We start from the raw sequence: 576,716 nt of genomic DNA, 5'->3' as shown, positions 1-576,716 counted from the left end.
CGCAAAGAAATTTTTGAATTTAAAAGAACTTTATTTTTCGGTTTCGCTTCTCAAAAATCCGTTTGCCAGAAATTAAATGTGCGTGATGCTCTATGAATTTCATTTCTGTTGCTTTTACGACAAAGATCATCCGGAATTCTGTTATACTAAATCAAATGCTGCAAGCCATAGCGAGTAAGGCGGTTCCATAATCTAGTCTCTGACAAACGGAATACACATTTGAAGAAAGTTTGACGAAATGAATGACCAATTAATTAAATTACTCTGGCGTAAGTGACTATTTTTGAATAATTTTGCATGACATATACTATTTAATGATATTATCTGTGATTAAATTGTAAAAACAAAAAAAGCACGGACAGGATAAAAAACCAGGCTGTCAGCGTGCTAGCTGTGAAGCTTAGCCATTGCGCGAAGTCTCATATTACAGGCATAGAGATTACGCATAAAACTTCAACATCGATTTTCTCGGAAACTAGTGGACGTCCCATGGATTGCCGCTAGTCTGGTACTTAGGACTGGCCCTTGCACAACATACGTAAGATTCATTAAAATCTGAGATTAATGAACATGATGGTCTTGTTCCTAGCTGCAGCATAAGGGATTGTTTCCAGAATGAATGTAGGAGATAAAGTTTGGCGGAGACACAACTGTGAGGGGATCGGGAATGTGCGGTGGGAAAGTTCATGTACGTTCATTAATAAACTGAGGTGATGTAAGTCATGAGATATTTCCTAATATCGTGTCGGACTTCTTTCTGCCCAGCGTAGTGCAGTCACTCGATGTAACATGGTCTGCAGAAATATTGAGCAATGCTGCCTCTATAGCCGTCCATAGTCCGCCCCCAGTAGCTGAGTGGTCAGCGCGACAGAATGTCAATCCTAAGGGCCCGGGTTCGATTCCCGGCTGGGTCGGAGACTTTCTCCGCTCATTCCCATCGACGCGCAAGTCGTCAAGTGGCGTCAAAGCGAAAGACTTCCACCCCGCGAACGGCCTACGAGACAGGAGGCCCTAGTCACACGACCTAATTAAATAAGCCGTCCATAAATGCGAAATTGTTGCCAGTGGATCATTTTGTACACTGACGTCTCGATAGTGCCTTCCAAACCTTCGAAGGGATTCACGTCGGGGGATATAGTTGGCCATATTGGCCGCTCAAAGTGTCCACACTGTTCTTCAAACAAATCGGGAACAGTTGTGACCCGGTGACATGGCACATTGTCACCCATAAAAATTCCGTCGTTGTTTCGCAACATATAGCCCATGAATGTAGCCCAACATAACCATTCCCACTCAATTATAGGTCCAGCTGGACAAAAGGATCTGGTTTATTTCAAGCAGACATATCCCACGCCATTATCGAGCCATCACCAGCTTGCACAGCGCCTTGTCGACACCCTGGATCCATGCCTTCGCGGGGTCTGCACCACACCCGAATCCTACCATCAGCTTTTACCAACTGAAATCGGGGCTCATCTGACTATGTCATAGTTTTCCAGTCTTCTAGGGTCCAGCCGATATGGTCTCGAGCCCAGAAGAGACGCTGCAGGCGATACCGTTCTGTAAGCAAAGGCACTCGCGTCGGTCGTCTGGTGCCGTATCCCATGAACACCAAATTTCGCCATTCTGTCCTAACGGATACGTTAGTCGTACGTCCGACATTGATTTCTGCGGTTATTTCGCCCAGTTTTGCTTCTCTGTTAACACTGACAACAGTGTGGAAGCGCCGCAGCTCTCGGTCGTTAAGTGAAGGTCGTTGGTCTGTATGTTGTCTTTGGTGAGAGGTAATACTTGATATCCGATATTCTCGGCTCGCTCTTGACACTCTGGATCTCGGAATATTTCCGAAATGAGATGTTCCATGCGTCTAGCTCCAGCTACTGTTCCGCGTCCAAGTCAGTTAATTCCCCTCGTGCGGCCATAATCATGTTGCAAAACTTTCCACGTGAATCAAGTGAGTACAGATGACAGCTCCACCAATGTATTGCTCTTTTAAACCTTGTGTACGCAATACTTCCGCCATCTGTATGTGAGTATATCGTTCAGTGTATTCGAGGTTAAGGGGCTCCGGAAAGGCTCAAAATCATGAAAAGTTCAATTTTTACTTTTTTGAGTTTTCTGAATCTGCAGACTATTACCTTTTAATAGATATATAATTTATTCAATTCCGAAGACTACAACTATTTTTAAATTTTTTTTTGAAATGTGTTCTACATGGGCGTGACCCACTGTGGCGCTGTTAACTGCTGTCAAATGGTGTTATTATTAACGTCCGTGTTCATCAGGTACATTTTAGTGATGTGAGATAAAGTATGTGTTTTGGCTAACCTATTTTCAGAGACTTAGCAGCACCTGAACTGTTGAAAAAGTGTATTCACGGAAAAACTCAAAACCCCAATGAAAGTGTAAATAGTGTTATATGGTCGAGAATCCCCAAGACTGTATTTGTTGGAATAGAAACACTTCACTTTGGTGTGTATGATGCTGTTGCGACTTTCAATGATGGCAACATTGTAAGGTGCAAGGTATTTAGAAATATGGGAATGAAGATAGGTTCTAACATGGTACGAGCGATGCTTGCTTTAGACAAGGAACGCCTTCGGGCTGCAGACAGGGCTGTAAAGAGTCTAGAAATACAAGCAAGAGTAAACAGGAGGAGGAACAAGAGGAAGCTGGAGGAGGAGTTTGCAGAGGATGAAGATAATCCATCCTATGGACCTGGAATGCACTAAAAAGTTAATCCAATCTTTGTCGCTCGATTCCCAAAACTTTTATTTTCTCATACTAATTATATGTTTTCTAAGGATCTTCCAAACATATTGGTTTCAAACTTTCAGTAAATGTTACACAGTACCTTCTGCATGATTTAACACAGCCTTTTTCCAAAAAACTGTATATTTTTGAATATATAAATAAAAAATTGCAAAAAAAATGTTGTGAATTTTCATTACAATTGAAAAAAAAATCATCTTTAATAACTGAACTAAAATTTTGTAAAATGCCTGTGTTAAGTTGTAGCCCATATTCCAATAAATAATCTGTAAAAAGTTCAACTTCCTACCTCAAATACTTTGTGAGGAAAGATGTAATTTATAAGCGTTATTTTAACATTGCAAGTATAGGGCATTCCGGAGCCCCTTAAAAAATTTATTTTTCAGAAACGGTTTTATCACTACTGGCAGTCTGCATTTCATGCCCTGACGATTACGGCCAGCATCAGTTTGTTATTCAAGCAGCAGAACATTAGCGCTCCATATGCGACCATTCCTTTCGGAAGCGCAGTCTTATGGCAGGGTGTCACTGGTGCACCCCCCTGCCCAGACAAGTACTCTGGTCGCAGGGCAACGCTGGTGGCGCGCCTCCCCAGCGAGAACGCTGCAGTTGATCCAGTAGGTTCGACCTCTGACCTCGCAGGGCGGCGCCCAGACGCGCTCCGGTGGGTGTCGGGCTGCGGCGGCGGCGGTGTTTGCAGAAGGCACGCTGCGCGCCCATTGTGGCGGCCACAATGGCTCATTGTGGGCGGCCCCGCATTGACTTGTAAATCGGCTGGCCGGCCGCTCTGGTGGCCGTCATTTATTAGTCATCAATATCCCCGTTCCCCGCTTTCGGCTCCCGCAGCCGCCGCCGCAGTTCCAGCCGTGATTGACGGACGCGCCAATCACGCGCCGGGCTTTACGGCAATGACCTGTCCGGACCGCCACGCATCCATCGCCGTTACTCCCGTCGCCGCTTCCACATGTGCCACCAGCCTGTCGGCGCGCAGGCACGCCGTCGAAACGAGGACGCGTGGCGTTCCACGTCTCACGTACTACAGCTGCGGTTCGGGTAGTTTATCTTACACTGGCGGGAAAAAAATCGCAACACCAAAAAAATAATTAATGTAGAGTAATAAAATTTTCATGAATACATTTGACTAGGTGATATACTGAAGATTAGGTGGATAGATGACATAACTAATGATGAGGTATTGAATAGAATTGGGGAGAAGAGGAGTTTGTGCCGATGACATTGTAATTCTGTCAGGGACAGCAAAGGACCTGGAATGGACAGTATCTTGAAAGAAGGATATAAGATGAACATCAACAAAAGCAAAACAAGGATAATGGAATGTAGTCGAATGAAATCTAGTGATGCTGAGGGAATTAGCTTAGGAAATGAGATACTTAAAGTAGTAGATGAGTTTTGCTATTTAGCCGGCCGCGGTGGTCGAGCGGTTCTAGGCGCTCAGTCCCGAACCGCGAGACTGCTACGGTCGCAGGTTCGAATCCTGCCTCGGGCATGGATGTGTGTGATGTCCTTAGGTTAGTTAGGTTTAAGTAGTTCTAAGTTCTAGGGGACTGATGACCACAGATGTTAAGTCCCATAGTGCTCAGAGCCATTTGAACCATTTTATTTTTTTGCTATTTAGGGGACAAAATAACTGATGATGGTCAAAGTAGAGTGGATATAAAATGTAGACTGGCAATGGCAAGGGAAGTGTTTCTGAAGAAAAGAAATTTGTTAACATCGAGTAAAAGGAAATCGTTTCTGAAAGTATTTGTATGGAGTGTAGCCATGTATGGAAGTGAAACAGGGACGATAAATAGTTTAGATAAGAAGGGAATAGAAGCTTTCGAAATGTGGTGCTACAGAAGAATGTTGAAGATTAGATGGGTACATCACATAACTAATGACGAGGTATTGAATAGAATTGTGGAGAAGAGAAATTTGAGGCACAACTTGACTCGAAGAAGGGACCGATTGGTATGACACGATCTGGGGCGTCAAGGGATCACAGATTTAGCATTGGAGAGCAGTGTGGAGGGTAAAAATCGTAGAGGGAGACTAAGAGATGAATACACTAAGCAGTTTCATAAGGATGTAGGTTGCAGTAGGTGCTGGGAGATGAACAAGCTTGCACAGGATATGGTATCATGGAGAGCTCCATCAAACCAGTCTCAGGACTGAAGACCACAACAACAACAACAGGTGATATACTTTAGCGATTAACATTGCAAGATCACAGGTTAATGTAAGTGGGAGATAAGCCACTTCAAATGTGAAATGCTGGTACGTTATTACGAGTGTAACCACCAGAATGTTGAATGCAAACACGCAGACGTGCAAACACTGGGTTGTACAGGTGCCGCATGTCAGTTTGTGGGATAAGAATTCCATGTCTGTTGCACTTGGGCGGTTAGTATAGGGACCATTAATGCTGGTTGGAGAAGACGCTCAAGCTGTCGTCCGATGATGTCCCACATACGCTCGGATGGAGACAGATCTGGTGATCGAGGAGGCCCGGGCAACATATCGACACTCTGTAGGGCATGTTGGGTTACCACAATGGTACGTGGGCGAGCGCTATCCTGTTGGAGAACACCCTCTGGAATGATGCTCACGAACGGCAGCACAAGAGATCAAATTACAAGCTTGACGCACAAATTTGCAGTCAGGGTGTGTGGGATAACCACGAGAGTGTTCCTGCTGTCATACGAAACCCCATCCCGCGCCATAACTCCAGATCTAGGTCCAGCCTGTCTACCACACAGATAGGTTCGTTGCAGGCCTCAACTGGTCTCCTTCTAACCAACACACGGCTGTCACTGCCACTGAGGGAGAACCAGCTTTCATCAGAAAACACAAGAGGCCTCCAACCTGCTCTGCAATGAGCTCTCGCTTGGCGCCACTGACGTCGCAAATGGCGGTGATTTGTTTTCAGTGAAATGCACGATGGACCTTCCAACAACCCATGACTCTCTGCCTGGACGTTCCGTTGCCCAGGATCCTTCACCTGGACGTTCTAGTGTCCAAGAAATATTGCCTGGGCCACAAACAGCCAAACAGATATGAGTAAGATAATCTCACACATGACATCATGCATGTATTTCTTCACACATCGATAGTTAGCTATACAGCTTATCTGTATCCTGTATTCCTATTCTATGCCTTCTTCCCGTTCGAGAAGAAGAACGTACTCGAAGTAATGACACAATCCTGGGCTCGACATTCACTGATATCATGACACATGTTTGTTACTACGTACAGATTCCATGATAATTTTTCTGTTCAGTGTCATCTAAATTAAAATGCTGTAAATATAATTTGTTAATGTCTTCATCAAACATTCTTTCCCATAAATTCATTCAAAACAACCTCTTTTAGCATTATGGTCCGAAAGTATACCATCGACAGCAGACAGGCAATTGGGAAGTGTCATTTGGCTGAAGGGCATAGAAAGCATATTTCGTAATTTTCGCTTTGCTCCCTTCTCTCTTTTGGGATATTGAACGTTAGGCACGTTTCTCGTAGGAAATTGAATGTATTTCCACGTGTTGTAGGGGTTTTGTTGATAACATGTACATTTTTTGAGCTGCAGCGGGTGAGAATGGGCGTTTTTGACGTTTTCACAGAAAGGCCAACAAAGCACTGCTTTTCAGAGCGATCTAGCAACAACACCGCTCGTCACAAAATCAAACGCAAATAGCGCCTTTTTTAAGGAAATTTTGTCTGTATTAATTTTGCGTAGCGTGCTCATCTTTGAAAAACGCATAGTTTTCGAGATACAAGCGGGAAACTGGAAAAGTGGTAAATTTTGAGGGCTTTTTTTTCGTTCTGAAGCCGACGTTCTAAAAGGTAGAAAATTTCAAATTCGGCCTCAGCGCCGACCAATCATACGTTTATAACTGCCGAAAAAAAAAAGATTTCCACAATTTGGTACGGGAAAACCGGGTTAATAGTGTTAGACGTTTGTAAACCGTGGGCAAAGGACAGCGTCTTTGACTAGTCGGAAGGGAACCTTGCACTGCTTCACTTCTCCATAAAAACCACCAAAAATGGCGGTCGAAGACTTCAGGCATAAGAAGTCACCCTCATTCTATCATCAAACTTACCAAAGAGAGCGGAGGAGCGAACAGAGGTTCAGGGTAATCTCAGGCACCTGGTGTGCCAAAACTGGCCCTAAAACGCGGAAGAATCAGCAACGATCAACGGCATGAGCATGCAGAAGGCAATGGAAACCACTGCACTACAGACACATAATGTGTAACCACAGAACACTTTATTTTTATTTTATTTAGACGTCAGCTTCCGTAGAACCAAACTGAGGAGCAAATCTCCAAGGTCATGGAACATGTCAGTACATGAAATTACAACAAAAATTAATAACAGATAAAAATAAAATGTTTATGAACCCGAAAAAAGTCAGCCCATAAGTTTAAGTAAACGCAGTCAATAAATCAACAAGAATCAGCTTAATTTTTCGAGGAACTCCTCGACAGAATAGAAGGAGTGACCCATGAGGAAATTCTTCAGTTTCGATTTGAAAGCAGTTGGAATACTGCTAAGATTTAAAAAAAAAAAAGCGTTGGGCAGCTGGATGTTAACAGTGCGTAGCATTGCGCAGTTGGAGGTGAGCCGCCAGCAGTGGTGGATGTGGGGACAGAGATGGCGGAGTTTTGAAATTTGTAATACTGGATATTATGAACTGCTATGTATATTATGATTTTTCAACACTATTATGGTAAATACATTGTTTGTTCTCTATCAAAATCTTTCATTTGCTAACTATGCCTATCAGTAGTTAGTGCCTTCCGTAGTTTGAATCTTTTATTTAGCTGGCAGTAGTGGCGCTCGCTGTATTGCAGTAGTTCGAGTAACCAAGATTTTTGTGAGGTAAGCGATTTGTGAAACGCATAGGTTAATGTTAGTCAGGGCCATTCTTTTGTAGGGATTTCTGAAAGTCAGATTGCGTTGTGCTAAAAAAAATATTGTGTGTCAGTTTAATCACAGTCATGTATAATTTTTCTAAGGGGACGTTTCATATGTCGACCCTTAGCCAAGGATACCTCATTGGAATCTTCTGATTTTTTCTTGTAGTTTGTGTAATTAGTGTAGCTATTGTTTATTGCTAGTGCGTAATTGTAGTTGCAGTCTTTCATTGTTGTACAGTAAAACAGTTGTGGCATGCATGTAGATTTGCACCAAGTATTTCGCAGCTGCAATTAACTAGATATTATTTTCAGTGCTATGTTAATGTGATCTCTTATTTTTGCTTTTCAAATTGTGCTTTTCTGTGTTATCATGTGAAATATTGTGACAATAATGGCGTGTGAAAAACGTAACATTAGGCTCCAAAGTAAACTGAGAAATAATAGTGACGACGAGCGTAGCTTATCAGCACCACTGTGTAGTGAATTAACAGACATTCGAAGTAGTAATTTGGTAATTGTGCATAGGGAAATGGAGCGGGCGGCAAATAATGGTGTAGACAGTGAAACAGGTTGTGAACAGGGAAGCATTATCGATCGATCGGTCGGCAACAGCTCGCCTCAGGAATCCGAAATGACAGGACACAATTTTACAAATACTGTAGATTCAGGTTTTGCGTCCTCACCGTTTTCTCAAATAAGTCAAGACACATTTTCAGCTTGTCAAAACGTGAATGTTGCCGGTGCAAATACACTGCCGAAAAGCGTAGAGGAACAGATTCCAGACACTAATGCATTGTTATTACAGCTAATGCAACAAATGGAACAAAATCAGAGACAAACACAGCAAAAGCTTAAAAAGTTAGACACAATGGAACAAAATCAGAGACAAACACAGCAACAGTTAGATACAATGGAACAAAATCAGAGACAAACACAGCAACAGTTAGACATAATGGAACAAAATCAGAGACAAACACAGCAAAAGCTTCAAAAGTTAGACTCATTGGAACAAACTCTCGAACAAACACGTGAAGATTTAACTACTGAGTTACATAACATTGAATCGAAATGTCAAAAAGTCTGTAATGACGTCAAAACACAAATTTGTGAGCATTTTCAACCTATTTTTTCGCGGCATGAAAATGCATTACAGAATCACGAAGCAGCCATAAAAGAACTGCAAACCATTGTTCATGAAAATCATGAGACCTTGTGGGCTAAAATTGACTCCATTCCATCTACCGATTCGGTTACGCAACTTGCAAAAACTCAGGAAAACTTAAAGGACACAGTAGATTCGATTTCAACACAAATGGACACTCTGAAACTTGGTTCAGAAAAACACATTAAGGAAATGTGTTCACTGTCGGGGAAAGTAGCCGAACTTTCGGATCAGGTCACTAACTTATCTACAAAGGTATATGATGATCTGAATGACACAAGACCCATAGCCTTCACTGACACAGAAGAGTATGAACAAATTAGAAAATTCAAACAAAATCAAAATCAAATCAATACACAGCACCAAAGAGAAATCCGGGAAGTACAAGATCAGCTGACACAAGTAATACAAGAATTACGTATTTCAGAGGACATTCGCGCTCCAATACGGGAAGAGGGACATAGAAATACGGAACAGCCACAAAATAATAACTCAGGGCACTTCGGAAATTATGAAAGAAATTGGCAAGGTACACCGAATTTTGAGATGGAACCGCCGACATGACGTAACAATGACCGATATGCTACTCGCCGACACGATGATTTTGACTATAAGCTGTTCATTACTACACGTAAATTCAAAACGTTTAAGAAATCTGGCAACGACATTCATCCACAAGCGTGGCTCCATCAATTCTCTCATTGTTTTCCTCCCAACTGGTCATTAGAGCACATATTAGAATTTATGTGTGGCTATTTAGAGAATGAACCAGCTGTAAGAATGCGATCGGTCATTCACGATTGTCACAGTGAAGGAGAATTTTATCATGCCTTCCTCTCAGCATATTGGTCTCAAGCTACACAAGACCGAGTAAAACATAGCATCATAATGATGAAACATTTCGAACAATCTGAATTTTCCAGTCTTGTGAAATATTTTGAGGACATGTTGCACAAGAATCAGTACCTGTCAAACCCATACAGCTCCTCAGAACTCATCCGCATTTGCTTAATCAAATTACCTGAACATTTACGACATATTATTTTGGCAGGACGTTGCAAAGAAGCTTTTCAGGGGCTCTTACAAGAATTAGAAATTGACACTGACAATCGCAGAACGCGAAAACAGGAACACAACAATTACAGGTCACATCCGTCGCAATTCCGCGATGAAAGAAATAATAACTGGACACGACAAGACTATTCTCACAACTCAAATCGTGACCAAAACAGACACCACCCGCATGACAACCACTGGCAGAGTAATAGTTACAGAGAAAGATCGCATTTCCGTAGTAATGAATATGACAGAGAAAATCATAGAAACAGACAATTTGGCAACCAGAACAATTATTATCACGGGAGACAGAATAACTTCAGACGCAACGGTCCACCATGCAGTGATAATTCAGGGAGAATTTCTCCACCACTTAACCGACAAGAAAGAAACTACAGGAACTACCAACATGACGACAGACGATGTGATCGTAACGACAGACGTGAATTTAATCAGAACTGGCGGTATTTAAACAGGGCTGGGCCCTCTCAGCAAGGCGAATTTGTAGAAGTTAGGTCTCCTAATCCCAATAACGACGCGCGCCAACAAAGAAACAGGCAATGACTCGCACCGCAGGCAGCCACTTGCGCCCGCTGGCTCAGGGAAAAATAACATTGATGCTAACCTTGAGAAAAATTCCAGTATTCTTTACCGACGTATACCACATGATAATTGCGTTAAAGTTGAAACTCTGCCTACTAGGTAGAGCAAAGGATTACACCACATTTCACATGTAAAACCGTTTATTGAAACAGAATCTGCTTTTTTAATTTAGTCTTTGCTATAAAATTTTTCACTTCGCATTACTAGTACTCTTTGTCACACTTACAAACTGTTAACATGCAACTATGTTTTAAAACTAACTAACTATCCAGTCAAGAACATAGGTAACTTAGACAAGTAATTGCGAATGCATTGTTATTGCGAACAGATGACACAGTGTTGTTATTTATACATTCTTCCTTGTTAGTTACACGATTACGTAACGACTATGAGGCTCACATACTTGGAACATATACCGGCACCGCTAGTGAGATTTTCATGCAACATTTTGGTTTGCTTGAGAGTGGATTCTGGATTTCAGGTGCTTTCTGTGAAATGCCAGCTGACACAGTGGTTGGTTTATGTGACAGCTACACCATTATATCACGACATTACTAATGAGTGACAATTTACAATGTTGCTTTTGCGGTGTTTCTGTTTTATATCTGCACAGTTTTTCTGAATTATTCTGGAAAGTAAAACATGTTTTAGTAGTAACTTTTGTGCTATAGCTACAAGGAGACAGCCTTTTCCGTAGCACAACAATACGTTACAGCACAGTACTTTCTTCATCACAACAATAAGCGTAATAAGTAAGGTATCCATACGCAAAGCATTTAACTTTCGTTTATGATGAGGTAAGTATATTGACTTCAGCAGAACTTTGCTTACAGAGGACGATAACTACGACACTTCCACAGAATTATCTTACAGCAAGACGCACATTTAGCGCTACAGGACACGCATTTGAGAGATTAATTTTGTACTTAAGCCATTTATTTTTCAAGATTTTTGAATAACAAAGACAATTTTCCATGATACATTTCATTCCATTGCTGTAATCTGTAACACCTTAGGGTATAATTACGTTAATCCTCAGGGGGGTACACGCCTACTTTGTGTACCATGTGTTTGGCAAGCACAAGGAGCCCTAGCTAATATGGTATTTGCTTATACAACTTTACACATCGGTATCATATTCTTCTAACACATAAATTACACAGCTATCTGATCATTTAACTGAGAGAGACAAACAATTTTTTACTACATCAATGACAGATGTTTGCATAATTACATGGTTGGATAACTTCACACTTATGAAATTGTATTTTGTCTGTACTGTGTGAATTCTTCATATTTTTTCGGAACCATTGTGATACTATGAGAGCTTTGAATGATGTATTTGGTATGAGATCATGATTTTTAAAGTACGTTTGAGGTAGATGACACTACTGAAATGAGCAGAGAATTTTCTTTAGGTTTTGAAATTATTGGAGGAAGCTACGACGATTTTGAGATTTGAGTGAGGTGTTATGATGTTATTATTATGACGACGATGTGTATTATGCTGCTGAGGTATGTTTATGATTAATAGGCTGAGGCTATATGAGTTATTTGATTATGCTACGTATCTGTTATGATGAAATATTGAAGAAGTGTCGACGAATAAGGTAAGGAATAATGAGTAGTGTTTAGGGACTCTGGTTTGTGAAAAAGGTTGTTGGAAACCAAGAATCGTACTTTAAGAGTTATGAAATGTATGTAAATGCGTGAATGTATTACAATACCGACGAAAATTTTTTGGACAATGTTATATTCATAGGCTTTTGTTTCTACACATTTGCAACGCAAATTCTTGACCTGTCAAATATTTTTATATGAGACTGTCACTGTAGCGGAAACTGCTGTCGTAAATATTTCTGTAAGAAAGTTAAGTGACCACCTGCACGTAATGCGTCGTGGGCACCCAGCTGTGTCAGACGCCTGGAGAACAAGCCATTAGTGTGTCCCTTTTCAGAGGCACAGGTAGAAAAAAAGAAAGGGGAGGCCATTATCCTCGCTATTGACATTTCCTTGTTGAAAGCATACTGTGGAGCTCATAATTTATGATATTTACTAAAATGCCTAATGAAATTGAGAAACATTTTACATCTATTGTCTTTGTAGTTGAGAGATTGCTCATTTTGTTTAATATCTGGTTTCCAGCTGTGTTGCAGCATTAGTTTTATAAAATAAACTTAGATGCATTTGCTAATGTGAACACTTTCTGTCAACAGATCTATTAAATAATTATTTTATGATCAACATTCTTCGATAAAGGAGATCTTGGAATGGAAAGAACAATAAGAAGGGACTGATAACAATAACTGCATATATAATTTTCTTTTCAAGTACTTTTTGTAGAATTAGTTTTTGTGGTGCACCACTTAATTTACATAGACATTAAGATGTGAATATACATTTCCCTTGTCTGCATTATTGTCTTTAGTGTAATGTTTTTTTCTGCTTGAGCTATGTCATGTTTAGATATAAGTTATTTCATTTGCTGCTGCTGTTTGCCAGGCATAGTGTTACTGAATTTGACTTTGTGTTACTCTGCTAAGCCAGTTTACTACTGATGTATTTTTCTTGTTTGCTGCTCATTGCCTTATATTAGTTGTAATATTGTTGCTTACTTTGCCAATTTGAATTTTTTGTCATTGATGTTTGTGTTAATTGTTTTGTGCTGCTGCATTGCCTCGTTCCTTAGTTTAGCATCTGAGCTCAGTAGATTTAAGTTAGCTTAAGAGGGGGTAGACTATACAAGAAACTAACTATGATGGATTGGAAGAAATGCATTTAGAAGCTATAAGAAAATGGTTTGGCCAAAAAAGTAGTGTACAGTGGAGAAAAACTATTTTTGAAAGAGGATATGAACAAAAAAGTAGGGTTTAGTGACAACAGGTTTAGGTAGGATTTTCTTGGAAATAAATGATGAGGTAAGATAATGGAAAATAAATAATGAGGTAAGAAATATGTGAACATATAAATACAGAAAGCATGCTTGGGTAGGATTTTTTTGGTGGAAACAAATGTTTAAATAAGAAAAAAAAGATCTATGGAATGAAGTTTTGGGTTGGACTGCAGTACCAAATGTTACACTGAAAACGAACCCTGTCATTTCCTTTTGTGTTATCCCACTATGTGTTTGTGTACCCTTGTGTATTTGTTTTCTTGCTGTCTCTGTGTACTGTTTCATAGAATTTTTTTTCTCTTCTAATACTAAGCTACATTCACTATGATGAGGAATACTGTTATCCTCAAATATAACTGGCATTAATAATATGTTATTTACTTTGTAAAGATGTTAGACATTATTAATTCTGTTCTGTTTTAATGCTCATGTGTGAAGTTGATGTTTCAATAATTATTCTGATCTTTTATGTATTTACTTATGTCATAATTCCTGTAACACTGATGTATATGTATTTCTATTCTTTTGTATAGTCTGTATTACTACAAATGTTATCTGTATTGTTATGTTTTTAATGATGTATTTTGTACCTTTGTTACATCTACATCTACATCTACATTTATACTCCGCAAGCCACCCAACGGTGTGTGGCGGAGGGCACTTTACGTGCCACTGTCATTATCTCCCTTTCCTGTTCCAGTCGCGTATGGTTCGCGGGAAGAACGACTGTCTGAAAGCCTCTGTGCGCGCTCTAATCTCTCTAATTTTACATTCGTGATCTCCTCGGGAGGTATAAGTAGGGGGAAGCAATATATTCGATACCTCATCCAGAAACGCACCCTCTCGAAACCTGGCGAGCAAGCTACACCGCGATGCAGAGCGCCTCTCTTGCAGAGTCTGCCACTTGAGTTTGTTAAACATCTCCGTATTCTTATGTTATAAAATTGTAACTGACACCAGTTCATCAAATTAAGTAACTTGTAAGTTACATTTCAATGCACACGTTTCTGTTGGTCATAGTATATGGACAATATGTGAGAAGTAGGGACTGATAGTGTTTTCACGTGTGTTAATAATTGAGCGAGGGACTGGATAATAGCATTGCTGGTTCGAAGGACATTCCAAAAACTTTGTGAGTGCACAAGTGGTGGTTATGGACTTGCTATATTATCTGCAAGACTCTTCAATGGTGATTGTGCACCCGCACAGTCACAACAGATGGCTGCTGTCCATCTCTACAAGGACTACAGTGGGTCTGCATTTCTGATGGCCCACCAATATCATTATTTCTACAAGGACTGCAGTGGGTCTGCATCTCTGGTGGCCCACCAATACCGTAATCTCTACCAGGACTACAGTGGGTCTGCTCTGTGATGACCTACCTACCAATATTCTTCAAAACGTCGAATGACTCTGCTGTGGGTTTGCTCTGTTGTGGCCCATTACCTGTCAGCATGTCAAGAGTCATCACTGTCTTTCCGTTGGGAGGACAACACTACTTCTTCAAGACTGCATGGACATCCACTACTTCCGTGTGCATTGTCTTTTACTGCTCAGACTTTGAGAAAAGAAATGGCAGTTTCACTGTGATGAATGACAGGACTGTCTTTATGGACTGTGAGAAAATTTTAGCTTTTGACCAACATTGTATCAATACATGTGTGCATTTGATTTCTTTGTTACTGTAATTGTGAAAAAGTTTTAACAAATATGTATTGGCCAGTGCCCAAAACAATTTGAAAAATTTTTTGTTGGGAGCATGGGGGCTATGTAAGTAGGCTGTTTAGGTTTTCTTAGCGCTCTATATGAAAATCACTGGCTGTGCTGTGTGCAGTCCGTGGCTGGTTGGCATTGTTGTAATACTCGCCATTGTAGCGTTGGGCAGCTGGATGTTAACAGTGTGTAGCATTGCGCAGTTGGAGGTGAGCCGCCAGCAGCGGTGGATGTGGGGACAGAGATGGCGGAGTTTTGAAATTTGTAATACTGGATATTATGAACTGCTATGTATATTATGATTTTTCAACACTATTATGGTAAATACATTGTTTGTTCTCTATCAAAATCTTTCATTTGCTAACTATGCCTATCAGTAGTTAGTGCCTTCCGTAGTTTGAATCTTTTATTTAGCTGGCAGTAGTGGCGCTCGCTGTATTGCAGTAGTTCGAGTAACCAAGATTTTTGTGAGGTAAGCGATTTGTGAAACGCATAGGTTAATGTTAGTCAGGGCCATTCTTTTGTAGGGATTTCTGAAAGTCAGATTGCGTTGCGCTAAAAAAAATATTGTGTGTCAGTTTAAGCACAGTCATGTACAATTTTTCTAAGGGGACGTTCCACTCTCTACTGCTGTTGGATTAACTTTCCTACATAGTTTGTAATTATATGTGACATCTGTTTGAGTACAAAAGACTTTTAGTGTTAAAATTTGTGCATCATGGTCTGAAAGGCCATTCACCCTTTTACTAACTAAATGCCCATCTAGTAAAGAAGAATGAATAAAAATATTGTCTGTGGCTATGCTACTGAATCCCTGCACCCTAGTTGGAAAAAACGCAGTCTGCATCAGATCATATGAATTTAGGAGATCTACCAACATCCTTTTTCTTACACCATCATATACAAAATTTATATTGAAGTCACCACATATAACTAATTTCTGGTACTTCCTACAAAGTGAATCAAGTACCCTCCCCAGCTTGAGCAAAAATGCTCTGAAGTCGGAGTTAGGGGACCTATAAACAACAACAATTATAAGTTTAGTTTCACTAAATTCAACTGCTTCTGCACAACATTAAAATATCTGTTCAGTGCAGATCCATGATACGTCTATGGACTCAAATGGAATATTGTGTTTTACATACATAGCTACTCTCCCAGCCCCGCAAGGAACTCCTTGAAAAACAGCCATCTAATCTGTATCCTGGTACAGGAAGACTCTAAATTGTCAAATTATTTAAGTTGTGCTCTGATATACCAATAATTTCAGAGTCACCACCTATACGCAGTTCACTAACATTATTTCTAATACCTCTTATGTTTCGATGAAATATCCTATGAAGGTGTGCCCTTAGTTAGAGGTTCTTCCTTTAAACAGGTATACCTATCAGATGACTTCAATCTAAAAAAGGTGCAGCTCTAACACAAACTACTACAGGAATTTTTCCATGAGTGACACCACCACCACCACCCACTACACTGTCACCTATAATCTCAGCCAGCCTCCCCTTCCCATAGCTATTGAGGTGCAGGCCATGCCTAGTGAAACTCCATCTACTGATAGACCCAACTGGCACCACTGAAATATAATCCATACCTTCTACCACCAGCGTCCTCTCCAGCCCCGTTTTAACGCGCCTAACAGCCGAATTAAGATGAGGCCGATCATGACGATGAAACAGTTGCATGAAATGGACATTAGTACCACCAGTTTGAGTAGCTATCTTTACCAGGTCACCACCTACATCATATTCCCCGTCCCTATCAAGACTGTGGCCTGTAACTGAAAAAGTGTCATTATCATCTCTCCAGTGGTAAAAGATACCTGAATAGTCCCCCATTCAGATCTCCGAGAGTGGACGACCAAGGGAAAGAGGTAACCAAGAGAAAAAGAATGAATAACTAGCGAAACTTTCTAAGGATTGGGACGTGAAATGTGAGAAGTCTTAATGTGGTAGGGAAGCTAGGAAATATGAAAAGTAAAATGCTAAGGCTCAGTCTGGATATAGTGGGGCAGTGGAGTGAAATGGAAAGAAGACAAGGATTTCTGGTCAGACGAAAGCAGAGTAATATCAACAGAAGCAGAAAATAGTATAACGGCAGTAGAATTCGTTGCGAATAGGAAGGTATGGCAGAGAGTGAGTTACTCTGAACAGTTCAGTGATAGGGTTGTTCTCATCGGAATTGTCAGCAAATGAACATCGATAATAATAATTCAGGTATACAAACCAACATCGCAAATAAAAGATAATGAGGCAGAGAAAATATATGAGGATATTAAACGGATAATTTAGTAGGTGAAGGAAGATGTAAATCTAGTAGTCATGGGGGTTGAAATGCAGTTGTAGGGGAAGGAACAAAGAAGGGGTTATGGGATTATATAGGCTTGGTAGCAGGAATGACAGAGGAGAAAAGCTAACTGAGTTCTGCAATAAATTTCAGCTAGTAGCAGCGAATATTCTATTCAAGAATCACAAGGCGAGGAAGTATACTTGGGAAAGTCTGCAAGGTACAGGAGGATTCCAGTTACATTACATCACAGTGAGGCAGAGACTGAGAAATCAGATACTGTTCTGGAAAATTCTTGAGTACTGAAATACAAGTCGCTTAGCAATGAAATAAATAGGAAAGCAGGGAAGCTAAGGGAAAATGGCTGCATGGAAAATGTGGAAAGAATCGAAAAAGAAATGATTGTCGGAATGACTGATTCAGCATGCAGAAAAGTGAAAATACCCTTCGATGAAATTAAAAGCAAGGGTGGTATCATTAAGAGTGCAATGGGAATTCCATTATTTAATGCAGAGGAGAGCGTGGATAGGTGGAAAGAGTGCTCTGAAGGCCTCTGTGAGGGAGAGGATCTGTCTGAGGATTTGATAGAAGAAAGAAAAGGAGTCGATAGGGAAGAGATAGGGTATCCGGTAATTTCTAAGAATGTGTTTATCGCACGCGCGGCCCTAAACGATACATATCTAGCGTGAGACTATGTCGACTACACGACTCTGGTGACGCGAATTATGGTAAATGTTTCGTGCGTTACCGGGGGAACATAGTTTACTGTTTTCGGCTGTGAATATCAATGAGTGAAAGCAATGCAGTTTAGAGTGCCGATAGTCTCACAGGACGAATTCTAGTTCCGCGGTTATGTAGTGTGGAAAGTTGTTTGGAATTTTCTTGGGATTTCGGGTTGCTTTCAAATGAGGATAGAAGGAACTGTGCAGAATGTCACAGACTCAACTCTGTGAAACATCGTAAGATAGATGGGGGTGCTGATTTTCCTTTGAAGTTGTACTACGCCCAGTGCCATAAGAGAAACAACTATAAGGAAGAACACATGGTGTGTCAGTTCCAAGTTACCCATCGAGGAGAGCACCATTTTAGTTTCTTGTTAGGTAAGAGACTATATGGTACAAGCGACAGTTTGTGAAACACAATTGTCCACGAACACCGTGTGCGATTATTACGGATTCTACAGAGAAGGCTATTACGTGACAGCACAAATGAGAGTGTTCCAGTCGGTGGACGAAACAAGGTTGTCGAAATAGACAAATCGCATACAACTATTGGGAAATAACAGAGAGAACGACCGTTTAAAAATGGATGCTGTCAACGGTTTATACAACACCATAAATAGTGCACGTAGGAGACGCGGCTGGCGAGTAAAATGAGTTACTACTTTTGTTTGTAATTAATTGTAATTTAATAAACATTCATCTTTTGTCGTTGCTCTAATGAATGTTGTAAACTGTATCCATAGCTCGCGCCACCAGAGTCGTGTGGTCAACACAGAGGCGCACTTTCGATATATATCTTTGGGGACCCGCGTTCGATAGGCAATCATTCTTGGAAATTAGCGTGAATCCAGTATTAAAATCAGAATTTACAAGAATTTTGGATGACTTAAGACAAAATATGACAGAACGGATCACATCCCATCAGAATTTCTAAGATCATTGTGGGAAATGGCAACCTGCTGTAGGGAAGCAGCCTACTCACGCTGTAGTAAATTCACATCAGTTTCCATTGTGTGCCAGCCAGTCTGCTGTAACTAGCTCTGACGTCATAAATGTTGCGCAATACCTTAAAATTCAAGCAAATGATCTGAAACTTTTCCAGCATGTAAGGAATAATACTAAATTAATGTGTATTAAATATCAGTGCGATAACTTCAGCCATTTTTGTAATTTGGACGTTTTTCTAAAAAAATAATTGGCGCAACAGAAAGGAGCTAGAGACTTCAAAATTTATATTTAGACTCATCTTTCATAATGATTTAATAAAAACAGTACTTTGGATTTCACAGGTTAAGACTTTAGTGGAAATTCATGATTTTCTGGTTTTCATCTCAAAACTGAAGGAAGCAAGATAGATTAAGTAGCCTAATGAATAAGACTAGGATGTTTAGATTTAAATAGGTTGGAGGTCCGCTATGACTATGAAGATGTGAAAAGTTTCTTTTGAATACCTATAAAATTATAGCGATAGCGGATCTCAAAAGGACCAGTTCAGAGCTCACCTGCTGCGTGCAGCGTAACTTAATTATTTCTCTCGCCCAAGATATTTAACTTAGCCACGTCATAATTTTATTATAAATACTTACCTGCGTGCTAAATGCACGATTAAATTAACAGCTTCATAAGCCATCAGCAAAAGAAGCTATAAATTATTATGTAACTTGAAGTGGTGCGTTACTAGCCCAGCGGCCAGTCGTGAGAGCCAAGTTAGAGCCGGCGTTCTCTTAGCCGTCCGCACCGAGGCTATATATATAAGAGCACTGCGCGAGTAAGGAAGGCCCCAGTTCTCTCCAGACGCTGAATAGCACGTCAGCTGTGTCGGGAGTCGCTTCGCTACGGTAGCGCTGCTACAAACTGCCTCGGGTGCCGTATTGAGTTACGATGTATACGCGTAACTGTTAAAACATTTCAAATGAAGGATTATTTTTGGAATGATTTTCATGGTCTAGCTTCAGTTTGCGTGTTGTTGTATTTTCACGTGCCGTCGCGGGACAGACATTCTACCAATCAATTTTTGCGTGGCGTTTGATGAGATTTTCTCATCAAATTTTGGCGAGCATTCTTTTGACATTCAGTTCGGACATTTATAGTTGCATCAGCGAATTAGACTCTGAACTGCTCTGTTTGTTAGGCTGTTGGGATAATTGTGATGTTATCAGTGAATTTCAGAATATACTCAACTATTTTGGAAAATTGTTTTTGATTAGAAATCCCGAACAATCTCCTACTTCTTCAGAGCTATAAGCTGCAGCTATAATAATATTCTCAGGTTAAGTGGGCACTAGGAACTCTCATTACAGGCTCCACGTTTCGTTAAATCACTTTCTGGGTGCTAAAAAGTAAAGAGAGAGCCAGTGTTGAGAACGGCGAAAGACAGAATTATACAACATTCTAAAAGCCGGGAAATGCAGTGTTTTTCCCATATTTAAATAACAAACTTTATTTTCACAAACTCAATCGCCGCCCCACATATGGTGCATCGGCCGGGAAATCAACTAAGTGAAAGTGATTTTTAACTATTCGGATTCGCGAGTGGAATGCGACACGCAGCTGAGTAATAGAACAGTGAAAGTGTTACGTGGGCATGTGGACGACGCAATTGAATTAACAACGCATCTGGATTGACGGAGCTGGCACTGAGTCTAGCGGTGCTGCCGGCATCGCGAGAAGCCAGTTTCGCCGTACCGCAGTCGTCCGCCACAGCAGCCGGGGCCGCGCCTGCAGTTGCGGGCCACGCGAATACACAACAGCCGTCGGAGAGCCGTCTGCAGTTCAACGTGCCACGTCGCATCAGGAATCCTGGTACGCTGCGCCGGCAACGACAACGTCTTGCAGAAGGAACTAAGTTAAGTGAAAAACTGTTTAAAATTTTACTAACCTGCACTAAAAGACTGTCGGCGATGGAACCGCCAAAAGAAAATGAGGTCAAACTTAAATCAGAACCTATGTCTGAGGAGGGAACTGTAAATCCAGACAACGGTTCAAGAGTAAACATGCAGGAAAGTAGTAATGTGAAAGTGAAATATGAAATATTGTCTCCTGACAGTAGTGTGGGAAGGGGTAATGATTCAATAATAGAGACCCCTGTAGTAAAGCAGAAAGTAGAAATTGTAAATTTATTGGATGATAGTTTCTCTGATGAATTAAAAATGAAACAGTCATCAGAGATGGTAGAGTTTAAGAAGGAGCAGTTAGATATGACTGATCAATCAAAAGTTTCATTTAGTTTTGATGATTCTGGTGTTGGAGCTAGTTTTTCGTCACCTGAGTGTGATAAAAAGCCAGCTCGTGAGCAACCCAAAGGTACTGGGGCTGTTGATTTAAATGTTATATTACAAGCAATAGCTGCCAGTCAAACAAATTTTAATATGCGGTTTGAGGCAATGGACAATAAATTAGAATCCAATAATGCTGAATTAAAGTCTGAAATAACTGAGGTCAAAAATAGTAATGCTGAATTAAAGTATGAGATTATGGCCAGTCAAACAAATTTTAATAAAAGATTGGAGGTAATGGACGATACCTTCAAGGCTGGTTGCAAGAAGTTGAAAGAGGATCTAGACAGTTTGAATTGTAAAATTGATTGCAATCATGAGGATATGAAGAAAAAGGTTGCTCAACAATTTTCTGAAATGTATAAAACAGTTAAATCCGAAGTTGCTGAGGTTCGCAAAGACTTCCAAATGGAAGATGCGAAGCTGGAGCACAAGTTAACAGAAAAGATCGAGGCGGAATCTGAACTTTGCTCAGACAGATTTAAAGATGTTAACATAAAAGTAAACATATGTCAAGCAGACATAGATGCAATCAAAAGTGATACTACTCATATTGTACAAAGAGTAGATAATGTTGAAATGAAAGTAGAAAATATCAGTACTAACATTGCTAACATTGAGAGTAAAGTAGCTTCAGTAACTTCTGGTAATGGTAACATACAACAAGTTGTAGCTGCAAACGCCGCTTTTATCGGGTGTCGGCAGTTCTTGCGTTTTGATCCAGATAAGAATATCCACCCGCTGGATTTCTGGAACGATTTTGAAGATGTGATTCCACCAACTTGGTCTGAAAGAGAGAAAATCTCATTTATTAAAAGCCATTTAGCAGGTGACGCCTTGCGTTGGTCCGCTGATGTTATGTTGAAGTGTAAAACTTTAGCGGAGTTTAAAACATCTTTCATTAATGAATATTGGTCTAGCAATAAGCAAAATGAAGTGTTAAGAGAATTTTGGAGTGGAAAACGCTTCGGTGCAGGCAAGGAATCAATTAAAGAGTTTGCTAGGTCATGGATCTCACGTTTGTCACATTTGTCGGAAAAGCTAAAGCCAGAAATGATTACACTAGGGCTTGAAGCCAAACTGCCATGGTATTGGCAAACCAGAATTATATCAGCCCCTAGAGACAATCTTGATCGTTTCATTGAATATTTGGAACGTGTAGAACGTGTTGCTGCCAATGAGGAGCAGGCACGTAATAACAGAAATGCCACTAACAATAATAGTAATTTTAGGAATGAGCAAAATGGTAATGTAAACATCAGAACAGTAGGTATTCGCCATCCTAAGAGAGGTAGGAATTGGGGAAATAATTATCAGAACCAACAATGGCGTCCAAGAGATAATAATTTTGTTCCGAACAGAAATATGCATGTAAACAACAGTACGGAAAGCAATGCTGTGCCAGTCAATTATAATGAAACTAAAGAAAACAGCAATAGGCCGAGGCAGGAAAACTAGTTCCCGTCTATGAGGACACTGGCGCTCACCAGGCGGTTACTTTTCCTAAGCCAGTAGTTAAGGGAATTGGTAAGACAGATCAGAATACTCAAACTGAACATGTGGATGAAGAGTCGGTAGCATCTAAAGATACAACAGAAATATTAGATCACTCACAGTATTTGATAGATACCGTGTTAGAAACGCTTTCTAAGTGGGAAGAGAAAGAGAAGGCGCAGCAGTGTAACAATAGGGAAGAGCTACAAAATATTGAATTGACAGGTGAAGAAGCAGAAGAAATTCATGCTTATATTTACGATGAGGATGATGTGCTCTTATCTAAAGTGCCTGTGCAGGATGTTGATAATGTACTAATAGACTTAGGACAGGAGATAAGTGAGAACGTAGAGGGTAGGCTGTTGAGGGTCGATGAACCCAGTAGCTGTGACCAGTTGTCACTTGAGAAGGAAACCGACGATAATGGTGAAAGTGGTTTAGCTGTAACTAGTACTATGCCCGGTCTGGAGACGCAGAATCGCTCGGACTACAGTAATTTGGGTTATGTTCAGCAAACTAAATGTAATGAAGTCGTGCGGTGTTTCGATTTAAAATTAATAGACCGACTGGAAAAGGCAGCTGAAAATGTAATTCAGGAAACCTCTACACACTGTGACCTAAATGTAATGAAAACAGATGTCAATCACTTTAGTTGGAGGCAAATCAAAAAGGAACTACTAGATGAATTTGAGGAACCACCTGTACAACCTAGAATAAGCCACCCTATAATAATAGTAAATATGTTGGGTATCAATGTACGTTGTCTTTTAGACAGTGGAAGTGAGGTAAGTGCAATATCTCAGTCCTTCTTTGATGCATTACCTGGTAAAGATAAGCTTACAGTAATGAGAGTATCAGGACTAAGAATAATTGGTGCTACTGGCAAGGTTTCAAAAACGGTAAAGCAAGAAGCTTTACTACCCTTTAACATTAATGGTAATTTAATAGATCATCCATGTTTAATTGTAGACAATCTCAGTATTGAGGTTTTAATTGGCATAGATTTCTTGTCAAAATATCAGAGTGTTGTGGACTTTGAGAACAGCCAATTAAAAATGGTCTTACCAATAACCGGAGTAATTATAGTACCTTTTAGTGATAAGCATGTAGTAACTGATCATGAAACTTGGGAGCTGCCTATACGAGTTCTGAAAAATAGGAGGTATTGGGACGAAGGTGTTAATCTTAGTAACAGTAAGTTGAACACAGAAGAAGAAGAAGCAATTATTTTGGACAAAATAGAAGCTAAATTGCAGGAAATAGATAAGATTTCAGACAATCAGAAGGAAGAACTGAGACAGGTTCTAAAAAGGCATCATAAGGTATTTTCAGATCGACCTGGCATAGTCAAAGGTTATGAATGTCAATTAAAAGTGAAACCCGGCCAAGTGTTTTTCAGGAAGCCATACCAAATACATGTAGCTAGGAAGGAGGCGGTTCGAAAGGAAATACAGAGAATGCTGGAGTGGGGTGTGATTGAGAAAGCGGTCAGTGAGTACAATAATCCTCTTGTTGTTGTACCAAAAAGAGACGGGAGTGTCAGATTGGTCTTGGACGCTCGTTGGTTAAATGAAATAGTGGTTAGGGAAAGTGATAGACCGCAGAATATGGACGAATTATTGCAAAAATTCCGGGGAGTAAAATTCTTAACTTCTATGGACATCACGTGTGGATATTGGAACTTGCCACTGGCGGAGAGTTCAAGGAAGTACACAGCTTTCTTGTACGAAGGAGTTTGTTACCAATACCGTGTGGTACCTTTCGGACTTAATATCTCTGTTTGTGCTTTCGTACGTGTGATGTGCCATGTTTTAGGACCAGCTTTAAGTAATAAAATAACAGTCTACGTAGATGATCTGTTAATAGCAACTCCTACCTGGGAAGAACACATAGCTTTATTAGAGGAAGTGTTAGAGGCTATTGAGAGAGGTGGCATGAAACTAAAGATTGAAAAGACAGAATGCGTTAAAGAGGAAATAGGTTTCTTGGGATATAGGATAAGTGGAAAAGGTATTCTGCCTGACCCAGGCAAGCTAGCAGTCATTGAAAAATTTGAGGCTCCCAGAAACAAGAAGCAGTTGAGATCAATGTTCGGTCTTTTCGGCTTCTATAGGCGTTTTGTTAGTGACCAGGCTTTTAATGCTCCCTGTCTTCACCTCCTGCTGAAAAAGAATACCCCTTGGGTTTGGACAGCAGAATGTCAACAGGCGTTTGAGGTGCTTAAACAATCTTTAATTAATAGTCCAATTTTACATCATCCTGATTTTGAAAAGCCATTCTGTATGTCTGTTGATGCTAGTGGCTATGGTATAGCTGTGGAAATATTCCAGGTAGAAATAGAGAACGAGCAAGAAGTGCACAAGACTATAGCTTTCGCAAGTCGATCTTTACAGGCAGCAGAGAGAAATTATGGCATCTCCGAACTGGAAGCATTAGCAATTGTATTTGGGGTACAGAAGTTTGAGCAGTATTTATTAGGTCACAAGATAATTGTTTACAGTGACCATAAGGCGTTGACCTTTTTAAAAACCTGTAAGTTGAGGAATTCTCGGTTGGTAAGATGGTCATTGTATCTCCAGCAGTTTGATCTTGAGGTTAGATATATTCAAGGGAAAGATAATCTGGTAGCTGATGGGTTATCTAGAAGTGCGGAGCTCTGTGATGACGCGGGGATTACAGCAACAGACCTAAATGAAGTCCGAATGTTTGCATTGCACGAAGTAAAGGAAGAAGGTGCATTAAAGAGAGTGATTAAGAACTTGAGACGTGAGCAGAATGCAGATGACCAACTGAAATTAGTGAAGAGCTATTTAGGAAATGCGAACTATCCTAAGGTTTCACAATACTATTGTTTGCATAAAGGTATTCTGTTTAGGAGGAAAAATATAGGTGTTTCTGAGTGGAAGCTGTGCTTTCCCTCACAACATGTAGACTTGCTAATCGACTATGTACACTTGAGGTATGGGCACTACGGTGCAAAGAAGTGCATTGCAAAATTAAAGGAAAAGGTTGTGTTTGACAACATGTACCGCCGTGTGGCCAAGCGTTTAGCATCGTGCGTAGTGTGCCAGAAGGTCCGTGCTGCTAACAGCAGAATACAAGGGGATATGCATTCAGTAGAGCCCACTGAAACCCTAGAATTACTGGCTTGTGATTTGTTTGGCCCTCTTCCTGTTTCGAGAGGTGGTTGTACCCATGTATTTGTTGTTGTGGATGGATTCAGTAAATATGTTAAACTATACCCAATTAAAAGAGCAAATGCAAAAACATTGGTTGAAAAGTTGGAAAAAGATTTCTTCGTGAACATTGGCGTTCCGAAGAATTTGCTGTCAGACAATGGGCCTCAATTTACTTCTGATAGATTTAAGGAATGTCTAGATAAGGCCGGAGTGAAACATCTGAAAATATCTGCGTATTTTCCCCAAGGAAATATGAGTGAACGTATTATGAGGGAATTGAATAGGCTTTGCAGAACTTATTGTGCTCGAAAACACTCAAGTTGGGCAGAGCACATTAAGTATTTTGAGAATGTAATTAACAACTTAAGACATGATGCAACTGGTTTTGCACCTTGCGAATTGATGTTTGGCCAAGAACCTCACAATGTGATAGCAGATATGGTAGAATTCCCTATTCTAACGCAAATATCCACAGACGAAAAGAAACTAAAGGCTAGGGCTAATATGAGAAAAAGAGCGTTGGAAAGGAAGAAGCGGCATGACGCAAAAGCTGTACCTACTAGCTTTGAAATAGGTCAATTAGTCCTGGTTAAAACCAAAGAAAAATCCAAGAAGGTAAATGCAGAAACAAAGAAATTCATGTTCGTATACCAAGGACCTTTCAGGATCATAGGAAAACCACATGCCAATGCATATAGGCTAGAGTACCCTAAAAGTAAGAAGCCATTAGGTCTAAGGAACGTGATTGACCTAAAGAAATTCATAGGCAGCCAATGAGTGCTGTAGGGAGGAGGTTGTTCTGTAACCTCTACACAGTGTGGCAGCTGTGCAGTCCCAGCTGTGTGAGATCTTCTTTCCCTTTCAGGTCTCACTCATTCTTCCTCTTTCCTGTCCTCAACAATTTCCACCTCTTCTTTCATACATTAAATTTTCCGGTATGGTTATCAATACAGCATTAAACTAATGAAGGCTGTAGGGAGGAGGTTGTTCTGTAACCTCTACACAGTGTGGCAGCTGTGCAGTCCCAGCTGTGTGAGATCTTCTTTCCCTTTCAGGTCTCACTCATTCTTCATCTTTCCTATCCACCAAAATTTAGATCTCTTCTTTCAGACATGAAATTTTTCTGTCATGACTATCAGGCCAGGAGTTATGTTACCATTCTATCTACCGATCAATGAAGAAAGATACCTAATGTGATAAACTGAATAGTGACAAACAATAGAGAAGTATGACGTAATTAAGATACAAATGTATTTGAGTAACAATTATGTGTAGTACCCTGGTAATATAGTAAGTACAAAGTGTTGTTTGGTTGGAAATGGTCCATCAACAGTAATTTAAAAAGATGTATGAATTCGTGTACAAGCAGAATCTGAAGTGGTAATGAAACCTAGTGGATACATTAGAGCTAACTAATAAATAATAAGAAAGAGATTGCTAAGTGTTATGAAAAATATGCAGATAAGTTGTAAGTTTAAACTCACCTGATGTAGCAAGGAAAGGCAGTGTAATAGAAGTGAGCAGTGTTTGTGGTTGAGTCGTGAAGGACACGTCCCTGAAGTATTTATAAGGTTGGAGCTGGCCATTATTTTAGTGTAGTGTGTGACAGGATACACCTACGCGTATTGAGGTTATGAGTTGGAAGCGTGAATGCGACCATAGGTACCCTTATGTTAGATGAGACAGAGCAGCTCATGGTGTCCTATAGGTTTAAGGAATTTAGCATTACGCTCGTCCATAATTACTTGATGCAGTTTAGTGGTAGGTCCGAGAGAGACTACCTGAGGTTTCAGCATCCGATCGAGTGGAAATGGATTGCCACGTGAGCAAACTAATCAGCCGCAATACACTATGAATATGAAATAAATGTGCTATCCTATGCTTTAAATATTAATAGAGTGAGTGGTAAATAAGTACATACACTAGCAAAATAAATAAGAAACATAATAGCAGACGTGAAACATTAATTTTAGCTCAGCATAACTACACTTCAAAGTAAGTAATTACCTAATTTCAAATGTGGAACTAAAACAACAGCAGAGGACCAATAAGTGGATTTTGTAGTCAACCAAACATAGTGTGTTTTGAACACTCAGAACTGTACTATTACCAAAAGTTACTCACATATATAAAGAAGCTGAGAAAACAACCACAAATCATACTCATACTATCTCTAAGAATAAGGTAATCAAAAATGGGTCAGTTAAGTGCTTAAAATACAAATGTGTCAGGAATGTACCGAGCATTGGTTCAGTGTTCCGGCCCAGAAATAATAAATTGACATTAAATAGGATTCATGATTGTATGCCTTGAGCATAAATTTTCTCTCGTACGTGACTAACGGCGTTTTGAGCCATTTATTTACCGATTTTATGACATTTAAGTAACCGCAAGAGTAATGTTGAAAAAAAAGTTCTGTTAACTTTGTTCCAGTAATATATTGGAAGTTAAAATGTATATATCCCCATTTCATTGTGACCCACCCTTAGATATTAAGTGAACAGAGTCTGAGGCACTCTTTTGTTTGTTCTACAGGACAAACCAGATAATGGCAGCCTGGTAGCTGCGTGAAAGCGTGGAGTGACTTGGACACAACTCACAGTGACCCTCTCCTTTCCCCCATATAAGTTAGAGAGAACGTGAAGGACGCACACCATAGCAACTTCCCCTCCTCTACCCTTGTGAATGGAAGTGTAGGACGCCAGCCAAAGCGGCTACAACCACGTGTGTAAAAATTATTTGTGAACTTTCTTTCAGGTTTAGAAAAGACTGCTAAGAGATAATCATCTGTTTATGTATCATGTTATTTTCTTTGAATTTGTGTATGTAAAAGTGTATTTAATGTATTTAATGGGTCTAAGATTTTCATAATTTTTCAATTATTATGTGTTTGTTGGTCTAAGGCAATATGTATGCCGAAATATTTCAGTGACTTCGCTTAAAATTTTGAGTACTGACATTGTTTAAAAGGCAGTGAACATGCCCACAATTTAAATAATGAATGTAGATAATCAGTTTTCTTTAATGTTTCTACATGTTTATATTTCAATTTTGATTTTTATAGGGAGTTAAATTGTACTCTTGCTTCCCTTTTTGTAATTAAATTTTTTTTCTCATTCATTAACATTCATAAACAAAAAATTTAAGTAGAGGGTGATGTAGGGAAGCAGCCTACTCACGCTGTAGTAAATTCACATCAGTTTCCATTGTGTGCCAGCCAGTCTGCTGTAACTAGCTCTGACGTCATAAATGTTGCGCAATACCTTAAAATTCAAGCAAATGATCTGAAACTTTTCCAGCATGTAAGGAATAATACTAAATTAATGTGTATTAAATATCAGTGCGATAACTTCAGCCATTTTTGTAATTTGGACGTTTTTCTAAAAAAATAATTGGCGCAACAGAAAGGAGCTAGAGACTTCAAAATTTATATTTAGACTCATCTTTCATAATGATTTAATAAAAACAGTACTTTGGATTTCACAGGTTAAGACTTTAGTGGAAATTCATGATTTTCTGGTTTTCATCTCAAAACTGAAGGAAGCAAGATAGATTAAGTAGCCTAATGAATAAGACTAGGATGTTTAGATTTAAATAGGTTGGAGGTCCGCTATGACTATGAAGATGTGAAAAGTTTCTTTTGAATACCTATAAAATTATAGCGATAGCGGATCTCAAAAGGACCAGTTCAGAGCTCACCTGCTGCGTGCAGCGTAACTTAATTATTTCTCTCGCCCAAGATATTTAACTTAGCCACGTCATAATTTTATTATAAATACTTACCTGCGTGCTAAATGCACGATTAAATTAACAGCTTCATAAGCCATCAGCAAAAGAAGCTATAAATTATTATGTAACTTGAAGTGGTGCGTTACTAGCCCAGCGGCCAGTCGTGAGAGCCAAGTTAGAGCCGGCGTTCTCTTAGCCGTCCGCACCGAGGCTATATATATAAGAGCACTGCGCGAGTAAGGAAGGCCCCAGTTCTCTCCAGACGCTGAATAGCACGTCAGCTGTGTCGGGAGTCGCTTCGCTACGGTAGCGCTGCTACAAACTGCCTCGGGTGCCGTATTGAGTTACGATGTATACGCGTAACTGTTAAAACATTTCAAATGAAGGATTATTTTTGGAATGATTTTCATGGTCTAGCTTCAGTTTGCGTGTTGTTGTATTTTCACGTGCCGTCGCGGGACAGACATTCTACCAATCAATTTTTGCGTGGCGTTTGATGAGATTTTCTCATCAAATTTTGGCGAGCATTCTTTTGACATTCAGTTCGGACATTTATAGTTGCATCAGCGAATTAGACTCTGAACTGCTCTGTTTGTTAGGCTGTTGGGATAATTGTGATGTTATCAGTGAATTTCAGAATATACTCAACTATTTTGGAAAATTGTTTTTGATTAGAAATCCCGAACAATCTCCTACTTCTTCAGAGCTATAAGCTGCAGCTATAATAATATTCTCAGGTTAAGTGGGCACTAGGAACTCTCATTACAGGCTCCACGTTTCGTTAAATCACTTTCTGGGTGCTAAAAAGTAAAGAGAGAGCCAGTGTTGAGAACGGCGAAAGACAGAATTATACAACATTCTAAAAGCCGGGAAATGCAGTGTTTTTCCCATATTTAAATAACAAACTTTATTTTCACAAACTCAATCGCCGCCCCACACTGCGTAACACTGTGTGCGTGTTGTATGAGTGTCAGTTTCACTGTCATTCAAGCCCTCAACAGTGCATTACATGAAAAACTTAAAACTAACATTAGGATAAGCTATCTGATTGCGTATTTGAATATGAACAACTACAGGAACAAATTAACCTGTAACAATGAATACCTGAGCTATCTGACTGCGTTTTTGAATCAGAATTTACAAGTGATACAGAATCTGACTTGTGAAAGGGAATTTACTGGATTAAGAGTACATCACATGTTGCGGTGTGTCAGTGTCTCAGTTTTGGCCCTAAGGTTAAGTATCAATAATGGTTAAGTGCCAGATTAACAAATTAGTTCAATTTCAAAGTTACATTGACATTTAATAACCACAGCACATTTATTTGGAGGATATGGAGGCTTCTTTAACTGACAAGCAAAACATGGGACTATTGCGAACTCGAACTAACAATCACGAGCCCAACCCTGCAATTGCGCTTTACGCTACGTTTGCAAATTTTACCTTGAATTCTATCTTCAAGCGTAGTTAAGGCAGCTAAATCGCTCCTGGCCATATAAACGAAATCAGGCCTTGAGTGTGGTAAGATCTGCCATCACCGACGTGAGAGCAGCTTGACATGTCTTCTGTCTTCGAGCTCTCGACCGACACAACTTAGAATCCCGCTCCAATGTTTCGCCCTCAGATTGTTACTAGTCTCACAACAATGCTTCCAATCGCTCTCATATATTGTTACTATCGATATCTGAGTGCTTATTTATTTCCAGTCTTACACAATGCATAGAACAGCGTCATATTGGCTATATTGTTTTCAATGTAATGGTGAGTTCTGACACACTCCCTACAAAATGTTGAGACGAAAATACATTAAAATGATTGAAAAATGATGCCTAATTGAGTGCAATAAATGATGTACTTACAGACAATCATATTTAGTGTATAGGATTTTAATCCCATACTTAGTTTCTGTATACTTTCATGTGACGACATACTATCTGTATCTGTTATTTCTTAACTTTACTTATTTGTGATCTATTGCAGGACCTATTACGGTCAGCTTCCAGGATGAGGTTATTTGATTAGCTTCAGTTAACAGTCCACTATCTTCTACGGGGCCCCTTGAGAACTCTTCCACAGTATAAAGGACAGAAAAATTTTGTATAAAATTTCCAGCCATTCTCATTATATGTATTTCATCTATTTGTTACAATATTCGTTTATAGTTCGTCTCAGAGAATACACATTGACTCACTTTCCGGTTTCATCGCTTCTCACAATCATATCGGTGGTGTGGTTTTAGAAGTATTACACTCGTTAAATATACTTTTGTGTAATACCTTCAGAAAATAAGACCACAACACTCAGAAATTAACGATTTTTTTGTTTTAAAATGTCTGTCACAATATGCAGAAAACTGGAGGGGCAATATAAAAGGGAAACACAGCTTAAATTGTACTAAAAATTCGGCAGCTGTAGCCCTACAGTTCGAATGTGAAACAGGCGTACTTTTTCACTTTTTTTTCACTAGCTGCTTATATTTTATGACTCACCGTCTAATTTCTTATGGTGGGTCGTATGTTGGCACTTAGCCGCTGTGACTGGATCCGGGGTCCGGAGTGACTGAAAGTAGCACCACCCCCGCTCCCGTCCCCACTCACACCGTTGCCCGTGTCCCGCCATGTGGAGGTGGGCTCTATTTGTTTAGATCCATTTGATATCTTTTTTGTGTGTGCAGCATTAGAAAAACTTATAACTAATACAAAATCAAGTAAGATATTAATAAACAAAACGAAATTAAATATTTAGAAAGAAGGAAGGGAGAGAACTGAATAGAGAAGGGATAGGTATAATATTGCCCGTCACCTGGTTGTGGGCGGCGGCTCGGGTCTTGGAATGACCCTCAAGACGCTGGCCGTCGCTCACCATGCCTTTAACATCTACCATCCTAAAAACTAACGTAACTAGAAGTGATTAGAGTACGTTAAAGCTAGAAACTAAGACTAAGACCTCCATGTCCAGCCTGCTAAACTATTTACGATATACAATAGAGAGGTAACTGATTTTGTGCTTGGCTCAAAGTTGCTAATGAAAGGGTACTTGTGGTAAAAGTAATAAGGTAATGACGCTAACGGTTTGTGTTGAGCCTACAAGGCTCCTAGTAGAGTACATCAGGCGCAAGCACCTCCCGGCCCCGCCGACAACACGACCTGAACGGTGGTTTTCCCCGATCTACCATAGGTATCCATCGGGTTGGGCTCAAAAGAGATGGACCACAATTAAGATCCTTCCATCCAGACTGTGCGCTGCCTCTTAACGGAAGGCGTAGGTCCCTTGAAGAGGTACCCAGCTTTAAGCTCTTATTAGACATGGAGATGCTGTTAACTGTTTACATATAAGGTGCAATCTGTTTTTAGGATTGTGTGTGACTTGTGCACCTCTTGTCGGTTGTTCCATTCTGTTCTTTGAATTTGACTTGGTTGACACTATGGATCATCCGCGCTGGACGCTTCAATATCTGTGTTGGTGCCCTGGTCTGTATCTGTTTCTTCTTCATCACTCGTGGTGCTAATCATATCTGTGTCCCCCTGGGCATCGTGACGTCTGTTTGGACCGACTTGCCTTCGGTAGGGTCTGTTGCGCAAGTATTCTATTTGTTGGATCTTCGAGATTTCGTCCGTTAGTTTGTTGAGTTCAGTCCACCTTTCCGGGTCGCGTATTATGGCATATAGTTCGTTCTGTGTGTTCAGGAGATTTATGTGTACTGTGTGTCTTATGTTCGTGCGTTGTCCGCAGAAGAGGACAATATGTTGAGGTGAACCTTCTTCCCCGCATGTGCATCTATTAGTCTGCTGCAGAATCACGCGTTACAGGTGCGTGAGATAAGGGCCATGTCCTGTGATGAAATGTACCATACCGCGGCTGGGATCAATATGTTTTGGTTTTAGTCTTTCCCGGATGTCAGGGAAGAAGTTGTATACACGGCGGCCCTTATCGCTGCTGGCCCACTCGCTCTGCCAGGTATCCACTCGCCATGCTCTGAGTTGGCGTGTTGTCTCAATCGGCACACCAGTGATCTGCCGAACCTGGTCTATTCTCCCCATCCTAAGCCAGTACATTGCTGCGCGGTACCTGATGGTGATATATATGGGGAAGATTCGTCATTTGATGTTGTGTTGAATGCCCCTGTTAGTCGAAGTAGAACACTTCTTTGGCCTCGACGTACAAAGGTTCTGTTGGTTGAGAGATTTAACCTGTGGGCCCACGTACTGGCAGCAAAGCATAGTACTACTCGAAGAGAGCGCAATGGTATGTTCGTGTCACTGACAGAGGTAGTCTGAATTGTTCCGAATTTAGCCTAGCCAGTTTGTGTAGTATCTTTTCTGCTTTGTTTGTGCATATTCGCATGTGTTCGTCGAAGTTCAATCGTTCATCAATGTATACTACTAGATAGCGTGTGACTGCTCGTCTTTTTATGTTTGTGTCCCCGATTTTGACTATTGGGTTCCTGCGCAGGATCCCCTTTAGCAATGTATAAGTTCTTTTGTTTCCTGCTATCTTTAATTTATTATCTGTGCACCATTGGGTTATTGTCCTAAGTGTTCCATTGGCTCTTTCTTCTAGCTGGGCACGGTTGTTTGCTGAAACTACGACGAGTAGATCATCAGCATAAGCGACAACTCCATCTGTCAGGAAGTGCTACTCTAGTAACTGTAGGAGCGGTTCTATAACTATGTCCCAGAAGATGGGGCCGCAGATCTACCCTTGTGGACAGCCTTTTGTAATTCGTTTAATCACTTTCTGGTTGTCCATTTGCCAAACGACCGTTCTGTCTCTGCAGTAGTCCATGAAACTATTATACAGAGACTCCGGTACCTGCAGGTGTCTGAGCCTCTTGAACAAGGCCGGCCACCAGAGGTTGTCGTACTGCGTACTGAAACGCAAAGCTGAATCAATGAACCAAGCACCAGAAAAGAAGTTCCTACTTGCAGTAAAGGCCCGTTACAAAACCATTTTATTAGCTGACATCAATGTACTTTGCTCCAAAGCAGTAGCGCAAATGAAAGATAAACTTCGACGCTTCTTCGCACCTTCGTATTTGTATCCTTCTTAAAGTATGAAGAGGCTGTATAATATACTATGCTCCCACATTTCTGTGAATTTGGCTACAGACTTTTCAAAATGTCTGTTAAACGAGGCTATGCTTCGTCAGTGATATACGTTTGTGTTTTACTGATTTGTATGATTAAATGCCAAACGCATTTCTTAGTTTCTCTTTCATCTAGTGGACAGCAGAGTAACGCAGCGATACATTTAGAAATGTTTGAGGGAGGGCTATACATTTAAACCGGAAAAATATTTACTTCTTTTCTTAGGAAGCAACTTGCTGATGTGGAAGCCCACCAACAACTACCAGTTGTAGTCCACTTTGTAGCAAGACTTCCACGTGTTAATTTGCTGCTCGCTGACAGCAGGGTTATTTATTGCCGTCGATAAGAGATAGGCTATCAGGCGGATCTATCACCGCTGACAGTCAGTAGCTGGAGCGGCTGCCTTCGCTTTGACGACATGCCGCCCACCTCAACAGCTACACCGTGTGTAGCCCGCTGCACGTGTGCTTGGCCGAAAAGGGTCAGGTGGATAGAGGACTTCTGTACGCTCTTCCGCCGCTTACCACAGCGGCAGGTGCCACACGGTTCTGTTTTGGGCCCTTCGCCTTTTTTAATGTCTGTCAATGGACAACGAAATACGATAGATGGCAGTACGGTGTTATAGTGTCTTTTGGGGCAACTCGTTTACTCACCAAGAATATGTTTTATCTAGAAATGCATGGTCAGACTGATCTGTGGTGTCAGCTCGTGAACTTCGTGTGGGCCATTGTTCAAGTGTCACGGAATTATTATTCGGTCATTCCTGTACATATAGCCCACCATGGGATTTATTGTTGACAATGTTAACTGATTCGGAAGAAACTTCAACATTAATTCAGTGAACACTAGACGGGTAAACGATATGCACTTGGATAACACCTCCTTGACCATTGTATAGAAAGATATGAAATATTCACGAGATTTCATATATGATAATTACATAATTAAATTCATACTGCCTGTGTTTATTATTTTGTTATAACTCAGTGCTACAGCATCCGTTGGTCTTTATACGATAGTCGTAAATTCAGTATTGAAAAATAAGTCAGCCAAGGAGATTTTGAACCACCAAAATTATTCTATACAGTTACAGAGGTAAATTTCAGGTCGTTACGCTGGGAAAAGGAGCAAAACAAATGAAAGTTGAACGTATCCGAGCATATCTCGTTTGGTTGATGAGGACTGCAAACCTCGACAATACATTCAACAGATTAGTTGTAGAAGTCTGAAAGAGGGCTTGAAAATTAATTGTAATGAGATTAAAGTAATGAACCATTAACAAACAGAAGACAAAATACTGGAAACTAACAATGCAGACATACAGCCAGTTGGTGGATTTTCGACGCCTTAAAGACTGGATGGTCTGCAACATAAACAAACGGAAAAGTAAAAATATTCTGAAGTTCTTTTTGTAAATTTCAACGTCTGGTGTCTATGAGACAGACAGATACTTTAGATTTATGGTAGTGAGACATTTTCATTTTGTGGTTGAAACTTACGTTTTGTCCATGTTTGCTTTCAGTACATAATCATGGAAATAAGTTTCTACCGTGAGCAAACACAATTTTCTTGTTTATCAGCAATACACATTTCGTTGAAATTTCACCGTTGTCAGGGGATACATTTTATTTTATTAATGTTATATACGGATGTTTGTGCAACAGTCTGTCATTTGCGCGGCGTAAAAGATACGTATCTTGCAAACAGTGACACAGTCTGTATTATCAAGTAGTCTCCACAGACGCACGACAATGTGGAAACAACAAAATCCGCAGACGAAGAAACTGAAGCAAAATATCAGCCGCAATGCAAATAACAGATAGCTACACGAATATCAGCATGTAATGTTAAAAAAATTAAACGTACACCTGAGGATGGTGAAACTTCACCGAAACATATGTACTTGTTACAGTAAAAATCTACATTTTTTCAAGGCTGAAAGCTGTTTCCATAATTATGTCCAATCAGAAATTCATTCAAAATCGAAGAGCTGCTGAGTGAGTGATGGGAAGTTGCATGTCTAGATTTGCTATGGGAGACAGGAAAACAAATTGATAACAGGGGAAAAAACTGAAGACGTGATAATGGCTGCCACGAAAATGAAATGGCGATGAGTGGGACATATAATCAGGGCAGCTGGTAGTAGATGACTCAAAGATGTTCTCTGCACGTAGCCAGGAGATAAGAAAACAATATAGAAGGTGAACAGATAGCTTCACAAAACATTTAGGAGTAACTTATTTGAAGTCTGTGATGCAGAGGGAAGTTTGAAAGTGGAGTTCGTGCAGCTAGTTTCGGAGATGATCATGTTGGCGACTTACTGATTTACTTACTGATTTCGTTGTTTTATTTTTATTGGAACTTATCTGGTGCCGAGCAGTACACGACCTTAAGAGTAAAAGAAAATTTTCACTTGAAGGCCAACATTGGTGATCTTTGCCCAGAAATGACGTTTTAATTCTTCGTGAAATGTAGGAGTGTCATGTTGCTGTGCAAATTAGACAATTTGTAATCTTCCAAGCATATTTACACAGATTACCTTAAAAATATACGATTTATGGCTACTGTTTTTAATAGATTCAGAAAATACTTGCATCTGAAGTATTCAATTCTGCTCTTGTATTTAGTTACGCTTCATAGTCCTCTGCCAACTGCTTTAATGTCCCACCATCTTCATTAATAATTAGTTATCTTTGACAAGAGAGTTACTCCTATTACCGTATAAAGAAATCTCTTTACCGCATCAACGATTACTCATTTCAGCCGAATGCCCACAGTGAAAAGAAGACTAATGGTGACGTGAGAGATAGGCCTATGATTTACTACATCTTCTGCAATTGGTCCATTTCTCATGATGAACATGAGCACAGACTACGACGCATGGAGATTTAAGATCGAAATTTACGATCGAAATTTATGCTAACGTCCAGAAAGAGCCGTAAATTTAAGGTAACGCACAATTTATGATAACACATAATCGAAATCAGTTAACGCTGTTGCGCATGCGAGGGTAGTATCAAGTACTTTTCGTAAAGTCTCTGAAGCTAGATTTTAGAACGACGTCCTACCAATATCATGATCACAATTTTTGTTTATCAGTCTTATACAAAATGTAGTATGGATGCAAGCATAAGGCTCAGTTGGGCATGTTATGTAATGTGACAGTGACGTTTACTGGCAGACTGTCCTCCACTTTCTCATTGAGAAAAGAAAAAAACACAGGTTACTGCAGTACATGTTGATTTATGACTGGGATTGTATTCACATGCCAGATTGAGCTGTGGGTCTCCAAATAATGACAGTTCATTAACATATTAGGGAGGTTACTTGTTACAGCTGCCAGTAACTTTAATAACTGCATTTTAGCCACCATCTCTATGGATTATTTTTTATTCTTTACCGGTTTGGCTTGTAGCAAACATCATCACAGGAAGACTATCAACCAAAATGTAATATATAATGTACACATAAGATCAAGTAAACAGTTTTACAAAATAGATCAAGTAATTATGTGAAAGTACTTGGAAAAGCAGTACATCAGATGGATAAGCAATTCGTCTTTGCTTTAGACGAACTGAAAATCATCACTGTTACAAAATGCTTACTTAAACATGAGTGATGCACCATGAATCTAAACAGTATAAAACTGGACCCTCACTAACTTACAACAGAGTATGAAAGAAATGGTGTGAGAATTGATATCATTTAAACAGAGAACTTCAAAGATCATGTGCATATTTAAGAATTTCAAAACAATGCAAAGTAGAGCCTAACATATTCGATGTAATTATACACAAAGATATACACTGTCAGAAAAGAGACAAGTGGAAATAATATTGGTGCAACTTTGAAGAACATCTTACACAATGTATCAATGTTACAACAGTGTGAAGCCCTATAGGATTCCTGAAAACACGAGAAATCATCACTCAAAGAGTTATCCTCACAAGTAATGGAACAGCTAAAGTCTAATATACTCGCTTACTTCTGATATAAGCATAGTTTCCACCAAGAAGTCTCTAATGTTACGTAAATCGTAAACATCAAGAAAAACACCAGAGTAAACAATCAGTCAATAATCACTAGCACAGATATGACGTTTTACATTATTTATGAATAAAGTGCCACTATGAGGTTACATCAAAAATAAAGAGGCAGGGAGATGTGCACTCATTAAGAACAAAATAATTTAATCATAAATTGTGTGTAGTATATGAAGTTGTATAACTTATACTTGTTAATTTCTGATGGAGCGTAATAATAATGAATGGTAACAATTTAAAATCGTGTTATTATACAACTTAGATCACAAGTGCTTATAAGTAGCCATATAAATTAGACCTTAGGTATAATCATTTATATTACAAACACTGATTAACCAAAAACTCGGTATACTTAAACTTGGTATCATACAACATAGGATAAGTAATCTGCTGGAATTGTAGTGCATGGTACCGAATACAGATCAAATAGTCTTATTTAGCGTTAGTATTGTGTTGTTAAACTGGCACACTATAAGCATGGTCAGTGTTAAGAATTCAAATTTTACTAATAGGTAACCATTGGCACGTTTGTACAATGACAAATATTGAATCAAAGTATCAGAACAAAATGCTCACTCAGAATGTGAAACCATAAATTACACAAACTGAAAAAAAAAAGTCAATCCAAGGTCATGTTACATTATGAACTTAAATCACAGTCATAAACCTTTTACATTATCGTCATTTTGTTTCTGTTTTCCCTCTTCCCCTTAGTTGCTCTAAATTCGTGGAGGTATGTAGAGTCTATGCTACTAAATGAAGGCAGTTTGTTTATTGCCCTACTCGTTTCGCTTCTTTTATTTGGGAAGCATCATCAGTGGCCTGAAATACATTTTGCCTTTTATACATATAATAAATGTATGATGTGGTAGATATAATATGCTGCTATATTACATTCCAAAGGACGACTGAGAGCTGAAATCTATTATTTACAAGTCAAATTATTCTTTTTTCTTTATCAGTTTTGGTTCATATCTATCGTCATCATAGAACGTCAATCAAGAAAATCGAAGTATGTAATATATACATGATATCAACTAAATATATTAGGAACAGATCAAGTAAAAAATAAAAAAAATATTTTGATATTGTTTGGTATGTGATAAGCCATTCTCCTACTGAGTTTTAGGTTATTATATTAATGCTTGTAATTTAATGGACTAGTGCCCAAGATCCAAGTACTATATAACTGATCAGTACCTGTGTTTTGGACTGTATGATAATAACACTTCAAAGTGTTATTGTCGGTCAAAATTATATCACTTTAGAGACTACCATTCAAATGTTCATGTATAGTCCAACAACAGCTCCGAATTATGTAAACAGATAAAAGTTTTTAGCATAAAGCTTATAAACTTCACTATAGTCCTAAACTTAACCAAATACATTTCTGATCTTTTTCATTAGTTATATTGTCTTAAATGAGAAAGAAGCGTATAATTACCATATTTTTAAGCATTTACATTTGCTTGGCTGTCTACATGCTTTAGAGAAAATAGTGCTCGATTTCCAGGCTAATGGTACCTGAGAATTATCTCATTATTTAAGTAGCTGTAGTTATATAGCGTCCATAATTTAAATAGTATCTGCCTGCTGTTTAGGCTTATACTATAACAGAATCTCGGATTGTCTTTCCTTTTGTGTAATTTATACTGTTACTTTCTGAATGAACATTTTGTTCGATATTTTCATACAGGTATTAGTGGTTGCACAAATGTACCAATGGTTGTTTACTAGAAAAAATTCTATTTTTTCCATTGTCTGTGGTTATAGTGAGCCAGTGTAGTAAAATAACACCAGTGTTATATGAAACTATTTCTTCTGTATTCGGAACGTATATGACAGTTCCTGCATATTACTTATCCTACATTGTATGGTATCCAATGTTTGAGCTGTCTGTATACAGGATTTTAGGGTAATAATGTTTGTAATATACGTGATTACTGCCTACACTCCCATTTTAAGTCTAAGTTATATAATAATGTGATTTGAAGTTGTTGCCATTTATCAGTATTATGGTTCTTCAGAAACTGACAGGTACAAGTTTATGTAACATTATGTATTATACACGATGAATGATAAAATTAATTTATTCTTAGTTAGTGGGGTAAGCTCTGTTTACTTATTTTTGACATTATCTCACACACTGCCATTCACACAAATGTTGCTGTTAGTCAAAAGACTGGATAACCACCTTTCGCAGTGTGGCCACTGCAAGACATGCTCAAAGTGGTTCTGGATGGTAGCAACAGGGATGTGTAGCCATGGCAACTTCAGAGCCGTGACCAGCTGCTCTCTGTTTCTCAGCTGAGAATCCGAGGCGGGGACAGCCCGATTGAGGAGGTGCCACAGATTCCCCATGGGAGTTAAATCCAGGGAGTTTGGCGTTCAGGGCAGTATGATAAACTCATCCTGTTGCTCTTTGAAACACGCGTGAACACTGCGAGATGTGTGACACGTTGCATTGTTCTACTGGTAGATGCCTTCGTGTGGAGGAGGAACAAACTGCTTATAGGGAGGGACAGACAAGGTCCGCAAGTACAGATGCAAACTCGTGGTGGTACATTGTGCCTTCCAGAATGACGTCAGCCACAGAACACCACGAAATCATTCCCCAGAAACGTAACACTCCCAGCACTGGCATGGTCCTTTCCAACAATGGTTGTAATGTGTTTGCTTTCAGATGTACACGTCAACGGCCATCTGTCCGATGGAGCGTAAAAGGTAAGTCATCCGAAGAGGCACCTGTCTACTCAGTGGAGGTCCATTTGCGGCACTGGTGTTCAAATTCCAGCCTTCTTCTCTGATGAACAGCAGTCAGGATGGTTGCCTCAACCAGGTGTCTGCTATGGATGCACATGGGTTGTCACAATAGTATGACTGGATCATGCGTTCGCAAATTACATATATTTCGTGTTTTCGGTGCTAGTGAATGCTAACTGATTGTTTACTTAGGTATTATTGGGACATTTATGAGTTACAAAACATTAGAGACATGTTGTGGGACGAACGTCTTTTTCGGATGCAAGCTAGTAAATTACGCTTTAGGTATCTCATTACTTGTAAGGGCAACTCTTTGATGACAATTTTATCATGTTACCATGAATGCTGTGTCTTCACGCTATTGACAACATCGATACGTTGTGTGCGATGTGCTTTTAAGACATACCTGTATTTTTTGCACCTCTCTGTTTGCTGACGGGGTATCTTTGTACAGGAAGTGTAATGAGTATGTTAGGATGTACTTTGAATTTTATTCTTTAAAATGCGTGTTTTCTTTGAAGTTCTCTGTTTTTATATGTATGTGTTCTTTGACGTTTTCTATTTAAGTGAAATCTATCCACACACTACTTCTTCATACTCAGTTGTGAGTTATTATGAGTCAAGTTTTATGCTGTTGGAAGTCGTGGTGTCTAACGTGTGATAAAGTATGCATCTTGTAACTTAGAGGAGCTTCATTTCATGTAAAGGAAAGATGAACTTATTATCCATCTGGTGTACTGCTTATGGAAGTACTTTCACATAATTACTTGACACATTTTGGTAACCTATTTATTTGATGTCATGTGTACATTACATATTTCATTTTTGTTGATAGTCTTCTTCTGGTGATGGCAGCTAAGATCAAAACTAGTATAGAATAAAGAATAATTCGTACAGCAAGTGGCTAAAATGCAGTTGAAGAGTGGCTCAGTGGAACTGAACTTCCGTTATATAAAATACAACTCTTTAGCCCCTTTTTCCTACAAGACACCTATGCTTCATAGATATTTTTCATAGTATGACGAGTCGTCAGGGTTGAAAAGACTTTAAAAAAGCACTTTTGAGTCTAGGAAAGGTATTTCATATCATGTTAGCATCCTCATAATTTTGCACCAATTGACTTGGAACGCCGATCAGCTCTCCGGATCACAGATTTCATGTTCATACTTGAAGAATAAAGTGGTTTTCCACAAAAAGGAGATGGACAACTGTATTTCATGCTGTCCCTCCAAACATTTGCTCTTCTTGAGCACTGTAGTCTGCGTACCATTCCAGGCTTCATGTAAAGGGGATCAAATTTCATAATATCATCTTGACAGATATTTGGTGTGGAAAAATGTGACAATCTTATACTGCAGTTTCGGTGTGATAGAAATGTAGAATATTTTTCTTTAAACAATACAGCGGTAGCAATGGGAACACACATCCTCAAAATGAGACAGATTACTAAAGCAGAACTTGTAGATAGTTTAGCCTTACGGCCAACACTAATTTATTCACATTATCGTAAATCACGAATGAATATCAAACTGCTCTACAATTAATATAATCTAAGAAGCAACGTTTTGAATTTTTAAACAGTCTCACTTTAATGGTAATAGAAATTATCAGAAGACAGTATATGTTTATAGCTCAAAAGCATGAGGTGAACTTAAAAATGAATTCAACTTTAGACCTATAAACAACAATTTAAAGAAAAATAGTTACGCCTCCTAAACATAACTGTTATATTTTCATACCGTTAAAGAGTGCAGCATCTTTGGACTTACTAACAAAGAAATTACCATTGTAAGTAAACACTAAGTAAAGAACTCCGGAAGTCTTCTAACACATCACCTAACAATTTAATATAGATGTGTATATTGAGAAATAATAAAGTGAGTAAACTGAACGATCGGTGGAAAGTGGCTTCGTAATTGGCCATCGGCCACCAGGGTGAAAGGTAAACAATCATTAGATGGATATAAGGAGATGTTTATGTTTTACAGTAACCACAGAAACTTCGACACTCACATCATGTGTAAATCATTCAACTGATTTCAAAACTTTTTCCATCAATCGGTAGAATGTTGGGCAAACATATTAAGCCCGACAAACTCTATTTTGAAGATGGTGCAATTACGTAAATTTTCTGTAAAACACAATATGCTTAATTAAATAATTCTCGTTACTTTTCGGTTTTTCTTCATGCTATATTCACAGTTTCCGCTACCAAACTGATTGGCAACGACTATGTAGCAGTTGCTTTGGAACAAAATACATCACAGATTTTGCACATCAGGGGTCCGACAGTTTGTTAGTAGGTTTGTGGAGGAATGTGGCATTAGGAGGCTACGCACAGCTCATGTAAATCGCGTAAAAAACTGGCCTCCTACTTGCGCACTGGGTGACGGCACCCGACAGCGAACCAAATTGGTTACATAAGATTTACATCAGGTGAATGTGGTCTGCGAGACATCAATGTGAGTTGACTATAGTGCTCCTCAAACCACTGTAGCACGGTTCTGGCTCCGAGACGCGGACAGTTACACTGTTGAAAGAAGACATTGTAGTCGGGGAATACATCAAGCGTGAAAGGATGCAGATGGTCTGCAGTTATCAGTGTGTCTTTAGCTACCACATGACCCATACAAGCTCAGGGGAATATCTCCCATAGAATAACAAACACTGCTCTCACCAGGCTGCGTCCGTGGCGTGCTGCGCGTTTCGGGGCGCCGTTTACCTTGATGACGGCGTTTGTGTAGACGACCATCGACCTTGTGTAGCAAAAATGTGATTCAGCCGATGAGCAGACACGTTTCTATTGATCGACGGTCGAATCCCGATCGTCCTGGCAGTAGTAATTGACCACGTCGTTGGGTCAATACGTGAACACGTAGGGGTGGTCTGCTGCACAGCTCCACATTCAACAATGTGCGATGGACGGTGTGCACCGAAACACTTGTGCGTACACCGGCATTGTGCTCTTTTGGCAGAGATGGCACATATCACTCACTCACTACCTATCCTACTTTACAGAGCATACAAGCCTCCGAACTCCCCGTACTGTAAGAGTCGTGGACGTCCAACGATTTAACGCCTAGTGGTGGTTTCACTGTTTTTCTAGCTCTTTCTGCAGATGCTGTTTCAGTAGCATGTGAACATTAGATTAGCTTAGAGAATCTCGTTCACAGGCTCTGCCTAATAATACGAGGTGCATTCAAGTTTTAAGGCCTCCGATTTTTTTTCTAATTAACTACTCACCCGAAATCGATGAAACTGGCGTTACTTCTCGACGTAATCGCCCTGCAGACGTACACATTTTTCACAACGCTGACGCCATGATTCCATGGCAGCGGCGAAGGCTTCTTTAGGAGTCTGTTTTGACCACTGGAAAATCGCTGAGGCAATAGCATCACGGCTGGTGAATGTGCGGCCACGGAGAGTGTCTTTCATTGTTGGAAAAAGCCAAAAGTCACTGGGAGCAAGGTCAGGTGAGTAGGGAGCATGAGGAATCACTTCAAAGTTGTTATCACGAAGAAACTGTTGCGTAACGTTAGCTCGATGTGCGGGTGCGTTGTCTTGGTGAAACAGCACACGCGCAGCCCTTCCCGGACGTTTTTGTTGCAGTGCGGGAAGGAATTTGTTCTTCAAAACATTTTCGTAGGATGCACCTGTTACCGTAGTGCCCTTTGGAACGCAATGGGTAAGGATTACGCCCTCGCTGTCCCACAACATGGACACCATCATTTTTTCAGCACTGGCGGTTACCCGAAATTTTTTTCGTGGCGGTGAATCTGTGTGCTTCCATTGAGCTGACTGGCGCTTTGTTTCTGGATTGAAAAATGGCATCCACGTCTCATCCATTGTCACAACCGACGAAAAGAAAGTCCCATTCATGCTTTCGTTGCGCGTCAACATTGCTTGGCAACATGCCACACGGGCAGCCATGTGGTCGTCCGTCAGCATTCGTGACACCCACCTCGATGACACTTTTCGCATTTTCAGGTCGTCATGCAGGATTGTGTGCACAGAACCCACAGAAATGTCAACTCTGGAGGCGATCTGTTCAACAGTCATTCGGCGATCCCCCAAATCAATTCTCTCCACTTTCTCGATCATGCGAGCCCGAGGTTGTTTCGGTTTGTTGTCACACGATGTTCTGCCTTAATTAAACTGTCGCACCAACGAACGCACTTTTGACACATCCATAACTCCACCACCACATGTCTCCTTCAACTGTCGATGAATTTCAGTTGGTTTTACACCACGCAAATTCAGAAAACGAATGATTGCACGCTGTTCAAATAAGGAAAACGTCGCCATTTTAAGTATTTAAAACAGTTCTCATTCTCGCCGCTGGCGGTAAAATTCCATCTGCAGTACGGTGCTGCCATCTCTGGGACGTATTGACAATGAACGCGGCCTCATTTTAAAACAATGTGCGTGTTTCTATCTCTTTCCAGGCCGGAGAAAGAAAATCGGAGGCCTTAGAACTTGAATGCACCTCGTAATCTGTCTTTTGCTAAAGTCGTTTATCTCAATGTATCTCCACATTTTCAGCCCATATCTTTGCTAGGGTGATGCCCCGTCCGTGTCTATTCCACTTACAACTTTTGTCAGCGCGTCGGATGCTAGCCACGCCACCAGACTGTATCCAATGTCGCGCAGGGCAGTGGTCATAATGTTTTGGCTTATCAGTGTATGTTTCCACACTGAGAGATTCTGCCCTAGGCCGCTCTGTGTGGCTGAATAGCAGCCATGTAGGGAAACTAGATGTCAGACTGCACAACACGACCCGTATCATCAGTGTATGCATTAAAAGTACACCTCTGCAATGGTTACCCGTGCTGAGCCACATTGTTCCAACTCAGGTATGCAGAAAGAGCTTCTCGGTCCGTCAATTGAAGAGGATTCAAAGTGACCCACAATTGCCAGTGCATAAGGGCGTTCCTTATTTATCACTGAGGAGACTTAGGTCCAGGAAACCCCCGTTAGTCTTAGCGGAGCAACTACTAGACACACAATTCAACATCATGGCACAGTGGCGGACTGAACGGAGCGCCGACAACTTGACGATTCATTGCCCCAATTCCGAACTCACAAAGACCGCCTGGGTTCAACTCCCTCCTCACACCCTCCCCCCTCCTCCCCTGCCTCGATAGTGTAATGTTCTTAACAGCTTTCGAACATCACATCGAGTCTGCCAGGACTTTCTGTACAAACGGGGAAAATCCTCAAGCCCTCAGTGTGACTGTGGTGCTCTTTTTCAGGCAACTGACCATATTGTGAGTGACAGCAACATCAGAGCTTACTCAGGACCAAAAACAGATCTGAAATAACTAAAGAATTCTGCAACTTCGTGGCTGGTTGGTTTAGATATCAATATACAGGGTGAAAAGTATTTAAACCGACAAACTCTGGGAGATTGTAGGGGACATCAAAACAAATATTTTTCCCTAATGCCATTTTTTCCTATGAGGATTATTTAAACCGGTGGAGGCGGTATTACGCTCTTCAGTTGTTAGAGGCCGTATTACGATTTTCAGTTGTTACATGGCATTTTACGCTCTTCACTTGTATATGCAACTGCTGTCCACCATTGTAGTAGTGCATTGTCTCTGTTTACTAATGGAGCGATACACCTGGAAGGAGTACACTGATTTGGCTGGTGCATACTACGTAGCGCACCACAACGGACGAGCTGCACACAGGGTTTATCAACAAAATATCCTAATCGCCGTATCCCACATCATACGACCTTTGCTGCTGTGCACCAACGTCTGCGTGAGACCGGGTCATTTAGCAGATTATTTGGACAGGGACGCTGTCGCACGGTAAGAACGCTGCAATTTGAGGAAGCTGTCTTGCAGCATGTGGAGAGGGATTCTTCAATCAGCACTCGTGCAATTGCACGTAACATGGGGACGAATCAGACGAATGTAAGAACAGTCCTTCGAGAGCAATTGTTACTTCCATTTCACTTACAGCGTGTCCACAACCTAGAACCAGTTGATTATCCACCCAGAGCACAGTTTTCGCAGTGGTACCTGGAACAGTGTGAAATGCATCCTACATTTCCATCCTCTGTGTTTTTTACCGATGAAGCAACGTTCGGGTGTGATGGAGTCTTCAACATGCACAGTTCGCATGTTTGGGGTGACGATAACGCACATGCCACAGTTACTAGCGCTCATCAAGTGCGGTTCTTCGTTAATGTGTGGGTCGGTGTTGTTGGGGAGTGTTTAATTGGGCCGTATCTGCTACCTAGGCCATTAAATTGCAGGCACTATTACAATTTTCTCGGCAGAGCATTGCCAGAATTTCTGGAAGACGTCCCGCTCCCTACAAGACAACGCATGTGGATCCAACATGACGGAACGCCGGCACATTTCATTCGTAGTGTGTGTCTATTCCTGGACCGACGGTTCCCAGAAACATGTATTGGCAGAGGTGGTCCTGTACCATGTACCATGTCCCCTCTGGACTTTTTTGTGTGGGGAGAGATGCACAACTATGTTTACGCAACTCCTGTTGCATCAGAAGAGGATCTGGTTGCCCGGATAGTAGCAGCAGCAGGAACAATTCAGGATACTCCTGGGGTTTTTGCCCGTGTCAGACAGAACATGATCCGACGGTGTAACCTCTGTTTACGTGTGAATGGAGGAATTTTTGAAAATCTACTGTCACTGAAATTGGGTTGTGTTAATGTGTTGTCTCTTGGACATAAAAAAAATGAAAAAGTGTTTGTTGGTTTAATTAATTTGCCGCCAGAGAAATCTTCCTCTATCGGTTTAAATACTTCTCATAAGAAAAAATGACATTAGGGAAAAATATTTGTTTTGATGTCCCCTACAACCTCCCAGAGTTTGTCGGTTTAAATACTTTTCACCCTGTATAATGATTTTGCTTGCTGCCCGTATTCCTTAAGTCAGTCAACTTTATTGGTGCAAATTTAGTGTTCATTTCGCTGCACTTTTTATTACTTGCCTTATTGTTCAGTTTTATGTTTTTTGGCTGACTTTAATGTTAATTCAACTGCTCATCATAATGCAGAATTTATTGTTCGTCTTATTGGCTCCTATCACAGCCTATTTTTTTCTATTTTATAGTCTGTGACTTTGTCGGCTTTCCCCGACGCAATAAGTCTTGAAAATCTCTTTGGGTTTGTTGCCGGTTCCTAAGGTAATCTCGATTCAATTTTTCGGCGATCCAACTGCTCGCCATCTTCAGGACAACGCTGCTTCTGCTGACGAATCCCGCTGAGAACTGATTCTACTGATGAGTTGCGCTGAGAACTGCGGGAAGATGGCGAACGGTTGGATCGCCGAAATGTTGAATAGAGTTGATTTTAGGATGCGGCAGCAAACCCGAAGAGACTTCCAACACATTTTATAGTTATTGCATCACACATTGTGCTGTTTATTTTACTGCATATTTACACCTATTTTATAACAGATGTACATAAAACTTGATGTACTTGTTTTGTTAGCTCCTCAGTTGGAGCGATTTTAATGTCCTATGTACGGTATATGTCCAAGTGCTTTTTCCAAGCGATAAATAAATGAAAAGCTCTTCTCCGTATTTTTGAATACTTTTGATACACAGATTTTTCTTGTTTGTTACTGACATAATGGAAGACTCTTTTAGTTAATGTACTGTCCTCCATTCTTTTCACATTTGAAAGAAACTGAGCATCCTTTTGCGGATTATGTTGAGAATCAGGGAATTATTTGATACAGTCAGTTATTGCTTCTGACTTTTTAGTTACAATTTTCGCCTAAGGCGGATTCCAGACTATTTAGAAGGAATCTCTTTTTTTCTCGATTTTTTTCTGCTTCTGATTCTTTAAGTGTTGCAATGTAAAATACTGTATAGAGGGCTTATGGTTACAGAAATGTTTCGTAAATGTCTACTTCTCGCATTAATCGAGATTTTTTAAAATTCCGTCGTCGTTGGAGACTTAATATGCCTTTTCAATCTTTTGGGATCTGGCATTGTTTGTTTATTTGGTCAGTTCATTGGTCTGAAAGATTTCTCCGAGATGTTAAATTTTTGAACTTTATTAGCTTTAACGAACTCTATTCATAATGATTTAGGGGAATCTACGGTATCTGTCAAATATTTTTTTCGACGTTGAGTCTGTAGACCAGCTTTCTCTGACATCCTTCCGAGCGGGTTCTGTTTGGGTGATAGGTGATTCTATTTCTATTGCAAACATTACAAAACTACAAGACAGTAAAAGCCAGGCAGCTGATTTTAATTTCTTTGTATTTGGTTCCTAGTCTTACTTATTGATTTATTGTAGGTTTTTGTAGTGAGCTTCCCCATTACCTAATGAATTTTTCAAGTCGCAATTAAAGACCATAAAGGGAAGGGGGCGGCGGAGGGGTGGGAATCATCCCTTTGTCAGACTGTTCTAATTTCAGGTAGTTCAGAAATTTATCCTTGGAATATAACTTTTGGTTTCTTGTTCGTGAGATATCAAATTAAATGGTTTATTATCCACTTCACATTCTTCTAGTGTAGTGAACAGAGTTGGTCTGTCGATAGAATCACGATTTTTTATATTGTCGGGAGAAACGATATAAATACTTGCACTTTTTAAATCAGTTTAGTTGTTGAAGATAAGGCATGATAATAATATAGGTGTCATCCACGAAGGATAAATAAATTTACTCTTTTTATTTGTTTGTTTTTCCGTCTATAACAGTGCGATTAATTCGACTGTGACCGATTCTTGCACTAATTTTCATTTCTCTGTTTGCTCGAAGTGAGGTGACGTAACGACTGAAGGAAAGATGTTTCGATCAGAACTGCTCAGCAGCCTTTCCAAGTTCCTGCAGGTCTATGACGGAGGATTTATTTATCACTGTGCACCATTCTGAGCGTGTGTTTCCTGATGGTGGATCTGAGCTGCGTGTACAAACAAACCAAAAGCAAGTTATTTATGCTTTTTGTTATATTTCTTTTCTTATTGTCATCGAGTAATTAATTTAATGATATTTTATCTTCTAGTAATTCATAGGTTGAAATGTTAACGCCTATCGATGACGTATGATAACTTCTTACAAGTAGTTTAACTGTCATCACTGCTTCGAACAGTGTTCGTGATAGTACAACATGACATCTTCCACTTACGCAATCAGTCATGGCCTTCCGAAGGTTACTGCATGACAAAGATATATCTGCACGCGATATAAATAATGAGTAGTCTAACATATGTTTCTTATCTCAAAGCACGAGACAACAAACGACTGAATACTATTAGTATTGAAAAAATGAGTCACAGACACATCCATAGCATCTACTGCTTTTCGTACTGTCATGGGTAATGGATGAGCTGACCTTTGCATCTTTGTTCAGGTGTGCGCGTGTGTTAATCCTTTATGTCGTTGTACGTAAGAGTTCCATCTGCTAAACAATATTTTATGTCGCAGATCATATATTAACAGATTTTTCCGCACGTATATCAGTTGTGAAAATACATGTTGATCTTCGACGATTCTCGGAATTGTTTCTACTCCTGTATCCCTACATACGTAAATAACAACCTAGCAGATATGTCATTACGTTTGATAAACTTCACGGCCTGTCAGTATTGCCTGACGCTATATGTGCTACATTACTTATATTACCAGTGAGGATGATCAGAACTGTAATTAATTAATCTGGGTTAACCTAAACATGCAGCTGTAGTTCTGTTACTCGTTATGAAAAGAGAACTACTGCACTGTTACAGTGGCCTGTGCCAAGAATAAAACACCAATATTTTATAGCTAAAAACAGTTTTTTGAATTTTATGGTAATCTCTACAAAAAGTCAAGTAACTTTGGAAACGACTAGGTTAGCGAACAGTGAATAGCTGTTCGATGTAGTGCGTTTGAAACAGAACGAATGTATTGCGATGGACATCATATATTACCGATTATAAGACGCTACGGACTAAAAGACGCACCTTAATTTTCAAGCAATTTAAAAAAATAACATTTTTACGTTTTTTATTGTTAGATTCCAAACCCAGACTAAAAAAATTCTTAGTTTAAAAAACAGAACTTACCTTGAAAATCCGTGAATATCGTCATTTTCTAGTTCTGCCCATTTTGCATTCAGTCTCCTATTTTCACACTTAGCCTTTCTCATTTTTTTCAACTCTTCTTTACTTGCCCGCCAATCGCGAATGATTTTTTTTTTCTGTTGGAGGAGGGCCGAAATGCCGCTCAGCTGCTGTGTTTCCATGTTCTCCAGCATATGCTATTGCTTTTAATTTAAATCCCTCATCATATGAATACCTAGTTTTCCATTACGAAACTAGCTTCTAACAAAAATATTGTACTGTTACCGATTACACAAATCACTTTCAATTCAAGTTCACGGGCATCATAGGCTGCAATGACGCATCGTAGGCTAGGCAGTGTTATGCGTTTGTGCTGGTGGGGTGAGAGGGAGACAGAGTTAGCAAGCTTGTGAATCTCTGCAACTCATGTTAGGTGCATCGGTACACTGCTTCTGCCAGTTGAATCCAATGTTGCCAAATAGAGATGTATCGAATGCATGGCCATTTTTAAGACTGGCGGGAATTTTATATCAAACACAGGACATTTTTTGCATTAATTTCGAGTATAAGACACACCTGAATTTTGGAGGCAATTTTTCTAAGAAAACAGTGCGTCTTATAGTCCGAAAATACGGTAACGACGCTCTAAACAATGCAAACGGAGTGAGGGAAGAGACAAAGTAGAAATCAAAACGTTCTGGGTCCCGGGGTTGAATCTCGACACAGTTTAAATTTTGAATAAAAATCAAATGCAAAATATTATGTTCGATGTAGGCTGACATTTCTTTGAGGCACGGAGGACTTCCTAAGTTTCCAACAGTATAAATGCCATTGATGAGTCCAGGATTAAACATTACTCATATGACCACCATTGAAAGAATAATTCAGCATATACCTACCCCCATGAACCTACCTCAGCGATACAGATGGCCGTACCGTAGGTGCAACCACAACGGAGGGGTATCTGTTGAGAGGCCAGACAAACGTGTGGTTCCTGAAGAGGGGCAGCAGCCTTTTCAGTAGTTGCAGTGGCAACAGTCTGGATGATTGACTGATCTGGCCCTGTAACACTAACCAAAACGGCCTTGCTGTTCTGGTACTGCGAACGGCTGAAAGCAAGGGGAAATTAGAGCCGTAATTTTTACCGAGGGCATGCAGCTTTACTGTATGGTTAAATGTTGATGGCGTCCTCTTGGGTAAAATATTCCGGAGGTAAAATAGTCCCCCATTCGGATCTCCGGGCGGGGACTGCTCAAGAGGACGTCGTTATCAGGAGAAAGAAAACTGGCGTTCTACGGATGGGAGCGTGGAATGTCAGATCCCTTAACAGGGCAGTTAGGTTAGAAAATTTAAAAAGGGAAATGGGTAGGTTGAAGTTAGATATAGTGGGAATTAGTGAAGTTCGGTGGCAGGAGGAACAAGACTTCTGATCAGGTGAATACAGGGTTATAAACACAAAATCAAATAGGGGTAATGCAGGAGTAGGTTTAATAATGAATAAAAAAATAGGAGTGCGGGTAAGCTACTACCAACAGCATAGTGAACGCATTATTGTGGTCAAGATAGACACGAAGCCCATGCCTACTACAGCAGTACAAGTTTATATACCAACTAGCTCTGCAGATGATGAAGAAATTGATGAAATGTATGATGAGATAAAAGAAATTATTCAGGTAGTGAAGGAAGAAGAAAATTAAATAGTCATGGGTGACTGGAAATCGAGAGTAGGAAAAGGGAGAGAAGGAAACATAGTGGGTGAATATGGATTGGGGGAGAGAAATGAAGGAGGAAGCCGTCTGTTTGAATTTTGCACACAGCATAACTTAATCATAGCTAACACTTGGTTCAAGAACCATAAAAGAAGGTTGTATAAATGGAAGAAGCCTGGAGATACTGACGGATTTCAGATAGATTATATAATGGTAAGACAGAGATTTAGGAACCAGGTTTCAAATTGTAAGACATATCCAGGGGCAGATGTGGACTCTGACCACAATCTATTGGTTATGAACTGTAGATTAAAACTGAAGAAACTGCAAAAAGTTGGGAATTTAACCCTAGCATTACCAACGTATTTTTTGTTACATGTAATACCAACGGGGGGGGCCTCAAAGGCCCATAAAGAATACCACAATTTATTTTATCATAAATCAAGTTTATTTACTTCTGATACCTCTAATAACAATTCAAAATGCTTAGACATTGTTTTTGTATACTGGATAATAAAAGATGTTATTATAATAGGAATAAAATGAACAAATCACGAGATTCAGTTTATATATTTTTTGGAATAATGTTTCAAAATAGTGTTTTCTTATAAAAACGACTTTTTTAATTCGATACACTACATGAAGCAAACAAAATTTACTGTCTCATTCTGCAACGCATTTTTCACACAACACTGTCTTCCTGCAGTGTTTCCCACATACGTGTTTGTGGCACTGAGAGCAGGTAACAGTTGACTTTCCCAGCTTGTTGTACTTGATCTTTTTAGATGCAGCTTCTTGGCAGCATAGGTGGCACCGTCGACGTGTTCCTGGTTCTGCTGTTGAGGATGATGGTTCTACAGAGCAGCTGAGCTTCCGTTGTGTGATGCTTTCCATTGCCATTATTACTGGCTTCTGAAGTCCATACAAATTTTGTGCCCGTTTATCAACTTGAGATCTTATTAGTTCGAGACCTAAGTTAGTGATAAAAACTCTTCTGCGGTTTAGCAAATTCTTTTTCCAATTCGGAAAGTTGAGGAGGAAGAGTGAATATGCATTTATCGCTGCTATGTCAATGAGTGTGTAGAAGAGGGACGAAGGCCATCTTCTTGTTCCTCTCTTTGTGCTGTAGTGTCTTGCCATCTTGTCTATGGTGTCCACGCCTCCCTTTGTAGAATTATAAAAAAGATTTATGTTAGTCTTTTTTGAGTCTTCATTCAACACCCCTTCTGAGTGATAAGTTGAAAGCATCAACAGCAGTCGTTTTGGCTTCTCGCGGACTAGCGTTGATGCAAGAGTAACTGGTGGCCTCTGTGTCTGCGGGTCAGTATAAGCAAAGATGGAAGAGTGTAAACTGCGGCCAGTTGTAGTCTTCAGCTCTTCAGGTATGTGTCGTCTGTTAGACTGTAGGGTGCCAACAAGTGTGAGGTGAAAATCATTTCATAGAGTCTCAGCATGCTCCACTGAAGTATAGTACCGATCTGTGGTAACATTACGGCCTGATTTTTCAATAGGTTTTATTAGTCTCTTTACAATTTCCATCGGTCCATTTGAATGCTGTGTATTTCCTGACTTGCCTGTATAGATGTCCATGCTGATCACATATCTAGTCTCAGAATCAGACAGCATTCGAATTAGAATGCCGTATTTTCCAGGTGTTTCTTTTAGAAACACCTTGAATGGACAGCGACCACGGAACAAAGACAACATCTCATCCACTGTTGTATGAAGACCAGGAATGAAATACAATGGAAGTGAAGAATTGAAGCTTTCAAAAATTTCCCTCATTGGAGCAAACTTGTCAGTCTGGCGACGAATTTCTCTTGTGTTCTTATCATCAAACCTCAATATTTTAGTCAATTCGAAAAATCGGGTCCGACTCATTGATCCATAGTACACTTGTCGGCCCTGAAGCAAAGACCATAAATCTTGGACAGGTATCTTATTGTCATGATTTGAACCCATGATTAGCAAGAGTCCTATATAACAAAATAACTCATCTTCATCTGTGTGCTGAATACCTAGTCGAGAAGCCTCTTCATTTGAGTGTAGTTTTATTAGATTCATAATTTGAGGTGTAAAAAAGAGCTCTATAGCCTCTTTCGGAGACGCAATTCTTCCTTGTTGTCCTAGCCCCATTCTTTCTCGCACTATATTTTGTACAGAACGCCGATATTGTCGAGATGGCTTCGTAATATACTCTCGTCCACTTTTTGCAATGAATTTATCACATTCCGTATCATTATCATCTGGTGGATTGGCTTCAACCTCATCTTCATTCTCAGACGATGAATCAGTTCTAATTTCTTCCACATCATCATCCACTTCACTTTCCTCTAAATCTGATTCGTTCAAAACTTCTTCTAGCACTCTTTCAATGGAACTACCACGTACACGATGTCTACTCATGTTGCTGGTTCAACAGCAGCAGAAACACTGAAAATAACAATGGTCCGCTTCATAATAATATGTCTGAAGGCAACAATGCCAAAATTCGTTTCATGGTAAGAATTTGAAACGAGAGACTCAACCTCGTAAATCTTTCCTTGCTATTACCAACGGGTGGGCTTCTAAGGCCCACAGAGAATTAAATCAAGTAAATGAATTTTAATTACATTTTTATTCCGAAATTCTGTAATGACTCAATAGTACATTCAATAACGAACAATTACCTTTGCTTTCAAGTTCATATATCAAAGGGTGTGGATACAACATAGAAAAACTGAGTCAGTGGGCCTACGAGGCCCCCCCGTTGGTAATGCTAGGGTTAAGGAGATGGGATCTGGATAAACTGACTAAACCTGAGGTTGTACAGAGTTTCAGGGAGAGCATAAGGGAACAAATGGCAGCAATGGGGGAAAGAAATACAGTAGAAGAAGAGTGGGTAGCTCTGAGGGATGAAGTAGTGAAGGCAGCAGAGTATCAAGTAGGTAAAAAGACGAGGGCTAGTAGAAATCTTTGGGTAACAGAAGAAATATTGAATTTAATTGATGAAAGGAGAAAATATAAAAACGCAGCAAATTAAGCAGGCAAAAGGGAATACAAACGTCTCAAAAGTGAGATCGACAGGAAGTGCAAAATGGCTAAGCGGGGATGGCTAGAGGACAAATGTAAGGATGTAGAGGCTTATCTCACTAGGCTTAAGATAGATACTGCCTAAAGGAAAATTAAAGAGACCTTTGGAGAAAAGAGAGCCACTTGTATGAATATCATGAGCTCAGAGGGAAACCCAGTTCTAAGCAAAGAAGAGAAAGCAGAAAGGTGGGAGAAGTATATAGAGAATCTATATAAGGGTGATGTACTTGAGGACAATATTATGGAAATGGAAGAGGATCTAGATGAAGATGAAATGGGAGATACAATACTGCGTGAAGAGTTTGACAGAGCACTTCAAGACCTGAGTCGAAACAAGGCCCCGGGAGTAGACAACATTCCATTGGAACTACTGATGGCCTTGGGAGAGCCAGTCATGAGAAAACTCTACCATCTGGTGAGCAAGATGTATGAGACAGGTGAAATACCCTCAGACTTCAAGAAGAATATAATAATTCCAATCCCAAAGAAAGCAGGTGTTGACAGATGTGAAAATTACCGAACAATCAGTTTAATAAGTCACAGCTGCAAAATACTAACGCGAATTCCTTACAGACGAATGGAAAAACTGGTAGAAGCCGACCACGGCGAAGATCAGTTTGGATTCCGCAGAAATGTTGGAACACGTGAGGCAATACTGACCTTACGACTTATCTTAGAAGAAAGATTAAGGAAAGGCAAACGTACATTTCTAGCATTTGTGGACTTAGAGAAAGCTTTTGACAATGTTGACTGGAATACTCTCTTTCAGATTCTAAAGGTGGCAGGGGTAAAATACGGGGAGCGAAAGGCTATTTACAATTTGTACAGAAACCAGATGGCAGTTATAAGAGTCGAGGGGCATCAAAGGGAAGCAGTGGTTGGGAAGGGAGTGAGATAGGGTTGTAGCCTATCCCCGATGTTATTCAATCTGTATATTGAGCAAGTAGTAGAGGAAACAAAAGAAAAATTCGGAGTAGGTATTAAAGTCCATGGAGAAGAAATAAAACGTTGAGGTTCGCCGATGACTTTGTAATTCTGTCAGAGTCAACAGAGGACTTGGAAGAGAGTTGAACGGAATGGATAGTGTCGTGAAAGGAGGATATAAGATGAACATCAACAAAAGCAAAACGAGGACAATGGAATGTAGTCGAATTAAGTCGGGTGATACTGAGGGAATTAGATTAGGAAATGAGGCACTTAAAGTAGTAAAGGAGTTTTGCTATTTGGGGAGCAAAATAATTGATAATGGTCGAAGTAGAGAGGATATAAAATGTAGACTGGCAGTGGCAAGGAAAGTGTTTCTGAAGAAGAGACATTTGTTAAAATCGAGTATAGATTTAAGTGTCAGGAAGTCGTTTGTGAAAGTATTTGTATGGAGTGTAGCCATGTATGGAAGTGAAACATGGACGATAAATAGTTTGGACAAGAAGAGAATAGAAGCTTTCGAAATGTGGTGTTACAGAATAATGCTGAAGATTAGATGGGTAGATCACATAACTAATGAGGAGGTATTGAATAGAATTGGGGAGAAGATGAGTTTGTGGCACAACTTGACAAGAAGAAGGGACCGGTTGGTAGGACATATTCTGAGGCATCAAGGGATCACAAATTTAGCATTGGAGGGCAGCGTGGAGGGTAAAAGTCGTAGAGGGAGACCAAGAGATGAATACACTAAGCAGATTCAGAAGGATGTAAGTTGCAGTAAGTACTGGGAGATGAAGAACCTTGCACAGCATAGAGTAGCATGGAGAGTTGCATCAAACCAGTCTCAGGACTGAAGACAACAACAACAAAAACAACAACAACCAATAAGTAATGAAATGACCGCATGGCAATTAACGGACAGATGATCCCCACGGGGGTTGTTCGGTAGCTTGTTGCAAGTCTTTCTATTTGACGGCTTTTAGGCGACTTGCGCGTCTAAGAATATGAAGCGCAATGATTAGAACGTCACAAACACCTAGTCCCCGAGTGACGAAAACTTCCGAGTCGGCCGTGAATCGAAATCGGGACCCCACAATCTCGAGGCAGGAACATTAACAACTAGACCACGAGTTGCGGACATACAAATTACTCGTTCACCGCTTGTAATAAAATTTAAGGTATCTCGTTCATTTGATTAATTAATGCTTCTATTTTAACAACTTACTGCGAAGTAAGCTGTAAATACGAAGTGCTATGGAGCTTAGAGGCTGCCTACTACTATGCACTGAGGCTTGTTCTGCAATCGGATCATTACTTTACGCGAGAAACGCACTATTGAATTTAATAATCTGTGTGGAACACTTATTTCAGCGGAAACCTCGGTGGAGTAAAGCTGTGGATCATGGATGAAGCAGCCAACCTCGGCGATATTGTTCCTTCTGACCCAACAGAGTTTTCAATAGAATTTCTATGGAAATTGTAGCAGCAGATTTTTTAAAAAGTCGTTGTGATGATCATAGCAGTTGCAGATGGGATTACAGGTTCCTATTGTTTGCGGTTATCTGGCTTGTCACAGTACACATAGCATAAAGAACAATGCTTTCCTTAGTATAGCTGTTGATCTTTCTTTTTGACCTGAAAATGTGCGTGTTAAACTCTGATTTTTCTTGAGATGTGATGGACGGAACCTGCCAAATATTTAATTGCTTCGCTTCCATCTTCGAACGGAATGTTAGTGCCGCTATGCATCCAGTGCTTATTATGAAAAAAAATTGCATCGTCGTGAAGACATCCTTCTCTGACAAGCTGGGGAACCTATCGACCAGTGTCATTAGAATGTTGTAGAAAATCTTCATCTTCTGTAACCGTCAGTGAGTCCCGAGAACTTATTTTCGAAAACGACGATCACTTGGAAGCTACATAAGCCATCAGTGGTTTGACGTGCTGAACGAAGCAGCGACAGCCATTTTAAATTTTTTAATAAAGTGTACCGATGTAACAATCTCATAACTAAGCTTATTGATAAATAAAACCATCGGCACAGACAAAGTTAGCAGAAGTGCAATACTGCCGCCAGCAACTCCGATAGGGATTTCTGGAGATTAAAAGGCATATGAATGTAATGATTGCCAGTGACCAATACTAACTGAAAAGTAAGGATACAGTTTGTGGTAGACCTTCGGCGTACTTTATTCGGAAGCAGAAGACTATGTAGAGAGAAGTTTTCTGTGGTGCTCAGGTCTTTCCGAAATGTCGTAGTGAATCGCCTGTCTCAGCTATTTCCAATCACATCTCAAACTAGCAGGTGTACGTGGCGTTAAGATCTTATCTTTTCCTTTCCGCCGGCCGCGGTGGCAGAGCGGTTCTAGGCGCTTCAGCCCGGAACCGCGCTGCTCTTACGGTCGCAGGTTCGAATCCTGCCTCGAGCATGATTGTGTGTGATGTCCTTAGGTTAGTCAGGTTTAATTAGTTCTAGGTCTAGGGGACTGATGACCTCAGATGTTAGGTAGTTCCGGTGCACCTAAAGTAATACAGAGACACACTTGTCACGGCATTCCACGAGGACACTTGTTTTTAAAAGTTATGGAAATGAGAGAGGGACATTATGAACATATTCTGTAAGCTTCTATGACTGACACTGTAAACAATTCCCACAAGTTGATATCTGGGAAGAGATAGTGTCAAACTGCACAATTCTCTTTTAATAACCCAAAACAGTTACATTGTCGAAAAGTGTATATAGCAGTTTCCCCTTGTTTCCACCCCCCCCCCCCCCCCGAGGTATGTCGAAGTATATTGTTTTCTAACGCTACAATAGATATTTACCAACTATATGACCGGACCACGTAGCACTTGAATAGGGATGCACTCGAATGCAACCACATTTTTTTCTCCAGCGTTTAAAAACAAATGGGCTGCATACAGTATATCGTCTAATTTCTGTTGATCCACCATGAACAGGGGACATCAGCTGGTTAAGTAATTGTCAGTATCAATGAAATTCTCCAACACTCGAGTAACTAAGATGTTATTTTATTTTGACGACAACCAGTTTCGGCAATCCACTATACCGTCTTTAGAACCCATATGCATCTCCAAAAATAAATGATGAAGCCGTACAGAGCCATATATCCATGAATTTCGTCAATTCAAACCGTTTCACAAGTGCTTCATCGACGACCACTGGTAGCAACTCTTCCAATGAAGCACTTGTGAAACGGTTTGAATTCAAGGAATGCGCCGGGCGTTGTGGCCGAGCGGTTCTAGGCGCTTCAGTCCGGAACCGCGCTGCTGCGCTCAGGATCGAATCCTGCCCCGGGCATGGATGTGTGTGATGTCCTGAGGTTAGTTATGTTTAAGTAGTTCTAAGTCTAGGGGACTGATGACCTCAGATATTCAGTCCCATAGTGCTTAGAGCCATTTGAACCATTTGAACCGTCACGAAATGCAGGGGTATATGGCACTGTACTGCATTATCGTTTATTTTGAGACATGCATATGGCATAGTGGAATGCCGAGACTGGTTATCGTCAGAATAAAATAAAAGAACATCTCAGTTACACGGCTGTTGGAGAATTTAATAGATGTTGACAATTACATATCCTGTATGTTGGAACCGTCCTCCTTAATTTTCTTCCTGTTCAGTTGCTGTAAATTTTGCGAGTAATTGTAGCTCAGTGTAGTAGAAAGGACGTGCTGGAAGTTTCTTTCTGTGGTTGTAAGGATCAGATGCTGTAGATTCATATTTTTTCGCCCATCAGGAGGCATGTCGTTCAAAACGAAACTATTTGATAATGACAGAAACGATACACGTTATATGCTTCATTTCCTTGAAAAATAGCTTTCTCCCTGCGCTCTGTAGCCAGAGAAAACATATTTGGCAAGTTGGTATGAGATACGCAGTGGCTCCTATCGATTTTCGATGTACATTAGCATAATGTGGCCGGGAATGCGGCTGCACTCAGCGCCTGAATACCTCCGAAGCGCTTTCCAGATGGCTTCGCCCTGATCTCCAGGGCGCGCCTACAGCATCGATATGTAGAAGTGTCTTGTTACTTCTGTGTCTGCGGCCCTCCTGTTCCTTATTCTAAATACCGGCACACGCTTCGCAAGCGGACTCTCAGCGCATTCAGATGTAAATACGATATTTATATTCGGTATCGCTGCCGAAACAGCCTGGGGTGATTCCAGTTATAAGCTATCGAGGGAACGTTTCGCTGGTATGAATTGTAAATGCATGGGGCAGGGCACCAACTCTTCCACATCGACCATTTCGTGGTTATTCTAAATGTTCACTGTACTGCGAAAAGGCATCTCCTTGGTCGACAGAGAGTACATGTTTAATTACGTGAGATATTTATCCACATTTTTAAGAGTACATGGAGAAAAGTGCTACATCAAATGCGTTAATTTTTTTTCACTGAAACTCATCGTCATCACCTGGTAGATCAAGCCATCATCTGAACTTACGGTTGACAGCTGCTACTTCTTTTGAAACTATGCATGATTATTCACTCAAGATTATGAACGCTGTTTATACCCTGGAATATACCCCCAGACAGAGGATATGAGCCAATGATAAAGCGATCTGATTTTTGAATAGCAACAGAAGTTTGCAAAGCGCATAAAGCACAATGAAGGTTGGGGTAACCAAGTCTACATCTACATCTACATCCATACTCCGCAAGCCACCTGACGGTGTGAGGCGGAGGGTACCTTGAGTACCTCTATCGGTTCTCCCTTCTATTCCAGTCTCGTATTGTTCTTGGAAAGAAAGATTGTCGGTATGCCTCTGTGTGGGCTCTAATCTCTCTGGTTTTATCCTCGTGGTCTCTTCGCGAAATATACGTAGGAGGGAGCAATATACTGCTTGACTCCTCGGTGAAGGTATGTTGTCGAAACTTCAACAAAAGCCCGTACCGAGCTACTGAGCGTCTCTCCTGCAGAGTCTTCCACTGGAGTTTATCTATCATCTCCGCAACGCTTTCGCGATTACTAAATGATCCTGTAACGAAGCGCGCTGCTCTCCGTTGGATCTTCTCTACCTCTTCTGTCAACCCTATCTGGTGCGGATCCCACACCGGTGAGCAGTATTCAAGCAGTGAGCGAACAAGTGTACTGCAACCTACTTCCTTTGTTTTCGGACTGTATTTTCTTAGGATTCTTCCAAAGAATCTCGGTCTGGCATCTGCTTTACCGACGATTAATTTTATATGGTCATCCCATTTTAAATCACTCCTAATGCCTACTCTCAGATACTTTATGGAATTAATTGCTTCCACTTGGTGATCTGCTATATATTCTAGCTAAATGATAAAGGATCTTTCTTTCTACGTATTCGCAGCACATTACACTTGTCTACGTTGAGATTCGATTGCCATTCCCTGCACCATGCGTCAATTCGTTGCAGATCCTCCTGAAGTCGGAAGTAAAATAACTGAATGCTGAACATGCGCATGAACTGCAGCTCACATATAACACAGCCTCGAAGTATAATAAGTAGCAGCTTATATGTCTGGTTTGTACAAGAAGAAGTGCTTTGTCGCCTGTTACCTACATCGCCTAATAACCCGAAAACTTTGACCTTGTGTGGTGAAGGGATGATTTGCAATTATGTCGTCGTCTCAGCTGACCCTTATCTCGGAGAACGGCTTCAGCATCAATTTATTTGGACTACTGAAAATTTCTTAAAAAAATGCAATGTAACTCCTGGGAAAATGCAAAGTAAGTGTAAGAAACACGTTTACCAACGAAAACAAGTTCAGAGATTCATGGATGGAGGCAAAATACTCGTGGATTCAATAGTTCCAGGAAAAAGGTGTAAGACAATGGATAAGCGAATTCGAAGTACATAAGAAACTCGATGTAATTTACAACCAGATGAGATGTACAGTTCAGTGATGGTGGCTGTGAACAGACATCGAGTCGGAATATCTAACATCACTAGCATGTAATATCTCACAAAATCACACAATAAAGGGCCTTTACGCATATTTGAGAATCATAATCACGAGTGAGAGAAGCTGTTTGTAAGGCCCAGGAATTTACAGATCCCTAACACAGTGATTCCGGTCATCAAGTGTTCTGAAGCAATTGAAAATGAGAACAGAGGCCCTGTATTTTGCACCTGAAGTCCACATGTAAAAGACAACGCAGAAGAGACTCGGTTTTTAACTTCATTGTTATTGTGGATCCCAATCACACGAACGCAGTTGAAGAGCTCGTTGCTTGCTGCACCTTCATCATCATACCGCGGGTTACTGGTCGAATGCGTCCATATCAAACACAAGACAAATGTCTAACGAATATCATCTTCTGCTTGTTGCTCATGGCATCGAGACGAGAGTTCCTTTGTGTTTCAAAGCTTGATGGAAGTAAAGGGACTCTGAGAACCTAGCGCGATCATTGTGCTGCTCCGCTCAAACCGTTGGCCTAGCGCTAAGATAAGCCAGCACTTCCTTGTTTGGGCAAAGATGCGTCGCTCTCGCGAAAAGAGACGACTCGTGACTGACTGTCTGTGACCAACAAGTCACTTACGCCGAGCGCGGTGCGATCCCGCGATGCATGAAAATTGCTCGGTGCGTAACGACAGCAAAAAAAAAAAAAAAAAAAAAAAAAAAAAGGTTCAAATGGCTCTGAGCACTATGTGACTTAACATCTATGGTCATCAGTCACTTAGAACTACTTAAACCTAACTAACCTAAGGACATCACACAACACCCAGTCATCACGAGGCAGAGAAAATCCCTAAGCCCGCCGGGAATCGAACCCGGAAACCCGGGCGCCGGAAACGAGAACGCTACCGCACGACCACGAGCTGAGGACGTGTAACGACTGCCTTTGACGGTCTCCTGCTAGACAAATCCACAATGTTTCCAAATTTCTCCCGTATGATTTTTAACGTCATCTATCTGACTTCCATTAGATCTACGTCTCAGACTTTCTTTATCAATTCGATTCCAGGACAGAACTTCTTCGATTCACCTACCATCCATTCACCAGGTACATGACCCGCACATCTCCACATAATTCTCATCCCACTCATTCAGCTTTCGCTGCTATCCCACTGCCATAAAACCAAACTGATTGTAGAATTTCCATTTCAAACACACCATAAGCCTACTTCTGAAAACTCCACCCCACTTTTATTCCTCTTTTTTTTGCGTTGTTGTCATCAGTACAACAACTTACTAACCAGTTTCTATGGTTTCATTCTCAATTTCTACTTTTTTTCCTTTTCAGTATGTCAATTAGAAACTGCTTTTATCTTAGAACGACCGATTATCAGGTCAGTTTTCAAGCTCATTCTATTGGCTTTTTCTATTAGCCCTTATCTGCTCAACGCCGATGAATGTGACCTGAGAATTTTTCTTCTGTTGCTGATCACTGACATGCTGAGAAACAAAGGTAGCCAGTCTTCTGTAACTTCCTCTGTGTGTGGCTGTCCCTTGATTCTAGGTAAAACCATAGTCGCCCACATCGTTTCCTTGGACAGTGATTTTAGATCCGACGATACTATTTGTTTGTGTTCGTGGCCATCCTCTGCAGCAAGCACAGAAATATTTTTAAAAAAATAAAACCGTCTTTTTTTGCTGCAACTTAATTTATTTTTCCCGGATGCGATTCGCCTTTCACTTACTCTAAGGCATCTTCAGTGGGATATTTTGCTGGCATCTGCATTTCCTCTCATCTGCCCTGAAAGACGCACTATCATTTCACTTCAGAAACGTAAGCACAATTTTGTATTCCAAACTTTTTCTTTCACACTGTTCCCCATGTTTCTTCTTCTTCTTTGTGGTCCACATAGTGAACTCACAATATTCACGTCTTTAAAAGCACAGTGTTCGAACAAATAGCTATAACTAATGGCCAAAGAATAACAGTGCAACACAAAGAAGGAGGAGGAACATGGTGAACAGAGTGAAAGAAAAAGTTCGGAATACAAAATTGTGCTTATTTTTCGGAAACGAAGTCGTAGTGCGACCTTCAGACCAGATGAGGTGGAACGCAGATGCCAACAAAATATCCCGTTACAGATGCCTTAGAGTAAGAAAAAGGTGAAACGCGTCTGGGAAAAATAAATTAAGTTCCAGCAAGAAACGGTGGTTTTATTTACAAAACAAGATACTACACGTGTAGCTCCGTATTTCATTAAAGTCACCCGACGCGACCACACGTGTTATTCATCACGTCAGAGATTAATACGACGCGAGACTTCACTCGTGATCACTATCATTGACTTTCCTCGGTAGCTGCGCGCTCAGCACGGCGGATTGACAAGAGAAGATGCCCAGGGTTCGTTTTCCGGCCGCGTCGGACACTCAAATGTGGTTGCCTCTTTAAGTGAAGAATTTCCGAATTGTTTTTTTAAATGAGTTAAGATAAACAGGCTAATAGCCAGATGAAACCAGTTTGTCATAGGCGAACACCCAAAATACAATACACCACTTCAAAATGTTCAAATGTGCGTGAGTTCTTAAGGGACCAAACTGCAGAGGTCATCAGTCCCTAGACTTACACACTACTTAAACTAACTTAAAGTAATCTATGCTAAGAAGAACACACACACCCATGCCCGAGGGAGGACTCGAACCTGCGGCGGGAGGGGCCGCCCAGTCAGTGACATGGCGCCTCAAACCGCGCGGTCACTCCGCGCGGCACACCACTTCACAAACTAGGCGCTTTACCGCTGGCTACTGTACCAAAGACACCAACGGAAATCCTTTCTCTTCATTTTGTCGATAAATTTATGTATGACATTGTTGCGCACACTAATGTGCATATAATGAATATTCATGGACAGTTTGGCAGATCTAATGTCGCACAAGGTACATAAAGTCAGATGAATGCCTTTCTGGGTTTCCTGATATATGTCGCAAGTTAACAAGGCTTCCCATTTCCATTTCAAGCGCATGTGGGATATAGGTAGACTTGAGGTATTTGCGTTTACCATGGAAAATTGTTGTTTTTACTTCACTGCACTTCCTTGGTTGTTAAAACACTAGAAGTGGGAGAAAGGCGACTGACAAACTAGGCACTGTGCGTGAACTTACAACATAATTGCAAGATAAGTATTTGAAGTTGTATAATCCTGTGTATAATGTACGTTCTATACGATATCTACCGAAAAGCTAAAGTTTTTTGTTGTGTCTAGACAAGACAGCCTAGACACAATGAGAGGAAGCCGAAAGGCACGCGCTTAAACTCACGCAGGCTGGCGTGAGGTCTGAAACAGGATACGTAATGAATGCTATAAAGAAAAGTACGTAGCTTCTGGAATACTTAACTTTAATCCACATTTGTAGAACATCGCTCTTGATGATACATTAATAGAATCTCAATATCTATACTGGTAATGGCGCCTTGCTAGGTCGTAGCAAATGTAGCTGAAGGCTATGCTAACTATCGTCTCGGCAAATGAGAGCGTAATTCTCAGTGAACCATGGCTAGCAACGTCGGATGTACAACTGGGGCGAGTGCTAGTACGTCTCACTAGACCTGCCGTGTGGCGGCGCTCGGTCTGCCATCACTGACAGTGGCGACACGCTGGTCCGTCGTATACTAGCGGACCGCGGCCGATTTAAAAGCTACCACCTAGCAAGTGTGGTGTCTGGCGGTGACACCACATTTTTCTTTTGTGAACTCCATAGCATTTTATCTTACGAACTTTGAAATTTATGTGAGCACACTGCCAGGTGGTAAAAAAAAAAAAAACTTTAGAAATCGAGCAATGTCTTGGGTACACTAGTGTGCCTATTGCAAGAAGTCTGTTGGAAAAACGTTGACATTAGCAGAAACATTACGAGAGAACACACAGAATATACTCACACAATTTATGTCCTATAAACAAAGAACTGTAGCTTTAAGTCTGTGCGATTTCACAAAAGATGTGACAATGGTGTCACATGTTCCAGCCAACTCATGATCTGTTGTATTTGTCACCATTCCAAGTCTGGTCACCCGTGATTATTTTCTGCAGAAAAGAGCTGTCGCTTTTTTTATTTCAATCAAGTGACGGCAGGCGTCCACGCATCGTTGTGTTTATTCGTCTGCCAAGGTGTGTGGGGCAAACTTTGTACACACTTTCTCTTCTTCAAAACATTTTAGAGAAGGTCATGAACACTTGATTTAGAGCTGTTCAGTTCGTTGCTCCACTGCGATTTGTGATGCAACAGCGTTGACACAATATGGCCACACGCACACTAAGTAACACTGCCTACACACAACCGATTGCTCTAATGCACACCTGCTGTTTACAGTCGTTAGTTCCAGCTGCCTCCGTAGTTACTGCGATATCATAGCTTATACGCCAGAAATGAAATCAGGCTCGGACAATTTTGTACCTTCGCAGTATGTACAAGTACAAATGGCCGTGCGCATTGCGCGTTACGCGTGATTTGTTGTAGACATGTATGTAAAATGTGTGCATTCCACAGTAGAGTGGTTTGTTCCAGACATCTATGTAAAATGCATGCAAAGCTGATCTGCAAGTCCTGTAAAAGTGACATCAAAAGATAACCATATTATACCACATAAAAGCTAAAATATTATGTATCTGATTTTTTAACATGAAATTTCAGTAAATTTCTAAGACAATTTTTTTAAATAAAAGATTATCAAAATATTACTGAAATCCTTACTACTCCATCAAAATGAGATAATAATGTATATTTTAAATAATTATCTCATAGAATGTACCAAATGTGGAGACTCTTCGTGCTCGTATTGTGGACAGCTGTGATACAATACGCCATTCTCCAGGGCTGCATCAGCGCATCAGGGATTCCATGCGACGGAGGGTGGATGCAGGTATACTCGCTAACGGAGGACATTTTGAAATTTCCTGTAACGAAGTGTTTGAAGTCACGCTGGTACGTTCTATTGCTGTGTGTTTCCATTCCATGATTAATGTGATTTGAAGAGAAGTAATAAAATGAGCTCTAACATGGAAAGTAAGCGTTTCCGGACACATGTCCACATAACATATTTTCTTTCTTTGTGTGTGAGGAATGTTTCCTGAAAGTTTGGCCGTACCTTTTTGTAACACCCTGTATAGGATGTAAACGATTATAGTTTACAACGTAGCATAGCTATGTAGTGGACGTCGAAACGAAGACTTTTATACAAGACACTTGTGGCCTATTAAGTTGGAAACAGCCATCATCAGGTTTACAAGACTACATGAGCTATAGCCCATGCGCGTCGCGTGAGATTTTCATGTTCTCTTCTCCAGCTCTCTACACATCGTCATCGATTGTTTCGCAATTGTTGCTTGCATTAGCTTGTTATTTCTTCACTGCCTAATTATTACATGCTCATAACGGGCAACACATCGTCCGTAATTGGCGAGCAGTCTGTACTCGGGGCCGGTTTTCCGTGCGCCACCCTATATTATTTCCCTGCGATCAGCCACACAAGGCTACGGTTGGCTAAACGAGAGGTTCTGTAGAATCATAGAAATTACTTCTAAAAGTGTGTAAGAATTCTGTAATGAATGAAAACTCTATACTCCAGGGGGGAGGCAAGTGCCGCCTCTTGGTGCCCTCCATCCTTCAGTCACCTACACTATTAGTTTTCAGTTTTGCAAAAGAACCATATACCAAGCACAAATGAACGGTGAACGAGTAAAAATGAACGGTTCCCAAAAAAGAACGATCAGCAGTGAACTAGTTCCCAAGGATGAACGAGTTTGCCCATCTCTAGTGGCCGAGCGTTCTATGCGCTTCAATCGGGAACCGCGCGACCGCAACGGTCTCAGGTTCGACTCCCGCCTCGGGCATGGATGTGTGTGATGTACTTAGGTTAGTTAGGTTTAAGTAGTTCTATGTTATGGGAGACTGATGGCCTCAGATGTTAAGTCCCATAGTGCTCAGAGACGTTTGAACCATTTGTATTTTTCTTTCGGGCTACGTTTAGCCGATTTTCTGGAGACGTACTGACGATTTGTGGTGAGCATGGATTGTAATTTGGATTTGGGGTTTCTACTTACCACGTTACTGTGTGGTGTGGCTTGGTTGGTTTTGTACACAAGTCCAAACTTACCGTTAAAATATTTTACGTAAGCTCCTTTTGCGGCGTATCACCTATTCACTGCTCGTCAGCCTGTTTTAGTTATAGGCGATTTGTATTCTTCTATAATAGTATTTAATTCTGTTGATGTGTGTGTGTGGGGGGGGGGGGGAGGAGGGTTTGAGGCGTCATGCCACGGATTGTGCGGCCACTCCCGCCGGAGGTTCGAGTCCTCCATCGGGCATGTGTCTGTGTGTGTGTGTGTGTGTGTGTGTGTGTGTGTGTGTGTGTGTGTTGATCCTAGCTTAAGCTAGTTTAAGTAGTGTGTAAGTCTAAGGACCGATGACCTCAGCAGTTTGGTCTCTTAGGAATTCACAAACATTTGAACACTTTTTTGTGTGTGTATGTGTGTCACAGGCCAGAACAGCCATTGAATCTTTGGTGTGACGTCATAAGCGAGTGACTACGTGTGAGATCGGCCTCTAAGTTTTTATATATTTTTAGGTTTCAGATACATACACTCCTGGAAATGGAAAAAAGAACACATTGACACCGGTGTGTCAGACCCTCCATACTTGCTCCGGACACTGCGAGAGGGCTGTACAAGCAATGATCATACGCACGGCACAGCGGACACACCAGGAACCGCGGTGTTGGCCGTCGAATGGCGCTAGCTGCGCAGCATTTGTGCACCGCCGCCGTCAGTGTCAGCCAGTTTGCCGTGGCATACGGAGCTCCATCGCAGTCTTTAACACTGGTAGCATGCCGCGACAGCGTGGACGTGAACCGTATGTGCAGTTGACGGACTTTGAGCGAGGGCGTATAGTGGGCATGCGGGAGGCCGGGTGGACGTACCGCAGAATTGCTCAACACGTGGGGCGTGAGGTCTCCACAGTACATCGATGTTGTCGCCAGTGGTCGGCGGAAGGTGCACGTGCCCGTCGACCTGGGACCGGACCGCAGCGACGCACGGATGCACGCCAAGACCGTAGGATCCTACGCAGTGCCGTAGGGGACCGCACCGCCACTTCCCAGCAAATTAGGGACACTGTTGCTCCTGGGGTATCGGCGAGGACCATTTGCAACCGTCTCCATGAAGCTGGGCTACGGTCCCGCACACCGTTAGGCTGTCTTCCGCTCACGCCCCAACATCGTGCAGCCCGCCTCCGGTGGTGTCGCGACAGGCGTGAATGGAGGGACGAATGGAGACGTGTCGTCTTCAGCGATGAGAGTCGCTTCCTACTTGGTGCCAATGATGGTCGTATGCGTGTTTGGCGCCGTGCAGGTGAGCGCCACAATCAGGACTGCATACGACCGAGGCACACAGGGCCAACACCCGGCATCATGGTGTGGGGAGCGATCTCCTACACTGGCCGTACACCACTGGTGATCGTCGAGGGGACACTGAATAGTGCACGGTACATCCAAACCGTCATCGAACCCATCGTTCTACCATTCCTAGACCGGCAAGGGAACTTGCTGTTCCAACAGGACAATGCACGTCCGCATGTATCCCGTGCCATCCAACGTGCTCTAGAAGGTGTAAGTCAACTACCCTGGCCAGCAAGATCTTCGGATCTGTCCCCCATTGAGCATGTTTGGGACTGGATGAAGCGTCGTCTCACGCGGTCTGCGCGTCCAGCACGAACGCTGGTCCAACTGAGGCGCCAGGTGGAAATGGCATGGCAAGCCGTTCCACTGGACTACATCCAGCATCTCTACGATCGTCTCCATGGGAGAATAGCAGCCTGCATTGCTGCGAAAGGTGGATATACACTGTACTAGTGCCGACATTGTGCATGCTCTGTTGCCTGTGTCTATGTGCCTGTGGTTCTGTCAGTGTGATCATGTGATGTATCTGACCCCAGGAATGTGTCAATAAAGTTTCCCCTTCCTGGGACAATGAATTCACGGTGTTCTTATTTCAATTCCCAGGAGTGTATTTTAACGGTTTTTGTGATAATATTTACTATATAGGTGACTTATTAGTGGTTTCTTCATTCACCTCTGCCTTTCTTGTGTTGTGACCTGATATTTGTGTGTGTTTTGTATCGAGCAACTTAACCTCTTGCCTGTGTTTACATTCCGCGCTGACCAGCTGCAGCTGTAGCGGCGCATCGAAAGCTAGGTACTAATTAATTGTTTGTGTATAGTGGTGTATTTAGGAACTTTAGTAATCTTCAATCGGTGTGTTTGGTGTTTTCTGGTGAAATAATTTCAGAAGAACGTTTTGGAAACTGTTTTCAGTTTCGTTACTGTGTCATTAGACGTTTGATTCTCTTTCTGTATTAGTCTTTTGTTATATTCTCATTTGTTGTTGATTAATACTGTTAATAATAGTAGTTACTTCCCTTGTAGAGTAAGTTTGTGATTATTGTAGTCAGGTTTTTAACATCATCTTATTGTAGTAGCGGAACTTAGATAATGTAGTTTTCTTGTTTCAACATCTGTAACATTTACCATGAGTGAGAAGTGTGAGCTTTGCCGTAGGTTCGTGAGTAGTGGATTGCGGTGTGAGACTTGTTCGAAGTATTTTCCCTGGGGGGAATGCAGTGGGGAAGCCAGTGGGCATTCTGGTGAGATCTGTTGTGTCTAGACAAGACAGCCTAGACAGAATGAGAGGAAGCCGAAAGGCACGCACTTAAACTCACGCAGGCTGGCGTGAGGTCTGAAACAGGATACGTAATGAATGCTATAAAGAAAAGTACGTAGCTTCTGGAATACTTAACTTTAATCCACATTTGTAGAACATCGCTCTTGATGATACATTAATAGAATCTCAATATCTATACTGGTAATGGCGCCTTGCTAGGTCGTAGCAAATGTAGCGGAAGGCTATGCTAACTATCGTCTCGGCAAATGAGAGCGTAGTTGTCACTGAACCGTTCCTTGCAAAGTCGGCTGTACAACTGGGGCGAGTGCTAGTCAGTGTCTCTAGACCTGCCGTGTGGCAGCGCTCGGTCGGCAATCACTGACAGTGGCGACACGCGGGTCCGTCGTATACTAGCGGACCGCGGCCGATTTAAAAGCTACCACCTAGCAAGTGTGGTGTCTGGCGGTGACACCACAAGATCCTCTCCTGGAACTGCAGGTTATGTAGCAAGAGTAAGTTGATAGAGGAGCAGGAGCGTAAGATCTGTGCCCTTCAGGTGCAGTTGAAAAACGCACAGGAGGAGCTAGATAGGATGAGGAGGGAGAAGGGGGTTGGGGAATGGGAGCTGGCTGTTGGAAAGAGATCTGCTAGGAGAAGAAGATTTTCAGATAGTTTTACTATTGGTGTTTGCAATAGATATGACCAACTGTCAGAGTCTAGTGGAGAGGAGTCTCTAGTAGCTGTAGATGTAGGAAGTATGCAGCAGACCTCAGTAATTACGGCGGCTAGGACAGTTGCAAAGTCGAAGAGGAAGAAGAAGGTTCTGCTGTTAGGTAGTTCTCATGGCAGAGGTGTTGGCCAGCAGTTGCAGGAGTACCAGGTCACCAGCATTGTGAAGCCTAATGCAAGATTAGCTTAGGTGACTGTTAACATAGGGGGGTTATGTAGGGATTTTACTAAAGAGGATCAGGTAGTGATTGTGGGTGGAGCTGGTAACAGTATTGATAGGGATGGGGAGTATGACATAGATGGTGACCTGGAAGAGATAGCCACTCAGACTGGCAACACGAATGTGCATTTCGTGGAACTGTTTCAGCGTCACGATCGGCCTCATCTTAATACAGCCGTCAGGCGTAATGACATGAGACTTGGGGGTGCGCTGATGACAGAAAGCATGGGTCACATTTCAGTAGTGTCGGTGGAGTCTATCAGCAGGACGGGTTTCACTAGACATGACCTGCACCTCAACAGGTATGGGAAGGGGAGGTTGGCAAAGCTTATAGGTGTCAGCGTAGGTGGGGGTGGTGGGATCACTCATGGGAAAATTTCTGCGGTAGTTGGTGTTAGAGCTGCACCTTTTTTAGACTGAAGTCAGCTGATAGGTATTCCTGCTTAAGGGAAGTCTCTCTAACAAAGGAACCACTTTCGACAAAGCTTAGCTATCCGAGTAATGAGGGAATTTGTATATTTCATCAAAATATACAAAGTACTAGAGATAAAGTTAGTGAACTGCTTATAGATGTTCACTCTGAAATTATTGGTATATGTGAACATTTCTTAAATAAGGAGATAATTCAGGGGCTTCCTTTACCAGGATGCAGGTTGGCTGGCAGCTTTTCTAGGAGCTCTTTGCGGTGTGGGTAAGTAGCCATGTATGTGAAAAACGGCATCCCATTTGAGTCAATTGATGTTTCAAAGTACTGCACTGAAAAGTTGTTTGAATGTTGTGCAGGTGTGGTTAAATTTAATGGAGCTAAACTTCTAACTGTTGTTATTTATAGATCCCCAGACTCCGATTTCACAACATTTTTGCTAAAGCTAGAGGAGGTACTTGGTTCACTTTATAGGAAATACAAAAAGTTAGTTATATGTGGTGACTTCAATATTAATTGTATAAGTGATTGTGCAAGGAAAAGGGTGCTGGTAGACCTCCTTAATTCATATAATCTTATGTAAACCGTATTTTTTTCCAAAGAGAGTGCAAGGGAACAGTAGAACAACCATATACAACATTTTTGTTCATTCCTCATTACTAGAAGGGCATTCTGTTAGCAAAAAGGTGAATGGCCTTTCAGATCATGATGCAAAAATTTTAACTCTAAAAGATTTTTGTGCTGCAACACGTGTTAAATATAGTCATCAACTGTTTAGGAAAGCTGATCCAGTTGCTGTAGAGACCTTTGTAAACCTTGTCAAGGGACAAGAGTGGCAAGATGTTTATAGCGCTGATACAGTAGACGATAAATATAATGCTTTTCTCGAGACTTTTCTCGTTCTCTTTAAAAGCTCCTTTCCGTTAGACCGTTCAAAACAGGATACTAGCACAAACAGGCAGCCTGGGTGGCTGACTAGAGGGATAAGAATATCTTGCAGAACAAAGTCACAATTATATCAAAACGTTAGAAATAGTCAAAATCTAAATGCAGTAGCCCATTACAAACAGTATTGTAAGGCGCTTAAAAATGTTATTAGGGAGGCAAAAAGTATGTGGTATGCAGATAGAATAGCTAAGTCTCAGGATAAAATTAAAACCATATGGTCAGTCGTAAAGGAAGTGGCTGATCTGCAGAGACAGGTCGAGGATATAGAATCAGTGCGTAGTGGGAATGTCCGTGTTACTGTTAAGTCGCATATATGTACAGTATTTAATAATCACTTTCTGAATATAGCAGGTGAACTAAATAGAAACCTAGTCCCAACAGGGAATCATATAGCGCTCTTAGAAAAAAGTGTTCCGAGACTGTTAACTGAAATGCTCCTCCATGATACTGACAAGAGGGAGGTTGACTTAATAATTAAATCACTAAAGACCAAGAACTCTCACGGATATGACGGGGTATCTAGCAGAATACTGAAGTATTGTTCTATGTATGTTAGCCCAGTACTTAGCCATATCTGTAACTTTTCCTTTAGGAGTGGTCGGTTTCCTGACCGATTAAAGTACTCGGTAGTGAAGCCACTTTATAAAAAGGGAGACATTGATAATGTTGACAATTTTAGATCTATTTCTATGCCATCGGTGTTTGCTAAAGTTATCGAGAAGGTTGTGTATACAGGGTTACTAGAGTATTTAAATTCACATAATTTGCTGTCAATTGTTCAGTTTGATTTTAGAAATGGTTTAACGACTGAAAATGCTGTATTCTCTTTTCTCTGAGAGTTTTTGGACGGATTAAATAAAAGGTTGCGAACGCTAGGTGTTTTCTTTGATTTAACGAAGGCTTTTGACTGTGTTGACCACAAAATATTACTGCAGAAGTTGGACCATTATGGAGTAAGGGGAGTAGCTTACAATTGGTTCGCCTCTTACTTTAAGAACAGAAAGCAGAAGGTAATTCTCCGCAATATTGAGAGTGGTAGTGATGTTCAGTCCCAATGGGGCACTGTTAAGTGGGGCGTTCCCCAAGGGTCGGTGCTGGGGCCACTGCTGTTTCTTATTTATATAAATGACATGCCTTCTAGTATTACAGGTGATTCCAAAATATTTCTGTATGCTGATGACACCTGCTTGGTAGTGAAGGATCTTGTGTGTAATATTGAAACAGTATCAAATAATGTAGTTCATGAAATAAGTTCGTGGCTTGTGGAAAATAATTTGATGCTAAATCACAGTAAGACTCAGTTTTTACAATTTCTAACTCACAATTCAACACGAACCGATATTCTGATCAGACAGAATGGGCATATTATAAACGAGACGGAACAGTTCAAGTTCCTAGGCGTTCGGATAGATAGTAAGCTGTTGTGGAAAGCTCATGTCCAGGATCTGGTTCAGAAACTAAATGCTGCTTTATTTACCATTAGAACAGTATCTGAAATAAGTGGCACTTCAACACGAAAAGTAGTCTACTTCGCATATTTTCATACGCTTATGTCGTATGGTATTATTTTTTGGGGTAATTCTTCTGATTCATAAAGGGTATTTTTGGCTCAAAAACGGGCTGTTCGAGCTATGTGTGGTGTAAGTTCGAGAACCTCTTGTCGACCCCTATTTAATAGTCTGGGAATTCTGACATTGCCCTCGCAGTATATATTTTCTTTAATGTCGTTTGTTGTTAGCAATATTAGCCTATTCCAAGAGTTAGCAGCTTTCACTCAGTTAATACTAGGCAGAAATCAAATCTGCATGTGGAATGGACTTCCTTGACTCTTGTGCAGAAAGGAGTGCAGTATTCTGCTGCATCCATTTTCAATAAGCTACACCAAGAACTCAAAAATCTTAGCAGTAGCCCATACTCTTTTAAGTCTAAACTGAAGAGTTTCCTCATGTCTCACTCCTTCTATTCTGTCGAGGAGCTCTTGGAAGAGCTAAAAAATTAAGCAAATTCTAGTGTTACATTGTTGATTTTCTTTATTTAAACTTACGACTTGTCGCCTGAATATGTTTTTTTGTATTTCATTTTATCTGTTCCTACTATCGTGTTATAATTTCATGTAGTGACTCGTTCCATGACCATGGAGACTTCTCCTTAATTTGGTCCCACGGAACAATAAATAAATAAATAAATAAAATAAAAAATATTGAATACCTTGTTTATTCAAGAACGAACCCGGGAAGGGGCCTCAATCTATGGTTTAGTTGGTCTTGCGGGTTTCATCAGATCATTTTCTGTATTGTAAATTCCTGGTACATAAGTGAAAAAGGTATTTATGTTGGCAAGACACATGGTTTACTACATCTTAATCCTTCTAAATCCCACTTAAGAAACTCTAATGAATACGGTCTACAGGTGGCTTTTACTACAAGACTGGTACGGTCCCTTGCGGCACCCTGTATGCTTTTGATCAGCCATTGCGACGTAAGACTCACTGAGTTTAAAAGCCTGATAGCATGTCTGCTCATGGAGGCGTGTTTGGACGTAAGTTTAAGGTGTCTTAAAATAATTACCAGCGAGCATATTGTATTCTTAGCCAAATTTCGTATAAATCCTTAAGCACCTCCGCCCATTGTGAAACTTGTTTGCGGGGCTGCCAGTCGTTGATTCTGTTGTACTGTATCTGTCTTAAATGTTAGTGAAGTTTTTTGAATAGTGAAATTTTTTCTCGTAAGATTGGTCAGTGTTGCTATTAGCTAGTCTTTATGGGCGAAACATCTTGTTCCTTAATGAAATTTGTATGCAAAATTTAATTACTTTAAAAGACTTCGTTGTGGTGGCGTTTATTATTGGGACTTAAGCCATTTGTGCATTTTTTTAGTGTAGTTATTTGTTTGATCAATTGCAGTTCTTGATCTGTAACTGTCTGTTAACGAGCAATTTCTACATCTACATCTACATCCATACTCCGCAAGACACCTGACGGTGTGTGGCGGAGGGAACCTTGAGTACCTCTATTGGTTCTCCCTTCTATTCCAGTCTCGTATTGTTCGTGGAAGGAAGGATTTTCGGTATGCCTCTGTGTGGGCTCTAATCTCTCTGATTTTATCCTCGTGGTCTCTTCGCGAGATGTACGTAGGAGGGAGCAATATACTGCTTGACTCCTCGGTGAAGGTATGTTCTCGAAACTTCAACAAAAGCCCGTACCGAGCTACTGAGCGTCTCACCTGCAGAGTCTTCCACTGGAGTTTATCTATCATTTCCGTAACGCTTTCGCGCTTACTAAATGATTCTGTAACGAAGCGCGCTGCTCTCCGTTGGATCTTCTCTGTCTCTTCTATCAACCCTATCTGGTACGGATACCACACTGCTGAGCAGTATTCAAGCATTGGGCGAACAAGTGTACTGTAACCTACTTCCTTTGTTTTCGGACTGCATTTCCTTAGGATTTTTCCAATGAATCTCAGTCTGGCATCTGCTTTACCGACGATCAACTTTATATGATTATTCCATTTTAAATCACTCCTAATGCCTACTCCCAGATAATTTATGGAATTAACTGCTTCCAGTTGCTAACCTGCTATATTGTAGCTAAATGATAAGGGATCTTTTTTTCTATGTATTCGCATCACATTACACTTGTCTACATTGAGATTTAATTGCCATTCTCTGCACCATGCGTTAATTCGCTGCAGATCCTCCTGCATTTCAGTACAATTTTCCATTGTTACAACCTCTCGATATTCCACAGCATCATCCGCAAAAATCCTCAGTGAACTTCCGATGTCATCCACAAGGTCATTTATGTATATTGTGAATAGCAACGGTCCTACTACACTCCCCTGCGGCACACCTGAAATCACTCCTACTTCGGAAGACTTCTCTCCATTGAGAATGACATGCTGCGTTCTGTTATCTACGAACTCTTCAATCCAATCACATAATTGGTCTGATAGTCCTTATGCTCTTACTTTGTTTATTAAACGACTGTGGGGAACTGTATCGAACGCCTTGTGGAAGTCAAGAAACACGGCATCTACCTGGTAACCCGTGTCTATGGCCCTCTGAGTCTCGTGGACGAATAGCGCGAGCTGGGTTTCACACGATAGTCTTTTTCGAAACCCATGCTGATTCCTACAGAGTAGATTTTTAATCTCCAGAAACGTCATTATACTCGAACATAATACATGTTCCAAAATTCTACAACTGATCGACGTTAGAGATATGGGTCTATAGTTCTGCACATCTGTTCGACGGCCCTTCTTGAAAACGGGGATGACCTGTGCCCTTTTCCAATCCTTTGGAACGCTACGCTTTTCTAGAGACCTACAGTACACCGCTGCAAGAAGGGGGCAAGTTCCTTCGCGTACTCTGTGTAAAATCGAACTGGTATCCCATCAGGTCCAGCGGCCTTTCCTCTTTTGAGCGATTTTAATTGTTTCTCTGTCCCTCTGTTTCGATATCTACCATTTTGTCATGTGTGCAACACTCTAGAGAAGGAACTTCGTTTGGCAATTAACAATTCTTGCTTTAACTGCTTATCACTGCAAATTATGTTGATAAGAAAAGGAAGTAGATTTTTCTTGGCCGCCAGCATGAGGCGATCTTTGCTTCTTTTTAAGTTATCAGCATACACCCACCCATTTTAAGAATTACTTATTGATGTGATGAGCCTTGAGCTTTACTGGTTTATTTAGTAGTTATCGGCGCTCCTGTTATTAAATTATGTATTTTACTAATTGTAAAATGTTCAGTTGTTTTGATAATAAACTACTGTCTAGGTACATGCAGTTTTGTTAACTCAACACCTTACCACACTCCAACCAGCTCCCATCCTCCTCAGAGGAGTCGAAGGAAGGTGCTTCACCACAGAACGTAGAGGTCGCAGGCTTGCCGGCTCTGTGCAGTAGGATAGGTGGCGATATGTAGCAGATTAGACAACTGCGAATAATGCTAGTGCTGGCGCAAGTGTTTCGGAGCACAACGCGCAGTACACATTGTTGAACATGGTGCTTCGCAGTAGACCATTCCTACAAGTTCCCATGGTGACTCAACGGCATCTTAGTTGTGATTCTAGTGAGTGCAGGATGATCGAGATTGGGCCGTCCATCAATAGGATGTGTCGACTGGATGAATCACGTCTCTTGCTGCATCAGGTCGGTGGCCGACGCAGTCATTCAGGCGAACCACTGCTCTAAACCTTCGGCGTGGCACGTGTGCAGGCAGACTGAGAAAATATTACGTTGTGGGGAGTCTTCGTAAAACCCGGTGATCGTGAACGTTATTGTGGACCTCCTACATTACTTCATGCTTGACGCTTTTCGCGATGGCTTCTTCTAGTAGGATAATTGTCCCTGTCACAAGGTCCTATTCATGCTATAGTTATTTTAGGAGCATGGCAATGAACTCATGTTGACATCATGGCCACCAAGGGTCCTGACCTGAACTCTGTGGAGCACATCTGGAACGCTGTCGAGCAGAAATCTCATTGACTGGAGTAGAATTGTCTACAGAGATGAGTCCCGCTTCTAACTGAGTCCAGATGACCAGCAAAGTTGTTTCTAGACGCGCCCTGGACAGGGGTGGGATATTACCCGAAAACCAGGTGTGATAGTCTCTTGTGCCAATTATTTTCATAGCAGGATCCATTTGGTTGTCATCAGCGGCAGCCTTACTGCACGGGGCGGTATGTCTTCGATATTCTACGCCCCATTTTGTTACCCTTTATTGCAAGCCATGCGGGCTTACATTTCAGCAAGAAAATGTACGCATGCTCATGGCGACAGCTTCTACTACTTGTCTTCGTGGTTGCCATACTATGCCTTGGCCAGCAATGTCATCGGATCTCTCCCAAACTGAGAACACTTGGAGCATCACGAGCAGGGCCCTGAAAATCTAATACTCCAATTGGAAAGAATTTGGCACGATGTTCAAAATCCAATAACTCTATCAGCCAATGCCAAGCCGAATAACTGCTTGCATAAGAGCCAACGCGTTATTGCCTTGATCAGTCTGTGAAATTGTTTCTTTTGAATAAATCATCCAACTTTTTTGACACTGTAATCATTTGTTTGTCTGTACATGTACTTCACGTGTACCAATTTCCGTCCCATTCGTATAATTTCTTCGTGATACGCCTTTAGAGTGTATTCACTAGGAATGGTTCTAATGACATCTCCGTATCGAATCATTGCGCTCTCTGGTTGAGATTCAAGATGGCGAACACTTTTGACCATTTGGAGGAGACAATACCCCACAAAGCGGATTTATTTAGCGGTCGGCAGGTATTTATCCTATACGACTATAACGCCGCTGTGTGTAACTTAATTCAGAGGAGTTATTTGACACTGAAACGCTTTTAGGGTTTTCCGTATGATAGTCCTCTCTACTTCTATTCTTTCGTTCTTTTTTCATTTGTACGTTTGATACGTAAGTCCAATTCAGGATATCACTGCTGCCGGCCGCTGTGGCCGAGCGGTTCTAGGCGTTTCAGTCCGATACCGCGCTGCTGCTACGGTCGCAGGTTCGAATCCTGCCTCGGGCATAGATGTGTGTGATGTCCTTAGGTTAGTTAGATTTAAGTAGTTCTAAGTCTAGGGGACTGATGACCTCAGATGTTAGTGCTTAGAGCCATCTGAACCATTTTTTTTATCACTGCCGCTGTTCAAAGGTATGCTGATGTAATAAATAAAGGTGCACATCTTAGCTGATACAAGGAGGCAGAACAAACTAAAGTGATGTTATCACTTTGATATGTGCTGAATGAGGGAACAGTAAAAATTTCTACCACTGCTTGGGGGTCATAACCTGGTGAAAGACTTTGAGTTTGACCCCACTTCTTCACAGTGTGTGACTAATTCAAGCAAAAGTTGTATTTAACAATGTGTGGTCATAAGGCTTACAGGTCTTTCTGTATCAGGAAAGTAGATTTGAACCTTCACACCAGTCGCCAGCAACACTGAACAAACCATGAAATAGAGGTATGAACAGAACGAAGGGATTCGAGATAAAACGTCCACTTATACGAGGGCTTGCTGAAAAGTAATGCCTTCGAATTTTGTATTCTGTTGTGAGAATTGGTTTTTAAATGCATTATTTGGCTTATATTATTGTATTGTGCATCTACTACTGCTAATCGTTTAGAGGTCTGTAAATCATTAATGAAGTCAGTATGTATTTTTTCTTTTTTGTGTTTTTCTCTTCTCTCTGTTAATGTTGGTTATCTTGGATTTTAGTGGTTTAATACACGCAGAGGCAACGTAATTTACTACGTAGAATCAATATTATTATTTATTATGTAATGTTAATTTTATGTATTGTGCAATTTCGTTGAATTTTAGAACCTTCGGCCGTTTAGGAAAAATAATATCTGTGAATAGTGTTCCAAAGAGACAGCTGAGGAGCGATGGTGGACTATGTTGTGCTGCAGTTACTAGTTAAGTTGAATATTACTGGTGAACCGGACTGTCTTCGTTTGGAGCAGTGAGCTGTCTGTGATTTGGTTTGGTATGCTGAAAACTGTGCCGAAATCTGTAGGTGTGTCGAGTTTCTGAACAGTTTAATTTTGATGAAGTGAAAAATAAATAAGCGGACTGCGCTGTGGGGTTGTTCGTTTATGGAAATTGCGTTCTTGGTATTAAATTAACTCGAATGGCGTTGTCTTGCTCTGCTTTTGGACCAGCGAGGTTTTATTTATGGTGTATTCTGACGGACCGACGCTCGGCGAGACAACGGAGCGTCGGCACCAGAGATCCTGCAACAGTCGTCTCAGGTCTTCGACCATAAATATAATAGACTGGCCCTGACGTCAATTATTGGCCCCAACATCTCTGGGCTAAAGTCACGTGAATGTTGGCAAAACATGGTTGTTTCGTGTTGCGCTTATGGCTGTACTCAGCGTTTTGTCGGGGGAAATGGCATTACATTTCACGTGTGTTTCTATGATAATGCAGATGCGTTTATTGAAATCTGCTGAAGTGACTTTTATATGTTTTTTACACTTGAAATAGAGTATCACGTAAATTAAAGTGTTGAAAGTGATGCCTGTAAAGTCAGACTCATATTACATTTTGGAACGTATCTGTGATAATTCGGTTACAGAAGTAAGTATAAGTGTTTCTCGTTCCTACTCATAGGTTCCCTAAGGATGAAAACCGAAGGCAGCTTTGGATACAGGCCCAGAAACGGAAAAACTTTAAGCCATCTGCACATACGCGCCTTTTTGTATATACAAGTGAGATTATAATAAGGTAAGAGCAACTATAGTCGACACACGAAGAGAATTTTTTTCTACCTTCTAATACTATTAAATAAATGTAGGCTCCAAAATGATTTTCTGAAACTTCAGAGTCTCACGTTTCGTCTAAAATATCATTTTTTTTAAAACTGATAGTTTAAACTTTTGTAGAAATGAAAGCGCACCTAAAATTGATACTCTAAAATGGACCTGCTCCTAATGTCGACAATTTTGGCACCTATAGTTGGCATAATTCCCATATCCCATTTTCTTTTAAAAGTGAGTAGAGCTCAAAACGCGGCGAATCTAATATTTAAAGTTGTGACACGAGCCCACTCTTACTGTTTAAAAGAATTTTAACGACATTTTACTTTAATTGATAGTTTATAGTAATTTTGTCCCGCTGCCCACCAGAGGGGCGTTAGATGTATTTGCTAGATTTTATAAATGGTACTGTGAACAAATCCAGGTCAAATGTAGTTCTGACATAATTTTTCGCAAATAAAAAACCAATTTTTGTTGGAAGCGTTTGGCAGTCAATTGAGAAATGTGGGTAAAATACGATACAAACACAGGATGGCAGACCGCTCATTTGAAATCCCGCCACGTTTTGCCAACAGTCACGTGGTTTATGTTGGAGCCACACCAGCCCTATAGCTTCTGCACAGCAAGGCCAGTCTACTAGTAAGTCTCAGGTAGAAAGCTACCGAACACACATCTCTGCAATCACACTGTCGATTGTCAACCGACATTCCATTGCTAAGACATTCTCAGAAATTTCTACTACTATCGATTCAATAGCCGCTAACGTCATATAATCATGAAGGTAGTTATTTAACTCGTCTAATATGCGGGAAATAGTGAAACAGTAAGATTTTTACAAAATAAAATGAGTATATCCTATAGCAGTAAATTAAATCCGCTATTGACTATTGAACTGATTTCAGTAGTAATTCTAGAAATAATCATCGTTTGATATTGAAGCTCTAGCAGAGGCCATGTTTCCGTTCGTTTGCGTAATAGGCGGACCTGGCTTCGCAAAATTTTGAATAATGTTTATGGGTGTTCTGTTTAAACTGTGGGGCACGAATCTGAAGTGTGTCTGTTTCCATGTCAATGGGTAGTTTAACTGATTGTGAATGGCGGTGCTTGTAGTTGTGGGTTGTTCGCAAAATAGGCGGACCTGAATTCTCATACGTAACTGCAAAAGTTTGCAGTGAGAGGAAGCTGTTAGGTACTGGTCTAGTCTCCGAGAATTGTATTTTCTATGTGTTCATGAAGTAATAAATGCTTCATTTAATAATGAACCGAAATGGACCGAAATAAAATATAACATAGATCTTTACAGGGGGACTGACAGCGGTAGGTGATAGCTACGGAGGGCGGTCTGTGAGTCTTGGTGTGCACAGTACGACTGGAATGAGTGTATGAATACAACTGAGCGTATTATTACGAAAATTTTAATATTCTGGCGCAATCTCTAATTAGGCAGAGAAACTTACCGACGGATAAAACTTGTGTGCCATACCGAGACTCGAATTCAGGACTTTTACCTTTCATGGGCAAGTGCGCCATCGACTGAGTTACCCAAGCACGAGTCACGACCCATCCTCACAGCTTTATCAGTCAGTACCTCGTCCGCTACTTTCCAAATTTTACAGAAGTTCTCCCGTGAAACTAGCGTGACTATCACTCATGGAAGAAAGGATATAGTGGAGACACTGCTCAGCCACAGCCTAGGGGACGTTTCCAGAATGAAATTTCCACTCTGCAGCGGAGTGTGCACTGATATGAAATTTCTTTGCAGATTAAAACTTCGTGGCGGACCGAGACCCTATCGGTTTTTGCCTTTCGCACGAAAGTGGTCTACAATCTGCGCTACCCAAGCACGACTCAAGACCTATCCTTACGGCTGTATTTCCACAAGTACCTCGTCTCCTACCTTCCTGACCTCATAGAAGTGAAGCTGTGAGGAGTCGAGAGTCGTGCTTGGGTAGATCAGTCTATAGAGGCAAAGGTTCGTGAGTCCGAGTCTCGGTCAGACAAACAGTCTTAATCTGCCAGGAAGTTTCATATCAGCGCACACTCCGCTGCAGAGTGAAAATTTCACTCCGACTCTGGGTACGGCTGCGCATAAGTAGCAGTCTTCGCCGCCTCGATAAATTACCGGCGCATGCCATTTCACGGCCTCGGAGAGAAACACGACATCTAAAAATTCATTCCTCGCCAGAGGAGGCCGTTAATCGGCGAAACATTTGACACGTGTTGACTTTCACCCTTCGTCAGGCCGTAATGGCGAAATCATCGCTCAGCGCCAGCCGGAGGCAATCTGGTGAGTCAGTGACACCCGGCCTGGGGAGGGCGGTGCGCCCCCCACACCATTATTATGTAGATCGCGGGGGCCAGATAAGGGGATTACAAGGGGCGGAAAATAAGAACACATAAATACCTCGGCGAACCTCAATATGTTCCATTTATCTCGATCTCGCGACATGTGAGCACATTCGGGTCGGCAGGCCGGCAAACGATGGCGCGCTTGGTTTGCTCTGAGCCAATTCCCGCCCCCGCAAGCTGCGCGGGTGAGCACCTGCGGCCAAGTGTCGGAACTCCGTTGCTCTGGACTCGTACCAGCGTGCTTCCCCTTTGCGAAATACACCATTACGTGATGTGTAATAACAGCTTTCATTTCACAGCAGTCGTTACGTAAAACAAGGAGTATAAACGATCTCACTCGGTAATGTGTCCATTGTTCCGTGTGAGTACCATGTAGCGCATCTGACAAGAAATAATAATAATTTGCGTCTGCTGTGCTGCAGTCTTCCCGTTATATTCCGTTTCTGCATCTCACTCAGCAGAATGTCTGTTGTTCCGTGTGCCGGCCGCTGTGCCCGAGCGGTTCTAGGCTGTCGCAGGTTCGAATCCTGCCTCGGGCATGGATGTGTGTGATGTCCTTAGGTTAGTTAGATTTAAGTAGTTCTAAGTATAGGGGATTGATAACCTCAGATGTGAAGTCCCATAGTGCTTAGAGCCATTTGTACATTTTTTGTTGTTCCGTGTGAGTATCGCGCAGTAAGGTTGCTTTCGAGAATGCTCACGTGTTTGACAAGGAATTAGAAAATTTTGCGGCTGCTTTGCTGCAGTCTTCCTAATTTATTCCGTTAAACGATGAAACCTATGATAAAGTCACATAGCACGTACGTGGTGTGTTCGAAAAATAACGAAAATTTTTATGTTTTAGAAAGAATTATATTTATTCATCCACATCAATTTTATCCCCTTCAAAATAGACCCCATTAGATATTATTCACTTATGGGAGAAATATTCCAGTCCCTGAGACACTTCGGGAACACAGTGTTTGGGACAATTTTTAGCTCTCACAGCAATGGATTTTAAGCTCATTTGTGCTTGTAAAACAACAGCTCTTTAAGGTTTTTCTTATTTTTTGGGCAGAATAAAGTACCATGGATTCACATCTGGGGAATAAGGAGTGCGGGGCATAGTTACTTCTGGCTAAAAATTTGCGAACAAGCTACGAAGCGTGAGCAGATTCGTTATCGTAGTGAAAGTCGTGAATAGTTTCCCCACAAATCCGGCTGTTTTGTGTCTTTTCTTCCTAGTGCTTCACGCAGACGGCGTTGATCTTGTAAACAGCACCCCTCATTGCTCGACCTTGGGGCAAGAACTGACGGTACTCTACGCCGAAAATCTAAGAGCGCAGTGAGCGTAACCTTCACATTTGGCCACACTTGTTGCACACTTTTCTGTCTTCGCGACCCAGAATGCCTCCAACTGTTCGGCTGAACCTTTGTTTCATCGCCGTATTCTTAAACCCACGTTCCAACATCTGTTATGAGACGTTTCAGTAGTTCTTCATCATCGCTGACTTCTTCTTGCGACTCCCGAGCAACTTGCATTCCCCGCATTGTTGGAAATCAACAAGTCTGGAAAAAAAAATCGCTGTCAGATGTTCATTTCTTTCAATTTTTTTTCACGATTTCATCGGTAGACGATTTGCTCTGTCTAGGGTGCATGTCATCTTCAACGTCTTCACGGACTTCTTCGAAAAGTTTATGCCTCTCCTAATTTCTCATTTTAAACACAGAGTAATCACAAAAACCACTATTTAAAATTTCTAAAATTTTAGTGCTCTTTATTCCGTTCTTGTACCAAAATTTTATACAAGTTCTCTGATCCATTTTTATGGTAAATAATAGCACCGATGTTACTAAATACATGTAGCCTTCCGGCAGACGACAGCAGAATAAATATCCGATATGGCTAACACAATGCATATACACTCCTGGAAATTGAAATAAGAACACCGTGAATTCATTGTCCCAGGAAGGGGAAACTTTATTGACACATTCCTGGGGTCAGATACATCACATGATCACACTGACAGAACCACAGGCACATAGACACAGGCAACAGAGCATGCACAATGTCGGCACTAGTACAGTGTATATCCACCTTTCGCAGCAATGCAGGCTGCTATTCTCCCATGGAGACGATCGTAGAGATGCTGGATGTAGTCCTGTGGAACGGCTTGCCATGCCATTTCCACCTGGCGCCTCAGTTGGACCAGCGTTCGTGCTGGACGTACAGACCGCGTGAGACGACGCTTCATCCAGTCCCAAACATGCTCAATGGGGGACAGATCCGGAGATCTTGCTGGCCAGGGTAGTTGACTTACACCTTCTAGAGCACATTGGGTGGCACGGGATACATGCGGACGTGCATTGTCCTGTTGGAACAGCAAGTCCCCTTGCCGGTCTAGGAATGGTAGAACGATGGGTTCGATGACGGTTTGGATGTACCATGCACTATTCAGTGTCCCCTCGACGATCACCAGTGGTGTACGGCCAGTGTAGGAGAACGCTCCCCACACCATGATGCCGGGTGTTGGCCCTGTGTGCCTCGGTCGTATGCAGTCCTGATTGTGGCGCTCACCTGCACGGCGCCAAACACGCATACGACCATCATTGGCACCAAGGCAGAAGCGACTCTCATCGCTGAAGACGACACGTCTCCATTCGTCCCTCCATTCACGCCTGTCGCGACACCACTGGAGGCGGGCTACACGATGTTGGGGCGCCGATACCCCAGGAGCAACAGTGTCCCTAATTTGCTGGGAAGTGGCGGTGCGGTGCCCTACGGCACTGCGTAGGATCCTACGGTCTTGGCGTGCATCCGTGCGTCGCTGCGGTCCGGTCCCAGGTCGACTGGCACGCGCACCTTCCGCCGACCATTGGCGACAACATCGATGTACTGTGGAGACCTCACGCCCCACGTGTTGAGCAATTCGGCGGTACGTCCACCCGGCCTCCCGCATGCCCACTATACGCCCTCGCTCAAAGTTTGTCAACTGCACATACGGTTCACGTCCACGCTGTCGCGGCATGCTGCCAGTGTTAAAGACTGCGATGGAGCTCCGTATGCCACGGCAAACTGGCTGACACTGACGGCGGCGGTGCACAAATGCTGCGCAGCTAGCGCCATTCGACGGCCAACACTGCGGTTCCTGGTGTGTCCGCTGTGGCGTGCGTGTGATCATTGCTTGTACAGCCCTCTCGCAGTGTCCGGAGCAAGTATGGTGGGTCTGACACACCGGTGTCAATGTGTTCTTTTTTCCATTTCCAGGAGTATAGTTTTCAGAGATGTTTACCTAGAAAACAAAAAAAAAATCACATGAATCTGACTCAAACAAAGCGCGAAATTCTAATTTCGTTTTTAACCTACCTCAATTTTCAACAATTTTTGTCTCTGTTCTTCGCTGATAAATACAAGGATCTGTCTCGTGGTTCTGCGCGTATTTTCTATTCAACAATCACACCCCTCTTAAAACTAAAAGTCCAATATAAGATTATATTACGAGATCGAAGAAGTGTTTTCTTTAGTTTGAGTGGTGTGCAACTGAGAAAGTGGGTAAGTGTTGCATTCACCGTAGAGGAACGGAGAATACCTCGCTGATTCGCCAGTGTCCCTACTGTCTCTGAAGCACATCTCACGCTCCAGCCATTACCTACACTGGAAACTGACGACGCTGGGGTAAGCATCACAGTGCGCCACTGTTTCTGCTTCTGATTCTCCCTAGAAAAATTTATGTGCCCGTCATGACTATCATCTTTCCCGACGGCAGTTGCATTTTTCAACAAGATAATGCTTCATGTCACAAGGTTAGGAATGTGATGGAGTGGTTCGAGAAACACAGTGGCGATTTCCCGCCCCCCAACTCGCCAGATCTGAACCCGATCGAACACATCTGAGACGTGACGTCAGAGCTCATCGTCCCCCTCCCCCGAATTTACGGGGATTATGTGACTTGTGCGTGTAGATGTGGTGCTAACTCCCTCCAGAGACCAACCAAGGGCTCATTGCTTCCATGGCACGAAGTGTCGCTGTTGTTTTCCTGCCAAAGGTAGACATACTGGCAATGAGGTAGTTGGTCATAATGTTCTGGCTGATCAGTGCAAGCAACGTCTCTGTGTTTCGAACATACACAATTTGATCATGAAGAAAGTGGAGTTCATAATACAAATTGTTTACAAATAACAGGAATTTGACATTTGGTTTTTTAAATGGCAAGTTAATTTTTTCGTAAAATTAATGCGAACACACCTTGTTTCGTGAATGAACAAATGCCAATACTTTAAATCTGTTGGTTCGTAGTCAGTGACATATTTTGAACCAAAAGAAGAAAGGGCCTTACAAATCTTATTCGGGGATGCTTTCGGGACTCATTATGTTCCGTAGCTCATTACAGAGTAACTGCTTTTTTTTCCTTTCTTATTTGCCTACTTAGATTCATTGCTTACATGGAATGTGTGTGACTTTTACGTATCCCTTAGCTAATAATATTCATTGTAGACAACATTGGTCAGTGCCCCGCTTTCTTTTTGGACCTCTTGCTGATGGTTATAGTGCCGTCTCGAAAGTCGTTGACAAATTCTACTGACCTCATGTGACAACCTGGCTTACGACACTGTAAGTGTGGCCGCTGGGGTCGTCGAAACCGCTGATATGCGGCAATACGTCGAGGTACGAGAGCGGATGATGTAGAGTTGTAATCTTTGGCATGAATACTGTTGTCGCATTTCACATTTTGAACAACCACCCTAATTGAATGTTGTTCTCGTAAAATTGTACATGTGTTACCTGAGTGCCGGCCGAAGTGGCCGTGCGGTTAAAGGCGCTGCAGTCGGGAACCGCAAGGCCGCTACGATCGCAGGTTCGAATCCTGCCTCGGGCATGGATGTTTGTGATGTCCTTAGGTTAGTTAGGTTTAACTAGTTCTAAGTTCTAGGGGACTAATGACCTCAGCAGTTGAGTCCCATAGTGCTCAGAGCCATTTGAACCATTTTTTTGTTACCTGAGTGACTTTGGATCGCTCATGTAATTTTTTTATAAGTATTGCTTAGCTGTTTGTGTCGCCTCGTGTAGCTGTAGTCAGAACGTAATGCGTAAGTCAATGATTTGCCTTCATTATCAAAATTGGTCAGTTACAGCCTCACTTTCACGCCAGGTACATTAACATCTTCGTGGCGAGCCACTGGGGGCTATCAATTCCTCAAATTGCACTGAGTAACATATGAAAGTTCATTGATACAGTGTAATGTCTCATAGATTTACAAAATAAACAGTCGATTTTCTTTACGACAGAATCAAAGCGAAAATGGACACGATGAATTGGGTTGGAAATTGGAAGGAATTTCTCCAGACGTCCAAAACCGCGAAATCTTCAAGCCGAAAAATTCACGAATGGTAAGTGAGAGTAAAAACCAAAGGAAAGGACTGGGACAACATAATCTGAAGAGAGAAAGGAAGCCCACAGAAAGAGAATGACAGAACTACAGGTACAGAAGGCAAATACCCACTTCTAAGTACTTTCCATAAGCCTTATGGGGTTATTCACAAATAATAATATTAGTAATAATATTAGTAATAATAATAGTGATAATACTAATAATAACAATAATAACAATAATGAAAAGAGGATTAACTTGTATGTGGACGTTTGTAAATGGCGTCAACCTTATACCGAGTTTGATGGTTCTTGCGATAGTGAGTCAAGTTATTGACGATTTCGTTCTGTAATCCACCAAGGAAAGATTCTGTAGTGGGTGACTAAGTTTTATCCGCGATTAGAAGTTCGTCGCAGCAAGTAGACGGTTACCGGCTGTTCATGGGAACTGACACAACTCTGTATATACCGGGTGATCAAAAAGTCAGCAAAAATTTGAAAATTTAATAAACGACGGAATAATGTAGATAGAGAGGTAAAAATTGACACACATGCTTGGAATGACATGGGGTTTTATTAGAACAAAAAAAAAAAAACAAAGTTCACAAAATGTCCGACAGATGGCGCTAACTGCTACCGTGACGGGTGAGAGGTAGGCCGATATGTTACAGAATCGCATCATCCCAAGCCTGGCTTGGAACGTACGATGTTTATGCAAGATGGCGCTCCACTCCATATTCCTAGACGCGTGAAAGATCTCTTGCGAGCGTCGTTTGGTGATGATCGTGTGCTCAGCCGCCACTTTCGTCATGCTTGGCCTCCCAGGTCCCCAGACCACAGTCCGTGCGATTATTGGCTTTGGGGTTACCTGAAGTCGCAAGTGTATCGTGATCGACCGACATCTCTAGGGATGCTGAAAGACAAAATCCAACGACAATGCCTCACCGTAACTCCGGACATGCTTTAGAATGCTATTCACAACATTATTCCTCGACTACAGCTATTGTTGAGGAATGATGGTGGACATATTGAGCATTTCCTGTAAAGAACATCAACTTTGCTTTGTCTTACTTTCTTATGCTAATTATTGCTATTCTGATTAGATTTAGCGCCATCTGTCGGACATTTTTTGAACTTTTGTATTTTTTTGGTTCTAATAAAACCCCGTGTCATTCCAAGCATGAGTGTCAATTTGTACCTCTCTATCTACATTATTCCGCGATTTATTCAGTTGTCAAATTTATACTGACTTTTTGATCACCCGGTATATATATATATATATATATATATATATATATATATATATATATATATATATATATATCTTTTCGTACTCAGCGCTGCCATGTAGGTTCCTGGCACATGACACACAAACACACACACGCACACACACACACACACACACACACACACACACACACACACATATATATATATATATATATATATATATATATATATATATATATATGTGTGTGTGTGTGTGTGTGTGTGTGTGTGTGTGTGTGTGCGTGTGTGTGTTTGTGTGTCATGTGCCAGGAACCTACATGGCAGCGCTGAGTACGAAAAGATTTTTGACTGTAGAAATATCTTGTGAAAGTTCTTAGGGTAATCGGGCTTAAGACCAAGAACGACGTGATACGTTCAAGCCTTAAAACATGATAACCACTCACCTAGAAAGGAAGGAATGTTGAAATTTAGTGTCTCTCTGACTCGAGGATATTAGATACGGACATTGTCTTAGGAGCATTCGGCATGACAAGAAAAGCAAGGAGCTACCCTGGCGCGTTTATATCACTTAGGTATAGGAAAGTCACAGAATACCAATTCAGGTAGATTATACGGAGTACCAGTCATCTTCCTCGCGAATGCAAATTTGGTATATACACTACTGTGCTGTTTTGTTGGTCTTCTCCATTCAGAACTTAAGCCACCGAGGTTTTCTTTTTCCGGTAGGTTTTGTGTATCACGAGTACTTTAGGAAAACACCTCAGTAGCTGATGCCCGTGTAAGTATACTAAAAGTAAACATTGTAAGCGCTTTGACCAGACAAGAAAGAACTGAACAAATCCGATAGCCTCAAGGTGAAGGATCAAAGAATGGTGCGTGGGACGAGGAGTATAAAAAATGAACTTTTCCATCAAATGAAAGAAATTTGGTCAAGTGCTTTGATAGAAACTGAAACCGAAAGGATTATAAACCTGCTTCGTTGGAGCGGACATTGCAGCGTGACTGGAAAAAAGCGTTGGTCAATCCTGTTTCCAAGTATGGTAAAAGAACGGATGCACAGAATTTCAGACCAATGTCGTTGACGTGCGTGTAATCCGATTAGAAGATTATTATCGAACTTCTCTAGCACGCTATATGTTTTGAACACAGGGAATTTGAAATGATTGTAGTGATTAGAAACAGCTACAACTGTTTAATGCGTGTCCATACATGGATACGAATTGCGAGGAATATAAAAGAAAGTTCAAAATTTCGATCGTTACGCAAGTTCAACGAATAGGAAGCCGGTGTGTGCAGGGTGACGCAAAGTGAAAAGTTCTCATTTCTCACGATGAGGCACTATTCAGCGTACCTGTTAACCGATACAACATTCGAATTTGGGGAAAGCATTCGTGTGTAACTGAACTTCAGCGTGACTCACCGAAAGTTAATGTCTTCTATGACATGCCAGCACAAACTTTATACACTCTATTTTTCTTTATTGAGCTAGGTGTTTCAGTGGACTTTTACCTGGAAGTGCTTGAGCAATGACTGATGGCACAGCGTGATGCGGATTCCGCGGATTACATTTTTCAACAAGATACACGTGGATTGGAGGTATAGAAGCTCGCACATTTTGATTCATCTTCCAAACCGTTGGACTGCTCGCTCTGGACATGAAGAATCTATGATCTGCTCTTGATCCCTTGGATCTCCAGATCTGACAGCTATAATTTCGTTTCAGGAGGCTGTGACTGTAAGCTTGTGTATATGCCTCCACTGCTGAAAATAATTCCAGAACTCAGTGCGCATTTCTAATGTTGTCGCATGGAAGACACTACATCTGCTTCAGAGTCTATGGCGTGAAAAGAAGTACCCCTTAGATGTTATACGGTGTCATTAGAACATCTATAAATGTATATTTTTTGTTCTTCCCTTTTTATATCGTGTATTTTTGTGCATGAAATAGTTGTAGCCGTTTGTAAGTGTTACATTCATTTAGAATTGCCCTGTATTTAGAGGTAATACTAAGGAACTGTAAGAAATAGTATGAAATGTAAAATGAGCACTAGACAAGGTGAACATTTGACTTAGATTTGTTAGAACAGTTGTACAAAAGTGCAGTATATCTTTATAGGAAATCGTGCGACAAGTTCTGGAGTGCTGTTCCAGCTTTGGAGTGAGATTAGGACCCTCCCGAGGCATGTAGACAGTTTCCTCTTTCGGAAATGAAATAGGAACCACACTCCTCCTTTTACCGTACAGTGACTTATGGTGTTTGCAAGTAGTTGTAAGTTACTTACTTCGCTCCTACCTTTCTTGCACTTTTTAGGAATGTGAAAAATGAAAACTGGATTTTGTTCTTAATTCCCATCAAACCATCGCAACGCTGCTCCCAGCGAAATTGCGTCCATACAAAAATCTGACATTTGCACCCAGTATTCCTGAAAACTAAAACTACTTGCAAACCAAGAGTCTTCACCCTCTGAAACCGCTGTGAATCACGGTCCATCCTCAATTCTAAAGTTATTGTCAAAGCCTGTAGAAGACTGCTTTACTGCTCGCCTTTAGTGCCACTCTAAATTTTTTAGAGTTCATTGCGTGCTTCTAGAGTGTTTGTGAGCTTACCGTATATGTTCGATATGCACGTACAGTACCAACGGTCATCCGTTGCAAGTGGCCACTGTGGATGTTACTCGTATAGCATAAACAGAATCAAAGTGGACGGTGCTGTGATTTGGCGCTACTCAAAAACAGAAGTGATTTAAGAGCAAACGAGCATCAGTTTCATAAGACTCTGAATCAGGCGAAGAAGAGGGCACGAAAGGAAGAGTTAGATTTGTAAAATATATTCCGAAGTGTTAGGTGTTCAGCACAAATGGAGAGTGCGATTTTGTTACCAAAATGCCGGCACAGTAAGTAACGAATTACACGTGTCCCAACCACTAGACCAAACGGAAATTAGAAATAACCAGAATCACGGCAAGAATTTAATCTTCAACCAGTGATAAGAACTATAAATGATGGTAACAGATTTATTTTAAATGACGGAAACTTAGGAGACAGGATTTTAGTTTTTAGTGGATAAGCAGGAACGGAGGCTCTAAAGCAAACCAAGACTGTTTTACATATGGAACCTATAAAGTGCTGTAGCAAGGAAGCAATTTTCTCAAATATGTACTACTAACAACCTCACACTCACCCCAGATTCTTTGAAGCTTCGAACTCATACAAAGCAGTTTCGTTTCAAGAAAATATTGTTTTCCATGTTTTTCAGTGTTTCTGACGTCATACGTGCTGAACTATCTGTTGTACAAAGATTACATTTTGCAGGTACACCCAATATTATATGTGGATATTGTCGGCAAACTATGTTGCAGGTAGAATTAGTAATAATGAAATAGTAAACTGAAACGTTATGTCTGATGCTAAAATTTTACTGCATGAACAGAGAATATATACACTAGCAAGCGATAATTTTTTCCCTTTCATTATTTTGTGCGGGGCATCGGAGAAAAAACGTTTCGAAAATGTTTGAAATTAGGTGTAAGATTTATTGCATGTCGCTAAGTGTTTTCATTCTCAAATAATGGATGAATATAATCTGAGTAATTTGGGAGCCGTGAGTTACGCTGTCTCAAGACGCTTACAGTTTCGAACTTTAATACTTCAGTTACAGTATTAAAATTTTAATGTAAGGTTGTACCTCCTAATGAGTAGACTATGACAGCACTTCAGATTTTTAAATTCGATCAATATTTAAAGTGCCCATAACCGGACTTGCATTTTGTTTTTGATTTTTTGAAAACAGAAACTAGTAAATGATTATGGTTTAAAAGCACGTAATATTTAGTTTATACTGTTATGGACGATTTACAGTTAACTGTTAGAAAATATAGTTAAAAATTATTAGAGGAAAAGTTATTTTCAAAAAACTTATACTTAACGAGTTACACAAATAGTTGCCAAAATCGGACCGCTCCTAAAAATAATCAAAATAACACGAAGCAAACTTGGAGAAAGGTATTAAATCAGAGAAAAGATAATCTACTTTTAAAGTAGGTATAATACAACAGCTTCCACAACGTTACAGAATTTCTCTGAAGTTTCTTTGCTGAACCCAAGGGACATGCTACAGGATGTTACTAACAGTTTGGTTTTGTTATGTTTAAGAAAAAGACTAACTCATTTTTCCCAGCAATTTCCTCTTTGAAAGGGTGTTCATTATTATTTCTTTCCATTATTGTTGAAGTCATTCTTCATAAAGTGTTACGGGCAATCCCAGAGAATGAAGTTTCCACAGCGAGACAATACTAACAACATCTTTTTCAAGATCTCTACCCAAAGCTGAAGGTCCTCTTCTGCTTCGTTTTACTGCTACCTCAGGTGTACCATACTTCAGGTCGGACAATTTTATAGGAGTTGTTTTCTTGAACATTAAACCGTTTACTGGTCTTCTTTTCCTGAACTGCATCAGTAGCTTTATCCATTTTACACGCACTCCATTTTCTTTGATCAACCTTCCCTACAATCCTCTTGGAATCTGCAATAGAATTCTTGAAGAATAAGAGTGTGTAGTAATACCAGCAGTGATAAAGTGACGGGTCCAGTTTAAACAACTGAAGTGGGCCCAGTTTACATAACTATAGCCTAAATTCTATAAAAAAAATCTAACGAAACATCTAAGTGAAACGGTTTCATCATTAACACCAATTTTAAACCTGATTACTCAATAACACATATTGGCTAAAACTGACGTTACCTACGAGAAATAATGAAAAATGCGGCACAATGTAGAAGAATTTTCCGTTGTCAAAGCATATAATGGCGAATGATAAGTAACAAGTGATGCGGGCAACTTCTACTCTCCACTATAGAGTGGCAGAAGCCTCATCTATTGTTTACACTTGGTTCCACTCCGAGTTCAGGATTGTGCTCGAGACTAGAGGATCCGCTTTGGGGAGGGGGGGCGGGGGAGGTCCAGTTTAGGGCACTAACCCTCTAGAAGTATATGAAGTACTGAAAATTAAATTTTTGTTGCCACTGAAATTTGTTAGATTGACAACCTACAACTATGACCGGACGACCATTTTAATTGCTTAGTAACACAGATTCACTGACATTTTAGAAGTTCAAACAATGAAACATCTGTCCAGTGGCCTTTGTATTAGTATTAAAAAAATTGAATTTCGGCTAGTGCCACTGATCTTCATACATAGTTAACGTAATGTAAAACATAACTTTAGAGCCCTGGGATCCTCCACTAGCACAGCAAGTTGCAAAGAAGTTAGAACAGGGTGTTAGTGGACTTTTCCTCAACCTTCTCCTGGGCGCAAATTATACTAGGCGCTGTTTTCAGGACACCATTGTACCTTTCTCAGCGTATGGGTGTGATGTTCCAACCAACCAGTAGACTTACGTTTACGACGCAGACCTCGTCTGATAGCAGATAAGACAGAGACAAAGAAGCGAGGAGCCGACCTACTGGAAGTGGCGGACCTGCCCCACGGCGCAGACCGGGGGTTGGGGATCTCGGCTGGAACGGAAGGGAACGCCCGACCCCCAAACAGAGGGGACGGACAGCTGCGCAGGCGCCGGCGCTGTTAATGTTATGTATGGCGCGGCCCGCAATAACGCGGGATTTGGCGGGGGCGCAGTAATCGCCGCTCACCCACCGCCACCGCCGCTGACCACTCTTTCACTCCAGCCGCACACTGGATCACGAACGGCCGTCGCTGGACGGGACGACTGGATTTCCTGCGTCGTGTCGGTGCTTGGCACCGGGATGCCTGGAACGTGTACCTCAAGCTGCTTCTCTGCCCCTGTAGTGAACTACTGCGAACTCTCTCGCTGGTGTGTGTGACTGCGTGACCTACGTCACTGCGTGATAGTGTGCGCTGCTCTTCAGTACTTCAGCTATAGGGTGGATGAAAGACAATGGCGTGGCTCGGTAATCATCATTCTTCATTTAAATTTCTCTTTGGTGAAAATGGAGGTTTATCTGAGATTATAACGCTTGATTACAATAACACTTCGCTGGTCTAATTGGTGTTTGTTAATTATGATGACATAGCTGCTTCGGCAGTGCGCTCCCTCCTACCTTAAATTAAATTTACGAGGGGCGTTCAATAAGTAATACAACACATTTTTTTCTCGGCCAGTTTCGCTGAAAAAAATGTGGAATTTGTTGTGGGAGATCGTGGAATATTTCCGCTTCGTCCGCTATAGATTCATGAAGTTGCGATAGGTGGCGGCGCTAAACGTTGCTTTGGAAATGGCATCTTTAAAAGAGGTGCATTCAAAGCAGAGAGCTCTCATTGAGTGCTTTTTTTTGCGAAAAACTAGAGCTTCGCATGTGTTCGTGGGCGATTGCACAATGTCAAAATCATGACAAAGAGCTCTGTGATACTTCGACTGGTGACCAGTTTCGCTAACTTCCAGCGCCTGCAGCCCAGGGCGAGAGGAACGTCGGTGCCAATTCAGCGGGCGGGAGGGACAGAGATCTGGGGGCTTCCTTCAGCCTCGTACGAGTAGGCTGGCTGATGCCCTCACCTCGCTTAAGAACGGATACCTTGCGAACTGCCTGGTCGGACTGGGAACTGTGCAGGTAGCTGTAGATTGCTGCTGGGGCTAAAAAAAAGTATAGACACAGAAGCACTAAGAATGCACACGTAGATACATGTGAATCCTCCAGTTTGCACCAGCCGTTTTCACCTGCCTTAAAAAACGAAAACGTGTCGAGAATTCAAGCAAACCCACAGGCACTGGGACACAGCATAGACAAAATGTTTTATCGGACCGCTGAAGACTACTACGGCGATAAGATCCAGCAGTGGCTTGGAACACGTGACGAAACACTGGGACGACATGCCGTTGCAGAACTCTTTTATCGAGCATCACCTGGCAGTGAACAAGAGCACGATGAGCCGTTGGGCGAGATCTCCCACGTACCAGCCGGCCGCACACAGATGTGACTCCTCATTCCAGGTAATCGACGGACCATTATCAAACACCTCGCTGCTCAACTGGACTACTATGTTGGTAGTGCTGATACACTCATCCACTAGTTGGGGTACTCAAAGGTATGTGCCCACTGGGTACCACGCCGCCTAACAGAATACCATAAAGTGCAACAGAGAACCATTTATTTGGTCCACTGGAGGGTGTACTCCTCTGCAAGCAGTACATGGATCATGCACCAAGACGTTGGATCTGACACCGACCAATAGAATGGTACCATGTGAGCAGGTAGGCCCTCCCAGTAAGGGTACACACGCATCGCGCATCTGCACCGGGAATATCGGCTAGATACCATTTTGCGGGTATTCCAGAAACTCTCCACACGACTGTACAGAAACACGAGACACTCGCGTGACTCGTTTATCCTTTCACTGGGTAACTACGACCACAACTATAGATGGAAACATAATAGACCAAAGACACTATTAGCAAGAAACTAAACATCTATGGTCCATAGCACACTAACAAGACAGCACTGGCGAGCCCCTGCAACACAGCAACTACTGGCAACCACAGATGATCGACCCGCCGAAAAACAGGTAATCGCAGGGAAACCGCACTGTACACAGCACGCAAAGCAGCCACACACAACCCCTACACTGTGAGCTGATCTATGACCGATCGCCCACTAATGTTTGCCGACCTTGAATTGTTACAAGGACGCAGCAGCTGCAGCCTACAACGAGCACCCGCAACGACGAAGGTAACGATGCACGATACCTCGCACTAACATAACCACACCTTGCATGCACTGTCGCAGCTAGCAAGCCGCTACCCGTCCTACTGTCGCAGAGGTTTTCTTCCCTTGGCGCTTGCCTTGGCACTTTTTTACTTCTGCCCTTGCAAACCGCTACCCTTCGATCGCTTTCGTCCACTTTCTGTCTCCTGATGGACCATGTCAATGAGTAATCCTACCCAGACACATGGACAACATCACAGCCCGCATCCTGTGACTCACGATTTGAAAACTAACATCTTATACGGAAGTGACAGTAGAACTTTTGGTTTGGTCACCACGTTGGTGTGGGCGTGGAGGGGCCCCATCCTTTATCCCAATAAGGTGGTTTAATGGCGTCGCATTGAACGGAGATTATGTTAAAAATATGGTCTTGTAGCCAAAAGAGTGGGGAATGATATGATGTATTGGAGTGCTGCATAAAATGAAATTGTCTATAAAAAAAAGTGTTGCATTACTTATTGAACGCTCCTCCTATTGCATTACCCAACCTCGAAAAAACTTTACCGTCACTTTGCTGTGAAGCCCAAAGTTTAGTTCACCGCTCTAATGAATCACACTTGTAAAAATAGGCAAAACATATTTGCGACAATTTTGTGGCTTTGCTTGTTGGTTTCAGTCTAGGGAGTAAGCATGGTACCTCTTCTCTACACGTTTTGTTTTATTTTTTCCCCTTGCTGCTTTAGTTTTAATGACACAAAACCGGATTTCTTAAGGCGGGTCTTCAATATGTCGCTTAGCCACAATGATTGGTAACGGGACTCATTGGGACTGGTTACAGCTCCACCAGTGCACGTATCCGATCATACCGTTACCTGTGTCCTGCCACCTGGAGGCTGGTTGGACGTTCTCTTGAGGGTTATTGTGCCAGTTTCTGACCGTTTGGCGCGTTAGATTGTCAACATCCCGACAGTGTTCGAGGGTTCTGCCCATAATGCTCTAAACCTTCTCAGTTGGAGAGAGATCCGTGTTCGAGGGTTCTGCCCATAATGCTCTAAACCTTCTCAGTTGGAGAGAGATCCGGTGACCTTACTGGCCAAGATAGGGTTTGGCAAGATAAAAAACAAGCAGTTGAAATTGTCACTGTGTGCAGGCATTATCTCGCTGAAATATAAGCCCAGGGTGGCTTGCAATGAAGAGCAACAAAACGGGGCGTAGAATATTGTCGATGTGAAGTTGTGCTGTAAGGGTGGCGTGGATGACAACCAAAGGGGACCTGCTATGAAAATAAATGGGACCCCAGGCCATCACTCCCGGCTGTCGGGCCATATGGCAGGCGACAGTCAAGCTGGTATACCATCACTGTCCGAGGCGTCTCCAGACATGTCCTCATTGCTCATTGGGCCTGGAATCTCATTGACTGGAGTAGAAATGTCTTCAGTGATGATTCCCGCTACTGATGAGTCCCGATGACGAGCGAATGTTTCTGGCTACACCCTGGACAGCGTTGAAATACCAACCTGACTATCAGCCGCCATTCGACCCGACAACAGGGAATTATGGTCTGGGGTACTATTCCATTTTGTAGCAGCACCGCTCTGGTTGTCATCCACTGAGCCCTCACGAAACAGCGGTACGTCCACGATATTCTACGCCCATTTTCTGGCCCTTCATGGCAAATCATTCAGGGCTTACGTTTCAGCAAGATAATTTCCATCCGCACATGGCGACAGTTTCTACTACTTATCTTTGTGCTTGTCAAACCCTACCTTGAACAGCAAAGTCGCCGAATCTGTCCCAAACTGATAATAATAGGAGCATTATAGATAGGGCCCTCAAACCACCTGGAGATTATGGCGATGTGAGGTAATGGGCGATTTGTGGCGCCCTGAAAATATTCTAAATTGGCAAGGCCGCACGGGCCGCTCGGCCAGCATGGTGCCGAATGTTGGCTAGACGACACGTGTTGTAGCCCCAGCTCAGGGTCCATCCGCGTGGCTGGGAATTCCATTGTGACGCTGTGCTGATGAAGGAGACACGCCGGGAGTGCTGAAGATGGCGGGCTTTGTGAAACCTTAATGGCAGACATTTCGCAGTTCGTATAGAAATTGATAGTAGCCAGATGAATCATGATACCTCAAAAAGAAACATGTGCATTACCATTATTTGCACGACGATTCTGATGGTGTAATCAGATTTCAATATCTCTATTAGTTTAAAGTTTAGTTTCTGACCGTAAATTATACAAGTAACACGCAACAACGAATTTCCAAAATATAAACACTTCGTCCGATTTTGTCGATCGTCGTGTCTTTAGAAAGCTATTAGTGTAAACCTAAATTGGTATGAATTACAGGCATGTAACTTGAATAGTACATGAGTTATTGGAGGTCAAAGTGGCCAATTACTATCGATCGCGTCAGGCCATAAGTACTCCACAGTTGCTCAAAAAACGGTAGCAGCATGCTTAAAAGCCGGCCGCGGTGGCCGTGCGGTTCTAGGCGCTCCAGTCCGGAGCCGCGCTGCTGCTACGGTCGCAGGTTCGAATCCTGCCTCGGGCATGGGTGTGTGTGATGTCCTTAGGTTCGTTAGGTTTAAGTAGTTCTAAGTTCTAGGGAACTAATGACCACAGCAGTTGAGTCCCATAGTTCTCAGAGCCATTTGAACCATTTGCCATGCTTAAAATATATTTATTCATCTATGTCTTTGTTTATATGTACTGTGTTTTAGAAAGCACAGAGACATTAGGCTACTGGCCTACCTCTTGTTCTATTCCTTTGATATATGTTTATTTAATTTGTTTATGTATCTAATAACGTGTGTTAGAGCGTGTTTATGGACCAGCCGTAGGAATGTTTATTTAATTTCAAGTTATTTAAGTGTAACTCCAGTATTTCGTATGTGTTTAAAAATGTTTGTGAGTGTACGTTGGATTGAAGACATGGCGCGAGCGCTCTAGCCAATCGCAGCGCTCGTGAATGGGGAGACTGAATGGAAGCGAGTTCGGTAGAGTAGGACACGGGTAGTCCCGTGCAGTGGGATGTTCTGGGCAGTACGGGACGGGCACGGGAAGTGTGGGGGCGGTACGGCGCGAGGGACGCACGGACAGTCGCGGCAGAGACTTGGAGAGTGCAGAGACAGAAATACATCGGAGTGCCGACTTGTGTCATTTCCGTGGCTCCTACAGTGGAGACGTAGTGTGGTTTTAGAAGAGAATATCTCGCGAGCTATGTTGTTGTTCATAACTAATTAAGTGCAGGAGGAATCTATTGTTTCCCTGTTATTCAACTTACATTTTATTTAATTGTTGGACTATCGACACCAATAAGTGTTTTGCAGAAATATACCGCATTCTCAAAAGTACTTCTACTATCTTCAAAATATCCACGGGTGTACTGCCGGTCTACAGTGTCCAACGGGCACAATATTTCGGCGATCATACATATCGCCATCATCAGGTGAACTGACGGACTTAGCTCCTGTGAACGTGCCGGCACGGAGATCCGTACGCTATGGCTGCTCAGGAGGAACTGGGTTCGGTCACGGCGGCGGCCGATTTAAATACCCTCCGCCCGCGGCGCGCTCACTCCGCCGTCCGCGCCCCGCGCGACGGTCGCGCGGTGGAACAGATTGCGACGGCGTCTGAGGTGACATCGGTGTGATGGCTCTGTCCGCCGTGGTCGTCACAACTATACGTTTGCTCGATTTACTCTTGATTAACCCAATCGCTGGTTCCCAAGCCTTGCTAAGATTACAGCCACAGTCACGGTTTATGAGGTCGTCATTGGTGCGAATTTCGATGGCCTCTCTAACAAAGCTGTCCCAGTATCTCGACGTCTGTACCAGAATCTTCGCGCGTTCATACTCCATAGCGTGATTTTCCGACAAACAATGTTCAGCGACCGCCGACTTGCTCGGATACATCAGTCGAGTGTGCCCCTGGTGTTCACGGCATCGATCCTCGACGGTACGCATCGTCTGACCAATATACGACTTGCCACATTGACACGGAATCTGGTACACGCCGGCCTTCCTTCTACTATCTTACTCATCATTTAAAGTCGTTAAGATAGTACTTGCAGATTTTATTTAATTGCAATCTTGCAGTTATAAATTTATATGTTACATTCATAATTCGCAATTGCCGAGTGATGGAAACCTTCGACCATTCGATTCATGTGTGTATTCTTATCGTGTACTGTGGGATCAGCAGTATTTGGCCTGTAATGCGGCAACTACGTATCCCAGCCCCTAGACAACGAAACCAGCCAAAACTTTTAATATTTAAACTCTGAGTCGGAGGGTGCGCAGTCTTTTAGAAAGCCCGCAACCATCTAACGCGCCAATTGGACAGAATTTGGCACGATATCCCTGAGAAAGATATTCAACAACTCTGTCAATCATTAACAAGGCGATAATTGCTTGTTAGTTATTGTCCATCTTGAGAACCGGTGTGTCCCCAAATTTTAGTTCGTGTACAGCAACATCTGCACTTTATAAGGACCTGCTTGTGTGACAGGTTTCGCAAGAATGTAGCTGTGTCCACACCACTATTTTCGTGCAAGATGGGGCGACACTGCATGTCCCATGTCAGGTGAAAAATGTGCCTCGAGTAGACTTCAGTAACAACAGCATCATCTCTAGGCAGTTTTAAGATGTGTGGCCTTTCAGCTCCCCCGATTTAAATCCATGTCAGTTCTGGTTGTGGGGATATCTGAAAGATCATGTCTGTTAAGGATGTATCCGGACTCTTCCTGATCCGAAGGACAGCACACAACGACATATTACTCTGATTACACAGGATATGCTGCAAGCAACTGTCGACCATACCATGTTACGGATGCAGCATGTTGCTGAGTTGGGGGACCATATTGAACGCATGTTGTAACTTGTGACCATATCCTAATAAAAGAACCAAAACCACCGTTTTCATGTACCTACGATATTTCAGCGTCCTGCGATGTGTACAGCCGACGCTGCTGTACTCTGAATACCACCAGTGTAATCATAAACCCCTGGTATTTTGAGGCAGCTCTGTGCACTCAGGAAAAAGGTCTCCGTCCAGAAACGGGTGTTCAGACTGGTCTGTTGTGTCGGTTCGCGAAGTTCGTGTAGGCCTTCTTTCAGGCGTCATAATTCTCTGCCATCACTGTGGTTTGTTGTTGGTAATACTGACTGCTTCAGGAGAAGCTGCAACATTTATTCAGTGAACATTAGAAGGGGAAACGATACTGGACTGAAAACTTCCTTAAATACTGTACAGAAAGCTTGCTGTTTAACTGGTTTCATTCCAGCAGAACTGAAATAATTGAGCGATGGACCCCAGATATCAGATATTCATATCCAAGCTGAAATTCTTCATTTGTGTGGCCATGTTGTCCGTTGTTATTTTACAATTCTTGAGGGTATTTTTGTTCTTGTGTCTGGTATCTATCAGCTCAGTTGCAGAGATGTGAATATATATATATTGGAATGACTCGCAGGACATTTGACACAAGATATAAAGAACATGTCAGAGCATTTAAACACGGTACAAACCATCCAACATTCGTAGATCATCTAAAACAAGAAAACCATGGACCAAGAAATATTGAAAATAAAATATGAATATTATAAGAATCAGTAAAGACAGTCACCTACTCCCTTTTAAGAAAATTTCCACATACACAAAGCATTAACAAAAAATAAACAGTTGCTTAATGACCAAATAAACCAGACTTTATATAAAATAACTGATGAAATTGCATGAAAAAGAAAGGAACCTTTTCCATCCTTCACCCTCTCCCATTCTCCCACTCTCCCACCCAATCCCCTCCACCTCCCAATTTCATTTCACTTCTTGCCCCTCACATTCTCCTCCAACTCACATTCCGTCATACTACTATGACCTTACGTCCACTCACAATGGTTTCTCCTCCCCCACCCAAACAAAAAATCACTACTCTTTCCCTACTCTTACACGTTACATAAATACACAGCAACATAATTAAAAAAAGTACACACATACAATAATCCAAAAGAGAAAAAAATTGTAGGTCAAAGACAAACTAGTAACAAAGTTAGGTTGGCAACACTACAAAACACAAACCACAACACATACTTAGAAGTATAAAAACAAACATTAAAGAGTGGTGTGCGGAAAATGTGGTGAGAGATACATAAGAAATCCATAGTGCTGCAGAACAACTAAAAATTAGACCGTAACTACCAGTGTCTAAAGAAAAAAAAAATCAACGATATGCTAGCAGAGGGAATTTCCCGATGTAAAGAGAAAACAACCGAAAATCACCGTAAGAACAAATCAAAATATTGGTAACAAACTGTTTTTCGATCTTAAAGCAAATTAAAATATAAATAACTTGATTACAGATCACTGATGATGCTTTATCTCAATAAAGCGAAACGCGTCTGGTGAAAAAAAAACCACGCATTTTTTTAGTTGCAACGACACAACAAAAATACCCCCAAGTTGAAATGTTTGCTTGTGGTACAATACTTCTTTCCTGAACGCGAGTTCCTCGCGGAAATTGAGAACTTCTGTCTGTAATGTGTTACTTATTCATATACTCTCTTTTTTGTGTGTTATTGAATTTTTGTTTATAAATTTCCTAATCAGTACTCTGAAAACTAACAAGGGAACCTCCCCACTGCACCCCCCTCAGATTTAGTTATAAGTTGGCACAGTGGATAGGCCTTGAAAAACTGAACACAGATCAATCGAGAAAACAGGTAAAAGTTGTGTGGAACTATGAAAAAAATAAACAAAATATACAAACTGAGTAGTCTATGCGCAAGATAGGCTACATCAAGGATAGTCTGAGCTCAGCAGCGCAGTGGTCCCGTGGTTAGCGTGAGCAGCTGCGGAATGGGGGCTCCTTGGTTCAAGTCTTTCCTCGAGAATATTTTATTTTCAGACAATTATCAAACTTCAGGCACTCACACATGATCAACTTCGCTCTCCAAAATTCCAGGACATGTTCAGATTTGCTTGGACATATGCAGGATTTGAAGGTCTACACACGGAAAAGTTTGAAAACGTTAAAAACATATGTTTTGACAAAGCACAGGTAAAACTGTGCGACTGTGAAACTGTTGCATTCATTTGTTGCAGTTTATGTGACAAACTCTTATGTTTTCATCACTTTTTTGGGAGTGATAATCACATCCACAAGAAAACCTAAATCGGGTAAAGTAGAAGAATCCTTTTACCCATTCGCCAAGTCTACAAGTTAGGTGGGTCGACAATATATTCCTATCATGTGACGCACATGCCCTCACTAGTGTCGTATATAATACACTCCTGGAAATGGAAAAAAGAACACATTGACACCGGTGTGTCAGACCCACCATACTTGCTCCGGACACTGCGAGAGGGCTGTACAAGCAATGATCACACGCACGGCACAGCGGACACACCAGGAACCGCGGTGTTGGCCGTCGAATGGCGCTAGCTACGCAGCATTTGTGCACCGCCGCCGTCAGTGTCAGCCAGTTTGCCGTGGCATACGGAGCTCCATCGCAGTCTTTAACACTGGTAGCATGCCACGACAGCGTGGACGTGAACCGTATGTGCAGTTGACGGACTTTGAGCGAGGGCTTACAGTGGGCATGCGGGAGGCCGGGTGGACGTACCGCCGAATTGCTCAACACGTGGGGCGTGAGGTCTCCACAGTACATCGATGTTGTCGCCAGTGGTCGGCGGAAGGTGCACGTGCCCGTCGACCTGGGACCGGACCGCAGCGACGCACGGATGCACGCCAAGACCGTAGGATCCTACGCAGTGCCGTAGGGGACCGCACCGCCACTTCCCAGCAAATTAGGGACACTGTTGCTCCTGGGGTATCGGCGAGGACCATTCGCAACCGTCTCCATGAAGCTGGGCTAAGGTCCCGCACACCGTTAGGCCGTCTTCCGCTCACGCCCCAACATCGTGCAGCCCGCCTCCAGTGGTGTCGCGACAGGCGTGAATGGAGGGACGAATGGAGACGTGTCGTCTTCAGCGATGAGAGTCGCTTCTGCCTTGGTGCCAATGATGGTCGTATGCGTGTTTGGCGCCGTGCAGGTGAGCGCCACAATCAGGACTGCATACGACCGAGGCACACAGGGCCAACACCCGGCATCATGGTGTGGGGAGCGATCTCCTACACTGGCCGTACACCACTGGTGATAGTCGAGGGGACACTGAATAGTGCACGGTACATCCAAACCGTCATCGAACCCATCGTTCTACCATTCCTAGACCGGCAAGGGAACTTGCTGTTCCAACAGGACAATGCACGTCCGCATGTATCCCGTGCCACCCAACGTGCTCTAGAAGGTGTAAGTCAACTACCCTGGCCAGCAAGATCTCCGGATCTGTCCCCCATTGAGCCTGTTTGGGACTGGATGAAGCGTCGTCTCACGCGGTCTGCACGTCCAGCACGAACGCTGGTCCAACTGAGGCGCCAGGTGGAAATGGCATGGCAAGCCGTTCCACAGGACTACATCCAGCATCTCTACGATCGTCTCCATGGGAGAATAGCAGCCTGCATTGCTGCGAAAGGTGGATATACACTGTACTAGTGCCGACATTGTGCATGCTCTGTTGCCTGTGTCTATGTGCCTGTGGTTCTGTCAGTGTGATCATGTGATGTATATGACCCCAGGAATGTGTCAATAAAGTTTCCCCTTTCTGGGACAATGAATTCACGGTGTTCTTATTTCAATTTCCAGGAGTGTATATCAGACGTGTTTTCCTGTGGAGGAATCGGTTGACCAATGACCTTGCGATCAAATGTTTTTGGTTCCCATTGGAGAGGCACGTCCTTTCGTCTACTAATCGCACGGTTTTGCGGTGCGGTCGTAATAAAACACAGACACTAAACTTATTACAGTGAACAGAGACGTCAATGAACGAACGGACAGATCATAACTTTGCGAAAATGAAGAAAGTAAGCTTTTCAGTCGAGGGAAGAGTTGAACCAAGTACCTCTCGTTCCGCAGCTGCTCACGCTAACCACGGGACCACGGCGCTCCTGAGTTCAAATTTTCCTTGATGTTGCATATCTTACGCATGGCCTACTCAGTTTGTATATTTTGCTTATTTTTTCCATAGTTCCACACAACTTCTTCCTCTTTTCTCGATTGATCTGTGTTCAGTTTTTCAAGGCCTATCCACTGTGCCAACTTATAACTAAATCTGAGCGGGGTGCGATGGAAAGGTTTCTTTGTTAGAAGTATAAAAAAAAACATTAAACAGTGGTGTGCAAAAAAGTGTGGTGTGAAGAACATAAGAAATGCATAGTGCTGCAGAACAATTAAAAATTAGAACGTAACTACCAGTGTCTAAAGAAAAAAAAACCATCAACGATATGCTAGCAGAGGGCATTTCCCGATGTAAGCGAGAAATCAAGTGAAAATCACCGTAAGTAGAAATCAGCATACTGGTAACGAACTGTTTTTCGATCTTAAAAGAAAATTAAAATGTAAGTAACTTGATTACAGACCATTGATGATGCTTTACCTCAATAAAGCGAAACGTGTCTGGTGAAAAAAAAACGCACTTTTGTAGTTGCAACAACAGAACAAAAATACCCCCAAGCTGAAATGTTTGCTTGTGGCACAATACTGCTTTCCTGGAATTTGAGAACTTTTGTTTGTAATGTGTTAATTATTCATATATTCTCTTTTTGTGTGTTATTGAATTTCTGTTTACAAATTTTCTAATTAGTACTCTGAAAACTAACTAGTGATTCGTCCCATGACCGAGTAGCCCTGGCTCGCACAGCCCCAAAGAACATGATAAATAAATAAAGTAAATAAACTAAGAGAAGGATGCTGAATGAGGTTTGGGTGTCTTCTGTGTGAAATGAAAGACGTACACGTGAGATACCATTATTATTATTATTATTATTGTATATAGTATGCGTACAGTACAGTAAAATTCACGTTTCATGTAACAACGGAGTAGACTTGCGTTAGAGTCTGTGGCACACAGCAGGTCCTACACCCATATCGCAGGAGTCGCCAGCCGCCGCTGCTGCCGACGGGCGCGGCCACGCCACGGCGCTTGCAGCCTACACCTCCAGCAGCGGAGATTCCATTCTCCCACGGAAACGGCAGCGACTGGCGCGTTCACTCCATCCTTCACGCGCGAGTGCAGAAGTTTAAGTGCCGGATATGCTTGTTGTGCTCCTGAATCTATTTACCTTTTGTACCGGATACAATGAAATTAGTATGAAAAAGCGCCATGCATGTGACTGGAAATCAGTGACTAGATCTTAACTGGGAAGAAAGTGGACAAGTAACGCATTTAACCGTTTGTACTCAGTTCATGTGCGGGTCACGTCAACCTCAAACGACACTGTACATCCTTATCGCTGAAAATTGCGGTTTATGTTACAGAGGAACAGGTGAAAATGAAGTGTTCTTGTGTATGTTAAGACACGTGAACATTTCGGTAGCTCAGTGTGAAGCCAATCTTTCCTAGCTGGCAGAACAGTAAATGATTCCCTTTCATTAGAGCCAACTCTCTCTCTCTCTTGATACATCTGGAAGTAATGAGATACTTTCTATCACTACACAAATCACAGCGTTCTCACGAAGTGGATCGAGACCAGGATCCCTCATCACGGGTAATGACAAGTCATTCTTATTCCGATCTCAATGAAATTAAATAGAGAAGAACTGGAAGGTCAATACTGTAATCGGATATCTAGTAGCTACGAATCACAGTAATGTAGTCTACCCAAGAACCGGATCCACCATGAGGATTGGCTCCACACCATTACAAGTATAGCTCATAGATCGATATAAATACACACTAATGTAGGAACTTAAGTACAGGATAATACAAAGATCACAAGTTAAGCTTCAGCTGCACCCTAAAAATAAAGTACTTGAGCTCCAGTGTGACGGAAATACTTTTCTCTGTGACATGCAGGTACATCAATTAATATACACATTTATTACGTAAACATGACTACTGAACTATAATTAAAATTACGAATACGAGTTACACATTGATAGTGAAAGGTGAACTTGTATTTCACAAAAGTTCCAATCTTAAGATGTACAGAAATGTTAGAAGTAATACAATAATTTAAACCCTTTGGTCGAGATTTATAAGCAAATTATTGTTGATAACCTCGCGGTTACTATTGCTCTATTCGCAGCAGGCCATCGAACACTCCTACTACGAGATATGCGTCATCTCTGACGTCCCCTCGCAAGGGGCAACGCTTGCAGTCCATTGTGACAGGTTTACACTTACTGTAAACAGTATTCACCGCACGTGTCCATCAGTAATCTCTTGGCTCCCGCATACAGGCTTTACATCGCCTCAGAATATCCCATGTTGAAAGTTATTTGCTTGTAGCCGTCAACTGTTGTTGTCCTTTATCTACGCAGATTGTTAGCGAAATCTAGGAAATATGAAACTGTAGTTTCGCAGCAGACGAAGCACAATACAACTAACATCGAATCATAATGATTGGACAAGGAGTAGCCTGCAGCAAGCAAGCATTTAATTAACCAATGAAGGATGAGCGCTAGTAACGAAGAAGGGCAACTCTTTTCTAGCTGGGAGGAAATATTCAGTAGTGACCATAAATGTGTCAGTTGCAGTTTCATCTCATCATAATATGTGCAAGAAAAAAAATCGTAAGAACTCTGGACGTACCAAATATGATTTTAAATGAAAAAGATATGACGCTATCTCTTCCGAAACCAAGGTGAGTTGTTGTATACAGCACTGCGACTAGTAAACGTATACGAAAAGGCATCAAGAATGAAGTTACGTCGAGGTTTATACTTTCGTTTGTCACGTTTTGGCAGATTCTACCCCAAGTACGATAAAATGTGGCCTAATATATCATGGCTGATACAATGTGGTTTATTGATGTGTGGATATTCTTGTAGTGTAGGGAGTGGTAACAGACTAATACGCAGTAGAGACCAAGGTCTATGTTAGGCCTGAAAGTCACAGCTTGTTTATGAGTTGGCGAAGCTAACGACATTGAATACGAAATCTTTGTTGCTGTTGCATATTGATCTACAGTGGTGTCTGAAGTGTAGATTTGGTTGATATTCAACCTGGTTGTGAACTGGGGAAGCGAACGTAAGTGATGTGATGAGACGAGCTATAACTCTTGTTAAGGAGTGTATAACGCATATCCGATTTCGTTACGTTGTTTACGTCCGACATTTTGATGAGGTCATGGGTTAAAAAAACTACATTTTCGCCAATCCCACACAACTTTACTTATTGCATACAAGATCGGAATGATTTTCGAGAATTTAAATTTCGAACTCAAGATTTGTATGGAACTGAAAAGTGTACTATTGGAAGTCAGCACAAGACGAAACTGAAAACATTTCAGATGTTACACGGCAAAAAAGTTGAAAATTAAATTGACACATAGAGAATGAAATGATGAAGATAGGAGAAACAGATAATGGAATAAGTTAATGAAAGACCCAGAGCGGAAGAAGGAGTAGGTAGTAGAACATTTGTTACAGTTTGCAGGAGTAGCAAACATAGCTCTTGATGAAGCCGAAAAACCTGAAAAAATGGTTGGGGTATTCGTTAAACACCGATGTAAAATTTTTCAAAAGATTGAAAATGTGGAGGAAATCAAGAAACCAGTCAAAACAATTGATGGATGAGAGAGAATTAAAAACACAGCTTAACCTGCAAGGTAAAATCGTGGCCACTAAAATGCTCATGCAGTTGGTATTACTGATAGGTAGTTACTGCTGAGCAATGGAAGAGGCAAAAAGGCAAAAGGGACAGTCCATCAAAGGAATGACTGCGAAAGAGATTGGAAATAATTAGATGTTAGCGAACAGTTACCAGTTATTTCCCTCACCCCGGTTCCCCCTTCCCTGTACTACTTTCAGTAATATGCTCTACCAGGTGAACTGAAACAGATTTCGTGATGATATATTGCCACAACAAACACCGATAGTTACGGGCCTCCTTCGTCTTTTGGACGCTTTCTAGAAACTTTCGATTGATTAAGAGCGGAGGTGGTTGTAATCGTGTCGTTCATACAATACCTATCAGTTACAGAAATTGGAGAAAAAAATAATACGTCGACTAAGTCTTACTGGTGGCTGTGCGGTCTAAAGCACGGCTTCCCGGGAGGGAAGGAGCGCCTGGTCCCCGGCACGATTCCGCCCGGCGGATTTGTGTCGAGGTCCGGTGAACCGGCCAGTCTGTGGATGGTTTTTAGGCGGTTTTTCATCTGCCTCTGCGAATGCGGGCTGGTTCCCCTTATTCCGCCTCAGCTACACTATGTCGGCGATTGCTGCGCAAACAAGTTCTCCACGTACGCGTACACCACCATTACTCTACCACGCAAACACAGGGGTTACACTCATCTGGTGTGAGACGTTCCCTGAGGGGTCCACCGGGGGCCGAACCGCACAATAACCTTGGTTTCGGTGTGGGGCGGCGGAGGGGTTAAGTGGACTGCGGTAGTCGTCGTGGGGTTGTGGACCACTACGGCTGTGGAGGGGACGGAGCCTCTCTGTCGTTTCTAGGTCCCCGGTTAACATACAATACAATACAATACAATACAATACAAGACTTACTGGACACTCCAGGCGCAAGCCATGCTGAATTCGACTGCTGCCAAACTACAGACCAATTTCGCAGAATTTCGCAAATAACTGGGGAAGTGGATTTAGGAATAACTTGTCAAATGGGCCATGTTTACTGTGTTTATAACGGGGCGCGGCTGGAGATATGCGCGGGCCAGAAGATCGCTTTCGTCGCCTACGAGTCTGCCCCCGGCCCGATGGAGACGTGCGGCGAGTGCCGACTGTCCACGGTGGCCGGGCTGAGCGGCGAGGACCTCGCGCGCCCGTCCTCGCTGCTGCCGCTGCCGCTCGAGCTGCCCATCCCTCCGCCCCCGCCCCCGCCTCCACCGCCGCCCCCGGGCCCGCCGACGCCGCCCCCGACCACCACCAGCGGCAGGAGCGGCGGCTCGTTTCAGACGGCGGCGCGGTCGCTGGCGTACTGGCAGGCGGACAGCCCGGCCGCGCCCGCCGCCGAGTTGGCCCTGGGCACGGGGCTGACGGGCGAGTGCGCCGAGGCGCCGCTGCCGCTGCCGCCGCCGCCGTTGCCGCCGCCGCCGCCCCCGGCGCCGCCCCCGCCGCCCCCGGCCCCGGCGCCCACGGTGCCCGCCGCGGCCGCCGCCGCGCCGTACGACGTGACGAAGCTGGACGAGTGCTGCTTGGCCTTGAGGCGCAGCGAGGCGATGCTGGAGGACATGGCGGAGCAGGGCTCGGGCGCGCTGCGGTGGTACATGGAGTAGGGCGCCGTGGGCGGCGCGTACGGGCAGGCGGCCGGCTGGCCCGGGCCGCCCACGCCGCCCAGACTGGAGCCGGGCAGCATGGAGCCCGACACGGCCGCGCTGGACACCGACACGGAGCTGGCGGCGGCCGCCGCCGCGTTGAAGCAGTTCACCGGGCTCTGGTGGTGGTTGGCCGGCACCAGCGGGTTCACCGACCAGGGGAAGCTCTTGGTGCCCAGCGGGCTCGGCACCTTGGACGCCCAGTTGTTGTACGACGAGTAGGACGAGTACAGCGAGTCGGTGTCTGCGAACGGCTGCATCAGCCCGTTGAACTGCGTGCCGAAGCCGTTCTTGAAGTCGGCCGCCGCTGCCGCCGCCGCGTTCATCGCGTTGCGCTCCCGTTTGCGCCATTTGGCACGCCGGTTCTTGAACCACACCTGCAACAAGCCGCAAATTGCGTCTTATTAAACAGAAAATTACTTTCTCTCTGGCTTTCTCTCGTTTTATCAATTTAGTTTTATTCACTTATTCTACTTTCTGTAGAAACAGAAAAATCATCCACACACAGCACCTACAGTGACACACATGGACATACACATCATATATACACAATGCACATACATATAATTTTAATTTTTCTCGTGTAAATGCAGGAATAAACCCGTCTGTCCCACTACTCATTCGCCTGATAATTGGCTGAAACAGACGCTGCTCTATTATCTTTCCTGATTCTAAACAGTCAGCCCATCAGATTTATCTTCCTAAACTAGTATATAAGACATAGAGAGTCTGTCTTAACTATAAGTTTTTCATCGTTTACATTGCACCTTAGCAAGAAAGACATATTTCTTGAACACATGAGTCGAAACAGATAATTAAATAAAAGAAACGAAATGAAGCATTCAGAGACCGTTTTCAATTGCACAAATTGGATCGCTGTGGAAATATATTAATTTGTAAGACCTTAAATAGAATTCCTGACTTATATAATCAGCTGAAACAACGGCGTTTGCCTTTCTTTCCTTATTCAGGTCTCTATGTCCATACGAACTATCATGTTCAAGCATGAATCTTATCAACAGTAAATTGAGAAGTCATGTTATTCATGAGAACGTGAAATCATGCCTAAAATCAAATGCATCAATACACAAACGTAACTTATCGAAACTTTCCAAGGACACAGAAGACCATTGCTCACTTTCATGTTTGTCAGTCATTGTCATGATTTAATTTTATGGATATCTATCAGTTTATTTTTTTTTTTTTTTCAACAAATAGTGCCGCTACTAAGTATAATTCCAAGTTTAATTCAACGTCTTTATTGTTTAGCTAACACTTAAAACCATAAGTTAAGTTTATTAAGTTAATTTTAGGTAGCTTTGTGGAATGAAAGTTGTAGTGTCGAGTGTCGGCCGGTGTGGCCGAGCGGTTCTAGGCGCTACAGTCTGGAGCTGCGCGACCGCTACGGTCGCAGGTTCGAATCCTGCCTCGGGCATGGACGTGTGTGATGTCCTTAGGTTTGTTAGGTTTAAGTAGTTCTACGTTCTAGGGGACTGATGACCACAGCAGTTAAGTCCCATGGTGCTCAGAGCCATTTGAACCACTTTTTTTTTTTTTTTTGTAGTGTCGAGTGCTGAGAAAGGTGTGTTGAGATGGTTTGGCCGTATAAAGCGGAGGAACGAAAGGAGATAGACAAAACAAGTATACGAAAAGAGTGTGGATGGGAGAGATGGAGCGCAGCGTATGTGTGTTAAGCAGATTGAGGGTTTTTTTTAGCAAGGGCCAGCTTACGAGTACCCTAATTAACAGCTATATGCCTACCTATATAGGTTAAGTTTTAAAAAAAACTGACTCTCAAAACAAATTTCAACCGTTGAACTGTTTGAAATTCATCTCTGTTGACTAACGAGTTTGCCGACCACTGGCCTAAGGCATCAAAAAATAAGAAAAAGCCGGTTTCTGAGAAAGTCATAATCAACACTGAGGCGACAAAACCCTTGATAGCGAGATGCACGTATTCAGATGGCGGTAGTATCGCGAACGTAAGGTGTTAAAGATGATTGCATTGGCAGAGCTGTCGTTTGGACTTAGGTGATTCGTGTGAGAAGGAGCTAAACGTATGGGACATTCCACTTCGGAAATCGTTAGGGTATTCAGTGTTCCGAGATCCACGGTGTCAAGTGTGCCGAGAATACCACATTTCTGGCATTAGCGCTCACTACGCATAACGCAGTGGCTGACGGCCTTCACTTAACGACAGAAATGAAATGTCACGTGGCTAGGGCCTCCCGTCGGGTAGACCGGTTGCCTGGTGCAAGTCTCTTTAGTTGGCGCCACTTCGGCGACTCGTATGTCGATGGGGATGATGTGATGGTGATGAAGGCAACACAACACTCAGTCCCTGATCGGAGAAAATCTCCGACCCAGCCGGGAGTCGAACCCGGGCCCCTTTGCATAGCTTTCCGTCGCGCTGACTGCTCAGCCATCGAAGCGGACGCTTAACGACAGAGAACAGCGGCGTCTGTGTAGAGCTGTCAGCGCTAACAGACACGTTACACTGCGTGAAATACCCGCAGAAATCAGTGTGGGACGTACGATGAACATATCCGTTAGTACAGTGGGGCAGGAGACGACTAACGTGAGTACTAAAGCGATCGACGTCCGCCGCTCGTGGTCTCGCGGTAGCGTTCTCGCTTCCCGAGCACGGGGTCCCGGGTTCGATTCCCGGCGGGGTCAGGGATTTTCACCTGCCTCGAGATGACTGGGTGTTTGTGTTGTCCTCATCATTTCATCATCATCCAGGAAAGTGGCGAAATTGGACTGAGCAAAAGATTGGGTAATTGTACGGGCGCTGATAACCACGCAGTTGAGCGCCCCACAACCAAACATCATCATCATCATCTAAAGCGATCGATATGATGTTACGCCCGGTACGTACGCAACACATCTAACCTACAGGTAGTGTGGGTATGATCTTAACTGACCACGGGTACCAGCAGAACCTCCGTAGTCTTCACTAATGTAATTTTATAGTCTACAGTAACCTATGGTACTTTTACGACTTTGACTCTATCTGATAACCTCAGTATTTGAAAATGGGAATGCATTGTTGGAAAGAAGTGCGATACACACGAAAAAAAAAACAAACGTAATTGGAACAGTGCCAACACCACGACATCGCCTTTAGCGCCTCTACTGGGCTCGTGACCATATCAGTTCGACCCTAGCCGAATGGAAAACCGTGGCCTGGTCAGAAGAGTCCTGATTTCAGTTGGTAAGAGCTGATGGTAGGGTTTTAGTATGGCGCAGACCCCACTGATCCACGGACCCAAGTTGTCAACAAGGCATTGCGCAAGCGGGTGGTGGCTCCATACCGGTGTATTGTGTGTTTGAGTGGGATGGGTACTCTGATCCAACTGCACCTGTCAGTGACTGGAAATGGTTACGTTCGGTTACTTGGAGACCATTTGCAGCCATTCATGAACTTAATGTTCCCAAAGCAAAGAGTGATGGAATTATAAAAATGACAATGGGCCTTGCCATCGGACCACGATTGTTCTCTGTACTTATATGGAGATGGTGCCTGTTCTTTCGGACAGGTCCAAAAGAACAGACACCATTGAAGTTTTGCAGCCGTCTAGAACGAAATTAGAATTAATTGAACACCGTCAGCTGCTGACGGGCGTTGATATATATCAACAGGGACAGGTGAAAATGTGTCCCCCCCACCCCCACCCCCACCTCCCGGGATTCGAACCCGGGATCTCCTGCTTACATGGCAAACATCTGAGCCATTGAGGGCACAGAGGATAGTGCGACTGCAGGGACGATCTCGCGCACGCCTCCCGCGAGACCCACATTCTCACCTTGTATGTCCACACACTACATTCGTAGCGTCCCGTTCCAACACACTCATTACTCGTGGAAGACATTCTTACCAAGTCCCGTAAGAGTTCGGGGAATATGTGTGCATCCACCCAGAAGAAGGTCACGGCCGGTTTTGCCAGAACTATATAGTTATATGGATATGGTGACTGTTCTTTCGGAAATGTCCGAGAATATGAGAATGTGGTTCTCGCGGGAGGCGTGCGCGAAATAGTCCCTGCAGTCGCACTATATAGAGCGTCTGCCATGCAAGCAGGAGATCCCGGGTTCGAGTCCCGGTCGGGGCACACATTTTCGCCTGTCCCCCGTTGATATATATCATCGCCCGTCAGCAGCTTAAGGTATAAATTAATTCTAACAATTGTTCTCGATTGGTTTGAAGAACATTCTGGACAATTCTCGTTTTGGCCACCCAGATCACCTGACATGAAACTCATGGAACATTTGTGGAACATAACCGACCGGTCAGTTAGTGCACGAAATCTTGCACTGACAACACTTGAGCAGTTATGGACGGCTATAGAGGCACCATGGCACGATATTTCTGCATGGGACTTTCAACGACTTGGTTCAAATGGCTCTGAGCACTATGGGACTTAACTTCTGAGGTCATCAGTCCCCTAGAACTTAGAACTACTTAAACCTAACAAACCTAAGGACATCACACACATCCATGCCCGAGGCAGGATTCGAACCTGCGACCATAACGGTCGCGCGTTTCCAGACTGTAGCGCCTACAACCGCTCGACCACCTCGGCCGGCTTCAACGACTTGTTGAGTCCATGCCACGTCGAGTTGCTGCACTATGCCGGACAAAAGGAGGTCAGACACGATATTAGGCGGTTGTTGTTGTTGTGGTCTTCAGTCCTGAGACTGGTTTGATGCAGCTCTCCATGCTACCCTATCCTGTGCAAGCTTCTTCATCTCCCAGTACTTACTGCAACCTACATCCTTCTGAATCTGCTTGGTGTCATCTCTTGGTCTCCCTCTACGAGCCGGCCGATGTGGCCGTGCAGTTCTAGGCAGTTCTAGGCGCTTCAGTTTGGTACTGCGAGACCGCTTCGGTCGCAGGTTCGAATCCTGCCTCTGGCATGGATGTGTGTGATGTCCTTAGGTTAGTTAGGTTTAAGTAGTTCTAAGTTCTAGGGGACTGATGACCTCAGATGTTAAGTCCCATAGTGCTCAGAGCCATTTGAACCATTTGAATCTCCCTCTACGATTTTTACCGTCCACGCTGCCCTCCAGTGCTAAATTTGTGATCCCTTGATGCCTCACAACATGTCCTACCAACCAGTCCCTTCTTCTTGTCAAGTTGTGCCACAAGCTCCTCTTCTCCCCAATTCTATTCAATACCTCCTCATTAGTTATCTGATCTACCCATCTAATCTTCAACATTCTTCTGTAGCACCACAGTTCGAAAGCTTCTATTCTCTTCTTGTCCAAACTATTTATCGTCCATGTTTCACTTCCATACATGGCTACACTCCATACAAATACTTTCAGAAACGGCAGGCCGTGGTGGCCGTGCGGTTCTAGGCGCTGCAGTCCGGAACCGCGAGACTGCTACGGTCGCAGGTTCGAATCCTGCCTCTGGCATGGATGTGTGTGATGTCCTTAGGTTAGTTAGGTTTAAGTAGTTCTAAGTTCTAGGGGACTGATGACCTCAGATGTTAAGTCCCATAGTGCTCAGAGCCATTTGAATCATTTTTGAACTTTCAGAAACGACTTCCTGACACTTAAATCTATTCTCGATGTTAGATTTAAGTGTTAGTCCCATGACTTTTTGCACCTCAGAATTAGTGCAACAATAGGTCACAAGGCAGTGGCCTGCTTCTGTTGCATGGAGTTCTAAGCTGATGACCGCAAGAACAAGATGGCTGCTTTGTAACTTCCTTCCGCCCCCCCCCCCCCCCCCCTTCCCCGTCATCTACGGAAAGAGCGTACCGGGTACTAGCGAGGCAGGTGGAGCAAGCGGACCGCCTGTTGCTCGGCGAGCCGTTTCTTTCTCGCGGCTGTTACGGTAATGACGGTAAGCCGTGGGCACCTGGCGCGGTATTGATCAAGGAGTTAGCCGGGCGCCGGGCCCGCAGTGGCTCAGCGCGGCTAGAGCGGCGCGGCGGGGACTTGATCCACTGACTCTAATTAAAGCCGCCGCGCCGGTCCCCGCGGCCCCTCTCGACCGCCCCCGCTTCCCGCTTGCTTTACGTGCCCCCTGGCGGCTAATCCGGCTGGTCCACCGCCCCCGCCCTCCGACCAAATCTCGCCTCTCGCCGCACTGAGGCGCGGCGCCCAGCAATTTGCAGCCGTCTCGCTCCGCACCTCTGGCTTGCCTTCGGCGCAAATACGCCACGGATGCGAGTAACATTTTCAAAAGTTGTGTCGTCACATCGTGTGAGTTCACTGACGTAAGAAGCCCGAGGCCCTCGGGGCCCAGTAATGACTTGCAGCGTTTACTGCATACCTATGTTGTTCGAAACTTGTTATCGCTCAGTAACAATTTAAATAACAAGCTACTGTTCAAGTTACGTTTTTTTCGTGTGTATCCTATCGCTTTGCAGTAATGTATTCCCATTTTCAAGTATTGTGGGGATCAGGTAGAGGTAAAGTTGTGAAAGAACCATAAGATTCTGTAGCCTATAGTATTACTTAAGCTCTCCTGGTACCCGTGGTCAGGTAAGATCATATCCACACTACCAGTAGGTTAAATGTGTTGCGTACGGCCGGCCAATGTGGCCGAGCGGTTCTAGACGCTACAGTCTGGTCCCGGGCGACCGCTACGGTCGCAGGTTCGAATCCTGCCTCGGGAATGGATGTCTGTGAATTCCTTAGGTTACTTAGGTTTAAGTAGTTCTACGTTCTAGGGGACTGCTGACCTCAGCAGTTAAGTTCCATAATGCTCAGAGCCATTTGAACCATTTTGTTGCGTACGTACCGTTACATCATATCGATCGCTTTGTTTATGTGTCTAATCAGTAACTTACTACATTTCCATAAAAACCGGATGCGGTGAACCGTCTACAAACTGAGTGAGGATATATGAAGGGTGGCCTACCTATGTTCAAAAACATAAACCACATTTATAGCTAAACTGAAATTATCAATGTTTAATTCAGGTTTTATTCGAAAACTGTTAATTTGTAAGGTGAAACAGAGGGATGTTGGGGATGTTGTAGTAAAAATAAAAAAAAATACAGATTCATCATACAGCTCTAGAAAAAGCAATATCCGCAAAGAAAAGTAAAATTAAGGAAAAACCCAAATCAAAAATATATCAAACCTCGCCTCACTACTTCGTTCAGTTTATAGAAAACACGTTTCTGTTGTTCGTAAACAACTTCCGCATTTATCAAGAATTATAGGGAACTCTTACTTTTGATAATGATTAAGAACCTTCTATTAAGGCAAAATGACAACAATAATTATATAGATTTTTTATGTTTGCGTCAAATGTAATTGCTTTCGTCACATAAAAGCGCAGAATTTACGCGATCAACTAGTTTTCATTAATTAAAAAATGTAACTTATATTGTGTAAGGATATAAACACGCAGTGAAGTAACAGCCGGCCGCGGTGGTCTTGCGGTTCTGGCGCTGCAGTCCGGAACCGCGGGACTGCTACGGTCGCAGGTTCGAATCCTGCCTCGGGCATGAGTGTGTGTGATGTCCTTAGGTTAGTTAGGTTTAAGTAGTTCTAAGTTCTAGGGGACTTATGACCTAAGATGTTGAGTCCCATAGTGCTCAGAGCCATTTGAAGTAACAGTGAACGATGTGAGGTTCTTATATGTGCAAGACAAACAAACAATGAACAAAACAGGGAAACCAGGAGAAGCTGTCGGCTCCCAGCTTCTGTCTTACACATTCATTTATGTTTCTTCCCCTACCAGTGCTACCGGAAATCCTATCGTTTACTACGTCATTTATGTACTCTACCAAAATTTTGGTAGACCGCAACCCTAGATAGATGCAAATGTATTTCATGTCAGAAGAAGGCAAACTGGCTAGAAAAGCTTTGTGTCTCCCTGTGCGGGAATCCCACGAACAGTGTGCGAGCTCTAAGTGATGTAGACGCTAATCGGTCCGGGAGGCGCCCACTGATTTTCGAATTGGTGAAAGCGATTGCTCACGGTTAGCGGAAAATTTCGTATCGAGTCCCGGTACGGCACAAATTCTCATGTGTCTGCAGTAAACCGTACAGCTGATGTAATATCGTATTCGCAAAAATACTGTGGGAGATTTGCATTAGTATTGTGTGACATGTAAGCGCCTGTTTTGGTTTGCTTCTCTTGCCATGTAATGTTATTTTTATAGTCTTCATTACGCAGAAATTTAGACAACTGCAAACCATCATCCACTCTGTGTATTTCATATTAAATCGTAACACACAAAAAACAAAAATACAGTGTGACTGACGGTTTGCGAGTGTGTGAATAACATGTTACGATGTTCTGTAAGACCAATGGAGGCGTGTCTTGTCTGTGTGAATTTCTGCATAACGAAAGAGGAATAAATAATAATATGACTGCAGGCCATGAGAAGCAGAATAACCCACACGTAGACATCATATAAAATGCTAATATTAACTTCCACTGCTCTTGGAAATATGAATTCATATATGAAACGCGTCGTGTTACGAGTGAAGGAAACGTTACTGGTGCAGTAATTTATTACTTAAATCATTATTCACTTCATTTCTTTCAAAGGAAAGAAATGAATAATGATTTAAGTAATAATCAAACAGTGATGGACTTATTCCACTATGTGTCCAAAAATTGGCAAAGTATTTGCTGATTTTTGGATACATAGTGAAGACGTCCAACATTGTTCGATTATGCTGTCACCGAGAAAACACTGGAAACGGGAAAAGTAGTAAAATACCCAAGACTTCCGTCCGATGCCAGCTAAAACGGAGTGACCACATAAAACTACTTGTAGGGTACTAGGAAAATGTAATTCATCAAAATAAAGACATTCGTTCCTTCAGTAAACCTTTCGAAAACGGTAAAAAGAAGTAACACCTTAGAACCTCCACAATATGTTTCATGATGGTTTGGGAAGTATGAACCTACATACAGATAAAGAGCATTTTGTGATATGACATTCGTCTGTAACGAAATGGCATGTACATCGAAGATTACTTGCGTGTATCACCAACTTTGAGACGAGGACTTTTAATGTGAAAATCATTCAAAAAGTGAGAGTCCTTGAATGATCACTGCAGAGATCCATGTTGAGAATTACTAGGAAATACAGGAAAATAAACAATGATAGTTAGGTTTATGGCACTGAAAAACGTGCCTTAGCTCCTTGTGTGCGTACAGTGCATAGAGAAATCTATTCGACGCCTTTATCGGGCAGTTAGAGTCGCACGGCTAAGGATAACTTTGACATTTCGTTTGCAGTTCGAGATATCGAAAAAAGATTTTCAACTTCTTGTTTGCAACTTGCAGGTTAAAACTTGCAGAGATTTGTTTTACTCAAAAAGAGGGCAAAAGTCGCAAATGAAAAGGCGAACGTAGCTGCCATAGCTTCTCGCCCGTACAAATACTTAATGTTGCAATACAAAGAAAAGTCTATCCGACGCCTTTATGCGACGAAGCACACGAAATCGTGGTCAACGGAAATGTTGGTATCCGTATTTACAATTTTCCCTCCTTTTTCGCTAAAATATTCCGTGCAATCTTGTTATAAGCGTAATGTCACTATCCTTCATTTTTTCAAAAACATCTAATGTTGGCCTTTAGTCCTAAAGCTTGGCTGATATAGCTTTCTATGCTTGTATATCCTACGCTAACGTCCTCGTCTCTTTAGAACATCTACAACAAATTTAGTCAATTTGTGCCACATTATTCCCCCAATTCGAGTTAGTATTTCCTCATTAGTTATCTCATATAGTCATCTAATCTTTAGTACTCCACAGTAGCACAACATTTGAAAAGCAACAATCTTCTCTCTTCTTGGCTAAGCTGCTAACTGTCCCCGTTTCACTTCCGTACAAAGGTACAATCCATATAAATAATTTCAGAAGGGCTCCCTAACATTTACCTTTGTATTCAGTGTGGCAAATATCTTCTTTTCTGAAACGTTTTTATAAAATACGTTGTCAGTATCTAACCTAATTCTGTCAGCATAGCTTCATTTAATTCGACCAAATTCTACTACCCTTGTATTACTTCTGTCGATATTCATCTTATAATCTCTTTCAGGGCACTATCCATTCCATTTAATTGGCAAGTCCTTTTCGTCTCTGACAAAATAACTGGCATCAACAACCTCAAAATTTAAATTCCGCCCCCCCCCCAAAAAAAAGGAAACTTCCATTATCTATCTAAATTTCTACCAGATTTCCTTTGCTGTTTGTTAAGCTTAGAGATTGAATAACATCGTGGATACGCTGACACCGCGTCTCACTCCCTTCTCCATAACTGTTTTCCTCTTATGCCCTTCGACTACCAGAATGGCAGTCTGATTTCTGTACAAGTTGTGGAAAACTTTTTATTCCTTATATTTGATACCTGCTGTCTTCAGAGTTTAAAACAGTTTATTCCAGTTAACATTGTCAAAAGCTTTCTCTAATCTACAAATGCTATAAACTCAGCTTTGCCTTTCCTTGACCTATCTTCTAGAAGTCGTCGGATCAGTATTGTCTCGCGTGCCTCAACATTTCTCCAGAACCCAATATGATCTTTCCCGATGTCGGCTTTTGCCAGGTTTTCCATTCTCCTGTAAAGAATTTGTGTCAATGTTTAACAACCGCGCTTCATTAAACTGATGGTTCCCTAATATTCAGTGTTAACATCTTTCAATAGTTACCCACTTTAGAATAGGAGTTATTACATTCTTCTTGAATTCTGAGGGTATTTCGCTTCATATATCTTGCACACCAGGTAGAATACGTTTATCATATCTGGCTCTGCCAAGAGTCTCAATAATTATACATAACGTCATAAACAAAGAGCATGAAACCACCCACTAAGATTTAATTCTTCAGATATTGTGTATTTCGAATTAGGTCCTTAATGGAGTGAGAGTTTCGATTTTTAGCTCAGCAGCGCTCCTACCAGGAAAGCAACAATGTCGAAATTTCTGTTGTCCCCTGTATCTGTCTTGTTCATTGTCCCAAACAGTGTGTGAAGTTCAATTAATACCGATCTGCCGAGCAAAATTAACTGTAGACGTGGAAGAATCGGTGTGTTGGCATTGAACCATTATTGCCCAAAGTAACTTATTTAACAAGGCTGTTAAACAATATTTGTCAAGAAATACATTCAGAACAGGGAAGGATTACTTAGATAACACATATGAACTGGTCACAAATTTGACACAAGTAAATAATAATAAAATGTGTCATTTCACACCACACTGTAGCAGTAGAATGATGTTTCTTTTTTTTTCTGGAAAACCTTACTCTAAAGCTCTGCACTGGGTAGTAATAACGTCTTGTCCTCTTTCTAAATCCAACATCTCGCTCATTATGGAGCGGTGATGATTTAATTTTTCAAGCAAGCAGTTGGGAAAGTGGGGTACACAAAATGGGAAACAATCATTGTCGCCATGTTCCTGACGTCACTTGATAGTGCGTGTAGTGTTACATTATGGTTTAATGTGGGATTGTGTGTGCTGCGTCTGCGGTGACAGTAATGAATGAACAGTGTGTCAATCACTTACTGTATTATCAAGTAACTTCTTTCCAAAATAGTATTATATCCCAGGGATAAACCGAATGAAGTTATGATGTTCTAAACAGGATGGAAGTTTCAGTCTCCACCTGGCCGTTCTGAGTACAGTTATTGTGTGGTTTCCCTAACTACTTCAGGCAAATGCCGGGACGGTTCCTGTTATGAGGCCGCGCCCGACTACCTGTCATACACTTATCCGACTACGCTCATTAGTATCCAGATTCCTGTATAAATGAATTCTGTGTTTTTTTTTTTTATTCGTAAACTGTAATATCATGACATGACAAAGACCCATGTAAAAGTGATACACGGATGAACAAAACTACTGTTACTGCAATCCTCTCTGCATGTGGAAAATGGGAGAGTCACTGACAATCTCTTTTGCAACAACTGCGTTGTTTGAAAGTGGTTTCCCTCGAGAGCAGCCATTTCACTTTGAGTAATCCCGCTTATACAAAGAGATTTTCAAATTTTTAAGAGCTGCTAAGACATCTTTGTAATAAGGGGCGGTTCGAGGACAATTTTCACACACAGGCAAATTAACATTTGGCGACCCCTTTTCCTCCTCTCCCCTTCTCCTCATCTCTCACCCTTTGCCTTCGTATACTTTCAGCCGTGTCAGTTTTCGGTACTAATTTTGATACGCCCTGTTTATAAATCTTGCACTTGAGCGCTCCTGGCACCCCTCTCAGCTTAGCGCCCAAAGCATCGCTGGTAATTGCAATACGTTCTGTAGAGAAATATTACAGTTATGACGCTTCTGGCGTCCCTTTCAACTTGGCGCCACAAGAGGTAGCTTGCGTTTGGGTCCAAAACCGGCCCTGCTTGTAATAGTAACGTAGCACTGGGAGCTAGGTCAACAATCGTTTAATGTTAAAATGTATATTATATGCACATAGGCACGCCCAATTAGTGTGTGTGTGTGTGTGTGTGTGTGTGTGTGTGTGTGTGTGAGTGTGTGTGTGTGTGAGAGAGAGAGAGAGAGAGAGAGAGAGAGAGAGAGAGAGAGAGTAGGGCGAGCAAGATGGAGCACTCGCGTCGCCCCTCTGGAATCTGAAGCACATAGTTTTTATTCATATAACGATTGGATAACTATCAGTTCCCTGGAATATAATGATTTTTGAGAGTTACCTATAAAATTTAATTCTTACGGCACGGCATGTTTAGAACAACTAATCCGTGTCGAAAGTGGCTATTATAGAGTCTACCCCTTGGTTGGAAAAATTTCTGCGGATGACTTTGTATCTGTATTGTTATTTCAAATTTGGCATCTAACATCTGTATCGCTAGTATTGCTATTGCTTATCTTTCTGTGTCTTAAATTCGTGGTGCTATAACAAATACCTTTGTCGAAATAACCTGCAAATTTTATTTCTCAGCATGTAAAATACATTGTTAAGTGTGTATTTATACTACCAGTATCTGGCTACGCTTTGCTACGGCTCAGTCTGCTCAAATGGAAAAGAAATATAGGAACTGGATGTACGTCCTCATCTCCTTCTCTCCCGTGTCTTTGTCCTTCTTCCTATTTCTATCTTTTTCTCCTTCCGCCTCTCTCTGTTCATCACTTCCTCCCCCTCTCTATGTCCATCTTCTCATCCCCTCCTTTCTCTACATCTCTTCCAGTCCTATCTCTCCCCCCTCTTAGTCCAAAACCTCCTCCCTCCCTTTCTCTGTCCATCTTCTCCTAACCCCCCCCCCCACCCTTTCTGTCTCCTCCTACCCCATCTCTATGTCCATCTTTCCCTTCCCGTTTTCTATGTCCATTTCCTGCCATCTCTCTGTCCATCTTCCCCTTCCCGTTTTCTATGTCCATTTCCTGCCATCTCTCTGTCCATCTCCTCTTCCTCCACTCTCTATGACCTTGAACCTTGTTTATTGTTACTGCAAATTGAGACTCTGTAGAAGTATTCTAGCCATAAACCTATAAACCATAAATGCAAATTAACTGTTCGCTAACAATGTTTCACTAATACACAGAAGCGCCAAAGAAACTAGTACAGGCATGCTTATTCAGATACAGAGATATATAGTAGTAGTAGTATGGTATTCTTCCTTACGGCAGGTCATGTCATGGGTTAAGCCTCTTCCACTTTTGTCTGTCCATAGCCAGTCTTTTCATTTCTCGATATTTGCCTCCTTTGATATTGTCCAGCATTTGATATCTTCTTTTTCCTCTTCCCCTTTTTCCCTCCATCATACCTTCTATTCCTTCCTTCAATAAACAGTCCCCCCTCAAACAATGTCCAATCCAGTTCCGTTTTCTCATTCTGATGACTTTCAGCATGTTTCTTCCTTCTCCAACTCTTCGTAATACTTCTTCGTTCCTTACTCGGTCTTCCCATTTCACTTTTTCCATTCTTCTCCATATCCACATCTCTAGTGCCTCCAATCTTCTTTCATATTTCTTCCTCAATGTCCAGGATATATAAACAGGCAGAAAATGGCGCAGCTGTCAGCAGCGCCTGTATAAGACGACAAGCGTCTGGTGCAGTTGATGGGTTACTGCTGCTACAATGGCAGGCTATGAAGATTTAAGTGAGTTTGAACGTGGTGTTACAGTCGGCGCACGAGAGATGGGAGACAGCATCTCCGAAGTAGCGGTGAAGTGGGGATTTTCCCCTACGACCATTTCACGTGTGTATCGTGAATATCAGGAATCCGGTAAAACATCAAACCTTCGACATCGCTGCAGCCGGAAAAAGATCCTGCAAGAACGGGACCAACGACGACTGAAGAGAATCGTTCAACGTGGCAGGAGTGCAACCCTTCCGCAAATTACTGCAGATTTCAATGCTGGGGCATTAACAAGTGTCAGCGAGCGAACCATTCAACAAAACATCATCGATATGGGCTTTCCCGAGCCGAAGGCCCACTCACGTACTCTTGATGACTGCGCGACATAAAGCTTTACGCCTCGTGTGGGTCCGCCAACACCGACGTTGGACTGTTGATGACTGGAAACTTGTTGCCTGATCGGACGAGTCTCGTTTCAAACTCTATCGAGCCGGCGTGTTCGGGTATGAAGGCAACCTCATGTATCCATGGACCCTGTATGTCACCAGGGGACTGTTCAAGGTGGTGGCGGTTCTGTAATGATGTGGGGAGCGTGCAGCTAGAGTGATATGGGACCCCTGATACGCCTAGATACCACTCAGATAGGTGACACGTACGTAAGGGTCCTATTTGATCACCCGCTTCCATTCATGACCGTTGTGCATCCCGACAGACTTGGGCAATTCCAGAAGGACAATGCGATACACGACACGTCCAGAATTGCTACATAGTGCCTTCTGAATTTAAACACTTCCGCTGTAGGCCAAACTGCCCAGACATGAACTTATTGAGCATATCTGGGATGCGTTGCAGTATGCTGTTCAGAAGAGATCTCCACCCCCTCGTACTTCTACGGATTTATGGACAGCACTGCAAAATTTATGGTGTCAATTCCCTCCATCACTAATACAGACATTAGTCGAGTCCATGGCATGTCGTGTTGCAACACTTCCGCATGCTCGCGGGGGCCGGGTGTACCAGTTTCTTTGGCTCTTTAGTATATAGTAAAAATACACATATATTGAAGAATTAGGTACCTAAAAAACACGCCTGTATTAGAATCCAACGTTATAGCAAAATTTCAAAGCAATCGGTCAAGATCTTTCGGAGATTCACGATTTTGAACAAGTGAAAATTTACATTTTTGTTTATATACACTTCTGGAAATGGAAAAAAGAACACATTGACACCGGTGTGTCAGACCCACCATACTTGCTCCGGACACTGCGAGAGGGCTGTACAAGCAATGATCACACGCACCGCACAGCGGACACACCAGGAACAGCGGTGCTGGCCGTCGAATGGCGCTAGCTGCGCAGCATTTGTGCACCGCCGCCGTCAGTGTCAGCCAGTTTGCCGTGGCATACGGAGCTCCATCGCAGTCTTTAACACTGGTAGCATGCCGCGACAGCGTGGACGTGAACCGTATGTGCAGTTGACGGACTTTGAGCGAGGGCGTATAGTGGGCATGCGGGAGGCCGGGTGGACATACCGCAGAATTGCTCAACACGTGGGGCGTGTGGTCTCCACAGTTCATCGATGTTGTCGCCAGTGGTCGGCGGAAGGTGCACGTGCCCGTCGACGTGGGACCGGACCGCAGCGACGCACGGATGCACGCCAAGACCGTAGGATCCTACGCAGTGCCGTAGGGGACCGCACCGCCACTTCCCAGCAAATTAGGGACACTGTTGCTCCTGGGGTATCGGCGAGGACCATTCGCAACCGTCTCCATGAAGCTGGGCTACGGTCCCGCACACCGTTAGGCCGTCTTCCGCTCACGCCCCAACATCGTGCAGTCCGCCTCCAGTGGTGTCGCGACAGGCGTGAATGGAGGGACGAATGGAGACGTGTCGTCTTCAGCGATGAGAGTCGCTTCTGCCTTGGTGCCAATGATGGTCGTATGCGTGTTTGGCGCCGTGCAGGTGAGCGCCACAATCAGGACTGCATAAGACCGAGGCACACAGGGCCAACACCCGGCATCATGGTGTGGGGAGCGATCTCCTACACTGGCCGTACACCACTGGTGATCGTCGAGGGGACACTGAATAGTGCACGGTACATCCAAACCGTTATCGAACCCATCGTTCTACCATTCCTAGACCGGCAAGGGAACTTGCTGTTCCAACAGGACAATGCACGTCCGCATGTATCCCGTGCCACCCAACGTGCTCTAGAAGTTGTAAGTCAACTACCCTGGCCAGCAAGATCTCCGGATCTGTCCCCCATTGAGCATGTTTGGGACTGGATGAAGCGTCGTCTCACGCGGTGTGCACGTCCAGCACGAACGCTGGTCCAACTGAGGCGCCAGGTGGAAATGGCATGGCAAGCCGTTCCACAGGACTACATCCAGCATCTCTACGATCGTCTCCATGGGAGAATAGCAGCCTGCATTGCTGTGAAAGGTGGATATACACTGTACTAGTGCCGACATTGTGCATGCTCTGTTGCCTGTGTCTATGTGCCTGTGGTTCTGTCAGTGTGATCATGTGATGTATCTGACCCCAGGAATGTGTCAATAAAGTTTCCCCTTCCTGGGACAATGAATTCACGGTGTTCTTATCTCAATTTCCAGGAGTGTATGTTTATACAGACTAGTGCCACCACCAGCGTTAATCGTGAATGTAATTATATCCATATTTTCCTTTAAATTAAACAAATATATTGTCTAGTATTTTACACACGTATCAATCGACTGAATGCTTTACTGCATGTCAGTTATTTAAGTTTTAGCTGGTTAAATGGGCGCCGGATGCCGAAGGCCAAATAGTAAACTGCTACTACTGTTAGCACGTTGACACTCGCCAGCCAAGTGTTGGCGGCCGTGTAAGAAGCAACAAGGTGTGGTTTGAAGAGGCGCCGCCTGGAGTGGGCAAACAGCGTTTAAATGACGGGCGGCCGGTCCCACTGCGGGCCGCCGCAAGAGCCTATCAAGCGGCCCGCATTAAGGCGGTAACGGCCGTCCGCGGGCTCTGCCGAATGGCTACTTAAGGCCCGGCGCTCCTTCCGCTTTTACTCGCCGCCGTGTGCATTATTCCACATAACCGTTAGGCGGCGCGGATCCCACTCACTCGAGAGGACAAACACTCGCCGCCGAACGGGGCAAACACTGGCCAGAGCAAACAGGGGCAGTCGCGGCCGCCGCCTCTGACCAGCGACGCCCCACCTACACTCGCCTCGAACTGGAGGCAACGCTAGCAGCTCCAGGCAGTTTTCACAGCGTGTCTGCAGTGTTCTAACACTCGAAACACTAACCACTTCAACATCAACTATGGGAGATTTAAACCTGTTGGCATTTGATAGTGTGCGGGCTGTGCTGTTCCCCGTAGTAAAACACCTGGCAATGTCTGTTCCCACTGTATTGCCACCACAGCTGAGTAACGCATTGTGCTACCAGACCATTGAGCAGGGAAGTTTCCTGATCACTGCATCCGTTCTAATCCAAGAAAGAACATTACTGAGGCCGTCATGAACTTTAAGAACAGATTGATTAATTGTAAAATATTTATTTCAAAATTACATTTTCGGCCATTGGTCCATTTTCAAGTGCTACTGCAAAAGATTTTGCTTTAGCACATTTCAGACTTTAAAATCCTCTGATCTGTACACACGTCACAGCAAAAAATAGGCCGTGGACATTAATACAGGATGTGTCCACCAACCGCCTTTGTGTAGGCTTGAACTCTGCTGGGGACTCTGTCAATGAGGTGTCTGAAAGCCTGTGGACGTTAGTATGGGGTATGTCCACCAATCGCCTTTATGAAGGATTCATCGCAGCAGGGGACTCTTCAGTGAGGTTTCTAAATGCCCGTAGAGATAGTCTGTTGAGGTAACGATATTGCACGCTGGGGTCTGGAGCGAACTTGGCGTCGTAGCATCTAACTTACACTAAAAGTGTTCCATTGGCTTCGGATCGTGAATCTGGGCAGGCCAGTCCATTTCAGAAATATTATTTTCCACTAACCGTTGCTGTTGCTTTACGAGGTACAACAATAAAGTAATGAGACTTATTTTCTTTGCAAGATGTGACAGCCCTGCAGGCTTGCGTAGGCACAATATCTTTGGCCTTTGGTCTATCAGCTGCTTCCAGTCCAAGCGGCACGTCATGAGTTGTGCTGTAATATCTTAACACGTGTTTGTGTCTCTTATCACGGAAATTGAACCGCATAATACTGCGCAAAGGTTTGCCAGCTCTTTTTATGTTAAATTGGGTGAAAACTCGAGAACTTACGGTAAGCTTCAGAAGGCTTTTGGAGAAGAGGTTATGTCAAGAGCTCAAGATTTTTTGTCGGCATAAAATGTTTAGTGAAAGCAGACCGAATGTCGAAGATGAAGACCACAGTGGACGACCATCAGCCTCACGGACGGATGTCAACTTGGCCAGGGTGCGTGAACTCGGACGATCTGATCGAAGATTACCCGTGAAAATGATTGCAGAAGAACTGAGAATCAATCGAGAAACGGTTCGTCTAATAATAACTGAAGATCTTGGTATGAGAAAGATTTGTGCAAAAATAGTCCCCAAAAATCTCACACCACAACAGCGAGAAACACGGAAAAATGTGGCAGCCGATCTGTTAGAGCAAACGGAAATCAATCCAGAATTGTTGAGCCGTGTTATCACTGGTGATGAAAGTTGTTTTTTTTTCAGTACCATCCAGAGACAAAACGCCAAAGTTGGCAATTGTGTTCAAAGGGATCGCCCAGACCAAAAAAAAACACGCATGTCAAAGTCAAAAGTGAAATGCATGCTTGTGTGCTTATTTGATTCCAAGGGAATTGTTCGTAAAAAGTGGGTGCCTCTGGACAAACAGTTAACCAATATTACTACAAAGAAATTTTAGAAAGACTTCGTAAAAGAGTTCTTCGTGTCCGTGCCAACATTGCTGATAATTGGATTCTGCATCACGATAATGCGCCGTCCCATACGGCTCTGTCAGTACAGCAATTTTTAACCTCAAAACAAATTTCAGTACTACCACAGCCACCTTATCCACCAGATATCGCACCGCGCGACTTTTTTCTATTTCCAAGAGTCAAAACGGTGATCAAGGAACACCATTTTCAAGCAACACAAGATGTCCAAAAAGCTGTGACGAGGGTCTTGGAGAATATTACAGAAGAGGAGTTCCAGAAATGTTACCATCAATGGCAGAATCGCTGGAAAAAGTGTGTGCAATCAGAAGGGAACTACTTTGAAGGAGACAACACTAAACTTGACTAAAACGGTAAGCAACATTTTTTACACATCACTCTTACTACTTTATTGTCGTATTTATGGTGATGAAATCTAACCTCTGCGGGCAAACTCAAAAAGGAAGCGAGATTGGGTTTAACGTCGCGTCGACATCGAGTTCATTTGAGACGGAGCAGTTCGGGTTGTGTCAAGGTTGAGGAAGGAAGTCGGCCGTGCCCTTTCAAAGGAACATGCCCGGAGCGGTTTAGGGACATCGTGGAACACCTAAATCTAGATGGCCTGACGCTGGTTCGAGTCGTCGTCCTCCCCAATGTGTGTCCAATATGCTAAACCACTGTGCAGCCTCGCTCGGTAGAACACTCGAAATCAGAAAAATTTCAGTTTCTGCTCTAAAAGCAAACCGTAATTCACTGGTTACCTGAACTATCCTTGCACTAGCTATACGAGCTGCCGTCTAACCAACCGATGAGCAATCCTGGTTGTCACTTGGTTGCAAATTATAGGCGACACAGGCAAATTTCAAACGAAAACAAAATGATAGGAAGAAAAGTAGTAACAAACATAACAAAAAGTCATACGATGATGAAAATGACGCGGCAAAGTTTTGTCTCAAATGGCTCTGAGCACTATGGGACTTAACATCTTAGGTCATCAGTCCCCTAGAACTTAGAACTACTTGAACATAACTAACCTAAGGACATCACACACATCCATGCCCGAGGCAGGATTCGAACCTGCGACCGTAACAGTCACGCGGTCCCCGACTGAAGCGCCTAGAACCGCACGGCCACCGCGGCCGGCCGGCAAAGTATTACTATTAGATTTGGGAGTAAATAATTTGGTGAATTTGACGAGATTCGAACCTACGCCGTTCTACACGTCGAGTTCCTGCGCTAGCGACTGTGCTACGCCGCTATAATAAATGTGGGTGTGATGTTCATGTCTATGCGGACCCTGTCACAACTATGAACTTGCAGCCTTCTAAAATTGGGCATCACCCAACGTCGTGCGAAACTTTCTAAAATAAGCCTATCTCGGCGATTGTAATGACTGTATATGCCATGAATCGCGTCTCGCGCGGAGTTGTGTGTGTATGTGTGTGTGTGTGGGGGGGGGGGGTTGTTTTTGGTGTGGGTATCACGTGTGATGAAATACGAAATAAAAGGACCAGACCCAGGATTCGGGGGTGAAACACATCAAGAAAGAAATCCGGGCACGGAACTGGAAATGAATTTCTGACTACGTGTTGCGGCATTTTGCTAACTGTGGGCCGGCCGCGGTGGTCTAGCGGTTCTGGCGCTGCAGTCCGGAACCGCGGGACTGCTACGGTCGCAGGTTCGAATCCTGCCTCGGACATGGGTGTGTGTGATGTCCTTAGGTTAGTTAGGTTTAAGTAGTTCTAAGTTATAGGGGACTTATGACCTAAGATGTTGAGTCCCATAGTGCTCAGAGCCATTTTTTTGCTAACTGTGGGCGTTACGTTGAGCGCTCTGATTGGAGGAAACCAGCTCCAACGCGAGAAGTGTCAACTCTCAAGCAATTCTAGCAGGACTACAATTGTGACCGTACAGTAGAGCTCTAAAAACAGCAAAGTTGCTGATTTCGGATGGGTGTGAGCTACCAGCTACCTCCGTGTACCGAAGTTCCGAGACACAAGGAGCAGCACGATTTTCACTGCCGTAGCCGCCGTCTTATTTACGTGTGCGGCGCAGTAGTTGCCGCAGGGCGTCGGTAACGACTCCGCGACGCAAATCCCCGTAAATTAGTTGTGGCGAACGTGAGCGGCGGCAGTGTATTTGTCTTGTAATAACTCGGCAGGCCATTCATCAATAAAAAGCCGCTGCGGCGGAGGCGGCAGCGGTAGCCGTGTGTCCCGGCCATTGTTGGGACGTGTGATTTATGTGCTGGGCGTGCGGCTTGATTGTGACGATATTGCGGGCCCCCGCGGCGAGGCGCGTGCCCGCTGCCAGGGGTGGATGGGTGTGGTCGGGGGTGGCGTGGGGGTGGGGGCAGTCTTTCGGAATCGCCGCTCCTCTTCTGCAGCGCTTGTCTCTGCCTCCCCCTGCGCTCCACGCGCTCCACATGCACCACATTATGAAAGTCTACAGCTGGAAAGTAGCTTTAAACTAAAATCATCGAAATCAGAAGTTTGTAGTCCTCTAGGCCTGCTGCGTAATAAATGTCTTTCAAGGACAAAACATATTTATATAACCAGTGACGTTGCTATGAATATTATTTTTATTTCAACTCAACTGTTTCGGCTATACAACGAACATCAGGTTATCTGTAATACATTGCCTATACATTTTGGTACTTTTCTTGTATTACATGTAAGTTATTTACATTACTTCCATGCAGCATCGTTTTTTCTGTTGCCGTTTGGTTGTATAAATATATTATGTCCTGAAAATGGGAAGCGTTTCACTATGAATCACTTGAGATTAATGAAACTTTGTGAACTCTTTTTCACATAACCCGTATTAGGTGATTAAACTTTCATTCCAGTCAGAACATAAATCTGTTGTCAACTTCATTACGTGTGAGCTCCAAAGGCGCAAAGATACTCTTCATTAGGGTGTGGAATAACCTTGCGGATTTCTTGCCATGCCTAAAACACATGCTGCGTCAGGTTATGAAGACTGCTGGCTGGAGGGTGGTATGAAAATATGTCTTCCCGCCGATCTCAGACATGCTTTGTGGCGTCCCTACAGGCTAGTCCATGATCCGTTTGTCCTCCTCCGTAGTCAGCGCGGCAGAATGCCATGCGAGGGGCCCAGGTTCGATTCCCGGGTCGGAGATTTTCTTCGCTCGGGGCTAGATGTTGGGGTGTCTTCATCATCATCCCATTCTCAACGACACGCAAGTCGCCGAAATGTCGTCAACTAAAAAGGCCTGCACCAGGCGGCCGACTTACCCGACGGGAGGGCCCAGCCGCAAGACATTTTTTTTCGTCTTGCGTTGTCCTGCTGGAATATGCTTTCCGCTACGCTGTTCACTAAGGGTGTTCAAATGGCTCTGAACACTATGGGACTTAATATCTGAGGTCATCAGTCCCCTAGAACTTAGAATTACTTAAACCAAAAGGACATCACACACATCCATGCCCGAGGCAGAATCAAACAGAAGCGAGATTCATAGCTGAATGCCACTTAATGTCCCAGTTCAGCTTTACACAAGGCCCGTGTCTCTAATGTATTTTGTATGGTGTTGAAAGTCATCAGTTATAAACAACTTTCACGTTATGTATCTGCATGCAAACTGCGAAGCACTCATGTGTCTCGAAAACTCTACAGGGCGTGTCAGGAGGAAAGGTCAGTATTGACGAATGTGACAGAAACGATCTCTAGTAAACATGGGCTCTAAAACGCATTCTTTGAGGTCTTCGAACACTTTTGCATCTTCGATACTGTGAAACAAGTCCTTTCTAGTGCAAGCTCTTTGCTTTCATATTTTGGGAGGAGAACAACACGAAAAAATTGTCTAGTACACATGGGCATACCTGATTGAGCTATGAGGACTTATTCAGTAGTAGAGATGTGTTTCACTGTAGGGACGATGAACCCGTACTCATGGCTGTTAAGCTATGTACATTAAAGTCCAAGTGTATTGGACTTTTTTTCTTATTTTGACTCATAGTACCACTTCTCAAAGTATGAAAAGCAAAGAGGTTGCACTATAAGAGATTTATTCCACAGTATCTAAGACGCGCTCATAGTTTTTAAGATACGCGTTTTAGAATCCATGTTTACAACAGATTTTTCATGTCGTATCCCTGAATATAGACCACTCTTCCTGAGGCACCCTATGTAGCCGAATTTTTGGTCTGATTTAGTAACTTTATCTTAGGCTGACCAGTGCAAGGCATGTTTTTAGCCAAAATTTTGAATTTGGACTCGGCCAATAATATTTCTTGGCGGTAGGGCTATGAGTTCGGCCAGACATTGAGTCTCCTTTCTTAATGTTTTGCCTGAAGCTCTAAGCATTGTTCTACCTGCAGCCGATTTGTAACGTACAGATATTTGTCTTGTGATAACTGAGACGGGCTGTTCAAAGCTAAGTTGTCCAGGATTATTGGTGAAGCTGTACTGATGAAATTCTACGATACATGGTTTTTTATGTCGAATTACGGGACATACCTGGAAACAGAGTGTTTTGTTCGATTTGTTAGAATACGTTAGGGTTAATATTTATTTCTCATTAATACATCTGATCATATTTGTCGCTTCGCACATTATCTTCCCACTCATTAAAAAATGCTAAAGAGATTATCACGAGTATCGCGTTATTTTTTTATCTTCTGTAAATGTGTAGTTTTTTACATTCACGTGGGCCACATATGGTAAATGTTATTCATGAGCTTTTGTGTCTATGCTCTGAGTAGTAACTGAGATTAAACCCAAATCTCTCATGAATTATTTTCGTCACGAAATCATTTTTCAATACTTTGTTGTTTACTGTTCATCTGCACATGTGCTCATTTACGCTTTGTTAATGAGTACAAGCAGTTCACGTGCATTCTGTTTGGATATCTATTAATCTGCTCTCACCAGAGGCAGCATTTCTAGAAATCTCCTTCGCCAGCAATATTATTCCAGATTTATACGCAATTTTCAGCTAACTAAAGTAAGAGCGAGTAGCAGTGGTCTTCAAGAGACGTTCTGTAGCGATGAATACTTCCAGACTTTGCTTTCAAATGAGTTATTTTCCATTCGCTAGATAGTAGAACACACTATGTGCAGTTACACCTGCATCCCATGTATCTCTCCTATTAAGGAGCGATATACTTTCACTGATAGTGTGGTTTTAGAACAGCTAGAACATGTTGGTTGCAATTTATCTTGATTTAACTTAAGCTAAAGACACCTTTAATGTTCCCTTGCACTATGAAAGTCGTTTCATTATATTATATTTTAACACAAACCTTAAATGTCAACATACGTAAGACACTTCTCGTACGTACTCTTAGCCGCATCTTCTGGTGAAAGTACGCGACATCTAGTCGAGAGTACGCAGTAACATTAATCACAAGAAAGTTCACTCTGTCCTTCATAAATTGTGCATTCTTCATCCCACCATTGGGAGCGATTATCACACTTAATCCAGTCGTCCGTGATAGGCTGCTTACTCGCATCACCACAACCTGGGCAGTTCAAAACATCAGATCCTACCTTGGACTTGGCATGGTTGTTCCTGACGAAAACGGCATGGTTAAGTCCAGAGTAGCCCTAGAGGTTCTGCGTGTTAGTCAGAGCTATTTTGTCTATTCTTGGTTTTGTATGGTTTAGCTTGTTTTTATAACAATGCATTTTTGTAGGGAGACCCAGACAAAATCTCTAATTTTCTGGCCATTTTCTTCTTTGCTGTGGGTCGATCATATTTTGGCAGTGGATAAATAATGGACTTACCTACTGCTGTTGTTACATCAGCGCTCTGAACTTCATTTGTGTCACGTCCTTGGTCTTTTTCCCGGTGACTGTATGGACAAATTGTCTGTGACTAGAGGAGCAGCGTTGGTCCGTGGAATACTGTCGAACTCCTTTGTCTTCTTCAGTTGTTGGAAATTCGGCTCTCTCAGTGATTTCTGGTGGAGCAAAATCTTCTGCAGTGAAGATATCCGGACTGACCTGGAATATTCCCGTTGCCTCGAAGGTTTTCTCAGCTATTTGGATTGTGGCTGTTCTAGAATGTGCAGCTCTAAACAAAGTACTGATATCTGTCTGCTTAATGGGTCATCAAGGATAAGTAATCTCTAGCAACAAAGAAGGATGGGGAGGGGATTAAGAGTAGGCGTGTTGTCTTTCCCGGTATCTTACAGCGTACGCTTAACTGATGTTATATATATATATAACACAGTTATGGCAGTCCCTACTTGCTTGGTTCGCTGTTTCTCGTGCTGTGGTTTGTTCCTTACAGAACGGTGATTCTTTTGGAAAATAATTTTATTTTCTAGGGCACATCTAGAAAGTACTATTCCGTACTATCCTTACGATACGCGACTTAAAGATTGCATAATTTGAAACAAAAACTTGTGTTTACCTGTTATTACCAATAAATCTGGCGAGCTCCTCAAGACTGCGTGTGATAGCGTCATTATAGAAGCAACAACTGAATGTAGTTTTTCGTTGTTGGGCTGTGTTGCCAATGTAGAAAGAATGCCACTGCGAGCTCTTATCAGAAGCGTACGCTTACTCGACCTTACCCAAGTGGGAAGTTTTTGCATCAGATTTCTCTTAAGTATGGAAAAAATAATATTTCAATGCACCGGAACATTATTAAAAGTACATTAAAAAACCTGTCTTTTTATTTTTGTTATAAAGAAATATGAAGAAACAGTACTTTTAAAAGATGTGGATAAAACATCCCATCTCCACTGCTCATGTAGAAATGGTGAGGTGTCCACTTGTACGTCGAGACCGATTTTGTAATATATTTCATGAAAAATTACGTGAAATGGTTACCACATGTAGAACAGATTGTATCTTTGACATCACTGAACCAAAGATGTTGCCTGAGTGGCAAAAACGATTGTAAGTTGGGGCGCGCAGAGCGCAGTAGCAGATGCCGTTGTACTTTGCTAAAGGTAGGATGTAAGACTTTAAGCTAGTGGCTAGCTGTGGGAATTTAGCTGTTGGCCTATGGACGCAGCAAAATACAGTTTTGTAAGGTAATGAAATTTTGTATATTTAGTTTCAAGTATGCAGCAACGCAATGTGGATTTTGCTAATTCTTACAGTACTGACCCTTGAGCGTAGGGACAAAGTATCTTCCATCAGTTTTAATGTATAGGTTGAGTAGGGATGCTCGATTTGTAATTTTTTGTATTTTCTAAACCTGATACAAGGAAATTAAATTTTGGAATCTATTTTGTCAAACGATGTCAGACCTTATATCATGTAACGATCAAAGTATTGTTAAATACGTCAGTAAGTGAGAATTGTAAAACAATTGAGAAGTTCACTAATTTTGAAGTTAATGTAAAATGTTTCATATTAGATATTGTGAAGGAGAAACTTTATTCTGAATACAATTTTCGAACTGAAGAATTCGATCTTAGTATATCCTGTTATCAGTATCTCATCCTCTACCATGTCGTGTGACATACTTTGTACGAAGCTATTTTACGGCCGGCATTGCACTTCGTTGAGACAAGATTGAATGTTTTGTTTGCCTACTGTGGAGAGAACAAAAAATGGCTCTGAGCACTATGGGACTTAACATCTATGGTCATCAGTCCCCTAGAACTTAGAACTACTTAAACCTAACTAACCTAAGGACAGCACACAACACCCAGCCATCACGAGGCAGAGAAAATCCCTGACCCCGCCGGGAATCGAACCCGGGAACCCGGGCGTTGGAAGCGGGAGAGAACACAATACCAAGATTACATCCGTTGCGACTCAAGAGCTAAGGAAAATGCATTTCATTGTTTATTTGCATAGGGAGTTTTATCAGTTTATTGGTTCAAATGGCTCTGAGCACTATGGGACTTAACTTCTGAGGTCATCAGTCCCCTAGAACTTAGAACCACTTAAACCTAACTAACCTAAGGACATCGCACACATCCATGCCCGAGGCAGGATTCGAACCTGCGACCGTAGCGGTCGCGCGGTTCTATACTGTAGCGCCTAGAACCGCCCGGGCACCCTGGCCAGCTATCAGTTTATTGCACAGGGCCATAGAACTCGGTGCTCACGAGACTGAGTAAATTTCAGAGGGATTGATGTCATTATAGGCATTACATACTGCTTTTCGAGATTAAGTTGTTTATTAATAAAGAACGTTACACTTGTAACAAACACAAATAAATTATTTTTAAAGAGCGTTACAAAATGTAGGAATCGAGATGAGCTTGGAACCTTGGTGAGAGTACTTTTGCGGCCACACACAATGAATTTGACAGCACATTGTCCTGACAATTGGCAGAACTATGATCGCTTTGTTGCCGGACATAAACTCTTAACTACCTACAAATTTTCGAAACCTTTTTTAATAGTTCAAGTATCAATAATATTTGGACTAGCAGGACATTTTGAAAGCTTTTTTTCCGAAATGTTAGATGCCTTCGGATGCATTGTCATCTCCACAGTGTACGTCTAAATTTCCTTCGTACACATTTTAGAATAACTGAGTAAATTAATGCAACTATTTCACGCTTTTCCGTTTTCAGAAGCAAAATATGCACAGTTGGTATGACCAGATGTGGCCAACAACTGCCGTTAGAGAGCGCTGGGTCACAGATCACGTTGGCGAACTGTCCCGTGTGACTGTTTACGAGAGCTAACCGACCACAGTGGAAACATCAACTTTCTCGTCCACGTCCGAGTGACGTACGAATCTAGGTCCAGTAACAAAACCTTTGTAAGACATACTGAGCATCAACATCTGACACATGGACACTCTGCAAATCACACTTAAGAGGCTGTCAGATGGTACATCGAACCACCTTCACAATAATTCCGTAATGTTCCACTCTCGAACACTGCGCGGAAAAAACGAACACCTATATTTTTCTGTGAGAGCTCTGATTTCCTTTATTTTATTCTAATAATCGTTTCACCGTAACTCGGTCGGTGTCAACAATATATTCTGGCATTCATAGGAGGAAGTTAGTGATTAACTTGTCGTGAGAAGATCCCGCTGCAACGAGAAACGCCTTTGTTTTAATGATGTCCACCCCAAATCCTCTATCATGTCCGTGACACTCTCCCACATTTCTCGGTATTACAATACGTGCTACTCTTCTTTGAACTTTCTCGAGCAGTTGCATTTAGGACAGGATTCATAGGTCTTCTACGGAGGTCCACCTGCTGATGATTCTGGCTGGAAAGTTTCCATTTTAGAAAGAAAAATCTGGATGTTTGATGTGGCAGGTGAGGACAGCCATGCCGGTGAATACGCCCTGCGTGACTGATCCTGAGAGCGGTCGCTGACCACGTTGTAAAACACGTCTCGTTTCACGTCGACGTCGGCGTACAAGTCGCGTGTGAAGCACAAGGCTATGTGTTGTGTACATAGTTCCGCATAGACAGCGCGTACACAACTTTCCCACTAGAGCGCGCCCCACTAAGCACAACAGCACAGGCGCAGCGCTCGTCTGTCTTCGCACTAAGAGATGGCGCTGCCATAGAGACGGACCAAATTCTGCTTCCGCCGATCCCCGTATTAATATGTAACGCACCCAATGAGATTGCTGCTAACGTATAACCTTTTCTCCTCGCGGATCACACTCGCGCAGTGATACATTAACGCGCGAGGTATTATAACGAGTGTACAGACCTCCAGTTAGTCAGTCTGCATTTGTCTGCACCTGTCTGTACCAGTCTACATTAGTCTGTACCAGTCTATAGTCAAGTTTCAGTCTGCGCCTAATAAGATTCAAAAAAATATGGTTCAAATGGCTCTGAGCACTATGGGAGTCAACATCTGTGGTCATAAGTCCCCTAGAACTTAGAACTACTTAAACCTAACTAACCTAAGGACATCACACACATCCATGCCCGAGGCAGGATTCGAACCAGCGACCGTAGCGGTCACGCGGTTCCAGACTGAAGCGCCTTTAACCGCACGGCCACAGCGGCCGGCTGCCTAATAAGATTATCATATTCCTGTACATAGCCATGAAGATAAATGAGTAGACATTTTGTCAAGTCTCCGAGATATGTGAGAATAAGATTGACGCACCAAGACCAAAGGAACTTCAGATCGTCAATTGTAAACAGCATCCAGAATCAAGTTACGTTATGTATATGCTTTTTATTATTTTAATGAATGTGTGTGAAAATTAATCAAGTTCTGTTTAAAGTTGGTCACCGTCAATCTGCTACTCTATGCGTGCAAGTGGCATTTCTATCGTCTGACCTAACGGCAGAAGATAAACACGTCACAATAAGACCACGAGGCATATTGCTGACGTTTGCCTACTTCGTTAGAGCGACAAGTCAAATAATCTGATGGTGTGTGTACCGAAGGTCTTACAGTACGCACACCACACTATGGCATGTAACAAACTCTGTGGGAGACATCCTTGTTTTTCCCCCGAATAACCGTTGCAGTAGTGAACAGGTGGGGAGGACCTGCACGTAGGACAGGATCCAGAGGAGCGCTACGGAGTTCCACAGGCTGATGACTCCGGCCCCAGCGGCTGGGAAGCGTGTGCGTGCGTTGGCGGATGGTTAGGAGGGGGTTGGGGGGTAGCCGGCGGCAGCGGCGGGGAGCGGGCCACGGCGCTCTCGCGTATTGATCTGTTGCTGCGCTCCGGCGGGCCACGCCGCCACAGCGCCGGCCGGCTGTTCTGCCACTGCTCCCAGGCCACGCTACCCGAGGGTGCACCAGCTTTCCCACTATATCGAGATACAACGTAAGACCTGACAGATACATCGTACATGGAACTGCCGTACAATGTTTGACAGCCGCACAGGCCCACAAATGAAAGATATCGAGATTAGCGCCCCAAGTATTGAAAAACAATTAGAACTATTTAAAGTAAGCGAGGCACTACGAGCTGACGGAATCCCAGCTAGATTTCTTATTGAATACGCTGTGTGGAATCAGCTCGTTTCGCACTGTAATTTTTTCTCCTATCTACGTAATTCTGTAGCTCTCAGTTCGTTCGAGCAATCAGTCATTCACGATAGGATACACAGTCATAGCTCAGTCACTCAAAATGATTCTGAAATTTTACTTGTTAGAATGAAATCAGGCGATGATTCTTCTTCTCTGCAGGCTCGTGCTTTGCGGCAGTCTGCTAATCTGTACAAATAAAATGCCTCGTAATTTTGGGAGCGTTGTATAATCAGTCGGGAAACCTCAGATCAAGCGGATATTTGGCTTTGATGAAATTTAACCTTCCGAGGAAGTAATGGAGCTCTTGGATTATTAAATGCAGGTTCGTATCCAATCTTTCGGAAGTCCCTTCTGATTAACAACTACGCAATATATCGATAAATATCATTAATTCCCAAATGTCACATACACACCTTTTTTTGAAGGAACAATATATATATATATATATATATATTGATAAATCTCAATAATCAAAGTACAGTTCTTCCAAACCAAGCTCATGCTAATCGGCACGAAGACAATCTCGGAAGCTCCCTTACTTTTTTTTTCTAACAACCACCAGAGAGAGTACTACAAAGAATACTTATGCGCTCATGGCATAGCTATTGTATGAAACTATTTTGCGCATGTGTTCTGCGAGTATGAAGATAGAAAATTAGTAAACGTCATTCAAGGGTAGAATTGTATCAGATTAATTCATCGAATATAAAGAGATATTACAGAACCACAGACGGGGCACCACCCTAGCGAAGATATGGGGAAATTCATTCAGATAAGCGACTCTGACAAAGGCTAGATAAATGGTTCCACGACTCTTCACAGAACGTGGGTTCAAATGGCTCTGAGCACTACGGGACTTAAATTCTGAGGTCATCAGTCACCTAGAACTTAGAACTACTTAAAACTAAGTAACCTAAGGACATTACACACATCCATGCCCGAGGCAGGATTCGAACCTGTGACCGTAGCGGTGGCGCAGTTCCAAACTGTAGCGCCTAGAACCGCTCGGCCACTCCGGCCGCCCAGAACGTGGGGTTTGGAGGCTTTTCTGTCCCGTAAAGTAGGATAGGTGCCGAAAGAGAACAATGCGGATGCATCCACAAAGCACACCAGTACATTGTTGAACATGGAGCTCCGCAGCAGACCACCTCTACGCAATCACATGTTGGCCAAATGACGTCGTCGATTACGATTCCAGTGGGCTCGGGACCATCGGGATTCGGACATGGGCAATGGAAACCTGTTGGCTCTTCGTGTGAACCACATTTTTGCTAGGTCGATGGCCGTCTCCCCATACGCCGTCATCGAGGCAAACGGCGGCTCGAAACGTGCAGCGCGCCACGGACGCGGGCTGGTGGGAGCAGTATTGTGCTACGGGAGACATTCTCGTGCGCTTGCATGGGACTTGTGGTAGTAATCGAAGACACGCTGACAGCTGCTAACCATGTGCAAACCTTCTTGCCTGATGCCTTCCCCGACGGCGATGTCATCTTTTAGCGATATAGCTGTCCTGTTTCGGAGCCAGAACCGTGTTACGTAGTTATAATCTTCCAGGAAGTTTCGATATACTCTCATGTTTTTATATTGAATAATTACATATGTTTCGTGTAAGACCTGCTATAATTGCCAAATAGCAATAAAGAAGCTAGATAGCATATCGAGCAGTCTAAAATTATAAAATTAAGGAAAAAAAACTAAAACTGAATCCGGAATCGAAATCTCGAACTCGCGTATTCCAACACGAAGCCCTACCCACTGCAGTAACTGTACAGTGTGGCTACTGTGTATCGAATGAAGGGACTTACCGAACTGGGTATCTTTGACGTCTGTTTTCTACCTAATACAAGCACGGGACGAAATTTTGTTAGGGATGTTTTTGTACTGTTAGTATGCAAGAAACCGCGCGAATTTTCGTTCGTCATGTATAGCTGCGAAACGAGCTGATTCCACAGCGTATTCAATAAGAAATCTAACCGGGATTCCGTCAGCTCGTAGTGCCTCGCTTACTTTAAATAGTTGTAATTGTTTTTCAATACCTGGGGCGCTAATCTCGATATCTTTCATTTGTGGGCCTGTGCGGCTGTCAAACATTGTACGGCAGTTCCATGTACGATGTATCTGTCAGGTCTTACGATTCCCGGCGGGGTCAGGGATTTTCTCTGCCTCGTGATGACTGGGTGTTGTGTGCTGTCCTTAGGTTAGTTAGGTTGAAGTAGTTCTAAGTTCTAGGGGACTGATGACCATAGATGTTAAGTCCCATAGTGCTCAGAGCCATTTGAACCATTTGAATCAGGTCTTGCGTTGTTTTGTCACGTGCCCGCAACGCCACCAGGCGGAATCCAACGTCGCGGTGGTCATAATGTTTTGGCTTGTCAGTGTATTGTCATTGTGTACTTTTAAGTTCGACTGTTATTGGAAAGGAGTAGACTCGGTACTGTGTTTCTTCTCATCTCCCTGCTGTCATTATACTCGACACAAACATGAAACTACACTATGGCCACACCCACAACAGTCTCCTACACGAGACACAGTTCAGACATCTGTCACGGACGCCATCCAGCCAGCGTCAATTAGAAAGACTTGCACCGGGCTGTGAACCACACGATTATATAGAGAGGACGAAAGCAGTAAGCTGTGTGAACAGCTTATAACGGTTTTTATTTCTTATTGTTAAAACATACATTTGCTGATGTTTATTCGCATATTGAGATAGAGCATCCTTTGAATAACTTGAGCGCTTCCAAGTATGATTCGTAGAACGAAGCGATATACACTACTCTATACCGATGTACCTGTTCGAAAATTCCAAGCTAACTTTGTTAGTATAGTTTATGGCGATACCACTTCGGCTTAACCTTATTATGATAATACAGGCCTTATATTTTGTTGAGGTATGTTTCTTCAAACTTTACCTCTTCATTATTTCGTAATTTTCATAATTCACAGTGCATAATTGCCCAACAGTTGTGTTTTGTTTCCCTTGCCTGACAGATCTGAAGATGGTTATTATGTACCGAACTCTATAGTCGACGACAATTCATTTGTAATAAATTTAAGAATGAAATTCTGTAGTTCCTGGTTCAATGTATTTATTCGTGAATATGTCGCAGCTCGTAATTTAATATCTTTGTGGAATGTTGAGCTTGTGATCCAAACCCTAGGTCGTGTAATAAAAAATGAAATACAATAAAGATGAGGATCAGACGAAAAGAGTTTTCTTGTGTTATGTTCTTTACTTAATTTATTACCTGCGATTCAAGCGGCTTCTTATGTGTAGTAATTAGTATTCTGCGGCCGGACGAGTTGTCTGGTGCAGCGACAGTGAATTATAAGGGGTAGTAAGATAAAAAAGAGACAGATTGAAAAAAGTAAGTAAAGTGTTTGTCATTTGACAAGTAATCGTCACTATGACGCAAGACGGTCATTGCCTTCATGTAAAAATGTTTGTGGATCACCTTCGGTACCAGGCGTGCACTGCTTCGTCCGAAGCAAATCGACGGTCACGAATCTCTTTTTGCAGGGCTCCAAAAATATGGAAATCGCACTGGGAGAGATGGAGACTTTATGGATGTGTAAGGGCTTCCCAGCGAAACTTATGTGGTGTAGTCTAAGCAACCTTGGCAACATGTGGGCGGGCATTGTCCTGCAACCGAATGAAGCTGTCCGTCAGCATTCGTGGGCGTGTGGACTTTGATGGCCCGCTTCAATGTTTGAGAAGTGTCCACATGCCGCTGTGCGGTAACTGTGGAGTCTTGTCCTTGAAAGTCAGTGAGCAATGGCGCCTTGAAGTCAAAGTACAGGGTCATCATAACTTTCCTAGAGCTGGGGTGAACGAACTTGGATTCTTCCGGTCGGAGTGAATCCATGCGATTCCATTGTTGGCTCTGCTCCAGCGCAAAATGATGGCAGTGTGATTCACCTCCAGCCGCGCGGGATTGGCCGAGCGGTTTAAGGCGCTGCAGTCATGGACTGTACGGCTAGTCCCGGCAGAGGTTCGAGTCCTCCCTCGGGCATGGGTGTGTGTGTGTGTTTGTCCTTGGGATAATTTGAGTTAAAGTAGTGTGTAAGCTTAGGGACTGATGACCTTAGCAGTTAAGTCCCATAAGATTTCACACACATTTGAACATTTTTTTGATTCACCTCCTGCGACTGTACGGGACAGGAAACGATGTTATTTGCCGTGCTGTCGCTCCAGGTGCTGCAGTGATGTCTACATTCTGTTTAACTTCTGCTCCTCCGTCAGGCTATGAGGAACCCCAGAGCGCACAGCTTTATCGCAACTTCAGATGCTCCGTCGTGAGCTGTACGGTGGCTGATGCATAACGTGAGCCGAACGTCTTTCACCGTCAGCCGTCTGGTCATTTCTGAAGGCTGCCTCCACCACAGCAAAGACAGAAGGGGTAGTGACACAAGAGCCTGTCCTGGCATACTGCCATCTTTCAGTGACACCCGGCTTTATCGAATTCGTAAATTTCGCGGAAACACGCGCGCACGTGACACAATACAGGGCGAGTCAAATGTCCTTGGACACCTTCATAAGTTGGAAGATTAAAGGGAAAATTGAAATGTGATGAGGGGAACATAGGTTTGATGTGCGGCCGCAACTGTTGGAGTGAATGTCATTCATGGCCGCCATCTTGAAATCCGCCATGTTGGATTCAAGTCACTTTTTTTTTTTTTTTAATGAGAAGGGGAGTGTATGACACATCAAATAACATTCGTTTGAGCTCTGGAATGTAGTGGTGTAATTTGTTTTTGAATATATTGTACAGTTTAGAGGTTATTAATGTTCAGAGTTGGGAAATTACCTTCCTACCGACTGCTACAACACATATTCTACGTGTTGTACATCCCGTGCAATGCACAACTGTAGTCGCCGCAACCACAATTAATAACTTCTAAACTGTACAAGATAGACAAAAACAAATTACACCACTGAATTCCAGAGCTCAAGCGAGTGTTATTTGATGCGTCATTCACCCCCTTTCCCACTAAAAAAAAATGACTTGAATCCAAAATGGCGGATTTCAAAATGGCGACCATGAATAACATTCACTCCAAAAGCTGCAGCCCCACCTCAAACTTATGTTCCCATCATTACATTTCAATTTACCCTTCCACCTTATCGAGGTGTCCAAGGACTTTTGACTCGCCCGGTATATTCGTTATACACTGATAATCCAAAACATTATGAGCACTTCCCATTACGAGGTCGTACGTCTTGGTGACGTTGCAGACACATGACACCCTATGAAAATTATGTAAGCGCAAAAGAGACGGGATGGGGATCACCCTAGTGAAGATATGGGATGCAAATGGGGACATCCGATGAGATAAGCAACTTTGACAAAGGGCAAATTATTATTATGCAGAGCCTGTGAAAGAGTGTCTCGAAAACGGCGAAGCTGATCGAACGTTCACGTGCTAGTATCGTGAGCATCTACGGAAAAAGGTGCAAGGATAATGAAACTACCACTAGGCGCTAAATGGTTGGGCGTCCACGACTCTTCACAGGACGCAGAGTTCGGAAGCTTGTCTGCTCTGCAAAGTAGGATAGATGGTGATCTGTGGTACCTCTACCGAAAGAGCTCAATTGTTTTGGAGCACATCTTACATTATTGAACATGGAGTTCCGCAGCAGACCACCCCAGCGACATCGTCAGTTACGATATCAGTGGGCACAGGACCATCGGGACCGTCGATCAGTGGAAACGTGTCGACCCCTCGGGTGAATCACACTTTTGGTTGTCTCCACAAATACTGGTATCGAAGTGAACGACGGCCCGATACGTTCTTCACGCCACGAATGCATTGGTTAGAGCGGTATTATGCTGTGGGAAACATTCTCCTGCGCTTGAATGGGACCTGTGGTATAAATCGAAGACACGCTGACAGCTGCGAACCATCTGTATCTCTTCATATTTCATGTCTTCCCCGACGGCGACGTCATCTTTCAACAGTATAATATTCCGGAGCCAGAGCCGTGCTACAGTGGTTGATGTCAATCATATGGAGCCCACCTGGATCGCTATCGAACGCCATCACTGCTTACGCAAATCAGCGCCCCGTTATTTACGAGAAATACGTGACCTGAGCCTAGACATCTGATGCCACATACCGTCATAAACCTAAAAAAAAAAAAAAAAAAAAAAAAAAAAAAAAAAAAAAAACTGTCGGATCTCTGATATGCAGAACCAGTGATGTATTTCGTTCCAAAGACGAACAAACAAGGTGTTAGGCAGCTGTTCATAATGTTTAGGCTCATCAGTGTACACAGCAGACATTCGGCATAAGTTTCTCTGTCTGACACTCCTTCTGCAGCTAAAAACCGTGCTACACCTCGCTGATGCTCTTTCGCAGCGACCATAGTGAAGTCGGATGCACACCAAGGTCCGCGCCGTGCTTGTTTATAGTTCGTCTCGTATTCATGTGCTAGCTTCTTATTCTCACACAAGACGTCCTTGCGAATCAGCCTGTTAGTGGAAACCGTATCAAAATTCCGGCAGTAGTTCCTAAGATTAACTTTCACATGTAAAACGCGGCGGTGGACTTTATAATATTATAAAGGAGCAGCGGTAACATACGATAGAATGGTGATTATGCCCGCCCGGTTGGCCGTGCGGTCTAACGCACGGCTTTACGGGCGGGAAGTAGCGCCAGGTCCCCGGCACGAATCCGCCCGGCGGACTTGTGTCGAGGTCCGGTAAGCCGGCCAGTCTGTGGATGGCTTTTAGGCGGTTTTCCATCTGCGACGGCGAATGCGGGCTGGTTCCCCTTATTCCATCTCAGCTACACTATGTCGACGATTGCTGCGCAAACAAGTTCTCCACGTACGCGTGCACCACCATTACTCTACCACGCAAACATACGGGTTACACTCATCTGGTGTGAGACGTTCCCTGGGGGGGGGGGGGGGGGGGGGTCCACCGGTGGCCGAACCGCACAATAACCCTGGGTTCGGTGTGGAAAGGCGGAGGGGTGAAGTGGACTGCGGTAGTCTTCGCGAGGTTGTGGACCACTGCGGCAGCGGCGGGGATGGAGCCTCTCCGTCGTTTCAAGGCCCCCGGGTAACATACAAATACAAATACATACAAATGGTGATTATTCAGCGACGGCTTCGTCGCTTTCGTTGGGTATTTTCATCGATTTGGTAGTGATTATTCCACGTTGCAAGGTACCCCTTATTTACAGATAAGAGCGCATTTTAATTTATTTCCTTTTTGGCTATTTCACATACGTGAAGCGAATGTATCAGCGCTGCAGCACGTACGGAGTAAGAAGCGAGCGGTAAGCCCCCAAGCTGGCTAGCAGGGGTGGTTGGGCATCTGGCGCTATCAGAGACAGCGGAATGAGGTGCTGATGCAGAACTCGCTCGTGTAGTAAGAAAAGAGATACGTAGAGGAAGTATATTTATTCTCGCGCCAATTAAATAATGGTTATTAATAAATATTTGCTAACAAAAGTTGCCTTTTGCCACTCTGACATTAGGAGGAGTCATAACTACTATCTTTCAGTAATTTTACAATGCCAGGAAACGTTGATATTAATAACTTTGGCATAACCGAAGACGCACGATCTCATACAAACTATACCCTCGCCGGCCTGGATGGCCGAACGGTTCTAGGCGCTACAGTCTGGAACCGCGCAACCGCTTCGGTCGCAGGTTCAAATCCTGCCTCGGGCATGGATGTGTGTGATGTCCTTAGGTTAGTTAGGTTTAGGTAGTTCTAAGTTTTAGGGGCTGATGACCTCAGAAGTTAAGTCCCATAGTGCTCAGAGCCAACTATACGCTCAAGTTACAGACTGTGCGCGATAGTCAGCAGTCGTCAATAAGATGCCTTTCGATCTAATCTTGTGGTAAACCATCCTCTGGCACCGTTAGTAGTTAGCTTATTATCAGTGTCAACAAGCTCGTTTTACAGTGTTTCTGAAATAAAAGCGTCGTAATGGCATCCCGCGTAAAAATTATTTCCACAAAAAAAATTCTTCCTGCTTCATTACGAAAAACACAGACAGTAGTATTACACTTTCAGAATCCGACGGCGTTGCTACGGTTCTGCAAGGGGAAATAAACCTACGAGAGCATCTCCACGTAGCAGGTAGGAAGAATTCCTACGCGGCGGCTCACTAAGTCAGTTCAGTGACGATCTCGGTTAATCATCGCAAAACTCGGGTGGGAAAGCGTGGCCAGTTATACTGTACGCCCCTTATATCCACCACCTGCGGACTCACCTGCTAAACTGAGACATTTCTGTAGGTTTATTGCGATTGGGGGATTTCTTGCAACGTTACAGTAACACTGACGAATTGCTCTGCAGAGGGCGTGGATGAAAGCGCGGTCGTTGCGAATTGAGTCTCCTCCGCGACGCCAAAGGCCAGTCCTGGGGCGGCGATGCGGGCAGATAAGCAGTGTCTGCTTGTTGCCTACTGCTTGTCGCTTGGAGCATCGGCGGAGGCGTCGAGTCGCGGCCGGAACGCCCCCCGTGATAAGCGCGACTTCTGGCACCGCCCAAGACGCGCACCGGGCAACGCCCAGTCCTCACTTCTCCTCCTCCCCCGCCTCCTCCGCCTCCTGTCGGCCCCCGATATCTCCTCGCCCATTTGTACACTCACGAGTTTTCGTAACTGCCCTGCGCGCAACTTCGGCCTTCCAGATACCACACCGAGCAGCCTTTATCGATGCTTCAGACTCACCTCGGTGTTTAGGAAGGTCCTCAAGTCGACCCTCTCCCAACGCATCCATAAACTTAAACCAGCACTCGCGCCTTCCTGTCAAACACCGCTTCCATCCCGAATTCTCTCGTGATGACCAATTCCTGTACCTTCTCTCAGCTTAATAACTGAAAATCAGCCATTTTTGTACTTTCGTCCATCAAAAATCCTATGAAGGCTTGTGGCTTTCCGGTCTCCAAATTTCAGACAAATATACTTCCTGTCAATTTCGTGTAATTCTTTTCACCATTTCTATCCAATCACTCATTCCTCGTCACCAAAAACACACCCATCCCCGTATTTTCCACACTACTGCAGGAGAGCCCCAAGGTACCGTCCTGTCCCTATTCCTATATTCACAAGCTGCGACATCGTCGCGAAAAAACACAGTGACCCGTATGTGTAATAAGCTTCCTTTAATTTACGTCTATGGTCACAATATTTTTTGTTTAACAGATTACCGGTTTCGATCTTTAATGACCATCATCAGATCTATTTCATAAAAACAAACTCCTAATGTACTGCAGCCATAGTGGCATCCTCAAATGTTAAATGCGTAATCAGAGGTTGTTTTTATGAAACAGATCTGATGATGGCATTAAAGACCGAAACCGGTAACATGTTAAACAAAAAAGATTGTGACTATAGACGTAAATAAAGGAAACCTATTCTTATACACTGAAGCGCCAAAGAAACTGACGTAGGCACGTGTTTTCAAACACAGTGATACGTAAACAGGCAGAATACGGCCCTGCGGTCTGGAACGCCTATATAAGACAAAAAATGCCTGGTGCAGTTGTTACATCGGTTACTGCTGCTACAATGGCAGGTTATCAAGATTTAACTGAGTTTGAACGTGGTGTTACAGTCGGCGCACGAGTGATAGGACACAGCATCTCCGAAGTAGCGGTGAAGTGGGGATTTTCCCCTACGACCATTTCACGTGTGTATCGTGAATATCAGGAATCCGTTAAAACATGTAATCTGCAACATCGCTGCGGCCGGAAAAAATCATGCAAGGACGGGACCAACGACGACTGAAGAGAATCGTTCAACGTGACAGAAGAGCAACCCTTCCGCAAATTACTGCAGATTTCAATGCTGCGCTATCAACAAGAGACAGCGTGCGAATCATTAAACGAAACTTCGTCCATATGGGCTTCCGGAGCCGAAGGCCCGCTCCTGTACCCTTTATGACAGCACGACACAAAGCCTTACGCCTCGCCTGGGCCCATCAACACCGACATTGGCCTGTTGATGACTGGAAACATGTTGCCCGGTCGGACGAGTCTCGTCTCAGATTGCATTGAGCGGATGTACTTGTACCGGTATGGAGACAGCCTCATGAATCAATAATGTTTGCTGCTGCGTAATGAAATCCATTCTGAACCACTGATAGCTTTAACAATGGGTAAAAAGGTCGTATTTCGTTCTAGTGTTGTAGGTATGGGCATCACTGCACTTCTCAAACTGTGATTTTATTACAAAACTAGTATCGTCTGCAAAAAATACCAATTTTGCCTGTTGCAAGACAACGACTGTGGTTTACGCACAACGGGACACACCCCTATTTTCTACTGATCTTGTAACTCACCGCAACGTTTCGTGGGCGACGGTCTGATCAGGACGTCCGGTCAGCGGACATGGCTGCGTTTGATTTCTGGCTATGGAGACATTTAAAGGCATTGGTGTATACCCAGCCCACACACAATGTGCAAACGTTCCAAGATCTTAGGAGCAATTCATATGACGCAATCCGAATGGGGCCATGTATATTTGAAAAAGTGCGTGATTCACTGAGAATAACGGCTGAAGGATGTTTCAGGGTAATCACGTGCAGCACTACCTACAGTGTCTACTTCTACGTAACAGAGAAGGGGAGGGGGGGGGAGAGGCATAGATTTGACCCACGTAAGAGTGGCACAGAGATAGTGAAACAACTGATCTGACAGACTCTTGAAGATACAAAGAAACTATTCCGAGGAAGTCTACTAACAAAGTGCCAGGAACCGACATTAAATGATGACTCTTTGAATATACCACAACTCCCTAGATATCACTCCCATAGGGATCTTGAGAACAAGATTAGGTTAACTACAGCCCACACAGTGGCATTTAAACACTCGCTCTTCCCACGCTCCACGGGCGAATGGAACGGGAGGAAGCTCTAATAACTGGTACGCCCATGTGAGACACACCCTCTGCCATGCGCTTCACAGTGGTTTGCGAAGGATACATGTAGATGTAGACAGGACTGAGAGAACAGACTGACCCATATCTCAACAGGTATTAGTTTCTGGGTATATCATTATAGGAACTTCTCTTCTAGTTTTTACCTTCTGTAGAAATACACTCCTGGAAATTGAAATAAGAACACCGTGAATTCATTGTCCCAGGAAGGGGAAACTTTATTGACACATTCCTGGGGTCAGATACATCACATGATCACACTGACAGAACCACAGGCACATAGACACAGGCAACAGAGCATGCACAATGTCGGCACTAGTACAGTGTATATCCACCTTTCGCAGCAATGCAGGCTGCTATTCTCCCATGGAGACGATCGTAGAGATGCTGGATGTAGTCCTGTGGAACGGCTTGCCATGCCATTTCCACCTGGCGCCTCAGTTGGACCAGCGTTCGTGCTGGACGTGCAGACCGCGTGAGACGACGCTTCATCCAGTCCCAAACATGCTCAATGGGGGACAGATCCGGAGATCTTGCTGGCCAGGGTAGTTGACTTACACCTTCTAGAGCACGTTGGGTGGCACGGCATACATGCGGACGTGCATTGTCCTGTTGGAACAGCAAGTTCCCTTGCCGGTCTAGGAATGGTAGAACGATGGGTTCGATGACGGTTTGGATGTACCGTGCACTATTCAGTGTCCCCTCGACGATCACCAGTGGTGTACGGCCAGTGTAGGAGATCGCTCCCCACACCATGATGCCGGGTGTTGGCCCTGTGTGCCTCGGTCGTATGCAGTCCTGATTGTGGCGCTCACCTGCACGGCGCCAAACACGCATACGACCATCATTGGCACCAAGGCAGAAGCGACTCTCATCGCTGAAGACGACACGTCTCCATTCGTCCCTCCATTCACGCCTGTCGCGACACCACTGGAGGCGGGCTGCACGATGTTGGGGCGTGAGCGGAAGACGGCCTAACGGTGTGCGGGACCGTAGCCCAGCTTCATGGAGACGGTTGCGAATGGTCCTCGCCGATACCTCAGGAGCAACAGTGTCCCTAATTTGCTGGGAAGTGGCGGTGCGGTCCCCTACGGCACTGCGTAGGATCCTCCGGTCTTGGCGTGCATCCGTGCGTCACTGCGGTCCGGTCCCAGGTCGACGGGCACGTGCACCTTCCGCCGACCACTGGCGACAACATCGATGTACTGTGGAGACCTCACGCCCCACGTGTTGAGCAATTCGGCGGTACGTCCACCCGGCCTCCCGCATGCCCACTAAACGCCCTCGCTCAAAGTCCGTCAGCTGCACATACGGTTCACGTCCACGCTGTCGCGGCATGCTACCAGTGTTAAAGACTGCGATGGAGCTCCGTATGCCACGGCAAACTGGCTGACACTGACGGCGGCGGTGCACAAATGCTGCGCAGCTAGCGCCATTCGACGGCCAACACCGCGGTTCCTGGTGTGTCCGGTGTGCCGTACGTGTGATCATTGCTTGTACAGCCCTCTCGCAGTGTCCGGAGCAAGTATGGTGGGTCTGACACACCGGTGTCAATGTGTTCTTTTTTCCATTTCCAGGAGTGTATGTGACACTTAACCTTTATGTATGTATATTCATAACTATCAGAGTCCTTAATGAGAAGCCAATTTAAAAAAAAAAAAAAAAAACAAAGATTCTTCAGTAGTTGAAGGTGAGTATATCCTTACATGACGTTTCCTCTTCAGAATATTCAATACGTTAAGAGTTATGTTATCAAATCGTAATGTATTTCCACTTCGTTGTATGTTTCAACCTGTATGTTGCGCTTCGTAAATTGTACAAAGAGCAGAGGTACGACGTGGTAGATGCTGCAGACGAATCAACAAAGAGTCACTAGTCATGGCTGCTCCGAGTGTATCATATCCACAAAATTAATCATTGCATATTTTTATCGACTCCGCCATCAAAAAGCGCAGCAAGCAGTACATCAGAAATGTAGCTCAATCAGAGGTAATACAAAAAAAAAAAAAAAAAAATCCGGCGCACGCTGTATCAATAGCAGCATCCGGAGCGCGGGAACGCGAATGTAATTGTATTTTATCCTCGGGGAAAAACAGGCGGCGCGATTTTTAACTGCTGTCGGCGCGGTTTTAAAAGAGCCGACCCAAATTAAATTGAATGGCATTATTTCAATTGCGGGCAGCGCTTCCTTGCTAAACCTGCGATCAGCGCGGATTGCCGCCGTCCTAATTGCCATTACCGACTTGCGGAGTCGCCGCCGCGCGCCGAAATTCCGCCGCGCCGCGGGCCCGGGCCGGGCGAGCTCCAGGCCGCGCCTGCCGCCCGACGCATTTATCCTGCCCGCTGCAGCGGGGCGCGCCGGGGATTACCCCGCCGCCAACTGCAACAACGGTAATGAGATGGGGGCTTATCGTCGCCGCTGCAACGGTAAATATCCGCAGGGGGAATCGACGGCGCGGCGCTCTGATTGGCCAGTGGCTAGCTTTAATAACTAGTCGCCCGCCTTTTTATGGCCTCTGTTTATAAATCTGGTGTGTCCCCCCCTCTACGGTGGAAGAGGTGGGGGGAGGGGGCGGGAGGGGCGGGGGAAGCGGGGGAAGGGCCAGGTTCCGTTCCGCGTCATGTAACTCGCGTCGCAAGAGATATATAAATGTTGGCACCACGTTCCCCACGCTGATTTATGCCCACTGGCCCGTCAGTGTTTTTAGTTGTGTGGAAATGTGAATTTGTATGTTCATTACGCCCGGTATTGTGAGGATATTGCGTAAAAAAGCCGCGCTCAACCAAGGTAATCTCTCGGCGGAAGCTACAGTGCGACGTGTTCGGCTGGCAAGTGGCTAAAGGTTTTAACTTGATGCGATTGGTCATTTCTATCATTGCGTCGTTGTCAGTGAAACCTACAACTCCATAAAATTTTCACCAGAAATGGGTACCGTAAATCCTGCACTTATGAACCAAGGCATCACGACCATCTTTGGAACACAATACGACAGCGATTCCGCGTGACATCGCTTCGACAAGTACTCTTTAAGGGGGGTAGGACGTCAAATGGGCCGACTTGGAGCAGGAGGGGCACCACAAAATGGCTCAAATGGTTCAAATGGCTTTGAGCACTATGGGACTCAACTTCTGAGGTCATCAGTCCCCTAGAACTTAGAACTACTTAAACCTAACCAACCGAAGGACATCACACACATCCATGCCCAAGGCAGGATTTGAACCTGCGACCGTAGCGGTCTCGCGGCTCCAGACTGTAGCGCCTAGAACCGCACGACCACTCCGGCCGGCAGGGGCACCACAGGACATTTTAATTTCCACTGACTATACTTTTACAAATAAATTCATAAAACTGTCACAGCATAACCAGGAAGGATTCAGGATCCATACTCATAGCAGTGGCAGCTCAAAAACGTAACAAAACACATGTTTTTTTAATGTGAAATTTCATCATTTTTTCACTTACTACTGGCTGCATTTGTTGCTATAGGCACACTTTTCTTCCTAAGTAAGAGAGATTCTTAGATGACTTTTGCACAGCATACAAACCATAGTTACAGGTGTATGAAACTCTGGAAGTTATTTAATTTATGAAAAAATGAATGAACTGTTACATTTTAAACTTCACGTTTAGAAAAAAAATTCAATTTTTATAGGTAATTATCTCAATTTCTTCCACAGTTTTTTAATATATTTGGAAAATTCTAGAGTTTCATACACCTGTAACTACTGTTTGTATGCTATGAAAAATTCATCGAAGAATCTCTCTTACTTCGGAAGAAAAGTGTACCTATAGCAACAAATGCAGCCAGTAATAAGTAATAAATGATGAAATTTCACACGTAAAATAAGGTATTTTGCTACGTTTTTGAACTTCCACTGCAATGAGTGTGAGTCCTCAATTCTTCCTGGTTATGCTGACAAAGTTTTATGAATTTATTTGTAAAAGTATAGACAGTAGAAATTAAAACGTCCTGTGGTAACTCTCCTGCTCCAAGTCGGCCCGTTTGACGTCCTACCCCCCTAAGTCTCCGGCGGTGTGTACAATTAGGAGACGGAAGTCATAGGATATCACGATCCTCTTTTTACCCCGGTATAGTGCAGTAACTCGGCGCCGTATGGACTCAACAAGGCACTGAAAGACCGCAGCAGAAATATTGAGCCATGCTGTCGTCCATAATTGCGAAAGTGTGATTTTGTGCACGAACTGACCTCTCTATTCTGTCCCAAAAATATGCGATGGGATTCATGTCGGGCGATTTAGGCGGGCGAATAATTCTCCCGAACCGCGTAGAATGTTCTTCAAGCCAATAGTGAAAAATTATGGGCCGGTGATATGGCACACTGCATCCATAAAAATTCCATCACTGTTTGGGAACTTTAACTCGACGAATGGCTGCAAATCATCTTGAAGTAGCCGAACATAACCACGACCCAGTCCATTCCATCTAAAAACAGCCCACAGCATTATGGAGCCATCATCAGCTTACCCAGTGCATTGTTGATAACTTGTGTCCATTTTGCTATTTGGGGAGCAAAATAACTGATGATGGTCGAAGTAGAGAGGATATAAAATGTAGACTGGCAATGGCAAGGAAAGCGTTTCTGAAGAAGAGAAATTTGTTAACATCGAGTATAGATTTAAGTGTCAGGAAGTCATTTCTGAAAGTATTTGTATGGAGTGTAGCCTTGTATGGAAGTGGAACATGGACGGTAAATAGTTTGGACAAGAAGAGAATAGAAGCTTTCGAAATGTGGTGCTACAGGAGAATGCTGAAGATTAGATGGGTAGATCACATAACTAATGAGGAAGTATTGAATAGGATTGGGGAGAAGAGAAGTTTGTGGCACAACTTGACCAGAAGAAGGGATCGGTTGGTAGGACATGTTCTGAGGCATCAAGGGATCACCAATTTAGTATTTGAGGGCAGCGTGGAGGGTAAAAATCGTAGGGGGAGACCAAGAGATGAATACACTAAGCAGATTCAGAAGGGTGTAGGTTGTAGTAGGTACTGGGAGATGAAGAAACTTGCACAGGATAGAGTAGCATGGAGAGCTGCATCAAACCAGTCTCAGGACTGAAGACCACAACAACAACAACATGGCTTCGTGGGGTGTGCGCCACATTTGAACGCTACCAGTAGCTCTTACCAACTGAAATCGGTACTCATATGATCAGTCCACAGTTTTCCAGTCGTGTAGGGTCCAACGGATATGATCACGAGCACAGTAGAGGTGCTGCAGGCGAAGTCGTGCTGTTATAAATGCCACCCTCTCCCGTCGTATGCTGTGATAGCACATTAACACCAAATTTCGCCGCACTGTTCTAACGGATACGTTCGACGTGCGTCCCACATTGATTTCTGCCGTTATTTCACGCAGTATTGCTTGTCTGTTAGCACTGACAAACGCCGCAGCTCTCGGTTGTTAACTGAAGGCCGCTGGTGCCTCCGTTGCACGTGGTGAGAGGTAGTGCCTGAAATTTGGTGTTCCCGGCACACACTTGACACTGTAGATCTCGTAATGGAATGTCCCATGCGTCTAGCTATCATTTACCGTCCAACGTCTGTTAATACCCGTCGTGCGTCCATAATCACGCGGGAAACCTTGTCACATGGATCAACTGAGTACAACTGTCAGCTCCGCCAATGCACTCCTTTTTACACCTAGCGTACGCGATACTACCGCCAGCTCCATATGTGCACATAGCTATCCTATGAGTTCTGTCGCCTCAGTGTAGTACCATACGTCTACACGCATGTCACGCAATTCCCTGAATTACGGCCGGTGGATTGAGAATGCGCAGATGGCGCCCAACAGCATCCAAATACACTGAAACGCCAAAGAAACTAGTATAGGCATGCATATTCAAATACAGAGATATGTAAACAGGCATAATACTGCGCTACGATCGGCAACGCCTACATGACAACAAGTGTCTGGCGCAGTTGTTAGATCGGTTACTGCTGATACAACAGCAGGTTATCAAGATTTGAGTGAGTTTGAACTTGGTGTTATAATCGACGCACGAACGATGGAACACGGCATCTCCGAGGTAGCGATGAAGTGGGGATTTTCCCCTACGAGCATTTCAAGTGTGTTCCTTGAATATCAGGAATCCGGTAAAACATCAAATCTCCGACATCGCTGCGGCCGGGAAAAGATCCTGCAAGACCAGGACCAACGACGACTGCCGGCCAGGGTGGCCGAGCGGTTCTAGGCGCTACAGTCTGGAACCGCGCGACCGCTAGGGTCGCAGGTTCGAATCCTGCCTCGGGCATGGATGTGCGTGATGTCCTTCGGTTAGTTAGGTTTAAGTAGTTCTAAGTTCTAGGGGCCTGATGACCTCAGAAGTTAAGTCCCATAGTGCTCAGAGTCATTTGAACCAACGACGACTGAAGAGAACCGTTCAATGTGACAGAAGTGCAACCCTTTCGCAAACTGCTGCAGGTTTCAATGCTGTGCCGTCAGCGTGCGAACCATTCAACGAAACGTCATCGAGATGGGCTTTCAGAGCTGAAGGCTCACTCGTGTATCGTTCATGACTGCACGACACAAAGCTTTAGGCTTCGCCTGGGCCCGTCAACACCGACATTGGACTGTTGATGACTGGAAACATATTGCCTGGTCGGACGAGTCTGGTCTCAAATTGTATCGAGCGAATAGTCGTGTACGGGTATGGAGACAACCTCATGAATCCATGGACCATGAATGTCAGCAAGGGACTGTTCAAGCTGGTGGAGGCTCTGTAATGATGTGAGGCGTGTGCAGTTGGAATGATACGGGACCCCTGATACGTCTAGATACGACTCAGACAGGTGACACGTACGTAAGCATCCTGTCTGATGGTCTGCATCCATTCATGTCCATTGTGCATTCCGACGGACTTGGACAATTCCAGCAGGACAACGCGACATTCCACAAGTCCTGTGGCTCTAGGAACACTCTTCGGAGTTTAATAAACACTTTCGCTGGCCACCTAACTCCCCAGCCATGAACATTATTGAGCATATCTTGGGAGCCTTGCAACGATCTCCACCGCCTCGTACTCTTACGGATTTATGGACAGCTCTGCAGGATTCATCGTGTCAGTTCCCTCCAGCACGACTTCAGACATTAGTCGAGTCTATGCCACGTCGTGTTGCGGCGGTTCTGCGTCCTCGCGAAGGTCCTACACGTTATTAGTCAGGTGTACCAATTTCTTTGGCTCTTCAGTCTATGTTCTACGGAGTTCAGGGAGGGTGAAAGTTGTGACGAAGACGTCTATGTCAGCTGAACCCAAAGCACAATACGGCCTCTACCCGCCTGTGTCCGTAGCGCAGTGCATGTTTCAAAGAAGTCGTTCGTCTACATTACAGCGAACCCATGGCGTATCGTGAAAAAAAGAAAAACACCTGATTCATACGACCAGTGACACGTCTCTATTGATCCACTGTTCAATGTCAATGATTCCATGCTCCTGCAGTTATAATTGACGCTCTCGTTGATTCAACAAAGGAACACAGCTGCGTGCAGCAGCGCCGTACTCTGTCGTCAGACCTGCCACAGAACCCCAACCACCTTGCTTCACAGATTTACAGACAGACAGCACAAGCCTTCGAACTCCTTGCACCTTCATGAGGCTGGGACATCCAACGCCTTGTCGCCTACTGGTACTTGCACTGTCACTTTGCAAAGATACTCACGACAGTAACACACTAACAACCGACCAGTTTGGCTATTTCCAATATGTTCTCTCCCACGCGCCTGGTCATAAAAATCTGCTCTTTGTGAAATTCGCTTATGTAGATGAATTTCACAATTTTTCGCCCAAAGAGTCGCTAGAATGATTCCCCATTCGTATCTGATCTGCCCGTATAAGAGGGCTAGTTTTTTCAGCCTCCGATCAATCTCCAAATGGAACCCACAATGAAAATAAAAAATGTTTTATCTACATATACATCTACATTTATACTCCGCAAACCACCCAACGGTGTGTGGCGGAGGGCACTTTATGTGCCACTGTCATTACCTCCCTTTCCTGTTCCAGTCGCGTATGGTTCGCGGGAAGAACGACTGCCGGAAAGCCTCCGTGCGCGCTCGAATCTCTCTAATTTTACATTCGTGACCTCCTCGGGAGTTGTAAGTAGGGGGAAGCAATATATTCGATACCTCATCCAGAAACGCACCCTCTCGAAACCTGGACAGCAAGCTACACCGCCATGCAGAGCGCCTCTCTTGAAGAGTCTGCCACTTCAGTTTGCTAAACATCTCCGTAATGCTATCACGCTTACCAAATAACTCTGTGACGAAACGCGCCGCTGTTCTTAGGATCTTCTCTATCTCCTCTGTCAACCCGACGTGGCACGGATCCCACACTGATGAGCAATACTGAAGTATAGGTCGAACGAGTGTTTTGTAAGCCACCTCCTTTGTTGATGGACTACATTTTCTAACGACTCTCCCAATGAATCTCAACCTGGCACCCGCCTAACCAACAATTAATTTTATATGATCATTCCACTTCAGATCGTTCCGTACGCATACTCCCAGATGTTTTACAGAAGTAACTGATACCAGTGTTTGTTCCTCTATCATATAATCATACAATAAAGGATCCTTCTTTCTAGGGTTCAAATGGCTCCGAGCACTATGGGACTTAACTTCTGAGGTCATCAGTCCCCTATAACTCAGAACTACTTAAACCTAACTAACTTAAGGACATCACACACATCCATGCCCGAGGCAGGATTCGAACCTGCGACCGTAGCGGTCGCGCGGTTCCAGATTGAAGCTCCTAGAACCGCTCGGCCACTCCGACCGGCCCTTCTTTCTATGTATTCGCAATACACTACATTTGTCTATGTTAAGGGTCAGTTGCCATTCCCTGCACCAAGTGCCTATCTGCTGCAGATCTTCCTGCATTTCGCTGCAATTTTCTAATGCTGCAACTTCTCTGTATATTACAGCATCATCCACGAAAAGCCGCATGGAACTTCCGACACTACCTACTAGATCATTTATATATATTGTGAAAAGCAATGGTCCCATAACACTCCCCTGTGGCACGTCTCTCCATTGAGAACAACATGCTGTGTTCTGTTTGCTAAAAGCATTTAGCTGCAGCTTCCAGCTATTTCTCTACACAATCAGCGCTCAGGCTTAGACATTTCTGGAGCTCGCTGTCTGTGTCAAAAGGCTGCCCTCGTAACCAGAGGTTCTTGTGAGTGAAGAGATGAATATAAGAGAGAGCCAGGTTCGGGCTGCACGGTGTGTGCTCAAACACTTTCCAACGAATACGGTGCAGGAGCGTTGTTGTTGCAACCGCAGTGTGCGGGCGAGCGCTGTCGTGAACAAGGAAATGCATGACAGTAGCATTGTTTGGGCTCCATGAATTCAGGCGGAACGCCTCAGCAGGCCCAGCACACTTGGCGGTGACAAACTGTTTTTCTCTAAGCGTCTTAATATGCTCACTGTGCATTCAGTACTGAAAAGTGCGATGTGATGCGATATATGTGCGCAGTAGAGGCACTCGCAATACATCTGCGCAAAGCGCCATCGAATTTTCACTGTGGTTTTAACTTCGGGACCGATCGGAGGCTGAATAAAAATAGCCTTCGTACTTTCCTTACTACAACACGTTCCCGGAACGCCACTACGGGACATTCAATCTCGTGGTGGGCAATGGCCATAATATTTTGTATCATCAGTCTTCACGGGAATATTTCATTTAGAAATGAGCACATTAATATTAACTGATGTTCATAGGATTGTTGATGTTGTAGATGTAGTCGCCGAAAGTGAACAGGACTAAAGTCGGTAGCCTAACGACGCGAGCTAATGACTGCAATATGCGCAGAAACAGAATGAAAACTAAGATAATGATGTATGTAGCAGGTGGGCATCATGAATGGCTGAATGTTAAACTTGAACAAGAGAAGAACTAGAAGAATTTGTTACCTCGGAGGCAGAATAGATAAAGGAAGACATTGTAGTTAAGACATAGTAGTAAGAATTGTACGATCAGAAGATATTGCTATGAAAAGGAAACAGCTCTTAAAACCTAACATAGAAACACTGACAGTAAGAAAGGATTAATGCAAACTATGTTTGCAGCATAGATGTGAATGGGTGCGAAACAAGGGCAAAGGGGGAAAGAGAAATGCAATATAGCGAAGCTTTTGGAATGTGTTGTTACGGTAATGTCTTGAGAATCAGATGGATTAAACGAGTAAAAAATGACGACGACTTACGGGTCAGCGAGATAAACATCCAAATCAGATGGGACTGACGGAGTACATAGAAAAAGTTCAAACGAGGCAGCTCGTTTTGTACTGTCGTGAAATAAGGCAGAGTGTGCCACGTCTTTCAAAAGTGAAGATGTACGCGTATGTGGGACTGAAAATGAAGACAGATCATTTTGAAGATTCCGTTCGATTCTAGACGGACGCCTGCCACGCCGGGAAATCCTAAAGCATTACAAGTTCAGAAGATACAAAGAATCGCAGCAAATCTTTTTGAAAGAACGACAGACAGCCGAACAATTGCCTTCACTAAATTCCTGTAATACATTTTCACTCATTCTTAGCGTGATATCTTCTCCTCACGTGCTACACCCGATACAATCAATTTAGTTCCAGTCAGTTATCAACATACCAAGGTCTACAGAGGCGTCTTGGTGCGAAGATCTTTAGATAAGATGAAAGAACAGACAATAAACGGTGTCTTACGTACCTCTCCAAGAAAAAGGTACTGTAACATAACTACGGGTTCGCGACCGCCACAACAGTAATATTCTTGAAAGAAATTAGTTTCCTACATTGACTGTTTTTTTAGATCCATTTAATTTTATTTTGAATACTACGATGTAGACATTTTCAGGCAACAGCATGCATATTAGGAAAACGTAATTAGAATACAAAGTATAAAGCAACTACTGGATAGAGACAAAATAACAAAGACAGGACAAAAAGGCCATTTATAATGTTAAACTCATATTTTACGTTATAGTCATGTAATTTCACTGAAAGTGCGAGAAATTGTATGTTTGTGTGCATTGTCGGTCTCACAAATTTTTACATTACGTACAAACCAAGATCTCATGTTTACTCTACGACACCCTGGCGGAAAACCTATACAACTGCATGCTCAGGGATCCCTCTGAAACAGCTTCCCGTTTCATCGATGTGACTAATTGCATACACAATTGGATAGTTTAAAGTGAGATTTTAAAAGTATTTTGCAAAGCTGAAAGCTGTCATCATGATTAATGAAGTCCGCCGCGAAACGTATTGTCACAGATTCCTTAATTAAATCCAGATGGATTTCGTCGGGGGCAAGATATCCGTGCTAGACGAACGCATAAAATATCTTTGGAGCTGCGAAAGGCGAGTGTGGCAATCACGCTCAATGCTCCTTTCACCTATTGTGCGTGTGGTATGACAAATGTAGGCTTTGCCACATTGGTGTGGTATTCTTGCCTTTCGCAGTCCCAGTTCACTGAATCGAGAAGAGTATAGGTCTTACTTTCACGTAATTTATCTGTAGGATCTTTCCTAATTTCACCAAATTGTTGTCGACATATGGGAGGAAAGGCCTGGACTTGAGCTGCTGCTTCTCCTCTTGTCTGTGAGTATGCCTTAGACTGACTGTAGATCGGTTACATGTAAAAGATCAATAACTGACTGACTCTTACAGCCGGCCGGAGTGGCCGAGCGGTTAAAGGCGCTACAGTCTGGAACCGCACGACCGCTACGGTCGCAGGTTCGAATCCTGCCTCGGGCATGGATGTGTGTGATGTCCTTAGGTTAGTTAGGTTTAAGTAGTTCTAAGTTCTAGGGGACTTATGACCACAGCAGTTGAGTCCCATAGTGCTCAGAGCCATTTTGAACTGACTCTTACAAGCAGGTAAGCCTTTCTTTCATGACCAAAATTCATGTGATATGTGAGTTAGATTTCGATTGCACGCTTGATAATTCTGGGACAACTCAAATTCCAGACGTACTAAATACATTTACTCCCATGGAAGCCTGTGAGCGAATGGGATATACGCGTTCGAATTATTATTGAGGGCCAAGAAGGCTTAAAGTTCATAGTGACATAATAGGGTTTGTAGGGTAATACTTCATTTAACCGATCCATAATTCATGATATGTGATGATTTTCGTCACTTTGATTACATCTCGTATCAGAGCGAGAGGCAGACAGTGCAATCTGTAAAACTAATTCTACACGAGTATAAAGAACGTAGGCTTGTGCCGTTGGTGACTGTGGCGGGTTCCAATGGAATCGTTCTGGCTACGTGAAGGCGTCGTTTGTGTTAAAACTGTCAACATTCCAGCTTCTCTTGATGGCAGATAGTTCGAAAAAATAAGTGACTGCCATTATGAAAATTTTGATTGAAATAACGAAAACTGCATCAGTTATTTGTTTTTTGTTGCATTTATTGACATGAATCAAACCTAACCGCGGCACTTGAGTTTGATTCATATAAACAAATGCACAAATGCACTTCAAAACGAGAATAAATTCTCGAAATGCGTTGTGATAAGTATCAAAAAATAGTTTTCATTATTTAAATCACGTATGACACAGTTGCAGCCTTTCATGAATGATTTAATGTGATGAACTAAATTATGAAAATTGTGCCCTACTTATTTATATTTCATTCCTTCACTTGAAATTTCCGGAAAAATGAGCTGTAGCCGAAGTATAAAAATTTCTCCTATCGTTTCCTCTCTGACTCCTCGCCGACATCTTCAGAGATAACGTAGCGAACTGCAACCAAATTTTGAGGGAGTGCCGAATATATGGGCAGTGTAGAGGGCACCACAGCGCATCTGGTGACGTCGACTACGAAATTACCTCTGGTAATGCCAACATCCTCAGTTGAAAGTAACAGATCGTCAGTTTACGTTACAACGTTGACATTCAAATTTTATCTAATTTAACGCCTTCCTCTTTTTTGTGAAAATTACTATGATGTTTGTAAATCTCAATAGCCTCTGTATACATTCGTGCATGATAACGCGACGTTTTTGATAGGACGCCCCTCTCACTGAACTTTATTTCATGATCACCGTATTGATAAACATGTTCCGCTACGTCCAATTTATCTGTTTGTCCCAGGCGGCATTTCTTCTTGTGTTCAACCGGACGGGTTTAACACTTCTTTTCGTGGCACCAACATAAATCAGTCCACAACTACAAGGAATTTTATGTACGTCTGGTGTGGCCAAAGGACGTCACTTGCCTTTTACCGATCTAAAATAAACATTCTTTTATCTTCCTGGTGGGTCGGTAGATAGCTTCCACAGCATGCTTTCTCAAAACATCCCCAATGCAATCTGTAACCTTACTAATGAACGAAGGAAAACCTTCCCGTTGGACGACCGCTGTTCCTCGTTGATTGTCTCCCTAGGGCGAAGTGCTTGATCTACCTCCTTGTTAGAATAACCATTCTTCTTGAATATCGACTGTAGATGTTCAGCCTCATGATTCAAATAAGTGCCAAGCGGAGTGGCCGCGCGGTTAGAGGCGCCAAGTCAATAACCGTGCGGCCCCTCCCGCCGGAGGCTCGAATTCTCCCTCGGGCATGGATGTGAGTGATGTCCTTAGTGTTAAGTTAGTTAAGAAGAGTTTAAGTCTAGGAACTGATGACCTCAGCAGTTTGGTCCCTTAGGAATTCACACACATTTGATTTTTTTTTCTTTCCAAATAAGTCGGTTCACAAATTTTGCACGTCTGTCTACCTCTCCTTATATGGGGTGGGTTAAAATCCTTATGAACGTAATGGTCAATATGTGTGGTTTTTCTATATACGCTGTGGCTCAACGTCCCGCTCCCTGGATTGCTAACAGACACATCCAAGAAATTCAGTGGCCATTGTTCTCCGGCAATCTGTTCATAAAAATCATTATTGTATTGAAAAAACGTCGTCGTGAGGCAGTGTCTGAATAACTCAAAAATATCTACTGGAAAAATATCCGCTGTGCATGAGAGTTACCGTAATCATGGTAAATAACAACACCCCATTAAAGCTAACACGGATATCGCCTGTTTCATTTGATTTGTCAAAATGTCTTTCGATTCATTCTTTACCGTATACAAGTTGGTAGTGCTGTTTTTAATCAGAGCCGCTTCCGATACCATGGTAGTTGTTATTGACCTATAGAATGAAACAGACGCGTCAACTATCGCTGTATGAACAGTTGATTTTTTTAAGTATTTCAGATTGGTAACATTTTAGTCGTATGGGCTTGTAGCGTTAGTACGATGTTTATTTGTTGCTTACAAAGTATACATACTTGAATGTGTCTTTAAAACAGTGAACCCAAGGATTAGGACCAGCCAAGTAATGATGTCCTAATAGATCTGGGGAGTTCCCTCAGAGGCTCTACATCTACATCTTCATCTACATGGATACTGTGCAAATCACATTTAAGTGCCTGGCAGAGGGTTCATCGAATCACCTTCACATTTCTCAATTAGTCCAAACGCGTATAGCGCCCGGAAAGAAGGAACACCTATACCTTTCCGTACGAGCTCTGATTTCCCTTATTTTATCGCTGTGATCGTTTCTTCCTATGTGGGTGGGTGTCAACAAAATATTTACGCATTCGGAGGAGAAAGTTGCTAAAAGGGATATAGCTTTTTGTAGGGCAGCAGTAGGGGTGGCAATAGAATATAGGGACTGCTCGACAGTCTGCTTTTTTCTTGCTGAGGCTGAGTTTTACTCGGCCTTCCTTTTGTTGTTGTCCTGGAACAGTCAATACGTTGCGTCTGCGTTGTCAGTATCAATCACAGAGAATCTCGTGGTAGATACCATGTTGGCGGAAGTCGTCTTAGCTGGCTCTGAGCACTATGGGACTCAACTTCTGAGGTCATTAGTCCCCTAGGACTTAGAACTAGTTAAACCTAACTAACCTAAGGACATCACAAACATCCATGCCCGAGGCAGGATTCGAACCTGCGACCGTAGCGGTCTTGCGGTTCCAGACTGCAGCGCCTTTAACCGCACGGCCACTTCGGCCGGCAGTCGTCTTAGTGCATTAATAAAAAAAAACATAGCACAAACTGTAAACATACAAACAACATAGTTGATCTTAGTGCAATAGGTAAAGGTAAAATGAAAGGCAATGTTTCTTTCCTTCTTTTGTAATAACGTAGAACGTTGGTAAATTTTTTTCCTGCCGCCACTGATCCACTGATTATTTTACAAAATACTGTATATTTAAGCACTTTAGGTCAGTCTGCCTTTAATTCCCATTTGCTATAAATCATCAGAAATCTGAAACCTACAATTCCGTAGCGAAGTAGCTGCAAGAGTTCCGCTGATGAACAAGAAAGGGCTTTGCAGGCAGCGGCTCTGAGAACCAGGCACTATGTTGCCACATAAAAAAAAGGTCAAATGTGTGTGAAATCTTATGGGACTTAACTGCTAAGGTCATCAGTCCCTAAGCTTACACACTACTTAACCTAAATTATCCTAAGGACAAACACACACACACCCATGCCCGAGGGAGGACTCGAACCTCCGCCGGGACCAGCCGGCCACATAAGCCACGTCAGTAATAGACATCTGCTTAATAATGGTCGTTTATAATATGATGCTACATGCTACACTGTGACGACAACGTGTGTTTGCAGTCACGGGTCGAGGGAAAGGAAGGAGAATGGAAGTACGAAGACGAAGGGGGAGACAGAAGAACTCACTGTTACTTCTAAAGTATCTTTTTTTAATGTTTTTCAGGACAGTTTTGCGCCCCGTTCGCGCTGGCTCCCGTGGCGGGAGCGTGCCTCGCCACGTCCTCGGTACGGTCTCGATTGTTATTTAACAGCAGGTAGGTAACGGGGCTTGATTAATGAGTGCTTGTTGAGTTCTGTTCTCTCCGGCACAGGAATTCACGCTCCGTACGACAGGTGTTAACGTCCCGACACGAACAGACGTCCACCGGAAGCCCACTGTGTAATCAAGCGTAATCCGCGAACACGGGATCCACCCGCAGTCGCGTGCGGAACCAAAGCTCCCGAAATAGTGCCGGCGAGGAGGCTAAAAAAAAAAAAACTGCTTGATTGGTTATACGCCATTAGGTGGATCCTCCCCGATAGCAAGCGACGCCGGTGCGACGGCGCGCCGCCGCCTATACTGTATGCAGCGAATTATACGGAATTATTTAGCAGCTTTCGGGAGCTAAAACATTAATTAAGCAAAGCCGGTGCCGCAGGTAATGTCAGGGCGTGTAATCATTCTGTGCCGGGGCTTCCTGCAGGATTTAGCGTCCTTATTTTTAATTGCGTGTAAATGTGATCCGTATCGAAGCCGGCGGATCTGTCAGCGCGCCCAGGCGGGCTCTGCTGCGGTATTACGCGGTACAGTCGCGCGCAAGCCGCCTGCAGCGCTCGTACAGCCCCGCGCGGCGGCGCTAATGCTCCTAAGTGGCACTCGCGCTCTGAGCGGCCGTCATTAACGGCCCAGCCGCTCGGCCACCTGCTTCATAAATTCCTGCGGCTTAGTTCGGAATAACTGGCGTGTCGTTCGCCGCGCAGATACGTTTAAACAAACGTTAGCGGTGTTCCTTAATTTGTGGCGCGGCTCCCGGTTCGACAGCGCCGCTGCGCGAACTCCCAACACGATCAGTACCGCGACTAATACGAAGGCGTGGCGCTCCCGGTTCATTTCAAATCCCCCAAGAACAGAACTTGTAGAGAGACTTACGGCATTTTATTTTATAGCCTTTATCGGACCTCTCCAGTGAGTTACACAAACGTTTATACACGTTATTGTTGTTCCGTAATACAATACAGTTCAGTAATAATTCGACAAGGCAGTTCAATAGCACAGTGGTTTTACAAGTATTATTATAATTTATTATTCTGCTCTTCTGTCTGTCCAATACTTCTTCATTCTTTTTTATTTATTTATTTATTGTTCTGTGGTGTGCGTACTGTAAGACCTTCGGTACACACACCATCAGATTATTTGACTTGTCGCTCTAACAAAGTAGGCGAGTGTCAGCAATATGTCTCGTGGTCTTATCGTGGCGTCTTTATCTTCTGCCGTTAGGTCAGATGATAGGAATGCCACTTGCACGCTTAGAGTAGCAGATTGACGGTGACCAACTTTAAACAGAACTTGATTAATTTTCACACACATTTATTAAAATAATAAAAAGCATAGACATTACGTAACTTGATTCTGGATGCTGTTTACAATTGACGATCTGAAGTTCCTTTGGTCTTGGTACGTTAATTTTATTCTCACATATCTCTGATACTTGACAAAGTGTCCACACATTTCTCTTCATGGCTATGTACAGGAATATGATAATCTTATTAGGCGCAGACTGAAACTTGACTATAGACTGGTACAGACAAATGCAGACTGGTACAGACTAATGCAGACAGACTGACTGGTACAGACTGGTACAGACTAATGCAGACTGACTAATCGTAGGTCTGTACACTCGTTATAATACCTCGCGCGTTCAGGTATCAATGCGTGAGTGTGATCCGCGAGGAGAAAAGGTTCTACATTAGCAGCAATCTCATTGGCTCCGTTACATACTAATACGTGGATTGGCGGAATCAGAATTTGGTCCGTCTCTAAAGCAGCGCCATCTCGTAGTGCAGAGACGGACGAGCGCTGCGCCTGCGCTGTTGTGCTTAGCAGGGCGCGCTCTAGCGGGAAAGTTGTGTACGCGCTGACTACGCGGAACTATGTACACAACATGTTCCGTGGGACCAAATTAAGGAGAAGTCGCCATGGCCATGAAGCGAGTCAATAAATGAAATTATAACGCGATAGCAGAAACAGATAAAATGAAATATAAGAAACATATTCAGGCGACAAGTCGTAAGTTTAAATAAAGAAAATCAACAATGTAACAGCGGAATTGGCTTAATTTTTCAGCTCTTCCAGGTGCTCCTCGACAGAATAGGAGGAGTGAGCCATGAACAAACTCTTCAGTTTGGACTTAAAACTGTTTGGGCTACTGCTAAGATTTTTGAGTTCTTGTGGTAGCTTATTGAAAATGGATGCATCAGAATACTGCACTCCTTTCTACACAAGAATCAAAGAAGTGCATTACACATGCAAATTGTATTTCTGCCTAGTATTAACTGAGTGAAAGCTGCTTTCAGAGATTTTCTTTCTTTCTTAGTCTGAGATCACTCTTCCTGTAGCCCGTTTGTTGATCATTGTTTGTAGTATGGTCTGTGTGTTTTGCAATATTCCGGTTTTCTCTGTTTTGCTTTACAGGTCATCTACTGTAATTTGGAGTTCTCTCATATGTTCCTTAATTTCTGTGATCCGTTTTATGTTACTCATACTATTCCAAAATTTTTTTATTATTTGCTTACTAATTCTGGTTTCTGGTGTTCCCATCACTTGTAAAAAGAATGACATACGTGTCTTCCTTATTGTGCTCATTACTGATTCTATTTTGTTGTATACTGTTTCATTTGAAGCTGTTCTCCAATGCCCACTTATTTGATATTGTTTATCTATGCATGTCCTAATTCTTCTTCTTTCTATCTTTAGTATTTTGTCAATTTCTGCTGTACTAGTTGTTTTGAAGATGGTTTCAGCTGCGTAAGTTATTTCTGCTTGAGTAATTGTTTTATAATCTGGTAAACCTTCCGGGATGTAAGGTCGTGGTCCATGAAACTCTTCAGCTCCTAACGTTTCGTCCAGAGCTGCGCTGGACATCTTCAGAGGGGTGTTTCTCCTCCGGTGAGTCGGCAAGACAATTGTTTTATAATGATTTAATTTTGTGGCTATAGATAGGCTTTTTTGTTGTGTGTGTTTTTGGTAATGTTATTTTGCTTTCTTCCGCTTTTATTCTATTTTGCCATGATTGTTCCTTATTTAGATCGTAAGCTACGATTTCACGTAAATATTTAAAATTATCAATAATTTTGATTTCTTGTTCTCCTGTGGGTAATTTTGTTTGCAAGTGGTTGGTAAGTTATCATAACCTCTGTTTTTCCAAATGATATTATGAGGCTAATTTTCTGTGCTATTTCTTGTAGGCTTTTTATAGTAAACAGAATTATAAAAAACGATATTTATGATATTTTGGGAGGTCTTCTGTCCGCTGATGCGGCCCGAAACGATTTTCTCTACTACGCCATCTTCTTCATTTCACAAGAAAACATCTTCAACGCCACCTCATGTTTTAACCTTTAACTCACGAGGTGACGTTTCTGCGACGTGTACTACGAGGTGGGGTCTCTGGGATCCCTATATTAAACCAGAGGTTTAACGCGCAAATCGTTTCAAACTTTTAATGTAAGCTACGTAACAATTATTTTACTGGATAACGCCCGCAGTATTTTACTTTTTATCACTCAAAATCGCATACTTTTATACTGCTTTTTTACATAGTACACGTAAACGAACTCAATTTTGCTGTCTGAAAAACTGTAGTATCCCTGTCCAAATGAATGTTCACATAAAACCAAGTAGCATGGTTTAAACTTGCACATAGAAATTCACTCGAAAGGTAAAATAAGGAAGTTCGCAAAATTGACATCCAGTGCTGGAGTCTACATTTTTCTTTGCCAACACTCAGAACACATTTGATTTTAACTAACACTGAGTACTTCGTTGGAGAAACTGAGCCGGCCGCTGTAGTCAAGCGGTTCTAGGCGTTTCAGTCCGGAACCGCTCTGCTCCTGCGGTCGCAGGTTCGAATCCTGCCTCGGGCATGGATGTGTGTGTTGTCCTTAGGTTAGTTAGGTTTAAGTAGTTCTAAGTTCTAGGGGACTGATGACCTCAGATGTTAATTAAGTCCGATAGTGATCAGAGCCATTTGAACCATTTTACACTGCTGCACGCACGCACACACACACACACACACACACATACACACACACACACACACACACAGAGTCAATGAGAAATCTTTGACTTCAGTCTCTCACTTCAGAATGTAATACCAGGCCGAATTACCAACAAAAGTTGTTTGTATTTGTTCTGAAAGCTTATGTTGTGCACGTCAAGTCGTATTCCAGCGCCTGGATCTGGCAGTATAGGATGCACAGACCAGGCGATCATAAATGATGTACCCAGCCCGTGAATAAATAAGGGATGCCAAATTAACCGCTGAGATCCATTATGGTCGGTATTGACAAGCTCGCTAGGGATTGTGACGTGGCGAAAAAGCGGGCTGAAATGTGGACAATTGAGTGATGGGAAAATCCCCGATCAATCACGAATTAATTAATAAATTAGTATCGACAGCCGTAGTGCATTCCGGCTGTGTTTTGGGGGTTTGGGAGGGGGGGATGGCCTGCAAAACGAGCGAACGTGCATGCCGCAGTTGTGTCGCAGTTCTAATTAATTAGAGCGCGCGTGCTAATTTCACAGGTCGAATAAAACACGCGTTATTGCCTAGCGCAAACGTGTTTGCGTTTGAATGTAAATGAGATGTTTTGCGGCTCTCTCGATGCAAATCCCCGGGCAAAATATTTGTTTAATAACAGCAGATGCTGCAGGAGTGCGCCGAACTGACCCGAATTTTGTGTTATCCGCAGAAACAGCGACCGAAATACCTCGCTAAATTCGTTCCGCGGCGTAACTACTGCACCGTTTTAAAACTGGGAGTTCAGAAGTGTAACTGCGCCATGTAAGTTTACCATTCGGAGGGTTTTTAAATGCCTGCTCGTCACTGAAAATCATGTCGGACTTCTTGTGACTACAACTGAACCTTATAGGAACAAAAAAAGCTAATGAGTTTGCCAGAGAGACATATGTCTCTCTATACAGCAGATACGTTTTTCAATCGGACGTCTAATATTTTACGTTGACAAGCATTTAATTCAAATGTGAAGCCGATAGGAAGTTTGAATTTGTATCTTCGTGCAAAAAACACTTTAGTAGACAAAGTAGAGGCTTATTATTTTTGTTTATTTTCTGATCAGTTTTCATTATCCACGTTATCCAATATGACTGGACAGGTCGAAGAAACAAAGGGGCAAGAAGGCCAATCTGGCGTCCTGGGGCCTTTCTCTGAAGCTCTTAGGTGGAGAGATGCAAAGAATACAAGTTATAGAAAATTATACTGCGTAGGACACACTGTAGAAAGGACTAGGCCTCGGAGAAAAGCCATCTGAATGTTCCAGTTACACAGTATGCTCGCTATGGGAAACGACATATTACTTGGGCTACAAAAGTTTGCTCCCACTAGTAAAAGACTTTAAACAAACTACTAAATCTTCCAACATACAAAACAGAAAAGAATGTGAATGTGACAAAGGGCAAACGGAGGCTATGACAAGATTATTTCACAAAAAAAGCTTGAGTATGATCAGTAAAATACTGCAGCACTATCATTGTAGATGGAAAGGCCGTAATTTAAAATAAATTTTAGGATATTTCGACTGCATAAATGAGCGATGGCTACAGTCTAACACCACATACCTGTGTAAATCATTACTATGAGTGCAATAACTCAGATTGTCAAAGAAAAGTGGGGTGGAAAGGGATGCTGGTCTGGAAGAAAACACCTTGATATAAATTTGAAAGGATATCACGTTTGTATACGAGGATGGAAAAATACACAAACAGAGCTAAAGAATGACTTGATTAACGTAAGTGGCATTTATTGGAGAAGAGAGGCAAATATTTATTTTTCTTTTTTTGTTCATGATCCACAATGCACTTAAATAATATAGATCATAAATATTACATAGGATTTTTAAACAATCTGTTGCTTAAGTACCCGAAATTCTGTTGCGTTTTCGTTCCCTTCAGAAAGGCGACCGTTCCCACATTGTGAGACTCTCTGCTCTACTTTGTCTTAGGGACTCAAAATATTTAATCGAAGATTACCAATTTGCCCCTAAAAACCATACATCAGGTGATAACCTGCATCTTTAACTACGGCTTGTCAGGTTTTAAATAATCTTCTGCCGATGATTTCCGCTTCACACTAGCTTCAGGATACTCACGGATCCGAAAGCAACGGAGTATTTCCATTTTCATCGCCAGTGTAATAGATTAAGTACTCAAGATCCAGAGTCCCTTTCGAACTCAACTTCGAATCCGAAAATACATTTACTCAAGCGTAGAGATACTTGTACAACACTAATAGTTTCTTAGTCGTCTGCAGCAATCTCATTCTGTCTTAGTAGACAAGCTGGTGTTATCGAATCATAAACATTCGTTTCAAAAGACAATCTGTTTTGTTTGTCCAGTAGGCAAGTGTTTGTCGCAGAAGTTAAACAGAAAGCAATTCTGCTAATTCTATTTTGAACGAAGTACACTATTCAAGTAGGTTACAGTGTTCCTGTTTCTTCGAAGATTAAATAAACTGAAATTTTCCGACACTCACGTACCGAATGAGTGGGGGGGGGGGGGCAAGGCGCCTGACTCCCATTTAAGAGGAGCAGAACTGAAATGGCCGTCCGGCTATCAGGTTTGAATCTTTTGTTTCCTCCCGACAACTGTTACGGCAAATGTCATTTTAAAACAACGCAGCTTATTACCTTCCTCTGAGTTTACGCTCCGGCGTCTCTACTGACATCGTCATAAACGCGATATTAAATTCTAGTGTTATTCATTTCTGAGTCTTTTAGTCATTATACACCTAAATAGTTCCAGAATGTTTCCTGCGTCTTCCGCTAAGAATGTAATTCTTTGTCAGTCGTGGATAATAGTGCAGAAAAAAATTATCTGCAAAATGATTGTAAGATCTGTTAACAAAATAACGTCGAACTGGACAGCTAGTTAACAAAGATAAAATAATTCAGTTAACTATCAGATATATGGACCTTCAAGACATAAGAGGTATGTGAGGCTTCGTCAGCAGGGTTCAGAGATTTAACGGTTTAAGGGTTTCAGGGTTTAAGGATAGATACACAAGAGAAAATCTATTGGGAACGGTTATGGCGAACCACCCAAAATACGTTACGAATAGCTGCGCAACTTTTTAAAAAACTTTTCCCCTCCAAACACTGGACTGAATTAACATTTAAGAGCCAAAAGTATGGTGCAATAAAACATCGCAACAGCATAAAGCTTCCGGGTTATCAGAGAGAAACTATGAGACAGTTTATAGTGGTACGCATTTGATTAACAATACCAGGTTCTGAGCTCAAGTGCCGTTAGAGAATATCGGTTGAGTCGTTTAGTCGGTAGAGACGTGTATATAGTTCACCCCAGGAAAAGCAAAAAAGAGATCAACCTTGGTCTGATCCAAAGAATAGTTCCAAAATGTCTCTAATTTCTGAAGCCCCGGGAGGCAGTTGGTCGATGACGCCGTTGCACACATTAAAACTGAAACGCTATAAAATTATAGGAAGTGCTTGAAGAACTTTACAGGATCGACGCATGGTTTAGAATTAATAGTTAACCATCCAGGTAAATAGGGTTAGCATACTGTACACAAACAGGAGGAAAGAGTCGTTAATGTTCGATTATAATGCTGGAGATACATCAGTGGATATAGTGAAAACCGTAAAATGTACACGATTATCCATTCGGTGGAACGACCACATAAATAAGTTTTGGAGAAGCAGGTGTCCGGTTTGGGTAAACTAAAAGAATCCGTGTACCCATATGCGATAAAAGAAGCTTACAGGAAACTCATTCGTCAGACCGATGGAATTAGAACTTCCATTCCATAATATGACGCAAAGTGTTATTAGCAAATTGGAATTAAAACGAATGAAAGTCCAGGTGACAGGATTAGCTGTTTATTATAGTCCTGACACGGCCGGTTTCGCTCCTTTAAAATTGCATCGTCAGGTGTGACCCGTCAACAGCGCAGGGACTTACTAGGTCGGTGGACGTGTGGCATGCATGCTGGCGCCATATCAATCAGCACAGCAGATCCTTGACATCACGATTCTGGGGCACCTTCACTCGACGCCCCAGATATCACCGGGAACCAATAGATTCTCGGTGGGCCGATCTCATCCAGCCGACGAAGGTTGTTATCGCATTATCTACAGGCATTACTGCTCAGCTAATCGTATTATGCAAATTTGCTATGCAAATTCTCATGAACACTCTTCCCAATGATTGGTGCTCAGCTTGCGCATTTCATTTAGGACGCCCACCATCGGTGTTTAACAGCCTTTTAGTTTGGTGACAACTGATCACAAATTATTCACTTGAAGTGAATCACTTGAAGTGGTTACTTAAATCCATTGAGGATGCACCTTTACGATAGTGTGTCTTTGAAATAACTACCCACAAACTGCTAATACGGTCATATGGACTTCCATTCTTTTTAATTCTAATTCGCCAATAACACCTAGCGCGTAATACACTGAAGTACTATACCAAAACTGGTATAGAAATATGTAGGATCTCCACGCAAAAACAAACTTGTTGACCTGGTATAGGTGTGCGTATTCAAATACAGATATACACTCCTGGAAATTGAATAAAGAACACATTGACACCGGTGTGTCAGACCCACCATACTTGCTCCGGACACTGCGAGAGGGCTGTACAAGCAATGATCACACGCACGGCACAGCGGACACACCAGGAACCGCGGTGTTGGCCGTTGAATGGCGCTAGCTGCGCAGCATTTGTGCACCGCCGCCGTCAGTGTCAGCCAGTTTGCCGTGGCATACGGAGCTCCATCGCAGTCTTTAACACTGGTAGCATGCCGCGACAGCGTGGACGTGAACCGTATGTGCAGTTGACGGACTTTGAGCGAGGGCGTATAGTGGGCATGCGGGAGGCCGGGTGGACGTACCGCCGAATTGCTCAACACGTGGGGCGTGAGGTCTCCACAGTACATCGATGTTGTCGCCAGTGGTCGGCGGAAGGTGCACGTGCCGGTCGACCTGGGACCGGACCGCAGCGACGCACGGATGCACGCCAAGACTGTAGGATCCTACGCAGTGCCGTAGGGGACCGCACCGCCACTTCCCAGCAAATTAGGGACACTGTTGCTCCTGGGGTATCGGCGAGGACCATTCGCAACCGTCTCCATGAAGCTGGGCTGCGGTCCCGCACACCGTTAGGCCGTCTTCCGCTCACGCCCCAACATCGTGCAGCCCGCCTCCAGTGGTGTCGCGACAGGCGTGAATGGAGGGACGAATGGAGACGTGTCGTCTTCAGCGATGAGAGTCGCTTCTGCCTTGGTGCCAATGATGGTCGTATGCGTGTTTGGCGCCGTGCAGGTGAGCGCCACAATCAGGACTGCATACGACCGAGGCACACAGGGCCAACACCCGGCATCATGGTGTGGGGAGCGATCTCCTACACTGGCCGTACACCACCGGTGATCGTCGAGGGGACACTGAATAGTGCACGGTACATCCAAACCGTCATCGAACCCATCGTTCTACCATTCCTAGACCGGCAAGGGAACTTGCTGTTCCAACAGGACAATGCACGTCCGCATGTATCCCGCGCCACCCAACGTGCTCTAGAAGGTGTAAGTCAACTACCCTGGCCAGCAAGATCTCCGGATCTGTCCCCCATTGAGCATGTTTGGGACTGGATGAAGCGTCGTCTCATGCTGTCTGCACGTCCAGCACGAACGCTGGTCCAACTGAGGCGCCAGGTGGAAATGGCATGGCAAGCCGTTCCACGGGACTACATCCAGCATCTCTACGATCGTCTCCATGGGAGAATAGCAGCCTGCATTGCTGCGAAAGGTGGATATACACTGTACTAGTGCCGACATTGTGCATGCTCTGTTGCCTGTGTCTATGTGCCTGTGGTTCTGTCAGTGTGCTCATGTGATGTATCTGACCCCAGGAATGTGTCAATAAAGTTTCCCCTTCCTGGGACAATGAATTCACGGTGTTCTTATTTCAATTTCCAGGAGTGTATGTAAACAGGTAGAATACGGCGCTGCTGTCGGCATCGCCTATATAAAGTGTCAGGCGCAGTTGTTAGATCGGTTACAGCTGCTACAATGGCAGGTTATCAAGATTTAAGTGCGTTTGAACGTGGCGTTATAGTCGGCGCACGAGCGATGGAACACAGCATCTCCGAGGTAACGATGAAGTGGGGATTTTCCCGTACGATAATTTCACGAGTGTACCGCGAATATCAGGAATCCAGCGAAACATCAAATCTCCGACATCGCTGCGGCCGGGAAAAGATCCTGCAAGAACGGGACCAGCGTCGACTGAAGAGAAGTGTTCGTCGTGACAGAAGTGCAACCGTTCGGCAAATCCCTGCAGATTCCAATGCTGGGCCATCAACAAGAGTCAGCGTGCAAACTATTCAACGAAACATGTTTTCGGAGTCGAAAGCGTACTCGTGTACCCTTGATGACTGCACGACACAAAGCGTTACACCTCGCCTGGGCCCTTGAACTCCGATGTGATGATGATGATGATGTTTGGTTTGTGGGGCGCTCAACTGCGTGGTTATCAGCGCCCGTACAATTACCCAATCTTTGCTCAGTCCAATTTCGCCACTTTCCTGGATGATGATGAAATGATGAGGACAACACAAACACCCAGTCATCTCGAGGCAGGTGAAAATCCCTGACCCCTTGAACTCCGACATTGGGCTGTTAATGACTGGAAACATGTCGCCTGCTCGGGCGAATCTCTTCTCAAATTGCATTGAGCGGATGAACTTGTACTGGTACGGAGACAGCCTCATGAATCCATTCACTCTGCGCATCAGCAGGGGACTGTTCAAGCTGGTGGAGGCTCTTTAATGGTGTGGGGCGTGTGCAGTTAGAGTCATATGGGAAACCTGATACTTCTAGATACGACTCAGACAGGTGACACGTACGTAAATATCCTGTGTGATGACCTGCATCCATTCATGTCCATTGTGTATTCCGACGGACTTGGGCAATTCCAACAGGACAGTACGACACCCCACACGTCCAGAAGTGCTACAGAGTGGCTCCAGGAACATTCTTCTGAGTTTAAAAACTTTTGCTGACGACCATACTCCCCAGACATGAATATTATTGAGTATACTGGGATGCCTTGCAACGTGCTGTTCAGAAGAGATCTCCGACCACTCGCACTCTTACGGATTTACGGACATCCCTGCAGGATCCATGGTGTCAGTTCCCTCCAGCACTATTTCAAACATTAGTCGAGTCCATGACACGTCGTGTTGCGGCACTTCTGCGTGGTAGCAGAGGCCCTATGCGAAATTAGCAGGTGTAACAGTTTTCAACAGCAGAATGTCAGTTATGAGGACAGGAACCTAAGAACAACGTAACACCCACCCTTCGAGCGGAGAAAATATCCGACACGGCTGGGAACTAAAGCCGGGCCCCTTCGCTTGATAATCCGTCGCTCTGACCACACAGTTACTGAGGCGGAAAGCGATAGAGTCTTGACTGTTTATCATTAGATCCGTGTGCTTTAGATATACGGAATACAGCCATGCATATCAGAGCGCTGAGTTGCCTAGTACTCAGGAGCAACTGAGTAAAGGTTAGCCCCCGCGTAGGACGAAGCAACGGTAGGCCTATTTTATACTTGTGCCGTACGTCACTCAAGTACTTCCCGAGTGGGCGTGTACCTGCCAAACGCGGATATAAGCGGTCACATGGATCCAGTCAGATAATATCGTACATGATCGGCACAGTATCAACAGTACCTCAAGACACACTGGACGTTTTACAGCTGATGTAATTGTTCTTTCCTGTATCCGGGACTAGATAACATTGAACTGCTGTCATGCACACATTTTCATACTAAAAAGTATCGTACAGTTTATATTAACAAATTATTGTAAAATTTTGCTACTCCTTTGACGCCGTCATTTTGGTACAAATGTTGCCTAACTCTATTTGGCCCTGTCACAAGTTGCTGCGTGCAAGCCAGCGACCCCTTAAGAGCAGCTGCTTACGGCGGTAGGTGGTTTTCTTCCTGTAACACATTTATGTTTGGGGCCAAGAGCTTATGGCGAATACAACTCAGACTGTGACCTTTCAGCAGGTATGAATAATTGAGGGAATGCAGAAGATCCGATGAAGAGTGGCCCATTTCGTCAGGGATTCGTTTAGCTAACTGTGAGTGCATCACTACCATGACATGTACGTGCCCCCGGTGATAGGTACTAGAAAAGAGGCGTCATGCATAACAGAGAAGTTTACTCTGAAAACTCCACTACAAGAAGAGTCTCGCGTAACGACCAGGGTGCGAAAATAAAAAGAACTGGGTTCATACTGAAGCTTATCTACTGTTGTTCTTCCCGTTCACCATTCGAGAACAGAACGACTAGGGAGAAAATAACCGATTTCTGCGCAATCAGTTACGAGAGTTGGAGTATGCCGGCCGCGGTGGCCGAGCGGTTCTAGGCACTTCTGTCCGGAACCGCGCCGTGTTCTTTCGCATTAAACACTCGAGCGTGCTATGGCTATCTCCGTCATCGACCGCTCGAACTGTTTATTCGAAATGACGGTGCTTGAAAAGCAAGAAGATTTACTTAGACGGCTGTGACCGCTACCATCCACCCACACATGAAGTGGGACCACTGTCATTCCGAAAGTACCAGTGTGCTGAAGAGCGGAGACGATTTAATGTATTTACGGTGCTGAATATCATCAAGGCAATCGAAGTTACAATGTTGACGTAATTGCTTTCATGAAAATGTTTTTAGAGCGCTATTCTGCCGCAAAGTACGCCACGGTTCCCAACAGACTGGCTGTCGCAATCCTATTGCAGCAGCAGCGATTAGATGTGCACTAGAGAGATTTTGTGGAAACTACTGACCATCTGATAAGAATGATCGGATTCGGAGACCAATGTATCTCCTTTCCACTAGGAACCGAGTGTACCCACCAATGTGTGCGAGCTCATCGCCGCCGCCAACCGAACTAGTGCGACCACCGCAGTTTCCATTGTCTTATGCGCGGGCTTACAGAGTTCCTGTTTGGAGGCGGAGGGGTAGCGCCGCCCCTGCCGCCCGCGCCCACCCCGCCACCCACGCAGCGGATGCAAATGGCGGCGGGCGCTCCTTAAAGCCCAGCGCGCTGCCGCACCAGCCGTATGCAAATTCGTCACGCAGTCGCTTTGCCCAGATTAGTTTGCCGTTCCACGGACGCCCCGAGCGCGAAATGAACGATATTCTCCGCGAGCGTTCGCCGCGGCCGTACCCTGCGCTTACACAGCAGTGCGCCTGCCGACTGCATCTCATAAACGAAAGATTGTATTGCGTGGAGCCGTTGCAACTGTATGATCGACTACAGTTTGTTGCAGTATTATAAATCTCCTTCAAAGGAATGGAGTTCATAGCGAATCTGACTGTCCAATTCGGCTAAAATAAAACACGGCAGTGACTCGACTTCAAATTTCATTTCTACACTTACGTTTATACAATATGCTGCGAACCATAGTGAAGCGCTTGACATAGGGTTTGGGTTTCTTTCCATACCAATTGCCTCCGTGCATGTAATAATCCGTCTGATCTGTCTGCACGTGATATTTCGGTGCTACATGTAGGGGGATGAAGAACAACTCCACTTATTACTGTTCTCGAAACTGTATAAGTAGGTTTTCGCGGTATAATTGGCGTCTACCTTCAGGCGTGTGCTAATTCATGGTATTCAGCCTCTCTGCGATGCTTTCCTGGGATCAGACAAAGCTGTGACAGTTCGTGACGCCCTTTTTTTATATACGCTCTGTTTCCTTTGTTATTCCTTTCTGGAATGAGATCCACTCTCGAGCAGTTTTGTAAGATGGGACACACAAGTGATTTGTAAGCAATCTCGTTTGAAAAAAATGGTTCAAATGGCTCTGAGCACTATGGGACTTAACATCTCAGGTCATCAGTCCCCCAGAACTTAGAGCTACTTAAATCTAACTAACCTAAGAACATCACACACATCCATGCCAGAGGCAGGATTCGAACCTGCGACCATAGCGGTCGCGCGGTTCCAAACTGAAGCGCCTAGAACCGCTCCGCCACCAGCGGCCTGCAATCTCGTTTGAAGAGTGACTGCATTTCCCCAGGGCCCTGCCTAGGAAACCGTAGTTTGTCACTTGCCATATCTACGATTGAGCCTATGTGATTCTAATCCATATCCCTACGAATTGTTACACCCAAGTATTTGTGCGAGTCGAATGATTCCAGTTATGACTTGTTGATCTTATAGTCACAGGATACTACCACACAGGGTGAGACAGCTAAAAAAGAGCATCCCAGATACATGCAGAATGAATTAATATATCGGAGATCAGTTTTCGTCAAGTTATAACGCAAAATATGGCGAATTTTCTGACTGTATCGAGTAAATTTTATCGTTTGCAATCGGCGAATGACACCACAGACTTTGTTTTTTTTTTCCTCCTAAAGGTATGATATTCTTCAATCAACATAACATGAATGGGGTCCGTGCTGGGTAGCCGTTCGGTCTAGGGCGCTTAGCCATGGTTCACGCGGCTGCCCCTGCGGGGGTTCGAGTCCCCCCTCGGCCATGCGTGTGTGTTTTATCTTTAGCGTAAGTTAGTTTAAGTAGCTAGGGACCGACGACCTCAGCAGTTTGGTCTCATAGGTACTTACCACCACCACCTCATCAAATAGAATCAAGATAACAATGCCGCAAACACTGTCGCGCCGTCGGGAGAAGAGGTTCCTTAAACATCTATCCTATTACATCAAATGTCAACAAGCACGTAACTTATATATGATTCGTGTGTTTATTATAACGGCTGTTCATGCAAAGGGCTCAAAATGTTGACCTCGAGCACTGCTACACTGCATAAAGTGATTCCGGAGAAACAATACTGCATGTTCAATTTTATGTGGAGTTAACGGCAGGACAGGCCCGTGTTATAAGGCATTTCATACCTTCGTGAGTCATCGATGTCCCTTAAAAGATATCTTGTTTTAATTTTAGCCACAGATAAAAGTACAGAAATGTCAAGTTTGGTGAGTATGAAGACCACTTTGTATTTTCTGAACGGCCGTGTCAATGCTTTCCAAATGCTTCCTTAAGAGGGTCTATCATTACATGTGCGGAATAGGATGGACCGCACTGATTGCTTTAAGACCCGTGGGATGTGTTCCAATAACTGCGCAGCAGCAGAAAGTCTTAGGAACTCGAGACACTTGAGTGCATTTAGATATCCATCAAGGAAACGGAGACCAATGATGCGGGTCTTTAAAAACATGCACCAAACGTTAATATACCAAGAGCGTTGTTTTCATCCACTTCTTTGAGTCAGCGTGGGTTTTCAACTGACGATTAGTGCATATTGCAAAATGCACTTGCCCATGGTTTGATTCTTCCTTAAACAAAGTTGTATAGATATGCTGCATCACAATGAGTAGCAGTAACCAGCTTTGGAAGTCTTCACCATGAAGCTGAAGATGCAGCGAAAACTGAAGAGGTAGAATAATTTTCAAAAGTATGTGAATTCTTAAGGGACCAAACTGCTGAGGTCATCGGTCCCTGATCTTACACACTACTTAAACTAACTTATGCTAAGAACAACACATACATCCATGCCAGAGGGAGGACTCGTACCTCCGGCGAGAGAGGCCGCGCAGTCCGTGACATGGCGCATCAAATCGCGCGGCCATGCCACGCGGCGAAGAGGTTGAAATGCGATGGAAAGCAGTGTTCGCAGAATAGTCGTTTGGTTGATCTCTCTCGTGCTTCAGAGATACCTCTAAGCGAAATTTGCGTTGCTTGTTACAGTTTTTTCATCAGTTGCTGTTCTTTTGCCTTGGCGTATTTTATTCAAGACACTTCCAATTTCTAGAAAGTCTTTTAGAATGTTTGCAAAGGTATATCGTGAGTGCTATGCACGATGTGGGTACTCTTCAACGTACAACCGCACCGCTGCTCTAATAGTTTGCCGACGTTTTCCGTATCCGAGATTCACATTTTCGACTATCGTATACGTGGTGAGTATCTCAATAGCTTTACGAGCAAATTATATGATTGCTACAACAACAAAACGTAGACTTATGGGCTTCAATCGCACAGGTAAACACAATAAACATACCTGAGTTTCGTGTTTGTTTACGTATGGTGTAATAGGGCAGGCGTTCGTGGAACCTTGTTCCCTGAGGGCGGAACAGTGGTTTGCCGCGCTGTTATCTTGATACTGTTGATCAAGTCCCATACATGCTATGTCGTTGAAATTCCCATACAAGCTTCATTCAAATGCCACGGAAAGTATACAGCTCCATCAGAAAAAAGTGGCGTCGTAATTCGGCGACTACAAACGATAAAAATTACTTGAGGAAATCAGGAAATTCGCCTTATTGTGCCCTGTAACTTTGCGGAAACCACAGTTCAATATGTGATTCTTCAATTTATCCAGGCGTATTTCATGACGAAATAAATCTCGGGTCAACAGCCTGCCGTCCCTCGGCAGTAAATCAGCACACCTGATGATGGCAACAAGGTCGATTGCCGAAATACTGTGTCCTTTGTACACTCACACCAGGCTGTTCACCCGAGATTTATTTCGTCACACCTCAGTATAATTCATTCTGCGTCAAGCTGTACTGCCTTTTGTAAAGAGCGCTATTTTACATTTCAGAGTGTTTAATACAAGTTGTCAATATTTTCTCCTGTATGAAATCTTTGAAATCAAGATCTGACTGCATATAAAATTTACCGTCAGAAAAAAGTAGTTACTCATCGCGTCGTAGTTATGTAAAGTTATATCAGGATTAATTTTCTCAAGCTGAAGCTGTGACAGAGGCTCACAGAAGAGTGATGTGTACAAGGAAAGTGAGTAAACACGAGCTTCCCACGTTAGGCAAGGCGATAAATGTATCGTACAGACCTGAAAACAGTTGTGACCCGAACGTACTGCAGGAACTTGAGATTTACGCCCGCAAGAACTCTTGAAAGAAGAAAGTGATTTCGCACCTAATAATTATTACAAAATTTTCAAAGACATCTTCCAGTCTTCAACAGCTTATCGTGCTGGGGTGACTGTGTACCAAAATGGTGATTTTGAATTCATACACATTCGCCGCTCACGATACTAATCAGTTCCGTCAAGGTTGGCTACGGAGAGTTCTCAGCGAAGATGGCGGCCATACGGACCGCGAAAATATTGTGTTCAGATGATTGCATGATCCGCTGCAGACCGGAGAAGAATATCATCAGCGATAGACGGAATGAACAAATATCATTTCTACAAAGAGAGTGCCTATTTAAATCTTGTTTCGATCAGCGGAATTCTTTAATCGTAGAATTAATCGAGTGTGGGAAGTCTACCAAAGTGGATATTACTTTGTGAGCCTCTCAAGCTTAGGGTAAGCGATGATAGCTATAAAGGAATCATATTTTGTGATAACTGCAGGGCCGATACTCAGAATGTACGAGTGGTGATCTGAAATCTTCCAGTACGTACTCTACAATACCAATTTTGCGAATGCCGAAAATTGCATTCTCACTGACATCAAACTGCACATTTTTAGAAATTATGGAGTGAAGCGCAGTGTCCACTAAAAAAAATTTTTAGCAGTTGTGGAGTGAACCATAGAATCCAGTAAAAAAATTTATTTGCAACGAATCCAGATTAGTTACTATCTCGCGTTCGAGTATACTTTTAGCGTAAAACCTAACAACCCACTTCTTCGTGCGCCCATCTCGTGCCACTTGATGATGGCGAGACGAAATTTCGCAGGGGCTTATCTCTACTCCATTATCAATGAAAAATCAACCAATCACTATTTATATTCGTTTACAGTGACATTTTTCTTAGCAAAAAAGAATAAATATATCGAATTAACAACAATGTGACGAAACTTTGCAGTTGATACATTAGTTTCGCTCATTTCAGCAAAAACAATAAATTTGTTTCTGCGATGTGTAACAGCTCATAAGAAAAACAATGTATTCAAGATGGGACGTCAAACAGATGTGCAGAACTACAGACCTATATCTCTAACGTCGATCAGTCGTAGAATTTTGAAACATGTATTGTGTTCGAGTATAATGACTTTTCTAGAGACTAGAAATCTACTCTGTAGGAATCAGCATGGGTTTCGAAAAAGACGATCGTGTGAAACCCAGCTCGCGCTATTCGTCCACGAGACTCAGAGGGCCATAGACACGGGTTCCCAGGTAGATGCCGTGTTTCTTGACTTCCACAAGGCGTTTGATACAGTTCCCCACAATCGTTCAATGAACAAAGTAAGAGCATATGGACTATGTGTGATTGGATTGAAGAGTTCCTAGATAATAGAACGCAGCATGTAATTCTCAATGGAGAGAAGCCTTCCGAAGTAAGAGTGATTTCAGGTGTGCCGTAGTGGAGTGTCGTAGGACCGTTGCTATTCACAATATATATAAATGACCTTGTGGATAACATCGGAAGTTCACTGAGGCTTTTTGCGGATGATGCTGTGGTACATCGAGAGGTTGTAACAATGGAAAATTGTACTGAAATGCAGGAGGATCTGCAAGGAATTGACGCATGGTGCAGGGAAGGGCAACTGAATCTCAATGTAGACAAGTGTAATGTGCTGCGAATACATAGAAAGAAAGATCCTTTATCATTTAGCTACAATATTGCAGGTCAGCAACTGGAAGCAGTTAATTCCATGAATTATCTGAGATGTAGGCATTAGGAGTGATCTAAAATGGAATGACCATATAAAATTAATCGTCGGTAAAGCAGATGCCAGACTGAAATTCATTGGAAGAATCCTAAAGAAATGCAGTCCGAAAACAAAGGAAGTAGGTTACGGCACACTTGTTCGCCCATTGCTTGAATATTGCTCACCGGTGTGGGATCTGTACCAGATAGGGTTTATAGAAGAGATAGAGAAGATCCAACGGAGAGCAGCGCGCTTCGTTACAGGATCATTTAGTAATCGCGAAGGCGTTACGGAGATGATAGATAGACTCCAGTGGAAGACTCTGCAAGAGAGACGCTCAGTAGCTCGGTACTGGCTTTTGTTCAAGTTTCGAGGACATACCTTCACCGAGGAGTCAAGCAATATATTGCTCCCTCCTACGTATATCTCGCTAAGAGACCATGAGGATAAAATCAATAAGATTAGAACCCACACAGAGGCATACCGACTATCTTTCTTTCCACGAACAATACGAGACTGGAATAGAAGGGAGAACCGATAGAGGTACTCAAGGTACCCTCCGCCACACACCGTCAGGTGGCTTGAGGAGTGTCGATATAGATGTATTCATCTCTTCCCTATCATCTGTCAGAAACGAGCTGTGACTTGTTTCGTGTAGCGTAGAAAATTGAGTGCACAACATTTCTATCGTGACTATTGGAATTTACATCACACTGAGACAAAACGTTATGACCACTGACCACCGCGAGATTGAATGCATCCCGATGGCGTTCCGAACGCCTTACACGCTAAAGTAAGTAAATAAGCGGAGCGGAAAAAGCCTTAAAGCTCTCAGTCAAGAAACACAGGGAGTAAATCTTAGCTACGATACTGTCCTCAAATGGCGAAATCCACCAACTAGACAAAGCGCGGATGGTTGTGGCACGGCGCCTGGAAATGAGGATCTCGGAAACTGCCAGGGTAATGAGTTGTTCGCGAGTTATGGTCGTGAAAATCTGTGGAAAGTGGTTGCAGGACGTTATTGAACTTGAGGTTCCGCAGTAGACTACCCCAACATCCTTCCACGATGAGCCAGCGACGACGTCCGTTACGACTGCAGTGGACATCTCAACTGGACTGTGGATCACTGAAAATGTGGCGCCTGGACGCCATCGCGTCGTGTCGATGGCTATGTCCAGATACACCATCATGCTGATGAACGGCAGCTCGAAAATGCACAGCGCCATGGGTTCAGGTTGATGGGTGCTGTATTATGCTATGGAGGACAAGTCTGTGTTCGTCCAAGTTATCTGTGGTAATAATCGAAAGCACCAAGACAGCTGTGAGCTACAAGAACATTACTGCGCAACTCCTGTATCCCTTCATGCTTCCCCTACAGTGGTGGCATCTTCCAGCAGGATAACTGTCCTTGTCACAATGCCAGAATCGCGCACAGGTGATTGAGAAGCTTGATAGTGAATTTACGATGATTTCTGATCTGAGATCAGAACGCGGTGGGACACATCTGGGACGGCATTGGGCGCTAACTCCGTATCCAGACATCGACATCTACATGGTTACTCTGCACTTCACACTTAAGTGCCTGACAGAGAGTTCATCGAACCTTTTTCATACTAGTTCTCTACCATTCCACTCTCGAAGGGCGCGTGGGAAAAAGGAACACCTAAATCTTTCCGTTCGAGCTCTGATTTCTCTTATTTTATTATGATGATCATTTCTCCCTACGTAGGTGGGTATCAACAAAATATTTTCGCATTCTGAAGAGAAAGTTGGTGATTGAAATTTCGTAAATAGATCTCGCCACAAAGAAAACCGCCTTTGTTTCAGTGACTGCTACCCCAACTCCCGTATCATATCTCACCCCTACTGCGCGATAACACGAAACGAGCTGCCCTTCTTTGCACTTTTCGATGTCCTCCGTCAATACTACCTGGTAAGGATCCCACACCGCGCATCAATATTCCAGAGAGGACGGACAAGTGTAACGTAGACTGGGTTTCTCGAATTTTCTAACTGTTCTACCAACAAAGCGCAATCTTTGTTTTGCCTTCCCCACAATATTATCTATGTGGTCTTTCCAATTTAAGTTGCTCGTAATTGTAATTCCTAGGTATTTAGTCGAACTGACAGCCCTTAGATTTGAGCGATTTATCCTATACCCAAAATTTATCGGATTTCTTTTAGCACCCATGTGGATGACCTCGCACTTCTCTTTGTTTAGTGCCAATTGCCACTTTTCGCACCATACAGAAATTCTCTCTAGATAATTTTGTAATCGGAATTGATCATCTGATGATTTTACTAGATCGTAAATTGCAGCGTCGTCTGCAAACAATCCAAGGGGGCTGCTCAGATTATCACCTAGATCATTTATGTAAATCAGGAACAGCAAAGGGCCTATGACACTACCTTGCGGAAAGGCAGATATCACTTCTGTTCTACTCGATGATTTACCGCCTATTGCTACGAAGTGTGACCTCTCTGAGAGGAAATCACGAATCCAGTCACACAACTGAGACTATACTCCATATGCACGCAATTTGATTAATAGTCGCTTGTGAGGAACGGTAACAAAAGCCTTCTGGAAATCCAGGGATATGGAATCAATCTGAGATTCCTTGTCGACAGCACTCATTACTTCATGGGAATAAAGAGCTAGCTGTGTTGCACAAGAACGATATTTCCTTAATGGTGTTGGTTACGTACTAGTAAGTCATTTTCTTCAAGGTGATTCATAATGTTCGAGTACAGTATATGATCCAAAATCCTACTGCAAATCGAGGTCAGTGATATGGGTCTGTATTTCAATGGGTTACTCCTCTTTCTTTTCTTGAATATTGGTGTGACCTGGGCTACTTTCCAGCCCGTAATTTGTGGGAACTGCGGGACCTCTTCGTAGAAATCTGATGCCGTATACCTCCTCATACCCGCCAAGGACTTGTCGAATACATGTCATGCAGCGTAGCTGCTTTATTGCTTGCAGTGGTGGGTCAGCACGCTATTACACAGGTGCGTCGCAGTATTTTGGTCCATCATTGTATGTATCTGGCAATGCACTGTTAACTACACTTCGGGAACGATGACGGTCTCCACGACTCTGTATGTACTTAAGCCTTTCCTATGTTGTTGTTATGATCGTTCGGCGACAAATACGATACAGGCAACAGGATCACTTTCCAGCCTGAATCGAATATTAGTTTTTCAAACTTAGGAAACAGCAGTTAGTAAAATCCTACCTCTGCCACAATGGCCTTTATTAATAATTCTACCAGTTTCAGTGGATTAATCCTCCTGCTCTTGGTCCCTTTTGAATAGAATTACGTTATTGAAACGGTGCATTCATAAATTAACTGGAAGTTTTTTTTAATGTATCACTCGCTTTATACTGGATATTTTCCGCCACATGGTAAAGTATGCGCTACGAACTTCCAGTTTTGCTAGGACCATAACATCTGTTAAAGACAATTAACTACGCCAACAAACCTTCAATCCCCCTAACTTTAGCGATTCAATGCACAACGATTAATTACACAGCGTTTCTTACTGTTCCGATGTTCGTTTATTTACGCTTAGTGTTTAAGTGGTACAGTTCATTAGCAGTATTAATATATGTTTGACGTTATTTCATTTTTATGTTCATGGTTATTATGTAACATCAGCGGGGTAACTTAAGAAGTAATGCCAGATTATTAATTAGAGTCATTTGGGAAATGAATTGCTATGTTGAATGAAGGTTTACCTGGCACAGCTAAACCGGCGGCTAGTAGCTTATCATTTGTAATATGGGAGAGTGAGTTTTACTACCATAGCATTTAATTTCAGTCATACCATTTGTGTAACAAGACACTGAAATATAAAGTATAGTCTAAAAAAAAAAAAAACTCGTTTACTGGTATTCACTGTTTCTGTGGAGGAGCATTCCTACTCTGTGTGTTGTATAACCACGCCAATAGCTTACGGAGATGTTTAGAGAATTATTGAAAGACACACCATGTTATTGTTGCAATCTGCGTAAATTTAGAGAATCAGTTGATTTGTTAATTTGTGGTAAGCTTCTATGGGACCCAACGGCTGAGATCATCGGTAGCTAGATTTACACACTACTTAATCTAAGTTAAACTAACGTATGGCTAAGGATAACACACACACCCATGCCCGAGGGAGGACTAACCTCCGACGGGGGAAGTCGCGGGAACTGTGACAAGGCGCCCTAGATCACGCGGCTGAGACTCAGTGTTTCGGATAGATCGTCCAACAGTTCTTTTTCTTCAATCGTAATTATATGTAAGAACTTTAAGAATATGACAAGGCAGACTGTAAGTAGGCTGTTTAGGTTTTTATGTTGGTATCGTCACGTAGCGCTCTGTGTGAAAATCACTGGCCGTGCTGTGTGGAGTCTGTGGCTGGTTTGCATTGTTGGAATATTTGCAATTGTAGTGTTGGGTAGTTGGAGGTGAGCCGCCAGAAGTGGGGGATGTGGGGAGAGAGATGGCAGAATTTTGAGAGCGGACGATCTGGACGTGTGTCCATCAGAAAGAGTAAATTTGTAACACTGTATATCACGAAATGATATATATATATATATATATATATATGATGACTTATGAATATTATTAAGGTGTTGTTTGTTCTCTGTCAAAATCTTTCATTTGCTAACTCTGCCTATCGGTAGTTAGTGCCTTCAGTAGTTAGAATCTTTTATTTAGCTGGCAGTATTGGCGCTCGCTGTATTGCAGTAGTTAGAGTAACGAAGATTTTTGTGAGGTAAGTGATTCATGAAAGGTATAGGTTACTGTCAGTCAGGGCCATTCTTTTGCATGGATTATTGAAAGTCAGATTGCGTTGCGCTAAAAATATTGTGTGTCAGTTTTTTGTGTTGATCAGAATAAGTAAAGAGAGAAATGGCTGAGCACGTTCAGTTCTGCTCAGCTGTTTGAAAATCAAATAACGTAAGGGGTTTACCAGCACAGTATTTCATAAATTTTTCAAAGGGGACGTTTCAAGACGTTCAGACTGGTTCAACCCCGCGTCTGAATGTGAGTCAGGCTGAATACGAACGACTAAGTGGGTGCAAGGTACTGTGCGGTACGATCTACGCAAAGGTTTACGGAGTACGTACGTAGATCTTGATGTTCGCTCTTCTTTTTCTGCATTTCAAAGTTTAGGAATTTGTGCTTGTCACGGTTTCTCTTTCCACTGCCACCTCCTTTTGGATCTTCCTATGCGCTCTTCTTCCTCTTGCCAGGTAAGCATGGCCTGGCGCGCCCCTCTACACTCTTTCTTTGTTGGTGATGTCATCATAATATTTTCTTTTCGCCAATCTTTTCATCAATGTTATGAATATCTAGTGGTCCTAATATCTTCATTTCTTCCCTGGTAAGACTGCTAACTTCTCCGAGAAACCTCATCTTTGCTTCTTGTGTTTTACTTTTACCACGCTTTTTAGGGACCCATAACTCACTTCCATATGGCAATGCAGGTGTAGCCATGGTTTTGTAAAAAATTTATTTTTGTTCCTTCCATATTTTGTACTAGTATGCTTTATAGACTGAGTTTAGGTAACCAAGTCCACCATAATTTCTGCAGTTCTCTTGTGATCTTTTTTAAAAACTGATATCACTTCTGATATTTTCCAAGACTTTGATGTTTTTACACCCGTACCAAGACACGTTGTATAAATGTAACAATCTAATATCACAAAAGGAACCGACAAATTTTAAAATTTCCGTAGTATTATCATCTGGTCCACATGCTTTCCTGTTTTTCATACTTTTAAAACTACTTGCAGTCGACATTTGTGTAGTCCTTAAATCTGCAGAAGAAACTTACGATACAGTCTTGTGTCTCTCGTGTAACAGCTCTTGGCATCGTCCTTTAGTATTAGTAATGGCCAGTTCACATTATCTCAATCAACTGTCTCTCTTTAAGCAGCATTCATGGGCGACAAGAATTAAGAGATATTTACTGTCACTTCTTTTTTAGAAAACATAGGAAATCTCCCGGTGCTCCAGCTGAAACTGACACTGCATTGTGTGCACGAGCATGAAATCTCCTGTCAGCAATGGCTTGCATACTAAACGACGATTTGGCATCAAATTGCATCAATATGCCAGCGATGGCGGATTTCAGGTAAACAATGACGCACTGTGTAATCCTTAACGAAGATACGGCCAATCGCATAGTCTGTGGCTGAAGTTTGGCAATCTATCAGCGTGACCCATCATTTCTGAAAGGTCTTTGCGCTGTGTTTTATCTTATGTCGTAAACGGCGAATCGATCATGTGAACGAGTATAAGCTTTAGACAGAACTTTTGACAAGTTTGAGGTAGGATTACAGCTGGCGTTAAGGAAAAAGGAAAATATGTTCCTTATTGCCTGAACCAACAGTGACTGCGACAACATCCCTTCCTATAACGTACGAAAATTGTCGTCTATTTAACCACGAAAACGTTCAGGGATGATTTCGTCGAGTTGTGCCGTATACGTAATCACAAGTCGGCTGAAGCCTTTTCCTTGAAACACAGGCAAAAACGAAATAATAATAATAAGGTTTTATTTGCCCAGTTCGAGTATAGAAGGTTGTTCACGTGCATTAAGACACTTGTACAAATACAAAAATTAATACACAGGTGACAAAGTAAGGGCGTATGTTGTCGTCGGACTTGAGCATTTACTAATAGCCCGAATACTGTAGCTGCAACGATACAAATAAAACACCTCCATTTCTGACTAGAATAGTCACGATATAACAGCTAAAGTTTTTGTAGCTGCAGTTATTCTGACTTTTTTAATGATTTTAGCATTATTCATATACTTCCAGTGTACAGATTCACAGTGAAGCAAATATGTAACGAGACCCCAAAACGGTAACTACTTGTAACTTTTGGTTAGCATGTTCTTCTATGAAAAAAAAAGAACGAAAGAAAACACATCACACAAATACGTACTTTTTTAGCTTTTTCATGTTATAACGTACGCCTAACTCAGAACACAGGTCGTGAAATTTTTTGTCACGTACGTATATACGTTATGAAATATGTAACAGAGTATCAGCGCAGTATACAAACCGTTTATCCAAAACAAACACACATTTAATTGCTTAAAACAGTTGCACCTAATGAAAACCTCGCCAACCGTAACCCACGTACGTTTAACAAGTTTGTTTTCTATCTCTCCTGCGTTCTGTTTCGTTCTTTTAAATTTGAGCAGTATAGTATGCAGTGAATACGTAGAAATTCTGATTGAAAAGGCACCTGAAGTCAAAATCAAGTTTATGGAGCTATGTAATGTGTCATTGACACGATATGGAACAAAATTAGCTTTTGCTTTACTAAATGAAGTGGATTTGAAACGACAGACAGTTAATTGCACTACCTGCGAAAAAGACTCTAGAATCAGTGTTTATACAACACATTACACGAGCTGCACGGAAAAGCGATTAAGAATCAATTCCACTAAGTTTCGACCATCAATAATTGGTTCAAGTAACTGCGTTTTTATATAAAATAGGAAATCATTCTAATGAAATAAAGAAGAAACTGTTGCTGTAAATTCTCAGTCTGGGCATGTAGCTTGCATTCTTCACATATTTGTTTATTTACTTATTTACCATTATTAGGTTCCTGTCTTAAAAACGATTTAAAACTGTCGATGTGATTTTTTTTTGTAAACCACTGATCAAGTTACATACTGATATTCTATAGACATCCAGCCGTTACGTTGCCATTCGGATTTGAAGTATCTGAACTACTTCATTCTGTGGCTTCATCAACTATGAACACGTGCTACCTCTTATTTTTCTAGATATCCAGCTGCGCATTAAAGAGCACTTAGTATCATTCGCAAATACGTAGACTGCACTACGGAGTGATTTAAATAATACAGAACTCACATTATCTCTGAGAGCACTAGCGTACGACTACGCCCCTCATTGCTAGGGTAGATTAATTAATTCAGTGCCCTGTAAAAAAGATTTTGAAAGACAATTAAAAATAATTAAAGAAATAGCACACAGCGAAGGTTACAGTAGTACCCTAATTGACAACATACCCAGCGAGAAGAAGAGACAGAGGATAATAGCATTTCTGTATTCTCCTCAGAAAACAATAAACATTGATAGCAAATGGGCCCTCAAGCAACACGTAGGTACGGCTTCACAGGTACTGCCAACAAACAAAAATCCAGGAAATATGCTCCAGCGTTTTATACTGGGAATACTGTTGCTCACATCCTCTTCAGCAGTAAAATAAGACACCATCTACAGAACAGAGTGCAATTTAACAACATTATGAAAAGGATAGTTACTACTCAGCACTCCGCTATACGGTGAGTAGCAACTATCCTTTTCATAATATTGTTACATCCTGGATTTTCCATTATTTTATAGAGTGGAATTTATACGATTTCCTGCAATCTGTGTCGCAAATTATACGTAGTTGTCTCAAATAGTGCTACAAATACTAGACTGGCTGAAAATGAAATGAGTTGGAGATTGAAACACACACATTCCACCTTTGTTGAACATGCTCTGAATGAATGTCATTTTGGTGATATTAAATGTGATGTTCCCCATAGAGGAACTGAAGACAGAAAACTAACATTACCCCAGATTCTGGCTATTAATAAGCATCAATCAACGAATCCTGAGTGGCAGTTTCATTATTCGGCCTTACTGAAGTAACAGCATCCAGTTAATATTTTTCTCACCGTCTGGCAATATGCTCGTTATAATTGTGCCACACTCACATTTCATAGACTCCTTTCTCCCCTCTGTCCCTCCGTCATTCCGCCCCCTTCGTCAGTTTTCGGCCTGTTCATCACATTCTCCAAGTAATTACTTCTACCTAGTTTTTAGATTGTATATTCTATACTTTTAATATTTGAATACACAGTCACGCAAGATCTGTTTGTTGAGAGCTTCTTTGTGAATTTCATTATGCCTTTGTTTTTGTATCGATATATATTTGTAAAGTGTCATATCTTCAGAAAACTATGAACTCTCGCTGATGTTGTGTAAACTACCTGTTTACAGGTAGTTTTATCAGAATGGCCTAGAAAGCCGAAGGCTTTTTCACAATATATTAAATAAATATTATTGTGGAACATCAATACTGTGTATTTAAGTTTTTAGTATGTGTATGTTCCTCCAAGTAACGACCGAATATTCCGTAAATATTAAAAAATTTGGATTCAATAACTGATTATCACGATGTACGTGGCTACCAAATTCAAAATCTCTTTTTCAAATTTTATGCAACAGCGAACTTTGGCGCTTATATTGCAATCGTTACTTGGACACACACACACACACACACACACACACACACACACACACACACATCACTTCAAGCTGCATCCCGAAAACACTACCAGTGGAAATCCAAGTAGTTCCTTCAAAAAGACCTTGTTCAAAAGAACATTGCTCTCAATAGCACTTGACGGCCAAATAATTAATCGCAACTGTGCTTCCTGCCATCCTATCCTGTGAGATTAACTACGTCATAGGAAAAATACTTAAACTTCCATAACTTGATAACCCATGCCAGCAGTTCACAGTAGTTTTAAATTTCGAGTGTCAAGCAGGTCACTCAAAATTTTTATTTTCAAAGAAACACATTGAATCGTATGATTTCAAATAAATCATACATCGAAACGAACAACTGGATCAAGAAAAGAAGATTTTGAAATGTGGTTCTGTAGAATAATACTGAAAATTAGGTGGGTAATTGGTGTGAATTTGGTGGGGAAAAGAAATTTACGGCACAACTTGACTAAAAGAAGGGATCGGCTGATTGGACACATTTTGAGGCATCAAGGGGTTGTCAGAAGTGTGGGCGAGGAGGCTAAAAATCGTAGAAGGAGACCGAGAGATGATTACAGAAGCAAGTTCAAATGGACGGACGTTGCAGTAATTATTCGGAGACAGACAGGCTTGTACAGGAAAGACTAGGGTACGCAGCTTCACCAAAACATTCTTCAGATTGAAGACCACCACCACAACAGCAACAACAACAACACCTCCTAAGTACAGGGCGATAAAAAACAAAAGGACAAGTTTCAGTTGTTTATAACAGACCAACTACGAAAGAAACACATTGTGCATGTCACTGGATAGAGGAACGTTCAAAATTTTATGTTCTCACAGAAACTATACCTTACACTCTACATGAATACCATTCGCTATTCGAGAAACATCGAAACGGTAGTTCATTCCACTATACACACGAAACAAAAGGCCCCTGTTTATTGGATCGATAGTTTCAATAGTTGAATTTCTCAGCTATTGAAGAGTAGCTACTATAGGTGGAACAAAGACTCCTTCTTTTGTGATTCTCCACAGAAAAAAAAAATCGCTAAGTGTGAGATCTGGTGACGTAGGAGGCCAAAACAGTGAACATCTTGTTGGCCATCTCTTCCAATTACAACGTTGTGGTATTGTGTTGTTGAGGCAACGCCGAACCTCAAGGTGAAGGTAGGGCGGTCGTCATCGTGCATGAAAAATGAAGTAATTGGAATCGTCTTCAAGTTGAGGAAATAACCAATTTTTCAGAATGTTCATTTATGACATTCCTGTCACAGTTTCCTCCGCAAAAAAGAAAGGTCCGTAAACTTTGTGAACAGAAACGGCACAAAATACACTCAGTTTCCGTGAATCTCTTTCATATACAACGACTGCACCAGGATTTTGTAACTCCGAAATTCTTACACTATGGCAGTTTACTTTACCCGATAGAAGAAACGTAGATTCGTTATTAAAAATGACGGAAGAAGTTCTTCTGCCACATCCTGGAGAACTGAAGTGTAATGGTCGCGGGATACAGTTGTCGCAGTAACTACAACTTGTAAGGCTTCATACGCAGGCGTCGTATCAAAACAGATCACTCCGTTGTTTGAGGAATTTAAATTTCCTGGCGTTTCTATCTGGTGGACTCCCGAGGGCTCCGTGTGAACGCATCTCGGATACGCTCGATATTTTCATCAGACGTGGGTGGGCGACCAACGCTCTTCCCTCTGCATTTGCATCCACCTTCCAAGAATTTTGTACGCCAGTCATAAATCTACTTTTGCAGAGGTGGCTTCTTGCGGAATCAGTGGCAAAATTCATGTTGCACTTGGACAATGGAGTGCCTTCTCGCAAATTCTAACACACAAAATGATTTCTCTTGTGCTGTAGTCTCCATGTCGCTATAAACTTTCCTCTATCTAGTCACATTGAGAGGTGGCATCAGCCCCCTCTCATATTTCTATCTTACTCTGAGTAATTCGATTTTCCTCTCTAATTGCATGCAGTGAAAAGTTGCTATTCCTTCACATGCGGACTTCCCACGCAGCATCTCTCATCACCCGGGTGGTCCGGTGACAGGCGGGTTCTCCTGATCTTGAAAGGGTTAAGCCGACAGGTGTGAGGGAGTCGAGTGGATGCTTTCCAGACGCCGACATTGTCATAAGAGAGGGGGCGTCACGCCCACAGGGGCCTGAAGGAGTGGCTGGGCTAGAGATTCCGTTACTTCGCAGAAACTTAGTGAAAACACTTTCTGGCGGACTACCAGCGAGGCGTGGGAATGACTTGTGTTCCCAAGCAGTCTTGGCGGTCAAATTCCCGTGTTTTCTGTAAAATCATAACTGTGATTGGCTTGCTCAGGGCATCAGGGGATAGCTCCGTGACGTAGCAAAATTGCAAAATCGACGCAGAAATTGGCTCCAAGAATCTCCATTGGTGGAATAGTAGTGCGTCGGCAATAGAGTAGAATTTTCCGCCAGTTTTCGAGTTGCTGATTGGAACGTTTAACCACGGCCACTGTCGTGGGGGCGGGAATGTTCTGTGTTCGGCTTGTACGGGTGCTCTTGAGAGAGTCGGCTCTCGCCTTTCGGTCGGAGTAGGTTAGAAGACTGAGCTCTCGATGCTCTGGACAGCCTGGCTTCCGTTGGCTGTCTAATATACTTTTATTTAATTGTAACTGTTTGACGAAGTTACTGAAGTTCCGACTTCAACGTAACTTTTCGAGTACAGTTGGCAATTGAGCGTTCAACGTACAAGCGGCCTATGTTGTCTGTCTTAAGCAGTTTTGGCTAAAGTTGACTGTATCGGAGTTACTGTGTGACTTTGCTTGTTAAAATCAATCACTGTACCGTCAGTGATTGTGTTGCGGGCCTTCTTCATCTCCCTCAGAGGCGCATTTGTACTGCTAGGAAGTTTTTAGTCTGGAACAACAAGACCAGGGTAATCTGTTTCGGGCTATACTCGCGACATTATCATCACCACGACGGGACGTCGAAGCAACCAGCCATCGCCTCCGGTACAGCAGATCGTGTCCTTGCAGACAGCTTGGTAATATATGTCCGCAGGACCGGCAGATTAGGGAATTTTGCTAGGTGATAATCAGAGCTCAGCAGAGCGCGCCTGTTTGTCTTTTCTGACTTTGTTCTGTCTTGGGTGTTCATTGTCTGAGTTCTCTCTACTGTAGCAGCAATTAATGTTGAGTTGGCTGGGTGTTTCTCTTAAGATTTAAGTTGCAAGAAATTGGCCACTTCGTCATAAATGTTACAATCTAGTTTATGGACAACTTCAACTTCACAGCATTTATTTGAGTATCCAATTTGATGTATTGTAAATGTTTCATGTGTTTTGTTTATGATTTTGAGTTTAGTCATAATAAATCAAATTGTTATGTTGGACAGAACTTTCATTCTGTTAATCGGTAGAGCAACCCTTTCATTTCTCACTACGTTAATGACACATACCTTTATTTAATTAATTTCTATTAAATTAAATTATTGCAGGTGTCAAACTCTTTTCTACTCCACTTGCAGGGTCGATTACAGTCAGTTCGCGTTTCTTCTTAATCCATGTGCAACAGCAAAAGTCAGAGTTAGAAAAGGGGGGAGGGGGCTTAGAGCATCATTTCCATATGAAGATTCTAGAAGAATTTAGTGTTAAATACACTGCTAGCCCCGGCACCTCGCGACATGAGCAATGTGTTTCTATCTTTTATATTTTGTCTATAACAAGCAATTGAAACCTGTTCTTTCTTTTTGACTCACCGGTGTTTACTATTCGCCCGGAAACACCCTGCACGCTTATTATCTCCTTTCATATTCGTTCACGATTGTATTCACCCAAACATCTGCAGGACGATGAACTGCGTGTTAGAATATTGGGCGCGAAGTGCGGCAGCTCGCTGTGGTGTAATTGATTCCCGGCAGGGAGCGCTAAGTGTCAGCTGAGCGGGCTCGCTCGCCGCGCAGGCCGGCGGGATGTATGGAGACTTTAAGGTAAGAGCTGGCCGGATCCCCGGGATCTGTTCCCGGGATTTAACTTCCCATAGCGGCCGCAATCCCGGCCAATCCTCCGCTATCCGGCCGCAAGCCGTGCCGTGGCGCGCGGGCAGCCTACCGCCCGGGCGCAGCGTCCGCCGCTCTCTGTATGGCCAGTGCGCTCCACCCCTACCCCTATACGCCTTATCGCGCAGACCGCTCCCGCACTTTGAGATTCCCGTCTCTCCACTGGGGCTACTGACCTACACTTTACTGAACAGCCCTTCCTCTTCTCCGGAGATGGTCAAGCATCGTCAAATGTACATTCAGTTTTATCACTTCTCCACCTATTGTGACTGTAACAAAAACATTAACGGCTGTTGATAAAGATCAGCGAACACTTAGATACCCGCAGTGGCAATTACTTTTCAGCCTTTTTAAGTACAGTTCTACAGCCGCTGGGGATTTCCGTTTTTGTTGTTGTGGTCTTCAGTCCTGAGACTGGTTTGATGCAGCTCTCCATGCTACTCTATGCTGTGCATGCTTCTTCATCTCCCAGTACTTACTTCAACCTACATCCTTCTGAATCTGCTTAGTGTATTCATCTCTTGGTCTCCCTCTACGATTTTTACCCTCCACGCTGCTCTCCAATGCTAAATTTGTGATCCCTTGATGCCTCAGAACATGCCCTAGCAACCGGTCCCTTCTTCTTCTCAAGTTGTGCCACAAACTCCTCTTCTCGCTTATTCTATTCAATACCTCCTCATTAGTTATGTGATCTACCCATCTAATCTTCAGCATTCTTCTGTAGCACCACATTTCAAAAGTTTCTATTCTCTTCTTGTCCAAACTATTTATCGTCCATGTTTCACTTCCATACATGGCTACACTCCATACAAATATTTTCGGAAACGACTTCCTGACACTTAAATCTATACTCGATGTTAACAAATTTCTCTTCTTCAGAAACGCTTTCCTTGCCATTGCCAGTCTACATTTTATATCCTCGCTACTTCGACCATCATCAGTTAGTTTGCTCCCCAAATAGCAAAACTCCTTTACTACTTTAAGTCTCTCAATTCCTAATCTAATTCGCTCAGCATCACCTGATTTACTTCGAGTACATTCCATTATCCTCGTTTTGCTTTTGTTGATGTTCATCTTACATCCTCCTTTCAAGACACTGTCCATTCCGCTCAACTGCTCTGCCAAGTCCTTTGCTGTCTCTGACAGAATTACAATGTCATCGGCGAACCTCAAAGTTTTTATTTCTTCTTTATGGACTTTAATACCTACTCCGAACTTTTCTTTTGTTTCCTTTACTGCTTGCTCAATATACAGATTTAATAACATCGGGGAAAGGCTACAACCCTGTCTCACTCCCTTCCCAACCACTGCTTCCCTTTCATGCCCCTCGACTCTTATGACTGCCATCTGGTTTGTGTACAAATTGTAAATAGCCTTTCGCTCCCTGTATTTTACCCCTGCCACCTTTAGAATTTGAAAGAGAGTATTCCAGTCCACATTGTCAAAAGCTTTCTCTAAGTCTACAAATGCTAGAAACATAGGTTTGACTTTCCTTAATCTTTCTTCTAAGATAAGTCGTGAGGAATCCAAACTGATCTTCCTCGAGGTCGACTTCTACCAGTTTTTTCATTCGTCTGTAAAGAATTCGCGTTAGTAGTCCGTAGTCTGCTGTTTTATTTTGGGTTGAACTTTATTCACAGTTTAGTAACTAGCAAATTTCACCGCCTTCAGAATTATCAAGCTACAACATAGCAGGAGCTATAATGGTTGTGTGAAATCGTTATTAAGGACGCCATCACATCCTGCTTCCCCCATACGGTTGTGTGGAATATATCATGGTATATACATTAAAATTATTGTTGTGATGTAGAATGAAACAACAACTTTACTGTTATCAGACACCGTTTATTTATTTTCACAGTGCGTTCCGAAGTTTTAAGCCTGGAACATCAGGTGGATTTACGTGGATTAACACGGCATGTATGTGTTGTGTTACAACTTTGGGTATCTTGTGGCGCTGTCTACTAAAGAACAGTGTTCATAGTTTTGTGGAAGTATTTAAGATTCTACATCTATTTCATCTATATCTACACTCCAGAGGGTACTTCCTGTACACTGTCAATCCGTCTTTTTCGTGTTCCAATCGCGTATGGTTCGTGGGAAGAACGGCTGCTGGTAAGTCTTTGTGTGGACTCGAATCTCTCTAATATTATCTTCATGGTCCATCCGCGACGTATACGAGAGAGGAAACAATATATTGATTGACTCTTTTAGGAACTTTAACAGTAGACCATATCGCGATGCAGTGAATATTTCCTCCTTAAGCAACGGCATTATGAGGGCAGTAACTATTGATCACGACAGATATAACTGTTTCTGCGTCAGTCACTTGTTTACTCTGCCTTTACTCGTTTCGATGGTTGACGCCAAGATCTTCAGTTGGATAATTGTTTATTTACATGGCTGATGTTGGTGAAGAGTACAGGTATCTTTTCACAGTCGAGACAATGGACAGTGTATGTTATTAACTTTTATAATTATTACAATACGCAAAATAGCCTACACTGCCCTTGGTCTGCGACTGTGAAAAGACACCAGCCATGTAAATAAACATTTCTCCACCTATAGATGATGGTGTGAACCATCGAAACGAGTAGTGGCAAAATAAACAGGTATCTGACACAGAAACTGTTTTATTTGTATTGTCCGTCCAGCCTGCCTGTCCCTGTTTCCGCTGCAACAATCAAAGCAGCTCAGCCTACTGCAACGGAGACACAAGAGTACACGTGTACCAAAGCACCGTGGTTAAAGCAGGCCAGCTTGGGTTTCCGGAAGCCTAGCAAGTTTCATGTGACCCGTTCAGCCTGCTGCACCTAACAACAGGTTGCGCTATCAATCCAGCGTAACTTGTCAGCTATACGTATGCGCAGGTAGCTTCGTCACAGCTCATTTATCGTATCGGTGGGAGCAGCAAATTGAACAAACAAATCTTAAAGGAGACTGAAGAGAAATCAAGAATTGTGGAGCATACACCAGTCACGGAACGCAGCCCAAGTCCAGCAAAAGGGATGTTTTTTGTGTTTATGACGCAGCTTCAAAAAATCAGTAGTTGTCTCGCAATGGAAATTGTATAAAAAATTACTACACACTAATTTGGGTATCTCGAGTATGTTTCGGCAAAATTCAAATGGCTCTGAGCACTATGGGACTTAACTTCTGAGGTCATTAGTCCCCTAGAAGTTAGAACTACTTAAACCTAACTAACGTAAGGACATCACACACATCCATGTCCGAAGCAGGATTCGAACCTGCGATCGTAGCGGTCGCGCGGTTACAGACTGAAGCACCTGGAACCGCTCGGCCACTACGGCCGGCATGTTTCGGCATGTTTGTAAATTTGGTGAGCAGTTTCCTCACCCCATAAATATTTTGAAAGAGAACATAGACAAGTGTGTGGAAATGTGCTGAAGACTTGGGGCCGTTTAGCAGTATATGGACTTATTTTCATATATTTTACAAACCACAAATGGGTACGGAAGCCTTTCACGTATAACGTATCAGTTGTTTGAAGGTTCGTTTATTTTTCAAAAGGTTTCAACTTAAATTTCCTGGCAGATTAGAACTGTGTACCGAGCCGGCATTAGAACCCTTCGACCTCTGCCTTCCGGGGGAAAATGAGGGTCCTGCGTCCTGCTTGGATAGATCAGTCGGTAGAGCACATAAATTTATTCTACCAGGAAATTTCAAACTAACGCGCAACTTACTGCAGAGTGAAAAATTCTTTCCCAATCCTACTGAGGCTATTTTGACAAGAATTTTCCTCCAATTTCATTCCTAGACCTTCGAACAAATGGTTCAAATGGCTCTGAGTACTATGGGACTTAATTTCTGAGGTCATAAGTCCCCTGGAACTTAGAACTACTTAAACCTAACTAACCTAAGGACATGACACACATCCATGCCCGAGGCAGGATTCGAACCTGCGACCGTAGCGGTCGCGCGGTTCCAGACTGTAGCGCCTAGAACCGCTCGGCCACCCCAGACCTTCGAACAGCACGAGAGAATTTTCAGACGTATAGAAAATGCCAAGCTACTCGCCATATACACAACAGTGTTTGTCTGTTGTTATAAAAGTTTACATTAACGCGCGAGAAGTCTATGAAAAGCCTTCCATAGCTATCCGAGCTACTCTGCCCCTGTAATCATCAGAGACGCAAATGTAATTTACAACGCAGGGAAACTCACTTGGTGTGAATAGTTGAATTTCGAGAGCACATCTTTAATTACGATAAGTTTAACCATCGTGGACGTGGAAATGTAAACTGACAGTGTGTTAGCTATATCACATCCGTTGGAGTCTAAATTACATAGACGGAAGCCGATCGTTAATTGAGTATTATGAGACACGCAACGAATCGTAGAAAATGAATATTTCAACCCGTACGATGCCATGAATGAGCACTGTGTCTGAGGTTCATGTTTGTAAACTGCTCAGATTTCAAAACAAACAACTGCCTGAGGCAACGACGTTGTTGATGCTGCTTTGACAAACTGTACGCAGACTTCCGTCATGTATTCGTCAGTGGCTGCAAGAGACGGAGCATTATTCATTACATGTATTTAATGTATGATGCAGCGGGATAAGTATTAAAAGAGCCGGTAGAATGTATCGATAAATGATTCACAGCAAGTGTCATCCTGTTGGTAAAGACACACACAAACACACACCCACTGATGAGCCGAAACATTATGACCACATGCTTTATAGTCTGTTTATCCATCTTTGAACCTCAATACAGCAGCGATTCTGAGTGGGTTGGATTCTACAAGTTCTACCTCACATAATGTCCAAACATTTCCTCTTTTTCGCATCTACATAATTCTACACCATCATCTTCTTAAGAATATTAACTCGCGACCCACATGGTAGGTCTGAAAATAAAAAGCTTGCGCGTTACTTATAATAAGGGAGATACGCAGGTCCTCTAGATGCCACAGCAGACAGTAAGATGTCGATTTTTTGTGACAATTAAAAACTGTCTCCTTTTCATTTAGCGTGACGGACATACCAAGACTTCTTGCTCTTGTCCTAGACGAATTTTGCCGAAGACTCTGTCTTTTTAACTTCTGTTGCCATCAACATACCTAATGAGATCACTGCGCGCTAGTGTGCCGTCAGACACGAAAAACAATTTAAAAATAAGAAATAGACAAAAACAAAGATGATTCAAACTACAGACTGCGGATATAGACCAGTTTTTATTCTTCCTTTATTACACTCTGTCCGCTTTCACAGCGGAGGGGTAAGCTTGTATGAGTATCATAGGAAGGACCGGGTTCAGTTCCCGTTGTTGCCAGAGATTTAGCCCAGTCAGAGAATGCGAATGGGTTGCACTCGGGCTCGACATCTACATCTACTTCCACATGGATACTTTGCAAATCACAATTAAGTGTCTGGCAGACGGTTCATCGAACCACCATCACAATAATTCCCTATTATTCCAATCCCGTACAGAGCGCAAAAAAAAACGAACACGTATATCTTTCCGTGCGAACACTGATTTCCTTATTTTATTATGATGATCGTTTCCCCCGATGTAGGTCAGCGTCAAAAAAAAAAATTTTCACATTCGGAGGAGAAAGCTGGTGATCGAAATTTCGTGAGAAGATTCCGCCCCAAATCGTGTATCATTTCAGTGACACTCTATCCCCTATTTCGCGATAACACAAGACGTGCAGCCCTTCTTCGAACTTTCTCGATGTACTCCGTTAATCCTATCTGGTAAGGATTCCACACAGCACAGCATTATGCTAAAAGAGGATGGACAAGAGTAGTGTAGTATGTCTCTTTAGTAAATCTGTTACATTTTCTAAGCGTCCTGCTAATAAAACGCAGTCTTTGGTTAGCCTTCCTCACAACCTTTTCTATGTGTTCGTTTCAATGTAAGCTCTTCGTAATTGTATTTCCTAGATATTTAGTTGAATTTACGTTTAACGGATTCCTTTTAGCACTCATGTGGATGACCTCACACTTTTCATTATTTAGGGCCAATTGACAATTTTTTCACCATACAGATATCCTTTCAAAATCGTTTTGTAGTTTGTTTTGATCTCCTGATGACTTTGATAGTCGATTCACGACAACGACATTTGCTAACAACCTAAGACGGGTGCTCAGATTGTCTCCTAAATCGTTTATATAGATAAGGAACAGCAAAATGCCTATAACAGTACCTCGTGGAACGCCAGAAATAACTTCTGTTTTACTCGATGACTTCCCGTCAGTTACTATGAACTGTGACCTCTCTGACAGGAAAACACAAACCCAGTCACGCTCGATATGCCGATTGGGGAGCTACTTGAGTGAGAAATAGCGGCTCCAAGATCTGGAAGCAAGGGCCGGGAGAACAGTGTGCTGACCGCATTCCTCTGAATACACGATCAGAATGGCGCCGTAAGGCACAGGATGATACGGCGGCCGGCCGATCGGTTCTGAATTGTCCATATGGGTTGGAGCGCTGAGTTAATCAGTCAAAATAAAAAAGTGTTACGCTCATGATGGTTCAGAGTACGCTGGCGTTCGATATGAAGAACGATTCATATCGCTCGAAAGAGAGCGACGATTTAGTCTGCAAGGCAGGAAGAAAAGCTTTACTAAGAACTTATGTCCGACTGACAGAAAAACTGTAGTACTATGGGAAAACGGCCAGGTGTTTGTGTGGTGACAGTTCGGAGTATGGCGAGTGCTCTCTAGAATCCACGCTGCTGTCCCCTGGCTACCAGCCGGTATCTGTGTACGCATGCGCGCGCAGGGGTCTTGCTTCCCTGCGCACTGGAAGATGGAGGCGGCAAGCATGGCGAACTGCGCTGGGACATGTCGGACACAGTAGAGCGGAACGTTCCTCCGCTATCGTCCATTCCTGTTCTGGCTAGTTTTCTTCAAAGACTCATTTCGAATATTGCTGTGTGAAACATCGCAAATTAGCTGCTGAATTTGTCGAAACTGAAACTGATTAATCAATATGGTTATATTGTGTTTAATTATAACAGAAACTGAGGAAATGTTTTTAGTATTCAGCTGGCGTCATTTCGAATAAAATACTCGTGATTTCGCCACCTGTTTCCGCTATCATATTCAGTAACATGGAAGTGGCGCCTTTCAACGTACCGTCGACATCGAGATCATTGGAGATGGAGCACAAATTAGAGCTGGAAAGGATATGACAGTCAGTAGTCTTACAGCTGTCGAAAGCACTAAAATCTTAGTCCAAAAGGCTCAACTTCAATACCGAGGAGATTTTCCGCTACGGAAGTCTCCAAGGGTAGATAAAAAGTCGATTCTTTCCACAAAATGCCTCACAGTTAAATTGACGGTAGGTTTGTATTACATTCACATTCAGAAAAAAACGGAACGCCTTGAACGACTAGAGATAGGACATGTACATCGGTATGTTCTGCAGAAATGATTAGCACTTGAACAATGTCAGACCGCGTGTTCGAGGTCAACATCGCCATCGCGGCGCAACATCAAATGTGTGTGAATTCCTAAATGACCTAACTGCTGAGGACATCGCTCCCTAGACTTACACACTACTTAAACTAACGTGTTCTAAGAACAACACGCACACCCATGCCACAGGGAGGACCCGAACCTCCGGCGGAAGAGGCCCCGCAATCCGTGACATGGCGCCTCAAACCGCGCGGCCACTCCGCGCGGCGGCGCAACATCACCTACCAGCCTACAGCTCCCGTTGTCGCTATAATTGAACTTAATGGATTAGTGTGTAACCTCCCCACAAAATTTTGAAAAAAGACAATAATTAAATGTTAATGGGAATCGTGCTCACCGCAACCTCCCAGCAGAAATAAAAGAAAAGTCTATGATAATGAAAACGTCCCAAAAGTTGTTTCCCCACAAGATTACTGAATAATAATGACCCAAATGTTGTTGAGCTCCCACAAAACATCGTTAAATTGAAATAAAAGCGACTGTACTTTCGCTACAAAAATATTGAAAAATAATGGCCGAAAATAAACTCGACACAAAAATTGAGAAATGAACATTCAATTGCAATGATTTTTTTCTGTTTAATAACGATTGCTTTGAAAACAGAATTATTATTGGGGCATTTCTTGAACAAATTAATTACAATTACAATACATTATTAGCTGAGCGCAATGCTGCTTCATTACCTTATTTAACAATATACCTCGTCCTGAATCGAGACCAGAGACCCATGTCGGCGCCCGCCGACTCTGACCGAATACATCTCGCAAGTCCTAACTCGCAACTGAACTACATGCTCTCGCGACTCGCTACGTACCACTACTGCGTCCAACTCGGAACTGCACACTTGCGCGGTTAAGCGCAGACTAGCAACGATAAATAACTCTCTGGTCAGAGATTCTGTCATGCCTCGCCATCGCTGTACTAAATACACTGAACACATACGTGTTTCAAGTGTGACTTGAGGAGACGTGCAGGACGCCTCCCTGACGTATGCGCGAACTGTACCGTCAAATCAGTGAGTTGAAAGAGCGTGCATTATTGGCGTGAGAGAATGTGATGCATCCATCTGGGAAGTTGCTGCTCGTGTGGGACGAAGTGTTTCAGTGGTACAATGTGTGTGTGTGTGTGTGTGTGTGTGTGTGTGTGTGTGTGTGTGTGTGCAGAATGGTTCACGAAAGGTCACAGAACAGGAAGAGATGGGTCAGGTCGCAGCACGAGACCACCCAAAGAAGATCGATACCTCACTCGAATGGCATTGCAGTACAGATGTGCGTCCCCCTCGGTTCTGGCGCAACAGTGGAACAATGTATCACATCGTACACTATCAGGGGTGACAGGCTGTCGCCGTTTATTACGGCATGGGTTATGTGTGCGTCGTCCACTTCTCCGCCTTTCCTTTGACGAAACTGCAGAAACACGCTGTAGCGTTCTCGCTTCCCGAGCACGGGATCCCGGGTTCGATTCGCGGCGTGGTCAGGGATTTTCACCTGCCTCGAGATGACTGGGTGTTTGTGTTGTCCTCATCATTTCATCATCATCCAGGAAAGTGGCGAAATTGAACTGAGCAAAGGTTGGGACATTGTACGGGCGCTGATAACCACGCAGTTGAGCGCCCCACAAACCAAACATCATCATCATCAGAAACACGCTGGACGACAATGGTGAATGGAACGACGTCACTGAGGACAGGAATGGCATGAGATACTTTTTTCCGGACGAGTACAGGTTCTGTTTGTATGAAAATGATGGCCGCATTTTGGTTCGCCGCGGACAGGGGAGTGGCATCACAGTGACTGCGTTCGCACAAAACATACAGCGCCAACTCAGGGCCTTATTGTCTGTGGTGGTATTGGGTACAACCAATTGGTGTGTATCCAGAGTATTGTGACCACTCTACGTGAATCACATCCTGCGATCCGTAGCCGTGCCCTTTCTGCGCAACACCTCAGACACCATTTTTCAGCAACACCATGCACGACCACATATTGTTACACGAACATGTTCCTTCAGGTGTCACACGATGTGGCCCATCAGATACCAAGACTTGACACCAATCGAAAATGTGTGGGATGTGGTGAAACGGCGGGTGCAACGCTATGATCCAGAGCCAACAATCAGAGATGAACTTTGGAACCAGGTGAATGCAGCATGGATGGCTATACCACAGGACGCCATTCACGCCTTATACGCGTCGATGCCATCACACACAAAACAAGTTGTCTGGGCTCACGATGGACTCTGTGCCTACTAGACAACAGGATACATGTTGAACTGAGACGACTAAAATGCTAATCATTTTTGCAGATGGTACTAATGTACACGTCCTGTGAATATGAACGTCCTGTCTCTAGTCGTTCAAGAAGTTCTGCTTTTGTCTAAACATGAGTACGTCCGACAATTATTGAAAACACGATTTTACTTAAAGGGAACAATAAGGAATCGATTCAGACTCAATGTGTTCAGTTAGACTGGAATTATTTTGACGAACAGCTATATTTTAATACGTTTTGTTGCTTAAAAAAGAGTAATAAAGAATAAGGACCAACCTTCCGTCTGTGTCGATGTCATTAGAGATTTAGAACAGGCTCGCAATGAACAAGGTTGATAGCCTGATGTGTCTTAGTAACATTACGTAAAATCTACGTCCCGCCACACCCGGTTTTGGCGCTTAGTTTTACGATGTCCTCACCAACTGGCTAACATAACCGGAAATCTAAGTCACCCAGGTTTGCACATTACTTAATCTTGGATTACAGTTTAGACCAAAGAATTTTGTGTTATAAAGAATAAAAGAGGAAGTACGGAAAATTAATCATTCACTGACTTCCTGATAAACGCACTTAAAAATGCTGGATAAACGTACTTAAAAATACTGCAGTCTAACAACGGTGACAATTTACGGTGTGCCTTGTCGTATAAGTACTTGACGTCATAATAACGTAGGAAACATTTAAAGTGTTCATTACAATCCATCCAGAGATACGGATGAGTGGTCAAATATCTCGAATAGTTTTGGAAGTGGTAGATGCTACAGATTTACTCTACTTGTACGACTTTAAGCGAAGCAAAAGGAGTGAAACAAGAATGTGTTATTTTCCCCTCTTCAATTTTGGATTTGTTTCATGAGTTACAGCCAACTCCAATATAAGTCGTACGAAAAGCATAGCGGGTAGACGGATGATGGCGTATCACCCTTGTTTAAAGGTCGCTGCTGCTAACCTGATTCAGTGTGCGCGTTTTCATTTTTCTGCTTTTTTGCTTTTAATAACTTAAGTATAAATAAAACCACTGACTAAGCGAAACATTTTGTTCCCACTTAGACTGTGACTGTCACTAATGTCGTAATGGCGTAGACAAAAAGTTGTCGTAGTTCGGTAATTTGGGAAGATAATACATGTTAAAAACCAAAACAGTAAAAGCGGGATAGTATTGTATAAAAGAAGAGATAGTTGAATAATTTCATGCTATTATGGGTAAGGCATCATTTATAAACGGTAGGAGACTCCCATTCATGTACTCGAAATAGATTTTATGAGAACACTGAAATAGATTAACAAAAAATGAATTTAGAGAAGAGCGGAGGGTCTACAACTTAAAAAATTATGTTGAACATAACAGAAGACAGTAGGAAGCTTATAAGAAAAATTGGTGACAGACTATTTCTCAAAGTTAAATGGTGGATAAGAGAGGATATACTAAGCAGGCAAAGAATATCATAACAAATGTTTCAAATGGCTCTGAGCGCTTGCCGGAGTGTCCGTGCGGTTCTAGGCGCTACGGTCTGGAACCGCGGGGCCGCTACGGTCGCAGGTTCGAATCCTGCCTCGGGCATGGATGTGTGTGATGTCCTTAGGTTAGTTAGGTTTAAGTAGTTCTAAGTTCTAGGGGACTGATTACCTCAGAAGTTGAGTCCCATAGTGCTCAGGGCCATTTGAACCAGTTTTGGCTCTGAGCACTATGAGACTCTACATCTGAGGTCATCAGTCCCCTAGAACTTAGAACTACTGAAACCTAACTAACCCATCCATTCCCGAGGCAGGATTCGAACTTGCGACCGTAGCGGTTGCGCGGTTCCAAACTGAAGCGCCTAGAACCGCTCGGCCGCACTGCAATTTTTATTGCGTACTGTGGCGATATATTTGTATCCTTCAAACTCAAAAAAATACTTTTGCTTCACTAATACGAAAACGTGATATAGTGTTTAAAATACGAACTAATTTACTTTTAAAGTAGCTTACAGAGAGAAAGGTCGTCATTATATTACTATATACTTTTATTAGAGCTGCTAAATGGAATAAAAGTGGTATCGAAACAGGATGTATATGAAGCAATGCCAAGTAGTGATCTGCAGAGACTGAATGGGCAAGAATCATTAGAAAGAAACAGCGACAGCTGCATAGCTGCGTTAGACTCGCATATATATCTTGGTCGAATATGGAGCTCGCACACATACGACATGGAGAGGTGGTAAGATATGGGACCAATTCCCGGACCATAAACGGGCTCAGTGTGTCACACACGTTACCTAGCAAATGGTAGACGCCAGTGAGAAGAGGGATTTCCTCTCCTTAGATTTCCAAAAGCCGTTCTGTGCACACTGCAGACAGATAACCAGGGTAGGATCAGGCGGAGTATCCTAAGGAATATTTCAAATGGTTCAAATAGCTCTGACCACTATGGGACTTAACTGCTGAGGTCATCAGTCCCGCATATTTCACTGAAAAATAAAAAGAAACTTTTACGAGTGGAAATTAGTATAATCTATTGGGAGGAAAAAGATTAACAGATACGGACAATCCCAAGGCAGCCAAACTGGACCAATAAGGTTCTCAATACACATAAACAATTTACGATACAGGGTAAACAGCACTACCAGATTCTTCACTGACGATGCTGCTGCCTGCTATCGCACATCGCCAGGTGACGACAGGGAAATGCAGATCGACTTCGACAGATTTCTGATCGGTGTTGTTAACGGCAGCTTTCTCTTTATACCCATAATCAAGAAAAAGAATTTGACAGAATCCGGTTACAATATCAGTGACACAAACTGTTGGAAAGGCAAGTGGAAAGCTTAGATTTGTTGGGATGCGTCGGAGGAAGCCCATTTTTAAAGGAAACCGCGTGCTACGCTGCCCTGCTACGGCGATGCTCACAAACTTCAGTGGCAGAAAAGAGCCGAGCTGTGGATCACGGAGAGAGTTCCTGCTGAACATGTAAGAGAGGAATTTCCAAGAAGCTTCCGGCAACCTATTACCTCCTTCCACGTACGTCTCGCGAAATGGCCACGACCAAAAAATGAGAAATTAGAGCTGATACGTGAACGGAACAGCGAAGAGACGGAGGAGGGGAAAGGAGGGAGAGGGGTTGGGTAACGATAGCGCTAACAGAAGTAACCTCCGCCACACATCCTAAGTAAGCTTGCGGAGTATGGACGTGGGTGTACAAATCCTATTCCGATCAACTATTGAGTACTTCGAGAGGTGTTCCAACTTTTGAAGTCCTTAAGAAGGTAAAGCAACAAGCGCCGAACGATTTCAGAAACGCCTTGCTAATAGCGTCATTGGTCGATATATAAGTACTATGAACAAAAGTGTTACTATACTTTGACGTCACTATTACGCCCGGAATAAAAGCCAGTCTCCAAATTTCTGGACGGACAGTGTATCGTGCTACGCCGAGGTAACAAAAGTAATGGGATAGCGATATGCACATACCCAGATGGCGGGAATCAACAGACCTTGAACGCGGACTGGTAGTTAGAGCACGCGAATTCCATTTGGGAAATTGTTAGGGGATTCTATATTCCGAGATCCACAGTGTCAAGGCATTATCTCTCACCACGGAGAACGCAGTGGCTGACGGGCTCCACTTAACGACCGAGAGCAGGGCGTAGAGTTGTCAGTGCTAACGGACAAGTAACATTGCGTGAAATAACCGCAGAATTCAATGAAGGTCTTACGACGTACACATCCGTTACGACAGTACAGCGAAATTTGGCGTTAATGGGCTGTGGCGGCAGACCACCGATGCAGGTGCGTTTGCTAAGAGCACGACATCACCTTGCCTCTCCTGGACTCGTGATCATATCGGTTGGAACCTTGACGGTTGGAAACCCGTGGCCTGGTCAGATGAGTTCTGACTTTAGTTGTTAAGAGCTGATGGTAGTGTTCGTGTGTGCCATGGACCCAGGTTAGCAACAAGACACTGTGCTTCACAATGGAATGGGCAGTCTTTACATGGAACAGACTGAGTCCTCTGGTCCAACTAAACCGATTATTGGTTGTAAATGGTTAAGTTCGGCTAGGTGATTGGTTTGAACAACATTCTGGACAATTCGAGCGAATGATTTGGTTACCCAGATGGCCAGACATGAATCGCATTGGACGTAATCGAGAGGTCAGTTGGTGCACAAAATCCTACACCGGCAACTCTTTCGCAGCTATGGACGGTGACAGAGGCAGCATGGCTCATTATTTCCGCAGGAGAGTTGCAATGACTTGTTGCTGCACTACGAGCTGGGCAAAGCGAGGTCCGACGCGACATTAGTACGTATCCCATGACATTTTTCACCTCAGTGTAAACTGTTTAAAGAATTAGAATGAGATTTTCACTCTGCAACGGAGTGTGCGTTGATGTGAAACTTCCTGGCAGATTAAAACTGTGTGCCGGACTGAGACTCAAACTCGGGACCTTTGCCTTTTGCGGGCAAGTGCTCTACCAACTGAGCTATCCAAGCACGACTCGCGCCCCGTCCTCATAGCTTTACTTCCGCCAGTACCTCGTCTCCTGCCTTCCAAACTTTACAGAAGCTCTCCTGCGAACATGCAGGATTAGCACTCCTGAAAGAAAGGATACTGCGGAGACATGGCTTAGCCAAATTCTAGGGAATGTTTCCAGAACGTCATTTTCACTCTGCAGCGGAGTGTGCGCTGATATGAAACTTTCTGACAGATTAAAACTGTGTGCCGGACTGAGACTCGAACTCGGGACCTTTGCCTTAAAGAACTGATTCTGTTCTCACTTTTTTTAAACCAAATTCTGCCTTTTTTTAAAAAAATATTAATCGTTCTCGATGCATTAACGCACTTCACAGAAGAGGCACAATTCAGAAACAATTATGTAGTTTTTACAAAACTTTGAGACAGTCGCGTGAGAGTGGCATAGATGGACGAAACTGCAAGTGTAGAATCCAAGGAAAAAAGAAAAAAAATGTTGTCATTTCTAAAATACTTCAGGACTGTGGATGCAAATAAACAGAAAATAATCTTAGCTACAATAATGCAGGTCTTTAATATTCATGACTTTTATTCATAAAGTGTGTAGATCATTAGCAGACTTGTTTTTAATTGGCTGCCATATGGCAGTGTGACTGAGCGTAGCAGGGAACAAGTCGTACGGTGCGCGCGAAGTTTCGGAAGTGCGGCGCCAACATCAGGCAGCGAGTGCAGCCGCGGGGCCCGCTTTAATACCGCAGCGGGCGAGATTTAGCGCCGGTGCGGCCTGCTGCGGTGTTTTGCCGTTTGGCGGCGCGGCCAGGGCGCTGGGCACACAGATAAAGTCACTGGTCAGCGCGCCCGCCGTACTTCCAATATGGCGGACTTAATCCGCGACCAAACATACACGCCACAGTAATCCGTCCAGCAGATTTATAGTCTTAATCATACGTGGATTAACTTTGTACAGGCGCGGCTTAACCGGGCGGCCCGCGGCGCTACCTGCCCGCCTACCTGTTCCGGGCGTCACTGCAAAAAATGATGTAATGTATACGGAATACATTACTTAAGCCAACATGTGCGCAGCCGCGCGTGCGTGGGTGTGTGCGTGCGCCCTGGGGGGATGGGGACGGGGGCGGGGGCGGAGAGAAACAGAAACAGCGCCAGAGGGAGAGGACCGGCAGGAGCGACGCACAGCGCCAGCGAATTCGGCGCCGGAGGCGATGACGACGCCGGTAAAATATTGGCCGCGGCACATTAACACGTCCTAGCGGTCGCCGCGCCCCCCCCCCCCCCCCCCCCCTCTGCGCTCTCAAACATTTGCAGGTGCTTGTAAAAACGATAAAATTCTATGGAAATTCAATTATATTTTGCTGAAATACTAGGTCTCGCGCGAATGTGCTTCTGGAAAAAAAAATCGCAATCGTCCCTCTCCATTCTACCCCACCCCATCTCCCTCTAACGTGCGACTAAAACGAGCGACGGACCGTTACAGTACAGGCTAAAAAAAGAGAGAGAGAGAGAGAGAGAGAGAGAGAGAGAAGTAAAGACCTGTGGAAGTTTAAATCGCTGCTAAGTGATATATAATTTTGGATCGCGCGTGTTAAAACGGTAGGCTTACGTGTTATTCCGTGCGGTTAGCGCGTCACGGGAAAAAGAATATTGAAATGTCTTCGGCTTGCCCTTTTTTTATTGTTTTGGATTTAAACGACAAAACGAAATACGGCCGCTAGGGCCGCCGTGTTTCGGCGACGATAGACCGCGGAAAATGTTTTATGAATTACTCGACAAGTGCTTTTTAAACGCCGCAACAAGACGAATGTTTTGTTTGCTTTGCTTCTTTTTCGCTTGTTTTTGCATTTATACCATTCACAAGGGTAAACGAAAAGCATCGGTAGAGGTATGGATTCGCTCTGTCAACGGCATGTACAGTTTAGCGCCAACTGCGACTACATGTGGTAATCAAACTATAATTTAGCTTCTGATTTGTTTTTAAATTGCAAAGTCCTACTTGTACGTAAAATAATTAGGATTCCTGTGTTGTTTCATTGTAGATACTAGTAACTTTTTCAAAGTAACTTTGCCGCCCTCGGTGACCGAGCGGTTATAGGCGCTACTGTCTTGAACCGCGCGACCGCTACGGTCGCAGGTTCGAATCCTGCCTCGGGAAAGGATGTGTGTGATGTCCTTAGGTTAGTTAGGTTTACGTAGTTCTAAGTCCTAGGGGACTGATGACCTCAGAAGATAAGTCCCATAGTGCTCAGAGCCATTTGAACCATTTGAAAGTAACTTTCGACAATACCAATACGGCACGGGGTTGATACGTGAGAATTCTTTAGCAGAGCAGTACTCGATCCTGGATGCCTTCATTTCGTCTAAAGTGTTCTTCCTATAGAATACTTACGTCTTAACTGCAATAAGACAGACTCGGTATATTTTACTTGTGTTAATACATTTCTTTTTCTGAAGGATAGAGCGGGATGTTCGAGATAGAACCTTACAGAATTGCGGTACTTTTCAGCCAGTTACCAGGTGAGCGGGGTGGCCTAGCGGTTCTAGGCGCTACAGTCCGAAACCATGCGGCTGCTACGGTCGCAGGTTCGAATCCTGCCTCGCGCAAGGGTGTGTGTGATGTCCCTAGGTTAGTTAGGTTTAAGTAGTTCTAAGTCTAGGGGACTGATGACCTCAGATGTTAAGTCCCACAGCGCTTAGAGCCATTTGAACCATTTTTTCTACGGCAACTTCACAAAAATAACGACTCAACAGCTTTTAAAAACTTTAGAGCTACCACGATTGGTCAAGGCCTTGTAGAAGCTAGAAGTAAATCTTTGATTTAAGAGACTGATAGGTCAACATAGAGGTGCAAGGCAGCTCTCACGGAAGTATCGGAGACACCCCTTAGACCCCGAGAGAGCGATTCGCAGTAACGCGCTCGCACGGAGCTGGGCTGTACAGCGCTGCAGATACCGAACCAACATCTGAATTCTAATATTATTCTCTTAATACGAGCGTTACCGATTTCCCTTCATTACATGACTGAAGAGGCACTTTCAAGGCACTCCATTTCCGTTATAAATTTCTGGCTCCTCAAGCGCATACCACCTCAGATTTTGATGAACTCATTGAACCGTGTAACATGCGAGAAGTATTTCTCACATAAGAAAATATTTAGTTTGAAAAACTCTATTCATCCACACAGACTTCTCTACCATCATACTGTTCGACATTCTGAAGTTGACCTAGTCTGCTGCAGTAGCCATCAGGTGTGAGATACCAAATTCAAACTGACTGGTTTCCATCATACGCGTTTTACCCAATTTCCAGAGAAAAGGCGGATACAGCCGATATGACAGTCGCACTAGAGATACTTCAAATTTGGATCATGATGCCAGTCCTTTCCAAACCAAATCTAAACTGATCGCTTCTGCATGGCAAACAAAAATTATTTTTTATCTAAAGTTTATGTTCTTTAAAAGTTGGGTCAGCACTGCAATATTTTCTTTATAAGAGGATAATGTAAAATATTCCTTCATGTGATTTTACTAACCATTTCCCCCCGTTTCGACATATTTCGTACGATAAAACAATGCAGCATTTCCATCGTACCTAGAAGCTCAACATTGAGACTGGAGATGAGTTTGACTTGTTATTAGCGGAAGTCATGCGGACAGTAAGTTCCCTACATGAAATCGTTGCAGTACTGAAGCGCGATAATCATTCAGGACAGCCAACGCCTTAACACTGTTGTTAAAGTTGGAAATAAAGACTGTCTGTATTTGGCCGTGATGTGCTTTTAGAGTAATGAAAAAAAATGAAAAAAAGGAATGCCTATGTTTAATATCTCGCTGCGGAGTGGGCACTAAAAGTATGGGAGTAGTGAGACAAGAATGGAAAAGAAAGACGGCCCATGTCGTTTTGCGCAAACCAAGAGTTTAGGGAGGTATGGCTGCAGAAAATTTGTAACCATTTCCTTCAGAATACGAGCCCGGTCTCATAAGCACTGCGTCACTTCACACTTACTCAATTTAATATTCAGGTTTTAGTTTTACACATATTCAGAGCAGTGACTAATTTTAGTAGTATTTTAAATTATTTTGTGGTCTCTCACGTAGGCTTCCAAACAACTTCAGTCTGCATTCAGTTCTTTCTTCACCATGAACGACTCCCTGGTAAGTATATACTTACTTTCCCCATACAACTTACATTCTGTAGTAAAATAAAAAGAAACGCGTTGAATATGATGTCGATTTACCGAAACACATTTGGACAAAAGTGAAAAAGATGGAACTGTATATTATTTAACGCAGAATTCTCAAACATGAGTGTGCTAAGCCATACTGTTATTTAGTAAAAGAAATTTCAAACTATGATATTCGTTAATAAATCAAAGATCTTATGTGGCAACAGAACGAGCTGGCGCAGTGGTTAGCGCACTGGACTCGCCTTGTGGAGGATGACGGTTGAAACCTGCGTCCGGCCATCCTGATTTACGTTTTCCGTGATTTCCCCAAATCGCGTCACGCAAATGCCGGGATGGTTCCTCTGAAAGGGCACGGGAGGCTTCCTTCTCCATCCTTCCTTAATCCGATGGGTCTCCCGAATCAAGCAACCAACCAGATTAGCGTAGGAAGCAGAACAAAAAGAGAAAATTATGAAACAGATATTAAAGAGAAAGCTAACTAACGGCCTCACCTGTTCTTTAGAGGCCCAAACGAAAATAAATTGGAAACTGTACGTGACACTGTAAGGGGTCAACCGCCCTTACGTATTGAGAACAATATATCTTTGCCTCATGCAGGTTGCAGTAGGTACTATCGATAGTCAAGCGCTCGGTGCGCCAGGGTAGTCAGTGTTGAGATTCCAGACAAATAAGTTGTTGGCTACTAAACGAGCAGCGTGGGTTTCGGCAGGACGGCCGACCCCGTTTACAGTTGTTTAACGGCTGTGTGTGTCACCCAGCCGCCCGAGTGGCCGAGCGGTTCTAGGCGCTACAGTCTGGAACCAACGACCGGTACGGTCGCAGTTTCGAATCCTGCCTCGGGCAATGATGTGTGTGATGTCCTTAGGTTAGTTAGGTTTAAGTAGTTCTAAGTTCTAGGGGACTGATGACCGCAGTTGTTAAGTCCCGTAGTGCCCAGAGCCATTTGAACCATTTTTGTGTCACCCAACGCCGTGGGCCTGACCTCCAGCAAATATGGAAATGGCACTAATTGAGTGATTTGCTGGTGTGTCTAAGAGTTCGTTTGTGCACCGTGATTACGCGACAACCGTACCGGACACGCACGATTTGGATTGCAGTGAGGATTGTGCCCTCAGTGCTACATGAAGAATATTGGCGTGTGACGATATTAATAGGCGACCTGTGATGAGTTAATCGTTATTACTTTTTCAGATGAACGGAGTAACTGCCTCATTCGTGCTGTTTAGACAATATATATACAGTCTTAACAACGAAGTATGTACCGATTATTGCTACCTGACATCCCAATTAGCTATAATCCACTAGTTAATAACGGTGGGTTAATAAGGGAGTGTTTCAACATTTACTTTTGTCGTCATCACTCAAGACAATTAGCGGTCTCAACAAATAATCTTCTATGAGTTAGTACGTCTGTAATATTCGTTAAAGGATGTTCCTCCCACAAGGTCAACGGCTCTTTTTTTTTATGCAACTAATACGTGAGTGAGAAGGATTTGTTGATTGTTGCCTTGCTGACGATGTATCATCTACCTCTGGCATCGATTTTACCATATGTGCTGCTGATGGCAGGTTTTACCAATGTTGCTGAGATAAAACACTTGGTCACGCGACTGAATAAATTTTGGAAACAACAATGACAATCGGAAATAAATAAACGGAGTGCATTAATACTTCGCAAGATATTTCCATTTCGGTAGAGGACCATGAGTCTGCTCGCTGTTCGATGTAGGCAGACCCAGGAAAGATGCTAGAATGAGGGCAAAATCCACTATGTGGCTGGTAAAAACGGGCCAAATGTTGCCGTGCCACTTTGTGTCACTTCCAAGGTCGAAGCCTTGCGGCCGTAGATATCGAAATAATGCAAAGAGAGAGAATAACAAAAAAATTACGTGAGTGTGATGAAAGGAAGTGAAGTAATCTGAAAGGAAAGAAAAGAGACTCCTTTCAAAAGTCTCACCCAAAGGAGCCCCAAAACGGCCATTAAGTTGGTGCTCCCTTCTAAGTAGTTACTGCATTGTGTCTTTAATGACAGGATTTACTAAAAGAGGGAAATTTAAGAATAGTCATAGCAGTGCTAGCATAAAGAAGGCCAAAATACGTAAGTCAAGGAAACTTAAAAACTAATTCGCTTATTACTGAAAGAAGGAAATTAATAATAAAAGTTATTCACAAACGAAATCAACACAAATGCCAGGGTACAAGTAACAGATCGGTCAAGAGCGAGTTGCGTAGATAATGATAATTAAGTTTTTATAAGAAAGTGCTAATGATCCCCATGGGATGTTTAAAGAATATTTTGGAAACTGAGAAACACTGATGGACTGTGAAAAGTTATGGATAAAATGCTATTCAAGAGCTGAGCAAAAACAATAGGAAGAGACAAGCAATGCAGTACTGTGACATCAGAAGGGAAAGAGGTTGATGTGCAATTGAAGGTGAATCAGTTATCAAGTCAGAGCTTGGCAGAGCAATGGCTGAGAAAAGAGCCAGTTGCATACATTCGAAAGTGAATGCTTTGTGGGAATGTAGGATCTACAAGATTATTCCCTCAGGTGTCCAAAATCTATGATACAGGAGCCGCAACGTTGGACTTCCAGAAAACCATTTTGATATCATACGGTTGTGGTAACTATAAGATAATCATATTATCACGTGGTGCTTCTACGTTTTTACTGTACTAACACAGACTAAAATACACATGAAATTGAACTGGTGCAGTGCGACGATGATTTATGTGTCAGAGAAGGTAATGAAAGGAATACTTTAGATAACCAAGAAACATACAAGGCATTTACGAACCGAAAGATTTCCTTACAGATGTAAAATCGGCTTAGCTGTTAAGATATGTGAGGATATAAGGATCAAGTACAGAGACAGGCAGATAAGTAACAATATCCACAAAAAAATAATAATGAAACTGAGTTGCGGAAACTGTGCCGTGAGACGGTGTCATTTTTAACGTCGTACAAGACTGGATTCCAGTTGACAGGCATTTTTCATAAGCCTATTAGCTTTTAAGACAAAATAACAGCGAGAAATTATGTAATGTTTCCAGAAATTCACAAGATGTCGCTCACAAAAAAGTATAAGCAGAATTACCAGAAAAAATTCAGAATCAGTAGACAAATTTTGACTGGGGCACAATATACATTACCATAAGTATCCGGGCACCTATTAGTGGATATTACTTTAAAACACGCATAAAACTGCGCTGTTTGTAATAATGTTATTTTATTTTGCTACCGGTTTCGGTTCTGAACAACGGTCAACGGCAGGAAAATTATCACAGATGTAATCACATGACATACATGCTTTAAAATAAATTATCACAGGAAACCGTAACTGCCAAGATAATATAAAATCGAAAATTGTAGCAACTGTTACAATTTTATTTATTTTTTATTGTCTTGGCAGTTGTCGTTTCCTGTGATAATTTATTTTAAACCATATGTGATATGTGATACATCTGTGAAAATTCTCCTGCCATTGATAATGGTTCAGAACCGAAACTGTTAGCAAAATAAAATAACATTATTACAGACAGCACATTGTTCTGCATTTTTTAGAATTTCTACATGATGTTAACCATCGCCTAAGCATGATGCTCAGTGGATACTAATTTGGGTGTGTCCACCCTTCGTCTTTATGGCGGCTTGAGCTCTGATGGGGTCATTTTCAACGAGCTGTCTAAATGTCTGTGGACGAATGGCAGCCCACACTTCTTCAAGAGCCGAATACTGGACATGACGGTGTGGAGCAATGATAATTCTTTCATTATGCTATACACTGTATCTTACTCACATTCCTACTTTACTATTCATTATTACACCTACTACTGCATTACCACTCTTTCACTTTGCATTTATAATCCAAGACTCACTGACCAGAAGTCATCTTCTCCCTGCCAGCCCACTTCACTAGCTCTTGCATTAGGCACCGTTCGGGTGTGCCGCGTGCTGTTGGCAAGTGGGGTGCACTGAGCCATTGTGAGGTCGCTTGAGGAGCTACTGCCGCGCGGAGTGGCCGCTCGGTTTAAGGTGCTATGTCACGGATTGCGCGGCCCCTCTCGCCGGAGATTCGAGTCCTCCATCGGGCATGGGTGTGTGTGTGTGTTGTTCTTAGCGTAAGATAGTTTAAGTAGTGTGTAAGTCTAGGGACCGATGACCTCAGCAGTTTGATCCGTTAGGAATTCAACTACATTTGAACATTTGAGGAACTACTTGAGTGAGAAGTAGCGGCATCAATCACGAAAACTGACAATGTCCGGGAGAGCCGTGTGCTGATCTCACGCCCCTCCTTTCCGCATCCAGTGAAGCCCAAGGCTCAGGATGACACGGCGGCAGGTCGGTACCGTTGGGCCTTCAAGGCCCGTTCCGACGGTGTTTTTGTATTTTTGATTTACATCATCCTCTTGGGCTGGCACCACCCCGAGATCCGAATGAGGGAATATTTTACCTCCGGTGTATTTCACCCAAGAGGATGTCATCGTCATATATCCATATACTAGAGTTGCATGTCCTTGGGAAAAAAATCAGCTATAGTTTCCCTCTGCTTTCAACAATTCACAGTACCAAGAAAGCAAGGTGACGTTGGATTACGTTACAAGGGCAGACCAGTCAATGGTCTAGATCAGACATGGACAATCTATGATAACCCGCGAGCCTCATTCACGTTCTTATTTACGGTCGTGCGCTGTCTCGTCAAAAATGGTCCAAATGGCTCTGAGCACTATGGGACTTAACTTCTGAGGTCATCAGTCCCCTAGAACTTAGAACTACTTAAACCTAACTAACCTAAGGACATCTCACACACATCCATACCCGTGGCTGGCTTCGAACCTGCGACCGTAGCGGTCGCGCGATTCCAGACTGTAGCGCCTAGAACCGCTCGGCCACTCCGGCAGGCTTATCGGGTAATGCACCAATAAGAAAGGCACCCATTTCCCGACAAGCCACGCCCACTAATTACCCCTCAAAACACGCGTTTTTGAGATTACGTTCATTTTATGTTCATCTCTTCTTCAAATATTTACATTTATTTATCCGTCTTGAACATTGTTTCTTCAATACGACGTTTCTCAATAGCTGTCTAAAAAGCTACTGTTCCAAAATCCTGCAACGCCATTATTAACGAAATAACGTTCACGACACGTAAGTAAACGTGAACAGCTGACGATGGGATGCCAGGTGTCTGGAAATGCTATCAAGTAAAAATAAGCACCTATAAAAGCAACTGACTGCAGCTAATTCATTATAAGTTAGACTAGAAACATGTTCCTTTTTGTTTTATCACTGCACCTGTGGCAAAATGGCTTTGCGCATTCTCGGAATAAGCAAGACTTTCACTCATCTGTGTCGTGAGTTGCAAATCTGAGGCGAAGCGAGTGTCGGCGGAAATATTCGAAAATGCGTACCGGGCGGGGTACCCCGCGAGCGCCTTAAGGCCGATTCAATCCTGCCGTCGAGATCATAGTGTTACAACAGCGCTAATTAGTTGAAAAGGGCTATCCTTTCCTGCAGCCTACCATGTATTCAGAGGTGGAATGAAATATTAAAAACAAAACAAAAAAGTCACGTCACGATAGAGTGTATTGACACTGTCCATTACGTGACTGTACGTCAAGTCAGTTCAAGTAACGTGCTATCAATTCGCATTGCTGTCCTCAACTGTTTTTTCGCAGGAACTGTGATCTCCGTAAGATGATTTTCAACTGTTTTTCGCAAGAAGTGGACGTATACAACGCGGTTGTTTCTATACTTGGATGCTGGAGTCCATATTTATACGAAAATGACCTCGGACTTAACTGGTTTGCAGATTGAGGTGATAATCTGTATATTAGAGAAGGATGAGAGAATTGCAAAACAACGCAAATAAGTGCGAATCTGAAAAATATCATTGCGTCATACAGAAGCGGAATTTTATGCACTGTGCAAGGAGCTCAGGGTAGAGGATTTTGCACTTAATAAATATTTTAGCAAGCCGAAACATGTTTTTTTTCATTTGTTACGTCAGATTGAACCCAGGATAGACGAGCGGTCTAAGGCGCTGCAGTCGTGGACTGTGCGGCTGGTCCCGGCGGAGGTTCGAGTCCTGCCTCGGGCATGGGGGCGTGTGTTTGTCCTTAGGTTAAGTAGTGTGTAAGCTTAGGGACTGATGTCCTTAGCAGTTGAGTCCCATAAGATTTCACACACATTTGAACGTTGTTTTTGAACCCAGGATACTAAAAGGAGCACAGTGTTACGAGCTGCCTTCACATTCCATGGAGAAAAGGTTGTTTAAGTTTAGTTGTCAATCCGGTGAAAAGTTTTTGTGCAGTAGCCATATCTTTTCTCTCAATATTTTTCTCTTCAACGTTTACAACTTTTATTTACGTCTTGTATTTGGCTTTTAATGTTTAGCTAGTGAAACCACATAAACATTGACCACTGACGCTTTCAAAATTGTTCACATACAATTCAGAGAGCCGCTTAACAATAAACAAGCCTACTACAAACACATATTTAAACAAACAACTCTAATACATTACTTGAAGTACACTTCACAAAAAAAGCATTTTAGCACTGTTGCAGTGTCTAAGGTTTCAGTCCATTTATTTATGAAACATGACAAATGCCTGACAACATGCTAATAAATCCCTTACTAATCAATTTAATTCTGCCCACAGTACTTATTTCACTTCAAATTGCAGCCATATTGCAATGCATTTTACTGTAAAATATTAAATACGGTTCTGGTGCGTATAAAAATCCATTTTTTAAATGTGGTTACGCTAGAAAATTTGTAGAAGAGACCACAGTTGCGGCAAGGTCACTGGTGTTTCGAGAACCATAAAAACATGCCTGCCCGACAGAATAGTTACACACCGCGAATTAAGTGACAAATATCACAGGACTGTCCTAGTCATCTTACTCCCCAGACTTTGTCGCATGTGACTTACCTGTGGATATAGGCCATTTAGAAACAATACAATGTTGCTATAAAGCATAGAAACCAAAGCGCGTGCTGACAGGTCTAGACACTACTACTGTCTCAACTGCCGAAGGGATTTACTAATTAATTACACTACTGATTTGAAAAAAATGGTCATGAGACTCGGACCCTCAATGCCTTGTTACAACAAAAATTTTAAGTACACGTGATTATAGAATTTTACTTTTACGTGCACAAAATGAGAAACTGAAATTAGAAGGAAAGAAAAACTTGCTGATTACTGACAGATCGACATAGGTATGATGTATTATGGATTACGCAGCGATAATACGGTATAATAATGATAATAATAATAATAATAATAATAATAATAATAACTGTAAGCCACGCGGGATTAGCCGACCGGTCTCAGGCGCTGCAGTCATGGACTGTGCGGCTGGTCCCGGCGGGCGTGGGTGTGTGTGTTTATCCTTAGGATAATTTAGGTTAAGTAGTGTGTAAGCTTAGGAACTGATGACCTTAGCAGTTAAGTCCCATAAGACTTCACACACATTCGATTCAATAATAACTGTAAACACTCATTACGCATTCATACAAACTATGTTACTAATCAAGTACTAAACAACATCGTCTTAAGTATAAATGATATTGTGTTGCTGATAAAACCTGTTGCGTGATTCCAATGAATTTTGAAATATTGCCAGAAAGGTTTTTGTGAAACAACTGAAAGTGCCAAAGTTAATAGTCTGATTGTAAGAAAATTATCCTTTCATTTTAAGAAATGACTGCTATTGGTTTATAATAAATAACAAAAATAACGAGCAACTGATGTCAACCACGAAAATGACGATGAAATGAAAGATGGAGATGTGCGCTCGGCCATGTATCGGAAGGAAGTGAGCTTGGGGGTCACGCAACGGACGAATGACGTCAGCCGTCAAAACTTCCTTTCTGAGAAACCTTGACGGTGCAGTGACGTGACGTGACGTGGCGCAACGGCCAGCGTGAATTTGCCTTTATTCTGTCTTATTTCTTCCGGGAGCCGGGTTGAAACCAGTCACGTGCAGGATGGTTGCCCATATCTGATCTAGACCGTTGCCTCGCAGCTACTGAAAAGGCTGCAGCGCTATTCAGGAACCACAGGTCATGTTATGCTATGTTATGTGAACCGGGGACCTAGAAGCGACGGAGAGGCTCCGTCCCCGCCGCAGCAGCAGTGGTCCGCAACCCCACGACGACTATCGCAGTCCACTTCACTACTCTGCCACCCCACACCGAACCCAGGGTTATTGTGCGGTTCGGCCCCCGGTAGACACCCCCCCCCCCCCTTTACCTAGGGAACGTCTCACACCAGACGAGTGTAACCCCTATGTTTGCGTGGTAGAGTACTGGTGGTGTACGCGTACGTGGGAAACTTGTTTGCGCAGCAATCGCCGACATAGTGTCGTTGAGGCGGAATGAGGGGAACCAGCCGGCATTCACCGAGGCAGATGGAAAACCGCCTAAAAACCATCCACAGACTGGCCGGCTCACCGGAGTAGGGGCTACAGACTAACCTTACTGATTGGAAACCGACTCCAGAATCGAAGATTCTTCGTGGATTTTCAGGGCCAGAGAAGCCGGTGGAAGATACAGGAAAATGGCCTCCCCCAAGGAAGCGTACTGGCTCCAACACTTTTTAATATATATATATATATATATATATATATATATATATATATATATATATATATATATACTAATGACCAGCCGCTCCCCCAAGGCACCGAAAGCTTCATATATGCAGATGATTGCGCCATTACCGCTCAAGTAGACAGCTTTGAAACTGTTGAACACAATCTGTCAGAAACCCTCGAACAGCTTGCCTCCTACTATAAGGGGAACCATCTCAAACCCAACCCACGGAAAACCCAAACCTGTGCCTTCCACCTAAAGAACAGACAATCTGCAAGAATACTACAACTTAACTGGGAAGGAGTGCCCCTGGAACATTGCGAAACACCAAAATACTTAGTAAAATTCTCCTGCCATTGATGATGGTTCAGAACCGAAACCGTTAGCAAAATAAAATAACATTATTACAGACAGCACAGTGTTCTGCATTTTTTAGAATTTCTACATGATGTTAACCATCGCCTAAGCATGATGCTCAGTGGATACTAATTTGGGTGTGTCCACCCTTCGTCTTTATGGCGGCTTTAACACTGATGGGGTCATTTTCAACGAGCTGTCTAAATGTCTGTGGAGGAATGGCAGCCCACACTTCTTCAAGAGCCGAATACTGGACATGAGGGTGTGGAGCAATGATAATTCTTTCATTATGCTATACACTGTATCTTACGCACATTCCTACTTTACTATTCATTATTACACCTACTACTGCTGAAATGTCCCCTTAGAACAATTTATACATGAAACCCTACTTACACTGCATTACCCCTCTTATTTTCAACGAGCTGTCTAAATGTCTGTGGAGGAATGGCAGCCCACACTTCTTCAAGAGCCGAATACTGGACATGAGGGTGTGGAGCAATGATAATTCTTTCATTATGCTATACACTGTATCTTACGCACATTCCTACTTTACTATTCATTATTACACCTACTACTGCATTACCCCTCTTTCTCTTTGCATTTATAATCCAAGACTCACTGACCAGAAGTCATCTTCTCCCTGCCAGCCCACTTCACTAGCTCTTGCATTAGGCACCGTTCGGGTGTGCCGAGTGCTGTTGGCAAGTGGGGTGCACTGAGCCATTGTGAGGTCGCTTGAGGAGCTACTGCCGCGCGGAGTGGCCGCGTGGTTTAAGGTGCTATGTCACGGATTGCGCGGCCCCTCTCGCCGGAGGTTCGAGTCCTCCATAAGACATGGGTGTGTGTGTGTTGTTCTTAGCGTAAGATAGTTTAAGTAGTGTGTAAGTCTAGGGACCGATGACCTCAGCAGTTTGATCCGTTAGGAATTCAACCACATTTGGACATTTGAGGAACTACTTGAGTGAGAAGTAGCGGCATCAATCACGAAAACTGACAATGGCCGGGAGAGCCGTGTGCTGATCTCACGCCCCTCCTTTCCGCATCCAGTGGAGCCCATGGCTCAGGATGACTCGGCGGCAGGCCGGTACCGTTGGGCCTTCAAGGCTCTGCGTGAATTTACACGTAAACATTCTCTTCCTTTGGCAGTAATGGAGACAATCAAACATATTTACAGAGATTTGGCAAATCCTGAGCTACTAAAGAAGTGTTTACATGGGAAGACCCAGATTGTGAATGAGTCCTTCAGTAATGTTGTGTGGTGCCGTATGCCTAAAAATGTATTTGTTGGCCTTATGACTCTAAAGTTAGCAATATCTGATGCTGTAATAGCTTTTAATGGTGGGAACTATGAAAGACTAAAGGTTCTGGAGAAGTTAGGGGTAAGATTTGGACAGAGCACTCACCTATAAAAAGCACTGCATGAACACTGAACACAAAGTAGCCTCGAGAAACAACATTGTGCGCAAACTAACGGGCACTACATGGGGGGCACAGTCTGGAATAGTGAGAACCACAGCTCTTGCTTTGTGCTATTCAACAGCGGAGTACGCGTCCCCAGTGTGGTACAATTCTAGCCACGCCAAGCAAGTGGACATACCGCTTAATGAATCATTCCGCATCATCACAGGGTGTCTGAGACAAACCCCGACTGATAAATTGTACTGCCTGGCAGGCGTGGCCCCACCAGATATTAGGAGGAAAGTAGCGGCCAGGAAGGAACAGACAAAGGCGTTGACCTCACCTGCCCACCCGCTGTACAAACAACAGCCAGCCCGCCGTCGACTAAAATCTAGAAAAAGCTTCCTGCACACAGCACAAAACACCGTCGGGACACCGCAGCAAGTGAGGCTGGCAATGTGGCGAGAAGAAAACGCGCACCTTGGGGAATGGTTAGTCCCAAACGAAGACCTCCCTCCCGGCCATATGGAAGGATGGACGACATGGAAATCTCTTAATAGGCTGCGCTCTGGTGTCACACGATCCAAAGAGAATGTGCGCAAATGGGGCTTCTCAAATGAACCGGCGCTGTGCGACTGTGGACACACTCACACCACCACCCACCTCCCGCAGTGTGTGCTGTGCCCAAGCACCTCCACCATGAAGGATTTGATGAATGCCACCCCGGAAGCGCTGGGAGTGGCCAGGTTCTGGTCCAAGACTTCATAACATAAAAAGAAAAAAAAAAAACTACTTGACCCTGTTTATATACAGGGCTATTACAAATGATTGAAGCGATTTCATAAATTCACTGTAGCTCCATTCATTGACATATGGTCACGACACACTACAGATACGTAGAAAAACTCATAAAGTTTTGTTCGGCTGAAGCCGCACTTCAGGTTTCTGCCGCCAGAGCGCTCGAGAGCGCAGTGAGACAAAATGGCGACAGGAGCCGAGAAAGCGTATGTCGTGCTTGAAATGCACTCACATCAGTCAGTCATAACAGTGCAACGACACTTCAGGACGAAGTTCAACAAAGATCCACCAACTGCTAACTCCATTCGGCGATGGTATGCGCAGTTTAAAGCTTCTGGATGCCTCTGTAAGGGGAAATCAACGGGTCGGCCTGCAGTGAGCGAAGAAACGGTTGAACGCATGCGGGCAAGTTTCACGCATAGTGATATGAAAGATTCAGTGTTTAAACCTCCTCTACCAAGAAACGTGCCAGAACTGCGAGCTCGCATCAACAATGCTTTCGAACTCATTGATGGGGACATGCTGCGCCGAGTGTGAGAGGAACTTGATTATCGGCTTGATGTCTGCCGAATCACTAAAGGGGCACATATCGAACGTTTGTGAATGCCTAAAAACACTTTTTGAGTTTTTGTATGTGTGTGCAAAGCATTGTGAAAATATCTCAAATAATAAAGTTATTGTAGAGCTGTGAAATCGCTTCAATCATTTGTAATAACCCTGTATGTGTATACTTTTATACTCTTTTTGTATTTGTTATATGCTTGATATGTATGTGTTAATCATTCTGATTTTATGTATGATGCTACTGACACGATTAAATAAATAAACCAGACCTCGACATCAATCCGCCGGGCGGATTCGTGCCGGGGACCGGCGCTCCGTCCCGCCCGGAAAGCTCTGTGTGAGACCGCACAGCCAACCGGGCGGGCCAACCACAAGTTTGTCTGGTCTCTGGACAGATACCCGTCCATTGTGGTTGCAGCTACGCCATCGCGGAGACTCTGAAGGTAGCAGGACTGCAATCCGTCTCGCTTCACCGGCAAGATGTGAAAATATCGCGTCGCATACCGACAGCGCGCCACCCACCTGCTAGTGGCCGTAGTATCGGCTGGCAGAGGAGAGGGTGGTTGTTTGCAGAGGACGGCGCTGGCTGTGGGGTCTGGTCGGCCTCAAGGCTGGCGGACAGGTTGGCCACGCCACGCTACGGCGCCAGCCCAGAGGGCGCCACGGCTGGGGCCTGCGACTCCTCAAGCCGCGTAAATTGGCGGCCCTGTCGGCGGTGTAAGCCGACCCGAGGCGGCGTGTTGTCGGTTTGTTTATGCGGCGCGGCGGGCCCGCTGACCGCGCGGCTGCTAATGGCGCCCCGTAAACCTATACGGCTACTTGTAGCTCGCAATAACAGATAACGGCCGAGGCGCCGCCGCCTGCATTGTGTCAGCGCGTCACGCGGCTTAGCGAAATCTGCGGGCGCCGCAACCGCAGCCGCCGACCCAAGAACGGCGCGAGTTCCTCACGTACGAATAAGGAAAGGGAGGAAGATGACATCGTTAGAGAAGGATAAATTAGTATTTTGTATTGTCATAGTGCAAAATACTAACGCGAATTCTTTACAGACGAATGGAAAAACGGGTAGAAGCCGACCTCGGGGAAGATCAGTTTGGATTCCGTAGAAATGTTGGAACACGTGAGGCAATACTGACCCTACGACTTATCTTAGAAGAAAGATTAAGGAAAGGCAAACCTACGTTTCTAGCATTTGTAGACTTAGAGAAAGCTTTTGACACTGTTGACTGGAATACTCTCTTTCAAATTCTAAAGGTGGCAGGGGTATAATACAGGGAGCGAATGGATATTTACAATTTGTACAGAAACCAGATGGCAGTTATAAGAGTCGAGGGGCGTCAAAGAGAAGCAGCGGTTGGGAAGGGAGTGAGACAGGGTTGTAGCCTATCCCCGAAGTTATTCAATCTGTATAGTGAGCAAGCAGTGAAGGTAACAAAAGAAAAATTCGGAGTAGGTATTAAAGTCCATGGAGAAGAAATAAAAACGTTGAGGTTCGCCGATGACATTGTAATTCTCTCAGAGACAGCAAAGGACTTGGAAGAGCAGTTGAACGGAATAGACAGTGTCTTGAAAGGAGGATATAAGATAAACATCAACAAAAGCAAAACGAGGATAATGGAATGTAGTCGAATTAAGTCGGGTGATGCTATGGGAATTAGATTAGGAAATGAGACACTTAAAGTAGTAAAGGAGTTTTGCTATTTGGGGAGCAAAATAACTGATGATGGTCGAAGTAGAGAGGATATAAAATGTAGACTGGCAATGCCAAGGAAAGCGTTTCTGAAGAAGAGAAATTTGTTAACATCGAGTATAGATTTCAGTGTCAGGAAGTCGTTTCTGAAAGTATTTGTATGGAGTGTAGCCATGTATGGAAGTGAAACGTGGACGATAAGTAGTTTAGACAAGAAGAGAATAGAAGCTTTCGAAATGTGGTGCTACAGAAGAATGTTGAAGATTAGATGGGTAGATCACATAACTAATGAGGAGGTATTGAATAGAATTGGGGAGAAGAGGAGTTTGTGGCACAACTTGACTAGAAGAAGGGATCGGTTGGTAGGACATGTTCTGAGGCATCAAGGGATCACCAATTTAGTATTGGAGGGCAGCGTGGAGGATAAAAATCGTAGAGGGGGACCAAGAGATGAATACACTAGGCAGATTCAGAAGGATGTAGGTTGCAGTAGGTACTGGGAGATGAAGAAGCTTGCACAGGATAGAGTAACATGGAGAGCTGCATCAAACCAGTCTCAGGACTGAAGACCACAACAACAACAACAACATGGTGTGTTATATGGTAATGTGTAATGACGCAGTATATTAAAACAGTGACTGACGTTTAAGCTACACACACACACGTTCAAGAAGTAAATGCGCGATATAATTTTGTTCTTGTTATTCGTCAATTTGGTTTGAACTATCTCTATGTATACGCAAATATGCTGTTAACGTTACAAGCAGTGCCATCTGTTTGTGATGTGGAGAACTCGTTGTGTAAAGGTTTCCATGATTTTTGGTCTGTACAAAGTAGTAATTTTATTTCTTATTACGTCTATGATACATTTCCCTAAAAGCTCAAATAACTTTAAAAAACTAGTGTGTGTAATATGAAGTAAAACAAACATATAAACATTTTGTTAATACATTAAGGGGGAAATTCGTTGAAATTTGGCATCTTCTGTTTTCTACTCCCTAATCTGCTTTCGACTTCTCCGAACATTTTGGTATATAATACATTAAAATCAGACAATTGTGAGACCTTCAAATAATATTTTGAATGTTGACGTGTGACTGCCAAATTTCGCGGCTACGCATATACTGTCACAGTGTAGCAGTCATATCTTGGGAACTACACAGTCTAGAAGGCTGTGAATTGCTTTGTTTTGTGCCTACTGCTACGTCTCAGAAGGTGCCATTACGAATAAACCTAAAAACCAAGCTGTCTGATGACAAGACACTAAAATGTGCTGGAAGACTGACGTACAATCTAATTGATGAATTACAGGAATATTAAGGGAAGGCCATTAGAGATATCTGTGACATTTAGAGAAGATGAAAAGAGCTGTGTGGAGCACTTTCTTTCATCGAATATCAACCGAAGAAAAGCCATGTCGTGCTTTGTGTCCACCTCCACCAAACACTTGGTGTAAATATAGGCAACCTGAGTTTTCAAGCACTCTGCATGAATTTACACGTAAACATTCTCTTCCTTTGGCAGTAATGGAGACAATCAAACCTATTTACAGAGATTTGGCAAATCCAGGGCTACTAAAGAAGTGTTTACATGGGAAGACCCAGAATGTGAATGAGTCCTTCAGTAATGTTGTGTGGTGCCGTATGCCTAAAAATGTATTTGTTGGCCTTATGACTCTAAAGTTAGCAATATCTGATGTTGTAATAGCTTTTAATGGTGGGAACTATGAAAGACTTAAGGTTCTGGAGAAGTTAGCGCTAAGATTTGGACAGAATGCAGATACAGGACTGCGGGAACTGGATGAGCATCGTGTGCGTGAAGCAGAGTTAGCTGCTCAGCAAATGACGAAAGAGGCAAGAAAGGAAAGCAGGAGGCAAGCATTGGGCTGTTGTGGCTCAAAAATGGCTCTGAGCACTATGGGACTTAACGTCTGAGGTTATCAGTCCCCTAGAACTTAGAACTACTTAAACCTGACTAACCTAAGGACATCACACACATTCATGCCAAAGGCAGGATTCGAACCTGCGACGTAGCGGTCGCGCGGTTCCAGACTGTAGCGCCTAGAACCGCTCGGCCACCCGGCCGGCGGCTGTTGTGACACTGAAGGAGACACAGACAATGGGCCAGGGCAATTCCAGTGCATAAAAGACGCAGAAATGTAAGTCTGAATAAGAATTTGTAACAAAAAAAAGTTTTAAACCTCAGTATCTCTGAACTACATTTTTTGCAATAAATGACCCGTTTTCTAAAAACGTAGTGATGATAGAGGCATAAAATTTTCACAGCATGCCAAGTGTAAGATTCAACACATATGGAACTAGAATAATTAAAACATCCTGAGTCGTTTTGTTTTTATGTTCATTTATTTGCAAAATCCTGTAAAAAATTGAGTGTTTGAAAAAAAAAAGATAACATGCGCCACAATACAATTTAAGTAATAATTCTAGTTCAGTGTATCTAGAAAGATGCATTCAATAATTATAGAAAATTGTAAGTTGATGTCTTAAAAAGTTTCCAAGATAATGGGTCACAAAATTCGATAATTTAACATTGGCGGCATAGGACATACAATGTCCCCTTAAAGAGATCTGCACTGGGTAGACAAAAGCTATCATTTGCTCTTAAAATAGAGCAGTAGCAGTCTGGCTGATAATCGGAGAGTGTAGCTGTGTGCGTGAATACAGCTGAGTGCGTCGTGGTGCTCGAAGGAATTCACGTGACTTGAAACATATTAGTGGGAATCTATTCAGACCTCAGCAGAAGACATGTTTATCATAGTGGACTATACAACAGCAAACTGCACCGTGAAGTTTGGGAGGAAAGTGAGAAAATGTCAAACTGCAATTAAACTCACGACGTCTACGGAAACCAAGTTTAAAACAATTTTTGAAGTGCAGCTTATCAATAACTCTTTTCATACATTTTTCGACGCTGAGTCATTAAAAGTCACTTTAACGAACTTGATGTTACGTTAATCATTTTATCCACATCCTCTTATCATAAACCAATAGCAGTGATTTCTTAAAATGAAAGGATAATTTTCTTACAATTAGACTATTAATTTTGGCACTTACAGTATGTAAGTTGTTTCACAAAAACCTTTCTGGTAATATGTCAAAATTCATTGGAGTCACGTAACAGGTTTTTATCAGCAGCACAGTATCATTTCTACTTAAGACAATGTTGTTTAGTACTTGATTAGCAAAGTAATTTGTATAAATGGATGTGTGAGCGTTTACAGTTATTATCGTGTCGTGTGACTAGGGACTCCCGTAGCGTTGACCGTTCGCCAGATACAAGTCTTTCGATCTGACGCCACTTCAGCGACTTGTTCGTCGGTGGGGATGAAAAGGTGATGATTAGGACAACACAACACCCAGTCCCTGAGCGGAGAAAATCTCCGACTCAGCCGGGAATAGAACCCGGGCCCTTAGGATTGACATTCTTTCGCGCTGACCATTCAGCTCCGTGGGTGGACAGTCATTATACCATATTATCATCGCGTAATCCATCATACCTATGTCAATCTTACAGTAGTCAGCAAGTTCCTACTAATTTCAGTGCCTCATTTTGTGCACGTAAAATAAAAATTCTATAATCAAGTGTACTTAAAATTTTTGTTGTAACAAAGCACTGAGGGTCCGAGTCTCACGACCTTCGGCAGCTTTACTCATGTAGTAGAGACGGTAGTTGTGTCTAGACCTCTCAGCATCGCGCTTTGGTTTCTATGCTTTATATCAACATTATATTGTTTCTAAATGGCTTATATCCACAGGGGACACATGCGACAAAGTCTGGGGAGTAAGATGACCCGGACAGTACTGTGATATTTGCCATTCAATTAGCGACTAACTGTTCTGATCGGTCAGGCATGTTTTTATGGTGAACGATCACCAGTGTTCTTGCCGCAACTGTGGTCTCTTCTACAAATTTTCTAGCGCAAGCATTAAAAAATACTTCAAACTGGCATGTAGCAGCAAAACATACAGATCTACCGTAGGTGCAACCACAATGGAGGGATGTCTCTTGAGAGTCCAGAAAAACGTGTGGATCCTGGAGAGGGACTGGAGCCTTTTCAGTGGTTGCAGGGCAACAGTCTGGACGATTGACTGATCTGGCCTTGTGACACTAACCAAAACGGCTTTGCTGTGCTGGTACTGCGAACGGCGGAAATCAAGGGGAAACTACAGTTGTAATTTTTCCCGAGGGCATGCAGCTTTACCTTATAGTTAAATGAGTTAAATGATGATGGGTCCTCTTGGGTAAAATATTCCGGAGGTAAAATAAACCCCTATCCAGATCTCCGGACGGGGACTACTCAAGAGGACGTCGTTATCAGGAGAAAGAAAACTGGCGTTCTACGGATCGGAGCGTGGAGTGTCAGATCCCTTAATCGGGCAGGTAGGTTAGAAAATTTAAAAAGGGAAATGGATAGCTTAAAGTTAGATATACTGGGAATTAGTGAAGTTCGGTGGCAGGAAGAACAAGACTTTTGGTCAGGTGAATACAGGGTTATAAATACAAAATCAAATAGGGTAATGCAGGAGTAGGTTTAATAAAGAATAAAAAATAGCAGTCCGGGTAAGCTACTACAAACAGCATAGTGAATGCATTATTGTGGCCAAGATAGATACGAAGCCCACACCTACTACAGTAGTACAAGATTATATGCCAACTAGCTCTGCAGATGATGAAGAAATTGATGAAATGTATGATGAGATAAAAGAAATTATTCAGGTAGTGAAGGGAGACGAAAATTTAATAGTCATTGGTGACTGGAATTCATTACAAGGGAAAGGAAGAGAAGGAAAAGTAGTGGGTGAATATGGACTGGGAGTAAGGAATGAAACAGGAAGCCGCCTGCTAGAACTTTGCGCAGAGCATAACTTAATCATAGCTAACACTTGGCTTAAGAATCATGAAAGAAGGTTGTCTACGTGGAAGAGGACAGGAGACACTGAAGATTTCAGATAGATTATATAATGGTAAGACAGAGATTTAGGAACCAGGTTTTAAATTGCAAGAGATTTCCAAGGCCAGATGTGGACTCTGACCACAATTTGCTAGTTATGAACTGTAAATTGAAACTGAAGAAACTGCAAAAATGTAGGAATTCAAGGGGATGGGATCTGAATAAACTGAAAGGACCAGAGATTGTAGAGAGTTTCAGAGAGAGTATTAGTGAACGATTTGACAATTAGAGGGGAAAGAAATGTAGTAGAAGAAGAATGGGTACCATTGAGAGATGAAATAGTGAAGGCAGCAGAGGATCAAATAGATAAAAAGACGAGGGCTAGTTGAAATCCTTGGATAATAGAAGAGATATTGTATTTAACTGATGAAAGGAAAAAATATAAAAATGCAGTAAATGAAGTAAGCGAAAAGGAATAAAACCGTCTCACAAATGAGATCGACATGAAGTGCAAAATGGCTAATCAAGGGTGGCTAGAGAACAAATGTAAGGATGTATAGGAACATATCACTAGGGGTAATAAAGATACTGTCTACAGGAAAATTAAAGAGTTTTTTGGAGAAAAAAGAACCACCTGCATGAATATCCAGAGCTGAGATGGAAAATCAGTTCGAAGCAAAGAAGGGAAAGCAGAAAGATGCAAGGAGTATATAAATGGTATATACAAGGGCGATGTACTTGAGGGCAATAATCTGGAAATGGAAGAGGACGTAGATGAAGATGAAATGAGAGATATGATACTGCGTGAAGAATTTGACAGAGCACTGAAACAGCTAAGTCAAAAAACGGCCCCGGGAGGAGACAACATTCCATTAGAACTTCTGATAGCGTTGGGAGAGCCAGCCATGACAAAACTCTACCATCTGGTGAGCAAAATGTATCAGATTGGCGAAACACCCTCACCCTTCAAGAATAACATAACAATTCTAATCCAAAAGAAAGCTGATGTCGACAGATGTGAATATTACCGAACTATCAGTTTAGTAAGTTATGACTGCAAAATACTGACACGAATTCTTTACAGAGAATGGAATAACTGGTAGAAGCCGTGCTCGTGGGAGATCAGTTTGGATACCGTAGAAATGGTGGAACAAGCGAAGCAATACTGATCCTATGACTTGTCTTAGAAGATAGATTAAGGAAAGAAAAACCTACGTTTCCAGCACTTGTAGACTTAGAGAAGGCTTTCGACAATGTTAACCGGAATACTCTCTTTCAAATTCTGAAGGTGGCAATGGTAAAATAAAGGGAGCGAAAGGCTACCAGATTATAGCTATGAGTTTAGGGGCGTCAAAGAGAAGCAATGGTTAAGAAGGGAGTAAGACAGGGTTGAAGCCTATCCCCGATGTTATTCAGTATGCATATTGAGCAAGCAGTAAAGAGAACAAAAGAAAAATTTGGTGTAGGAATTAAAATCCAAGGAGAAGAAATAAATACTTTGAGGTTTTGCCGATGACACTGAAATTCTGTTAGAGACAGCAAAGGATCTGGAGGAGCAGCTGAACGGAATGGACAGTCTCTTGAAAGGATGATGTAAGATGAACATCAACCAAAGCAAAACGAGGATAATGGAATGTACTCGAAACAAATCATGTGATGCTGAGCGAATTAGATTAGGAAACGAGAAACTTAAAGTAGTAGATGAGTTTTGTTGTTTGGGGAGCAAAATACTGTAACTGATGATGGTCGAAGGAAAGAGGATATAAAATGTGGACTGGCAATGGTAATGAAAGTATTTCTGAAGAAGAGAAATTTGTTAGTATCAAGTATGGATTTAAGGGTCAGGAAATCTTTTCTGAAAGCATTTGTATGGAAGTGAAACATGTAGGAAAGTGAAACATGGACGATGAATAGTATAGACAAGAAGACAATAGAAGCTTTCGAAATGTGGTGCTACAGGAGAATACTGAAGATTAGATGGGTAGATCACATGACTAATGAGGAGGTACTGAACAGGATTGGGGAGAAGAGAAATTTGTGGCACAACGTGACTAAAAGAAGGGATCGGTTAGTAGAACACGTTCTGAGGCGTCAAGGGATCACCTATTTTGTATTGGACGGAAGTGTGAAGGGTAAAAATCGTGCCGGCCAGTGTGGCCGAGCGGTTGTTGGCGCTTCAGTCGCTACGCTACGGTCGCAGGTTCGAATCCTGCCTCGGGCATGGATATGTGTGATGTCCTTTGGTTAGTTAGTTTAAGTAGTTCTAAGTTCTAGTGGGCTGATGACCTCAGATGTTAAGTCCCATAGTGGTCAGAGCCATTTGAACCATATTTTGGTAAGACTCGTAGAGGGAGACCAAGAGATGAGTTCACTAAGGAGATCCAGAAGGATGAATTTTGCAGTAGTTACTCGGAGATCACGAGGCTTGCGCAGGTGAGAGTAGCATGAAGAGCTGCATCAAACCAGTCTTTGGACTGAAGACTACAATAACAACAGTGAGTCTTTGCCAACCCGTTGTGAAGAATCGGCTTTCTTATTAGTTATCTATGCCATAATCCAAAATCTCGTGATTATGCTTCTCAAAACGGTTCTGTTATTATCTAACTGTTCGAGTTGCTTATTCTGTGATTAAAAGAGTATTCAATTTTTTGTTTAAAGTCGAATGACGTGAATCAAGTGAAATTACAATTTCCCCTACAGGTTGTTTGACAAAGACGGTTGGAGCGCACCAGTCCTTGGTTTTCTGAGAGACTCTAGTTGAGGTCAAAGGTCTTCTTAGTCGAGGAGCATTTTTAATTTGATCAATGACCACTATCGAACGTGGAGAACTATTTGTAGTTTTCTTGAAAAGTTAGCATACAGTAAATGCTTGTCCAATTTCAGTCAAAATTCTACCTACAATCGTTGCTCCCATAAATTAGACACTTGATAAATCGCAACGGGAACTGCTGCACATATAACATGAATAACAATGACTGAAAGTTATTTAAACGATATGAAATTTTGTAGTTAATATATATATATATATATATATATTTATATATATCTGTAAATACCAACATAATAATAAAATAAAAATATTATGTAACTTTCTCAGATAATCTGAAGATTGCAATATAGCGGACATCGATTCTTCGCAGTAAAAACGCTAAACTACTATAGCAGCAATCTGGATTACAAACCAGCAAACAGAAATCATCGATACGTCACGAATTTACCCTCACATCACGAAGCAGCAATTGTGAGTACGAATTTATGCAAGTTGAAACACTGCAACTTTTTGTTGCATGATATACTCGTCGGTGAATGTTAAGTCTTAAAACTTGTAACCCGCCGTCTTATCTCGACAAGTTCATGCAAAGTGATGAACACATATCATGCCATGAAATTTAACTCGTACCATCTTTATGCATTTTTGGGTGCAGCTTTAACGTGCAGAATATCGTTATTTTGTCAAAGTTATGCTTGATTCAGACCACGTAGTAATATCAATCTGTCTCCGTATTCGGCATTTGTAAACTCAAGTGACTTACAAGTAGTCTTTTGCTCTCATTTAGAAGCTTTTAGGGAATCTTTAATATCATTTATTTTGTGAAACTGAGATACTGTTCTGAAGGAATGTTAGCTATTCTCAGTCCATATTTATCCATCGACAACCTGGCGAAATTTTATAACTAATCAGTTGGCTATGTGAAGGTGTTGGCAGAAGAAGGTGCCAACCCGTAAGTCCACGTTTTGAGCTAACGCACGTTATAAGTCAGACTAAATTAAAGACAAGTACATAAATATAAAAAAAACGAAGCGTTTCGTGTGGTAGACAATGTTTTCTACCGATACACAGGGAACTGCTTTTTACTAGAATGTAGTGCATTCGGAAACACAAGAGCCTATGTGATCAGACTAGTCCTAACTAAATCGAGGGTTAGTACTTCCTCCTCCAGTCCTTTCAATTATATGGTTTATCCATTATATTTAGATTTCATGGATTCATTAATCCACCGCTAATTACCAATTTTAGTCGCGTGTATCCGTACCTATGTCAGAATTCTCATGTACTTTCATGGGCTGGTGTGCTTCTTACTTTTGCTCGGACTTGAATTCATGGTTACATTCCCCATGCGTTCCCTGTTGACTTTGTTTTTTTTTTACTGATTTTGGGCAAATACGGTAAGTTGAAGCTGGTGCAGCTACTCCGAGATATTCAGCTGCTGAGACTACGTAACTGCGGACGGCAGCATTCACCACGTAGGCCAAATGTTTATAGGTTTTCAGAAAAAGTAGGCCACAGACGACAAAGATATTTACCCTTGCCCAACTCGGCAACATAACGTGCGATTTTTGATACTTGGAGCTTGAGTGTACGTGTTTAACAGTCTCGTGCAGCATTTGCTGTTCAACTGTGTTACTTTCGTGTAACTTTCCTCGTTTTTTTGCGCTTTGCGTGACGTTGCCGTCCTCTATCGTTTGTAAAAAGGTCATATCGCGTTATCATTACGTCAAATTTACTTTTGGGGGTAAATTTCAAGGTATAAAATACAATACTGGCCATTAAAATTGCTACACCAAGAAGGAATGCAGACGATAAACTGGTATTCATTGGACAAATTTATTACACTAGAACTGACATGTGATTACATTTTCACGCAATTTGGTTGCATACATCCTGACAAATCAGTACCCAGGACAACCACCTCTGGCCGCAATAACGGCCTTGATACGCCTGGGCATTGAGTCAAACAGAGCTTGGATGGCGTGTACAGGTACAGCTGCCCATGCAACTTCAACACGATACCACAGTTCATCAAGAGTAGTGACTGGCGTATTGTGACGAGCCAGTTGCTCGTTCACCATTGATCAGACGTTTTCAGTTGGTGAGAGATCTGGAGAATGTGCTGGCCAGGGCAGAAGTCGAACATTCTCTGTACCCAGAAAGGCCCGTACAGGACCTGCAACATGCGGTCGTGCATTATCCTGCTGAAATGTAGGGTTTCGCTGGGATCGAATGAAGGGTAGAGCCACGGGTTGTAACACATCTGAAATGTAACGTCCACTGTTCAAAATGCCGTCAGTGCGAACAAGGGGTGACCGAGACGTGTAACCAATGGCACCCCATACCATCACGCCGGGTGTACGCCAGTATGGCGATGACGAATACACGCTTCCAATGTGCGTTCACCGCGATGTCGCCAAACACGGATGCGGCCATCATGACGCTGTAAACAGAACCTGGATTCATCCGAAAAAAAATGACGTTTTGACATTCGTGCACCCAGGTTCGTCGTTGAGTACACCACCGCAAGCGCTCCTGTCTGTGATGCAGCCTAGGGTAACCGCAGTTATGGTCTCCGAACTGATAGTCCATGCTGCTGCAAACGTCGTCGAACTGTTCGTGCAGATGGTTGTTGTCTTGCAAACGTCCCCATCTGTTGACTCAGGCATCGAGACGTGGCTGCACGATTCGTTACAGCCATGCGGATAAGATGCCTGTCATCTCGACTGCTAGTGATACGAGGCCATTGGGATCCAGCAAGGCGTTCCGTATTACCCTCCTGAACCCACCAGTTCCATATTCTGCCAACAGTCATTGGGTCTCGACCAACGCGAGCAGCAATGTCGCGATACGATAAACCGCAATCGCGACAGGCTACAATTTGACCTTTATCAAAGTCGGAAACGTGATGGTATGCATTTCTCCTCCTTACACGAGGCATCACAACAACGTTTCACCAGGAAACGCCGGTCAACTGCTGTTTGTGTATGAGAAATCGGTTAGAAACTTCTCTCATGTCAGCACGTTGTAGGTGTCGCCATCGGCGCCAACGTTGTGTGAATGCTCTGAAAAGGTAATCATTTGCATATCACAGCATCTTCTTCCTGTTGGCTAAATTTCGCGTCTGTAGCACTTCATCTTCGTGGTGTAGCGATTTTAATGGTCAGTAGTGTATATTCACCACTTTGCATAAACACTCGTAGCCTGTGGAGGTGGGAAGGCAGTTTACAAAATTACGTTAATGCGTAAAAATTATTCTTGCTGCAATTCACTCTTAGTAGTAATCCTACAAAATTTCCCTCTGTACTGGCCTCGAAAACAGCAACCTAAGTTCGCAGCCCTATGGAATTGTTGCTGAGGAAATTTACGAAAGTACAGGACGCGTCCTACACTACACACGTAACAGAAGGACTCATAACGGCAGGAAGTGTCACGTGACACTTCTTCGGCCAATCGCGACCTGCAGACGGCGAGAAGCAGACGGGAGAAGGCCGGCCACTCTTTCCCTATGCGGAGCTCTGCCCCGGACTGAGGTGGGTGCGGCTTAGGCGTACTCACCCGCACGCGCGCCTCGGTCAGGTTGGTCCACATGGCGATCTCCTCGCGCGTGCTCATGTCGGGGTAGCGGTTGCGCGCGAACGTCGCCTCCAGCTCCTGCAGCTGCTGCGACGTGAAGTGCGTGCGCTGGCGGCGCTGCCGCTTGTTCTTCTTGTCGTTCTTGCCGCCCCCGCCGCCGCCGTCGTCACCGCCGCCGCCGCCGCCGGCCGCCCCCGTGGCGCCGCCGTCCGCCCCCGGGCCGCCGCCCCCGTCGCCGCCGCCGCCGCCACCGCCGCCGCCAGTGCCCGCCTCCGTCTTGACTGCCGACGTCGGCTCCACGGCCAGCACGCGCCCGCCTGTGAACACCCCACCTGGACATCTCACTCCCCACGCCTGCTCTCTCAAGTGTCGTCAGCACTGTACTAGTATCTTTCGCTATTTGAAACCTCCTGCACAGAAATAAAATATCCTCAACATGAAAAGAGCTGAGTATTTACTGGAATGGACTACGCTAAAAGACTGACGGACCAGAACTAGAACACTACTTTTCTCGTTTCACAGACAGTGCAGGCCCTTTCAGAGAGGTTCATTCTATTTCAGAAGACTATAGGTATTTTCTACAAAACCGTGTGCCAAATCAGTAACCAAACCCAACATGTTTGGTGTTACTTATGAAGTAGCATTGAGTCTCTATCAGGAACACTTACACTGCACGTAAGAGTATTACGAACCAGAATAATAGGGATCATTGGTCAATAGTACATTACGATACGATACTAAGCCTGTTTGACGAAATTTTCGATTCCATTATTTTTTCGGCTACGTTCTACCTAAAACTGCATGTCTGAAGTACAAGAGCCTTCGGGACTGATGTACTGTATGGAAATATTTGTTTAAACTATGCACTTTCCTAACTGCTGCACTTTGGAACTTTTTTATTTTTGATTTTAAATCCTATAAATTTCCTATAAATTTAATTTGTTTTATTTGACAAAAAATGGCATACATTTCGCACTTTACGATATTTTGGTTACGAAAATTCTAGTAAAATTTGATTGTCTGCCAAATGAAGAAATGTTATAGTTTTTTGGGAGCATCCTCAATTTTTCACAGAAAAACAGTCATATGAAAGGAAACAAAATGTTTGCTATTCTGGGGAGGAGTGGCATGCGCTATAATGCACAATAATGTATAATTATTTTTCTTTTTACAAGTTTTACTAATCTCAAGAGCCATGTTTTATTTGTAGCTGCTCACTCATGTGTGCAGAAAATTATGTACCAAAGTTAATTTGACCAGTTCTGCACAAATCTAGAAATTCTGTCCGTAATATGCGGTTCTTCATACGCGCCCGAAGTAGTAGCAACAGTACAGAGGATGGTTACTAAGTTAAACATTCATTTTTCAGTGTAGTGTGTAGTGTGAGTCTCCCTGTCAGACATAACGGGATTGTGACTCGAAGGCGCTTCGCTAGCAACAGCAAACCTTTCGGGTTGGTTACTTATATGGCCCACGGTCGTAAACTGTCAGGAATTTTCAATAGCGATGCAAGAGAAGCATTTAAGCTGCAATGCAGTAATAAGTTAGAGAAACTAGAAGTAAGACAACCGCGCGCGCCCGGCTAGCCGCGCGGTCTAACGTGCTGCTTCCCGAGGGGGAAGGAGCGCCTGGTTCCCGGCACGAATCCGCCCGAGGGATGACTGTCAAGGTCCGGTGCGTCGGCCGGCCTGTGGATGGTTCTTAAGGCGGTTTTCCATCTACCTCGACGAATACGGGGTGTTTCCCCTTATTCCCCCTCAGTTACACTACGTCGGCGATTGCTACACAAATACTGTCTCAGCGTATGCGTACACCATAATTACTCTACCAAAGCTTTTGACAATGTTGACTGGAATACTCTCTTTCAAATTCTAAAGGTGGCAGGGGTAAAATACAGGGAGCGAAAGGCTATTTACAATTTGTACAGAAACCAGATGGCAGTTATAAGAGTCGAGGGACATGAAAGGGAAGCAATGGTTGGGAAGGGAGTAAGACAGGGTTGTAGCCTCTCCCCGATGTTATTCAATCTGTATATTGAGCAAGCAGTAAAGGAAACAAAAGAAAAATTCGGAGTAGGTATTAAAATCCATGGAGAAGAAATAAAAACTTTGAGGTTCACCGATGACATTGTAATTCTGTCAGAGACAGCAAAGGACTTGGAAGAGCAGTTGAACGGAATAGACAGTGTCTTGAAAGGAGGATATAAGATAAACATCAACAAAAGCAAAACGAGGATAATGGAATGTCGTCGAATTAAGCCGGGTGCTGCTATGGGAATTAGATTAGGAAATGAGACACTTAAAGTAGTAAAGGAGTTTTGCTATTTGGGGAGCAAAATAACTGATGATGGGCGAAGTAGAGAGGATATAAAATGTAGATTGGCAATGGCAAGGAAAGCGTTTCTGAAGAAGAGAAATTTGTTAACATCGAGTATAGATTTAAGTGTCAGGAAGTGATTTCTGAAAGTATTTGTATGGAGTGTAGCCATGTATGGAAGTGAAACATGGACGGTAAATAGTTTGGACAAGAAGAGAATAGAAGCTTTCGAAATGTGGTGCTACAGAAGAATGCTGAAGATTAGATGGGTAGATCACATAACTAATGAGGAAGTATTGAATAGGATTGGGGAGAAGAGAAGTTTGTGGCACAACTTGACCAGAAGAAGGGATCGGTTGGTAGGACATGTTCTGAGGCATCCAGGGATCACCAATTTAGTATTGGAGGGCAGCGTGGAGGGTAAAAATCGTAGGGGGAGACCCAGAGATGAATACACTAAGCAGATTCAGAAGGATGTAGGTTGCAGTAGGTACTGGGAGATGAAGAAGCTTGCACAGGATAGAGTAGCATGGAGAGCTGCATCAAACCAGTCTCAGGACTGAAGACCACAACAACAACAACAACAAACATTTGGGGAGACACTAGTCTGGTATGAGACGTTTCCGGGAGGGGGGGTGGAGGTGTCCACCGGGGGCAGAACCACACAATAACGCTGGGTTCGGTGTGGGGTGGCGGTGGGGTGGCGGTGGGGTGGGTGGAATATTGTGGCCTGTTGTGAGGTTGGGAACCACTGAGGGCTACAACGGGACGAAACCTTTCAGTCGATTCTATGTCCCCGGTTTCAATACACAATATACACACAAGACTACTATTGTGGCGAAAATCTTAGGTCAAACATGAGGCACAAAAACTTGGAAATTAACAAGATGATGAAATATGTATACAGGACGAATCTTAGTGCGACCTGATCAATCCAACCCAAGTCAGGTATTCACGTCGGTGTGGCTCTGGGCCCGCGTGTGCGAAATAAGTGCGTGGGGTTCGGGGTTCAAATGGCTCTGAGCACTATGGGACTTAACATCTATGGTCATCAGTCCACTAGAACTTAGAACTACTTAAACCTAACTAACCTAAGGACAGCACACAACACCCAGCCATCACGAGGCAGAGAAAATCCCTGACCCCGCCGGGAATCGAACCCGGGAACCCGGGCGTGGGAAGCGAGAACGCTACCGCACGACCACGAGAAGCGGGCGGGGTTCGGGGTTCGAGTTTTGCTTGCGTCAAACAGTATTTTACTGCATTGCGTTAGACAATTATGTGTTTACATTGACTATTTCATTTATCGGGCTCGAGATCCAAACTGGTTTCTTGCAGCTTACAGTACAGGAAAAGCCTAACGTATTGCATCACAAGTAAATGAGTATAATCTTCCGAATTGCGTCGCTAGCACTAAATGACATACGTTTACTTTACTAAATAAAGTCCGTAACCAAACAAAAAAGAAGGGACAAAAGGTTGTTGTGTTGTTGTGGTCTTCAGTCCTGAGACTGGTTTGATGCAGCTCTCCATGCTACTCTACCCTGTGCAAGCTTCTTCATCTCCCAGTACCTACTGCAACCTACATCCTTCTGAATCTGCTTAGTGTATTCATCTTTTGGTCTCCCCCTACGATTTTTACCCTCCACGCTGCCCTTCAATACTAAATTGGTGATCCCTTGATGCCTCAGAACATGTCCTACCAACCGATCCCTTCTTCTGGTCAAGTTGTGCCACAAACTTCTCTTCTCCCCAATCCTATTCAATACCTCCTCATTAGTTATGTGATCTACCCATCTAATCTTCAGCATTCTTCTGTAGCACCACATTTCGAAAGCTTCTATTCTCTTCTTGTCCAAACTATTTACCGTCCATGTTTCACTTCCATACATGGCTACACTCCATACAAATACTTTCAGAAATCACTTCCTGACACTTAAATCTATACTCGATGTTAACAAATTTCTCTTCTTCAGAAACGCTTTCCTTGCCATTGCCAGTCTACATTTTATATCCTCTCTACTTTGACTATCATCAGTTATTTTGCTCCCCAAATAGCAAAACTCCTTTACTACTTTAAGTGTCGCATTTCCTAATCTAATACCCTCAACATCACCCGACTTAATTCAACTACATTCCATTATCCTCATTTTGCTTTTGTTGTTGTTCATCTTATATCCTCCCTTCAAGACACCATCCATTCCATTCAACTGCTCTTCCAAGTGCTTTGCTGTCTCTGACAGAATTACAATGTCATCGGCAAACCTCAAAGTTTTTATTTCTTCTCCATGGATTTTAATACCTACTCCGAATTTTTCTTTTGTTTCCTTTACTGCTTGCTCAATAAACAGATTGAATAACATCGGGGAGAGGCTACAACCCTGTCTTACTCCCTTCCCAACCACTGCTTCCCTTTCATGTCCCTCGACTCTTATAACTGCCATCTAGTTTCTGTACAAATTGTAAATAGCCTTTCGCTCCCTATATTTTACCCCTGCCACCTTTAGAATTTGAAAGAGAGTATTCCAGTCAACATTGTCAAAAGCTTTCTCTAAGTCTACAAATGCTAGAAACGTAGGTTTGCGTTTCCTTAATCTTTCTTCTAAGGTAAGTCGTAAGGTCAGTATTGCCTCACGTGTTCCAGTATTTCTACGGAATCCAAACTGATCTTCCCCGAGGTCGGCTTCTACTAGTTTTTCCATTCGTCTGTAAAGAATTCGTGTTAGTATTTTGCAGCTGTGGCTTATTAAACTGATTGTTCGGTAATTTTCACATCTGTCAACGCCTGCTTTCTTTGGGATTGGAATTATTATATTCTTCTTGAAGTCTGAGGGTATTTCGCCTGTTCCATACATCTTGCTCACCAGGTGGTAGAGTTTTGTCAGGACTGGCTCTCCCAAGGCCGTCATTAGTTCTAATGGAATGTTGTCTACTCCGGGGGCCTTGTTTCGACTCAGGTCTTTCAGTGCTCTGTCAAACTCTTCACGCAGTATCGTATCTCCCATGTCATCTTCATCTACATCCGCTTCCATTTCCATAATATTGTCCTCAAGTACATCGCCCTTGTATAGACCCTCTATATACTCCTTCCACCTTTCTGCTTTCCCTTCTTTGCTTAGAACTGGGTTTCCATCTGGGCTCTTGATGTTCATACAAGTGGTTCTCTTATCTTCAAAGGTCTCTTTAATTTTCCTGTAGGCAGTATCTATCTTACCCCTAGTGAGATAAGCCTCTACATCCTTACATTTGTCCTCTAGCCATCCCTGCTTAGCCATTTTGCACTTCCTGTCGATCTCATTTTTGAGACGTTTGTATTCCTTTTTGCCTGCTTCATTTACTGCATTTTTATATTTTCTCCTTTCATCAATTAAATTCAATATTTCTTCTGTTACCCAAGGATTTCTTCTAGCCCTCGTCTTTTTACCTACTTGATCCTCTGCTGCCTTCACTACTTCATCCCTCAAAGCTACCCATTCTTCTTCTACTGTATTTCTTTCCCCCATTCCGTTCAATTGTTCGCTTATGCTCTCCCTGAAACTCTGTACAACCTCTGGTTTAGTCAGTTTATCCAGGTCCCATCTCCTTAAATTCCCACCTTTTTGCAGTTTCTTCAGTTTCAATCTACAGGTCATAACCAATAGATTGTGGTCAGAGTCCACATCTGCCCCTGGAAATGTCTTAGAATTTAAAACCCGGTTCCTAAATCTCTGTCTTACCATTATATAATCTATCTGATACCTTTTAGTATCTCCAGGGTTCTTCCATGTATACAACCTTCTATTATGATTCTTAAACCAAGTGTTAGCTATGATTAAGTTGTGCTCTGTGCAAAATTCTACCAGGCGGCTTCCTCTTTCATTTCTTACCCCCAATCCATATTCACCTACTATGTTTCCTTCTCTCCCTTTTCCTACACTCGAATTCCAGTCACCCATGACTATTAAATTTTCGTCTCCCTTCACTATCTGAATAATTTCTTTTATTTCATCATACATTTCTTCAATTTCTTCGACATCTGCAGAGCTAGTTGGCATATAAACTTGTACTACTGTAGTAGGTATGGGCTTCGTATCTATCTTGGCCACAATAATGCGTTCAATATGCTGTTTGTAGTAGCTTACCCGCATTCCTATTTTCCTATTCATTATTAAACCTACTCCTGCATTACCCCTATTTGACTTTGTGTTTATAACCCTGTAGTCACCTGACCAGAAGTCTTGTTCCTCCTGCCACCGAACTTCACTAGTTCCCACTATATCTAACTTTAACCTATCCATTTCCCTTTTTAAATTTTCTAACCTACCTGCCCGATTAAGGAATCTGACATTCCACGCTCCGATCCGTAGAACGCCAGTTTTCTTTCTCCTGATAACGACATCCTCTTGAGTAGTCCCCGCCCGGAGATCCGAATGGGGGACTATTTTACCTCCGGAATATTTTACCCAAGAGGACGCCATCATCATTTAATCATACAGTAAAGCTGCATGCCCTCGGGAAAAATTACGGCTGTAGTTTCCCCTTGTTTTCAGCCGTTCGCAGTACCAGCACAGCAAAGCCGTTTTGGTTATTGTTACAAGGCCAGATCAGTCAATCATCCAGGTAAGAAACAAAAAATGAGAACAGTGTTTGCTTGATTACAGTGAGGACAAAGATTTTGTAACTTCTACGCTTGCAACAGACAACGTTTACAAAAGTTACACGTAAAAAGAGTAGCCTAGAGGAGCGATGTTCAGCTCTGCCTCCTAGAGCCTACCCGCTTCACGTGTAGTGAGGTACGCCATCTGGCGACGTCACGTGTTCACTGTTTCTCACCCACTACGTCGCTTTCGGAGTTTTTAGAAGTTAATAAGAGTCACCCTGTATATACCGGGTGTAAACCACAACTGTATCACAGTGATACAGAGGATGGCGAGATGAACAGTTTGATATAAGACAGTTGCGGTCCATCATATCGGGAAATACCTCGAACTGGCTTACAAAAGCGCGAGGTTTGCACTATTCTCTCGCTGTCTCACGCCACCGGCGTAGTCGGCTGTTTCGTTAACATGATTGATTTAAACATTCCAGTGAGGGGAATGAAAGAAAAAATACTTTTGTAGACGTTACGCAAAATATAATTACGTTTACAATTCGATCTAACTTTTAGTTCTCACAACCACAGTAGTTTCGTAATAAGAAAGCGGAACAAACAAAATGGTTTTTGCGTAAAATTTACACAGTTATCGATTTCACGTTTTTTGAAAACAAGGGGATTTTAAAGTTTAAGGACGATTTTAGCCAAAATCTCACGTGGCGTGCAAGAAATGTAACCTGGTGACTTTTGTAGGTCAACTTCAGATGATTTCCGGCTTGATAGATCGCAAGGATGCTACACCAAAGTGTTCGTCTCCACTTTACTTAACCTATTGTAGTAAGTTGAAAACAGTTATCGTTTACTCGCTGTATACATGCTAACCAGAAAAATAACAGGAACACTAAGGAAAATTAAACCTATATTTTTTGGACATTTTTCTTCAGTGAATAACAATGAACTAGAAAAACAGATCTGCTGCCTCTAGAAGTAGACGAACAAGATGTTAAAAAAGACATTGAAGTATGCAAACAGTGTGGATGCAGCGATATAAATGTTGTCAGAAGGAATATATTAAAATTAGAAAGAGTTCAAAACATAATGAAAACCTGGTTGGTTGGTTGGTTGGTTTGGGGAAGGAGACCAGACAGCGTGGTCATCGGTCTCATCGGATTAGGGAAGGATTAGGAAGGAAGTCGGCCGTGCCCTTGCAGAGGAACCATCCCGGCATTTGCCTGGAGTGATTTAGGGAAATCACGGAAAACCTAAATCAGGATGGCCGGACGCGGGATTGAACCGTCGTCCTCCCGAATGCGAGTCCAGTGTCTAACCATTGCGCCACCCCGCTCGGTAATGAAAACCTGTGTAAAGAGGTCTGAAAAAAGTGAGACGTTGGGAGAACTCCAGACAATAATGGAGGAAAAGAAAATGTAAAATGAGAATTAATTGAAACTATTAGAGGATCCCTAGCTTCACACAATGAACAAAAAAAAGTTCATTTTGACAAAATCCTCAGCTACGAATAATTGGAGCAAGAACTCCTTTTCAAGGAGAAATCAAATCGCATACGTATTAGATGTGTTTCTAAAGCACTGGCTTCACGTTGATTCGATGTTAGTGACCGCGTTCTCACCACTCTGGTGCTACATTTCCCCTGTTTCTCTAGATGTACGGGAAACGTTATGTGGAGACTGGGTGTTTAGGAGAGAGAGATGGTCGCTGCATCGAACTTATAGTTTAGCTTCACTACTGCGGAACACTAAGAAAGAGCCTGGCTTGTCACACTATTTTCATATGGGAGAACAATGCGTAAAATGTGTTGTTGAAGAATGGAGCAACCCATGGTATGTTGTCTGCTGGTGCTTAAGAAACGGTAAATAATATGTACGTAGAGTACTTATCAAGTTTTCAGAGATTGGGGAATAACGCAACATGTCACAAAGTGAGAAACAAAAAAGCGTCCCTTTCACAATAAACAAGTAAAGAATTTTGAGAAAATTTGGGGGAAAAGCAAATTCAGTTTATTAAAAATTTCATCAAAACTACGACCAGAAAAGCGTCACGAAATACCACACAGATTTATTTGTAACACAGCTGTCGGACGAGTAGTGATTACGATATCTGATGTAGAGGGCTTGGATAACAACAAATAATAAAATGTTGCTCATCCAAATAAACATTAATAATAAACAAAAACAATAAAGGGAAATTGTGAAGCGCTGCGTAACACAAAAGACAATATTTGATAATCGTTACAGAATCAAATGTGAGCTACACGTCGGAGCAAGACAGAAATTTGTAATACTGACTTCATACGTGGCTCGCACTAAAAGTAGGCTCGGATATCGAAATATGTATAAGTGTAAATAAAAATCTAAGAAACCATTATGTCATCAGTAAATCAATAATGAAAGCTACTGAAATTGCTATTTATATATATTGCATTACGTAACAAAAATAGGCGACTCAAAATTATCTATGTCCGATACATCTGCATGTTACAAGAGTCGTATGTGACGGAGTACATTTCTTTATTTTGTGCTCCACCACAGCGATATTAGCATTCTACGCAGGAACATGTCTTATATTAGAAAGTTTAATACCCGGCGTATTTGCACTTACGACACAGGGCAATTTCCTACAAATATTCAATTGTTATCTTATCCAGCTAAGAAAAGAAAGCTCTAATATAAGGGACGAATTAATCACTTAACAGCAGAAATTTACATATACCCGTCATGAGAAGTACCGTTTGCTGCACTTTTCTATAGTAAAACATTGAACGAATAATAAAAATTTAAAATTATGGAAATTGATAACGAAATCCTTACAACTAACGGAATGAGGATTGCACCTTGCTATTGCCCGTGTCGGATACAACAGAAACCAAATGAATACTGATATTTTTCCGTATTCTTAGGTTTCTGATTTCTGTTGCCTCATGACGTACCAATAAAATGTTTTTAACACACATTTACTTGAAACCTATATCAGTAGAATCGAAGTAAAAGTGAAGCAGTATATACGCAGTTAGCTCATTGTTCACTCTACCTGGTGTATCAAGTCTCACGAACCGCAGTTCCGTCTGAAGTCATATGTATGAAGAAGATATATCGTAGTGGTAAAGTTTCGAGGGTGCACAACACAAAGAAGACATATTGTATTTCTGAAAATTCTCTACATTCATGGAGTGATCTTGTACCATAGGAAACGACTGTTAAAACTTGAACTTCGGTAGCCCAGGCACTAACCAGACAACAAACCTCGTAAAACGGATTGCAATGTGAATTTCCGGAAAATACGTAATTTGAATTCGCATCTTCATGTTACATGCCTTGGCGACGATGACAACGCTTAATTATTTATATTCTCCTGCTTGGTGTTAAATGTTTCCAACAATACGTCTGCGAGATACACGCAGCGTTTCTCTTGCTTCTCATCAGCAAAGTCAAGTGTACTTCTTACACTAATCGGGTACACCAAATAATAAAGAATGAGCTGAGGGAAAAGCAACATGATTCGTGTGAGCGTGCGGGTCTGATCAGTAAAATTTTCTCTACACGAGTCACAAAAGATGACTTTTTTAATAAACATAAGTTATAATATGTTTCTGAATCGTTCGACGTTGTAACGAATGTAGTAGTGGAAGGAAATGTTAGAACCTCTGTAGCACAGATATATTTATTTTGTTCACTAACAAACGAAAGAATCGCGTGCGTTTTTTGTCTATGGTGTACATCAAAGGAAATATATATTTAAGTAATATTTTGGTTAGAGCCGTGTTTGAACAGTACTCGAACTGTTCGAACAGTTTACGTCACAGTTCGAGAAATCTTGGGTTCCGTTCGATCTTTCGATCGGCTTGCTATCTAGTGACTGTTGCTGGTACTATCACAATGACATGCCTTAGAGTTTTTAATGCACTGTGGATTTTAATAATAAAAATAGCCATGAAACACGGACTGAAATATCTTCTAGGGTAGAGACCATGCGTAACATGAGAAACAAATAAATAAATAAAAGATTTGAAATCACGGTTCTGTCCAATTCTCGAGCTTTCGCTCGTCCCGCGAGCTAGTGACGGCTGATGGTACTATCTACAACATTTGTCTTGCCACTGTAATTCATTCTTGTGGTAAAAATTACAGTCACTTTATTACGATATATTTATTTGGTAGGCTTTCCGTTTTTGTTTGTTATTCTAATACGTGACGAGAGATTGAACTGCTCATTTGCAACCTACTTTATAAATCATTAACTCCTCTCACAAACAGAATATAATACTGGGTTCACTCAAGTAATATTTTTGGATGGAAACATTTTCGTCTTTGTTACCTTTACTTAAAAATAAGCAGAAATGTTTGTATATCCATACATATTAGTACTGTATGAGAACTCGTATCGAAATTTGTTCAAAGACAATAGGAGTTTGCGCAGTATTTTACGAAATTTTCAAATCTTAAGCAGAGTCGTAGCTTGTTGTTGTGGCTAGTTCGTAGTTCCTTGCTGTGAGATTTAAATGTCGCGTGACTGTTCAAAGAAGCTCGATACTGTATCGAACGCTGCGGCGTATCGGGAAATCTCGAGCCTGTTCGAACGCGAGTATCGTTTACCCGGCCCTAGCTTTGGAAGACCAACGTTTTTATGTAAGTTTCAGTAGAGCTTACAATTTTGTGTAAGTAAAACTGAATGTTTATTGGTAAAGAGCCTGCAAATGCGGCTTGGCGTTAAAATTATGAAATGATATAGCCGAAATAATGGGAAGATATTGTGATGGTAGAATGGCAGCAGATGATGAATTGTAAGCTTTTATCTTTTACGAATTATATGATGAATATAAGCGGCACGATAGTGGAATGAGAGTTATGAAATGAATTACGAGGCAATTTCAGTGAGAAAGAAATTTGTGCACGTTGTCATATGCATGCAATCAAAGTCATCTTTCGCCCCCTCTTTTTGTCAATTTGGTTAATCAAATTGTAGGTGCAAATAAGTTTATCTTAATTAATAATGATAGAATATGGTATTGGTGTCAGTGCTGCGAAGGGCGCGTGGTATTTGCATTTCATTAATAATAATATTTCTTTCAGTTTGCGAATGCTGTATTGTTTCAGCTGCGCCAGCAGTAACGAACTCACATTGGGACGAACGAAACCTTCGGCGAAATAAAAGTGGTTACATCATCATCAGACGGACGTTCGCTGCAGTTCAGTTAATTGCATTATTTTTTTTTAGTGAGTTCAATTCGATAAACACTTTTTTGGTGCTGTGAACCAATGCGTTACATGAAACGGCTGTAGTAGCTTCTTTTATGAGTTGTAATAGCCGCTACATTAATTTAAACTGTTTCCATCTCCTCCACACTTCCTTAATTCTTCCTTAATTCTTTTCTTCAGTATAATTTGCACAAGTTTTCTTTTGGAGCCATTTTAAAAAAATTGGAAAATTTTGTAACCTTTCTTAAAGTGATGCAAGTACTTGGATATCTTTTGAGCAATTTTTAGTCCTTGCATATCCTTTCCGTTTCTTTGATCCACGATTTAGAAATTTTTAATTTTGAAATGTAATTACATAATTTTTTGTGATTCTGTCAGGGTATATTGTTTGAGTGTAGCCTCAAAAAGCAACTCATCACTTCCTGATTATGTATGAATTTTTTTAAATATGCGTGTAAAATTTAATATTTTTCTCTCAGTGATTCCAATTCTTTTGTGATACTTTACTTATTCCGCAACAGACATTGCGCAGCACATAGTGTTTTGGGCAAATTCTAGTTGCATAGTTCTAAACTTAGTGGTTATGGACATTGAGTTCTTGCTATTGCTCTTTTGTTTCCTAAGTTAGGTCTTTTCAATTAAGGTGGCTGTTTCATTACACAGAACCAATTTATTAATCGTTTTAAACAATGACGCCCATAAACTGAGTTGTATGCATTTTTCAAATTTACGAATGTTGATTTTTAGATTTTCTTTTCAAATTAGATTATTATTATTGTTATTATCACTATTGTTACTGTAACAATATTATTATTATGTGTCATAGACTTATCTTACTTGTATGTGAAGATAGTTATATGTTATGCTTATGAATACATGGTGCTTTTGAACAGACCAGTTTTGCAATAATAATATCCAAAAATGCGGTAGACAGCCACGTCGAAAGTAATGGACTCGTGAAAAGAAGCATTGGGTTCCGTCTCTCCAAGCGATAGAGAAACTTATGTCTTGTATAACATAATAAATTTGAATAACTGAATGTCTCTGTGACGACTACCATTTTTCGTTCACAGAGAACTAATGGATCTAATGGTATGTTCTCCGCGTTATGGGAGCTGCAATTGAACGATATGTAATGCCGGTCCAATGCAGTGAGCTGATTCTTAAATTTCAGAATGAAGGAACTAATCGCAGACATATTTCTTTTGATGTAAATTACAAACACGTTAACTAAAAAAATGTGTGTGAAATCTTATGGGACTTAACTGCTAAGGTCATCAGTCCCTAAGCTTACACACTACTTCAGCTAAATTATCCTAAGGACAAACACACACACCCACGCCCGAGGGAGGACTCGAACCTCCGCCGGCACCAGCCGCACAGTCCACAAACATGTTAACTGCACAGCTGCTCTTCACTTTACTGAACTTGTAGTAATTCTGCATTTGTAAAATACATTAACTGAATGAAAAACGTATTATTTCAGAAGCGTTCCTATGATTGCGTGATCCCGGCATTCTCCTAGAAACAATGTTTTCCTGAGATTGCTGTGGTGTATTGTTATTGTATTCGTGGTGGTGCCAAACCACTTTCTGAGTTTACTATTTGCTTCTTCATTGAAACGTATCGATGTAGTAGGGCCTATAGCTGTTGTTATAGGAAGAAACGTATGCCATTTCTCGTTCAGTATAACGTTCCGTCGACATCGAGGTCATTAGTGATTTCTCGTTCAGGTTTCAGCTTCTTTGTCTCCCCGTCTCTGCTCTCTCTCCTTCTCTCTCTCTCTCTCTCTCTCTCTCTCTCTCTCTCTCTCTGTGTGTGTGTGTGTGTGTGGTGTTTGTTTGTGTGTGTAGGCTCTTGCTCGGTGCACGTAACGACATTGCATGTACTCAACAACGGTGATAAAAATTTATATCCATAATGAAACGAATACGAAATATGAACAACGTAGGAGACGTTAGTTGCTATAAATAACGTAAGGAAGTCGAAGTGGTACGGGGTACCTAAATAAGCATTACAATGAGTGCACCACCTTACAAAATTTGTAGCACACGAAAATCAGCGACATACAGTGGCAGTATAGCGTGCACAAATAGGCAATATGTTCAGATATAGGCCACAAAAATGGAAAACCTCTGTATTTTTTGTGGGAAAGTCTGATTCTACGTAGATAACACGCAACAATCACCACAAAACAGTGTTGTTGCTTCTCACGCTAGTGTTTTTTTTTAATAGGACTTAATTTTGTGGAGAACAAAACTCTTCTTTAAGGTCAAATAGGCAGTGTAAGTATGCCTTCCTTTATTCTTTTTTTGTTTTCACTCAATTAGAACTTAATGTAGAGCTCGCTTCTTATCACCAAAATCCCAGGGCTGGGAACGGTGCAAGTAGCGTTCCCACTCGAAAAAATTTAAGACAGAATTTCAATTTCTGGTGTTTGCCTCCCAGTAAAAGAAAACTCCAAACAACCTAGCTCTAAACCCGGAGATTGAAGCTATTTTTATTTAACAGTACATCCCTGACAAAAACATGATGGCCTAGTGTGTGTCTGTGTATCTGCCACCATGTACAAACAGCAAATCTGTCGATTTGCTCGCTATTTAATGATTTTCTTTTTTGTCTTATTGCTTCAGTCGTAACTGAACTTCAGGAGTAGTTGTCAGAGCAGTGAGCGGGAAAAACTGCTATGACATTCGCTATTCTCCCTCCCTCCCCCCGCCCCCTATCCACAATCCCATCGTCCTACACATTCCCTCAGATCTTTCACATCCTTCACCAACTCCACCATCAGTAAGCTGTGCAAATGGAGTCTCTGAGCACATGCCCGCACACAGAGAAATGGGACGTTCTATCCTAAGAACTTCGGAGTCAAAATTAAAAAGAAAATCGACGCTGAGAAAAGGCATAAACCAAAATGCAATTTATTTTGGGATTTATGCGTAAACAGTAGCGGAAAGAGGCCTTATTATTTTTCTCGACTGCGATCGTAAAACACTTTGATGGCCTCCTAAGTATCGCTGCCCGCTCGCGGAGGAAGTTTATAGCGCCCCACGAGAGTTTAATGGGGAGTCTACGGAGGCTATTAAATTAGACAGCCCTCAGAGAGCGTTTAAGGACAATACCCATAGATTTATGAGCAAACGGATACCTTACCCACTAATGAGAATGGAACTCTGCGGAGGATCTCAATCAATATCTTCGTAAGACAGGAAGAAATTCTGTTGCTAAAGTGACAGAATTTTGTTGTGAGAGCTGTTTCCTTTATAATGTCGCAGTAACGAATGCAATCTCTCAATAATTATTACATTCTCCTAACTGCTGCTAATTTGTAAAATGTTAGTGATTTTCAGTCTGCTAAGGCTTTCGATGTGTTCTGGATTCATTCTGTAGATGAATCAATCCAAAGGACACGTTTTCGACATCTGAGATGTATGTTCCATACTAAAGGTGGTTATGTAAAATAAATATATATCACAGTCCTGGCTTGTGGATTGAATTACGAGCAGTTTTCAGAAGGAACAGCTATAGTAACCCTCAGATTTACATAACCTTCTTGTCTACGAGTGCCAAAAGTAGTAAAGATGAAGTACGAAGTAATGACGTGCAATAGTGCTATACTACTATTACTGGTTACAAGAAAAATACGTCGGCATTAGAAGACGTTTAGCCCAAGTCCATTTTCTGGCCTCTGCTAAAAAATTTGTCAACACTTGCGACATATTAAAGAGTCATCTGTTTTCACAAATCGTTTGTAAAGTGTTTCGCGTGCTCAGAAAAGAGCTACGCTGGAGAATATTATCACTTTGCGTAGCAACGATTCAAAGGGTGTGAAAACCGCACCACCTCCGTCGTTATGAGGAGAACTAACCTTGGCAAGATGTACGAGTGCGTGCTGAAAAGTAATGCCTCCCAGTTTTTAATGGGAAAACTCCTAAGGCTTTTTAAATAAAACAAACCTTATTAACATTTTACATCTTTATTCTTCATGTCTACACACTTGCAGCCCTCTGCCACTAGAGGGCAACCGAATTGTAGAGTCCAACGTGGCGGTGTGTAATCTATGTCAATGCGTGAGAAACAATGTACTGTAATCGATTTTAAGAGCACTGCGAGAACTGCAATAAGCCGATGCCTTGGGTTCACTGCCGTCGATCACCCTCCATACAGTCCCGACTTGGCCCCATCCAATTTTCATTTGCTTTCAAACTTTAAATAACATCTTCGAGGACTTCACTTTGATAGTGACGAAACGGTACAAGCAGAAGTGACACTGCTGATCCGTCAACAAAGTCATTCTGCAGAGACAATATCAACAAACTGGTCTCTCGTTGAGAGATATGTGTTAGACACCAGAGTGAGTATGTTGAGAAATAAATATGTAGACGTGAGGAGTAAAGATGTAGAAAGTTAATAATGTTTTCAGTTGAAACTTCCGGGCTGAGAGGCCGTGGTCGATGTATAAAATTGATGACACATTTGTAGCGCGGACTCATGGTGAAGAATAGTTGGATGCCTTCTTGGTGCACTTGAACAGAATTAACGAACCGCGGGACTGCTACGGTCGCAGGTTCGAATCCTGCCTCGGGCATGGATGTGTGTGATGTCCTTAGGTTAGTTAGGTTTAATTAGTTCTAAGTTCTAGGCGACTGATGACCTCAGAAGTTAAGTCGCATAGCACTCAGAGCCATTTGAACCATTTTAAACAGAATTAACCCAAAGATACAGTTTACGATGGAGAAAGAGAGTAACGGTCAACTCAGTTTCCTGGATGAGTCGGTAATTAAACGGTTGGATGGGACGCTGGGCCACAAGGTATATAGGAAGAACACTCACACGGATCGATACCTCCACAAGGAATCTAACCATCATCCTAGGCAAAAAAGAGGTGTCATGAAAACCTTGGTGGACAGACCCAACAAAATCTGCGTGCCGGATTACTTACAAGATTAACTAAATCACTTACGGTCAACCTTCATGAGAAACGGATTTACCAGCAAGGAAATGGATCGAGCCCTCCATCAAAGAAGAAAAGAAGCCAGAAGTCCAGAGCAAGAACGGTCACCTACTGGAAAAGTTTCCTACCGTTCATTAATAAAATCACGGACCATATCGGGAAAGTTCTGGTCAAGTATGGGATCGAAACAATGTTCAGACCCACCAAGAAGATTAAGGAATATTTAAGAATTGCAAAAGACGCCCGCATCCCCTAGCAACACCTGAGGTATACAAAATTCCATGCAGTTGGGGACAAGTACATATTAGAACAACGAAAAGAAGTGTAAACACTCGCTTAGCCGAACATAAAAGAAACTGTCGCTTAGGACACATCGAAAAATCGACTGTAGCTGAGCATGTTTTTCGAGATGGGAACCACGAAATTAAAATTTAATGACACAAGCGTTCTAGCTCGAACATCCCATTATCATGCGCGCATGTATACAGAAGCAATAGAGATTCACAAACACCATAACAATTTTAATAGAAAAGAGGAAGTTTTAAAGTTAGACAAAACATGGATGTCGACTTTGCGCCAGAAGAATGACAATCGATTACTCTTAATCGAGAATAATGACGCCTTCCAAAGATAAGCATACCGTCGGCATCACGTGACGAATGGTGGTGCCCTCTATGCGCTCTATAAATGCGAGACTACCTGGAGCCTCAGTGGCAGTAGCCGGACGACCTCAGAAGATGTCTCCCGCAGATGGAGACGAAACTTTAGGTGGAAATTTTATACATTGACCACGGCCTCTCAGCCCGGAAGTTTCAACTGAAGACAACACCGGCCGTGAAAGCCTACATTGTATGGTTAATAATGTTTGTTTTATTTTAAAAGTTGTAAGTGTCTTCACATAAAAAAATTCGGAGGCGTTACTCTTCAGCACAACCTCGTATTTAGTATAGTGATCACTGTGAAAACACTCACAAATAGAACGAATACTCCTGCGATAGTGACAGTGAGGTAATGAAAATCAGTATAATACTTTTGACAATGGCGGGGTGCGCAGTGCAGCAACACAGAGGAAGCGGGTATTACAACGTTTAAGTTATTGTTGTGCGCACAGGACAGAAACAGATTCATGTACTGCGATACCATCATTATCGTCAGCATTAGCAAAGGTTGGCTGCCATATAGGGTTAGTCAGTCTGAACCAGTCACTTGACAATGGGAGTGAGGCGTTCTGTCGAAAGCCTGTACGTTTTAAACTCTGTGACGCGCTTTGAAACTGGAGAGCGTTTTTTAGTAATTGAATAACAGTTAAGGAAAAGTCAGTAGTTTGAAATAAATAGGAAATGTGCTCTCTGGTGATGCATAATTTCTCTGGAGGTTCCGACATTATGAGAATACAATTACCGTTACAATATTACTCCTACGCGTATGTTGATTTAATTTAATTTTTGGCACTTGTCACAAAGCAATGGTTATCGACTGATGAAGCCACTCAAGCGTCGAAGAGTGTTTGGATGATAACGTCAAAGAATCTGTGGTTTCAAAGGAATTTCCTAACGTATAGGGTGGTTATAATTAAACTTTTGCTACTTGAGAGGGTCCCATCGAAAACGACTGATCGTAGGACAATGAAGTTTTGTGGAAATTTTTTAAGCAAATGTGGAAGAGAAGTAATGAATAAACCACTGAAAGGAACACATTTCGTACGAGAGGGTAAAGTTTGTTAACTGCCTACCACGTTTACATTCGCGGTTGCTCAGTGTGCGAACCGTCTGCATGCACAACAGCCTAGAACTGCACAAGAGATTGCTCTACTACTACCCGTCTTTTCGAATGGTGGAGCATGGAATTTTCAACTGTCATGACACAGCTGGTGCACTGCTTGACGATCGAACATAGTGTCCAGCGTTCTCCGCCACGGCAACAGTGACTTCTTCAACAATTCGTGGCGCAGTTGGTCGTCGGCCTTTCCCGGAAGCAATTTCAAAATCGCCGGTTAATTTCAACGTCCGAATCATGTTCTTCAACCTGATGCGGAAAGAGGATATCTCCGTATCCGTTTAACGAGACAATACTCGAGAAAAGCCGGTCGGGGTGGCCGAGCGGTTCTAGGCGCTTCAGTCTGGAACCGCGCGACCGCTACGGTGGCAGGTTCGAATCCTGCCTCGGGCATGGATGTGTGTGATGTCCGTAGGTTAGCTAGGCTTAAGTAGTTCTAAGTTCTAGGGGACTGATAACCTCAGATGTTAAGTCGCGTAGTCCTCAGAGCCATTTGAACCTTGCAACATTTTGTGTCATTCCACACTATTGGTCTTAACTAGCAGCAGCAGCAGCAGATGCCTATAAAGTTTGTCTTCTACTGTGAAGCCTTCAACTCGTCTACGGTATTTCATTTCTTGTGCCTGAATAAGGGTTTCTTGCTTTTTGCTAATCACCAAGGTCTCGCTTCCTTAGAACAGTGGGGGGACTACAGCTGTTTTGTAGAGTTTAATTTGAGTGCTTTTCCTAGTTTTCTTTTTATGATTTTTGTTAACTGATCCACGTGCCCGGCAGAATTTACTATGCTTAATTTCTACAGCTTTGCTGTAGCCATATGTCACCTTACATCCTAAATAACTCAAGTATGTGCTCTAATATTTACTGACCTACCGCAATTTTGGTTCTAACGTGTTCTTTCCCTATAGAAGGCCATTGTCTTAGTTTTTCTGTTGAGATCTCCATGTCAGATTTCACAATTATTTGTTTCAGTAAGTAAATTCCTTTCTGAAGGTCATATTTTTCTGTTAGGATCACTGCATCGTCGGCGTATAGTAAGTTATGTAAAAGAGTCCTCATGTCTAGATATTTACCTTTTTGAAATTCTGTTTCTCACATATGCATTATTTCAAGTATGTAAATGTTAAACAATGTTGAGGAAATAAAGCAGCCTGGTCGTACTTCTCTGTTAGTTGTTAACTCATTAGTCACTTTTTCAGTTGATAGCCAGAGTGATAATCCTGGTCTGATATAAACTTTGTATCACATTTATTATACGCTTCGGATAACTGCGATTTGTCATTATCTTTCAAAGTTTCCTTCTATTGACACTGTCAAAAGCTTTTTTTTAATTTATCAAGGGTATGTGTGTGTTCCTTTTTTATATTCTCTGCGTTTTGTATTATCTGTAGTAAAATCTACTGTAGAGCGTCCTTTCCCAAAACCCATTTTTTCCTCATGCTGTGCAACTTCCGTTATTTTTTTAAGTCCTGTGTTTAAAATATTAGCATCTGTATTGTATCCTGAGTCAAGTAAACACATTCCTATGTAGTTAATGCATAGGCACAGTTCCTGCAGCAGAATCACGTGACAGAAGTTAAAACTGTGAGCGGTACCGGGTTGGAACTGATATGCCTGATTTTCATTGTCAGTGGGCAATTAAGGACAAGTCGATCGTCCTTCTCGTTACCATGTAGAATAAAATCTGTTTGTAGATCCCTCGCATGGAGGATTGTTCTTCCTGAGGCGCGAAGTGTTTCGACATGTAAGCTACGTCCGTTCTCAGGAGCAGAACCCGCCGCCTGCAATTAGGCGCAGACCGCGGTCCGCGGTCGGCCATCGTGTTTGCGGCAGCACTCGAAACTCGCGCGCCCTTATCTGCCCCGCTGTTTATCGTAGCCATTACCGTGGCTGCAGCCTTCGATAAAAAACAACTGTTTCGGAAATTTATGGCCGCCGCTTAATGAGCTGTAAAGTTGGAGAGATATTAGCGGAAACGCTGAGCGCTGATAACGCGCCTCTTTTTCTCGCAGTGAGGGGTGGGCGTGGCGGCTGCTACCGCCTCCATCGCGCTCCACCCCCACACCTTCTCATTTGCCTAAGTACGGGCGGGGACCTTCACCCGCCTTTTGGTTTCATTACTGTTCACACGCGCCTCTCCAGCAACCTATATGGGTAGCTAAGACCGGGCGCCGAAAGTTGGGGTGGCAAGTATATAACATTACACAGGAAAAAGACCCTTGTTCTGTGCTGTAGAAATTAGAGGACCTTGTGAAAATGTATGTAAGAATAAAAAGACAAACGGTGTTCTAACGGTTTATTCTTTCTTGAGTCCAAAATCCTGCCTTGACCGTTACTAAATAGCCGGCTGGAGTGGCCGAGCGGTTAAAGGCGCTACAGTCTGGAACCGCACGACCGCTACGGTCGCAGGTTCGAATCCTGCCTCGGGCATGGATGTGTGTGATGTCCTTAGGTTAGTTAGGTTTAAGTAGTTCTACGTTCTAGGGGACTTATGACCACAGCAGTTGAGTCCCATAGTGCTCAGAGCCATTTGAACCATTTCGTTACTAAATTTATTTATTCACGACAGTCGCGATTTCGGTTTATTACACCACTTTCAAATGATAGCTATAGCAGTGCAGTTAGATTCGCCTATAATTTTACGTTATCTACTTTTTGTCGACAGTAGATTTAATTGAATTTGCAATAGTTAAACTTCAAAAGATAGCTTTCATTTCGACAGGAATCTTTCTTGCCTTCATTAATTCTGTTATCTATTTCAACTTTTATAATGAAATTTTCACTCTACAACGGAGTGTGCGCTGATACGAAACTTTCTGGCAGATTAAAACTGTGTGCCGGACCGAGACTCGACCTCGAGACCATTGCCTTTCGCGGGCAAGTGCTCTACGACTGACCTACCCAAGCACGACTCAGGCCGCCTCCACACAGCTTTAATTCCGCCAGTACCTCGCCTCCTACCTTCCAAACTTCACAGAAGCTCTCCTGCGAATCTTGCAGAACTAGCACTCCTGGAAGAAAGGATATTACGGAGGCATGGCTTAGCCACAGTCTGGGGGATGTTTCTTCCAGGAGTGCTAGTTCTGCAAGGTTCGCAGGAGAGCTTCTGTGAAGTTTGGAAGGTAGGAGGCGAGGTACTGGCGGAATTAAAGCTGTGAGGACGGAGCGTGAGTCGTGCTTGGGTAGCTCAGTCGGTAGAGCATTTGCCCGCGAAAGGCAAAGGTCCCGAGTTCGAGTCTCAATCAGGCACACAGTTTTAATCTGCCAGGAAGTTTTATTTCAACTTTGTTTACAGTCCAGTTTTTAAACTCTGATTTCGATTATTGGCTTGTTTACCAAGCACATGTTTGGCATACAAGCCGATAACACTCGATTCATTTCCGGAATGAGTTCGATCTCTCTTACTACGTCACTATAGCCTCTAATATAATTACTGATATTCCAGAAACAGGCACTACCGAAATTCCAACAATGCTTAATGTGTCGAGCAAACAGAAGGGTAAATTAAATAAATGAGACATCCTTCGTACATTAAAATAATATCCCTATACAGAAAAAAAACCACGATGTGTTTACGTTCCGCTTGTCTTGTTACTTATATTTCAAATATGTTTATAGCGTGTTATCACGAAGGAAAATAACGATTTTTTTTATATACGAAAGAGATTTTACCCTCTCCATTTCATGGTTCATACGTTTCATTAACAGTGCATATTACAATTAGTTTTTTAAACACTGTTTTTCTTTTAATTAAAGGTGAACTACGTACTGTTCCAAGAGAGCCGTTGCAAAACCTTTCCCACTAGGTTAACTGTTTCGACAATCTTCAGTACATGTTTCTTTACGACAGATGCTGCTTAGACGTCTGTCGTTACGGACTAACAGGGTAAGTTTCGAACCATACAAGAATACTTCTATGTAGAATGTTGAATTGACGTTTCTTTTCCTTCTTTCTCACTGTTGATTTGGTCGATCGTTATTTAATGATCTTTCAAATAATGATCTCATACATAAAGGTTTGCTTTGTGTATTTTATCACTTGACAGGAGGTTCGAGTCCTCCCCTCGGCCATGGGTGTGTGTCTTATCATAAGTTAGTATAAGTTAGTTTAAGTAGTGTGTAAGTCTAGGGACCGATGACTTCAGCAGTTTGGTCCCTTAGGAATTCACACACATTTGAACATTTTTTTATCATTTGAGAAGTTCTCACTTTAGTATCGCACATCTGCACTATTGGACACCCCCAGACATGACATGATTTTTAACACAGTTTTCAAGTAGCAAGTTCCATTGTCTCGAGGACTGCCGTTATTTATTCGTTTCTGGTCGAATTTAATACATTTCATACAAAACTCACAAAATATCTGTATACCTCGAAGTAAATTTCTGAGAATGTTAAAAATAATCTTTAGTTAACTTAAGGAATGCATTTGGTACGTACTTCGCGGGTAAAGATTATAGTTTAAACGATTGTCAAATACAAGCAAGGAATACAGAACGTCAAAGATTCATAAATTGGTTGTCAATATATTCTGTATGTCAACAACAGTTTCTGTTACATTTTTCAAGTATTTATAGAGCGAACGTAGGTACCAGAAATTTACCTTAAGGCAACGCAATGCAAGTATCAACGAACTTTCGCATTCTCAAGGAAGCGGAAACCTCACATCTGAGATGAGGTGATCAACAAGGGTCAGCACAGTATTTTTAGAGTGCTGTAGATAACTTTCGCATTTTTCATGTAAAAGGCAGTTTTGTTTTCTGTTATTAACCTAGTAAGATGTCGAAAGACTGCAGTGTACTGAAAGTTACAGGCTGTTTAATCAAAATGAAACGGCTTTTGCGCAAATTTCATGAATTAAGTGATCAAGTGCCAATTTAATATGTGGCCTGTTTCCTCTGCAGGAAGACAGCAGTTGAATCCTGTGACCCATGAACCTTCCTTGACGGCATCCCTTCACTGTCATGGCCTATAAGATCGCAACATTTTTGTAATTTTCCGTATCAGAACGCACATAACCATGGCTGACCACACAGGCACAGAGTACCCTTCCCGCCGAAATAAACTGGAATTATTAACGTTAAAAGCGGCTAGCACTATTCCATTTTTTTCGGTTTGTAAACAAATTGTGGAGGGCAGTTGCAGGTAAGCTCACTTTTTGAATCCAGTGAATGCAGAATTCGTACTAAATTCAACACTGTAAATTAACGATGTCAAGCAAGTAAACATAGTTCTCTCCAAACTGCACGATTAATCCAACATACCTCTTTGACAGTATAATCCACAAAGTGAAGAAAAATTTGGGGAAAAAATTCATGTAGTTGCAAACTTTTTTACAGTGGCAGAAGGAGGAGGGAGTGTAATGAATAGCGTACGAAAAATCCGGACATGTAGGATGTGAGTGCGGGGATTGTGTGAGGGGGTCTAAAGGTCATTACTTTAGATTTTCCTGAATATTCGAAAACTACGGTTTCTAGCGGAAATGTATTGCAGTACAAAATTAAACCGCATTAAATTTCCTACAAAGAAAGACCTATTGATTTTTTCTGTAGGACTAATGGTTTCCGGGTTGCAGGGGATGGATTATTAAAAATAGTGTTTTAATGGTATATAATTAATGTATGTTGTTAAGTAATGTGGATTAAGAACAACTATAAAAGTTTGTACCACTTCTAAGTCCTGTAGAACCATATTAAGGGACTCATTGTGTTTTGGGTCACAGGGGTTAGAAGCGCAAGGGAAGGTAGGTCACCAGATTTCGGTCATGCACTTCCCTCGTTCATAGGACAGCAAAACGAAGGGCGAACAGGCAATTCCCCATACTCTCTGCCCCATTATGTCACAAAAAACAAGTACGAGGTGTTTCAAAAAGGTATACCGACCCTTCCGCAGCTCGCCTCATCAATCACTGGCGATGCAGTGTGGGGACATCTCAAGCGGCTTTTATTTTCCACAAAGTGCGTTAACACTACATGGAATACAGACATTAATTACTAACAGTACTAACGCAAGAAATACATATGGACAGAATCAACGAAAGTCTCTGCACACTGTTCTACAATGCTAGAGGAAAGTCGATTCCTAGTCACCCTGTAGGGCAGCTGTAGCGTTCTTCCGGGAAAATCAGCTTCTTCCTCCAGGAAAGGTACTCGCTTTTCTGTTAACAGACAGACTACACGTCCCTCACATTTCCTGTCGAGTTCTCTCGTGCGAATAAACAAAATAACTTCAGTGAGTTCGTGTTTACATAGTGGAGATGTTTCAGTTTATTAAGTGACTATTTATTTGTAGTCCCCCATCCAACTCGTCACACCCCTAGAACACGGGTTATCCCTTAACAGGCTCTAATGCCCTTAGGTGTTGCACACACACTTAATTCATTAAAAAACTGCGGTTCTTCCATCCCCCTGTAACCCAGGAACTGTTGATCCTAGAGAAAAAAAAATCTTTTTTGTAGGAAATTTAATGTTGTTTAATGTTGTCTCCGTAAACTTTTTCGGTAGATGCCACCATTTTTAGCTATTCAAGGAAAACCTAAAAAAACTAACTTTTGTGTGCCTCCTCCCACCACCCCCACGCTTACACTCCACAAATCAAGATGACACACCCCCTATCATTTAACAAAAATTTGCGACTACAGGAATTTTTTCCCCCACAACATTTGGTCTTTGTTGACTGGATAGTATAAGAAAAATCGAAATTGAGTGCTAGCAACATTTGTCTATAACTCAGGAGCTGCTCACTCGACATGTATGAAACTTGTACCACTGCTTGTGCAACATGTAGTCTGAATATAAATCATTTGGAAATATTCTCTGAAAGAAACGTCTTTCTTTTCGATGAGCTTACTGCTTGGTACTGTTTGTGGGGCTGCCTAACCGTCAGGAGCTCACCGCACGCTGAGGCTGAAGCGCGCAGCTAGCTGCTAGGGACACAGGGATCAACAGTAAGAGGAATACAAGGGTTTTAACACTTCGTTGACGGCCAGGTCACACAGAGCACTTAGATGAAGGAAGAAAACCATCTGCGTCCTTTTGAAAGGAACAAACCCGATATTTGCCGTAATGAATTTAGGGAAACCACGGGAAATGCAAAACCAGGATAGTTGAGGGACGCGTAGTTTATACAGGTCGGGCACCTTGGGTGTCCACGTAAGATCGAAGTCATAACACCACTATATGCTGCACGGCTCGAGCTCGCTTTTTGGAAGATATACCCGTTATGCAGCGTGAGATGTGGTTAATTACCGGACTGATTCCGCTGTAGCACAGTAACATTGAGGCGAATGACCTCTTCTTACGGCGGTTCACAGTTGGCTGCTTCTTTAGGGGATAGTTCAGTCAGTTGTCCTTCAGTCTGTTACGAGAGAATGCAAAAAATACCTCTCTGTATTTTGGTTTAGTTCGCTGTGGACTGTGAATTGTTGTATGACATTTGACTCGTGTAGTAGTACACTGAAAATTGTGAAATATTCATCTCTTTCCTGTATGCAAATTGTTCACACACACACACACACACACACACACACACACACACACACACACACACACACACACACACAGGGTTTGCACGTATAAGTGCAGATATTTTTCTGTGTGGTACCTTAATATGTACACACGTCTGTGTTTTCAAAGTTTTTTTCTCTGCGACGAATAGTCTTCCCACAAACACATCACATAATTTACTAGCTAATACTTTCTGCACGGTCGTAACTACACCACTAAGTGGACTACGCCAGTCAGTTTAGACGTATGTCCAATCTTCAGCACTTGACCTGCTAAAATAAGCTTTAATGGCTTGATTTTGTCACGTGTACTTGCAGGTAATAATCAGCCTAAAACATACTGCTCCTAATAGCTATATTTGTTAGTAAGCAAATGGAGTAACTACTGATGTAATGTTGTTGAGTGCACTGATGGCCGACCGGAGTGGCCGAGCGGTTCTAGGCACTACAGTCTGAAACCGCGCGACCGCTATGGTCGCAGGTTCGAATCCTGCCTCGGGCATGGATGTGTGTGCTGTCCTTAGGTTAGTTAGGTGTAAGTAGTTCTAAGTTCTCGGGGACTGATGACCTCAGCAGTTGAGTCCTATAGTGCTCAGAGCCATTCTGAAGAGCACTGATCTCAGTCACCAATAAAAATATCTACACATATACCCATTACATCTCGTATATTACAAGAAAGCAATCGGATTGATGTTCGACCAAACTTACCTACTGCATTTTGGAGAGTGAACTGCCGTTGAATTCGTCTCTTTGAGATCTACGATATTAATACCAAAAATTACTGTAGTTCCATTTGAAAACTTGAAGTTGGCATCGGTACCTCTGGAATTAATAGGCCCATGACAAGAGACTATACGTCAATTACTGAGCACTTTGTTACAATTTATTACATTCTAAAAACAGAATTACCATACCTCAAATGCTTCAGGAAATATTTGAGATGATTAGTTTAGCTGGCTCTCGCCTTTATCAAGCCCATTACAAGGCATTGGCGAAAAGCCATTTGCAGAACTGCTGAAGTTTATATGGTGGCCATTTTGTGTTATGTTGTGATGTTTTTCGCGAGTCTAATGTGCTAACCTTCAATAAAGATCATACATGCATTGAGATGTCATGTATAAGTACAATGTGCCACGTACGTAGGTGCTTCAAAAAGTAAGCTACACATGTCATCCAATGATAAGACCATTGCGCAGTATCAGTAAGAGGTTGTGTGTTCCATATTTCCTGCAGAGACAGTTCTGCTGCGTTACGGAACAGGTGTATTATAGCGTGCGACTGAAATGACATGGAAACTAGAAACCTACTGCAAAACTGAAGTACGCGGCGCAGTACGATTCTTGTGGCCAAAACGTCTACGTTGCACAAAGGAGCACCATGAAATTCTGGCAATATGCGGGCCAAATTCAGTGTCGAGTCCAGCTGTAGCGAAATGGTGCCAATAGTTTGACTAAGGCCATATACACGAGTGTTATGCTGATAATCTTGCACCATGCGAGTTCATCTTTTTGATAATCTCAAATAATATCTGGGGAAAGGGATTTTCCAACGATCAGGACGTTCACACGGCAGTTCTCGAATGGCTACGTGACCAAGGAGCGAAACGAGGAACTGAACGGTTGGTAGAACGTTGCGACTTTTGTTTAGAGAAACTTACTGACAGGTGTTGGCAGATGTGAAAATTACCGAACTATCAGTTTAATAAGTCTCAGCTGCAAAATACTAACGCGAATTCTTTACAGACGAATGGAAAAACTGGTAGAAGCCGACCTCGGGCAAGATCAGTTTGGATTCCGTAGAAATGTTGGAACACGTGAGGCAATACTGACCCTACGACGTATCTTAGAAGAAAGATTAAGGAAAGGCAAACCTACGTTTCTAGAATTTGTTGACTTAGAGAAAGCTTTTGACAATGTTGACTGGAATACTCTCTTTCAAATTCTAAAGGTGGCAGGGGTAAAATACAGGGAGCGAAAGGCTATTTACAACCAGATGGCAGTTATAAGAGTTGAGGGACATGAAAGGGAAGCAGTGATTGGGGAGGGAGTGAGACAGGGTTGTAGCCTCTCCCAGATGTTATTCAATCTGTATATTGAGCAAGCAGTAAAGGAAACAAAAGAAAAATTCGGAGTAGGTGTTAAAATCCATGGAAAAGAAATAAAAACTTTGAGGTTCGCCGATGACATTGTAATTCTGTCAGAGACAGCAAAGAACTTGGAAGAGCAGTTGAACGGAATGGATAGTGTCTTGAAAGGAGGATATAAGATGAACATCAACAAAAGCAAAACGAGGATAATGGAATGTAGTCGAATTAAGTCGGGTGGTGCTGCTGGAATTAGATTAGGAAATGAGACACTTAAAGTAGTAAAGGAGTTTTGCTATTTGGGGAGCAAAATAACTGATGAGGGCCTAAATGGAGATGATATAAAATGTAGACTGGCAATGGCAAGGAAAGCGTTTCTGTAGAAGAGAAATTTATTAACATCGAGTATTGATTTAAGTGTCAGGAAGTCGTTTCTGAAAGTATTTGTATGGAGTTTAGCCATCTATGGAAGTGAAACATGGAAGATAAATAGTTTGGACAAGAAGAGAATAGAAGCTTTCGAAATATGGTGTTACAGAAGAATGCTGAAGCTTAGATAGGTATGTCACGTAACTAATGAGGAGGTATTGAACAGAATTGGGGAGAAGAGGAGTTTGTTTCACAACTTGACTAGAAGAAGGGATCGGTTGGTAGAACATGTTCTGAGGCATCAAGAGATCACCAATTTAGTACCGGAGGGCAGCGTGGAGGGCAAGAATCGTAGAGGGAGACCAAGAGATGAAAACACTAAGCAGATTCAGAAGGATGTAGGTTGCAGTAGGAACGGAGAGATGAAGTTTCCACAAGATAGAGTAGCGTGGAGAGCTGCATCAAACCAGTCCCAGGACTGAAGACCACAAAAACAACTGACTATGTTGAAATATAGTGTCATGTACCTGTGTCACTTTGAGGTGTGATGAAGCATTCAATAAAAGTTACTTGGCCGGCCACAAGAATGTATAACTTATTTCTTGAAGTCCTCTCGTGTAAACGTCATGCAAAAACAAGGTGGAAAGCAGGACGTGGCCATAATAACAGAGAAACAGTCTGCAACCGAATGAGGACAGGTGGTTCACACATGCGGATCTTATGCGATATTTCATTTGAAAGGCGGCTGTCCTCTTTGCCACGACGATTTTCAGGAGGTTTTGGCCTCAAGCGTGAAGGAAGTAGCGAACATGATAAATGTAAATCGATCCCTATAATATCGATATAATTACATTCTTTGTAAAACTGTGTCTGAGACGAGAGATTTTGGTCAGAGTAATTCAGAGAGTAGCAAGTAGTGTGTGCTGTACGGTCTGGAAATGTACTTCGTTCGAAAAGGGTGGAAGCTGGCTTGCTATATAGCGGAGGCAGCATTATTTAAAAAGGATTTTGTAATAGTACGTTTTCAGGAAAGATATTGAGCAAATGAGACTGTCTTAATGGAAGAATGATAAAAGTCAATTTTTAAGGTAATCCAATTTTTTTTATATATATTTCTGATTGTATAGTTTCTTATTGTTAGAACACTGCGTACAGTTGAAGTTCTGGATATAACGAAGCATAGTTAAACTTGAAGTCTCCGTTCTCATTTATCACTGGTTAAGATTAGTTCGCCATTGTCATTTACTTTCAGGACTGTTCGCACATTCGCACTGCACATCGCTAGTTGTGTACCGAGAAGCATTTTATGAAAATTTTAAAATTACCGTCTTACACTGCACATCGCAAGTATAGCATATGAAATTTGAATTTTGACAGTCACATCATTACTCCTAACAGCAACAAGTTGCAGGACAGACGAGCGTTCTGTGTGCACAGGTAGGCCAATAAATTTAATTACCATCAAATTTCATGTCCGCTATAAGGTACAGTGGTTGTCAGAATGTATTTAAGAAAATAACATCATATCTGTTCAGAAGCTTTAAACCAGTAGAAGATTTCAGTAAGGATCTATCTTGTGAATTTTCAAGCAGTTTTATCAGAAAGTCAGTTGCGTTAATTTTTATGTTCTACAGTTCTGGTACAGTGATTGTTTGCAAGACTAAAGATAAAGATTAGCAAAATTCAGGGCCAGCATCTTAATCCGTGTCGTTTGTTTTGCAGTCAGATGCCACATGTAAATCTCATTGAAGACGGATTGCTTTCTCACAGACGAATTGTTTGATGTACTGGCTTGTCTGGATTTTGCATCGTGTAGCGTGAGCTCCAAATACTTCGTTAAAAATTAAATTTTCACTCACTTCTCTTACCCTGCACCGAGGTTTACTTATTTCGATATCAAAATAAATTTTATACATTTCTCAGATACCGATTTACCACTTACAAACACGAATTTTAAAAAAAATGTACATAAGAAAATTTCAAATTAGTGAAGACCCTCGCAATTTGGCAACGAACTAGCGATAATTTAGTTAATATCTTACTAACGTGAACGATATTTAAGTGTTTTGTATTCATTGGGGCCTGAATATGAGAACCAGTGGATCGAAACGTATCTTAAAAAAATAAACCAAAGAAAACACGAAATTGAAAAACATTGCGACTTGTTGCACCCATATCCTTCACGGCCTTGGGAGAGCCAGTCCTGACAAACCTCTACCATCTGGTGAGTAAGATGTATGAAACAGGCGAAATACTCTCAGACTTCAAGAAGAATATAATAATTCCAATCCCAAAGAAAGCAGGTGTTGACAGATGTGAAAATTACCGAACAATCAGTTTAATAAGCCACAGGTGCAAAATACTAACACGAATTCTTTACAGACGAATGGAAAAACTAGTAGAAGCCGACCTCGGGGAAGATCAGTTTGGATTCCGTGGAAATACTGTAACACGTGAGGCAATACTGACCTTACGACTTATCTTAGAAGAAAGATTAAGGAAAGGCAAACCTACGTTTCTAGAATTTGTCGACTTAGAGAAAGCTTTTGACAATGTTGACTGGAATACTCTCTTTCAAATTCTAAAGGTGGCAGGTGTAAAATACAGGGAGCGAAAGGCTATTTACAATTTGTACAGAAACCAGATGGCAGTTATACGAGTTGAGGGACATGAAAGGGAAGCAGTGATTGGGGAGGGAGTGAGACAGGGTTGTAGCCTCTCCCAGATGTTATTCAATCTGTATATTGAGCAAGCAGTAAAGGAAACAAAAGAAAAATTCGGAGTAGGTGTTAAAATCCATGGAGAAGAAATAAAAACTTTGAGATTCGCCGATGACATTGTAATTCTGTCAGAGACAGCAAAGGACTTGCAAGAACAGTTGAACGGAATGGATGGTGTCTTGAAGGGAGGATATAAGATGAACATCAACAAAAGCAAAACGAGGATAATGGAATGTAGTCGAATTAAGTCGGGTGATGTTGAGGGTATTAGATTAGGAAATGAGACACTTAAAGTAGTAAAGGAGTTTTGCTATTTGGGGAGCAAAATAACTGATGATGGTCGAAGTAGAGAGGATATAAAATGTAGACTGGCAATGGCAAGGAAAGCGTTTCTGTAGAAGAGAAATTTGTTAACATCGAGTATAGATTTAAGTGTCAGGAAGTCATTTCTGAAAGTATTTGTATGGAGTGTAGCTATGTATGGAAGTGAAACATGGACGGTAAATAGTTTGGACAAGAAGAGAATAGAAGCTTTCGAAATGTGGTGCTACAGAAGAATGCTGAAGATTAGATGGGTAGATCACATAACTAAAGAGGAAGTATTGAATAGGATTGAGGAGAAGAGAAGTTTGTGGCACAACTTGACCAGAAGAAGGGATCGGTTGGTAGGACATGTTTTGAGGCATCAAGGGATCACCAATTTAGTATTGGAGGGCAGCGTGGAGGGTAAAAATCGTAGGGGGAGACCAAGAGATGAATACACTAAGCAGATTCAGAAGGATGTAGGTTGCAGTAGGTACTGGGAGATGAAGAAGCTTGCACAGGGTAGAGTAGCATGGAGAGCTGCATCAAACCAGTCTCAGGACTGAAGACCACAACAACAACAACATCCTTCAACATTAGATAAACACTTAAAATGAAGAGAGAACCCTGCATCTGTGTGGTGCAAGGTCAGTGGATTTATACCTTACATCAGCACAGAACATGTTTTTCAGTCACCATAAGGCAAATGGTTCAGAACCTCGTATTTTTCACCTACAACTACAATGCAGGCCCACAACAAGAGCCAAATAATGACAGTCCCATGTTCCTAGGCACCACCCTGAATTTCTGTGTGATGCATAACTGACAAATCACCACATGAATTTATTTCTTCACTAAGCCGTCACAGTTACATAAAGGTAATACGGCTTGATAACAATACCGCGGCTACAAGGTTATCCCTCTTTACCCTTTATGCATACATACCAGTACACACGACTAGATAGTTTCGGGCTACACGATCATTATGAATGATTTTTATCGGAATGAATGTATGGATTTAAAACCAAAGTGTCATACGAAATGGTTGTAACAGCTGACAGAATTTAATTTAGCCTATAACACTCTTATATACTGACGATTAGTACAACTCTTTCAGTCGTCGATTGTATTTTACGTACTTACATTCATTCCAGGACAGCCATCCAACAATGGGCCCTTAACACGACGCACAGTGGGACAACTCGCTTCAAAACCGGGACATTACAGAAAAATTGCTATAAGATCCTGTAAAACAGTGTTCCTTCCAGATTTTTGAGGGCCCTGATTACAGATCCGATGTCGACATTACAGAATTCAAAATGGAGGAACAGAAATCATAAATTCAATGTATTCCCGTAAAGCTTTGGGTATAAGGTATTTTTATATCGCAAATAACTGATTAGAAGTCGGAATTGCCGTATTGAAATCTTTTACACGATGTTGCCTATTTTTCAGTCTAAATCATAATTACATTCGTCGCATCGTTACTGCTGTCAAATGGGTCGATCCTGGATTGTCCACTGGGAGACAGCCCAAAAAGCAGGTTTTCTTTTACCTCAGGCGGCAACTGTCTATCTCCCCGGCAACTGTCTATCTCCTTCAAGTGTAATTTTCTGGAAGCTCGAGATAAATCGATCCGAAGACACTGGAACTCCTCATCAAACCCCAATACTTGTGCAGTTAAGAGTCCATCGTCAAAAAAGCACCTAGCAGAGTTACAATAATTTGTTGTGCTCGTTCCCTGTTGGGGAACGTCAATCAGCAAAACTAAATTACGGTTGAAATGGCTTGGAGTTTTCACTTCACGAGTCAAGACACGCTGTTTCTGCTCCACAGACCGAATCCTCATGCTATTGTGACTCTGCAGCCGCTACTTCACCATCAGTACCTGCTGCCCATGCATCTCAAACGAAGTGAGATATTTGTCTGAATTTGTAGATTTTGGAATGAAAAGTAGATACTGAAAGGAAATCATTCAAAATGTTTGACATACAATCATCCACAAAACATTTTTTTGATTAATTTTCACTTTAATAATTAAGCGGTTATTTAATTGATTGTTAAATTATTTATTAAATTTTGTGCACTATTGCACAATAATTTCCACAATATTGTGTATTATTGCACAATAGTTGTCTACTTTGTGGCACTGCCACACGACAGAAAAAACGGCCGTTCATTAAAAACGCGCAGATATGCCCAAACAAATATATTTCAACTCGTTAATGCATCGCTGAGGTGGTAGGAGAGCCATTTACGAAAGTGGAACCACGCAGAGGAAACTTGGTTGCTGTCGATTTCGGATAATATCGGTAGTAATTTGGTTTTAAGACAATATACGTCATTACACTGGTTAAAAATGTCATAAGCATATCCCATCCTATTTAATCCTGACAACTGCCGGCCGAAGTGGCCGTGCGGTTCTAGGCGCTGCAGTCTGGAACCGCGAGACCGCTACGGTCGCAGGTTCGAATCCTGCCTCGGGCATGGATGTGTGTGATGTCCTTAGGTTAGTTAGGTTTAACTAGTTCTAAGTTCTAGGGGACTAATGACATCAGAAGTTGAGTCCGATAGTGCTCAGAGCCATTTGAACCATAATCCTGACAACTGGGTGGGATCATTGTCACATATTAAACAGGCCACACAAACATTGTCTGGAAAACGTGTCGTTGCCGGAGTCACTGTTAACTGGCAACTGTCACGGCACGTAGCATATCAGTTTGTGAATGGAATGTCACCGAAGCAATTGCAAAATATGCACAGTGCCAACTACACAAGATTTAATGGACCGAATTCGGAAAACCTTTTTTTTTTTTTAAATTTCTATTCTGTCAAAGTTCTGAAGCGAGTTGGCCCACCGTGCGGCGCCCCGACGTGTGTGTATGAATAAGGAAAACATTGCCGGTCGCTTGGTAATTTCTACCCGAATTTTCTGTATCAAACTATCTGGGGCTGCGTACCTAAAATAGACAAGCTTCTAGTTATGTACAGTTCAAGGGTGGGATAACCACATACTTTGTTCGGGCCACCAACTCTTTGGCGACATCAACACTAGACACCTGTTCTCAAATAGAGTAATCTATTCCCACAAGTTAGTTTGACGAATGGAAAGTTAGCTAGTTAGCTAGTTTCATGTTCCATGGATCACTTTGCACGATTACTCGTAATGGTGTGGCACATGTCATTTTATATTAACTTTGCAAATTAATTTGTAAATTTGGCTACAAGCTGAACTTTTATAAGATTTTTTTTACATGCCCAGATGCGAGTTAGTTATTCCTACCTGCCACCTTCTACATATTACAATAATATAAATTATTCTGCGGAATAGAAGGAGTTATTAAGGAGAAAATTTTTCTGTTTATTTTCAAATTTTTCTTTTCTGTCTGTCAGACAAATTACATCCCCAGGTATGTGATCAGTAATTTTAGCTGCAGCATTATGCACCCCTTTTGTGCTAAAAACAGCAGTAATGTTTACCAGTTAATGTCTTTTTCCCTCTGGGAATTATGTGTATCATCGTTCCTTTGAACAGCAGTGGATTACTTACAACAAACTACGTGAGGGAATGAATATACTCTGAAGCAGTAGTCAGAATGCCTAACTCCTTAAACAGATGTCTACAATATGATTGTCGGTGAGCACCACATATTATTCTTGCAGCATGTTTTTGAGCCATGAAGACTTTCTTTCTTAAAGATGAGTTAACGCAAACAGTATTCCATATGAAATTATTGAATGAAAATATTTCAACTTACCGATTTGTCTTTCCCCAAGATTTGCAATGATTCTAATTGCAAATATGACTGAGCTAAGTTATTTTAGGAATTCCAAAATATGCCTTTTCCAGTACAAATTCTCATCGATAAGGACACCTACAAATTTTGGAGTTGGCATCCTATGTATTATTTCCACACCAAGTATTACATTTACCATTGGTGTAGCACCTCTAGATGTGAGGAAATGAATGTCGTGTCTTCTTAAAATTGAGAATGAAACCATTCACAGAAAACCATTCAATGATTAACTTAAAAATATCGTTTATCATTTCCTCTGTTTTGTGCGTATGCTTAGATTGATTACAATACTAGTGCCACCATCATCAAAAACAAGGGAAATCAGAGCTCACATGGAAAGACATAGGTGTTCGTTTTTTCCGCGCACTGTTCGAGAGTGGAATAATAGCGAATTAGTGTGAATGTGGTTCGATGATCGCACTTCCAAGCACTTAAGAGTGATACAGAGTAGTCAAGTAGATAGAACGTTCACATATATAGATAGGGTGGTCCATTGGTAGTGACCGGGCCAAATAACTCACGAAATAAGCGTCAAACGAAAAAAACTGTGAAGAACGAAACTCGTCTAGCTTGAAGGGGGAAACCAGATGGCGCTATGGTTGGCCCGCTAGATGGCGCTGCCATAGGTCAAACGGATATGAACTGCGTTTTTTAAAAATAGGAACCGTTTTTATTACATATTCGTGTAGTACGTAAAGAAATATGAATGTTTTAGTTGGACCACTTTTTTCGCTTTCTGATAAGTGGCGCTGTAATAGTCACAAACGTATAAGTACGTGGTATCACGTAACATTCTGCCAGTGCGGACGGTATTTGCTTCGTGATACATTACCCGTGTTAAAATGGGCCGTTTACCAATTGTGGAAAAGGTCGATATCGTGTTGATGTATGGCTATTGTGATCAAAATTCCCGACGGGCGTGTGCTATGTACGCTGCTCGGTATCCTGGACGACATCATCCAAGTGTCCGGACCGTTCGCCGGATAGTTATGTTATTTAAGGAAACAGGAAGTGTTCAGCCACATGTGGAACGTCAACCTCGACCTGCAACAAATGATGATGCCCAAATAGGTGTTTTGCTGCTGTCGCGGATAATCCGCACATCAGTAGCAGACAAACTGCGCGAGAATCGGGAACCTCAAAAACGTCGCTGTTGAGAATGCTACATCAACATCGATTGCACCCGTACCGTATTTCTAGGCACCAGGAATTGAGTGGCGACGACTTTTAACGTCATGTACAGTTCTGCCACTGGGCACAAGAGAAATAACGGGACGATGACAGGTTTTTTGCACGCGTTCTATTTAGCGACGAAGCGTCATTCACCAACAGCAGTAACGTAAACCGGCGTAATATGCACTATTGGGCAACGGAAAATCCACGATGGTTGCGACAAGTGGAACATCAGCGACCTTGGCGAGTTGATGTATGGTGCGGTATTATGGGAGGAAGCATAATTGGCCCCCATTTTATCGATGGCAATCTAAATGGTGCAATGTATGCTGATTTCCTACTTAATTTTCTACCGATGTTACTACAAAATGTTTCACTGCATGACAGAATGGCGATGTACCATACTTCCATCATGATGGATGTCCGGCACATAGCTCGCGTGCAGTTGAAGCGGTATTGAATAGCGTATTTCATGACAGGTGGATTGGTCGTCGAAGCACCATACCATGGCCCGCACGTTCACCGATCTGACGTCCCCGGATTTCTTTCTGTGGGGAAAGTTGCAGGATATTTGCTATCGTGATCCACCGACAACACCCGACAACATGCGCCAGCGCATTGTCAATGCATGTGCGAACATTACGGAAGGCGAACTACACGCTGTTGAGAGGAATAGCGTTACACGTATTGCTAAATGCATTGAGGTTGACGGGTTTCATGTTGAGCATTTATTGCATTAATATGGTATTTTCAGGTAATCACGCTGTAACAGGATGCGTTCTCAGAAATGATAAGTTCACAAAGGTACATGTATCACATTGGAACAACCTAAATAAAATGTTCAAATGTACCTACGTTTTGTATTTGAATTTAAAAAATCTGCTTGTTACCAACTGTTCGTCTAAAATTATAAGCCATACGCTTGTGACTATTACAGCGCCATCTATAACAAAGTGAAAAAAGTGGTCCAACTAAAACATTCATATTTCTTTACTTACTACACGAATATGTAATAAAAAATGGGGGTTCCCTATTTTTTAAAAAAACAGTTGTTATCCGTTTGACCTATGGCTGCGCCATCTAGCGGGCCAACCATAGCGCCATCTGGTTTCCCCCTTCAAGCTAGACAAGTTTCGTTCTTTGTAGTTTTTCGTTTGACGCTTATTTCGTGAGATATTTGGCCCGGTCACGATCAATGGACCACCCTGTATAAGGAACAATAGTGGACCTAAGACTGAGCAATGGGGAACCCCAAACGTGATTTCTCCCCATTCAGGATAACGTCCACTAACTAGAACCCTTTTTGAGAGATTTAAAATAATATGGTCATGAAGAAAAGCTAAAACATATCTCTGGAAATTCCCTTTGTCGTACATCGTGTGATTCTCTGGGGCACAAACATATTGTGATAGTAATAACGTCAACCGTTTCACCTTTAATAGTTTCGTAAAAGTGTTTATCTACATTGAAACAGTCTAAAGTGTCTGGTAAAATGTAAGAGGAAACACAAAGGTCCTATGACGCCATGGTATTCAAACGAATAAATAAATGAAATACATAAATGCGGGTGTAGAAAAAGTTTTTAAAAAAAGCACGAAGAATAGCACTCTAAACAGGGCCGTCAGTCGAGTCTAAGTTTAAAGCGAAACAAGCTGGCGTGAGACACGCGAGTGTGACGTTGCACAGTTGTGAGGAGGTATTTCCGCCCTCCGGTCGGCAGTATAATCCTTCTTCCTGCTAGGGGGAGCCCCCGGCTGGAGTGGATCGCGCGAGATCTCGCGGATCAGGGCTCAGCTGGCGGCTGGCGGCTGGCGGACACCCGCTATCTTTAGCGCCGCCCAGCCGTGAAATATGTGCCGCGCTCACACACACACACACACACACACACACACACACACAGCTGCGGCGGCCGGGGCTCCCTCGCACGCAGGTAGTCCGGCTCTTCCATGGTGGGCGCCACGACTCGATTCCTGACGTCACCTCACAACAATTTTTCGATTCGTTTTAGTAAAATGTGTCAGCAAGTGAAAACAAGACTATCCAGAATTTGCGCAATGGACTTCTGTCCGAATTTTCATAGCCGAACGAAGAGTTAGAAATAAACGAATGGGCTATCAAACTGACGAGCGTGAGGTCGAATTTTGAAAGAAAAAGAAAAAAAGAAAAGGACTGCAGTACCTTTCCTAGCAGCCTTGGTCAGTTAAGATCGTAACTGTGCTACCTGTACGTTAGGTGTGTTGCGTACCGATCGGGCGTTACCCCATTTAAATTGCCTTTTTTACGTATGTGATCAGTGTCTTACTAGATTCCCTGGAAATCAGGAGCGGCGAACCGTCTAGAAACTGAGCGAGGATATATACAAAGGGCCACATAAGCGCGAAACATTTTTGTTGTATATTCTTCTCTCTGTTACTTAAAATTAAACAGTATTCATAGCAAAACTGAAATTGTCGACGATTAATTTATGTTTTATCCGAAAATTGTTGATCCGTAACGTAAAACGAAGGGAGATTGTAGTAAAAATAAAAAAAAATATACATTTATAGTTTAAAAAAACGCAGAATAGAAATGTATCCAACATAGCTTCAATAGTTCGTCGAGCTTATATAGAACATGTTTCCATAATTACAAACAACTTTCTCAGTTATCAACAATAACAGGTAACTCTTGCTTTTGATGGTGATGAAGAAGGTTCTATTGAATACAAATTAACAAGAATAATTATGCAGATTTTTATGTTAGCGCTTCTAAACTGTACTTGCATTAAAAGTAATTGCTTTGTTTGCAGAAGCTACGTTGTCAAGTAATTTTTATTATTTACGAAATGCAATTTATATTTTGTAAGGCTGTAAAATGCACAATGGACTGACGCTGAACAATGTGTGGTTCTAATTACGTGCGAAACAAACAAACAAAAAACGAGGAGAAGTCGTCGGCTCGCGTTTTCTCTGCCACACATTCATTTATTGAGTTAGATAGAGCAGCAATCAGTCGTAGAATTAAGTTGCTTTAATATGACACTTATAGTCACAACGCAGATCAGATTTCGACCTGTGTCGGGTCATTATCAATGCTAAAGCAAATACAAGAGTATATATTACAATATGATTTAGAAAAGCTGTAAGTCCATCACATCGTTGTCTTTTAATGTTAACATTACATACCAATGCGGAATTGTAGCAGTTGTTTGTGCTCAAGTGAATGCTTACACAGTTCAACCATTACTGTCGTCAAATTATATGTTGGTTTCACAGTACGCATCAGTTTTGCGTATGGCGCCCTCTATGAGCTGCGCCTGAAGTTTATAGTTTTGACCACATTTTTTGTAATATTTATGTTGTGTAGTAACTAAGTAGTAACATGAAATTATTATGAGTAAAACCAAGTAAAATTACAATTCTTACTGTTTCTCGTGTCTGTAATGTGCTAGTTGTTTAAAAATACTATAGTACGTAACAGTGACAGTTTACGCCTCATGGGCTAAAATTAATTACAAAACTGATATTCAGTTTCTTTTCCTAGCAATGTTACCAATGTTACCGGTAATCCAACCACTTATTACGTCTTTACTGCTCCGATCCGTAGTTTTGGTAGAGCGCAACTCTAATTGAAAGTAATCAGGGCAAGTAAGCCACACTTAATTAGTGGTTTGAGGGAGAAATAGAAATATTTCACGATAAGCTGCTGCTAGCTGTTTAAATGAAGTGTCAAACAGTTCTTCTCTTCAGGGCCTAGCTGTTACGCGAATAAAAAGTTACATGCGTGTGACATTTAACTGTCAATAAAGAAAGTTTTTTGAATTCGAAATGTTTTGAAAAAAAAAGTCGATCATACGTTTTGTGAAATGACTTGTTTAAAAGTAACAAAAAACGGATCAGAGACATTTAAAGCGTCTATGAACGATATTCGAAATCAAGTACAACGAATGGGATGCCAATCAATAATTTAAAATTCAAATGGTTCAAATGGCTCTGAGCACTATGGGACTTAACATCTTAGGTCATCAGTCCCCTAGAACTTAGAACTACTTAAACCTAACTAACCTAAGGACATGACACACATCCATGCCCGGGGCAGGATTCGAACCTGAGACCGTAGCAGTCCCGCGGTTCCGGACTGAAGCGCCCAGAACCGCACGGCCACCTAATTTAAAATTCACTTTGTATCTCAAAATTATGATATTGCTAGAAGATTGAACGCTTTATATATCCTCTCTGTTCATAGACAGTTCACCACTTCCAGTTTTTGGGGAAACCAAATAAAACACTGATCGCATACGCAAAGAAAGTATAATAATAATGTCGTGTGACCAGGGCCTCCCGGCGGGTAGACCGGTGCGAGTGTTTCGGTTTGACGCCACTTCGGCGACTTGGGCGGCTGTGGGGATCAAATGATGATGATTAGGACAACACAACACCGAGTCCCTGAGCGGAAATTTGCCTGTTCAATTATGTAGACTGTGAAATCTCATTTACCGTATACACTTTCAAGTATCATTTAAAGGCGCATCTAAAGTTTTTCCTATCTCTTCTATTTCTTACTTTTAGACAAATCATTTCACAAAACGTTTGACTGTTTTATTATAATTTTTATGAAATGTAGGAAATTCGAAAAAGATTTTTCCAATGTACTTTTGTCTTTACCATGTGTAGAAGATGTGGAAAGAGATGAAGGTAGGTCTCACATAAAGAGGAAGCACGTTTACATTGCATACTTACACATGGAACCGTTATAATGAATACAGGAATTAGGTAGTGACCACAAAGTCGCCGTATCAACACTGAATATTGTAACATGCAAAGTCACAAAAATTACAGTATGCTTCAAAAAGATTCATCCGATTTCACAATACTATGTTTTCTGCTTGAATGAAGATGTGGGGCGCAGTTCAATTTAAGCATTGAAACACCTTCGTGCTAGGTGCCTGTTGCCGGTTCATGCGACTACCGGTAGAGGTCTCCGGTGGCGCAGCTAGCGCACTCGCTTACGTGAAACGCTAACGAGGATATATTGCAGAACCCAGAATTTCCACAACTGCGAGGACATACAGAAAATTTTATTTTTCATCTGTCGCGCTGCACTCTTGCGAAATCAGATGTATTTTTTCAGACATCCTGGGTATCTATTTCCAAAAAATCGCTTTACGCCTTTGTAACAAACGGTATTCCTCCCATTCATATTACTGTTTAAAAGCGAGCATGTGTGGCTCAAATTCTAGGAAATAGCGATGAGGGCAATAGCGTGTCTTATGCCGAGTAAATTACTAAGAGATGGAACAGCTTCCTGTCGTACTCAAAATGAGTTAGGACATTGTTGAAGATGGAGTGAAAAAAGTATGCCAGAATTAAATTAACGATAAATTTCAATTTTGGGTGCGGTTTTTAAAATCTCAAGTTTTAGTGCAACAAAACTCTAGCACCAAAGTCAAAGAAGTTCTGGTTGTGTGAAATGTATGTGAGTGTCAAGCAGAGTTACTGAAAATGATTTACGATTTCACAAAGAATATGCTTAGCACATAACTGGACATTCAGTACGTTTTTCGGCTTCAGTTTGCGAGCCACGTGTAGGCCCTTGTTCAAGCCTTCGAAACTCTTCCAAGCCTGTGCATTTATTCTTTCATAGGTTTTACGGTTAATATTAAGGACTCTTTGAAAAGGAACTGCCATATTCAGTCAGTGGACACTAGGCAGGAAATAGAATGCTTCCCCAAATTAAAAAAAAAGAAAAACCGTGTTGAAAGCCTTCTTTGCGGCACACTCTTTTCATTCTGTGCAGGAGTTGCCCGTAGTTTGGAGCCTTTCATTGTAAAGTATTATTTGTTGTCTAAACAATTCAAAACTTTCTGGTGTTTCTTTTATTTTTAATCTGTTTTTATTCTATTTCATTATCATTTTTCTGTGAATTGCTTAGTTACTTTTTTATGACCAACGTACTTTCCCTAACATGATCCTGCGAAACCGCAATAATTAAAGATAATTTGCGGTAGAAAGTCCTTACAAATATCCCCAACATTTTTGACATGTAATAACTATTCTGTATTTATAGTTTAATTTTTATGTTTCATGAAATCTCTGTATGTATGGTAACTTCCGGCATCACTGCCATCAGCTTTGTGATAAAACAAGTAGTTCGACTGTAAAGAACGATTACAGAAGGACATATTGGATAATAGCTTGGCGACGAAAACTTGTCATGTATGAGGAGATTGAGTAAAAACTAAAAAAAATTGGTTGGTAACGATAGAGTATTCAATGAGGGTATGATCCTCTGTTTTATACAAATTCCAATTTTTTTCACTTTCTCGCCCGGATGTTTGAATTTTTCAAAATGCTAGCACAATATTGAAACTCAACAATATTTTTCCTCAAAAGTGCAACAATATTTTTCCGCTAAGTGTGTAAAGAGTTTCTTTGGGCTTTATAGGTTTAGTGTGGAACTGTGATTGCGATGACAGAGACGCCTATATTAGAAGATAATTGCACCAAACGTATCCAGGGTGTGACAAATAAGTGTTGGACGTTTATTTGAGATTCTATCTCAAGATTTTTGTTTTATTGTAAGTCGGGAGACGGGTCGTGTAACAAACTATAGCATATAAATGATATGATTACTTAATAGTTAGTGTTTCGTGGGTACGACACTATAAACCGAACGGAAAGCGTTGTAAGCATTAGTAATATCCCCATTTCGCTTTCTTGATGTTAGATCTGACACAAGGTGTTGCTGCGAATAATTCTATGTCTCTACAATACTGCGACAAACTGCATGAAGTTCTTTACTTTTATCTAGCTAAGTGCATATAGAGATCAAACATGCTGATACAGATGGTATGCTGATAGTTATGCAAGTAGCGATTAACAATTTGCGTTTAACACGGAATTCAGATATACAGGACGGCCATTATGCCCTTATTTGGTTAACAATAGCTGCAGATATTTTTTCTTAAGAAATGTATTGCTTTCTGCGTCCGTTGCTAATTCGCGTGCCTGTACATCATTTCTCTACGGTTTTAAGAAACATTTTACAATTTTAATACAACGTACTTCACTTCATTTGTGTTCAAAGCGTCTTCAGTCGCCTGTGGAACATAACTTAGCGACTAGATGCTTGTAGATGTACTATAAATTTTCTGAATCGGCTTCGACAGTTGTGTTTTTGAGGCTGGCATAGGTTTTAAATTTTAAAAAACTATTGGTCCTTATGTTTCCCTTTTACGTAAAGATTTACTGATTTCTATTATTATTTTTCAAGATCATTTTTTCGTATAAGTGCTGCGCTGCATTTGTTTCTAAATTGTTGCTTCACCTCGCGCTATTTACACTGCTTGTATTGACGCATTCGTCTGTTTCGTAGGGTAGAGTATTTTATGTTAATAGTGTGTGTCAAAGTTCTCTTAGCTACTTTTGCTGGGTTTTTGGTAGCAAAATGAGCCGTTCAGTCTCCTCTGACTGTTCATGTTCAACGTTACTATTCCATGCTTTATAAATTTTACAAGACGTTATTGTAGAAATATTAACAGCTAAGATTAACAAGGATATAAGAGAAGATTCGTTTGATGTTAGGAAAGGTATACGAGCAAGAAACCATTATTATCACTTCAGATTATCTTACGACACAGAATTGCAATATATCAAAAATACATGCAACTTTCGTTGACGTGGAGAAAAGGCTTTCTACACAGTAGGCTGAAAGCTACTATTTGTAAAAGCAAATAAAATTTCACCACACCGATGGGATGAAGAACTGATTCTCAGTCCGTACAGGAAACAGTGAACAGAAATAAACGTTCACAGAACCAAGAAGGAATGTTGATTAAGAAGAGTCACATGGCAAGGCTTCTTCGCCTTCTGTTTATTTAATTTGTTTATGGAAATAAAACATAAACTGCTAAAAATCACTCAGTAGGAAGAAGAAATAATGGGAGCCAAATACATTGCATTAAATTTTCAGATGATATCGTAATGTTAGTAGTAATAAAAGAACATTGATCCTGTGTTATGAATGTACTGTACTGCCAAAAGCTATGGACGTACACGGAAAAAATGATGGTGATAAATCTGATAGGCGAGTGGTGGTAACCGTTAAAGTAGAAAGTAAACCTTTGAAGCAATCAAAAGAATTCCGTTGCCTGCGTAGTACAGTGTGTAGCGGCTAAGAAACTTACAGAAAATATCTCAATGATTTTACAAGCCTAGAGAAATAAAAGTGACCCATTAACAAGTAATCTTCTTAATATAGAAATAAAGAATTAATTTTCCTTTGCAAGCCCGGAATGTAAGGAGAGATACAACATCCAAAAAATGATTGTAAACTTCCAAAGCTGATTGTTTCGAGCGTCGAAAGCCATGGTCGTGGAAGGTGATATCTCAAGCGATAGGACAAGAAATCAGAAATAATAGAGATGTATGTGTGCAAAAAGAAAAACTAAATTAGTTGGACACAAAATTCGTCACAAAGAATCTATGAAGATCATCATTTAAAGATAAATATTTCAGTTTCGCATTTGTTCTGTAATTAAATCTACATTGATAAAGCAACCTGGCTGAAAAAACATCCATAGGTTAATAGGTTAACTCGGAATCTAGACTGTTATTTAAATTTGCTGCCATTTTTCTCCCTATCTTTGAACCTGCCTAACGATCAGGGACATGGTTTAAGTTACAGAGGTACATTTCTCCGAGCTGTAGAAATCTGAGAATATTTTGCGTTGCTTCGAGAGCCACACGCGCCGTAGAACTACACGAAAATTAACCACTTTCGGCCTCTTACGCTGATCCGTTTCATGTAGTTTTCGGATTTTCCGGGCGTTTACGCAAATAATGAATCTATTTCCTACGTACTTCGTTGAACAACAAGTCATAATCTTTTACCAGCGTGGCAGGGAGAAAAGTTGTGTAGTTAGACTATTGGAGTGATGCTGGTGCAATGCGAGATATCAATGCCGCTACAATCACACTGACTTTATGCGCTGCCGTGCTGTCTCTGATTCTGGGAGGTTTATTTCAACAATTCCGCTGCTGATTCTTTCCCCATCTGACAAATCCTGTGTGTCTAGTCATCCAAATATCGAACGGTGATTGAAATTGAAAGTTTTAAGTATCAGGAAGGGGGAAAAAAAACAGAGTGGCCAATATCTGCATTATTAGTCGATTTGGCTACTTACAAGGATTTTCTGCTCTTGAATTGAGCAGTATTCCTGAAAATAGGATCTATTTTGCTCCTCCTTGTTTCACTTTTGCCGTTGCTACCATAATTTATACCAGGTTGTCATTTTAATACCACATGTTCCTTGTTTCATTAATTTTAATTACCTGTTGATAAATATTTAAAATAAACAACAAGCATTTTAAGGCCCATGGAGTGTAATTTCAGCGGTGTACAGGACTAGAATCATTTTAGTAAACATTCTACCGTAGCAATTTCTCTTACGCGTACCTGAATGTTTGCTAACTTTCATGCACCTAAGGTGTACAACGAATCATTGACTGATAGCTACAAACTAATTGTTCACTATGCTGAAGATATAATGGACGTCGTTTTATTTTCTTACAAAATGCGTTTTGGTCAATGTATGGAGTTTGCCTCAGACATTCTTCTTCTTTCTCTTCAGTGCAGTGAGGCCGTAGAAAAGTGCGTTCCTTTCGAGAGCAAGTCATGTGTTCCATTTTGTGAATCAAAGAAAACTACACACAAGTAATTAAAATGAGCAGGCGAGAGGAACTTACAGAGAGGCAGGAACAACTGTGGGCGCAGTTATAACGAAATGAAGGTACTGCCCTCTGAATCTATAGCACGTAAGAAAAAGACACGCTCATTAAAAATCATGAGATGAAATTCTTGGTGCTATGATGTGGGTCCTCACAGGTCACATAGCTTTTACGATGCGCATACAGAAAATTAACGTTGTCTCATCGAGTTTCCATAATACGTTCTGCAAACATTGTGTGTGCTCCGTTGAAAGTCAAGCACATATATTACTGGTGCGTCGATCACATACTTGCTCCGCCATAGCTTCAGAAGAAGAAAAAGAAGATTAGCACTTAATGTCCCGTCGACGACGAGGCTATTAAAGACGGAGCAGAAGCTTCCTTTTGAAAGGACCGCTCTGACACTTAGTTGCCTTATGCGTTTTAGGAAAGCATGGAAAACCTAGTTCTGAATAGTCGAACAGCGATTTGAACCTGCGTCTCTCGAATGCGAGTCCATTGCTTTACCACTCCGCCACTTTGATGGATTCCGTCCGTCCGCTGGAGACAGAACACATATCTTCATCATTTCCTGATTGTGTCCGCGGCTTACGTTAATTTCCTGAAATGAATGAGAAAATGATACCTTTCAGAAGATCGTCAGACAATGAAACTTGTACACAGCGATATTGGCAAATCTGTTAAAGTATATACACATAGAAGTTTACTGAAAACGAACAATGATTTCTTTTTTTCTTTTTTTCTTTTTATTCCTCAGGGCAAGTATCTTTCACTTTGCAACGGACAGGCCGTTTTGCTTTCATTAACCGACAGTTATAAACAATTTTTGCTTCAGTGACTGAAGTACTGTATCAATAATTATTTTTATATAATCAGTCACAGTCCTTAACAAGCAGTCCAGTTTGGACGGGACATTTGTTAATATGGCAAGTGAGGCAGTTGAGGAGACTATGAAACACAAGAATCTGAGGCTGAAACTTTTTAAAATTATTGCATGAATCAATTTCAACGAAGAGTGTGAAAAGGATGGACTAATTCCCAAGTACATAATAAACTCAAACTGTGGCAACATGATTCGTAAAAAAGCGGAGAAATTGTGGTTAAATACAGATTAAAATATTGCATGCGAAAAAAAGATATTTTGACTTGGGAGTTGTACCATGTTCATCTAGAGCTAGCTTAAAATGGGCCTAGTTGTAATTCTAATTCTGTCTAGTGCAAAATAAATAGTGTTAGTAGCAAACAAGATCCGAGAAAAAGTGACTGAAGTCGTGTACCAATAATTTTTTGTATCTACTCAGTCGCAGATCGTGTCAAATAAAGTTTTTGGTAACGGGTAGTTATTAAAGTATGACGACTAACGCAAGAACCCTTGTAATCGGAGATCAGAAAATTCGGCTCATCTCGTTAGCACAGGGATCGAAACTAACTCTGTTCTGTTCTTAAACTGCTATGTTACACTGATATAATTAATTTTCACTTGTCTGTTGTGAAGTCAGGATGTCAGCGTTTATATATGGGAAAAGACTTTCACAAGCGACTAAAAGATATTCATTATTTTTCGCTTCATCGGATTCATTTGCTTTTTATCTCCCAAGTTCATTCGCTAATACGGCATTATTTCTGTATGAAACGGTTTTGGATCGTCGACCCCCCAGTTCTAAACTATGGACGCTTGATGACTATCATAAAAACGTAACGTGGCGGTAAAGAAAGAAGTAGGGATACAAAGAAATGAAATGTCATTGTTTATTTATTGATAGGTGAGATGGAGCCGTATGTTCCGATATCAAATGCTAGACAACTGCAATCAATCACAGAGATCCTTCACAATGCATTTAAGGTGGAGTAATAATTCATTCCCATGTCTATTATTAGATGAAAAGCAATTACGTCTGTGGAATGAGTAGGAGGAATATGGGAAAGACAAAGACAGGTTAAGTGTGATTTTCAAAACACGTCGAATCCTAAAAAATGAGGTCACTAGAAACGAGGCACAAGTTCGGACCGCAGAAGGAGATCGGTTGTGTCCATTACAAAAGGAACGATCCTGGAATTTTTCTTCAGCGATCTAGGGAAGCCACAGGAAACCTAAAGCGTGATGGCGGGACGGCTATTGTGCCATTATGACCTTCCACGCCCTGTGCTCCTTCTCCCATTATGTACGAGGCATCTTGCGCAGAATGTTTTGAACTTACAGGAACGTATTTACCCGAGGAAGAAGTCTACAAGCTGAAATTCTGATTGCCAGAGACAATGATTAATAAATCTGTGGATCTGCTTCACAATTAAATTGAAAACATGGAACTGCAGTTTCCCAACTTCCATCGTCAACGCAGGAGGCAAGCAGTTTAAATTGCATCGGAGACAGAACAGAAACTTCATAATTTCTCTGTTTCAATTCAGAAATAATCTGTAAATACAGTAGAGCGTAAGCTTTACCCACTGGGTCTGCCTTCGCCCTAGTACATGTCTTCACACACGAATAACAACTCAGACACACTCAGAATGTGTAAAACAATTACCATAAGTTTCCAGTAATAAAGCAATGTGGCTCAGTCTATGGCAAGTGCATGACATGTGATGATGTGATTGTATTCTTTTTTACCTGGACGATGGTCAGTGACCGAAAACAATCGTAACAAATAAGTATTACAAGACAAAATTGTGTCAAGCGTTTTTTCAAAGATTTTCGAATCTCCATGTGACTCTACAGCTTTAGATCTTCCAAGACATTTTTTTTAATTATTGAGGTTAAGGCCCTCATGACATTTGAAAAGGCCAATGGTTACTTCTCTGCGCCGTCCTTGCTCTTCTGATTTAAAGTTTCGCCTCTAATGATTTCACTATCTTTGAAAATTTAAAGACTGACCTTCCTCGTTTCCTTCATTCTTTTCCAAAGTATAAAAGCGTTAAGTACCAAATATTCGACATAAAAAACTGGCGTCGCTACATGACTATGAAACAGACATATTGGTGTTGAGATCTCAGCCATTTTTAACAAATTTCTCGACAAAGAGAACTGTGGACCGCTGACGTGAGTAGGCCCAGCTCAAAACTATGCGCGCGTTGATCTCTTGTACCACGCATGGAAGGTGATCTCGGAAAAAGTCTAACCCTTACCTTATCTCACGGTTCGTTACTAATTTAATTAAATGTATTGTTGACTGGAGAAAAGAGCGACGGAGGTGATGGAGAAGGCGGCAGTACATGCTCCATAAATGCAAGCTGAGAAAGACGACGGTGTGCAAATTAGAGGAGGAACTGCATTTGAATTTGATTACGTTTCTCAAAGCGAAGTAGCAATGGGCTTTCTCTGACGATGTGCGTAATACATATTGTTAGACGGCTATTTCTGCAATTTCGTTAGGGATGATTAACCTTGCGTACTTTTGACGCACACACTTATACTACAAACATAGCTAAGAAGCCTTAGAAAAATTATCCTTTCCAGGCCATTCAGTTTTAAAAGTCGCCAGACTGGAGGAGTGTTGTTTCATGAACAACAAAACAGTTGCGAAGATGACACAACCTTTTTCTTCCGCGAAATGGTCACTTAGAACCATAAAAATTAACATTAGCTGTTCATTCTTTTACTCCAGTATTTTTTCATGTCATATTTGAGAGAGTGTTTCTGGTGTTCCATCCCTATCGCTTGTTTTCTCCTCTATTCTTCCTCGAAAGTGTTCGTGTTACTTTCTTGCTTGCATCTCCGCCCTGTAAATTTGACAATCCTAATACCTTAAGATCTTCTTTGGTTTGTTTGTACCAGTTGGAATTATAACGTTATTTTGAAAATTGCATAATTCTGATGGGCTAGCCTGTTTGGGCCTATTATTCCTAAGTGTTCCTTTGAGCTGAATTTTTCGCATACGCAGTGTAATTGTGATTTTATGGGCTTGCCTATAACTTTTCTGATTAGGTTTGGGAGGCGTAATCCATTTTTTAACTTCGGATGATTGTTCTCACAACTTCACGTTTTATTAGCTTCCAACTGCTGTTGTAATATTTTGTGTTGAAGAGTATCTCTCATACGTAGAGTGCTTCTGGTTTGATCGGTGTTGTATAATGGTAGTTGTGCAGTTCTAGGAGCTACAATTTTTACTTTAAAAGTTTTTTTGTTAACTTAAAGGGTGGTTTTGTGCTCTGAACTTCAGATTCGAGGACTTTATTTTCGTTACGATTTTTAGTGAGCTATTCACTCAAGTTACATTCTCTAACATTGAATACTTTCTTATTATCAATTTTGAGCTCACCTGGTGCTTCTTTTATATCAAATGATGTTTTTCTTTCTTCTTCGAAATGTCATCTGTAATGGCTAGAGAACCTAACTCTATATTTCTAGTAGGTGTGTCGGTGTATCTGTTGTTCTACATTATCTTCAAGGGCACAGATGAAGAGTACAGGGAACAGGTCATCCACTCATCGTACTGTTGTGTCAATTTAAGTTCTTTGCTCAGTTCTCCTCTGGATTTTACCTTTGATTATGTTTATGTTAGCGTTTCCTCTATGATGAAAGTCAGTGGCACATTAAAACTGTGTGCCCAACCGGGACTTATACCCGGGGCTTTAGCCTTTTGAGGGAGAGTACAATAATGACTGAGCTAACTAAGCACGATTCACGACCTGCCCTCATAGCTTTACGGATAACTCAGTCGGTAGAGCACCTGCCTGCGAAAGACAAAGGTTCCAGCTTCGAGTCCCGGTCCGACACAGAATTTAAATCTGCCAGGAAGCTTCTAATTGGCGCACACTGCACTTCCTTTATGGCGTTTGCTGTAGGTATATTACAGTGTGCCCCAAAAAGAATGACTCGATTTTAAATAGAATTATTTATTAAGAAAAAGGGCTTAATTCCAACAAATTGCATACTAAATTACTCAGGAAAGACAGAAGTTTATAAAAATCCACCATAAATGTTCAATATGTCCTCTACTGGCTGCACGGATGACATTTAGCCAATAGCCGAATTCATCCCAAACAGAGCGTAAAGTGTCTTCTGTCACTGAAGCTACAGCAGCTGATATTCCCGTTTTTAGTTCATCAGTGTCATGAGGTAAGGGAGGAACGTAAACACACTGTTTAACATATCCCCTCAGGAAGAAATCAGATGGTGTTAAGTCAGGGGACCTAGGAGGCCAAGAGTGTAAAGATTGGTCTCGCGGTCCTGTACGCCCTATACAGTGTTGAGGCACGTTGCACTGAGGAAACTGCGCACATTGTTGTGCCAGTGCGGTGGTGCTCCATCTTGCTGATAGATGAAATTGTCAGAGTCAAGTTGAGGGAAGAACCAGTTCTGTAGCACTGCAAGATATGATTGTCCTGTTACGGTTTCTTCCTCAAAAAAGTAGGGTCCATAAAACTAGCTTTGCGAAACAGTACAAAAAACATTCACTTTTGGTGAATCACGTTCGTGTTCAATTGTTTCATGATGATTTTCGAGCCCCCATATATGCACATTATGACAGTGAACCTTACCGCTAGGCCGGCCGCCGTGGTCTAGCGGTTCTGGCGCTGCAGTCCGGAACCGCGGGACTGCTACGGTCGCAGGTTCGAATCCTGCCTCGGGCATGGGTGTGTGTGATGTCCTTAGGTTAGTTAGGTTTAAGTAGTTCTAAGTTCTAGGGGACTTATGACCCGAGATGTTGAGTCCCATAGTGCTCACAGCCATTTGAATTTGAACCTTACCGCTAATATGGAAAGTTGCCTCATCCCTGAATATCAACCGTGACATAAAAGTCCACTCGCTTTACTTTGTCAGTATCTCGTAGAGCTTGTACCAGTTGTAATCGGTATGGTTTGAGGGCTAAATGACGCCGTTAACACACGCCACAATGTCATGCGCGGTAACGCAAGTGCTTGGCTATCACGACGCGTAGACTTGCGGGGGCTCCGCTGAAATGCTCATCGGATTTGTTCCACTGTTTGTTCAGGAACGCGTGGCCGGCCAGGACTTTCGCCTTTACAGAGGCACCCTGTTTCTTCAAACTGTTTATACGACCGTCGAATGTTCTTTGGTGATGGTGATTTAGCACGAAATCGAATATGAAACGCCCGCTGAACTGCAATCACTGACTGAGTACGTCTAAATTCATAACACAATACGCCTTCTGTTGCGCGGACGCCATATTACGCGAGACAGGTTGCACGCTTCACGTCATCTCTCGTAGCGGCATGTAGCAGATTTTTTCTGAAACTCTAGGCTATGCCGATTACATCTAGCGCTGCTTCAGTTACCTACTGACATTTGTCTCAATACTATTACAAGTTAAAATCAGGTCATTCTTTTTGGGACACCCTGTGTATTGGCACTAAATATAAAAATAAACAACAGGAATTATACGGTTAACGGTATTTTAGAACGTGTCTAGAACCAAAATCAGCGTCTGAGACAGAATCTAAACGTACTACCTCCGCTTGACATGAAGGCAACCTAATCCCGAGACTACGTTTGGCTGTCATTCAATTAGTTAATCGACTTCCATCCATGCCAATGGAACACAAATTCCGGCTGAGAAACATAAAAAGTGGAGACACCCTTCGCTATTGTTGAGACAGCAACACATTAGTGAACAAAGCTAATCGCCAGCGCAACATAACAACGAGAAACCTCTGACATGACAAATCAAATCCTAGAAGCGTAGAGCAATTCAGTTTGAGGCTTAAACTTTCGTGCCGTAGTTATTTACGATCTTCCACAGAGCTAATTGCCCATGTAAATACGAAGGTGGTGGCTGAGTGCACGAAGTTCCCGTACAAACACCGACGTGTTTCCACAGCGCGCTGACTGATGCCCGACCCCGGGTTCCGGCGTACAGCCAGCAGGAAGAACCCCGGCGCCGGAGGCGCCCCTCGCCGTAGTAAACAAGCGGTGTAAACCGCGTGCGACGAAAATATCAATCTGGCGTCTGATCCGCCGGATTACAGCGGCCACCCCGTAAAAACAGCGCCGCCGACTTTGGCACTTCCTCAGGCCGCGGCTACCGCTTTGTTTACCTGTCAGCTTAGTGTTGATGCTCAGAAAACGAGCGAGTAACACGCGGGAAGCCGTAAACTCGGGCGTGCCAAGCCCGCTGTCCGAGAGGGACGTCACCTTTCCCCGCCGGCCAGCACTTCTCCACTGGGTCACAGGCTTGGGAGCTCACAGAGCAGTTGTCGTCATCTTCCCTTGCTCACTCGCCTCAATACTCCGAGTTTCAGCGCGGTCTCCTCTGCGTCGTTTGTTAAAACAATACCAGCATCGTATTGATTTCTAACAAGGGGACCCTCTATAATGTAAATCACGGATTTTGATGCGCTCCAAATATGTTGCAGAGGCACTTACCTTGACTATCTGGCTATCCGTTTTTTTAGCGACGGGCCTTGGTTTTGGATAAAATCGATTTTGAAGTTCACTGCACGCGTTGTATACCTGTTACATTACATACATTCCGAGCAAGTCAGCGTAGCGCAGGCGTGAAGGTTCATGGCTCCAGCGCTGGAGGTACCGTGTTCGAATCCTGCTCGTGTACTTTTTTTTTCAAAATAGACCGAATTTTTCCGTTTTATTTCAAAGAATATCAACAAACACTGTAAGGTGTGCAAAATTATAAAGATATGTTCAGTTATTAATTTTTTCAAATATTCATTCCGTTTGTGGTTCGCAGTTGGAGTTCCAAATGTTGGTACAACGGTCGCTTCTTGTATTACCTGAAATCGATCTCCACCCATTATCGCCCCCTCTCCCGTGAATACCGTTAGCCGTAACGGGAGCCCCAGCTCCTAGGCCAATGGGGATACGGGTTGCATTCCTTTACATTCGCCAGCGTCAGTTGCTCGCAAAGCGTCTCTAGTGCCGCGTGTTAGAAAAATTCTGTGAAATGGAAGAACCAAGTGTTTCTGCAGTAGTGCAGCCAAAAGAAGATCCACAAGTAGAGGAGCTGAACGAAGAATCAAAAGCCGCAATCACAAATGCCATTAAATACGCCGAAAATCTACTCCGTGATTTGAATCTCGTAATGAATACACCGCCTAGCGTGATCTCTGGCAATTCAGTTGCAATTGGAGATGAGATTTGTATTGCAATAAAGGATCTCTTGGCCGAAAGACAGATCATTACTGATGATGAATTGACAGATTTCAACGAAGAAGATGGATTGGGAGAATATGATGCTAACGAAAAACGGAATGAATATACGAAAAAATTAATAACTGAATATATCTTTGTAATTTCACACACCTCGCACTGTTTGTTGATATTCTTTGAAATAAAATTGAAAAATTCGGTCTATTTTGAAAAAAAAAAAAAATACACGAGCAGGATTCGAACACGGTACTTCCAGCGCAGTAGCCATGAAACTTTACCGCTGCGCTACTCCAACCAACTCGAAATATATGTAATGTTCGCGTATACAAAGCTCGCAATGAACTTCAAAATCAATTTTCTCAAAAGCCAAGGCCCGTCGCTAAAAAACCGGATAGCCAGGTACTCAGGGTAAGTGCCTCAACAACATATTTGAAGCGCATCAAAATCCGTGATTTACAGTATGGAGGGTCCCTTTGTAAAATGTCGATGTAGACTGTCTCGGTCGTGGGTAAAAGGGGTAGCACATGTGATTTATTGTAACGATATTGAGAAAATGCAGACTACCAAGGTGATCGTTCACGAAACACTAGTGCTACTATTCTAGAATATTGCTCACGCGTGTGGGACTCGTCCTAATTAGGACTGCCAGGGATACTGGACGTATACAGAGACGTGCAACGTACACAATAACTAATAAAAATGTCCAGACTTCCCTATGTAATGCGGAATTGACCACCAGAAGGAACGAGAGATGGATCTGCCGGTATAAAAGGAGTCAGTGAGTATTTTGTTGTCAATAGAGAAGCACTAACAGCAGAATTGTTCGATCAAGAGAGTTCAGCGACTTCGAATGTGGTCTAGTCATTGGATATCGCCTAAGTAACATAACCAATAGGGCATTTCAACCTTTCTAAAGGCCGGCCGGGGTTGCCGAGCGGTTCTAGGTGCTACAGTCTGGAACCACGCGACCGCTACGGTCGCAGGTTCGAATCCTGCATCGGGCACTGGTGTGTGTGATGTCCGTAGGTTACTTAGGTTTAAGTAGTTCTAAGTTGTAGGGGACTGATGACCTCAGAAGTTAAGTCCCATAGTGCTCAGAGATATTTGAACCGTTTGAACCTTTCTAAAGCTGCCCAAGTGATTCAAATGGCTCTGAGCACTATGGGACTTAACATCTTAGGTCATCAGTCCCCTAGAACTTAGAACTACTTAAACCTAACTAACCTAAGAACATCACACACATCCACGCCCGAGGCAGGATTCGAACCTGCGACCGTAGCAGTCTCGCAGTTCCGGACTGCAGCGCCTAGAACCGCATGACCACCGCGGCCGGCTTGCCCAAGTGAAATGTTGGTAATGTGATCGTGAAATGGAAATGCTAAGAAACAACCATAGCCAAACGAAGACCAGACAGACCTCATGTATGACGTACAGGGACTGTCGATCCTTGGGGAGGATAATTGTAAAAAATAGCGTGAGTTCCAAATTGCTACCAGCAGTCCAATAACACGAAGTCTTTGGGTAAAGTGTTAAAAAGAATTGGGTACAATGGGCGAGCAGCCGCTCGTGAACTACAAATTTCTTTAGTTAGCGCTCACACTTCAGGTGGTGTAAAGATCGATACCATTGGACTGTGGGCGACTGGAAACGAATGATTTGGAGTGACGAATCACGCTACATCCTGCGCCAATTGGATCGAAGGATTTGGTTTTGGCGAATGCCTGGACAACATTACCATACGTAATGCCAACAGTTAAATACGGAGGAGGTGGCGTTATGGTATGGGGATGTTTCGCGTGGTTAGGGTATGATCTGTTTACAGAGCTTAGGAAAACGCATAACGCAGAAAGACACAAACACTTTTTACAGCATTGTGGACTGCTTACAGTAGGGGAACAACAAGACAATGCAAACTGTCCTAAAGTAGCATGGGTGAGGCAGTGGTCTACGGATAATAACATTTCTGAAATGGACTGGCGTATCCAGAGCTAGAATGTCGACTTCGTTCCAGAGCTCACCGTCCAACTTCAGTACCTCCTCTGAGTTCGGCTACTGATGGGTTTCCATTTCTCCATAGACATTCAGACACCTCATTGGAAGTTTCCCCAGCCGAGTTCAACACGTTAACGAAGTGATAGGTATTACACCATGAAGATGATGCTTCAAAATCTTTTTTTTTTCTAATGGTTCCTTTGAAATCGTTTCAGAAAAGTTACAGTGCAGTTGGCGCGCAGACTTTTCCATTCACGCACTATAGCTGAGGCTGGCAAGGAGCGTTTCGTTTGTAATGGACGAAGCAGGAGCTCAGTACGCGACTTAAAGCTGAGGCGGTCGCTCCTTCAGACAGAGGAGTGTACTCGCCCAGAGCTGAGAACGAAATGCGTTTCTACGCATAGGCCAAGTTATCTTGCGCGACCATACACAGAAACAATACGTAAACAATGTGCGTAGTTTGATAGTATATTTGTATGTTATTGTACGCTCAAAAGCTGCGCTCTTTGTTGTTGTGGTGGTCTTCAATCCAGAGACTGGTTTAATGCAGCTCACCATGCTACTCTATCCTGTGCAAGCTTCTTTATCTCCCAGTACCTACAGCAACCTACATTCTTCTGAATCTGTTTAGTGTATTCATCTCTTGGTCTCCCTCTACGATTTTTACCCTCCACGCTGCCCTCCAATATCAAATTGGTGATCGCTTGATGCCTCAGAATGTGCCCTACCAACCGATCGCTTCTTCTAGTCAAGTTGTGCTACAAATTTCTCTTCTCTCCAATTCTATTCAATTCTTCCTTATTAGTTATGTGATCTACCCATCTAATCTTCAGCTTCCTTCTGTAGCACCACATTTCGAAAGCTTCTACTCTCTTCTTGCCTAAACTATTTCTCGTCCTCGTTTCACTTCCATACATGGCTACAATCCATACAAATACTTTTAGAAACGACTTCCTGACACTTAAATCTACACTCGATGTTAACAAATCTCTTTTCTTCAGAAACGCTTTTCTTGCCATTACCAGTCTACATTTTATTTCCTCTCTACTTCGACCATCATCAGTTATTCTGCTCCCCAAATAGCAAAACCCATTTACTACTTCAAGCGACTCATTTCCTATTCTAATTCATGCAGCATCACCCGATTTAATTCGAGTACATTCCATTATCCTCGCTTTGCTTTTTTTGTTGTTCATCTTATATCCTCCTCTCAATACACTGTCCATTCCGTTCAACTGCTCTTCCAAGTCCTTTTCTGTCTCTGACAGAATTACAATGTCATCGGCGAACCTCAAAATTTTTATTTCTTCTCCATGGATTTTAACACCTACTCCAAATTTTTCTTTTGTTTCCTTTACTGTTTGCTCAATATACAGATTGTATAGCACCGGGGAGAGGCTACAACCCTATCTCACTCACTTCCCAGCCACTGCTTCCCTTTCGTGTCCCTCAACTCTTATAACTGCCATCTGGTTTCTGTACAAATTGTAAATAGGCTTTCGCTCCCTGTATTTTACCCCTGCCACCTTTAGAATTTGAAAGAGAGTATTCCAGTCAACATTGTCAAAAGCTTTCTCTAAGTCTACAAACGCTAGAAACGGAGGTTTGCCTCTCGTTAATCTATTTTCTCAGATAAGTCGTAGGGTCAGTATTGCCTAACGTATTCCAACATTTCTACGGAATCAAAACTGATCTCCCCCAAGGTCAGCTTCTACCAGTTTTTCCATTCTTCTGTATGAATTCGTGTTAGTGTTTTGCAGCCGTGACTTATTAAACTGATAGTTTGGTGATTTCCACATTTGTCAACACCTGCTTTCTTTGGGATTGGAATCAATATATTGTTCTTGAAGTCTGAGGGTATTTCGCCTGTCTCATACATCTTGCCCACCAGATGGTAGAGTTTTGTCAGGACTGGCTCTTCCAAGGCTGTCAGTAGTTCTAATGGAATGTTGTCTACACCCGGGGCCTTGTTCGACTCAGGTCTTTCAGTGCTCTGTCAAACTCTTCACGCAGTATCATGTCTCCCATTTCATCTTCATCTACATCCTCTTCCATTTCCATAATATTGTCCTCAAGAACATCGCCCTTGTTCTTTATGGGACACCAATAGCAACATGTTCTGCCCATTAGCAAATTCGGGGAGTGCGTTGGTGCGCAGAGCGGCAGCCGGCTGGAGTACAGTGGCGGGTGACTTGGCAGGGGTGGGTGGGTCGCGGCGCAGTTCACTCGGTCGCCGTCTGAGATCTCTCGCCTCGCCTCCCCCGCCGCCCACGCACGACGTCGCCCAGGTGGGGCGGGCTGGCGCTCCATAGACGCGGCGCTCGCAAATCCGCTGATCCCTCGCAAGGGCGGAATGTAATTCCGGCGACCCCGCGCCATCTTCCTGCCTCCCCGCGCCTCCCCTCCCTCAAACACGCACCGGGCCGCGGCAGCGCTCTCCGCCCCCCTTTTCTTCCTTTTTCCACGCAGAGAGGGCGCTACAAGGCACATGTGACGTAATAGGAAAAGAGATTGTGTTTGTGGTGCGAAGGAAAACAAAAAAATCCAATCTGTCTGTATGTCCTCGCCCTTCCCGTTCTGTGCATAGGCGGAAATGTGACAGATGGGAAGGGAAGCCGTGATCTGCAGATACGCTAGCAGTGACAGATGCTAGAATTGTCGTTTACTGTTAGTCAGTCCCAACTTCATTTCAGGATAAGGCCCCAAGTCAGCAGAAGCATGCTCTCGGCGATTTCTTTGAAGTTATTGGGACAGCCTATTCTTTTACATGAATCCGCATGACTCTTGCAAACGTCTCGCTACATTGCCGACTAACAATCTGCTGAAATAACAAAATTCTTGTAAATTCCAGGAAACTGAAAGAAACGGTATAACATTGTTGATGCTATTATTTTGTTATTTTCGTAAAGATTACATATCTGGTGTCTGTGTTCGGTGACGCCTGTGTATAACAAGGGTAGAAGGACGGATCCTCAAAATTACAGACCAATATCCTTAACATCGGTTTGTTGCAGGATTCTCGAACATATTCTCAGTTCTAATATAATGAATTTCCTTGGGACAGAGAAGTTGCTGTCCATGCATCAGCACGGCTTTAGAAAGCATCGCTCCTGCGAAACGCAACTCGCCCATTTTTCACATGATATCTTGCGAACCATGGATGAAGGGTATCAGACGGATGCCATATTCCTTGACTTCCGGAAAGCGTTTGACTCGGTGCCCCACTGCAGACTCCTAAGGTACGAGCATATGGGATTTGTTCCCAAGTATGTGAGTGGCTCGAAGACTTCTTAAGTAATAGAACACAGTACGTTGTCCTCGATGGTGAGTGTTCATTGGAGGTGAGGGTAACATCTGGAGTGCCCCAGGGAAGTGTGGTAGGTCCGCTGTTGTTTTCTATCTACATAAATGATCTTTTGGATAGGGTAGATATCAATGTCCGTCTGTTTGCTGATGATGCTGTGGTGTACGGGAAGGTGTCCTCATTGAGTGACTGTAGGAGGATACAAGATGACTTTGGACAGGATTTGTGATTGGTGTAAAGAATGGCAGCTAACTCTAAATATAGATAAATGTAAATTAATGCAGATGAATAGGAAAAAGAATCCCGTAATGTTTGAATACTCCATTAGTAGTGTAGCGCTTGACACAGCCACGTTGATTAAATATTTGGGCGTAACATTGCAGAGCAATATGAAGTGGGACAAGCATGTAATGGCAGTTGTGGGGAAGACGGATAGTCGCCTTCGGTTCATTGGTAGAATTTTGGGAAGATGTGGTTCATCTGTAAAGGAGACCGCTTATAAAACACTAATACGACCTATTCTTGAGTACTGCTCGAGCGTCTGGGATCCCTATCAGGTCGGATTGAGGGAATTCAGAGGTGGGGTGCTAGATTTGTTACTGGTAGGTTTGAACATCACGCGAATGTTACGGAAATGCTTGAAGAACTCGGGTGGGAGTCTCTAGAGGAAAGGAGGCGTTCTTTTCGTGAATCGCTACTGAGGAAATTTAGAGAACCAGCATTTGAGGCTGATTGCAGTAAAATTTTACTGCCGCCAACTTACATTTCGCGGGAAGAGCACAAAGATAAGATAAGAGAGATTAGGGCTTGTACAGAGGCATATAGGCAGTCATTTTCCCTAGTTCTGTTTGGGAGTGGAACAGGAAGAGAAGATGCTAGTTATGGTACGAGGTACCCTCCGCCACTCACCGTATGGTGGATTGGGGAGTATGTATGTAGGTGTAGATGAAGCCGGGTAGTTTTGTGGCCAGAGGACTAGGGTAAACTCATTCTGGTTCTCTTCGAAACTTCTATGTACATTTCGAGCTGTGTGACAAGTTGCATTGCCCTACTAGTACGTGCCATCGTGCTGAGGAGGAAAAAACTTCATGTAGGGGTAGATATGGTACCCAGGTATAGATGCACACTTGTGTTGATCCATTGTGTCTTCCAAAATGACGAGATCACCAGGGGAATGCCATGAAAACATCCCTCATACCATAACTCTCCCTCCTCGGGCCTGGCGCTTCCTAAGATTGTTGCAGGGTGTCTCTTGAAGACGTTTCACGCCGTAGATGTCAATGGCTATCTGTCATCTGGAAAGGTCACCCATCGCTACTCAGTGGACGTCCGGTAGTGTGTCAAGATGATTCCTTGAAAACAGCCACAGTTGATTCATTTCATGATCTTCGTCCAGTTAAGCAATTGTTTCTCTCTAATTCCGCTGTCTAATTCAGCTAAATCACCTGTCACCCATCACGCCACGAACTAAACCGGTGAAGACTGATACACCAACGGACAGCTGGCGTGAAGAAAATTGTTGACCTCTTCAAACTTGTAAAATTCTGAGGAAAGGCCCCTATGAATCCAGGCTTCTCTGCGAAAAATTGCTAACATCTTTGTCTGTAGACAGATTAAAATTTTGCCTTACGACCACGACTAGAATACTGATTCCTTCTTGCGACGAGCGATTAATAGCTTAGCCGAGTAGAATAGTACATTAGCGTTTGTATTCCCGTATGACGAATGTTATGTCTCTATCCAAGGATCATCTTATCCGCTGACGACACAAGGAAACAGATAGTGATATTTCAATTGTCTGAACCACGTCAACGACGTATTAATGTATGAGTGCGGATGACATCTGCTGTCTGTGTGTACGAGATCATTTCAAAAAGTAACTGGAATTTTGTAATTACGTCTGTTGTAAGTTGTTAGTCTGATTCACGCGATTTTTTGTTGCTGTATCAGTAAATATATCTGAAAAGTGTTTGTATACTGTTAGCGATATTGGATATTTAGTCTGTTGTCAGCTGTGAAAGAGGTTACACGTGTTTTGGTAGAATCTGTGATTATTTATTTTGTATAAAAATTTATCAGGGAACTTGCATAAAAGTTTGCTGTATCAATTGAATAAAGGATAACAAAGTCTTAGAAATGTTGAGTATTGCTTTTTGCGTGACAGCAACGAGTAGAGCAAGTGTTTACGAGCGGTATAAGCGTGAAGATAACGAGCAGCCTGGTCGCCCCAACACATCATCAACTGATGAAATCGTGGAAAAAAAGAAATGATTGTGAACGATTTCCGAGCCATAATCAGAGAAGCCACTGATGATATTGGCATATGAATTGGTTCATGCCATGGAATATTTTCAAGTGCTTTGCGTATGAAACGCATAACAGCAAAGTTTTTGCACAAATTAATGAATTTCGAACAAAAACAGTGTCGAATATAGGTCACTCAGGAGTCGCTAGATAAATTCAACAACGACACGTAAATACTAAAACGAGACGAAACATAGATTTACAGTCATGATGTCGAAACGAATGCTCAATCGTCCCAATAGAAGCATTCTGGATCGCCTAGACTCTGCGGACTGAAAAAGTTCGTGAAGTACGGTTAAATGAGAAGGTTAGGCACAGGCGTTTTCCGATTTTAATGGCATACTGCACCGTGAGTTCTTGTTGCTAGGTTGAACGATCACTAAGCACTCCGTCTTCAGGCCACAAGTCGCCCATCGGGACAATCCGACCGCCGTGTCATCCTCATATGAGGATGCGGATAGGAGGGGCGTGTGGTCAGCACACCGCTCTCCCGGTCGTTATGATGGTTTTACTGGACCAGAGCCGCTACTATTCGGTCGAGTAGCTCCTCAGTTGGCATCACGAGTCTGAGTGAACCCCGAAAACTGGCAACAGCACATGGCGGCCCGGATGGTCGCCCATCCAAGTGCCGGCCACGCCCGACAGCGCTTAACTTCGGTGATCTGACGGGAACCGGTGTATCCACTGCGGCAACGCCGTTGCCTGAACCATCAGTAAGGAGCACTACTTAAACGTTCAACCCAGTTCGCGTGAAGCAGTCCGAAAACAAATCGTCCAGATCTGTAGCGAAATAATTCACGGTGTTTGCACTACGATAATGCATCTGCTTGCACTTGCTCGTGAAAATTTGTCCAAAGACAGTACTGTAACTGTACACCAGCCCCTCCGTATTAGGCAAACATGGCCCCAAGTGACTTTTTCTGTTCCAAGAATTAAAGAGAACTTTAAAGGGCCATCGTTTTACAAGCCTAGATGAGAGAGCGGAAAGTTATTCCAAAGATCGAGTTCCAGAAGTACTTCGGGGATAGGAAAAACTGTTGTCATAACTGCAGAATATAGAGTTATAGATACATAAATAGAATTCTATACAAAAAAAGACAAAAGTTCCTGTTATTTTTTTTAAAAACACTTCGTGGAAAGAATTTTAAGAACCACTGCTTCAGTCTTCAAATGGCTTTCAAACATTACTCCGGATTGTAGTGTGAATTAATACTCTTGAAAGATAACCTTGCAGAATGGGATACCCACTGAGATTACCGACAGTCTATGTCAGCTATTAACCGAATTTTTATTACAAGTAGTAATAAAGAGAAACTGTCCAGCCTAGCTAAGATTATATCGTTTTATTTTGCTTCACTTTGAGCAGGATAGGCTACTTTGGAAATTTCACTTTGATTTAAATTTTGTTGCAACTCACCTCTATTTTGACATCTACCCTTGCTCAACAATGTGAGTTCGCGATGTTTGTGTCAAAACTGCCCTCCCCAACTATGCTACTTCTCAAGCATCGCTCTGTGTAAGTTAGTGGCTTGTTTCCATAGCGCTGACATGTAATCATTTCTATACCGTTCGCGACATTAGGGAGAATTTGTTACGGGACAGAAGGACAATTCAAAAGAAGCTTTTCAAGATGGCATGGTGAAATTGAAAGACTGCGGGAACAGGCGCGTGGATAGTGCCGGTGAGTGCTTTGAAGTAGTCAAGGAGTAAATTTCTGCAAGCTGTACATATTAAAAAATAAAGTTCAGTATATTTTGAAGAGGCGTTGATACATTAAGGAAGACTTGTAACTATAGAAATATGACAAAAAGCACTTCATACAAAAGCGACACAGCCTCTGGAAAGGAAAAATCTTTACCTACTGCGGTCACTACTATGCCACACATGCAAGACCAAGCTGACACATGAGGATATATTTTAGTGTAGTAGACCTTCCGGTAATGAAAACTGCCGATGTGTAAAGCCGTCGCGAAGTGACAGGCCATTCGTCACACCCTGAGTGTTTTGGTGGCGGCTGAAGCGCAAACAAGTTCTTACCTCGAACAATCCTTTTCTCGTTTCTGCCGCTACAAAGCAGGCACCAGTATACATTAACATGCCGATATTTAAGCTCTTTTTTTTAAGCCATTATGACGACCATTCGTCTGGTACTCTGGCCAGCCTGACTGTGGTTTTAGGTGGTTTTCCAGGCTCGTTTAGGCAAATGCTGACCCCAGTCTCTGTCTCAGAAGATACGATTCACACACCGTAAAGTTACACTAACACACACAATAAAGTTTACAAGATTCACAGGGAGGCGGTTCATTCGACTTCCTTCTTCGATGTTATTTGGCGGCTGTGGCGACACGAAGGGCGCCTCGCTACAAAGTTAAAAAGAAAAATGCCAAATCATGAAAAAGCGAATCCCGTACAACAGGTAAACGCTAGGACAGAAGGACAGAGAAGGAGAGAGAGAGAGAGAGAGAGAGAGAGAGAGAGAGAGAGGGAGAGAGAGAGAGAGAGAGAGAGAGAGATCCTATACCACATCTAATCTTATATAGGTCTAAGTTTTCATCTCTACGTAACTATTAGACCCAGCGTTCTCTACAATGTGTTGTGCATATGCTAGTCTTCTTCTGTACCTACTACTATTCTTCTCTACTGTTGCTCCCATCGCCATTTAGCTATTCGTGTATGTAGTTGCAGATGTCTTTTAACCGGTCTCCTCTTCGATAAAGGTATACAGTAACTTAATTCCGAACCTCTTTCTTTTAGCACTTATTCATTTCGTACTTCACCTATCGACGTAATCTTTAATATTCTTCGATAGTACTACATTTCAAATATTTTCATTTCCTTCTTCCTCGACTTTCCTATGGTCCATGTCCCACATCCTCAAAAAGCATTGAATCATATGTGTACTTTCAGGAACCCCTTCCACATTTTCATATTTGATATGAATACAGCTCTTCTCCTGAAGGAATCTTCCGTTGTCAGTGTAAGACTACCACTGAGATCTCCCTTGCTTCAACCACATAGTACAGTCTTGTTTCATAGAAAGAAGAACTATTTTACTTTTTCTCTAAAGTGTCGCATCCACGTCTGCTTTATCTTCAAGCCATATTCTGTACTAAGTATAGGCGGGCTTTGCGGTTTACTCATCAACAGACTTTAGCGGGTTTGGTGGAATATCCATCACGAATTTCTGCCATCAGAGATCAAATCCAATTGGTTGGATGTAATCAGCGGGAAGGTTCCAAGAAGAGTGAAGTTAAGAAATATAAATCCAACAACAGATCCTCTCTACAGAAATGGTTATTTACACTATACCGTGGTACATAGATTCATTTGTCCAGATAAAAATGCAATTTGGTCGTGGACGAGGAAGACACTGCTTCAATTATCAGAGGGAACTCCACCACCATAGAATTGAATGTCATTTTCCAGCCAGACTTCTTCATGTTCCGGACTTGTTCATTTCCGTATGTGGCTCATTTCAATCACCACTGTATAACCACAGCCACTCCGGCATCAGCATCATTGGATCGTGCGACAAAGGTGTGGCAGAAATTACGTTGAGCGGTTCCGAAAGGTTTTAATCATCTCTCTCGTTTTGTACTGACAGGAAACGCAAATTGAAATTCAAAGAGGAACCCCGACGTTGTTGGAGTGCTAGTGGTCTTTATTAACCGTAAGGAATATCGCAATACCAGAGTTTCTCATTTTCGACAAGAAGAATTATTTCAAGAATTAACACTAAAAAAGAAAAAGAAGAGAACAAAATGAAGAAAAATTGAAGACTAGCGTGAGAAGATAGCCATAGAACACAGCTTTGAAGACAGGCAGCATGGGCTACAAGGGGAAAAATGCTTGGAATCTGAAATTTTTCAAGCTCGAATTCTGGTCAGACCTTGATTTTTTTCAGTTTGCCTTTCCCCTGGCCTTCCCCTTACAAAGATGTGAAGATGTGCCCATAACTTCAAGTTCCATATTAAAGTATCTCCTTTCTCTGGCCGGATTATTGGGGTATCTCAGGTACACACAAAACGCCGAAGTGGCGTCGAGTTAAGGCGGCTTATCATCCCTCTCGAAGGACTCTCAGCCAGTCACGCCATACGACAATAAGCGTCTGCAGAAATTTTCCCAAGGGAAAGAAAGCTTTCGAAATTGCCAGTTTTGTTACGACTCATTAGTTTAGTATGAGATCGTGTCGTGTCCTAGGAAATAAAACTGACAGTTAGTACCGAAGCTAACCGTGCATTTAATGTTTAACAGTTATCCAGTCAGTACTTTTAGTTGGCAGATTCCTGTTACACCTTAAGGGTAAGCATACTTCATTATTATATAAGTATATAAGTTTATTTTTTTTATATTATTAATGTGAACCAAAATGATCCTCGTATCACTGATTTGGTACGTTATTGTGTACTCATGGAAACTGGACTACAGAATGCATGACACTACGGCTGGATGTCGCTGGTTTACACACCTTGTAGATTAAGAAGGTCCAGAACACCTTTTCGACCTCCATATTTCATCGTTTTTGCCCTTTTACAGTTAAAATTTGCGACCTTAAATGAAGTGCAGATGAACACATCTACATTACAGCATGATTATGTTCTTGATACCCTATTACAATCGCTTTACTGTGTAAACCTGAATGAAGTCTCAGCAAGTCTGTTGAGATTAAGATGTGCAGCAGGCGACGGATCTGTTCAAAATGGTTCAAATGGCTCTGAGCACTATGCGACTTAACTTCTGAGGTCATCAGTCGCCTAGAACTTAGAAATAATTAAACCTAACTAACCTAAGGACATCACACACATCCATGCCCGAGGCAGGATTCGAACCTGCGACCGTAGCGGTCGCTCGGCTCCAGACTGTAGCGCCTAGAACCGCACGGCCACTCCGGCCGGCACGGATCTGTTCTTGTGGGAATTGGAGACGGGTACATTGCAACTTTCTTTTTCACCGTACTGGATGTTGGTAACAGTCACTTTCTATAGCTTGTAAAGTGCCATAAAAGAAAGAGACAGCGAAAAGATCGCGTACAACAAAGGTTCGTGCCCCTCAGGACAGCAAATCCGCCACTATGACAATAAAACAGTTTAATTTCCTATGAATGTCTGATAACCAAATAGTGTTTACCAAAGCAAATGTGCTTCTCCTTGCATTCGGCAATTCTGAATTTGAGGTTGAGTAAAACGAGATACTTATTTATTGGAGAACGTGAGATTTCTATAGTGAATAACAATGTGTCACCCATACTCCAGAAAGTGGCAAGTAGCCCCTTTTGCCTCTTTCATTCCCCTTCCATTGTTGACTCCTATGCGTTCGGGCACTTATCTTCGTGCTAAGTGTGCTGCCCATTTCTGTCAACAGGTGTATATTCGTTTTCGTTCCTTTCGGCCGGACGGGCTATGGCGTCTGCGGATCTTATCATTTGTACCTGTTCCCCGTAAACTATTAGTCCTCTTCCGAAATTTTCTTCACATCCTTCATTGCTTCTTCGTCGTACAAGTTGAACAACAGTGGAGACAAGCAACAGCCACACCTTTAACCGTTCTTAACACGAGATTGTCTTTCTTAACCTTTCACTTGAGTTTTGTACGTACTTTAGCACCAGTGTCCCAAGTATAGTAAACATCTTCTTACACCTTACACTGCCTAAGGCTTTAACTAGATCCATAAATACTAGGAATGGATCATTCTGTTTCTTCTGTCTACCTTGTATTATTTCTTATGCATGGTACCCTGTTGCTGCGTAGACCCAACAAACTGTATAAAAAGCATATTATAGCTATAATAGTCTGTCAGAGCTGTTTTTTAACATAATGTACAACTCACAAATACGACCAGTCCGGAATAAATAAAACTAAATGCAATGACTGTGACATGTTCTACATCGGACGAACAGTACGAACATTTATTAAAACATGCAAAGAGCATATAAACAAAAGCGAAAACAACCTCTACAAATTTAGTATGTATCTTCAAGGAAATCAACATTGTGCAGTAGACATATGCACTGATCTTTCCATGCTTCATAGAGCCGAAAAAGGAAGCTATATAGACATCTCAGAAGAAATAGAAATGCATACACATTTGAGAAAAAATCGAAATAAAATTTTAAACAAACAGAACTTACAAACAAAAAAATGTTTTCAGAAGTCTGGAAAAATTCCTATCACTAATAAACAATTCAGAACAGAAAATTATTCTCAGTTTTACGTATTACACTGTATTACATTACATTAGTACTTGTTCCATAGATCAGAAATACGACATATCGTAAAGATGTGGAATGTGTCAGTTTAACATATTTTCTTTGTCCAATATATATTTTTACAGTTATTACTTCATATCTAAAAATCCAACTTTTGAGTAGAAGGAGTTGTCATTCATAAATTCTTTTAATTTGTTTCTAAATGTTGGTTGGCTATCTGTCAGACTTTTAATGCTATTTGACAAATGACAAAAGATTTTTGTGGCAGCGTAATTCACCCCTTTCTGTACCAAAGTCATATTTAACCCACAATAGTGAAGATCATCTTTTATTCTAGTGCTATAGTTATGCACTTCGCTATTATTTTTGAATAGGGATGGGTTATTAATAACAAATCTCATAAGTGAATATATGTATTGCGAAGGTACTGTGGATATTCCGAGTTCCTTAAATAAATGTCTGCAAGGTGATCTCGGGTGGGCTCCAGCCATTATTCTTTACACACTTTTGTGCAATGAATACTTTTTCTCTGAGTGATGAATTACCACAAAATACCATGTCATGTGAAAACAGTGAATGAAAACAGGACATAGAAGGCTAATTTACTGATATCTTTATCACTATAATTTGCAATAACCCTTATACCAAAGTAGCTGAACCTAACCATTTCAGCAGATCATCAATGTGTTTCTTCCAATCCAATTTATCATCAATGCACAAAGCCAGAAATTTTGAATAATCTGCAATAGCAACAGACTTATTTTAAACGTCTATATTTATCAACGGTGTTATGTTATTTACTGCACAGGATTGTAAGTACTATGTTTTGTCAAAATTTAGTGAAAGTCAGTTTGCAGAGAACCACTTAATAATTTTCTGGCAGACATCGTTTACTATTTCCTCAGCTGATTCTTGTTTGTATGATTACTACACTTGCATCATCAGCAAAAACAACTAGCCTTTCATCTTCATGAGTGGCAAGTCATTAATATATATTCAGAACAATAAGGGACCCAAGACCTTTGGTCCACCATTCTTGATACCTCCCCAGTTAGAGGACTCTGCTGACTTTTGCAGACTATCTGTACTGTTAATTTCAACCTTCTGCATTCTTCCAGTTAAATATGAATTAAACCATTTGTGCACTGTCCCACTCATACCACAATACTTAAGTTTATCTAGATAAATTTCATGATACACACAGTCAAAACCCTTTGATAGATGATAAAGTATCCCAGTGAGTGATGCTCAGTTATTCAGCGCATTTAATATTTGACCTGTGAAAGGATGTATAGCATTTTCTGTTGAAAAGCCTTTCTGAAAACCAAATTAAAATTTCGTTAGTACTTCAGTTTTACAAATATGTGATGCTACTCTTGAATACATTACCTTTTCAAGGATTTTGAATGAATCTGTCAGAAATGAGACTTGGCAGTAGTTGTTAGCATCAGACCTATCCCCTTTTTGAAGGCAATGGTTTAACAATAGCACATTTCAGTCTACCTGGGAAAATGGCCTGTTCCAGTGAGCTACTACAAATGTGGCTGAGAAACCTAATTATCTGCTGGGAACAAATTTTTCATACTTACGTGCCATCAATTCTATGTGAGCTTTTACTTTTGAGTGAATTTATTATTTTCCTAATTTCAGTAGGAGACGTGGGTTGAATTTCAGTTTTATGGAATTACATAGATATTGCTTCTTCCATATAGTGCCTTGCATTTTCTAATGAATATCTGGATCGTATTTTCTCTACAACACTTAAAATGATTGGTAAAAATTTTTTCTACTTGTGACGTTTTGCTAAATTTTCATTGAGTTTGACAGAATTGCAGTCTTCCTGTGCCCTCGATTGCCCTGTTTCCCTTTTAATAATATCCAAAATTGTTTTCATCTTGTCATCTTAGACATAATGCTTAAACTTCTGGACTTTCTAGTAACTTTTCTTAATACAGTGCAGTAGTTTTTATAATGTTTCACTGTTTCTGGATCATTACCCCTTCTAGCTATAAGATAAGTTTCCGTTTTCTGTTTACAATATGTTTTTATCCCTTTAGTAAGCCAGGATTTCTTAGATGGTTTCTTACAATTACGTTTCTCCGTTTTCTTATGGATACAGTTTTCAAATATACTCACAAAGGTATGAAATAGGTTAAATTTCAAATTAGCATCAGGTTCCTTGTACACCTCATCCCAGTCTAACTCTTGCAAGCTTTCCCTAAAATTTGCAATTGTTAAACCGTTAAGTGAATGCACTATTTTGGAGGACAGTTTTGCATTATTATGTGGAGGTATGTCATATAATGTAATTAGCAGTGCATCATGACCAGACAGACCATTCCTTACAGGAAAAGTTTTTATTAGATTAAATTTATCTTAGTCTATAAAAACATTATCTATCAGTGTACTGTCTTCCTGTACCACCTGTGCAGGAAAATCAATAACTGACGTTAAATTGAAAGAATCAAGTAATACCTCAAGGTCAAATTTTCTATCGGGCTCTTTCAGAAAATCTGCACTGAAATCCTCAGAAACAATAATTTGCTTCCCTGTTTATGACAGACAGCACAACAAACAATCCAGGTTTTTAAAAAATTATTGAAAATTTCCTAGTGGGGGCCTATAAACAGCTACAGTTATAAAAGTACCATTATTTAGTCTAAGCTCACAGTCATCTGCTCCTATGTGTTGCTCTATACAAAATTTATAAGTTTCAAAATTTTCATACTATGACAAATTATAACATATATGGCAACTCCTCCTCTCTCCATAGTGTCTCAACTTACATGTGCTGAAGGCTTATATCGGCCTATATTTACCTTTTCCATACTTATGATTATATGATGTTCAGGCAGGCATAGTACATCTATTACAGCCTCAGTTTCTAAATCTTATAAACAAACAAGAAGCTGATCTACTTCGTTCTCTAATCCCCTGATATTCTGTTGCAATATACTAACATTATTTTTCAATGAACTTCAATGAGACTCTTGTGATATTTTCACATCTCTATTACCTGCCTGTCTGAGCTTCTCATTAAGCTTAATTTCATTCAATATTGAATCAGAAGAGGTACTCGCATGAGTTTCAGCACCTCCCTCAAAGATTTCGCCATCATTCCAGGCAATTTACCCTTTCCTTACCTACTGAGATAAAGACCATGTCTTGTGAAGTACAACCAACCAATATCATCAACAGAATCTAACCTACGCCTGACAAAGTAACTGCCTGAAGTGGCTGATCAAGCTCCGTATTGACCCTCTTGACAAAGCTGTTCATTTGGGGCCAATCATACCGCATGCAAACAGAAACTAAGCCAACACTTGTACGTTTCGTTGCAGATGCTATTTTTGCCAGGTCACCTCAATATTGTAGCCCTGATACCTATCAACACTATTTCCCGCTCTACCCACTATCACTACATGATCCTGCTGTGTAAAGCATAAAACGTGGTTCATCTAAAAAGGGCCAACCGTCGCGGCTCCGTGGACGTTCATTTGTGGTATTGACGAGCAGATTCCAGCCTTCGTCGCCGTTAGACAGCAGTTGGCATGGGTGCTTGAACAAGGCGCCTGCTGAAGATGTCCACAGGCAGCAACGTTCGCTGAACGGCCATTGAGGAGACAGACGCTGTTGGTAGCCCCTTGGTTCATCTGCGTGGTCAGTTGCTCAACAGACGGACGTCTCCAGAATGAGATTTTCAGTCTGCAGCGGAGTGTGCGCTGATATGAAACTTCCTGGCAGATTAAAACTGTGTGCCGGACCGAGACTCGAACTCGGGACTTTTGCCTTTTGCGGGCAAGCGCTCTACCAACTGAGCTATCCAAGCACGACTCACGCCCGGTCCTCACAGCTTTACTTCTGCCGGTACCTCGTCTCCTACCTTCCAAACTTTACAGAAGCTCTCCTGTGAACCGTGCAGAGCTAGCATTCCTGAAAGAAAAGAAATTGCGGAGACATGGCTTAGCCACAGCCTGGGGGATGTTTCCAGAATGAGATTTTCACTCTGCAGCGGAGTGTGCGCTGATATGAAACTTCCTGGCAGATTAAAATTGTCCCGAGTTCGAGTCTCGGTCCGGCACACAGTTTTAATCTGCCAGGAAGTTTCAGATGGACGTCTGTTTGCCCGTGCATACCTCGTCCACGCAGCCGCTTTTCACCTTGTGATCTATGGCCCGTGCTACAGCATAGTTGGCTCGTTGCAGGGTTTGACAGCGCCATTTTGCCATGCGTGGTACACGCTAACCAGCGCGGCATGAGAGGAGTTTACAAACGTAGCCGTTTCGGAAATTACTTCCACTCTTGGCCCGTAAGCTAACGAACATGCCCTTTTGGACGTCAGATAATTCGCTCCCTTTCCGCTTTACCACGACGACTGCACTGTTTCCAGCACCCTTCAAAAAAGTGAGGCACCCTTCATTGTAAGCGAGTACACTTTACGAAAAAATTTGTATGTGAACTGTTTAAATCTAAAATCAATTTCTGGAAACCAACACGGTGTAATACCCCACTGACGTAAATGTAAATGTCGTATGGCATTGTTAGCTGAGAAATTCCACGTGATGGGTTCAGCCGCCTAGCGGAAAGGATGTTCTTCCTCTGCGCACAGTGGCCCTTCCTTTGCGGATATCTTAGAGCTGCGTCCTACGTTCTGCTATATTTGCGGATGCGTGTATATTGCATGTTATATGGTAATCATGACAGAAGGGGAAGGCTGAAACTCGGTCCTGGCACAACCCACTGAAAGTAGTTCCATTCATGATGCCTTATTAATAACTGGCCATTCCTCCGTTGGGTGCTGTTGTTGTTGTTGTTGTGGTCTTCAGTCCTGAGACTGGTTTGATGCAGCTCTCCATGCTACTCTATCCTGTGCAAGCTTCTTCATCTCCCAGTACTTACTGCAACCTACATCATTCTGAATCTGCTTAGTGTATTCATCTCTTGGTCTCCCTCTACGATTTTTACCCTCCACGCTACACTCCAATGCTAAATTTGTGATCCTTTGATGCCTCAAAACATGTCCTACCAACCGGTCCCTTCTTCTAGTCAAGTTGTGCCACAAACTCCTCTTCTCCCCAATTCTATTCAATACCTACTCATTAGTTATGTGATCTACCCATCTAATCTGCAGAATTCTTCTGTAGCACCACATTTCGAAAGCTTCTACTCTCTTCTTGTCCAAACTACTTATCGGCCACGTTTCACTTCCATACATGGCTACACTCCATACAAATACTTTCAGAAACGACTTCCTGACACTTAAATCAATACTCGACGTTAACAAATTTCTCTTCTTCAGAAACGCTTTCCTTGTCATTGCCAGTCTACATTTTGTATCCTCTCTACTTCGGCCATCATCAGTTATTTTGCTACCCAAATAGCAAAACTCCTATGCTAGTTTAAGTGTCTCATTTCCTAATCTAATTCCCTCAGCATCACCCGACTTAATTCGACTACATTCCATTATCTTAGTTTTGCTTTTGTTGATGTTCATCTTATGCCCTCCTTTCAAGACGCTGTCCATTCCGTTCAACTGCTCTTCCAAGTCCTTTGCTGTCTCTGACAGAATTACAATGTCATCGGCGAACCTCAAAGTTTTTATTTCTTCTCCATGAATTTTAATACCTACTCCGAACTTTTCTTTTGTTTCCTTTACTGCTTGTTCAATATACAGATTGAATAACATCGAGGAGAGGCTACAACCCTGTCTCACTCCCTTCCCAACCACTGCTTCCCTTTCATGCCCCTCGACTCTTCAGGACTTATAGTTGAGGCCTAATTTTTGGCAACGTCTGGCGCGTTTTCGTTGTTTCATTGTTGTACGTTGAAGCAAAATGGGGTCATTTCAGGAGAAGATACAAACAGTGCTTTGATACTCAGAGTTTAACTGTATTATTATTTTGCGAAGGCAGTTTCGTTCTGTTTATAAGAAAGTAGCACCAGACACCAAGAGGGTAACATATGGCTTAGGCTGTTTCCGGACACTGGCTGCATTCGGCCGCTGCTACTTTCTTATATACAGAACGAAAGTGCCTTCGCACCGTAATAATGCAGTTAAACTCTGAGTATGAAAGCAAGCAGGGGTGCGGCGTGTCTCTCAAGAACAAGTCGAGAATATCTTCCACGCGTTCTAGTGAAGTCCACGCAAATGAATTCGTCACGCTTGACAGAAACTTCAGATGCCACGTGCTACTTTTTATAAAGTCCTCAAAAACCGGTTGCGCTTGTATTCATACAAGGTAAAGATTCTGCTGGCCATTAAGCCCGATGGAAAGCAATGGTGATATGGATTTGCATGTGCAATCCGTAACCGATTCAATCGGAATTTTTTTTTTTGACAAGGATAATGCTTTTTGATGAAGCCACATTGCATGTTTTTGGATTTATGAATAAGCATAACTTTCGCGTTTCAGGCTAACAGAATCCACACAGTACCAGGAAAAGCTGCGAGATAGCCTGAAAGTTAACGTTTTGTGTGGCCTCGTGTGCTAATTGGAGCTTTCTTCTTTGCTGAAGAGACTGTTACAGGAAGGACATACATAGACATGGTGCAGACGTGTGCTTTTCGCCAGGTTGAATAATAGAAACCAAAACTTTGGCTTCAACAAGATGGTGCTCCGCCTCACTGATCGTTAGGCGTTCGGAAAACTGTGAATTGAATATTTCCAGGATTCTGGATAGGACGTGAATGGCCTCCACGTTCTCCTGACATCATATCATTGGATTTTTTTTTGTCTCTGGGGTACCTGAAGGACAGCAGGTTCTCCACTGCAGAGCGAGACCATGAGTACTTCGGTACTCGGATTGTGGAAGTCATCGCTCCGGACATTCTGCAGCGGACCTGGGAGGAATAGACATTCTTCGCGTCAGCACAGCGGCTCACGTAGAAGTATTGTGATTTGATAATGTAATTTTTTTTTAAAACGTAGCGTGACATACAAGTTCTTTTTTTTTTTGAGATGACAATAAATATATTTCATTTAATTTTGCGTTGGGAGCTAATTGAAAACCGTGGACATCGATGTAAACATCCCGTATATAGAATGTAATTCTTCGTAGCAGCTATATAAACAAACAAAATCATTTTTAAATAGGAATTTTATGTGTCTGTTCGATACAGCTGCCCCACATAAGTGTAGTGCGATATTCATTTTATCGATATGCATTAGCAGAGGCAGTAAAACACGAAGAGTAATCAATACAATGATTGTCGCATTAGACTAATTTTAGACCGCTCGATCGAAAGGGCATTTAAAATTCCGCTTCTAAAATCATTTTGCACTAACCAGATCGACTGTTTCCGTCGGCACCAGGCGTCGCAAGAAAGACCTGACGAGCAGTATTTATTTGGCCTGCTCCATCTACACGATGCAGTAACTAAATTGCAAATATCTGCCGCAATATCAGAAAAAATGCGGCTGTCTGCTCTTAGGAGTGACACCCTGGTGCTATATAAATATTACTACAGGAACTGCTGTAAAGATTTTTACAGGGTTTCCACTAACAGACAGACTGACAGGATTGGATTGTTTGGGGGAGGAGACCAGACAGCGAGATCATCTGTTTCATCGGATTAGGGAAGGACTGGGAGGGAAGCCGGCCGTGCCCTTTCAAAGGAACCATTCCAGCATTTGCCTGGAGCGATTTAGGGAAATCACGGAAAACCTAAATCAGGGTGGCCGGGCGCGGGATTGAACCGTCGTCCTCCAGAATGCGAGAGACTGACAGGTTTGTGTAATTTATTACCGCTACGCCGGACAAGATATCCGGTACGTCACATTTTCCGACCAAGAAAGTTTGCAGGAAATGGAGCCAACTTTCATTCTGATCTAACCTCATTTGATTCCTCGTGAGTGTCACATAAACGTGTCGCGTGCGGGCACTGAAGAGAAACTCTCATGACAACTATTCTCGCTGTTTGTGACGCTGTTACAACAACAAAAGTGTAATTGTAATGCATACGACAGGACAATAATGTAACTGTAATGCATACGACAAGGTCAAGTGCAATTACGTAACTATGCAGATCTGTACAGAAGATGGGAGACGCCGTTGTTAATGTAGCACCTGCTGCGAGTTGTGCAGATAAGTAAAATTATAGCGAAACTGTGCATTTGTGTAATTTTATCAGCGTCAGCAGGCCAACACTGAAATCTGAACTTTCGCTTTCCCTCGCCGGCTTTCCGAATCTCATACTACTGCATGTTTCCTTCTCCGGTTTCCCTGAAGATTTGCATCGTCATCTTAGAATCACCCTGCTTAGCACACACTGTACAACACTGTCAACTTCTTAACATTTCTTAGACAAGTACACTTGATAACGGCTTGTTGTTTCCCGAAACGATCTGAGAAACTTTTCAGTGACTGAGACGGATGTTAGCCTCACCAGAAACAAGTATTAGATGTGTGTGGGACAAGTCTAACAACAGCATGCAGGAAGGGAGGGTGGCCTAGCCTAGGCGGCCGCTGCCATGCGGCTGCTCTCACCTTTGCGGTCCCGCGTGCGACTGCGGGCGGGAAACGTCATCTGGCTGTGGTCGACGCTCGACACCGACATGGAGTGGCCGTTGTCCCGGAAGTCGCCAGTCTCAGCCCACACTGAAACAACGAGCCGACGTCACACGCCGTCCGCCCCGCCTCGTACGTGTAGCAGTGACACTCGAGTCCCCAAAGTTCCTGGCCGTACCTTCCGTAGAGTGCGGACACTGTGTACGTGCTCGTTGGAGTCTATCCGCCAACACCAAACGGGTACATTGTTTACTTTTTCTTGGGTCGCGTCATTAGCAATCAGAATATCATTTCCAACTTCTGTAAACTAAGGAAAAAAGGAAATCCACAACAGCGGCACACTTGTTCTCTGTCAGTATGTACAGCTGCGCAAGTCGTGTCCACAAAGTTACTGTACCGTATCTTCTGCACACTGCAGGTACTGCCTGTACGCCCGTTAGACTCCATCCGCCAGGTTTACCAATTTAATTGACACACGTCGACAGTAAGTTCCATCTTCGAAAGCCCAACAGGATTTTGTACGAAGGAACTTAACAAAGTAAGTTACACAAAATACACTCCTGGAAATTGAAATAAGAACACCGTGAATTCATTGTCCCAGGAAGGGGAAACTTTATTGACACATTCCTGGGGTCAGATACATCACATGATCACACTGACAGAACCACAGGCACATAGACACAGGCAACAGAGCATGCACAATGTCGCCACTAGTACAGTGTATATCCACCTTTCGCAGCAATGCAGGCTGCTATTCTCCCATGGAGACGATCGTAGAGATGCTGGATGTAGTCCTGTGGAATGGTTTGCCATGCCATTTCCACCTGGTGCCTCAGTTGGACCAGCGTTCGTGCTGGACGTGCAGACCGCGTGAGACGACGCTTCATCCAGTCCCAAACATGCTCAATGGGGGACAGATCCGGAGATCTTGCTGGCCAGGGTAGTTGACTTACACCTTCTAGAGCACGTTGGGTGGCACGGGATACATGCGGACGTGCATTTTCCTGTAGGTACAGCAAGTTCCCTTGCCGGTCTAGGAATGGTAGAACTATGGGTTCGATGACGGTTTGGATGTACCGTGCACTATTCAGTGTCCCCTCGACGATCACCAGTGGTGTACGGCCAGTGTAGGAGATCGCTCCCCACACCATGATGCCGGGTGTTGGCCCTGTGTGCCTCGGTCGTATGCAGTCCTGATTGTGGCGCTCACCTGCACGGCGCCAAACACGCATACGACCATCATTGGCACCAAGGCAGAAGCGACTCTCATCGCTGAAGACGACACGTCTCCATTCGTCCCTCCATTCACGCCTGTCGCGACACCACTGGAGGCGGGCTGCACGATGTTGGGGCGTGAGCGTAAGGCGGTCTAACGGTGTGCGGGACCGTAGCCCAGCTTCATGGAGACGGTTGCGAATGGTCCTCGCCGATACCCCAGGAGCAACAGTGTCCCTAATTTGCTGGGAAGTGGTCCCCTACGGCACTGCGTAGGATCCTACGGTCTTGGCGTGCATCCGTGCGTCGCTGCGGTCCGGTCCCAGCTCGACGGGCACGTGCACCTTCCGCCGACCACTGGCGACAACATCGATGTACTGTGGAGACCTCACGCCCCGCGTGTTGAGCAATTCGGCGGTACGTCCACCCGGCCTCCCGCATGCCCACTATACGCCCTCGCTCAAAGTCCGTCAACTGCACATACGGTTCACGTCCACGCTGTCGCGGCATGCTACCAGTGTTAAAGACTGCGATGGAGCTCCGTATGCCACGGCAAACTGGCTGACACTGACGGCGGCGGTGCACAAATGCTGCGCAGCTAGCGCCATTCGACGGCCAACACCGCGGTTCCTGGTGTGTCCGCTGTGCCGTGCGTGTGATCATTGCTTGTACAGCCCTCTCGCAGTGTCCGGAGCAAGTATGGTGGGTCTGACACACCGGTGTCAATGTGTTATTTTTTCCATTTCCAGGAGTGTATATGATACCATGATAAGTTTTTCTTTTTTAAATTAAATCATTCCGCTTTAGGCTATTAACATACTATTCATTGCGACTGATGTTTCGACACGTGGTCATTTTCAATCGTTCTGAAAGCAGTCAGTCAGCAAACAAAATACACGTAATTACAAAAATATCAAACACTGAAAAATGAAAATTTCAAAGCTACTTAAGTGAGATGCTATAAGTAACTCAATAACATAGACCTGTGACATGCCGGAAGTATGTCAAATTTATGGATACCATTAACATCAGCAACTTTTATGTCTAAGTTGTTTATCTACTTTTCTGTTACATATTTGATACTATTATGCATTTTATTAAATTGTTAGTGAATTTAATTAATCTTGTCATTACGACCATTAAACAGAGGTTATCATCAAGATAACGTCCGGAATAAGTGACCTTGTCTGCCCACTGTATTTGTTCTCAGGAAAATTTATTTTCAAACTGAGCTGAGAAAATATTTGCCAAATACCTGCAAGGCAGCTTCTCACAGCCAATCCATCATTCCGCTTGTATATCTCTACTTGGAAAGTCAAATATGTGTGTGATAGCGCTATTTCTGGAAGAATGATCAATTGTGGGTGGCTAATCTTGCCAAATTTTAGTAGGTTATTTTGTATGATGTTTATGCTTTCAATAATTAGCACATTTCTTTTCTACGGTATTGCCACCAACTTTGATGTTACACTCAGTTGTTCCTATTGAAACATACACTACTGGCCATTAAAATTGCTACAGCATGAAGATGACATGCTACAGACGCGAAATTTAACCTAAGAAGATGCTGTGATACGGAAATGATTAGCTTTTCAGAGCATTCACACAAAGTTGGCGCCGGTGGCGACACCTACAACATGCTGACATGAGGAAACTTTCCAACCAACTTCTCTTACACAAACAGCGGTTGACCGGCGTTGCCTGGTGAAACGTTGTTGTGATGTGATGTGTGTAAGGAGAAGAAATGCGTACCATCACGTTTCCGACTTTGATAAAGCTCGGATTGTAGCCTATCGCGATTTCGGTTTATCGTATCGCGACATCGCTGCTCGCGTTGGTCTAGATCCAATGACTGTTAGCAGAATATGGAATCGGTGGGTTCAGGAGGGTAATACGGAACGCCGTGCTGGATCCCAACGGCCTCGTATCACTAGCAGTCGAGATGACAGGCATCTTATCCGCATGGCTATAATGGATCGTGCAGCCACGTCTCGATCCCTGAGTTAACAGATGGGGACGTTTGCAAGACAACAACCATCTGCACGAACAGTTCGACGACGTTTGCAGCAACATGGACTATCAGCTCCGAGACCATGGCTGCGGTTACCCTTGACGCTGCATCACAGACAGGAGCGCCTGCGATGGTGTACTCAACGACGAACCTGGGTGCACGAATAGCGAAACGTCATTTTTTCGGATGAATCCAGATTTTGTTTACAGCATCATGATGGTCGCATCCGTGTTTGGCGACATCATGGTGAACGCACATTGGAAGTGTGTATTCGTCATCGCCATACTGGCATATCACCCAACGTGATGGTATGGCGGGGTGCCATTGGTTACACGTCTCGGTCACCTCTTGTTCGCATTGACGGCATTTTGAACAGTAGACATTACATTTCAGAAGGGTCTACCCTTCATTCGATCCCTGCAAAACCCTACATTTCAGCAGGATAATGCATGACCGCATGTTGCAGGTCCTGTACGGGCCTTTCTGGATACAGAAAATGTTCTACTGCTGCCCTGGCTAGCACATTCTCCAGATCTCTCACCAATTGAAAACGTCTTGTCAATGGTGGCCGAGAAACTGGCTCGTCATAATACGCCAGGCACTACTCTTGATGAACTGTGGTATTGTGTTGAAGCTGCATCGGCAGCTGTACCTGTACACGCAATCCAATCTCTGACTGACTCAATTTCCAGGCGTATCAAGGCCGTTATTATGGCCAGAGGTGGTTGTTCTGGGTACTGATTTCTCAAAAGCATGGTTCAAATGGCTCTGAGCACTTTGGGACTTAACATCTATGGTCATCGGTCCCTTAGAACTTAGAACTACTTAAACCTAAGTAACCTAAGGACATCACACAACACCCAGTCATCACGAGGCAGAGAAAATCCCTGACCCCGCCGGGAATCGAACCCGGGAACCTGGGCGCGGGAAGCGAGAACGCTACCGCACGACCACGAGCTGCGTACCCGATTTCTCAGTATCTATCCACCCAAATTGCGTGAAAATGTAATCACATGTCAGTTCTAGTATAATATATTTGTCCAATGAATACCCGTTTATCATCTGCATTTCTTCTTGGTGTAGAAATTTTAATGGCCAGTAGTGTACTTTTCAAGTACGCGTCTCACTCGCATTGCTTGTCAGGAACTAATATAGCTTAAAATATTCTGTTTGAACCATTAGTGCCTTGTATAAAAATACACAGTTAAGAATACTTCACGATTTGTACAATTGTGACCATCCCAACGGTTTCGCAAGCGCTGTAGTGAGATGTATCATACAACCAGCAGCAAGCAACTGAGGAGCAGGTCATGTGATTTGATGGTCTCAAGAACGTGAAAAATACGCCCACGTTGTATTGTGTAACGCGTTATTATTAAGTAGTCAGTTCAAGTCACGTAATGCTGTATTTGCTTCTGATCAGAAAATTGTAGTATCGAGTACAAGAAACTAACTTTCTAGTCAGAGGCGACATTATTCTGCGTGATGATCAAACCTGCACTCCAAACAATGAAGTCTGTACAAAATAGTAGTATATATCAAACAGTCTGAAATCGTGTGCGACTCAGATAGGAATTTTCTATCGATCTTGCAACTGAAAAAAGTAAGTAGGGTAGAAATCATATATAGACTTCGTAATATGAATTTCGTGAGGCAATCGCTCACGGCGTACAAGTCAATTGGTAATAGGGTACGTTTAAAGGAAGGAAGCGAGGATGATGTTAAATGCCCCGTTGCTTCCAAGGTCATTAGATTCGGTTGCATAGGAACAGGGGAGGAAATAATGTGACGACGTTTTTATCAGCGCGGCATTCAACTGCAATGGAAAGCAGAGATCTCAATAACCATGCGGGAACTTTAACTCAACTCTTTCAGAATTTCAGTCCGCTCGTGACTTTCCCTTAGGCCGATCAAAGCCCTAAAGTTCTTGCGCAATAGAGCGTCATCGTAATGCATTCTTTCTTTCTGCATTTCAATCAGAATCAACTTGTGTCTAGATAAGATGATCAGTAGGCATTAATTAATACAAGTATTCAGATTACAAACAATAATACAATTACAAGAGATTATACAGTCCACTCATAATGGAATGTGATTACATTAATGCTACAGGTACGGACCAAGATTGTGTGTTTGGTTTAGTAACAGGCTACGTCAGTGTAATTGCTGTGATACTGCAGTAAACCTTTTGCAGTGCTAGTTGGAGTGCTTCTACTCACACAGGTGTTCCATTATTGCAGTTTCTCTGCATTCAGAGAACTTATCTTCTTTTGAAAATCCTCAGTTTCGAAGATTTGACTGGCATGTTACAACGCCACGCTGAGGTGTGTTAGAGCCCTCCAGATATCCCAGTCACGCACTAGCAAAGTGACGTTCCTGAAAGTTCGACCATTCGCTCTTTTCATTTATTTGACATTATTGCAACCTGATTACCTGACCTTAGCTAACGTTTGGTTCTTTAGCAGTCTGTCTTAAAGCTCCTCCGCGAGTTTAGCTGCAGCTTTACAAGTTCATGTCCAGAAAAGAAATTGTGTCTGTTATTTTGCTGACTGTTCGTTCACACTGTGCTGCAGTGTTGCGTCGTGGTGATATGCCGAATATATACTGAAACTTGTAGGTGACTGTAGGTTTCTGTCATCCGGCTATATAGCTGCACGAATTTCTATTATCAGCTATTGGGAGAGGCAACAAAAATAACACACACACACACACACACACACACACACACACACACACACACACACAGCCGGCCGCTGTGGCCGAGCGGTTCTAGGCGATTCAGTCTGGAACCGCTCTGCTGTTACGGTCGCAGGTTCGAATCCTGCCTCGGCCATGGATGTGTGTGATGTCCTTAGGTTAGTTAGGTTTAAGTAGTTCTAAGTCTAGGGGACTGATGACCTCAGATGTTAAGTCCCATAGTGCTGAGAGCCATTTGAACCGTTTTTTAACACACACACACACACACACACACACACACACACACACACACACACACACACACACACACCCACACACACCCACACATATATATATATATATATATATATATATATAGGGTGATTCCTTGAGATTCCGTGTTGATGTTACAAACTTTCAGGGATGATAGATAAAGGTAAGTATAGCAATAGAAGGTAAGAGATACTAATCCGAAAACTACCGAGTCGGAAGTTATAAGCGCAAATCGTTCTCATACCTTAGACAGTGGATACATGTACCAGTGCTGTTGTTGCTAAGACTGTAGGGTAGGTAACTTTCAGAGGCGTTAGTATGGACCGAAACGGGCTCTAAAATACATACGTTAAGAGCCATGAGAACTTGTTCATCATCGATACTGCGAAACACATATCTTCTACTGCAACTTCTTTGGTTTCCATTTTTTAGGGGAAGCGGTGTGGATCAAAACAAGACAAGAATATTTGGTAAATGTGGGATCTAAAATGGACACTTTCAGGGCTGTCGGCACTTGTACAGCAAGAGAGATGTGTTTCACAGTAGCGAAGATGAAGAGGCGCTCATAGCTCCTTTGGTACGCATTTTATAGCCGATTTTTACTAGAGATTTTTTCTTTTTTTGGTCGATAGTGTCAGCCCCGAGAGTTACCTACCCTACAATCTTAGCAATAACAGTACCGGTACATGTATCACGCTGTCAGAGGTATCAGAACCATTTTTGCTTATAACTTCCAACTCGGTTGTGTCCGGACTAGGGTCCCTTACCTCAAATTGATACATTCACCCTTCTCTGTCATCCCTGGAAGTTTGTAACATCGTCATGGAATCAACCTGTGTACCTGTCGTCTTTCACAAGAATCCTCAGGAGCACTTCGTTTCATGTTTCAGCGGATATTTGCAGTTTCGTTTTAGTACTGTGTAGACAGAGGTCGTCCACTAAAATACTGCTCAATACGGGATTCGTACGACGTCCAGTGTGTCCAGAAAACGTCTCACTATAAACAATAATTTTCATCAGCTTATTCGACATAGTCCAAAATAGTGTAGTGCTATAATCGTTTGTACGATACGTCCTCTAATTCTTATTATGTCCTTATACAACTGTTGGTCAAGTCACCTTTGGCCGATTTCCTTCTTGCGCTGCGGCGAGTGGAGCTCCGTCTGTATGCTAGCATCGTGTAGCAGCGCTATTCAGTCGCTGCTGGGGTTTTGGTTATACTTAGTGTTGAGCTATCTCTGTTGAGAGATATCATTAAACCGTAAAACGTACTACACTAATGTAGGACCGTTCCATCGTTTTAGAATATAAAATCCCACTTCAATACACAACCTGTTTTTAATGTCAAATAAACTTACATTATCCTTTGATACCGGGCGCAACATGAATCACACGATAAGTTTTTTTTTAATTTTTTATCTGCAGAAATACAAAAAACAGCACCGAATGACTCTTAAGAGCCGGCCGTTGTGGCCGAGCGGTTCTATGCGCTTCAGTCTGGAACCGCGCGACCGCTACGGTCGCATGTTCGAATCCCGCCTCGGGCATGGATGTGTGTGATGTCTTTACGTTAGTTAGGTTTAAGTAGTTCTAAGTCTAGGGGACCGATGACCTCAGATGTTAAGTCCCATAGTGCTCAGAACCATTTCACTCTTAGGAGAGACACCTTGAACATAATTTTCATGTAGAAGTTTTCCTTCTCGTAATTAAAAAATCATTATTTTTGGCACCAATATCGCTGTAGCGTTTTTTTAAAGGGATGTGTATATTAGACGTTCTTGCACCTGTGGAACAGACCCCGTAATACAAGCAGTATGTAGATTATTTATGATCCTACACTCTTTCAAAAACTATCGCACATTCGATCACCATTTTGGCACATTACGAAGAAAATATGTACCGATTTCTTTTGCAAGAAGAATCAGTGTCTAACAAAAAAGTGAAGGATCCAGGAGAAATACATGTGTGTCAGTGTAACTTCGTACACGTACACAACATCAACATACCGTTTCAATTCTCTGCGATATCTACAAGGGCCACCAGAGTGCATTAGTGTTATCTGTGATTAGTGTTGTTACCAGGCGTGGTAGGGTTGGTAAGGGTCATGAACAGTATCAGATGTTGTGTAATAACTGTGGAGGACACGGAAATGCGGCGTATTCATATGAGACAGCGTTATCAGTACCTAACAGAATTTGAAGGGGGCGTCATCGTAGATCTCCTTTTAGCCGGCTGGGTGAAACGTGCAATATCCATATTTGTAGGGCGTATTGATGTGACAGAGGCCGACGTTGGGCTGCATAGGAACGAAAGGGCATGCATACTCGTCAAGATTATGGCCGACCTCGTCTGACGACCCCTTCACATCTGCACCTGCCGTCCGAGATTGAGCTGTGGACACTCTGCAACAATCTGTGTCATCCTGCACCATTAGTTGTAGATTAACAGCAGCCACGTAAAAGAATTACCGTCCCTTGCGTAGGCTGCCTTTAACGAAACAAATGGCTGCGTTTGGAGTGATACTGTGGCCGGCGAACACAGGTTGTTGACACTGAAGCGCCAAAGAAATTGGTATAAGCATGGGTATTCAAATACGGAGATATGTAAATGGGCAGAATACGGCGCTGTGGTCGACAACGCATACATAAGGCAACAAGTGTCTGGCGCAGTTGTTAGATCGGTTACTGCTGATACAACGGCAGGTTATCAAGATTTAAGTGAGTTGGAACGTGGTGTTATAGTCGTCGCACGAGCGATGGGACACCGCACCTTCGAGGTAGCGATGAGGTGGGGATTTTCCCGTACGACCATTTCACGAGTGTGCCGTGAATATCAGGAATCCGGTAAAACATCAAATCTCCGACATCGCTGAGGCCAGAAAAAGATCCTGCAAGAACGAGACCAACAACGACCAAAGAGAATCGTTCAACGTGACAGACGTACAGCCCTCCCGCAAATTGGTGCAAATTTCGGTGCTGAATATTCAACAAGTGTCAGCGTGCGAACCATTCAACGAAAAATCACCGATACGGGCTTTCGGAGACGAAGGCCCACTCATATAACCTTGATTGCACGACACAAAGCATTACGCCTCGCCTGCACCCGTCAACATCGACATTGAACTGTTGATAATTGGAAACATGTTGCCTGATCGGACGAGTCTTGTTTCAAATTGTATCGAGCAAATGGACGTGTATCGGTATGGAGACAACCTCATGAATCCATGGACCCTGCACGCCAGCAGCGGACTGTTGAAACTGGTGGAGGTTCTGTAATGGTGTGGGGCGTGTGCAGTTGGACCGATATGGGACCCTTGATACGTCTAGATATGGCTGTGACAGGTGACACGTACGTTAGCATCCTTTCTGATCACCTGCATCCATTCATGTCCATTGTGCATTCCGGCGGACTTGGGCAATTCCAGCAGAACAATGCGACACCCCACACGTCCAGAAGTGTTACAAGTGGCTCCAGGTACATTCTTCTGAGTTTAAACACTTGCACTGGCCACCAAACTCCCCAGACATGAACATTAGTGGGCATATCTGAGATGCCTTGCAACGTGATGATCAGAAGAGATCTCCACCCCCTCGCACTCTTACGATTTATGGACGGCCTTACAGGATTCATGGCGTCAATTCCCTCCAGCACTACTTCAGACATTAGTCGAGTCCATGCCACATTGCGTTGCGGCACTTGTGCGTGCCCGCGGGGGCCCTACAGGATATTAATTAGGTGTACCAGTTTCTTTGGCTCTTCAGTGTCATACACCTACAGTGAAATCCATTGGCCGGCGCGGTAGCTGAACACGTATTTCGGCACTCGGTAAGTTTATAGTCACTTTTTGATAAAAACGAAACGTTGCATCAAATAACTCTATAGAAAAAATGACTGCTGCTGTATCTTTTTTTTTTTTTTCATGTAATGAAATATATCATCTGTTTTCATGATGATTCCTAAAATGCATTTTTTTTTATCCAAGACTAATTCCAATGAATCAGAATTATACCATTGTTTTATGTCTATCATAGAAAAAAGTAGAGAAAATATGTGACAGTTTTTGATTGAGTCTCATGGTAGGGACGTTTGAATAGAAAGGAAGCTTGTGCATCGGCACCACATCAACACGTTCCGGGAAAGAGGGCGGGCCATATTATGTCCCTAGCATCGTTGATTACGTTTTCCAGTCGTTCTCCAGGAGCATTACGGGGTGATTTCTTTCCTGACTCACAAACACCTTGATCGGAACCGGGAACGGCCGTTTTTTAACCTTTAGTCTTATGACTGGTTTGATGAGGACCGCCATCAATTCCTCTCCTGTGCCACTCTCTTTAATTCAGAGTGGCAATTGCAACCTATGTAAGTAGGCTGTTTACGTTTTCATGTTGGTAACGCTACGTAGCGCTCTGTATGAAAATCACTGGCTGTGCTGTGTGCAGTCTGTGGCTGGTTGGCATTGTTGGAATATTCACTATTGTAGTGTTGGATAGTTGGATGTGAACAGCGCATAGCGTTGCGCAGTTGGATGTGAGCCGCCAGCAGTGGTGGATGTTGGAAGAGAGATGGCAGACTTTTAAGAGCGGACGATCTGGACGTGTGTCCGCCAGAAAGAGTAAATTTGTAATACTGGATATCATGAACCGATATATATATATATATATATATATATATATATATATATATATATATACAGGGTGAGTCACCTAACATTTCCGCTGGATATATTTCGTAAACCACATCAAAAACTGACGAATCGATTCCACAGACCGAACGTGAGGAGAGGGGCTAGTGTAATTGGTTAATACAAACCATAAAAAAATGCACGGAAGTATGTTTTTTTAACACAAACCTACGTTTTTTTAAATGGAACCCCGTTAGTTTTGTTAGCACATCTGAACATATAAACAAATACGTAATCAGTGCCGCTTGTTGCATTGTAAAATGTTAATTACATCCGGAGATATTGTAACCTAAAGTTGACGCTTGAGTACCACCCCTCCGCTCTTCGATCGTGTGTACCGGAGAGCACCGAATTACGTAGGGATCCAAAGGGAACGGTGATGGACCTTAGGTACAGAAGAGACTGGAACAGCACATTACGTCCACATGCTAACACCTTTTTATTGGTCTTTTTCACTGACGCACGTGTACATTACCATGAGGGGTGAGGTACACGTACACACGTGGTTTCTGTTTTCAATTACGGAGTGGAATAGAGTGTGTCCCGATATGTCAGGCCAATAGATGTTCAATGTGGTGGCCATCATTTGCTGCACACAATTGCAATCTCTGGCGTAACGAATGTCTTACACGCCGCAGTACATCTGGTGTAATGTCGCCGCAGGCTGCCACAATACGTTGTTTCATATCCTCTGGGGTTGTAGGCACATCACGGTACACATTCTCCTTTAACGTACCCCACAGAAAGAAGTCCAGAGGTGTAAGATCAGGAGAACGGGCTGGCCAATTTATGTGTCCTCCACATCCTATGAAACGCCCGTCGAACATCCTGTCAAGGGTCAGCCTAGTGTTAATTGCGGAATGTGCAGGTACACCATCATGCTGATACCACATACGTCGACGCGTTTCCAGTGGGACATTTTCGAGCAACGTTGGCAGATCATTCTGTAGAAATGCGATGTATGTTGCAGCTGTTTGTTACAACACGCAACTGAACGTCGGAGGTTTCAAGTGTCAACTTTAGGTTACAATATCTCCGGATGTAATTAACATTTTATAATGCATCAAACGGCACTGATTACGTATTTGTTTATATGTTCAGATGTGCAAACAAAACGAACGTGGTTCCATTTAAAAAAACGTTGGTTTGTATTAAAAAACATACTTCCGTGCATTTTTGTATGGTTTGTATTAAACAATTACACTAGCCCCTCTCCTCACGTTCGGTCTGTGGAATCGGTTCGTTAGTATTTGATATGGTTTACGAAATATATCCAGCGGTAACGTTAGGTGACTCACCCTGTATATATATATATATATATATATATATATATATATATATATATATATATATATATATATATATATATATAAAGGTAAATACATTGTTTGTTCTCTATCAAAATCTTGCATTTGCTGACTATGCCTATCAGTAGTTAGTGCCTTCAGTAGTTGACTCTTTTATTTAGCTGGCAGTAGTGGCGCTCGCTGTATTGCAGTAGTTCGAGAAACGAAGATTTTTGTGAGGTAAGTGATTTGTGAAAGGTATAGGTTATTGTTAGTCAGGGCCATTCTTTTGTAGGGATTATTGAAAGTCAGATTGCGTTACGCTAAAAATATTGTGTGTGAGTTTAGTGATGATCAGAATAAGTAAAGAGAGAAATGTCTGAGTACGTTCAGTTTTCCTCAGCTATTTGAAAATCAAATAACTTAAGGGGTTTATCAGCACAATCATTCATACAAGGGGGAGTTTCACCTACATCCTCGATTATGTATTCCAATCTCTGTCTTCCTCTACAGTTTTTACCCTCTAATACTTCCGTCTAGTACCGTGGTAGTTATTCACGTCTCAATACGCGTCCTGTTATTCTGACCCTCCTACTTGTCAGCGTTTTCCATATTTCCCTTTGTTCACAGATTCTGCAGAAACTCCATATTCATTCCCTTATTATTTCACCTAATTTTCAACATACTTCTGTGGCACCACATCTAAAATTCTTCGCCCCTCTTCTGTTCCTGTTTCTCCGCAATCCACGATAGACTACCAAACAACGATGTGCTGCAAATGTACATTCTGAGAAATTTATTCCTCAAATTAAGCGCAATGTTTGATACTAGTAGACTTCTCTTAGCAAGGAATGCCCTTTTTGCCTGTGGTAATCTGCTTTTGGAACTGTTCTCTAATTTACAAATGGTTCAAATGGCTCTGAGCACTATGGGACTTTCTGAGGACATCAGTCCCCTAGAACGTAAAACTACTTAAACCTAACTAACCTAAGGACATCACACACACCCATGCCCGAGGCAGGATTCGAACCTGCGACCGTAGCGGTCACGCGGTTCCAGACTGTAGCGCCTAGAACCGCTCGGCCACCCCGACCGGCTCTCTAATTTACAACTGGGACAATGTGTCCTTTGTCCTTGCAAAAATCAAAGACATGTGTGTGTGTGTGTGTGTGTGTGTGTGTGTGTGCGTGCGTGCGTACGTGAGTGTGTGTGTGAGCACGCGCACCTATGAGCGCCTCACAGTAGACGGAATGTTAGGCTTAAGAAATTTTTTTAAAATACTGCGAAACGAGGAGAAAGATCACTAAGAGTGCGTGCTGAATAGCGATAAGAGGCAACTAAGGTGACGTCGGGCGTAGGAAGCGGCGAGCGCGATTGCGATGCGTCGCGCATACGGAAGGCCATATTCCAGAACGGGCACGATGTTCGCTGCGCGACATAGTTCCGGGACGTGCTGGCGGCGGAGGGAACGGGACGCGACGGGGCGACCGGCGTACAAATTCCGGTAAGGAGGCGCTTTATCGCGGGTCGGCTGCGCTGCGCGCCACTCGCTGGTGCCGTAAACTGTTTATTAGGAGATGTGACTTACTTATGCCCGCCCGCGCGCGCCCAGCTAGCTAGTGGGGTGGGGGGGGGGGCAGGGGGAGGGGCACCCGTAGAGGGAGAGAGATACGAGCGTCTCGTTTTACAGCACCTCACGTCGCGTGTTTTATTGCGCAAGATTTACTCCCCGGGCATAAATCTACGGCGACGGTGCTGCCTCTGCGGCGGCCGGGGAAGACTGCCGGCCCAAGTTTGGCCCGCGCAGGCAACTCCCTAACGAGTCCCAAGGTTACGCTGCCGTCGTATATACATCGAGATAGCTGCGCAAATACGACCGCTGTATGAACAACACGGCCACCCCGACGTGCGCGCGCGCGCGCCCATCTTCTTCTACTCTTCTTCTTCGTCTTCTCACCTTCTCCTCCACCCCGTACTCCCTACTCCTCTTCGGGGGTCTTCCTCCTGTTGTTTGGATCATAAAATCTGCGGGGGAAACTGTTTAATTAGTGGAGTCTTTGTCCGGGGCATCTAAACAGGGGACTCGGCCGTAAATAAGGTAATGTCGCGAGCGTGATGCCTCACCGACGATGTACGTTAGCTACCTGTGTTTCCTGGTGTCGACTGCAGGAACATACCGAGTAACTATCAAAGAACCTACCTTTCTTTAGCTTGGACAATTAATCTGAGTCGTCCTCTGTGTTGGGAAGTTAGCTGAGTGGATTTTGTACAGGAATATTTCCTAAATTTAAATAAAGTATATATTGGTGTCTGCTCTTTCGGACATGTCAGACAGAACAAACACCACGTATATATAATTAAAAATGCAGCGAGTGATGATGATAATAGACAAGGGGAACTACATTTTTAGTGCACGGATAGACTGAAAAATTGAATCTTTTGGGAGGCGTGCTATGGTAGTCCGTACAGTTGCAAATAACAACAGTGTGCGGATGGTTTAGTGGTCAGCGCATTTGCCCAGTAAGCAGGAGCCGGATTCGAATCCCAGTCCAGCACAGATCTTCAACCTTCTTGTCTGTGATTCCTTTGTGTTTTAAAAAAAATTTATTACATGTCACTTAATACTCCTAAAAATATTTTGACCCTCTTATTAGATATTTCATATAGTGTTTTTTTATCTCTCTATGTTGTTATGAATTAGAAACTTTGAGAAAAAAACAAATATGAAACGTTGTGTAGGAGGCGGAAAGTATGGTAACTTAGGAAATCTAAGCATTTGTCAAAAGTTAAAACTTACTGGAACATCGGAACTGGACTTATAATGCGATTTTTAAGTGACACCTAGCAGCTATCAAATATATCGCGCCGCGAAATGAGAACCCAGTGAAAGTCAAAAATGTTTCATTCGCATCATTTAGCTACACGTTCCAGCCAGTTTTCTACATATTCGCCGCTATGACTTAGACATCTGTCGTAGCGTGGTACCAGATTTCCAAAACCTTCGTCATAGAAGGCAGCCGCTTGTGCTTCCCGCCAGTTTGTACCAACAACGACTCTGTACTATTGTACATATAAGTAATTCTTTTCATCTGATTTTACGGTAAACTTGTGTAATTCTGATTTCTTTTCTTTTTTGGTTCATGCCTTCATGTTAAGAAAACTGTAAATAAGTTTCAATGTGAATAGTAATGTTTATGTCAAAAGTCAAGTAATATTGTAATGGAATTGAAATGTAACAAATGTTGAAACTGTTGTAAGATGTTTAAAATTGTAACTGTGCGTCTGGTCCATACGTAGGCAATGTGTTAGGATATGTAGAATGCAAAACCTCGGGTGAATACCCGGTCTGTCAGGGAGCGGTAAAAGGTGGATGGCAGGCGAGCGCGGGAAAATGCACACGGGCGCTGCACGGCACAACGGGCTCAGCAGTAGTAGTCGGAGTTTGGCACTGGTTTGAGCAACACCTTCTGGAGCGAGGAGGCTCTCCTGGAAGACATAGCTTCACTGAGCCTCGCGTATGCCGTTCCAACGCCCACACAGCATGGCAAAATTCCATAGGCACTAAATGGAAAAGTATTGCGACGTTAAGAAGAATTAAAGTGCCGATACGTCAAGAGCCATAACTTTGGTTGTATGTGTGCTCTGTGCCTCGCCATCTTGCCGCCTGCCAACCGCCGCATCGATACTAGCAGGTTGAAACTTTTAGTACTGTATTCGTATGGATCAGAGAGTGAACTGGTTTGTTTGGTGCAATAATAACCTAAATTTTACCAGAACTTTTCCATCATACAATTATCCTCACAACTAACCTACACAGGATCCTTTCCGAACGTTGTGCAATCCGAATGTCCCGAAATGAAAATTAAAAATTGTGTTAATAATAATTATCTGCAGAACTAGCTATATTAGAATGGTGTTTAAAGAAATGTTTTGTTAATGAACCAGTAAATGAATAGCGAAGGTCTAACGAAGTCGAAAGATAACTTTAGTATTGACATAGTAATGAAGTTTATTATTTCGAGACAGACTTAAAGGCATGTAAATGAGCAAGAGTAGCAACTTATATATTGGAAATCTTGAATGAATAATAAATTCAGTAATCATTTTTCTTAAATACAGCGATCATAACAGTTTAAGGTTCCCCCCCCCCCCCCCCCCACCTCAATCATTTGAATTCTAAAGTGTTCTAAACTGGTTTGACTAGCAAAAGTTAAAGTCAATATAAAAGTCAAAATTTATCAGTGTTTTATCTTTATCAAAATTGACATTTTGTGTGTGGCGTGAAAGTACAATTTCTAGGGTAACCTATGCCCGATTTTAATCAGATTAATCGACAGTATAAAGTTTTGTAGTAAACATTATAGTGTGGTGTTATGTATTCATGATTTTCCATATCAGTACAGAACGTGAAAATCTATCAGTTCAATAGATTTTCTGGTTCTAAAATTCTACTATATTATGCAGTGTTACAACTTGTTGTTCTGCATGAATATATACCAACTTGTACAGGGAAGAAACTCAGTTAATGCCTAATTAGGCTGGCGACCGTATTATTGTCACACTGGTAGCATCTTCTGGTTTGCTTTTGATCTATCCTGAAGTGTGATTGCATTTCGAACTTACTTGACGTATCATTGTTATTACAGAGTGGATCTAAGTTTGATTTGCCACCATTCAGGTACACGCGGTCGATATCTATGCGAAAATCCTTTCTCATAAGGTGAAGCCCGCTCACTTACCACAGCACAGGCTCTAACGAGTACTGTGTCAGGGATTACAAGTTCTCTACCCTGGTCTGCAGCTCGTTGTCTGAACAAAAATGCTATTCTCATTGCTACAGTTTCATGTTAACAAAGAGATGAAAATCACAGGGAGTCAAGTCCGGCCTGCATGGTGGGTGATCAAACACTTCCCTTCGGGAACGCCGCAGCAGAGTTTTCGCGTGGCCGAGCATTGCCACGAAGAAGGACAACTTCTGGTGACAACATTCTGCTTCGCTTTTTCCGGATTGTCTTTCGTAGACGATTTTCTCGAGTCGCCTGATCCACTTGCTAAACAAGAGCTTCGGTTGACACTCGTTTCCTTCCCTGACAGCCTGCTTTATGAACGTTTGTACGTCCTGCAAGTTCCGTCATGTGGGCTGCAGGGAAATCAAGCGGAACCCCTCAGCGGGAAGAAATCGAATGATAGCACCAACTTCACACTCGGTGGGAGACAGTATTGGCGTAGACATTTCTATGTGCTCATTGCGCGCTCAGAACTGAGAAGTGGGACATGACGCAGTCAACCGGTATACTAGGGACACTGAACTTGGATTACAGATACCGATGCATCATTCCATGCCGGTTCAGCTCTCGACAGTGCATCAGTAGTAATGCCTGGCAAGTGGTATTTTGTCAGTATCCTAGCAAACCATGTCCACATGTTTTCAGTGGGTGAGATATTTGGAGAATTGGTTGGTTGGGACACCTATCTCGAGATAGGGTTGATAGAAGAGATAGAGAAGATCCAACGGAGAGCAGCGCGCTTCGTTACAGGATCACTTAGTAATCGCGAAAGCGTTACGGAGATGATAGATAAACTCCAGTGAAAGACTCTGCAGGAGAGACGCTCAGTAGCTCGGCACGGGCTTTTGTTGAAGTTTCGAGAACATACCTTCACCGAGGAGTCAAGCAGTATATTGCTCCCTCCTACGTATATCTCGCGAAGAGACCGTGAGGATAAAATCAGAGAGATTAGAGCCCACACAGAGGAATACCGACAGTCTTTCTTTCCACGAACAATACGAGAATGGAAGAGAAGGGAGACCCGATAGAGGTACTCAAGGTACCCTCCGCCACACACCGTCAGGTGGCTTGCGGAGTATGGATGTAGATGTAGATGTAGACAGTACAGGAAACATGCGATCTTCGCTAACTTTCGGAAAGTTAACAACAGTGAAATCTCGAAAAGATAAGGCACTGCCACCGACATTAGAAAATCGGAAATGTAACGGTAGCTGTCCAAATTATCAGCTACGCGAATGAGAGGTGATCATAATATGTACTCAGTGGCACCACGTACCATCACGGCAGGTGCTTGGCGCCTATGACCGTGACGAATAGAGTCTGCTAATCTTTGTTCTCCTCTGAGCTTCCACATACAGATGTGATGCTATACGCAGAACCGAGATTCTTCTAAAAGACGACATTGCACCTCCCCTGTGTCCGATGCTGTCGTCAGGCGCACTACAGTAGGTGAAACTCCCTTTTCAGTCACGTCACACGATCCAGCACGCCCAAACGAACATCGTGTCCGTTCTCTCGGGCGGCAGTCACGCAGTGCCGATGAGATGCTACAGTGTGACTCAAGAGGTGATGAATCATTTGATGGCCATTCTGTTTAAGTAACGTATTAGTGAACACCAATCGTACATGTGCTTCCTGGAGAGTCCACTGGGACCAGATCACTTGATTAAGATGACGGAAAAAGATGGGCTGACCTCTCAACAGAGAGCCAAGCCAGTGCTTTTATTAGTAGAAACGAAGAGCGTGATCATTACACAAGCTGGGCTCCCGCAAAGACAATTTGTACGTTGCTTCGGTAATCTGAAAATAATGGGACTTGTGTCTGAAATGCGATCACGTGAAGTCATGGAAGCTGTGAGAGTGGCGAAAGCAACGCAGCTCCAGTATGTCAACAACTAGAGCCGCACCCGTACTTTGGAATATTGCGTCGTTCTATTGAGCGCGTCCTTCATCCAGACCTGCATATATTTCCGTATAAAATGACAATGCTTCGTACTCTTCTCGATCAGCAGAAAGAAGACAAGAGTAATTTTGCTGTTTAGGTAATGCGGAGGGAAGGGGAAGGACATCTGCACAACGTCTGTTCTCTGACGAGGCGTACATTCATGTTAACTGCGCGGCCAGGAAACAAAATTTGAGGTTTTGGCTACTGAACGTCCAGAGAACTTGCATGAAAGGAACAGTTAGTGACAAAAATTATCTGTTTGTGCTGTCGTATCAAGCCAAGGATTAATTGGACCTTCCTTTTTCGACAACAAGATTAATTCTGAACGGTACGTGGGCATGTTACAGAACCGTTTCCTTCCTGCAGTTTATCCCAATCGACTTCTATTGCACACGCAGTGGTTTATGCAGGACAAAGCGCGCCCACACAACGCCAATGTCGTTCTCGAGTTCGTGCATGAAACATCTGGTGAAAGAGTGCTGTCTCATAGCTTTGCTCAGCGTCTTCAGTGTGGTCAAATTTGACAGTCTCACAGCCCCAACATCAATCTCTGCGATTATGTTCTGTGGGAATATTTAAAAGAAGAAGTACTTCGTTAGCATCCTTGAAATCTAGTGGAAGTCAGAGCCCGCGTTATAGAAGCGTGCAACACATCGATGAAGATGTGTGCCGGCGAGTAGTGTGGAATATGGCTGCTCGTCTTGAACAGCTACGGCGACAAAATGGTGCTCACATTGAGCGTGCTCTCCATTGACACATATTCTCCATGAATTTGTGACTCGATGTTTAAGTAGTTCGTAATGTTATGTGGCACAGTATTCAAATAAACTGGGCAACAGAATTTAAGGATCACTTTTTCGAAATCCTGTAATTGCCTGTCATTGCGACGCATAATTTTTAAATTTGGCTAAAAGGTGCCGACATCCTTCCTCTGTAACGGCGCAAAAGCGTGGTTCCCTCTGTGGTTCCCTCTGACGTCATCCTCGGGCTCGGCAACGCTTCAAACAGCAACGTGTCGACACATGCGAAAAAAAGGCCAGAGCTCAGATGCTAATGCGACGTGCAATGTGGCTGAATTATGTGACTTTGGCTCCAGATTTCACAACAATTCTGCCCAACGCCGCAATGTGCATCTCACGAGATGGACAGGTCGTCACGCCCCGTCTTACCCACATATCACCCCTTCGTTTGGCGTCGCTGCAATGGAGGTCAGAACCGCGACGCCCAGCGTTGAAATCAGGCGGTTTTATTATGAATATCCGAGGAAAACATATCAGAAACGCCGCCGCTCAGAATCGACACGAAAAGGCCTCTGGGCGTGGCATAAAGGACATCACTGAAACCACCCTTTTCCTCGGGTCATAGATTTATATACATTGAAAACGACAGTTCGCAGTGCGATGGTCATCAGGAAGATGTTCTTGACAGCCTTTGACACTGAAGTCACTCTCGGTTTTCTCAACTCTTCTCTTAGGTCACTGTGGGGCTGCATCCCTACTGCACGTTGCCGCACGCCTTTGGAATGCAGCGCGAACGAAATTTTTGCTCTTGTGTACAGGTTGGAGCCACTAGAGGCTGTTAAAAACGATTCGAAGAAATCTGAACATAATTCGAAGCATCAAAGGATATTCATGATTTTTTAACCCCTCTGTATTCCGCCCTCCTGTGGGGTGATCACGATGGAGTGCAAGATTGACATGTACGTAAATACATCTACAACTACATGGATACTCTGCAAATCACGTTCAAGTGCCTGGCAGAGAGTTCATTGAACCACCTTCACAATTTTCTATTATTCCATTCTCGTATAGCGCGCGGAAAGAATGAACACCAATATCTATCCGTACTAGCTCTGATTTCACTGATTTTGTCGTGGTGATCGTTCCGCCCTATTTAGGTCGGTGTCGACAAAATATTTTCGCATTCGGAGGAGAAAGTTGGTGACTAGAATTTCGTGAGAAGATTCCGTCGCAACGAAAAACGCCTTTCTTTTAATGATTTCCAGCCCAAATCCTGTATCATTTCTGTGGCACTCTCTCCTATATTTCGTGATAATACAAAACATGCTACCTTTCTTTGAAGTTTTTCGATGTACTCCGTCAGTCCTATCTGGTAAGGATCCCACACCGCGCAGCAGTATTCTAAAAGAGGACGGACAAGCGTAGTGTAGGCAGTCTCCTTAGTAGATCTGCCACATTTTCTAAGTGTCCTGCCAATCAAACGCAGCCTTTGGTTAGCCTTCCTCACAACATTTTCTATGTGGTCTTTCCAGTTTAAGTTGTTCTAATTGTAATACCTAGGTATTTAGTTGAATTTACGGCTTTTAGATTGGACTGATTTATCGTGTAACCGAAGTTAAACGAGTTCCTTTTAGCATTCATGTGGATGACCTCACACTTTTCGTTATTTAGGGTCAACTGCCACTTTTTGCACCATTCCAACATTTCTTCTAAATCGTTTTTCAGTTTGTTTTGATCTTCTGATGACTTTATTAGTCGATAAACGACAGCGTAATCTGCAAACAACCGAACACCGCTGCTCAGATTGTCTCCCAAATCGTTTATATAGATAAGAAACAGCAAAGGGCCTATAACATTACCTTCGGGAACGCCTGAAATCACTTCTGTTTTATTCGATGATTTTGCGTAAATTACTACGAACTGTGACCTCTCTGACAGTAAATCACAAATCCAGTCACATAACTGAGACGATGTTCCAAAAGCACGCAATTTCACTACGAGCCGCTTGTGTGGTACAGCGTGAGAAACCTTCCGGAATTCCAGGAATACCGAATCGTCTGAAATCCCTTGTCAATAGCACTCAGCACTTCATGTGAATAGAGAGCTAGTTGTGTTTCACAGGAACGATGTTTTCTGAACCCATGTTGACTGTGTGTCAATAGACCGTTTCCTTCGAGGTAATTCGTTATGTTCGAACACAATATATGTTCTAAAATCCTGCTGCACATCGACGTTAACGATATGGGCCTGTAATTTAGTGGATTACTTCTACTACCTTTCTTGAATACTGGTTATTAACTCAGGATTATTTGTTGCTAAGAGGTCAAGTGTGTTTTCACAACCGTTTACTATTCGCGTGTGCTCATGAACCAACTGCTCGAAATAATTTTGAGAGAATGCGTTTAGCATAATTTCGGATGATATTTTAGGCGTACCTCCGGAATTAAACATGTATTTTCGCCAACATGTCGAGGGTAAATTAAAGTCACGTGCGTGTTTGAAATCAAACTCAAGTTTTCTTTGAACCTTTCAGCAACTGTATCATCTGAACTGGGAGGTCGGTAAAAGGATCCAATTATTATTTTATTTCGGTTGCCAACAATGACCTTTGCCCATACTAACTCACAGGAAGTATCTACTTCAATTTCGCGACAAGTGAACTACTTCTGACAGGAACAAACACGCCACCACCAACTGCGTTTAGCTTTTCTTTTCGGAAGACCATTAGGTTCTTCGCAAAAATTTCGGCTGAGATTATATCCGGCTTTAGCCAGGTTTCAGCGCAAATGCAAAGGATCTCTTTAAGACGCTGCGGCTCGACAACATCCTCGGTACCACTCACGCAGCTTTATTGAGGATGTTGGAAATGTACCTTCGGAAATTTCAACACCAAATCATCTTGCCGATTGCTCTAGCGCCTGAGGGTTAGACAACCCTTCGACCCCCGTTGTTGTTTGCATACCTTCAGACGCTAGAGCAGCTGGCAGTTCAATACTGTAAGTAGGCTGTTTATGTTTTCTCTATGTAAGTAGGCTGTTTATGTTTTCTCTATGTAAGTAGGCTGTTTATGTTTTCTTATTGGCAACGTTACGTAGCGCTCTGTGTGCTAGTTTGCATTGTTTTCTGCCATTGTAGTGTTGCGCAGCGGCAGCTGGATGTTAACAGCGCATAGCGTTGGGCAGTTGGAGGTGAGCCGCCAGCAGTGGTGGATACGGGGAGAGAGATGGCGGAGTTTTGTAATTTGTCATGAACTGCTATATATATTATGACTATTAAGGTAAATACATTGTTTGTTCTCTATTAATATCTTTCATTTGCTAACTATCCCTATCAGTAGTTAGTGCCTTCCGTAGTTTGAATCTTTTATTTAGCTGGCAGTAGTGGCGCTCGATGTATTGCAGTAGTTCGAGTAATGAAGATTTTTGTGAGGTAAGTGATTTCTGAAAGGTATAGTTTAATGTTACTCAGGGCCATTCTTTTGCAGGGATATTTGATAGTCAGATTGCGTTGCGCTAAAAAATATTGTGTGTCAGTTTAAGCACAGTCTTATATAATTTTTCAAAGGGGACGTTTCAATACCTCCTGCACTACATTGTACGCCCTCATGATTACATCGATTCTACACGGTTAGCCAGTGAAACGAGCAGATTGGAGATGGCCTTGACAACTGGAATGTGAGTGATGGGGGTAATGGTGGCCGGCTCCGTTCTACCTGCTGCATGTACCGCCATTTAGTTGCGATGGATCGTTGGACGGGTGAACATCGCGGCTACGCGGTTGAAGCGTTTTATACGAATGGTGATAGTTTAGTGAAAACGCGACATGCTTTTCGACACCATTTCAACATACCGCGCAACAGGCCTGTTCCCTCGGAAAATGCAATTCGTTCGTGGATAAACAACCTTGAACAAACTCGATCAACGTCTAAAAAACGAGTAAAAAACGAGGTGGGAGTGCAAAAACCGTTCTAACTTCTCAAAACATCGCTGCTGTTCAACAGGCAATACTCAGAAGTCCATGTCGATCTGCCAAACAACATGCTCTACGTCTTGGAATAAGTAACACTTCGGTGAGAAGGATTCTTCGTCAAGATTTACATTTTCACCCATACGAAATATAGATTGTGCAATCTCTCAAACCAAGTGACTATCAGAAACGATTACAATTTTGTGAGGAAATGGCCAGAAGACTTGAAGAAAAAGACGACCAAGTAAACCACTTGTCGATGAGCGATGAGGCGCATTTCCACCTCTCTGGTTTTATTAATAAACAAAACTTCCGATACTGGTCGGAGGAAAACCCTGGCGCACTTCATGAAACGCCTCTTCATGCTCAAAAAGTGACGGTTTGGTGCGCAATATCGGCAAGAGGAATCATAGGCCCATTTTTCTTCGAGGATATCGATGGAAGTGCTGTGACTGTTAACTCTGTGCGTTACGTTGCAATGATCCAGAACTTTCTTTCGCCAGAACTCGCACGTTTTCCAGTGAATGAACACACAATGTTCCAACAAGGTGGGGCAACAAGCCACACTGCAAGAGTTGCCATGAATGCTGTGAATGCATTGTTTCCAGGCGGCGTCATTTCCCGAAATGGGGACATCCCTTGGCCCCCTCGCTTTCCAGATTTGACAACCTGCGACTTTTTTCTACGGGGTTACTTAAAAACAAGAGTTTTTCAGAACGATCCACCCAGAACTATCCCAGCCCTAAAAAACGTATTCGGGACGAAATTGAAGGAATACCTGTCAATATGCTGCAAAATGTCATGGGAAACTTCCAGGTCCGGCTGCAGAAGCGCATAGGTTCCAATGGAAAACACTTGGCAGATGTTATATTGAAAAAATTATTTTTCGCTTATTGTACAGTAAATGGCTACCTTTGCACTTTGTATTTACAACCATTAAATTAAAAAAAATTTCTTAAAGAATTAGTTACTTATTTAAATCTTCCCGTTGCACTGGCTAAGCCTGTATATTCTCATGACAGCCATGGGATTTAGGCCAATACATGCGGCAATAACGCGGAGCGTTAAATCAAAGCCGGCCGAGGTGGACGAGCGATTCTAGGCGCGACACTATGGAACCGCGCGACCGCAACGATCGCAGGTTCGAATCCTGTCTCGGGCATGGATGTGTGTGATGTCCTTAGATTAGTTAGGTTTAAGTAGTTCTAAGTTCTAGGGGACTGATGACATCAGAAGTTAAGTCCCATAGTGCTCAGAGCCATTTGAACCATTTTTGTTAAACCAAAGAGTCGTCAGGCCACGTCCTTTTGCTGTCGTATTCCGATGTTTCTCCTTCTTACATGAATCTGAACACGATCTTTTCACAAATAGGGAACATTCATTCAAGTGGAACAAATTCGCTGTGTAAACTTCCTTCACACACGACATTTACACAGCATTATTCCTGCCCACTTCGGGCGGGCGCGCTGAAATACCCATCATGTAGTAACCATCGCACCAGTTTGTCGTTTGTTCAAGCCGCCATCGTAGTGTTGCAGCTTTGATGGGCGGCGGTGTAGTTTCGATGTTTGTTACGTTACGAACTGCGGCACCACCAGGACTACAGCTACGCTGGAGATGCTGCAGAGAAGGAGAGGAGGCAGGGGCGCGCGCGGCGTTATCTGGGTAATTTGTTTGCACGGCGCGGCGCGGCGCGGCGCGGCGCACGGCACGTGTTTGCAACGGCGTCGCTGTTTTATTGGCCTTAGGCCCGCGCCGGCCCGGCGGGCGAGCGCCTGTTTGCGAGGTCCTTGCTCTGCTTCCACCTGCTCGCCTCCGCTTCCGTGTAGCGACTCTGCGCGGGATCGGTCTCACCCCGCCAGCCTCTCAACACCGAAGCCACGTGGACAGCGGAGGGGTGTGGAGCTATTAACCTCGTACGCTACGAACTCCACCATCTTTTTTCTGAGTCATCACTCTTCTGAGTGGTTTGATGCAGCCCGCCACCAACTCCTCTCCTGCGCTGACCTCATATTACGACTTGCAACCTATGCCCAATCTTTCTTTCCCAACAGTTTTTCGGAGAACCTCCTCATTCGTCATCTTATAAATCCAACTGCACTACTGGCCATTAAAATTGCTACACCAAAGAGAAATGCAGATGATAAACGGGTCTTCATTGTACAAATATATTATACTAGAACTGACATGTGATTACATTTTCATGCCATTTAGGTGCACAGATCTTGAGAAATCAGTACCCAGAACAACCACCTCTGGCCGTAATAGCGGCCTTGATACGCCTGCGCATTGAGTCAAACAGAGCTTGGATGGCGTGTACAGGTACAGCTGCCCATGCACCTTCAACACGATGCCACAGTTCATCAAGAGTAGTGACTGTCGTATTGCGACGAGCCAGTTGCCTGGCCACCATTGACCAGATGTTTTCAGTTGGTGAGAGATCTGGAGAATATCCTGGCCCAGGCAGCAGTCGAACATTTTCTGTATCCAGAAAGGCCCGTACAGGACCTGCAACATGCGGTCGTGAATTATCCAGCTGAAATGTAGGGTTTCGCAGGGATCGAATGAAGGGTAGAGCCACGGGTCTTAACATATCTGAAATGTAACGTCCACTGTTCGAAGTGCCGTCAATGCGAAAAAGAGGCGATCGAGACGTGTAACGAATGGCACCCCATACCACCACACCGGGTGATACGCTAGTATAGCGATGACGAATACACGCTTCCAATGTGCGTTCACCGCGATGTCGCCAAACACGGATGCGACCATCATGATGCTGTAAGCAGAACCTGGATTCATCCGAAAAACTGACGTTTTGCCATTCTTGCACCCAGGTTCGTCGTTGAGTACACAATCGCAGGCGCTCCTGTCTGTGATGCAGCATCAAGGGTAACCGCAGCCATGGTCTCGGAGCTGATAGTCCATGCTGCTGCAAACGTCGTCGAACTGTTCGTGCAGATGGTTGTTGTCTTGCAAACGTCCCCATCTGTTAACTCAGGGATCGAGACGTGGCTGCACGATCCATTATAGCCATGCGGATAAGATGCCTGCGTTCTCGACTGCTAGTGGTACGAGGCCGTTGGGATCCAGCACGGCGTTCCGTATTACCCTCCTGAACCCACCGATTCCATATTCTGCTAACAGTCATTGGATCTCGACCAACGCGAACAGCAATGTCGCTATTCGATAAACCGCAATCGCGATAGGCTACAATCCGACCTTTATCAAAGTCGGAAACGTGATGGTACGCATTTCTCCTTCTTACACGAGGCATCACAACTACGTTTCACCAGGCACCGCCGGTCAGCTGCTGTTTGTGGCCGGCCGGTGTGGCCGAGCGGTTTTAGGCGCTACAGTCTGGAACCGTGCGACTTCTACGGTCGCAGGTTCGAATCATGCCTAGGGAATAGATGTGTGTGATGTCCTTAGGTTACTTAGGTTTAAGTAGTTCTAAGTTATAGGAGACTGATAACCTCAGATGTTAAGTCCCATAGTGCTCAGAGCCATTTTTTTGCTGTTTGTGCATGAGATATCGGTTGGAAACATTCCTCATGTCAGCACGTTGTAGGTGTCGCCACCGGCGCCAACCATGTGTGAATGCTCTGAAAAGCTAATCATTTGTATATCACAGCATCTTCTTCCTGTCGGTTAAATTTCGTGTCTGTAGCACGTGATCTTCGTGGTGTAGCAATTTTAATGGCCAGTAGCTTAATTTTCACCATTCTTCTACAGCATCGCATCTCAGACGTTTCGATTGTCTTCTGTTCCGGTTTCTCACAGTCAATGATTCACTTCCATGCAATATTGCGCTCCAAACGTTCAGTTTCAGAAATTACTTCCTGAAATTAAGGCCTATGTTTGATACTAGTAGGCTTCTCCTGGCCAGGAATGCCTTCTTTGCCTGTGCTAGTCTTCTTTTACTGTCCTCCTTGCTCCATTCGCCCCGCGTTATTTTGCTTCCAAGGCAGCAGAATACCTTAACTTCGTTTGCTTCGTCATCTGATATTAAATTTCTCACTGTTCTCATTTCTGCTATTTCGCCAGTTTACTCATCATCCATATTGCGTACTCAACAGACAGTTCTTTCCATTCAATGGTCGTGTAATTATTCTTCACTTTCTCTGAGGACAGAAATATCAACAGCGATTCTTATCATTGATATTCTTCCACCCTGTAGTTCAATCCCACTCTTGAAGCTTTCCTTTACTCCTGTCATTGCTTTTGCGCTGTATAGATTCACCATTAGGAAAGAAAGACATGATCTCTGACATAGACACTCTTTAATCCGAGCACATCGCTCTAATTCTTCAGTTATTATTATTCCCTCTTGGATCTTGTACACATTGTATGATACTACTGTATATTACCCGCCCTTACTTATAGCTTGCATTTTTCTTAGGCTTTCGAATATATTGCATCATTTTACATTATCGAGCGCTTTTTCCAGGTCGAACAACCTATGACCGTGTCTTAATTTTTCTTGCTTCCCTTATCAAGCACAACGTCAGAACTGCCTCTTTCGCGCCTTTACCTTCCATAAAGCCAAACTGCTCGTCATCTAACAGATCCCCAATTTTGTTTTCCGTAAAAACAAAAGCGGAGGCGCAACTTAGTATTTACTTCAGTTTGTACATGTTGCATGGGATTGACTGAGGTCAGCGATGGCACCAACGAAGTTGCAAAATAACACTTTTTCGTATGAAAAGGATTTTCAGAGGCCGTTACCAGTCACATGTGTTTACTTAATGTTATTTAATAAAGCAACAAGGTTCCAGGTGTATACCTGATATTCAGTCTTCAAAGGGAATATAAAACCATTTAACAGGAGAGCATGTGGATTTTAAAGTTGTTTTGTAGAGTCTTGATTTGTGCTGCGGTCATCTTGGGGAGAAATAGGACAGTCTCTTCAGTCCCGAGTACACATGAATAGTACAAGTGGGCTACAATTGTGTTAACTGCTTTGTATTAATGCTAGTTAACAATGACTGAACTTCAAAAAAATTTTGAAACTATAGTGAATTTTTGTAAATCGTGTCATGTATGATACCTCAGGACTTAAACAGGACAATTATACACACAACTTTGCCATTCCTTGTCACTTCAAAAAACAATAATATACAATAAAAATATACCTCATATTTGCTGTAGATTTCAAGATAGGTCAAAACACACACTTGCTACCAAAACTTTCAGCACTTGTAAGTAAACAGTTCGAATTACTTTAACACAATTACTATAGCAAAATTTTTCGAAGTATTTTTTCTTTTCCTGATATTATCACATGGATCGACATTAAGGTAACATTTCTTCTCTTAATTAAATTTTATTTCTTGTGGAATGTGTAAAGCAATTCTTGTCAGAAGTGAAGCAAAGTAACAGTCTGCACTGCTCACACCGTCCGAAGGTAAGGCTTCAGCAACCTTCTACCCGGCATTTTGACCCGCTCTTCTGAACATGGCAGTTAAACCTGGTAATCAAGCCAAAAAAAAACTATAACCACAAACCCACCGACATAAACAAATTTGGCGTTGAGTCCCAAGGTACCATATACGCAACCCAAAAGCTTAGAGATTATAAATTTGTTACAAAATTAAATTAAAGTTAATTATTAATTGAGGAATGTTTATACAGATGTAATAAGTAATTAAAGCATTTGGAAACACTTGTAATTAGAAAAAGATGTGTCGTTACCTTGATTTCGCCGAGACATGCTGTGTAGTTGCAGAATCCAAAGTTTGCAATCAATGCTGACACTTACTGGTGCTGGACAGAAGGTTGAACAAGTGAACTGTTCAAGTGCGACATGTATCGTACGTGATACCACAGGCCACAAGAGGGTAACATAATTTGAAGGAATTTTCACCTCGTATGGTGGTCTGCTGTTCACACAAAAAATTTCAACTATCACTCACTTTGCTCCTATGAAATGGCTGTCTTCCTGTGGTATCTTCAGTTACCTCCATTACTGTGGTGGATCCGCGAAACTGAACGCAGCACAAAAAGACAGTCAGTTCGTATGAACAAAGTGAGTGATTATTTTAAGAAGTTACGTGAACAGCAGACCAAGATACGAAGTGAATATCCCCTCATATTAGGTTACCTTTGTCTTTCTCCGCTAGACGACCCCAGCACAAGCCAAGACTGTACAAAACAACTTTATTATCTAGGTGTACGTTTGGTAAACGTTTTTTTATTGCCATTGTGGACTGAAGGTAAGGTTTACTCCTCGAAATATGTTGCTTCGTTAAATAATTTAAGTAAGTCAACAAATTTTGTGACTGGTAGCGATTTCTGAAAAAGCTTTTTATATTTTTAAAACAGTCACTGTCGATTGACAGTCAACACGTTTTCATTGTAATCTGACAGAAAAGGCAAAGAGCAGTTAAACGGAATGGGTGGCTTCTTGAAAACAAGATATAATGAGATGAACAGCAAAAAAGTAAAAAATGGGTAATGGAATATAGTCGAATGAAATCAGGCGGTGCTGAGGCAATTAGTTTAAGACACGAGACACTAAAAGTGGATGAGATTTGCTGTTTGTGGGCAGCAAAAAGCATCTGACGATGGCCAAAATAGGCCAGATCTAAAATTCAAACAAACAATAGCAAGAAAAGCGTTTCTAAAAAAGAGGAATTTGGTAACATCGAACATAAATTTGTGTCATACAGTCTTTTTTGAAGCTGTCTTCAGGAGTGTAGGCTTCTACAGAAGTGAGCTATGAACAGTTCACCTAGGAGTGGAAGATTTTGAACAGTGTGCAGAAGAAGACTTGATAGATCGATTGAGTAACTAACGAGGACGTACCGAACAGAATTAGCGAAAAAACAATTTCATGGCACAAATTAACTAAATGAAGGGCTACACCAAATCCTAAAATATCAAGGAATCGTCAGGTTTTTTAGTGGAGGGTGATGATGGATGGAGATGAGGATAAAAAGTTCTAGAGGGAGACCAAGGCTTGACTACGTTAATCGGATGCAAATGGAGATGCGGGTTGCAGTGGTTATGCACATATGAAGAGGCTTTCACAGGGTAAATCAGCGTGGAGAACTGTATCAAACCAGTGAAGATGACAACAACAATCAGCAGATGCCAAATATGTGTTATTTATACACCACTTATTATGTTACATACTCCTGCGACACGCGAAAGAATTTATTGCTGGGTGTGCCAGTGAAGTATGTTCCGAAATACTCTCGCCACTGTCCAGAAAGATTATGTTAGGTTAGTGTGCAGCATTGTTTGTGATCTATTTATTTAAACAGTATAAAAAGACATTTTTACTTACATGTAGTGGGAATGTAACGTTTTCTGTTATAGCTTTAGATTCAGTTGTTTACAAAGGCGGGCACCCTACAACCAAATTCATACAATTGCCCTTCTCAGGTAGTGATGAATTGGTTAATGTTTGTACCATTGTCGCTGAAACACACTGTATATTTATTGTATGGTGTGAACTTAGATTTTAACTATTTTCTTATCTGCTATCTATGGTTAATATGGAGAACTAATCCCTCATTTGTGCAGAAGAGTGTCTTTCATTGTCAAAATCACAGTTAGTCTAGCTTTTGGTAATAAACAATGATCGTTAATTAAGCGAGCGAATTCGTTTTTAGACTGCATACAACCGTCCTCTCCCAAACTATCGCTCCAATAGTTATTAAACGTCACATTACGCTTGGAAATTTTGAGATGGAATCTGCTTAAAATTAGAAAGAAACATTCTGAAATTTAACCATACAAAGTACTGTTGTAATGGCATTTTAAGAAAACTAGGTACCGTCTCTCACTATCATCGTAACTCTTGCGTCATTTACAAGATGCACAGCCTGTGAAGCAGTATGAAAATTTACTTTTCTACAGGATTTGAAATAAACAGTACAAGTGATGCTAGCCCCAGAATGCGACATTCAAGGAACAGATAGCGCCTCTCGGCGATAATACGAGGAATGACCATCTCTGTTATCTCTCCTGTGACGTACCGAGGTTAATTATCAGATAACTGGTGTGGACTGGAAAAGCAGCTGGATAGTTGCCTAAAGGTTGTTCAGAGCCTTCAGAAAGCAAAGGAAGTCAAACCATCGGCTCTTGTGGGGCTCGAGGGATCAGTCTAATTAGATTTGTCCCACCTCTCGCAAAATACCACTCTACACTTATCGTTAGTCCAGCAGATGGGGTTTTATCGATCTTCCTCAGAATATCGGTGAAATTAAACTCCTTTCTAATTTCAAAATCCAGTTTATGGCCCACGATGTACAATAGCCATCTCTTCCACATGCTTGTCTGCAGCTTACTCTGCTGAACACCCCCTCTCTCCCCCTCTATGCCGAACAGGAGGCTGTTTTCTTAACAGTTACTGTCACTGACATTTCAGTCGTCTCCTGTGTCATTATTCCTTTTACCTCCGATGATGTTAAACATGGCTTCCAAAATGCTAAACTAGTTACTATCATTGTTTTGTTAGTTACGTCTGTTATCAGCATTATTTATCATTTTTATTCATTCTTCTTATTTGTGGCCTGCCCAGATAGCCGTACGTATTAAATGCCGCTTCCGGGACGAGGAGGTGTGCTGGTCCCGGATCGAATCCGCCCGGCGAGTTAATGACGAGGATCGGTGTGCCGGCCAACCGGGATATGGTTTTTAGGCGGTCTCCCACATCCTGCTAGGTGAATACCAGGCTGATACCCAAGTCCCAAGTCAGTTACACGATTCCACGATTCGCAATCATTTACAAAACTTCCCTTTTCACTTTCACTTGAATAACAGTACACGCAGACAGTTGAGGTATACATATTCCGTCCCGAGAGGGGGCGGGGGAGGGGGGGTGGCAACAGGAAGGCATCCGCTCACCCCTTAAACTAACCATGCCATATCCCCTAATAACCATGCCGACCCGACCCTATGCCGATGCGGGATAAAGGCACAAGAAAAAGAAAAAAAGCATTCACTCTTATTTTCTGTGTTCATAACTACAGTTTTCGTCATAGTAACATTTTAGTCGAACTACAAGTACGCAGAGAATTTGTGAATCTTCTTTTGATATATGTTGCTTCAGGTTCGAGGTAAGACAAGACCTGCAGGACCTAATCTGGTAAAGTTAAATAAAACAAAAACTACATAAAATTGTCTCAATTTTTCCTTATTTACGATCAAACATGAATTTATAAGGTGGTAGAGTGGAAATTTTCTTAGTATTTTATCGTATTTCTAATTCTAGAGAACAGATGGCGTTGCCGTTAGAATACAAGAAACAGATAGAAGGGCCCAGCCGCGATAACGTGAAATATGACTGTGTTCCTTATCGATTCGTGACGTATCTAGGCTAATTATCGACTTGATGGACATCGACATGACGCGCTGACAGCAAATCTCTCACTTGATTGCTACTGTCACTGATGGAAAAGGTCCTTGTCTCGCCATTTCTGACAGCCCAACAGGACATCACCTGTTCAAATATGGGATGCAGACGCTTTGGTGAGTGCGGTAATCGTTAAGCTTCTCCTGACCACTTTCTGATCCCTCCTGCAATAGTTGTCGGAACCATTCAAATAACAATGCTCAGATGATCTATCTCACTGTGAGTCATTTAAAGTCCGTAAACATTTCAGTCTTCTGACAAGCAAGAAACAAACATCTTCATTCCACTGGCCACAAAAATATAAGCCCCGAGTCTGAATCCGTCTGATTGCTCCAGGATTTTCTGTAGCGGTTTTAATGTTGTTGCATTAATTTGTTATGAAAGCGGTGCTGATATTCAAGATAAAAGCGAGTTAAAAGCTGTGAGCTATCTGGAGAAGTTAACCTTGCATTACTGAGCAACTGTTTCACCAGGTATCCAGTCTAGCTTACCAAATTCCCAACCAGACTAACATTAATTATAATCTTTTAATCGTCATACGACAACCGGTGATTATATATATATAAGATAATTTAAATAAAAAGAAATAAATCAGTTTATATTTGGAAATTTATTTTAACATTGATCATTGAAATTAGAGCATATTAAACTTGATTCATAACTAAACTGATGCCTTATTTAGAATTGTGAAACTGTGAGTTTGTAATCTTACGGAACACATCAAATAGGGAGCCAAGATTGGGAGACTACATACAACACTGTATTCACAAAAAAACACACGAAGAACGTTGAAACATATGCAAGAGGAAATTAACCACGACCAACCGATTCAATTTTCACCCAAAGAAGTTACGTTCATAGCGCAATCCTGTCCGTCATGAAATTACCACACACTGGTATACTAAATTCATACCAACTCTCTGTGAAATCTTCACGAAAAGAATATCTGAGGGCTACTATGATGATTACACCACATGCTTCACGTGGTCAACTTGGTTTACACAAAGAGTGTAACTCCACAATAATTTTGATAATTAAAATAAATTACATTGAAACGTAATTTACATAAGAAAAACCTCGAACTGGTTACTATCGTCTTATTATTAACCTGATGGGTCAAACAATTGTATAAGCACGTGGTACTGGTCTCACAAAGTACACCCCACGTGGGTTGAACATAAAGAAAAGTTGCTATATTGAAAAATATTGTCAAGACGAGACGTTATAATCTCACGCACATTCGCAGTTAAGATGGATGAACTTAAGAAATCCATTGTCCTACGGACTTAGCAGAGACGAACTTAGCCGGAGAGCTCACCACTTCAGACGCTCGCCGCGGACAGACTGCCATGGGCCCCTACTGAGGGTGCTTCACAGATACAAACGGAAGTGACCAGAGAGGCAGCTTCCTATACCAACATGACAAGGGACGGACAGGACCATGCTAAGAATAGAAACCTCTCTGCTTTTAGAAAGCGTAGCTACCTGTTCCGACGTTGGTCCTACTGTTCTCTAGCAGACAGGCTTGTCTGCTACCATCAAGCATGCAACTAGAAATACATTTGCTCATTCATCCTCTCACACAGAAGGGAAGGGGGATGACAGTATCTTATCATATACAGTATATAAAAGAAAGCGGATGTAGGTTCCGTATGAGACTGTGTGACATGAATTACATATAAACTGTGTTTTAAAGTTTAGTAGCGTGACAGATCGTTCTTGTTTATGTGTAAAAGTAACACATTCCACTGCTCAGTCTCCTCCCAGATAGTCAGAAACACCACAGTAAATTTAGAAGAGGAATTTATGCCGTAAATGACAACAGATTTAAAAAATTAACATGAAAGGAATCCAACAGAGACCTTTCAAGGTACAGTTTGCAGCAGCTGAAAAATACTTGATACAAATAAGGTGCTAAACTGACAAGTAATCCGGCGAAATCGTTAAAATTGTTGCACCTGACTTAGAGACAAATGAAGTTTACTTGCTTGTGGCCGCACCTCCTTTGCTATGATTGACTGAAGACCAGTCTCAACCAGAGTTCACTGATCCAGTCGGGTATATCGATCACTTCATTCACTCCTGCATTTTTATCCCTGTTACACTTCCTCTGGAGAGCTTCTCTAAAACAGCTTTCGAAGAATTGCACTCATTGCATTATGAACAAGTTGGCAGTAGATTTCTCTCGTATCAGGTCGACCATTGATCTGAACACTTATAAAAATAAGAGCGTTTCCTTTCCCATCAGTAGCTTGTAACTTTACGTAACTTCACTTTCTCATTTGTTCATCTCATATACGGTCGCAGGCTTTTAGGACCTCATGACTTAATCATTTCTGGCACAATATTATATCAACTGGCTGCTTTCCTGAAGGGAAAATATATTTCTATCTGTAACAAGACCGATTACAGGGATCGAAGTAGATCTTGGTCAACAACTATTGCTTGAAATGTATTTTATAAATTTTAGTATATTCAGTTTTAGAGGCAAATTTCAATAATCGAAGGAACTGCACATAATCTTTGGCCAATTTATTCGAGCATTTGGCTAAACTTATTTTAATGATTGATTAATACATCAGTTTTTTCTGCATCACGTCAGAATCACTGTCAGAGGACGACTGCTTCGTTTTATCGGAGCCTACTTGAGTGACGGCATTAACTATGAATACGTGTCACGTATCAACGTTTTATCGCTGGTTACAGAAAAAGTAGTATCACATAGTAGCTAACAATGCGATTAACATATACAATGTAATGAATGAACAAAGATCGAATTACATCATCGTCTAGAGCGTATTATTTTGCAGACTTTATCGACCGCCGCGCTAATCTCTATATATACAAACTGACTGACTCGCTCACTCACTGACCCATTATCGCCCAGCTCAAACCGCTAAGGGGTAAGATAGAGGATGAAAAGTTTTCTTTGAAAACATGTCGCTATTAAGGAAATTTTGAAACTAGCCCTACGAAAACTGCTATTTGATTTCTCTGTCAGAGATATGGAAATATGTGTTTCAGTATCTTTGGAAATTTAATCTCCCTGGGGGTTAAATAGTAGGTCAAGGTTTTCTTGAAAATAAATGATTGTTAAAATATTATTAAAATATTTTTAAAGTTGCATCGGTGTCAACAGTTATTTGACTTCTCGGTTACAAATAAAAAATACGTGTTTCAGTGTTTTCGGAAATTCAGCCCCTAAGCGGATGAAATAGGGGATGAAATTTTATTTGAACTATTTCATTATGAAAGCTATTTTAAAGCTCAGTCCACGAAAATTTGAATTTGGTTTTCTCGGTTAGAAAAAAAAGTGTTTTCCACAGTTTTAGAAGATTCAAGTCCTAAGTGGGTAAAATAGAGAATAAATACTTTTATGAAAATATTTCATTAAGACAGCATTTTTAAAGCTAAATCTTTGAAAATCGGTATTTGGCTTCTCGGTTGGAAATGATAAAAAAGACGTGTTTCACTGTTTATGGAATATCAGGCCCTAAGGGGGTGAAATAGTACCAGATTCATTCACTGACTCTTCACCGCCCAGCCCAAACCGCTAAGGATAGAAACTTGAAATTTCGAGACAGTGTTGATCTTGTACTGTAAGCAGCGTTTAAGAACGGATTGTTCGAAATTCGTCTCCTAAGCAGGTGAAATAAGGGATGAGCGTCTTACTCTGCCTCGTATGTAAAGTTAGGGCACTACGGATAGTATTGCGATTCCTTGACTGTGGTATACTAAGGAATATCCTCAGCCAGGCAACATCACGATATTACAAGGTGAGAGTTTAAAATGTTTAAAAAGTTTTCTGTCAAAGATAATGTTATATCGCTGAATGTTATTAATCCTGATTTACTGACTTATGAAGAATGTTTTGCTTCGATGAGGCATGTTTCTGTCGACAGTGAAGTATACACCACGTTTCAATTACCACGACGGCCCCTGTTTCTGTGAGAGTGGAGTAGAGCTTTGCTCAGTGCACCTCTCAACCGGTCACAAAACACCATAAAAAAACACTAACTCAATGTATTTTACTTAAATTCTCGACTTCTCTATAAAAGGGTTAAATAACTGAATTTGTCTCATATGTTGCCCGCATCTCGTGGTCGTGCGGTAGCGTTCTCGCTTCCCACGCCCGGGTTCCCGGGTTCGATTCCCGGCGGGGTCAGGGATTTTCTCTGCCTCGTGATGGCTGGGTGTTGTGTGCTGTCCTTAGGTTAGTTAGGTTTAAGTAGTTCTAAGTTCTAGGGGACTGATGACCATAGATGTTAAGTCCCATAGTGCTCAGAGCCATTTTTTTTTTTTTGAATTTGTCTCATACGAATCCGCTATTCTTGCACAAAATAGCATAGATTAGCAGAAACTTAGTGCCTGTTTGTCGGTGGCTAGTATAGGCCCACATTAATTTCTGCGGTTATTGCACACAGTGTTGCGTGTCTGTTAGCACTGACAACTCTAAACAAACACCGGTGTTCTCGGTCGGTAAGTGAAGGCCTTCAGCTATTGCTTTGTCTGTGGTGAGAGGTAATATCTGAAATCTGGTATTCTCGATACTCTCTGACTATTGAATTCCATAATGATTACCGAAATCGAAAGTCCCGTGCGTCTAACTTCAGCTACCATTCGGCGCTGAAGGTCTGTTAATTTCCGACGTGCGGCCATAATCACATCGGAAACAGTTTCATATGAATCACCTGAGTACAAATGACTGTTCCGCCAGTAGAATGATCTTTTATACCTTGTGTACGCAATAAACCGACCATCTGTATATGCGTATATCGCTATCCCATTACTTCTATCCCCTCAGTGTGAAGGTATACACACATCAAAAAAAGTTTTGCATCATCTCGGTTCCGAGAGTTCCGGAACCTGTACAGAAAATTGGAATACAGATCAACATAAACATCATTTCCGCCCTTGTTATTGGTCATGAAAACCACACATTGCATGTTGTACCACCACACAGCGAGACCTTCAGAGGTGGTGGTCCAGATTACTGTACACATGTACACACCGGTACCTCTAATACCCAGTAGCACGTTCTCTTGTATTGATGCATACCTGTATTCGTCGTGGCATACTATCCCCAAGTTCATCAAGGCACTGTTCGTCCATATTGTCCCACTCCTCATTCGGCGTAGATCCCTCAGAATGGTTGGTGGGTCACGTCGCCCATGAACAGCCCTTTTCAATCTAACCCAGACATGTTCAACAGGGTTCATGTCTGGAGAAAATGCTGGCCAGTCTAGTCAGCGATGTCGTTATCCAGAAGGAAGTCATTCACAAGGCGTGCAAGATGGGGGCGCGAATTGTCGTCAATGAAGACGAATGCCACGCCAATATGCTGCCGATGTGGCTGCACTATCGGTCGGAGGATGGCATTCACGTTTCGTACAGCCGTTACGGTGCGTTCCATGACCACCAGCGGCGTACGTCGGCCCCACATAATGTCACTCGAAAACAGCAGGGAACCTCCACCCTGCTGCACTCGCTGGACAGTGTGTCTAAGGCGTTCAGCCTGACTGGGTTGCCTATAAACACTTCTCCGACTATTGTCTGGTTGAAGGCATATGCGACACTCACCGGTGAAGAGAACGTGATGCCAAGGTAACAATGCGGACGCGATTGAACCGCAGCATTGACTGTCTAGGCATGGTTGAACTACAGACAACACGAGCCGTGTACCTCCTTCCTGGTGCAATGACTGGAACTGATCGGCTGTCGGACCCCCTCTGTCTAATAGGCGCTGCTCATGCATGGTTGTTTACATCTGACTAACTAACTAACTAACTCTTTGGGGCGGGCTTAGTGACATCTCTGAACAGTCAAAGGGATTATGTCTGTGATACAATATCCACAGTCAACGTCTATCTTCAGGAGTTCTGGGAACCAGGTGACGCAAAACGTTTTTTGATATGTGTACCATTCCACCTATATTAGACATGTAGTGTATTTCATGTCGTCCACCACTGCCTGAGGTTATTCCTTTCCAACAATGTTACTTTTCCTTAGCAACTGTCATGCAGTGTACTTCACAGACACGACGTGTGAAACTGTACATTGACTCAGCAAACGTCACGGAATAGGCACGTAACGTCGTGTGGGCCCTCTTCTGGCCCTGCGGACTGTAGTGAGTACTCCTCTGGAAGTAGCTGACACCAAATCGTTTAAAGAGTTGCAGCCAATATTGGTCTGTTCGTGGGTGCAGGATTCATGGCACGGAGCCTGCGTTCCATGACGTATACTCGATGGGCTTCAAATCCGGGCTCTGAGTTTACCATCCCCGTCTTTGGACCTCACCTGCATGTTCCTGGAAGTATTCCCAGACGACGTGGGAGCTATGTGGCGGCGCATTATCATCTTGAAACACTGCAGAACCACCACGTTGTTGGAAAGCCAAAAATGAGTAAAGATGGTCCCCGAGTTGCTCAAAATACCGCGGAAGATCCAAAGTTCCTTCCAGAACAACTAGAGGACTCATTCCATACCAAGAAAATGCATCCTGGACCATAGCAAAGACACCAACGCCTTGCACCACGCCTTCTTGGCAAGCGGGATCGATCGATTCATGTGGTCTGCGCCAAACACGGTGCCTTCCATCGGCATGGTGCAGTTGAAACCGTGATTCGTCCGACCATTTCACGTTACGCCATTGCTCCAGTGTCCAACCCCGGTGACTGGCGAGAAATGCAAGCAGTGTGCGGCGCCGGCTCCCATATCCCATGGAACCCATTTTCCTACGGACTGTCCACTGGGAGACGTGTCTAGCATATCCTTCGTTGAACTGAGCCCTGATTTGTTGTACTGTTGCCCTTCTATCGCTTCTGATTATCCGTCTCAGATATCGTCGGTCATGGTCATCAAGGGTGGATGGACGGCCGGTAGTTCGTGGACTGTGACACCCTCATTTAACCAATCACGGTACAGTCTGGACACGGCTGAACGTGTGAAGCCGAATTCTTGCACCACTACCGAAATCGGAATTTCCGTCCATCGGGCAGTTCGAACGGCGTCAGCTCACGACGACATTGTATGTTACACAAATCACTTGCACAACCTTTTCTCAGGTTTTCTATACAACTGTGGCTGGCACAGGGGACGTGTCGCGCACATCAACACACCTGCGCCATGTGCCCCACTACCACATGACATTTGCTAAGTCAGTGTACTTTCCACAGTACACGAATTAAGCATATGAAAATATGCTCCGTTTGTACTATCGAATGGCTCGATACTGTCACGGTTACGGCAACACGCAGAATTAGCACAGTTCTGCAGTGGATGATACGTAGGAAGGTTGTACGCCAGGGACAAGAACTGCGAAGCAGCAAAGCAAGCCCTGGGAGCTGGCGCCAGCTGACGGCACGGTCCGCTGGCGCCAGTAAAAAGGCGACGCGGTGCGCCAGTTCCCACAGGCGCGCCCATTAATTACACGCTCCCCTTTATCGGCGTATCGCCTCTCCGCGCTGTGCGTGTCGGCACGCCTCATTTACAAAATTCTTCCCCGCTTCGCGGAGGTAACGTCCCCTGCGCTACGGGCAGGGTAAGCAAAGAAGCGAAACGACTGGCCCAAGAGACAGAACTAACAGCGAGCGCGCACTGAACGCAAGCGCTCTACAATGTACTCGTCTAGATGAAATTTCTTAACGCGTACTGGTAAATCGATAAACCGACAACACTGCGAGCTACTTCGGTTGTGTTTATAAATAATCATTTAGATCCTGTTTAGTGCTTTGAAATACACTGTAGAATATTCACCCTGCTTCTGTCTAAGAAATATGAATGCATGAATTACCTAGCGCTCGAACAAATGTAAGGCAAATTTCAAGACAAACTTCCGTCATAAGCGTTCTTCCCAGTTCACGCGCTAAGGTCGCAGGTTCTAATCCTGCCTCGGGCATGGGTGTGTGTGATGTCCTTAGGTTAGTTAGGTTTAAGTAGTTCTAAGTTCTAGGGGACTGATGACCTCAGAAGTTAAGTCCCATAGTTCTCAGAGCCATTTGAACCAGTTCACGTCTTCGCCGTCCATTTGGGTCTAAGATCCAAAAAACGTTTTCTAGCAACTCCTACACTACCAATGTATGGACAGCCAGCTTTTTAAGACTTTTACGACGTCTTTCGGGAAAAAAGCAATAATAAAGGATGACTGAGAAAACTGGACAGTACCATGACTTTTCTTACACGGCAGTTGGTATGTCAGCAGATTTCGTCCATCGGTTGTAAAGCACGGTTTTACCAAGACGCCAGTGATCAGAAGCAGTGGTTGGAGAAAAACATAGAAACACCGCGAGAAATGAATGCTGGAAAATAAGCGTAGATGCTAGCCAAGCCTCCAGGCGGCGATGTTGTGACGAACGGCAACTGTGCAGTGCCCTCAATACGTTGCAAGAGTCAGAAGTCGTCGGAACAGTGTTCTGTGTGGTTGTGACTACATTATGTCAGAGCTAAGTGAAGTCGAAAGTGCGAAAATTGTTGGTGCTCGTGAGGCCGGTGGTTCCATAACTAAGGTAATGGAAGTGTTTAGCATTTTAAGAGGCACCGTACATACACTACTGGCCTTAAAATTGCTACACCACGAAGATGACGTGCTACAGACGCGAAATTTAACCGACAGGAAGAAGATGCTGTGATATGCAAATGATTAGCTTTTCAGAGCATTCACCGCGGCACCTACAACGTGCTGACATGAGGAAAGTTTACAACCGAATTCTCATACACAAACAGCAGTTGAGTGGCGTTTCCTGGTGAAACGTTGTTGTCATGCCTCGTGTAAGGAGGAGAAATGCGTACCATCACGTTTCCGACTTTGATAAAGGTCGGATTGTAGCCTATCGCGATTGCGGTTTATGGTATCGCGACATTGCTGCTCGCGTTGGTAGAGATCCAATGACTGTTAGCAGAATATGGAATCGGTGTGTTCAGGAGGGTAATACGGAACGCCGTGCTGGATCCCAACGACCTCGTATCACTAGCAGTCGAGATGACAGGCATCTTATCCGCATGGCTGCAACATATCGTGCAGCCACGTCTCGATCCCTGAGTCAACAGATGGGGACGTTTGCAAGACAACAACCATCTGCACGAACAGTTCGACGACGTTTGCAGCAGCATGAACTATCAGCTCGGAGACCATGGCTGCGGTTACCCTTGACGCTGTATCGCAGACAGGAGCGCCTGCGATGGTGTACTCAAGGACGAACCTGGGTGCACGAATGACAAAACGTCATTTTTTCGGATGAATCCAGGTTCTGTTTACAGCATCGTGATGGTCGCATCCGTGTTTGGTGACATCGCGGTGAACGCACACTGGAAGCGTGTACCGAGCGAGGTGGCGCAGTGGTTAGACACTGGACTCGCATTCGGAAGGACGACGGTTCAATCCCGCGTCCGGCCATCCTGATTTAGGTTTTCCGTGATTTCCCTAAATCGCTCCAGGCAAATGCCGGGATGGTTCCTTTCAAAGGGCACGGCCGACTTCCTTCCCCGTCCTTCCCTAATCCGATGAGACCGATGACCTCGCTGTCTGGTCTCCTTCCCCGAAACAACCAACCAACCAACCGAAGCGTGTATTCGTCATAGCCATACTGGCGTATCACCCGGCGTGATGGTATGGGGTGCCATTGGTTACACGTCTCGGTCACCTCTTGTTCGCATTGACGGCACTTTGAACAGTGGATGTTACATTTCAGATATGTTACGACCCGTGGCACTACCCTTTATTCGATCCCTGCGAAACCCTACATTTCAGCAGGATAATGTACGACCGAATGTTGCAGGTCCTGTACGGGTCTTTCTGGATAGAGAAAATGTTCGACTGGCCAGCACATTCTCCAGATCTCTGACCATTTGAAAACGTCTGGTCACTGGTGGCCGAGCAACTGGCTCGTCACAATACGCCAGTCACCACTCTTGATGAACTGTGGTATCGTGTTGAAGCTGCATGAGCAGCTGTACCTGTACACGCCATCCAAGGTCTGTTTGACTCAATGCCCAGGCGTATCAAGGCCGTTATTACGGCCAGAGGTGGTTGTTCTGGGTAGTGATTTCTCATGATCTATGCACCCAAATTGCTTGAAAATGTTATCACTTGTCAGTTCTAGTATAATATATTTGTCACATGTCAGTTCTAGTATAATATATTTGTCCAATGAATACCCGTTTATCATCTGCATTTCTTCTTGGTGTAGCAGTTTTAGTGGCCAGTAGTGTAAGATTTTAACTGCATACAGGCAAAGTTGAAAAACATCATTCGCTAACTCACAACTCCGACTAAAGTGTGTGTCGAGAGATAACGAAGGATGGCCATTGAAGAGTATTGTGATGAAAAAAGAGAGGACGACAACTGCAAAAGTCACTGCAGAACTGAATGCCGCAGTCGCGATCTCTGTCAGCACCAAAGCAACACTAAGGGACCTGCATAAGTAAGGCATTGCGAGGCGTGCTGGAATTCCAAAATCACACATCAGCGATACAAATGCTCGTAACAGATGAACGTGATGTGGAAGACACAAAAGCTGGACTATGGTGCAACAGAAGAAAGTAATTTAGTCGGGTGACTCTTGTTTCACACTGTTTCCAACTTTTGGCCGAGTTTACGTCCTAAGAGTGAAACACGACGAGAGATGGGAGGCGATTTGGGCATCCAGGATGCGTGGGATAACCACGGCAGTGCTACTGCCGTCAAACGAAATCGCACCCCAGGCCATAATTGTATGAGCTGTTGACGTTCATGGAGCCACAACGGCCTGCTCCTTTCACCGCCACCACCTATCATCCTCGTGAGAATGGTCTGAAGATGGTCAGATTCTCACTGAAACCGGTTCCATTACAAATAAATATTTTACTGCCTGTTTTTTATCTTGTTGAAAGTACATAACTCTGCTGATTTCGTTACAGTGAGCAAAAGGCTTGTGGTATTGTTGTTTAGGATACCCAAAGGGGTTGCCAGTAGCCTAACTGATAAGGTCTTCCATCCTCACGCACAATGGAAAGTTTCGTTCGTGAAGTATGAGTGTTGTGTCTTCGCTTTATCAGTCCGCGGAAGATGACTGTGATGTGCGCATGTGGAGTTGGAGTACGACTTTTGTATTGTTGTCAACGACGAGATAGAAGTGCCGGCCGCTGTGACCGAGCAGTTCTAGGCGCTTCAGTCTGGAACCGCGCGACCGCTACGGTCGCAGGTTCGAATCCTGCCTCGGGCATGGATGTGTGTCATGTCCTTAGGTTAGTTAGGTTTAAGTAGTTCTAAGTTGTAGGGGACTGATGACCTCAGATGTTAGATCCCATAGTGCTCAGAGCCATTTGAACCAGATAGAAGTGAGAGAGGAGGGCGGCCCCACAGTTACTCTGCAACTCTTATTAGTGCCAAGGATTATGTGACCATTTTGGGTACGCGGGTCCACCCTGTGGTACAATATTTCTTACTCAGTGGTGTTACTGTGTTTCAAGACGAGAGGGCCCCTGTTCGTTCAGCTCATACCGTCCAGGACTGATTTTGTGAACACGCATCTCACCTCGCCACCACAGTTATCTGATCTCAAAACTATTGAGCCTCTGTGGTTTACTTCGGAGAGAAGAGTGCGCGATTACTATCCTCGACCGTCATCGTTACCTGATCTTGCCACTACTTTTCCTTGAAAAACATAAGGGTCCCGCATGTGTCCATTCCGAGGCGACTGGATACTCTTTTGAATGCCAACGTTTTTCCTACACCGTATTAGGCACGGTAATGTGTTGTCTTTTTGCTGTTCCAGTCTTTTGTCCACTCCATGCAACGTCGTCGGCGCGGATGTATAGGAGCTGAAAAGTATCTACTACTGAAGTCACCGGAAGTCTCGCTAATCGACAAATTATTGTAGAGCCTAATTTTTCTGTACTAGTGAATAATATTTTTGCTGGAAGGACATTGATGACTTACCCCAACACAGTCAACATGGGTTTAGAAAACATCGTTCCTGTGAAACAAAAAACACAACTATCTCTCTATTCACCTAGAGTGTTGAGTACTATCGACAAGAGATTTCAGATCGATTCCGTATTTCTGGATTTCCGGTAGGCTTTTCACACTGTACCCCACAAGCGGCTCTTAGTGAAATTGCGTGCTTATGGAATATCGTCTCAGTTATGTGACTGGATTTGTGATTTCCTGTCAGAGAGGTCACAGTTCATAGTAATTTACGGAAAGTCATCCAGTAAAATAGAAGTGATTTCTGCCCTTCCCCAAGGTAGTGTTATAGGCCCTTTGCTGTTCCTGATCTATATAAACGATTTTGGAGACAATCTGAGCAGCCGTCTTCGGTTGTTTGCAGATGACGCTGTCGTTTATCGACTAATAAAGTCATTAGAAGATCAAAACAAGCTGTAAAACGATTTAGAAAAGATATCTGAAGGGTGCGAAAAGTGGCAGTTGACACTAAATAATGGTCATCCACATGAGTGCTAAAAGGAACTCGTTAAACTTCGGTTACACGATAAATCAGTCTAATCTAAAACTCGTAAATTCAACTAAATGCCTAGGTATTACAATTACGAACAATTTAAATTGGAACGAACACACAGAAAATGTTGTGGAGAAAGCTAAGACTGCGTTTTATTGGCAGGACACTTAGAAAATGTAACAGACCTACTAAGGAGACTGCCTAGACTACACTTGTCCGTCCTCTTTTAGAATACTGCTGCGCGGTATGGGATCCTTACCAGATAGGACTGACGGAGTACATCGAAAAAGTTCAAAGAAAGGCAGCACGTTTTGTATTATCGCGAAATATGGGAGAGAGTGTCACGGAAATGATGCAGGATTTGGGCTGCACATAATTAAAAGAAAGGCGTATTTCGTTGCGACGGAATCTTCTCACGAAATTCCAAACACCAAATTTCTCCTCCGAATGCTACAATTTTTCGTTGACACCGTCTTACATAGGAAGGAGCGATCACCACGATAAAATAAGGGAAATCAGAGCTCGTACGGAAAGATATAGCTGTTCATTCTTCCCGCGCGCTTTACGAGATTGTAATAATAGAGACTTGTGAAGGTGGTTCGATGAACCCTCTGCCAGGCACTTAAATGTGATTTACAGAGTATCCACGTAGATGTAGACGTAGATTACGGTTTGGAAGCATTTATTGATAGTGATGCTATAGCTAGGAAACTACACTTTAGTCTTGTCAAAATCCGAGAAATGATTTCCTATAATATAATATATCTGGACTCTACGACTCAGTGATTCTGGGAATTTGAAGAATTAAACTAAGATTTAGATGCAAACAGGAACTATTTATACCTTCATGTGTCATAAGTTATTTGGCTTGCATAAAATCATCCTAAAATCCCCTAAAAACTCCTAATACGTGTAGAGAATATTGAGCAATAAGGTGAATATCCGCCCGTGTCTGCAAACATGGTGTGTCCTAGCTACGGAAAAGAAATATATTTAGAATAGTATGAGCGTCTGCTGAGTTAAAGAGTGACAGTAATTTGTTATGACTCGACTATTTTTGCACATGTAGTCAGCTAGCTGCCGTAATACCAATGTCCAAGTGCAAACGACACACAAGATTAAAACGCCGTGTTGCGCACAGATGGCACAGACAGTCCGTCAAAGAAAGGAGAAGATTAAGATTTAATGTCCCGCCACCTACGAAATCATTAATTTCGAACTCAGAGTGGTATTGGAGAAGGATGAAAAATGAATTCGTTAGTGTCCTTTGCAAATGAACCACACATGCATTTATCATTAGCCATTTTAAGCAACATAATGAAAACTCAGATCCTTGGGCTCCACATGTATTTGAATTTCGCTCGCCTGAATTCAGAAATACATTGCTAACATCGTGTCAGGTTGGTACGGATCATATAAAAGTATAAATAAGTTGCTCAGTGAACTTAAATGGGAAATTTTTGAAAGATATGCTTTGTTCTCTGGAAATTCAACGGGGTAAATTGAGTTTTCTGATGAGTCACAAGCAGGACTTCGCTACAGGACACAGGTCGAGTATAATGAATGTGATTCTGGAGAACTGGCTGTCACTGATGCAGCAACTTGAGATACAGTAAGATGAAATACAACCAGAATTCCCACGAGCATCGTTAATTCAAGCCACAAGTGGCTCGGTAACCCTGATGAAAACGTCTGTCAACATGTCAATAACATTATAAGTGGTTTATGACCGTTGCATCCACTTGATGTGCTAATCTGTGGGAAAGGTTCGTTCTTGTGCATGCCTACCTGCACATCAGAGTTTCAACTTCAGTGGTTTAAAAAGGAACGTTCTGAGGGGGAAAGCAGAACTTTAATCTGAATCGCGAGCATGAGAGCAACTTTTAATAAATAAATGTTATCGCATGAAAGGTGATTAGAGTGTCCGCAAGATTAATTTTGTGGCAGTCAATACGTGTAAAGAACGGATAAAAGTATTAATTTTATTATCATTTAATTCTGCATTTGACGTTTGGCTTTAGTGTTCAAAGCCGTTCATTAAAAGGCACCTTTCAAGTTTTTATGCGAGTCGTGGGTGGCTAAATTATTGCATTTCTTTACCTGGGTTCTCGAGTGCTAAGCGTAGTACAGTCTTTGGCTGGTAAAGTGAAAGTATATCTTTACTCGATACTTTGGAAATGTCGTTTGTTTACCGACCAGGTATCCATGTGGCAGAGTTCAGTCGAAGCGTGTGGCACTGAACGCTGGACAAAGGCATCTTGCTTTCTATACTGTCAAATGTTTTTTATTCCAGTCTTTGGTCACAGTATCAATTCTTTTGATGATGACCGGTTTCAGTCAGTAAGGACCATCCTCTTATCTTTTCTACACCGCGTTCTAAAGTGGTAAGGCCGTAATGGCGTCGTCAAAACATATAAATATACTCAGCACAGCATCGTCACTTAGATCTAAAATAAGGTGTAGAATAAAACACATGGTGTGGACGTTGCGTGCACGTGCAACACCTTGTCGCCTACGTGCAGTTTCGCCGTCGTTCAAACACTTTCCAAGGATGCTCACGGTCGTAGCACGTGAGCTGGCTACCAGTTTCGCAGTTTCCGAGATGCTCGTTCCTAGGTGTCTGGGCAGAGCTTCACAAACTGAGCAAGACAATATAATGCCCCAAACGTTCTCAACCGGGGAGAGATCCTGCGACGTTGCTGGCTAAGGAAGGGCTTGGCAAGCACGAAGACAGGCAGTAGAAACTCTGGCCGCGTGCGGGCGGACATTATCTTGCTAAAATGTGCGTTGAAGACACCTTGCCATGAAGGGCAACAAGACGTTGCGTAGAATGTGCTCGATGTACCGCTGAGATGTAAAGGTGCCGCGGATGACGACAAAAGGGGTCCTGCTATGAAATCACTCCTACTTGTTGGGCTTATGGTCGGCGACAATCAGGTTGGTATCCCACCAGTGTCCGGGACGTCTCCAGACACATCTTCGCTGGCCATCGGAGCTGAGTTCGAAGTGGGACTCATCAATGAAGACAATTCTACCCCAGTCAATGAGATTCCAGGCCGAAGACGTGGTGGAGACGCCCCAGACAGCGATGGGATACTAATCCGATTGTCGCCCGTTGTATGGCCCCACAGCCAGAAGTGATAGACTGGGGTGTCATTTCATAGCAAGACCCCCTTGTGCGTTGTCATTCGTGTAACTACTACAGGACAACGATATGTACAGGGTTATTACAAATGATTGAAGCGATTTCACAACTCTACAATAACTTTATTATTGGAGATATTTTCACAATGCTTTGCACACACATACAAAAACTCAAAAAGTTTTTTTAGGCATTCACAAATGTTCGATATGTGCCCCTTTAGTGATTCGGCAGACATCAAGCCGATAATCAAGTTACTCCCACACTCGGCGCAGCATGTCCCCATCAATGAGTTCGAAAGCATTGTTGATGCGAGCTCGCAGTTCTGGCACGTTTCTTGGTAGAGGAGGTTTAAACACTGAATCTTTCACATCACTATGCGTGAAACTTGCCCGCACGCGTTCAACCGTTTCTTCACTCACTGCAGTCCGACCCGTTGATTTCCCCTTACAGAGGCATCCAGAAGCTTTAAACTGCACATACCATCGCCGAATGGAGTTAGAAGTTGGTGGATCGTTGTTGAACTTCGTCCTGAAGTGTCGTTGCACTCTTATGACTGACTGATGTGAGTGCATTTCAAGCACGACATACGCTTTCTCGGCTCCTGTCGCCACTTTGTCTCACTGCGCTCTCGAGCGCTCTGGCGGCAGAAACCTGAAGTGCGGCTTCAGCCGAACAAAACTTTATGAGTTTTTCTACGTATCTGTAGTGTGTCGTGACCATATGTCAATGAATGGAGCTACAGTGAATTTATGAAATCGCTTCAATCATTTGTAATAGCCTTGTAGATTATATTCTACGCCCGGATTTGTTGCCCTTCATGGCAAGCAATTCTGAGCTTACTTTTCAGCAAGATAATGCCCGCTCGCACAAGGTGAGAGTTTTATTGCTTGTCTTCGTGCTTGCCAAACCCTGCCTTGATCAGAAAGCTCGTTGGATCTATCCCCAATTGAGAACGTATGTAGCATTATACGGAGGGCCTCGAACCATCTCGAGGTTATGACAGTCTAACGCGCGAATTTGACAGAGTTTGCACGCTATTCCTCAGGAGCACATACAACAGCTTTATCACTCAATGTCAAGCCAAGTAACTGCTTGCATAGGAGCCAGAGGTGGACCAACCCGTTACTGACTTGCTTAATTTATGAGGCTCTTGATCTTGAATAAATCATGTAATTTTTCTGATAATCATCAACAGATTTCCATCCCATTCGGATAATTCGCTCGTGGTGCACTGTCTTTTCTTTGTGTATGTATGTGTGTGTGTGTGTGTGTGTGTGTGTACTTTCCTTGTCGGATTTCATGCCCGCAACGCTAACAAAAGGTTGACAGCTGTCATAATGATTTGTCTTATAAGTATATATTCCAGTCTCTGTTTTATACATTTTTTTTTACCTGTGCAGCAGCTTATAGTATCATGTAAGTTATTTCTTTGTCTCTTGACACTTGGTCTACTATCCTCTTCCTTCTTGTAGCATATGTCTTTCCTCACCGATGCTGCGGAGATCCTCCTTATTTTCTATTTTGTGAGTCCGTTTGATTTTCCAGAACCATGCTGTAATTCCACAAATCGAAGCTTTGCTTCTCTTCTTTTCTAAACTTCTATACTGCAAAGTACATTCTCAGAACTTTTCGTTCGCTGCAGTAGGAGACTTCTTTTGCTTATGAACGCTCTCTTTACTTCCAATAGTCTGCTTCTTACGTCCTTCTTAGTTCGTCCATCGTTTGCTACTTCCAAGGTTGAAGAATTCTTTCACTTCGTCTATTACACAATATCCGATTTTATTAAGTTTGTCGCTGACTTCATTTTTGCTTTTTTGGGTAGTTGCGTCTTTATCGGAAAGCAGACTTTCTTGACGAATTTCACTGATGAAATATTCTCGGATTATCAGCCGACTGGTGGCTTTATCTCGTTGCAAGGTTCCGACGAATGGCCTACTGTTCGTCTTCGGCACGAAGATTTCATCAATTTCGTCTTTCTTTCGTTTACTCTCAAACCATGTTCTGTGCTAGTAGATTGTTCAATTTTTTCATCTCTTTCCGGTACCATCAGCGTTCCTTGTAATAGATATCCTCTTAGCTTGAATTTTAATTTCATTTCTGAACTTTTATGTTATTTTCTTCTTTGATGTTTCTGTGTACAGGCTGAACTGTAGAAATTCTGAGTCCTTGCTGTACGCTCGTTTTAATCCGATTGCTTCTCTCTTTATCTTCCACTATAATTGTTATCCAATTATTTACTGCATTTAACGGCTGTCATTGGCGTATCGCAACATAGTTAAACTTAAGATATATCACAGGACATCGGCTGACTATAGTAGGCGAGAGCAATCCGTCGATGTATTTCTTGTGATAGTTGGAAAATTACTAGGTGGGCCAAGGACTTATTTGTCTTGTTGTTGTCCGTGAATAACCGTGTCCGACGTAGTTCTAAAAGATAATGAACAATTCTTTAACAACCAGTGTCAGAACTTTCTTTACTGCTTTATTCACTTGACGAGCTAAGATGTACTCAGACTTGTTATCAAATGTTACATGGCCCATTACGTCAGATACCCAAAAATTTGATGAGATTGATTATACCGATGCTATTCATGTGAATAAACATAAAATCTTAAGCTCTGATGAGGAATGACTGTCCTTACTCTTCCTGAAACAGACGAATACCTGACCGAAAATAAAGGCGCCCTAAGTAATGAGCCCAGTCTTTAGAAGAAGCCTCGTCCACAGATTAAAGGATTTACTGTTACAGTTGTTGGGCAGTCCGTTGTACACTATCCGATCAAAATTATCCGGACACCAATCGGTGGAGATTAGTATTGGGTATATCCACCCTTCGACTTTATGACGGCGTGAACTCTACTGGATACAATTTCAGTGAGGTGTCTGATTTTCTAAGGAGGAACAGAAGCCCATTCTTCCTCAAGATCCTAAACTAGAGCTCGTGATGATGTTGGACACTGGTGTCCAAAGGTGTTCCATTCCTCACTCTATTCCAAGGATCCAGAGAACTACAGTCCAGAGAAATGAACTAGTGTTAGGGATGGGCCTCCTACGACATCACTAATGAAATTTGTTCTCAACAACATGAAGCAGTTTAAAAACAACAGTGACATTCATGATTATAATACCAGAAAAAAGAAAGACTTACACTATCCTTTGCTCAGTCTATCTTTGGCACAGAAAGGGGTAAAATACGCTACTACAAAAAATTTCGACAAATTACCAGATGAAATAAGGTGTCTGACAGACAGCAGTAATAGCTTCAAAAATAAATTGAAATCTTATCTCCGTGACAACTCCTTCTATACCATAGATGAATCCTTGAATAGGAATAAATAAATCTATAAATATAATATTACATTTTGTGCCACTTAAGGGAATGGGGTAAATAACAGAAATATTGACCTTTAACTCTGTATTGTAAATTTTGTTTCATATGTGCAATTCTTGTGCACTTGACACGTTCCACATCATATCGGCTACCGTACCGTGTGATTGATCAATGGAACACGCAACCAACTAACTAACTTCTTCTCTACTGACACACAATTCTCATTGCACCCTTTTATACAGGAGGGTCCGCCTGGTGTGACATCTAGTGGGGTCAATTCATCGTTATAAAGAAGTGTATGGGTATTTTCGATCATGTAAAGTATTTCCTATTGTAGTCGGCAAATTACTAGGTAGGTACAACGGTTTGTTCGTCTTGCCGTTTCTGTGAATATCCGCGGCTGAATTAGTTCTAGAACACAAAGAGTAGCCCATTCACAACCACTGTTAGGAATTATTTATTCATTTATTCACATGACTAGTTCGCCATATTTGGTGTCATTATCAAGTGTTGCATTGTTCATTATGTCGGATCTCCAAGGAAGTGAGAATGAAATTTAATGTATCGAATCCAGCCATTTGAATAAAAACGTAAAGCGTTAACAGGGTTATCCGCATCCTGATATTTGGTGTCATTATCAAACGTTGTATTGTTCATTATGTCGGATCCCCAAAGAAGTGAGAATGAAATTTAATGTATCGAATCCAGCCATTTGAATAAAAACGTAAAGCGTTAACAGGGTTATCCGCACCCTGCCTGAAGTGGACTGGCAGCTCAACGAAAATAGAGACGCAGTACCTAATGAGGCCAGACTTTTTTTAAGAAGCGTCGCCCTCTGATAAATGGCTTAAAGTTCTAGTTGTTGGGTAGTACACCGTACGTCGGCGAAGAACGTGTTCGGGGTGATGTTAGCTGGCGAGCTACTGCACCCAGAGAGCCCGCGAGATAAATGTGGGCTCGTGTCGCACGTGATGCGGTCCCCTAGATTAATCGGTTCTCGGCTTATCTCAGAAGATGACTTCAAACGCAACGCCGCCGGCCAGCGCACCGATATCTGGAGGTGCCGGCGCGGCTCTAAGGCGCGCGAGTACACACACAGGCGCACCTGGCCATCCGTCTTGCTGACAGGCCAAACACAGCTATCGTGCGCGAGCACTCCTGCCTGCGGCGGCCAGTGGCTGACCACACGCAGCGAGCACCGAAAACGCCTTTGGTGTGCACGTTCTTCCTGATCTGCTTAACGAAAACTTGGAAGGTACATCTTACACTGAGCCAGGGGACTGACACACAATTCTCATTGCACCCTTTTATACAGGAGGGTCCGCCTGGTGTGACATCTAGTGGGCTCTCTAGGATCCAGAGAACTTCAGACCAAAGAGATGAACTAGTGTTACGGATGGGCCTACATCTTTGGGCCGACATCTTTTTATTGGGGTGGACTGGTAGCGGCGATGGTTCAAATGTCTCTGAGCACTATGGGACTTAACATCTGAGGTCATCAGTCCCCTAGAACTTAGATTTACTTAAACCTAACTAACCTAAGGACAGCACACACATCCATGCCCGAGGCAGGATTCGAACCTGCGACCGGTGCGGTCGCGCGGTCCAGACTGTAGCGCCTGGAACCGGTCGGACACCCGGGCCAACTAAAAATGTTCAAATGTGTGTGAAATCTTATGGGACTGAACTGCTAAGGTCATCAGTCCCTAAGCTTACACACTACGTAACCTAAATTATCCTAAGGACAAACACACACACACATGCCCGACGGAGGATTCGAACCTCCGCCGGGACCAGCAGTGCAGGTCATGACTGCAGTGCCGAAGACCGCTCGGCTAATCCCAGTAGCGGCGATGTTGCCACTCTTAAGTCTCTCAGTAACATAGTAAAATACATAAAAGTACAACGGTATGAGCAAAAACTATTATCGGAAGACTGATGAGACTGTTGTTGTTGTTCTACGTAGTTTTGAAATCCTATGGGGATGACGATGCAGTGGACTCGTGGTCAGGGATTTCGGTACAGATTAGATTTCATAGGAGGTGTCACGAAAAAAAGATCGTGGCAAGGAAATGGGAAGGGTCAAGATATTGGTTCTAGGCGGTAGGAAATTGACAGGGTTGCATTTCTGCAGGAAAAGATCGAGTTGATGCTTTCATTTGGGATGAAAGATGTAGAGTAGTTTGATAGGATGGGTAGGTTGCAGGAATTGTGGAGTAGATGGGAAGGCAACTGAAAGAAAAAGTTTCAAGTGGCGTTTTTTGACAAAGGTCACTAGTGCTAGGTTGAGATGCCAGGACGAAAATGGTTTTCTCCTTCCCTCGTAGTGTGTCAGATCTGTGTCCTAGGTATAACTGTTGAATGTAAGTGATGGTAATGAATATATTTATGGTGTGACGCCATGTTTGTGTTGTATTGTGATGAAAGAAGGGATAAGATGGAACCTGATGGTGACAAATAACTCAAGGTGCAACCGAGATGAACATCTGTATCCAACCGATGAAGCACGATGTACAGTGTCAGAAGCCGGCACACAATGACAGGCTGCAAAAATATTTGTGATTAAATCAAGCTACTGGTGCAAAATCTTGTGATCAGGAACTTCATGCCACCACCTCTCCTCCCCTTTCCAGTGAAATATTGGTGTTGAAAATTAATTCCACCACCAGGACTCGAACTGGCTATCTCCAGGTCTGGCCCTACACACAGGTATGCGTTACTGATCTCAGTTACATAGATGGTTTAAGGCGGGTGGAAATATCCCCAGAAAGGACAAGGAGTGTGTAGAAATGTAAGGAAGGTGGTAGAGTTGGTAGACACTCTGCAAATAGACAGGTTTCTGAAGCATGGTGGATAAGGTGCGGTGAAGGGATCGATTTTGCTGGAGGCGTACGACTACAGAAGGTACTCCAGGCGTTTGACGAATGTGAGAATTTTGTCAGCTGGCACAGAATATGCGTGGAGGAGGACAATATGGTACGTAAACTGATGAATACACGACGTTCAAGGATTGAGGGATGGAGTAAAATTATGGAGGAGAGAAAATCCATGCATAGGTGAGGCTGGATCATGTGACGTTCTTGTAGATATGTATATAGATGTATATAGTAGTAGGACTGTATCAAGTGAAGTTCTTGTAAATATAAAGATATATATTTGTATATAGAGTGGTGGGACTAAACCCTGCATTCAAACAAACAAAAATGGCTCTAAGCAGTATGGGACTGAGGTCATCAGTCCCCTAGACTTAGAACTACTTGCCGGCCGGAGTGGCCGTGCGGTTCTAGGCGCTACAGTCTGGAACCGAGCAACCGCTACGGTCGCAGGTTCGAATCCTGCCTCGGGCAAGGATGTGTGTGATGTCCTTAGGTTAGTTAGGTTTAATTAGTTCTAAGTTCTAGGCGACTGATGACCTCAGAAGTTAAGTCGCATAGTGCTCAGAGCCATTTGAACTACTTAAACCTAACTAACCTAAGTACGCCGGCCGCGGTGGTCTAGCGGTTCTGGCGCTGCAGTCCGGAACCGCGGGACTGCTGCGGTCGCAGGTTCGAATCCTGCCTCGGGCATGGGTGTGGGCCGTGTCCTTAGGTTAGTTAGGTTTAAGTAGTTCTAAGTTCTAGGGGACTTATGACCTAAGATGTTGAGTCCCATAGTGCTCAGAGCCATTTGAACCATTTTAACCTAAGTACATCACACACAGCCATGCCCGAGGCAGGATTCGAACCTGCGACAGCAGCAGCAGCGCGGTTCCGGACTGAAGCGCCTAGAACTGCTCGGTCACAGCGGCCGGCTCCTGCGTTCAGATGGTTAGTAGTTTTCTTTTATAGAGGTCACCAGTTCTCTGGTTTGGTGTGCTCCACCACAACTTCATCTCCTGTTCCAAGCTTTTCATCTCTGAGTAGAACTTACACTTGACGTCCTAATGTTTGTTGGATACATTCCAATGTCTGGCTAGGTTAGTGGGTGGGAGTTCCGAGTTAGCCTTTGACGTCGTGTTAGTGCAAGTTATTTTAGATAAGTGAATTGGACTGTGAGGTAGATGTGACAAGAAAGGGAAATTAGTGTGTTCTTTTTGCCTATAATTATTGTCTAGATATTTGAAAGTGGTGAAATTATTGAGGGAGTTGGAAGTTTGGCCCATCCGACTCCAGCAGAGCAAAAAGCGGAGGTGTGACACGTTGGGCACGCTGGTTAAGAAGTTAGGTTCGTGGGAATGACGACAACTGAAAACACAGCACGCCGAGGTGGGTGGCGTCGGAGCTAACGAGCGGAGCGTGGGAGGCTTGGCAGCTGGCACAACATGGCGGCTGACCATAAATCGCGGACGTCTTGCGGTGGCTGGCGGTGGCGGAGGCGCGACGGAAGGCATCCATCAGCGCGCCGCCGGCACCTGTTGGGCAGCGAGTGTGTCGGCCCGCCCCCTGTTTGTTACGTCCTCAATGGGCGCGCCGCCTGTCAGCGCAGCGCGAAAATAAATACCGCGCCGCCGTAGCTCACGCGCTCTGGCAGATTAAGGCAATCACAACATGCCCGCCGAAATCTTCAGAATAGTCGCGCGCTGCCTTTGATCTGCAGATGATGTAGCCGTCCTCAGGACGAGCTCCGTTGTTCCACACCGAGCTTACAACTAAGTATGAGTAACAACGTGTTATTCCTGTTTACAACACAGTGACTTAAAATGGATTCTCAGTGATTAGACAATGGCATACCACTGTATAATTTACACCGTTGTGGAATTAGGGGTACATTAGCGTGGCTAAGTGACTTAGTAAGTGCCAGGCTACATATCTAAACGTCTACGGCTCGCTTCTTCGTTGGTCGTAGGGTTATTTCTGTTACTTATCGCGTCATTCCCTTCTGGTAATGATTTGTTAACATCGAACCTGTTAAGCTACACCACGCAGTTCACGCTAAGTTGTAGGTCTCCCAATATCGGGCTGGGTAAGTCGTCTCAAAGGTCAAAAGAAAGTCTACTCTTCTTTCGCGACGTCGGTCTACCGATTGGTACGATGCGGCCCGCCACGACTTCTGTTCATGTGTCAGTCATTTCATCACAGAGCAGCACTTACACTCAACGTTCTTAACTTATTATTTGCTAACTTTGCGCGCGCTCCTTTGCTCGCATAGGCTGAATAGTCTGCACAGAGTTTTTTTTTTTTTCCTTTAATCGAATTTCTATGTTGTACACAAATTACAACACCAACTTCTCACATTAAATAAGAAGCATGGTCTTTGCCGAATATATTTCGGACCAAAAAGCGACTCTGGTACCTGGAGTCCAAGGGTTTTGTTACTCATGTCTTTCGCGCTCTTGTGGTATTTCCATGGCCCCTAACACACGTTCTTTGTATCAAAACGAGAAGTAAAATGTCAGTTATCAAAGATTTAGCTTTAAAAATTTCTAATGTATCGAAATATTCTCTTAAAAATTTTCAACCCCCATTTTATCCCCTTACTGGTTCAGAAATGTTCAAATGTGCGTGAAATCTTTTGGGACTTAACTGCCAAGGTCATCAGTCCCTAAGCTTACACACTACTTAACCTAAATTAACCTAAGGACATACACACACAACCATGCCCGAGGGACGACTCGTACCTCCGCCGGGACCCCTTACTGATTGAATTTCCAAAAACAATGAAAAACCTATGTTTTCATTTCTGAGAAGCGAAATATGAATTGTCATAGATATAGCTTTAAAATGCTTTCGCAATGAAATATTTTCGTAAAACATTTCACCAGCTATTTCACCCCTTTATGTGTTGAATATCCAAAACCAGTGAAATGAGTATTTTTTTATTTCTCACAGAGAAGCCAAACACGAATTTTCATAGAGTTATCTTCAGAAATGTTTGCATAATGAAATAGTTCCATAAAACTTTTCATCCCATATTCCACCACCTTAAGGGGTGGAATTTCGGAAAATCACTTTTTAAACGAGGCCTGCAATATAAGATCGATACCCGATGCAAATTTCAAGTTTCTGGCTTAATTATTTGGGCTGGGCGATGATGAGTCACTGAGTGAGTCGGCCATTGTCTTTCATATGTAGACAGAGACCGCATATATTTATTTCATTATAAATGACAACTCAATACTGATAATTTTCTACAGTCAGTTAATGAGTAGTAAGATGTATTGCCTGTTGCCTTGTATCTCGTAATTCTCGGCCGATGCGTGTTCAATGATTTTTCTTGGGTTCCGCCAACAAGAGCGGGTGTCACTGTCAAAGGTTCTCCCTACATTTCTGGATGTGGATTCGGCTCGAACCCGTGGCTGGAGACTGTACAGCACAAACGAAAGCGGCGGGTAAAGGACAAAAAAAACACGCAAACAGTCCTAATACGAAGTATTACGAGTGAGTACACGAACGTCTTATAACACAGTCACTGAGAATCCAAACTGCAGGTATGCCCTTGGAGAAACCGCATTACAACAAGCGTTTCCAGTGGTCAATGTTCATGAGAAGGTAAGCTGCAGCCTGTCTCCTCATCGATGCCCGTACATTAAAAAATCTCACTTCTGTTCTCAGTGCACTGACAATCATGCACAATGCGTTCCCAGAGTTCATCGACTCTATTAGCAGTGCTGGAGTACACCGAATCTTGTTATCTCCGGACATAAGCAGAAAATCCAAGTGGTTCAAGTCGATCGATATAGGAGCCCATGATATTGGCATTTGACGACGGAGATGCAGGCTGTACATTCAGTAACGGCCGCATGGAAGTCTGCCGCTGCACCATCATGCAGGAACCACACATATGGTTTGATCAAGAATATGGAAATACCGCGAGAAATGTATGCTTGAACACAAACTCAAGTACTAACCCAGCTTGCGGGTTGCACTGTTGTATTTGACCACGAACATCACCTGTGCAGTGTCGCCAATTCGTTTCAAGTGTCAGTCGTGGACAGAACAGCGTTCCGTTTAGTTGTGAGTGCGTTATGTCAGAGTTAAGTGTTTTCGAACGTGGGAAAATTGTTGGTGCTCTGGTGGTGGCTGCTTTTGTTACCAAGGTAGCCGACGTGTGTCGGTTTCAAGAGGCAAAGATTTATACCGCATACAGGGAAACTACTGACAGCCTTGGGAGAGCCAGTCCTGACAAAACTCTACCATCTGGTGAGCAAGATGTATGAGACAGGCGGAATTCCCTGAGACTTCAAGAAGAATATAGTAATTCCAATCCCAAAGAAAGCAGGCGTTGACAGATGTGAAAATTACCGAACTATCGGTTTAATAAGTCCCAGCTGCAAAATACTAACGCGAATTCTCTACAGACGAATGGAAAAACTGGTAGAAGCCGAACTCGGGGAAGATCAGTTTGGATTCCGTAGAAATATTTGAACACGTGAGGCAATACTGACCCTACGACTTATCTTAAAAGAAAGATTAAGGAAACGCAAACCTACGTTTCTAGCATTTGTAGACTTAGAGAAAGCTTTTGACAATTTTGACTGGAATACTCTCTTCCAGATTCTGAAGGTGGCAGGGGTAAAATACAGGGATCGAAAGGCTATTTACAATTTGTACAGAAACCAGATGTCAGTTATAAGAGTCATGAAAGGGACATGGAAGGTAAGCAGTGGTATATTGAGCAAGCAGTAAAGGAAACAAAAGAAAAGTTCGGAGTAGGTATTAAAATCCATGGAGAAGAAATAAAAACTTTGAGGTTCGCCGATGACATTGTAATTCTTGCCAGGTTAAATAAATAAATAAATAATTCTGTCAGAGACAGCAAAGGACTTGGAAGAGCAGTTGAACGGAATGGACAGTGTATTGAGAGGAGGATATAAGATGAACAACAACAAAAGCAAAACGAGTATAATGGAATGTACTCGAATTAAATCGGGTGATGCTGCATGAATTAGAATAGGAAATGACTCACTTAAAGTAGTAAAGGAGTTTTGCTATTTAGGAAGCAAAATAACTGATGATGGTCGAAGTAGAGAGGATATAAAATGAAGACTGGCAGTGACAAGGAAAGCGTTTCTGAAGAAGAGAAATTTGTTAACGTCGAGTATTGATTTAAGTGTCAGGAAGTCATTTCTGAAAGTATTTGTATGGAGTGTAGCCATGTATGGAAGTGAAACATGGAAGATAAATAGTTTGGACAAGAAGAGAATAGAAGCTTTCGAAATGTGGTGCTACAGAAGAATGCTGAAGATTAGATGGGTAGATCACATAACTAATGAGGAGGTATTGAATAGAAATGAGGATAAGAGGAGTTTGTGGCACAACTTGACCAGAAGAAGGGATCGGTTGGTAGGACATGTTCTGAGGCATCAAGGGATCACCAATTTAGTACTGGAGGGCAACGTGGAGAGTAAAAATCGTAGAGGGAGACCAAGAGATGAATACACTAAGCAGATTTAGAAGGATGTCGGCTGCAATAGGTACTGGGAGATGAAGAAGCTTGCACAGGATAGAGTAGCATTGAGAGCTGCATTAAACCAGTCTCAGGACTGAAGACCACAACAACAACAACAGGGAAAGTGGGAAAATATCATCCACTAAATCACAACGCACATAAAAATGCGTTTTGAGTGATCGTGACTAAAAATAAGAGGGCGACAGCCTAAAAGTCACTGCAGATGTGAATGTCGCGCTTACGAACTCCGTATCAGCAAAACAATACGAAGAGAGCGCCATAAACTGGGAATTACACGGCGAACTGGAACTCCAAAACCACACTTTAGTGATGCAAATGCCCTTAACAGGAAAATGTGGTGCCGAAGCCATAAAACGTGGACTACGGAACAATGGAAGTCGTTTTGTCGGATGTAAATTCTGGCCGAGTTTACATTTCAACTGTGACTGGACATCTAATGCCACAGACCGCCACAAACCTACAAACCAATTGTCGGATCCGATACGCAGAATCAGTGATGTATTTCATTCCGAAGACGAACAAACAACCTATTAAGCAGGTGGTCTTAATGTTTTGGCTTGTCACTGTACTTACAAGGGAACCCCCCCCATCGCACCCATCACAGATTTAGTTACAAGTTGGCACAGTGGACAGGTCTTGAAAAACTGAACACAGATCAATCGAGAAAACAGGAAGATGTTGTGTGGAACTATGAAAAAATAAGCAAAATATACAAACTGAGTAGTCCATGCGCAAGATAGGCAACATCAAGGAAGGTGTGACCCTCAGGAGCGCCATGGTCCCGTGGTTAGCGTGAGCAGCTGCGAAACGAGAGGTCCTTGGTTTCAAGTCTTCCCTCAAGTGAAAAGTTTATTTCCTTTATTTTCGCAAAGTTATGATCTGTACGTTCGTTCATTGACGTCTCTGTTCACTGTAATAAGTTTAGTGTCTGCGTTTTGCGACCGCACCGCAAAACCGTGCGATTAGTAGACGAAAGGACGTGCCTCTCCATTGGGAATCGAAAACATTTGATCGCAAGGTCATAGCTCAACCGATTCCTCCACAGGAAAACACGTCTAATATATTCTATACGTTCGATCCCTTAAGGAGCTTTCCGATTCCTTACAGTTCGGAAAATATTCATTGACCTTGTTACTGAAGTCGCGAGCTATATTTGCTGGATTCATATTGCCCACGGAATACATGTCACGTATTTAATGCACTCTCGTCCAAAGTAGCGAACAGTCAACTACCAGCCAGGGAGCCTCGTTAGCAGGAATACTCTCTCTTCCGTGCGCTGTAGTCGACTGACATCGTGTGTTTGGATGTTTGTTTAAGTGTAGCGTCCCCATACTACGGCGCAGTTACCTCGCATCGGACGGACGGACGGACAGATAATAATTCCAGAATGAGATTTTCACTCTGCAGCGGAGTGTGCGCTGATATGAAACTTCCTGGCAGATTAAAACTGTGTGTCGTACCGAGACTCGAAATCGGGACCTTTGCCTTTCGCAGGCAAGTGCTCTACCATCTGAGCTACCGAAGCACGACTCACGCCCGGTCCTCACAGCTTTACTTCTGCCAGTATCTCGACTCCTTTACAGAAGCTCTCCCGCGAACCTTGCAGAACTAGCATGCCTGAAAGAAAGGATACTGCGGAGACATGGCTAAGCAACAGCCTGGGGATGTTTCCAGAATGAAATTTTCCCACTGCAGCGGAGTGTGCGCCATATGAAACTTCCTGGCAGATTAAAACTGTGTGCCCGACCGAGACTCGAACTCGGGACCTTTACCTTTTGCGGGCAAGTGCTCTACCAACTGAGCTACCCAAGCACGACTCACGCCCCGTCCTCACAGCTTTACTTCTGCCAGTATCTCGTCTCCTACCTTCCAAACTTTCCGGCGAAAGGCAAAAGTCCCGAGTTCGGGTCTCGGTCGGGCACACAGTTTTAATCTGCCAGGAAGTTTCAGATAATAATTGTCTGAAAAAAAATTACATTTCACTCGAGGGAAGACTTGAACCATGGACCTCTGGTTGCGCAACTGCTCACGCCAACCACGGGACCACGGCGCTCCTGAGGTCGCATACTCCTTGATGTTGCCTATCTTGCGCATGGACTACTCAGTTTGTATATTGTGCTTATTTTTTTCATAGTTCCACACAACTTCTTCCTGTTTTCTCGATTGATCTGTGTCCAGTTTTTCAAGGCCTATCCACTGTGCCAACTTATAACTAAATCTATGGGGGTGAGTTGGGAGGTTCCCTTGTTAGGGCTGCTGCCGTCAGCCACGTTTAAAATTGTGGGATAAACAATTTTGCTGTTTTCAATTCCATTTAGCGACGATGCACTGAAATGTGTACGAAAGACTTCCAGAAACAAAGAAACCGAATGGAGAAAATACGGACGCTAGAGAGGGTGGACTAGTTGTACGCAGTGTGAGAACGTCAGCTGGGGCCCTGCCAGCTGCTCCGGCGGGATAATCCCCGTTCGCCGGCCACGGAGACGCGCCAGAAGCGGAAGTCATCGCGGAGGGTGTAGCGGCGGGGCGGCGTCATTAGAGCGAGCCCAGCTGCGGCCGGTGGCGGCAAATTGTGGTGCGGCCGGCGGGGGCGTCCCCCGGGACCGCGGGACTGCGGGCGCAACCCTTCGGCCCCGGCGTCATTACCGCAGACCGCCGCAGAGCGCCGCGCCGGCCGAGATTTATGGACGACCTCCACCACTGGGTTACCGCTGATAGATGGCGGCCCGCTCCTTCTGTTAGGACCGGCCAAATCTACTCCGCGGCGTGGCGTGGTCACCGCACTCCGCGCTGCTAGCGGCACCGTTCCCGGCCGATAGAAAGTAAAGCGGCCTTTCTGACTGCCGCTACGAACTTATCAATATAACTTCCAGTGTGAGAGGAATTCGAACAGTGAATTTAAGTGCTGAGTACTAGCCACCTAAGTTTATAAGAACTAGAAAGCAACTTGTTGTAGCACTACATCTACATCTACATCCATACTCCGCAAGCCACCTGACGGTGTGTGGCGGAGGGTACCTTGAGTACCTCTATAGGTTCACCCTTCTACTCCAGTCTCTTATTGTTCGTAGAAAGATGGACTGTCGGTATGCCTCTGTGTGGGCTCTAATCTCTCTGATTTTATCCTCAACATTGAAAGGTCTCTGTTGGATTCCTTTCATGTTAATTTCTTAAAACTGTTGTCATTTGCGCATACATTCCACTTCTAAATTTACTGTGGTGTTTCTCACTATCTGGAGGAGACCGAGCAGTGGAACGTGTTACTTTTACACATAAACAAGAACGATCTGTCGCACTACTACACTTTAAAACACAGTTTATATGTAATTCATGTCACACAGTCTCATACGAAACCTACATCCGCTTTCTTTTATATACTGTATATGATAAGATACTGTCATCTCCCTTCCCCTCCGTGTGAAAGGATGAATGAGCAAATGTGTTTCTAGTTGCGTGCTTGATGGTAGCAGACAAGCCTGTCTGCTAAAGAACAATAGGACCAACGTCGGAACAGGTAGCTACGCTTTCTAAAAGCAAAGAGGTTTCTATTCTTGGTATGGTCCTGTCCGTCCCTTGTCATGTTGGTATAGGAAGCTGCCTCTCTGGTCACTTCCGTTTGTATCTGTGGTTTGTATCTGAAGCACCCTCGGTAGGGGCCCATGGCAGTCTGTCCGCGACGAGCGTCTGAAGTGGTGAGCTCTCCGGCTAAGTTCGTCTCTGCTAAGTCCGTAGGACAATGGATTTCTTAAGTTCAGCCTAACTGAAAATTTAATCACCTTTATTTCAGGTTTAGATATAAAATATCTAATGTTATCTTAAATTGCAACGCAGTGTAATTAGAGTGTGAAGTTCAGAATATCTTACAGTAGTTGCTTAGCTACTACTTTGTGAGCAAAGTGGAACCACGTGCTCAGGATCCGTAACTCTAAGATCATCCATCTTAACTGCGAATGTGCGTGAGATTATAACGTCTCGTCTTGACAATATTTTTCAATATAGCAACTTTTCTTTATGTTCAACCCACGTGGGGTGTACTTTGTGAGACCAGTACCACGTGCTTATACAATTGTTTGACCCATCAGGTTAATAGTAAGACGATAGTAACCAGTTCGAGGTTTTTCTTTTGTAAATTGCGTTTCGATGTAACTTATTTTAATTTTCAAAATTATTGTGGAGTTACACTCTTTGTGTAAACCAAGTTGACCACGTGAAGCATGTGGTGTAATCATCAAAGTAGCCCTCAGCTATTCTTTTCGGGAAGATTTTGCAGAGAAGTAGTATGAATTTAGTATACCAGTGTGTGGTAATTTCATGACGGACAGGATTGCGCTACGAACGTAACTTCTTTGGGTGAAAATTGAATCGGTTGGGTGTGGTTAATTTCCTCTTGCATATGTTTCAATGTTCTTCGTGTGTTATTTTATGAATGCAGTGTTGTTTGCAGTCTCCCAATCTTGGCTCCATATTTGATGTGTACCGTAAGATTACAAACTCACATTTTCACAATCCTAAATAAGGCACCAGATTAGTTATGAATCAAGTTTAATATGCTGAAATTTTAACGGAACAATGATCAATGTTAAAATAAATGTCCAAATATAAACTGATTTATTTCTTTTTATTTAAATTCTCTTTTAACAAATATATCACCGGTTGTCGTAAGATGACTATTAAAAGATTGTAATTAATGTTAGTCTGGTTGGGAATTTGGTAAGCTAGACTGGATACCTGGTGAAACAGTTGCTCAGTAATGCAAGGTTAACTTCTCCAGATAGCTCACGGCTTTTAAGCCGCTGTTATTGTCTTGAATATCAGCACCGCTTTAAGAACAACTTAATGCATCAACATTACAAGGTCTCTTCGCGAGATATACGTAGGAGGGAGCAATATACTGCTTGACTCCTCGGTGAAGGTATGTTCTCGAAACTTCAACAAAAGCCCGTACCGAACTACTGAGCGTCTCTCCTGCAGAGTCTTCCACTGGAGTTTATCTATCGTCTCCGTAACGCTTTCGCGATTACTAAACGTTCCTGTAACGAAGCCGGTATTTACACATTCCTTTTACCGCGTGAGTCCACAGAATAGCGCAAACTGCCTAAACTCGCTACCCCACCCCGCTGCTACTGTGAGGTGCCGAGTGTATGAAATGAACACGCTGTTGCGAGCACGAACAACTGTCAGCACTGTAAGGGAATCATGACAATGAAAATTTGTGCCAGCCCGGGACTCGCTGCCGGATTTCCCACTTTACGCAAGCAGTCGCCTTAATCGGCTGGCTACCCGTGCGTGATTCACGGCCAGACCGAAACTTCCACATGTCGTCCTTCCTGCGTCACAATCTTTACTCGTACTCACACTACTTAATTCCCACGCAGGGGAGGACGCTTTAATTGAAAGTCGCTGCCTGGCATCGGTGGATGAATACAGTGGTGTCCAAAATTAAAGCAACAAGCCGCTGTTTTCCCGTTCCGTGTCTAATTCGCGATATAGTCATACAAACTGTCAACATTACGTCCGTACGATTGTGTTCCACTCGAAAGGTGGCATTTCGGTCAACGAATAACCACGCCGACGATGACGCCAGGACATCTATCAAACGTGGTAGTGTTTGCCGGGTAGTCCCACAACCACAATGCTGTGTACGCAGTCACAGACGGTGTGCAGTATAGCACAGAGAAGACGCCTACCAGACTCTCTGCGGTGGAGCGCCACGGGAAGAATGGAACTGACGAAGCCCGATGGCTTAACGTGAATCGTTCTGTTGTTTCTCGGACAAGGCGACAGCTTGTTGTTGTTGTTGTGGTCTTCAGTCCTGAGACTGGTTTCATGCAGCTCTCCATGCTACTCTATCCGGTGCAAGCTGCTTCATCTCCCAGTACCTACTGCAACCTACATCCTTCTGAATCTGCTTAGTGTATTCGTCTCTTGGTCTCCCTCTACGATTTTTATCCTCCATGCTGCCCTCCAATACTAAATTGGTGATCCCTTGATGCCTCAGAACATGTCCTATCAACCGAGCCCTTTTTCTAGTCAAGCTGCGCCACAAAGTCCTCTTCTCCCCAATTCTATTCAATACCTCCTCATTAGTTATGTGATCTACCCATCTAATCTTCAGCATTCTTCTGTAGCACCACATTTCGAAAGCTTCTATTCTCTTCTTGTCCAAACTATTTATCGTCCACGTTTCACTTCCATACGTGGCCACACTCCATACAAATACTTTCAGAAACGACTTCCTGACACTTAAATCTATACTCGATGTAACAAATTTCTCTTCTTCAGAAACGTTTTCCTTGCTATTGCCAGTCTACATTTTATATCCTCTCTACTTCGACCATCATCAGTTATTTTGCTCCCCAAATAGCAAAACTCCTTTACTACTTTAAGTGTCTCGTTTCCTAATCTATTTCCCTCAGCATCACCCGACTTAATTCGACTACATTCCATTATCCTCGTTTTTCTTTGTTGATGTTCATCTTATACCCTCCTTTCAAGACACTGTCCATTCCGTTCAACTGCTCTTCCAAGTCCTTTGCTGTCGCTGACAGAATTACGTCATCGGCGAACCTCAAAGCTTTTATATCTTCTCCATGGATTTTAATAGCTACACCGAATTTTTCTTTTGTTTCCTTTGCTGCTTGCTCAATATACAGATTGAATAACAGCGGGGATAGGCTACAACCCTGTCTCACTCCCTTCCCAACCACTACGTCCCCTTCGTGCCCCTGGACTGTTATAACTGCACTCTCGTTTCTGTACAAATTGTAAATAGCCTTTCGCTCCCTGTATTTTACCCCTGCCACCTTCAGAATTTGAAAGGTAGTATTCCAGTCCACATTGTCAAAAGCTTTCTCTAAGTCTACAAATGCTAGAAACGTAGGTCTGCCTTTCCTTAATCTTTCCGCTTATAGAGATCGAAACTGTATCCCGAAGACTAGGGCAGAGCCGACCATTTGTCACATCAGAAAGAGATGGCCGTTATTTGGCTCTAAGTGCACGATGGTGTTGCCTTAGTTCTGTACGGCGACTGGCATCTGACGCCGCAGCGTCCACTGGACGTGTTCGATCGAGGCAAATAATGTACATAAGGTTTTGGCAGAGTGGCTTTTACCGTCGGAGACCTGCAGTGTGTGTACCTCTGAAGCGTCTTCACAGAAGAGAATGTTTAGAGTGAAGTTGTCAGGATGCCACCTTGGACGGTCGAACAGTGGGCCAATGTTATTTTCACAGATGGTCCCGATATGGTCTGGAGAGTGATTCTCGACGGGTTCACTTATGGAGGGAACGTGGAAATCGATTTCGGGACCAAAACACTGAGGAAAGAGACCAGTATCGAGGAGGATCCCTGATGGTGTGGACAGGCGTGAGGTTAATCACAGGAACACCTCTTCATGAAATTGTACGCGTGGATCGGCAATGTTTAACTGCTGTCAGGTATGATAACGAAATCTTGAGACCTCATGTGCGGTTTTTGCAAGGTGCTGTGTGCCCAGATTTCGTACTGATGGATGACAATGCTCGACTTCATAGAGCACGGATGGATGATGTTTCTTTGGAAACTGAAGACATTGCACTCTGCCGCTCTCCCAATCTGAAACCCGTAGAGCATGTTTTGAATGCACGGGGAGGCAGGTTGCATCAGATAATCTTTCACCAATTCATCAACCACTCTCCAAGACTTGCGAGCCGGAAGAACTGGCGTTATTGCCTCAGTGATCATTCACAGCATGCCCCGTCGTTGTAATGCCTGTATTGCTGTCAGAGATGCTCACACCCCAGCCTAAGTACATTAACCAGTAGCTAGAATGTGCTTGGAAATAAGTTAAGTTGAAAAAAACTAAAAAAATTTTTCTCTACCGTTATGAATGTCGCAGTTGTTTACGTTCTATGTTCTTTACATTGTTTCTACTTTACTTTCACCTGTGTATGCTGTTTTGTGGGAAAATAAGCGCAACCTTGCGAAATTCCCGTTTGTTGCTTTAGTTTTGAACACCAGTGTACGATATTGCAGTGTCTGTACTGAAACTATCTAGCAGATTAAAACACGGTGCCGGACCGAGACTAGAACTCAGGGCATTTGTCTTTCGCAGGCAATCCCTCTACTTTTTGGACTGCTCTATTGACTTTATTTTGCCTGGCATCCAAAAGATGAGGAGTGACAGGTCGAAGCGGAAAGGGTTTGCAAGCGGAGGCCTGTCCGCTATTTCCCTACCCCTCACTCGCTACGACGAATGTGACGGGAAAGGAACGAGCTCAAAGTAACGACAATGGGTTTTTTAATTTTTAATGTTTTTTATTTTTATTTTTGTTCTTTTTATTTCATTTAATTGATTTGTATTTTTTCTAACATATATCGACGACTGTGTTTGCGTATCAGGCCGATCCTAGGAGGGGGGCGGATCCGTACGGTGTCCCACGATTTCACTGGCAGACAAACACAGAAATTAAAATTTGAATTCAGTAAAAAAGAAAAATATAAGTAAAAAAAGAAAATGAGATGCATTTGGTCGTGCAATTCATCCTGCATACACTCAGGTCGCCGGCCTGGACATGTGGGTATGACGCACCGTTCCAGAACAATCGTACACGCGTCAAGAATGTAGGTGGTTGGGTACTCCCCAACTATGGAGGGTGCGCTACCCAGGCACGACTCGCGACACGTTCACACAGCTTTACTTCCGCCAGTACCTCGTCTCCTACATTCCAGACCTCACAGAAGTTCTCCTGCGAAACTTGTGGGACTAGCACTCCTGGAAGAAAGAGTATTGCACAAACATGGCTTAGCTACAGCACGGTGGATGTTTCCAAAATGAGATTTTCACTCTGCTGCCTAGTGTACACTGAAATGATACTTCCTGGCAGGTGAAAACTGTGTGCCGTACCGAGACTCGAACTTGAGACCTTCTAAACTTCTTAATCTGAGAGGAAGTTTAATATCGGCGTTCACTGCGCTACAGAGTAAGAAATCTTATTCTAATCTTGTGTTGTTAAGAAGAACGATTTATCCACCGATATCACGCAGCAATTTTCAATTATAATGTTCTTTCCTGTGCGTGAATTACATAATGTGTGTACGAGTATAGCTTGTGACGCAGGAGTTTGGGTCTGGCTGTGAATCGAGCACAGATAGCCGAAACGGTTAAGGCGACGGCTTGCTTAAAGCGGGAAACCCGGGTGCGGGTCCCGATCTGGCACAATTTTCATTGTCGTCATTCCCTTAAACAGCTGATGATTGTTCGTATTCGCGACTGCGTATACGTTTTATGTATTTCATAACGCTGTAGTCGCCGTAGTGCCGGTTCCTTCGGACATCCCTGAATGTCCGAAGGAACTGTGCATCGTACTTCAGAACAACACAGGCACAGCAATATCGTAGGTGGCGAATTCTGGAAGATGACAGTTCAGATCACCGTCCTGCCATCCTGATTTAGGTTTCCCGTGATTTCCCCAAATCACTCCGAGCAAATGTCGGGATGCTTCCATTGAAAGGGCATGGCCGATATCGACAGGACCTCCTTCCTACTGCTGCATGTTGCCTGGAAACGAAGGCAAGTCTATATCTGCGATAGGGCATGCGATGTTGAGTCTGAGTCAGACACCAACATGCACATGCGGGGAAGAAGGTTCCCCAGAACACATTGTCTTTTTCTGCGGGAAATACGCGAACAATAACCATACACTACACTTAGACTACACAGATATGCCGGTCGGGGTCGCCGAGCGGTTCTAGGCGCTACAGTCTGGAACCACGCGTATGCCACGGTCGCAGGTTCGAATCCTGTCTCGGGCATGGATGTGTGTGATGTCCTAAGGTTAGTTAGGTTTAAGTAGTTCTGAGTTCTAGGGGACTGATGACCTCAGAAGTTAAGTCCCATAGTGCTCCGAGCCATTTGAACCATTTTGAACTACACAGGTACAGACGTAGATATACACACAGCAATAAGAGACGAAGAGTGCACAATTAAACGTATTGACAAACAGTATTTCAAAAACAACACATGAAGAGCACATACGGACATGACACAACAGACATGCCCATGTGCAACATAACAACAATCTCCAGAGGGTTGACAGCGATACCCACAGTGACAGCGAACACACTGACAATGAGGAGGAACAGGAGGAGGGAGCCGAGATGTAGCAGTAAATAAGCATAAGGTGCTGGCGATCTAGCCAAGAAATCATCAAATGCTGTACATGGATGGGCACCTGAAGTTAATACATATGATTAGAAATAAATAGGATAAGCAATACTATTTATCTACTAATAACCATGTGTGTGTGTGTGTGTGTGTGTGTGTGTGTGTGTGTGTGTGTGTGTGTGTGTGTGTGTGTGTGTATGTGTCTGTGTGTGTATGAGCACGCGAACGCGTGTGTATGTGTTTCTGTGTGTGTATGACTGGCGGTCAACGGCTCGAAGAAATCATTCCGAGGTATTCACCGTCAGTCAGATTCGGTGATGGTACTAACAAATCTCCCCTCTATCCTATCATCTTTTATATTATTCTAAAAAAAACAACAAAATTTTATTTACGTTTCAACCTTAAATTATTGTTATTTTGAAAAGTATTATTCTTTGTAAATGTTGTAGATAAAACAAAAGAAAAGAAAACTGTAAAAAGATGAAAAAGGAATATTGTAAGATGTACGAGCTGTTTTAAAACATCAGGTAACAGGTCTATAATTTGGCAATAAATAAATAATAAATAAAATATAAAGATGCTGCCGACAGAAACCACAGCGTCTCCTCACGCGTGTGCCTTCAGTGGTGTAGAAGTCCACAGCTGTTCACTTCACAGTTCCCGCTGCGTGCTGGGAAAGAGATTTCAAGAAGCATGAACTGGAAGCATGTGTTTTTGACATCAGAAGTAAAGATTATCACTGCAGGAACAAACGTAATACCGCATAAAACGAAATATGCTGCGTGTTAAGAGAGTGTGGTCCATTGAGAACAATGGAGGAAACTAACAAGAAAATAAAAACTCTATTTTAATAGTACTGCCGAGAAAGACACGTCATTACTCTAAAAGAAGTGGTGCTGGCAGTGAGGATATGCACGTACCACAAGTATAGTTTTTTCACCGACTTAGACGGAATGTTAGAGTAGCCGATAACTTCTTGGAAGAAGAACGGATTTGGTCATCACAGCGTCCCGCTTCGTTAATTTTTACAGAGCGAGTTGGCGCAGTGATTAGCATACTGGACTCACTTCCGGAAGCAACAATGATTTTTGTGTTATTATAAATCAGTTTCTTAATCGTCACAATCAAATATGAACCCTACAGCAATAACCGGTTTCGACATCTTATACGTTTCATGTGGCCTTGCTCTTTCATCTCTTTAGCATCCCATAATCTGTCTAGAGATGTCGTCTTTCAAAGGTATCCAAGAACTGCCGCAGCAACTGCAAACGAAGGTTATAAGAGGAGGTAAGGAGTAACTTGAACAAAATGATAGAGCACATACGATTCACCCGATTGATTCAAGGGAGCAACACGGGCGAAATGCTGTTATACAGTTACTTTGTCAACGTATTTCTGTGGCAGCAGACCAACTGGGAAAAACTGAATCCTTGTGGAAAGACACTTATCTGCCAATTATACGACGGTTTTGTGCTTTTGTAAACAAACCTGGACTGGAAAAAAAGTCCGTTCAACGGTAGGGAATGAAAGCGCAGATCTGTACATCAGTCAATTTACAGAAATCAATCGATATTCTAAAAAGGTTGGGAACAAAGTGGTGTATTTTATTATCAACTGGGAATTTCTGGTTATTACTCAACATTTCAGACCTAAGTGTAAAGTCATTCGTATGATGTGTGCGAGCTCAAATAGTGGTAATGACTCGTGCCAGCTCTACAAGTTCAAACAGACGGGCGGAGATGTCCTCGGGACAGGCGCCACTAAATCTCCGACGTGTTGCAAGAACAATAAAACGGAGATAACGCCTATTGTTCTCCGTTTTATTGCCCCTTCAGGCATCCACAGACGCTTAGTAACACCGGTAATTTTAACTGAATTGAGTATCTCTGTCACACAGGTAGGCAAGCAAGAGCTTCGACATTTTAACTTTCTTAGTGTTGTTGTTCAAATCTTAGAGATGACGATGTTGTGTGTGGTACTGGAGGCAAAAAATGACAAATTACGACAGGTTCCCCATGGAGATGTAGCCTCTCGTTTTTGGCATTCGGCCACTGTTAGTATACAACGCCCTTTCGAGAAAGTCTCTGTGCAGTAGACAACCCCATAACCGAGTGATCCACTCTTTTCGCTTCCGTAGGTTCCAAAATAAATAAGACAGTGTATTCGTATTCGGGAGAATCTGTCTCAACTTACGTTACGCAGTGGTTTTCTGACGACATGTGGCGTAATGTATCGACAACACAATGCCTGATTCCTCTTAACTATCGGTGACCAAGTATCCTCGTGCTCCCTTCGATGTCGACAAGATATTAAACTGTATGCTTCTGTTCATTTTTCTTTCTGGCCAGTACACTTAATTCTTGTCGTGTTCCAAAACCGCCAGAAGAATCTTACATATGACGAGAAGATAGATTAACCGTCTGTATATAAGCATTAATTATAGCGTTTACGTCTATTGTTATGATAGCAATAGCTAACTCATAGAGTCGTACGATACATCATTCGACTGTAAAATCTATCTCCCAAACTTGTTTCTCTGCTTATTATCGTCTGTAACAAGGAGCGACGGAAATCGTGCATATCAGTATTACATTAGAATAGTCGCAGTTGCTATTTTTTATTGTCAAATATGGGTACTTCAATGTGCCGTAAAGAACAGATAACTTTTTTATTCTAGATTGGAAATTTAGTCTCTTTACAACGTATTAAAATGTACCTTTAGAATCATTGTGTGTAGAATGCACAGGGGTAGGGCAAAAAAAATATGGAAAAACCAAAAAGACAACATATTACCACGCCTAAAGGGTGTGCGAAACCCTTGTCATTAAAAAAGGCTTCCAGTCATCTCGCAATGGATGTGTACAGGTCCTGTGTGGTTTTCAAGGGAATCTTATGCCGCTTCTCCGGCAAATATGTGTCAAGTTCAGGTAACGATAATGGAATTAGAAGTCACTCTGACTATTTTTTGACCGTGACTGTCTCAAAAAATATGTAAAGGTTTTTAACTGCTAATGTACTATTTATTTACTGTGCGACATGTTTCGAGGGTATACCTCATTATCAAGCTATACGGCATTACAAAAACAATTTCACAGTAGCATCATGCAGACGTTAAACAGTCTTTTCATAAAAGCTGTGGTTTTCCTGTGGAAGAAGAGAAAACCTAGTAAGAGGCGATGTCACTTTGTAAGCTGCTCTGATGTTTGCATGAAAATGAAAATGTCACTCACTTTGTTCTTATGGCGTGGCAGTCTCGTTGTGATGAGCTGAGATGTTTCGCGGCATCATAGCTTTAAGGGAGTAGTCTTATTTGAAAATTTAAAAAAATTGAAGTGTTCTCTGGGATTCTACTTTATTGTGGCGCTCATCCCAAGCTCGCCATCAACTCCGTTATCGAGTTACAAGACAATTTGTGAAAGTGTCTTCGACGACCATTCACAGCGGGAAAAAAAGTCGATATCGCGACCAATGCGGCAGCATGTAATACCAACGACCGCCTAACAGGCATTACGATAATTGTGAACGTGCTCGAACTTGAGGTCAGACCAGACTGTTACAACTTCTACACCAAAGGAGGTCGAAAAGCGTATCGAGGGAACAGAGGAGAGAATGACAGAAGCCGCCAGCGAGGCTGCAGGACGAAAAAGATGGAGGAGAACCTCCTTTCGGATCTGGAAGGATTGCTATATGGTACAGGGATCACTAACTAGAGGTGTGTGTAACTTAACTACAAAAAATGTAACCCAAAACTTCAAATGCGTTTTTCTCTATACCGTATTTTACAAGTTCGTGAGGAACATTACTTGCAACACTACATACGATTCCTATCGGAATTTGATGCCGACATTCTAAACTGAATTCTCCAACAGCGCACACAGCCGTTTTGCCATATCGTCAAATGTTTGTTTTCAGTGCACGGTTTTTCCTCGATTTTGTGGAGAGAAAAAAATGTCTTGTTTCTAAGCGTCACCATTTTGGCAAAAACTTAATATTTTTCAGTTATCCGACGTATTGTGATGGAAGATGTATTGAAAATGACTTTTACAAAATTATCTCGTTACTCTTTCATAGGAGGAGTTTGGTAACTCCTGCCAATGAGCAGTGTTCCGGTTGCAAGGGGTATTTCCACCAGGTGCAGCAGTTACATGCAGCATCCTTCGTGGACACAAAAATGGTTTCTTAAAGTGTAAGGATTTAGCAGTACTTTTTATTTTACTTCAAAGAAAAATCGCGAAAATTGCAGCATTCAAAGAGGCTACCTCCTTAAGAGGTTTGGGGAATTCACGGTAAACCTAAAAATTGATGCGTGGGTTGGGATTTGAACTACATCCTCCCGAAAAGGAGCCAGTTGTCTTACCAATGCAACCCCTCAGATGCTCATTGCATTTGGTACGTCATAAGTGGGGAATTGCGAAAGCACTTGGCGTTTGTCAACCGTCAAGGATTACATTAATCAACATACACAAAAAATGGCTCTAAGCACTATAGGACGTAACATCTGAGGTCATCAGTCCGCTAGATTTAGAACTAATTAAGTGTAACTAACCGAAGGACATCACACACATCCATGCCCGTGGCAGGATTCGAACCTGTGACCGTGGCAGCAGCGCGGTTCCAGACGAAGCGCCTAGAACCGCTCGGTCACTTCAACGAGTTTGCGTATGTGGCCATCCTCTGCAGCGAGCTCAGAAATATTTGTTTCTTAAGTAAAAAACGCCTTTTCTTGCTTCAATGTATTTTATTTACCCCAAACCCGTTTCGTCTTTTTCGCTTTAAGGCATCATCAGTGGGCAGTTCTTCACGTTTTTGGTTGGCATCTGCATTTCCTCTAGTCACTTGCTGGAGGATGCACTTCAGTTCTATATTTGGTTTTATGTTCCGAACTCTTCCCACTTTTCATCTTGTTTTCTCTTATTGTTGTGATGCACTATCAGCCTTCTCTCACTTATTATAGAAATTTGATCGAAAACTGTAATTTCAAGACGCGACTACAGTGAGTTCACACCCTGGATGAGACACGTAGTGATCTCACAGTAGCTGCGTCTTGAGATCACAGTTTTCGATCAAATATCTATAATAAGTGAGAGAAGACTGATAGTGCAGTAACAGAAGACCGCACTCGACATCTCCATTAGTACAGAATCAATTTATTGCTGCACTGGCCGCGATATCTATAAACTCCGTTTCAATCTGTTAATCTCATTATTGACAATAAGCGCACACGCGCAGACAGACGCGCATCACAGTGTGATAGATTTAATGATTGATGTCACTGACGAAACAGCGCAGTGTTAAAAAGCTGACACAAAGGCAGGTGATTTCTGAATGACCCTCACGCAGCGCGCAGTGCGTATGCCACGCTAATGTACGGACAACGCGAGGGTGTGACGTGACGGGCTTTAGTTAGGAACCGGCCGGATCAACCGACAGATCGGCCGATGGCAGCCGATAAAATAATATAGCCCAGGCTGGGTGAGGGATCCCTTTGGCTGGCGTTTAATGGGCGAACCGTGTCCGGAGCTTAGAGGCATGTGTTGACTGCCTAAGGAAGACGAACTGTTGATGCAAGCCAGCTTACGCCAGCTGACAGTGCGTAAACACGGACGGGTCACCCAGGGCTGCAAGGCGGTGCCATCCGTAGGGCGCTCGGCGCGCTGTCAGACCGCTTCCTCACGGGTCCACGACTGCCCAAGTAAGTCAGGACTACAGAGGTAAAAAGAGGCGGCCGTATGATGTAGCGAGTCTGCAGGCAATCCATTTTACTGACAGTAGGACCATCAGACTTGTCAATCACGGATTTCGATGAGTCTTAGGTATGTTCCATATCTACATTTATACTCCGCAAGCTACCCAACGGTGTGTCTTTACGTGCCACTGTCATTACCTCCCTTTCCTGTTGCAGTCGCGTATGGTTCGCGGGAAGAACGACTGCCGGAAAGCCTCGGTGCGCGCTCGAATCTCTCCAATTTTACATTCGTGATCTCCTCGGGAGGTATAAGCAGGGGAAGCAATATATTCGATACCTCATCCAGAAACTCACCCTCTCGAAACCTGGAAAGCAAGCTACACCGCGATGCAGAGCGCGTCTCTTTAAGAGTCTGCCACTTGAGTTTGCTAAACATCTCCGTAACGCTATCACGCTTACCAAATAACCCTGTGACGAAACGCGCCGCTCTTCTTTGGATCTTCTCTATCTCCTCCGTCAACCCGACCTGGTACGGATCCCACACTGATCCGTCCAGAGTAGCAGCTTTTCATACGACGGCCCCTAGTTTCCGACATAATCGATGTAGAAATTTTATGCGTACCTTCAAAACGTGTAACCTTAATCTTTTAACCAAGCGAAAGTAGCGCGGCGGTTAATGTTTAAGGCTATCACGCTGAGAGAACAGGTTCAAATCCTACTCGAGTACATTTTTTTTCTTTCTGTTTCATCGTGCAGAATATTATCAAACAGAATATGTCATGCAAAATTATTTCGCTGTAGTAATTTAAATACTATATCAGCCATTACTGCGAACATTCTTCAAATGTAAATTCCGCTCGTGATTCGTACTTACAACGCCAAATATCTGGATAATGTTCGGTTGACTTCTTTTTGTGGGAGGCGGGAAGGGAGGGGGGGGGACTGATTAGTCAGATTGCGATCAAATCTTTTGTAAATGAAATACAAGCGAGCACGTACACCTAAATGTACTCCACTTCCCTACCCTATGGCGTTTACTTTTACAGACAGCTTAAATTTTCGTGGAAGAAATTCAAAATGCACTTAACTTGCTAAAAGGTAAAAGAGAAACAGTGTCGAGAGCAGATTCCTTAAAAATGCATTATTTAATTCTGCATCAGCTGAAGTGCACCTGTTTTCTCAGGAATGGTCAAATAAATATTGTTAACATCGAAGTTGATCGAAGAAATAACAGTCCTTTTGAATGCAAACGAAATGTGATTTTCGGTACCATTTCTGAAAAATCCTCGTGCCACCAAGGCAGGAGATTTCATTAAATGTGTATGGTGCTCTACGAATTCGTGTTTTGGTTGCTTTGCGAGAAATTTCATCCAGATGTCTGTTCCAGCACAGCAAGCGATAGCAAGTAAGACGATTCTGTAACAAACGGAATACGTATTGAAGTCAGTGCGCTGTGATGATTGATTTATTAATGAAATTACTACGGCGAAAATGATTGCTATTGAATAATTTTGCATTTCGTACACTATTTAATGATGTTATTTATGTATGATTAAATCACGCTTGACTAAAGTCGCTGCGTTACTTTTGCTTTTTCGGTAAATGTGTAACGTTACACGAAAAAAAATTGTTCAAATGGCTCTGAGCACTATGGGACTTAACTGCTTAGGTCATCAGTCCCCTAGAACTTAGAACTACTTAAACCTAACTAACCTAAGGGCATCACACACATCCATGCCCGAGGCAAGATTCGAACCTGCGACCGTAGCGGTCGCGCGATTCCAGACTGAAGCGCCTAGAACCGCTCGGTCACTCCGGCCGGTTTTCGCGAAAACTAGAGGCACGAAAAGCCGTTAGCCAGGTACTCAGAACAAGGCCCTCTACAGCATAACTAAGACTCATCACAATCCGTGATTAACAGATGTGATGATCCCTTATGAAAGTAGACCTAATGATATAAGGAATAAATTATAAGCACTCATAAGAGAAGTGCGTGACCTAGAATGCTCACAACCGTACGGGAATGTGTTTAGAACATAAATCGCTCGTAGTAGAAATATTAGTATCTGCCATTCACATGCAAGATGCAGCTGTTACCTACTAGCACCTTATTTCTGCCCGAGTCTATTACTGTGTGATTCCTGGTCAGGACATAAATTAGTATTCATTACATGAGAGTTTTCCGAGCAAGGGCGTTACGTTCAACATATTTCCTCCGAAGAGAACAAAATATTGTTAACCTCCTAGTGTGTACTTCTTTAGGCAACTGGGATGTATCATAATTAATGGTGTAAATGCCTGAAGTTGAAAATACACGATACTAGAAGCAAAAAAGTCCCTCGTCAGTAAACAAGGGCTCTAAAACTCATACCTTAAGACCGGTGTGCACTACTTCGTCTTCGATATCGTGAAAAAAATTACTTCTGCTCGGTCTCTTGCCTTCCATATTTTGAGAGGTGTTAGTATGGACCCAAAGAAAGAAAAAAGGCCAGCAAACATCGGCTTTAACAAGTGTATCTTTAGAGGTATGAGGACTTCTTCAGTAGAAGACATGAGTGTCATAGTAGTGAAGATGAAGAAGTGCTCATAGCTTTGAAGGTACTCATTTTAGAGCTTATGTTAACTGGACACATTTCCTTTTTTGGTTCACTCGAGCATCTCTCAAAATATGGAAAGCGAAGATCTTGCCGTAGAAGAGAGTTGTTTCACAGTGTCTAAGATTAGGAAGTACTCACAGATCTTAAGGTATGCGATTTAGAGTCCACCTTTACTGAGATATTTTGATTCTGTTATCGTGTACTTGCAATTATATGTGTTTACGCCCTTAATTGTGGTATACACTGTACATGCCCGTTGATTTTTTTAAAGTCTACATTGTGATAAAACCGCAAGTAAAGTTACACGATCATTTCGCTCTCTGCTGTACAATAAACGTTCTGCACCGAAGTGGAAGGCTATGTTAGAATGTGTTTGGTAAAAGGAAGGTTCAGACAGTTACACACCTATTTCATCGTCTAAAAATTTTATTGGTTGGTTAGTTGGTTGGTTTGAGGAAGGAGACCAGACAGCGTGGTCATCGGTCTCATCGGATTAGGGAAGGATTGGGAAGGAAGTCGGCCGTGCCCTTTCAGAGGAACCATCCCGGCATTTGCCTGGAGTGATTTAGGGAAATCACGGAAAACCTAAATCAGGATGGCCGGACGCGGGATTGAACCGTCGTCCTCCCGAATGCGAGTCCAGTGTCTAACCACTGCGCCACCCCGCTCGGTAAAATTTAATTAGTCTGGCCTTTGTTATTGGACTGCCTGAATGCAGAAGTAATAATGAATGTGAAAAAGTAGCCTGTCAGATGTGCATATTGTTCTGTTTCACTTTATTTTGACCATTTCACTGAAATTCCGCACTTGCGCTTTGAAGATTTAATAGTTGTGCCAGAGGAAAATATCTGTCGTTCAGATAGCAGAATTATTTTAAGCAGAGGGGAATATAACAATAAGTCACGACACTGACATATGTGTGATTATGGTCCTGTCATATCCATATTTTGTTTCTTCCGGTTTCCAAAGTTTCCCTCTTGAGCGTCGAATAAGTGGTCTTGCAAATGGTTCTCGTGGTAAGGTGCTTAGTTTTGCTTGCCAGTGACTCATACCACTGTTTCTGAAGGGAGCGATTTATATTCTGCGCACGTTTTCGTGAGGTTCTGAACATTCGAGGCCATGCAATTCCCTTGCAAATGATGTAATACTAGTGAGAATTAAGAAAAAATGCCGAAAAAAAGAATAATACAGTTTAATCTCCAGTCGATGATGAGTTCATTAGAGAGAAAACACTAACTTAACCGGATAACCAGACTGATCGAAATCGACTGTGTTGTCGAGAAAGGAACCATCCCGAGGAAAGAAAGAAAGGAGATTAAAGAATAAAGGGATTGGGGAATGATGAGAAGTAGTATGTTCTGGCATTTTCCTTAAACAATTTAGGGAAAACACAGAAAATCTTAATCTCGATGGTCGGACGAGGATTTGAATCTCCCATTTCCTGAATGCGAATCCAGTGTCTGAACCATTACGACACCTCACTCAGTGAGAAGAAAGTTCCGAATCTGATATCGAAGCAAAAATTTATTTCGGATCTAGAATGCGGTTAATCCAACGCGTATAATCAATCAAGAGGCGCCTGCATATGTGAACAGGAATAGAGTTCATAAACAGCTATTAAAATTTATGAATGAGTAACTACTGCGGAGTTGTTTTGTCAATAAAAAATTTAATATATTAGTTTGGAAAAGCAGTTGATGCTGCCAGTCATGATTTTTAAGCAATTCGTTCCTCTTGATGATGCAAGCATTCTTATTACAGTCACTGGTTGGCGATAACCACTTTTCATACGGATACAATTCATACAAATATTTTGGATCTGCAGAAATGAAAAAAATAGTAATTTCCAATACAACATTAAGAATTACGGACAAATGTGTGCAACTATATGATTTTCTAGTTCTCGTGTAACGATGCTCCTTACACGTTAACTTCCAGGTCAGTTCAAGCGTACTGTGGCTAACAAGGCGCATTCAAACGATTAATCGTTTATATGGTACAATCGTAGCTATGACTTAGTCAGTTTTCCTGATCCGTAAAGCCGAATGTCAGGTTTCCTCTCGATTTACGCTATAAAAGCTGAGGGTACGTTATATTACATTAATACTTGTTCCATAGATCATAAATAAGACATTTCATAAACGTGTGGAACGCGTCAGTTTAAAATAAGTTTTCATTACACAATGTTACTACTTCACACCTAAAAGTTGATTGGGAGGAGTTGTCATTCAGAAATTTTTGTAACTTGTTTTTCAATGCTGATTAGTTATCTGTCAGACTTTTAATGCTATTTGGCAAATGACCAAAGATTTTTGTGGCAGCATGATTCACCCCTTTCTGTGACAAAGTCAGACTTAACCCAGATCATTCTTTCTTCTAGTGTTGTAGCTATGCACTTCGATATTATTTTTGAATAGGGATGGTTTATTAATAACCAGTTTCATGAGTGAATATAGGTATTGCGGAGGTACTGTGAATATCTCGAGTTCCTTAAATAAATGTGTGCTAGGTGATCTTGGGTGCGCTCCAACTATTATTCTGATTACACGCTTTTGTGAAATGAATACTTTTTCTCTAAACGATGAATTACCCCAAAATATTTTGCTATATTGAAGCAGTGAATGGAAATAGGCATAGTAGGCTAGTTTACTGATATCTTTATCACCAAAATTTGCAATAACTCTAATAGCATAAGTAGCTGAACTGAAATGTTTCTGCAGATCATCAACATGTTTCTTCCAATTCAGTTAGAGTCCATTTCCAGAGAACCACTTAATAATTTTCTGAAAGACATTATTTACAATTTCTTCAGCTACATCTTGTTTGTTGGGTGTGATTACTATACTTGTATCATCTGCAATAAGAACTAGCCTTGCATCTTCATGCATACAGAGTGGAAAATCATTAAGATATATTAAGAACAATAAGGGACCCAAGAGTGAACCCTGTAGGATACCATTCTTGATACCTCCCCAGTTAGATGACTCTGCTGGTTTTTACAGACTATCTGTTCTGCTAATTTCAAACTTCTGCATTCTTGCAGTTAAATATGAACTAAACCATTTGTGCACCCATACCGCTATACTTAATCTTATCTAGAAGAATTTCATGATTCACACAATCGAAAGAATTCGAGAGACCACAAATATGCCACTGAGTGATGTTTGGCTATTTCACCATGTATAGCATTTTCTGTTGAAAATTCTTTCTGAAAACCAAACTGACATTTTTACGAATATGTGAACTACTCTTAAATGCATTACTTTGTCAAGAATTTTGCATAACTCTATCAGAAGTGAGACTGGGCGGTTGTTGTTAGCATCAGACCTATCCCCTTTTTTAAGCAATGGTTTAAGAATAACATGTTTCAGTCAAACTGGAAAAATATCATGTTTCAGTGAGCAAGTACATATATGGCCGAGAATCCTACTTATCTGTTGGGAACAAGCTTCTAGTTCTCTGTTGGAAATGCCATAAATTCCATGTGAGCTTTTACTTTTGAGTGAATTTATTATTTTTCTAATTTCAGTACGAGAGGTGGGTTGAGTTTCAATTTTATCAAACTGCGTAGGTATTGCCTCTTCCATATACAGCCTTACATTTTCTAATGAATAGTTGGATCCTATTTTCTCTACAACTCTTAAAAATGTTTGACTCTTTCTGGATCATTACTCCTTCTAGTATAAGTTACATTTCCCTTTTTTGTTTACAAGATATTTTTATTCCTTTAGTAAGCCATAGCGTTTTAAATGATTTCTTACAATTATGTTTCTCTGTTTTATTAGGGAAACTTTTTCAAATATTCTCACAAGGGTATCATGCAATAGTTAAATTTTAAATGAGTATCAGGTTTTCTGACATCTCATCCCAGTCTCACTGTTCAAGCTTTCTCTAAAATTTGCAAATGTTGCATTGTTAACTGAACCCACTGTTTTGGATGATTATTTTGCACTACTGTGTGGAGCTATGTCATATACAATAACTAGCTGTGCGTCATGATCAGACAGACCATTCTTAACAGGAAAAGTTTTTATTTGATTAAACTTATCTTGGTCTATAAAAACATTATCTATCAATGTGCTCCTTTCCTGTACCACCCGAGTAGGAAATCAGTAACTAACGTCAAGTTAAAAGAACCAAGTAATACTTCAAGATCAAGCTTTCTATCGGACTCTTTCAGAAACTATACAAATAATAATTTGATTCCCTCTGTCTGACAGGTAGCACAAAAAGAATCCAAGTTTTTCAGAAATAGCTGAAAATTTCCCACAGCTGCAATTACAAAAGTACCACCATTTAGTTTAAGGTCACAGGCTCATGTTTCTATATGTTTCTCTATATTTTTTTAGTTTCTACATTTTTCACACTATGATTAACTTTAACATATACAGCAAATCCTCCTCTCTCCATAATGTCCCTACTTACATGTGCTGAAAACTTAGATCCACCTACATTGACCTTTTCCATATCTGTGACTATATGATGCTCAGACAGACATAGTACATCTATTCCACCCTCAGTTCCTAAATCTACTGAACAAACAAGAAGCTCATCTACTTTGCTTTTTAATCCCCTGATGTTCTGATGCAATATACTGACATTATTGGTATAAACGTGAAACACTATTAGCAGAGAAAACTGACGCGTTCTTCTTTTATTCTCCCCAACTTAAGCCGACCTTATGCAGAGCGTGACATCAAAATGGAAGAAATGTGAATTACCGTTTAATTTTCCGCCCACACGGAGGTCAGAGGCAAAGCAATAAAAAGTTGAAAAAAGAATTAAAAAAGAAGTTTTTGTTGAAGGACACAACACAGAACTTAATGGATTAATCTATGTAAAGTTATTTAGGGAATAGTGAATGTGGAAGAGGACGAGACACTGTCTTGGTGGTCCCTTTACTGTTTTCACAGCTGCTCCACGGGAACACAGTAGGAGTGACTGTCATGTCTATGAAGCTATGAAGACAGGCCGGTAAGAGAATAAAAACGTTGTCAATTTTTAAGAAAGACGCTACAAAAGGAGCAAACTTTAATAAAAGCCAAATATTCTGTGAGGGATTTTTCTACGCTTATACTAGTCCATGTACTCCAATATAAATTACTAGCATACACATTGTAATGGATCGCCAAATTATTCATTATCTACAAGAAAGGCCACCCACAAAACTTCTGTCGAATCACAACTAAAAAATAGTTCAAATGTTAGTGGCCCTTCCAAATCTTCGCGAAACAGAGAAATTGGAGGGCTGGAGAAACAGTGATATTTATAGAAGAGCTGAAGGATCCGTAAAGGATTTATTTTCGTCAGAAAGACAGACATTATTAGTCGCTCAGTTAGTTACGAGCAGAAACGCTACAAGAAATGGATTGCATGACACTAGTGAACACTATGTTTGCAATTACGGATACCGGCCCCCAATACACACAACGCGCTAGTACCACCACAGCATAACTAGTATGTGTGGAAGAATAAAGTCTTTGTTTTCGGTCACTGTCCATGCATGGAATGAATAGTGAGAGGAAGGAAACCAGTACTTCGCACGCAACGTTCCTGTATGCACAGGTAGTTTTCTAACGTGTCAGGAGCATGCGCCGGAAAAAGAAAATTTTTCCTGTAGCTATGAAGTCCTGGTAATACGAGAGATACTTAAAACAGTCTTCATATCAGTGATAATATGTCAAAACAAACAAATAGAAACCTTATTTATCAAGATACTTTCCTTGTAGTCGCTTTACAGGACCAGGAATGTTTTATAAATCACTGAAACAGGACAACCAGGCGAAGTACTCAGAAGTTTATCCACTACTTGTTATGCAGTTTCAGACCTAGTTTACGTTTACGAGATTGCTGAACGTTGCTCTTGTAATAGTGCTACTGTCTGGCTTAGAAAGCTACGTGAAACTGACCGATATCAGTAATCGTCTTTAAAGCACGTAGGGGGCATATAATTTTAACACTGAGTAACTATTAAATAGTGGACGTAGTACGCTGATACAATGTAACTTTAAAGAAATTTGTAGATGCCATCTCAATTTTAGCAGTAGAGCATTGATGACTACAGCAAGTAAATACCGTAAAAGAGAGGAAGTCAAACCGCGGCTCGCGAGCCGCATGCAGGTACCTGGACTGTTCAAAATGTGCCGGAACATTCGTAATTTCTTGCAATGTTGCGTTGGAGCGAAATGCCGTTGGCATCCCAGCACACGCCTGTGTTTAATTTGTAACTGCCGGAAGTTTCGTTGTTGTCCGTTAGTTAATTATTGTTCAGTGCTGTATTGAGTAGAACGTTTTGTCGCACAGTTTGCGAATTTCGAGATTGCAGATCAGAGTAGCAACACGTCTGATTTAAATTTTGCGTGAAACTCAAGAAAAACTTTACCGAGACCCATAAAATGATGCAGGAAGCCCACAGTGATGAGTGCTTAAACCGTACTCCGCGCTACAAATGATTCACATGGTTTAAAAATGGCCAGACGTAAGTTAAAGGTGATCCTCGATAGGACACCTTTCGACGTCCACCGACAACGTTCATGTCAGGAACGTGAACGAAATTGTACGTGCCAATCGAAGACTGATTGGCCCAGAGATAGCAGAAAAATGTAACAATTCAGCTGGATCATGTCATGAAATCCTGATACAGCATCTTGGAATGTATCGTGTTGCCGCCAAGTTCGTGCCACGGCTCGTGAGTCAGGACCAGAAATACCTTCGCCCCACAATCTGTGAAGAGCTTTTGGATCGCGCAAATGAGAACGACATGTTCCTTATAAGAATCAAAACTGGTGATAAGACGTGTGTCTACTGTTATGATGTTGAGATCGAGGTTTAATATTCACAGTGGGTCGGGAAAGTTTCTCCAAGACCAAAAATAAAAAAAGCTTGTCAGGTCAAATGTCAAAGCAATGCTGATAGTTTTCTTTCGCTTCGAAGGATTAGTTCATTATGAATTCGTGCCACAGGGACAAAATGTTAATCAATGGTACTATCGGGACGTGTTGCGACGTTTACGAGAAAGTGTGAGAAGGAAACAACCTGAAATGTGGCAAATTCGTGCCTCTTGCATCACGATAACGCACCCCCATATTCATCCCTGTTGGTGCGTGGCTGTTGTTGTTGTCTTCAGTCGAGGGACGGTTTGATGTAGCTCTCTCTCCATGCTACTCTGTCCTGTGCAAGCTTCATCATCACCGAGTAACTACTGCAACCTACATCCTTCTGAATCTGTGTAGTGTATTCGTGCCTTGGTTTCCCTATATGATTTTTTTCCCTCCGCGCTTCCCTCTAATACTAAATTGGTGATCCCTTGACGCCTCAGAACGTGTGCTATCAAACGATCCCTTCTTCTAGTCAAGTTGTGTCACAAGTTCCTCTTCTCCCATATCCTATTTAGTACATCCTCATTGGTTACGTGATCTTCCCTTCTAATCTTCAGCATTCTTCTGTAGCACCACATTTCGAAAGTTTCTATTCTCTTCTTCTCTAAACCATTTATGGTTCGTGTTTCACTTCCATACATGGCTACACTCCGTACAAGTACTTTCAGAAAAGACTTCTTGACACTTAAATCTATATTCGATGCTAACAAATTTCTCTTATTCAGAAACGCTTTCCTTACCATTGGCAGTCTACATTTTATATCCTCTCTACTTCGGCCGTCATCAGTTATTTGCTCCCCAAATAGCAAAACTCATCTACTACTTTAAGTGCTCATTTCCTAATCTAATTCCCTCAGCATCACCTGATTTAATTCGACTGCATTCAATTATCCTCGTTTTAGTTGGTGCGTGACTGCTACACAAAACCGAAATCACTGTGCTGCTTCATCCTCCGTACTCTCCAGACCTGGCACCTGTAGACTTTTTTTTTATTTCTAAAGTTGAAAATCCCGTTTAAAGGACGATGATTTGCAAAGATAGATGACATAAACGAAAATTTGCAGACGGCGTTTCGCACGATCCAGCAAGAGGCGTGCCAAGACTGATACCGGAAATGGAAACGGCATTGGGAGCAGAGTGGAGGAGAGTATTTCGTAGGAGACCACGCACAATAAGTAAAAGGTAAGCGTAGAAAAATTTTGTGGACAAAGTTCCGGAATTTTTTGAACAGACCTCGTATTTGAGCGGCCCGCCGTTCTCAGCCGTATTTTATAATAATGTCCATCTAGCCAATAACAGCTGAGTCCGAAAAAGTCAGCCAACGTTACGAACTTCTTAAAAGTGTAGTTTTCCAGCCCAGTAACATTTTCAGATATGCATAATTTTAACTGACGTCCGTAGATTAGCCCGTGAACTTAGTAAAACTGGCCGTTTACTTCCGGTATAGAGACGTAAGTAGCGTGGCAACTGCAGGTATGAGAGGGGGAATCTTTTATTGTTTGTTCTCCAACACTGTGTGCGCGACTCGCAGTGATCAACTGCTATGGTATAAATTTCAAACGAAAGTAACATGGACACGTGAATACTCATTATAGAGACGGCCATCTTCAAATGCGGAACATGTTTCTAGCAAGGAATATGAAATTAAATTAAGACTGTTATACAACACAATGAGTAGAAAAAAATGAAATTAAAAATATTTAGTACACATTTGCAATCGTGTCTCATATTTCATAAAGCATTTCAACCTCAGTTCCAGTTATTAATCATTCGCGCATACAGACCATGCAACAACACTTCGTTAGGCAGTTACAGTGTCACAACTTTGGTGTCGTTGGGGATGGCAACAGAGAACAGTAGACACGAAGGGTTCTGCATGGTGCCTACTTTTAACGATCAACACATAGGGGCCGAAGGATAACTTACTGCGCCATTACCATAGCTCTTTTACTGGGGGCTCATGACGTACTAATTTATGTAGATTAGCAATTAACAGTAAGAGCGGTAGATATGTGGTCCGAGGTATCACTCTACCATGTCAGTATCGGCTCATGAGCAGAAGTGTTTGCCGACTATTGCCTTACGGGGTTCTACTGTATTGCTTTAAGATTATACCCTGCTCTCTCTGAAGTTTTTTTTTTTTCTCATCAAACTCTGTAAACCGTTAATGTAACGGATTTTTTTTTTCATTCTGTAAAATAAAACGTGAACAACTCATGGTACATAATAACGAAGTTATTCTATTATTTTACATTTATTGCTATACGTATGTCTACCTCTTAACTCTGAATCCACGTGTAATGGACTTTTCTCTCATTTCCAGAGCATAATACAGATCCGAATGGTTGTTCTGAGAGAAGAAAGAAGTGGAAATGAAGTTACTATTGAACGTAACAAAAAATAATTGCTTCTGTCTTGGCCTCGAAGGTTTAAGGGTTTGCCTGAAGTATAATCAGTCAGTCAATTCCATTGAAAAACAGTGTGAAAACAACGCAAATAATAAAATTCGTCTGCTGTTTGTGTGAAATTAATATTTAGTTATTTGATAATTAGTCTTCGTGGTTTTGTTGTTGTTGTATACTGAAAATCAACCTACCTTCCCTAGTACAAATAAATAATAACACACTGTGATCCTTCTGTCCACTTGTATAGACACCCAACCACAAAACAGTCAGCATGAAGCAGTATTCGCTAATTATACTACATCTTCGAAACATCCCTGTAAGTTTGTAGATTTCTTTATTTCATCTTCAGGTTAACAATGTTCGGTACCATTATCCTGCAGTGTTAAACAATTAGCTCCGTAACGCATTGCATAACAACAGTTATAGAGAATTCAACGGGTTAGGTGTAAAAACGACTGGTCCACAGAGCCATAGATCAGAAATTGTAAAGAAATATTACTCCAGAAATATAACCGACAGAGCGTCGTTTTACGGTGTGAATAGCACAGAAAGAAAATAAATATTCCATACACAACTATAAACGTGAAAAAACGAATCTGTGAGGATATTTGAAATCATAACTTCGTTTCCAGTTCTATAAACATTTTGTTTAATGCTTCTTGAATTCGTTAAGCTGCACGTGTCACGGACAAATGCCTACGGATGACGAATAACGTCAAAACATTTTCGGAAGATTTTACTGCACGGAAAAGATATGAAAGGTAGCTTACTTTACGCGACAACAGAAAATCAAACAAGATTACCAGGCTTTCCTTGGGCAATGAAGTCGGTAGTTAGGGGTCACGATTTCAGTAAGAGCATGGGATTTCCTTCACAGATAATTTTCGAACTTTATGATGTTGACCGAATGCTCTTCAAGAGCCTGGTATCCCTATTTTCTCTGGGCAGTGATGTAAATTAACCAAAGAGGCATCGCATACTATATGGTCGTGTTAACCAAGGCACCGAAATCATATTATTGACACAAAAATTTTGCATGTGTACATTTTCTTACGTGTATTAAAAAAATGCATACACTCAGTTGCTTCGGAGAAGTTGGTGGCGAAACTGTCTTACACGTTCTTTCGAATGGTGCCGAGTGATTACCTTGCAGTTATGTATGAAGTGTAGTGATACTGTGATCTGTTTCGCGTATGTCTCCAACAACGAACCTCAAAATAACGTACACTGCTTTGTTGCGAACGTACCGATTGATTTTCGAGCAATGTTATCTGGCTACATGTCGAATATCTGTATTCCGCACTTCTTGAGAAACATAGTTTTGTATCAACAGATATTTCATCTTTATCCCAGGAACAGCTGGTGAAATATATGTTTTCAACTGTTCTTTCTGAGTAGGCTTCAGATGTCTAAAAGCCAGCCGACAGCCAGTAAGTTTCTGATACTGTTCATTCCAAGTAAATGCTCTGTCATGACGTAATGGTTAATCGCCAGCTGACAGCACACAGTAGGAATATGTACAGAGTTAGCATAGCCTATTGCGCACGACGCCAACGTAAAACTGGAATTCTCACGTGATTTAGGTACAACGCTCTTTGTTTACATTTTACGCTAAGACTGAAATTACATATATTTTTGCTATGTTACATATTTCTTTATTAGTAAGAATAATAGTGAATAACTGTTGTTGCTGCGGTTGCGAATCGAAATACGTGGAAGAAGAAACAGATTACATAGCTAAGTGCCGTAACGTCACGTGATCTCGGAGCCAACGTTTGTTGGTCACAAATACACTGTTCCGCGCATCTGAATGCTCGATCCATAGGTATTCCCCAGATGTTCCTACTCTATGGCTTACACGTTTTTCAATTGTTTCGCTCTAGTTTAGACTCTTTGCCAGCTCTGTCGTCTGTTCACGTTGTTTTGTTATGTTTGGACAACGGGCTATTTTATCAGCGATGGATATGTACATAAATCCATAGAAAACTTTGTCCGTTTCTACTCTTACGCTGTTAGTGACGCGAAGTTTAACACTTTCCTCCGAGAACTTCGATGTACAGGAAAGTAGCGTAACACGAATATGCTAAACGACGAAAGTTGACTTCGTTCATACGACACGACTGAAACACGGTAAGTTGGATTTTTTTCTGTAGCAGTAGCAGTGCTTCGAAACTTGACAACTACCCTGTTGCGTACATGGGTGTAACTCTTCTACTTTGGCTGCTGTTTGATAATTTGAGCACTACTATTTATTGAGCTGTCGTCTGTGACTCCTCCAGCTTGTCATGCTTGCTTCAATGTACAGCTTAGTACACTTATTTTAACGGGAAGTAACTACAATTTGCGTGCTGTTACATTTTTATGTTTATTAAATACTTATTACATAGCTCATGTAACTCATTAGCTTATTAGGACTATCCGGCACATTTAACATCACTCGCATGTAGTCGTTGAAATGGGACACGCACTGATATCTGTATATCTGTTTATATATTATATGCAGTGTTGTCTTAAATCATCATTCCATATCTTAATTAGAAACATGGTTTACTTAACTTCAAAGAACGCTTGAATGCTGCAGGGTGTTAGCATTTAAGAAATGGTGAAGTTTCTGACATACCTTTGGTAGTGAGTGTGTCACTGAACGCACCTATTCAATGTAAAGATCCGCAAATCGAGGAACACCTCCATCTGTTCGTTGATCCTAGAAGTAAACGGCGGCTGTAATGACGCGTCAGAGATGCTGAACCCACGTCATTTATGAACACATCTATGCCTTGCACCTACCGATGAAACAAACACTAAGACAGGCGTATTGGTTGTACCGTTTAGTGGTCTAGAGTGTGTGAAGGAGACCATTTCTATCCTCATACTTTAAGTCGCCTTCGTAAGAGAAATTAGTGTAGGTCTTTATCATCTCCCATCTCTTCTTGAATGGTCCTGATATATTCATTTCATGGCTGCTACTCCGAAGGACCTCGACAATCTCTTTTGTATAATCTAATGTTTATTTTCCCCCTAAAAGTTTCTTCTCTGTTTCTCCTTATAACGTGCCTTAATACGTGACCTAATAACCAGTCACATATACTGGTAATAATGTCTCCCATTTTCCTCAATTTAATCTTCCTAGCAACTCTTAATTTCATACTTTATCCGTCTACTTAATGTTTAACACCATTCTTCACCAGTTCACTTTATCAAACAACACAAATGTACTCGTATTTAAGGTTTGCAAGCATTTCTTTACCCTTCTCTCACTACTATAGGCTAGGTCAGCATTGTTTCTGTGGTATTTCCACTTTTTTTGAAGGTAAATTGTTCTTTTGCTATATCTTGTCTTTGTTTCATTTGTGTTCACCATATTTTCGTCAGCAGTTTACAAGCAGGAAATACCAGAATTATGCCCAGATTGTCATACGGGGTGGCGCATTAAAAGCAGCCCGCCTCCTCTTTGAATGAAAATGCCATATTTTGACTTCTGAAATAAACAACTACAACAATGAACAGTTTTATTAAATAATCTATAGTTATCATTCTTCTGTCAGCATTCCAGTTTATTTTATCAGTGAAGTTGAACGTTTCTCTTTGCTGGCTGCCAAATGACTGTCCCGATAGAAGACAGAACTGAAATTGTGGAAGCATATGTGAAAGCAGTTTCGATTAATGGGAATCACGAAGCTTTCGGAGTCAAGTATCCGGACAGAGGACTACCAGCAAATTGTCGCAGCCACGGATATGTGCAAAACGACAAAGAATTCCTTCAGTTCGCACGCCAGAAGTTATTGCAGACATTCGCTGAAGAATTATTTAGAGCCCAAAGAAGCCTACACCTAAATTATCCAAACAGGCGCATGTAAATAGGAGGAGCTGACAGCAGATATTGGAAAAGCTTCATTTGAAACCATATCGTGTGAAGGTTGTGCAGAAATTACGGGAGGACGACAGTCACAAACATGTAGATTATTGCACGTGGCTTTTGAATAACATCAACGATGGTTTTGTTAGTCTCTTTCCATTACATCTTGATCGATGAAACATGGTTTCATATTATTGGTCACGTGAATTCAGAGAACACGAGGTACTGGGCAACGGAGAACCCTAACATTGTGTATCAGCAACCACACCATGATGAAAAAGTCGGCGTTTGGTGTGGTGTAACAGGAACGCTTATCACTGGAGCTATATTTTTGGATGTATATGGAAATTTTTGATATGTTTTATGCTGAACTCACTCAATATGAAAGGCAATACGGCTTCTTCCAGCAAGATGCGACATTGTTCCACACATCTAAGGTATACCTGGAACAAACTGTCAGCAAACATTTATGGTAACCACGATCACCGGATCTAACAACATGTGATTTTTTTCCTGTGGAGACACTTCAAGACCGAGATCTATGAAACAAATCCACACACAATACAGGAACTGAAAGGACATCAGCCGTGAAGCTGCCGCCATCGATATCCGATCTTTACGCCGGCTGTATTTGAATATGCTTAGACGTGCTCAGCTGTGTATTCATGATGCAGCCGGTCACTGTTAACATCTTGTTGAAATGAATTTTTCATTGTAAATAATTGGTAAGTCCATTTCAGCTCTTTGTTTCTGAAATTTCACTACATTTCCTTTATAATTACACGGGCTGCTTTTACCTAAACGACTCTGTATGTCATCCGCTCATGCCTTTGTACTACTTCTTCGATGGTATGATCGGAAAAGTAAGTCAGTAAAATTTCAGAATAAAAACAATATTGGGTGCGACCAAAGCTGTTTTTATGCTGAAATACATTCGAAACTGGTTGCTGTACCACCCTGCCACAATGAGGTGGAATATTTTTTAAGTTAGCAGAACATTAATTGCAATAAATATTGTCAATAATGAAACATTATTGAAATTACTGTTCTGTTAACTTACATTCTCTGTAGATGAATAGCATTTCTGCCTTCTCTTCATTGGTGTACACACACAAGTCTTCAGCTGAAGTAGGATGATTAAATGACCAATGTGTATTTTCCTTGCATTGCCATTTGTTTAATGTCATCTCCAGCAAATGGATGAGCTACGCTACCCCAGATACCTGTACTGTGTGCTGTACAGGAAAGTTTGAGTCGATTGTGTGTTGCGCTTTTAATAACATCATATTCCCATGAATGGTGTACTTTGCCACGTTTTAATATAGTATGGAATTAAAAAAACAAATATTGTTGTTCATAACTTCGTAACAAACAAAGTTACAAGAAAGGCAGTCATGTTGGTTAGGTCACTCTGGTACCTAAACGAAATCTGCTTGATACGTTTTTTAATTTTGCTTTTGAACAAGATAAATAGGACACCCTCTATATCACTCGCTTGGGGTACTGTCAAGGTACGAAAACTGAAACAAGGAAAGGGACGATTAATAACTAGTAAAACCACACCAGATTCTTTAAAAATCGATCTTCTATGTACGATCTGCTCTGCGTAAATTACGCTCCATTTTAAGCAAAGCTAGTTTTTCTTGCATCTCATCGTTCCTGACGCCGCTCTCCTGAATTATGTGCTCTATATTGATTTAACTTTGCAGTACTTCAGTTGTATGCAGGGTGTGCCAAGGAATGGTCAATATTCAGGAATCTGACAGGGGCAGTCATTCGAAGCAGAAATGTCTAGTAAACAAAGGCTCCAAAATGCATACCTTAAGAGTCATAAGCATTTCTTAAATAGAATGAAACAAACCTCTTCTACTTCAAAGAGCTGTGAACACTTGTTCACCTTCGCTACTGTGAAACACATCTACTCAAGAAGTGCTCATAGCTCTTGAAGTATGCATTTTAAAGCCTTTGGTTACTAGACAATTTTTTCTTGTTTTGGTCCATACTACCTCCTCGCAGAATAAGGGAAGCAAAGAGCCAGGAGTGCAAGAGATGTGTTTTACAGTATCGAAGATGAAGTGTTCATAGCTCTTAAGGTGTGTATGTCAGAGCCGATGTTTAACAGACATTTTTGCTCCGATATCCCTGAATATTGACCATTTCTCCTGCGATACCCTGCATTTAGACACTGTCTACAAAATGTATTGCGTATAGTGTTAGGAGTTAAGAAGTAATAAATTAAAACGTCATGCGCTATGCCGAAGTTGAACAGTGAAAATGTAGTAGGCTTCTTTTCAGTATTTTGTGGAGACTGTCAGCGAGAAAAAGTTTCAAAAAGGTTTTAAATTATGTGTAAAATTTGTTGGAAGTCGCTAAATGCTTTCATTCTCAAATACTGTATCAGTATTAACGAGCAAGGTGGCACGGTAGTTAGAACATAGAACTCGCCTTCGGGAGGAGAACAGTTAAGACCCACTTCTGGCCATCGAGATTTAGGTTTTCGGTGATTTCCGTAAGTAGCTCCCTCCCAAAGCTGGAATAATTCCTTTGAAAGCAAAAAAAAGTTCTGAGTTCTGGCCCTGGTGGGCCGATCGGACCGACCGACCGCCGTGTCACCCTCTGCCCAGGTCAGCACACCGCTCTCGCGGCCGTTATCAGCTTTCTTGACCTTGGAGCTGCTACTCAGGTAGCTCGTCAGCTGCCCACACGTGGCTGAGTGCACCCCGTCCCAGTCCTCTACGAAGGAAAAATCCCTGGCAATACGGAGGATCAAACCTGGATCCTCCGAATACCAGTCAGTCGCGCTAAGCACTTAGGTACGGAAGCGGACTCCTCTGAAAGGACACTTTGGATTTCCCTCCTCAGCCTTGCAAAAATCCGAGTTTGTGCTCCGTCTCTAAATGTTGTTTATGAAACAACTGACCTTACTTCTCGACATGGTAGCCCTTGAGAGATATGTACTTGGCCCAGCTGTCCTCCAGCTTTTTCATCCCCTCTTTAAAAACAGGTTCTCTCAAACTTCGCAAAATACTCCTTGACTACAACTATCACTTCCTCATTGGATGAACATTTCTTACCAGCGAACATTTTCAAGTTAGGGAACAGGAAGAAGTCACTTGGGAGTAATTCTGGTGAATAGGGTGGATGAGGAACTAATACAAAGCCCAATAAATGCACTTTCTCCATTGCTAATCGCTGATGTGTTGCATGGCGCATTTTCCGTGTGAAAGAGCACTGTTTTGCCGTGCCAATATTGGTCTTTCTTGAGCAGACGCAAGTTTCAAACGATGCAACAATGAAGCATAGTAGGGTCCAGTAATGCTTCTTCCTTCTCCAAGTACTCTATGAGAATTATTCGTTCAGAATCCCTAAAAACTGTGGCCATCACCTTACCAGCTAACAAAATGGTTTCGTGGGAGTTGCTAGCGAGAAAAAAATTTCGAAAAGATTTCGAATGCTGTATAAAATTTGTTGGAAGTTTCTGATTACCATCATTCTCAATTAACGAGCGAGGTGGCACAGTGATTAGCAGACTAGACTCGCTTTCTGGAGGACGACGGTTCAAACCCGCGTCCGGCCATCCAGATTTACGATTTCCGCGATTTCCTTAAATCGCTGCAGGCAAAAGCCGAGATGGTTCCTTTGAGAGGGCATGCCCGGTTTCCTTTCCCATCCTTGACACAATCCGAGCTTGTGCTCCGTCTCTAATGATCTCAACGTCGACGGGGCAGTAAACCCAATCTTCCTTTTGTTAGCCTTCTTCGGGTCACTTTCATCACCCTTTGTCCATTGTTTTGACTGCCGTTTTGACACTGTTGTGTAATGATGGTTCCAGGTGTCATCAACAGCCACAAATCAGCACAAACAGTACTGCGGATTGCGATTACACATCGCCAGACACAGTGTTGGAATGCTGTGTCGGATGAGCTTTTTCTCAACTGTGAATAATCTCGGCATCCTCCTCCACACAGCTTCCTCATAGACAATTCCCCTGTAGGATGTTAGAACTTGCATACTAGAGGTGACTATAGCCTCAGCAATCACACGGATTTTTATTCTACAGTCCTGCATTACATATCACGGATTTTATCCATGGTTTCATTTGTGGTGACCTCAAATGGGCGGCGCTTCGTCTTCGGTGCTTGTCTGGCCACGTTTAAATTCATTAGTCCAAAAGTAAATGGTCTTCAATGATGGCGTTGAGTCCGTGTGAACATTCCCGAATGCGAGTTCGCCGTCCTAACCACTGCGCCACTTCACTCGGTATATATTCATCCAGTATTTGCGAATGAAAGCAGTTAGCGACTTCCAACAAAGTTTATAAGGAATTCACAACCTTTTCGAATTTTTTTCTCACTGACAACCTCTACAAAACACTTAAAGGAAAAATTTATCGTTTACTACATTTTCACTGCTCATGTAGTAAAATTCGACCTTCCAAGTTATTACTTCTATGATTTGTGCAGCAGTCTAATCTTTCAAGCGAAAATGTTGAATAACAATACGAAGCTCAGTTTTCTCCATTTAGGCGAAATACCGATCAATCAGACGATTGTCAACAAAAATGGTTCAAATGGCTCTGAGCACTATGGGACTTAACATCTGAGGTCATCAGTCCCCTAGAACTTAGAACTACTTACACCTAACTAACCTAAGGACATCACACACATCCATGCCCGAGGCAGGATTCGAACCTGCAACCGTAGCAGTCGCGCGGTTCCGGACTGAAGTGCCTAGAACCGCTCGGTCACAGCGGCCGGCGGCTGTCAACGCTGAACTGTACAATGTGTAAGTAGGCTGTTCAGGTTTTTATATTGGTAACGCCACGTAGCTCTCTGTATGAAAATCACTGGCTGTGCTGTGTGCAGTCTATGGCTGGTTGGCGTTGTTGGAATTTTCGCTATTGTAGTGGTGGGCAGTCGGATGTGAACAGCGCGTAGCGTTGTGCAGTTGGAGGTGAGCCGCCAGCAGTGGTGGATGTGGGGAGAGAGATGGCAGAATTTTAAGAGCAGACGATCTGTACGTGTGTCCGCCAGAAAGAGTAAATTTGTAATACTGGATTTCGTGAACTTATATATATATAATGACTTTTGAACACTATTATGGTAAATACATTGTTTGTTCTCTATCAAAATCTTTCATTTGCTGACCATGCCTATGAGTAGTTAGTGCCTTCAGTAGTTAGAATCCTTTATTTAGCTGGCAGTATTGACGCTCGCTGTATTGCAGTAGTTCGAGTAACGAAGATTTTTGTGAAGTACGTGATTCATGAAAGGTATAGGTTATTGTTAGTAAGGGCCATTCTTTTGTAGGGATTTTTGAAAGTCAGATTGCGTTGCACTAAAAATATTGTGTGTCAGTTTAGTGTTGATCAGAATAAGTAAAGAGAGTAATGTATTAGTACGTTCAGTTTTGTTCACCCGTTTGAAAATCAAATAACGTAGAGATTTATCAGCACAGTAATTCATTAATTTTTCAAAGGGGACGTTTCAAATGTACATTGTTGAAATTCTTTGTACGTTCGTTGGAATATTGATTTACAATTCCCCCCGAAGGGGGCGGGCTGGCAGCAGCTTAGTGCGCTGCTCTACAGCCTACAGACTTTTTTAAAAACGGAAGAAGAAAAGAAACAAGAAAAACAGGCGATAATATATACCGTTTGTGAGCTTCACTAATATGGTTATATAATTTTTTTTATATTTTGGCTGTATATGCCACTGGGCGTAAGTTTCTCGGCTTAAGCGCCACCTGCTTTTTTGATGTATAACTACGTTATTTGTACCAATGCTCCCATACTGTTGTAACGGGAGTGTTAATTTCCTTCCTTTTTTATTGCTGCTTTACCTAAGGACGTTATTAATACTGATAATTTGCACGTTGCCTTTGTACGCCAATTGGCACATGTTTCTCGGCACGAGCGCCACCTGCCCTGTTTTCAGAGTCACTACGCTCGTCGATTACGCTCAGTCGGTTGTGAGCTCTACAAGATCCGTGAACTATTTTATATTTACGTGACGAACCCTAATTCTAGGGCTATATTTTATTTTTGACACATGGATCTATGCCGACAATTGTAAAAACGGCGACAGCACGTAAGTCCTTACTAATGTAAAATTGTAAGTACCAGTCGTCGTTATCACACTTCTGTAATGCAAGAGTTCTCTAATTTGTGTTAAAATTTATTCTTGGCTTAAGTTTCATACTTTTCTAATGTAAGCTATGATGTTCATTGTCCTTAGGCTACCTTCTGAAGAAGACAAATTTATATTTGTCGAAACCTAGGTAAAGAATTTCTTTATCCATTGCAACTGGTCGGCTCTTTATAATTTTATTTCTAAGATTATTGCTTGACTTATTGTGTTACACCTTTAATGTAAAATAATACATCTTAATGAGCAGATCGTGACAACATTTGCAAATTTTTAATTCGGTCAGTAATTACAGTGAAAATCAAATTTTTGTTGCCTCTTGAAGTTATTAGACAGCCAATGTGCAGCTGATACTGTTTAATAATGTAGACGATACGAAGTATTTTCCGTCGCTCAGTGACGTGTAGTGTGGAGCGTCGCCAGGCGGGGAACCCCCGAGTCGCTGGAGGGTCCCCGGCCCTGGAGGCGCAGCCGGGATTACGCTCGCCAAGACTTTCCAATTGGGTGCGCCGGCCGGGAAGTAGCGACCACCTCGGCCGGCGAGTAATTCACGTTTAGGCCCTATTACCTCCTCCCGGGGGATCAGCGCGGTCTTAGGGCGCAGTTAATGAATCACAAAACTCCGGCCGCTCCTCGTGGCCGGCCGCGCCCGACGCCGGCGCCGGGGCCCGCAGGTTCCGCCGCTAAATACTCTGATTAATTAAAGGCGGGCCAGCTTTAATTGGATAACTCTTTTTTACTCTCGCGTTTGATTCCGCAGTAATTGCAGATGAAAGCGCTCCGATGAATAAAAAGCGCGGAATGCGGCGCCGCGTTCGAAATTTTTTGTAGCAATGACGGCGAGTTTCGAAATTAATTAAATATTTCCACAGCGGTGGCATATTTTTTCCCAATTTGATTACACAGAAGACAAAATCACACAAATCTGTCAGGCAAGTAACTCAAGCAAGGAACATCTCCAGTTGGACGATCGGTCGCGGGTAGGGAAGAGACTGCTTAAATTCGAGCTTATTCTTGACAGTGAGGTTTCTATTCACACAACATGAAGGGAAGAGGTTTTTTATTTACACACACCGCGGTAGGAATGGTCACAATGCTTTCACCAGAAATGCAATTTCAAAACTTAATAATCTTGACATGGCAAGTCTCAAACACTCATTCGTCGACCTTATGAAGTTACTCGTTTAAACTCACTTATGCCAGTGATCACTCGAAAGAGTCGGTCCAACGTTCTTATATTTGTGGTACCTTTTATCCTACAGCGACAGGTTCAGAACTTATATTAGCGAATGGCTAACACGGTTCATGGTGCACAGTCTCAATTACAGTGTCTGTCTAACGCCTAACAGGGTAAACAAAAATTATATTTTCCAGTATTTCATATAATTATTGACTGAGTTTAGAAATTTAAGATGCTATCATAATCTGCTCATTAAGACGGATAAGCTTATGTTAAAAGTTTAACATTATAAGTTCAGTATTACAGTATAACTGTATATATGTCGTGCAGCAACGTACTCACAATGCGCAAATTACCTAAACTATATTCTTCCAGTTTTTAAGAATGAAAGTACTTACCGACTTCTAACAAACTTTACACGTGATTTCAAACCCTTGCCAAAGATTTTTTTTCCTGTTTATGGCTTACTACATTTTTGTTGTCCATGCAGTAAAACTCGAGCATCGGGCATGACGTTTTAATTTATTATTTCTTTATTGCTAACTCTATTCGCAACACATATTGTAAACAGTAGCCACATATACGTCTGAATGTATCTACAAAATTATATCTTCGTACAACACACAGTTAATGATGTATGATGTTCCATAGACAAGGGTTAGATTTATTAAGAAATATAGCGTGGAGGTTAACTAGCAAGTAGTAGAGGAGAAAGTAAATTATTGGGCCAGCAATAAAATATATTGTAAAATCATTACGCTTATTTCTAGAGAGGAACAAACTAGAGTTCCTCTCAGATGTAATATGCTCGGTAAGCAGTACATCACAGGAGAATGCAGTAAAACAGGAAATACCATCGTTAGGAAAGATCATGCTTATTAAATGAGGAACAAAGCTCCCGTGTGGAATCAGTACATCTTAAAACAAATATAACCTTCGTTGAGTTCTTCCTTTTGAGTTCTCACTATACCCTCCGATACCGAGTCCAAACGCATATTTAAACATCACTAAAAGAAGTTCTTCACACTTGTCCATCAAGAATTATAATATAAGATACGTGGCGGACATTCAAAAAACAAATATTAAAATATCTGCTGTAGTTATTGTAGGTACTTAAAGACTTCAGTTATGTCGATGCGTATAGAGAATTAATAAAGCAATGAATGTAAGAAGCGGCTACAATAAAGAAGTTGAAAGAATACGGTCAAAGAAAGGTCCGAGGAAAAGACGTGAATTAAGAAGTGGAGAGAGGGGTAGTAAATTTGGAAGAAGTCCAGCATTAATTGTAGGAGAAGTGGAACGAATGTTTGGTTTCTTGTCTTTGCGTACTGTTACACCAGTTTTTAATAAGTAACCAGACATTGTGCCTAGTGGAATGAATCGTCTGAGCATTGCCTAAAGCGGTTTAAAGAAAACTGAATCAGAATAACCGGAAAAAGACTTAAGCCCCGCTTTTCCTGAATACGGACGCACACAAATAACACATCAGTAAAACTAGATCTGGAAAACAACGATAATACTTGTTCATTTATACTCAGCATTTCATTTTTTAACCTCAGAACTAGTATTTAATCGATAGGAGTGAAATGCAAAAGGCGTCAAATCAACAATTCAGCGTAAGTGAGAGCTGAAAAATCAGGGGTTGAAAATCGGATTTAAAGCTATAATATCCTCAGAGAGCGGATTTAATCGCCCACAAACCAACGCCAGATTGCACGGCTTGTTACTGAGCGGTCTGCGTTTGAGTCGTATGTTTCCGCTGAGGGTGGTTATTTAAAATGTAGGGAAGTTGCAAAGAAATGTACGAAAATGGGAGAACTGCAATACTCTAGGAAACTAATTCAACTATCCTGAAAGATATACGTAAGTCTTTGCAGAGTTTCTGCCTTGCTATCCGTCAAATGAGAACGGAAACATAGTACTATTGTGCTTGTATTCGGAATTTTCTGATGTTCACCTTGTCGTCCGTATTTGCTTCATAATAACTATTCGATTAGCGTGGTCACCTTCAACAAAATAGCATTTTTCTCTTTATGTACTGCCGAGGCATATTTCGCATGCCTCATACTATCTTCAGTGGACTTTTTTTTGTAAGAATTTATTATTACCTTAAAAAATACATACAAGTACGCTGTGACTGTTGAGGTTGATAAACTGTATTAGGTCTCAGCCTCAGCCAAAGATTTCTTCAAATTAAAGCATAAAATGGAAATTTTTCGAAAAATAAGAGTTGCGCTCGTAAGTTGACATATTCAATCCGCGGTAACTTTATGATACAATCACAAATCAGCTAATATTTTGGTGGCGTTATGTTTACAAATACCTATGCTTATTGTATGACCTTCTTGTATGACACATGCGACCTACTAGCTCCACCACCACTTGGCTCTACTGCAAAATAGCGGAAGCAAAGTTGTAGACCCAATATACTAAAACAAATCTTGGGCCCCTGAGGTATTCTACAGTAGTTGTTATACGTAAGTTCAGGTAGTTTGAACCCCAGCAAAAATTTCCTCATTCTGGCCCTATACGGATTAATCGGATCCGACCGACCGCCGTGTCATCCACTCGCGTTATTGGATACGATGTGGAGAAGCATGCGGTCACTACATCGCTCTCCTGGTCTTGACCTTGGAACCGCTACTAATCGGTCGGGTAACTCCTGACGACGCTGAGTGCACCTGTATCATTTCTTCCAACAAGGAAAATTGTGTGGCAGAACCAGGAATCGACCCTGCGTTTCACGCATGGCAGTCAGCCACATTAATCACGCAGCTTTGGAGACGGACTTGAACAAAAGTACATGGGCATGAATAAGAAAATACCCTGAAAACAAAACTATGCTGCAATGAATAGACATTCAGAAAGAACCATTTGGTATTTTCCAGTAGCAATGTGTTCATTTTATTTTTAATTCATACGCTACTAAAGTTAATAAAACACGTCATGAGCATTATTGTTATTGATGTAATCTATGACACAGAAACAGTGTTTTAAATGGATCCAGAATCAGAGGAAGGTTTCGTTCGGCTGAGAACTAAATATACATAATATGATATTTCAGTGCCTGTGTTATTCCGAATTACGATGCATGCACGTCCGAAGGGACAGTGCATCGTAATTCGGAATGACACAGGCACTGCAATATCGTATTTATCCGCCGACACCGGACTAGCGACTTTCAAGTATAATGTCTTCCCTGTACGGGAATATACATAACTGATTTACGAGTACAGGTTGCAGGCATATGGTTGACGACATGCTGAAATTTGGGTCTGGACGTGAGTCGTGCTCGGATAGCCAAATGGTAAGGCTACCGCTTGCGATAAGCGAGAAATCTGGGTTCGAATCCCGGTGCGGTACTATTTTTCACTGTCGTCAATCCATTACACGGCTAGTGGTTGTCCATATTCGCAACTACGAATACATTTCTTGTAAAGCTACGTAAGGTTTCAAAGCAACACATGATACTACTTATGTCACATGAATTCTGCATGTTAGAGAGTAAACACAACTTGGATCATACAAGTCTGTACCGTACAGTATAATATGCTGTAGATACTCTCCTAAACACTTTTGTTAATCAACGAGCTTGTATGAAAATATGGCTAATTAGTGTTGTGTGACTGAATTCGAGGACTCCGTGCACGTGTCTGTCATTGTAAACATTTTTGTTATGCTCATTGTGTAAGAAAGACAGGAAAGGTGGACTCTGCTCCTATACTTGTCATGGTAACAGTTTGAATGTCAACATACGCCATCTGATAAAAAGTATCCGTATGCCTGTTAGTGGGCATTAATATGGGATGTGACAACCCTTCGCCTTTAGGAGTGTTTGTACTTGCTGTGTAGACTTTCAACAAGGAATAAGAATTCTGTGCAGGAATGGCAACCCACTTTTCTTCAAGAGCCGAAACCCGAGATAGTGCAGTCAGGAGAGAAGTTGACGGCCTAATTCGTCCCGAATGTGTTACATTGGGTTCAGGTGGAACTCTTGGCAGACTAGTCCATTTCAGGAATGTTGCTGTCCACAAACCAATGCCTCATACATGCTACTTTCTATCACCCTGATACAATCAGTCATCGTCTGTTCCTGTACTGTGCACAATGCTCATTGATGTAAAATATGTTCATATCATTTGAATTTAGAGTTTTCTTAAGCTCAAGAAGTGGACCACGCCCATAAGAGGAAAAACATACCCGTATCCTAAAACCATCTCCTCTGTACTTCACTGTTCGCACTACACATGTTGGCACGTCACTTTGTCCAGGCCTTCACCAAATCCAATCCCTTCCATAGGATTGACACAAAATATAGCGTAATCCATCACTCCAAATCATTCTTTTCCAATCGTCTTCTGTCGATTGGCATCGCTCTTCACGACACCTCAAGTTTCGCTTTGGATTGGGCACTGATCGACCATAGCACCGCCTTATTTTTAACCCCTTATGCAGAGTCATTGTGCCAGTTACACTGATGGCAGAACTCTGGAACACATGAGTGACTGAATTATCTGATTTTATACGATTTTTTTACAACGAGCCTCCGTCGTGGTACGCAGTCCCTGTTCATTAGTACATGAGGTCTTCCTGCCTCGTGGTGTTGGTTAAGCTATGGTTGTTCCTTCGCTTTTCCTCTTCACAGTCCCTTCACCAACAGTCGGGCAGCTGTAGAAATGTTGAAAAGTTCAACTGGTTCAACTGGCTCTGAGTACTATGGGACGTAACATCTGAGGTCATCAGTCCTCTAGAATTTAGAACTACTTAAACCTAACTAACCTAAGGACATCACACACATCCACGCCCGAGGCAGGATTCGAACCTACGACCGTAGCAGTCGCGCGGTTGCGGACTGAATCGCCTAGAACCGCTCGGCCACCGCGGCCGACTGTTGAAAAGTCCCTGGTGGAGTTTTTACTCAGGTGATATCCAATGATTAGTCCACGTTCGAAGTCACTGATCTTTCCTCACCGAGCCATTCTGCAACACGATACTCTCTCTTTCTATTATACTGACGGGTCCAGTTTTTGGGTACGACAACTCGTAGTCAGTTCATAATTGCTTAGGAGTGTTGTTTGATCAGATCGTGTACCATAGGGATATCCACGATGTCCAAGTCATTATATTATGATTATCTGGATCAAATGGTTCAAATGGCTCTGAGCACTATGGGACTTAACTTCTGAGGTCATCAGTCCCCTAGAACTTAGAACTACTTAAACCTAACTAACCTAAGGACATCACACACATCCATGCCCGAGGCATATGATTATCTGGTAGTGCGGTTTGTTCTGGGCGTACACTAGACATGTAAGTACACCCAGAAATGTATTTGTAACTACATCCAACCACTCATGGGCCCGTGTAGCTCAGTGACGTTAGACAAAAGTTCGATATATCCTCTATTCTTATAACAGCCAACACTTTCGGTAGTCTTCTGCCTACTAGAACGCGAGAGGATTCATGGGGAATGGGAACCCCTTCTACACTAACGTTATGGATAGATAGCGACAAGAATCCTTGCAGTTGGCATGAACTTGCCGCTCTGAAACATTGCATACAGTCCAGTTACAATTAGGAATCTATACAGGCCTTCTCATGTACGATGGAAGCTTCTCGCTAAAAGTACAAAAAATGTAATGTTTTATTTAATGTCAAATTGACATCCAGTTCGTTAGGGTCATAGCAAAACTTGTCATTAAAAAAAAATCGACTGTTGTTTCTTGTTCAAAGATCCATTGAGGTATGTGCCTCAGATGATTTTTTTGTGACTAAGGAATTCCTAAATCCTGCTGAACCGTTGTGCCACTAACAGGTCTGCCACAGGCTTCGTTCAGCATACCGTTCCACTGTGAGATAAATGATACCGGGATGGCGTTCCGTGAAACATATCATCCAGCCTTATCAGCAGTTAAGGCACTCGTGCGAGTGACAACGTGTGAACGTGTTCTTGTTTAATGAGCTGTGTTGAGTGCTGTATGAAGTGGTTTTGTAAACTGATCATGTTTCTCGACAACCAATTTGCGTCTTCAGCAGAATTATAACCCGATACTGGCAGTGGCGGTTTTTTCCACACTTCTGTGGCGGAATTTTACTCGGAAGGGTTCTTCAAACAACGTGACTTTATCAGCGAGTACTAAAATAAACTGATTCATGAGAAGTTTTTATGATTCAGTGAATGCATTCATATTGGTATGCGTACAGCAGCACGTAGGCAAGTCGGTTTTACACAGATGCTGCCAGTAAACTGATCAATGACTACGTTAAACGCATGTCATCTCCATTGTCTAAGCTGAGCTACTTCTGTATGGTATTTTTTTCCACGAACAATGCGAATGTTCGATACGATGGTGCCTTTGTAGTTTTATCAGTGTAGATTACATAGTACATGCCGGCACAATGTGCTTGTGCTCATTTTTGATTTACACTTTCTCAAATACAATCCACTAAATCTGTTGTTGACGTGTATTTTTGATGTTTCAAAATTATATTACATAGCGTGTTGCGACTGTACTATTGAACGTTAATGTGAACTGTATTTGATCACTGGAAGTACTTTTACTGAACTAGAGGTTACTGCATTAAGAAAATAAACAAATGCTGGACGGAAATAGAAATATGGAATACCTGATCTGATTTATATTGAGTACACTGTGAAATAATCAGTATTATTGTTCTGCTTTAAGCTTTCCTCAATTATCCCACTTAGCTTCATAGCTTCTGTTTCGTTCCTATCACTTTTCTGAAAACGAGTTGATTATCCTTTACTCATTCTGTTTTATTTCTAATCTTCCGTAATTTTTATGGTGCACAACTGTAGGAGTTAATATATTAAACTGAATGTCCAGTGGATATGGCATTTATCTAATTGTGCTATTCTTGTTTGTAATGAGATTGCTCTACGAGAAATCCAACAGTTTTTCTTTGGACTTGTAGGTTTTTCTCATCAAATTAAAGAGCCTCATATTTCCTACATCGTCGACGTTTCGCTGGGAAGCCCTTACGCATCCTGCTTTCAATCCAAATCTCTTTTCATGCAATCTCCATACGTTTGGAGTCCTGAAGAAAAACTTTCATGCCCGTGGATTTGCTTCGAACGAAGATGTGCTCACGGCCGGCCGGAGTGGCCGTGCGGTTCTAGGCGCTTCAGTCCGGAACCGCGGGACCGCTACGGTCGCAGGTTCGAATTCTGCCTAGAGCATGGATGTGTGTGATGTCCTTAGGTTAGTTAGGTGTAATTATTTCTAAGTTCTAGGCGACTGATGACCTCAGAAGTTAAGTCGCATAGTGCTCAGAGCCATTTGAACCATTTTTGAATATGTGCACGCTTGGATAAGATCGTTGTTCCGTAGGCAACGGCAAACATTTTTCCATGAACACACTGACCGTCTTGTATCACAGTGGGATTAATGTATTAACAGTTATGGCGATTTGAAAAATAAACAGTTTACTATCTCCTTTTCCATCAGTTTCGTTTCCACTTGACTGCCTCCGATACATCCTAACGGGGAGGGACCTGACAGAGCGTCTGTCGATTTCAAACCCGACGAGGACTGCTGCTGTTAGTGAATGCAGGTGTATCTCAAACAGTTTCCCAGCGAACACTACGAAGAGAACTGATTGTGATGGACATTTGGAATCGAGTATCTCTTTGCTCGTAACAGCGCATACAGCTCATGTCTTCATTAGGCAAAATACACTGGACAGTAGTTGTCTGGAAACGTATGTTGTAGAACGAAGAGCCGCGATTTTGCGTCTCGTCTAATGATGGAAGGCTTTAAGTGTAACGACCGCCAAATGAGGCGCTCAATCCGCAGTTTGTGTAGGAAATAGTTACGGCTGAGGTGGCTTTGTGATGTTTTGTAGGTGTTTTTCGTACCGTAATTTGGGCTTACTCATTCACGTTACCGTGAATATAACCAAAGACGCCTGTTGCAACATTCTCGAGGACCAAGTGCTGCCGTTTTTCCCACATCTCCATAATGACTATACTGTGGTCATTTCCATCTTGCAAGATAACAGCCGAGCTCACAGGGCTGCATGCAAATACTCAGTGACCTTATCACATCTCGACTGACCTTGCTAAATCGTCCGACCTTAAGCCCCTACAAAATGTCTGGAACTGCATTGCTCGAAAAAAAATATTAAACCTTTTAGAAGTTTCCAATTCACTCAAGATTTATGGTTGCAACAGTGCATGAAATGATAACATTTACAGATTGATAGCGCAAGCGGTTTTGAGGTACCAGGTACCCACGCTCAAACACATTGTGTAGCCTCCACGGGCAGCAATGCAGGACTTACTCTGGTATCCATTCGATCGTACGATGGCGAATATCGTCCTGGGATACGTTTGCGACCCCTGCTGGGCCTGATCAAGTAGTCATGGAAGAGTTGCTGGTTGACGAGTCGCGCGAGTTACTTCTCGTCCAATCATATCCCATGCGTGCTCGACTGGACACTGGTCAGGAGATCGTGCTGACCAGGCAACTTGCTGCAGGTTTTGCAGAGCACGTTGAGTTTCACAAGCAGTGTTTGGGCGAGCATTATCCTGCTGGAACAATACGTCACCTCCCTTTTTGAAGAACAGCACAAAATGGGTATCACAGCATTCTGCACGTACCGAGCGCTGGTTAGCGTCCTATCCAGAAACACCAGTAGTAGCCTATCGCACTCCAGACCATTAGGCTTGGTGTGTAGCCAATGTATCTTGGATGAATGCACTCTATTCGACGACGCTCACTAGTCTACGTCGTACGCGCAAACGACCATCAACCAAGTGCAGGCAGAATCTGCTTTCATCGCTGAAGACCACGACGCGCCATTCCATCTTCAAAGTAATCATCTGACGGCACAAATCGAGCCGTGCACGTCAATGCTATGACGTGAGTGGAAGACGGTCTAGAAGTGTGCGTGCCGGTAGTCTCACTGCTAATAACCAGTTCGCAACACTTCATGTTCACACGTCTGCATTTACCAGCCCTCTTGTCGGTGTTGTGGTAGCTGAACCATCTGCCACTGCCATAACAATGCGACGGTCCTAGCGGGCGGCTATCCTGCTTCAACGTCCAGAACCTCATATACGGGTGTGAGAATGTTCACGTGACCACTGATACCAGCATCGTTACACAACGGACGCAGCACATCTAACTTATATGGCAGTTCTCCGAAGGGACCATATCGCCACTCGAAGGGCTGCAATCTGATCCTTTTTTAGACTCGCTCATTTGGCTGTAGGGAGCACGAGTGCGTCTCCGTTCAAATGGTTCAAATGGCTCTAAGCACTATGGGACTTAACATCTGAGATCATCAGTTCCCTAGACTTAGAACAACTTGAACCTAACTAACCTAAGGACAGTACACACATCCATGCCCGAGGCAGGATTCGAACCTGCGTATCCGTGGCATGGGTGCTGCTTGCTTCACAGGTTTGCACCACGCTGAGGCTTCTGGTTGTGAGCACCCCATAAAAGGGTAGACACAGATGGCGCTCTGGTAGCTAAGCCACTGCGCTATCTGCTGTCTGTTGGCGTACGACGTTGAAACCATGACTGGTACATCTACTATCTCCCCAGTCACGGTCCTATTTCCAGTTGTACTTATCGTTTTTCACTAGTATATTTGGATACCTATGGCAGATCGGGGAAAACCACCGTTCAGGCTGTGTTGCTGGCGGGGCCGGAAGGTGCTAACTGCCACACCACGTATCATTATAAGTCTCATTGGCTCAGCATGAATTGTTTGTACAACCAACCTACGCAGCCTATACCTCAACCTCCACTACACTAATAACTTCTGATCTGAAGCTTAAAGTTAGGCACCTCTTCAAGGGACCTACGCCTCCTGGTATGAAGCGGCGCACGGCCTGGATGGAAGGATCTTAATTGTGGTTCCTCTCTTTTGAGCCCAACCCGACGGATACCTAAGGTAGATGGGGAAAACCACCGTTCAGGTCGTGTTGTCGGCGGGGCCAGGAGGTGCTTGCGCTTGATGTACTCTACTAGGGGCCTTGTAGGCTCAACACAAACCGTTAGCGTCATTACCTTTATCATTATTACCACAAGAACCCTTTCATTAGCAACTTTGAGCCAAGCACAAAATCAGTTACCTCTCTATTGTATATCGTAAATAGTTTAGCACGCTGGACATGGAGGTCTTAGTCTTAGTTTCTAGCTTTAACGTACCCTAATCTCTTCTAGTTAAGTTAGTTTTTAGGATGGTAGATGTTAAAGGCATGGTGAGCGACGGCCAGCGTCTTGAGGGTCATTCCAAGACCCGGGCCGCCGTCCACAACCAGGTGACGGGCAATATTATACCTCTCTCTTCTCTATTCAGTTCTCTCCCTTCCTTCTTTCTAAATATTTAATTCCGTTTTGTTTATTAACATCTCACTTGATTTTGTATTAGTTATAAGTTTTTCTAATGCTAAAATGGTTCAAATGGCTCTGAGCACTATGGGACTCAACATCTGAGGTCATAAGTCCCCTAGAACTTAGAACTACTTAAACCTAACTAATCTAAGGACATCACACACACCCATGCCCGAGGCAGGATTCGAACCTGCGACCGTAGCAGTCCCGCGGTTCCGGACTGCATTTCTAATGCTACACACAAAAAAAAGATATCAAATGGATGTAAACAAACAGAACCCGCCTCCACGTGGCGGGACACGGGCAACGGTGTGAGTGGGGACGGGAGCCGGGGTGGTGTTACTTTCAGTCACTCCGGACCCCGGACCCAGTCACAGCGGCTAAGTGCCAACATACGACCCAGCAGAAGAAATTAGACGGTGGGTCATAAAAAATAAGCAGCTAGTGAAAAAAAAAGTATATTTGGAACAGCGAATGAAATGGAGCGGTCGTCATCCCCGCAATTGGCTAGCTCCATGAGAGCCAATCATCAATGAGTGGCTTCAATTGGACATGCCGTACTTGAAGAAATATGTGGTCTCTCTCACTCTCTCTTTTTATCTTTCTCTCTCGACGAAACGGGGCTATAGGTGGTGTTAAACGGCTCCTAGGTGCGACAAACTTTTTGTCCGGTGTGCTCTTTGTGGCTGATGAGAATATTTCTGCGCTCGTAATATCTTGAGAGCTCTCCTGATGTTGTTGTACCTCCCGTTTTGTGAGTTCCTTTAAACGTTGACGCTGGCTGAGCAGCTTCCGGAGACTCGGTGGGCCCCGGACAGGTTATTTGCTGATGCGGCGCGGTGGCCGCTTCTTGTGAAGCGCGACTAGGACGAGTGACAAATGAGCGGACAGTGATGGAGCGGGCGGCCAGCGCGCAGATAAGCCGCGCCTCGCTGCTCGCTAGCGCTGCGCTTCCGGCGGCGCCTTTGAGCCTTCTGTGCACACACCTCGCCTTCTCCCCCTCATATCCGCGCTTGCCCTTTCCAGAGCATAGCTCTGCCACGCCTTTATCGTGTACCAAACACTTTTACGAATGGCGTCTTCTTATTCCTGCCCGACTAGAGGCTCGATACCAGCACGTACCTGTGCAACACCTCCACTCCCTATTCGAAGCGCGCCGACGGCTCCGTCGAGCACATAAGGGAGGAACAGTCAGAGTGCATGTCGTTCGTGTCATCGACTCCCGTTCAATATACCGGCGAGGTCGCTAACGTATTTTTGTGCGGTGGCGCTCGACACGGAGGTAACGAGTTAGAACCCTGCTGGTGGGAGATATTCGGCCACCAAGAGGTGGAGAGGTACACTTTCTGATACCCGATTTTCGCCAGTATTCGAGATTAAATCCCAAACGTCCCCGCAGTAAGGTCGTATGGCATGAATGAACGGGAGTTACCGAAAGATACGTTTAGTCGCCTTAATTGGAAAGGTTTTCTCTATCCTCCGCTCTTGCAGGCCCCTTTCCTTCTCGAAGTATGAGAGTTGGGTGTAGAAGTGTATGTGTGAAGTGAAGAGGACTATAATGGTGTGCGTGTAGTGGAGTGTGGTGTTCGTGTTGGAGATGCTGAGAGAAGGAAGAGGGTGAAACTGGGTGACGGTGCATAGCTGACTCCTCTCGAAGAGCACCAAGGGGGCCACTCCAGTTTAACGTCTCCATCTGACGCACGGATCACCATCCACAGTGTCGTATGCCCTCAGTACATGAGACACAGCGGACAGTTCTGGAACTGGATCCAGCACATTGGCACAAAGGCTGGTGATCAGCGACCTTACGCCAAGACCGTGTTCCCCTCCCCCTCCCATCACCTCTGCCGTAAAGGCAAAGGGAAAATTGTCAACAGCACATGGTGAACCAGGGAGGTCACCCAGCCAATTAATGGTCACCCCCGACGGTGCTTTTCTTCTATAACCTGACGGCAACCGGTGTATCCATTTCGGCACGGCCGTTGACGTCCCCGTCGTATGCAGTGAAAATGTTTGTGGAGATATATTCGTCGGACGAGGACGTTACGTCCGACGGTTCAAATGGTTCAAATGGCTCTAAGCACTATGGGACTTAACATCTGAGGCCATCAGTCCCCTAGACTTAGAACTACTTAAACCTAACTAACCTAAAGACATCACACACATCCATGCCCGAGACAGGATTCAACTTGCGACCGTAGTAGCTGCGCGGTTCTGGACTGAAGCGCCTAGAACCGCTCGGCCACAACGTCCGGCTCCTACGGTTCCCAAGGAGTTAATCGAGAGGAGTAGGGTATGTGTCAGCACCGGATTATCCCTCTCCCCAATCTCTTATCAGCACACAACACGAACATAACACCATACTATACACACACCTGTTACAGTCATCTGCAACCAACAAATACATTCAAGACGTAACTGTCACACACTACTAAGGGGTAATTGATTACAGAGGAAGAAAACCCTTTCTGATTTTGCAAATGAGCAACCCCTGCTGTGTCTCGGTCAACATTTCCATACAGCTCTTTCTTTTCTTTAACTGTAAGAACACCTGCTTTTATGAAGGGATTTTTGGGTTCGATCTCAGTTTATTCTTATAATAATATTAAATCATAAAGATACTGCATTCATTCTTACCATAATGCGTACTGGACACTGCAAAAAAGTTCAAATCATATGTCCACCAATGGGAACCGAGGGTATCAACGGAAAAGAAGTATCTGTTAAATTATCAGTCTTCTGTGAAATAATTGACAACCCATATTGTTCCATATCAGGCTCCTACTTTTTCTTCTCTGCATTACCATCATTTCAACAGTAACATTATCAGAAGCTAAGTTCCTTTTGTTTTCAAGTAATGTGAATACCGCAGGAGCAGTAAAAAAATAAAGTTATAAAAAGAGATGTTAATGAAGTTAGTTAAAAATGATTTCTGGCCGTTTACACCCAGCATACGCATAAAATTTGCGGACGTACAGATTAATAGAGGTAGGCAGTGTTAAAGTCTTAACGTGATTCGACAAAAAATTCAGATGGGAGGTGCACGTCGCAGAAATGGTGACCCGTCTAAACAGATTTTCGTGGATATGGACGTATTTTGGCTTTCAATAACCTAAAACATTATTTACAAATAAAGGACAGTTTAAGAGCTGTCTAGAGGACTTGTTAGTTGTCAGTTCCTTCTACCTCATAAAATATGTGACGGTAGAGCCAATTTACGTCCCATGAAGACTACATCTAAATATAATTGTCTTGTCAGCACGTAAAATTAAAAATGCCACCGAATTTCGTGAAGCGTTCTATACGAACCAGTTCTCTGAAATTCTTGTAAACTATAGCAGGAGAATTTCTTTGTGGCTCAGATACAGAGGTCAGTGGCAAATTTATGTGTCGAAAGGTGATAAAACGTTAATGTCAGGTTCTTACTACTACCTCGAAACTATTGATCACGAGAAGAAACATGCAGTGATGTTGCAGAGTGATGCAACGTGTCTGTGGTGCAATGAAAGAATGTCTAATGGAATGATGACTCGTGGGACATGCTTTGGCGTTCTGATGGGCATTCGTAGACCAGACGGATGCTTGCCGAATGTAATCTACGTGGGTATTTAGTGGAAAGAGTGACGTTCTTCTGAGGAGTAGATATTTTCAGTCGATAGTGTTCAGAGTATTAGTTTTGGTCAATGACGAAACAAACGCATGTTTTAAGAACAGATACCACTTCTGCCCTCTGAGCGAAAGAGCTGTGTGGGAAACTTTTCGAAGAATATAAGCTGCAGCGTAGTAAAGGGAGATGCTGCAAAGTATTCGTTACATGGTCGTAAATTTTGGAACGAAGAGAAAGCTCTTAGCATTGGAACGTATCTTGTATATTCAGTTTCGTCCCCCATGCTATCTAAATTTGTATGTCTCCTTCTCTAACGACCTCACCGTGGAACCGTTTCTCTGCTTTTTGTTTCCTAATATTATCCACTCATACTTCTGGTAGCTGTCTTTATACCAGTAACTCGAGAAATTAGTCAGTATGCTCACACTCCATATACGTTTCGTAATAGTCACTGTGGTGTCATCATCCTCTACATCCACATCAACGTCTACACCCCAGAAGCCACATTACGGTGAGTGGCAAAGGGCACTTTGGATACAACCATTGAGGCCCACTTTCGTATTCAATTCTCGAATGCATCACTGGACGAACGATTGTCGGTAAGACATCAGATACTGTCGGGTATTTTTGTGATTCTTCGTGGAACGTTCGCCTTCGAAATTTTAACAGCAAATCCATCCGTGAAATGTAACGTATCTTTTGCGGCGTCTGCGACTGGAGTTTCACGAGTAGCAAAGTTCTTCCGATTACCAAACACACACGTGAAGAAACTCGGTGCTCTTTTTTCAATTATTTCTATCTCTTCTATTAACACACCCGGTAAGGGTCCCAGGCTGGCGAAATTTTTGCAAGATACCTCTTTCGCGGATGACTTACATTTTCTCAGGATTCTTTCAATGGATCTCGGTTTGGCACTACTCTTCGTTCTATTAGTTATATGTGACCCTTCCGATCGCATGCTCTTTAATATTTTGCCGTTATTACTGTCTCCTGCTATTCCTTTAATCATGTTTCTGTTTCTTCTCGTTACTCATTACGTATTTTTCCCGAAGTCAACCATGTTCTCACGCTTTGGCTTGGGGCCAACACCAGTGGGAGACTGAATACAACAGGAAGACTGACTTAACCAAAGCTTTAAGATTGCTTCTGAGATGAAATTTATTTTCATTGTGGAGTGTTCACTGTCGCTTTTCTACCGGTGCACAGTTCCAGTTTCTAATAATGAACGCAGATACTCTCCTATGAGGGAAGGAATTGTCTCTGAGCCATAAATATTGATCTCAGCAGTCAAGTAGTCAAAAATGTGTGCGAATTCCTAAAGGACCAAAATGCTGAGGTCATCGGTCCCTAGACCTACACACTACTTAAACAAACTTATGCTAAGAACAATCCACACAGCCATGCCCGAGGGATGGCTCAAACCTCCGACGGGAGGAGCCGCGCAGTCCGTGACATGGCGCTTCAAACCGCACGGTCACTCCAGCGGGTCAAAAAAAAAAAAAAAAAGGTTCAAATGGCTCTGAGCACTATGCGACTTAACTTCTTAACTTCTGAGGTCATCAGTCGCCTAGAACTTAGAACTAATTAAACCTAACTAACCTAAGGACATCACACACATCCATGCCCGAGGCAGGATTCGAACCTGCGACCGTAGCAGTCGCTCGGCTCCAGACTGTAGCGCCTAGAACCGCACGGCCACTCCGGCCGGCGTCAAGTAGTCAGTCTGCTTGATGCTGCCTACTGTAAGGGATCCGTGATCCCACGAACATAGATGCTAGTATCCGACGCCCAGGTCGATAGTAGACAGGAGTCGATTGTCAAGCGCTGCAGGAGGCAGTAAGACTACTGTCGAGTAGTAGTATGGGAGAGTGACGAGTGAGCGATAGTGCGGGAAAGACGGGCAAGAATGGTGGTCGAGTAAAATTCACCGGAGTATGACGAGTGAGCACGTCCCCCTGATCGTCGTGGGGTTGACCCTCACTAATACCGATTCGCGAGTGATATGAAACAGAAAGTGACAAGTGCCGAATTACGTGTTTCGCGTCAACCGCGTCGGCCAGCAACAGCCATGGATTGCAGTGAGGATTGTTGTGAATGTTAACCATCAGCATTGCGTGTGACGAAGTACTGAAAATCAACAACCTATGAAAAGATATAACTGTGATTAGACGTGTAGGTGGGTAGCAACAGTCTCAGCATTTGTGTGTTAGTAGGAAATATATACAGGGTGAGTCACCTAACATTACCGCTGCATATATTTCGTAAACCACATCAAATACTGACGAATCGATTCCACGGACCGAACGTGAGGAGAGGGGCTAGTGTAATTGGTTAATACAAACCATAAAAAAATGCACACATACGTCGCATTTCTACAGAATGCTCGAAAATGTCCCACTGGAAACGCGTCGACGTATGTGGTATCAGCATGATGGTGCACCTGCACATTCCGCAATTAACACTAGGCTGACCCTTGACAGGATGTTCGACGGGCGTTTCATAGGACGTGGAGGACGCATAAATTGGCCAGCCCGTTCTCCTGATCTTACACCTCTGGACTTCTTTCTGTGGGGTACGTTGAAGGAGACTGTGTACCGTGATGTGCCTACAACCCCAGAGGATATGAAACAACGTATTGTGGCAGCCTGCGGCGACATTACACCAGATGTACTGCGGCGTGTACGACATTCATTACGCCAGAGATTGCAATTGTGTGCAGCAAATGATGGCCACCACATTGAACATCTATTGGCCTGACATGTCGGGACACACTCTATTCCACTCCGTAATTGAAAACGGAAACCACGTGTGTACGTGTACCTCACCCCTCATGGTAATGTACATTTGCGTCAGTGAAAAAGACCAATAAAAAGGTGTTAGCATGTGGACGTAATGTGCTGTTCCAGTCTCTTCTGTATCTAAGGTCCATCACCGTTCCCTTTGGATCCCTACGTAATTCGGTGCCCTCCGATACACACGATCGAACAGCGGAGGAGTGGTACTCAAGCGTCAACTTTAGGTTACAATATCTCAGGATGCAATTAACATTTTACAATGCAACGAACGGCACTGATTACGTATTTGTTTATATGTTCAGATGTGCTAACAAAACTAACGTGGTTCCATTTAAAAAAACGTAGGTTTGTGTTAAAAAACATACTTCCGTGCATTTTTGTATGGTTTGTATTAAACAATTACGCTAGCCCCTCTCCTCACGTTCGGTCTGTGGAATCGGTTCGTCAGTATTTGATGTGGTTTACGAAATATATCCAGCGGTAACGTTAGGTGACTCACCTAACTCATGTCAGTTTTTACATCGCAACCTTTGTGGTCCTTAATAATCGACAAACTTTCAATCATTTCCACTATTCAATCGCAGAACAGCCGCACTCGGTTGAAACACTCCCGAAACCACAGCAGAAAAACCGATAGCCTTTCATCCATTAAGCACACGGTCACATAATCATAATAATTAACTGTTTGGCGGCTACGATAATTTACATAAAACCCAATATAAAGATTCAAAACGGGGGTGTTTCACTACGAAGATTGTAGTAAAACCGTAACCAATGTATTTGTAATCATAATAAGGAAATTACAGAGTTACAGAAATCGATATTTAAGATACGCAATTCGGTGAAAAAATTGCACATTAAAATCAACTTATATGGCAATCGTAGGTTATCTGGGAGACACGGTCAGTTATCAGAATTACATTCCTCACTCGAGAAGATAAAAAATGCATTTCTGTTCGATCCAAGTCTTCTCATCTAGTTCTGGAACAATATTCCTTCGTGGCCGTCGAAGAAGTCAAATGGCTATAATCAAATAACAATGCGAGATAAGATGTCCAGTGTCAGTAGCAGTTTTCAGTTTTAACAGTAGCGCAGCAGCGTGTTAGTAATAATATACCACCTTATCGTGTAGACTGCTCGAGAAAGAGTCCAGAGAGCTTCTTTATCTGTGGGTGACTGAATTTTCGATGTGTCAGATAACGTCTTCCGAGTATCTGCGAACAAGATAACAGCTCGTGATGTGTCACTTCTAATATAATCTAATAATAAGAGTTAACAGAGACTGTGCGATGCCTCACGTGCACAGAGGAATTGTACCAAGTATTTTAATTTGCAATGTCTTCCAATGTTGAGTACATCATAGTGTCGAGAATATGTATGGGACTATCACATTCCTGCTACACTCCTGGAAATTGAAATAAGAACACCGTGAATTCATTGTCCCAGGAAGGGGAAACTTTATTGACACATTCCTGGGGTCAGATACATCACATGATCACACTGACAGAACCACAGGCACTTAGACACAGGCAACAGAGCATGCACAATGTCGGCACTAGTACAGTGTATATCCACCTTTCGCAGCAATGCAGGCTGCTATTCTCCCATGGAGACACGATCGTAGAGATGCTGGATGTAGTCCTGTGGAACGGCTTGCCATGCCATTTCCACCTGGCGCCTCAGTTGGACCAGCGTTCGTGCTGGACGTGCAGACCGCGTGAGACGACGCTTCATCCAGGCCCAAACATGCTCAATAGGGGACAGATCCGGAGATCTTGCTGGCCAGGGTAGTTGACTTACACCTTCTAGAGCACGTTGGGTGGCACGGGATACATGCGGACGTGCATTGTCCTGTTGGTACAGCAAGTTCCCTTGCCGGTCTAGAAATGGTAGAACGATGGGTTCGATGACGGTTTGGATGTACCGTGCACTATTCAGTGTCCCCTCGACGATCACCAGTGGTGTACGGCCAGTGTAGGAGATCGCTCCCCACACCATGATGCCGGGTGTTGGCCCTGTGTGCCTCGGTCGTATGCAGTCCTGATTGTGGCGCTCACCTGCACGGCGCCAAACACGCATACGACCATCATTGGCACCAAGGCAGAAGCGACTCTCATCGCTGAAGACGACACGTCTCCATTCGTCCCTCCATTCACGCCTGTCGCGACACCACTGGAGGCGGGCTGCACGATGTTGGGGCGTGAGCGGAAGACGGCCTAACGGTGTGCGGGACCGTAGCCCACCTTCATGGAGACGGTTGCGAATGGTCCTCGCCGATACCCCAGGAGCAACAGTGTCCCTAATTTGCTGGGAAGTGGCGGTGCGGTCCCCTACGGCACTGCGTAGGATCCTACGGTCTCGGCGTGCATCCGTGCGTCGCTGCGGTCCGGTCCCAGGTCGACGGGCACGTGCACCTTCCGCCGACCACTGGCGACAACATCGATGTACTGTGGAGACCTCACGCCCCACGTGTTGAGCAATTCGGCGGTACGTCCACCCGGCCTCCCGCATGCCCACTATACGCCCTCGCTCAAAGTCCGTCAACTGCACATACGGTTCACGTCCACGCTGTCGCGGCATGCTACCAGTGTTAAAGACTGCGATGGAGCTCCGTATGCCACGGCAAACTGGCTGACACTGACGGCGGCGGTGCACAAATGCTGCGCAGCTAGCGCCATTCGACGGCCAACACCGCGGTTCCTGGTGTGTCCGCTGTGCCGTGCGTGTGATCATTGCTTGTACAGCCCTCTCGCAGTGTCCGGAGCAAGTATGGTGGGTCTGACACACCGGTGTCAATGTGTTCTTTTTTCCATTTCCAGGAGTGTATTACGCGCGCAAGCAGGAGCTGCGGCTAAGAGATAAAGGGAAGTGTTTCTAGACCTGGAAGACAGAAAAAAATTACCACCATCAGAACAGACGTGAAAGACCCAACGGTACCGACCGGCCGCCGTGTCATCCTCAACCCCATAGGCGTCACCGGGTGCTGATACGGAGGGGCATGTGGTCAGCATACCGCTCGCCCGGCCGTTATCAGTTTTCCTTACCGGTGCCGCTACCTCTCAGTGAAGTAACTCCTCAGTTGGCCTCACAAGGGCTGAGTGCAGCCCGCTTGCCAACAGCGCTCGGCAGAACCTGAGGGTGACCATCCAAGTGCCAGCCAACCCCGACAGCATTTAACTTCGGTGATCTGACGGGACCCGGTGTTCCCACTGCGGAAAGACCGTTTGCGAAGACCTCAAAAGGTGCGACCTAATGTATAGGAAAATTGCAGCAGAGTTTCATATTTGCATTACTTTTGAAGCAGTTTCGCATCTTACTCTTAACTGCTAGTCAATGAAGGAATACAGCACATCAAAAAATTGAGTATAAATTTGTCGTCTTCTTAAAGATAAGAAAGATGGACGGTTACAAATATAGACAGTACCAGAAAAGAGAAGGAATAACATTTCAATGTCCATGTGATTTACCCAATTCGCTCTCTAAAGCTACGAGACGAGGGGGAAACAGGGAAAAAGACACTGTCAGGTCAGAGTCGTGTTGAGTAGACCTATCTCCACATTTCATGGATAACTCTTTCTTTATCCTGATTTCATAGGCCCCAGTTTTCAGGAACCATTTATTTCATAACGAATGATGGTATTTCAGAAGAGAGCATAACGCATTAAGCGTTCTCAATGCTCGCAAAGGATCAGAAAATGACAGTTCGTCTGTCGCCTTACGATTCTGATGTTAAGCATCCAATAATAATCCTCTTAAGTTTTTAGACTTATGCATTTGGCGTCATGCAGAATGAAAGGTTTTAGAATATCCACGATTCCAGTATATTTTTTCAAGTCGTTAACAACTGTCTTCATTTCTTTATCTTTCGCTGTTTGCAAATTTTACAGAAGATTGCTTATCTTTAGCGCATAATGCGGAAGACCATTGAGTTGTGCTGTAATTGCGAAATCCATGTTAAGGCCACTACCACAGAACTGGCTGACTTGCTACTGCAATTAACGTTGATGTCACGATAAGGTGTCTGGCATCACCTGTTTCTTTTTGGTTTTCCGTCGAAGAGCCTGTGTCGGAAAAAGCCGAGCATTTGTGTTATTGACCTGACGTAAATAGAACTTGTGTGTTAGGTCACTTAAAAGAATGCTTGGCTGTTTACTGTTTTGTGTCAAAAGACACGCTCAAATACAAAGAATCACCTTCTTCATGCCCGCTGGCCGATGAACTGTATTTCACTGAAAATTTGAAATGTATTTTCTTTTAAAATGTGAAAGATAAACTTTGGACATGGTAACTCATTTATCACTTCTGTAATAATTTAATTATGGCATTTTCTTGACCCGAGTTAATCACTTCCCACATTGTAAGATGCATTTGATTCGGATGCATTGAAATCTAAAGGCACTAATAACTTGACATTTTTCACCCACCCTTTGTCAAAGCAGCGACGGACATGTGCTTCGTTCTCGTCTTGAACCATGAACTGAATGAAAGCTAGCAGGTATCTGCAACCCATTGTATAGTTTTGCAGGTCAGACTGATACACTGAGGGAACGGAGAGAAACAGTTTGACTTCAAGGCAGCTTTAGAATTGTTACTGAAATGTAATTCTTTTGCTGTTGTGGAGTACGTAGTTTTCTGTCTTGTTAGTTTTAATTTTTCACAGACTGACTCAACGTATCCGCTGCCGACAGTGAAAAAAGTTTATCTCAGCTATAAATATATAAGTGGTGTGGTAGTTAGCCTACGAAGCTTTAAGTGAAACAGTATAATAGAACAACGAAAATGAGCACACACTAAGATACACGAAATGTCCTGTCTTTGCAAAATGTTACGAGGTGCTCCATGTAAAATGCGAGAGTATTCATATATGATACGAATGTAATCCCAGACGATTAATGTTGCTTAAATCAATCGTAGATACCACAGTACCGCAATAAAATCTTCCATATTCTATGACTCAGATTTCTAAACAGAGCCCGAAAGGGAAACTCAAGCGCCCAGAAGGGAAAGACACAAAGATACTCAGGAAAATTATGGGTCATACTGAAGAAGTGGATAGGTACTACATTGGACACACTGTGGAACTGCAGTATCACACAGCATGAGAACAAATGTGAAAAATCGTAACGTGTAGGCTTTCACGGCCGGCATCTTCATTAATTAAAACTTCCGGCCTCTTAGCCCAGAAGTTTTAATAAATCAACTGTACAAAAGTAAGAGACTTGTCTACTACGGCCAGTTACGAAGATTACCCTCAAGATTCCTCAGCATTTCACTAGTGGACCGTGAATATCAGGAATCCGGTAAAACATAAAATCTCCGACATCGCTGTGGCCGGAAAAAGCTCCTGCAAAAACGGGAACAATGACGACTGAAGAGAATCGTTCAACGCGACAGAAGTGCAACCCTTCCGCAAATTGCTGCAGATTTTAACGCTGGGCCATCAAGAAGTGTCAGCGTGCGAACCACTCAACGAAACATTGTCGATATGGGCTTTCGGAGCCGAAGGCCCACTCGTGTACTCTTTATGACAGCATGACACAAAGCTTTATGTTTTTCCTGGGCCCGTCGACACCGACATTGGGCTGTTGACTGGAAACATGTTGCCTGGTCGGACGAGGCTCGTTTCAAATTGTATTGACCGGATGGACGTGTACGGGTATGGAGACAACCTCAAGAACCCATGGACCCTGCATGTCAGCAGGGGACTGTTCACCCTGGTAGAAACTCTGTAATGGCGTGGGACGTGTGTAGTTGTAATGATATGGGACCCATGATACGTCTAGATACGACTCTGACAGGTGACAAGTACATAAGCATCCTGTCCGATCATTTGCATCCATTCATGTCCATTGTGCATTCCGACGGATTTGAACAATTCCAGCAGGACAATGCGACACCCCACACGTCCAGAATTGCTACATAGCGGCTGCAGGAACATTCTTCTGAGTTTAAACACTTCCGCTGGCTACCAGACTCCCCAGACATGAACATTATTGAGCTTATCTGGGATGCCTTGCAACATGCTGTTCCGAAGAGATCTGCACCCGGTCGTACTCTTACGGAGTTATGGAGAGCCTCGGCGTCAGTTCCCTCCAGCACTACTTCAGATATAAGTCGTGTCCTTGCCACGTCGTGTTGCGGCACTTCTCCGTGCTCGCGGGGGCCCTACAAGATATTAAGCAGGTGTAACAGCTTCTTTGGCTCTTCAGTGTATTTGGAATTAAAATTTTTAGAAAGTATTAAGTTAATTAACTCCTCCGACGTGACTTGTGGAATAGCCATAAACAGCACTGTAATGTCTCAATGTGTCTAGCAGGAAGGTTGTCCAGGGTTATAACCAGAGGTCTCGTGTAACCCTAATAAAACATCATAATAATAAAATGGTGATTCCCTCATTGTGTACAAAGAAGCGTGTGCGACGCTCCATCACTTCACGCAGCCCCGGTGCCTGTGGCGGGTGGATACGCTGCCTTGAGAGGAACTGAGCCGCCCCGGGCCACGTGTTGTGCCCCTGGTGTCAGGTGACGTGTCGCGGGCCGCCTAATTGGCGGCAAGGTGGCAATTTTCCGGCCTGTCAGCGCAGGCCGCCCGCCGCATCCGTCACCCCCACGACACTCCCCTACACCCGCACGCTGCCGCCTTTGACGAATGCCCCCCTTAAAAATGCAGAACAGCCCTAATTCCAGTAGCGGCTGCATCATGCCACGTATTTCACTTGAGCGACTCTGCCATTTTAGTTGTAACGCCTCCCACTCTGTCACACACTCGGGAAATCAGTGGTAAGGATAAGCGAAGCAGTTTGTTCGGGCCTTCTGGCAAGAGTACGTCGCAGTATGTCGTGACATGGGTAGCGCTCTTCATGACATTTGAAATCAGTGATATCGCAATATGGTTTCTTGTGCGCCAACGAAACCTCAGGTTGTCTGTCTAAGAGTTTCGTATCAGGATCCGCAAAATAATTTAATAATCTCGGTGCTTTGAAAAGTGTGTAAGACGTTCGAGTAACTTACATATTTAATACAATTTAGATTTTCGTGATCCATAAATGGCGTAAAAGGTATAAATACATTGTAAGACGAAAAGAGACGCACCACGAAGGTGTATTAATCGACTGGGACGGAATTCGGTACATCTACATCTACATCTATATGGATACTCTGCAAATCACATTTAAGTGCTTGGCAGAGGGTTCACCGAACCACCTTCATAATTCTCTATTATTCCAATCGCGTATAGCCTGCGGAAAGAATGAACACCTACATCTTTCCGTACGAGCTCTGATTTCCCTTATTTTATCGTGGTGATCGATCGTTCCTCCCTATGTAGGTCGGTGTCAACAAAATATTTTCGCATTCGGAGGAGAAAGTTGGTTCGTGGGAAGATTCCGTCGCAACGAAAAACGCCTTTCTTTTAATGATGTCCAGCGCAAATCCTGATCATTTCTGTCACATTCTCTCCCATATTTGGCGCTAATACAAAACGTGCTACCTTCCTTTGAACTTTTTCGATGTACTCCGTCAGTCCTATCTGGTAAGGATCCCACACCGCGCGCCAGTATTCTAAAAGAGGACGGACAAGCGTAGTGTAGGCAGTTTCCTTAGTAGATCTGTTACATTTTCTAAGTGTTCTGCCAATAAAACGTAGTCTTTGTTTGGCCTTCCCCACAACATTTTATATGTGTTCCTTCCAATTTAAGTGGTTCGTAATTGTAATACCTAGGTATTTAGTTGAATTTACGGCTTTTAGATTACACTGACTTATCGTGTAACCGAAATTTAACGAGTTTCTTTTAGCACGCATGGGGATGACCTCACACTTTTCGTTATTTAGGGTAAACTGCCACTTTTCGCACCACTCAGATATCTTTTCTAAATCGTTTTGCAGTTTGTTTTGATCTTCTGATGACTTTATTAGTCGATAAACGACAGTGTCATCTGCAAACAACTGAAGACGGCTGCTCAGATTGCCTCCCAAATCGTTTATATAGATAAGGAACAGCAAAGGGCCTATAACACTACTTTGGGGAACGCCTGAAATTGACGTACATGTACAGACAAACAAATGATTTCAATTTCAGAAAAATTGGATTATTTATTCAAGAGAAAGAGCTTCACAAACTGCGCAAATCAATAATGCGATGGTCCACCTCCGCCGCTTATGCAAGCAATTATTCGGCTTGCCGTTGATTGACAGAGTTGTTTGATGCCCCCCTGAGAGAGGTCACGCCAAATTCCGTCTAATTGGCGCGTTAAATCATTAAAATCCCGTGATGGTTGGAGGACTCTGGTCATTATACTCCAGACGTTCTCAACTGAAGAGAGAACCTGCGACTTTGCTGGCGAAGGCAGAATTTGGCAACCACGAAGGCAAGCAGTAGAAACTCTCACTGTCAGTGGGCGGTCATTTTCTTGCTGAAATGTAAGCCCATGGAGGCTTGCCATGAAGGGCAACAAAACGGTATAACGTTGTTGCTTTAAGTTGCTATGACAGCGGTGCTGATAGACAATAAAAGCGGTTTAAAATCTGTGAGCTGTCTGGGGAAGTTAACCTTGCATTACTGCGCAACTGTTTCACCAGGTATCCAGTCTAGCTTACCAAATTCCCAACCAGACTAACATTAATTATAATCTTTTAATAGTCATACGACAACTGGTGACATGTATATAAAAAAGAGAATTTAAATAAAAAGAAATAAATCAGTTTATATTTGGAAATTTATTTTAACATTGATCATTGAAATTTCGGCATATTAAACTCGACTCATAACTAAGCTGGTGTCTTATTTAGGATTGTGAAAATGTGAGATTGTAATCTTACGGAACACATCAAATATGGAGCCAAGATTGGGAGACTGCATACAACACTGCATTCATACAATAACACACGAAGAACGTTGAAACATATGCAAGAGGAAATTAACCACAACCAACCGATTCAATTTTCACCCAAAGAAATTACGTTCGTAGCACAATCCTGTCCGTCAGGTAATTACCACACACTGGTATACTAAATTCATACTAACTCTCTGAAATCTTCCCAAAAAGAATAGCTGAGGGTTACTTTGATGATTACATCACATGCTTCACGTGGTCAACTTGGTTTACACAAAGCGTGTAACTCCACAATAATTTTGATAATTAAAATAAATTACATCGAAACGCAATTTACAAAAGAAAAACCTCGAACTGGTTACTAACGTCTTACTATTAACCTGATGGGTCAAACAATTATATAAGCACGTGGTACTGGTCTCACAAAGTACACCCCACGTGGGTTGAACATAAAGAAAAGTTGCTATATTGAAAAATACTGTCAAGACGAGACGTTATAATCTCACGCACATTCGCATTTAAGACTGATGATCTTAGTTAGAGTTACTGATCAACACGTGGTTCCACTTTACTCACAAAGTAGTGACAAAGCAACTATCGGAAAATAATCTGAACTTCACACTCGAATTACACTGCGTTGCAATTTAAGATAACATTAGATATTTTAGAGCTAAACCTGAAATAAAGGTGATTAAATTTTCAGTTAGGCTGAACTTAAGAAATCCATTGTCCTACGGACTTAGCAGACACGCGCTTAGCCGGAGATCTTACCACTTCAGACGCTCGCCACGGACATACTGTCCTGGTCCCTTTCTGAGGGTGGCTCACAAATACAAACGGAAGTGGCCAGAGGGGCAGCTTCCTATACCAACATGACAAGGGACGGACAGGACCATACTAAGGATAGAAACCTCTTTGCTTTTAGAAAGCGTAGCTACCTGTTCCGACGTTGGTCCTACTGTTCTCTAGCAGACAGGCTTGTCTGCTACCCTCAAGCATGCAACTAGAAATACATTTGCTCATTCATCCTCTCACACAGAAGGGAAGGGGGATGACAGTATCTTATCATATACAGTATATAAAAGAAAGCGGATGTAGGTTCCGTATGAGACAGTGTGACATGAATTACATATAAACTGTGTTTTAAAGTGTAGTAGTGTGACAGATCGTTCTTGTTTATGTGTAAAAGTAACACGTTCCACTACTCAGTCTCCTCCCAGATAGAAACGACACAGTAAATTTAGAATAGGAATTTATGCCGTAAATGACAACAGATTTAAGAAATTAACATGAAAGGAATCCAACAGAGACCTTTCAACGGGGCGTAGAATGTCGTCGACATACGGCTGTACTCTAAGAGTGCCGCGAATGACAACCGAAGAGGCCCTGCTATGAAATGGCGCTCCAGACGATCACCCCTGGTTGTCGGGCCGTATGGTGGGTGACAGTCAGGTTGGTATCCCACCGCTGTCCCTGGTGTCACTGGTGCTCAGTTCGCATCGGGACTCATCACTGACGACAATTCTATTCCGGTCAATTAGATTCCTGTCCCCAACTGGACAGAATGTGGAACGATATCCGTCGCGAGGACGTCGGACTGCATCAGCCAATACGAAGCCGAATAACTGCTTGCATAAGGGGCAGAGGTGGACCAAACCGTTGCTGACTTTCTCAGTGTGTGAAGCTCGTCCTCTTCAATGAGTCATCCATTTTTTCTGGAACTTTAATGATTTGTATGTCTGTTCATGTATGTCATATTTACCGTTTTTCGCCACATTCGGATAATTCCATCGTGGTGCGTTTTTTTCTCTCTTTTTTTCTTAGGGTGTATATCCCTGGATCACTGGGAAGGTTTTTCTGCGACAATGTCGCAGTTTGTGGATGTAATTTACTACTTCACACACGTAACATACAATAACTAAATGTGGCTTCCGATCACTAATGTACAACGAGTTTCTTGCACATCCCTAAGAGGTACACTAATATTATGGTCAGTATGTGAAGGACCCATCATAAATAGTCTTCCGCACAGCAGAACGTACCATCGGAAGATTACTATTATCCGAAAGAAGTGCCAAGAAAGCGATCGTTTTCATGAAGAGTAACTCTTTCTATTGGCTGGGCCTATGGGAGTATGGAAACGACATCGTAATGACCTTATGTGATGGCATTTCGTCAAACTGCAAAAAACATCTACCGGGGCCGAATTAACGCTCCTATGTATTTTGCAGAAGCAACATTCTTAAGCGAATGGAAAGGTAGAGAATCGACTACAGACTGAGGTTTGGTTCTTAAGCGAAACGCTGGACATTGCTCAGAGAGTACCACGTGGCAGAGAAACAGTAATATCTGGATTCGAGACCCGGTGCGGAAAGTATTTTCTACCTCGGCGAAACCTTATTTTTAACACTACTGCCTTTCGTGATGAAAAACTCATTCTGATGTAACTGAAAACCTTAAGAAAGAAATTTTAAATCCTCTAAATCCCTAAAGTATGTATGCTGGAGATTAACACATGGAAATAAAATATGAAACTAAAGTAACCAAGGGATAACTGCTGTCGGAAAAAAAGCTTAGTGTGACATTTTCGGTTACATTTGAAAATAAGTCCACTGCCTTTGTGTCAAATGGCTCTGAGCACTATGGGACTTAATATCTGTGATCATCAGTCCCCTAAAACTTAGAGCTACTTAAACCTAACTAACCTAAGGACATCACCACATCCATGCCCGAGGCAGGATTCGAACCTGCCATCGTAGCGGTCACGCGGCTCCAGACTGAAGCGCCTAGAACTGCATGGCCACACCGGTCGGCGCCTTTGTGTTCCGAGGTATTTATACCAGCTAAATGTAATGGACCTTATGGCTAATTCTGATAGCTGTCGAAGGCTATATTTGAAGACTGATAAAAATATGACAACGAAATTTTAGCAGAAACACATATTTATGTGATAATGTAAGCGATTTATGTTTGTTTATTTATGTTTGGTATTAGGCCTATACATTTAATGCACAATACGACGCCGCTTCCCTGCCGAATTAACAGTTAGTAATTTTTAAAATCTTAGCAAATATCGTTAAAACTGTCCTTTCTTTTCTCTCAAACATTGTTCCACCACGTCTTCAGTTTCTTAATTTCTCTTTGCAGGTAACTTTTAGCATATTCCTGTTGCATAACATCACCGAAGTAGTTGTTTTCTGAAAATACCCTGGTTCCCATTGATCTTCCATAGAACGTCGTGCTCCAGTGGTACATTTCAAATGACTCCAGCTTCATATTTGACACCAGCTGCAGTCTCGCTTTAAGTAAGGATCGGTTAATCGTTGTGCCAGTTTCATCTATATACTCTCGGAGTTTTAGTCATTATGATTAATCACGTACAGAACACTGTGTAGCTTATATCATGCGATGATTTACACAGTAATTTTCTCTTATTCATTTCCAACCTGAGCGTGTATTTATTGCCTTTTCGTAAGAATACCAGAAGGAACAGCGACCGAGGGATGTACACATATGTAACAAAATTGGTTTGGAATTGCTGCTGGAAACTTAAGCGCAGAATTCTGTCAGTACCAGAGAAAGGCAACTCATTCTTATGAGAGACTGCGGCATATGAAGTAAAAAAGTAAATTTGAGCTGACAGTAATTTTCTCTAATGTTTTTAATACTTTTTGTTACTGTACCGAATAGTTGCAGATATGGTTTGTTCCATTAATTTCCTTCTTTTGCCCCTCTGTGCGCGCATATATCGACATGATTTCTAACTATCCTGTAAAACGCCTTCTTTTCGGACATCAGCAGATTTTGGGTCTGAGAATACACCGATATTTTCGTAACGTAATCTCTGTTGCTTTGAACTTGATTAATTTGTGTACAGTCTACAGCTGGGACGCTTCAGTTTCAAATGTCGTTTTGAGACTCAGATTCATATATGCGGAAGTGGAGAATGTATACCGTAGAATATGTTACTTTCTTATTCTGATATCTTATTTTACGAGAACGCCAGACTCAAGATCTGTGATTGAACAGTCAGCATATTAAAATGCATTTGATGAATTCATATAATATATATTATATCGTGATAACAAGATACTATTAAAAATATAGATTTACGTTTTATTCAGATCTTGTTAGTCTACAGAAGTTTCAGGGTGGCTTACGCTTATTTGCTTAGTTACGTGATTGAAGTCACAAATTCGAACGGGTTGACGTGCCTGTGACATTACATTTCTAAAATACATTTAAAGAAAATGGAAGAGTGATGCACTTCTTTCAGCACATTAGCTACTGAAGCATAATTTAAGTGCTTGCAGCATCTCTGTTTCGATCTGTGGAACCTAAGGAACAAGTAACATAGAGGAGTACACAAACGAGGGTCTCGTAGGAGGTCCGCATAAAGTTCCTAAATAAGAGCTACTGAGCTATTTCCAACCTGTTGATGTGTTGAAATATCCTGTATCCTAACACATAGCTACCTCAGAATAGAAAATAACTATCTGTCTATAAGCGTCATTTCATTTATTTATGTGTTTAGTTTACTTGGCACAATTAGTGCCTTCAGATCCTATCTTACATCTATGCATGCACTAACTGCGATCATGTATACAGTTTATATTGCAATGCATGTAGTATACAGAGTACACACAATAACAGTAATAACAGATATACTAATGAAGGCAGTGGATATTAGAAGAATTTCGTTTCGGCTAACATTGTCTTAAATTCGTATCTTAAAATTTAACTTTCCTGTCACACGAGAGTAAAAACAGAAAATCATGGCAGCAGTACCGAATGAATCAAATCTGAAGAAGAAAGTTTTTTCCCGAGATGAGTGAGAAATCATTCGGTGAAGTTAAGAGAATGGATAGAGAGAGAAGAAAAACAGATATGGTTCAAAATGGTTCAAATGGCTCTGAGCACTATGGGACTTAACAGCTATGGTCATCAGTCCCTTAGAACTTAGTACTACTTAAACCTAACTAACTTAAGGACATCACACAACACCCAGTCATCACGAGGCAGAGAAAATCCCTGACCCCGCCGGGAATCGAACCCGGGAACCCGGGCGTGGGAAGCGAGAACGCTACCGCACGACCACGAGCTGCGGACAAACAGATATGGTATACGAAGATTTTTTTATTACCTTGTGAGACCGTGCAAGCAGTACAATGTCAATTTTTTGTTGTTCACTATTGTATTATGTACAGAGAAAAATCGCTATTACAGCATGACTGGTGAGGATTGCGTCATTCATTACTTATTATTTCATGAAAAACATTTTGTCTTCATGATATCTTTGAAAAGTCATGTTAGGCTAGATAGCTTCATATGATTTAGTGAGCAAATAGCCTTTTAGTATCAAAGCAAGAGTGTTCTCCTGCCGCAATCCTAATATTTCACGAAGACATGTTGCTACTTGGACTAGCCATTTACTTAGTCTGCAGCTGAATATGTTCTATTAATGCTATTTTCGTCTCAGTTAAGTATTAAATATTACCTTCTTGGATTAGATAATGGTGAGAGCAGTGTCATCCATTACGTAAGTTATTCCGCACGTGCTAAGGAATGTGCCATATACTCTGTGCTCTTGCATTACTTTGATGAGTGGAGCCACATTTTATAGCAGACAAGCCGATTTTATGAGCCAGGCACTCTAAGTATTTTGGCTGCTTCCATGAACACGTGCTCCTGAGCAGGACAAATTCTTCACTAGTGGACAACCCAGGTTCATTTGTTCATATCTTATGAGCAAAGTGGAAACAAACTACTTATTTAATCAGAACAGTGTTTTAGTATACTTTTCCCCGAGAACGAGCGCGGTGACGCCTTAAATATTAAAATTATAATAATACTGTGTTCTCAAGTGATAAAATACCCTTGAATAGCAGTGAAGTTTTATAAAGAAGACTACAGAGAACTATTCCTTTTTTAACACTTTATCTAGTGGAAAAGTCGGACAGTTTGAAATCTCAACCTATTATACAGCTGAGACGTTTTCAGCTATATCCCAGCGAGCTGAGTTCGGGGCAGTGGTGGCAAATATTTTTAGGAGATTCATTGTCAGCTCTTACTAGCAAAACATAAAAACCCTTTGCTAGACAACTACGTTTTTTTTCGAATATGTTTAGCAATTCCTTAACACACAAGGAGAAAGTCTGATCTTACTCACGCCCCCTGTCTGGAAGATACACCGCCTAACAAAAAGAGTGAAGCGCCCGGAACACATGGTCGGACGTCAATGTAACTTCGTACACTTATACATCTAAATGATTAGGTTTACAATTCCTCGTGGAAGGTAGAACGACCACCAGAGTGCATTAGTACTATAAGTGTTTACTGTTGTTACCAAACCAAGCGTTAACAGTGTAAGATGTTGAGGGAGCAGTGTGAAGGGCACGGATATGCCGCACAACAGTGTGAGACAGCGTTATTAGCAACTGACGGATCTTGAAAGCCGTCTCCGTGTGGCTCTCCACTTGGCCTAGAGGTCGAATCTTGCAATATACGTATTTGTGGGCGGATTCTGCTGTGACAGTGACCTTATGTTGGGCTGTATAGAAACGGGAGGACAGATGTATTCGACATGATGGTTTCAGTCGACCATCTCTGATCACCAGAAAGGAGGATCGCCGTATTGTGCACCAGGCACACAGTACGCCTTCGCATCTGCGGCTATTACCCGGTAATAAGTAACTGACTACCTGCAACTTTTTGTCATCCAGTATCATTGGTCGGAAACTAGAAGCAGGCAGACTCGGGAATTACCATCCAACTAGTAGGCTGCCGTTAACACCTCAACAGAAACGACTGCGTTTGGAGTGGTGCCGTGACCATAAAGCACTGACTGCTGATGAATAGAATCGCACTCTTTTCATCGATAAATCGCGGTTCGGCACTACCCCTGATAACCGTCGTTGGCGAGCATAGTGGTGACCTCAGGAGATGTCCTATTCTTCCAATGTTTTGGAGAGGCACTGCGATGTTACCCCTGGCACCACGGTGTGAGCAGCTCTCGTATATGACTTCAGTTCACGGCTGGTAGTAATTGAGGGAACTCTGAAGTCAGAATGGTACGTTATTGACATCCTGTGTCCTCTTGTGTTACCCATCATGCGACAGTATCGTGCTGCTGTTTTTCAACAGGACAATGCTCGACCATGCATAGCTCGTGCCTCTATGAACTGTCTCCTTGATGCTGAGATGCCTCCGTGGGCAGCAAGATCCTTAGATCTGTCCTCGATAGTATATCTGTAGGGCCAGCTCGGATGTTAACTCTGTCATAGTGCAAATATGTTGAATATCTAGGAGCAGTTAAAGAAGTTGTCGGCAGGCTTGGCTCAGGAGTGGACACAACGGCCTTATGATACCCTTCTCAGTCGAAATAGGCATCCAGGCCTCTCAGTCCGTGAACTTTCATTTCGTTTCATCCTCCCCTTTCCCTTTATTGTCAGCCAGAGTATACCAAATAATTCACAAGACTCTTGCAAAAATCATTTTTCAAAATTCAAATGGCTCTAAGCACTATGGGACTTAACATCTGAGGTCATCAGTCCCCTAGACTTAGAACTACTTAAACCTAACTAACCCAAGGACGTCACACACATCCAGGCCAGAGGCAGGATTCGAACCTGCGACCGTAGCAGCAGCGCGGTTCCGGACTGAAGCGCCTAGAACCGCTGGGCCACAGCGGCCGGCTTCATTTTTCACTGCCAAGATTTCCAGATTATTTGGAGATTTTTCCAGACTCTTACGGTCTGAGGAAACGGTTAAAAGGGATACGTGAGAAACTCTCTCTTCATAATGACGCCAGGGAGCCAAATTATTGAGAAAGAATACCAAAGAAACTACAGCTGTGAAGTTCAGAAAAATTATGATTTGCACATCAGCTGCATATCGCTTTATTACAAACAAACAATTTGTCTCTTACGTCATGTCATTCACAGGTATAAAACGTAACTGAGAATAGTCTCTTATCTGGTGGAAACTGACTGTAGTAAATTGACGTGTAGATATTGTGCAAGTCATTGTGTTTCAGAGATATTTAGAAACTGTAAAACACAGTCTCCTTAAAGTAACACACCCGAGAACTTTCTAGGTTACGCGTAACAGCCACAGTTCATGAAAATCGATAAAAATACCGAAACAACTGCAATCAGGCACTTTTATCGAAATTTCCCGAGACGTAGATAATTCTGCAGTTGATTTCTAATCGTATCCTGTGTCACTGTGTTTCAATGATCACAGGATGCTCTGCTGAACCTTATTTACATTACACACATTTCCTTCACATAAGTAATTTTTACTTTGTGAAGAAGGTCGTGACGGTCACAGTTATACAACTCATGGTGTCTTTAACATCTGAAGTAATACACTTCGCTTAGCAGCTTACTGCATAGCGCAGGAATTCATGAGACCACTGATTTTTATGTTGCTTAAGTGAGGGCAGACGACATAAACCCTGTATTTTGGTTGGGTTGTTCCGACGATCTAATCATCCGCTTCTACGAAAAGAGATATAACGGATGGGCGTGGAGCAGTGTAACAGCGTTATCTTTGATTTACTACAGTCCAATAATATGGCATAACCTTTGGTCTTTCCAGAGCGGCGTACCAGTGATGACTCAATATCCTCTGATTAATGATTTTCATGCTGCGAAATTGCGCCCATCGTTCTTCTTTCTGTTCACCTGTCAGAACAAGTTCACCTCGGTGCAACGCATATACTTACGTGCTTCTGACACGCTAAATGGAACACTCATCAAACGTCCTTTTAACACTGAAATCTGATATCATCAGTATACTGAATGTTTACTTACATGGCTTGTTTTAAATTAATTTACACCAACAGATATACAAGTACCAAGAATCATAATAGTTTGGGTTCACTAGAAAAGAAGCTCAAATCCCTGTCTAGAGATCAAGATTTACCTTTCCACAGTTCTTCCATATCATTTCAGCTCAGAAATTAGTGATATTTGCTATGCTAATACAGTAAAATTTCTGGTACCTGTCGCTACCTGACACTCACTTAGCTGATTTAGTGATTAAGTGATCCATGTCAAATGAACTTGAAGAGTGTAGGACGACAGATCTAGCCTTCATTCGAATTACGTTGGGGAACGAAACCCATTCTGATATCTCTAACGTGGGCCTCATCTATTGCCGTTGGTCCCGTTTCAAGTAGGGCGGAAAGCTAAGATGATCGGCAGTAAATCGGTGAAAAATTGAACAAATAGAGTGAGCGTAGCCTTAAGTTAGACTGTCAGTTTTACACGATAGATCACCTTAATTTTACACTTATTAATAACGTTATAGCAGAAGTAGGCTATTTTTTCGTAAGTGGAATAAGGTTCTTCCATAGAGACCCTTCTACGTCAAAACTGAGAAATAACGAATCACGAGAAGAAGTAAATTTTGAAATAATATGACGAGAATTAGCAAAGAGAGAGATGAAATTTCATGTTAGTCCGCGTAATTGTAAAAAGAAATATCTATTGTAGACAAATAAAAGAAGAGAGTGTAACTGCTTTACGTCGCGTTCAGATCACAAACGTATATTACACTTCTCAAGGCTACAGAATGCTATCAACATTGGATCTAGCGCCAGTAATTAATTCGATACTCGCCTGTACCTTCTAAGTCCACGCGTCCCTAAGACGAAACCTGAATACTACAGCGTGGTGCACGAAAAACGGGCCTCGAGTACAAACTGCTTGGCAAGTACGCATGTATTGTTTCCGCCACGAGCAAATACAAGAACAAATAGATAAACGTGTAATAATTATATAATAAAGAATAAAAAATAAGCTAATGCAAAGTTCTGTATTTACTGAATCGATCTTGTCTTTTACATAACGTTATAATAGGTGCTGAAATTGACGTTGTGCTTCAATGGACTTTTGCGAGCGGCCTAACATTACAAGATACACTTTGCGTAGCTCTGCCGCATCAATTCTTAAAATTTCATTACATATATTGTCCTTCAAGTCTTCTAACGTTATTGGGTTATCCGCCCCTTTGGACTGCTACCTAGATAAAAGTCACAAGTGGTTAAGTCCGGCGAACGCAGCGCCCACAATCCTTTGCTGACAGTTCTTTCTTCTGTGAATCTTTCATGAACTCGTGAGATCAACTTGAAAGACAAGCATACGTACGTTCACGAGGGGGTGGGGGTCAATTGTGCATAAAATTCCTGAAATATTCGCACATACACAACATTATTTACTGTTTTAAAAAATATAGGATCCCTAATCCGACTTTCTGACACGGCACGTCACACTCGGATTATTTCACCGTGAACAGGTTCCTCATTAATCGTATAGAGACTGTTTCTTGATTAGTATCTGTTATTCTGGGAGTTCACATGTCCTGCCCTATGGAACCAGGCTTCATCATTAAAGAAATACAGCAGCGGATCCTACATTCCACTCTTGGGATATAGCCACGTATAGTAATTCACACGTTTTGCCTCATCTTCCTTTTTTAGTTCTTGGACACGTCATTGTTAGGGCTTCATCCCATATGGCGTAAAACCTGTTGACAAGACCTACGCGAAACGTTTACTTGTTGCAACAATTTACGTGACGACTTGTTTGATCTCTGGATCATTCGTGCTCGAATATCTACGATCACAGTATACCGCTTTGTCATCATATCCTGTATACCGCTCTTTGCTAGTATGAGAACGCCAGGAAACCTCTTTGAAAAAATGTCCCGCGTTTCCTTAAATGAACCAGTAGACACGTACGCCTTCACTATTGCAATTGTTTCTTGAAGAGGGTACATCTCGATGAGATATTTACTTCATACGTCTTAACCAAATCGCAACGCCTTTTGCACTGACAATACAGTACGTAGTCGCAGCAGCTTTGAAACAAGAGATGACAATTGGCGGGCGACAAAGAGCAGCCTATTATTCGGAGCCGGTTTTTCGTACGCCACCCTGTATTACAAACGATGGTTCCATGATGATAAAATCTTTCAGGAATGATGAAGTGTAAATGTTTCAATCTGAGGTAAGGTGCCCTGGTACGGAAACGATCGATTCCAAAATTATAAGAGAAAATCATACTGATACCTCTGACAATAGACCTATTCTACTGCAAGCTCTTTGCCTTCTAGGGAGGCAGTATGGACCAAAACGAGGGTTTTGTCCAATAAACATGGGCTCTAAAGTACATATCTTAAGAGCCCTGAGCACTTGTTCATCTCTGCTACTGTGAAACACATCTCTATTACTCAACGAGTGTTCACAGTTCTTAACGTGTGCACTTTAAAGCCCATGTTTAATGGACTTTTTTTGTTGTTTTGGCCCATGCTACGTCCTCCCATAATATGGAAAGCAAAGAGCTTGCTTGAAATAGTTTCAGAACGATTTTCACTTAGAACTTTCGAGTCGGTTGTTTCCAGACCCTCCCTTCCTCAAATTGATACATTTACCCTTCTCCATCATCCCTGAAAGCTTATAACTTTATAAATGGAACAACCATATATGTGAATATCTTCTCTACATTTGGATCAACAGACGAGTGACATATTCCGGTACTGTTCTGTTCATTCCTATGAAGAAGCTGAAATACAAAATACTATCATCCTTATAGTTGCTTGCAGTGGCGTTTTTGACTTCATGTTATTAATTCCATCTATACTCAGAAGCCATCTTTTGATGTGTGGTGAGGTTAATTGTGGTACCACGATCATTTCCTCGTTCCATGTTCCATTCACGGTGTGGCAAGAGCTCAATGTGCTCGAATTTGGGATCTGTTTTTCCCGATCACTTCGCGACACATGTTGGAGGCAGACATATTTCGCCCGAATCGTTTTGGAACATACTCACTCGGTATTTCTGTAGCAAACCTCTCCGTGATGCACAACGCGTCTCTTATAGCTTCAGCCACTGTGGTTCCTTGAGAATATACGTAGCGCTCCCGCGCCGACTAAACGACCCCTGGACGAAAGGCGCCGCTGTTTGTTCGGTATTTCTTCTAGTCATCCAGTCCGGCATGTCAGGCGTGCGTAGCACACGCATGAGCCACACTCAATAATCGGTCGACCAAACCACTTATTTTTTTAACCTCTACAGCGCTCTCTAGTACCATGGAAGTCATTCCCTGATGTCTTAACAGAAGTCCTACCGTCCTCACTCCTTATCAGTCCATCTTATTTTCAACATTCTTACGTAGTGCCACATCTCAAATGCTTCGATTCTCTTCTGGTTTGGTTTGCCCACAGTCCACGTTTCACTACCATACATTGTTGTGCTCCAAACGTACATTCCCAGACATTTCTTCCCCAAATTAAGGCCCAGGTTTGATACTAGTAGACTTACCTTGGCGAGGAACGCCTTTTCTTGCTTCTTCGATGTATGGATTGAACAGAAGGGGCGAAAGACTACATCCTCGTCTTACACCCTGATTAATCCGAGCGCAGAAAACTTCGTCCAGGTGCTCATTTTTGTTCTTGGTCTTCGAGTCTTATTGTGCCCTCTAGGTTCTTGTTCATATTGTATATTACCCGTCTCTCTTTATAGCTTATCTCTACTTTTTCTCAGAATTTCAATCGTCTTACATCATTTTACACGGTCGAAGGCTTTTTCCAGGTCGACAAATCCAATGAACGTGCCTTGATTTTTCTTCGGTCTCGCTTCATTATCAACTGCAGCGTCCGAACTGCCTCTCTGATGCCTTTACCTTTCCTAAAGCCGAATTTATCGTCAACTATCAAATCCTCAATTTTCTTTCCCATTCTTCTATATATTATTCTTGTTAGAAGCTTGGATGCACGAGCTGTTATGCTGAATGTGCGATAATTCTCGCACTTGTCGGCTTTTGCTGTCTTCGGAATCGTGAAGATGAGTTTGACCTTGGGAGGCAGTGCACATTTTGATCAGCCAGTTCGCCTGTATGGCGGCCTAACTCTACACGATCATTGACGTGGTGTAACAAGAATTGTGGTTCAACCGGTCAGGCGACACGTTTCCATCAATGCACGGTACAGTCTTGATGATCCAATGCCGCTGCAATCGTAATGGACGATATCGTTGAGCCAGAGTGGGAACACAAATGGGTCGTCTACTGCGAAGCCCAATATTTAACAATGTGAGCTGAATGTTGTGCTCCGAAGCATTTGTCCTGCACCGGCACGTCCTCTGTCGTCGGAACTGCCACAGATCCTCGCCTATCCTCCTTTACAAAATGGTTCAAATGGCTCTGAGCACTACGGGACTTAACATCTGAAGTCATTAGTCCCCTAGGCTTAGAACTACTTAAACCTAACTAACCTAAGGACATCACACACATCCATGCCTGAGGCAGTATTCGAACCTGCGACCGTAGCAGCCATGTGGTTCTGGACTGAAGCGCGTAGAACTGCTCCCCCACAGCGGCCGGCAATGTTCTCTTTGTCAAAGTAGTTTTTTTCGGTTGTCGCAGATCCTTTACAACAAAGGGCCCTTCCAACCTTATTCTAAATCAATTCATGACTCTCTCCAGCCTGAGGAAACTACCTTTTTCCAAAATTTCATTTGCGTAAATAGTCTGTTACAGTGCTCGGTTACCATTAATCACACTTTCTTTTCTACTCAGTTATCATTAGCCACAATATTATTTCTAAGATTATATCGCGTCCGTCGTTTAATAATGAGAGTGCTTCAATGCGTAGCGTAAGCTCCTATAACAAGCTATCCAGTGAACAGAAATCTATTTTGCCCTATAACTGTCAGGATTAGAAATAGCCAGAAAAATATTTTCATTTCTTGAGAGCATTCAGCTTATAATCCAGTAATGTACCTAATATTCTGGAGACGATAGCCTGCAAGTGTACCTGGTGCCATTACCAATAACTCCACGCGTCAGAATAGTGGAATGTCATCTACTGCGGAAAACATGACGCTTAATACTGGCCGTGTTTCTGGTCACTAGCCGAATTGAATATTTCATTTTTTTGCTAAATATTTCGTATTCTGGCAATATGACATGGTGCACTGTGGATTGGTCTCGCGTGCGGATTCTGTCTGAACTAAAACAAGGTAGCTACTAGCTAGCACATATAATACCACTGCTCGAAATACTTGAAGGAAACAACTAGGTCAGGAATCAAAATATTGTGTGGAAAAATGCAATCGTCAGCTGAAATGTAAACTCCAAGGCATACCTCAATCAGTCAGACATAAAAATATCAGCAATTGTATGAGTAATATTTCTTGCGAAATGTGTAGAATGACTGAAGCCTCCAAAGACTTTTTTTGTTGTGAACGTTTACTCTTGGGAGTTCCAGACACTTATTTTCACACTAAAGTCAGTTATTTTGTTACTCCACGTGTTAGCAAAGTGACAGATGAAGTTTGAAGTAAAGGCTGATGGAGAGCTGGAAAGCACGCTTCTTCAGGTGTTGAGCTCTAATCCAAGATCTCCTTTACAGATGGTTGATATCTATGCCGGACGAGAGTCTGGGACGTGAGCCAGCTGACGCAGCAGTCTCGCACTCCATATAGTAACAGACTACGTACCGCCCTCGAAAACTGTTATAACAAATAAATCAGTCTTTGGTAGATCTCGATAAGACATCTACACCGATCATCACAGATAAACAAACTTGCAGGTAAGTAAATTGTACAGTGTCAGATTTCATACAGCGATGCATAATCGACACTTTTTTTTTACGCTGTGTAGTGGTTGTGCAACAGCGTTTATCAGCTTCCGAGAGGCAAACTGCTGTTGCTGATACGGGAACGTGAGTGATAAGATGAAGCGCACACATCGATGCTGAATACTATTGCAAAAGACGAGTCCACCGCAAAACACACCTTTTTTTTTTATAGCCGTTTCCCTTGTCTCTGAAGGAAGACTACGTCAGCGATTGTTCATGAATAATGCGAATCGACAAAGGCTGCTATCTCATGTACAACCGCGTAAATAATAGAATATGAAACATCTGTTTTGTGCTACTACTAAGTTTTTAATCTTTGAACTAATTTGTCTTGCAATGAAGGTACTTTTTTCCCGTTCTTCCTTATGTTGGTTGCTAGTGTTCGGCGAATCAATCTCTCACGCAATCTTCTTTATGGTTCGCCTCAAATACTGTATATGCAATGCCATTGACACTGGAGGTCCGACCATGTGATTCTAGCAAACCATCAAACATTCTTGGAACCACGGAACAACGGTCCTTGCGTTGTGTGTGGGAACATATCAAGCTTATATAGAAAGGACACGCTTCTAAACTTCACCCCGACATGGTAAGATCAGCTCACTTTTGAATATTTCTATAAAGACCTGCGCTTATGTGGCAATTGATCCAAACAAGACAAAAATGTCCATTAAACATGGACTCCAAAATGTACACCTTAAAAGCTATGACCACTTGTTCATCTCTGCTGGCGTGAAACTCAGCACTTCTGCTGCAAACTCTGCACTATTACGAACGACCTGCAAAATTCAGTTAAAAAAAAGAAAAAAGAGGACACATTGCTCTGTTGGTGGATACAGCAGGCAGTAAATACATGTTAGTTCTGTTATTTATTGTAAACCGTGTTCACGGTTCTGGGAAAGTTCCGCGCATACATTTGCTCTAATGGAAAAATTTGTGTTTATGGTAGGTTTTTGAAATGCGTTTACATCGTAGTTTTAACTTTGCACATACCACCATAATGTAAACCTATTATTCCACACGAGAAATGTCAGAAATGATCTTTTTTTGTGGTGTGACAAATGAAAGATCGTGTCTGCCTTTTCCTTGTGGTATAATAGGCTTCCATTATGCTGACAAGCGCAAAAATAAAACTACAATGAAATATATTCCACGAACTTAGCACAACAGAACCTAGTCACGCTATACCCAATGTATATGCTGTACTTGTCCAGAATACGACTTGAAATAACAACACTAACAGATGTTCACTGCGTGCTGTATGCGCGGACAATAACAGCGCACTATGTCCTCATTTGTTTATTGCATTCTGTAGGCTGTTCGTAACAGCGAAGAGCTTGCAGTAAAAGAGATATGTTTTATAGTAACAAAGATGAACCAGTGCTCATAGCGCTTACGATGTGCATTTTAGAGCCCTTGTTTACTAGACATTCGTTCTGATCCATGCTACCACCTCTCAATACATAGAATACGTTTTTTACACCTTGTAAAAATTTTGCAATCACTAGGCTGATTGGTGGCAATAATAATGCCATTTAGTCTCTAAGGTTGGGGATGTCTGTAGGAAGGGCTGAGAAACTGATGTAGACGACGACGACGATGATGATCATGAATCCCCGGCACCAGCCACAGATGTTGTGCGCGATCATTTTCCGCAAAATCGCATCCAACTGTAGCCGGTTCGCTCTTCGAAAGCATTACAAACACGCTTAGAAGAACAAAAGCTCTGCCCAATCAAATTGAGCCAGCCAAATTACTGTCTACTTGGTTTTGTATTTTGCCGCTATTCCACATTTACGATAGTTTTGGTTGACCCGATTCGATTGGACTGAGATTTTGAAGTTCGTGTAGACATGTTAGCGTATGCTTTCGGACGTTGAACCGGCGATAGTTTGAAGTGGTCGTATAACCTGCACACCGATTGCATTAGGACTGTAAGCTGAACATCACAACAAAGAATACAACTATAAGGAAAACGTTTAACGAATTCAAATCACCTGCAACACCTGGCATGGATATCTAACAATTTGATGATACGGAGTGCTGAAGAGTTCTTTATTCTTTAGAGATAATTTTGTAAACAGACTTTTGGTCACCTATGTACGACTACAGGAGTTGATATTCCGCCTGAACAAATGTTAAGGAAGTACTACAGAAATAGGGAACGGTAGATCATCGCATACTAACGTCCTACTTAAAACGGTATTATAGTGTGCAATGTGCAAAGTACAAATTTGGTCCCGATAGAAAAATCTAGAGTGATTTGTCTCCTTTAAAAAAACCTTTATTCATTCAAGTCCAGTGAAACAGTTACACTGTATTACTGGTTTCGAGTGCCATAGCAAACGGTTTAGATCGTGTGGCTGCCATGGCAAATTAACAGATTACTGTATGCTCAAATATACTCGTCATAATTGAACTCATTAATTCGACGCGTTAATCGTAAGATGTGTTACGTACTTTCTAAGAAGAAAACCACACTTTTTCATTATACGGGAAGAGAAGAACCTCGCGTCCGTTTTGAGATGGCTACTGTAGCGTAAGATAAATCTCCGGTGTTATTTATAGCCCAGCCAAGTCACTGAGTTAGCTCCATTCCTTAGCAGTTCTCCTCTGCAGGTTTTGTGCGGAACTCTACAGCCTGCAAGACTGAATCGATACCGTTATCAACGAGGCCACACCAAACTTTGTACAAAGGGGTCATGAGTACTACGGTCGTAATAAACTCTAGAATTAGTCTTCACGTGGTAACAACTGCAAAACATCTTGTTTAAGAAACCCTGAGGAGAACACACTCGATTGCTTATTTGCGCGTATCAGCTGTTTCACTATTCTAATTATTGCAGCCGGCCACTGTGGCCGAGCGGTTCTAGGTTCGCAGGTTCGAATCCTGCTTCGGACATGGATGTGTGTGATGACCTTACGTTAGTTAGGTTTAAGTAGTTCTAAGTCTACGGGACTGATGACCTCAGATGTTAAGTCCCATAGTGCTTAGAGCCATTTGAACCATTTTCTAATTATTCTAAGCACATACCCCTAGTATACCCCCCTCAATTTCTATCTGTTCAACGAGCACTCATCGGTCCTAATTTACAGGTGTCATTATTTATATTATTTTACTTTTCTTTCCCACTGGCGTTCTGTGTTGTAGCATCTAGTCCATCTTTTCCTATGCCGTGCTAGGGCTTCATTTCGGACAAGTCACATAATTCCTAATGAAACTTTCCGTTATTTTATTTACAAACTCATAAGGCTTCTCACAATTTCGTTCTTGAACATCATCTTCCTACTTTAGTTTTTTAATACTAAACGAACCAGAAGCTGAGATGGACATTGAGTGGGAAAGGAACAAGTATGGTACGGACGTATAAATCACACCGTATTTTATACAAGGACAAAGGAAAACTATGGAAAATGCCTTTTTTAGTGCCAGAAATCTATTTGAATTTATTGTGTTAGCACTTTTTGTTTCCATTGTCACAGCTACATATTACGAATGATTCATTTATAGGCTCGCCAAAAAATTGCAACGAAGTTACCCAACACAGTTGAGTGACTAAATTGCCTATGAGTAAAAAAAAAAATCGCACAACGAACGAATTATCCGAGTGGGATGGAAATCGGTAGATGTGATGTACATATTCAGACAGACAAACGATTACAATATCAGTGAAATTGGATAATTTATTCAAGAGAAAGAGCTACACAAATTGAGCAAGTCAGTTAGTTCACAGCTGGGCCTTATGCAAGCAGCTATTCGACTTGGTACTGGTTGACCGCGGTGTTTGATGTCCTCCTGAGGGACATCGTGCCGAATTCTGTCCAATTGGTGCTTTATATTGTCCAAATCACGAGCTGGTTGGAGGGCCCTGGCCATAATGCTCCAAATATTCTCAATTGGGGAGAAATCTGGCGACCTCACTGACCAAGGAAAGATTTGGCAAGCACGAAGAGGCAGTATAAACTCTCACCATGTGCGGACAGGCATCTTGCTGAAATGTAAGCCCAGAATTGCGTGCCATGAAGAGCAACAAGACGGGGCGTAAAATATCGCTGACGAGCCGCTGTGTTGTAAGGGTCCCGCAGATGACAGCGAAAGGAGTCTTGCTATCAAAAGAAATGGCACCCAGACCATCAGTTCTGGGTGTCGGGCCGTATGGCGGGTGAGAGTCAGACTGGTATCCCACCAGTGTCTGGGGTGTCTCCAGACAAGGCTTCGCTGGCAATCAGGGCTCAGTTCGATGCGGGATTATCACTGAAAACAGTTCTACACCGTTCAGTGCTGCGTTTCTTCGTGCTTACCAAACCATACCTTGGCCAGCAAGGTCGCCGAATCTCTCCGCAGTTGAGGCGTCTGGAGCGGTATGGGCAGAACCTTTCAACCAGCTCGGAATTTGGACGATCTAATACCAGTTGGACAGAAATTGGCACCATATCCTTCAGGAGGACGTCCAAAAACTGTATAAATAACGATCAGTAACTGCTTCATAAGGGCTTTACTTACTCAGTTTCCTCTATCAGTCCTATAGTGTACGGATCCCAGACTGACAAGCATTATTCAAGTATTGATCGAATGAGTGTTTTGTGATGTACCATGTAGGTTGACATATTACGTTTCCTGAAGATTCTTCCAGTGGATTTCAAGTCTGGTGTCTGCTTTACCCTCGATTAATTTCGTTTTGTTGTTCCAGTTCCAGTCGTATATTCCTAGATTATATTGTGGATATACTAACTTCTTACAGTGATTGTTCTGCAATCGTGTACTCGTACAACAACGGACCTTTCTGTCTGTTTACATTCGATACGTTACATTTGTTTATGTTGAGGGTCATTTGCCACTGTCTGTATCAAGTGTCGATCCTCTACCAATTTTTCTGCATTTTGCTGCAGATTTCAAGATTCGTGACTTCTCTGTATACAGCAGCATTGTCGGCGAAAAGCCTCTTCATACTTCCATCGTTATGTGTTAGATCACTTATATACACTGTGAAAGGTAATCGTCCTACAACACTTTCTTGTGGTACGGTCGAAGTTACTTTTACGGCTGAAGACTTCTATCCGTATAGAATGATATACAGTGTTGTGCTTTCAAGAAACTCTTCAGTCGTCGCACAGTTGGTCTGATATTCCGTACACTCATATTTTATTCATTAGTGTGCTAAAGATAGGCACCATTGATGAACATCATCGCTGGAGGAAAGATGTGCTATATGACTGGAGCGGACATAGGTATGTATGTATGTGGTGTCACCGCCAGACACCACACTTGCTAGGTGGTAGCTTTAAATCGGCCACGGTCCGTTAGTATACGTCGGACCCGCGTGTCGCCACTGTCAGTGATTGCAGACCGAGCGCCGCCACACGGCAGGTCTAGAGAGACGTCCTAGCACTCGCCCCAGTTGTACAGCCGACTTGGCTAGAGATGGTTCACTGACAAATTACGCTCTCATTTGCGGAGACGATAGTTAGCATAGCCTTCAGCTACGTCATTTGCTACGACCTAGCAAGGCGCCATTATCATTTGCTATTTATCTTGTGATGCATGTACCGTCAGACCGATGTTCACCAATTGTGGATTAAAGTTAAGTATTCCCGAAGCTACATACTTTTCTTCCTACTATAAACTCCTATAACTGTTCCAGACCTCACGCCAGCCTGCGTGAGCTTAAACGCGTGCCTTTCGGCTACCAATCATAGTGGCTTGGCTGTCTGGCCAAGTCACAACAATGTACGCGCGCGCGCCCGTGTGTGTGAGTATATATATATATATATATATATATATATAGTGTGTGTGTGTGTGTTTGGGAGCGCGCGCTCACGCGTGCGGAGAGAGTAGGAAAGGAGGTACTTCTGGGCAGTCTGTCGGTACGCTTTCGACTGTGGCGGCTGGGCAATGTTTATGAGTTTTGTACGTTTCCGAAGTGTCTGGGTGGTACAGAGTGATAGTTCTTCGTGCTGAAAATCAGCTACATCTGGGCAGTCGGACAACATGGTTGATGCTACGTATCTAGGTAGATAACGAATATCTTCTCTATACGTTTAAGTCACAGAGGTTTTAATGGTTCTGAAGCTGGGCAGATTAGAATTAGGGTTGGGTAGGGGTGGGGAAGAAATTGGTCATATACTTCTCTAAGAAATCTTCCCAGCGTTCCCTTTAAACGATACAGGGAAACCACGGAAAACCTAAATTTGATGGCGGAGGATTTGAAGCGCCATCCTCCCAAATCCTCGTATTACTCGTAAAGGAGACATGTCCCAGCCATTTCACGTGTCCAGCTACAGCTCTTCCTAGGACTTGTGTGTTTGTGACGTAGTTGTCCCACTTGCTTTTTACGAGAGGCGTTTAGTAATAAATGCAGCACATTTTTTCTTTCTCGTCCAATTTAGATTGCAGAAAATGCGGAATTTTTTGTGGGACATTGTGGAACATTCCCGCTTCAGCATCTATAGTTTCATGAAGTTACGTTAGGTGGCGGCACTATACGTAGTCTTCAAAATGGCGTATGTAACGGAGGTACGTTCCAAGCAGAGAGATGTCATTGAGTTCCTTTTGGAACAAAACTAGAGCATTACAGATATTCATTGGCGGTCGCAGAATGTCTGCGGAGACCTGGCAGTGAATAAGAATAAGGTCAGTCACTGGGGGAGGCGTCTGTCATGATTGCAACAAGGTCGCTATACCTGCCCGATCTCCGGCGCCCTGGCGGCCGCACACAGCTATTGCTCCTGAAACGTAGGAACGTGCGGACACTCTCATTCGAGGTGAAAATTGGAAATTTGAGCTAAGGTCTTATGGGACCAAACTGCTGAGGTCATCGGTCCATAAGCTTACACACTGCTTAATCTAACTTAAACTAACTAACGCTAAGGACGAGAGACACACCCATGTCCGAGGGAGTGATCGAACCTCCGACGGGGGGAGCCGTGCGGACCGTGACAAGACGCCCTTGACCGCGCGGCTACCTCGCGCGGCCATTCGAGGTGATCTACGGATTACAAACACCTCGTTGCACAATTGGATGTCTCTTTTAGTAGTGCTGACACACTCATCTATTAGTTAGGGTACTCAAAGGTGTGTCCACCAGTTGGGGTACCCAAACGTGTGTTCCCGCAGTGTTCCTCGCCGCCTAAGAGAAGACCATAAAGAGCAACGAAGGTAATTGAGCGGAACTGCTTGTGCGTTACGAGGCTGATCGTCACAATTTTTCGTCGAATATCGTCACAGGTGATGAAACATTTGTACATTACTTCGAACCGGACATAAATCGGCAATCCATGGAGTGGCGTTATGAAGTGGCGTTGTGGAGTGGCGTTACACCACCTGACCTCCGAAGAAAAAGTTCAAAGCCGCACCCGCAGCCGATAAAGTCATGGCAACGGTTTCTAGGAGTCTGAAAGGGTTATTGCATTTGATGTCCTCCCTCATGGTGCAACCATCAATTGTGAAGTGTATCGTGCCACCCTCAGGAAACTGAAGAAACGACTTCGCCGCGACAATGCATGGCCTCACACGAGTCTGAGCACCCAAGAGGAGCTCTCAAAACTTCATTGGACTCTTCTCCCTCACCCATCCTACACTCCTGGAAATGGAAAACAGAACACATTGACGCCGGTGTGTCAGACCCACCATACTTGCTCCGGACACTGCGAGAGGGCTGTACAAGCAATGATCACACGCACGGCACAGCGGACACACCAGGAACCGCGGTGTTGGCCGTCGAATGGCGCTAGCTGCGCAGCATTTGTACACCGCCGCCGTCGGTGTCAGCCAGTTTGCCGTGGCATACGGAGCTCCATCGCAGTCTTTAACACTGGTAGCATGCCGCGACAGCGTGGACGTGAACCGTATGTGCAGTTGACGGACTTTGAGCGAGGGCGTATAGTGGGCATGCGGGAGACCGGGTGGACGTACCGCCGAATTGCTCAACACGTGGGGCGTGAGGTCTCCACAGTACATCGATGTTGTCGCCAGTGGTCGGCGGAAGGTGCACGTGCCCGTCGACCTGGGACCGGACCGCAGCGACGCACGGATGCACGCCAAGACCGTAGGATCCTACGCAGTGCCGTAGGGGACCGCTCCGCCACTTCCCAGCAAATTAGGGACACTGTTGCTCCTGGGGTATCGGCGAGGACCATTCGCAACCGTCTCCATGAAGCTGGGCTACGGTCCCGCACACCGTTAGGCCGTCTTCCGCTCACGCCCCAACATCGTGCAGCCCGCCTCCAGTGGTGTCGCGACAGGCGTGAATGGAGGGACGAATGGAGACGTGTCGTCTTCAGCGATGAGAGTCGCTTCTGCCTTGGTGCCAATGATGGTCGTATGCGTGTTTGGCGCCGTGCAGGTGAGCGCCACAATCAGGACTGCATACGACCGAGGCACACAGGGCCAACACCCGGCATCATGGTGTGGGGAGCGATCTCCTACACTGGCCGTACACCACTGGTGATCGTCGAGGGGACACTGAATAGTGCACGGTACATCCAAACCGTCATCGAACCCATCGTTCTACCATTCCTAGACCGGCAAGGGAACTTTCTGTTCCAACAGGACAATGCACGTCCGCATGTATCCCGTGCCACCCAACGTGCTCTAGAAGGTGTAAGTCAACTACCCTGGCCAGCAAGATCTCCGGATCTGTCCCCCATTGAACATGTTTGGGACTGGATGAAGCGTCGTCTCACGCGGTCTGCACGTCCAGCACGAACGCTGGTCCAACTGAGGCGCCAGGTGGAAATGGCATGGCAAGCCGTTCCACAGGACTACATCCAGCATCTCTACGATCGTCTCCATGGGAGAATAGCAGCCTGCATTGCTGCGAAAGGTGGATATACACTGTACTAGTGCCGACATTGTGCATGCTCTGTTGCCTGTGTCTATGTGCCTGTGGTTCTGTCAGTGTGATCATGTGATGTATCTGACCCCAGGAATGTGTCAATAAAGTTTCCCCTTCCTGGGACAATGAATTCACGGTGTTCTTATTTCAATTTCCAGGAGTGTACATCCCGGATCGCATACCTTCCGACTTCCATCTGTTTGGCCGCCCAATGAAGGTTGCACTCCGTGGGAAGTAGTATGGATGCTGGGGAGGTTATTGTCGAAAAAGTACGGTTTTGTAGCCAAAAGAGTGGGGTATAATATGGTGTATTGGAATACTGAATAAAACCAACCTACATTCAGAAAGAAAGTCTTGTATTACTTACTAAACGGCCCTCCTATAACGAGTCTAAGCATTTGCTTTTGGAAGTGCACAAGCTTCTTTTGTGTCTTGAAGAAAGTCCAGGTTCCACACATGGTGATAGAGTTCTAACGGTACGACAGAGCTTTATTACAGACGCGCGATGCTAAGGGGAGAAGAGTTATACAGATCCCTTTCTCCACACCTTGTTTACGTGTACCATGCTTCGATTAGATACTGACAAGGTACGGAGTGCAATGTAGCCGCTTGAAGGTTGTATTTGAAATGTAGATGATGTGGTGTGGCTTTATTTTCCCGGGAACAAGTTTTGCTAATACTTTGGTCTGACGAACATCGGTCATATGCGTTATTTCCGTAGATTACCGTCTTCAATTTCTTCAGATGTGAGGACGACTGTTGCAGAGTCACCTGCGTATTGAACTTCAGTTATTTCCTTTCACTCTGGTTAGATTTTTGGAGCGAAGCTCTTATGTAAACAACCAAGACAGCCATTAAGTATTACAGATGTATTACGTGAATGAGCAAATGCCCAGTCATGCCCATTTTGACGACACCTACATCCACATGTACACTCCTCAAGCCACATTACGGTGTGTGGTGGAGGTATTTTGTGTACCACTGTTACTTCCAGCTTTTTCTGTTCCAGTCATGTATGGCTCGCAGGAAGCACTATTGTCTGAAGCCATCGTGTGGACTAGAAAAACTCCAATTTTATCACCTAGGGAACGCACGCTCTCGGAACTTTAACAATAACCCACACCGTGGTACAGAACGCCTCTTACGCAGCCTCTGCCACTAGAGTTGGCTGAGCATCTCCCCGACACTTTTGTGCTTACTAAATGAACCTGTAACGTGCTCTTTGTTGGATATTATGTATTTCCTCTGTCAATCCTGTATGGTAGTGATCCCACACTCAAGAGCAGTATTCAAGTATTGGTCGAACGAGAGTTTTATAAGCTATTTCCTTTGTTGATGGAAAACGTTTCCTGAGGAATCTTATAATGAATTTCAGTCTGGCTTCTGCCTACTCGCCGGCCGGAGTGGCCGAGCGGTTCTAGGCGCTACAGTCTGGAACCGCGCGACCGCTACGGTCGCAAGTTCGAATCCTGCCTCGGTCATGGATGTGTGTGATGTCCTTACGTTGGTTAGGTTTAAGTAGTTCTGAGTTATAGGAGACTGATGACCTCAGACGTTAAGTCCCATAGTGCTCAGAGCCATTTGAACCATTTCTGCCTACTCACAACTACTTTTACGTGGTCGGTCCACTTCAAATGGCTCCGTAAGCATATTCCTAGATATTTCATGGAAGTAACTGTGTCCATTGTTTGTTCTGCAGCTTTATAATGATACAATAAAGGGTCCTTTTGTTTATCTATTCGCAATATGTTAAATTGGTTTGTGTTCTGGATCAATTGCCACTCACTGCACCAGGCATCGATACAGTGGACATTCTCGGGTTTCGCTACAATTTTCTAGCATCGCGACTTCTCTGTAAGCAACAGCATCATCAGAGGTAGGCGTCATGGAACTTCAGACGTTATCTACAGGTCGCTTACAAATATTATGAAAAGTAATGGCCCTATAACGCTACCCTGGAGCGCGCCCGAAGTTACTCTTACGTCTAAAGACCTCACCGTTCAGAATGACATGCTGTGTTCTGTTTGCTAGAACCTTTTCAGTCCGGTAAGATAGCTCGCCTGACATTGCATACGCTCTTATTTTGCTCATTAGGCGGCAGTACGGAACGGTACCGAACGCCTTCCAGAAGTCTAGACACACAGTATCTACGTGGGCTCTTGTACCTACCTCTTTCTGGGTCTGGTGGACGAATAGAGGGAGCTTGGCATTTACTGTCGTTTTCGAAGTCCACGTTGATTCCTCCAGAGGACACTACAGGCCCCGTAGCAGATCTCGAGACTGCATCGAATGCTTCAGGTCACAGAAAGCTAAGAAAGGAGACTGTTACTGTTCTACACATCTTTGGTGACGTGGTCTTGCACGGAAATTAAAGCCAGCTGTTCCTCTGAATGTTCGGATACCACGCAGTCACTCAGGAAAATGCTCTCAATGATAACTTGAAGACAGTTCAACAAGATTCTTGCAGTAGAGTAATACCAGCGATATTCCGCAGTCATAATCATTGACGCTCTTGATCATTATAATCCAACAATTTGACATCCATAGTGTTCATGCATATTTTTTAATATCTAATTTCCACATTGAAAAGGGTGGGCAGAATAGAACTGCCCCGAAAAATTTACTCTGCGTCTAAGATGGGCAACCCAAATTTCATCATCTGCCTCACATGTAATTGATGTTACTCGGGTAGCCTATCTTAGGTGCATAAAATATTAGGTCGTCGTCTCGGCCCTTTTTTATCACTTGGAATCTAGCAAAGATCTCGCTCGATCCTACATCTACAGAAGAGCTACCGTGGAGTTTGAAAACTAGGAGAATGACACTAGAAGAAATGAAGCTATGGCGAGTGGCTCTGAGGCTTTCCTGAATAGCTCAGTCGGTAAGAGCACTACCTAAGAAAGCCAAGGTTCCGTGTTCGGGTTCCAGTTAATGTGCTAGGAATTTTAAAATCACTCAATAAATTTAGTAGAATTTTCGTAATTATTGAAGAAGAAGAAGAAGAAGAAGAAGAAGAAGAGAGTGGGGTAAATTACGATTCAATACGAAAATTACATGTTGTTTTCAGAATCGTAGTCAAAGATAAAAAGAATATGCTGGACAACCATTTAAAGCTTAGGAAAAGGTGGCTATATTTCTTTAAAAAATTGGCCAGGTGCGAGTGAGACTGACGCACTGAGGTTTCAGTACAAACTAAATTATGTGTACAGACAGGTCATCCATTCTGGGAATCGAGGGTCTCGACCATTTTTGCCTGTTATCGACATTGATATGGCAGACAGTCGGATAACAGATGACCAAAAATAAAGTTTCTCTTGTGGGGTAGTTAAAAATTAAAAATTTCGGGTTTTCGCTTTATTCTTTCTGTGAAACCTTTCTTCTTGGAAAACTTATGATTCTAGATGAAGGGGAAGTAGGCTGTGGGTAGCCCACCCTGCCAGCCGCGCGGTCTGACGCGTTGCTTCCCGAGCGGGAAGGCGTGCCGGTCCGCGGCACGAATCCGCCCGGCGGATAAGTGTGGAGGTCCGGAGTGCCGGCCAGGCTGTGGATGGCTTTTAAGGCGGTTTTCCGTCTGCCTCGGCGAATGCGTACTGTTTCCCCTTATTCCGTCTGTTACACTATGTCGGCGATTGCTGCGCAAACACTGTCTCCACGTACACGTACACCATGATTACTCTACCATGCCAATATTTGGGGTTACACTCGTTTGGTGTGAGACGTTCTCGGCGAGTGGGGATCCACTAGGGGCCGAACTGCTTATAACCCTGGGTTCGGTGTGGGGCGATGGTGGGGTGGGTGGACTGCTGTGGCCTGTTGTGGAGTTGTGAACCACTGAGGGCTACCGCGGGATGAAGCCTCTCAGTCGTTTCTAGGTCTCCAGTTCAATACACAACACACCCTAAGGACTTTCACGACAGTTTGCGAGTATCACGAAATGTGACAAATGGTCGTATCTTTCGATTATATTTACCTTTCACTTTTTTACATCGCCATAAACCGTAATATATGACGTAAATTTCAACTTGATGCGTCTACCTGTACCTGAGAAAAAGGGTTTTGAACAGTTGGACAGACAGACAGACGGACAACAATCTTATAAAGGTCCCGTTTTTACCGTCTGAGGCACGGAAGCCCAATAACGTGCAAAATAAAAATATGTGAAGCGTAACACATAGGAAGAGTTAAATATAGTGAACGCCATATTACTTGCGAAAATTAAGGCGGAATTTTAACTTTCCGGAATCTGTGTTATTACTTGTTGTTGTTGTGGTCTTCAGTCCAGAGACTGGTTTGATTCACCTCACCAGGCTACTCTATCCTGTGCAAGCTTCTTCGTCTTCCAGTACCAACTGCAACCTACATCCTTCTGAATCTGCTTAGTGTATTCATCTCTTGGTCTCCCTCTACGATTTTTACCCTCCACGCTGCCCTCCAATACTAAATTGGTGCTCCCTTGATGCCTCACAATATGCTCTACCAACTGCTCCCTTCTTCTAATCAAGTTGTGCCACAAATTGCTCTTCTCTCCAATTCTATTCAATACCTCCTCATGTTAGTTATGTCATCTACCCATCTAATCTTTAGCATTCTTCTGTAGCACCACATTTCGAAAGCTTTTATTCTCTTCTTGTCTAAACTATTTATCGTCCACGTTTCACTTCCATACATGGCTACCTTCCATACAAATACTTTCAGAAACGACTTCCTGACACTTAAATCTATACTCGAAGTTAACAAATTTCTCATCTTCAGAAACGCTTTCCTTGCCATTGCCAGTCTACAGTTTATATCCTTTCTACTTCGACCACCATCAGTTACTTTCCTCCCCAAATAGCAAAACTCATTTACAACTGTAAGTGTCTCATTTCCTAATCTAATTCCTTCAGCATCACCCGATTTAATTCTGCTATATTCCATTATCCTCGTTTTGCTTCTGTTGATGTTCATCTTATATCCTCCTTCCAAGATACTGTCCTTTCCGTTCAGCTGCTCTTCCAGGTCCTTTGCTGTCTCTAACAGAATTACAATGTCATCGGCGAACCTTAAAGTTTTTATTTCTTCTCCATGGATTTTAATTCCTACTCCGAATTTTTCTTTTGTTTCCTTTACTGCTTGCTCAATATACAGATTGAATAACATTGGGGAGAGGCTACAACCCTGTCTCACTCCCTTCCCAACCACTGTTTCCTTTTCATGCCCCTCGACTCTTATAACTGCCATCTGGTTTCTGTACAAATTGAAAATAGCCTTTCGCTCCCTATATTTTACCCCTGCCACCTTCAGGATTAGAAAGAGAGTATTCCAGTCAACATTGTCAAAAGCTTTTTCAAAGTCTACAAATGCTAGAAACGTAGGTTTGCCTTTTCTTAATCTATTTTCTAAGATAAGTCGTAGGGTCAGTATTGCCTCACGTGTTCCAACATTTCTACGGAATCCAAAATGATCTTCCCCGAGGTCGGCTTCTACCAGTTTTTCCATTCGTCTGTAAAGAATTCGTGTTAGTATTTTGCTGCCGTGGATTATTAAACTGATAATTCGGTCATTTTCACATCTGTCAACACCTGCTTTCTTTGGGACTGGAATTATTATATTCTTCTTGAAGTTTGAGGGTATTTCGCCTGTTTCATATATCTTGCTCACTAGATGGTAGAGTTTTGTTAGACCTGCCTCTCCCAAGGCTGTCTGTAGTTCTAATGGAAAGTTGTCTGCTCCCGGGGGCTTGTTTCGACTTAAATCTTTCAGTGCTCTGTCAGACTCTTCACGCAGTATCGTATCTCCTATTTCATCTTGATCTTTTCGTAGCTGTTGGAATCCAGTAAAGTACTTCCTTCTTCCTCGACTAATGCCACGTCCATCTCATTTTACTTTTGTTACAGTAAAGGAAACTATAGAGAAATTTGGAAAAGGAGTTAAAACTCATGGAGACGAATAGACACTTTAAGGCTTGTCGGTGACATTGTAATTCTGTCAGAGATGGCAAAGGATATGGAAGAACAATTGAACTTAATGGATAGTGTTTCAAAAATAGATTATAAGATGACCGTCAACAAAAGTAAGACAAGGGTAATAAAGAATAAAGTAGCTAATGGAATGGAAAAGAAGTCCCATGCTTCTTGACAGAGCGTAAGGAAACGATGCGGGAGACCCGCACCGCCGTACTAGGCAAGATCCTAATGGAGGTGATTGCCTTCCTCCAACCGTAATGGGGATGAACGATCATGATGACACAACAACACCCCGTTATCTCTGGGCAGGAGAAAATCCCTGACTCCCCCGGGAATCGAACCCGGGACCCCGTGCTCGAGAAGCGAGAACGGTACCGCGAGACCACAAGCTGCGGACAGGGTTGCTATTACTTCAGAAAATTTTAGCTTTTTATCCTTCCTTGTCTTTTTACGTAGAGTTCAGTGTAGTGTGCTGGATATCATTTTGAACTTATTTATTAGTGACTGAAGATCCGACCCGGTTTCGCAAAAGCAACACTAAAAATCTATGGCCGGACGATTTGTTTATAATATGTAGTGATACAAGCAAAGCTTCCTCACCAATCAGTTTATCTACTAGTGAAAACCGTATAAAAAAAAAAAAAGATTCAAATGGCTCTGAGCACTATGGGGCTTAAAATCTATGGTCATCAGTCCCCTAGAACTTAGAACTACTTAAACCTAACTAACCTAAGGACAGCACACAATACCCAGTCAGCACGAGGCAGAGAAAATCACCGACCCCGCCGGAAATCGAACCCGGGAACCCGGGCGTGGGAAGCGATAACGTTACCGCACGACCACGAGCTGCGGACAAAACCGTATCAAAATACCTACAATAGTTCTTGTGGTAGAGCGTTCTATTTCTCCACCAGCACGGTTGACAAATGTAGGATGGCTGTTGTGCATGCAGACGCCCTACAATACGTCTCTCCTACGCATCCATCACGTACTAGATGGGATTTATGTCGGGAGAACGGGCAGCCGAGACCATTCGGCGAATATCCTCTCCTTTTAAGAGCTCCTCCACCTGTGCAGTTCGATGCGGTTTCACATTGTCATCCAGAAAACGGCTGAATGCACCCTTGAAAACACGCACATCGGGAAGCAGTAAAGCGCCACAATAACGTTAATCATGAGTGTATCCTGTTCAAAAATTTGAATGTCAGTACGCCCATGCAACATCTCGCCTGCCCACACTGTAGTACTTGGACCACCAAAACTATCATTTTGACAACTTAGCCCTTACCCTCATATGGCGAGAGGTGGAAATACGTTGGGCACACAGGAACATTGTCGAAAATGATCAATTTGACGGTCCAGGCGTCATGGTGTTAGAAGGCATAATGTTGTACTGTCTTACTGACCACCATACCTTTGACTGGGTGCAATGATCGAGCAGTTCCTCATGAGTAACACATTTCTATAGCCAATGCTAAGCGACTCTTGAGGCGGTGTGAATAACGACGCCACTGGATCCTGGACGGCTGGAAACGAGTAGTTTGGAGTGATGAATCACAGTATATTCCGTAGCCATCCGATGGAAGGGTTTGGTTTTATCGAATGCCTAGTGAACGGAAGTACGGAGGACTTGGTGGTAAGATATAGGGATGTTTTTTCGTGGTTAGGGTGTGGTCCGCTCATTGAGCTTTAGAAAACGGTAAATACAAAAGGATATGAAGACGTTTGATAGCACTGCGTACAGCGTGTAGTAGAGGAACAGTTCGGAGACGATGAGAAATTGAATAAGCATGGCAATATTCCCTGTCATAAAGCAACATATGTAGGGTAATTGTTTGTGGACAATAATGTGGCCGGCTGGTGTGGCCGCGCGGTTCTAGGCGCTACAGTCTGGAACCGCGAGACCGCTACGGTCGCAGGTTCGAATCTGCTTCGGGCATGGATGTGTGTGATGTCGCCGGCCGGGGTGGCCGAGCGGTTCTAGGGGCTACTGTCTGGAACCGCGCGACCGCTACGGTCGCAGGTTCGAAACCTTCCTCGGGCATGGATGTGTGTGATGTCCTTAGGTTAGTTATGTTTAAGTAGTTCTAAGTTCTAGGGGACTGATGACGTCAGATGTTAAGTCCCATAGTGCTCAGAGCCATTTGAACCATTTTTGACAATAATGTACCTGAAACGAACTGGCCTGCCCGGAGTTCCGACTTCAACACAGTCAGGACGAGTCAGAAAGACGACTTCGCTCCAGACTCCAGCATCATTATTTTCTCTAATTTAGGCTCTTGAGGAAGAATGGGTTGCCATTCATCCGCAGAGATTCAGACACCTGACAAAGTGTCCAAGCCATCATTAAGGCGAAAAGCGGACGTAGGAGCTAAACGAATCATTTCAATATTTTGGGCCCCAAAGGGGTAGTAAATATTATACCACGCAAGTTAAATTTTAATAGTGAATAGATCGTAGTTGTAAGTTTTGTATGATAAAGGTACATTCCTTCAAAATCTATTCTTACTCGTTGTTAATAGTAAAATTTAAAATGTTGAAATAACTGAAAAAATCAAAAATTTGTGTGACTATTTGAATCGTAAATGGGGCTACGTGAGTCATTGTAAATTGCCACACAATTACACACAAGATGACTATACTTTTTAACTGTTCCAGAAGTTGTTCCCTATATTTCGCACGGCGGATTTGTTTACGACCAGCAGATACCACACAAATTACTTTAACCACACCTTCCAGTTTGACACTTGATCCATTCACCTTCATTCGCAGATGTAGGGTCGTAACATTTGATGTTGTAGAAACCACGACTCAGCTTTAGAAGATGACGAAGAGGAATCCTCTTCTGGATTTGTAGGTTTCTCTCGAACATCCAGGGTTTTTTTGCAACCCTTGACCCTCTTTCCTTGGGAGTTTTCAAAACGCAGTTTTCTCTTCCCTTTTGTAATATTGAGATGAACTGGTGAAGTCAGATGGCAAGCAGAAACTTCTGTCTCCTCGCACGTATGGTGCCAGTGGTTTACGTTGAGTTAGCAAAACAGACGAGAATGATGATGTTGCTGAGCTCTGACCTTCCGAATTTCTTGGAGGATTAGAAGGAGTTGCAGCCTCTGGTTTTACTTCTGATTCTGTGGTACAGAATGGGACTCGACATTCAGGAATGTGGAAGAAGGAAGGAAATGCGTGATGATACTATGTTAGGACTGAAGGAGAAGATTCACGTCCACTCAAATCCCTTCATAGCATTTCCTACATTAGCTCCACGTCTGCAAACGACGTCGAAGATTTTAACACAAACTAATTTTGTACTGGAGGTTAAGGGGCTATTCTGTATAATTGGGTTACATAAATGATACATATTATATTCCCATTCAGAAAGACTTACGAAGACATAACCCCATTCCCTAACTTTTTAAATGTAAGCAGTTGTTGTAATTTGTAACAGATGTCGCTAGTTATTCTGTTGACCGACACAGTGGGTCCTGTACGAATGGTAGCGGAAAGATTTACAACTAGCATTCTTGCATTTCAACACTAGACCTTATTACAAAAAATATTAATAATGCATGGTGGATTGTTATAGGCACTACTGTCTTACCTCTTCCATTTCCTTTTGAATGAGGGCTGTCTGGATTAAACAGATATAGGAAAAACTTTTTGTCGCTCGTGCGCGACTTGCCTAGAAGCGGTCCTGTACCGTATAATGGCGTCTAGACTGCGCACACGGACTGAGCAGTAGAATATTTTCTTATTTCTATCCCCATAGATCCATGATTCAGAAAGTCCCATCGTACCCTACCTCATAATAATGTCCATTAATACGTTTCCGGACACTTCTCATCAAATAGTGTATTTATATGTGTGCGTTCTGGAATGGCGGTGATAATAATAACAATAATGCTTGATCTGTGCTGCAACGCTGGGTTATTTTAAATACGTAGTTGGTTATGTCCTTTATTACTTTTAACCGCGAGACGTGAGAAGGAGTTGTGTGACGTGCAGTGATGGGAAGAGCACGTCGGGTTGCCGGGTGAGGACGCACCGCCGCCCCCGATAGCGGCTATCGCATCTTTATAGCTCTGCCTATCAGGTGTCACTTCCTCGACCTCTGCCCACTGCGCAAACACAGCCACACACCTACCCGCCCTCTCCAGCCGGTGGTCCGACAACAACAGTCCGGCGATGCGTTTCCCCCAAATCAGCAAAGCCGACACGACACCGGCACGCTTGTCTTGAGACAGTTGGAAAAGGCATATTTCTTGGGATATTAAAGAGTATTTTGGTCTTGCGCGCTAAAGTCAGGACCGATTAGGAAGACTACCAGTAGGGGAGTGTTGCTATAGATGGGTCACCTAAAGAAAATACGACGGCTATTCGGAAAGTAAGACTCGATCGGGCGTGAAATGGAAATCACAGTGAAAATCAAATGGAGCTTTGCAGATATGTGTTGGGCAGTGCCTCTAGTATGCCTGTCGATAGCGTTGCATCGGTTTTTTTCAGTTCTGCGCTCACAGGCCCCACGTCTAAATAAGTATTAATGCACATAATATTCTTTTAGGAAACATACAATGAAAATCGTTACTTAAAATTTGTTAATAGAGACCTGCTTTGGCCAAAGATTAGACGAAATTCCAGAGACTCTTTCAAGGCAGCTCGCACTGCATCTCTTCACAACACACAGTCTGCGTCCACAGCACGTAACTTTGTATTGTGAATATGGCAAAATGGTGTGAATTGCTCGTACTTTCCAGTGCTGGCTGCAGAACTATAATCACTATTACTATATCACTAGACCTTTCAATAATTAATACCAATCCGTTACAAGAACATAGTTCAAAATGGTTCAAATGGCTCTGAGCACTATGGGACTTAACTTCTGAGGTCATCAGTCCCCTAGAACTTAGAACTACTTAAACCGAACTAACCTAAGGACATCACACACACCCATGCCCGAGGCAGGATTCGAACCTGCGACCGTAGCGGTCGCGCGGTTCCAGACTGTAGCGCCTAGAACCGCTCGGCCACTCAGGCGGGCCCCAAGGCTGGATTCGAACCTGCGACATAGTTCAAATCGTGTCTTTTTTCGCTGTTGCTGGGTCTTCGTTGAGCAACATGGGGTGTATTTAACGATCGCTAGGATGCGTCTATTGCCAATATCCACAGAGAAATGAGCCGGCCATCGATAGCAACCTTTTTCTAACCTCCCCCCACCCACCCGGTTCTTTAAGGAATCTAATTCTCACGTATACAGGAGCTTCAACCTTTTCATTACTTTACAGATGAATTAATATCTTAAATATTTAACGTTAAGCAAGCAAAACCGTTACGGCTGAAAATATTGTAGTTGCATCTCAATGTTTACGACGTCATATTTCCTGAAACATGTGTTGTACAAAATACGATTTTGCAGGTACATTCAGTGGTGCATTTGTATGCACTGCGCAAAATCTGTCGCGAATAGAGCAGGTGGTAAAGAAGTAATAAGTTAAAACGCCATGCCAGGTACTGAAGTTTTACTACTTTGCGTGCCGTGAGTTCCGCTGCCTCAAAAGGTATAAACAGTTTCCAACATTAATACTTGGTTAATTGTGTTACAATTTTAACGTAAGACTGCATCTGTTAACGATTAGATTATGACAAATTTTTAAAATTTTAAATTTGGTCAAAAATTATGTGAAATACTGAAAATCAACCTTTTATTATTCCTGGAAACCTTTCAGTACACAACAAGCTTCTGCGGCTAGGTGACTCTTTTAGAATTCTGCATTTTCCTGAAGCGACAGAGAAAATTGATGATATGTGAAATTTTTCAAATCAGTAACTGAATGTGAGAAAATATGAATAAGTTCAGAGAATGACACTGTATCAGTTGAATTTTCGATTTTATTACGTTAGAATCTCAATCTTTAGATATAGAGGCGTGTAATGTTACAGCGCTAATCCAGTAGGTCAACTCTTAATGGAGGATACATTCTGAGAAGCATGTCAAGTTATTTATAGAAACCACGGGAAACATATGCAAGCACGAATGGGCAGGGGATTCGGACGTCACTTATCCGTAAAAGGCGTCCAGTACCTCAATCACTGTACCACACGTTTACCTTTCTTTGGAAGACGGGTAAAAATAAATATTTTCGACGTGGGCAACAATACATAAATAAAAGAGGTGCGTCTACATCACTTGCATTGTAGTGGACCGTATGACAGGCGAAAGAAACAGAACTCGTATTATCTCCCAAACAAGAGCGTGCTATAATTATTTTTGACTAGAAAAAGACAGTGTTTATCGTTGTTATTACGTTAATGTTGAACATCTACAGAGCTCATTAACAAACATTCTATTACGATTTATATAACGATATAGCACCTGAAATCAGAGCCAAAGGCAGAAGGATCAGACAAACGGTATCGGAGATTTCATATTTAAAAGTGCTGTTAATGAGTAGTGATTGAACAAAGTACATTGTGCGACTGAGACATTAATAATTTTCTTTGAAGAAAACAGTGCTAAAGGGATATATGCAGCACCTCTTGCTGTGTCATTTGTTAATATAGATTATCATAGATCAAAATTTAAATTTATGCATGCCGAAAAGAGCGATATGCATTTGATGAAGGGTGTTTCCATTATTTTCCCGTAATTATCGTTATTTGGGCATGTTTTACTTAGACTGCTTGAGATAGGGCACGGTCTGAAAGATGCTGTGAATTAAAATAAACTAAAAATTGTAGTACAGATGGTGCTGTTGTAAATATGTCTTTCCAAAAAGCATTCGACTTTTGGGGCCAGCTCAATTTCGTTTTGGTATAGAAGCTTATTTACGTGATCACTATTTCTGTGACGTAATTCCGACATGCAATCTGGTTATTGGTATTTGTGTGGAACATAAAGCAGCTGTGCGTAGAATCACTTTGTTTACAGTAGTTTTTTAAAAAACACATCGAGTGATAAATGGGAATATGTTTCACGGTAAATACAATGAATTAAACGTACAGTACAAACATTATATTCTTAGTAACTATCCGTGGCTGAAATAGCTATCGCACTTTTATTGTTACTTCACAACTGGAGTTTCAGCATGGTACGTTTAACGAAGAGAGTATTGGTTAGAATAAGCTGGACTACAAAGAAGGAGCTGTCTGCTGAGTTTGAAATGACGGTATGGTTTATGAAATTATGTGTAATTCTGCGGGTTTCTGTTGAAGCGCAAAAGGCAAGCGAGTGAACAGTTATTTCGTATGACCATATATACGGATCACCACTTAAACAGTTAATGATAAGTCCATGACATCATTATTTAGTCGTTCGATATGAATGAACGCCGTAACTACGGTTTTCAGGGCATAAAAATAAACATATTTGTGTTTTTAGTTGGCGCGAAAAACCCTATCATTACGCATATGCAGTGCTCATTTAGTGAGTAGTTTAATTTAAATACTGTTCGAAAGAAATGACTTTCCTGAGTAAGAGACAGAAGGCTTTAGCAGCACATGCATAATATGTATTTACTTACTGGAGTTTGAGGGGAGGGTGAAAGAAGAGACAAACTAATTAGTAAAATATTCCGATACATTTCTGACAAGAATTTCCGTCTTTATATAAAGAATTTAGAGAGCTTCTGCTGTTCACTTAAAGACTATTTACCATTCCTACCTCCAATAACACGGTGCGTATTTTTACTCAAAGGAACTTTCTGCAAACTGTTTTCTCCAATAAGGAAAGAAACATCGTTTGCTGTCTACAGTGTCTATCGCACGCCTCATGACAAACTGCAATATTTCCTATAAATAACATCCACACATGCGATGATTGGTTTAGTGAAGTGATCGGAATCAAAATCTTATCCTTTCGTCTCTGCGCCTTACGCTTTGAGTTAGCTTACCTAAGGGTAAATTCATAAGTTATATGTAAACAGACCTATGACACGACGGATATATTAGAAGGTAATATATACACAAATACATGGAAAGCAAAGCAACTGAGATAGTACTGTCGTCTTAGTATTTCTGCCTTTCATAGCAGGCCAAAAACGACCTGTGAAATTGCCGCATGCTTTAACTAAAGCTCGAATGCTCGACATTTCACGTCTAACATTTTAAGTTTTGTTACGATGAGAACTGCAAATGATCATGTTACACAAGGTACTGTAACTAAATTTTGTAGTTAAACATTGCTGTATAAGTAACCGACGTTGTATGGCAGCAAAATTTCCTCTTCTACGGAATAAAATAATTATTCTTTTTTCTTTATAGAAGAAAACTTTCTTGGCATTAGTTCTTTCCTAATATCTATGGATGTTACGCATAATAATGCTTGTTTTTCGTTATTTTGCCTTAAGGAGCTACGTCGGCAACCGGCAAGGAGAGAAAAATGTAATGTTGTCCCTATGATAACTACATCAACTTCTCAAAACTATGCGTACGCTTGTGTAAGGATATAATGATATTTCCTAGAGTTAATTGTACGATAAAGCAACGCTTTGCTAGTGAGCTCCAATGGCGTGTAATTAACCTCGATCTCTGCCAGAGTGGATTTCAATTAGTCTCGCTAGAAATGGGAATGTATTTTAGCCGTTAGTTGTGCAGATGTGAGGCAGTTAGTTTTGATATCAGAGAAGTTTAGACAGCAGTTTTCAAACCTATGTTTCACAGCAGAAAGAATAATGCCGAGGGCTCTAAACACACCTCTTGGCAACATTGTAATCTTTGAGCCATGTTATGATAATCAACAGTAAATTAAATCAGCGCTGACTCCTGCAAAAATGTTTCCTCCATCATGTTTGCTGTCCATAGTTGCCACTACAAAAATTATGCAATCGCTACTAACCGAAGTAAACAACAAAAAATATTCACGCATTCATACATAAGACTCCGCAAAGCGCGTAAATTAACATAGTTCCTGTTGTGCATTGATTAACCATAAATAAATTATCACTTGCATTCACTTGATCAACACAAGGACAATGTAGTGTGAAATACGTATCCGTACATAATACAAATATAAATACAGTCAAATATATAGAAATGAACATACTGTGTCACCATAAAGATAAGCCATGTATCCGTTACGATAACATCACGGGAAAATAATTTTTCCTTTACTGAAACTTACAACAAAAATTAATATCTTGCACTCCTGCTTGTGGTGCGCCAAACTGGGGTTACAGAACTGAGAACTGCTATTGATCAATGATGATTGACTGTTCAACGTAACTATGCAGTAAAGAATATCTACGATGTTCAGTCACTTTGCACAGTCACATTGTTTTCGTAATACCTAAGACACCCAGATTTGTGTACATTATTCACCCATTAAAAAAAATAACAGCATGTTCACATAGTTTTACATTTTATGTAAGTGGGTATGCTTCCATAGTTTGAGTCAGTTTACGTAGATCTTTTCTAAGTGTGGTGTCGCGTCAGCTTCGAATTAACTGTTACTGAATAAAATAGATATTTCAAAAGTATTTTTCTGGCTATTTCGTGACATTATTTCTCGATCGATCGAGATTAGAAATAATTTTCTTCGAATATTTTGTTTTGTAATGAAGCTCAGAATAACATTGTTACGGTGTCTACGGCAGTTCAAAAAAGATCATTGCTAGTGTATGCTAATGTCGTGTTGTTCCAAGCAGCACAAAAAATAGAGAAGCTACATAATTCATCAATACTCATGTTGAATCAGAAATGTAATTCTATCTCGACAATCACACCAGAACTGAAATAAGCAATAGCTATTGCTTGATAATATAGGGGCAAACTTATAATAACTAGAGGTCTCATTCCGGGAATGTCGACGTAATGCAGTTATAATATAAACTTAAAAAAAAGTAGAATACAACAATGAAAGTGTTCGCTTATGCTATGTGACAGATAAAGAATGTTACAGTTTAAATACCTTACAAAAAAAGTTCGTTTGTATTCTTGATAGTTTTTCTTCACAGGATGACCTACTGTCACGCAATCTCACAATATTTCACGAGATTGTATCCCCTTCATGTAATCTGTAGCAGCTACTAGTTTTTTGTTGCCTGCAATCTATACTGCTGGAATGATAAAAAATGTCCTTTATTTGTATTTTTCGTTACTTCCAGGGATAAACGGCACTCAAATGAACTCATTCTATTTGTTTGAAAGGCATGAACTCTAAGAAGAAGGTCCATAAAAACGATCTGAAATTTTTGCTATTTACGCAAATCACTAGATTGACGCAAACCAAAAGACACGAAAGAAATCTGATGTCCTTGTTAACAATCTACCACGTGGGTTTCCTAGACCATTCTATATTATGAACTATAATAAAAATACGGTTTACTGATTGACTGTAAGGAGACCAGTTACACGGAAGCATGTACTGCACTGATCGATTTAAAAATTGTGAATTCCGACAGATTTTCGTTGAAACAAGTAATAGGACGTATCGTTTTGACCCATTTAACGTGGTATTTGATAAGTCATGACAAATGTCTTTGGCATTACCTGTCGCTAGAAACAAATTCTTTCCCTCATTCATGTCAATCAATGTAAGGAACGGTACCCTGAAAATGTTTCATTTTCTCTCTGAAATAGTGACGAAATGAAGTAAACTGTTGCATCAGTCATAGAAGTAATAAACCATTACGGCCCTTGTACTCCCAACTCGTATATTACTCACTATATGGCGTCACATTTATCGCGTTCTCTAGACTTACTCATTATGGATAGACCTTTTAGTAAAGTGGCACAAAGCTGGTCTGCTTAAAACTATTTCTTACAGAAAATTTAGACGTTGAAAAAAACACGTAACATTAAAATGATGTACGTATACAAAAGTAAATATTGATCTTCGAACAGCAAGTATAATGAATGTCCATTGCCCTATTATGTCACGCCACTTCCACTGGTAAATAAAGCATAAGGTTTTACGAGATACGGCACATCACAGCTCCTGAAAGACACCGAATTTACCAAATAAATGTTTTGCTTTTGTTGTTCAGGTAGATAATGTTACTCAAAGAGCGAGTTACGAAAATACGTCGGCAAGGGTTACAAAAATTCGTAGTAGATCGTAGTAGCTTTCAATTGCAGGTTTGTTCTGTCGGGGGCTGTCCTCATTCTACACCGACAGAACAAATTCTGTAGTCCAGAGGCGTCTGAAGTTGCTACAAAAACCACTTAGATGATTACTTTGCTATAACTTACGCAGAAAAGAGGCATCAGCATTTAGATACTCGATGCATTACCTGTTAAAATTCTTGGGTTCACAAACACAGAAATAGATGTATTATAATAACTCTGTTCCGGGGTAGCTCCAAGAGACCTGGTTGAGTAGCAAATAAATTCTTCAATGTACTACTTACGTGAAAATTCTGTGACATTAGTAGAAAATGTTTTTGTTACGCAGACGGCGACAAAAGGGAAGTGAAGCAATTGATTTCGTTACGTTTGTCCAATAACATGCAACTTACAGCAACAAGCACGCTGCAACATTAGACCACGTGGTTTGCTGCATGCAAAGATGACGTGTTTGGCAAAGAAGATATACTCACAAGGATTTGTAACATCGATATCTTAACTTGACTGTCGTTATTTAGACACAAAGTTAGTAAATGTAAAACGGAGAATATTTGGATGAACGAATCCTACGGGTTTTTACGTAGTCATAAAAGTGTTATTACCGAATTCGTTTACGGAAACCACAGTGAACTGTCTTAGACAGAATTACGAGAATTTGGGATACAGGTTATTGTAGGCATTCCGTTATCAAATTACTGTGAAATAGCCCCAAATATTTTACAGACATTCTGAAATCTCTAATTACTCAAATAGCGCGCACATCAATGCATTTGTTCCTCAAACCGTGATCAGTTGCTATAATTTGGTGCTTTTGTATTTTGTTATTTGGTGAGAGTCGTCTTTATCGCACCAGTCTACAAAATATTGTCTGCAGTGGTACGAAGTTGTCACATCTCACTGGTAACTACAGAATGTAATAGACAATCTATAAAACGTTTACTGACATTTGAGGACGTGCTATTAAGGTTCGGCGCCGATGATCGATGTGTTCTGTTAAATTAAATTGAGTAAATACTAAATCTTAGTTTTTATGTGTAAACGTAGTAAGAAACTATCCATATTTGAACACAATCACGCTACGATAAGCTTTTTTGATAAGGAAGTAAAGAAGAAAAATTTATGATGTTTTTTGAATCTATAACTTCAGGTCAGTAAATCAAGAATCAAAAAATACAATAAGTATTTGTATACACAGTGTTGCAAGAGGTTACGCATTCCACAGTCTCTTATTAAACCAACTTGTAGCTGAAAAGAATTGATGAGTTGAAGTCCTCCGTTTTGTGTGAAGTAAATAGCTGATTTACATATCGGATAGATTTATGATTCACAGCTGCAAATCTGCTGTTTAATATAGCAGTAAAACACTGAAAAAGTTATTTCTATAACCGTTATTGGCGTATAGGCCTACACAGTTTTCAATAAGTTACACTTTAAACGAGCCTTGATCTAAGTAGCATGTACTTAAAGATAATTAATGTGCTGTAGGATCCTCTTTAACATGCAGAAACTAAAGGCCGCAGTAAAAATTATGTAAATGTAATACGGAAATACTGCGTTCACGTTTTAATGATTACTGATCCGCTGATAATCTGGGTGCAGAAAACTCATTTTCAATGTGTGACATATGCAATCACGATAAAAATATGCACAGCCATAATATGGGGATATGTTGTTACTGAAGGTTTCATTGTTTTGATTCACTAGCCTGACTGAGATAGGAGCGAATTTTTGGCGAGAGTGGAAGCTAAAATTGCGTGAGAGGCTGCTACTTAATATGCGGAACATAAATTTTCGGCACTGATTTGAATAATGAGTATCTGCCTGGACTGCTTACAGTATGCTGCACTCTCACCGGTCATGCTTCGAAGACTGTGTGCCTGAAGACGATTAAATGTGTCGAAACGTGTTCTTCAAGACATAAAAGAAATGAAAATGTGCTAATTATAATCCGGAACTAGGTCAATAGTAAATGATGAAATACAGTTTGTAATATGTGTAATTAAAGGATGACTAATTTAACACGGAAGTGCTGTATGTGAGACCTATAGGGGCCATAATTCATATTAAAGGAAATTTTTTTTTATTATAATTCAAGTGTCGATTCGTCACGTTCAGTACCTAATACAGTGCTCAAAACGATTGTAATTCAAACACAGATGTAGACTCTGTTTGCAGTTTTAATAATTCCTGATTCCAACAATATATAAATAGCTGTCTATACCTATCGAAAACTGCAATGTTCAACATATAAAATATAAAATTGCGCCGTTAATTCGTACACACTGTTTACAGTTTTAACAACCACTAATTCTTTGTCTGTACCTACGGACAATGTAGGTGCTGAAACGACTCGTATAATATTTAACATACAAAATTCTGAAAAATATGCGTAATTGTGATCGCTTGGTATGCACTGCTTACAGTTTTCGTAAACATCGTCTCGGAGGATACTCGACATCATGTGCGATATATAACATGAAAAACAGCTTTCAGTGAACAATATAAAAATGTATGGACAAGTGTATGCAACTTTTACAATTTTCTCTCATTCAAACATTTGTTTATGGTGTTAATTCAAAAATTGTTTGTTTAACAATCAAATACTGCATCTATACATTACAGTGCGCGGTAGTGTGTAATTTTTGTACAGTGTTATTCCTCACTGCCTCCCTTTCGTGATACATTCCCGCAAGTCGCGCGAAAAGCGTCCTGATGTTCTTGAATTCCTGTGATTTATAACGTCATGGTCATTCAGCGAGATGTATGTGAGAGGAAGTAATAGGTCATTTCGCGAGATGCATGTGACAGGAAATAACACGTTGCTTCGATTCTCTTGGGGCTTGCGTTGTCCCTGTGATGAACAATGCTTATTCTGTAGCGTCTATAGGAGTGGATGAACGTTTTCCACTTTCGTGGGTGCTACCAATAAATCTTAGTGTGGCATCTGTCTTCCCTACAACTATTTTTATGTGGTTGTTCCGCTTCAGGTAGCAACGGTTGCATAGTACTTCGTATTATACATTTGTATTTCAACGAATAAGTGGATGTGATACTCCATGTTGAAAGGTTCGTCATCACTCATATGTCTCTTCTAGGACTTCCTTCTTTCAGAAATTAACTTCTTTCATCTCTCACAACGATTTATTAACGTGAAAAATGCTGAGTTGTACAGGGGTTTGATGTAAATTTTAAACGTAGCCCACTGTCTCCCCTCCCCCCTCCCGCCTACAGCTACAACTAGCAGGGGAAGTCAGTTCAAAAGTTCACGGGAGGCAAGAGCATTGAAGGAACTTTAATTTTGGTTTCAACGACTGATTTACAATCATGAAATCAACCCGTAGCAAACCTTTCCGTCTATATATTTCGTGAGCGGTACTTGGGAAAGAGTAGGGCGTTGCTAAACTCTCGCAAGGATGTCTAGTTTGGGTATATACACTATACATAATTTTAAAAATTTCTTGTTTGAAAAGTGCGTGTCTAATGATAATTCTGGTGCCGAAACTTAAATATGGGCCATAAAAATTAGTGTTTTCAATAAGCGGTGCTTCAAAGCTGTTAAATATTTAAATACAGTCATTTCGAAGACAACAACAGCTGATGAGACGCATCAGTTAATGTTTCTGTCACTTTCGATCATAATTTATCACACTCAGGTAAGGAAATCATCACACTAGTGCCTCTATGACGTTGTAAAATGCCGTTCTGTATCGAATTTGTCACTGTAAGATGAAATTTGGTTAAATAAAAATCCTCGATAGTAGCGTTCGTAATCAAACACGAATTAAAATCATACCACTCGTGTCATAATGAGGTAAAAATTAATGGCATCCGTGAATATTATTATATTGCTAACTAACCTTATTTGCCTTGAGCCATCGTGGAAACTCATTTTTTTTTGTTAAAGTAGCTACACGTACGTCACCGCTTCTAATCAATACGTTTGATTTATTCATCGATGCCCAATGCGTTACTGAATTTAACCTTCATTTTAACAGAGTACATGCAGCAGATACACTGCTAAACCCGAAATACTAACGTACTTTAGAATATAGTGTCATGTTATTTAATTTCACTCTCATAACTTGTTTTTGTAAGATACTCGTGGATTTGTTGTTCTTCAACAGTGGCCGGAACGTTGACCTATAAACAAACACAGTCACATACCGGGAAAACTTTCACTTGAAGGTGTATCTTTTTGTGTTTAACTATCTACGATGCTTCGAAAATTGTATAATCGTCTATTTGTAAGTAAAATTAATATTGTAAATTATTCTCACTTGATTTTGATTTCAAACGATGTTATCGAGGATAATTCTTTTTGTTGTGGATTTAACCTTACAACAATAATTTCGACGGAGTATAGTAATTTCCAATCTCATGATAGTTTACGCATATTTATTTTTATTGATTTAAGTGTACGATCTAGAGGTTATAGCATGTCATATACGCCACATACAAATATAAAATAGCTTTTAAATTAAAAAATGTAATTGAAAATTTATAGGCAAGGGAGCTACACACTAAAATCTGTACCTAACATAATCCCACGATCAATCTAGTCTATCCTAAAACTAAGCTACGGGAAAGCTGGGTCATTCCACTGCGACTGTTAACGGCAGACGCTTGCACCATAGCAACGTAGCCCCTTCCCTGAAGGGTAGTAACCACCACTGACACCTCTAATCCTGCCCGTCCCATCGGGTGACAGTGTACTGACTCAAAGAGTGCGACTTTCCACAATATTCTAGTTTACGCTTAGGGAAGCTAAGGCGATGGTTTTATCACTTATGGTCGAAACTGGCAGCGAAATAAAGTGATCCATTTTACGAGTTGTCCTTGTTTTTATCAAGCCTTCATTCCGGAAAAAATCATTTTGGATATTAAGTCGCGTCATTTTGTTAGACTGAAAACGCCAGTAAAACAAAACAGACGGTTTCGACGGTACTTCTTGCTGTCCTCTTTAAGGCGACGAAAGTACGGTAATGATGACAGCTTCAAAGACAGAGGGAACGTCGACTTTGGTTTATGGTTGTTTCCATTGTTGCAAAACGGCACGACCTAGTACCCTAGATTTTATTCATATTTACAACGGCTACGGGAGCTTACGCGCTTACCCCAGAGAGTGCATTATTAAGGGTGTACTTTCTGATGTAAAACCGCGCCACAGTTGCTAAAATATTCATTGTTAGGCAAGTATATTTGACAGTAATATCATCTGAAGAGCGTCATATTTCAACCACCAAGAACTACTGATGAATAATTCTCTATACACATCTGATTTCGATCTCCAGATCATTTTCAGGTTCTTTAAAAATGGACATAAACCGATCCGATGGCAAAAAACATTTATTTTGTGGTAACCGGTTTCGGTCAGTTTTCGACCATTCTCGGGCACTCATATCATGATGGTATGCCGTGGTGGTGAATGGAGCGGATGTTGTAACTGACAGTTGACGTTCGTGGAGTTGTAACACCCGCTCCATTGACCGCCATCCACTATCATCATGGTATGAGGATCTGAGAATGGTCAAAAACTGATATAAACCGGTTACCACAAAATAAATGTTTTTGCAGTCGAGACTGTTTGTTTCCGTTTTTAAAGTAGTTCTTGCCAGACCGACACGAGAAATGTTAAAATTGTGAAGCCAAATAACTTACACGTTATCTGATTGACTGTCGACAGTAGTAAAATACTTTACCTAGTCTGTAGCAAAATGTACCAGTACTGTAAATTGTGGCCCATATACAGTGTTACAGTCGAGTTTTAGCTTTTCGTGTGGAGCCCGATAAGTAACATGACATTCCTTACATTTAATTCAGCTAAAGGCTCAACAATGTAATTGTTTAAAAACGTAATCTGTATCTTGGCTTGTCAGGTAGTTGTTCAAGCCAGTGACCAACACAAATCATAGCACACGTCGGCCGACGTGATTTTGCTACTCGCTTCTTATTCAGAAGTACTTACTTAATTGCTGGTAACAATTTGAACATGCAGGCTCACCATTTAATGCAATTTGTAACACAGTTGTAACTCTGCAAATACAACACTATTCTTTCGTACAGTATTACCATGGAAGCTGTCACAAATGGTATTGAGATACCTGAATATTGAAAAACATTGTCAATACAGAATTATTTATTAACGGCTTTTGGTTGTTGGAATTAGAGAGTTTGAAGATCATTAATATTTACAAAACAACCACCTATATTTCAGTATTGCTAATGCAACCTTTGAAACGTCCTAACATCGACGTTAAAGGCAATATATCGACCTTCGATGTCGACAGAAGATCAGGCTGCTTGACACCACTGTCAATATTCTTTTTTTTCACATAGATGTGTTAATTTTTGATCATGTCTCGTTACGAAATAGGTTCAGCGGTTAATAGAGCGGAAATAGCATTTGGAAAAAAAAGTCAGACATCGTGTTTTGCCCGCGTTCTTTGTTTGGCTGTAGAATGTGTACTGAAATGGCTCACAAACAACTCGATTCAAGCTGTGAAAAAGATTTTAATAATGTTCAAACAACGGGCAGTCGCAGATGATGAGCTAATAAAATTTGTGTTTCTTATATACGTACGTCCATAAAGCATCCCTTCTTCCTTGTGTAAAGGATTATAAGGTTGTTTTCGATAATGTGTATCGTGTGACTACCTCATAAAGGGAGAGCTAGGAAGGTGGATTTACTTATCATTGTTTCTTTTTAATTCTGTGCGTTCTTGCATACCGTTTTATTTTAAACTTTTATTAAATCTAAAAAAATTACCTTTAGCCCTTCATTAGTTACGCATGCCTTTTGAAATTTCGAACTCGTCTGAGTACAATTCTTCATAAAGTTAATCATGACAATACCTTTAAATTATCTAACTGTACAGTTTTACTAATAAATAACTTTTTTAAATTCACCTAACTTTTTCTTTTTTATATCATTTGGCACTGCTTCTCTATCGCGCCATGTAGTCCAAGTTAAATATTCTTACTGTATTTATATTGTAGGCCTACATATCTATGCATCTCTTTTTATAATTACCTGACATGGCCAACATAGAGACAGCAGTCTGTAAAACTATCTTGTAGATTACATGAAAATAATTATTTGGTCAAAATCAATGTAGAAAATAGTGATTACTTGTTTCAAACCCTTTTAGGGTCATCTTCAGATCGGGATACAACATGTGATCTCTAAATGAAGAGAATCAGTGGGACACTTAGTCATAACAGTGCTCAATATCCTTAAGGAAATGTTAACTTACAGTTGCATTTACAATATATTGTACAAGCATCGCTGTAATAATTTGAATATCACGTAAGATAACTCATGATGCCCGGTCACTGTGTTGGTCAAAGTTAACCAGATGAAGATATCAAACAAACTCAAACTTCTTTACTACCTTGATCTGCAAACAAACTCAAACTTATTTGATATCTTGATTTGGTTAACTCTGACTGACACTGTGGCCGGTCATTATGACTTACGTCATATTCAAGTTACTACAGTGATGTTTGTACGAATATTGCGAACAGGACTGTAGGTTGACATTTCCTTGAGGAGGTTATCACTGTAATGAATAAGTGTCTCACTTCTTCACTTGATTTAAGACACCGCATGTTGTATCCTGATCTGAAGATGACCGTTTAAGCGATACAAACTAGTGATTACTATTTTCCATATTGGGATCTTGACCAAATAACGGCTTTAATAAAATCTACAGCGCCCTTTCCTTTATACATCTTTTTATGTAAAATACTTTTGCATTCACCAAACCTGAAAATGGCCTCATGTAAAGGCCGAAACCAGTCTTGGACTTAATAACGTACTTGTTAGCAACTGGAGCGACTTTTCACTAACGGAATATCCAGCTGCAGAATCAGCACCCTCCCAATACGGAGAAACTAATAGTACTTTATAAAGCCTGCGGAGCGCAACGTAAAGGAGATTACGATAATATCTTATGAGACGAAAGACGCCACAGTGTTTGATTATATTGTTTATTACGATAGACCTTTTCGGCATGATTGCCATCTTCAGCTTGTCTAAAGTACTTAGTTTAGCACAATATTTCAAATTTTTAAGTAGCTAGATAAATTACCCTGTTATAGAATTATTGTTTGCAACGTACATCGGGCGGTCTTGATATCCGTATGACATCTATGTTCCAGTTGCTGTCACATCATTTTGTAAGTTTGCTCATTTGATACTGTTGATGCAATAGTAGATACTAATTTTTTTTTTGGAATAGTTTTTTATGTATTTGTCGAATTATGAAAGTTTGTTTCATTATTATGTTTCGTGACAGCTATATTGACAGCTGAGTCATATGGTTACAAACAGTTTGCTACTTTGGTATTCTCTAGGTCTCATCTTTGTTCTTATCAGCCACATTATATTGATTTTATGATTTGTGTTTATATAGAACCACATTACAATGCTGAAGAGAGCAAAGCTATGACCTAGGGAAAACCAAAGAATCAAACCGCCTGTAACCATATAACATCACTGACTCAACTGTCAATATAGCTGTCACGGAACATCATTATGAAATAAACTTCCATAATTCGAAAGTTACATAAATAACTGTTCCACCAAAACTTTTAGCATCTATTATAGTTCTTACAGCATCAGAGGAGCGAACAGAGTGACAACAGCTAAGACATGAATGTGATACGAATATCGAGACCAGCTGATGTTCTTAGTAACGCAGAAATCTGTGATAGGTTAAATTGTCTACTTAAAAATTTGAATTATTGCGTCGGATTATATGCTTTTCACATATAACCTGAAGACGCCAATCACGTCTAAATAGGCCATTTGTAGCCCATATATATATTATAAAAATGTGTGTGTGTGGTGTGTGTGCGCGCGCACTCTACATCTGCTCCTAAACCACCGGACCCTTTCGGCCAAACTTGGCGCACATATCCCTTACTGTCAGGCAAAAATCGCTGTCATAATTCAGGAGGTATGACGTCATAAACAACGAGACGCGTGACATACTGCCGCATCATGCATGACATTTAAACGTATTGCTTCTGTCCTACTAACCATATTCGCATCAAAATTCGTAAGCAGTGTCCACTTATTTCACTAAATACACTTACGGAAGTAAATCGTGGTCGCACACGTAGTTCTGGACATATGACGTCAAAAACACTGAGATGCGTGGACAACTGGAGCATTGAGCATTAAGTTTAAATGTATTGCTTCTTTACTACTAATTCTATTCGTAACATATTTTACAGACTATATTCACATATTCCGCTGAATGTACCTATACAAACAGGTCATTGTACGGCAAATAGTGCGAGAGATATGACGTCACAAACACTGCGGTACGTGAAACGGCGCGACATGGATGAAGTGTTAATACATTTATTGTTTACTACTAGGACACTCCTACAGTTGAGTCAGCTTAGGGAAATCCATGACGTCTGGCAACGCTTTTGGAAGATTTCAACTGCGAAGCGCAAACGGCCGTAGGCGTAAACGATAGCCGTCTATAGAGCTATGAAGAGGCGTTGCCATAGAGACGTCGGCAAAATCGCGTTGTAGACACGAGAAGCAGTTGTGCCGGGCGTTCAGAATTTTTCCGCGACCGTGTTCCTTAATTTGGGTATTGTACTTCCCACAAACATTTTTTTATACTGTACTAGAAACGCTATTCATTTTTTGTTTTCGTTTCTAATGGAAAATATTCAAAATGAATACCGGAGCGATGGCTTGTTTGTCAGCTAGCAAACTTATAAAATAACGTGACAGCAGCTGATGTACATAGCAAATCGTTAAGTTAAATTATCTACTTAAAAATTTTAAATATTGTACCAAATTGTGTACTTTTCACAGATATCCTGAAGACGCCAATCAAGTCGAAAAAGGGCAATTGTAATAAACAATATAACCAAAAACAGCAGCATCTTTGCCATTACAGCGTAATGTAGTAATGTCCTTACACGGCATTTACGACTTAGCGAGCACAGAAGAGTACAAAGTAAGGACGATTCTCCTTGAAGAAATTGTAAACAGCCAATCAGTTGCAAAATGGAAGGTAAACTAAAAATCCTTTATCATGGTTTCAACGTTTATAAAAACTATATATATATGAAGATGGTAATTGTTCTCGAAAGAACAGATACCATTGATGAGCGTGCAGCTTCCCTAGAATAAATTATAATTAATTGAAATCCTCAGCTGCCGACAGATGTTGTTGATATACCTCGATGGTGACAGCTGAAAATGTGTGCCCCGACCGGGACTCGAACCCGGGATGTCCTGCTTACATGGCAGACGCCCTATCCATTTTTTTTTGTTTTTGTTTTGTTTAAATCTCATTTTGCTCGCTTTTGTTCGTTGCATCTTCTCGGGGCGGACGTCGTAATCCGTTTAAGTTGGTTGTTGGTCGATTAACTCTGTTCTCTTTTTTTTTTTTATTTTTATTTTTTTAGGGCAGCTAACCCTCTGACCGAACACGCTGAGATACCGTGCCGTCGTCCATCTGAGCCACCGAGGACACAGATGAATAGCGCGACTGCAGGGACATCCCTTGCACGCCTCCCGCGAGACCCACATTCCCAACTGTCCACAATTCTACATATGTGTTGTACCTAATAGATATTTGCCCATCCACTGTCCCCATCGAGGTATATCAACAACACCTGTCGGCAGCTGAGGGTATCAATTAATTATCATTTATTCTAGAGAAGCTGCACGGTCATCAATGGTATCTGTTCCTTCGAGAACAATTACCATCTTCATGTATATAGTTTTTATAAACGTTGAAACCATGATAAAGGAGTTTTAGTGTACCTTCCATTTTGCAACTGATTGGCTGTTTACAATTTCTACAAGGAGAATCGTCTTTAATTTGTACTCTTCTGAGCACGCTAAGTCGTATATGCCGTATAAGGACATTACTACATTACGCTGTAAGGCCAAAGATGCTGGGTGCTTTTGGTTAGCGAACAAAATTGAGTTTAAAAAAAAAATAAAGATGCATAGAGCGCCTGCCATGTAAGCAAGAGATCCCGGGATCGAGTCCCGGTCAAGGCATATATATTCAGCTGTCCCCATAGAAGTATATCAACAACACCTGTCGGCAACTGAGGGTTCCAATTAATTATCGTTTATAAGAACGTCTTCTTCAGAAGGAAATATTGACAACTTGATTACATGTTGTGGAATACGTTCGTTAAAATATAGCCGAATGACATCAGTCAGACGCAAAACTTCATCTTCATTGTACTTGATTGACGCCTTTCGGCTATATTTTAAAGTACTTCTGTCACAACATGTAATCCAGTTGTCAATATTTGCTTCTGGAGATGACTTTTTATAACCGTTGAACCCACGGTAAACGGGCTTTAATTAACCTTCAGTTCTGCAACTGACTGGCCGTTTAATATTTCTGCAGGAAGATTTCATCCCACGGTTGCTGCTCCAATTTTAAAGACGGCTGTTAGGGACTATTTGCGGCGCTACTGACCTCGCTTGAGCTTCTCGAGCGGCTCGTGGTGCAGCGCGTGGGCGTCGTGCAGCGCGCCGTGGCCGTGCGCGGGGTGCGCGTGGTGGTGGTGGTGGTGGTGGTTGATGAGGTCGTGGCCGTGGCCGTGGCCGTGCGGCTGGTGCGGGTGCAGGTGCGGGTGGCCCTCGGCCACGCCCACGCCGGCCACCAGGTCCTGCAGGCACAGCCCCGGGTCCATGTCCATGTCGGGCTTGCGGCACCAGTCGGCCACGCCGACGCCGACGCCCACGCCGACGGCGACGCCGCTGTACTCGGCGGCCAGCACGCGGGCCTCCAGCGCGCCCAGCGAGCTCAGCGAGCCGCCCCCGCCGCCCACCGCGTCCGCAGAGCCGGCGCGACGCTCCTCGGCGTCGCCGAACAGCCTGCCCGCCTGCCCGTCGGACGCCCACAGGCCCAAGCTCGAGCGCTCCAGCGGGAAGGCTACTCGCTCATCCGAAACACTCAGCTCGCTTGTGCTTCGCGCCGTCCCCGTGCGTGTGGCCTCTTCTGTGGCCAGTCACTGTCTCTATCTCTCGATCAAGTCACCGTTAGTTCCAGAAACACCGCTGAAGACCAGTCTGAAATGTTGCTCACTCCCAAAGTTCACTACGCGTGGTTCAGAACAGCTGTACTCCTTTGCTTCACAAACGCCCTAAACGCCACTCGGCACCAATTATAGTAGTCTATTGGGCAACAGTCTTTTCGATCTGGCAAGCATTCATAATATCACAGGTCAGTCACTCCTTTAAGCCACTCTACTCTCCTCCAGCCTCCTCACGTGTACTTCGCGCTCCTTGTTTCGCAAATTAGTCACTTCTTATTTCTCGCACAATTCAGAGCGAGTTCCAGAAGAAAATCCTTAGGGATGAGCCCAAAATGTTCCACCACTGCTAGAACACTGCCAAAATTCACTACACGTGCTTCAAACAGCTGTTCTCTAATCTATAATATCACTCGGTATCACATACAATACTGGGCAGGCTTACCTCTCACACCAGCAGTCTGACGCAGTGTTGTTGTCCGTCTGGTAAAGCGTCCGTAATATCACAGCTAAGTGGTACTCCGTTCCGGTTGTCAACAGTAAAACACACGTCCACACAATACAACAACCTTGACCACCTGTAGTAGCCCCAAGTCCGCGGCGTATTTCGCGAGTCTTAAGAGGCCGCAGCAAGGCGAAATAGCTTTAATCCGGCAGCTCCGCGGGGGATGAAATAAAAATCCCAAAAAATTGAATTCCCGCGTAATTTGATAAAAATGTCAAGAGTTGCACGCGGTGTCCCCGCGAGAGAACTGGCTCCACCCCCTTCTCTCTCTGTCTCTCTTTTTTTTGTGTGTGGAAGCCGGTTAATAGTCGCGAGCTTAGCGCGAGCTAATCACTGCACTGGCCGTGCTCCCACCACGGGTTCCTTTTTTCGCGCTGGCGCGTTGTCCAGTCGGGGCAGGTCAGCGCCGTAAGCCGGGAGCCTGCCGCGGGATTACCGCAGCCTCGCCGTGTTTACCCGGCCACCGCTCCGCGCTATCGGCACGCACGTCTTATCTGCAGCAACTAATAGCCGCGATTACCGTCGCAAGCTGTGGCGCACTTCGACAGCGCGTATTTTTGTCAGCCCGTTATAATCTCGCCGGCAGGTCCCCTCCCTCTCTCTCGCTCTCTCTCTCTCTCTTTCGCTTCCTCTCGCCTGCTCCGTCTTCTTCGCTCCGGCACCGCTGTCTCTTCTCTCTTCCGCCGCGTCGCCGAGAGGAAAAGGTTTTAGTCGCGGCGCGCGGCGTCTCTATTACAAAAATCCCCCGGAGGGCGCGCGCGCTCGGGACACCACACACACCGCGCCGCCGGGCGTTATCGCGAAAGCAGCGGCCGCAAGCCTCCGGCCACCTAATCTCGTCGACTTCCCAACGCGATTTAAACGTTAAGTCCCGAGCTCTATATATCATCCGCGTGAGCTCGGCCCGGCCAGAGGGGCTACCGCACAGTGAGGCTTTTGTCTATATAGGGGCCCCCACCCTGCGGTCGCTGCGCGCGCCCATTGGCGGGCGCGCGGGGGGCGGGGCGTGCGCCATGCGGCCGCCGGCCGCGTCGCCGCGGTGGGGGGAGCCCGCCTCGACGCGCGCACGCGAGACCAGCGCCGGCATTCTTTCCGCGTAGACGCCGGCGCCGGCGGCCGCGCTGCCCGGCCGGGAGGAGGGGGGTTCGACTCTCACGCTGCGAGCCCTCTTCTGCCGCCTCGCTCCGTTTGCAGTCGCTCGCAAAAATCTCGCACCACAGCGACGCCGGCCTCTGCCTCGCGGGGGAAACACTACCGCGGAGGAACACGCCGGCCCGCGACGACGCGTCTACTGCCGCCCCGAGTCGATACGGAGCGCGACGTGCCGCGGCAGCATTTTTGCGCGGCGTGGCGGCGCGGCCACGCCCGCTGGGACCACGCGGGCCAATGGCGCGCTGGCAGGTGGGCGTGTCCCCGGCCCCGTGGGCAACATGGCGGCGGGCGTCACCGGCTGGCCGCGTGCGCGCCGTCGCCATCAGTGCACGCGGCGCAGCGCAGCGCCCTTGCGTCTTTCTGCGGAGAAAACTCGTTTTCAATCTTTGCCGCACGTTCGCTGTGGACTTCGTACTATGGTGACTACGCTGTGATCGCCTCTTCGTATCAGAGTGTCAACAGTACATCGCTGTCTATTTTACAGTCAACTGACATTTTTATATAAGTGGACGTTTCGGAACTATAGGTTCACGTGTTAACCATTATACGATGTGGGTATTCTTGGCAAGCGGAGTCAGTGAAATAAATGAAAAACTTAATAACAAATTCCGTCTGCTGTATTTGTATCATGTTTTTACTATGCTAATGTAAGTTATACATTTTGAAGTCACAGCTTTCTATTGTTATATAAGGATCTACACTGCGATGTCAACATGCCGGAAACGCGTATCTGTGATTTTTTATTCTATCTGGAGTAAGTCTCATATGTACCTCACAGAGTTTGTTGAATATTTTTCTGTACGACATCCCAACGGATCAACTCCTACATCTGCAACATACCCAAATTGTGTATAATGAAAATGTGGGAATTCTTTCTCGGTATCTCATATGAAAAAAAAAAAAAAATCAACGAACTGAGGATGCTGAATTACTTTATTGTGATGGCATATACAAAATAAAACAAAATTCAGAGCTACGCGATCCTGGTGTGCTGTCATTGCAGAGAAGGTCCTTACATAACAAGAGCGAGCTCTGAGGAAGGATGACGTTTAAATATGAAACTTACATTTGCGTAATAAAAAAATACCATAACGACAGTAGACGGAATGTATTATTACCTTTTCCGTGTGTTTACTAATACCACGCGGTTTCTAATAGCTAATTGTGTTTTTATTATTTTATCGATATCCAATGCAATCTAAAACAGAAAATTTTGTATATTAATCGCGGTTTAGTTTCATGGCTGTGAATCAAATTACGTGAAGAAATGCAGAAACTGGCATCTTTTTAAGCGGCTTTACTTAGGCTAGGCACGTACGTACAGACCTTTCACCCATCTGAAATGGGGGTACTATTTTATATCTTTATAAGGACAACATATTTTTCTAATACTGCGGAGTTCAGTAGCTGAGAGGTCTATCTGTGTCTTGCCATTAATAAAGCTCGCGGTGTATAAAAAGTGGCTGTTTACATTGTTTCTTCAAGTTATTCAGAAGTGTTTTAATTGAATAGATGCATGGCTGAATGCAGAATGTACTACTTGACAGTATAACTAGAAATAGGTGGAACACGGAGAATTTGTTAATATGAAGTGACAGGACAAGATGTATTATTACTGAATACCGTGCTTTCAATACCATAACCGGTGTTTGGAAGACTTTGTTGTTTGCTGGCAGATCTTTCTTTTAACGTTAATCAAAGACACAAAAAATAATTTATACCGTTTCGAATAAGATATCATCTACTTGTTTCGCAAACGGAGAAGTTCTTTTAAATTATTTTCTGTAAGACTTACATTTGAAACGACGTATCTCTGTTGGAATTTAACAGGCTTCAATTTTTACGAGTTACTGGACGGTTTATCGATCTCTAGTTTACGTTCGCACTTTGAATGTGAAATGTGATGTTGACATGTGATAACAGTGTTGTTTTGACTTGCAGGCTTCAATATAAATTGTATTATCGCCCCTATCCGACTGGTAAAAACTGTATTATGTTAAAAGACGGAGCTGAGACTGTAATACTTGCATTTTAGTATTTCTACCCATTTTCGAAATCTATAGCACGACCCGATATGAAACACAATGGCTAAGAAAATGGAGTTCTTTTTTGCGTGACGGACAAGAATAATTTTCAGTACCGGCACTATCGCTGCACACAGGGTCGTCACTAGTTATGGATGGCACTATTACCTCCGAAACGCTGTCCTCTGAACTGTGTTTATTTCCGTGACATTCTAGAATTCGTATGAAGTATCATTTTGAGTTTTGGTTGTGTACGTTAGCTACGCTAGTACTGATTTCTAAGAAACATCTTCACATCCAATGATTAGGAACAGATCCATTATTTTTATGGATGCTGGTGTGAAAAAATAATATGTATTACTGCTGACGTAACGAAAATTGTGGTATACCATGTTTTCAGATGCGAAGAATTTTTCGACTGCAGTGTATTTCTTGCGTGATGTGGCCCATCATCAGTTCCTCGACAAAGTAAAGAGACGACGAGCGCGGGAAGTTTTACGCTTCAATATTTTTTTCGTTGAGTCTATTGTTGTGCAGTTTTCAAGTCACCGTAATAGGAAGTGTTGTCCAATGTGTGTTGCAGTGCTCAAAAGGCTCAGCCTGTCCACAGGTGTGAGCGACATTTTTAATTTACCTTTGGGATGTTAACGAAATTATAAGAACAGGAAGATGCTTTTTGAATGATATTATATCTGAATTTTAATGGAAAGCAGATGCTAAATAAGAAAGATAAGGATGGAGAAGAAGATCAGACCGTACTACAATGAACGTCACGTTATGGCAATCGCGTTTAATTTATACCGAAAACACGGAACATCTAGGACAGGGTGCCCGAGTGAATGTTTGAACACAGCTTTTCCAGAAGTCGTGTTCTCACTATTTCTATTTCGCCCTGTTCGGTGCGTCAGCTGAGTAAAATTTCTGAGTATTTCTTCTCTTCGTGCACTATCTGAACTTTTATAGAGTTCATAGATTTGATTTAGGTGGACTGGTAAGGCAAGGAATGAGAAGGTTCTGCGTACAATCGGAGAGGAAAGGAATATGTGAAAAACACTGATAAGGAAAAGGGACAGGATTATAGGACATCTGTTAAGACATGAGGGAATGACTTCCATGGTGTTAGAGGGAGCTGTAGAGGGCAAAAACTGTAAAGGTAGACAGAGAGAGATTCGAATACATACAGCAAATAATTAAGGACGTAGGTTGCAAGTCTTACTCTGAGATGAAGAGGTTCGCGCAGGAGATGGATTCGTGGCGGGCCGCATCAAACCAGTCAGAAGGCTAAAGACAAAAAAAAAAAAAAAAATTTGTGAAGGAAATTTTTCGAGATGGCATTCCTGGATAAAATATACGGATTTATTAACTCACATAATTGTCAATGCAGAAGCATCTTTATGGGTCAGTCAATCTGTAAGGGTTTTGTACGTTTTGAGGAACACAAACGACAAAGGCCTGTCTGATTGTGTATCTGAATCACTACGTGAATACCAGCCCGATAGTCACCTAGTCGGATGTGGGAAACAGCCTAAAAGCCACATCGAGGCTGGTCGGTACACCGAACCTCCTCGTTAATCGGCCGGGCGCATTCGACCCGCGCCCCACCGAATCACGGAGGCGGAGTGCTAACGCGCGCGGTTATCCAGGCTGGTGGCGTACTACCAATCGTGATTTAGACAAATCAGCGTTTTCTGACCACAGCCTCGCGAACAACATTAAATTATATTTGACTCACATATCCATCTACTGAGACAAAGCGGCTATAGAAATGCACAACTTCAACTAGGACAGTAGCTACAATCGTCATGGTGCATGGAAGCTGCCTATCGATGTTAAGATACTACAGAGAAGTTCGCGGAATGGTTTATGTTCCAGCAGACGCCACTACTATCGTAGACATCGACACAATCTCTGGCAGCATGGCGTCCGAATGACGTAGGTCGATCAGTCACAGACCAATTATGAGGCCGTGGCAGCAGCAACTACGACGCTCAGTTGTTGGTGACGAAGGCGATGGAAGTCATTGTCGAAAAGGTCAGTTTTTTATGCGGTAAGAATACCGTTGCTATGTCGCAAAGAAAATTAATTTCTGAGAATGCCACGTGAGGGATAAGATCGTCAAGTAAACGTGATGTCCTGATATTCCTGTCTTATGAAATTGTGCTAACTTTCTGTTAGATGTAATGTCAGATAAGAAGAATATATATGTAAGCAACTACGCTGAAGTGAACTCAGCAAAATGAATCAATCAACCGTATCAGGTTTCCATGTCAACCGTCATACAACAAACGATACATCTACGTAGGTTGCTGTATTAGGAGCGTATGAGGTTCGAAAGCTTGAAGCTACGCAATTGAAATCGATTTCCTCTTAAGTAAGTCACCTAAGTGTCAAGATTGGCCTTACATCATGAAGTATTGCCGCCGTCTGGCATCGCTTACGGAAAGAAGGAAGCTAAGGATTTAACGTCCCGTCGATGACGTGGCCATTGGAGACGGAATATTGCTTTCGAAAACAAAGAGATAATTTTGGGACAGATGAATATAATGAAGTATGAAAAGTGAAGTTTGTGGGAAACTGGTATCAGTTGCGTAGCAAAGATACATAAGATGACAAAACGAAGAGCTTTGCAGTTCTTCAAATCACGTGTCTAATCACATGCCATTTTGTCAAACGTAACATTTTACATTTTGTTGATTGCTAATATGTCCACAGCCACCCAAAATTATATGAATAATAACACGTTGCCCCATTTGTTTTCTTTGTATGAAGCGAAGCTTGCCGGCCACTGTGGCCGAGCGGTTCTAGGAACTTCAATCCGGAACCGTGCTGCTGCTACGGTCGCAGTTCGAATCCTGCCTCGAGCATGGATGTGTGTGATGTCTTTAGGTTAGTTAGGTTTAAGTAGTCGTAAGTCTAGGGGACTGATGACCTCAGATGTTAAGTCCCATAGTGCTCAGAGCCATTTGAACAATCTGAAGCGAAGCTTCCCTCTGTTTTGTTTCTGTTACTGTGTAGTTTCGTCCCAAAAGCGCATTTCAACTTTGTGCGTGAAAACAGTCCACCGGGATGGTCATACTTAACGGAGCATCGTTACACATGAGTTAAACAAGCTGAATTAAGCACACAATCACATTTTCTACGCTGGTCTTTAGATGAATGCCAAGATGTTTCCTACTTCCTTATTAATCGTTACGCCAACATCTAGATGACAAGCTCACGTAAAGAGAAAAAAGTAAAGCAGTTGTCAGTCCGAAGAATGTTTTAAAAACCATTGTGCTTTTCTAGGCATGGTTCTGATGGAGGTGGTAATTTCGTTGCCTTCCCCCGACGTTGGAATGGACCTATAGCTTATTATCGCCACGGACGGAACACCTTATTTGCCTATGAAGAAAATGTTTAGTTTTCTTCTCAACTTTTCTTACTCCAACTCGACTGCCATATCGGTCTTCCTCCATCCCTCTAATCTCACCTTTTCTGTCTACCGCTGCAATTCCCCTCTCTCTTCCTCCCCACCTCTTTTAGACAATTTTTCCAACAGCAATTGTCTCCCAGACCACCTGCTCCAGTAACTGCTTGGTCACATGACTAACAAGGGGATAGTCAGACCTGTTAATCAAGGTTTCTGATGAGTCTTAGGTCTCTCCTCAGTACCTCGCTAGCGGCTTTTCATGAGACGGCCCCGAGTTTCCGAGAAAATCGATGGTGAACTTTTATGTGTATCTTGTATATTCGTAGGATTAATGTTGTGTCAAGCGAGTAAGCGTAATGTAGGGGCTAAGGGTAGCCGGCACGGTAATTCTGCGTGTTCGGTCACATGCTTAGCTGTCCTCTGTAATAAAAATAAACTAAGTGGATCAACAACGAACTAGAACGGGTGTCATGGGACGTCCACCCCAAACAAGTAAACGAACAAAGGGCGATCGCAATTGCAAAATTTCATCACACCGATCAGAAACAGAATTTTAGGTTTACTACACTCGCGATGTCGGGTTCAAACCCTGCCCGTGCATTTGTTTTTTCAGTTTCATCGTACAGTAAATCATGAGACAGATCATGTCACCCAAAATTATTCAAGAATAGTCATTTTTGTCTTAGTAATTTTAGTAATCAATCAATCACAACAGCAGACTTTCTTCAGATGTGTAATCCGTTTGTTACAGAATACATTATAGAACCCTGTCATTTGCTATCGCTTGCATCGGCTGCTGTAATAGAAGAGAATTGAGGATGATATTTGTCGCAGATGCAACTGAAACACAAATTCGCAGATCACAATGCACATTTAATGAAAAAAAATGTTCAAATGTGTGTGAAATCTTATGGGACTTAACTGCTAAGGTCATCAGTCCCTAAGCTTGCACACTACTTAACCTAAATTATCCTAAGGACAAACACACACACCCATGCCCGAGGGAGGACTCGAACCTCCGCCGGGACCAGCCTCACAGATATTTAATGAAAGCTACTGCCTTGAAGATGCACGGATTTTCCAGAAGTGATGTCGGAAAACACAGTTCGTTTGAATTAAAAAATATTGTTCTTTCTTCTATCAATTTCGATGCGATGCAAACCACACGTACTTGATTATTCCTATACTAAATTGATGCAGAATTAAAGAATGTATTTTCATGGGATATTCCCTCAAAGTGATTTCACTTTTAGTCTTTGACATGTCGGGAGCATTTTTATTTATTTATTTTTTTAATAAAAATTTTAACGCACCTTTGAAAATAAACATCACAGTGCTGGCAAAGTGGAATGGATTTGGATGAGATAAGTTTACGGTTGTAGGTGCATGCTTGTCTTTCATCTACAAAGATTTGATCGTAAAGTGTCTGGGCAGTCTTGCCCCCACCATAACTCAGTGATGTAAACAAAATTTTCTTGTCCTGCACACTGAAGAATGACAGGTTTTAAAACTCTTCCTGCAGCGCTTTCGTGTACTTCTCTGAATTCGTCCTAGTCATGACTACATTTTTAGTTTATGAGTCAAGTCGTCAAGTCTTTTTTGAACAATCCGACAAAATTTTCCTGATGGCTCTTGTATACATAAGAAGACGTAAGGGAATGTTTTTCCTGACGCGTTGCAATACAGTGCGCTGTGAAGGGTTGACTAATGTTGTTTAAATAGGTGTTCGCTTCTTGTTCTGCAAGATATCTGTTGTACATCGATTGGCAGTGCCAGCCGGTTTCACCTGTATTAATTACATTATCGAGGTCAAAATTAGAGAAGAGTGATTTCGTCTGTGTGTATAATCCTTCAGCAGCAGCTAATACTGCAGCCGTTGTTGTCTTTGGAACTCTCCGAATATTCGGAATTTTAACTACACGAACAGAACACACATTTTAAGAAAGTGTGCGGTAACGATTGATTTATTACTGAAATTACTAAGGCGAAAATGACTATTTTTTAATAATTTTGCATGACATTCAGTTTCAAAATTTTGTGTTCGATGAAGTTGAAAACAAAGAGGAAGTACACAGGAAGGATTTGAACCCTAACCTTAGCCCCCACGCTAAGCTCGCGTGACCGTAACACGACTAACGCAACGAAAATAAATGAGGAGGTACGTATAAAACTTCACATCGATTTTCTCGTAAACTAGAGGCTGCTAGCCAGATACTCAGGACAGGACTAAAAGCTAGTAGCCTGGTACTCATGACATATCCCTCAACTACATACCTAAGACTAACCAAAATCCGTGGTTAACCGGTCTGATGGCCCCCTTATGCGAGAGTGGTGCAGTGCACAATGGACTCGCATTCAGGAAGACAGGGTTCAAATCTCTTTCCAGTCATCACTATCACTTCGAGAGGACACTGTTGATTTCCTTCTTCAGCGTTATAACGTACCCCGTCCTTAAGCAACTCGTCGACGAATGGACGATTCTTCTTGACGTTTGTTTCACGACCACAAATGAATGTGAGGTTTCCTCCAGTATAAGTATCACGTAAAGTTTTAGAATCCGTTTCCGTATTTAACATGATTATTTGAAACGCTAATTTAATATGAAAATGGGGAAACATCAGACAGTTCGTTCTAACAGCCTAAAGCCACTGAATGTCGAACCGAGAGAAACGGTTATCATTCATCAGAAAACCGATGCTATCATAGAACGCGCGGGTTGGTACAGCCTCTAGCCTAGCAGATATCGTACGGCATACAAGCATTATCATTACTCACACCGCAGCGCTTTGATATGGGAAAGGTCCACCCTGCCCTCTAATAAGGTCTCGCGTGACACCACCGCTAAAAGCGGTGGTTTGGACATGCTGGAATGCACGGCACAGGGCTACTGACCTTGAAGTAACCGATTTGTAACAGTTCGTTACATCACTGTGGAGCCAACTGGTGCTCAAATCGCTGCTGCAGATGCAGTACGATGCGTAGACACATATGCCGAACACGATGGTCTTCCCTCTCGGTAGTGCCACGTGACCGTCCGGGGTCCGGTCTTCTTGCGACTGTATATTCTCTTGACCAACACTGTCAGCAACCATGCACAGTAGAGATGGGTCGTTCGCGAACTAACGGGTCCAAAAGAACGGTTCGCCGAATTGAACGGAACAAGCGAGGAACGAATTCTAAGGAATGGTCTTTCATAGTTCACTTCGGTCCCGGGAACGGGAAACGGTCGGTCTCCTTCCCGCAACGACACATCGGCCGGTCTCGTTCCAGCCTCGGTCCTGTTCCCGACTGTCTCGGTCTCGGTTGCAGCTTTCTACTTATAGTTCCCGGGAACGGGAAACGGTTGGTCTTGTTCCCGCAACGACACATTGGCCAGTCTCGTTCCAACCTTGGTCCTGTTCCCGTCTGTCTCGGTCTCGGTTGCAGCTTTCTACTTATAGTTCCCAGGAACGGGAAACGGTCGGTCTCGTTCCCGCAACGACACATTGGCCGGTCTCGTTCCAGCCTCGGTCCTGTTCCCGTCTGTCTCGGACACGGTTGTGGCTTTCTACTTATAGTTTCCGGGAACGGGAAACGGTCGGTCTCCTTCCCGCAATGGCACATCGGCTGGTCTCGTTCCAGCCTCGGTCCTGTTCCCGTCTGTCTCGGTCTCGGTTGCGGCTTTCTACTTATAGTTCCCGGGAACGGAAAACGGTCGGTCTCGTTCCCACAACGACAAATCGGCTGGTATCGTTCCAGCCTCGGTCCTGTTCTTGTCTGTCTCGGTCTCGGTTGCGGCTTTCTACTTATAGTTCCTGGGAACGGGAAACGGTCGGTCTCGTTCCCGCAACGACACATCGGCCGGTCTCGTTCCAGCCTCGGTCCTGTTCCCGTCTGTCTTGGTCTCGGTTGCGGCTTTCTACTTATAGTTCCCGGGAACGGGAAACGGTCGGTCTCGTTCCCGCAACGACAAATCCGCCGGTCTGGTTCCAACCTCGATCCTGTTCCCGTCTGTCTCGGACTCGGTTGCGGCTTTCTACTTATAGTTCCCGGGAACGGGAAACGGTCGGTCTCGTTCCCGCAACGACACATTGGCCGGTCTCGTTCCAGCCTCGGTCCTGTTCCCGTCTGTCTCGGACTCGGTTGCGGCTTTCTACTTATAGTTCCCGGGAACGGGAAACGGTCGGTCTCGTTCCCGCAACGACATGTCGGCTGGTCTCGTTCCAACCTCGGTCCTGTTCCCGTCTGTCTCGATCTTGGTTGCGGCTTTCTACTTATAGGTCCCGGGAACAGGAAACGGTCGGTCTCGTTCCCGCAACGACAAATCGGCCGGTCTCGTTCCAGCCTCGGTCCTGTTCCCATCTGTCTTGGTCTCGGTTGCGGCTTTCTACTTATAGTTCCCGGGAACGGGAAACCGTCGGTCTCGTTCCCGCAACGACACATCGGCCGGTCTCGTTCCTGCCTCGGTCCTGTTCCCATCTGTCTCGGTCTCGGTTGCGGCTTTCTACTTATAGTTCCCGGGAACGGGAAACGGTCGGTCTCCTTCCCGCAACGGCACATCGTCCTGTCTCGTTCCAGCCTCGGTCCTGTTCCCGTCTGTCTCGGTCTCGGTTGCGGCTTTCTACTTCTAGTTCCCGGGAACGGGAAACGGCCGGTCTCGTTCCCGCAACGGCACGTCGGCCGGTCTCGTTCCAGCCTCGGTCCTGTTCCCGTCTGTCTCGGTCTCGGTTGCGGCTTTCTACTTCTAGTTCCTGGGAACGGGAAACGGTCGGTCTCGTTCCCGCAACGGCACATCGGCCGGTCTCGTTCCAGCCTCGGTCCTGTTCCCGTCTGTCTCGGTCTCGGTTGTGGCTTTCTACTTCTAGTTCCCGGGAACGGGAAACGGCCGGTCTCGTTCCCGCAACGGCACATCGGCCGGTCTCGTTCCAGCCTCGGTCCTGTTCCCGTCTGTCTCGGTCTCGGTCTCGCTTGGCCGGAGTCTTCCTTCTTCGCGTGGTCATTCGTCGCAGTTCCACTGCCAACTGCTCATAGTTAGTTCAGTATCGAGTTGTTGTTGTTCGTTTCGTTCACTTCGCATGCCCGTGCTAGATCTGTTTTAAACCTTTTTTGAACTCAGAACTTCTGCTTCTTTACGTTTTCTATTCGGCGTGCACGACCGGCAAGTGAAATGTATTTTATAATTTCGTAAATTACATAAAAATTACGTGGTATGCAATACATACATTTTTTCAGGTAACAAAACGACGTATCAGCTTACTTCACTATTTCGATAAACAGCAGAAGAAATACTTGTAAAAAGGTAAGACTTTTTGTTGTTACACATGCAAAGGACGTCGGCACGGCACACGCGAATGGCATTTTTCCGTCTTTTTTTGATCCAAGGTAAAAGAGCATGTTCATTGTCATGGAAAGAAGACCGGCTTAAAACTGAATGAAGCCCGCTCTTCGTAATCGAGTGTATGGTGTCACATTTTGTAAAGAGAATATGATAACTCCTACAATATTATTTCAGTGAACAGGGTGGCGCACAAAAAATCGGCCCCGAGTACTAGACTGCTCATCGTCACTTACCAATCGTCATATATTGTTTCCAAGTTGTTTGCGTTAGCTTATTTGTTATTTCGTGACTGCCTAATTATTACATGTTTATCTATTCTGCTCGTAGCGGTCAACAAGTCGTGCTTAATTGGCGAGCAGTCTGTATTGTATGTATTGTATTGTATGTTAACCGGGGGCCTAGAAACGACCAAGAGGCTCCGTCCCCGCCGCAGCCGCAGTGGTCCACAACCCCACGACGGCTACCGCAGTCCACTTCACCCCTCCGCCGCCCCACACCGAACCCAGGGTTATGAGCAATCTGTACTCGGGGCCGGTTTTTCGTGCGCCACATTACATTATTTCACTGCTATCAGCCACATAACGCTTGTTGGCTAAACGAGATGTTTTGCAGAATCACGAAAATTACTTCTACAAGTGTGTGAGTATTCTGTAATGAATAAAAACGCTGTACTCCAGGGGAGAGGCAAGTGCCCCCTCTTGGCGCCTTCCATCTTCAGTCACCTTTACTATTAATTTTCAATTTTTCATAAGAACCATATACCAAGCACAATGAACTGTGAACGAGTAAAAATGAACGGGTTCCAAAATAGAGCGATCACCAGTGAATAGTTTCCAAGGATGAACGGCTTTGCCCATCTCTAATGTACAATAGCTACATTCCTGTCAAGTATTTCCGCAATATCGTAGAAGGAACATCCAGTTTCTTGTAGCCCTATTACACAACCACGTTCAAACTCAGTGAGGTGTTGATAATAGTGTTTTTGTCGCCTTAAAGGCATTCTTGACTAACGTCAACTCACGACGTCCAGTCTCAGAGATAACCAGCGCTGTAGCGTATATTTAAAGAGAGCCTGGTTTGCATCCTCATAGTGGCGCTAGTATCTTCACTCACATGCGACTGGTGCGAAATTTGAATAATCATCTTCCAGATGTAAAAACACGCATACCAATCTTCGTTTATGTCGTACATCTCCTTGGTGTTGCGATTTTTTGCCCATCAGTGTATTACTGTCACTGCCCATCGCGAGTTTGAATGCAACCTGGTGCCGTTGCGGACACGTGACATTTTAAGGAAAGTAAATAAGCTGGACAGAGACGAACGGCGAATCATTCCAGCGACATTGTCGGAAAGAAACGGGGAGATCCGCTAACATAAGCGACTTTGACAAAGGGCAGATCGTTAAGGCCCAGCACATGGGAAGGACAACCTCGTAAACGGCGAAGTTACTCGGCTGTTCGCGTGCCATTACCGTGAGCACCTACGGATACTGGCTGAGGTACAGTAAAATCACGAGAAGGCGGCATGGTATTGGACACCCACACTTCACAGAACGTGGAGGTCGGAGTATTGCCCGCTATTCAGAGCAGAGGAGCGAACAGCGTCAGATTTGCACCTAGTGGCCAAAATTGGAACTATTTTTTTCCCGTAAATCGGTTCCCCGTTAACGCATTGCAATATCCACCAAGTTTCGCTACCATACGATAGTTACAACGCACACTGGTCCTCTGTGAGTAGCTGCAATTTAATTATAACCACCCGCTACAAGATCGATGACATGTTGTGCATGTTCAAGTGTTTCGGAGAGCACTGTTCGGTACACGTTGTTAAACATAGGCCTCCGCAACAGACGACCCCTACATGTTCTCATGTTAAATCGACGACATCATCAATTTCGATAGCAGTGAGCGAAGGATCATCGAGATTGGGTCGTGGATCAATGGATGGATGAACCACACCAGATCGGCCGATTTGTCCGGATACGACTGTTCGAAACATGCACCGTGCCGCAGGCAGGGGCAGTATTACGCTAGGCTTCCACGGGAGCCTCAGGAGTAGTCGAAAGCAGCTGTGGACTACGTGAACATTACAGCGACAACCTGCATCTCTTTATGTTTCGTGTCTTCCCGAGGGTGATGGCATCTTGCAGCAGGATAACTGTCCATGCCAAAAGGCCATAATCATACTACAGGAGCACGATAGCGATCTCACGTTGGCGTATTGGCCACCAGATTCTCCTGATCGTAGCCCGATGGAACACAACTGGAATAGTATCGGGCGCGTGCCCTTGCGCACAAACACCCCGCCCGTCATTTATGGGTCCAGTGCGTGGCCTGGTAGCCACATACCTCTTGAATCCGCCAAGTAGTTGTCAAATCCATGTCCTCATAATCGCTATCAAGCAGATAGTTTATCAGAAGAACAATGAGGCTGTGCAACCCAAACTGTTATTCGAATTGGATGCAAATCGGTAGATGTGAAGTACATGTACAGACAATCTAATGATTACAATTTCAGATAAAATGAATGATTTGTTCAGGAGAAAGGGCTTCATAAATTGAGCAAGTCAATAACGCGTTAGTCTACGTCTGGGTCTTACGCAAGCATTTATTCGGCTTAGGATTGATTGACAGAGTTGTTGGATGTCCCGTGAGGGACATCGTGCCAAATTCTGTCCAATTGGCGTGTTAGATAGTCAGAATCCCTAGATGGTTGGAAGACCCTGCCATTACACTCCAAAGGTTCTCAATTGGGGTGAGCGATCTTGCTGGCCAAGATAGGGTCTGGCAAGGACGAAGACAAGCAGTAGAAACTCTCGCTGTGTGCGGGCGGGTATTATCTTGCTGAAATGTAAGCTCAGGATGGTATTGCCACGAAGGGCAACAAAACGGAGCGTAGAACATCGTCAAAGTATCGCTGTACTGTAAGGGAGCCGCGGATTGCAACCAAACAAGTCCTGCTATGAAATCAAATGACACCCCAGACGGTCACTAATAATGGTTACAGTCATTAAGCCGCTCTTGGCGGTTTCACATTTAAGTTGTTGCAGTCTAAGAGCTGTGCATCACTCCTTGTAAAAAGTATTCGAAACACATAATCATCAGTATTTACAGTTATATATTATATGCAGACATCGAGAGGTAGAAGCAATGTGATGACAATTACTATCGACGATGTCAGATTGTCCCAGTATTCAAGTTTTAACTTTCTAAAAATGCAATGATAGAATGTATGGATGCTGTTCTTCATGTAACGCATGTTAATCCTTATACACGTATATTTTACTGAAATGTGGCCCTGCATTGTAATCACCAATCATCTGATTCATAAAATACTCAAAATGGCGTGAATTAGCAGAAGTTCCAGTGAGTTGGCACCACGCCCAGGACCATCAACCTATGCGTGGACAGGCCAAACTTCCTTTCGGCAGAAAGCCTGAGCGACCATCGGCATGTCCGACCTCGGTTAGGTTGGCTACAGGGAAGTTTTGCTCTTGGAGGAAGCATACATCTGTGCGACGTCTAGGGTAACAAAACTGCAGAGGGACGCCTTCTCGGCCTCAGGTCGTTGCTGTCCGTGGTAGACATGTTCGTTGCTGTCCGTGGTAGACATCACTTCGTGACTTGTCCTAGTGTAGTAGGTGCCACTTTTTTCCCGATGTATGTGGTGGTTTCCAACACCTTGAAACAACCATGCACAAAGCCTTACAGCTTCAGTCATGACGTTCGCTGTAGAATGCTCGTAGCACGTATGTCCTCGATTAAGCTGCAGATACGTGATTTACACCACGGTATCTAAAACACTAGAGCAGTCTTTGTCGCACTATCCTTTTCTGCGTGCTCGCAATTCGTGGTTCATTATAACTTATTAATTTCGTTCTTGATTCTAAATTCTCAAAGTTCTTCTTTGATTTTCTGATCAGTACTCTCTCTTGATACTGGACAAGTGATCATTATTTCTAATGTGTTTCTGTGCCTTTCATATACATTTGACTTGCCTAACAGCAAGAGAGTGCCTCGCATTTCTGATTTGCATATATAATATAACCGACTTAATTACAATTGTACCTCTGTGTTTGAACTGTAATCCTCCCCAATTCCTTTCAGAAATAAATTTATGGATGTGTTGGCAGTTAAATTCCTTGCAGTGAGAAGAGACATCCAGCGCTTCCACGTTCCAGGGATAGAAGATTGTCAGGTGAGATCAATTTAATCTGATAATAGAACGAACAGCAACAGGCAGAAGTCCTTTATTTCTCGCAGTTCGATTCCACGAAGTTTCTTCAGCCATCTACACATAGGTATCAGTACAGAGGGTGACAGCAGAGCACGATTCGCCAAATTGAAAGCCTGATATCTGTTTCTCGCTTCACTTCAGGCGAACGTTGGAACAAAGTGGAGACCAGTAGTTTCGTTCATCAATCCATATTCTGGTATAATAGTAGCTTCTTGGTCGACGTAAACAAAGCGTTAAATTGAAGACTCCACCAATGCTTCTTCGATTCATTTCAGCAATCAAATATAGAGGCTGTATGCTATGAAATAATACCAAAGTCGTTGCAATCTACATAAGCCCACCTGATGAAAAGGGCGAGAAACAGGTGACCTCTGTGTGCGAAAGTGGACATACCACCGTTTATATCATACTTACCCGTAAGTAATATAAGAGGCAGCCAGAAGTAAGTCGAGCTTAAGAAATAGAGTTGGCGGAGAAACTGGCCTGGAGAGCCCTTTGCTAGTAGACGAGGATGGTGTATGGAGAGCGAAGTAGACTACGTCAACCGCCTAATTGGATGTATATCATGAGGCTTGTTATGTGAGTACTTCAGGTTAGAATACAGGTGATGGTGAAGAAAAATGAGGCAAGCTCGAATCGGATTAATGTTATTATTATTATTGTTATTATTATTATTATTATTATTATTCTGTCAACCAAGATGTGTGGCCGTCGCTTTTTCGTGGGTTCAGAAGATGTCATGGCCAGCGTGAAGCCTAACGGTGGTGGATATGTGTTGTTCCTATTTACTGGTTGTTAGAATGCTGAGATTCTGTGCAGTGATTTCCTGCACCATGACGAGTGAATAGAACTCCATGGAACTGGGAAGTGTCTATTCAAGCTGTTGATAGGTCGACGAAAGTGATACTGTGGTTGCTGTGGAACCCAAGAGAAGGTGGACAGAGGATCTTAACATGTAGGAGGCAGTCTGGTAATAAGTGTGGAAACGATTTACACACATCTGCGAGGTGGCGCTGGAGTGGGGAGGGGAGCCAGAAGCTTCTAGGGAGACGTGGTATAAATACTCAAAATAAGCTTCAGAATGGTGGTAGTCAGTGGAAGATCAACAGAGAAGGATCAGGCTTTAGTAGTGGCCATACTAGCTAAGTGTTGGTTACTTGTTTATTGTTTGTATCAAGAATAACAATCAAAACATAAATTAATAACAATAATAAACTCAAAAGCAGCAGTGCCAATGTTCAGTCGTAGAGACGGTTTGCCGTTACGTAGGGTGCAGCTGGTGGTCATCTTGGGATATATCAGGAATTTCTCTGTGTTGTGGACAAGATTGTAGGTGTTTTTCTTGTCATCTACTTCAGTCCAGCCTATCCTCTTGAAAACCCTTTCAGTCGGTTGAGACATTTCAGAATAGGATAGGGCAACTTAAAGCCAGCTAGTATTTCATCTGACAACTTTATGAGAGTGTATGGTACTGTGAGTGACCACTTTTGGTCACGCGAGTCTAAGTAGTGTTGTAAGCAATAACGGATTAAAAACTTCCGCTTCCCTAGGCACACCATAATACGTGTGTCCGTCCAAAAATACTTTTTAAATAATAACAACATAGTTTTTAAATCACAATGAACGTGCTGTAACTTGCTAATAGAATTTCACATTATAGCCTGAATTTTTTAAAACTAATATAAAGAAATAAACTAAACTCGCCAGTCATCAAAGTTTGTGTCTGGTTTTGATGGCGACAGGTTCATTAATCATATCTTCGTAGTTGAGACGGTCACCAGTTAGAAGGTCAACTGCGACGTGAAGAAAGGACAAGGCCTTCTATCTCTCCTCAGACAAGGTACAATGCAAGTATGATTTCAGCCTTTTAAGAGCCAGAAACGAGCGTTCTGATGAAGTGCCGTACCTAGAAAAATTTTAAGAGAAATGTCAACATTCGAAAACATGGACTGTAATTGCCCCTTTCGTAGAAATTTTCTCATTTAGAGTGGTACATCACTAATCTCACAAGATTTCAAAAGTGCTGCGAAATGAACACATTCACTTGGGAAGGAACTTTCTAAATCAGTTTCATATGACACTTGGAATTTTGCTGCGCTTTCAAAAATAACGTCCGACGAACGGTACTTAAGTTTACGAAAAACTATGAGGGACTCCAACAGTGTTTCATAACTTTCCCTCCTGTTCAGTACAAGTTGTCGAGTACATGGAAAAATGTGAAGACTCTAAATTTCTCCCTATCAGTCAGATGAGTTCTTCAGTGTCCGGTTCATCACCAACATCAAGTTCGCGTTTCCTTCATCTTTTATACGAGGGTTGACTGAAAAGTAATGCCTCCGCCTTCGTAACTCCTCAACAGTTGGCAGCATTGGTATGTGGCAGGTACTGGCTTGTTCTGTAGCCTCTTCTCTGCAGCTCCAGTTGGCGGGAACCCTTAGCATTGAACGGTTCTGTTGTTACAGTGTAAATTATGGAAACCTGCGCAGATGGTCGGTCAATGCAATTTAAGCAGCGTGCAGTCGTTGAAATCTTGACAGCATAAGGTGTCACCCCAAAGAAGATTCATCAGAGAATGAAAGTAGTTTATGGTGATTGTGTTGATGTGAGTACTGTGCGTCGTTGGGCGAGTAAGTTTAAAGATGTTGAGACGGGAACATCTGACCTAAGTGACAAACAAAGAGTTGGACGTCCTGTGACAGCAACCACCGTGTTTCACAAACAATATGTTGACAGAGTGATTCAGGACTTCTTCCTTGACGGCTTCAGAAAACTTGTTCATCGTTGGCAGAAATGTATCCAATTGGCTGGTGATTATGCGGAAAAGTGAATATTGGTAATTAAAGATCACATTCTAAGTATTATTTCTGCGTATGATTTATTAAAATACTCCCATCCAAATCCAATTAAAGAAAGTGAAGTCATTGCTTTTCTTTCAACCGTCGTAGGTGCATTCGTAGTCCATGTCAGTCATAATCTCCATGTATATACCACAAGTTGGGCTAATAAACCCTACAACTGATTAAAGTAGTTCATGCACCAGTTCAGTATCAATATTTACGCCTTGCAGTTTCACATTTACACTGTTAAATGTGTGGAGTCTGTCTTTCCAAACTGTCATCATGAATACTGTTTCTGGTCTACTGGGCTGATTTAATAAAGCTGAAGCCTCATTTCGTACAAGTGGTTTCTCACACACCGCGTACGCAAATCAGCAATCAGTTATTTGCGCGAATTGCATGACCTGTACGTAGGCAACTAACGCCACATTCCTCCACAAGCCTACCAATAATTGTCGAATCCCTGACACGCAAAATCTGTGATGTATTTCGTTCCAAAGATGGGCACACAAACTGCTAAGCAGGTGGTCATAATATTTTTGCTCATCAGTGTATGTCATGCTGAATGAACTGGAACGGCGTCAATGTTCGGGCTTCCTATCGCAGTTGGCATCAGGCGTCGATGACGCGGAAGTCTCTCAAGTCGGAGTGACTTCTCGAAGGCTGCCCACAAGGCACTGACACCCGGAAGGTGTTACGGAAGCGTTCAAATAATGGTTCAAATGCCTCTGAGCACTATGGGACTTAACATCTGAGGTCATCAGTCCCCTAGAACTTAGAACTATTTAAACCTAACTAACCTAAGGACATCACACACATCCATGCCCGAGGCAGGATTCGAACATGTAGATTTCTTGAGAGATACGAACAGGAAAAATGAACTAGAATCAACCTGGCTGATTTAATCTAATCTCTGTGTTTAATTCCCCAATTCATGTGCAGCAAGATAGTAGGATCCTGCTTGATAACATTTTTATAGACAGTGCTGAGGCTTTAGCAATTAATATGTCCCCAATTGTTAGTGGATTGTCCGATCATGATGCGCCATTAATGAAAATAAGCAATACGTACCTTACAGTTCTGAGGCAGGTTCATACAAAGCAATGAGGCTTATTAGTGAGAACAGCTAGAATGTTTTACGAGCAAGATAAAATAGGTGGTATAGGAAGAAGTATATGCAGAAAGAGATGCTAATGTCAAATTTAATCCACAGTAAATTTGTGTCAGTATTTGAAAGTGCCTTTCCTAAAACGTCATCCACAAACTCTTGTTAAAACAAGTAACCCATGGATAACTGAGGGAATTAAAACCTAATGTAAGAGAAAGAGAGGACTGTATTCGCTGAGGTGACAAAAACGTCATGAGATAGCGATATGCCTACACAGAGATAGCGACAGTATCGCGTATATGTGTGTAAAAGGCCAGTGCACTGACGGAGCTGCCATTTGCGTTCAGGCGACTCATGTGAAAAGGTTTCCGACATTTTTAGGGCCGCACGACGGGGATTAACAGACGAACGCGGAATGGTTGCTGGAGCTAGACGCATGTGGCATTCTAATTCGGAAATCTTAGGAAATTTAATGTACCGTTCCCACAGTGTCGGGAGTAAGCTGAAAATTCCAAGTTTAAGGCATTACCTCTCACACGGACAACGCTATGGCAGTCGGCCTTCACGTAACGACCGAGAGCAGCGGCGTTTGTGTAGAGTTGTCAGTGATAACAGACAACCACCACTGGTTGAACTAACCGCAGAAATGAATGTGGTATGTACGACAAACGTATCCGTTTGGACAGTGTTGAGAAATTTTTGCGTTAATGGCCTACTGCAGCAGACGACCGACGCGAGTGCCTTTGTAATAGCACGGCATCGTCTGCAGAACCTCTTCTGGAATGGTGACCATGTCGGGTGGATCATAGACGGCTGGAAAACTGTGGCCTGGTCGGATGACTACCGCTTTCAGTTGTAAGAGCTGATGGCAGGGTTCGTGTGTGGTGCAGACCCCTCGAAGCCATGGACCCAAGTTGTCAACAACACACCTTGCAAGCTGGCTACGGCTCCATAACGGTGTGGGTTGTGTTTGTATGACTGCGACTGGGTACTCTGGTCCAGCTGAACCGATCGTTGACTGGAAAGTGTTATCTTCGGCTCCTTGGAGAACATTTGCAGTCATTCCTGGACTTCACGTGCTCAAACAATTTTTATGGATGACAATGTGCCATGTCACACGACTGCAGTTTTTCGCGATTGGTTTCAAGAACATTCTGGACAATTCGAGCGAATGATTTGGCCTCCAGGTCACACGACATGAATCACATCCAACATTTATGGGATGTAATCGAGAGGTCAGTTCGAGCACAAAATTCGGCACCGGCAGCATTTCGCAATTACGGCCTTCTGTAGAGGTAGCATGACTCAGTATTTCTGAAGGGGACTTCCAATAACTTGTTGAGTCCCTGCCACATCAAGATGCTGCACTACGCAGGGTAAAAGGACGTCCGAGACGATATTAGGAGGTATTCCATGACTTTTGTCACCTCGGTTTATGAAGGTCAGAATGAGTCAAGATCCAACGTTACTTGCATACCAACAACAAACATTGTAATGATTTAAGGAAAGTCATGAAAATCTCATGAAGTATGTACATACTGACAGAAATTAATATTGCAGATCATAAGACTGCAGCTAAATGGATTATTTTCAAATAGGAGACAGGAGAGTCAGTCACTATACAATTAACCTAAGTAACAATGATGGAATTGATAATTCACAATTTTTGAATAGTTTAAACAGCAACTTCATCCTTATAAATATACCAGAAAAAATAGCATTAAATGGTTCAGTTCAAGAAGCAGTAGAATGTATTAAAATGTCATTCCACAAACCTTTAAGCAACTATAAGTAGAACCCCTAGACAGAAACCAGTAGAAACATAAAATCTGTATAAGCAAAAAAGCTTACGCAGAGTTGACGGGATTTCAAACAGAATTCTGAAAAGTTGTTCGATTTAATAAAGTGATGTCCTTAGTAATATATGTAATGTACCACTGGCACAGGGAATTTTTCCAGACTGAGTAAAATGTGAGATTGTCAGATCTCTTTACAACGAAGGTGACAAGGTGAATTATCATTCAAGTTCCATACTGACATATTTCTCCAAAATATTTGAAAAAGTACTGTACTCAAGAATAGCCTCAGATTTAAATACAAACAATTTATTTAGCATGTCACTAAACTGTTTAACTGTCTGAATGCCAGAAAGGTTGCTCAGCTCAGAATGCTATTTATAGGTTCACTCACAAAATATTACAAGCTTTAAACAATAAAATATCGCTAGTTGGTATTTTTTGTGATCTTTCCAAGACATTTGATTGTGTAGATCATGTTATACTCTCAGAAAAGTTCAAGTTTTATGGAACTGATGGCTGTATGCAAAGCTGGTTTTAGTCGTGCTTAACGAACAGAATGCAAAATGTTTTGCTGAAAATTCAAACAGTGTCGGAAGAGTAGAAGAATTTCGTGCCTCTGAAGAACTCGCAAAGGGAGTTTCACAGGGTTCAGTTTTGTGTCCACTCCTGTTCCTTAGATAAGTGAACGACCATACATTTAACAGTCAACAAGCAGATTTAGTACTTTCTGCAGACGATTATAGTGTTATAGTAAACCTCATTGGAGACAAATGAACAGAGGAGATTGTTAACTATGTTTTTTACAGAATTATTGATTCCCCGAAAGTGGACCTTCCCTAAATTCTGTGGAAAGAAACTGTATTCAGTTCTGGATAAAAATAGAATATACCAACAACTGATGTAGAACATAAACAGGAGTCAGTAAATAGTGTAGAATGCACCATGTTTTTGGGTGTGCTTGTTGATCAAAACTTGAACTGAAAGAAATATTACTAGGTATCTCAAAGAATTAAGTTGGAATACTTTAACTCTTCATGTAACTGCTAGTGTTGAAAACGAACGAATCAACCTCCTGACACTTTTGTATATTTTCACTCAATAATGCCTTATGAAATAATTTTCTGTTGTAACTCAAGACTAAGAAAGAAAGTACTAATTGCACAAAACCGAGCAGTAGAATAACAGGTTGTGTTCACCTGCGGTCGTCTTGTAGGTACCTCTCCATGGAGTTAGGCAATTTAAGTGCGCCATCACAATATAAGTATTCGTTAACGAAATTCGGCATAAATAATACTTCACAATTTGAGAAGAACAGTGATGTCCATACCTATAATATTAGAGGTAAAAATAATCTTTATTACCTATTATTGAAACAGCCAGTGGCTCAAAAAGGAGTTCAATATGAGGCAAAAATTTTTTTGATCATTTGTCTAATAACACAAGAGGCTGACAGATAAAAAAGCAAGTTTTAAACCTAGCGTAAAATCATTTCTCCTGGACAGCCCCCTCTATTCCGTGGAGGAATTTCTATTTCAAGTGTGTATGTAAAAATACTTGTTTTTAACTTTAGCTGCAAGAGTAAGACTAAAAAATAAAGTGGCTATTTGTGTTAACAGAAATCATCTATACATGTCCAGTAAACTGATTCGTTCCGCATCATTTCGATAAAAGAATCGTTCAAATTATCTTCGGAACACGTAACTAACTATATAGACGCGTATTTTCATATTTGTATCCAGACAGTACTGTTTGAAGATTAGAGGTATATGCAGTTCTACTCTTAGGGCTGCTTCGCTGACAGTTCCGCAACAGTGGTAGCTTTTTTTTCTTTTCATTTACTTCGTTCACCTTTAAGACCTGTTATTTTACTGTCGTTGTTAGACATAATGTGCCCCTGCATTACGGACCAACGAATGAGGAAACCCAAAAGGCTGCTCGGCTTACACTGTCGATAATGTTATCAGAGTAGCGACAATACAGCAGCAGTTATCTCGTAAAGTTAAACTTAATAAACAGACACATACTAGCTATCACCCTTTTGTTCCTTGTAACCTGAAAAATTATTAGAGTACGCTCCAGTACAGGAAGAGCAGCTAATAATTTAAGGAACTTCCCCAGCATTTTCCCAAAAGTATTTGAGGACAAACCAGAATAACATAATCAGTAGGGGAGAACGTTGTATCTAGAGGATAGTGTGGCTAGGAACACACGGTCGTGTTTGGTCGTTAATTCAATTTAATGACTGATTTTAGAATCACATGGAGGAATGAGCGTATAGACCACCATAAGCAGTTGCCGTCTTCTACAGTTTTTGCTGTAGTTAGACATGAGGTTGCGTTTTGCGCAGCGTTTGTAAGTATTTCGCGTTCTTCATATTTATGTGCTGTATACTATAATATATTATTAATTCTTAACGCACAAAAATTTTATGTTGAGTAAATTGCTATATAATTTTAGAACTGTTTATATAACTTCGACAGCTAAACCATACATCATTGATCGTGCACCATATTGTATCTTACGAAACAAAAGCAGGTATTTTGCCATGGAACATGTGATACAGATGAACTGAATTTCTTTAATATATTAAAAATTTTACCTAACTTGAAAATGGAAGTTTCTGTTAGTTTCTATTTCAAAACGTATTTAAATTATAATCGGTTTTTGAAAATACTTCTGCTTAGTTTGATTTCACTTACTGGTTATTGGTATATAGAAGAGTAATAATGTAACAGATAGACTATTAAATACAATACTGACAAGATTTTCTCGCTTACAACGCTTTTAAATTTCAGTAGAATATTTGTTCCTAGGTACGTGACCGTGTTGTCCCTGCTAACATGTTTTCACATTTGGGAAAACCTTAATAATCCAAAGTAATTTTTGCAGTTTTGGAAAAAGACTGCAGCACATAAAAATTGTGTGCCATCATTTAAAAGGAAGTAAGAAAGTATATCAGATTTCTATTACAGAGCCGGATAGACCCTATCTCTGGACAGCTACTTGACTCCGTTTCTTATTTGCATCGGGTCCAGAGTTTTACTTACTGCAACACTTTGCTGAATAGCAATTGCATGAGCATTTACTCGTTATGATGCTTCACATGTTCTCGGTTAAGTCTTCGCAGACAGCGTGACGGGATAGATGACTGATTGTTGGAATCAGGCTTAAATCTCCATGAGAGGTGGCACCCCACTCTCTCACTTTAACAGCATTGTCAGTCAGATTGACATACACATTTTAGGTCATTTTCTCGATGTTCCTCAGTACTACATATGGCATCTGCGGCTTGTAACTTTTCTTACATGGGGAAATTGTGGGCAGAATATTCTTATAACTGCATGTGTAACCTGTAGAGAACTTGTACCAGAGGGGCCTTAGTGGAGGCGACAGAGAACAGGAAGAGAGGTGAATTGGAGCCATAAATGCTGACTGCAGAGACCTAGCTGTGTGGGTGATTCTGGGAAACAGCACTCAGTGGATCGTACCTGCAGAGGGACTTCTGGCCGATGCTCTCTCCTTCTTCCACTTAGGATAGGACAAAAGGGCGCAGGTTCACAGAACATTTCACCTGGGCCAGGTGGCAGTCCATCACGAAAGTGGCCAGCTAGCGGAAATGGGGTGCAGGAAGCAAGACTGCTATAAACTGACCCTTTGTACAAGCAGTTGGAAAGTCATAAAACTACATGTAGGCTCATGCTAGAAGCTGGGAAGATACAGATAGAGTGGCTGGTGTGCTCGTTTAGTGGAGGTAAGTCCGTAACCCCACCCCGCTAATGACCGGAGGTAGGGCTGTTGATAAAATATCGATACTTTTTCCAAGAAATATATATATATATATATATATATATATATATATATATATATATATATATATATATATATATATATATCAAGGTTATTGAGAAAATAATATTTTTCTTTATGTAAAAATAATAACATTTAGCATCACTCAGACATTTAATTATGATTAGAGCAAGCGACGCCTTGCAAGCAACTGACCATCTTGATTTCAGATTTACCGAGGCCTGACAAAATCGGTTCAAATGATTGTCGGAATGATGTCTAGTACAATAATTGAGGCGCTGAGAACCATAATAGGCGCTTAGAACCATAAGGGCCTAAAGAACATTGTCGTAGACTGTTCTATTGTGAGATTGTAGCATTTATTCGGGATTATGACGTCTATTGAGCTTAAGGTGAATCAGGTTTATTGTGGTGTATATGACCATTCACGAAAAGCTGTCTCTCTGCTTTCTCAGATATTCACTGAAATGTAGGCTCGACGACGGCGTTCTTTAGTCCTTACGGTTCTCAGGACTCAATTGTTTCTTCTCATATCCTTCTCAGAAATTAAATTTAACTTGTGGCTACTCGAATTAAATTCCATAAAACCAGTAGTTACTGCCCCTCGCACAGGTAAGTAACGATTCTGTAATGTGTTATGTGCCCTAGTCTGCTTATGGAGCAGCAGCTGTGATATCCTCTTTCAGATTGTCCACTAGAGATTCCTCGCTGAGCTCACTACCAGAACTGGCTTATTTCATTTTAGGTGGTAAAAGAATTTTGCTTGCCGAAATTTGGCCAGAAAAAATACAATATTGAGGTCCTGATTTTCACGTTGAACGTCTGTCTCTTGCGTTGACTAGAAAATATATTTTCAATGTCTTATCAAGTCGTGATATACCATACAATGCTTGACGAATAGTTCGACGTAAGGGTAGCCTAAACGTTGCTCTCTCTGAATGCACACATTAGAATCATACACTGTGAACAACAACGGACAGGACTGCACCCTGTGGCCGGTAAGTTGACAGTATGCACGATTTAAATCCCTCCAAGATTTGCGCTTGGTCCAACCCTTGCAGTCTCCTAGCCAGCAGTATAAAGAAACTTTACGTCATTCTGGTAGACTGTTCTAGGGTTCAAGTGAAAGAAATCTTCTCTTTTACAATTACACATCACTGATATTTCTCATATAAACCACTTAACACTCTGGCCTATGGACTATCAAAATGTTGTGTTTCTGTAGCCTCCCGAATTCTACGAGGTGTGACAATAAAATAACGGGACTGATGTTGTCACAGAGTAAGTACCTATGCACCAAATATGAACAGCCAATAGCTGTGAAACGTGAAGGTACAATAATAGAGCGACGAACTGTCGTGAATTTTCATACTGGAACTTGAAAAAACTGGTACTGAAACCTGTCTTTTACTAAAATAAGTGTACGACGAGGACTGTTTAACACGTACCCGATTTTTTAAGTGATTTAAGCGTTTCCAAGATTATCGTGAAGATGACTCATATCCCAGGATACCCTCCAACATAAAAACTGGATGAAAATACCGAAAAACGTGGTAGAGTATTCGATCGATTGCTGATACTGTAGGAATTGACAAAGAGTGGATAAGTCAAATTTTACGAGTACACAAAGAGTTTAACACGAGGAAAGTATGTGCGAAGCTGGTGCCGAAATTTCTCGTGATCGAACAAAAAGAACCTCGCAAAAACGTTTGTACTGACGGTTTTAATATCACTGAAAATGATCATAAATTCTTAGGAGTGATAACATGTGACTAATCTTGATTCTCATTTATGATTCAGAAACTAAGCGCTAATCCATGCACTGGAGGGCCCAACTTTACCGTGAGTGGAAAAACTCGAATGAGTACATCAAGATTCAAAGGGATGATGATTGTTTCCGATGTTCATGGAATTGCGTATCTTCAGTGAGTTCCTGAATATCAAAATATTACATATTGATTAACATTATTACCCACTCCGTGAGGTTCATACCGTATTGTGTTGTTAAGAGGTTTCTAACGAATTACCAGTGTTAGACCAACCACCTTATTCACATGACATAGCACCTTGTGACTGTTATTTATTCCCCAAGGTCAAATTTATCTTAAAAAGAACAAAATTCCAGTCCATTGAAGCAGTGAACGAGAAAGCGGAACGCGTCATCAAGGAGCTCACAGAAGAAGACCTCCAGAACTTTTTCTATCAATGAAAAGTTCGCATAAGCTTTGGAGGGTTAGAGGAAGGGAGTATATTGAGAGTGACAATAAATATGCATGTTTTTAAGATAAAATGTTTTACAGTAATAGTGCCGTTTTTTTTATAGACATCTCGTATAGATCGATATGTAGCGGATGAAGCATCTCCTATCAACGAGGACGACATCGTTCACTGCTGGTGACATTGTTCTCGTACCTTATTTGGCAACATTATTAGACAGAAAACATTCATACGACATCACCCCCCAAAGTGTAACTGCCATGTTGACACTTGACACAGAAAATCTTTTAATTCGGAGCCGACGTCTTCTTTGGGGCGCGACGACTGCTTGTAACAGCACTAGATTAGCCTAAGCCGGCGTCTAAGCCACGAATCACGTAATGATAATGGTTAGTTGCGGGCTTGTCTGGCTAATGCAGTCTGCTTAGCGGATTTGGCGAGAGCCAAATCACTGCTGTTGACGGCTTTACGCAGAATTATAGCGCCTTTCTTGCTGTCCTGTAGTGGAAACAGGACTGTGACAAAAATCATTCACCAGATATGTTCGCCACTTCACAAGAAACGATGAATTTGACAATAAACAGTAATTTTGTAGGATTTAGAGGTGAAGAGAAAAACTATTACTCAAATCTTTTAGCTGCTGTGGAATAAAAGAGTGACAGTAGTATGTTTTCGTAGAGTTGATTACTTCGCCGCACTCATTCACGCACAGTAACAGCAAGAAGCCCAGTTTGTAAGTATAGTTGCATGATTAGGAGTAAAACATTATCTGTTCATTAATGTTAACACTTATCACGAATAACATATCATGTAAGCTGACTCGTTCAACGTCATTTCCATAAAATGGTAGTTCAAATGGTCAACCAAATAGGAACAGCGGAAAATCCGGACAGACAGCAGTAAAATTTTAAATCCCTTGGTGATGGATTTAAAATACGATAAGCTTTCCGACTACGATAGAAATAGTACCGATTTTTGTTATAATTTTATGTAGTTCCAATAACTGCAAGCGTGACAGTACTAGTCTTCCATTACAAATAAACCGTATTCACAATAATGTACAAGTACCGACTACACGAAGGAAAAAGACACATCTTAGGTAATAATTATTTATGTGAGAAATTCATGTAACTATGATAATGCTGCATTTAGCGTTGTCCAACCCAGTGTGCGTTAATAACGTCATAGTTTCAAAACTATACTCGAAAACCAAGAGACGATGCACGAAGAAGGGATGGAAAGGACGTTAGTCGGTAGAAGTGGTGCACATCGTCTCTGGCCATTATGCAAGCAGCTATTCTGCTTGGCGTTGATCAATAAAGTTGCTGGATGTTCCTCTGAATGAGACCGTGCCAAATTCTGTCCAACTGACGCGTTAGATCGTCAAAATACCGAGATGGTTGGAGAGCTTTGTCCATAATGCTCCAAACGTTGTCAGTTGGGAAGAGATCCAGCGACACTGATGGCCAACGTACTGTTTGGCAAGCACGAAAACAAGCAGTAGAAACTATAGTCGTGTACGGGTGGGCATTATGTTGCTGAAATGTAAGCCCAGGGTGCCTTCCCATGAAGGGCAACAAAACAGGGTGTAGACGGGTCTGGAGACTACCTGGACTACGGTGGGATACCAACCTGACTGTCGCTCTGCTTACAGCCCGACAGCCAGGATGGGTGGTCTGGGGTGTCATTTCTTTTCATAGCAGGACCCGTTTCGCTGTCTGGATCACGGGGTCCCTGGTTCGATTCCCGGCCGTGTTGGGGATTTTTTTTCTGTCAAGGGACTGGATGTTTGTGTTGTCCTCATCATTTCTTCCTCCTCATCATCATCATTCGTCACAGTGGCTACATTGGAATGTGTACTGAAAATTGGACTGTTAAAAGATTGGGACTTTCAACGGGCGCTGATGACCACTCAGTTGAGCGCCCCTCAAACCAATCATCATCACCATCACTTCCTTTCGTTATCATCGGCGGCACCAATACAGCACACCGCTACGTCGACGATTTTCTACGCCCTTCATGGCAAGCCATCCTGGGGATACATTTCAGCAAGATAATTCTTGCCCACACAAGGGGAGAGTTTCCACTGCTTGTATTCGTGTTTGCCAACCCTGCATCGGCCAGCATTATAAGCATTGCAGTCCGCCCCCGATAGCTGAGTGGTCAGCGCGACAGACTGTCATCCTAAGGGCCCGCGTTCGATTCCCGGCTGGGTCGTAGATTTTCTCCGCTCAGGCACTAAGTGTTGTGTTGTCCTAATCATCATCATCATTTCATCCCCATGGACGTGCAAGTCGCCGACGTGGCGTCAAATCGAAAGAGTTGCACCAGGCGAGCGGTCTACCCAGCGGGAGGCCCTCATCACACGCCATTATTACTATAGGCATTGCAGCACTATGGGCCGGGCCCTCGAACCAGTTCGGTATTTTGACAATCTAACGCACCACTTGGACAGAATATGGCAGGATATCCCTCAAGAGGACGTCCAACAGTTCTATCAGTCAATACCAAGCTGAATAACTGCTTGCTTATGATCAGAGGTGGACCAACGTGTTACTGAGTTGCTGAATTTATAATCCTCTCTTGAATAAATCATCCAGTAAATTCTAATCATTTGTTTGTCTATACATGTACATCACATCTACCGATTTCCGTCCCACTCGGATAATTCTTTTGTGGTGCGTTTCTTTTTTGTCTTAGAGTGATGATGCACTATTGAGGACATGAGATAAAATTTCCTCTATCTTCTCTACGTAACTGTTCTAGAGTAAGGTGAACTGGATCTAACTTCTTTGAGATCATAACTTCGTCAGAATGTTCCGCACGTTGATTTGAATTATTATCAAAGTGAAATAATGCATTTGATTTTATTAATAAACTGTATAAATATGTTTCACTTTTTAACGTATTCATTGACGCCATATCAAAGACGTTCACGATGCCTTCAGCTTACATGAACGTATAGGCTACTTCGTAATTCACGTAAGTTCCAAATGTTAAAAGGATTCTTATCCGTATACATTACATGTTGTGTAGTGATATGATTTACAAACACATGTCAGTTCTTTTAGTCATTCTCGGAGGTCAAGGTAGACAGCCGCCTCCTTGATACATGCTGCGGCCTAGTAGAGGTATTTTAGTGTGAAGAAGGGAAGGAAAAAGGATTAGCGGTTATGAACCCGTCAACAACGAGATCATTAGAGAAGGAGCACAAGCACGGCTCGGGAAGGAAATCGACCGTGCTTTTCCTAAGGTACCACCCCCGTATTCACCAAATGCTATTAAAACAGTAAAAACACATCAACTGATCGACGGAAAAATGAAGCACAAAGTGCGCAAGAAAAGACAGGAATATAGCAAATATAGTTCACTTAGGAATGAAATAAATATGAATTGCAGAGAACCCAAGACGAAGTGGCTTGACGGGAAAAAAAAAACGAAAATCGCAAAAGAAGTTGTTGTCGGGAGGACTAATTCAACTTACAGAAAAATCTGAACAACCTTAGGTAAAATTAAAAGCAAAGTTGTCAACAAGGAGAGTGCAAGAGGAGTTACACTCTTAAATCAGAGAAGACAGCGGCTAGGTGGAGTGAGTTCACTGTAGGCCTTTCTAGGAGGGAGGAGATCACTGATGACGAGATAGAAGAAGAAATGGCAGTCGATATGGAAGACAAAGGGGAGCCATAACTAAGAGACAGTGTTTAACAGAGCTTTGAAAGACTCGCGATCAAATAAGGTGGAATGCGTAGATAAGATTCATTCGGAATTACTAATGTCGTTGGGAGAAGTATGAACCAAGCAGGTAATCAAGCTGTTATGTTAAATCTACGAATCTGGAGACATACCGACAGACTTGCGGAAAAACATCATCCATACAGACCTAAAAATGGCAAAGGGCAGATAAGTGCGAGAAGAATAGGGGAATCAGAACAATCACGCAAGTTGTTGATAGTAACAAAATACAGAAGAATGACTAAGAAAATTGAGGATATACTATATTTCTGGTCAAAAGCAGTCAGCTAATGTCAAACATGTACATTAATTTGAGGAATAAATTTCTGAGAATGTACACTGGAAGCACAGCATCATATAAAAGTGACTCTTAGACTGTGGGAAAACCGAAAATTAGAGTCCGCAGCTCGTGGTCGTGCGGTAGCGTTCTCGCTTCCCGCGCCCGGGTTCCTGGGTTCGATTCCCGGCGGGGTGAGGGATTTTCTCTGCCTCGTGATGACTGGGTGTTGTGTAATGTCCTTAGGTTAGTTGGGTTTAAGTAGTTCTAAGTTCTAGGGGACTGATGACCATAGATGTTAAGGCCCATAGTGCTCAGAACCCTTTGAACCGAAAATAAGAGAATCGTTTGATACGTGTTGCTATAGAAAGATGCTGAAAATTAGGTGGATCCCTACGCTAAGATACGAGGAAATTCTCCTTGAATCAGCGAGGAGAAGTACGAGTGGAAAACTTTGAGAAAAAGAAGGATTTGGATGAAAAGACATTTGTTAAGATGTCAAAGAATGACTTCCGTAGTACTTGAGAGAGCTGTAGAGGTGAAGACAATGGAACACATCCAATGAATAATTGGGGACCCGTGTTGCAAGTGCTACTTTGAGACAAGTGTTTAACACAGGAGCGGAATCTGCAGTGGTCTCCATCAAACCCGTCAAAAGATTGATGACTACCAAAAAGTCAACAACTGAAAAATTCAGTCTTTACCTCTACTAAACCACAAAGATTGTACGTATCAAAACTCCAGTTATAAGATGAAATCAGTTTCAGAATTTTTTCTTTAAATAAAATCTTCCATTCGTACTATTCGTATTAGTCTTTCGTAATTGTCAGTCCCTCAGAATATACACTACTGACCATTAAAATTGCTACACCACGAAGATGACGTGCTACAGATGCGAAATTTAACCGACAGGAAGAAGATGCTGTGATATGCAAATCATTAGCTTTTCAGAGCATTCACGCAAGGTTGGCAGCCACCGGTGGCGGCACCTACAACGTGCTGACGTGAGGAAAGTTTCCAACCGATTTCTCATACACAAACAGCAGTTGACCGGCGTTGCCCGGTGAAACGTTGTTGTGATGCCTCGTATAAGGAGGAGAAATGCGTACCATCACGTTTCCGACTTTGATAAAGGTCGGATCGTACCCTATCGCCATTACGGTTTATCGTATCGCGACATTGCTGCTCGCATTGGCCAAGATCCAATGACTGTTAGCAGAATATGGAATCGGTGAGTTCAGGAGGGTAATACGGAACGCCGTGCTGGATCCCAACGGCTTCGTATCACTAGCAGTCGAGATGACAGGCATCTTATCCGCATGGCTGTAACGGATCGTGCAGCCACGTCTCGATCCCTGAGTCAATAGATGAGGACGTTTGCAAGACAACAACCATCTGCACGAACAGTTCGACGACGTTTGTAGCAGCATGGACTATAGCTCCGAGACCATGGCTGCGGTTACCCTTGTCGCTGCATCACAGACAGGAGCGCCTGCACCGAGCGAGGTGGCGCAGTGGTTAGCACACTGGACTCGCATTCGGGAGGACGACGGTTCAATCCCGTCTCCAGCCATCCTGATTTAGGTTTTCCGTGATTTCCCTAAATCGTTTCAGGCAAATGCTGGGATGGTTCCTTTGAAAGGGCACGGCCGATTTCCTTCCCCATCCTTCCCTAACCCGAGCTTGCGCTCCGTCTCTAATGACCTCGTTGTCGACGGGACGTTAAACACTAACCACCACCCCCCCCAGGAGCGCCTGCGATGGTGCACTCAACGAAGAAGCTGGGTGCACGAATGGCAAAATGTTATTCTTTCGGATGAATCCAGGTTCTGTTTACAGCATCATGTTGGTCGCATCCGTGTTTGGCGACATCGCCGTGAACGCACATTGGAAGAGTGTATTCGTCATCGCTATACTGGCGTATCACCCGCCGTGATGGTATGGGGTGCCATTGTTTACACGTCTCGGTCACCTCTTGTTCGCAGTGACGGCACTTTGAACAGAGGACGTTACATTTCAGATGTGTTACGACCCGTGGCTCTACCCTTCATTCGATCCCTGCGAAACCCTACAGTTCAGCAGGATAATGCACGACCGCATGTTGCAGGTCCTGGTTCCAATGGCTCTGAGCACTGTGGGACTTAACTGCTGTGGTCATCAGTCCCCTAGAACTCAGAACTCCTTAAACCTAACTAACCTAAGCACATCACACACATCCTGCCCGAGGCAGGATTCGCACTTGCGACCGTAGCGGTCGCGCGGCTCCAGACTTTAGCGCGTAGAACCGCTCTGCCATTCCGGCGGGCTGCAGGTCCTGTACGGGACTTTCTGGATGCAGAAAATGTTCGACTGCTGCCCTGGCCAGCACATTCTCCAGATCTCTCACCAATTGAAAATGTCTGGTCAATGGTGGCCTAGCAACTGGCTCGCCACAATACGGCAGTCACTACTCTTGATGAACTGTGGTACCGTGTTGAAGCTGCATGGGCAGCTGTACCTGTACACACCATCCAAGCTCTGTTTGACTCAATGCCCGAGCGTATCAAGGCCGTTATTACGGACAGAGGTGGCTGTTCTGGGTACTGATTTCTCAGGATCTATGCACCCAAATTGCGTGAAAATGTAATCACATGTCAGTTCTAGTATAATATATTTGTCCAATGAATGCCGGCCGAAGTGGCCGTGCGGTTAAAGGCGCTGCAGTCTGGAACCGCCAGACCGCTACGGTCGTAGGTTCGAATCCTGCATCGGGCATGGATGTTTGTGATGTCCTTAGGTTAGTTAGGTTTAACTAGTTCTAAGTTCTAGGGGACTAATGACCTCAGAAATTGAGTCCCATAGTGCTCAGAGCCATTTTTTTTTGTCCAATGAATACCCGTTTATCATCTGCATTTCTTCTTGGTGTAGCAATTTTAATGGCCAGTAGTGTACGTTTTTCTAACAGAGATTAGGTCGTACATAATCGGCGTCATCGTCATCATCAGTAACAGCAGCAGCAGCTATTTTGCACAGCTATATGCCCTTCTAGACATTTCCCTCTCATGATCCAGCAGCTTACCGTTTTCAAATACGCACATCCATGTTGCTCCTATTACTACTAAAACCACGACGACGACTACTGCTGCTGCTACTGGTAATAACAACAGTAATAATAATAATGACTCTCATTTCTATTGACAAACGAACTGGTAGAATGGGCGCATGACCATTGTTACTTGTAAAACAAAGTTATGCGAGGATCCATGTTCCAGAATCTTTCCATGGCATCGACGTGCCATGTGTCTCGGCTTCCAAGTATTCGCAGTACTGGTTTTTTTAGATGAGGTACAAACGAGCCTGGCCCATATGTTTCTCAAATACGTTTTTACGCGTTTGAGACAAAAAATTCCTTTCAAGTGAAGCACGTATTGCAGGAATGCTAGCAATTAGACAGAATCTTTTGAAAGCGTCTGGAAGAATTTGGTACGTTTCATTCTCAATAATTCTTTATATAACGTCTCCCGAAGTGGCAGTGAAATGTTTCTCTGCGTTGGGAAAAAAACAGTCTCCTGTTCCACACGCAAGTGCGACCGACTGAAGGGCGCACCATACGTTTGTAACTATGAATCCACCGGGAAATGCTGGCCATAGCTATCGAATTGAATAGTATCACCTAATTCAAGGAAGAACAGTTTATCGCAACGCGAAAATCTTGTTCCCAGTGCTGCTACAATATAATGCAATACCTTGAAGTACACCTGTTTGTGTTTTCCCATCAGTGAATTACCAATGTAATCATCCATCATACAAACTCTATTAATGGAAGCTTCAGTTTGGAAACCAGTCGAGCGTTTGGTGACGTTTATAAAGTCTGTCAATTTATCTTCATTTCTTAAGTTTTTCATGGAAGCTATACAATCTTTGATAACAGTGTTGCAAAACTGTGCATCGTCGGTTTTTTTTTCTGAGAAATGTTGAAAATCAATTATGTGCTCAAAATATTCTATGAAGAAAGGAGGAAAAATCAGAGTCAAAGTCCAGGAGAGTATATTTGAAACTACAGGCTAGACTCTTTACATCAGTTATTTCAGACGGTTTCCATAAATGGCAGCTATTATGCTGGTGTTACAGTTCCACCACGTTTAACCGTTCGAAGGAATGCGTTTACCAACAAAGCTGAAGAGAATTGCTGTGCGTTTGGGAGACCGGTGGAAGAAAGCAGAAATACACGGAAATATGGAGATAAAGATCCTTACTGGTTTTATATAAGAACAGCTCTGCTGCAAAGCTAAATTCAAACGATGTGCAAAACAGTGAATAAAAAGAGCTTGGGTGCAGTTTCATTCTCCTGACAGAACGGAAGCACCGTGTGTGTGTGTTGGGGTTTATGGGCGCTCAACATCGAGGTCATCAGCGCCCGGAAGCACCGTCACAGGTTTGTACCACTAGTTGTTTCTTCGCATCATAACTTCAAAACACGCCACTCATCGTAGTGAGTAAAGCAGCAGCAGTTCTAGCTTGATTAACATCTTGAAAACCAAGAAAGTGTTCTCAAACATCGATATTGGCGTCCACTCGTATCACAACGAATTTTGACTCGTCTGAAAAGTCTGTTGCTTCGTCCATAATGCAGACATAAAATGACTTTCTATCCAAACTTGAATATATATTTTCACAAATCTCCTCATTTATGTAAACATTTCGATCTGCAAAGTTTTCGAAAATCCCCAGAAATTGTCCGTGTTCTTCCAGTGTACTTTCAAATCTCCTATTCTGTTTAGCACAAGTTTAAAAATAGCTTTGAAATTCCCAGTATTCAGGGAATCTTCTGGCTTATCACGAGCTCTGAAAGCTAGCTCCTGGTTACACAAAATATTTGTGACGTCAGTTAGAATTTTGGTGATGTATCTGATAGCTTTCACATCATTGTTGTGTGTGATTTTCTTCAGGAAGCTTCATTAGGAAGCTCTGACATAACTAAACATTTGGTTGCATAGTTCCTTATACGAAATAAAACTACTTAGATGAGCTCTAGAAGAAACATGCCGTGCTAAACCTCTAAACTTATTCTTCAGATCATCGAAACCCTCAGTGAACCATACAGTTTTTATTGTGGTGAGAGCAAACATGACCAGCGGAATAATCCTCCTTTCGTAAGGCTAGCACATAACCACTTGTGCTGCTCATACTATAGTCTTTGGAATGCACATGTTCTGAACTTCTGTTTCTGAAGAAGGTATAGCGCCGGTGTTGAACGTCTTTCCATCAGAATTTAATGTCGTTCAGTTTCACTTCTCCTTCAAACGGAGAGCTCCTTCAAGGAAGTCATGACGTACTCATTCGAAAGCGCTACAAGGCTGGGCTGGCCGGGCTTCTTCCATATTCACTGCACTCGGGACTACTAACGCTAGAGAAACCAAGAGAGGGGGCACCTCAGCAACTAGGCACGGAGGCTACGACGGCCGCTATTCCCTGTTCTGGTTCTAGTAGTGACGTCATCATTACCACGGCAATCGAACGAAGACGGCTTGGCATGTGTCTGACCTCCTCGCCAAATGCTTCGCGTTTCCGTCTGCGTTAGGTTAGGGTTAAATCTTTGCACTTTGACTTTCTCTCTAGCGCTGAAGTCTTAGAAGAAATAACACAAGCTGATGCCTTTCGCGATCGCTGATTTCTGTATAGTTTCCAAAAACCCTAGAATTGCAAAAAGGTTCATTGTAAAAATAATTATTGCTGTTACTATTACTACTACTATTATTGCCACAGAAAAGCCAGGAGGCCCGGCTTCCCTTGCCTTCTGCGATCAGCCGCCATAACTTTCTGCAGTTATTTAGTGTCCTAATAGCCAATGTCTATACTATTATGCATGGTGTCCATAAATTCCTGCTATAATTTTAAAAATTATGACTTGGAAACTATTAGAGCTAGAGGAGTGTGGTTTGTTGAAAAACGTTTGTCAGCTGTCAAAGTACTTTTCCATTGTCGCCTGCTGCAGAATTGACTTGGAGTCCATCAAAGTTGCGACAGACCAAAAGAAGGCACAATTTTGTCATCTGTTATGCAAAGTCTAACTCTGTGACGGTGGTAATAGTGCAAGACTATTGACGCCAATATGGCAGGGGGCACAGATGGCAAAAAAAAAAAAAAAAAAAAAAAAAAAAAACCCATAATGAACTGGTTCAGAAACTTTAGACAGTCAGCGTCAAACACTTTCCACAAGGTGGACACCTCATTAGCCTCTAGTCTGTGTTGACGTAGTACAAGCTACATTTCAATGCAGCCACAAGATGTCCGTCGTGCGTCACGTGGATTGCGGATTGCGGATTGCATAAAGCAATCCGCTGTCTCTAAAGTGTTACATAAATGATTATACTTTCGTGGGCTCCGGAATTGTAGCCAAATGACCATTTCCGCATTATGCATTTGGCATGTTACACGCTGGCCTCCACAGACTTTATAATGACTGTCTGAAAAAATACCTGTTTTCAAATGATGCAGCTGTCCACAGTTCTGAACGTGTGGGTCTCCACAACACTAGGATCCGAAAATCCACACAATATCATTGTGAGCCTGCAGTTTAATTTTTGGTATGGCTCCATGCACATTAGGGTGACACGAACATTTCTCTGTGCAGAGAAAACCATAATGGAAATTATATAACTGGAAATGAGCGAATAGTTCCTACTGCTACAGACCCATGAGCCGCAGCCGTCCATCATCTTTTAGCATGATAGTGCGCTCCCACATTGAAGTGTGAACAATGTACTGAATGACGCATTTCCTGTCAGGTGGAAGGTTTGTGATGGTCCTAATGCCTGACCACTGCACTCTATGTGCGTCACACTATTAGACTTATTTTTCTAGACTTATGTCAAGGATCGTGTGTACACAACACCAGTCAGTGACATTGTTACCCGTCACGTATGAATCAACTGCAACAAATTAATGTATATCACTGTGTCAGAGATCAAATTGTAATCTGAATCGTTGCAAATGATTATCATTGCTTCTGTAATTTTGTGTTTCATATTTTTCAAAACAACTGAGGCTCGTAAAATCTCCTTATTACTTTCGTCTCGTGTCTGTCTTCATGAAAGAATGCATTTCCTTCTTCTCTGTAATTCTGGTTATAGTGTTATAGTTAACTGAGTTCATTTGGATTTTGTTGTCCGCAGTTCGTGGTCGTGTGGTAGCGTTCTCGCTTCCCGCGCCCGGGTTCCCGGGTTCGATTCCCGGCGGGGTCAGGGATTTTCTCTGCCTCCTTAGGTTTGTTAGGTTTAAGTAGGTCTAAGTTCTAGGGGACTGATGACCATAGATGTTAAGTCCCATAGTGCTCAGAGCCATTTGAGCCATTTTGTATGTTTCGAAGTGACTGATTCATATTCCTTCACTAAATATATATACAGAGTTTGTCTTTCAGCTATTCAACTACATTGCGAAGCGACTGGTTTCGTGATGTGTCGACTGAGCGCCATCACCACGCCCTGATAAGCACATTTCCGTCTTTACAACTCAAACCTTGCAATATAAATTTCTTATTACGAAGTCCGATTACTGGTTCTGTTTAATTCGAATCATTTGTTGCTTTGTACTTCATATTATCACGGTCTGCCATCACCAAGATTTTCCCCTTCCGTGATGACTCTGCACCTGACTCTAAAAGAAATCAAAAAATAGCACGTAACGGAGCAGTCTCTGGCCTTAATACAACTAACATTTAAATTATGATTATCATGTTTTTAATGTGCTGTTGCTGTTGTCACTGTGATGTGTCCTTCCTCTGAACCGTTAGCTTTAGGAGCGTTAAAGTTGAATAATTTTGTTACAATTCATTCTTAAAAGAATACAAAGCACTGGCGGCAGTATGACTTGACGATTTGAAATTATTAGGTACATGATATGTAAACTTTATTAACATAATAAAGTTATAAATTTTTGTATTTGTTTAACAAACAACAGAAAATTATCGAGAACTGAAATAATGAATCTGATGAAGTGCAAAACAATCCATTGGAAAATATAATAAACTATTGCAAACAACCCAAAAATGTATAACTGGAAGAACTAAATAATTTTAAAGGTAATGGACATCTGTTGTCTGGTCTGTCATAAAGGAAAAGGTAAGGGCCACATTGTTTGCCTGCATGTAGAGTGAATTTTCTTGTCATCTGTACTCATTCAAGGCAAAATTTTTCTTAGTTAATTAATGCAGCTATGTTTTGCTGTTTCACCTCATTAGATGCCACATTTCCAGAACATTCTTACTTAGCAGTATTAGCCATTGTATGCTGATATTAATTTCGATAACATGCTTTCAGTCGTTTTATGTGTTATAGTAAAATTCAGCAAACTGACTAAAATGGAACCCGAAACGCTGCATCTGACAGAAATGAATGACGATGAAAGCAAATTTGCTGGCGCAAAAAGCTAATTACTCAGTCCTGTGGTTATTCCAACCGCCAGCCGTATGTCAGGTGCCGGCCGAAGTGGCCGTGCGGTTAAAGGCGCTGCAGTCTGGAACCGCAAGACCGCTACGGTCGCAGGTTCGAATCCTGCCTCGGGCATGGATGTTTGTGATGTCCTTAGGTTAGTTAGGTTTATCTAGTTCTAAGTTCTAGGGGACTAATGACCTCAGCAGTTGAGTCCCATAGTGCTCAGAGCCATTTGAACCATTTTTATGTCAGGTACAGATACCGCAATAATGAGCAGTTTGATGGATCTGATGAAGGACAAGTCAACGAAAATGAATGAGATATCAACTCTAGGCAATGAAATGTCAACTATGCGTAACGAAACCGCTACTGAACAAGGTGAATTCTGCAATGAAATGTCCACTAAAAGTAATGAAATCGGTAGTGAAATGTCCGCTACAAACGATGAACTCTGTAATGAGATTTTCTTAACAACCACTGTATCAAATTTAATATTACAGCGAAATACTGTGACGACTGACATGACTAATTTCTTGTTATAATTGAGCACGTTACCTACTGAAATTACAGCGTTAAAATGCCTGTCTGGGCCACTTTGATGTAATGAAAAGATTGTCTCATGCACAAGCATAAATCAAAGCGTCTGTTTGTAAACTAGATTCAGAAATACAGAATTTCAATGCAGAGGAAGACGCTAAGATTAAACTTCAGTTGCACACATGAAGAGGAAGTTTTGAGAAAGATTATTCCGTGAGGATTTAGGTAGGAAAACCGATGGTAACCAGGGATTGAGTTCAGAACTAAGGCTTGTTAGTCAGCAGACAGTTAGCGATGTGTTATCTCCAGGAAGCACTGCGGTAGAAGCAATTCACACACAGTTAAACCAGATTGAAACGGCGCTAGACAAAGACATACAGCAGGGGCGGAATAGTGTCGTGTCGCAGATCAGAGATATCCAGTAAGAGCTAACATTGTTAACTGGAAAGTAACTGGCTTATGACACTCCGTTGTATGAGTAGAAGATGAAAATATTAGTGCTACTGTAAATGAGGAAAGGTATGTTAACGATCTAAGTCACACAGGTATGCCATCTAACCCTGTATTGTGTGATGGGGGCAATATCTCAGTTATCATCCGTTCTGTTGTATGAAAGCTTACTAAAGCATATACAATTTCAAGTGTTCACTCTGAAGTTTTATTTTATTTACACGTGAAATTCCGTAGGACCAAATTGAGAAGCAAATCTCCAAAGTCATGGAATGTGCCACTACGGGAAGTTACAGCGTAAAAGTAATAACAGATAAAAATAAAATGTTTATGAACCGAAAACAAGTCAGGCCATAAGTTCAAGTAAACGCAGTCAACAACACAACATAAAAATCAGCTTAATTTTTCAAGGAACTCCTCGACAGAACAGAAGGAGTGACCCATGAGGAAACTCTTCAGTCTGGATTTGAAAGCGCATGGTTTACTGCTAAGATTTTTGAATTCTTGTGGTATTTTCTTGAAAAAGGATGCGGCGATATACTGCACACTTTTCTGCACAAGATTTACGGAAGTCCGATCCAAATGCAGGTTTAATTTTTGCCAAGTATTACCTGAGTGAAAGCTGCTTATTCTTGCGAATCATCTGATATTGTTAACAAGAAATGAAGTAAAGAATATAGATACTGAGAGGCCAATGTCAAAATACCAAGACTAGTGAATACCGGTCGACAAGAGGTTCGCGAACTGACACCACTTACTGCCCGAACCGCCCGTTTCTGAGCCAAAAATATCCCTTTAGAATGGGAAAAGTTACCCAAAAATGTAATATCGTACGACATAAGAGAATAAAAATAAGCAAAGTAGACTAATTTTCGTGCCGAACGATCACTTACTTCATATACCATACGAATAGTAAAAATGGCAACAATAAGTCTTTCAACAAGATCCTGAACGTGGGCTTTCCACGACAGTTTACTATTTATCTGAACACCTAGAAATCTGAACTGTTCAGTTTCACTAATCATATGCCCATTCTGTGAAATTAAAACCTTGGGATTTGTTGAATTGTGTGTTAGAAACTGTAAAAACTGAGTCTTACTGTGATTCAGCGTTAGTTTATTTTCGACAAGCCATGAACTTATGTCATGAACTGCACTACTTGAAACCGAGCCAATGTTGCACACAACATCCTTTACTACCAAGCCAGTGTCATCAGCAAACAGAAATATTTTAGGGCTACCCGTAATACTAGAGAGCATATCATGTATATAAATAAAAAACAGGAGTGACCCCAACACTGATCCGTTGGCCACCCCCCATTTGGCCGTACCCCACTCAGACTTCACATCACATCCGTTCTCAAAACTGCGAATAACGACCTTTTTGCTATCTGTTGCCAAAGTAAGAATTGAGCCAATTGTGAACTACTCCCCACATTCCGTAATGGTCCGACGCCTGGGCAATATTTTGTGAGCAACGCAATCAAACTCCTTAGTTAAATCAAAAAATATGCCTAGCGTTGGAAACATTTTGTTTAACCCATCCAGTACCTCACATAGGAAAGAAAATATAGCATTTTCAGTTGTTAAACGACTTCTAAAGCCGAACTGTATATTTGATATCAAATTGTGTGATATAAAATGATCAATTATTCTTACGTACACAGCCTTTTCAGTAAGTTTAGAAAACAATGATGGCATAGAAATAGGTCTAAAATTGTCTACATTATCCCTTTTTATAGAGCAGCTTTACTACTGAGTACTTTAACCGTGTAGGAAACTAACCATTCCTAAAGGAAAAATTAAAAATATAGCTAAATACAGGGCTAACATGTACAATATTCTGCTACGCACTCTATCATATCCATGAGAGTCCTTAGTCTTCAGTGATTTAATTATTGAATCAATCTCCCCCTTGTCTGTATGACAGAGGAGTATTTCAGACACCAATCTCGGAAAGGCATTTGCCAAGAGAGTCGTATGATTCCCTGTAGAAACTAAATTTTTATTTAATTCACAAGCAATGCTCAGAAAATGATTGTTAAATACTGTACATATGTCTGATTTATCAGTTATATAAATATTTTTACTACAAACTGACTTTATATTATCGACCTTCTGCTGCTGACCAGACACTTCCTTCACAACTGACCATATGGTTATAATTTTATTATGTGAAGTAGCTATTCTATTTGCTTATCACATACTATTTGCCTTCCTAATAACATTTTTAAGCTCCTTACAGTACTGTTTGTAATGGGCTGTTGTAGCTTGATTGTGACTACTTCTAACATTTTGATATAATTCCAACTTTGTTCTGCATGATATCCTTATCCCACTAGTCAGCCACCCAGGGTACCTTTTACTGCTAGTACCCCGTTCAGAACGTTCTAATGGAAAGCAACTCTCAAAGAGCATGAGAAACGTGTTAAGGAAAGCATTATATTTGTCATCTATGTTATCGGCACCACTATAAAATACTTGCCACTCTTGTTCCTTGACGAGGTTTAAAAAACACTCTATTGCCGTTGGATTAATTTACCTACATAGGTTGTAATTATATGTGACATTTGTTTGAGTAAAAAAGCCTTTCAGTCTTCAATTTGTGCATCATGGTCTGAAAGGCCATTCACCCCTATACTAACAGAATGCCCATCTAGTAATGAAGAATGAATAAAAATATTGCCTATGGCTAATTTCTGGTGCTTCCTATAACGTGAATCAAGAACCCTCTCTAGCTTGAGCAGAAATACTCTGAAGTCAGAGTTAGGGGACCTATAAATTAGAGGTTTAGTTTCACTAAATTCAACTGCCCCTGCACAACATTCAAATATCTGTTCAGTGGAGTGCTGTGATACTTCTATGGACTCAAATGGAATACAGTTTTTTACGTACAGGGCCACTCTCCCACTTCGCAAGGAAGTCCTTGAAGAACAAAAATGCTCTGAGCACTATGGGACTCAACTGCTGTGGTCATAAGTCCCCTAGAACTTAGAACTACTTAAACCTAACTAACCTAAGGACAGCACACAACACCCAGCCATCACGAGGCAGAGAAAATCCCTGACCCCGCCGGGAATCGAACCCGGGAACCCGGGCGTGGGAAGCGAGAACGCTACCGCACGACCACGAGAGGCGGGCCCTTGAAGAACAGCCAGCTAATCTGTATCCTGGTAAATGAAGTCTCTCAATTGTCAAATCATTTAAGTTTCGCTCCGATATACCAATAATTTCAGGGTCAACATCTATAAAAAGGTATTCACACTGTAGTCTTCATTAAGTCCTTTAAAGGTGTATTATCGAGATCGTGGAGCAATCAACAAAAAGTTCACTTCATCACCGGTTCCATTCAGGGCGAAGCCGTCCTTTGGGCCACCGAGCTCACAGAGAATTGTCAAAATAATGCGCAATTCGAGCGACCATTCTTAGCTAAGTACTAGTACTTTGAAAAGTACCTAAATAAGATACAGGGATGAACCCATCCTATTCAGAACGTTCTAAGAATACTAAAGGCTAAACTGTTGCTGGATCTTAGGGACAAATTAATCCACCTATCTGTAACTGATCTTAAACAGTTTATGCCTGTCTGGACTCACTTAACCTTATACAAGAGGATTTGAAATTGAATAATTATAACAATAGCAGTGCCGTACATTCCTCACCACTGTACACCCAGTGGTACAATCTCGGCGGGACAAGAGCGTATCGGATAAATTACATGAAGCAGTCAGGGCCACCTCCCATACGTAATGGACAGCAAAGGGGTAGTGGTCCCCTAAAGTCTAATAAAATGAAAAGAACTGACAACTGCTATCATCCAGGTTATTAAGGTAATGGTAATGGACACTGGCAGCAATATAATAACAACCACAACAACAACAGGCGGGATTCCCTAACGGAAAATCATAACCAACCACCTACGCATAACAATAATAACATGCAGAAGGTTCTGGTACAAAACCAAACTTTTGAAGGCGATTAGCAGACAGAAAACCCCACTTTGAACATCGCTGAAGTGGCGGAAGAGCCACGGCCCGCTTATTCGGGGTCTAAAAACTAAGTCCAGCCGCAGTGCACCTTTGAATGTCGCCGATGATGATGCGGACATCCGAGAGGGACTGAGCAGAGACCATTTTAAGTGCTGTCCTTCGAATGGAGAGAGTTTACAAGCCACACTACACGCAGTACTGGGAAAGATACCCTCTATGATTGTACTAAATACAGGGACTATGGTCAGTGTTACATCATCTAATTTACTCAATAAAATTTGTGAGGTCACTCAAGTACCCACATACCCTGTACGAAACTGTAGAATAATCGAAGTTATTGTTAATGAGTCACACAATCTTAAGATGAAAACTCTGTTGGAGGTTAAAATAGGAAATGAAGTGATAAAATACTCATTTATAGTTACAAGTGTATAACACTAAACTGCTTACGTAGCTTGTGCTATCTATTACCAATTTTGGTTTACTAAGCACTATGCCCCAACAGAACACATAGTCCTGTCACGGGAAAAGCCATGTATAACACTCGTACTGCTCTTTATTTACGTTCTGAAACTATTTTGTTAACCAATTATGGTATATACAAGCAGTAAAATGTTACCCTCTGAAATAATTTGTGTAGTTTTGACCGTGAAATGCCTAAAGGAGATTGCCTATCGGACATGAAATTTAGAATTACATAAATACACAACTAGAAACAGATATTGTTTCTAAACTGTTTTAACTATTCAAACTGCTCAAATAATAAAGAAAACGGTCGCCAGACTTACTAGGCATCGAAATGTGTATCATCTGTTTTCAAAGAATAAGATATACGCAACTTCATTAGAACACACAGCCTATATTTTTTCAGGTACGAAAGTGCAATGAACCCAGTTGCAAGTATACGAAAATGGTAAATTGAGTGCCAACAGTCTTAGTAAAAAACAAACCTATTCTCATCAACACAACAAACACAGATGCATTTTTCTATATTAAATAGTTTGTCAAACTGAGTAACTTCGTTAATACAATTACTGCAAGTCGATACTGAATTAGAAGTTGGGCATGGACTCAGTTTCAAATTGACAAAAACCTTTCTACATAGGATGCATTTAAATATCGTTCACTTGCAAACATATTCTCACTGTTCTTTAAAGAAAAAAAGTAACTGATTTCATAGGTAATAATACTTCTGTTAATTTTACTTTCAGTAGGCACAAAATAAAAAAAAAAAACAACAGGTGGGTGCTCATAAACTGGCATTATATTTCTTAACACACATAAGAAGCATGAATCTCAAGACCGGTTAGAATTTTCTTTCATACAGCAACTTTGAGTATTTTAATTAACTTTCAACAGCGGGGGCCTTTAAACTTTACCACAGTAAGAAATCAAATTGACACATTTTCGGAAACACTGACTCGCACCTTGCGCTATTTCAATAGGCTGCAAAATAATTGTTTACTAAGAAGAACATTTCAAGCCAGACTTTGGTAATATTTACTTTTGGAACTAACCTCAAGATGGTTAATTGCCTGTCTTTATTACCACAGTCTTTTACTTTAAAGTCAATGATTAAATAGGTAACTTTGAAAGTCCACAAAACTTTAAATTGGACTATTTCAATCACTGGGAGGCTTTCACAAAGCTACATTTACTACCTCTCACAATTTTACCAAATCCAGAGTAAATATGAATACTCCTTTCTTACCAAATATCAAACGACATTACTTAAGTAACTGTTTGGCGTTGAGGCTTTCACTTTACAATGTGGTCTCGAGTACACCTTGGCAGGTGGATTTGCTGTTGGTAATGCTAAGCTCTGTCATTCTCTTGGTGGCGACGTTCCTCAGATTTTTGAACACAATTTCCAGAAACAGAGCAAGGTAATTAATCCATCCATCCACCCGAGTCTTTGGCGCAATGGAACCAGCACAAAAAGCCTCTCCCGCCACCAGCACAATACACTGTTCTAACATAAACCGTCAGCGGTTCGGTAGCTCGTTTCCGACTAACTCTTGGTTCCACCTTTTCATCCATGCCAACCACATTTTGCACGCGCTGCACGATTCCGTTCCCGAGGGGAACCACAACACCTTTTATACATATAAAGAACTAAGAACAATAAGTGAGGATCAGCAATTACAAAGTAGCAAACAAACATTTTAAATAAAACAGAACACTTGCACATATGGACATTTCAACATAAAATTATTTGAACAAATTTCCAGTTATATAAAATAAGTTTTGTCTCCCTCCAAGTGAGGCAAAGAATTTAACTGACAAAGACAATACATTGCATACGATTAAACCATGACATCAAAGTTTTTACAAAGAAAAAAGCAAACACTCTTATGGTATCGATACAGTCAAATAGTATTTATAATAGTTTAACTACTGAATGTTAAATAAAACAAAAAGGCAAAATAAATTAATAGAGCATTAGAGCTCTGGTGTTACAAGTGTACTGATAGAAGAACACATATTTGGCATAAATTTCCTAAAAGAATACTCGACTTTTGTTTGGATAAACGCTTTCCAAACACGATAGTTAAGAAATTGTAGTTGATCTTGCGACAAAAATGTGGTAAACACAGCCAAGGCTTAAAGATAAAGTTAATTGAGATGAAGAAAACATACACCAGTAGCACACTTCACATTGTAGTCAGGTTGAAAATATTGAATATCAAGAATATCAAGTATATTCGTGGAGCCTACTGGTACTGACTCATTGCTACAATCAGAATTAAAGGATAATTACTGGAAACAAGCCTGGATTATCAGCACATACTAGTTTGAAATGGAAGTTCACCTCAACGAAATCCGTTGTCGTAACACGTATTCCATCCCACGGACCAAGAGACTAGTGGTCACTAATCAGGTAAGGCAAACAAAATATGTTACATTGCATACTACAAAGTCTACTGCATCAGAACTGACAATTAAAAGGTCGATGACCTTTCCATCCGGAAATTGACCACTAAGATGGATCCTAACACAGCTGACGATGTCGCGTGCATCTTATCCTTGGATCCATCGTAGCTGATAATTAATTACGGCAACATCCAATCTTTAGTACAGCCAGGCATCGACAAACCAAAGCAACAATAACCTTCTTTTTTTATTGTCACCAGTTTGTATGTCATAACCCAATGACTATGTTGTCTGCAGAAATGGTTGAACTGATAAATACTTACCCTGATAACAAGGCACATAAAACATTTGTAGTAAACAAAGACTCATCGCAACAACTCCTACTGCTAAAGTGCAGTACGTTATCCGCATGTTGGAGTAACTTGTCTCTTAAATGTTCTCCTAAACAGTCTTGTTCGAAATTCTATCCTTTTATGCTCAGGCATGATATCTAATTTTCTATTACCAAGATGTTAAGCAGTCCGTAATGATTACCTTGTTTAACCAAATGTTATGGTAAAAGAATTTCATCTTCCGCAATAACTGTCTGCAACAATTTATCTATAAAGGAAGACTATTATGCGACAACTTCAAGACACTTGTTGTCAAAGCAACTTCAGACTTGATTAAATGTAGCTATGTAGTTACTACTGCTATGTACCAACACAGAACTTAAAGGACAAGTCACTGAGTTAACATTAAAATTCTGAGTATCCATGTGTTTTTAATATACTCCTCCTGTGGTCACTGTGATGTGTCCGCCTCCGAACAGTTAGCTTTTCGAGGATTAAAGTTAAATCGTTTTATTACACATCCATTCTTTGAGAGATGCATTACATAATAAAGCAATCAGAACTGTTGCTGGTGCAACTTTGGCCCGTACGTGGACAGAACTCTGACATCACTTCGATGTTATACGAACGACGAGCTCTGCTAAACGCATCACAACTAACCACGATGATATGAATAGTTCCCAAATAATGATTTTTTTAAAATAATTGACGGACTTTATGAACACACCGTACAGCTTCAGATAAATTGACTGCGAAGTTCTTTTCGATTCGCTGATGAGAACTCGCCATTCTTCTTTGACCTTGTCGATAAAGGAATTTGAGACGTGAGATTATTGATGACATGTTTTCGAAATTGTGGGAGCACGTAGCGCGATTCTTATTGCCATACATGTCAGGTCAGGTCTTTCGAGTATGATTAAGACTCCGACACGATGAAGATAATGACGCGTAACGTATCGCTTTACTTTCAAAACACATGTCTCGACTGATAAAGAAAGAAGATAAAATGTTTCGTTAGATGTGCTATGTTCTAGTAAAACTCGTGAGTCAAATCACCGTTTAATCGAATATAAATTTATAAAACCGTCATCTTCATATAAATTAAAAGATTCTCTTGTGAATTAAAGTATGCTACATTGTCCATATTCAACTGAAGGATAAAGCTTACTTTTTAAACGTCGTTATTTACCAAACATATATCTCACATTGCTCAACAGAGGTTCAGAGCATAAATGGTCGCGAAAATACTCAAGTCTGACGTTAGCGAATATCTATGTCTGCACGTGCGCCTCCGTGAAGTTTGGAAAGCAAGAGAGACGTACTGGCAGAATTGAAAAAAAGTATAATATTTTACATGATATTCTGCGTGTCCTTTATACACTAGAGCACCCAATTAGGCCCAAAAAAACACAAGTTCTGCGAAGTATCAGGTCTGAATGAAATATGTGCTGTACAAATGACACGGTTCCGTTTCGCTTCTGAGCATTCTTGGTCAAATATTTGAGCAGGACGAAAACATGACTCCTTAGAAATTTCACGATGAAATTTTTGTCCCAATTTTCATAGCCAAACTAGGAATGGGAAAAAGGAAACAGGGAGGAAATTGACAAATGTGAGGTCTAGAATTGCAAAGGAAGATTTAATTTCTTGAAAGCAATCAGCGTAATTAAGAAAAACTTAATTAGTGTTTGAGATAAAAATTTTCTCCGATTTCAAAGCCATACGAAGATTGGGAAACGGACAAAAGAGGAATCAAACTGAGCAGCATAAGGTACAGTTTTTATAAATAAAAAAGAGATTTAAGACACTTAATTGCTTGAAAGTAATCAGGGTTCAGAAAAGGTTCAAATGGCTCTAAGCACTATGGGACTTAACATCTGAGGTCATCAGTCCCTAGACTTAGAACAACTTAAACCTAACTAACCTAAGGACATCACACACATCCATGCCCGAAGCAGGATTTGAACCTGCGACCACAGCAGCAGCGCGATTCCGGACTGAAGCGTCTAGAACCGCTCGGTCACAGGGGCCGGAATAATCAGGGTCATTAAGAAAAAAATTAACTAACGATTTGAGGGAGAACTACAACATTTTGCGAACAGCTGGTCCTGGTCCCTACTGGGTAGAAACTGTGGAATTCTTTCTTTCATGTTGCAAAAAATAAAATAAAAATGAATTATAGCATAGCGTAAAAATTCTCTACTTTCTCTTGATCTATATATTATTAACAATAATAGAATACCGATCGATATTTAAATATATTACGCTTCATCTTTTCTGAACGGAGCGCGAAAACAAAAACAAAAAATAGAAAAAAGACGGTCAAATATCTTGTGAAATTATTTGTCTAAAAGTAAGAGATAAAATAGGTAAGAAAAAATTTGAAGTGCTTTATTTTCCGTCCATTATTTCGAGCATCACCCAGATGACTCTCTAATCTGTTATATTTCTTACTTTTAGACATTTTCATAAAACATTTGAATTTTCAAAATATTTTTATTGAATTTAAACACTGAGAAATAGAAAATTACAAGTATGTATAGAAATATTAATCTCCATCTATATGGGTACCATGCAAATCACACTTAAGTGTGTCACAGAGGGTTCATCGGACCAGCTTCACACTAATTCTCCATTATTCCACTCTCGAACAGCGAACGAAAACAACCAACACCTGTATCGTTCCGTGCGAGCTTTGATTTCCCTTATTTTATTACGATGACCGTTCCACCCTATTTAGATCGGCGTCAGAAAAATATTTTCGCACTCGGAGGAGAAAGTCGGTGATTGAAATTTCATGAGAAGATTTTGTCGCAACGAAAAACGCCTTTGTTTTAATGATGTCCAGCTCAAATCCTGTATCATATCAGTAACATCCCCTCCCCTATTTCGCGATAATACAAAATGTGGTGCTCTTCTTTGAATTTTCTCGATGTACTCCTTTGATTCTTTCTGGTAAGAATCCCAGACCGCGCAGCCGTACTCCAAAAGATGCCGGACAAGCGTAGTGCAGGCAGTCTCTTTATTAAATCTGTTGCCGGCCGGTGTTGCCGAGCGGTTCTAGGCGCTTCAGTCTGGAACCGTGTGACCACATCCTGCCTCGGGCGTGGATGTGTGTGATGTCCTTAGGTGAGTTAGGTTTAAGTAGTTCTAAGTTCTAGGGGACTGATGACCACAGATGTTAAGTCCCATAGAGCTCAGAGCCTTTTGAACCATTTGAGTAAATCTGTTGCATTTTCTAAGTGTTCTGCCAATGAAACGCAGTCTTTGGTTTGCCTTCCCCACGACATTTTCTATGTGTTCTTCCGAATTTAAACTAACATCGCGGCTGTTTTCCAGTAGGGCAGGGATGTTAACGTCAGTATCAGTCAGTATCAGTATCAATAAAGCCTAAGCACGATTAGGCATAGGTTTCATTGATACTGACACTAAACGTTGTTTGACAACTTCTAAGTTCTGTTCTGATTTTGGCAGGAGCTGAAGCGACGTAATAAATAAAGAAATGTAGCTATTAACCGATCTGGACGATATTATTCACAAAATGTTTACAATGATCGCACACTCATACGGGAAATTTATTTCCTTTATTACTAGGAGAGAACAAAAGAGACGTCACAGAAATAAACTCGTTTATAACGGTCTCCCTTAGTGTATTCTCCTCTCTACCTACACGAATAAGCAGCCGCTTTCTGAGAAAATAAAATGTTTAATTTAATTAACGGGAACCACATTACACGTAAATGGACTGTTTCGACTTTGTTGAAAGGGTTCACGCAGTCTGTTGAATAACACACATCACAGTGGGCATTTGCCGTAGTTAAATACACCTAAAAAGGTGAGACCAGAGCCTGGGAACCACCTATTTCGAAGCGCCTCGATACATTAACTAGTGTACCGAGTGAACTCAAAGCTAAACACTTTGAAAGGGTATGTCTCACTAAGGTTCCGTTTGCGAAAAAGTCTGAGTCAAAGTCATGACGTAAAACCCATCTCGGCGACGTGGAATCGCAGCGCTTTGGAAAACAAGGAAATTTTATTTATAAAAACCATGCCCGACCTAACAGATTCCGAGAAATCAACGAAGTATAAATTTAGAGCCTTTGCACATAAAATTGAGGAGAGAAAGCTGTTGCTAAGCCGGTAGGGGCTATAAACGTTGTTAACGAGTTTCCATAGAGTGGACAACAAATTTCTAAACAACCATTATGATCGAAGGAAAAGAATACGCTACAAGATGACAAGCATTTCAGGTTGTAGTGATTATTTAGGATTTTTGTCTCAGAAACGAACAAACTAACGAAATAAACGCTTCCTGGAAAGAAGGTCACAGAACATATTAAGACAGAAAACTGCTACTTTAAGTTCTATGTTTACTCTTGTTAAATTTTTGGTATTGCCGTTATTTACCTGAGAATGAGGTCGTACCTCGAAATTCGTTGCGATTTTAAATTATTTATGCACATTAACAAAGAACTTGTGAATGGTAGCGGTCTCTGAAAAACTTATTTACAGCTAGTACCAGTTGGACCACGCCTACAGATGATGAGAACATCTAACTTAGTCCCTTGCACTCCAGTCGTTTTGGCAAGTGTTCTCCTTAATTATACATATAGACCAAGCACAGGATTCCCTGACGACACCGTGATTCTAAGGTCCTGTATTTTCGAAGCTGTACGGATTGTCTAAAATCCATAAACAATGTATTCTACTGAGACTTACGGTTAGCGCTTTAGGTTCTCCCTCCTATAGACCAGCCGCATCTCTGACCAAGTTAATGACACCCACAATTAGTCATTACAAATATGACATTAAAAACTCTCATATGTTCGTTGACAACAACTCAGAGTTGCTAAACCGATGTTTTCTCCAGTCTCCATGTGGTCTCCTTCTTTACAAAAGCCTCTGCGGAAGATACGTTGGACCTATCGGTAGTTTGGATTCAATAAAGTCATTCGTTAAGCGTTGACAACTGTGTGTGTTTTTTTTTGTATGGTGGAAAAATTTATGAAGTAGCTGACGAAACAGCATTGAACCTTATCACCAGGTATAGCCTATTTCCCTTTAGAGCATTTCGAAGAACGTGCCTTATATTTAGCTCTCTTTAGTCTTACTCATACTATCGTTACATCAATGACACGTTTATTATCTCGCCACGTGACTTCGAAGCACTTCAAGGCCTTCTAGATCATATGAATAGGATAGATACTGACATACAATTTCCGTCGAACCGCAAGGAGAAATATATTTGACATTTTAGACGTTTTACTTGACCGCAACGGTATGGCTCTCTTGGCCTTTCTGTATATCACAGCCTGAAACACTGAACATAGCTCAGGTTGCAGAGCTTCCACCGTCCAGCCCATACGAGAGCGGTTTCATGTACGTTGATACCCAAAGCTACATCTGTTTCTGGGAAGGATCACTTTGATCCCAAAATCAAATATATGAATCGAGTAGCCAACCGGTTACACATAACTCTTTGATACAATCACCTAGGTTTCGACGCCTCTAAAGAGGTATTCATCAGAATGAAATTTTGAAAAAAACGTAAAATAATACTTAAAAATTAAGTTTCACAAAAATATTGACCAAGACGACAATTGTCATGACATGCAAAGGTTACTTACGTAAAGTTACATTGCGAGAAAGCAATGGTCGAAGCTTCGAGCAAATATGCTCAAGTCAAAAATTAAAATTAAACACGTTCCAGTTTTTGGCACGTATGCCTTCCTAGGAACAACATCAGACTGATTGACCCAGTGGCTTACAATGCTGACACGAAAACGATACAAGTTGTGCCGCCTATCGGGAGCGGACAGTGACATGTGCCCATTTTGGACATTATAACAGAAATAAATGAATTCAATAACAGTTAATTACAAAAACAAAATGCAAAGGAAGAGAGCTGAATGTATTTTTGAAAATACAAAAAGGTCAAGCAAATGAAGTATAACAGATCCATCTGTCAGGCTATATAGAAATTACCATTACGTAAGGCGCAAAATATTATAAAATATTTATACACACAGCTGCATAATAAAAAAAAAATCGGCATGAAGGTAAATTTAGTAGCACACATCTATGAGATTCGAAGAAAAAGATATGTATTATTTCATAGGGTTTCTTAAAATTTCATTCTGATGAAGATATCCTTAGAGGTGTCGAAACCTAGGTCAACCGGTTGGCTGTGTTATTCCTATACTGAAACTTATATACAGTTGCTCAGGGACAGCTATTTATAAAACTTAATATATGAATCGCATTATTCCAAAGAAGTGATTGCAGTGGTGGAGTCATCGCGTTAACGTCTCCAAGAAACGAAAACATGAAGATATTCATCATTCAAGAGATGATCTGCTTGTTAAGCTCATTTCTTTTCCCGAAGCTACATCTGCTAAAATGGATGTTCCGACCGCCCAATAAAAAAATTATAGATGCAGCACGCAATTAGTCCTGTTCACAAAGTCCCTACAGTTTATAACATTCTTTCTGTGAGTGCGAAGGTCAGTATATCGATCGATTTAACAGTGTAATATTCGAATTTTGTGCTGAACAGCAACAAAATATTTAAAATCGAGATATAGAAAAAAAATCAGCGGTTATCGAGCGCAGCCTCATGAAGGAACATGAACTATGTTTGAGTCACAAACGCAGCTACTTAGACACTGTCGTCAAGACGCTAAAGAGATCAAAATTTGTAGCAATAACTTCGACTAGGTCAGTGACTTTAATAGAAGTTTATAAATTTTGAGAAACTGACACAGATCCACCGAGAGTTTTATGTAACTGCGGGAAATGTGGCAGTACGAAATGAGCAACTTTCCCTTGGTAACATTGAAGACACTTCCTTGACTACGTCAGAGGGTTAATAATAACGATTTTCCTGTAGGTTAACGGGCAGGTGCAGATCTCTCGATTCAACGGCATTTCGGCGACTTTCGCGTCTCTGTTCCAGCACTCGTCTAAGGGAAAGTGTATATCTACAATTTAAAGCGGAATTCTTACATAATTGAGGCATAAAGCTAGGTTGCAACCTGAAATATTTGGGGCCGCGACTTTTCTGTTTTTAGGCATGCGTTTTACCAGTAGACGACTAGGCCAGCTAGACACGGAGGGGGGCTGAAAGGACAAGCAGAACTTGAAGAAGTGGAGTATTTCTGACGGCAATGAACAACGAGCAGCTAACAACTCCTTACGTGTAAACTAAACCCATCAAAGTGCAACCAGAAATACCTGATTTATGTTAAATCTGAAGTTTTAGAATGACTGCTTACGAAACGAACAATTACGAGTTACTTAATTAGTATTCAACTAGAAAGAAATTAATGTGGTTATTTGCAGCAAAAAACAAAAGTTTTCTTAACTAATAAACACAATGACAGAAAATTTAACTTAATGTACCTGAAAATTCAAACGTAAGATAGATAGTAATTTAGACGGAATAGTCATACTGCTTTACGTAAACACAAATATACTCTTGTAATTTTTTATTATTCAATGTGAATGTATTAAATAAAAAAGACAAAATGATAATAAATGAAGTGAAGATCGTACTCTCGTAAGCCAGCGAATATTTATTTACATTGATGAACCAAAACATTATGACCACCTTCTTAAAGCATATTGATCTACTTCTGGAACTCAGTTCAGCAGTGATTCTGCGTGCCACGGATTCAACAAGTACTTGATAGGTTTCCAGAGGTTAATGTCACCAGATGCCTATCCACAGGTCACACACACTTCCCGTAGTTTACGGACGGTTGGTTTGTGGGCGCGGAGCCGGCGTCTGATAGCGTCCCAGTTGGATACCGTCGGATTCAGATAAGCCAACATGAAGGCCAAGACATCACCGCGAGTTCTCTGCCATGCTCCTCAAACCATTGCAGCACTATTGCGACCTTCTGAATTGGACAGTTATCCTGCTGCTGAGGAAGACATAAAGCATAAGGGGTTACATGTAGTCCCTAACGATGTTCAAATAGTCCACACTGTCATGGTGGCTTCGATTACTACAACACGTCCCTTGGAAGCCCAGGTGAATGTCCCCCACAACATAACATGTTCCTACAGGCCTACGTCGATGGCGCGTTGCATGTGTCGAGCAGCCGTTCGCCTGGACGACGGCGTTTCTGGACGCGACCATCGACCGTATTCAACAATAAACGAGATTCATTCCACCAGGTAACACGATTCCATTGATCCGTGGTCCAATCTCGATGATCCCGCGCCCTCCTCTAATCATACACTACTGGCCATTAAAATTGCTACACCAAGAAGAAATGCAGATGATAAACGTGTATTCATTGGACAAATATATTATACTAGAACTGACATGTGATTACACCTTCACCCAATTGGGTGCATAGATCCTGAGAAATCAGTACCCAGAACAACCACCCCTGCCCATAATAACGGCCTTGATACGCCTGGGCATTGAGTCAAACACAGCTTGGATGGCGTGTACAGGTACAGCTGCCCATGCAGCTTCAACACGATACCACAGTTCATCAAGAGTAGTGGCTGGAGTATTGTGACGAGCCAGTTGCTCGGCCACCATTGACCAGACATTTTCAATTGGTGAGAGATCTGGAGAATGTGCTGGCCAGGGCAGCAGTCGAACATTTTCTGTATCCAGAAAGGCCCGTAAAGGACCTGCAACATGCGGTCGTGCATTATCCTGCTGAAATGTAGTGATTCGCAGGGATCGAATGAAGGGTAGAGCCAAGGGTCGTAATGTAACGCCGGAAATGCATATCCTCCTATTTCCATCTATTGTAGTATAATTTTTTTCCTTGTTTTGTTACCTCATGATATGACATTTCTGTCTCTTTATATATTGTAATTGTTTTACTATATATATATATATATATATATATATATATATATATATATGCATTGATATCGATGTATAATTGGTTGTTTTGTAAATATTATTTGTATTTATACGCTGGGTCTGGCCTAGGGAAAACTATACTATCGAACGAATACATCGATAGGTCGTGTGGAGAACAAAAGTGTTTAGGATCTTTGGTAGTGTTAACTCTGCCGCGTGGAGCGCGGGCGGAGCAGAGGGAGTCTGGCTGGGGTAGTGCAGTGGAGCAGGTGTGTTGTGTGACGCTCCCACGAGTTGCCGCGCTTTCGGGGTTGGGCAGCATGTAATTGCGCTCGACGTGCTATGATAGTTTCTGACACGGTGTCGCGGACGGGAAGCATTAGCTGGCGCACATCAAGTGCCCGTTTCGCCTGGTGACCGTGTCGAGAAGAAGGCGCGCCAGCATCCAGCTTCTGCAACAACGACGGCCGACAATGAGTGACTGTCGCCACCTCCTCGATCGACGGCTTCAAACCTTCTATCAACCAACAAGGAAGACTGGAAGGACGTAAAGTTTTAGAACTGTATGGCAGACCTCAGCTTTTCAAACTTTAAAAATTGTTGCCTCACAAAATTACAGCAACTTAGCATGAACCTTTGTTGCTCATTGTCCCAATTGCATTACCAAGCAGGGTCCCTTCCTTTTCCGGAATGAACCCGAGTGTCGTTGAAAATCAAATGCCAGCATTAAAGTAATATAATTCGATTTCAATGCTTTAATTTCAAAGTTCAGTTAAAGTATTCATAGCTGGCTACAATATTTAGATTACACAAGCACAAATTAAGAGTGCGAGTTTTGTTACCGTATTTTAGCTTACCTGTGACTGCAGCTCAGCTTGGTATGTACTAAATTTTACTATTGTTCAGAATCATTTAATTCAAGATCAAAGTTAAATCTCTTATTTATAAATTGCGTAGATTCAAGTAGCTTTTGAAATGATTGTTGAGGTAGTCCAAGACTAACCGTAATTTACTGAATTTCGATGTGCTTCGGAAAGAAAGCTCACTATTAACTTCAGTCACTAAATTAACTTTCGATTTTCCAGTTTTATTAAGTCTTTCGCTAAATTAAGTCAGAGTGTAGCGAAATTTATTACTTATGACAAACTTTCAATTTTCACACTGCACGTGTCAACCTTCAGTTGCCACGCTTCTAGTGCTAATTATATGTGTAATAACCTTTCTTTTTCAGTTACTATAGTAATTGTCCTTAGGACTGGCGACCGTAATTTCCCCAAATCTCACATATCTAATTACCGCTAGTTAGTTGTTAACGTAACGGCCGCACATTTACTTTCTTTATTAACTTTACCCCTTTTCAAAATTAATTTCCACCAGTTTCATTTGCATTTTTCCTTTCATTTAGATGTAACCCTTTCCTCCCTCTTTACCGACAAATTAACTTCGGTGACGATTGCTTTTCCCAAATTTCCATTAGGTACACGCGGTTTAATTTTTCACTGTCATTAAGGTCGATAAGTGAGGGGGAGGTTACAGTCACACATCTGAAAAGTAACGTCCACTGTTCAAAGTCAATGCGAACAAGAGGTGACCGAGACGTGTAACCAATGGCACCCCATACCATCATGTCAGGTTTTACGCCAGTATGGCGATGACGAATACACGCTTCCAATGTGCGTTCACCGCGATGTCGCCAAACACGGATGCGACCATCATGATGCTGTAAACAGAACCTGGATTCATCCCAAATAATGACGTTTTGCCATTCGTGCATCCAGGTTCGTCGTTGAGTACACCATCGCAGGCGCTCCTGTCTGTAATGCAGCGTCAAGGGTAACCGCAGCCGTGGTCTCCGAGCTGATAGTCCACGCTGCTGCAAACGTCGTCGAACTGTTCATGCAGATGGTTGTTGTCTGGCAAACGTCCCCCTCTGTTGACTCAGGAATCGAGACGTGGCTGCACGTTACAGCCATGCGGATAAAATGCCTGTCATCTCGACTGCTAGTGATACGAGGCCGTTGGGATCCAGCACGGCGTTCCGTATTACCCTCCTGAACGCATCGATTCCATATTCTGCTAACAGTCATTGGATTTCGACCAATGCGAGCAGAAATGTCGAGATACGATAAACCGCAACCGCGATAGGCTACAATCCGACCTTTATCAAAGTCGGAAACGCGATGGTACGCATTTCTCCTCCTTACACAAGGCATCACAACAACGTTTCACCAGGCAACGCCGGTCAACTGCTGTTTGTATATGAGAAGTCGGTTGGAAACTTTCCTTATGTCAGTAAGTTGTAGGTGTCGCCACCGGCGCCAACGTTGTGTGAATGCTCTGAACAGCTAATCATTTGCATATCACAGCATCTTCTTCCTGTCGGTTAAATTTCCGCGTCTGTAGCACGTCATCTTCATGGTGTAGCAATTTTAATGGCCAGTAGTGTAATTTACGGTGTTGTTGGGTCAACACGCGAACAGATAGGGGTCCTCTACTGCGGAACACCATGTCCAACACTATGCGCTGAACGATGTGCTTCAAAACACTCTTGCCTGAGCTAGGTCTGTACCCTGCTGTCAGATCTGCCACAGACCGTCGCCCACCTTGCTTTAAAGAGCGGGCAAGTCTCCGGTCCCTACATTCTGTGGTGAGGTATGGACGTCCAACTTCTTGTCGCCTACTTTCTATATATGCTCATGACAGTAGCACGGGGACAACCGATCAGCTTCGCCGTTTCCGTGATGCTCTCTCCCAGGCACTGAGCCTCAGTAGTCTGGCTTTTGTCAAAGTCCCTTAAGTCGGTGGATTTCCGCATTAGCGCCACTTATCGTCGCTAGAATGACTCCCCATTCGTCTCTGTTCCTCTCATATACTTATCTTACAGCGTCACGCGCCCTCAGTGCCGGGCAGCATACTAACTCGCGGTGGGCAGTGGTTATAATGTTTTGGCTCAACAGTGTATATCTTGTAATAATATGAGCATCTGCAAGAGTATCAGATGATTTGCACCATAATAACAAAGGCAATGAATGATAATGTGGAAATTGTATAGCCGAAAATATATTTACGTATTTATTTTACCTGAAATATTAGGGCATTCAGAACCTGTCTTACACCTAACCAAATACCCTTAGTAAGGTAACATTAAAGCATATGTAGTACATGAGCAGTACATAATAATAATGATAATAATATATTATATCTAACCAAAAACGTCCGGACATCACTGTGTAATGTGGAATTGACCACTAGATGACGAAGAGTCGGACCTTCCAGTATAAAAGACTACGGGGAGTATTGTTTCGTCAGTAGGGAAGCAATAATAGCAGAATGGGTCGGGCAGGAGAATTCACTGACTTGGAACGTGGACCTGTCATTGGAGGTCACCTGAGTAACAGATCAAACATGGACATTTGAACCCTTCTAAAGCTGCCCAAGCCGATTTTCGGTGATGTGATTATGAAGTGGAAAGGAGAAGGAACAACCAAAGCTAAATCAAGACCTGGCAGACATCATACACTGACGATGGATTGTCGAGCATTGCCAAGGGTGGCTGTAACAAATCGCATGAAATCAGCAGAAGGAATCACTCATGCGTTCCAAAATGCTACCAGTAGTTCGGCTGCCACAACGACTATACGCAGATGAACTTAGGGTATCATGGTATAATCTGGCAATATTCCGTGATTTCTCATCCTTCGTGGGTGTTGTCATTCAGGAGACGCATGATCTACTTCAAAATATTACCGTTATGATTTGCAGTGAGTCCAGTTTGTCTCCAGACATCGTGTGAAGTACGGCGCAGAAGAACTGTTTACGTAGTCTGACAAAATTTTTGCAAGTAACGTTTCAAAAATACGCAATAATTACTGAAAATCTACACTAACGGTTAAACCTATGCAATTTATTAACAAAAAGAGTAGTAGATCGGTAAATATAGCTCCAATTTTTGTTCTGGGTGCAGTTAGTCCTTTTGTTATGGTGTGAAGTCCAAGATGACGTATCGGGCAACATGGAGTACTTGATATTCCATAAAACAGAGCTTTACCGTGCCGGTGCTGAGATTTAAGATTAGTTTGTGTCTTAAACACGTAAATGAATGTAAAACGGATCACCCCGACTACATAAACAAATAATTGTTTTAGAACTTTGTTCTGAAGTTAATGAACTTAAAAGATTTTCTACTGAACCAAATTATTTGTCATGTTACCTATGTTCTTTTAACACTTTAATTAAGAGCAGTCTCAGAAACATATTTTGTGTACGTCAAACATGTTTTTTCTTCGAATGTACACGGTTACCTGATTTTTACAGATTCGTTCCACATTTCCCGACTATACCACATTGACCTCCAAGTGCAACTTTTTTTAAAAAGCTTTTCCACCCGTGGTAAATTTTTCAATTTTATTTATTGAAATACAAATAATACATACATCACAAAAAGTTTTGCAATCATCCTGGTTCCCAGAACTCCTGAAGATAGACATTGACTGTGGACATTGTATCACAGACACAATCCCTTTGACTGTTCAAAGATGTCACTACACCCGCCCCACGATGTCAACAACCATGCATGAGCAGCGCCTATTAGACGGATGGGGTCCGACAGCCGATTATTCCAGTTATTCCACCAGGAAGGTGGTACACGACTCGTATTGGCTGTAGTTCAACCATGCCTAGACGATCAATACCGTGGTTCGATGGCGTCCGCATTGTTACATCTGCCAGGAACGGCTTTTAACAAGGGAAGTGTCCAGGCGTCTCGGAGTGAACCAAAGCTATGTTGTTCGGACATGGAGGAGATGCAGAGATACTGCCGATGACATGCCTCGCTCAGGCCGCCCAATGGCTACTACTACAGTGGACGACCGCTACCTACGGATTATGGCTCGGAGGAACTCCGACAGCAACGCCACCATGTTGAATAATGCTTTTCGTGCAGCCACAGGACGTCGTGCTCCGTCTCAACCTGTGCGCAATAGGCTGCATGATGCGTAACTTCACTCTCGACATCCATGGCGAGGTCCACCTTTGCAACCACGACGCAATGCAGCGCGGTACATATGGGCCCAACAACATGCCGAACGGACCACTCAGGATTGGCATCACGTCCTCTTCACCGACAAGTGTCGCATATGCCTTCAAGCAGACAATCATCGGAGACGTGTTTGGAGGCAACCCGGTAGGGCTGAACGCCTTAGACACACTGTCCATCGAGTGCAGGTGAAGATTCCGTGCTGTTTTGGGGTGGCATTATGTGGGGCCGACGTACGCCGCTGGTGGTCTTGCAAGGCGTCGTAACGGCTGTACGATACGTGAATGCCATCCTCCGACCGATAGTGCAACCATATCGGCAGCATATTGGCGAGGCATTCATCTTCACGGACGGCAATACGGCAATTCGCGCCCCCGTCGTGCACATCTTGTGAATGACTTCCTACCGAGCGGGGTGGCGCAGTGGTTAGACACTGGACTCGCATTCGGGAGGACGACGGTTCAATCCCGCGTCCGGCCATCCTGATTTAGGTTTTCCGTGATTTCCCTAAATCACTCCAGGCAAATGCCGGGATGGTTCCTCTGAAAGGGCACGGCCGACTTCCTTCCCAATCCTTCCCTAATCCGATGAGACCGATGACCACGCTGTCTGGTCTCCTTCCCCAAACCAACCAACCAACCAACCAATGACTTCCTTCAGGATAATGACATCGCTCGACTAGAGTGGCCAGCATGTTCTCCAGACATGAATCCTATCGAACATGTCTGGGATAGACTAAAAAGGGCTGTTTATGGACGACGAGAGCCGGCCGGGGTGGCCGAGCGGTTCTAGGCGCTACAGTCTGGAACCGCGCGACCACTACGGTCGCAGGTTCGAATCCTGCCTCGGGCATGGATGTGTGTGATGTCCTTAGGTTAGTTAAGTTTAAGTAGTTGTGACGCACCAAACACCCTGAGGGTCGAAACTGAACCGCGTTTGAGGAATGGGACAATCTGGACCAACAGTGACTCGATGAACTTTCGGATGGTATGCCACGACGAATACAGGCATGCATCAACGCAAGAGAACGTGCTACAGGGTATTAGAGGTACCGGTGTGTACAGCAATCTGGACCACCACCTCTGGAGGTCTCGCTGTATGGTAGTACAACATGCAATGTGTTGTTTTCATGAGCAATGAAAAGGGCGGAAATGATGTTTATGTTGACCTCTATTCCAATTTTCTGTAGTCTACAGGTTCCGGAACTCTCGGAACCGAGGTGATGCAAAACTTTTTTTTATGTGTGTATGTTACTGCAAAATAGTTGAAGTTTACGATAAACTGTATTTGAGAGCAACGAATGAGTTCAGTTTGAAGATACAACAACAAAAGCAAATGATATTCTACAGTACCCGAACTTCATCGATGGAGTTTAAGAGATTGGCGTACAGTGGTCGAGCAGCAGTTCATAAGCCACACATTTCTGTAGTCAGTCCTAAAAGGCGCTTGAGGTGGTGTAAAGAACGACGTCACTGGGTAGTGGATGACTGGAAGCGAATGATTTGGATCGACGACTGATGCTATACACTATAGCAGTCCAACGGCTGCGTTTGGTTTTGGGCGAATACCTGAAGAACGTTACCTGCCCTCACGTATAGTCCCAGCAGTGAATTATGGAGAAGGCGATGGTACTGCGTGGGATTACTGTGTAATGTGAACAGTGTACAGCACTATGTGCAGTAGAGGAACAGTTGGGAGAAGATGATTGTTACTGTCAGTATGGTAATGCACGCCATCATATAGGAGTAGTTGTGAGGCAGTGGTTCGTTAACAGTAACATTCCTGAAATGGACTGGCCTGCCTAGAGTCCCGACTTGAACCCAATGAAATAGTTTGGCATGCGTCAGATCTCGACCTCGTGCCCACGGAAGTCTCTGTTTTCGGCTCTTGAGGAACAATGGGCTCCCGTACCTCCACAGACACCTAAATGAAAAGTGTCCCGAACAGAGTCCAACCAATCATAAGAGCGGAGACGGGACACACAACATTTAGTGTTATTAATAGGTACCCGAATCCTTTCGATCCGATAATGCATGTGTTGAATTTTCACTCGTGTGCCATTAAGTCCACGCTCTCAATCAAAATAGTGGAAAATTCGATTTTTATTGCATTTTTGAAAGGTATACGTGTGTAGAATGTTGGGATGAAAATGTTTTTTAGACCGTCCGTTACAAATGTTTCTACAGCCCGTTGTTCAAAGCAGTGTCATGGCCACCGTGGGACGCTCCCGGCTCAGGCAGGAAACTTATCGTGCCGTGACGCACGTTTGAGAAATGATTGTATTCCAGTATGCAGGCAAACATGTTCTCCAAAGAAGCTGACGAACGACGTGTGCAGAGTGCCGAACGCAGCATATGCAGCTCAGCCAGATCGGCTTTCCTCGCCAAGAGGAACGAGGGAATTGCTCTCTAGGAAGAATTCGAGTTGGAAGAAAGGTTGGTATACGGTTTCTGGAATTGCAGGTTAAACGTAAGTAACGAAAACACTCTTTTCGGCCAATTTTTAGCTGAAATGATCAAAACATAACTTTTGGTGCGTGATGTTGGATTAGCCATTTTGATTTTTCAAAATCTAACGTAAGCTTTGTGTTCAGCAACATCAAAAATAAATAATAGCATGCAGTTTTTATGCAAACTAAACTAATGACACATATAAAAGTTTTTCATAAACTTTAAACAGGTTTTTCTAGAGAAACAATTTTTCCAAACTGCATATAGCGTAAAATGGTTCAAATAGCTGTGAGCACTATGGGACTTAACATCATTCCCCTAGAACTTAGAACTACTTAAACCTAACTAACCTAAGGACATCACACACATCCATGCCCCAGGCAGGATTCGAACCTGCGACAGTAGCGGTCACGCGGTTCCAGACTGAAGCGCCTATAACCGCACGGCCACACCGGCCGGCCAGCGTAAAATAAAAACGGTGCAAACCTATTAACTTGTACCTTTGACCTCCGAAAAGTAAACACCTTTCTTGGGAGCTTATACCTTTAATACATGAAATTTCTTAATATTGACTATTTTTGTAAAGCCGTAAAGAGTGAAACAAATCCCTAACAATCGAACACAAAGTTCGAGTTACAACCATATCGTTAAACTTAAGGGTATTACATTCTAGTCACGTATAAGCTCCCGTAAATGGAATGTAGCATCGGCTGATGTTATCCATTTTTTATTTCAGATGTCCCCTGATGGTCTGCACTGCACACGGGCCCTTCATCAAACCATAATTACGGTCGCCATTTTATTGCACTGAAAATAAAGTTCAAAGTATGATCAGTGATAATCCCCAAACAGCTCGTTTGTATATCTTCTCATTATCTAAAAAAATTTACAAACTTTGCCTATTTTTTGTTTATTTGAATGAGACCTTGTCCTCGAATTAAGTTTCGTGGCACGCTTCTCTTCCCGTCAGTCCAGCGGTCCCACACACGCGGGTCTGGCGCTCTGGAATCTCTAGAGAGGGTGCCGATGGCGGCGTGTGGTCAGGAGCAGCACCACTCTGCGGCAGGGTGGCTCAACTGTGGGCACTCTGCTGTACAGAGAAGTAACGTCAACATTATGAGGAGGTCAGCGCTGTGGCCGTTGTAGAAGCTGCTGACAATCCGGTGACGCGTCGTCGGGGCCCAGGCATTGGTGCAACTACTAGGTTTAGTCTCAAATTTAGCACTAAATAATGCCTTATGGTTATCAGATGAGATGAAGAACAAAAAGCAGAAACAGCTAAGGTTCAGGGAACATCATTAGTTTACACAGTGACAGAGATACTATTTCGTATTTGGGAAGAAGGAAGAGAGCTGCGATGTATCGACAGATGATAACAGCTAAAGTTTTAATCACCTCTTGCAATGAGAGTTGTTTTGGATAAGACGCAGTTTATTGGATAGTTTGTTTCAGAGCTTTGCGATTGAATTGGAGGTGGACGTGGCGAAAGATGTTGTGTTAAGCGAAGCATCTAAGATGCTGGACGTATCAGATCTTTTATTGCAGTTGCAAATGATGGTAGATATTTGATATTCAAAGAGGGATTTAGAAGAACCGTATGGAAGAAATCGATTAAGAAAACAGTGTATGTGAAAATCATGTCGCCTATCAAGTCGTATCCATTCTAAATCAGCGTACGAAGGAGTGACGCATACAACCCAATGTAAATCAGCACGAGGCACTAGCAGACAAATCATTAGGCGGCTTCTTTTATAAATGTGGAAAATATTCTGCTAAGGCACTATAACCGCTAAAACTGTCGCATAATATATAAGAAAGCGTAAACAAATATTTGCAGCTCTTACTAAAAATATCAGAATCAATAACATTTTACTTACATTTTACAAGAATGCCATTGATATAAAAGTGGAAAAACATAGGAATAGAAAAAAAGAATTGTAGTGTAATTAATCAAACTGTAACATGAACTATGTATCTCACTAAAGGCTGTTTTCAGTTTGGCGTGTGGGCAATAGCTACAGTGTATTAAAAATCATGTTTGAAACCTGTGAGTTATTATTGTCTTTGACAGGTTCAGAAATTCCATTTTAGTGTTTGTGTACTCTTCTTACATTGAGAGCAACCACTGCAGAGCTGTAAATGGCACCTAACTACCCAAACCGGGAATGATGACTCGTGTAGATACAGTGATTGAGATAAATCGTTAACTAGCCGGCCGAAGTGGCCGAGCGGTTCTAGGCGCTACAGTCTGGAATCACACGACCGCTACGGTCGCAGGTTCGAATCCTGCCTCAGGCATGGATGTGTGTGATGTCCTTAGGTTAATTAGGTTTAAGTAGTTCTAAGTTCTAGGGGATGATGACCTCAGAAGTTAAGTCCCATAGTGCTCAGAGCCATTTGAACCAAATCGTTAACTTCAGAAGGACTAGACTGAATGTTTGCTTGACACGTAACTGTTTAAAAATGAATGAAGTATGGTATGTAGTGCTGAATATTATACAACCTTATGATGCAACGCTTGTAAAATATTACATTCCTTCGCAGTTATGCTGTGCAGAGGCCAGATTTAACAGCTAGTTGTCTGATGTGACTGGCAGCCCGGGAAATAAAGTAAGCTAACATCTGGCAGTGCGCCGCTGGTCCACCTGTTCTTTCGAGGCGGAGGCGTTTGCAACGTGAGCAATGCCGACTGACCACTGACGGTTGGTCGCAGGAGGACAATGCAGTTTGTTATGCTAGCGACAGCGCACTTTGTAGAGCACAGTTAAAGTGGAAGGCACTAGCCTCAGAAGACGGGCCGGCCGAAGTGGTCGTGCGGTTCTAGGCGCTACAGTCTGGAGCCGAGCGACCGCTACGGTCGCAGGTTCGAATCCTGCCTCGGGCATGGATGTGTGTGATGTCCTTAGGTTAGTTAGGTTTCATTAGTTCTGAGTTCTAGGCGACCGATGACCTCAGAAGTTAAGTCGCATAGTGCTCAGAGCCATTTGAACCAATTTAGAAGAAGGAAGGTGGAAAGGTTAAGGTTTAACGTCCCGTCGACGAGAACATTAAGAGACGTGTCTCAAGCTCTGATTAGGGAAGTATGACTAAGGAAATCGCGTGTGTTCCTTTCAAACGTGCCATTCCGGTATTTAGCTTAATCTATGTAGCGAAATCATGAAAAACCTAAATCTGGATGACCGGACGACGATATGAACCGCCATCCTCCCGAATGCAAGTCCAGTTTCATTTACATCTACATAGATACTCTGCAAGCAAATGTACGGTGCTTGGCGGATGGTATCCAGTACCAATACTAGATATTTCCTTTCCTGCTCCACTCGCAAAGAGAGCAAAGGAGAAACGACTGTCTATATGCCTCTGTACTAGCCCCAATTTCTCATATCTTCGTGGTCCTTACGCGCAGTGTATGTTGACGGCAGTAGAATCGTTCGGCAGTCAGCTACAGATGCCAGTTCTCTAAATTTTCTCAATAGTGTTTCTCGAAAATAACGTCGCCTTATTTTCAGGGGTTCCCGTTTGAGTTCCCGAAGCATCTCAGTAACGCTTAGGTGTCGTACAAACCTACCGGTGACAAATCTAGCAGCCCGCCTCTGAATATCTTCGGTCAAACAAGGTATGCGGAAACAATTCGTCCTGGTACGGATCCCAAACATTCGAGCAGTACTCATGAACAGGTCGTTCCAGTGTCAAACGTGCGGTCTCCTTTTCAGGTGAACCACTCATTCCCAAAATTCTCCCAATAAACCGGAGTCGACCATTCGCCTTTACTACCATAGTTCTCACATGTTTGTTCCATTTCATATTACTTTTTAACGTTACGCCCAGATATTTAAACGCCTTGATTGTGTCAACCAGAACACTAGTAATACTGTATCTGCACATTACAGCTTTGATCTTCCTACTCATCCGCATTAACTTACATTTTTCCACGTTTAAGGTTAGTGAAGAGTTTGGCAGAGCACTGAAAGACCTCAGTCGACACAAGGCCCCGGGAGTAGACAACATTCCATTAGAACTACTGACGGCCTTGGGAGAGCCAGTCCTGACAAAATTCTACCATCTGGTGATCAAAATGTATGAGACAGGCGAAATACCTTCAGACTTCAAGAAGAATACAATAATTCCAATCCCAAAGAAAGCAGGTGTTGACAGATGTGAAAATTACCGAACTATCAGTCTAATAAGTCACAGCTGCAAAATACTAACGCGAATTATTTACAGACGATTGGAAAAACTAGTAGAAGCCGACCTCGGGGAAGATCAGTTTGGATTTCGCAGAAATGTTGGAACACGTGAGGCAATACTGACCCTGCGACTTATCTTAGAAGAAAGATTAAGGAAAGGCAAACCTACGTTTTTAGCATTTGTAGGCTTAGAGAAAGCTTTTGACAATGTTGACTGGAATACTCTCTTTCAAATTCTAAAGGTGGCAGGGGTAAAATACAGGGAGCGAAAGGCTATTTACAATTTGTACAGAAACCAGATGGCAGTTATAAGAGTCGAGGGGCATGAAAGGGAAACAATGGTTGGCAAGGGAGTGAGACAGGGTTGTAGCCTCTCCCCAATGTTATCCAATCTGTATATTGAGCAAGCAGTAAAGGAAACAAAAGAAAAATTTGGAGTAGGTATTAAAATCCAGGGAGAAGAAATAAAAACTTTAAGGTTCGCCGATGACATTGTAATTCTGTCAGAGACAGCAAAGGACTTGGAAGAGCAGTTGAACGGAATGGACAGTGACTTGAAAGGAGGATATAAGATGAACATCAACAAAAGCAAAACGAGGATAATGGAATGTAGTCGAATTAAGTCGGGTGATGCTGAGGGTATTAGATTAGGAAATGACACACTTAAAGTAGTAAAGGAGTTTTGCTATTTGGGGAGCAAAATAACTGATGATGGTCGAAGTAGAGAGGATATAAAATATAGACTGGCAATGGCAAGGAAAGCCTTTCTGAAGAAGAGAAATTTGTTAACATCGAGTATAGATTTAAGTGTCAGGAAGTCGTTTCTGAAAGTATTTGTATGGAGTGTAGCCATGTATGGAAGTGAAACATGGACAGTAAATAGTTTGGACAGGAAGAGAATAGAAGCTTTCGAAATGTAGTGCTACAGAAGAATGTTGTAGATTAGGTTGGTAGAGCACGTAATTAATGAGGAGGTATTGAATAGGATTGGAAAGAAGAGAAGTTTGTGGCACAGCTTGAGTAGAAGAAGGGATCGGTTGGTAAGACATGTTCTGAGGCATCAAGGGATCACCAATTTAGTATTGGAGGGCAGCGTGGAGGGTAAAAATCGTAGAGGGAGACCAAGAGATGAATACACAAGCAGATTCAGAAGGATGTAGGTTGCAGTAGGTACTGGGAGATGAAGGAGCTTGCACAGGATAGAGTAGCATGGAGAGCTGCATCTAACCAGTCCCAGGACTGAAGACCACAACAACAAGGTTAGTTGGCATTCATCAAACCAACCGGAAATTTTGTCTAAGTCATCTTGTATCTTCGTACAGTCACTGATCTTCGACACATTACCGTACACCGCGGCATCATCAGCTCTCCACCTTCTCCGCCAAATAATTTATGCGTATGGACAACAACAGCGGCCCTATCATACATCCCTGGGGCACTCTTGTCGATACCCTTGTCTCTGATGAACACTCGCCGTCGAGGACATCACTTTCATCACTACCAGAGATTCTTTTTGTCTTTTTCGTGTTGGCAGCGCGTTAATGGCAATGGGATGAGAACACAATTAAACAAGGAATGCGGATACAACTGAACATGCCTCTACTAAATAAAGTATCCAAGTGTACGCTTGTGAACAGTATCTACAGGAAAACCATGAGAACAGTAAATCAAGAGGACAGACCTCGCCACAGTTTTCATTGTGTGACAGTACATGTTACTATCAATAGAATAACGTGTACCATCACACAGTGAAAACTGTGGTGAGGTCTGCCGTTTAAGACCTTACATTGCTGTACACTCTGTTGAATACCAACTAAACGCCGTCACATTGAAGATTTAGTTACGGTTGAAAGTTTCATGCACCACCAAAATTCGCGTTGAACTACGCATTTGTTGAGACGACTTAAGTTCCTCTGCCGAGAAGGTGGTCCAAACTTCTTTTTTTCCTTGTGCTTTTGCCCCTTGTCGGCGCAGGATCTGAATAGTTATTTATGGATATGACATGGTTAGCTTAAGGGGTGGCCCGATGCCCTTTCTGCCACCACCCCGTTATTCCCCGCGACGGAATATGTGTACCCCCAATTGTCTGGGTGTAGTGCACAGATGAAGCACTATAGAAGCACTCATCACAGTCACTCACTCAATAGAGTTCACACACTGCATCGTCCACAAATCGGAAGGTATCTAGGAGAACCACCTCCTCTGAGACGGTCTACGCGCGCAACATCTGTATCCATGTAAATTCACTCTGTAAATTACGAGAACTTCTACTAAGTTTGTACCGGTTTCTGCATTGCTTTTATTTTCAGTTATATATCCTACTAGTAGTTTAGTGTACTTGTTTTATTTTCAATTATATATCCTACTAGTAACCTACCACATACTGATAAATAATTGCAGTTTCCCACATCCGATTATATGAATACCGGACTTCTATCCACGTCCCGCCTCGGATATATAATTCGCAAATATTTTGAGGAAACGTTCTCGCACTTTCGCGTGAGGTAACACTAGACGCAAACAGATAGGGTACACAAATTCCGTGTAGGGCGGAAAGGGGTGGCGACAGAAAGTGAATCCGCCCACCCTTACCACTAACAGGAAAAAGGAGACAACTGTATTACGACCGCGGCACAAGTTCTGCAAATTGAGATTTTATGAAATGCTAGGCGGGGACAACAAAATTGGTATCTGCTGTATTGTGGCTTCGTACAGAGTACAGCAGTACTCACAGTGCACTTGAAAAGGGCTCCGCTAGAGGAAATTCCAGAATTCCTAAGCGAATTATTATTGTGTGCCGTTTAAGTGGGTTTTCAGAATAAAGTTCGTTCGGGATGGAGAGTGTTGGCGATAATTTGTAGGACGACCTTGCATGTCACACATTGTCTCAGAGATTGTCATCGACGGCTATTCATCAATGAGGTCATAAATTGTATTCCTGTTGAACGGATTACATGCGACGTGGTTGGATTAAGACGCCATATCTCAACACAGGTAACGATAGCCCCAGAACAGGCAGAAAGTCTGCGGCACGGAACAGATAGCAAATACTGGTTCAACCACGAGTGCAGTGCCAGCTTAAACTGCAGATTCTACTAAATCTCCTTCAGTGGCGGAAAAAGAATTCCACTTTATCCGCCTATGCTTTCAAGAATCACTTCAACAACATAGCTTTACCTCTTTTCTGATTTCCTCACTGTGAAGCCTTTGTAACGAATAGGAACCACAGAGGATATAAATACGTAGCAGTTTGAGGCGTTATGTCGTGTTGCGAGACAACTGAGACTTCCTTCTCTCTATCGTGCGGCAATATGTGTAAACTTGTAAACCCGCTACGTACAACGACTTCATTAATCTTTGATGGTAAACTCATTGTTTGCCTACGATTACAATTTTTATCCTGTATTGCGGCTTTAAAAGCGTCTAGATGCCTTAGTAAATGATGAGTCTACCACTACCTTCATGCAGTAAATGCTTCCGAACGATTCTTTTCTCCGACTGTTGATTATGATAACTCTTCTTTTCATATTCCATTTGCTGGTTTGATTTTAGTCTTCTGCTAGAGTAGTACCATTTAAGTTCTTCAGTTTTCCTTAAATTTTCACAACTGTCTACGTTTCGTTTCTCTGTTAAGCTGGACACTGAATATAAGGCTTCATATACTTCGTCCTCATTTCTTGACAAAGTTACCAATACATTTCTTTCGATGAAGATCGTTTTTTTTCCACTGCAGACAATAGTTTTCAACCATGTCTGGATTCATTTTCAACTAGAGTACTTCCATCAAGAGGGATCAGAAGATTTTTATAGGCCCACGAACTATTCGGTGTATTATTTCAAAATGTGTCGCGGTCGGATTTGTTAAGAAATTTTTTCGTCGAGCACGTACGTCTTTGTTCCCATTGACCTGTAGCACACCCCATACTGGAAAGTGTGGAATCATCGGTGTGTGCAATTTCATACGCACTTGGAATTTCCTCACGAACAGACTTCCAAACCATTCGTACATGATGTTAGATGCCTAGAGAACAGACAGATTTTGATGTTTCAAATCAAGACAGTTATGATCATCGTTCTGTGAAACGTACTTACTACGGGTAAATAGCACATAACTTTTATCGCTTATGGTTTCGGTAGCTACAGTTTTCACAATTTGTAACCAACTCCTACTTTCATATCAAGCTCACCTCTCAAGTAAAATGTTCTGTACAGGCCTATATATCTGAACTCCTCGTGCAAATTTACGGTGAAGACTGCAGAATGATTAACGGCAATCATCTATACTCCCTCTAATTTCTTTTATTATTACCTCGTGTGCCTTATGTGAAATTTAACTAGGAGGAAGTAGTCTGTTTCTAGACGACTCGTTTTGGTAAGTGAACCTTCGGAAATTTGATAGTAGGTATCTTCACAAAGCACAAGGCTTTAGCTGTAGAGTCTCCCACGATATTTTTTGAGACTTTCAGTTTGTTTCTCAATAAGAATAAACTACCAGCGACAAAAGTACCCATGAGGAAGGACGCAATTCATTTGAATGATCGTTATCTGACGGGTTAATTCAACTCGGTAAGAGTCGAAAAACAGTGAACAATATTCAACAATTACGTATTTGTAAGAGAACTTCTCTTTCGTGAAGCACACATGCTTGTTCTTTCGACGAATCTCATCTGATATTTGATTTCTCTACTCTTATATTTATGTGACTTCTAGTTTAAAGTTTCCCGACATATACTCATTGCTTAAATATGTAATTAACGATTTGTATTCTTTTCGGCTGTCTCTACATTACATTGACTGCTCCGCTTCCAATATTTCCACCTCAGGACCGATCTTCTTGAAGCGTCGTAGCCTTTCGTGACAATTTTCTAATACAGTGACTCATCTGAACGCTAATATGTCTTCTGCAAGAAAACGATCTGCACCTGGTCTCCATCCTCATGAGACTCGCCATTGTTCGAAAGACGTACGATACACCGTTGCTAGGAGAGTGGCCGAAGCTTCTGTGTTTTCAGTATATAATATAACGCTCAAACTGACGGGTCCTGGGGCCTTTCGTTTTCCTTCAGCTTCTTTTTATTGTTTGCTTCATATGCGTGTTTAAGATGTGAAATAATTTCTGTTGTAGGTTGTTGTTTGTGGAGAAGGCTACTTTCACTTTACGTGTTCTTTATTCTGGGATGAAGGAAACTAAGAAATTAGCACCTTTAAATTACGTCATTCTTCCGCTTTTTGCTGTAACTGTTTTTATTGTTTAAAGCTAAAATCGGAAAATGGCATAATTTTAAAAAAATGCAGAGGCGGTGCAGCCGCATTACAAGAAGACTTAAGCATATCAGCCTTAATTTCATAGTATTTCTCCTCGGTGCTAACACAGTCAAGGCCAGTGCTTGGAACCGTTAAGTGGTTTTACTTTGGGCCAAAATTTTTTACGTTGTTTTGACAATTCTCTAAGTAACATATGCTTTCAGTTTCTTTGAACGCTCATAGCGTGGACGTAGGGGAGGGTGTTGTAACTTGAGGATATTATACCTAGGAATACTTGGTGTTTCCTGTCCTGGTCGGTGTTTCGATCTAGCGACTAATTTAAGAATCGCATGAAGATATGCGCACTACAGAGTGCCTTAAGCAGTATCGAGGCCGTGTTTGGTGCAGCGTTTGTAAATGCAATGAGCTATAAACATTTCAGGCCTGTATAATATATTAAAGCTGTTTGGGATACACTTTTTATTCTTTAGTTGCAGTATTTTATGCAAAGCAGAAATATTTTTAAAACTAGTTATATAACGTTGAACAGTTAAGCCCTGCTTCATGCGTCTTCTACCATGTAACATGTCTTATTGGCTGATGAACGGATTTTCTTTAATGGCTTATCAATTTTACCCCTCCTGAAAATGGAAATCTGTGTTAGTTTCCAACAGCTTGTACTTCAGGATATACTTAACTTGTAATTGGCTTTTCACAATACTTCTAGTTATTTTAATTTCACTTACCGATTATTGGTGTATAGTAGAGTAATTATGTAACAGACACATTATTAAATACAACCTTGACAAGATTTTCTCAAGTGTAACACTTTTAAATTTTACTGGAGTATTTCTTCCTAGTTAGCACTGGTAGCAGTTACTTCTGTAAAATATCTGGGAGTATGCGTGCGGAACGATTTGAAGTGGAATGATCATATAAAATTAATTGTTGGTAAGGCGGGTACCAGGTTGAGATTCATTGGGAGAGTCCTTAGAAAATGTAGTCCATCAACATAGGAGGTGGCTTACAAAACACTCGTTCGACCTATACTTGAGTATTGCTCATCAGTGTGGGATCCGTACCAGATCGGGTTGACGGAGGAGATAGAGAAGATCCAAAGAAGAGCGGCGCGTTTCGTCACGAGGTTATTTGGTAACCGTGATAGCGTTACGGAGATGTTTAACAAACTCAAGTGGCAGACTCTGCAAGAGAGGCGCTCTGCATCGCGGTGTAGCTTGCTCGCCAGGTTTCGAGAGGGTGCGTTTCTGGATGAGGTATCGAATATATTGCTTCCCGCTACTTATACCTCCCGAGGAGATCACGAATGTAAAATTAGAGAGATTAGAGCGCGCACAGAGGCTTTCAGACAGTCGTTCTTCCCGCGAACCATACGCGACTGGAACAGGAAAGGGAGATAATGACAGTGGCACGTAAAGTGCCCTCCGCCACACACCGTTGGGTGGCTTGCGGAGTATAAATGTAAATGTAGATGTAGATATGACCACGTTGTACCTTGTAACAATTTTTTTTCACATTGGGCAAAAAATACTTACTTTTCCGGAGTAATCTAAATAATTTCAGAAGAAAACAACTGCGCACAAAAAGTGAAAGTTAACATTTACAAACGTAATAAGAAAATATATAAAATTTTAGACTTCTATTACAGGACTGTATAGAGGCGAGTCTGAAATGTGCTACAAATTAAATCTTCCCAACTTACGGTTGTTTTCACTTTGTTCAGCTCTTGTTTCTCAGTATGGTTTCAGTTTCAGTTTTTTTTTAATCTGCTTTGCAGGCTCTCTCTGCTTTCATAGTTACTTTTTAAGTATTGTTATTGAGTTGTAATGATTCTTCAGCATCGTCCGCTATTTTGCTCGACGCTAAAATATGTGCCACGTAGCCAAGCGTCTCTTTCTGGAACTGAATTTTTGCTGCTCAGGTAGATATTTGGCTTTATCTTGTCGCTCTTCTTAAGCAGAAAATATTTCTACATATGTTAAGCTTTTTTTCCACATCAGCATTATGGTGAGATGTTCGCATCTGTACCTTCACTCAGTCGTGAAGGCCAGTTGATTTCCGTGTCGTAAGGTAACTAATTTAGGGAACATTTAAATTGCTAAGGAAACTGTTTAACTAATGGTGTGTGCAAAAAAGTAACACCGGCAGTCCTGGTTTTTGTAGACACACTGAATAGTCGAAATCTGTGGACCGGTGCTGAGACTATCACGAGTAGTATTCGTTGCGGACAAAATTACTGACAGTTGCACACAACGAAACTCAAAGGAGTGGCGCCTTACAAAGCCCGATCTGGAAACGACCTAGCAGCAGAACCTGACCACTCTCCAGAAGTAAAAAAAAAAATTAAAAAATTATAAAATTGTAGATTGCTTTGCTGAAACAGATAACCTTTAGGCGGTAATGATGATTTACAGGGTGAAAATCCTGGCGTAGAAATCATAGTGTCTGTGATTCGGCTGGTGAAAGATGTTTGTTGGCTTAAAGACCACTTTCGGATGAACAGATGGATGAAATAGATAGTCAGATATTCAGCACTCACAGGCCCTGCAGACCACACGCTGCCTCCATTCCTTCCTGTTTTGTGCCCGGTTCCTCCAGGTGTTTTCGATTCCCAGGGCTGCTAGGCCCTTTTCCAGGTCGTCCATCCAGCGCTGCCTTGGTCGTCCAATGGGGCGTTTGGTGTTTGGTTTCCCCGCTAGTGCCAT

General features: G+C 42.5%; 1 protein-coding gene and 1 pseudogene across 1 annotated transcript; both read right to left on the bottom strand.

Annotated features, from left to right (window-relative positions):
• Nucleotides 1–113,215: 113,215 nt before the first annotated feature.
• LOC126127127 (homeobox protein orthopedia) lies at nt 113,216–501,212 on the bottom strand. The gene is made up of 6 exons (XM_049915145.1): nt 500,953–501,212; nt 500,696–500,858; nt 498,852–499,118; nt 245,104–245,262; nt 113,425–113,956; nt 113,216–113,304 (listed from the first exon to the last, which is right to left on the bottom strand). The coding sequence occupies exons 1-6, from the start codon at nt 501,210–501,212 to the stop codon at nt 113,216–113,218; spliced, it is 1,470 nt and encodes a 489-aa protein (XP_049771102.1).
• LOC126102431 (5S ribosomal RNA) lies at nt 307,857–307,974 on the bottom strand (annotated as a pseudogene).
• Nucleotides 501,213–576,716: the final 75,504 nt, after the last annotated feature.

Source organism: Schistocerca cancellata, chromosome 1 (assembly GCF_023864275.1).
Source record: "Schistocerca cancellata isolate TAMUIC-IGC-003103 chromosome 1, iqSchCanc2.1, whole genome shotgun sequence".
In the NCBI taxonomy this organism is placed as follows: Eukaryota; Metazoa; Arthropoda; class Insecta; order Orthoptera; family Acrididae; genus Schistocerca; species Schistocerca cancellata.
The sequence above is the reverse complement of the archived record's forward strand: the minus strand, read 5'-3'. Positions and strand labels throughout refer to the sequence as shown.

Bases quoted from the DNA above. Each gene is read 5' to 3' on its own strand.
- LOC126127127 (XM_049915145.1), bottom strand. From the start codon at position 501,212: ATGGCGACGGCGCGCACGCGGCCAGCCGGTGACGCCCGCCGCCATGTT. The intron at 500,859-500,952 runs GTGCGAGATTTT...CCGGCCGGGCAG, and splicing joins CAGAGGCCGGCGTCGCTGTG to CGCGGCCGCCGGCGCCGGCG. The intron at 245,263-498,851 runs GTGGGCGTGGCC...GGGGGCGGCAAG, and splicing joins TGCAGGACCTGGTGGCCGGC to AACGACAAGAAGAACAAGCG.